We start from the raw sequence: 576716 nt of genomic DNA, 5'->3' as shown, positions 1-576716 counted from the left end.
TAAAGCAGTGGCCCCCAAACTCTGTGGCAACAGTCCCTGTTTCGTGGAAGACAGTTTTTCCACGGGCTGATGCAGGGCAGGTGGAGGTGGTTTCAGGATGATTCAAGCACATTGCATTTGTTGTGCATTTTATTTCTATTATTATTACATTGTAATATATAATGAAATAATTATACAACTTAACATAATGTAGAATCAGTGGGAGCCCTGAACTTGTTTTCCTGCAACTAGACAGTCCTATCTGGGGGTGATGGGAGACAGTGACAGATCATCAGGCACTAGATTTTCACAAGGAGCATGCAACCTAGATCCCTCACATGCTCAGTTCACAATACGGTTCATGCTTTTGTGAGAATCTATTGTCACCGCTGATCTGACAGGAGGGGGAGCTCAGGCAGTCATGCTCACTCCCCTGCCACTCACCTCCTGCTGTGCGGCCTGGTTCCTAACAGGCCACAGACCAGTACCAGGGGGACCCCTGGTTTAAATAACAGAAATATATTGTCACACAGTTCTGGAGGCTGGAAGTCCAAGATCAAGATGTTGGCAGGGTTGGTTCTTTCTGAGGGCTGTGAGGGGAGGATCTGTCCCAGGCTTCTCTCCTCAGCTTGTAGGGGGATATCTTCTCCTTGTGTCTCTTCATGTCATTTCCCTTCTTTGCCTGTGTCCAGATTTCCTCTGTTTATAAAGTCACCAGTCATATTGGATTAGGGTCCACCCTAATGACCTCCGTTTATCTTGATTACCTTTGTAAAGACTATCTCCTAACAAGGCCATAGTCTGAGGTGCTGAGGTTAAGACTTCAACAGATGAATTTGAAGAGCAAAAAATTTAGCCCATAACAGGACCCTTACTACTTCTCACCTACCATAGGATATTAACTGGCCTCATTCCTCCTCCATCACCCTCACTGAGGGCAGGAATGGTGTCTGACCCTCCCTCTAGTCCAGTGCCTGGCATGGGGTATGTTCTCATTTCTGTTCATGATTTCACATGCCTGCCCCTCTCCTCTTTTTCTTCATTGTGTAATGCCCCTTGCTACTGACAGCATGGACCCTGGTGGCCACAGGAATTGAACTGCCTGGATGGGAGTGGGTGGGGTGGGGAGGGCTGCTCAGAGCCCACCTGCTGTTGGTGACACAGTGGTAATGACCTGAACACAGCTTCCCCATCTGCTTCAACCTCCGGGGAGCCACCACCATGAGGACGCGGGTCCCGCCTTGGCAGGGCATGCATCAAACTAATTCTCCGGTTCCATTTCTTAATCTAACGGGTGGTTCCAGGAATCCAGCCATGTGCTTTAATGGGCCCCTGTCATTAGAGGCTTGGCAAATGCTCACACTCCCAAGCTCCCTGAAGCCCAGGAGGGCTGGCCAAGGGCTGAGAGGCACCAAGGCCATTTTCAAAAGCAAAAGGGCAGCAGGATCATAGTCTTGACATTTTTTTTAACCTGCATTTATTTAGTAAATAATGTATGTTAATGCAACATATGCTGTATTATGCAATAATGACAGAAACAACCTGATCCTCCTATCCCAGACTTCACTCGCATCCTGCAGCTGCTCGGCAGGAATCCTGCACCCGCCTCCAGCCAAGGACTCCTTGACAAGTTCACGAAAGGGCAATGAACGTTGGAGGTCAGCTCCCGGCTGCCTCGTCCCCTGCTGGGCTGCCCGACCTCCTCCTTGTCCCTCCCTTCTCACACCAAGCCATCCACACCTGCCACCTTCCACAGACCCTCCTCAGACCTGCAAGACCTCCCTGACTGTGTTGGCCCGCGATGACCTCCGTACTTGTCAAATCACCTCATCCCTTGTCATTTGGGTCTTAGTTGACATACAAGGGGCGTTGCAACTTTACTGCTTCCTCTGTCTGTCTCCTAAGCAGATCACAGAGTTGCCCTTCCTTCCTCAGGGCACCAGAGCAGTGCTTGGGCCAAGCCAGGATTATTCCAACTTCGGTTGACTGAAAACTTAATGTCACATCAGATCAGTGTTTGCTGGGGGCGTGCATGTGGGGCAGAAGGAGGTGATTGACTGCAAAGGTGCATGAGAGAATTTTTTGGGGTGATGGAAATATTCTAATTCTTGACTGAGGTGGTGGTTACTTGGGAGTATACATTTCTCTAAACTCACCAAACTGTACAATTAAAATCTGTGTTTTAATGTATGTAAATTATTCCTCAATGAAATTAATTAAAGAAAAAAAATCCGTGTTATTGCAACAACACATAGAACCAGGTTTCCCTCACAGTTTGGCAACTATGAAGTTCTAACCTCACCCTTGGTAGACAGCTATTCTGACACTCAATGACTGTGACAGAGCGGACCCGTGATACTTGTTAGAATCTGGGTTTGTCAGAGAGAGCACACAGCATCCATCCAAGAGAATGCTATGGGGCCTGTATTATCAGGAAAATTTTGTCTTAGCAGGAGATTGTTAAAATTCACTTAAGACATGTTTTATTTGAAAAAAACGACCCAGGCCCCAGCACCAGGAGCCTGGGTTCATGTCTGACAGTCCATGGGCTGTTGGCGGCATGCTTCCTTGATGTAGTTTTCTGTTCCTTTAACTATCAAATGAGGCTTCAGGCTGGCTAATCTGTGACATTTCTTTTAACTCTGCAATTCGATAATAAGGCTGCACCATTCCTGTGCACTGATAAAGTCACCAAATCACTGGAAAATTGGTGCCCGTGACATCCAACATGCTCCTGACACACACCTACCCTTTCATGGGCCCATTCCTAATTCCTGGTTCTTTGCTGAATTCTTCTTCCATCTCTTAGTTTTTCCTGAGTTCTTGTTGGTCAAGACTCTTTCTCACCTGCTTCTCTATTATTCTGGCAACTCAAAGTTAGTAAGTTTTTTGTGGTGATGGCAGAACCCCCAGCTTTTCTAGTCTGCCTCCTCTCTTACATGAGAACTCATGGTTGAGTGCTCTCTAGTACTCTGCCATGGGAAAGCATCTGTATAGGATGAGGACTTTATCAGTTTCAGCTCACATACTCCTCACGGTTCTGTGAGGTAAGTTTTATTATTTTATTTTCATTTTGCAGAAAAAGAAACTTAGCCATAAACAAGTTAGAGGGACTTGCCCAAGCTTACTCAGGCTATGCATGCGACAGCAGGATTGGGAAGTGAAGGCCTCAGACCCCAGGGTCTGTGTGCTTGACCACGATGCTGTTCTTCTTCCCTGAGACCCAAGGTACTTCAGGAAGACTGCTACCACCATGTTCGCTTTTCTTTATTAAGGAGAAATGCAACGAATATGACATTCAAGAAGAAACCCCTTCTTCTAAAAAAAAATGGGTGATAGGATAATTCCCAACTAATTTTTGGATGCTTTTGCCTAAAGTCTTATGATTGCTGGGAATGAAGAGTTAGTATTGGAACTGCAATTATTAGGGGGGTGGGGGAAGCAGGTGGTTTCCAACACACATGTCCCCTCCACCCCACTGGAATTCCCACAAAAATGTCACAGAGCCATAGAAACCTCCTTGGGCAGGCTCCCAAACTTAAAGACAGATTGCCCCTAACATGGAACAACCCCAGAAAGATCTTTATCAAATTATGCCCTTATGGTCATGGTGTTTCGTATGTTCCTTGAAGGAGAATTCAATGTAAAATGAGTTTAAGAAATGCTGGGAGTTCAAACACATCTCCTCACTAGTGTACTTCAAAGATTTTATCACAAGTGAATTGCAAATCTCCCAACATAGTTTACCATGTTTATTTTCACCATGGAAGGTTGTTGTTGGTAGTGTTGGTGTATGTGTGTGTGGTAAGGGTAAGGTAAGAGTAGGTATTTGTTTTTGCCAAATGCCTTTTATTAATACCATCTTGAGGAAAACACAAAAAGACATTTAGAAAAATACTGCTACCATGGGTAGAAGACAAGGTGAAGACTCAGGTAAGTTAATATGGTGGCCAGCCTCCAAGATGGCTCCCAGTGATTCTCGCCTCTTAGTATTCCCATTTTTGTGTAGTCCCTTCCCACATAAGGCTGACCTGTACTGCTAAGTAAGATATTTCAGAAAGGATGGTGTATGACTTCTGAGGCTAGGTCATAAAAGACATTTCAGCTTCTTCCTTGCTCTCCCTTGGATCACTAACTCTGGAGGAAGCTGACTGCTATGCTGTGAGGAACCCAAGCAGCCCAGTGGGGAGATCCAAGTGTTGTAAAGAAGTGAGGCACCTCACCAATAGCCAGCATGGGCTTGCTGGTCACAAGAGTGTGCCATCTTGGAAGCAGATCCTCCAGCCCCAGTCCAGTCTTCAGATGACTGCAGTCCCAACTGTCATTCGAGTTCATGGGAGATAATAAGCCAGAACTACCCAGCCACAAGCCACTCTTGAGTTCCTGACCCACAGAAACTGTGTGAGATAATAAATATTAGTTGTTGTTTTAAGTCACTAAGTTTTAGGGTCATTTGTTATGCAGCAATAGATGCCTAATACAGTTAAGCAGAACTTCCATGATGTTTCCATGAAATGAAACTTTTGGAAATAGTTTACACTCTTTAGAAATGAAGAGCAGTGATCTTCTGGCTACTATATTTCTATGACTATATAGCTTCTATAACTATAGAAAAATAACAACAGAAACATTTTATTTGGGATGTTTTTGTCAATGAACAGGAAGACCAGTGGTGATTGGTACTAATGTGTGGCTCCCATAATTTCATTTTCATCTACTGTATGTAGGTACATGCTTCCTTTACCTACTGTAAAACATTGGCCGGCATTACATTAGTTTTGCTGTATAATAAGAACAGCATGATGTTACTCATTACTGCTATCTGCCTGTCTTGGGCTGTAAACCCCTAGCTGCAAGGATTGGTAGGGCACCTCGAACAAAAATTCTCAATTTTCTTAACAGTTGTGCTTGCGGAAAATGTAACAGTGTGCTCAGAGCACCATTAACCTATCTGTCAGCTTTTAGCCTGTTCCTGAGAGTCTATGAACTTACTCTTAAAATCCTACAAAGAAGGAACTCTCATAATCTTAGCAAGGGATCACATTCTATTAATATTTTAATGTCTGCTTTGCTACAATAAAGTTTTGCTATATTATGAGAGAAATTTTGAGCTACTGCCCAGAAGAGGATAAAACAAGATATTTAAAGATTCAGCACTAAACAATGTTAATAACACCAATATGATGCTTTGTCTGAATTTTCTTGAAAAAAATGTTTTTAAAAGATACTCATGAATGGATAAATATAGTCACAAACTCTCAAGTTGAATAACGGAGGCTACATTTCCCTCAGCCTTGGAATAAGGATAATAAAATATTGCTTTTATGGAGCCCCTTTCTTGGAAAAAGAGCTCATAAAACTTTATCATACATGTATTTGCTGTCTTAATGTAATCATTTAATCTCCCTCATGCTTTTCTCGAAGGCATCTTTACTACCGTGTGGCAGGGACTCCAGACTAATTGTGTTTACAGACAATGGTCAAGCCATCTTCTGAAAAGCCTGATTTTCTGGGGGAATGTAACAGTAAAAAACTCCACGATTTTTTTCCTTTATCTGAAAAAAAAATTATTGGGGTTTACTAGGATTGTAACCAGTGTCCCTATGAAGCAATGAGCTTGTTGTGCTGATTAACCTTATCTGCTGCCTCCTCATTCATTCTCTGGGTCACACAGGTTGCCATGGGAGAGTAAACACAGCCCTAGACCTTACCTTTTCACCTCGTCCTAATCTTCCTTTAGGGGCTCCTAGCAACTGTCCTGACCCCGAGAACGCAGTAAAAAGTGGAGGGTTGTGAGCTCAGACAAAGCAATTAGGCCTTTTGACCAATATCAACCAAGAGAAGGGAAGGGTGTAAGCTCAGACAAAGCAATTAAATCTTTCAACCAATATCAACCAAGAGAAGGGAAGGATGTGAGCTCAGACAAAGCAATTAGGTTTTTTGACCAATATCAACAAGGATAAGGGAAGCTGGGAGGCTTCCTTCTGGGATCTTTATCAAGTAAGTTAGGCTGTCTCTCAGGGGATGATGCAACCTCTAGGTCAGGTGTGTCCATGCCTCATGCATTCTTTCATTTTGCTCAGAGAAGCAAGATGCCAAGCTCTCCCATCTCCTAGTGGAGGGTTGGGATTTGCTCAAGAGGAAGGGACAGTGTAGGCAAGCCAGCTACGGGTGAGGGTTGGGTAGTGCCCCAGAAACTGCCTCGGCACTCCAACCCAGAGCCCAGTTTTGTCTTGCTCCTGGCTGCCTTTCTTACCAGAGATGCCCCTCTATCTATATTGAGATTTTACCTTTTTAACAGTTAATGAAAGGAGAGAAAAGATACAATTACCAGCAGTTTAGGGGCCAAGAGAGCATTTCCAAAGCTAATGCTCAGATGTCTCTAGTCATTATTCTCCAATTCTGTCTCCTAATAGAGCTGGTTGTAGTTTTTAATCAGAATAAAATTTCACATCCACGTCTTTCCCCACCCCCTGCTCTTGATGGAAGCCTAGAGGGTCCAATAGATGATTGTTTGAATGAATGAAGGATGGATGAAGGAATGAATAATTTTTCTAATGGAATAGATAATTCTATCCTCAGAACAATCTGGTGAGATACACAAGTCATGTATTCCTCCACTTTTAACAGATGTGCAAACTGAGGTACAGAGGGATTTAACAACATCCTAAGGTCACATGGAGAATGAGTGACACTGAATTAGAACTTACAATGCTCTAAGTAGATAGTCCACAAACTATGTCTTGCTTATGCCCATTTTTAGTTGAGCCGTTCAGATGCTAAGTAACTAGCCCTGCTCTCTCAACTTGGGGTGGCCCCATTTCCCTCCCAACTCTGATCCATTGGCACCTCCCAGTGCTCCCAGGCTTTCATGGTCCAACAGAACCCCTGTTTCTTCCCTGGTGCCATCCTGAGACCCACGCATGGAAGTAAACTCTTCCTCCCTGGTGCCACCCTAAGGCTGCTCATGATTTTCTATCCTGGCTCCTCTTTGCTGTATCCATGGCCTGAGCCCAGGGACATTCACAGCCTTGCCTGGATGGCCAATCCCACTACACCCAGGAAAAGTCTAGTTGGAGGAGATATTTTCATCAATTATCTTGTGGCACAAACAAGACCACTAGGAAGGGTTCCTCTGGCAAGGCACAGTGGCTCATGCCTGTAATCCCAACACTTCGGGAGGCTGAGGCGGGCAGATCACGAGATCAGGAGATCGAGACCATCCTAGCTAACACAGTGAAACACCGTCTCTACTAAAAATACAAAAAATTTGCTGGGCGTGGTGGCACGCGCCTGTAATCCCAATTGCTTGGGAGGCTGAGGCAGGAGAATTGCTTGAACCTGGGAGGCGGAGGTTGCAGTGAGCTGAGATTACACCAATGCACTCTAACCTGGGCAACAAAGCAAGACTCCATCTCAAAAAAAGAAAAAAAAAAAAGAAGTGCTGCTCCTCTTCCTACTGATAAGTGGAGGAAATCACAAATCAGGAAGTGTGGGAGAATGGTTGGCGCATAAGCCACTGTGGGTCTTATTATTTTGGACACTTCTTGTGTTGTTGCTCCTTGAGCTCACTCCGTCCTTCCCCCTATTCTCTGGGGCACAGGGTAACTGTAAGCAATGGGGTTGGGGTTTTTTTCATTCATTTAAATGAAAAGACTTTCTCTCAAATTCCTTTCTTTTTCTGACACCCCATTGTTCAAAACATACTAATGTCTCTTCTGGAATTCCTTTCATTGCTTAATGAGTATTCTTTTGGATAATTTTTAATGGTGGCAACAATTTTCCATCCCTGAGGGTGGGTTTGGCTGTGGCTTTTTTGCCAGATAACAACAATGTAACTGTATGAAACATTTTACAGCTTTAGAGACTAGGATATCCTTGGTGTTGATAGATTCAGAATTAAGACTTAAGACTAAAGAAAATGGTGACTTTTATTTGGGTAGAAAATTTGACATAAAACAAAGGAAAGAGACAAGTTTTGGGGGTGGTTCAAGAATGGCCCAAAAGCATAGCCAAGAGTTGAGTTCTGGGCCAACCCCTTTGAGTAGTGGTGGCTCCACTGGGTAGCCAGAGTGACAGCTTTAGCAAAGGGCACAGATTTGGATGTCTTCATTCCAATGTGCGAGTTGTTAACAACCATAGCCATTGCACCAGGAGCCTTCAACAAACATTCAAAAGTGCCTACTAAGTGTCAGGTGTGGTCATAAAGAAAGATGCAGGGTTTTAATGTCTGGATTTGCAACCTAATGGGGGCAAATGCAATACTCATGTAACAAGTGCAGGCACAGGTGTCCATAGGGCCACATGGCACAAAGGAAGGCATTGTCACATCTCTTGGGGCTAATGGGGCAGAAGGGACTGTTGACCAGGCATGGAGTGTCAGTAAAGACTTCACGGGATTAGCAACAGTCCCCACAATTACCCCCCAGAGTAAGTATTCATATGCCCATTGTGCAGATAAGACAGCTGAAGGGGAGAGAGATTAAAATGCTGGCATGGGAACCAAGGATACTTCCTCCTTGCTTTGCTCACTGCTGCATATCCACCTAGCACTGCTTGAGTACTAAATATCAGGGCTGGAATCTGGGTCTGTCTGAAATGCAACACAACACTCTCTATTTCAGAATGCTGACTTCCTTTTGTTGAAAAAAAAATCAGAATTCATTTATTGTTGTTGTTTTAAGTTTATAGGCATACTTCAATGAAAGTGAAGTACCTAGAACAGTCCCTGGCACACTATCAGTGTTGCTTAAATATTTACTGAATGAGGCAATGTGGCTGGTGCCTGGTAGGTGCCAAGAAAATGAGAGACAGATGGGAAGAGGAGAAGAGGGCAGACACAGTGCCAGGAGCATGCCAGGCACATTGGGCACAAATGGCATAGAAGGACCAGGTATTGGTTTTGCTATTTGAGGGATAAGTAGAGTGAAGCTCAAAGATATGAGGTTCCTTGCCCTAAAATCACTCAGCAAGTGGCAGAAATGTGCCACACGGCTTCTGAACACAGTCACTGATTGAAGTAGACAACAGGCAGCAGCCAAGGAGTATATTCATGGGGCACAGGACACCACTGAGTTGGGATTTCTCTTCTTTCCTCATTCCTAGGCCCTAGTAGAACTCTGCTCTTCTAACTTTAACCAAATACTGATGCCTATTAAAATGTATCCCCCCTTACAAAATAACTAATGTTTAAACTTCTTTAAGTCTTCACCTTAGAAGGAATGAGCTTTCAATCCTTGTCTAAAGCCACATCTTAACAGTCGGTGGAGCAGAGCAAGAGTGTCTTGTCTATCTCCTTTTTACCTCATTGGTGAACGAGGGATTCCTGCCCTAGGGCTCTGGGGATGGCCAAACACATACCATCGACACTGGACTGATGAGGTTGATAGCAGTTTATTTGTCACATAGACTCACAGCCCAGAGGAGGAAGACAGCTCATTACATGCAGGATCACATGGGGTTGCACTCTAGAGAAGAGTGAGCTGGCAGGGACTGCGGGAGGCAAGCTTCATAGTAACAAGAGCCAGAGATGCCCCCAGCTCCTGCAGGGGCATGTGATTGGCTTGTTTGTATAATGTTGCAGGCTGGGAGGGGCATGAAACACATTGGGTTGAGGACCAGGTGGAGTGCGGTTGGTCCAGCCATTGAAGGAACTATGATGGTGGGAGCCTTTCTTTGCTAAATGGGGGCATATCTGGGAAGAGCAGGGGAATTCAGTTAGGCCTCTGGGGCTGCGTGAGGCTCAAAGACATCAAGGTACCACATGAAAGAAATTTCAGGCCTTACAATATAAAGTGAGCCCTAGGGGCAGGTGCTACACAGTGAGAGAGGGAAGAAGGCAGTTTCACAATGTTACCCAAGATGGGCCCCTCCTCCCAGTGTAGCTGATAGCAACCCACACACAAGTCCATCAGCTGCGGCTCATCCATGCTGTGGAAGCCTTAACAGCATTAGAGAAGTTTGCTGTAAAAATGACTATAGTGACATGGAAGAATGTCTCCAATATAGTGTAGAGTGAAACAGGCAGGGAACTGATGAGTGTATAGAGTAAGATCCCAATCAAATATTAAAATCACCAGTAAGCCCAATAAGTTGCTGCCAGCAATTTTCCCTGAATAGTGCAATTATGAGTGATTGGTTTTCTTCTGTAGTGATTTTATCTGGTTTCCATTAGCATTACTTTTTAAAATCATGTAGAAAATGTAAAGTGAATTTACACATCAAATTTATAATACTAGCCTTATAATTGCTCATATATTTACCCTTACTGGAGACCTGTATTTCTATATATGGCTTCAAATTACTGTCTAGCTTCTTCTTTTTATTATTTTAGAGATAGGGTGTCAGTCACTCAGACTGGAGTGCAGGGATGCTAATAATAACTCACTGCAGCCTTCAATTCCTGGGCTCAAATGATCCTCCTGCCTCAGCCTCCTGAGTAGCCTGGACTATACATGCACAACACCATATCCAGCTAATTTTTATTTTATTTTTTGTAAAGACAGAGTCTCTGTATGTTGCCCAGGCTGGTGTTGGACTCTTGGCCTCAAGCCATCCTTTCCCTTCCACATTCCAAAGCCTGAGATAGGTTTGAGCCACCACACCTGGCCATCTAGCTTCTTTTCATTTCAATCTGAGGGACAGATTTCTCCCTTTATCATTTCTTGCAGGATAGATCTAGTGGTAAGAAACTCTCAGTATTATTTTTTGAATGTATTAAGAAAATAATATTTGGGAGGAAACAAACACAGAAATCAGAGACTTGACTGCCCCAGCTGTCTGGAGGCAACTTCAGAAGTAAAATAAGCCATCTCTACAGGCCACTTCATCACAAAGCTCTAACAAGGTTCTTGGAAACCACAACAATCTCACTGAAGACCCATATGGTACATGAGACATAGTTCCCCACAACCAGAGAGAACTCCACAAGAGCTCTGCCACTTAGTCCCTGTGAGACTTGGGGAAGTGAACTCACCTTCACCTTTTATAACAGGATCCTGTGTTTTCATATGGGAAAATGGGGAGGGGCTGATTTTAGGTGAGGGACTACCAACCCAGGTGCCTTAAGCCTTCACCAGAAGTGAGCTAGGCCGTTGGGTAGACTGTTCAGGAATAAGAGCTGCCGGAGCTGTGAAAGACTGTTCACCTATTCCTACTCAAGAATAGGAACAGAGCTGCTGGCACTTCCAATTTTTAAAGAAAATCCCTCAAATTTTATTCTTATTTGAAGTCTCCTGATGTAAAATATTGATGATGAATTCAGCTTAACACAAATAAACCAAGAAACAATCCAAAACACTACAAAGGTCAAAAAAGACACATCCATCATGGGGATACATCTGGTCACCAGTTCACGACATCTGCATTATGTGATCTCTGAAGTCTCTTCAAGCTCTGGAACTTTGCGATTCAGTGATGTCTTGTTTCTCCTCTTGAGATGTGACATGTACAATAGGGAAGGTCAAACCGAGGTGCTTTCTATCTTTGAGGCAACACTGGTGAAGGCTGGAACCAGCAACAGGTGACATTCTCAAGCCGATGAATTTTTCTCCAACTCCATAGCGAGCCCTCAGCTGACTCCCTATCCTGTGTTTAACACGGCTGTGCTACTTCAGGCTCCCATCTCACTGAGGGTGCCCATGTCAGCCAATGACCTTTGTTACACCCCAGTGCCTTCAGGTATATAAATAAGGAGCTTTTCTATCCAAACTGGACAGATAAGATGCACTATACTTGCATGTCACAAAGCAGACATGTGCAGTAGGGTCTCAGCTATAGAGGAAGGTGAGGTTCTGGAAATATTTTGTGAAAAAAAAGACTGTGTAAGTATGAGAAGGGTCATCAGATAATATCAGCTTTTACAGATCGGGGCTTCTCAGAGGGATGCTATAAAACACTCTTCACAGAGGCTCAAAAGGAGTATTGATTTTTTTAGGAGCAGAAGGGGTCAAAATTACATGCCTTGCACAACAGCAGCCACTGCTCTGCCACTCTGGACCTTTCTAACAAAGAACAAAGTCAGGAACAGGCAGAAAAATAGAGCTGAGAAGGGAGACAAAGAGGAAGGCATTGTCTGGTCCTGGCAAACCTTCCCCTGGACGCTGTATTAAGGCAAGGTGAAGGTCTTCAGCAATACCGGAACCTGATTTTATGTGGTGGCTGCTGCAGTTGACAGCCATCTCTGGGGACCTGCTGTGTGTCTGCAGGAAGGCGGTGGGAAAAGTCACCACAGGGCGGGCTGTGGCCCAATGGCACTGGCAGCCAAAGATTTCCCAGGTTGATGCACTTGATCCTCCAAGTAGATAAAATGCCCAGAAGGCACCAGACATTTTCGTAGTCCAGCAGGATGGTGCTGAAATCAGCATTGCAGAATCCTGATGGCATGCCCCTCAGAACAAGAACATGGATACTTGCCGGTGTCTTTTGCTCTGGAAGGGTGGACAGGTGGAAGGGAGGAAGAGGTTGCTCTTGTGTGATTGCAAAAGAGGACGCAGCACCTATGTCCACTATGTGGCCTGAGAGAGGTCCCTTGCCCAAAGGGGTACAGGAAGACTTCCTTAGGAAGGAAGTTGGATTTATGTTTTGTTTATTTGTTTGTTTGTTTGTTCGTTTTCTGAGATAGGGTTTCACTCTATCACCCAGGCTGGAGTTCACTGGCATGATCACAGCTCACTGCAGACTTGACTTCCAGGATTCAAGCAATTCACCCGCCTCAGCTGCCAGAGTAGCTGGGACCACAGGTGTGGTGACCACCATGCCAAGCTAATTTTTGTATCTTTTGCAGAGGCAAAGTCTTGCTATGTTGCCCAGGCTGGTGTCAAACTCCTGAGCTCAAGCAATCCAACCGCCTTGGTCTCCCAAAGTGCTGGTATTACAAGAGTGAGCCACTGTGCCCAGCCCAGAATTTATAAATCAGAAGGTCACTTTCCTGGGGGCTGCAGCCAGGAAGCTATTAGAATGAATTAAACCAGCGAAGCTCTGGGAGTTAGCAACAGAGCAGAAAAGCAATCAATGGCATCTTAATTCTTGCTACCTCCTGGAAGTGTGGAGATCCTATTCTTTAGTTTTTCTTCCCTCCCAGGTTCTGTCCAGTTGATAAGTAGACCGTATTTGCCTAAAAATGATCAAAATATTTCCTACTAAACCCAAAGTGTGAGGCTCTGAGAAGGTTCATCTGTAGAGCCTTCAGGGAACCCTACCTGCCACCCAAATGTGAATGAACCTGGGTGGAGATGCTGGGAATTTGAAGAGAAAGCATAATGTAATGGACAGCAGGCAGGATTAGGGGACAGCAAGAAAGATGGGCCCATGTTGTCTGTTTCCATGGAAGGATCCTGCCTCTGGAAATTGTGGCCTCGCAGATCCAGACTCCAGCTGATTGCACCACACACCCTGAAGGAGGTGGAGAGCAGACCAAGAGTTCACCCCAGCACTACTCCACCATATGGAAACCTGAAGGTGAGGAAGACAAAGGTTCCTCCACCCTTCACATACACACCAGAGCAGGGCTGGGCCATCAGATAGGTCAGAAGCAACGTGAAAAGGGCTAAGCTCTAAAGTTAGACACCAGCTTAAAACAGAGTGGGATCAACCAGTGAGAGGCTGTGGGTCATACCTGCTGCCAACTAGTGAGTGAAGTCAACCTGCAGGGTGACACAGCCATGCAGGGGGAGCCATGAAAGTTAGGGTCTAAGGAGCTGGAAAAGAACCAAGGAGAGAAAGGCAACAACAGACAGAAGGGATGGCTATGATTGCACAAAGAACTTCCCTTCCTTCACAAGCCCACAGCTGGGTCTCTTGCCACTGCCTCAGCAGTTCTTTTCCCAAAGCCTCAGTCTCTAAGCCTGACATCTGGATATGGGGCAAATGCAGACAGAGAAAGCTTCTGGTTAGCAGGAGAGAGCCCAGAACTAGCATCACTGGAAGCCCAACCCAAGGTGGTCAGTGACCAGGGAGTCTGTAAGCATAGAATGACTGAGACAACAAGGGCAGAGGTCGGGAGGGTGCATTGTGATCATGGGGAAGAACGGAGCTGGATCAGGTGAGAAAGCCCTGGAAGTGAGAATAGTAGTTAAGCTCCATGTTGTGGCTGTATGGTGAAAAGTCTGACCTAGATGCCAATTTCCCATACAGTGAGCTTCCAAAAATGTCCAAGCATATGTCTTCGGGGCTTGATTTGGACAAGATCTGACCAATATAGTAACCATTTTCTGAGCAGCCTGCATGGGCTGGGTCCCAGGAGAGCCGTCTCAGATGGCCTGAAAGCAGAAGGAGCCTTCAATTTAAGAAGCCACCTGAGCTTCTTTCCCATCTGAGGATGGTGCTAGTGTGAGATTCTCCCTAGACTGAACATTAAGGAAAATGGGAATGTCCATGGTGACAAATCATTTCAAGGATGGAAAAAGATTCTGTTAAAAGGTGAGACTTTAAGAAGCTTCTATACAACAGTAAGTTCTATTCATCTACGTTTCTCAACTTTGTAAAATTTCATCAGTCAAATCCTTTTGCTAAGACCCCATCTATTTCTCTGTTTATGGACTCCCTCAACCTTCCTTAATCATCCCTTTATGCTGAACTTGAGCTAAAATATTTATAACATGATATTATTAGCAAAGTTTATTCATTAAGGTAATGTTTACACTTCCATTACCAGCCAGTAGTAGCCTTTCATTCATGAAGTTCTCCTTTTGCCACTAGTCCTTAATGCTGATCACTGAACGATTAAGGGCTTCCTGTGCATGGAGTTGTTCCAGGTTGCTCAGGTCTTCCGTTGGTGCCTACACTCAGGTCAGTGTTTTCTGAACAACTTTACTCTTGGGAAGGCCCAGGACATACTTCAGGTAATAAATGGTTTCTGTCACAATGACACCACAGACGGAATCCTGAGAAAAGATTTCACTAATGGCCCTGCTGGTTTATGGGGATTAGCCTAATCTCTCCCACCAGCAGTTCTCTTTCCTCTATCTACCTGGGGTTCCCCTAGTCGACCCACGACCACTGTGAGCAAACAGTGGCCACAGGAAGGAAGGAAGCTTATAGAGACTCAGTCATGTTTGAAAACTGAACAAAATAAGGCGTGTTTATTCTGCAAAAAGTCCCTGTGTAAAAGGTAAGAAATGAGGCTTTGCCCTTTTTTGGAACTTCAAAACCTCACTGGGCTTATCCACTTAACAACGGAATGAAGTTCTACAAGAGAAGATAACTTCCCAGTGTCATGGAGCTGGCGCAAGAGCCCAGATTGGACTCTTCAACTCTCCAGGCCTATTTTCACTGCACCACATGTTCTTACAAAATGGGAGCTGGCCTTGGAGCTAGCCATTTGGAGCGGTTACCAACCTCCAGAAATTAATAGAACCCAAGACCAAGACCTCACATAGTTCGGCAAGGAGAAGGCTGAGAGTATGAGGGGAAAGCTACAGTGGACCTCAGGACAGTAAATGCTCTAGAAAGATGCTAGGTTCATGAATATTTCTTCCCCAGCCTTGAATGACCCAATGATTCATTTCACAAATGAAGAAACTATGGTTCAGAGAAGTTAAAAGACATGGCCAGGGTCATTCAGCCAGTTACCTGACTGAAATAAAGACCGTGCAACCCCATCCTCAGTACAGTGCTCTCTGCCACAGTGTCCTCCCACATCCAACTCATTCATTTAATAGCACATATTTCTGTTGCTTGCCAACTTGAGAAAAGATGAATGTAAATTGTTTTTTAAAGAAAAGAGGGCAGGGAGAATCGCATAGTTCCACTTCTAGGAGCTTATCCTGCGGATATATTCATATATATATATGTATATATGTATATACGTACATATATATCTGTGAAACAATGTGTATACAAGACTATGCACTGCATTTTTGTGGTAATTATTTGAGACAACCTAAATGTCCATCAGTAGGGGATTATGGATATAAGTTATGGTGTATCTATGTGGTAGAATACTATGCAGTGATTAAAAAGAATGAAGCAGCTATAATAAAGTGTATGTACTGCTATGAAAGACCTACAAGCTACAACATTAAGCAAGATACACAACAGTGTGTGAGATATGCTGCCAATTTTGCAGTGTGTGTGTGTTTGCTTGTATCAAATAATTCTAGAAGAATGTCTAAGACACTGGAAACACTGGTTGCCTTTTGGGTGCCAATGCTTGGCACTTAGTAAATGCTCAATGAATACTTGTTATTGGAAGGAAAACATCCACCTTAACCAATATTGGCTTTCAACAAGGCATAAAATAGAAGTCTATGTATCCAGTTATTCTTATTCCCTAACATTGACACCGGGGCCCACGTCCAGATTCCTGGGCTTTATGGAGTGAATGTCCTTCTGTAGCAAACATCTTTGCAGCCTGACACATCCAACTGCATTACAGCAAAGCCCAGGAAGCACAGCCTCTGGGGCTGGAGCACTTAACTCATAATGCCAAGAGGAGAGACTCACCAGCCACATTTGTATCTCACAGGAATTCTTAAAATCTTTCCTAGACACCATCTAACGGGAAGTGAAAAGTGGCCAAGACAAAGACTCCAGTAAAAAAGACAGACTCCTTTCTCAAAATCACAGGAAAGAGCCAAAAGCTGAAACACCTTTTTAAATTTAAAAATGTATCTATTTATCAAAGAACTATAGGCCCCCATGGTGGCAAGATCACTCCCTTCCAGGGCCACACCTGGACAGCCCAGCCTCCGGGATTATCCGTCCCCACCACAGCTTGCCCGTGGATTCTTCTTCCTATGGATTCCTTGTCTCTATTCTCCAAAATGACAACTAGTAAGAACTGAATAAACAAAACATGCTAGAGGTTAGATTCGTGGTATTAACCTGATGGTTTCTATTTTCCAAGAGTTGAATGTTTATTAAGAGCAAACTAACAATAAAGACATTACACCAAAACTAATAGTGGCCAATGCTTATATGGCACTTACCAGGTTCTAGGCACAATTCTAAGCACTTTACCAAAGCTAATCTATTTAATCTTCCCAACAGTCTAAGGATGACAGTATTATGATTGTCCCCACTTTACAGATGAGGAAACTGAGGCTAATTAACTTTCCCCAGGCCCATGTTTATTAAGTGGTGGAACCAGAATTTGAACCAAGAGAGTGTGGCTCTGGAATCAGTGCTTTTAACCACAATGCTAGAGATCCGAGGGAAGATTTAAGGGGCTGAGACAAGCCAACAAAGGCGTGGTTTATATACCTGGCAGCATAGTAATCAGTGCTGACAATGGAGCCCCCTCATCCTCCAAACACATAGAAACACTGGATAAAAGATAACCAAAAAATGATTTAAATTTATAGCCAAGCTGAAAAGAAAGAAATAAAACTCTCCAGGTGCCAGAGGCATAAAGAGACTACAAAATGGGGTACAAATGTGATATTGGCCCTGGACTTTGGCCCCAGTGGCCGGCACACAAACAGCACATGTGGCCTGCAGCCCAGGTTTGCTTGACATAGGGAGCAAACCCAAGACCCTGCCTCTTCCCAAACCTTTGAAAAACCTGCAGGCTCCATGAAAAGAAGGCTGGAAAATTTCTCTTGATGGCTTGGGGGAGTGGCAAAGAGACATACCATCTGCCGGAGGAAAAACCATCTGCCCTGTGATATTGACATCCCAAGACTGCAGCTCCTATAGAGGTGAAGTCCAAATGTAAACCGCAGGCTAAAGTAGCTATACAAACCATTCACAAACAAATGAGCCCCTGGTGCTTCCAGCAGAAGCAAATGTAAAACCTCTCTGTAAATTTCCACCACCCAGGGGAAGGGGACACCCACAGGAAAAAAGACCTCCGATGAGAAGTCAAAAGTGTAAGATGATAGGAAGATAGGACCCACTCCGAGGAAGGCAATGGACTGCACTCCTGGCTGATTTTTCTTCAGCACACTCATACTTGTTTGTTTTTCATTTGTCTTCCTTACTAGTATTTAAGCTCGAGTATTGGGATTCGGTTTTTCATTGCTCTATCCTCAAAGCCTAGAACAATGGCAGGTGCATACTAGGCATCCAATAAATATTGATTGGACTTTGATAAAAACAATAATACATATTGTTTATGGCTATGTCATAGATAACATATGAAGCCTGGGTAGGAAAGGAGTCCAGTAGTATCAGGAGAGAGGCTCCCTCAGAGAGGAGAGAGAAGGCACAGGATGGGGTTGGGGATGCTGGAGCTCTCCGACTCTGTAACAGCTTTTATTTCTTTAAAAAATTACTGGAAGACTTTTGGCAACATAATAACGTTTGTTATATCTGGGTGGTGGTTCTATAGGAGCCCTACAGTATTCTTTGTCTGCTTTTCTGTGTGTTTGAAATATTTCAAAATTTAAAAGAAAAATACATACAGGTATTTGAGGAATGAAGGAGCTTCTAATCCAATCATGGGGCCTGGGGGCTGCCCTGATCCCCCTATTGCATTTGGACCATGGCCCTGATTAAATCCAACAGCCCAAGGTACAAGGGGTGCCCGGTTTGCATTCAGACTTCTTGATTGCAGAGATGGGCAGTGGAGGAGAGAAGGCTCTGCGACGTGGCTTCCCTGGGACAATCCCCCAGGGGTGAACGACAGGCTCTTTGCTGGGTTGCGCTTCCGGGTGCAGCTAGGAAGAAGGGAGGTTGCTTCCACTCCTACTTTGGGATTGATGAAAACGATCACTCATAGACTTCTCTGCAAAACTGTAGGAACCCGACTAAAGGCGCCAGCTACCAAAGCATCTTGCAGCCAGTTCGGGATTTCTGTGGGTCTTTCACCCAGCTGGCTGGCAGGATCCTCTCACCGAGTGGAGCCCGGCCCCGATCCCGCCTCGGGAGGCCGGGGAAAGCGCACCCCCTACTGGGCTCCTTCCTGGGCCCTGACCGGGCTCAGGCCACGCTCAGCAACGCACGTGCACTCCCAGAAGCGCTGGAAGTGGGGGGCTGGGGGCTGCTTCTGCCCTGCCTCCCCTGAGTTTGCGGGCGGCGGTTAGGGCGTGGAAGGAGGTCCAGGAACCTCACGTTTTCTGGCTACACAAAGACCACTCCGCTTTCCCGAGCAGCTCAAGCCAGCAGAAAGCAGGAAGCCGCCGTCTCCTCTCTCTGGCCATTCCCACTGCCCCTCCCCAAAGTGAGCTGCAAGGAAAATGGAGCCCATGGCAGCTCTAGGGATCTCTCTGGGCCTTGATTGATTCTGTTTTTGCGCCTTACAAATGATCGCTGGCCTGCTGGTTAAGCAAGCCAAGTAAACCTTTGCTAAGTACTTAGGCAACTTAAGCGCCTGGCCCGGGAGGTACAGGCCTAGTCTAAGGAGCTCTGTCCAATAGAAATCTAAAAAGCAAGCCACATATGCAATTTTAATTTTTCTAGTAGCTACATTAATAAACGTACAAAGAAATAAGTAGAATTAATTTTTCAATTAATAGACTTTACTTTATAAAAATCAGTTTTAGGTTTACAGAAAATTTGAACAGGAAGTTCAGAGTTGCCATATAGCACCCTTGCCATACATACCCAGGCCTGCGCACTCGCGTGCACACACACGCACACACACTTCACACTTCCCCCTACTAGCATCTTGCATTAGTGTGGTACATTTATTACAATTGATGAACCGATGTTCATACATTATTGTTAACTAAAGCCCATAGTTTACATTAGGGCTTACTGTGTTGTATACTTCTATGGACTTTAACAAATGTGTAAATGACATGTGTTACCAATGTAGAATCATACAGAATAGTATCACTGCTTTAAAAATCCCTATGATCCACCTGTTCCTCCATCCTTGCCTCCCCTCCCCAACCCTCTGGTAACCACTGATCTTTTCACTGTCTCCATATTTTTGCCTGTTAAATAATCAGAATCTTACAATGTATAGTTTTCAGTATGGTTTCTTTCACTTAGCAATATGCATTTAAAGTTCCTCCATATCTTTTCACGGCTTGAGAGCTCATTTCTTTTTTGCACTGAATAATATCCCATTTTATGAATGCATTCCTGTTTTTTTTAATTCATTCATCTACCAAAGGACATCTTGGCCGTGAAATTAATTTTTAATAATATATTTTATTCAATATAGCCAAAATATCATTTCAACATTCACTCAATATTTTTAAATGATTGCACTACTTTACATTCTTTTTTTTAATACTAAGTCTTTAAAATCCACAGTGTGTATTTTATATTTATAGCACATCTCAACTTGACTTGCCACCTTTCAAGGGCTCAATAGCCCCAGGTGGCTACCATATTGGACACCATAGATCTAAAGAAAAAGAAAATATAGCTCCAACTTTGGCGAGTGTATAATTTTATCAGAAGAGATAGAATATCTACTATTCTCTCTCACACACACACCCCATGACTTGAGAATTGCATGCATCCCTTTCACACAAATACAAATATATGGCTAGGTGCAGTGGTTCACGCCTGTAACCCCAACAATTTGGGAGGCCAAGGCTGGTGGATCATTTGGGGTCAGGAGTCCAAGACCAGCATGGCCAACACAGTAAAACCCCATCTCTACTAAAAATACAAAAATCAGCCACGTGTGGTGGTGCATGCCTGTAATCCCAGCTTCTCAGGAGGCTGAGGCAGGAGAATTTCTTCAGCCTGGGAGGTGGACGTCGCAGTGAGCCGAGATCACACCACTGCACTCCAGCCTGGGTGACAGAGTGAGACTCTGTCTCAAACAAACTAACAAAAAGAAATATGTTCAAAATTTGGAGAATTTTTTTGCTTGGATTTTGTTTTACCTTTTTCCATGGAAAAGATTTTTCTATGATAGTTTTTTATAATAGGCCTCAGGACCACCCCTATACCCACACTACCTCCCAAAATTTGAACCAAAATGTGACATCTAAGGTAGCTGCTTAAATCACATATAATAACTTTTTCTACCTATTGGAAGCTTCCACACTTCTCTTAAAGATTTTCCACATTAAAATTTGTTTTATTCAATAGGTGCTAACTGAATGTCCAGGGAAGCAGTTTTCCAAGTGTGGTCTGGAGAGTCCTGGGAGTCTCCGAGATGCTTCTGGAGGCCCAGGGGTTCAGAACTATATTCATAATAATACTAGACTTTGCCTTTTTGTCTCATTCCCTCTTGAGAGCACAGTAGAGTTTTCAGAGCCTACATGATGGGTGTTGATGTGAGACGAAATCTAGAAACAGATATGGGAATCAAATTTAACTCTTTGCTATTAAGCCAGATTTCAAAGAGATTTACAAAAACATAAATCAATGCCATGCTTCTCACTAAATTTAAATCAAATCACTCTCCTTGTTACACATCTTTGTGTCAGAAAATATAGTTATTTTTCATAAAGCGTGATTTGTTTTAATATTTAATATGTTTTCATTTGTTTGTTTGTTTTTGTTGTGGTTGTGGTTGCGACTCGCTCTATCGCTGAGGCTGGAGTGCAGTGGCACAATCTCGGCTCATTGCAACCTCCACCTCCCAGGTTCGAGCGATTCTCCTGCCTCAGCCTCCCAAGTAGCTGGGACTACAGGTGTACATCTCCATGCCCAGCAAATTTTTTTGTATTTTTAGTAGAGACGGGGTTTTACCATGTTGGTCAGGTTGATCTCAAACTCCTGACCTCAGGTGATCCGCCCACCTGAGCCTACCAAAGTGCTGGGATTACAGATGTGAGCCACTGCACTCGGCCTTCATTATTGTTTTAAATACATTAATACATATTTTAGATTGTTCTTAGTTTTAATTTCTAATGCAGTAAATATGTTAGATACAATCCACATAAACTAAACCTCTTCGGAGTCCTCAGTAAGAACGTAAAAGGGTTCTGAGGCCAAAAAGGATGTGCGGGGCTCCCTGCTAAGCTCTGTGGACACCAAGATAAATGAGCTTGAACCTCAATGAGACAAGTCACCTGAGAGGCCTGAGAGGTCCCCTCTTGATGTCCCTCTCCCTCTCTGCATGGCTTGCTTCGATTTTGTATGAGGAGCCACTCACATTAGGTAATATGAATGATGGTGTCCTGCTTCAGAACCCACTAACTGGGAGATCACACAACTTACTGTACAAACAAGAATACTTGATTTGAGTTAAAAGGACCATGCTATTCATGATTATGCTGGGATGATAGTCATCCTGTCACACCTCCTACAGAAAAGTTGATTTGTGCTCTTGAAAGTAACTGGAGTCGCCGGGCGCAGTGGTTCATGCCTGTAATCCCAGAACTTTGGGAAGTTGAAGTGGGTGGATCACCTGAGCTCAGGAGTTCGAGACTAGCCTGGCCAACATCGTGAAATCCCGTCTCTACTAAAAATACAAAAATTAGCTGGGCGTGGTGGTGCACACCTACGATTCCCGCTACTCGGGAGGCTGAGGCAGGAGAATCACTTGAACCTGGGGGGTGAAGGTTGCAGTGAGCCGAGATCGTGCCATTGCACTCCAGCCTGGGAGACAAGAGTGAAACTCGTCTCAAAAAAAAAAAAGAAAGTTAGTAACTGGAGATGCAGGTTGGAAAAGCCTCCATGGGTAGGAAGAAGACATGTGGCCACTATGTGTATGTGGGGGAGAATCCTGAGTATCTATAAAGCAAGAGTGGGGACCTAAGGAGTGGGCAGCTGCAGTGGGACCCAGGGAGAAAAGTTCCAACCAAAGGGTGTGAGTGGAGACAGAGAAGGAGGACGTCTCAGCCGGGCCCACCTGAGTCTTAGAATAGCTGGGCTCTTTCCCGCTGATTGTCCTTTACTGAAATTGAAATACGAACAAACAAAAATGTTTCTGGGTTACACAGTGGGATGATAATGGATACAGTGGCGCTCATTCTAGAAGACTGTTTGTAAGTACTAGGTGAACAGAAAAGGACTCTGGTCATCACCTTCTGAGAGGAAGAAGCGAAGTCTACCCCACTGAGTTTTTATTCCATGTCCTTGCAAGTTTCTAAGTTAACTTCTAAAATCCCCTGATGAGTAAAGTTTTACAAACGTCATATATTTTTGTTGTCTTAAAGTGAACAGGAGCAAGTGAGTGTTGAAAGGAGAAACAAGAAGCACCATATGCAGGTTAGTCCTGGAAAGTTGACAGCTTTTGACAAATTATAGAGATGATGGCACATCCCGAAGTGAGCAGCATCTGCATTGGCATCAGCATTATCTGAATGAGGCATTAAAATGAGCTCAAAGCCCAGCTGTTTACAGCTTACTGAATGTATTTAGCCTGTCCCCAGAGGTGTGGTGCCTCAGGGAGCCCAAGAACAGTTACACGTCCTGCCCTAAGTCCTGGCCAGCTCTAAGACCTGGGATCTAAGCCCAGCTCAGTCCCTGGTTAGCTGTGGGCCTCACCTTTTGATTTCTATTTTTTGCATCAAACAATTGGAGGTAATAAAGTCTTCCTCAGATGCTGTGATGGTTCCAGGTGAGCTTGTCAAAGTGCTTGGCAGTCATCAATAATGTAAGGTAGCACGGAGTATATTACATGCAGAAGCAAACCTACAGCAAAGATTTCCTAAAAAGCCAGTAAAAGGCATTGCTTTAATAAAATAATGAGTTGGTCTCAATTTAGAGAATGACCACTATTCTTTTAATGGCTGCATGCCATGCAATAAACAAACAAACAAAAAAAGGACGACAGGGAGCAAGGGGATGCAGGAGGAAAAAAGAGTGAAGATAAAATTAGAAAGACAAGATTGGTTCCCTTAACTCGGAATTCAATCCTGTCATCTCCTTGACAACTGGCCCTGCTGAGGGACAGGGGGGCAGAGGTCAGGTCCCAGGGGTTCACCTGCATCAGCAGAAATCCAGGCCTGAGGCCTGGCTGGTTGGCAAACTGGAAAACCTGAAGTGGGAAGCTCATGGCCAGCCTGCCTGGGGCCGGCCATCTCCCTTAAGTCTGACTGTCAGGAGAAGGGGTGGCCAGTGCACGGGGCTGCTGCCCCATGGGGGCTGTGGGATGGGAAGGAGCACCCACAGGTGAGCCAGAGGGGGTGACATTCTCAGCAGTGCAGCACCGGCTGTGGCCAAGATTATGGGAAGTACTGTCCTGGACTTGGAGTCTAGAGAAACTTCCAGAGCTCTGTCTTTTGAGAGACAATAGCATCTGTGCCCCGACCCCCACCCCAGCCCCTACTTTTCTCCGACAGTCAGAGAACAATGCTATGTGGTCCCTGCAGCTTTTGTGACCAACCCATGCTGAATCTGCTCAAATGACAAGCTCAGATCAGGTCACTGGACACAGCCAGGTGGCACTGTCAGAGTCCAGCCCAGGTACCTTTTGCTTCCTTAAGCAACATCCACATTCAGACTACAGATGAATACAAAGCCAAAGGCTTGGATCAAATTTGACTTCAGTACTGCTATGGTCTGAATGTTGGTGTTCTCCCAAATCCATGTGTTGAAACTTAATCCCCAATGTGGTAGCAGGAAGAGGTGGAGCCTTTTGGGAAGTGATTAAGTAAAGAGGGCTTTGCCCTTATGAATGGGATTAGGCCCTTATAAAAGAAGCCCTTATTATTTTTTTTAAGAGGAGCTAGTTTGCTCCTTCTGCCATGTGAGGACACAGCAACAAGGTGCCATCTATGGAGCAGAGATTGAGCCCTCACCAGATACCAAATCTGCAGGTGCCTTGATGTTGGACTTCCCAGCCTCCAAATCTGTGAGAAATGTTTGTTGTGTATAAATCATCCCAGTTTAAGGTATTTTGTTATCACAGCCCAAAAGAACTAAGACAAGTAAAGATGATTCTAAGACAAAATGCACAAATGCGGAAACTGCTTTCGAAAGGCCCATCCGATTGACCTCCCACCCCCAGCCCCTACTCTTTGCCTGTGTGTGAGCCTTCTTCACCCGGCTCTGAGCTCTATGCACGGCTGTGCTACCACCAGCCCCTTCCTTCTGCATGGAGGACAATTGAGAAGGCCCCAACACCTGTAAACACATGCATCTCGCTGCAGAGGATCTGGCATAGGCCAGGGGTATCTATTGTACAATGGATCCCAGATGTCATCTCAAGGAAGAATTGCTTAGGGACACCGTCGAAAGCCCAGATTCTCATGTTGCAGTCCAGACACATGGGTCAGAATTTTCAGTAGGGGATCTGAGCAGTTGGGGTGTTTTTAAGTTCTCCCAGTGATTCCAATGCAGCTGGTCTTGGGAGGAGCATTGGAAACCCCCACTCTAAACCAAAGAGTAGTTATCCCTCATTTTTCAGCAGCACCAAATTTTTAATTTTTCTAAATAAATCATTTGGAGTATGCTTATTCTATAGCATAGACTTCAAAATTTGCACAAGCTTAAAAAAACTCTCAAATTTCACATTTGTTATGTTTTGTGGCCTCACTCACACACTCACCCAGGATATAAACATTCACTCCCCACTGCCATTAGGGTGTTTCGTGGGAAAATATGAAATAGCAGGTCTGATGTGTTGTTGCCTCTCCCACGAATACTTGCCCTTTAATAGCACATCAGGGAGAAGAGCCCATAAACCTCTCAGAAATGAAATTAGACATAAATAAATGAAAATAATGGCAGAACTGTAGACCCTGTAGATCAGGCAATGTTTGGAAAAGCAGGAATTCTGGGCCCCTTAATTCATGTCAGGCAGACAAATAATAATAAAATAGCAGCTAGCATTTATTGAGCATCTATTAGGTCCACACAGCATCTCTGGAGGATAGCATCTCCATTTCTACCTTATCAGTGATGAAACTGACCCTCAGAGCAATTAGAGGACTAGTCACACCCACAACAGGTAAGATGTGCATTTAGGTTGCTAGAGCCCCAGTTATTCCCTTCCATAATGGGGCTCCCTCATTAGGAAGCAAAACTTGCTGTAGGCAGAAGACTCATCCTGAAAAAGCAATGACAAGACAAAGTAGCCTCTGTCCCCAGAGGTGAGAAATGGCCAGGAACTCCAGGGTAAATCAGGAAGGTCAGGCGTCTGCACCCCACAGAAAACTAATCTCTTGCAAGGGTGGAGTCTGGATGGCATCCTTAAGTAAATTCTCTTGCTTTTGTGGCTTCCTATTAACCTGCTTACTGTCATCCACACAGCCACCCCTATTTGTTAAGGTCCACAGAGGGCCCGTAATTGGGTTTCCAGCTGGTCATAACATTATACCTGGATCATATTTGGGTTAATTGTCTGAAGCTGGGTTAATGTTCTCCCTCTGGGACAGACTCTGCACCCTCCAAAGGCTGAACCCCTCTTTCTGACAGACTTGGCCTGTGTGAGTTATGAGGAGGAGTAGGGCTTTTGTCAGGCAGCAGGTTCCCAGCAGCAATGGGAACAAAGGGCCATAGCTGGAAGAGGAACACAGCACTTGCACCTCTCTAATAAAACCACCCAGACAACTAGCATGTTGGAAAAATAAAAGACAGAAAAAATGAAGAGAATGATGTCTTAGGACCCGGCTCCGCAGAGTGGAAGTCCCAAGAGCCAAGCTTGCCCGACTGCACCGGGTTTGATGTAGTGTCTCAGCCCGGGGCCTCTGCCAGGAGCCAGTTACAAACCTTCCAAATCTCTCTCTCTCTAGTCTCATTGCTATGCAGACCAATTTTTCATTCATCTGGAATCCACTGCAGCATTTTAATGTGGAAAGCCTGCTATTCCATTTCTCTCCCCTGAAGAAAAATGGCTTAATTTCTCCAGCTGATAGATTTTTTTTCCTGATCCTTCAGACAGTAGAAAAAGACCCTGGAAAATCAGCTGCTGGACTATCCACAGACATTTTATGATGGCCATAAACAGGGCTGTGGCTGGATGACACAGCAGGCAGCATCCTGATTAGTGGTCTCAACACTGTTATTACCACCTCCTGTGAAAATGATGGACAGGTAGATAGGTAGGTAGGTAGAAAGATAGATAAATAGATTGACTGATTGATAGACAAATGAATAGTGGACAAATGAGTGGGTGGATGGATGGCTGGTTGGATGGATAAAACATGATAGGAGTTGTGGTTTCCCTACTATATTTGGGAAGAATAATCCACCCCCTATATTTTTCCCTACAGACATGTGAGACTTTCTAATACCAAATCAATCCAGATTCTCCTACCTACCCACTCACCACCAAATTGAGACAGATTTCATCAGCAGGGGAAAAATCTATTTAGAGAGGAAATTAGAGGAAAAATTGGGGTTAATCATTTTAGCTGTGTTTTCTGTTGTTCAACTCACATGGCTCGGATGGATGCTATCAGCCCATCCCATCTGTGGCTCTTCCTCTGAGGCTGAAGATGACCTGGTGTGGCCCGGGGCCAAAGAGAGCCAAGGACAAAGGGACACCAGGCCCTCCTCTGGGTGAAATAATTGGAATTTCATTAGAGGAGTGTGGTAGATGAATGTGGCATAGACCCTGGTGCCAAACCTCTAGGGTTGAAACCCCAGATCTGCTATGTGCTAACTTTGTGACTTCAACAAGTTACCTAACCTCTCCATGCCTCAGTTTCCCCATTTATAAAATGGGGATAGTAATAGCACATACCTTGTACAATTGTTGTGACGATTAATGAGCTCATGTGCCTTAAATGTTTAGAAGAGAGGCTGACGTACAGTAAGCACAATGGGGAGTAAGTCAAATCTCTCCTCTAGACCCTCCAAATAAGCAAGTTTGTTACACAAAAGAAGAGACTTTAATCCCAACAAGAAGATAATCAAATTTAACTAACTCAGCCATAGGTGCAAGGCCAAAGGTTGCACTTAAGTGCAACCTTCTTTCCTTACACTGTTTATTGATCTTCCTCAACAACCAAAGCAACATCCATTCAAATCAATAGCCCAAGCTAGGGTGGACTCTGAATGAACAGGAAGTGAATTGTCAGGCTGGGGCCCTAAGCCAAGCCCTCATCCTAAGGCTTGTACCTCCAGGACATAATTCACTACCTTCTGCTGTGGTGGCCTTTGAAAAACCACCCGGGCAGCTAGATGTCCCTCAGAAGCCAGGAAGAGTTGGAAGGCTTTATCCTGCTCTACATAATTTAAATGCCTACATTCTTCTAGGCATTACTTAGAAGTTGCCCCAGCGCCTACATTAATGTTAGCTGCCCCTTTGTTAAATATGCTTATTGATGTGTGGCTTGCTTTTGTGTCTGGGACTTTGAGGAGCTGAAGGTTATAAAAGCAAAAGACTGGTGAGTGTTAACATTGAATTTGACCACACACACACACACACAAAATATAATTATCTCAGTGCCCCCATCTGCACATGTCACAGTGAACATCTGCACATGTCACAGTGATTCTGTTCCAAAAGAAAGCACTAGTTACAGATAGACCTTGATTCCCTGCCCACCATTGCTCCTTCTACACTGCCAGCCAGCCAGAGCTTTCCCTGCTGGCCTGCATTCATGAATACCAGTTTTCATGAAGCCATGGCATTTTGTCTTTGGAGAGCAGGATGTAAAACTAGAATGTGTCAACATGATGGAGAACTATGCTGCCATAAAAAATGATAAGCATGTGGATTGTGTCAATATATGGAAATGAGTATGTGAAATAGTGCTAAATGGAAACAAGTACAACACCCAATAGTTTGCACACATGGATTACAACTCCATCAATAATTATGTCTGCACACTCATCAGCAAGGGCTGGAAGCAAATTTAGAGTGGTGTACGTAGAGGATTATTTACTGGATTTTTTTTTCTCCCATAGAATCTTATATATTTCTTATTTTTTATGAGAAGAATGGAAGTTTGGACTGAGACCAACAAGAAAAGCATTTAGCTGCTGACACAATTGCTTGGACAGGAAGGGACACTTGCAGTGGTTGGAAATATGCATCAAGGGAAGCTGCAAGCCTAAAAACTCATACAGTTTTATGAGCTCTGCAGACCCTCCCACTCCCAGACTGGCAGCAGCCACAGGCTGAGTGGAGACTCCAGCACCATTCTCCCAGATGGGCAGAGCACCAACTTCAGGGATGCAGAATACAGAGGAGGCTTCAATGGATATATGGCTTGTTTGCTACTATGTTCACATTTTGCTTTAGAAGGGGGTAACCACTTTGTCCTGGCTTGTCCAGGCACAGCCCTAGTTGTCCTAGTATAATTATTAATATCATCCCCTTTTAGTTGAAAAGTGTTCCTGTTAGGATAATAAAATATATGGTCACCCTAATTAAAGGGGCCATTCAGGCCCCAGCTTGGTGCCTAGGAAGGTAAGTGTATTAGCCTGTTCTCACTGCTGCTAATAAGGACATACCTGAGACTGGGTACTTTATAAAGGAAAGAGGTTTAATTGACTCACAGTTCTGCAGAGCTGGGGAGGCCTCAGGAAACTTACAATCATGGCAGAAGCGGAAGCAAACACATCCTTCTTCACATGGTGGCAGGAAGGAGAAGTGCTGATCAAAAGGGGGGAAAGCCTCTTAACCACCAGATCTCGTGAGAACTTACTCACCATCATGAGAGCAGTAGCATGGGGATAACTGCCCTCATGATTCAATTATGTCCCACCCCACTGGGTCCTTCCCACAGCACATGAAAATTATGGGAACTACAACTCAAGATAAGATTTGAGTGGGGACACAGCCAAACTATATTAGTAAGTGATACCTGTCCCTAAAGGCACCAAAAGACAGGCACATAGATACTCTCACTCTGATCTTACAACAGCCAGGGGATCAGGATGGCATTTCTGTCCCCAATTCACAAAAACATTTAGCTGTGGGCATGTATTGGGATTGCTGCCAGTGCTGTGTTGGAACCAGTTACTACCAGCCCATGGCAGCCAACTGGCACCTACCTTCCCAGCTTTACATTCAGTGATATCATCTTGGTAGCTTGAAACTGAAATTGATGGGAGTATCTACACCATGGAAATCAGGAAGTTCTACAAATTTGGGCTCTTATTTTTTCCAAGGGGGGGTAGGAGTTTGTTGTAAGATATTGAGCAGCACACCACAGATTGCTGGAGTCACTGAAGCTAGAATGTACCTTCTTATAGGACTAGATGATCAGAGAAGTTTATACTTAGCTCCCAGTCAAAGCCCCAAAGGGTAACCCAAAAACTATGGAATGTGGTAATCCCTTGCAAACAGGAGAAATGGACAAGCATCTGTGGTTATTTTCCTCACCCATTGGAAATAAAATGAGAACCCAAACACCAATCAATTCAGTTGTCTTACAATATGACAGCTTGACTCACAGCCCAGCTTATCTAATACCTGACAATGTTGTTTGCATCCTATTAAAGCAGATAACCAGTGTGCTGTTGATGCAGCACTGTGTCTTCCTACAATGACAGCTTTTGAATCATGGCTCTTTCTTCATCATATGAGTCATCAAAAAACTCCGTACCAATTGACACCGTAACATGTGTGTCACTACAAAGTGGCTTATTCTTTGGCACCAACGACATTTTGTTAATTTGTCCCTCCCCCACCCACACCTCATCCTGCAGCTCCTAAGTAGAGACCTTGGTGAAAGCTACATTTCATGGTCACGGACAATTCATTACTTCCTGTCACTTGCTATTTATTATTGGCTCTCTTTTGTAAACGTGGCAAGCAAAGGATGAACTTCTACAAAGTTGTAACAAGTACTTTAAGTGACTTTCTGGCACCTGCACTTCCATACTTGGTGAGTGTATTTGCTAAATCTAAAAGGTTTAATGAGAGAATTGAAGGTGAAGGAAATTTGGGTCTGGTCAGGAAACGTAAGGTACCAAAGAAAAAAGAGTGAAAGGGACCATCCCCAGAAGAGATTCTTCTGTAACTGGGCATGCTCGGCTGTGCAGGCTTTGAGGATGAAAGGAGCACTGTGTCTGCATTGATGAAGCATCTCCTGTTTGTAAAGTACTCTCCTACATGGCACAGGATAACAGATTAAAAACAGGGCATGTGCTTGCTGCCTTTATAAGCTAGTTGGAAGAGATGGGATGGAGGCAGAGGAAATAATGGGGTGCTGGTGAATGGGAGAGACAAGACAAACCAAAATGGCAATCCTTGACTTATATGTGATAGAGAAAGTCTAAATTAATGTAGTGCTTGTGGCTGAATTGAAAATTTTCTGGAAGGGGGCTTTTGAATGGATTCCAGTAGCAGCTATAAAGTTTACATCTTCGTGAACTGAAAGTGAACCAAGAATTTTGAAACCCTAGAAATGAGAAACGACCTCAGCAAATTTTCATCGAATTTAACTCTGATTATTCTAGCATATTCTCTTTAGAGAGTACAACCTTTACATTTTTTTTGATGACAATTCTACAATCCCCAAAGTGTCCTCAGAGTTTAAGTGTGTCTAGGACTAATGTGGAATAATTAGAAAAGGTGACAGTGTAGCCTCCGAAGTGGCAGCTGGGCGCCCACTGTGTTTTAGTTAGTGGTTGACTTGCCATCCTTCCCATTAGCCTGTGTTCTCCAGGAGGAGGCAGCATGCCAGGCTCTGTGACCACTCCCCACAAAGAGCTGAGTTGTGTGAGTGCCAAGAGCAAGGCTGCGGCTTTGTGGAAGGCTTGGTGAGTGGTCATATGTGACACCACGACCCCTGGCATCTGCAATTTCCTAATTAATTTTACCACATGCAAGTCCTTGTACCTAACTCAGGTAAACTCAGCTATCTCATCAGTTGCAGCAGATGCTCCTTCTAGATTTCTCCAAGCTCTAAAATTTTAAAGTTTTATGATGATTTAAAAATCAGATTATGTAAGGCAAAAAAATGTTTAAACCAGAAACACTTCTATTGATAATTTTGTAACAAAAGTTACACCGAACACAATCCCATGATGGTGAGGTGATACAGCCTTCAAAAGACAGAAGGGAGAGTAGTGGCTCAAGTCATGGACAATGACATTGATTTCCACGCTGCACTCTGAATTTCTGCATGCCCAAGGCAGCCAAATTTAAATTATGCAAACCTTTGAGGAAGAACCTGTACATTGTGTATTAGATTGATTTCTATAAGCCAGCCAACAAGGAGTCTGAGATTATATTCTCCAGGCATATGTTCTTCTCCTTTGGCACAGTTGGCCTCTTATTTATCAGGTTCTGGGATAATCCTTTCTGCATATCTCTGTGCTGTAAATGGTGTCCTCAGAGCCTTCACAGAAGCTCCTTAAATGTCTGCTCATGTTTCAGACAAGTGGTTAGATCATACATCAATGCATGATCTTCTCATAACAGATCACCTGCCTCTGAACTCCAAACTTCACAAAATGCGGTATTTGATTCTAACCTATCACTCATAGGCAGCGTGACAACTCTCAAAAGAAGGAGACGAACTCTATATAGTTCATTCCTTACATTTTTAAATGAACATCTGTTATGTAAACTCAGGTGAAGTTTTCAAAAATTCAGCTTTATTTTTTCATTAATTCTGATAACTGGTTGACCAGTTTCCTTGACTCCTGGTTCATTAATCTTCAGCTATGATGATATTTCTCTTTAGACATATTTTCTGAATAGGTTGTACATGGGGGGATTAGTTAAGAATGTCCTTTCTTCCTCTGTAACTGGATAAGCCCTAGATTTTTTAAATTGGCAGTTAAGTGATGTTCAATCCCAAAATAACCACAAAGGTTGAGCTGATTTCTGCATTATGACAAGGCAGTAAGGAGTAGACATTAAAATCGCAACGTGTCTTAGCTTTAATTCATTTGATGAACAGTCAGTCAGGTATAGCCATGGGTTAGGAGTCTGAGTCTCTTTGGGATGCTGGTGATTTGTTTTTTTTTTTTTCTTTCTGAACACCCATCTCAATTAATTGTCTCAGCAAAATGAGAAAGTCAAATTTCGATGGGCCTCATTTTAATTTCTACCCTAGTCAAAACATTCTACTTATCGATTTCTGCTCTAATTCCCCTAAGGGCTTATAAGAAATTTTCTGTCTTGGAAAAAATGCTCCACAGTGTCACAGAGCTAGTGGGAACTTCAGAGATCATATAGTTCAATGTCCTCATTTCACAGATAAGAAGACTAGGGCCTAGAACGATCGAGTGATCTGACCAAGGTGACTCAGAAAGTTAGCAGCAAAGCCAGGCCAAGGCCCTTCCAGTGCTCTGTTTATCACACCATGTTCTCTGCCCTGGTATAGACTGCCTTGCTGCTACTATCTCCTATTTATTCTAGTCTCTTGTACTCATCCTCCCATTTCCTGTGATTCAGCTATTTCCTGACCACCTATTTTATATTCTGGCCACCCATTTTACCATGAAACATTTCACCTGATGTCTTACTCATTGCCTTCCTGAATTGTGGTATAAATTTAGTGCTCTCATTTTGGCTTACATCCATGGTGTCTGCTTTACCCTGACAGTTAAATCCTGGATGCATCACCTAACAAAGACTCCAGATATTAGCAGATACTACATTTACTTCTTCCCTCATTTGAGATTCCTCATTGCCCTCTAATTTTCAGCCACTGCCAAGTCCAGACCCTTCACTTTGTGCTATTTTTGGCTCTCGTTTCAGCCACTTTGCAGAATTGCTGTCCATGGTACTGATATTAGCAAAAGCAGTGACTGTCCAGCCTGAGTGGGAAAAGCAGAAGTCTATAATGATTATAAATTATAAATCTTATAAATCTTATAAATTATATATACCTAACCAGACATTTCAAAGCCAGTTCTCTTTTTTAATGTCTCACCAGGAAAGGGACTGTCAAGTGGGTGATAGCTTGTGATGTGCTCATATATGTTTAACCAATAGCTCTCCAAGAAAAAAAAAACACATAATTTGTAGTGTTTTCCAATTTCCATGATATAAGCAGCACTCCTACAATGGCTGACTTCAAGCCACCCACGAGACGTCACTAAACACAAAGCTGAGAGAAGATATGTGCAATCAGCTCTCATGGGCTAGTGCAAGCTGGCTCCACCATGCCATTAGCCATAGCCCAACATTGCAGCTCAAGTTTCTTAAACTAGGATTTTCCCAAGGCGTGACATCCCCAAGGTGGCTGAGAGTGAAAAATGGCTAAAAGTGTTTCTGAAGTAAAGCCCTTTAGTGAGATCTCAATGTGAAGCCAAGAGAACAATACATGTCTTAAGCCCAACAAGACAGACACGGGGCCCTGAAATGGAAATAGGATACATGTTATGGGCCATATACTTTTTTAAGAGCGAGAGCAAATTAGGATAAATATGATCTTGGTACTATAAAAAGCATTGGAGTTGTCTGTAGATGGGTAGCCTGTGGACACATCACTTTGATTTGCAGACACATGGCCAAGGGAAACACCCCTAGTGTGTCCTGTGATCATGATTTTCTCAGCTCCAAATCTGAAGTGGGATATCAAAGTTCCAGGATGTCTTTTGAGGTTAATTTTGCAATCGCAGATAAAATTCTATATTTTTAAATACTATTTTTATTTCTACTTACTTTTTATTAAAAATCTATTTTGATATTGTGGAAATGATAATAGCCAAGACTGCCTTTTGATTATAAATAGGAGAGACCAACTGAATCTAGACAAATGAACAATTTATTGGGAGGAAACTGGGGCACCTCACAGAAAAACCAAGACCCTAAAAGGGCAAGGATTCATCTGAGATTCAGAAACAGCTGGTACGAGGAATATGACAATATCAAGACTACTCTCTGTTTCTTGTGTCTGCTTTACTTGGATGTCAACTATGTTATTCCTTCTCTCTACACACCCTCTTTCTCCACATAGCAGAGAACAATGGCGTTTTTCAAGCTCTGAGCCTCACAGATCCATAGTGAAATAACTGAACGCTTTTAGTCCCTGATATGTACTGAATTGTGTTCCCCCAAAATTCATACGTTAAAACCCTAAATCCCAGTGTGACTGTATTCGGAGCTAGAGCTTTTAGGAGGTAATTAAGGTTGAATGAGGTCTTAAGAGTAGACTCCTAATCCAGTAAGAATGTGGCCTCCTAAAAAAAGGAAGAGAGAGAGAGAGATCTTTCTCTGTATTTCCATAAGCACTCACCAAGGAAAGGCCATGTGAGGACATACTGAGAAGGCTGCCATCTGCAAGCCAGGAAGAGAGCCCTCAGCAGAAATTGAATCAGCTCACACAGCTTCTAAAACTGTGAGACAGAAATCTCTGGTATTTAAGCCACCCAATTTATGATATTTTGTTATGGCAGTCCAAGCAGACTAACAGTCTCAAATCCAAAATTATCAAAGAAAAGATCATTGTTCCAGGTGAAGTAACATCCTTCTTCTTGGATCAATTAACTGTGTTTCAGGGTGGTAGAATCACATGTGAACCATGTATGTAGTGGGGAGTTCCTACACAAGGGGTATTGTTAGGCAGGAAACCCAATAGATGCCTATCTCACTATTTCTACATGTCATAGGATTGGTTTAGAGAACTATGACACTCCTAATATGATTTTTAACAAATTATACTCAATAAAGAATAGAGTCTTTCATAATACCAAATAGTTGTAGAAAGTCACTGACTTTTTAAAAAGTATTGCTACTGGGTACTGGATGAGTTATTTCTTTCTTTTTTTTTTTTTTTCTTTTTTCTTTTTTTTTTTTTTTTTTGACAGAGTCTCACTCTGTCATCCAGGCTGGAGTGCAGTGGTGCGATCTCACCTCACTGCAATCTCTGCCTCCCAGGTTCAAGAGATTCTCCTGCCTCAGCCTCCTGAGTAGCTAGGATTACAGGCCCAGCTAATTTTTTGTATTTTTAGTAGAGATGGGGTTTCAACATGTTAGCCAGGATGGTCTCGTTCTCCTGACCTCGTGATCTGCCCGCCTCGGCCTCCCAAAGTGCTGGGATTACAGGCGTGAGCCACTGCACCCAGCTGATCAGTCATTTCTTAATCTGTTTTTATATCAAAGTCATGTGAAGGGCTTTAAAAATATGTGAACTCGATTCCCAGGCAAGATGGCCCAAAAGGAACAGCTCCAGTCTGCAGCTCCCAGTGAGACCAACGCAGAAGATGGATGATTTCTACATTTCCAACTGAGGTACCCAGTTCATCTCACTGGGACTGGTTAGACAGTGGGTGCAGCCCACAGAGGGCAAGCAAAAGCAGGGTGGGGAGTTGCCTCACCAGGAAGCACAAAGGGTCGGGGAACTCCCTCCCCTAGACAAGGGAAGCTGTGAGGGACTTGCCATGAAGGATGGTGCTATCTAGTCCAGATACTATGGTTTTCCCTTAGTCTTCACAACCCACAGACCAGGAGATTCCCTCAGGTGCCTACACCACAAGGGCCCTGGGTTTCAAGCACAAAACTGGATAGCTGTTTGGGCAGACACTGAGCTAGCTGCAGAAGTTTTTTTGTTGTTGTTTTTTTGTTTTCCCCTGGTGGCACTTGGGACACCAGTGAGACAGAACTGTTCACTCCTCTGGAAAGGGGGCTGAAGCTATGGAGACAAGAAGTCTTGCTCAGTGGATCCCACCCCCATGGAGCCCAGCAAACTAAGATCCACTGGCTTGAAATTCTTGCTGCCAGCACAGCAGTGTGAAGTCAACCTGGGATGCTCAAGCTTGGTGGAAGGAGGGGTGTCCACCATTACTGAGGCTTGAGTAGGAGGTTTTCCCCTCACAGTGTAAATAAAGCTACCAGAAAGTTTGGACTGGCTGGAGCCCACTACAGTGCCACCAAGCTTCTGTAGCCAGACTGCCTCTCTAGATTCCTGCTGTCTGTGCAGGGCATCTCTGAAAGAAAAGCAGCAGCCTCAGTTAGGGGCTTATAGCTAAAACTCCCATCTCCCTGAGACAAAGCCCCCAGGGAAAGGGGCTGTGCCTAGGGCAAGGGGCAGCTATGGGCGCAGCTTCAGCAGACTTAAACGTTCTGGCCTGCTGGCTCTGAAGAGAACAGCAGATCTCCCAGCACAGCACTCGAGCTCTGCTAAGGGACAGACTGCCTCCTCAAGTGGATCCCTGACCCCTGTGCCTCCTGACAGGGAGACATCTCCCAGCAGGGGTCAACAGACACCTCATATAGGAGAGCTCTGGCTGGCATCTGGTAGATGCCCCTCTGGGACGAAGCTTCCAGAAGAAGGAGCAGGCAGCAATCTTTGCTGTTCTGCAGCCTTTGCTGGTGATAACTGGGAAAACAGGGTCTGGAGTGGATCCCCAGCAAACTCCAGCAGACCTGCAGTAGAGAGGCCTGACTGTTAGAAGGAAAACTAACAAACAGAAAGCAATAGCATCAATATCAATAAAAAGGACGACCACGCAAAACTCCATCCAAAGGTCACCAACGGAAAAGACCAAAGGTAGATAAATCCATGAAGATGAGGAAAAACCAGCATAAAAAGGCTGAAAATTCCAAAAATCAGAACGCCTCTTCTCTTTCAAAGGATCACACCTCCTTGCCAGCAAGGGAACAAAACAGGATGGAGAATGAATTTGACAAATTGACAGAAGTAGACTTCAGAAGGTGGGTAATAACAAACTCCTCTGAGCTAAAGAAGCATGTTCTAATCCAATGCAAGGAAGCTAAGAACTTTGATAAAAGGTTACAGGAATTGTTAACTAGAATAACCAGTTTAGAGAAGAACATAAACGACCTGATGGAGCTGAAAAACACAACACGAGAACTTCGTGAAGCATACACAGTGTCGTAGCCAAATGGATCAGGCAGAAGAAAGGATATCAGAGATTGAAGATCAACTTAATGAAATAAATCATGAAAACAAGATTAGAGAAAAAAGAATGAAAAGGAATGAAAAAAGCCTACAAGAAATATGGGACTATGTGAAAAGACCAAACCTACATTTGATTGATGTACCTGAAAGTGATGGGGAGAATGCAACCACGTTGGAAAACACACTTCAGGATATTATCCAGGAGAACTTCCCCAACCTAGCAAGACAGGCCAACATTCAAATTCAGGAAATACAGAGAACACCACAAAGATACTCCTCAAGAAGAGCAACCGCAAGACACATAATTGTCAGATTCACCAAGGTTGAAAGGAAGGAAAAAATGTTAAGGGCATCCAGAGAGAAAGGTTGGGTTACCCACAAAGAGAAGCCCATCAGACTAACAGCAGATCTCTCTGCAGAAACCCTACAAGCCAGAAGAGAGTGTGGGCCAATATTCAACATTCTTAAAGAAAAGAATTTTCAACCCAGAATTTCATATCCAGCCAAACTAAGCTTCATAAGTGAAGGAGAAATAAAATCCTTTACAGGCAAGCAAATGCTGAGGGATTTTGTCACCACCAGGCCTGCCTTAAAAGAGCTCCTGAAGGAAGCACTAAATATGGAAAGGCAAAACTGGTACCAGCCACTGCAAAAACAAACCAAAATGTAAAGACCATTGACACTATGAAGAAACAGCATAAACTCACAGGCAAAATAACCAGCAAGCATCATAATGACCAGATCAAATTCACACATAACAATATTAGCCTTAAATGTAACCATCTAACTACCCCAATTAAAAGTCACAGACTGGCAAATTGGATAAAGAATCAAGACTCATCAGTGTGCTGTATTCAGGAGACCCATCTCACATGCAGAGACACACACAGGCTCAAAATAAAGGGATGGAGGAAGATTTACCAAGCAAATGGAAAGCCAAAAAAAAAAAAAAAGCAAGGGTTGCAATCCTAGTCTCTGATAAAACAGACTTTAAACCAACAAAGATCAAAAAAGACAAAGAAGGGCATTACTTACTGGTAAAGGGATCAATGCAACAAGAAGAGCTAACTATCCTAAATATATATGCACCCAATACAGGAGCATCCAGATTCATAAAGCAAGTTCTTAAACACCTACAAAGACACTTAGACTCCCACACAATAATAGTGGGACATTTTAACACCCCACTGTCAATATTAGATCAACAAGACAGAAAATTAACAAGGATATTCAGGACTAGAACTCAGTTCTGGACCAAGCGGGCCTAATAGACATCTACAAAACTCTCCACCCCAAATCAACAGAATATACATTCTTCTCAGCACCACACCACACTTATTTTAAAATTGACCACATAATTGGAAGTAAAACACTCCTCAGCAAATGCAAAAGAACAGAAATTATAACAAACACTCTCTTAGACCACAGTGCAATCAAATTAGAACTCAGGATTAAGAAACTCACTCAAAACCACACAACTACCTGAAAACTGACCAATCTGCTCCTAAATGACTACTAGGTAAATAACAAAATTAAGGCACAAATAAATAAGTTCTTTGAAGCCAATGAGAACACTGACACAACGTACCAGAATCTCTGGGACACAGCTAAAGCAGTGTTTAGAGGGAAATTTATAGCACTAAATGCCCACAGGAGAAAGTGGGAAAGATCTAAAATCAACACCCTAATATCACAATTAAAAGAACTAGATAAGAAAGAGCAAACAAATTCAAAAGCTAGCAAAAGACAATAAATAACTAAGATAAGTGCAGAACTGAAGGAGATAGAGACACAAAAAACCTTTCAAAAAATCAACGAATCCAGAAGGTGGTTTTTTGAAAAGATCAACAAAATAAATAGACCTCTAGCAAGACTAATAAAGAAGAAAAGAGAGAAGAATCAAAGAGACACAATTAAAAAATGATAAAGGGGAGATCACCAGTGATATCACAGAAATACAAACTACCATCAGAGAATACTATAAACACCTCTACATAAATAAACTAGAAAATCTAGAAGAAATGGATAAATTCCTGGAGACATACACCCTCCCATGACTAAACCAGGAAGTAGTTAACTCCCTGAGTAGACCAATAACAAGTCCTGAAATAGAGGCAGTAGTGAATAGCCTACCAACCAAAAAAAGCCCAGGACCAGACGGATTCACAGCCGAATTCTACCAGAGGTACAAAGAGGAGCTGGTACCATTCCTTCTGAAACTCTTCCAAACAATAGAAAAAGAGGGACTCCTCCCTAACTCATTTTATGAGGCCAGCATCATCCTGATACCAAAACCTGGCAGACACACACACACAAAAAGAAAATTTCAGGCCAATATCCCTGATGAACATTAATGCGAAAATCCTCAATAAAATACTGGCAAACTGAATGCAGCAGCATATTAAAAAGCTTATCCACCATGATCAACTTGGCTTCATCCCTGGGATGCAAGGCTAGTTCAACATATGCAAATCAATAAACGTAATCCATCACATAAAGAGGACGAATGACAAAAACCACATGATTATCTCAATAGATGCAGAAAAGGCCTTCGATAAAATTCAACTCCCCTTCATGCTAAAAACACTCAATAAACTAAGTATTGATGGAACATATCTCAAAATAATAAGAGCTATCTGTGACAAACCCACAGCCAATATCATACTTAATGGGCAAAAGCTGGAAGCATTCCCTTTGAAAACTGGCATAAAACAAGGATGCCCTCTCTCACCACTCCTATTCAACATAGTGTTGGAAGTTCTGGCCCGGGCAATCAGGCAAGAGAAAGAAATAAACAGTATCCAAATACGAAGAGAGAAAGTCGAATTATCTCTGTTTGCAGATGACATGATTGTATATTTAGAAAACACCATCATCTCAGGCCAAAAACTCCTTAAGCTGATAAGCAACTTCAGCAAAGTCTCAGGATACAAAATCAATGTGCAAAAATCACAAGCATTCCTATACACCAATAATAGACAAACAGAGAGCCAAATTATGAGCAAACTCCTATTCACAATTGCTACAAAGAGAATAAAATACCTAAGAATACAACTTACAAGGGATGTGAAGGACCTCTTCAAGGAGAGCTACAAACCACTGCTCAACGAAATAAGACAGGACACAAACAAATGGAAAAACATTCCATGCTCATGAATAGGAAGAATCAATATCGTGAAAATGGCCATACTGCCTAAAGTAATTTATAGATTCAATGCTATTCCCATCAAGCTACCATTAACTTTCTTCACAGAATTAGAAAAAACTACTTTAAATTTCCTATGGAACCAAAAAACAGCCCATATAGCCAAGACAATCCTTAAACAAAAAGAACAAAGCTGGAGGCATCATGCTACCTGACTTCAAACTATACTACAAGGCTACAGTAACCAAAACAGCATGGTACCAGTACCAAAACAGATACATAGACCAATGGAACAGAACAGAGCCCTCATAAATAACACCACACATCTACAACCATCTGATCTTTGACAAACCTGACAAAAACAAGCAATGGGGAAAGGATTCCCTATTTAATAAATGGTGTTGGGAAAACTGGCTAGCCATACGCTGAAACTGGACCCCTTACTCACACCTTATACAAAAGCAATTGCAACAAAAGCCAAAATTGACAAATGGGATCTAATTAAACTAAAGAGCTTCTGCACAGCAAAATAAACTATCATCAGAGTGAAGAAGCAACCCACAGAATGGGAGAAAAATTTTGCAAGCTATCCATCTGACAAAGGGTTAATATCCAGCATCTGCAAGGGACTTAAACAAATTTACAAGAAAAAAAACAAAGAATCCTATCAAAAAGTGGGTGAACAATATGAACAGACATTTTCAAAAGAAGACATTTATGTGGCCAACAAACATATGAAAAAAAAGCTGATCACCACTGATCATTAGAGAAATGCAAATCAAAACCACAATGAGATATTTTTAAAACCTGAAATGTGGAAGAGGGGGTGAAGGGAAGTTTAGATGATACAAAGTAATTACTCTTTTACTTGACAGGTAGAATGCATTACTGGCATATATTTCCTTATTCAAAACCCTCAGGACCAAATGTGTTTCGAAATTCAGGATTTTTTGAATGTTAGAAAGACAACACAGTTGTGTATGCTGTATGTCACAGAATATACCCAAAGAATCTGGGACAACACTCTATAATCAAACTTCAATATTTCTGCAGCAAAATGTGGGAATATTTACACCATGTAGGATAAATAAAATATTATACATAGCCCCATATCAGTTCCACTCAGATAGCTACCAAATAGCTTCAAGTCAGTCACTGGCACCAAATGAGTTATGAAAAAACCTTCAGAACTTTTTGGATTTCCAAATTTCAGACAAAGGATTTGGAATTTAGTTTTAACTCTAAAACTATATTTCAGAAAGACTACAAGGAAAGTCTAATTAACATAGCCAAAAGCAGTTCATTAGAGAAGCTGGACAAACATCACCTCCTATGCTCATGTCTCTTTCCAGCCCAACCTCTGCTCTGACACTGGATCTGCTCAGGTGCCCCTTGTTTAAACACACCCCCCATTACCCCAAGAAAATGTTCCCTCTCCTTGGTACCCCCCTTGCGCTCTGCTTGGTCCCCCTCCAGCTTCCTCTCTCACTTCTCTCCCTCACTTTTCCCTCCTGTCTTAAGCAATATAACTGTTTAATTTTTTGTTGTTGTTTCCATAGGTTTTTGGGAAACAGGCTGTCCTTGGTTACAGAAGTAAGTTCTTTAGTGGTGATTTGTGAGATTTTGGTGCACCCATCACCTGAGCAGTATACACTGAACCCAATTTGTAGTCTTTTATCCCTCACCTCCTTCCCACCCTTTCCCCTAGAGTCCCCAAAGTCCATTGTATCCTTTTTATGCCTTTGCATCCTCATAGCTTAGCTCCCACTTGTAAGTAAGAATCTGCAATGTTTGGTTTTCCATTCCTGAGTTACTTCACTTAGGATAATAGCCTCCAATCCTGTCTGAGTGGCTGCTAATGCCATTAATTCATTCCTTTTTATGGCTAACTAATATTCCATCGTACATATATACCACAGTTTCTTTCTTTTTCTTTCTTTTCTTTTTCTTTTTTTTTTTTTTTTTTTTTTTTTTGGAGACAGAGTCTCACTCTGTCACCAGGCTGGAGTGCAGTGGTGCGATCTCAGCTCACTGCAACCTCCACCTCCCGGGTTCAAGCAATTCTCCTGCCTCAGCCTCCTAAGTAGCTGGGACTACAGGTGCACGCCATCATGCCCAGCTAATTTTTGTATTTTTAGTAGAGACGGGGTTTCACCATGTTGGCCAGGATGGTCTCGATCTCTTAACCTCGTGATCCGCCTGCCTCGGCCTCCCAAAGTGCTGGGATTACAAGCATGAGCCACCGCGCCTGGCCTATACCACAGTTTCTTTATCCACTCATTGATTGATGGGCATTTGGGCTGGTTCTACATTTTTGCAAACGCAATATAACTTTATACCTCCTCTTTCCTCTTACTGGGATGCCCTCCTCCCTTCTTGTTACCTAGGAAACTCCCATTTTCCTCTCAAAACCTCCTTGGCTGTCACCTCCTCAGTGAAGATGTTACTGAACCTTCAAACCCCACTCGACCAAACAGAGAGAATGCCTCCCTCTGCTGCATCCTTCCTCTCCCTTGGCATCACTAGATGATTGCCCTGAATATAGTATATTAGATTTCTTTCCTTATTTGATTATCCTCCTTTTGAGGGAAAAAAGGGATTTTTATCTCTATAATTTAGTGCCAAGCACAGAACCTAGGATATGGAGTAGATGCCCCATAAATGTCTCTAAGTTTTGTTCGAACTCTACTTTGAGGTTGAAATTATAGGAGATAAAGGTATACAATGGATCTCCAACAACAGAATCAAGTGAGACTTCAAATACATCTTCACATAAGCCTACCTCACAATCAAGGAAGCATGATCGCAAATACTTATTGAGCACTTGCTTCATGCCATACTATCTTATCCCCAAGATAGCTCCATGAGGGGCATACCATTCTTATGTCTGTTTTCCAGACCAGGAAGCTGAAACTTTAAAAGAAATGTGCATCATGTCACACAGCTAGAAAGTGGCTAGGCTGGAATCCAAATGACTGCACTAGGCCACTTCCCAAAGGAGTCATTTTGGTGACCATCATGGTCATCAAAACATGACTTTCCCACAGACTTTGCACCCAGTGGGTCTCAGTCATGGGCGGTAGAAAGAGTTGCCCTGCATTGTAAGATATAGATAGAGGGCTTATGGGAAGATATAGGACTCATGGGAAGGTCCTTGACAAAATATTTTCTAACTGGTGTCAAAAATGTCGCTATTAATAATTTAATCCCTTCAAAGAAATAGCACATCAAGTCCCTAAGACTTCATGGTATGAAGAAATTTAACAGACATATTCCCATTCTAACAGTAAGGTTGTCACAAGGGTTTATGGGAGAGAGAGAGAGGGTAGAAAATGTAAAGATAGGGAAGTTGGCACTGAAAGCATGGAAGGTAGGGAGGTTGGGGGAGACAGATTCAGAAAATAAAGGTGAAGAACGAAGACCAGCTTCTCTGATTTTACAATTTGGCTTCTGGACCACGTGGATCTGGTCAGTTCCTACAGGAAATTGTTCTGGCCACTAGGCATATCAGGTAAAAAGCTAGAAGCTCCTCAAAGTGTATTTTAAGTGTTTTGTTGTTGTTGTTGTTGTTGTTCTTCTTCTTCTTCTTCTTCGTCTTCTTCTTCTTCTTGAGATAGGGCCTTGCTATGTTGCCCAGGCTGATCTTGAACTCCTGGGCTCAAGCTATCCTCCTGCCTTGGCCTCTCGAAGTGCTAAGATTACAGGCATAAGGCATTGCACCCAGCCTATTTAATAAAACATAATAAAAACGTAATGTTTTTATTATGTTCCAGACTGTCTATATTGTGGGCTTTCTCCATCAGGAGCTGGGGTCTTCCTGCAAAACAACTCAGGTCCCAAACCTACCCAGGAAGACTCAGCCAAAATGTTGCAGTGTGTGTCCATCCAGGACTCACGCTATCTTGCAAAATCATTTTCCTTTGACTCTACCAGCCTGTGTGTCTGGTATTGTTCCTTCTCTTATCACTGCTCCCAAGCTGTCTTCCCCTGCATGAATCACTCTCTCTTGTTTCCCACTGCCTGACTTCTTAGCCTCAATATTTCTGCCTTCTCCCTTTGCTCTCTGCAGGAAACCGAAGTCTCAGATTTCACTTCTAACTGAAGCCTGACTTCTTTTCAGCGCGTATCAGAGCATCCAAGAACCCTTCAGACTCTAGTTTCCTCTGGCAGATGTGCTTGTCAGTAGCCACCCTGAAGGGCATCCCAGCCTGGGCAGTGCTCAGAAACTACTCAGAGAAGGCAAACTGAGTGTGGGGGGTGGGGAGCACGAGACCCCACATCACAGGCTGTATTGCACCAAGCAGCAGGTTTGCCTGGGTGTAGTGCAAAGTTTCGTATTCATCTGAAAGCTTCGCTTTTGTCTAAGTGGCAACTACCTCGCAGCATTGCTGCTTTGATTTAACATTACTATTCCTTCGCCTTCTCCTTCTCCTTCTCCTTCTTCTTCTTCATGGAGTCTTGCTTTGTTGCCAGACTAGAGTGCAGGGGAGAGATCTCAGCTCACTGCAACCTCCACCTCCCGGATTCAAGTGATTCTCCTGCCTCAGCCTCCCAAGTAGCTGGGATTACAGATGCCCACCACTATGCCTGGCTAATTTTTGTATTTTTAGTAGAGATGGGGTTTCACCATGTTGGCCAGGCTGGTCTCAAAGTACTGAGCTCAGGCGATCTACCCATCTGGGCCTCTCAAAGTGCTGGGATTACAGGTGTAAGCTCATTGGTTTTCCCCAGGAAATGTGCAAGCCAGAAAATATCAAAATGTGTTCTTGTTAAGCCAGATTTCTGGGGGCTCTGGGGCCCTTCTGAAGCACAGATGTCCCCACCGAAAGGGGCCTAGAGTTCCAGTCCCCTCACCTCACGAAAAGGCTGGCTGCCAGGGCCACTCACCTAATTAGTGGTAGCATTTGGTTTAGAGCCCCAGGCTCTGAATCCCAGGCCAGTATCTTTTGACACACTTCCAATTTTCTTCTGAAAATTAGGAGTATAAAAAGCCCATAGTGAACACCTTCCAGAGTTGGAAGTCATTGAACAGAGATCCGTAAAGAAAAGAACTTGAGCCCTTTGAGCAGGGCCTTCTCCTCTGGATCCCAGGACCCCTGGTGGGACTCATGAGAACCCCTCAAGGAGGCTGCATGTGGTTCAGCCTTACTAATCAGAAGTCTATGCCAGGGAGGATGGAAGATGAGGTGAAGAGGGAGGTACTGGCCAGAGCTCAAAATCTTGATCTGAGAGCTGGGGCAAGCTAGAGAATTGTTCCAAAGAGCAGGGTATAAGGCTCCATTGACACGGCGGGCCACACAGGAGTGGGGAGGGTGGCTGGAGCCCAAGCAGAAGGAGATGCGTAAAGGTGACGGATGCACTGGGTCACGGCACTGGACAGAGTGGGGGACCCACGGCCGGAACGCAGAGGGTATGAGATCTGTAGGCTCTGGGGTGAGGCTGGGATCTCTTCCTCCAACCACAGCTGGTGCTGTTGGAAGACCACATTCTTGCTGGAGCAGAGAGGAGCAAAGAGCAGGGCTCCCTGGGGTTCGAGGATTCTGAGAAGAGCCTGAGGCTTTGCAAAGGCCAGAGCAATCAATAGAGCATAAGACCAGTATGGAGAAGAAAGGGACAGAGTGGGAGAAAATGCAGGCGCCACACTACTGGAGCTCCAGAGCTCTGAAAACAGATGGCTGGTTTAAGGCACTGGAGAGCTGGACAGAGCCCCAGCCTCTCCTGTGCTCAACATCTGCATTCTCTCTCTCTCTCTCTCTCTCTCTCTCTCTCTCTCTTCTTATTTCCTCCCTCTCTCTCCCCTACCACCCTTCCCTCTTTTACTGATTTTACCCTGGAACAGCTGTGTTTCATTTTGCCATCTGCAATTTCCTCATTGTCAACATTTAGCTTCATCTCCTCGCCATGCAAGTGGTTGTACTCTCAGACACATGAGGGACACAAGAAGCCCTTCTTTCCTGGGGACAATCTTTGTGGCACCGTTCTGCAAAAGACTGCTACGGATTCTATCTGGTAGCAACTAGCAGCCTGTGCTCGGGTATGTATGTGCACGTGTGTGTGTATACATATGTGTGTGCATGTTTGTGTATATGCATGTGTGGGGGGTGTGTTTGTGTGTGTTCCTGTATGTGCGTGTTTGTGTGCATGTGCTTGTGTGTGCCTGTATGTTTGTTTGTAAATGCATGTGTGTTTGTGTGTGCATGTAGTTCCTATATGTGTGTGTGCATGTGTGGTTGTACGCATGTGTTTATGTAATTGTGTGTGTGTGTTTGTGTATAGGCATGTATGTGTTTGTGTGTGTTCCTGTATGTGTGTGTGTTTGGGTTGGTTTGGATATTATTGTTGGTTTGTCTCAGGGAGGTTTGGTTTTCTTTTTCTTCTCCCCAGCTCTGCTGTAGAGAGGAATGTCCCCTTCCCAGGACATCCGCACTCTTCACTCCACTCCCTTGCCCATGCAGACATGGCAGGAGTGTCCTGGATGAGAAAAGCCCCAGGCTGGGAAGGTGAGAGCACTTGTTCTTTTGTTGTCTGGGAATCTGCACTGACATCTGTGCAGTCAATCAGTCTGTTCTCCTTGAACTGCCTTTACAAAATACAAACACAGGATCCATGAATGTCATGAGAAATTTTTAGCACCTTTTACTCAATCGGTAGCTTCAGTCCCTTAACGAGCTCCTGAAGAGATGGGCCTTAGAGCATGGAGAGGCCTTCCAAAGACAGAAATGCAACGAGGGACCCAGTGGGGGTCTGAGAGCAAAGGACAAGGTGGGCTAGGAAGTCCCTAGGAACACCTGGTTAGAACCAGGTTAAGCTGGAGAGAAAAGAGCAAAGGAAAAGTTTGCACACATTGTCACCTTCCCTAGAGCCACCAATCCAGCCCCGGTGTCTGTCCTAAGACATAGACATTTCTGCCTCTGTATTCACTCTTCTTCAGATGTATTGGATTGAGCTCATCTTTCTACTAAGAATGTAGTATGGCTTCAGAAAATGAAAACAGCTTTTAGTATAGGAAGCATGATAAATTCACCCCAATCTTTTCATCCCCAAAGCTATATGAATGATATCTGGAAGCAGCCACAAGAGGACAGATGAGTAGTGGAGGGTCAGAGGAGAGGATTCACGGACAAGTACTCTTCCGCCATTGGGTACTGCAGTTGCCTCCCCAGCATCCAGTCCCAGAATCATTGCAGTAAAGCAGCGCTGATGTTCAGAGATGTTCAGATTAACCCCACCTGACACCCTCCCTTGGCCACAGTGATTGGTTTTGCTAATTCAGGTTCACCTGTCCAGGGCCTAACATTATCCTGGCCATGGTGATTGACTCAGGGTGGTCCAATCAGCCCAAACCCCAGGGCTCTTGTTCTAGGGTTGTGAACAACCAGTCACTGAAATTGAACAAAGACACATACAGCCTCAGTTGCTGCTGGCTACTATGAGAGAAGTCAGCATTTACATTGATCCCCAGAGAAAAAGAACCGAAGAACCTGGGTCACGGATTGATAACAGGGACATGGGTCTGAGTGGCTGGATCAAGCATTCTGAAGTCCGCCCACCTCTGAAGTTTTCAGCTATGGGAGACTCTGCATTCACTTGTTAATGTCAGTTTGAATGAGAGTTTCTGTTATTTGCAACTGAAAACATCCTCTTACATTTGCTTCTGAACACTGGTGTTTCCCTGATGTCTTTGGCTCAGATATCAGAGTGTCTTCATTGGGATAGGCAACTTGTCTCAGATGTGTGTTCTTGGCCTCACTACCTGTTTGCCAAACTCCTTTCACCTGGATCTAGGGCTCAGGTTTTAAACTTGGCAATGTCAGCCACAGGCCCTACTCCTTCGTTCATTCATTCATTCATTCACTCACTCAGAGAACTTTTATGAAATTCATTATGTGCCAAGCATTATGGTGGGCACTAGGAATAGAGAGAAAAGCAAGTCAAGAATTTTACCCCTAAATAGCATCTTAAGCCCATTTGTAACCTCGTCAGGTACAGTGTGTTTTATCCACGATTTCCTCCACGGAAATGTTTCTTTGTGGTTACCTTAGGGCAATTGCTATGGAACTTTTGCCTGAGGTTCTTGAAAACTCCCTGAGAGACAAGAGTTTGAGCTGGAATGGACACCACAGTTCCTGGCTCAGGAAGCTCATGTTGAGCTGGGAAGGCAATAGTGATACACAAGCATCAATTACAGCACCAGGAAAGCTGGATACTTCAATCCAATTAGGAACTAACTTATTGGGTGAGGCCCTGCTCCAGAAAGAGAGTCAAGAAGCTTCCAGTCCTCAGGTGGATTTCTAAGCAAATCTCCATTTTTCTAAAAGACTGCATTCAGCAATCTCTGAAGCTCAAATACGATTATAAAACTCCCACTTTGGAGTCATGGCTATTGGAAGTAGATTTCAAAGACTGGAGGTTTAGGCAAAACCCCAGCAGCCTAATACACATGAGTTTGCAGTTTTACAGTGTGGTCAATATTCCATTTTTCTAGCTCCCTTGCCTTGACCCACAGCTGTCTGTGGTTCTATTTCAGCATCCACCACAGCCTGTCTGGTGGAATTGTTACTTGTGTACCTTTCTCCCACCTGGCTGACCTGTGCAATCCTTGACAGCAAGGAGGGACAGAAGTTCTGCTCTGTAGAAACAACTCTAGAAAACACTGACATAGTGCTTACCTCGCATATATTTATCCTATCCTCATGACAGTCCATGGTATTATTATAGTATACCCATTTCAAAGTTGAGAAAACTGAGTCACCAAAAGTTTAAATAACTTGGCTGTGGCATTTGCATAGGGGCAGAGCTAGGATTTCAAACAGGCAACTGGATTTTGAAGTTCTTGCTCTTAACCATGGTGCTATCATATTTATCTTTAGGCACTCAATACAAGTGTGTGGGATTAAATGAAAGCTAACAGAGGAGATCCCTATAGCAAATACTCATAGCAGAAGTTCACAATCCTCCCTTCTGCTGACTGTTCACTAGGTTCTAAATGCCAGAAAGAGAGGCAGTTCAGGAGTAGGAAATTGGAGGTGAGGTTCCAGGAAAAGGAGAGAGAAGTCTCTTTAATTGAACTCTTTCCTGAGGTCTTTTTGATGCCTGTTGCGGAAAGTCATGACACTGGAAGCCCACCAGGTCTAATATTTTTATATTGTCTGCAAAACTCTGACCTTGTGCAGGGCCATCCATTTTCTATAATGCAGTGCAATGTTTTAAAATCATAGTCACAGAATCTTTGACATTCCCTCCAGGAGAAGTGGAGTCTCTGTGCACTCTCTTTGAATCTGTAGTTGGAAGAGGAGCCTAATGACTTCTTTGACCTAAGGATTGGGGTGGAAATGACACTATGTGACTTCTGAGGCTCAACCATAAAGCCATACAGCTTCCACCTTCGTGGCTAGGAACACGTGTTCTTGGAACCCTCCACCTCCATGCAAGAAGTTTCACTGTGCTGAGACCACCATGCTGGAGAGGCCACATGTCAACGCTACGATCAACAACCCCAGCTAAGCCCATCTTTCAGCTGGCCAGAGGCCACCTTGTAAATGGATATGCCAGCCCTGGCTCTTTCAGCCCCGGCTCTTTCAGCCCCAGCTCCAGCCATTTGAATCAAGCCAGAAGAGCCATCCATACAGCTTCCTGTCCCACGGAGCCGGTGAGCATCATAAATGCTGTTGTTTTATGCTCTTAAGGTTGGGGGTGGCTGGTTATGCCATCAATAACCAGAATATTTGGGAGCAGCCTTACACATTTGGTAGGATTGGATGAGATAACACAGAAACAAACTTAATTTGGGGCCTGACTGTATTGCAATTTTTTCAAAGATTGTCTTGACCCAGTTTGAGACCCGGTTAGAGGCAGGTCCATTCTTCTTCCTGAAACTGATTACGTCCACACCCCCAACCACCTCCCTGATGGGGCTCTCACACTCAGGGTCACTCTTCCTCTGTTCTGATCACCCCAGGGCCAGGTACCAGAAAACAAGGGACAGCCTCAACACCCTACAGTCCACTGAAATTATTCAAACTAGTCAATCCTAAACAGGCTGCCCCCCCGTTTCCTTCCGGTAGAAACTACTTGCCCTCCACTTCCCGAGCAACCTTCGGTGCTAGGCTGTGTTCTCCCCAGGAAGCTGTGAGTAACAACACTGAAAACTCTTCCTGGTTCCCCCTTTCCATCTGCACTGGCCTCACCACACTCCACCCAAGGGAATGTGGTTTAAACAGTGACATCGAGTGTGTCATTCATCTGGGTCACCTTCTTCACCTTTGCCCCTTCCTTTCATGTCCTGATTTTTTATCATTAAGAAGCAGCACATTTTTGAAAAGGCAAACATAATCAACCTGGCTGCAAGACAGACTAGGAGAAGAGTGAAGGTGTGTTGGTTTGCGGACTTTGGGAAGCACAGTGATGGGGCAGGGGCAGGCAGGGAGACCACAAGCAGATGATCTGTGGGTCCCTAATGGACTAGTGGCCCTGTCCTGCATGCTGTGGTGAGGGATAAACCATCCATAAAACTGTTTTCTTGGCCAGGTGCAGTGGCTCACACCTGTAATCCCAGCACTTTGGGAGGCTGAGGTGGGTGGATCACTTGAGGTCAGGAGTTTGAGACCAGCCTGGCCAACATGGTGAAACCCCATCTCTACTAAAAATACAAAAATTAGCCAGGCATGGTGGTGCATGCCTGTAATCCCAGCTACTCGGGGGCCTGAGGAAGAAGAATCGCTTCAACTTGGGAGGCGGAGATTACAGTGAGCCAAGATCACGCCACTGCACTCCAACCTGGGCAACAGAGACAGACTCCATCTCAAAATGAACAAACAAACAAAAACTTTTCCTTGACATCGTGAGTGTTATCCAATGCTCTAGTCGTTTACCGTATGGACTAGCATCTTGCCTCTGCATACTCACAAAATTACATAACACATGCACGCGGCTCAGTAAACATCCTGTGATTAAAACCTGGAAGTCTGATATTGCAGAGCCACCTGCAGACATGCTTCTCAAACTCCAGTGCACTCTGAGTTCCCCAGGGATCTCACTGAAGTGCAGATTCAGGATCAGCAGCTCTGGGGCGGATCTGATGAGATTCTGCACAGCACCCAAGCTCCCAGGTGATGCCAGGGCTGCTGGTCCAAGACCACACTTTGAAGAGTGAGGACTTGCCAACCTTCAAGACCCAGTGCATCAGAACCCAGGTTCCTGGGAAGTCTTTTGGGTCTATTCTCCGTGAGCAGGGTGGTTCCAGCTCTGAGGAAAACTTTCCATCACCCCAGAGAGTCCTGTGGCCACTTGAATGTGAACGGGTCTGACCAGCTCCTTTTCTCCCTGTCCTCCACCCCAACAAAATAAGATGATGGAGACCTTGAGTGCTAGGCCCTGCTTCTTTTTTCTTTTCTTTTTTTTTTTTTTGTTTTTTGTTTTGTTTTGTTTTTTGTTTTTTGAGACAGAGTTTCACTCTGCAGATTGCAGTGGTGCAATCTCGACTCATTGCAACCTCTGCCTCCCGGATTCAAGAGATTCTCCTGCCTCACCCTCCTGAGTAGCTGGGACTAGAGGCACCTGCCACCATGCCTGGCTAATTTTTGTATTTTTCGTAGAGACGGGGTTTCACCAGGATGGTCTTTAGTAGAGTGGGGCTGGCCAGGCTGGTCTTGAACTCCTGACCCCAGGTGATCCCCCTGCTTCAGCCTCCCAAAGTGCTGGGATTACAGGTGTGAGCCACCACGTCCAGCCTAGGCCCTGTTTCTATGCGACCCTGCCGCAGGGATATAGGGCCCCAGCTTCTTCCCTTGTGCCCATCTAATGCTTCCTTTCCAGCCTGTCTCCTCAGCTTTCTCCCCCCGCCCCCCCAGCCCCGTGGTCTCCCTGACTGATTGGTTCACACACCCAGCCCCACCCTCACCACTAACACACCCAGTCCGGGAAGTGTGAATATTTCTAGACTGATGTCATTATCTCCCGAGAAGTTCATTCCCTGGAGGCTTCTACCTTCACCAGGGAAACGTTTAGTGAGGAGGCAGCTGAGGAAAGAAGGCATCTTTGCTTTTTAAAATCCAAGTAAAGAAAATGTTAGAAATGTATAAAGAATGCAAGTGAAGGACGAAGTGGCAAGGACTCCAAATCCCCCACAAAATGTCTGCATTTCTTTATTCCCTGAGACTCCTGGAAGTCATTTTCCATTTTTTACAGAGTTTAGAGCTAGTTATTATTATGCAAATCTGAGGTGTGCCAATTCGCCTCCACCCCACTGCCTGTGATGCTTGGTAGATTTGGAACACGGGATACAGAAAAGAATGTGTCTGGACTCTAAGAGAAGGATTGTCAGGTAGCTGTTAGTGTTTAAGGCAGGGGTCCCCAGCTATCCTCGTAGAATTATAATCACCCAATGGGTTCATTTTGCCTGCTGTACAGATAAGCCCAATTCACTGAGACAGTATTAGTACAGTAGAGAAAGAGTTTAATTATTGCAAGGCAACTGACAGGAAGGATAGGAGTTATTACCCTAATCTATCTCCCCCAAAATTTGAAGTCTAGGGTTTTTTAAAGGACAATTTAGTAGGCAAGGAGCTAGGGAATGGGGAATGCTGATTGGTTGGGATAGGAATGAAATCATTGGGAGTCAAATTGGCTTCTTGCTGTCTTCAGTTCCTGGATAGAATCACAAAACTAATTAAGCCAGTTTATCAGACTGTGTGATACCAGCAGGTCCATCAGAATGCAGGGTCTTAAAAATACCTTGAACACCAGTCTTAGGTTTTACAATAGTAATGTTATCGATAGGAGCCACTGGGGAGGTTAGAAATCTTGCAGCTTCTGTCTGCATGACTCCTGAGCCATAATTTTAACCTAGTGACTAATTTGTTAATTTTACAAAGGTAATCTCAGTCCCCAAGCAAGGAGGGGGTAGTGTGGGAAAGGGTTATTATCATCTCTGCTTTAAGGTTAAACTATAAACTAAATTCCTCTTAATGTTAGCTTGGCTTATGCCCAGGAATGAACAAGGACAGCTGAGAGGATAGAAGCAAGATGGAGTCAGCTATGTCAGATTTCTCTTACTGTCCTCATTTTTCTATGTTAGATTTTCTTATTATGATAACTTTTGCAAAGATAGTTTCAGAATTGAGGGGCTAATGCCAACAAATATGAAATTCTCCTGGTTCACCGAGAAGGCTGTGGCTAAGAGGGCTTGGAAAAATGATTTAAAGAAGCATCTTCAGATAAACCCTGTTGAATTTACTCCATCCCATGTCCAATGAGCACTTTCTACAAGCTTTCTGATTCTCTCCCCTAGGAGATGGTCAATGCCTCAGGTGGCTGGATTTGATCTTGCGTTTCTGAAATTGTCCTCACAGGTTTAATAAGAATTACATGCCAGGTTCTGAAATATAGTTATAATTAAGCATCAATCAGGCCACATTTTGTGGCCCACTTCCTTGTAACCAAAAGTCACATCGCACTAGGGACTGACCATTTGCATCCGTATTGTTTCTATAGGTAGGATGAATTGCTTAAGATGTTCTTCAGAACCTGAATTCCCTGGAAAGGCTGATGCCAACCAGTTTGAAGACCCCAACAGAGGGACTGAATCAGCTTGAGAATGTAGTTTCTTTGTCACCCTGACCCATGATTTCACCCTGCATTCTTTGACCAATTCACAATTCTCACACCTTAGCCCATTTCAAAACCCTTAAAGTACCTAGCCCCAAACTCCTCAGGGAGGCAAATTTGAGGTTTCCTCTCATTAACCTACTATTAAAACACTTTTGTTGTTGTTGTTCAGAGTCTTGCTCTGTCACCCAGGCTAGAGTGCAGTGGCATGATCTTTGCCCAGTGCAACCTTTGCCTCCTGGGTTCAAGTGATTCTCCTGCCTTAGTCTCCCAAGTAGCTGGGACTACAGGTGCACACCACTACACCTGGCTAATTTTTTTTGTATTTTTAGTAGAGAAAGGGTTTTGCCATGTTCCCCAGGTTGGTCTCGAACTCCTGACCTCAATAATCTGCCTTCCTCGCCTCCCGAAGTGCCAGATTACAGGTGTGAGCCACCGCGCCCATCCTAAAACACTTTCTCTGCTGCAACCCTCGGTATCAGTGTATTGACTTGCTATGCAACGGGCAATGTCCTATTATGGCCACATTTCCTATACTCCCTGCTGCAGTGGTTCTCAAACGTGGTCATAAGGCAGAGCTCCTGGTGTCAAAGTTTAATTGTAAGTAAAAACTTTTAAAAATTAATTCAGATACCCTAATCATCTAATCTCAAATTGCCACCCTACCATAATCACATTGCCCTATTTCAATTCTCCACAAAGAGCTTCACTGGCAGATATTTTTCTTGTTCATGTATGTGTGCATTTATTGTCTGCTTCACAGGCACACAGATTCTCTTTTTTATGTAACTCAGTTTTCTCTTCTTTGTCTTTGCTGCAACACAATCTCCACCCCTCCTCGCCAGCCCCCCAAGGCAGAGCTGTTGGAACCACATATTGCTTTGCCACTAATTACTCTAATTACTTTGCACTTCATTTGCATATGAATTTCCTGTAGGATCATTATCGTAAGGTTACAGCATCATTTCCTGGGCAATCCAGGTGGCCTTTGGCCAAGGGGCCTTAACTCTACTTGGTCAAACTCTAATAGCGTTCTTAGTTCTCCCTAATCCTCCAACTGGAAGGGCACAAAACATTCTAGAGTTCATCGTTTCCCATCTATGCCTGTGTCAGCCTGCATCAACCCACATGTTCTTTCCTAAAGCCACTGCCTCAACTCACTTTAGTTTTACTAATTCACCATGATATTTTCCTTCTTCCAGTGCAATGGATTCCACTTCCAAGCAATACTGCCCACTCAACAACATGCAGCACTGGGGAAAGCGGGATAGTGACTTGAACTCTGAAGTTGGAAACAGACAAAAGAAAAGAAAGAGGAGGAGAGTAAAATAGATTGACTATGAATTATTTCCCGGTTCCCTTAAGGCTCTTTCAGTTGTGACAGGAAGTGACTCAAACTGGCTTAAGCATGTGGAGAGGAGGTCATTATAAGTGTGCCTCATGGAACCCAACCAAGAGCGAAAAGGACCCTAATCCTCCCCCTGAGGGCTAGAACACAGTACACAAACACCATCCTCATGCCTCATTTACTCCTCTCTCTGTTTCTCTCTTCCCAGGTTTCTCTGCTTCCCTACACAGATCGAGCAGATAAGCAGCTCCACAACCTTTAGCATTGCACATGTGCACAGCACAGAGGCTAACAGAGACTCCTGAGCCCCAGTTCTAAATATCTGGGGAAAGTAACTTTACAGTCCTGTTTTCCACCAGCCGTGGCAAGGCAAGCAGTCCCCGGGAGGTGGAGTGAGGCTGGCCAGATCTCAAAAGCCCTGATGCACTTGTCCTGAATCAAAGGCACAGATAGGTGCTCTCAGCTTCCCCTCTCCTCACATCTCTATTACCACCACTTCCTTCCCTGTCTTTCATTTTCTGTTTATTTCGTTCAGTCTCTTGTTTCCATCCTCCTAAATAACAGGGCGGAAGGTTATTTAGAAAACAGTTGACCTCATGCAGTGCAGCCTCACTGCTTGGCGACTTTCTGTATTGAAGCATACACATTTGGTGCTTACGGTTTCATCTGTAAAAATGCCAGTAGGACCTAGGCTGGCTGTGACAGGAAGCCACACCTCCCCCTTCCTCTACTTTTTTGCTCTTGTATGTCCTGCACCAGCCTGTGACGCACCTATTAATACCCTTTAATGAAAGTACTCACTGAAAAGTTCTTCTGGTGTAGTTAAGACAGGTTAATGATTGTCCTGCCACCATGTGAGGGCATTCTATGATGAACATGGAGTGGATGAAAACGTAAAGCAATCAATGTTTTCTATTTTCTAGTTCATTCATTCATCCCATATCTCAATTTTGCAGTTGAACAGTCAACTCACCAAAGTTCTGGGTTTTTTTCATTTTCTTGCTCTCTTGTTCATGGTGTATAATGAAGAAATGAGAGACTGGGAGAGAAAATTAGCATAATGAACCACTGGCATATAAAACAGGAGAGAAGAGCAAAAAGAGGACTTGCAGAGAGAACACATGAGGAACTAGAATGCGAGATGCAGTCTAAGAAAATCATAAATCCAGGGATGGAATGCATGAAGCAAGGAGAATGTGAATGTTAGATTCGCCTAGCAAAAACAGTGAATTTAAGAACAACTTTGTGAAGGTCCTGTGTCGGTTATGCATTGCCACTATATGCTGGTAATGGACAATCACAAAGTCTCAATGGCATTCAACAATAAGTGTATGCTCACATCCAAACATCTGGAGTCAGTGAAGGGCTGACTATATGCTTCTGCTGAACTGCTAATTGCTCACAGGTCAAGGCTGGCTGATCTTGGCTAGGTTCATCCAGGCACTGCAGTTCAGCTGGCTTGCTCATGCCTCTGCTGACATCCCATTGACCACAGCAAGTGACATGGCTGAGGTCGGTGTTAAAGGATAGGGCAGGTCACACTGCCTGAAGTGCAGTGGGAGGAAGCTCAGATTCACATAGTGAAGAGTATGGCTATAGAGAAGGGTGAAAAATTGGGGCCATTGTTGCAACCAAGCAGGAGTATCACACTTAGAAAAAGTTCAAGAGCAACTGCTTCATCAGTAGTTACCACTGTTCTGAGTCTCTAACCTCTTGACTCTAGGCTGGGCTTGAGAATGTGGTAATTATATACAGCCCCGAGGGGCACAGACATACTCTGTGGCTGGAGGATCTGGACCGTAGCAAGCAACATGCCAGCAGTAAGAAGACAGCAGGAGTAGCAACATCTGCACAGAGACTGGGGATTTACCTTCACTTTACAGCTTCACGTTTGTGTCTCAGTGCCCTAAAGACCTTCCCTTCTATCTTGAGAGGTTCTTCCCTGGGGATAGGTTAGCTATATTTGATCAATCACATGGCCCTAAGAAAATTAATGACTAACATTGAAATACATATTTTTTCCTACTTTTCTCTCCAAACAATGTTAAACATATTTATAAAACATGGAATTTAAAAGCCTCTCTGGGTCCTCTCACATAACCTTTTCCAGATCTTATCAACAAGACTGATCCAAATGCTTCTTTTTAGTTTTCCATGAACCCTTTATTGAGGCCATAATCATTTCTGCTCAGCCTAAAAGTGGAGGAGTTCAGGTTGGCAGTAAAATGCCTGCAGGTTTCTTTTCTTCACTTGTTGTGACCCCTTTTCTCCTCAGTCACATACTTAGGTTTTTGAACTACAGTAATTCAAAAAATGACCTATATACCTACAATAGAATATTATTCATCAACAAAAAGAAATAAAGTACTAATACATGCTACAACATGGCTGATCCTTTAAAACATCAGCTACATGAAAAAAAAATCAGTCTCAAAGGACCACTTATTTATGATTCTGCTTATATGATATGCCCAGATAGATAAACCTATTGAGACAAAAGATAGGCGAGTGCTTTCCTTTGGCTGGGAGAGATAGAGAGATTGGGGAGTGATGGCTAAAAGGTGGGGGGTTGCTTTCTGGGGTAGTGAAAATGTTCCAAAGTTGATTGTGGTGATGGATACACAACTGTGAATACACTAGAATCATTGAATTATATGCTTTAAATGGACGAAGTGCATGGTACATGAATTATATCTCACTACACTAGTTTTTTAAAAAAAAAAAAAAGCTTGTTTTTTAACATTCCAGACCCACTAAGGCATCTGTGCCACTTCTATGCAGGTTCCTGGTAACTTTTCTGCCATATAGCTAACGAAAAAAGGGAGAAAAGAGCCACATAGAACATGTATACAAAAAGAGAGCAAAATCCCCCATGAATATTTTCCTGTTTCAGGAAGAAGTGATGATCTATTTTAAGTTTCGACACCTTTGCTGCATGCCACACAGTGCCCCTCCGCACAAACGTCCTGCAGTCTGTTGTGCTCCATGGTGCTCCCTTCCGTCTGCATTTTGGTGTGTTTTAAATAGTTCAAAACTACCAGAAGGCTCACAAGGAAACAGATTCTACAGCGGCTTTTGTATCACTAACAACTTAGAAAAGGCATTTGTGAAGATGCATTTGCCTTGATTACATTGCACACGCATTTTTTTCATCTGCTCTATTTTCACTTCCTTCATTAAAAGCCTGTCTTGAGAGAAACTTGACATCTCCATAGCCTTTGGTGACTCTCAGGCATTTCCCTTCCATGCCCCACCCCACTCCCCACTCCCCAACCCCGCCGGCTTTTTTTTCTCCTATTCAAAAACGCATTGACATTTTATTGGGTTATAATATCTATAATTTCCTGATTATGTTAATGTACCACAAGCCATAGATTAAATAAATTTTATGCATGAGTTACATCAGACCTAGAAAGTATTTTAATGCTGTCAAGAGTGAGAAGAAAGGCAAGGATGGAAGAGCTTGAAAGTGTGAAGGCAATGGCAAAGTTCTGAACTCATCACTCTGGAGAGCGAAGGAGGGAAAGTTGGCAGAGAACCACTGTAGGGTTGCTGGGCAGTTTTGAGGCTTTATTTGAGATTGGAGTTTGTACGTTTCCAGTGGCATCCATCTGTCTGTCCTATTGTGAGACTTCCTCCAACAGTCCTCAGCTCCTTGAATGAAGGCGGATAATTGGGTTCATCCAAGATTGGCATGTGTTGAAAAGATAGAAGAACCAGAGGGTCTGATCTGCTGAAAAGAGTGCTATTGAAATGATGTGCCAAGTCAGTCTTTTTTTTTTTTTTTTAACAAAGAGAAAAAGACGCAGAGTTCCCAAACCAACTCTGCCTCTTAGGAGGCATTCACTGCCTTCCCAAGCCCTGTGCCCCTGAAGAGGGTCTTTGATGGAGCCTCAGAATCAATGCTTTCTGGCCTGGGCCCCAGAGCAAGTGGGCCTAAGTCTGCAATTCTGGCCACCTGCCCCCTTTCCTCTGCAGGTGCAGCAGCAGCACCCTACAACTGGGCTCAGGCCAAAGGTGAGTGACCGTAGGATGTGGGCCATTCTGCTGATCAACCTCCATCCAACCCCAGCAATCCATAAAAACAGCCCTGTCACCGAGAGGCTGCCCTCTGGAGCCATCAGGGCGCCTGTAGGAGGCAAAGAACAAGAGCTGCCTTCAGAGCAGACTGTTGCAGAGGAGCCCAGACAGACTAGGGGAAGATTCCTGGGGCTCCTCAGCAAGGCTGGCATGAAAACAGACAGGGACTCACAGGTTCCTCAAAACAGGAAAAGTGTCGGCAGTGACCCGGTGCACCCCTTCTTTCAGAAAAAGGCCTCTTACGGTGGGAGTCAGTGCTATTCATCAGATGACTTCCGGATCTCCCCTGGGGCACATGGCAAGATTGCCCTTCCTGCTCCACATAGCCATGTGACATGTTCAAGCCAGTGAAAAGTGAGTGGGAATATAAATGTCACTTCCTGGTAGACTTAAGAAAGCACCCACTCATGATACATTCTCTTTCTCTCTGCAACAGGGAATGTCAAAGATACTGACTCTTGTATCTGCCTGCAGTGCAGAATGAAGAGAACTACAACAAAACTCCTCAGCCATGGGGGATCTGTAGCATGAGCCAGAAAGAAACTTTCATGACCGTAGCATAATCTAGAAATAATCTTTTGTTTGTTACTGCAGCATGATCACCTAATTCATCCTGACTGACACATCATCTGATGAACAAATACCCCAGACTTGTACAGTGAGAAAAATGAAGGGAAAAGGAAGGTGTCTTAGTCCATTCAGGCTGCTGTAACACAGTTTCTTAGACTGGATAATTTATAAACAACAGAAACTTGTTGCTCACAGTTCTGGAGGCTGGGAAGTCCAAGATCAAGGTGACAACAGATTTGGTGTCTGGCGAGGACCCATGCTCTGCTTCATAGATGGCACCTTCCAGCTGTGTGCTCACATGGCAGAAGGGAAAACAAACTTCCTCAGGCCTATATTTTAAAGGCGCTAATCCCATTCATGAGGACTCCGCCCAAAGCTCCACCCCTTAACACTATCTCATTGGAGATTAGGTATGAAGATATGAATTTTGAAGGGACACAAACATTCAGACCACAGCAGAAGGAAGCTAACATTTATTGATCACTTTTGTGTCCCTTCTGCTTCTCAGGGCTGTTTATCTCTGCCCCCATCAATCATGGGTTGATTTCAGAGTTTAATCCTCAAAGGGCTGACCTTGTCCCCTTGTTCCCTTGTTTGTGAAGGTGCGGAGCAGCTCATGCTGCTGTCTAGAGGGAAAGTCCACAGTAACTTTTAGGAAACTTCCAACTCAGCATCAGTTGTGTCCAAGTGTTGGGGTTGGGGGGTGCTTGGTGAAGGATGGGGGCATGCAGGGAGGAAAACGCCAAGTCCCTTCATTTAATTAGTGATCTTGGGCCTGCAGGAAAAGAGAGAACACCCAGACGGGAGCAGAACAGTAAACTGCTCTCATGTACCAGGAGCATGAGAATGGTGCGGGGCTGGACAGGAGAAACAAGAGTGGGAAGGCAGCCGAGCAGGCAGGTCCTGGCAAGGTCACGACAGCTAATGAAGCAGCAACAGGAAAGGGACAATCCCCTCTAGAGGTTGGAGATCAGAGTGCCGGGGTTCAAACAAGGAAAAGCCTCACACCTCTGGCACATCCAACCATTCATTTATTTACTCAACAAATACTTATTATTCACCTACTATGTGCCAGGTAATTTTCTAGGTGCTTGGAAAAAATAGCAAACAGAACAGACAATAATTCCAGCCCTCGTGGAGCATCTGTCCTAGAGGAGAAAAACAGATATGAAACCCACAAATAAGTAAAATATACAGTCCGTCCAATTGTGACCACAGCTATAGAGAAAATAAAGCAGGCAGTGGGTAGGGAATACAGGGTTGGGGCAACATTCAACAGAATTGCCAGAAAAGGCTCCTCTGAGAAGGTGAGTGACTCATGGGTATTGCAGGGATGGCATGTGTGCAGGCTCTGAGAGACAGTGTCCTTAGTACATACAGATGGCTAGGACTGGGGGGACCCAGGGCTGGATGTCCCTCCCACTTGATAGCACAACCATTGAGTCAAGTGCACATGTATGGTTGGGATATGGTCTTCCTTTGTACAAGAGGAGATTTCTAATGCTTGTATGTGGAGGTCAGGGTGGGGGCTCTGTTTTGCCCATTGATGGTTGGCTAAAGCCCTGGACAGCCCAGGAGGCCTGAATCCCCTCCCCTACACCCACTGCTGCCTCCTCCTAAGGCCTCACCTGGGCACACAGAGCCGGGGGCCCCTGGCAGGCCGTCTGCAGGTCTTTTTCCCATGCCTGCATCTGTTTCCCTGACTCTGAGAAGGGGGAGGGAAGGCAGGCTCAGGGAAGGCTCCGTGTTTAGGAGCCAGCAGTTCACGGAAATGGCCTTGCCAGGTCCTGGAGGATGGATGGGCTGGTTACACCAATTGTCTGTTAGTAACTCCAGGTCCATTTGCCAGGTTCACATTCTCAATTCATAAAGGTTTAAAACTATGGATTTTCATTTTGCTTGTTGCACCTGTAACCTCCCAAGCATCCTCCAGGGCGTAGGGTGTCAGGCTGGCAGCCAGGCCTGTGAAATAATGTAGCTAGCGCCTCTGCAGGCGAGATGGGTGCTTGGGGAGAAGGGACATTACACAGATCAACCACTGCAAATCAATCAGGCCTGCCTTGCCTTTCAGGGACATTGGCTGTGGCTGCTGTGGTCTGCCCTGTCATGTGTCAGGGTGTGTGTGTACAGGGAGGGAGGGGTGGAAAATTCTGGAAAGTACTGGAGCTTCTAGCCCTGGTGAGGACAGAGGAACCAGGCCAAAACCCTCACTCTCAAAGAACCAAGTCCACCAAAGGGCCAGCACTTCCAGTCTCCCCTGCCCAGCCCACAACTCACAGGTCAAACTCATCACATCAGCACAACACTGCTCTCCCCAGATGCTTGCTAAGAGTGGCCAACAGTGCAGAGGACAGGAGCCAGGAACAACTTCTACAGGGTGGCGTTCCCCGGCCACCCTAGCAGACCTGACCACAAACCTGTGCACACACCCACGCCTTCCTCTTTGGGACCCCAGAGGGAGCCACCAGGGTGTTACCACAGTACCCTGGGGACTTCCTTTTATGGAGCCCTCGAGAGGGGTGGAGGAAGCCACATCTCACGATTTGGTCACGATCACCTGCACATGACGATCATGGGGACTGTTAAGGTCGCTGTGAAGGGAGAGCAGAGAGGCAGAGGCCTTGGGACACCTCTGCAACGGCTCCCGTGTCCTCTCCCGCATGCCTGCCTACAGGGTGTGTGTGTGCAGATGCACCCATCGCTAAATATTTCAGCAGATGAATGATTCTGGAGCGGGTGAGCAAGAGGCTGGAATAATGATTTATAGAATTTTAGAAAACTTGATTCCTTAAGTGTACTTCACAGCAGGGCCGTCACACACACAAAGGCAGAGCTCTGCGATTGATCCTTTCAGGAAAGAAGAAAGGGGCGCCTGAGAGCTCTTTCAGCTTCATTGCTAGGGCACTTAGCAGTCATCAGCAACCCCACCCCCGCCCCTCCCGCACTGGTGTGAGTCCCTCACCCCGGGCCCCACCCTTGACCAAGGACCTGCCAGTGGGGTGCACTGCTCCCTTGGCAGGGGCCTCTGGCTTCCTGTGCCCACCCTGCCCAATTGCCACGGCTAAGTTTTCCCCCTCTGGGGGCTTTCCAATGGTCATCCTGACTCTACCAGAGCTGGCCTTGGCCTGAGCACGGTTCTGGGGAGTCCTGCCTAGAATGGCCACTCCCAGAGCCTGGCTCCTCAGCACCCAGGAGGGTTCTCCACATGGCCCCTTCCCAAGCCCATGGGAGCCCTGCAGAGGACAGGCAAGGCCGCCACCGGCAAACTGGGCCCTCTGCCCCACAGACTCAGGCTGCAGCTCCACAATCACTCCCTCCGCTGGCCCAGCCCTGCAGCAGCTGACTCTCCAGGGTGGAGAACATGCCTTCTCGGAGGTCTCTCTTGTTCCCCGGAGAGAGACCACTGGGCAGCCAGGAGCCCCTGGCTCCAGAGAGTGCTCATGAGAAGTCTCTGTCTTCTCATCTGCAAAATGGGATCACACATCATGACGGGCAAGAGACTTGAGGGCAGCAGGTGAACATCTGTGTGTGTGTGTGGTCCTCGTTCATGTTTATGACCATCATCCTTGTCAAAGAGGAATTTTAAAAGACATCAAGGTACCCATCTCTCACCTTCCCACAGGTATGCCATGGGGGAAATTGTCACCCCACTCTCACGGATCACCATGATGTCAGAAGGCTTTTGGGGTGTTTCTGGTTCAGAAAGTGGGAGCAATCCTGCTGGGATCAGCCAGACTCAGATTCTCCCAGGGCAGCGAAGGAGGACATGCTCCCTCAGCTGCCTTCTCTCTGCTAGGGGGTTCCAATTGGCCAGGAGGCCATGTACGCCATGGTGGTCCCAGCATGGAAGTGGCCCCCTATCCCTGACTCTCCTTGTCCTCAGAGGCCCGGTCCTTCCAGAGGTTGGCCATCTGTGTGAAAGGCAGACTGCCACTGTAACAGTGAAGAAGGGATTCTGTGGGGACAGACACTGGCACAGGCCTCCTTTGGGCCAGACCTCTGTCCGCTTGGCTATCAGCTGGTCTGGCCCCAGCTTGGGCAGTGCAGAAGAGGGTCCCAGCAAGCCAGACGAGAAGCAAGGCGGAATGGCCACTGCCCAGGACAATCATTGAAAGCTTTCATGTTCGGGGACCAATTAATTATCTGAACCTCCCGATTTGAAAAGGAGGATGTTTAATCTCCCATTTTCCCCAGGGTCTCAGCCCTTTGACCCCGCTTCTTGACCCCTGCCCTTCCACCTTGCTGCCTTCCCCAGAGGCCTGATTCTGTGCAGTCGCTTTGTTTAGTAAATAAGGCTCTCCAGTGGGGGAGGTTAAATGCAGGACGCTGGCATGGCACCTTCAGAGGAAGCCACACGCTCTTCGCAGGTAGCAAAGGACTGAGCCTGGGAGGGCCGGTGCCAAGTGGTGTTCACTGGATTCTGGATTCTGTGTCTCCAAGTGAGGTTCTCGGTGCTCCTCTGGGAGAGTGAGCATTTCCTTAAGTCACAGCACCCTTAAGCAGGGTCATTCTTTGTTCTTTTTCTGAGCATTGTTATGCAAAGAGCTGGCCAGAGGTATCCTGGCAGTGGGCACAGCTGCAGCAGATGCAATAACAGCCTCCCAAGGGAGTGAGCACAGGTTCTGGGGCTGTTGATTTCTCCATGCTCTTAAGCCATCCACTGGCAAGGTACAAGATGCCAGGGAGACCTAGGTTCAAATCCCAGTTTTGCTTCTAATTAGATTTTGGCCTTGGGCAAACAACTTAATTTTTCTTTGCCTGAGTTTCCTCATCTGCAAAATGAAAAGAATGAGAGGATCTCTCTTATGGGACTGTTGGGAAAATTAGATGATAAAAGTGATCTAGTCTAGTGTCGGGTCACTATGAGGTCTATATAAGAGTTGGCTAACTTTATTTTTTTTTCTGGTGAGAATTTTTTTTTTCCTAGAGGGTGACTCTCCCCCAACTTCCTTCCTTTCCCCAATGCCCACATGCTTCCATGGCACTAGGAACCCTACACTCTAGGTGCCACACCTGGGCATGTAGTCTAGGTCTGTGGAGTTTCTAGTTATCTTGAGCCAGTGGTTCTCAACCAGGGATGGTTTTGCCCCAGAGGACATCTGGCAACATCTGGGGGCATTTTTGGTTGTTGAAACTGGGGAAGGGGGTGCCACTGGCATCTAGTAGGTACAATCCCAGGACACTGTTAATTACCCTACAATGCACAGGACAGCCCTCCCACCCCCAGCTCAAAATGTCAACAATGCCCTGAGCATAAGGCCAAAGTGAAAATAGGGCCAAGACAGAGACAGACACCCGTCACCTCCTCTCGCTGCTCACTGACCTGTGAACAAGTGGATGTTGCCAGCCCCCCACCCCAACAACAGATGAGACCCCCAGGAGGGGAGGGATGCATTGCGGTGATATTTTCATTCTCCCACATTCCCTCAAGAGTTCCCAGGAACAAAAGCAACCTCTCGACACAAATTATGTATCCTAAGAAACCAGCTACAATATGCGTTCATGTAAATCAATGAACAAAAACCAATTGCTGTGGCACCAATCGTGAAAAAAAGCCTCAGAACTAATGTTTGTAATTTGAAGTGTTCAAGAAAGTCATAAAAATCTACCCAGAGTGCTGGGTCCTCCTCTGTCTCTCGGTGACACTTCCCAGCCTTTCAGCTGTCACTCAGCCACAGTGGTTCCCAGGAGGGGGACTCTGCAATGCTGGTCTCCAGGGTCCCCTCTGAGTTTAACCCCTTGCAAGGTGTTCATCCTCTCACTGGAGACAGAGACCAAGAAGTCTCCTTTCTGCATAGGCCCTGGTAACCTTGGTTACTGTCAGGGACAAACCAAACAACCTAATTAAAGGGGGCAGGGGCAGAGGTGGAGAAAAGAAGGGTGTACAAGAGGTTGCCCTTGAAATTTCTAGCACCTCCATAATTCTTCCTGCAAGATGGAGTCTGAATGACACCACCTAGCTGGCTAGGGGACCAGCTAGCCTCTGCCTGGCGCTCGCTCTGTAGATATTTCTTTGTATATAGCTAAATGCCATTATTCCCGAAGACGATGCCACAAATAAACAGCATGCCCAACAACAAGCCAAGTCTTGATGTTATGCTTCTCCTAATCCTCTAATTGGGGGAAATGCTAATTATATAAGTGTACAATGCACCATATTGTTTGTGTCTTTCTGACTGATAGCCATGATATCTGAAAGCTGATCAGCCTTAACCATGAACAAATTTCCTCACCAGAGAAGAAAGCAATTTGATCATTACCTGGAAATTATTTGCAACACATAAGGCAGGCAACTCGAATCTTAATTTATTTTTTTAATTTCTAAAATGGAAAAACATAATTATTTTGAAAACTATTTGTCTTTCTAGTGGGGTGGGAGGAGGATTTCCCCAAACCACAAGACTCCAGTAATTTCGCATTCTGTTTTAGTCTGTTACACCACAGACTTAATTACAGTTCCTCTCCCCGTATGCCTATGAAGTTTGACAGGATGCTGCCAACCTTCGATGAAAAGGGTTAGTTACTAGAAATGTATCTGTCTGATGCCCAACCTTGGCTTTATAAAGGGGGACTAGCACACACTTTGTCTACATTAACATACAAATAGCAACTGCTTTTAGTAATAAATAAATGGTATACTGTCCTTGGGAATCATAGAAATGAAAATAAGTTGATGAGATTTTTTGCTCAACCACTGGAGCTGGTATTCATGCGCAAATCCAGGCACCAACTATGTGTCACTGGGCAAGTCTTGTCACTTCTCTGAGCTTCAGTGTCCTTACACATAAACCACAGATAATAATAGTACATCGTGTTCTGAGAGTTAAAATAGATGATGCATATAAAGCCCTCGGCAAAGCATCTGGAATTTAGTTATTGCAAGATAAAAGTTAATTGTTGTGTAATCATTATAATAATGTAGTTCTAATCCGAGTCACTTTCATCCCCCTGCTATGGACGAAAAGTACCTTCCAAGGACATTTTTGCTGAGCTTCCCAGCACTTGTGAGGGGCTGCCCTGCCCATCTGATAGAAGATAAATTCTGAAGATGGGTAGGCCTCACTTCTGCTGGGTCCCCTGGCAAAAATGAGAGCAGAGCCCACGTGATCTTTTCGGAAAGGCAGAGCTGTTCAACTGGTCAATAATCACAGACCGGAATTCGGGACACTCCAATGGAACATGACATGAGTCCGCTCAATTCCCTCATCCTCAGCTTCCTCATCCAGGAGGTAAGAGGACAGGGCAAAGGCATTCCCATTCCCCTGTGCAACTCCAAAGTTTTGTGATTTCAGGATTCATAGTCAGAGGGCCCAATAGAAATTGGTGACTGCCCCACACACTTTTGTTAACTGGAGGCAGAAGAGTATCATTTGCTTCTTCCATTCCTCCATAGTGCCCAGCATAGTGCTTCCTTGTGCTCAATAGATATCTGCTGACTGATCCACTGGTCAGATCCCAGGTCTCATGACTCCCAGATCCCTGCTCATTTAATTTCAAAAAGATCAATCAATCAATCAATCAATATATTTTCTACAGTGCTGCAATGCCATTGTGCAGATCAGAAGAAGGTCAGCACCAGCCAGATAGCATTCCCATATTCCCATATCAATCCAACAGGTGGATAAAGACCACACACAAACACATATGCACACATACTTGCACACACGCACATACATGCACACATAAGCACATGCACACACATGACCATAATACAAGTGCACACACACGCATATGAACACACATGCATGCACACATACACATATGCACACATATGAACACACAGAAATGCACATGCACATATGTACAGACACTTAGGAGGTTATAGTGGCTCGGTCACGATGCAGAACCCTCATTTCTAGAAGTCCACCTCATAAGCACAAATCCTTTGGTGGACTCACTGGATAATTTCCCTAAGGGGCTTTGTCAGGCCTCTGAGCCCAAGCCAAGCCATCGCATCCCCTGTGACTTGCACGTATATGCCCAGATGGCCTGAAGTAACTGAAGAATCACAAAAGAAGTGAAAATGCCCTGCCCCGCCTTAACTGATGACATTCCACCACAAAAGAAGTGTAAATGGCCAGTCCTTGCCTTAAGTGATGACATTACCTGGTGAAAGTCCTTTTCCTGGCTCATCCTGGCTCAAAAAGCACCCCCACTGAGCACCTTGTGACCCCCACTCCTGTCCACCAGAGAACAAACCCCCTTTGACTGTAATTTTCCTTTACTTGCCCAAATCTTATAAAACAGCCCCACCCCTATCTCCCTTCACTGACTCTCTTTTTGGACTCAGCCCGCCTGCACCCAGGTGAAATAAACAGCCATGTTGCTCACATAAAGCCTGTTTGGTGGTCTCTTCACATGGACGCACATGAAATTTGGTGCCGTGACTCGGATCGGGGGACCTCCCTTGGGAGATCAATCCCCTGTCCTCCTGCTCTTTGCTCCGTGAGAAAGATTCACCTGCAACCTCAGGTCCTTAGACCGACCAGCCCAAGAAACATCTCACCAATTTCAAATCCGGTAAGCGGCCTCTTTTTACTCTCTTCTCCAACCTCCCTCACTATCCCTCAAACTCTTTCTCCTTTCAATCTTGGCGCCACACTTCAATATCTCTCCCTTCTCTTAATTTCAATTCCTTTCCTTTTCTGGTAGAGACAAAGGAGACACGTTTTATCCGTGGACCCAAAACTCTGGCACTGGTCACGGACTAGGGAAGGCAGCCTTCCCTTGGTGTTTAATCATTGCAGGGACACCTCTCTGATTATTCACCCAGGTTTCAGAGGTGTCAGACCATGCAGGGATGCCTGCCTTGATCCTTCACCCTTAGTGGCAAGTCCCGCTCTTCTGGGGAAGGGGCAAGTACCCCAACCCCTTCTCTCTGTGTCTCTACCCCTTCTCTGCCTTTCTGGGGGGCAAGAAACCCCCAACCCCTTCTCCTTCACTCTTAGTGGCAAGTCCCGCTTTTCTAGAGGAGGGGTAAGTATCCCAACCTCGTATCTCTGTGCCCCAATCCCTTATTTCTGCACCCCAACCTCTTATATCTCTGCCCCCCAATCCCTTATTTCCACACACCGACCTCTTATCTCTGCACCCCAATCCCTTATTTCCATGCCCCAACCTCTTATATCTCTGCACCCCAATCCCTTATTTCCACACCCCAACCTCTTATATCTCTGTGCCCTGATCCCTTATTTCCACACCCCAACCTTGTATCTCTGCACCCTGACCCCTTTCCCACTTTTCTGGAGGGTAAGAACCCCCAAACCACTTCCCTCCGTGTCTCTACTCTCCCTTTTCTTTAAACTTGCCTCCTTCACTATAGGCAACATTCCACCCTCCATTCCTCCTTCTTCTCCCTTAGCCTGTGTTCTTAAGAACTTAAAACCTCTTCAACTCTCACCTGACCTAAAATCTAAGCGTCTTATTTTCTTCTGCAATGCCGCTTGACCCCAATACAAACTCGACAGTAGTTCCAAATAGCTGGAAAACAGCACTTTCAATTTTTCCATGCTGCAAGATCTAAATAATTCTTGTCGTAAAATGGGCAAATGGTCTGAGGTGCCTGATGTCCAGGCATTCTTTTACACATCGGTCCCTCCCTAGTCTCTGTGCCCAGTGCAACTCATCCCAAATCTTCCTTCTTTCCCTCCCACCTGTCCCCTCAGTCCCAACCCCAAGCATCGCTGAGTTTTTCTAATCTTCCTTTTCTACAGACCCATCTGACCTCTCCCCTCCTCCCCAGGCTGCTCCTCGCCAGGTGGAGCTAGGTCCCAATTCTTCCTCAGCCTCCGCCCCTCCACCCTACAATCCTTTTATCACCTCCCCTCCTCACACCTGGTCCGGCTTACAGTTTCATTCCGTGACTAGCCCTCCCCCACCTGCCCAGCAATTTACTCTTAAAAAGGTGGCTGGAGAGCTAAAGGCATAGTCAAGGTTAATGCTCCTTTTTCTTTATCCCAGATCAGATAGCGTTTAGGCTCTTTTTCATCAAATATAAAAATCCAGCCCAATTCATGACTCGTTTGGCAGCAGCCCTGAGACACTTTACAGCCCTAGACCCTAAAAGGTCAAAAGGCCTTCTTATTCTCAAAATACATTTTATTACCCAATCTGCTCCTGACATTAAATAAAACTCCAAAAATTAAATTCCAGCCCTCAAACCCCACAACAGGATTTAATTAACCTCGCCTTCAAGGTGTACAATAATAGAAAAAAGTTGCAACTCCTTGCCTCCACTGTGAGACGAATCCCAGCCACATCTCCAGCACACAAGAACTTCCAAATGCCTGAACTGCAGCAGCCAGGCGTTCCTCCAGAACCTCCTCCCCCAGGAGCTTGCTACAAGTGCCAGAAATCTGGCCACCAGGCCAAGGAATGCCTGCAGCCCAGGATTCCTCCTAAGCCATGTCCCATCTGTGCGGGACTCCACTGGAAATTGCACTGTCCAACTCACCTGACAGCCACTCCCACAGCCCCTGGAACTCTGGCCCAAGGCTCTCTGACTCCTTCCCAGATCTTCTTGGCTTAGCAGCTGAAGACTGACGCTGTCCGATTGCCTCGGAAGCCCCCTAGACCATCACGGACGCCGAGCTTTGGGTAACTCTCACAGTGGAAGGTAAGTCCGTCCTCTTCTTAATCAATATGGAGGTTACCCACTCCACATTACCTTCTTTTCAAGGGCCTGTTTCCCTTGCCTCCATAACTGTTGTGGGTATTGACGGCCAGGCTGCTAAACCTCTTAAAACTCCCCAACTCTGGTGCCAACTTAGACAATACTCTTTTAAGCACTCCTTTTTAATTATCCCCACCTGCCCAGTTCCCTTATTAGCCCGAGACACTTTAACTAAATTATCTGCTTCCCTGACTATTCCTGGACTACAGCTATATCTCATTGCCGCCCTTCTTCCCAATCCAAAGCCTCCTTTGTGTCCTCCTCTTGTATTCCCCCACCTTAACCCAAAAGTATAAGATACCTCTACTCCCTCCTTGGTGACCAATCATGCACCCCTTACCATCTCATTAAAACCTAATCACCCTTACCCTGCTCAATGCCAATATCCCATCCCACAGCATGCTTTGAAAGGATTAAAGCCTGTTATCACTCGTCTGCTACAGCATGGCCTTTTAAAGCCTATAAACTCTCCTTATCATTCCCCCATTTTACCTGTCCTAAAACCAGACAAGCCTTACAAGTTAGTTCAGGATCTATGCTTTATCAACTAAATTGTTTTGCCTATCCACCCCATGGTGCCAAACCCATATGCTCTCCTATCCTCAATGCCTCCCTCCACAATCCATTATTCTGTTCTGGATCTCAAACATGCTTTCTTTACTATTCCTTTGCACCCGTCATCCCAGCCTCTCCTCGCTTTCACTTGGACTGACCCTGACACCCATCAGGCTCAGCAAATTACCTGGGCTGTACTGCCGCAAAGCTTCACAGACAGCCCCCATTACTTCAGTCAAGCCTAAATTTCTTCCTTAACTGTTACCTATCTCAGCATAATTCTCATAAAAACACACGTGCTCTCCCTGCTGATCGTGTCCGATTAATCGCCCAAACCTCAATCCCTTGCAAAACAACAACTCCTTTCCTTCCTAGGCATGGTTAGTGCAGTCAGAATTCTTACACAAGAGCCAGGACCGCACCCTGTAGCCTTTCTGTCCAAACAACTTGACCTTACTGTTTTAGCCTAGCCATCATGTCTCCGTGTAGCAGCTGCTGCCGCCCTAATACTTTCAGAGGCCCTCAAAATCACAAACTATCCTCAACTTACTCTCTACATTTCTCATAACTTCCAGAATCTATTTTCTTCCTCATACCTGACGCATATACTTTCTGCTCCCTGGCTCCTTCAGCTGTACTCACTCTTTGTTAAGTCCCACAATTACCATTGTTCCTGGCCCGGACTTCAATCCGGCCTCCCACATTATTCCTGTTACCACACCTGACCCCCATGACTGTATCTCTCTGATCCACCTGACGTTCACTCCATTTCCCCACATTTCCTTCTTCCCTGTTTCTCACCCTGATCACGCTTGATTTATTGATGGCAGTTCCACCAGGCCTAATCGCCACACACCAGCAAAAGCAGGCTATGCTATAGTACAAGCCTCTAGCCCGTCTCTTAGAACCTCTCATTTCCTTTCCATCATGGAAATCTATCCTCAAGGAGATCACTTCTCAGTGTTCCATCTGCTATTCTACTACCCCCTCAGGGATTGTTCAGGTCCCCTCCGTTTCCTACACATCAAGCTCGAAGATTTGTCCCTGCCCAGGACTGGCAAATTGACTTCACTTACATGCCCCGAGTCAGATAACTAAAATACCTCTTAGTCTAGGTAGACACTTTCACTGGATAGGTACAGTCCTTTCCTACAGGGTCTGAGAAGGCCACCGTGGTTATTTATTCCCTTCTGTCAGACAGAATTCCTGAGTTTGGCCTTCTCACCTCTATACCGTCTGATAACAGACCAGCCTTTTCTAGTCAAATCACCCAAGCAGTTTCTCAGGCTCTTGGTATTCAGTGGAAACTTCATATCCCTTACCATCCTCAATCTTCAGGAAAAGTAGAACGGACTAATGGTCTTTTAAAGACACACCTCACCAAGCTCAGCCTCCAACTTAAAAAGGATTGGACAGTGCTTTTACCTCTTGCCCTTCTCAGAATTAGAGCCTGTCCTTGAGATGCTACAGGGTATAGTCCATTTGAACTTCTATATGGACGCACTTTCTTGCTTGGCCCCAACCTCATCCCAGACACCAGCCCTCTAGGCGACTATCTTCCAGTCCTCCAAAAGGCTAGACAGGAAATTCGCCAGGCTGCTAATCTTCTCTTGCCTACTCCAGATCCCCAGCCATATGAAGACACCCTAGCTGGATGATCAGTTCTTGTTAAGAATCTGACCCTCTCAAACTCTACAGCCTCGATGGACCGGACCCTACTTAGTCATCTATAGTACCCCAACTGCCGTCCGCCTGCAGGATCCTCCCCACTGGGTTCACCATTCCAGAATAAAGCTGTGTCCATCGAACAGCCAACCTAATCCCTCCTCTTCCTCCTGGAAGTCACAAGTACTCTTCCCTACTTCCCTTAAACTCACTTGTATTTCTGAAGAACAGTAATAACCCTTATAAGCCTAATACATCCCTTCATTCTATTAGGTCTGTTCGTCCTTACCCTACTTTTTGCAACAGGGCTTTACGAAGTCACCCCACCACTTAGGCTGAGCCCCAAAAACCTTGTCATCCCTACTATTTTCTGTCTAGTCATACTCCTATTCTCTGTTCTCAACTACTTTTAAATGCCCTACTCTTGTTTACACTGCCGGTTTACACTGTTTCTTCAAGCTATCACAGCTGATATCTCTTGGTGCTATCCCCAAACCACCACTCTTAATTCCCTCTCAGAGTGGGTAGATGATCTTTGCTGGAAGGGCACCCTCCAATACTTCCACCCTGATGAAGTTCTATTCTTTACTTTTATACTCACTCTTATTCTCATTCCCATTCTTATGCCACCCTTTACCTCTCCCCAGCTATCTCCACCACACTATCAACCTTACCCATTCTCTCCTAGCTGCTTCTAATCCCTCCTTAGCGAACAACTGCTGGCTTTGCATTTCCCTTTCTTCCAGTGCCTACATAGCTGTCCCCGCCTTACAGACAGACTGGGCAACATCTCCTGTCTCTTTACACCTCCGAACTTCCTTTAACAGCCCTCACCTTTACCCTCCTAAAGAACTCATTTACTTTCTAGACAGGTCCAGCAAGACTTCCCCAGACATTTCACATCAGCAAGCTGCCGCCCTCCTCCACACTTATTTAAAAAACCTTTCTCCTTATACCAACTCTACTCCCCCCATATTTGGATCTCTCACAACACAAACTACTATTCCTGTGGCCGCTCCTTTAAGTATCTCTCGGCAAAGACACACTGGAATTCCCCTAGGTAATATTTCACCTTCTCGATGTTCCTTTACTCTTCATCTCCGAAGCCCAACTACACACATCACTGAAACAATTGGAGGCTTCCAGCTCCATATTACAGACAAGCCCTCTATCAATACTGACAAACTTAAAAACGTTAGCAGTAATTATTGCTTAGGAACACACTTAGGCTGTATTTCACTCCATCCTTGGCTACCTTCCCCTTGCTCGTCAGACTCTCCTCCCAAGCCCTCTTCTTGTTTACTTATACCCAGTCCCAAAAATAACAGTGAAAGGTTGCTCATGGATACTCAACGTTTTCTCATACACCATGAAAATCGAAACTCCTCCTCTATGCAGTTACCCCATCAGTCCCCATTACAACCTCTGATGGCTGCCGCCCTGGCTGGATCCCTAGGAGTCTGGGTACAAGACACCCCTTTCAGCACTCCTTCTCACCTTTTTACTTTACATCTCCAGTTTTGCCTCGCACAAGGTCTCTTCTTCCTCTGTGGATCCTCTACCTACATGTGTCTACCTGCTAATTGGACAGGCACATGCACACTAGTTTTCCTTACCCGCAAAATTCAATTTGCAAATGGGACCGAAGAGCTCCCTGTTCCCCTCATGACACCGACACAACAAAAAAGAGTTATTCCACTAATTCCCTTGATGGTCGGTTTAGGACTTTCTGCCTCCACTATTGCTCTCGGTACTGGAATAGCAGACATTTCAACCTCTGTCACGACCTTCCGTAGCCTGTCTAATGACTTCTCTGCTAGCATCACAGACATATCACATGCTTTATCAGTCCTCCAGGCCCAAGTTGACTCTTTAGCTGCAGTTGTCCTCCAAAACCGCCGAGGCCTTGACTTACTCACTGTTGAAAAAGGAGGATTCTGTATATTCTTAAATGAAGAGTGTTGTTTTTACCTAAATCAATCTGGCCTGGTGTATGACAACATAAAAAAACTCAAGGATAGAGCCCAAAAACATGCCAACCAAGCAAGTAATTACGCTGAATCCCCTTGGGCACTCTCTAATTGGATGTCCTGGGTCCTCCCAATTCTTAGTCCTTTAATACCCATTTTTCTCCTTCTTTTATTCGGACCTCATATCTTCCGTTTAGTTTCTCAATTCATCCAAAACCGTATCTAGGCCATCACCAATCATTCTATATGACAAATGTTTCTTCTAACAACCCCACAATATCACCCCTTACCACAAGATCTCCCTTCAGCTTAATCTCTCCCACTCTAGGTTCCCATGCCCCCGCCCAATCCCGCTCGAAGCAGCCCTGAGAAACATCGCCCATTCTCTCTCTCCACACCACCCCCCAAAAATTTTCGCCGCCCCAACACTTCAACACTATTTTGTTTTATTTTTCTTATTAATATAAGAAGGCAGGAATGTCAGGCCTCTGAGCCCAAGCCAAGCCATCGCATCCCCTTTGACTTGCACATATATGCCCAGATGGCCTGAAGTAACTGAAGAATCACAAAAGAAGTGAAAATGCCCTGCCCCGCCTTAACTGATGACATTTCACCACAAAAGAAGTGTAAATGGCCAGTCCTTGCCTTAAGTGATGACATTACCTTGTGAAAGTCCTTTTCCTGGCTCATCCTGGCTCAAAAAGCACCCCCACTGAGCACCTTGCGACCCCCACTCCTGCCCACCAGAGAACAAACCCCCTTTGACTGTAATTTTCCTTTACCTGCCCAAATGTTATAAAACAGCCCCACCCCTATCTCCCTTCGCTGACTCTCTTTTTGGACTCAGCCCGCCTGCACCCAGGTGAAATAAACAGCCATGTTGCTCACACAAAGCCTGTTTGGTGGTCTCTTCACACGGACGCGCATGAAAGGCTTTCCCTAATGTCAAAGATTTGGAGGAAAATGACCCAAGATGGCTCCAAGAACCACACACATCCAAGCAAGCCAACTGGAAGTGCAGACACCCCTGCAGACATGACCGTGTCCTCAACTGTGTTCTAGTCGTTGGGACTATGAGAGCTCTCAGGAAGATGAACAAGAAACAACATCTAAATAAGTAATAGGGGTAGGGCAATTGGAGCCTCCTCATTCTCCAGCTTCCTCCCCCAAGAGCTCATCGCCTGATCCCCAACTTTCCCCATTTTCCAAGTCAGTGCACTTGGTGGGGGCCCATCAGGCCAGTGCTCCCTGATCACATCCCGTCGTTGCTTGGCCAGGGAACTGTTGTCAATTTAGAGAAGGTGGAATTCATTTATTTATATTCACATCCGATCTTATCAAAGGGGCTGCCATGAGGGGCAGAGCTGCTGGTTTTGTTCTTTCAGCTTCCTCTCTCCCCCTTCCCCCACTCTGTGGGTCTCTCTCCCTTTCCCCCTTAGCCTCCAAGCCTGAGTCAGAGATCTCCTCTCTGAAGTTAATGGCTGTAAGAAGATTTCATTTTATTATATCTTCAACAGTCCTGATATTTTAAATTTGCCTTTGACAAACTCAGAGCCCTGGAATCACCATTTAGGAAACAAAGCTTAACCGGGAGCTTTTAAGAAGGGTTTTTTCCCTTCTATTTTAGCAGGCTAGTAAAAATCAATAATGCTGTGTTCCCATCTGTAGACCACCTGACATCTCATGAATGGTCAATGGAGCCTGCTCTGACTGCAGAAGCCACTGAGAGACGCATTGGCCAGCCCGGCATGCAAGCTGGACACTTGCCTTGCCTTTCTGCCAATTTCAGGGCTTCACTCACCCCAGAAGGAGCTCCTGGGTGCCTTCCTTGGGAGGAAGGCTGGGTTTTTCCTGACAGAGTTTACAGTGGCCAAATTGAGGATGGGAAAATTGTGGGATGGGGAAGGGAGATGTTATCTGAGCTCAGAGATGATCAAACCCTTTGTCCCCCAAAGGATTCGTTAAATAGGACAAGCCTAGGATGGGGATTTGGAGGGTATTATTCCAGTGCAATTAGCCATCAGCTCCAGGAGGCAAGAAGCTGTCAATTGGTCCTCACTGATGCCAAAAGATTTGGGACCCCAAACCCTGCCCGGATGCTTGTCAGCCCCTTGATGGGTTGAAGCAGGGGCAACAGCAAAACTCAGCCCTGGTGCAGGACACAACGCCCTCTGCCTCCATGTCTGCCCCAAGGCGTGCGCTTGTCCCACTGCCCAGAGGCATCTAAATGTGTCCTTGCAGGACAGCCAGTGTGGCCTTTCCCACAGCACATATACAGAAACAATGTGACTTCCAAACAATGGAGCCAAAATTTAGAAGCCACTGTGACTGCAGGACCCATGAGAAACAGGACTCCGTGGAAAACAGCCAAGACAAGGCAGGGAATCATGAAACAGCCAACCCCCCTCGCACCACCCTGAGGCCTTTTCAAATACACAGACTGAAACATATTGTCACTCCCAAGCCAAGTTTAACTTCTAAAGAAATCTTTTCAAGATGTTCAAAGCACCAAATGCAGTTTAGCTCTAAGCACTACCATCTGCCACTGCAGGCAAGCCCATCCCATAATCCCTGGCTCGGGCAGAGGCCCGCGGAGCAGGGTTGCCTGCTGTGCCCACTGGAGAATGCACATTGGGTAGCAGTGACAAAGGGCCCACTGGGGCTCTGCCAGCTCCTGGGCAGCGGCACATGGGGTGCAGCAGGGTGTGGAAGCAGTTGAGGAGACAGCACATCTGTGCAGACACAGCACACCTGGGCTGAAGCCAGGTCTCAAAGTGACACCCAGAGCCCCTGTAGTCATTGTGAGTAGGGAGGGAAAACTCAAGGTCCACTAGCGAAGCTTGGAATTCCTTTGCCTCCAGAATCTCAGGTGCAAATAAATGGACACATATTTGATTTCCAAATGGAAACTCATCTTGCATTGGTTTTTGTTTCTCTCTTTTTTTTTTTCTGTTTATTTTTTTCTGTTCTGGAAAATGCCATCATGAGTTGGCATGAAATTAAACAGCTGCCCATTTTAATGGGAGAACTAATACTCTTTGTGAGCTATGCCTCATCCACCATCTCAACTCCAACTTTGTATATCCTGAGTGCAGGAAATTCAAGACAGGCCAGAAGGTCTGTTACACTGGGGCCAGGAGCACAGCACTGGCACATCACAGAGACTCAGAGCCAGAGAAGGAAGAGATGCAGGGGCCAGGGCCCCTCTCAGTGGAGGGTGAAGGGGCTCAGGGGCAAACTCAGGGTTAAGGGAGATCAGGGAGGCCCAAAGGATCAGAGCGGAGTGGAAGGAGGCGAAGTTAGCCAGGAAACAAGATGACCACGAGGACCTCAGATGTGCCCTCATCCTCTGAAATCCCCTGGAGCCCTCAGACCCAGTGTGGCCTTGGCAGGGGAGAGAAAGCCCCGGATCCATGGGCAATGCCTGCCCCAGGCACAGGGGTAGAAAGAGGCAGCATGGAGACCACATCCCCTGACAGAGAACTCAACTCAAAAGACTGTGATCATTGATCCTGGGCAGCAGCTGCCCAATTTGCTGTCCCCTGCTGTGTGTGACAAGGGAAGCTGGAAGTCAGGCAGGAGGGTAGCCCTGAAGCTGTCTGTTGCTCTGGGTGGCAGCAGAGGGGCAGCAGCAGAGGGGCAGTAGGGTGGAATCATTAGAGACGCACAACCAGGAGTCATGTAGTGGCTGGCATGACCCAGGCACATCACTGAAACTCACTGTGCTTCAGTCTTCCCATCTACGAAAAGGGCATAGCCTATGATAAAAGTACACCGCTCACAGGGTTGTGGCAAGGATTAATATACATGAAGCATCTAGAACAGTATCCAGGACATAGTAGATGCCAGAAGAGGCTCAGCCATTATCATTATCATCACTCTTCTATTTATCACAGGAATTGGAAAGTTTCGGTCTCAGATGGCATCTTGGTTGGGTGCAGAAAACAGAAGAGGCAGCTTTGACTGCAAAACAAAGCTGGGCTCCTCTCCTGCAGAACCAGAGGCGGCGTCAGCTGTGGGATTCCAGAGCTGATTCGGCAGCTTTCCTTCCGCCCTTGCCAGCCTCACGCCTGGTGGCTTGGCAGATCTGAGACCACCCGCAAGGAGGCTGGGAGTTCGATTTCTCAGTGCAGATGTCTGTCAGAAGGTCTTCAGGGAGAAACCCACCCCTCGGGCTCTGCAAAGCCACAATTGGCAGACGAGGTCTGGCAGCAGGCGGGTGTGGGAATCAAGGTTCAGATGGGATCCAACCCATACGTGGGGAGTCCTGTGGGCCTGGGGACAACCCAGCTGGCCTGGGCCACAAAGAGCAATGGCTGAGTTGTAAGAGTACAGAAACAGGAGATTGGCTTGGTTTGGGGTTGGGGTTTCGTTTTTATTTTCTCTGGTGCCTGACCGGAGTCTGGGTGATAGCCTTTAAAACACCTTGAAATCTGTAGCCACCACTTCAGCCAAACGCCCAGCCCGCCATGAAAGCATCTAGAAGCACAGCGAAATGGCGCACAAGGAGGCTCCAAATTCTTCCTCCCTTCACCTTTCCCTTTCCTGCAGGGCCCCTTGCACCCACTCCATCCCTGATCCTTCTCAGGGTTAGTAAACCTGGGGCTCTAGGTGGTGGCCCCAGCAGGCCCAGCTCCCTGGGGGCCATGTGTCCATCTGTGAACTGTGCAAAGGGCCCGTGGGGAACATACTGCTCCCATGGGCTGGGGAGAAATTTCTGGGAGTGTGTTTCTTGTCCCAACAATTGGTAGAGGAGATACCACTGGCATTTAGAGGATGAAGACTGGAACCGCTGAAGATCCAGAGCCCTGAGTTCCAATCACAGTTCTAGCACTGATTGGCTGTGTAAACTTCTCTGGCCTCAGTTTCCTCATCTGTAAAATGGCAATAATAACCATGCCTACCTCCCAAGATTGTTGTGCACATGCTGTGAATCAACCTTTACAAAGCCCCTAGAACAAGGCCTAAAACTTACAAATATCAGTGATCATTTTCCTGAAATCTAAGGGACAGAATAAATAATCGTCCTGTGCTCTATGTGACTTTCAGATGTTCCACTAAACATTGGAATAGATTAAAAAACGTCTTTATAGTGATCTGAGCTTGAAATGTAACTCTTTTTTATATATAAACATAAAAAATTTAAAAGGTTTTAACATACAACGGGTCTTCCAGGATTGCAATCACTATATTGGATCGGACACAGCATATTCATCTCCTCAGATTCTCTTCGCTGCACCTTGCCACCCGGGCTTTCAGCTTTCTGCTCCACCTGAGTCTCAACAAGGCATCCTCATTCCACCACCTAAGCCCCATCGGCCATGTGCCCTTGTGCCGTGAATCTCAGGATGCTCCTGTTGCTTCTAGCATCACATAACAGGCCACGCTCAAGGAGGTGCGATCTGGCTTCCTGCTCAGTTGCCAAGGGACCAGATAACATAACCCAGAAGTACAGGAGAGTCAATTCCCCCTGGAATGAACTTTGGCCATTGGGTATCAGGATTCCCACTTTCTTCCTTCTCCCTGGGGACTGTTCCAAAGTTTGATTTCTCTGTACAAGCTGGCTGGGGACTTCCCGTGTGGCCGAGCATACACACCCTCCTCACAGCATGTCTTGAAGCAGCGGCTGTCCAGCAGCGCATAAGTTTGTGTGGCTTTCTACCTTCAGTGCCGCGCTTCCTTGTCTTTCATGCTTGCTGCCCTGGGATTGTGCCTCCTAGAGAAAGCATCACCACTTTACCCCAGCCTCATGCTGCATTCCAGGAAACGGGCTCACATTTCTCTACAGAGGGGAGCTTGCACTGTGTCTTTACCGAGAGTTGTTTGCCATTTCAGAAAAACCACAAAATCAGTCAGGTGCAGCGGCTCACACCTGTAATCCCAGCACTTTGAGAGGCTGAGGTGGGTGGATCACTTGAGGTCAGGAGTTCGAGACCAGCCTGGCCAAAATGATGAAACCCCATCTCTACCAAAAATACAAAAATCAGCTGGTCATGGTGGTGCCTGTCTGTAATCCCAGCTACTTGGAAGGCTGAGGCAGGAGAAATGCTTGAATCCGGGAGGCAGAGGTTGCAGAGAGCCGAGATCACACCACTGCACTCCAGCCTGGGCAACAGAGTGAGACTCCCTCTCAAAGAAAAAAAAGAAAAGAAAAATCACGTAATCAACAGCAACAACACTTAAGGTACTGAAGTCACAAATACAATACAACTTACCTCCATCAGTCTGTGTGTATAGCTGTGGCATTCATTTGAGTACCGTTGTGCCTGTGTATTTACTTATTGAACTACTGTATTATAAATGACTTTCCTTTTATTTCTCCCTATATTACAGGTAGGGCATTACATTGATTTTTTATTATGGATAAAGGCAGGTTATATTATCTATAAATGCTATATCAGGATAGTAAAGAGGTCATTACACAATATTTGTCATGTAAAGAGGAGACTGAGTTGACAATGCTGAGAAGCCATGGTGGAGGAGAAAGAGCCCCAGACTGGCCCTAGGCCACTGGCCTGCTGTGTCGTAGTGGATAAGACATTGGTCTCCATGGGCATTGGTTTCTCCTCCACAAAATGAAGAGGTGGAATGACATGCTCCCTTGAGTCCCCTGCAGTTCTACCACCCAGAGGTTTAGTTTCCAGAGCTGTTATCTGCTGCTATTTTTCTATGCTTCCACTAAGCTGTTTCCTCTGTTGTCAGAACCCATCCGAGACTGGCAGACAGTGAGTGGACACCCACCTAAGTTAGATTTCACTCCAAAATTATAGGTACACCATAGGGCCCTGCTGGCTGCCATCCTGGGCCACCTGGGTCACCTGCCCTGAGTGTAGATGTCTGCCTGCACTGCGTAAGTCAGCCCACCTGTCACATCACAGTGTCGGGCCCCTCCTGGGTCTCCGCGTGCTTCCCGACCTTGCCACACTCACTGTGTCCTGCTTCCAGGGCTGGCAGCTGCCTGGGAACTTTGCCCCAGCTCTGTCTCTGTCCCTCCAGGCAATACCTCCTGATCCTCTCCCAGGCCCAACTGTCAGGGAAGGCAAGGGCTGAAGCCCAAGTCCCATGACAGGAACTGGAAGTCATTACCTGGAAGGCAGATGCTTTGAGAGCCAGGCCACTGCCCTTGAGCTTTCCTAGGGTGCTGGAGGGGAGGTTCTTTTTCCTTCCTGAGAAACTCTAAGTCTGGGTCAGTAAATTACAGCTTGTGAGACAGTTGCGTAGTAGTTGGACATGTAATGTCCCAGTTCTAATGACATGAACATTAGCATTTACTAAGCTTCTGAACTCTTCCAGTGTGAATCTTCACAATGGAATCTTCACAACATCTCTGCAAGGTGGATAATTATTAGCTCGATTTCATAGTGGGAAAATCAAGGCTCAGATGAACCTTCCTCAAGTCCTGGTAAACAAGGAGCGGAGGCAGGGCTTAAACCCGGCTGCTGTGGCTCCAAATCCTCACCTTTTGCTCCCACTCTGGTGCCTCTCACCCTGCTAACTAAAGACAGTTCCACCAGATGACCCAGGAGAGCAGGCGCTGGGACAAGGAAGTGGCTGTGACCTGGCCCAAAGGCAGTGCTTTTCTTTGCATAGCATTTTTTAAATTTAAAAAGCACATTGCATACCAGTTGATGCCCCAGCCCTCCCTCCCAGGTAGATTTTGAAATCCTCTAGATGTGGAAAAATCTAAACATATTGTGCTATTTACAGAGTAAACGAGGGGAGTTGAGGATTTCATAAGCATGTTCTCCACTTTTTTTTCCCTTTTCCTGTTCCATCTTGGGAGTAGAAGAAAACAGATTCGGTTTACCTGAGACTCAACTTCAATCCCTTGGACAGAAGAGTGCTATGCTAGGTGCCAGGGTAGTGGGGGTTGGAAGTACAGATTTGGGGTTTGGGGCAGAAAAGAGTCAGCTGTGGGTTAAAGTGGAGTGGACCAGCTGCCCCGGGGCATGATTCTGGCACCTTCGTTTCTGGCAGGGTGGAGGGGGGTCCTGGGTACTTAGCAGCTCTGAGCTTTCAAGTCCTCTCATATAAAATGAGGACAGCTGGCCCCACCTCAGGGGATGCTAGAGAATTCAGTGAAACCATGGGTGTCAAGGGCTTCACTTGTGGAAGGATGCTACATCCCTCCTCACCCTCAGAAGGCTCCAAAAAGATGTGCACAGGAAGGCAAGGGAGTGGTCGCCAGGACTTCAGAGGACACGGTGACTGGGACCTGGATGGGCGGTAAAGGAGACGGGGTGGCAGGAGACCACACATAGAACAGACTGGGAAAATGGGGTGGCAGACGGTGGTGCAGGGCCATGGAGATTTGTGGGCAGCCTTCAACGGAGCGTGTGCTTGGGGCACTCCTGGGGCATTTCTGATTCTTCTTCCTTTTCCAGCCCAAAAATATCGTCAGAGTGTCAGGGTGGGTCTTCCCCCTGTGGTTTCCACCACCCTTGTGCCAACTCAAATGATGGGAATGATGTCATTTAACAGACCTAGTGTGACCAAGACCGTGATCTGTCCCTCAGTATCTGTTCTCTTCTTATCAGAAACACAACTACAGATTTCTACCTGGTGCATGGCCACCGCTCATGAAGACTACAACTTCCAGCTTCCTTTGCAGAAAGAGAGGACTTGATGGCATTGTCGCTAAGTAAGAAATAATGTGTGTGACTTCAGGGTTGCCCCCTTAAAGGGAGGGGACATTTTCCATCCTGCTGTTCAGAGTATGGATGTGATGAGAGACATCTTGGATGATGCAGAGGAGGTGAACACCCCAGGACAATGAAACCACAGGAGAGAAAGAGCCTGCGCTGGCCCATCTAGCACAGCCACTGGACACAGGGACCACCTGCCTCTGCACTCTTATGGAAGGAGGAAATCTAACTTTCCCAGTTTAAGGCACTGTTACTTTGGGCTCCTGTTACATAACCGTGGCAGAATGAAGATTCAACATGGAAACTGGCAATGTTGAAGAAACATAAAGTTCATTGCTTGAATATCTGAAGTTGTGGACTCAATCTCATACCTGCTCCACTTATGAGTTATAGGTGAGTAGTGTGCTCACTAAATTTCAGCTGCACGCTCAACAGCATTAGCCAAGAGGGAAATGCAAATCAAAAACACAATAAGATGCCAGTTCCCACCCACTTGAATGGTTATAACTTTTTTAAAAAGAAAAAAAATAACAAGTGTAAATGAGAATGTGGGTAAAGTAGAATACTCATGCACCACTGGTGGGAATGTGAAATGGTGCAGCCCCTTTGGAAAACAGTTTGGTCTGGCAGTTTCTCAAAAAGTTAAACATAGGGTTCCCATATGACCCAGCAACTTCGCTCCTAGGTATACACCCAAGAGAGTTGAAAACATGGTCCCACAGAGAAACTTGGACACAAGTGTTCACAGCAGCGCTATTCCTATTAGATAGCAGTAGAAACCTAAATGTCCATCAACCGATAAAGAGATAAAATGTTGTCTATCCATACTGTGGAATATTATTCAGTCATAAAAAGGGAGGGAGTTCTGATACATGCTACAACATGCATGAACCTTGCAGACATGATGCTAAGTGGGCTCCATTTATATGAAGTGTCTGGACTAGGCAACTCTGTAGAGATGGACAGTAGATTAGTGGTTGCCAAGGGGCTGAGGACAGGGGTATCAGTGGCAGGGGGAATTGGGAGTGTCTGCTAACAAGTACAGGTTTTTTGGGGGGCTGATGAATATATTCTGGAACTAGATAATGGTGATGGTTGTACAACATTGTAAATATAGTGAAAACCACTGAATTGTGCACTTTAAAATGGTGGGAATTTTTGTTTTTTGTTTTTGTTTTTGAGACTGGGTCTCACTCTGTCATCTAGGCTGGAGTGCAGTGGTACAATCATGGCACACTGCAGCCTCAACCTCACGGGCTCAGTTGATCCTCCTGCCTCAGCCTGTCAAGCAGCTGAGACTACAGGTGAGTGCCAGCATGCCTGGCTAATTTTTGTTATTATTATCATTATTTTGTAGAGAGGGGGTTTTGCCATGTTTCCCAGGCTGGTCTCGAACTCCTGGGCTCAAGTGATCCGCCCAGCTCAGCCTCCCAAAGTGCTAGGATTACAAGCATGAGCCACTGCACCCAGCCAAAAGCCCAAAATGGTAAGTTATGTGTTATGTGAAATTTGTCTCATAGCAAAATTGTCACACAAAGAAAAAGCACCATGTTCCCCCTCGCCCTCTCCTTCTGCACACAGCACTACCACATCTAGCTTGATACCCCAGCAAACATCTCTATTGATTGCATTTCAGTTCTTCCAGGTCTCAGGAATGGGATCAGCAGGTCTCAGGGCTGTACTCTCCTGGATCTCTCACCAGCCACCTCTAACCAGCTGCCATGACCTGTCCACTTCCACTCCAATCTTCTCTTCCTCCATCACCTCCCTTGCACACCCTGATAACCTCGAAAGAGAACTCTTCCCAAGGCTCTGCTCCAAACACATTACCACTCTGCTTAGAACCTTCAATGACTCCTCATGGCCTAGCAGGTTTCTCTCCCATCTGAATCCAGCTGACGTTCCCAGCACCTTCTCCTGACTCCTGTCTTTTCTTGAACCAGTTCTGCCCAACAAGGAGGAAAGGGCTGACAGAGTGAAAGTCCCAGGGCATGTGGGAATGTGACTCTTTTCACTTTAAATTCTACTATGACTGGAAAGTTTTGGGCAGAGTTGGACATGTGCACTTAGCTTCCAGAAGACAGAATCCTTTCAAAAGAGTCAGAGAAAACACTGGCTTCCTGCCATGACATGAGATACAGACAGGAGAGTTGGGAAGCTTTTTAAAGATGGCACTATGACTACAATCACAGAAACTCTCCATGAGGAAGTAAAAGAAAGCACCTGCAACACTCCAGCTATGCAGACCACTCTGTAATGGGCTCAGATCTGGACAGGTGTGTGGAAAGGTGGGTCAACAGGTCAGGCGTCACAGACTTGGAACATTCATGGTGGAAAAGAAAAAGCCCCAAAGAAGAGACTTCAGGATAAATGAGAAAATACTCAAGACAGCAAAAGTCTCTTTTAGAAATGTTGGAGAAAGAACATTTAATGTCAGGAGTTACTGTTGATTGATGGCCTTACTGTGTAGCAGGTGAGAAACCCATTGTTCAGTTCCCTAAAGTCACCCAATTCTCCCAATCATCCTATGGAGGGGGAACCATGATGGTTATCCCCATCTTATAAATAAAGCAACAGAGGCTTAGAAGGACGAACTCTCTTTCTCAAGGTTATCCAGATCATTTTGCAGAAGTCCCTAGATTTGAATCATGCTCTTGCTTTGAGGTTAAAGACACAGGGGAAGTCGAACTCCTTATCTCCTTCTATATCCTGAATAGGGAAAACCAAACATTGTCAAGAGGAGAGGAAGCCTGAGAGTTGGCATGAATCAGAGTGCTGGGCAGTCTGGAGTCTTCCCCACTGAGTTGATGATGGAACAGTAGAGTGGGGCCTGAGCCCCGTTAGGGCATGAGCTGCTGAATGATTCATGTGAACCCCATGCACATGGGAGTGAGGTTTTGAGCAGTGTGCCACAGGGGCCTACCCTCAGGCCCCACCATAAAATGTAGGGCCAGTCCTACATTTTATCAATGACTTGCGTGAACACAGAAAATGTGGATACAACCAAAAGGTAACAATCCAATTAAAAAATGGACAAAAAACTTGAATAAACATTTCTCAAAAGAAGATATACAAATGATCAAAAAGCATATGAAAAAATGCTCAACATCGCTAATTGTAAGAGAAATGCAAATCAAAACTATAATGAGATACCACCTTATATTCATTAGGAAGACTGCTATAAAAATAGTAAACAAACAAACAAAATAAGTCTTGGGGAGGATGCAGAGAAATTAAAATTTTTGTGCACTGTTAGTGGGAATGTAAAATGGTGCAGCTGTTACGGGAAATGGTATGACAGTTCCTCAAAAAATAAAATGTAGAAACAGCATATGTTCTAGCAATTCTATTTCTGGATAATATACCCAAACGAATTAAAAACAGGGTCTCAAAGAGAGATCCGTACACCCATGTTCATAGCAGCATGATTCACCCTGGCAAAAGGAGAAAGTAGCCCCAGTGTCCATTGTGAATGAGTAGATAAACAAAATGTGGCACATACACAGAATTAAATATTATTCAGCCTTTTAAAGGAAGGAAATCCTGACACATGGTACAACATGGATGAACCCTGAGGACTTTATGCTAAGTGGAATAAACCAGTCTCACTAAAGGGCAAATACCATAGGATTCCACTTATGTGAGGTACATAGAGTAGTCACATTCATAGAAATAGAAAGTAGAATGGCAGTTGCCAGGGGTCAGGGGGAAAAGTTTAAGGAGAAAGCCCCTTTGGGGGAACAAGATGGTGCCTGGAAAATAGAGGTTATAAAACCTGTATTCCAACCCTCAGTGGGCTCAAATCTTTCTGCATGGAGCCAGGCTTTCCCCATCTGATTCTTCATGAAGTTCCCACCCACCCCCTCATCTCCTGCACAGACAGAGAGCAGCCTGGATTTACTGTGACAGGGTGTAGAGGGGGTTCTTTGCAGCTGCCTTTTGGGGTGGGGGCACAGCTGGTTGTTCTTGAACCCTAAGTAAGTCTTGGGATAAAACTGTTGCAAATGAAGCTATTAAGAACCCTGGTTAGTTCAATAAGGGCTTTTGAATAACAAAACAAAAAAAGTAGGATTCTTAAATCAGCATCATCAGCTCTGTGTATTCCTGGAGCTTGAGGGGTTCCTGCCAAAGAAGCCAAACTAAGGAGGCTTGGGAGAGGCTCCAGGGCCTTTCTGGGGTGCTTCAGAATGTGGCAGAGGTTGCTTCTCAGCAGGTTTAAAGAGTGATGATTTTACTTACAATTGGGGCTTTGTGGGAAGTTTAGATATTGCTTACAAGTTTCCAGAATGTGGTTTATTTAAAACTAGAATTTGCTGAGGACCCACTAGTCCAAGTTTCTGCTCTAATAAAGCCTGATTTGCAAAGATGGTCAGGGCAGTCACGGCAGAGTCTGCGGGGCCACCAAGACCCAACAGGCTCGGACTCAGCGTCCTCTCCTTGCTGTCTCCAAAGCAGAGCCCTTACTCCTGAACAACTCTGCCCGTCAGCTGTTTGTTAAAACCAAGGCAACAATTAAAACAAACCAGAAAGCAAATTCTGGGCACCAGGAAAGCCCCATAGCAAATAGGGTTGGCCCTGGCACCAATCTGTGGGTGCGGGGCATCAGAGTGCCTACCAGGTGGAGTTGGGGGATTCGAGCAGTTTCCACACTGAGAGAAGTGGGGATGGCTGGGCCTGAACCAGCTGGGGAGGGCTGCCCATCCTGCTGGGTGCCCTGTCCCAGACCCTTTCAGATGCTGCCGGGACATGGAGGGTGACAGAGCAGCTGAGTCAGATTGCAAGGGGTTCAAATGCAGAATCCTGGGCCTCCCAGGCCCACCGAATGGGACCCTGGAGCAGTATGGCTGGAGTGTGCATGGCTAGGAAGCCGGGTTTCTGACACACCTCCAGTGGATCTGGACGCACTCCAGTTTGAGACCATCCTCTGGGTGACAGCCCTGCTGCAGGGGTCAAAGGGTGATGGATGAATCAATTTTATTGACTTTTAAAGCTGAAGGAGTCATGGGGCCCAGCCCAGCTCACCAGGCCCAGAGGCAGCACACTGAATATTCACCTCCTCCTTCAGCGTCCATTTCCCTCCATCCATCCTGGTTGTGCCTCAGGACTGGCAGTGAACCGGAGAGACAGAATCCCTGTTCTCAGGGACCCACCATTCCAGATGATGACGGTGCCTTCAATTAAATAGCACTGTCACATCACAATCACCCATGATTCTATCAGCCTGTTGTTGAGTATATTGTTCTACCAACTTACAGATGAGGGAATAGGACCCAAGAAGCCCAAGGGCTTGGCCATGGTCTGGAAGCTTATAAGGGAAGGACAAATCCTTGAAGGCAGTGCCTTCTGCCCCTGACCCCCCACCCCACAACCCATGCCAACCCACAGAGAATTACTGGGCCTCATCTCTACAAATCAGGGGTTCTCAATGCGGGCACTTCTCCAGGGGACGCTTGGCAATGTCTGGAAACATTTTTGGTTGTTACAACTGGGGGTGCTACTGGCATCTAGTGGGTAGAGGTTGGGGATGCAGCTAAGCCTCCCACAAAATGCACAGCAAAGAGTGATCCACCTCAAATGCCAAACAGTTCTTGTGGCTGAGAATAGAGGCAGGGCGGGGATTTATGTTATTTAACACAGTAGATTGGCTGTTTCATAGAAGTAGTATGAGATAAATACATTCTTCACTTTACAGAAGAGAAAATTAAGGGTAAAAAGTAATGAATGCTAAAGGTCCCATAACTAGAACCAGGTAGAACTGGGACCTAAACCAGCATCTATCCTGCTCTAAGTAATCATAGCTTTGCCCCTGAACCTCCTGGTCACCTTGGGGCCAGCAGACTAGGCTCAGTGCGAACAGGAGGAGGCCTGGGTCTGAAACAGCTTGAGAAGCACCTTACCCCAAATCCCCACAGATCTGAGGGCTCCTTACTTGCTGCTGTCCCTAGGGCCCTGCCCAGTGCCTCATTTCCCACTAAGGAAATCCCCTTGAAATTCTTTTCTTGTTTTTTTTTTGTTTGGTTGGTTTTGGTTTTTTGCAGGTGCTGAGGTTCAGGAGTCTGCGCTCAGCTTGTCATTAAATCAGGCTTAAACTGGAAGTCTGGCCAGACTGGGGCGGGTCTACAGTTATCTTGTGTGACAGCCACAGTGGCTCGCCCGGCTTCTGTCCAATCTGGGTAGGTCTCCAGTTATCTTGTGTGACAGCCACAGTGGCTCACCCTGCTGCCACCACCCTGGCCCCTGCTCTGGGGGTGCTTGGAGCCTCCCACCCACCCCACCAAACTGGGTCCATTAAAGGGCTTTCCAGGCCACACCCAGCTAAGTTCACAACACCCCCTTCCCTGGCAGGCTGGGGCCAGGAGGGGCCCTCCCTTTCCTTGGAGGGATGAGCTGGGACAGAAGGCAGGGGAAGGAGATCAGAGATTCCCTCCATTCAATTCAGAAATAATGGATTCCTACAGAAAAGTCACTTCCAGGGACAATTTGGTGGTACCTGCTGATTGGCATCTCTTTGGAGGATTTATTTATGGGCACACAGTTCTTGAAACCTACTGGAAGGTGGGCCCAGCACCAAGGACCCACTGGGGCAGGGCGTTTCTGGAAGTAGTGCAGCTGGTTCCCACGGGAATGCAGATGCAGAGGAGGCCAACCCAGCTTCTCCCAGTGTAGCAGCCATAAAGTCAGGGGATAGAGAGGAGGGAGGGAGAGAGAGGAAATGCTTTGCAGAGCGTTGCACACTTGCTGGGCTTCTCCCCAAGGCCTGGGGCTCCTCTCCTCACCCTCTTCTGGCCCCTTCCTTTTCTCACCCTCCTCACCCCACCTAGGCTCTAAGTGAGGAAAGAGGTGCCACTCACTCCCAGGACTCACCCCATCCGCTCCCCAGAGTGAGCCTTCTCAAAGCCTCAGAAGGAGGAACATTCCAGAAGGGAATTGTTCCTGTGCTTGAGATGGAAAGGGTATGTTAAAGTGGTCCAGTGGGCAAGAGAGATGGTCAGAGGCATGGCCCATCTGCCAGTCAGGGCTGGGGTTTGCAGACATCAGCCTGGCCAAGCTGGGACCTCTGTACCCCAGCCCAGATGCCAGTGAGCTCAGCGAGGCCACGTCTGAAATGTAAAATGCAATCATGGCAATAACTTCCCTGTTTCCACGTCTCACCTTTATGACACATTGTTTGGCTGGGGTTTAAGGAAGCAGAACCACTAGGAGTGATGTAGAATGAGCAGCCCACTGCAGGGATTTGACTGCTGTGGGAGCTGGGCACACAGTCTTGTTTCTTCTGAGTGGGGTCATGTGCCTGAAGTCCCAGGGCTAGCGTTGCAACTGAAAGACAGGAGTGACAGGGGAGAGCAGGGACAATGGGAACCCCCAGCGGACAAGGTGGAACCTGCCTTGCCAGGCTCCAACCTGCCTACCCAGGAGGCCTGCCTGCAGGAGGAGGCACACTTCTGCCCTGGAACTATGCTGGCTCACACCTGGCCACAGTTTGGAGCAGCTGAAGGAAGGAGTCCTCTGGGAGATGGGAGACTGGGGAAGGTAGGGGGGTGCTTGGGGAACTGAGAGGAGGTGGGGAACATATATTAATAATATATCCATACTAGCCGGGCAGTGGCTCAAGCCTGTAATCCCAGCACTTTGGGAGGCTGAGGCAGGCGGATCGCTTAAGCCCAGGAATTCGAGACCAGCCCAGGCAGCATGAAGAGACACCCACCCCCGTCTCTACAAAACAATACAAAAAATTACCCAGGTGTGGTGGTGCGACCCTATAGTCCCAGCTACTTGGGAAGCTGAGGCAGTAAGATCACCAGAGCCCAGGAGGCGGAGGTTGCATTGAGCCGAGATCATACCACAGCACCTCAGCCTGGGCAACAGAGGAAGACCCTGTCTCAAAATAATAATAATAATAATATTCATCATCATGATCATATACCCATATAAATCTAACTCAAGGGAGGTAGGGAGAGGCAGGGGAGGTAGGGGAGATGGGGGACTTGCAAATAGGTTGGGGAGGAGAAATGATATGGGTGGAGTTGGGGGTCAGGGGCTTCCTGAAGTGCTTTAGCCAGGCATGAGCTACAGGAGTGCCTGCAGGGACCATCCAGGATCCGAGTGGCTGAGCTTCCCATCCGCTTCACCCATCTTGCACAAATTTCACCTGCACGAAGCTGGAAAGGGAATTATAGAAACTGCTATTCAGCTTAGAAGTTGACACATTGCAAAATCACCAGATTTTAAAACTCCATATATGGTTATGGTTTGGTTTTATAGTTCAGGCTCTTGTGTATTTTTATACAGGTGTGTGTGTGTGTGTGTGTGTGTGTGTGTGGACTCCCCTTGGGTTGAACATACCTCTGCTTTTCTCAGCGGAATTCCTTTGAGGAACCCTTGAAATTCTGACAGAAAAATAAGCGCCACAGTAAGAAATCTGCTGGAAAAGAATGTGGGGCGTGTGTGTTTAGTGTGTGTGTGTATTCAGGCCGTGTGTGTCTTGGTGTGTGCGCCCTGTCTCCAAACTCATTTCATGCTATGGGTGGGAAGAGAAATGGAAAGGAGAGAGTCAAAGACAACAACAGAAAACGAAGCTGCATATTGCGGCTGTGAGGCCAGTGTCCTTTCCCCAAGAACTAGATGCAGATTTCAATCAATTCAATCAATGGGCAATGTTTGCCGGCCATAAAAATAGCCCAGAGGTTGCTGGTCAGCGGCTCTAAGATGGATGACCAGTGGCCCTGGAGGTCCCAAAGGTCAAAGATGACTATCACCTTAAAATGTAATCTGTGCCGGCCCCTAGCCCTGCGGCTGGCGGGTGGGGCGGCATCTGCAGCCATGCCCCAGGCCAGGCCACTCTCAGCCACAGCCTGGCAGAGGGCCTTCCTGGAGCCACAGCCTGGCAGAGGGCCTTCCTGGATCCTGGGCCGTGGGGTCTGCCTGTCCATCCTCCCGAGCCCTGGCCTGAGGCTGCTGTCCTGCCCGGCAGGGATGCTGCGTTTTCTCCATCCGTCCCTGCTCGCCATGATGTCCCATAGGAGGCTGCAAAAGAGCAGGGCTGCCGTTTGGCTTTCACCAGGCAAACCCTCGCCTCCTGCCGCTCTGCGTGGCTGCGGCAGTTTCTTAGGTATCATCGTCTTTCATTTGTCGTGGTGAGAAGGGATAATGGCAGCCATTCCTCTGTCCCTGGTAAGCGATGATTGAGAGGCCTTGCCGTCCTCGGCTTCCTCCCCTCCTTGACTACAGCTCCCTCATTTCATTTGGCTTTTTCCTCCCTCCTCAGTCGGGAATCACCTGCTGCTTCTTCACCCAGACATTCTTTCCCGGGCCTTCCTGCATCAGCATAGACAGGGAGCCATGTGGAGTGAATCTCAGAGCCTCGCAGCTCATCTTGAAACCTCTCTCTCCTCTCCCTGTTCACTGTCTGAGGAATGCCACCTTTCTTCTCCCCATTTTTGGTTCAGTGGTCTCGTTACTTTTCCCATCTGCTGTGTTGCATTCGGACAGTGCTTAAGGATGAGGAAGGCCTGATAAGCACTTTGTCGAGTTGCATTGTCTCCTGAAAAGGGCTGCTTCCCTTTCTGTCCACTGTTGCTGACTGGTTGCTGGGGTTGTGCACTCGAGAGCGGGGTCTGCCTACTGGTTATCAACGTCCTTCCACAAATCATGGCTGTGCGGCTATTTAATGGTTGACATGTCACCAGAAGATGCAGTATTTCCCAAAAGTTAGGAAGCAAATAAATTATTACAGTTTAAAAATGAATCTATTTATTGATCTCCTTCTTTTACACTATTAATGCTAATTGTTTTTCATGGTGCACGCATTTGGGATTCATCGAAATGAATTATTAATGAATTTCCAAACACGAAAATTATAGCAGGGTAACAGATAGCACCAAATCATTCTACCATTTCTCAAAGGCCTTCTGCTCTGAAGGGACCTTGCAATATGAGGAGGAATCGCATGTGTTTGTCTATAAGATTTGAGATAGTGCTGCCAATCGTGTAGATGTGTGGGTGGACACTACAGCTAGCTACATTGTTTGAGCACCTACTGTGTGCCAGGTTCCAGGCTAGATTGTTTACATTGTTTCATTGAATATGCCCAACAGCCCAAGGTCAGTTTTGTCATTTCCACTTTATTTATTCAGAAATGAGACCCAAAGAGGTTCACACATCTATCAAGTGGAGAACCCAAATACAAGCCCAATTTAATCTGGCTCTAAAGCCCATGCTCTTTCCCCTGGGCCAATCTCTGTGCTGGACAGGTATCACACTGGCTGCAGCAGGTTCATGACAGGGGATGTGGTCACTGATTCTGCCCATCTGTCCCATCAGAGTAAACCTTGGGCCTTGCTGTTGAATGAGTCCAAGTCACAGCACATAACTCACACCTCACATTGGTCTGTTCCTTCTTAACCATCACATCAGACAAAAGGCAGCATTGTGCCCTCTTACCTCTCTTGAAGAAGAGGAGACCACTATCTGTCTCCCCTTATTCCTCTGTAGTAATTTTTGAGCTAGACAAGTGGCCAAGCCAAAGACTATACTTCCCAGGGTTTCTTGCAGCTGAGTGTAGCCATGTGACTATCAAGATGTGAGCAGACTTGATGTGTGCCATGAGTTTGGATGTGTGCCTTGAGTTTTGATGTTTTGATGTGTGTCTTGAGTTTTGCCTTTAAAGGAAGGAAAGAGCTTTTTCACATCTTCTTGCTGTCTGGAATTTAGATCTGATGGTAGGTGTTGAAGGCAGCTTCTAGAAGCTGGAAAAATGCAAGGAAAGATAATCCTCCCGAGAGCCTCAGCCACCCCTGCCGACATTGAGACTTAACCCAGTGAAGACGATTTTGGACTTCCCACCTCCAGAGCTGTAAAATAATAAACTTGTGTTGTTCTAAGGCGTTAAGTTGGAGAAACTTATTATAGCTGCAATAGGAAATATAATTGGGGAATCCAGATAAAAGGAGAATCCAGTCCATGAAGGAAAGGGCATGCCAGGGTGAAGCAATAATGCTGTTCTGCATGCTCCCAAATCCCATCAGTGATCTTCTCCCCAGCCTTCAAGGTCCAGCAGCAGCCTCCTCTCAGAAGCCTTCCTGGACCACACCAAGCAACTGGCTTCCATGCTGATCTCATCAGAGAAACTACATACTGGTATAGAAAGATAGGGCCTCTTGGGGAGGAAGTGAATGTAGCCCCAGCCCTGCTAATCCAGAGCCTAGCACAAGCTGCCCTTCCTTGTGGAACACCTGGCACCATAGTTACCATCTGTGCAGACCATGGTGCCTTGGAGTTTCAGCCATTCAGAAGAACAAAGTAGGCCCAAAGGAGGAAAGAAGGAGGTACACAGGCAGTATTCCTTCTAGCGAGGCTAGTGTGTGTTGGCCTGAAGGCCCAACAGGCAAGATCTATCTCTCCAAAGGGGAAGGGACCATCCTAGAATTGCCAATATGGCACCTGTCTGCTCCCTTCCCACCTCCCCTCACCAGGTTGTGAAAACTTGACCTCACAATCCTTCCCCTGTTAAGAGAACTTCACCTCACAATCGTTCTCACATAGAGTTCCAGAAGGCCACCACCAAGTGGTTGGAACTTGCCATCCCTGCCCCAGACCTTAAAAGTAAGAAAAGCAATAATTAAAACGGCTTCACCATTTGCATAACAACCACCACTATGATTATTACTGGCAGGAATCATCAATGGCTGCCAAAATTACTGCAAAAAATGTATGATGGGAAACAGTGTCTCTGCATAATCTCAAAGCATTTCCTCATAAGACACATATTAATTATAAAGGAAAAAAATCATAGTTTACATATTTTATAGTTGAGCAAACTGACAGATACTACCTTAATCATGTGATAAAAGTGGACATTGCCAGGAATGACCATCATGTTCCTCTTGATACACTGCACTGAGAAGGACACAATGTCACTGCTGTGGTCTCCTGGCAAAAAAAAAAAAAGCACAATCTGAATCTAATCATGAAGAAACATCAGGCAATCCTGAATTGGGACTGTCTGCAAAATAACTAACCTGTACTCTTCAAAAGTGTCAAGGTCATGAAAGACAAAGGAAGACTGAGGACCTGTCAGAGATGAGAAGAGTCTCAATTGGTATCAGAATCAAAGAAACTGTGGGGTCTTGGATTGGATCCTGGACCAGAAAACGAACATTTGCTGGCACATTTGGTAACATTTAAGGTCTGTAGCTTAGTTTAACAGTATTGGTCAATGTTAATTCACCAGTTTTGATTCTTGAACTATGATTATGTCACATGTTACCATTTGGGATGCTGAGTAAGGGCACATGGGAACTCTTTCTTCAACTTGTTTGTAAGTCTGAAATTATTTCAAAGTAAAGAGTTTATTTAAAAACTTTCTCAATTATCTGAACACTTTCATATTACTGATTTGATTTTATGCTAATTACAACGTCTCAAGAGGGTGGCATTATCTACATTTACTGAGAAAATTGGAGATTAAGTAAGGAAAGTGATTTGTCCACGTCGCCACCAGGGAAGTAGCATGCAGACCTGAGACTTGAATCTGAATTTCCTATTTCCAAATCCTAGTTGCCTTTCCAACTAGAATGAACTGGCTATGCAACATGTCTTCATAAAAGAAGAAGATGACTTTTTGAGAGACTTGGGTCTAACCAGGACATAGTCAACAGTCCCGCTCTGGGGGCATTCTGATTCCATCTGCCTTCCCTCCACCCATGACCCCACAGGTGCATGCACAGCATCATCCATGATCAGAGATAGGCTGACCCCCTTGTCAGTCCTTGCATTCACCAGCAATTCCACCCTTCTCGAGGCTAAAACAGGGCCTCTTTTCACCGCAAATAGGGTTTCCAATGCACTGGGGAGTAGAAAGGATGCTTGCAGGGTTCTTAGCCAGGAGTTCAGTTCAGCAGGAACTTTGAATCTATTCAATTCTGGTTACAAATGAGTTGACTTCAGCTCCCAATCTATAGAAGAATTGTTGAGAAACAGAGTGTTGAACTTGGAGGGAGCACATTTGGGTTCTGAGCTCTGATTGTCAGGGATTTTAATCCCAGTTTTCCCAGGATTGGCTAGGTTTATGCCTGTTGTCCTGGGGTAATTATTAATTGTTCCATCTTTCGCCCTCAGAAGTGTCCCAGTTCGGACAAGAAACTATCTGGTCACCACATACAGTGATTATCTGTTGAACCTCTGATTTTCAAGGAAAGAACAGAAGGCCCAGAGAGGTGGAGTAACCTGCCCAAGGCCACACAGTCCTTCAGTAACAGTGTCTCCATTGGCTGCAGTACTATTCCCAGGGATGACCGGTTTTAACTATTTTGGTTGGGACTTTGGTGTCAGTACCTTCTACCCCAGTTCTCAGTTTCATCCTTGGTTGCTTTCTCTGGGGCTGGGTCTCGCTCCCTGAAATGGAAGCAGTTGCCCTCCCTTCGTCATCTCCCTCTGGGGAAGCTGTAGTAGTCTCCTAATTGGTCTCCTCATGCCTTCTCTTACTCCTCTCCAATCTCGCACATCAGCCAATGGTTTCTTCGAAACACAAATCTCATAGTGTTCTCTTCCTGTTAATGCCCCATCACACACCAACCCTGTGTGACCTGACTCCTCTTGCAAACCACTCCCTACCCCCGCATCTTCCTTTCCCCCTTTTGCTTATAACTACTGCTCTTTATCTGTCTCATCCACTGGAATGTAAGCTCCACAAGGGCAGGAACCAGGTCTCTTCTGATTCAAAGTTACATCCCTGGTGCCTCTTAAATGCTCAGCACCATGGATGATCAATGAAGATGAGATGTCCTTTGCAGGGACAGGGATGACTTGTAGTCCTGACATTCTGATTCTATGGAGTTGATCAGAAAACCACTTAAGGCACCCAGGCCCTAGTGGTACAGCGTTTTCCCTGGATCTGATTCCTTTTTCTTATGATGCAAAGAAACATATAACTAGAAGAATAACCTTACAGAATATGATCTATGTAAAATGAAACATCCCGAATCCCACATCTCCATACACTAGCCTCATCTGGAAGCTGCTGTGGTTCTTGTCATGCCCTTTTCATCTCAACCTACGTGTTTCTGGAACATGAACATGAACATGAACATGAACATGGACAGAAATCATCCTATCAATCCCCCTCAAACAAAAACCAAACAGATGATAAAGCCATACTGGTCTTCTGACATCAGCCTTTCCAACCCCTCCGTCACACAGATGGGAAAACAGATGCCCCAGAGAGATTGGCTTTAGGATCTGGGCTTGGGCCAATCTTTCGATGGGGAGCAGCATACCTTAGTGCACCCCTGTGCGAGAGGCCTGGGCTTCCACCTTGGGACACAGTGAATGGTGGTGCCCAGAGCCAGTCCCAGCCTGGTGCCTAATGAAACTATCAACAGCATCTGTGAGGTTCCACATGGACTCCCGTGAAGTGTTTCTCAAACTGTAGGTGCACACGAATCATCCAGGAAGCTTGCCAAAATGCAGTTGTGACCCAGGAGGTCTGGGTGTGACCTAAGGTTTTACATTTCTAAATAGCTCCCAGGGGATATGGATGCGGCTGGTGCCCAGACCACACTTTGCTTTTTAGTTTTTGTTTTTGTTTTAATTATACCTTAAGTTCTGGGATACATGTGCAGAACGTGCAGGTTTGTTACGTAGGTATAGGTATACCTGTGCCATGGTGGTTTGCTGCACCCATCAGCCCGTCATCTACATTAAGTATTTCTCCTAATGCTATCCCTCCCCTTGCCCTCCACCCCCGACAGGCCCCAGGGTGTGATGTTCCCCTCCCTGTGTCCATGTGTTCTCATTGTTCAACTCCCACTTATGAGTGAGAACATGTGGTGTTTGTTTTTCTGTTCTTGTGTTAGTTTGCTGAGAATGATGGTTTCCAACTTCATCCCTGTTCCTGCAAAGGACATGAACTCATCCTTTTTTATGTCTGCATAGTATTCCATGGTGTATATGTGCCACATTTTCTTTATCCAGTCTATCATTGCTGGACATTTGGGTTGGTTCCAAGTCTTTGCTATTGTGAACCATGCTGCAATAAACATACGTGTGCATGTGTCTTTATGGTAGAATGATTTATAATCCTTTGGGTACATTCCCAGTAATGGGATTGCTGGGTCAAATGGTATTTCTGGTTCTAGATCTTTGAGGAATCACCACACTGCCTTCCACAATGCTTGAACTAGTTTACAGTCCCACCAAGAGTGTAAAAGTGTTCCTATTTCTCCACATCCTCTCCAGCATCTGTTGTTTCGTGACTTTTTAATGATCGCCATTCTAACTGGCATGAGATGGTATCTCATTGTGGTTTTGATTTTCATTTCTCTAAGTGATCATGAACTTTTTCTCATGTGTTTGTTGGCCACAGAAATGTCTTTTTTTGAGAAGTGCCAGACCACACTTTGAATGGTATGGCTGTAGCTCAGGAGTCAGTCACCAGTGTGGACTGAAAGTTTGTGTCCCCTCAAAATACATACATTAAAACCTAATCACCAAAGCAACAGTATTGGGAGATGGGAACATTGGGAGTTGATTAGGCCATGAGGGCAGAGCCCTAGTAAATGAGATTAGTGCCCTCATAAAAGAGGCCCCAGAGAGCTCCCTCACCCCTTCCACCATGTGAGGCCACAGCAGGAAGATGCATTCTGTCACCAGGAACTGGGCCCTCACCAGACACTGAACCTGCCCATGCCTTGATCTTGGACTCCCCAGCTTCCAGAACTGTAAGGAATAAAGTTCTGTTGTTTATAAGCCACCCAGCTTATGGCAGCTTGCTATAGCAGCCAAAATGGACTAAGACAGCCACCTTGTCTGCTGAAGGGCCAGATAGTAAATATTTTAGGCTTTGTGGGCTAAGAGGCAAAATTGAGAATATTGCACAGAGAGAAAACAAATTTCCACACATTTTTTCTTGATGAAATTCAAAATATAATAATTGAATACTTTTTTTTGGTAATTTTAGGAGTTCAGTAAGGGGAAAATCACCCTAAGCAGGTTTTCAACATGAGGAATGTAGACTCTACCCTTTTATACCCAGACTCTTCTTTGTTATCTAATACCATATTTTACAAACAGCAAGAAATATAAGCCCCAGGAAGTGAACCAACAAGAATTGTTTCCAGTGCATTTCTGAGCCGGCAATGAAGCTTAGCCTTTGTCTTCAAGAAATAGATCCAATGTGACAGACACTGCAGCTTTGTATTTTTTGACTAAGTTATTAACCAATACATTTGAAGTAATTCAGCCTTCTACTCACCCTGTGGCTTGTCATGTGGGATGGTGTTCCGAGGGTTAACGTAAATACAGTTCGTAGAGGTGCGTCTCACTCCTGGAGCTGGTGCTCCTGACTGAGGGACTGCAAGTCTGAATAGTGTAAATGGAATCTGACTTCCCCATGGCAGCAATGCTATAATGTGGGATTATGTGAATGGGAATTCGCTGTGGAAGGATCCTACCTGCGAAGGGAACAGTAGCAGTGAAGGAATCAAGGTGTGAACATGGATGATATTTTCCAAGAATGTGAGTATTCTGGACTGGCAAATGCCGTTGGTCCCCCATCTCTCGCACTGGGGAACCCTGGGCCTCTGCCTCCTTCCTGACATTTCACTCACCAACTCCTCTAACTCCTGCCTCTTACATGTCCCTTGGCCCTTCCTTTTGGTGTCCATCACACCTGCGATAGTTTGAGTTCTCAGAATCTCTAGATGTGCAGCCATCCCTGGCCTCCCTGTCACAACGATCTCCATTTTCTAAACTGTGATGCATCCTGCCACTAGGTTTAGCCAAGATATGGGATCATTGTTGCCCTGAAAATCATTGAGAACTCCCCAGACCTCTCAGGAAACAGCCTAGCTCTGTGTCACTGGCTACAAAGATCTTCATGCTGGCTTCAGCTCATGAGTTTGAATCACTTCCTGCCATGTCACTGTACACTGTATAGTCTGTTTTCAAGGGTTGGCTGCAAGGGGCTCAGCCAGTGGGGAAGATGATTATATCATATGACAGGAGAAAGAGGCGGGTGTCTGCAGGGCTGGCTCCTCTAGAAGCCCAGTGGTGTCACTGAGGATTTACCCCAGTAAGTTGGCTTGAGCCAAGGTGGGTTCCAACATAGGCCCAAAATGGCTTGTGGGTTCCCAGGTATCACAGATTCACACAGCTATGTCCACAGATAGAAACTTCTACTTGAATGTCTCTTTTTACTGGGGAGGAAAACCTTTCCCAAGAGCATCACCCTCCCACCTCATGGGCCAGAATGGCATTGAAAGCCTTACTTATACCACTAGGCATTGCATGAGCATGCTGGCTTGAATTAATCAAGCTTCCATTTCCAAGGCTGATAAACTCCAGCCTGAGCACATGGTCATTGGTGCAAAGAACAGAGCCAAGCCCAGGCTTAGAAGCATGGAATAAAGGGGAACATGGCTCTGGGTAAGGGACTGGCTACATCTGCTGCTCCCTGAAAACATCACCTGCCTTCACAGTTCCATGCCTTCAGTCACGTCTCCCCTTTGTCTGAATGTTCTTCCACCCTGGGAAACTCCTATTCATCTTTCAAGATTCAGCCATAATGCCACCACCCCTGCAGTGTGACTGTGTTGGGAAACTCCAAGTGGCAGAGAGCTGCAGGAAGCCTCTAGGCTCCAGCCAACAGCCTGCAAGGGCCTCCAGTGACAGCCAGCAAGAAAGTGAGGCCCCCAGTCCTACAAGCAGAAGAAATTGAATTCTGCCAACAATGACATGAACTTTGAAGCAAATTCTCTCCCTCACAAGCCTCAGATGGGACCACAGACCCAGCCAGCACCTTGATTGCAGCCTGTGAGAGATCTTGAGGCCAAGGCTCCTGGCTAAGCCTAGCCTGGATGCCTGGTTCCGAGAAACTGTAATGCCATAAATATGTGTGTGTGTGCACGCACGTGTGTGCAAGCATGTGTGTGTGTACGCGTGTGTGTGTGTTTTGAGACAGAGTCTCACTCTATCGCCTAGGCTGGAGTGCAGTGGTGCCATCTTCGTTCACTGCAACCTCCGCCTCCCAGGTTCAAGTGATTCTCCTGCCTCAACCTCCCAAGTAGGTAGGATTATGGGTGTGTACCACCACACTCAGCTAATTTTTGTATTTTTAGTAGAGATGGGGTTTCACCATATTGGCCAGGCTAGTCTTGAACTCCTGACCTCAAGTGATCTGCCCGCCTTAGCCTCTCAAGGTGCTGGGATTACAAGCATGAGCCACTGCACCCGGGCAAATGTGTTTTAAGAAGTTTGTGCTAATATTGTTACTGTGTAGATAATTAACAAACCCCATTTCCCCCAACCCACTCCAACCCATTCTCCACATTGCAGTTGAGTGGTGTTTTCTAGCTAAATTAAATCACACCTTTCAACTCACAATTTTTGGATGGTTTTTGAGTCCCCTAAGAGTGCCCTTGACCATTGTCTACGGGATTCAATACTGTCCAGATGCCTCACTTGTGGCCACACCTGGCTCATTACCTGCTGTCACTCTCCCTTCTGCCTCAGGGACCTCACACATGCTATTTTCTTCTCTAGAAGCTCTTCCCACTTCCAACTGCTCCACCGACATCCAGCTCCTTATCTTCCTTCAGAGACCCTGGGTTGACCTTGCCCACTCCTTCCCTGGGCTATTGGGTCTCAGCTGCTCCTTGTTTCCGTCATTGCTCATGTTACAATTTGTGGCTGGCTTAGGCCCCATCCCAGCCCACTAGACTGTGAGCCCATAAGGGCAGGTGTCACAACTGTTGCCTTCCCCACTACAATCCCAGCACCTAGTTCTCTGCCTGATGCATGGTAGATGTTCACTAGATATTTACCAGATGAATGAATGGGCTTAATTCTCATCGGAATCTACCAGAATGTATATGTTCCAGTGAATGTTCATCTTAATGTCTCCTGACTCTACAGTCAGAGGAGACATTCCCAAGGCTGATGCTGGTTTCTTTTCTCTGTCCCTTCCTCCTTTGTGCTCCCATTGTATGCTTCAGGCTTGAATCACATGTCCTGAGGAGGAAGGCTGTGGACTAGAGCTGGAAGAGAAAAAAAAGGAATGAAATCAGGGATGGATGGAGCTCAGGTGGCTGGGATCCAGGGAGGGACGGCTGAAGAAGGAAGCACTGAAGGAAGCAGACAGAGGCCTGGGATGCCAGGGAGGCGACCCAGAACCCAGTGCCTGTGTGCACAGTGCGTGTATCTGGCTATGCACAACCATTGAGGATTGCTCCAAGTTAAACCATCAGAAGGAGGGGCTGCGGGCGTGTGTACACTATGGATAATGGGCCTCACAACATCCAGCGCATTAGCTAGATAGCCTTTGAGATGCATAAAGGATGTGAGTGCCTGCACTGTATTAATTTCACCGTTGCTAGAAATGCCTGGAAAATAATAGGCATTCAATAAGTCACTGTGGAATAAATAAATGAAGATTGAATTTTGAGGTCCTTGGTTTTTTATTGAGGTCAATATGAGAATAAAGCATGTCTCTTTCACTACTATAAAGCTGGCCTTGACGATAGCATCCATTGATGGAGAGGAAAGAGCACTTTGGATTTTAATCCCAACTCTACCACTTTACTAGCTGTGTGACCTTAGGCCAGTTACTTAACCTGTCAGTGTATCAGTTTTCTAACCTATACAATGTGGGCTAATTCAGAATTATTGAGAGACTTAAGTGAAATTACATATGTCAAATGCCTCACATGGGCTCCAAGCACATCTGGATCCTCAATCCCTTGACTTTTTAGAAAAGAGACCTGAGATGTGTGTCACAGCCTGGAGCCTGCTGCAGGGCCAAAGCTGAGGCTAATGGATGTGAGTATGGTGGCATATTATGGTTTGCTCTAGTAGGTTCTGATATATTCCAATATTTCCCAGAACGAGATCATCAGGGATGGGGAGCCAAGACTATGTAAACCCAATACGTGACAATAGAGACTGGAACAGCCCCTGTCCTGTCAGGGGATGCTCTTTGCTGATTCTGGCCAAGTGGAGAGAGTACGTCTTGTAATACTTCTCTGTTCAAGTCACCTGGGAGGCAAACCATTTTTTCAATCTTAAGTTTCGGAAGTCTGTTTTATATGTATCAGTGACTCTCAAGTTATTAAAGATTGCCTCTCTGGAGAAGAATATCTAGAGGAAGAGGAGGTGTCTGCAAAAGCAAACGGGAGAAGTCAGAAAGTTGTGGTCCCATGAAGGCAAGGAGAGGGGGCAGTGCCAGGGACTGGCCAGCAGCACTAAATGCTACTGCGTAATCAATGAAAACCAGGGCCAATTGCTGTCAATCAACTTCCACTTTCCCAAAGAAAGTATCCATTGTCTACAAGAAAACAAACAAACAAACAAACAAAAAACTGGTTGCTCAGTTGTAAAATCACTCATTTGTGAATAGTCCTACTATTCACAAATGAGAATCAACATAGTTGCAGTACTTGTAAAATTTGGCACAATGGCCATACATCCAAAGGGAAAACACAGGGGCTTACATGAACCAAAAACCTCTTCTATTCTCCCCACACTTCCTCCTGCTTCTAAAGACTGTGGCCGGATAGTCCCTGGCGATTCCCTCCTCATCTCCTGTTCCACGAGGGCCACTGGAAAAACAGAGGAAACTGGGCCTTGGCAACAGAGTCTGGGACTCAAAAATATTAGATTTCCCTTTTATTTTTGGTGCAATCTTGGTCATTTGTCTATGTGACCTGCAGTATTTTCATTTCTAAAAGGGAGCTAATTCTTGGCTTTCAGAATGAAGAATTAAGAAAAATAATGAATGCACCTACTATGGTACCTGGTGCACAATAAGTCCTCAGAAATATTAGTTCCCTTCCAGCTTTCCTCTTTACTTTTTAAAACTGAGCATTTGGATTTGGTTGAAGAAAGAAAAAAAAAAAACAGGAAAAGAGTTCATGGTAAAGCTTATTTTCCTGTAACACAGAAGCAGGAAATGAAGGCCTGAAAAATCTCATAATTATAACTTAAGAAGACAAGAAGAGTTAGGATAGTGGCATTCACTGAATGTTTACAATGATCTAAGTGCGCTGCATATATTAACTCTTTTCTCTTTTCATTCTTACAAGAAGACTATGAGGCAGGCATGATCATCATTCCCATTTTCCAGGCAAGGACACCAGGGACATGGAGATGTGAGTGGTATACAAAGGGAGTTATCTGGCTAATAAGTGGCAGAGCCATACTTGAACCTAGGTGGGTTCATCTGGGAAGGAGACTCTGAGACACATTTGCTGAAAGCGGGTGTATTAGGAAGTGTTCCTGGGATCAACATCTGTGTGAAGGAAGCAATACATAGGCAGGGGGAGCTGGACTGTGATGTGGTTGCAACAGAGTTCTCTGCCAAATGCGCTGGGAGCTATGAAGCTGGAATGGCCCTTCAGAGATGTTCCAAACTGAAGCAAAGAGGGTTGAGTCCTTTTATCCCCATGATGGGTTATTGGGTGTAGCTCTCATTAGGGAGGAGGATGTGGCCTTGAGGAGAGTGGCTCTCTTTAGCCTCAAGCAATTCCTGTAGCAGGTCTCAGTTGGGAAATGTCAGCTGCCAACAACCCAGTACCTGGGGGAGTGAATGCATACCACAGTGTCCCCTGCCTTCACCCTTTGCCCCGCTCAGATCTACTTGCTTTGAAAAAAGCCTGGGAACAGCCATTCCAGGATTCTGGGGGAAACATAACAGAAATATTAGTGGAACAAACTACAACCCCTGCTGTCGCAGCTGCTCCCAAAGCCACCAGTGATATCTATTGCTTCCCTTCTCTACTACTCATTCTAAACTCTCCTCCCCCTTGGCAAGAATCTCTGCTACTTTCCATTGCTTACTACTGGGCAATCCCAGAGTCTCATCCACAAGGGGTCTGAGCTCCTGCTAACCATGCCATTTGGGTTTACAAACCAGGCAAGGGATTTTGACTTCTTACTGGAATGGCTGCTTTCAGCCTCCTGTGATCCATTTTCGATTTCTTTTGCTTGTATAGATGAACAATACCCTTGTTGGCTGCCCTCCCATCTTGCACTTAGGGATGACATGTTTTATTAGATCCAAAGATCTCTGCAGGTCTGGTCTCTCTGGCCGCCACTCCAAACTTGCTACTAATTATGATGATTGCACCCACCAGGTCTGTATTATTTCAGGACCTTGTCATCCTCCTTGATACCTGGGGCCCAGTTCTGTCATGACATCTTCTACCCTCAGTCCTGGCCTGCAGGGATGTGGGTGCCCTTCTAGCACCTTCCTTCAATTCATTGCTGGAATGAATGTCCCCAGCCTCTCTCGCAGAGCAGAGGCATCCAGTGGATTTGGGGGTACCTAGCATACCTGCTCCAGCAGTCTCCTCACTCTGAGCTTTCCTGTTCTTGCCTCCACCCTCTGTCACATCAGTTCTGACATTTCTTCTTAGTGTCAGCCACCATTTTCTCCAAGCCAAGCAGCTTATAACATCAGGGCAGCACTTTTTCCCTGGGTCCTTGCGGGTTGTTCAATCTCCTATCGATAAACTCTCCCTTGACCCACTTTATAGTCCGTTTCCCCTTGACCCAGCACCTGCTAAATCCAGTCCCATTTCATTGGCTATGTTGGGTACATGTTGGTGAGGACCTACAGCTCCTATGGGAGATGGTTCTTTCCCTGTCCTAGCGGGTCCAGCACTTTGGCAGCCAGATTGTACCATGACTTAACCCAAGTCACTCCAGTGGGGGGCATGTGTAGTTTTGCATGGGAGAAGCCTCTGCATTATCTTCAAGCAAAGAAGGAGGAGCGCTGGCTTTGAACAGGGAGGAGCTGGCCATGTAGGCAGGCCCAAGGAGGGTTCACTGGAATCGGGGGTTCAAGATTGTTCAAGTGCATCAACCCAGAGAACCCCGTTCACCTCTGTCAGGGCTCTGACCCTGGGGCAGAAGATTTTCAGAGGCGAGTTCAGCCTCTGGAGCTGTGCTTCTCCATGGGCTGAGCCTGCTCATGTTTGGCTGTAGGAGATGAAGCTCTCCTTAGATGTTAAGGAGTCTCAGAGAGACTTTCTCTCTCTCAGAGAAAGCCAGAGGCTTTCACATTTAGCCTCTACTGGGTGATTAATCACCCTTCAGCTTTTCATTGTCTTTTTTCCAGAGCACTCCACAACAGTCATCCAAGTCCATCGTCTTTATAATTTTTCCTTTCCCTTACTTTTCAATTCCTGCCACGTGGTACCCTCCAGCACATCGCCCTCCATCAGCACGCCATACAAGCATCACCAAGGAAAGTTTTAACAATTGTGCAGCCAAGCGTGCCAGAGGCTGTCCATGAGGGCCCACCACCAGTGATGGGTCCTTCTTGCCATGGTTCAATGGGTGGCTCAGCTCCCAAACTCCATTTTTGAATCTGTTTTCTTGGGACACTCCTGGTGGGTTCTTTGGGATGCAGACTATGTGTGAGAGAGGTCTGCACATAGGAAGTTTATGGAGCAGTGTTCTCGGGATCAGCATCTGTAGGGAAATGCCCAGGTCTGGGCAGACAGAGAGGTTGAGCTGGGATGCAGTTCAGTGAAGCCTTCAGTCAATGCTCAAGGGAGTTCTGGAGCTGGGATGGCCTTTCCAAGTGGTTTTGAAATGGAGCTTGGGGCTGGGTCTTTTATTTTTATTTATTTATTTATTTTTTGAGGCGGAGACTCACCATCCTTAGCACCTTCCTTACGACTTGCTGAGTCTCTGTCACCCAGAGTCTCACTCTCTTGCCTGGGCTGGAGTGCAGTGGCACGACCTCGGCTTGTTGCAACCTCCACCTCCTGGGTTCAAGTGATTCTCCTGCCTCAGCCTCCTGAGTAGCTGGGATTACAGGTGCCCACCAACACGCCCATCTAATTTTTGTATTTCTAGTACAGATGGGGTTTCACCACATTGTCCAGGCTGGTCTTGAACTCCTGACCTCAAGTGATCCTCCCCGCCTCGCCCTCGCAAAATGCTGGGATTACAGGCGTAAGCCACCACACCTCAGCCGGGGTTGGGTCTTTAAACCTCTTTCCTGACCCATCATGGGATGTGTTTGCTCCCCAGGAAAGGAAGCATGACCTTGGGTGAGACAGTTCTCTTTGGCTGGGAAGCAATCTTTACGGAAGGACTCAGCACACAGCTGTTAGAATGCTTCGGTTCTGCAGTGGGATTTGGGTGGGGGTGGGGGGACCTGGGCAGTGCACTGTGTCAGGCATTCAACTCACTGTGCCAGTCACACAGTAGAATCCAGGAGTAGGAGAACACACAACTTATTTTTAAAACAACAAAAGCTTTTCTTAAATAAAGAAAATGAAACACGGAAAACACTAAAGCCGGAAAAATCTTTTATTAGGGTTTTTGACTTATGGATTTCGAGTGTCCTTTGACACAGCAGTCTGGTTTTCTGTTATTGCAATAATGGCTGCAAAGTGAAGAACTTTCTTGATTGTTGGCAGCATCTACCAATGTCCTTCAGGTTGTAGGTCTGAAGTAGTTTATACTCATTCCGATCACACAAAACTTTGACTTCTATAAATTCCTACATTATAACATCCCCAGTATCCTCCTAATTAATTCCTATTTATTTTTTAAGGCCTAGCCCAAATGTTTCCTCTCTGGGAAACCTAACAATACCACCTCATCAGAATCGATCACTTCCTGTGTTCTCATTGCTCTTTACCTGCCCCGGGTCTCAGCACTTATTCCATAGTGTTATGGTTCTTGGTGAGATTGTGAGCTCATCAGCAAGAGGAAAATAAAATAAAGAACATACGCTTGGCATATTCTAAGGTTCAATAAAAGCTTGCTGGTTGAATACAAATAATGTTTCATTGCCGTATCTTTATTCACACATTTTCACTAAAACTTGAAGTGCCGCTGGGTGGGTCAAGTTTTAGAGCATCATTTCCCAACCTTTTTTGCACGAGGGACCAGTTTCATGCAAAAAAGGCTGGTGGTTGGGGATGTTTTCGGGATGATTCAAATGCATTATATTTATTGTGCACGTTATTTCTATTATTACACTGTATGTATATATATATATATATATATATATATATATATATATATAAATATATGATAATTATACAACTCACCATAATGTAGAATCAGTGAGAGCCCTGAGCTTGTTTTCCTGCAACTAAACTGTCCTGTCTGGGGGTGATGGGTTACATTGACAGATCATCAGGTACTAGATTCTCACAAAGAGAGTGCAACCTAGATCCCTCACATGCTCAGTTCACAATAGGATTCACGCTCTTATGAGAATCTAATGCCGCAGCTGATATGACAGGAGGCTGAGCTCAGGCAGTAATGCAAGTGATGGGGACCTCTGTAAATACAGATGAAACTTTGCTGGCTCACCACCACTCACCTCCTGCTGTGCAGCCTGGTTCCTCACAGGCCACAGACTGATATCAGGGGTTGAGGGCCGCTGTTTTAGAGAATACATTTCAAATTTGGGAAGACTAAAGCACTAAGTCATTTTGACGCTAAGTCAGAACAAGAAGATATTGGCAACAGAACCTACATATTCAGTTTCCTTTGCTTTGGTGATTCCATGAAATCCACTCTACAATACTTTTGTCCAGAGTCTTATTCAATCTCGATAGATGCGTATTTGGAAGAAACTCATTAAGAAACTCAAAGTCACCCCTGATGCTAACGTGAGTCCTAAATCTAATGCGGTGATCTTCCTTTTTGAGGAATCAGTGATAACTTCAGCCACAACCAACCAGTTTCCTCCATTGGCATGTATTTAGGCATTTCTTCGTGTCTACAAATTTTGGTGAGAAGCAGGGTGGTAACACATAGCAATATGGCAAAGCAGCTGGGGAATACAAACAGAACCACAGGAGCCCTCCTTTGGATAGGATGTTCAGATCTACTTGTGGAGTCCACATAGAGATGAAAACATAAAACAAAAATCCAAGTTTTCCAAAGAACACAGGTCATCTTGTTTATCCATGCTCAATTAGGACTCCTGTCTCCTAAAAATATTAGCTTACATCTATTGAGTGCTTCCTGTGTGCCACTCTTCTGAGCATTTGACAGGTGCAATACAATGGATTTCACAAATGCAGCACATATTTACTTCATACCCCTACAATTCAAGCAGTGCTAGACTCCTGGCCTTCTCTGGGAAATCTCAGAATATTGAGGAGGTTTGGCTGGCTGTGTTCTCTTTTTGAAACAAAACAAAATAAAAATTTCCAGCCTGATCTATCACCTCAGAATAGAACGGGATTTATTAATGAGTAAGCAGGTATATAAATAGAAGCTATATTTTCACTGTATTTTTAATACTCTTTAATTAGCACATGTTTACAGCAGGCCTGATGATGTACTTTAGATACTTAAGACTCCTTTGTCCTTCTGAGCTTGTCTGGAAGGTATGGGCACCACTGGCTTCTTAGTTTTCTTATCAGTAGGAAAGCAAAGAATCTATATCCACTTGATGGAGGTATTTGTCTACAGAATGAATGGCTCTAATCTTGCTGGTAAGAATGAATTGTTTACCATCTTCCTAGAGATGCATAAACCTCTCACTCAGAGAGACATTAATTAGAATATCTTCATAAGTAATTTGCTTAAAAGGACTTGGGAAACTAGAAAAAAAATTAAGTTCTAGGTACAAGAACTCTTTTCTCATGCAAAGGATTGAACTGAATGTGAAGGAGGATCCAGGATTTACAATGCCATTATGGCAGAATCAACATGAATTGCAAAACCAAATTCTGAGATGTTAGCACAAAACAATGTAACCACTCAAAAAAACAAAACAAAACAAAACAATTTGTAGCCAAAAGGTATACAGAAGCAGGAAGTCTGAATGCTTTTTGAGCATTCAATATTCATTGTTCTGCTGCTACAAAAATGTAAGTTTTGATTAAAGAGGGATGATCACCTCAATGGTCACACAATTGTGAGCTTAGTTCATTAAAAGGACAATTACAAGCACAAAACTCTCTGTAGTCCTTTTTTTTTTTTTTTAAACAGCAAAAAGAACTGAACATCTAATTTTTGAAATTCTTCTGGCTTTTCTTTTTGACCTTTGGTATTTGTATGTATTGACGATCTCTAAACCATTGCACAAAAACACCTTGAAGTGTCAGGCTTTAAAAATGAGTCTTCTTTTCTCTTTCTCCTGTGCAGCTTGGATTATCTTGGCCTTGTCAAAATACATTCTCTAGTTAGAGGGTGGAAATATTTCCCTCCTGGCTCCAAAGTATTGATTTTCTTCAACACTGGGCTCTGTCAGTCAGCCGAAGGGGTGAAAGGTGAAAGTTCACCCAGCACTGCTTGGCTTTACCTTCCTATTAACGTCACGCCCTTTCCACATTTGATCAGTTTATGTGATCGCTGATCGTATAGAACTGTTACTGCCCCTATTTTCCCTATAAGAATACATTTAAGTCACGAGATGTTAAAACATTTCCTGGGGCCCACAGTGGGCATTTAATAGGGCCCAAGATGCCTCGAGGAGACCACTCCTGGAATGTTCACCGAATGCTTATAGAAAATTATACTGTTACACGATGATTGACTCAAATCAAGCTTTTGTGTTCTTATCTGAAATAATTAAGAGACAAGAAGTACATTCACTACTTACACATAACCCTCTATGAGCAGTAAGGACCTATTTTATTATTCTTGATTTTTCTGAAAACCAATTATACGCTTTACCTGAGGGATTCAAATTCGACTCCAAACTGAGTGTGAAATGCAATGAACTTAATGATCTCAGCCTAGCTCCTGAGAGGCAGCCAACCCATGCCATCCAATCTGACAAGATATGATTTGGTGCCATTACCAGTCTATTTGGGAGCATGTAGAGTAGAGATAAAGCAACAGGCATGCAACGCCCTTGCCCAAACCACAGAGAGTGCCAGTGAGTTTCTGGAGGGAGAGCTTACCTCTGCACTTCTGCTCTACTGTCCTCTGGGAATAAGTTGCCTTTCCCAAGCCAGCTCTCCAGGGAAATGAATGATTAGAGGCAGCAGGGCTAGCGGAGCATACGGATTTCAACTGAGGATGTTTAAGATGAGTGAACACTGGAAAAGGTAATATTGTGAGAAAAACAGTCTTCAATACAATTGTTTTATTTAACACACATATGTACACAGGAACATTCAGCACACATAGAGTCTATTAAGTGGAATCATTAAGAAATGTCTGGAGAGGCAGACATTTTAATTCACTCGCTGTACACAGGGAGTTCAATCATCACATTTTCATACAGGTGTCATGTCATGTCATCTTTTGCTTGTAAATTACCAGTGAAGCCACATATGTCTCTACATATACAAGGATAGGTCCAAATACAGTGCCAGTGAAATCAATAAAACATTAAAGGTGTACACTGGGATGACAATGCAGAGTTTACCTCAGTGCTGAGAAATCTAAGCTGGGATGAAGTTCGGGACTGTGGCTATTAAAATAGCCAAGGAGAGATTTATGTTAACAAGAATGCAGATATTAGTTTAGTAGTTAGAGATGACCGTCTAATCATCAAACATCATCCACCCCAGGGTTTTGCAGCCATAGCTTTCTACTGGCCTTGGTTGCCTGTGCAGACGGAATACGTGAAAGGCCTACCCACGCTTGTGGCCCAGGGCTGTTGCTCCTCTGGGCCCCCTGGTTTTGTTCTCAACCTTCGTGGCGGTGGGAGCCATCCGTGTGTTTGCGGCAGGCTGCCTACCGCTCTCACACCTCTTTCCTGATACACAGAACATTTTTGTTAAAGAAAATGCTAAGGTATACATTTACCTCATCATTCCAAATAGAGATGTAGTCTACAATAAATTAATTTCCATTTAAGTTCATAAAGTAAACATATGTTGGGTATAGAGAAGACTCTGGACCCACTGGAAAACAAAGTGAGCCTTTTAGTTTACCTTACATTTCTCTAGCTATGCCAAACACAACAGCACGTTCACCAAACAAATAAAGTCTACACTGTATAGGTCTTTGTTTCTTCCTTGGAAACTACATATATAATCTTTATAAATACAATGTACATGCATGTGCCTAAATTCACTTTTGAAAGAATACCCAACTCTAAAACCAAGGAACAGTATAGATTTGCCGTCAATGGAAATAACATCATATTATTATGAAAGAGATGATCTAATGGTCTTAATTTCTTAATATGCTCTTTAAAAATCTGTTTCAGTGAAGTAACCAATGTTTGTTCCTAGACTTTGATCCCACTTTTTTGTATATTAGATAAACTCTGACAACCTAAACTTTTAAGACTAAATTCTCCCATTATCATTTTGGTTCCTTTGTAAACTTCACATATTTTCTCTGAATTTAACAAATAATTTTCTATTTTTGCATGTAATAAATGATTTTGCCCAACTAACCAACCAATCAACAATTAGGCAACCAAACAACCCCTCACAAGTATATACAGATCAAGGTTTGTTAGAAACAATTCATACAAAATATAATTCTATTTTTTTCCTTATTATGAGCTAGAACCAGCACAATCTGACATAAGAAGAAAGTGATCTAGTTAAAGCTTACTTAGAAGCATAATGAACACCCTCATTGCAATGTTTGCTCAAATAAATCGAGAGCCCACATATTTTTATATACACTCCTGAACATTTGTGCCATAGTTATTACTTTTCCAGAATACTTGTTTAAAAGAAATACCTTATTAGCTTTCCTTTAGTTGATCAGTAGTAGTTTGAAGGCTGAATTATAATAATTTCATAACTGACATATGCCACACATATGGGAACTACAGGTTTGCAAGGTTTCCGGGGGAAAGGGGTAAGCTCTTTCTTCAACAGGATCTGTAGCAGTAGATAGGAGAGTCTTCATTTTCGGTACACGCTATGCTTCTGAACTTGGCTCTTTATCACAAAAGTCCCTTCAAGAGATTAGTTACAGTGACTGGATAATTACATTAACTAGATCATAGGGAGTGATTATTTTTATTTTAAACTACTAAATATACTATCATTTAAGCAAGAGATGAGCACTTCAGAAGGCTAAGTGTCTGGAAAACTATTTTCTACAAGGAAAATATTTTTGTGTACATAATTAATCATGAATCTCAAATTGGTTAGCTGTTGATAAAGAAGGTGGTAGCTAAACCCTAGGAAATTGGATTGAGTAATTTCCTAGCAATCACCAGAAGAAAAGAACATGTAAACACAGAATCTTTTTGGTAAACAATATTTTAGGTAATTCAAAGGGCAATAATTTCAATCATGAGGACTGCCACATGACCTCAACACCCAGTGTCAGAACGGCCAGATTCAAGCAGCACTTCAGAGGTGGGGTTGAGATGGCTAAAAATGCTGATCTGGGCTGGGAGTGCAATCACAGTGTTTATTGATTTTTGTGCTTCTGTTGCACCAAGCAACAAGAGCGTTCCCAGGAACCGCTGGCTTTCCCCTTCCATCTCTGGCAGGGAAAAACTACCTGGTGACAGGATGGCCACATCCTGCAGAGCATGTGTGCGTGCCTCTGAATCGACAGATGGCACGAGCGGGTTCTGCCCCTGAGAAGCATGCACAAGTGACAAGACCCGGCCGCGCCACTGGATGGCACTGGGGTGGGCAGGCCCCTGGGAACAATCTGGTGTGAGGAAGGACAGAGCAACATTGGCTTGGATAATTTATAGAACTAAAACGCAGTCACGGCGGCAGGCAGCAGCGTTAGACCATGAAGCGGTGCTCCTTCCCGTCATGGGCCATGAGGATGACGTTGCGGTTGGAAGTCCAGATGAGCCGGGCCAGCTTGAGGGCATTGTGGGAGCCGGGGGACGCGGGCTGCACAGGGGGCACCTGGTAGGTTTTAATACAGCGCAGCTGAGGTGCCGAGTTCAGCATGCCGATGCTTCCCAGCAGTGACGTGTTCATCTGGAGGGACAGGAGAGCACATGTGTCACTTGAACAGCCCTCTCCCTTTCCCTATCACAGAGACTGGGTCGATCTCTCCTGGCCACTTTCTCCTCCATCATGGTTATTCTCCTTCGCCTAAGCTTGTTCTTAACCTCTCAAAAGTTCCTTTCAGTGTGCTTGGAATTGTTCTGATGCTGTTATGGTAAATGCAGAAATCTAGAGGAATTTTATAGGGGTAGAACCTGACAACAGGAGAGTCCATGGATCTTTAGGAAGAGAGCTAAATTATACCTCTTAATAAAATGGTTCATTTAGACAACACAGATATTTGGAAATTGTGGATATTTAAAACTGAAGACTTTCATGTTCTTTACCACAATGCTAACTGCACTCACTCCCTGAAGGATGAGTCAGCGAAGACAAGTTTTGGGATTTGTAATTAGTTCAAGAAAAGGAAGCAAAGTTAAGCAGTAGATAGAGTGACAATTGGATCAAATAAAGCTCAAGACTCCCTTCCACCCCCATTTCCTACCTACTAATACCTTCACTCTTCACTTGCTTTTTAAAAACTCGCTTTCTGGAAAGCTCTTGCTTATTATAAAGTGCAGAACCAGAATCAATTTCATCTCAACACTATGTCTGTGCCTCACTGTTTTGCTATCATACTAAGGAGAGTCTGCTGTTAATATTTTATTGACAATACCTTTTTATCAATTGATAATTTCTGCTTTTTGGCAGTTTTTCTGGATTTAAATTTTAGGTTTTCTTAATCCAGCCACATAAATGAAAAACAACATGGAAATTATGAATCATGAACAACTATGCATTCAGGTTGAAGTACTAAATACTGAAGTGAACTGTTTCCTAAGCAACTGAGTCTGAAGATTTCTTTAGATTCTAAATATTACTTAAAACATTTTCAATAGCATTATGTGTGCTATTATAATATCACATGGAAAGAATACTGAAAATCTGGAAAGAAGCCTTGTAAATAACACTTTTTCTTTGTACTAATTTTCATTTCCAATGCTTCTCTCCAGTATAACCTCCATCTCGATGTGTAAGATTCTAGAGATTTGCATGAAGCATGCAGATTATGATCCAACATCTACAAATGGTTGATCCATGAAACTCCGGCAAATCCTAGCACATTTAAGATGTGTTATCACTGACATCATCCCCTGCATGTGGATCAGTGCAAAACACAAGCCATTCCTTTTTCTAGCCCTTCTCAGCAGCAGGATGGTGTCAGAGGGCGTAAATCATGGCATCTCTAGCAGAGGGTGTGCAGGCTCCACTGACATTTTCACAATTTAAATCATCTTGAGTAATAACCCTTTTAAGATGACTAATGTTACTGATTTTCCTGCATTAATAATAGCGCCGAACACAACACAGAGGTGAAAAAAAATCACTAGTGTACGAGGTCAAATTTTAAAACCAAATGTATGGTTATTGTTAACTCTTTCTGTTAGAGTTCGGTTCCTGTTTCCAGCCAGGCAGTTCCTTACTGTCACCCTTTCAGAAGCGTGTTTCTTTGCTTCCTTCTCTCCTTTTCCCAAAAACTTCACAGAAGATAAAAATCAATGCCTTATTGCTTTCTTGGATGTTCCCAAATAGTTAAAATATAAATAATGATGATGAGCTTAATTTGATAGATCCAAATGACACAGAAGATTGCTGGTTAACATTAACTGGCATCAACAGGCGTAGTGTGTTTTAGAAAAAATCTAATTTCTCAGTTGATAAATAACTACAAGGTATTTTTCATTCTTTATGGATTTTCTATGAATATATGTATGAAGCTTGGCTTCTGCTGGTAACTCAAAATGCAAGGGGCATATAATGCTCAGACACTTCCTTATTTTTAATTCCTCTCTTCAAATTTAGCCAGGAACAAAAAATGGGTTGAGAGCTAAACATGAAAAGGGAGAGAATATCTCATGGGAATACTCTAGATGTAAAGATTTTAGAAAAGGCCATTACAACTGGGTTCCTCTTATAACCTGAGCCATCCCTACTTTGATAAATGCCTTTGGTCAGGTCAAATAGCCTTCCTGCCTGAGAAGAGGGATATGTGAAATTCTATAAGGGACATAACTATCATAGTTCACATATCCCTATTCCTGCCTGAGAATAGGGATCTGTGAAATTCTATAAGGGACATAACATGTGGAACGATAAAGACCCCCACGTTCACTAAAATTCATTGCTCAAGATCATCCTTTACCTATGACCTCTTCAAATTCGGCATGAATGTGAAGTATTATAGTAACGGTATTAATTTTTCCAATAAACTCAGACAAATGACTCTCTCTGAAACAACTAACAATTTTGTTATTCAATATTAATGTTTTCTTGAACAGTGACTGGATACAAACGATGCTCGAGTAAGGACATCTTGAGCCTTGAATGAATGCAAACTATGTGGAATTATGAGATTTGGTAACATTCACTTTTTCCTGATTGCAAAGATAGTAAATACTCATTGTGGAAAATTCAAATAATAAAGAAAAGTACAAAAAGGAAAGCAAAAAACCCCTGAAATATCTTTTCCCAAAGACAGTCACTGTTAAAATTTTGGTAAGCAACCTTCCAGACCTCCACATATACATAAAGATGAAGAGAAGCAGAGTTAATAAATTTTATATAAACAAGCTTATATTAAAATGTAGTTTCATAATTTGCCTTTTTGCTCAACAAAATGCTGACGGCAGTCTTCTCTTGTTAATGACTACAAATTTACATTATTCCTTTTAAATGGCTGAATAGTATTCTACTATACAATGGAGTAAATAAAAATAAACGAAACCAGTATCTACCTAATTTATTATCAGCATTTCTGAAAAAGGATATTTGCTGGACAGTGGTGGTAAGATTTAGGTGAGAGAATTGTGACTGTATTTCATTACCAAACTCCTCCTCTTGCTCAAATGCCAATGGATACAGAGAAGTGAAATATTCAAATTGTAGAAAACGGGGTTAGAAAATCAAAGGGCTTGAATGACTGCCAAATTACATCATTTGATAGATGAGAATGTAAATTCACTCAAATGTAACTTTGGCTTTTTTCTTCCCTTCAAAAATAAATGCTTCACAAAAGTGGTTCTATGAAGATTATTTTCTGAACACACAGAAACACAGCTATAATTCATCACAACAGGAAATGTTTTAATGCTATTCCCAATGTAAGTAATGCTGCACACAGACCTTACTAAGTCTCACTTGAGTAATTATCCAACCAATATTTCTCATTAACACTCATTTCTCAGCAAAGATTTTAATAGCTGATAGCTTTAGTAAGGTTCTGTATTAATAAGACTTCATTAACTTTTCAAAATATATTACAGTACACTTACTGGAATAATATAAAGGTATTCTGATACATCATTACAACGAAACAACATGTATCTAAATAAATCAGCAAAGCCCATTTGGGGAGAGCAGCAGTAGATCTAATACTGTTTTTTGGACTCTTTTTAATTCAAATAAGACAACTACAATTCTGGAAGAGATTTCATGGCATTTTCCTGAGAAAGCTGAAAGGACTTGTCTGTATCTTCCATTAAAATTTCAAGACTGAGTTTGGTATAACATAAACATGAAGAAATGGGCTGTATGTTAAATTCCCACATTGGTTTTAGAGGCAAGAATGACCTGGGTGTTGCCTGGGCTGCTTTGGCTTTGGCATGTGCAAATAACAGGAAGCAGCCCTTGGAGTAGGTGAGCTTGTGGATTAAGGACATGTGCTGCAGCCCCACTGTGTGCAAAGCCATGTGTCCAGGCACACAGATGTGAGTGCTCTTGGCAAAGCCCAGAGTCAACAGCAGGAGGCTTCAGAGAGGAACTGGAAGACAAAAAGATGTTACCTGAAAAGGAAGCCATCTAATAAACGAGCTTGGTCTCTAAGTGAAAAGGATGTTACCCATAATCCCATCAGTGACCTGGGCAGTAATTTTGATATAAATAGAAAAATATTCAAGGAAGGGATGAGCATATCCAAATAAAACCTTGAAGATCTTAGGGGAAAAAGATAATTTAACATTTAGAAAATTTCATTTAAAATACTCCTGAAAATACTGGGAAAAGTTTCAAATCTGGCTAATATGTGAGGTATTTCTTATATAAGAAATTATGTTTTCTTAGCAGAAAGGAAGTTGGAAAAAAGAGATGTTTTGTTTGTTTATTCCAAAGAAGAAACCCTGGACAGAACACAGGTTTCTGGCAAGCACGGACCCATGACTTACTGATCTCTGTGTCTCTAATGCACAGGCCAGTACCTACCACTCAGACATCCAATAAATGTGGAATGAGTGGAGCTTTATATAAATATTCCTCCAAGATCCCAAGAGAACAGGAAATAAAAGAAAATTTGTATGAAGGTACAGCTGACATAATAGAGGCCATTGAGTTAGACATGAGTGGCGGCGGGGGGGACCCCAAAAAAATCAGTAGGTAAAATCCTTAAAGAACCACTGCTGCAAAAGCCCAGTTTCTGAACACCTAATGGAATCACTGTGGAATTTCAGGAGTGGAAAACACCAGTGCTGTGGATACTCACTGGGAAAATGAGGGCTGGGTGAGATCTCTGATAAAGGGAGTTTAATATGAGCGAATTAAGATGCTGGAGATATATTCTAGAAGAAAGGCTAATGAGAAAATAAACTGGAAAACTAAATTAGATAAAAGTAGAAGAAGTCTGACAGATTTTGAAGTTGTCATGCTTTAACAGCACGTTGTTAATTAAGTAATTTATTGTATCCATTTTACATTTTATTACCTATTGATTTTTTTCAACTATCACCCAGTTGTGCTGAAGCCTTGTTTAAACTTTTATTTTGTTTTGTTTTAGATTTCAAAGCAATAAACTAAATCTCATAAAACATACTGGCATTCTAAGAAAATAAAGGTAACAACAAAATTTTAAATTAACTTTTTTGGGGGTGTTTAATTTCTTGGTAATTTTCAGGACTAAAAGAGTAAGGTAATTAAAAAGAAGATGGGATAGAAATTAAGCAGTGAGGATCAAACATATTCTATTGCCAAAATTAGTTGCTCAAAATTAATGTTCATTTTATTCAGAATTAAACATAGGCATTCTCATGAACTGCTTACCAAAGACTATGTGAGATCTTAAGAAATGTTTTGAACAGTTTGAGAATTATGAGTATTACGTGGGAAATTCAGAATGCAAAGAAAAATGAGATAATTATAAAAGGGACATGAGGTGAACACTAGGAAAACACCTTATTATCCTATGCCCTACGCCCTGTTAGAGTCACAGACCCAGGGACCTCGTGTGAAGGCCTCGTGTAAATGAATAGCTGAAGCCAGCGAGGCTTCTCCTGCCCGATTCCTCTCAGGCCAGGCCCTCAAACACGCTGGCCCTTGCTCACGGCTACTCGTGCACCTGTGCCCCCTTCTTAACCACCCACACCTCCTGACCCACCCTGAACACCCAGCCCTTCCTCCACATCACTCAAGCCTCAGTTTAGGTGTCACTTCCTCTGAAAAGCCTTCCCACAACCTTATTCTCAGGCTTCCCTGGGACCATAATTGCTTGCTTATTTATGTACGTCTACTTCAGACTGCAAGCTCTGTGAGAGCAGATGCCCCTCTTTCCAGATTGCTAATTGTATTCTCAGCACCCTGCATGCTAGTGCCTGGCACATCATCAGCAATCAATACAGACTGGATGTTTGCTGCAAGGAGGGAGGGAGGACAGGAAGGAGGGCCGGCAGGTAGGCTCAACAGGAAGGCTTACTACCAAACGCATATCACGCAGTATACGCTTTAAGACCCTGGAGCATCTACTCTTACCTGCCAAAAAGAAATGTGGCTGTCAGTGTTTGAGTAGGTGGCAAGATATCTTCCATCAGGAGCAAAAGCCACTGCAGTGATTGGTCCCTTGTGTCCATGGATTGTCTAAAATAAAATTCAGATATCATGAATGATAAGCATTTCACAGGACAATTACAAGTACACACACAAATGCATTCAATGTTGAACAAGTTACATCACGGGTATTAGATGCTGTTATCTTCTTTGTTTATAAAATCAGTTAGAAAAATAAGCAAAGCAACAGACGTTCTCTCATTGAGGGAACTCTCCAAGGGCTTCAATCTTGTTCTGAGGTGTCCACCTGCCTCCTAGTTGAGGAGGGCAGCATGAGCCCAAAGAAAAAGCATATATTAATAGGCAAACCAATGTGCTAATTCATTTATGTCCACCACAGGGAAGAATTTTACAATTAGTTAGAAAGGTAAGAAACTGATCACCAAAAGTATCCAGGAACTTTGCTCATCTGAAATAAAAAACAATCAAAGCTGCATTATAAAAATCCCTGTTCTGGAAGGAGTTAAAGACTATAATTTAATCTCCTTAATAATTATACACTGCTCATGCTTTATGCTTCATTTTCTACCAATAACACTGTATTTAAATGTATATAGCTGCAATTAGTAAATATACATCCACACACATGTGGGAGGTTTGGGCACACACATAAATCAAATACCATTAAAAACAAGTTAACAGGGATAGTTTTGAACCTCTGCCAAATAGCTATCATTGATTTAACCATGAATAATAAAAAGGAAGTTGTATTTTAGACTAGGTCTTTGATAGAAGGTCCCTCCTAATAAAAACAATACTCAAGTCTGATGATATTAATAATTACAGAAGACATTGGATACTAAGCACATTAGCATAATATTGTATTAATCTCCCTGTACTGAACTATTTAAAACCATACCTCTGCCACAATAACCAATATTCAATCTGGCTTACAAGCTGTAGGTTGGTCTCCTCCCTTTGTCTAGAAAGGAATAGGAAATGTGTGCCCTTAAACTAAGAAAATTCAGGACAGGTTTGCTTCCAGCTGTCATTTTTGATAAAGAATTGTGAGCCCTGAGTCTCAGTGGGAGCATCAGGCTTGTTATGTGTTTTGGCCCATAGGTACTGTACATTTCAGAAGATTTTTTTCATATTACATATCTGAATGCCTAAGATGAAGAAGAAGAGGGAAAACAGGGGTAGGGACACAAGCACATTCCTTGCTGCCTTTGCATTCTGTCCTTTCTTGTCATTAGACTTTCAAGGGACTGTGGTGTCCCAAATAACACTTGTTTTCTAACACTCAAAAAAAAAGTTATGTTGGTATAGAACTGGGCTCTGGGCAGGGAGAGAGCATTGATGTGAGCCGGACTTCCTGGGTTTGCATGTGAGCTCTACTACGTACTAACTGTGGAACCTAAGGCCACGTTATTTAAGGAACTTAACATCGCAGAGTACCCACGTTTGTAAAGTAGGAACGATGATGATGATGATAATGATAATATCTAACTCAAAGAGCTTTGTAAAGGTTAAATGAGGTAATACATAGCGTTCTGCACAATGCATGGCATATAACAATTCAATATTTTTAATATTTTTGTTACTCCTGCTTGCTTAGAGATGACCAGACACATATAAACAGTCATATAACTCAATCACTTGAGTACACTCTTCAATGAACCCTTCTCCAAAACTATGCCTTAATCACATATCTCAGAATCACCATCACGTAGCATACCAGGTTGCCTACAAACACAGACTTCAGACTGTGGCATTTGATTAAATAGATGTGATTACTCATGATGCTGGCCCATAAATGTACTAATTTAAGAAATGGAGTGCACTTGCTGCATAATTATCGCAAGAAACCAGCTTACCATGAACTATTCTGGAATGAGAATCACTCAGGCAGGAAAAAAGCCTTTCACCAATTAAATCGGAAAAAGTGGTCCATTCCCACTTACTAGGTCAGTTTAATCAGCTCATTGGGAAAGCATTTTTAACTGTTTTTTAACGTCAAGATTCAGTTCTGCTAAAAGTCTGAAATTCTATTGGGCCAATCTGAGGACACTTTATGGTAAAGACAGTAGGACAGTAAGTCCTTGACTTAGAGGCTGCAAACTCAAAACCCTTAACCTGAAATTAGATAATAGATGTGTTTGGTTTGGCCTGCAAAAGTGCAAAAAACAAATTTTTTCAGCCCATCTTTCTAATTGATCAGATCTTTTGTAAAATCAAGATTTCCAGCCTCTCCTGAAAAACTGGAGGATCGGGCAATACTGGGCCTCTGTTCACATGTGGCAGCATCAGCCAGGGCTGAGTGGTGGTGAGCACTTCAGCCTGAGCATGTGCTCTTCACTTCACCAGTCCAGCACTGACACAAAACAAGACCTGTGTACCAGGCTGCCCAGCTCACTTATTTCCCACCTGGTCCCTCCTGGCATTTAATGCAACCTTTCTATTACAAATATTTGATTCAAAATTCAAAGTTTCTTCCATGCTCTGGGATCCTAATATCCATCTAAAACTGTGAGTAGATTAAAAGTTCTTCTAAGAAAAACTGGCCCTTCTTGAAAGCCCCCAAAGCCCAACTCTGTGTAGAGGTGGACTGAGCCTCCTTCTGGAGATTGGGCCCCTCAGTTTCAAAACAGAATGCCAAGCCTTCCTCCTTCAGATTAGCATCCTTCCTTAATCAGCAACCAGAAGGTTGCTTCAGTAAGTTAGAGAACATAACAGTAAGCAGGCTATAAACCACCAGGTCCAAAGCATGTTACAACCCAGTGGACACATTCACAACCCTTTCTTTGAGGCTAGCAAGTTAGCTTTTTCTAAAAGTAGTAAAACAGACTCACTGGGACCATATTTGCTCCTTCAGAACAGTCTTCTCTAAATATTCCATTTTTTGTCTTCCTCTGGCGAGTATTTAAAACATCCACGTGAAGGGTACTTCTATTTCAGCTGAAGACACTGATCATTGTTATTTAAGTGTCTCTCAAAGAAGATTTTGGGAAATAAGTTCAGCCTGAATTGTCTGCTGGGAAAATGTTTGTCTTTCCAGATAAATTTGTTGCTTTCATTTATCATGTAACAATAATTACATAACCTAACACTGTCTTGCTTTACTGCCAGGAAACTCAGAACTAAATTTATGCTCATTCTATATAGATCAAGTAATAAATACTTCCTCCTACTCATTTTACTCATCACTGTTCCGTTTTCATTTGTTGTTGTTGAAGTCCTGTCATATACTGAGTTTAACTTTCTTGAAAGTCTTCTTTGGACAAAGGGGGACTACATCTTGGATCAGAACATCACACACACACATACACACAGCATGACTTGGATAAGAACATCACACACACATGCACACACACACACACACAGCATGATGCTGCTAGGTGCCCTACAGGGCTGGCTTTTTAAAGCAACCTAAAGAAAAACCACAGAGTGCTGACTGCAGCTGACAGACAGACCTGCTGTCTCGTAAGAGCAAGCACCGCTCAAGCAGTGCAGGGAAGTTCGCTGTTTTAAATGGCTTGGTACATCTGGTGAGTTCATTATAATCTCAGCCTGAGAGGTGCTTCAGCCCTCACTGTAATGGAAATTTTGCCATTGTCTTTTGTTCAGATTCTCTGAACTTCTAAGATCTGTGCAGGCACCACCTGAACTGACTTTAACCTCTACTCTGGCATTAGAGATGCAGCTGTGCCGATCGCATAGAACTTGTAAGTGCTTTGTGATGGAGCGGATTGGATGGTTTGGGTCTCAAATGCTAGACCTTGAAGAACATTTTCCAAAAAACAAACAAGTTTCAACATAAATAGAGGTTTGGTAGACTTTTTATATGCGAATGAGTATCATGCCTTGTTATATTTTTAGTCAAAGAAATTGCTGTCTTGAAAAGACAGAAACGGAATATAAAGAAATTAATCAAATTCAGGAAGTGCTACAAACAATTAAAAAAAATCAAGCAATTATTCCTAGCAGGAGATAGAGTGTTGAACTTTTAAACACCCCCACCTCTTTTTCTCATTAAAGAAAAGGAACTGGGAAGCAGAATAATGAACAATATTTAATGTACCCAACAGTTTTTAACACACATTTTCAATGTGCTCTGCAAAGAAATATAATTAACCCAGTTGTACAGAGAAGGAACCAGAAATGAGAATTTCTAAAATGATTTGGTCAGCGTCAATAAAAGCCATGACTTTCTAGAATATTGTCTTTAAAACTGCTCTCACATGGTCTGTCAGCTTCCAAATGACAAGTTTGGGACTTGAAACCAACCCACTTTGAGGTTGAATAAAATTAAAGAGAACATCTTATGTTTACTTGTAGGTCTCATCATTTTTTTTCTTTAAGGGGGAACATAAAATCCTATCTAAACCATTTTCTTAACATAAATTATGAAAACAAGATTTCCAAAAGTAGGTAAGATTTCCCTATCATAAATACCAGCACAAGGAAAAGATTCCTGAAGTACTGACCCATGTATTTTGTATAACATTTAGTAACATAAACTGGAAAAATGCACGAGCGTGGACTGAACCTTGATGACCCCCAAGATCTTGAGGGGCTGAGAGGGAAGCGGCCGGTGTGGCTGTGGGCTTCTCAGGAAGCAGTGTGGCTGACTTTAGATTAAGTCAGGCAGTTGCAATTTGAGGGGCGCTTGAAAGGTCTGCTGAGCCGAAATACTTCCTCCCCAGTTGGCTGCACGTGGCCTCTGAAATCTCGAAAAACACAATTATGCCTTCACCTGAGGCATTTTCCCTAGAATGTGCTCCGGCAGAGGGCAAACAGGACAAGCTTGTTTTCATAAGGTACAAGCATGGCAGATGCCCTGACTTTAGGGTGAGCCTGAATGAAGTGTCTGTGTGTGTATGGAGGCAGGAAATAGGTAAGACGGGTCAGAAATTCAAGGCAGTCAGTGCCTCAGAAGTGAGGAAGAACTCTCAAAAGGAGAGGCAATACCAAAGACCTGCAAATACCTACATCTTCCCAGTGCTGCTCCCACTTAATGATACCCGGCAACGCCAAGTGAGGTGCAGCGGGTGCTTGCGGCACTCATCGTACGTTTGGCATCTCTCTCATATTAACAGCAGCTGAAGTCAGAAAAGGGCAGCTAAGGAGGGGGAACCAGGCTCTGATTTGCATGCCTTTCTGACATCCCAATACAGGAGCCCGTAGATTTCATGGCTGGCTGGCAGGGAGGTAACTGCTCAAGGCAGAGAGAAGACAAAGACATCGCTCTGACTGACAGCTCTGTTAGGCAAGGGAAAGGCTCATCAAAAAAGAGCCATTTCAAAAGAGTTCAAAAGTTAAGAATTAATTATGTTCCAGGAAAAAAAAAATCCCCCTTCTTTTCTCCCAATCAATTAGTGAAAATTTTATTAGATATTTAAGGTTCATCTGCTCAAGGAAACAAATTATAGATTCAACAAATAATTTAGGCAGATAATAACACCATTAAAAAATAGATAATCTCATCTATGGCTGATTAGAAGGTTCAAGTCCAATTTAATTATCACGATGAACTAAGCCTTCTCAAGTCTCTTTGTGCATAGGCTCTTAAGATCACATGGTGTTGCCAAGAACACTGAAAGGTCACCCATTCTGCTGTGTGTGTGGACAGGGCTACGGTGAAGCAGGTCAGACAGATGAAAATCTATTCTGTTTTCAGATATCTCCAGAGAAAGATTCCCACATCTCCCCTGAGGACCCTTTTCAGTGTTTAACAATGTGTGCTGTCAGGGAATTTTTCCTTATATCAAATCTAAATCCAAAACACTGCAGTTGAAGCTTGCTTCCTCTGGTCCTGGCCTCAGTAGAGATGGAGAACAGCTGGTGACCAATCTTAGTGTGACAGCCTTTTAAAAGCTTGAGGACTGTTGCAGCAACCTGCCCCCTCTTTTACTTAATTTTGTTTTCAGGATTAAAAAAAAAAATCCCAGTGACTATAACCTTTCCTTTCAGGTTTTATTTCTCAACTTTTTAATAATTTCAGTGGCTTTTCCTTAAACTCTCTTCAAGCTTTCCAATCAAGACATCTTAGAGTTGGATGGTATCTTTGAGGTCACCTTATTCAACTACATCTCATGATGTGGAATTTCTTTTCTTTCTTTTTTTTTTCTTTTGAGACAGAGTTTCACTCTTGTTGCCCAGGCTGGAGTGCAATGGCGCGATCTCGGCTCACTGCAACCTCCACATCTCAGGTTCCAGTGATTCTCCTGCCTCAGCCTCCTGAGTAGCTGGGATTATAGGCACCCACCAACCGCCTGGCGAATTTTTTGTATTTTTAGTAGAGACGGGGTTTCTCCATGTTGGTCAGGCTGGTCTTGAACTCCTGACCTCAGGTGATCCACCCACCTCAGCCTCCCAAAGTGCTGGGATTACAGGTGTGAGCACCTGGCCTCAAGATGTGGACTTTCTTTTATTCCTTTTCTTCTTCTTTTTTTTTTTTGAGATGGAGTCTTGCTCTGTCACCTAGACTGGAATGCAGAGTGCAATGGCACGATCTCGGCTCACTGCAACCTCTGCCTCCAAGGTTCAAGTGATTCTCCTGCCTCAGCCTCCCGAGTAGCTGGGATTACAGGTGCATGCCATGACGCCCAGCTAATTTTTGTATTTTTATTGGAGACAGGGTTTCCCCATGTCAGCCAGGCTGGTCTTGAACTCCTGACCCCAAGTGATCCACCTGCCTCGGCCTCTCAAAGTGCTGGGATTATAGGCGTGAACCACTGTGCCCGGCCAAGATGTGGAATTTCAAACCAGACTGAGTACTGGAATTAGATCAGATGTCATTACAGTTTCTCATAACCCTATGCAGCCTGGCCAGCATATGCTTATTTTATCAGAAAACAGCAATTGTGGCTGATGATCACCATTAAAAGATAATTTACTAGAACTCCTTGAAAAGGAAAAACTCGTACAGTTGTTGGCATGCAGATGGCTGACATCTGCAGTGCTCCCCGTTATCTTTAGGAGAGTGAGATGTGCACACCTAAGTCAATGGACAGAGTCTTGGGGCTGCAGAAACATCTTGAGAGGCAACCACTGACAAAAACCCAGATGATCAACCCCTGCTCTAAAGCCTCTTCTATCACTTTCCAAAATACATTAGTACTCATTTTGCACCCTGTTTATTTTCATTAAACATGTACTCCCATTCATTTATTGCTCGTTAACTCTCTTCTATTTCTCTCTTCTCCAATTTACTAATTCTCAACACTTACATCATATCACCTGGGTGCTTAAAGAGGTTAGTTTCTGTCTCACCATTGGGTCTTGATAAAATTGCATCATATAACTTAATACTTTAAAACAAAAAGTGGATTTAGCAAAGGTCAACTATAAAACAGCTGTTGTCATCCTTGAAATAAATTTTAAAATTGTACATGGAAGGGTAAACATGCATTACTATGCTATAGCACAGAACAGCAGTATAGCTGTTCTGTTGAGGATCAACCCCTGGACCATGGACTGGTACCGGTCCATGGCCTGTTAAGAACCAGGCCATACAGCAGGAGGGTGGGTGACAGGTAAGCAAGCCTCTGCCTCCTGTCAGGTCAGTGGCAGTGTTAGATTCTCATAGGTGTGCAAACCCTATTGTGAACTGTGCATGTGAGGAATCTACGTTGTGCCCTCCTTATGAGAATCTAACTAATGCCTGATGATCTGAGGAGGAACAGTTTCATCACAAAACCAGCCATCCCACTCAGGTCCACAGAAGACTTGTCTTCCATGAAACTGGTCCCTGCTGCCAAAAAGGTTGGGGACTGTTGCTATAGAGAATCCAAAAAGCATACTAAGAAGGCAAACTTTTGTAGCATGTATGATATGCCAGGTGCTGTTCCAGACACTTTTACATAAACTTTTTAATCTTTACATATCAACCCAATGAGATAAGCAGACTATGTTATTCCCCACCTCATAGATGAGGGGACCGAGGCACAGGGAGGTGCGATAACTTGTTTGGGTTAGAATCCAGGCAGTCTGGTGCCAGAGTCTGCTGCCTCACAGAATACCAGGTAAAAGAAAGCTATGAACTGCTGGATTTTCAATTTCCGTAGCTTGACTTTCCTATAGCTGAGAAAGTCTTATGTATATTATACACTAACACTTATAAATGACTTCGCCAAACCAAATAACAAAGACCTTGAGCGATGCCTGGTGGTGCTTGGAGGCTGGGTGCAGCCCCAGCCCAGGCAGCTACAGTAGGGCTGCTTGGAAACAAGAGCTTGTGGTGGTGCTGGGGCTTGCCCGGGGGAAGTGTCCATCTCCTCATTCTGGACAGGCAACAGTCAGCCGGGCCACCTTGCAGACCCTTCTGAATTTCAGGGGACCTCACAGAACCCCTAGACTCCCAACCCCATGTGGCATGGAGGTGGCTTCCACATACACAGGAAGGTCCCTGGATTGGCCCAACCTCCCTTCCTATCCTGGTGCTGTCCTGGTCCACGGCAATCTCCCCTGCCCTGCCATCCCTGTGAGGACGGCTGGGATGACAGCACTGCCTGAGACATAGGAAGCCCATTTTCCCAGGGTAGTCCTGCCTCCGTGTGGGGAGAGGCAGGGTCCACTGGCCCACTGGCCCACTGCCACAGTGAGGATGAAGAAACACTCTTTTATTTGACCCACCTCCAGGAGTTCAAACCTCTTAAAACAGAGTTGTCCTGGCCTTCTTCACTGGCTAAGGAGGAGGAAGGTACCTGTGTTGATTCCCCCAGACACCCAGGCCAGGTTACAGAGATGGTAGCCCCATCTCTCTCACCAGCAGCCTCCCTCCCTGGTCCTCAGTGCCTGAAGGTTTTCACCCTCCCATCAGCTTGTCTGTACCCCAAAGAGGCAATATCTTCCTACAAGGACCATAAATAAGCACTTTTTAAGTAAAGGATAATTAGAGTTCGGAACCTGTTTCTTTCTCACTTGGGACCCAAAATATGAAAACTAAAAATATCGACCAAAATGGAAGTACATGGTAAATGCAATCCTAAAACTCTCTAGTATTGAAAAGAGTTCAGCTTTTCTTATTGGGTGTACTATCTCCTATAGTCTACGCACATAAGACTAGATGCTGCCCTTTGGCGGTTCTACAATGATTTTGAACAGAGATTTGAGAGTTGAAAACAGATTGTTTATCTCTATAATTTCTTTTCTTGATGGAGGGCTGAGGCAATGCTTTTTATTCACATTATGCCAACTTTATGTTATAAAGTCAACCTGTTTTGGCATTTTCCAAGCCAAGGTATTGAAACTATTCAATGAATTATTTTCTATCACCATCTAACTGAAAAGAATATATATTCAGAGGGAAAAACAAGTAGACTTGATATCATTTTAACATCTTAATGGAAAATAGATTTAAGGATAAATATAATAAAGTGAGCTATCTTAAGTTTTATTGTAAGATATAATGCCTCAAGTAAACAGGCTCTCTTTATTTCTTAAAACTAGCTTCAGTGTTTACTGCCCATTTTCAGTTACTAAAAGTTACATATATGTCATTCGAGGACAAACTGACATTGATTAATTAAAAGAGCTTTTCACTACCTACATATTGACAATCCTTATGACGCAAGTAATAGTTTTCAATATTTCTTCTGTGGGGGGTTATATATTAACATGCATGTGCATATGCACATATACACATACAACACCCTTATCTAGGAATAGTGAGAATCAAAATACATGCTCAAAACTATTGTATTATTGTAATTTTGACATTCCTAATAAGTTTTTTATGGTATCGAGGCTTATATTTTCACTAAGATCCATTATAAATTATCAAAATTATTTTTAAAAGGAAGTTTTATGAATGGAAAAATAGAGAATAAACATTTAAGCCAATTGTTGCTTACCAAACTTAAAAACACTGTAATCATCATACAGCAAACTCTAAAAAATAGGTACTGATTTTAGGAGCATTTTCCCTTCGATTTAACTGGGAAACTTTCAGATTCAAAGAAAAGTTCTCCATCAATTAGACATTAATTCACCTATTAATGTCTAAGCCCTTCTTTCCCCTTTTCTTGCTGCAGATAATCAGGAACTAGCCTTGCTCTTCCCTGTTCTTCTGATTTATTAGGCCCAGTATTTCCAGGATAAAGTAACAATAGAATATCCAATTAAATTATACATAATTGATATGTCTTTTCTTTGCATGTTGAAATGATTAATTATATAGAATCATACTTTGAAAATTAGGTTTGCTAAAAATCCCAAACATCACAAGTTAATATATTATGTGATCACCACCAACTTTTGGCTAATAAAATGACAGCAGTCTGTTTGTACTGTACAACTTTTAGACTCAATAATGATTAAAAAAGCCTAAAGACATAAATGAAAACATAACGTTTTGATATAATTTAACATTTAAAAATTTAATTACACAGCCATACTTAAAGATGATTCATGGACACTCTACTGCTGAATACTAATATAATTTAGATAAATGTGGTTGTTTTAAATAAAAGAATAGTGAATAAATTATCAAATATTTACACTGCTCATATGAAATATTTATTAAAGTTTCACTTGCATATGCCTAAAAAGTCACACAAAATGTTTTCTTCAGATCTGGGCAAACCCAAAAGCTAAATGTTTTTTTCAGTATTTCTAATAGAAAACTATTTGAACACATGCTAGAAGTCTTATACTATGCTATGAAAATAAATCCCTCCCCTCCTGCTTCCACATGGAGTTCCTCAGCAGCATGAATGGTCTTGATTATCTCCACCCTTTCTAGACATTTCAGGCCTTTACATGGCAGGACTTCAGCAGACACATGTACACACTAACTCGCTGGACAGCAGTCACATTCCTAAGTAAATGTCCGTCATGATGGGACTTGGCATTTTCGTGGGTTTTGATTTGGGTTATGGTTAACGGAAGATGGTTTGGTTAGAGCAGTAGGTCAGGATCTTCACATGTGTTCCCGCTCCTTTGTCACCTCTCCTTTGCCTGGTATAGCGCCTGGTGACACAAAATTGTCTGATGTAGATTATACTAAAGCTAGGGAATTTATATTTTTTGAAATTATGTTTCAAAAGTATTTAACATTTTCACCATTCTGAAAAGAGAAATGCTTGAAAGTGTTACATTACAACATAAAATAAAATTCTAAAATTCATACTTATATTAACCAACATTACCGTACCTTTGGATTCATGTTTATTTTGGATAATGATAGAACATATCCACTAGGACACATTACAGATTTAGAAATTTTACACTTTTATGTGTAGTTTATTATGCCTCTTCCACTTATTAAAACAGAAAATTAGATTAGTCTGGAACATAACCTAATTTATGTTGTATGTTGTTCTGCATTACAAGGTTCATTCCTTTTGTTAAGAAATACCAAGTTATTTAGTCATGTAACCAAACATCACCTGTTCCTCCAAAACCTATTGAAATAAAAAAACAAAAAATGAATTCCCTTGATGATGGTGACTTATTAGAGACTGATCTAGAATGAATACCTTCTAACTTAAAGCTCCTTTCACATTTTTACTTTTCCCAATACAATTTTAATAGTAAAACAATTGCATTGTTCAAAATAAATGCAATAAAAATATAATTTAAAGAAATACCAAGTTACAAAAAGATAAAATTAACCTTCTACTTTTGATATAACATCCAACATTTTTCTATTAAAATCATAATATTCATAAAATATGCAATATATGTCTTTTTTTCACATAGCAATTGCATTTGCAAATCTCCCAGAGTAATTACTGTGGCAAAATAACACTGACATTACTTGTCAGTCCTCTGACTTATACTTAGACTATCCACTTTCACTTAGTGGATTAAAATTTGTCTTTGCTGGTTTTATGAATAGGCAAAATTTTCTGATTTGCTTATTTGTAAAATAATATTATCTGTCTTGCCTACCTCATGGGATTAAATAGTTTTAGGAAAATGTAGTTAAAAATATTTACTTAGACTTTTGTTTTAGGTCCTGTGCAAGATATCAGAGTATAAAGATGAGATAGGACCCCTGCCAGTGAATCTAGGAATGGGAGACCAACAGGTTGACAGGAAGCGACTATGGTATGGTGCAGTCAACAGCGTAATAGAGATGTGCTGAAGATGTCACGGAAACACGGATGAGGAGACAGTAGTTTCTGTCCAGCAGCAGGAGATGTCAGAAAAAGGTACAGAGAGAAGGCTGTATTTGAACTGCGCTTTAAAGGACCACCAGAAGTTGGTGAGAAGAACAAGAGATGAGTCTAAGCAAACATGTGCCAAGTGAAGACTTCAGAGGGGTCCAAGAAAACGGCCAGCACTCCCGTGTCACTCTGCCTAGGGGAGCAACAGGGGGCGAGGAGAGGTGGAGAGAGGCAGGGTTGAAAACGAGGCAGAAAGGCAGCTATGGCCAGGCTATAAGCCGCCTTCTTGTGGTGTCAAGAAGTGTGGACTTAATTCATAGTCAATAGAGAGTTTTCTGAAGTTTTTAAATATGAGAATGGTCAGATCAGACTAGTTTTAAGAAAATTCTGCAGAGGATGGAGAAGAGGGAAACAGAAAGGAAGAAGGACTTGTTGGGAAGCAAATGTAGCAGAGAAATGGGGAGCTGAATGAGGAAGTGGGCATGGACAGGAAGGAGAGGGCAAGCGGGGCCGGTGGTGCTGCTGTGACCTGGACAGGAAAGGCACAAAGGAAAGAAGACCCTGGGGAGGGCGCGGCGGACAGGGATCAGTGGGAAGGTGTCAGAGGAAATAATGAGCTCAGTGTGAGAATTCAGGTGGAGGGACTGAGCACATAGAAATATGTTAGAGAGTGAGGAAAATGAATTTGGAGCTTAGGAACAGATTTATGAAAAGAAAGGCAGATTTGGGAGGAACCAGCACATAGAGAGATGTGGAAGGAATAGACCCTGCACTCAGCCCTGTTCCTGGTACACAGCAGCTTCTCCAGGAATGTTTGTTAAAAAATCCAATGTAAATGGTTGAGAAAGTCCATGAGGAGTAGATAGAGTGAAAAGACCAAAAGGATGAGGATAAAACGACAGGAGACACTAGCAGTATAAGGGGTGGGCAGAAAAGAAAGACCTGGGCTCATTTTACACATTGTAGACCTGAAATATAATATTTTATCTAATATTTTATTTTTAAATTAAATATTTCAAGGTTGTTCCCAATGTACAAATCACCTTTAAAAGAGGATTTTGTGATAAATTAATGTAGTTAATAACAAAATTGCTTTGAAGGTTGATAGTATTTAAACTTTTAAATGATAACCCTTTATCAAGTAGTAATTATCTGACTCAGAGATCAGAAAATCAATTATTAAAAAGTCAAATTTCTGGAATCAAAAACATATATTTGAATTAAATTTAACATTTTAATCTACAAATACTTGCCAACTCAAAACAGTCTAATTTCTCTAATTTTAACTTTAAATTTCATCAGTTATCCACAAATTATGTTTTAGAAAGCCCAATGTATAATATACTTAAGATTTCTCCAAGTATAATTATTTTTTTCTCCAAGTATAATTATAAAAAGAAAAAATATACTATTAAACATTAGGAGGCCGGGAGCGGTGGCTCACGCCTGTAATCCCAGCACTTTGGGAGGCTGAGGCGGGCAGATCACGAGGTCAGGAGATCGAGACTATCCTGGCTAACATGGTGAAACCCCATCTCTATTAAAAATACAAAAAATTAGCTGGGCATGGTGGCGGGCGCCTGTAGTCGCAGCTACTCGGGAGGCTGAGGCAGGAGAATGGTGTGAACCCGGGAGGCGGAGCTTGCAGTGAGCTGAGATTGGGCCACTGCACTCCAGCCTGGGCGACAGAGCGAGACTCCGTCTCAAAAAAAAAAAAAAAAAAGTTAGGAAAGATAACAAAAAAGGAATTAAACTGGAACTTGTATATATTTATGGATGTATATGCCTGTATACATACATACACACATATGTACTGGTTGCTCACTTAGATATGCAGATTCTTCTCGAACATAAAAAAAAAATTAACCAAATTAATGACTTTAAAAAATCTACATTAGTGATCATAATCACCAATTTGGTTTTGATACAAATTTCAATTAGTCTCTGTATTCATAAGCTAGAATCAATGCAAAAAATGCTGGATACTTTACTACTAATTACAGCCACACAATTCATATTTATATAAGCATTCCCTATAGTTTGGCCAAAGGTAATTTACCTGAATGCAAGGGAAAGTGAATATCCTATCACTAAAATTAAATTTTAGAGGAATATCTATTTAATGTTCTTAAAGTGGGAGATATATTGGCTTAAACCTTTGTATCTTTAATGCAATCATACTGCCTAATGATAAGCAAAACTAAAAGGTCAATTCATTACAAAATTCAATATTTGGACCATCAAACTCTTTAGTACTTAATAAGCAATTAATATTTTTCAATGAAAAATATTGTGGTAATACAGGTGAAAATCAATAACACAAGCCCACTTGTTGCACTACCACTGACAAGCTATCTAAATAACTACAATCTTTAAGAAAAAAAAAAACTGCTTTGATGTTTTAACTTATGTTCTTTCCAAGCAGACGTGAATCCTGTGATGCTCTCTGTTTATAACACAGAATGCACTTTGTTAGTAATCTGCTCATAATTACTATCATGCATGTGACCCAGAGACATGTGCCTTAAAATAACATTCTATGCCTTATTACAGATGCTATTAAGGGCAAACTTTAATACTATGCATGCAAATTTTATTCACTTTTAAGAAAAAAGCATCTAAAACTCAACCAGAAGCTTTCCATTTAATATAATATTTTCCTTTAGGAGTAAGTGTATGAGAAGGTAGTTTGGACACACTTCTGAGGCTTAATAGACTTTCTGTATGAACTTTGCATTAGCAAAAATAATTTTTAGTAGAAGCATAATTTTTATTTAGACCAAGCTTGTCCAACCTGTGGTCTATGGGCCACATGCGGCCCAGGATGGCTTTGAATGTGGCCCAACACAAATTCATAAACTTTCTTAAAAGATGAGATTTTTTGTTTTTCGCTCATAAGCTAGCATTAGTGTTAGTATATTTTATGTGTGTGGACCAAGACAATTCTTCTTCTTCCAGTGTGGCCCAGGAAAGTCAAAAGATTAAGACACCCCTGATTTAAATATTTTTTTTCTTTGAAAAACACCAGGAAAAATATAAAAAAAGAAACTAAAAATTACCTATAGTACTACTATTTTTGGGGTACTTATAATAAAACTGAAAACCCTACCCAAATATACTTACTCATCAAATCCCATCCCTCAGAAGAACCACCATAAGTCACTGGCTTACAGTCTTCCAGATTTCATATTAGCTTGTCTTTGAAATCTTAAAGTTTATCAGTTTTTCCTGGTATAAACAATTTCATACTCCTATGCACTATTTTTCCATAAAAATATTTTACTTGCTCAGAGATGAGAGTCATAGTTGCCAGATCACTTTAAATGTTAAAATTAAAATTATAACATTACATGGTAAGTGTAATATTATATGGTAAATGCATGCTCCCTAAAACTGTGCTTCTTTTTTTAAAAAAGGAAGGTTATTAACAAAAAAACATTATTTAACATACATTTAGTTGCTTTTATAGTTTAGAAATGATAAGGACATCGTTTTTTAAAAGTTTTTTATAATATGATAATAGTTTTATGCTAAACATTTCTATTTAACAGTCAATTGAGATTAGTGGTTAGATACAGCATTGTACATTAAGATGCCTGACACGGTATTATAAAATACTTGTACTTACAGATTTTTAATTTATGACTGTTCAGGTGTCAGAGTTTGTAACTGCTTTGCCAAAGGTTAAATTACAAAGGAAGTCAACCAGGAAACCCAAGAGTACTCTTTAAATATGCTACAGGCCTTCAACTCAAGGTGTGAGTACGAGTTAATACAGAACTACAAATGCCATTTATGGGTTTCCTCTTTGGAAAGTTTAGAATTCACTGAGAATTCTGACTCATACTTCCTGTTCCAGCTATGAAAAACTCAGAACTCAATGTCATAATGGGCTCACTGAAAGGCAAATTCTGCATGCAAAGTTAAAAAAGAGTGAAACTGTAAGAACTGTTTTGATCTGTAAAATATTGATAACTAATATAACTTTAAATACAAGAAATCCTTCTATTTGTAGTCCTGTATATTTACTGTGTCACTCCTTGCTATTCCATATGCAATGTGGTAATTTTTAAAATGACCTGCTAGTGACATTTTTACGTGTAGTAGGTTGCAGTGTTTCCACATGGGCAGCCATCAAATGAGAGGTCCTAAAGTTTGTTTGGAATTCAGTTGTTTGGAACTCTGCACACCTTTAAACAGGAACAATGCGACAGATAGATTTCTGGGCCAGTTTCCAAAAGCCAAGAGAATTCTTAATGTTGTAGAATTTATAGTGCCAGTTCAATCTCCTAAGCACTATTTATAATAGTTTCTATGGGGAAAAGCATTTCAAGGTCCAAGCCAGCCCCAAGGAACTTAATTGTCTACCGTAGACACCAGAGACATATAACTTCTAACATCTCTGGATATACAGGGGGAATATATGTGTGGTACTAGGCCAGGGTGGTATGTGTGGGATGTCAGAGGGAAGTATGAGATTACCCATCTGGAGCTCCTAGATATTAGATTCATCCAAAGCTCTAAGCTAAAATCAGGGAGACATTCATTTACCTCCTTCGACACCCATAACCTAAGGTAGAAGTTAAATTATGGGATTACTGTGTAGGCCAGGTGAGAAACCTTGGAGATTTTCTGGGTATGAATGATTACAAAGGCTAGGGGGGGTGTGTGTGCGCACACACACATACACACACGTGGAGGGTATAATATAATGCGGAGGGTATGATATAACATACATATAATGTGAAGGGTATAACACACACCCTCCATGTGGAGGGAATACTATATTCAAAAGCCTTAAGGAAGGAGAGTATAGCTTGTTGGGGAAAAACAAACAAAAAGCCCTCCAGAATGATCAATATTTACAGTGCAAGGAATGAAGTGGAGTCAGATAAGCGTAGTTGGCAAATTAGTCTGAAGACAGACCATAAAGGGCCCCGTGATTTTCTGTGAATATGCACTGTGAACACATATTTAACATAAGGATTATTAAATCCAACAATCATAATATTTTTTAAAATATTTACTGAAAGATATCGTGTGATCCAAATCATTACATTTTGCATATAATTTAACTTTGAAAAGACAGCTATTTAATACTAGATTAATCCCTGAACATTTTGCTATTTATGGAGATCAAAAACCTGAGTAACAACATGGTTTTGTTCATTCTATATTTAGAAAGTGTGTTTGAGTTTTGAGTAACAAAATGGTGAATAACTAGATCACTCTCTCTGAGTAATTAGAGAGTGCTTTTTAAAGGGTTAACTACCATGTTCAAAAACTAACAACATTTCCTTTGGATTGAGGCAGATCTAAAAGCAAAATGTCCTTTTTTGTTTTTGTTTTTTTTGTTTTTTTTTTAGTACAATTTCTATTTCAAACATAGCATTAGTCTTAAATTGATAATAGCTTTGTTTTGGAATGCTTAGATTTATAAAAGTTCTTTATGAATTTTAAACACTGAAGAAGCACAAAACACAGAAGGGGTAATTACTGAAGTTCATCCATGTTTAAGTTTGGCTTCTGTGGACACTGTAATAAATCTATACTAATGCATCTCACAAATGCCTCATAAATTTACATCTTTGATTTCTCAACAATTTTCAACAATAGCAAGATGAAACTGCAGTGAAATATCAAGATGTATAATTTACATAAATGATGTATAAAATTAATAACTGATTTTTTAAAGTCAGGCATCTTTGCACTGATTATTAGAACTGTTTAGAATGTGAACTGCATGACTTTTGATGGCTGCACACTCAAGGACAACGGTGAATGACCTTGAACAGCAGTGTATAAAAATACATTTATCACTGAAATGGCATGCTGGCTGCCAGTCAATATATGCCTCTCATTTGTTAGGAGGCTCTCCTGCTGTGATTCCCTCATTACAATTTTGCTTTTACTTCCTGGGCAAATGACAACTAGAAAATGAGGCGGTTTCTTTCTTGACCAAACTTAATCCAGAAAAAATGAGCCGACAGCTGCAGCCATTCAAGTGTTGCAGAACATTTTACATGTTTGTAAAAGACATGATTATATATTCCAAATACTATATCACTAAATGTGACAGCCAACAAGTTATCTTACTTTCTTAGTCTCTTTTTGCTTATAGAATAGCTTCTTATATCCTCTTCAATCTATTTTTCTAATTAAATAATTTCTGGTGTAGGATGCGATAAACAGTAATTCAGAGACACATTGTGGAAAACATTCCCGGATACTTAACAAATATGTATGCAGCTAAAGTCTGACTACAGAAATAACTCCTGTCCTACTTTTTATGATAATTATTTTCAATGCACAGTTTACATTTTTCTAGGATGCAAAAATAGGTATTCATTTAGATAATTTATTTGTACTATATATATGTTCATATCAATAAAGAAAATTATAGTACAGTCACATATAGGTTTAAGTTATGTTTAATTTTTTTATGTAAGCATTTTCTGACCCAGAGATTTCTAGTCTGGGTTCGAGACAACTCAGGGCATAGTACATTATCATAGACACTATGAAATTATCACAAAATGCTGAAGATCAAAACAATTTTTCCTTTTATTTAAAAATATAGATATTATTATAGAAAGCACCTCAGGAGGGGTAAAACAAAGGGAATGAAAACCTGAACAAACAATAATAAGGTTTAGAAATAAACCCCAAAAGTAGTGACTGCTCTAATCATGGGTATTTTTGCTTTTCCTTTATTTAACATGGTTAAAGAATTTCGGTTCCAGTGTAGACGGGCCCAGTTTTCTAGTTAGGGTTCATATTTGGTATTCTATATCCAGAAATTTAATATTAGTTCTTAGTAAGGAAACAGATTGAAATACAGGTTAGGCAGAAAAACATAAATGTGATGCTAAGAGAAACAAGCTAGACACAAACAGTTACATGCTGTATGATTCCATTTATATAAAATTCTTAATCAGGCAAAAACCACAGTGCAAGAAAGATTGGTGATTGTCAGGGGAAGAGGACTGACTGCAAAGGGGCGGAAGGACACTTTTTGGGTAATGGATATGTTCTTATCCTGATTATGGTGGTGGTCACATGGTTGTATACATTTGCTACCACTTATCAAACTGTGCACTTAAAACACGTGAAGTTATTTTATGTGTATTTTACCTCATTAAGGCAGTTACCTATGCCACATGCACAGAAAAATAGATACATCTGGAAAGAGTGAGTTGGAGCTTTTGTTGCTCCTGCCTGGATCCACTGAGAAATGAACATGCAAAAGGCTCACTATTGAGAGCACAAGGCTAAGGCTGTTCCCCAGAATGCATTTTCAAGTTTTCCATCAGGTCTCAACCGACAGTGCTCCCACAATTTCCCTTGGGGAAACTTAACCACAAGCTACCATTTCTCGGTAAGGATGCCTTTCCTGTAAATCTGCTGGAAGTGTTCTTTTCCTTGAATTCTTGTTCATCACTCTCTAGTAGATTTGTGTATGCCACAAGTGATATATATATATATTTAAATATAAGCTAGACATTTTTGCTTAATTTATATTACTAGCTATTGATTCAGGATTGCTTGTCCAAACCATTCTTAATGTTTTTATTTTTGGGCCCTAAACATAAACTTACATCTCTCTCTCTCTCTCTTTTGTAGAGATGGGGTCTCATGGTTTTACACTATGTTGTCCAGGCTGGTCTCCAACTCCTGGGCCCAACTGATCCTCCCATGTTGGCCTCCTAAAGTGCTGGGATTCACTATACATGGCCCTACATTTACATCTCTTATTGTCCACTAATATTTATATTCAACTGAAAAGCTACAGAATTTAGAGAAATATTTTTAAAATTCCAGAATATATAAACCTCTATACGCTAAAGATTCTACACCAGAAATTTATTAAGAGCTATCTTTAATAAACAGCACAGTCCCAGAATTGACAGTCTAGCTTTTACAAGATGAAAGCTTTTGAACATTTTCTAGAACAACCAAACTATAAGAAAATAATACAATCATGCACTTCCTGTGTGCATCACTGCAGAGTTTTAAAAGGGCTTTCCTCTTCTCTGAAGGCTTGTGAGTAGAGAGTAATCAGTTAAATAGCTGCTGTTTGAGCTTACAAATGTTCAATGAGCAAATTCTCTTCCAAAAATAGATTACAAAACCACTAAAAAACAAAATGATTATGGCCCATTAGAAAAAATAAATCTTTTTACAGAATATGGTACATATAGCTAAAATAACCCAACAAAGGGGCACAGGAAACAAAAATAATATTCAATGAAGGCAGAAAAAAATCAATATTTTTATATCGTGCTTAATTGACACCTTTTTTATTAAGAAAAACAGGAAATTAAATAATACAGGATCAGTGGAAATCAGCAAGAGTACGATTCATTAAGCCTTCTCTTCTTCTTGGCCACTGAATTACTTCTGGTTTATAACAGGCTTTTAAAAGTATAAATGTGATTTTAGTTAATTAAATACAAATACTAATAAATCTCTTTTAAACTACTTCATAAAGGGAAGGATTATACTGTCAGGATTTTGGTTTACCGACATTCTCCCTGAATGTTTCCATACTAGAGCTCTTATTCTATGACTAAAAATATTTGGATACTTCCAATTCTTCATGTCCAGTCTGCTCCCAGCTGAGGAAATTGTGGTACGCTGGCCAGCTGCAGCACTGTTCCAGGTCCAGAGGATAGGAATTTGTCACAGAGAATTCTGCCTCAAATGCAACTGAAGTGGAGGGAATTTTGTTGACAGGAGAAGCTCATAGTGGTCAAAAGATGGGAGAGATCCCTTCTGTTCAGAGAACTATCTTGACAAGGCCTTGGGTGGTCCGTTCTCTAGGGGGGTTTTCTAGCAGTCCTATTTCTGCCCCAGCTACAAGGTTCTCTGCAGTTTTCTACTTTTCTTGCCATCCTTCCTCCTGTCTCCTTGGTATTGTTGGATTTATTGTATAAGATGATAGTGTAAGAGCATTAAATTTGCATTAGTTTCTGTTATTTTTCCTTAGTTGTTTTCTCTACTATAATATATCTCTACCTTTTCTCAGCTGCCAACACAAAGAACATCTTTCCTTGATAAGTGCCCACCACCCTTTTTTCTAGAGATTTTTCAAGGACTTAGATAGCCCAGACTAATATAGGGGCTGACATCATGGAGAAAGATTAAAAATAATTTTTTACTTCTCTTTCCTATTATTTTAGTCACCTCAGAATAAGTGGTTTAAAAGAGTTCTATGGATTTCTCTTTCTGTTCAACTGAAGTTTAATACATAAACCATTATCACTACTTCATATATATTTCCTAATATTTACTTATTCCTAAAATATTTATCTCTAATATCTCCACCCATCTGACAAATTTAACTTTTCTATATTTCTGTATTCAAAAACATTCCCCCAAACCCTAAATTCTTCACCAGGCTTCTTCTAACACACACAGTACAAAGAAACCAGATGGATTTTGTAGAATATGAAAAGACTTAGAACTCTGTTATTGTTTGCCATGCAGCCTCACATCAAACTAAAAGGTTATACTGTGAGGATTTCATTTCACTGACAGCCTCTGTAAACTTCTTCATACTATATTTGTGAATATAAGATTCCATAAATATTTTCATAACTCTGACTTCTTCCTGCAGGACATCCCCAGACATTGGAAATTGGAAATAATACCTTCTATATGACACATTATTCATACTAGTAGTTGGAAAAACTGTTGCTAAAAGCTTGTTTTCTTCAGCTATTAAGCGCTACGATGTACCATCAAGAACTTGGGACAATCAAGAATAAGGCCTGCCATTTCTTAAGTATTCAGTATTTTAAAATTTTTAAAATATATGCTCTCATTTTATAAGTAGAATAATCACTTATTTCTCTTATATAAATGGCCACTTAAATCACATTCAGACCCACAAAAAAAGACTATTCCTTGGGTAAGAAAGATGACATTCTATGTACACAATTTAGTACATTTAATTTTTAGTGACTTGCTTTTGTATAATGACATTTTACAAAGATTTTAATAGTTATTGCATCATTTGATGGCAAACTCATTGAAGTGGACCTTCTAGCTTCAGCTCATATTCCTTAATAGAATTCTATGTGGGATGTGCTATAAAAGCAAACAGCAGAGTAAAGAAGTACAGAAGTTAAACGATTAATTCAAAGTTACTAAGACCACTGTTTTCAAGTCTGCTGATAGAGTTTAACTCTTTCCCTGCAGATCATTATGTCCCACGAAGTATGCCCCCACTCCCATGTTTTAGGAAGGTCTACTTTGGCCCAATGTTATCAAATAGAAGCCATAAAATACCTGCATTATGCCTACAATTGCAGAGTCAAATATATGTGCAGAGAGATGGCAGCAGTTGACCTTTGCTGCTGTGATGCCCAGTGAAAATCCTGGGGAACGAGCACAGCTCCCAAGAGACCCGAGTTTAAAGCCAATCTCTCATGGGTCTGAGAGAGTAACACAGGCACAAAAATTACGGATACCTAAGTCTTCACTGCTTATACCTTGGGGCTTTTTGATATCAAACTTTTGAAAAATGACCTCAGCACTCTCCTCCCAGGTTTTAGAAGCCCCATGATGTCCAAATATACACCTGATTTGTCTTCACTCCTTTGCTTTGTTTTGCACAGAACATAAAGCCATACATGATAAGAAGTGTGGCTTCCCCGCTGCTCTTCATCCTTCCTGGAAAGATGATCAAGAAAAATGGCTTATCTAATGTCAGATCCAGGAGGAAGGAAAGTTTTATAACACAGACACATACACGTTTATGATTTAATCAGGAGACATATAATTGAATTTAAAAAACTGCAAAGGAGAAAGGCTGATTACCTTCTCCAACACTTTTAGCTCTTGCTATATACATTTTACATCCCACTGTTATAGGCCGCTATTTGCTCATCTGTTTATACTCTAAGTAATTTATTCATCTTTCTTCTGAAAAAGATGGAATCTAGAGATCAATCCAAGTGCCAAAAAAAATCCCAAGATGAATTAAAATATATTTTTTACAAGGAGTGAATAATTTTCAAAGGCTTTAAAAAAAGCTGTAGGTTATATCTGTTTGTTTTTAAGAAGCCCTAAATAAACAACTTTTCCCTACCTCCTTTGGTTGACAAGGTCTTCATTATCGGTCCAAATAGAGATAAGCACCCTTTGGATAATTCAGCATAACTCTGTATTTCACTTTGTCAGGAAACAACCTACCCCCATATATTTACAATAATGCATTAACTTCTGGTTTGAGTCATTAATACCCAACCTTACAAGTCAAATAGTAAATGCCCCCCAGATCTGACCCATGGGGAAATTCAAGAATGAACGTTGTCTTCTCAGTAAACACTTTGGCTTTGCCTGAGATGTTTACAAGTGTGATAAACATTTATTTTTTTCTATATCTGCCACTACTGTGAGATTATTGATCAAATCATAGTTGAAAACACTCTGCCAGGGAGCATGGAGAAGAATATATGTTGTTTCTGAAAAGTAATTGCTTCCTTTCCTCTGAACAATTCATTGTTTATCCAGGTTTGTTTTAAATTTGATTTTTTAAGGTCTCAATGCAAGTCATACTCTCTTATAAGATGCTCGGAAAATTAAGTATTTAAATTCCATAATTTTCACTAACAGTAAACTCATATGATACTGTTTCTGGTTAAGATATGTTATTCTTTGTTACTCCTTTTGTATTAAGCTTAGAAAAGATCCAGTGTTTTTTTCTTCTTTTTAGTATATTTGCAGGTAAATTTTATAGAATATCATGTGCTTTTTTCTACTCAAGTGAAACATTAGCGAAGCATTTAAAAATAAGTTTAAGTGCTATATGACAGTTACAGGCTAAAAATAATGAGGAATATTTGTGGATAGGTAGATATGGAACATCCTGCTGTCTGCTGAAAGCCTGATTTTAAGCTCCATTTTGTACTGATTGAAAGCTGAAGGAAGTAATGAGGCAGCTTCCCCTGCCCACTTCCTAATAATTCTGGGCACTTCTAACTCCACTGAGGGTTCTATTAGACTAACTGCCTCAAAGTTGAAAGGAAAACAAAATTTTTACCAGACATCGTCTAATTCTACATGATTTCCTAATCTACCAGCAGCCTAATTTTATTTCTATCCTAGCTGATAACCTTTTGGTTACAACCATTTGTCAAAACTACTAAAAATTTTACATTTCCAAATTAAGAAATGTAATCTCTCTGATAAATTTGGTCGTAATACTGTTTTATCTTTCTGAAAATGTAATTTCTAAATGCTTTCTATGATGTATGAACTATGCAAAAGTCTGTTTCAAAGCCCCAGAATCTATTAGATGAGTCCCTTATTTCTTCTCTCTATAATTATATGCACAAAAGAGCATGCTTTATATAGAATCTAATCTTTCCTTTTAATTAGGTTCACCTAAAAAAGAAAAAAGAAAAAAAGAAGCAGTTACCAGCTCTCACACAGACAGTAGATGCTTGATGAACAATTTAGGAGCAGAAACAGATTCTCAATCAATTTATATTACAGGAAATTTTTAATGCATGTGTAAATTAATCAGGGTAAGAAGAGATCACAGTCAGCTCCTTATTAAATACTTCTAAACTCACTTTAAAAAGTGGGACATGCTGATGCTCCATATCCCTTTGGCACATCTCAAATTATTGCTCTATTCTGTCCTTTGGAATCATTAAGCCTGAAAAAAAACAAGTGGCCCAGCTACCAAATGTGCATTAATTCCAACCACCCGCTCTGTGGAGCCCAGCTTCTATATGTATAGCACAATGGACAAAATAGCTCTTCACCTGCAGACCCCATTCTATCTCCATGACAATGCCTTGGGAAAGGAACCCACGGACATGCACACATCACACCAAGCTCAGAGAGCTGACGCTGGGACTCAGTCTGGGGATGTAGTACACACAGACAGGAGGCAGAGGACAGAGGAACGTCAGAAACAGGGAGGATCCCTGTGGGTTCTAGTAGTTCTCATGAAATCTCAAGTGAAAATAACTTTGTAATGTTTTGTGGTATAAAAGACTAAATTTTAGAAATTTGGGATGAATGACTGGAGGTGGAGGATGAAAGAAAAGCAAATCTACGAATTTAGTTAGAACTAGGAAAAGTTCAGAAATAGGCGATTATGAACATGACTTAGAAAAAAACTGTGATGTCAAATAATCTCAGCAGTGTTTACTGAATACAGAATGAGTGATGTACGGAACATACTTCTTAGTACATGTAGATCTACTTTCAGTAGTATGCAATTCTGACTATCAATCAGATCCTTCCCCAACCCTAATAGATGCTACACATTCTACAATCATTTATACCATGCTTAAATGAAACCACATATTTCATACCCTTAAAAACTTGTTTCTGCCATGGAATATCAGGGAATAAGCATTTTGAAGAGGAACCCATCCTATGAATTCAGGTAAAATGTGTGTTTCTGAGGAAATAGGCAGGATTTTACCAAAAGGTTTCTCAATGTCCTCCTCTATCTTAATTTATCCTATAACTATAGGCAGTTACTAAGCACACCAGTAACCCCTTTCAGAATTTAATATCCTTAGCTTTATACCAGACTCAGAAAATATAGAAGTCTGAGTTTCAAAAGGAAGTTTTTTTTTCTCTCATATTCTAGCTTAAATTATTTCAACACAACAAATACGAAGAGCAACTAAAAAAACTAAATTGTTTTAGCAACTTAGATTCTAAATTTGATAATTTAATTCACGTGAGAAATGCACCACTGGTTCCTGAAATTTTTGTTGAAAGAATTAATAAATTACTAGAAATTTAACACTGTCTAGCCTCTGGTGAGTTTGTAAAATCCTCTGCTAAAATCTTGAAGCCTAGAACTCTGGATGCTAGAATGAAGAGAAGCTATGCTATTAGTGGGTTTGAAAGACTGAATGTGTGCTAGAGTAGCATGCAATGGGATTTTTCTTCCCATAATGATCACTACAGGGTATAGTTCATGGATAGATGGTTTACCAAGATAGGATGCTGAAAATCTTGCTACTTATTTTAAAAGCACAGAACCTATTCAATTATGCCCTTGCAAAAGTAAACATATTCAACCAACATCATAACAGTTTGCAATTAAATTTTTCAGGGAAAACTTTAGGAGAGAAAACACACAAAAAGAAAAAATTCCCAGGACTTATGTGAACAAACTCTTTTTTTAAAAAAGATGAGAGAGCACATTTAATGGTAAAAATTTAACAGAATCATTGAACAAGTAACTCAGAAATGCTACAAGCATAACAAAACTCACATGTTTCCAAGGATTTTCATTTACTTCAACAGAACATACATAACACACACAGAATACAATGAAAATGCCCCTTTAAATAGTAATGAATGGGCTGGTGCAGTGGCTCAAGCCTGTAATCCTAGCACTTTGGGAGGCTGAGGCAGGCAAATTGCTTGAGCTCAGGAGTTCGAGACTAGCCTGGCCAACATGGAGAAACCCCATCTCTACAGAAAGAATACAAAAAAATTAGCCAGGCGTGGTGGCGTATGCCTGTAGTCCTAGCTACTTGTGGGGCTGAGGTGGGAGGATTGCTTGAGCCCAGGAGGTCGAGGCTGCAATGAGCCAAGATGGTGACACTGCCCTCTAGACTGGGTGACACAGTGAGACCCTGTCTCAAGAAGAAAAAGAAAAGAAAAAGAAAAAAAAAAGTAATGGATGAAAAAAATAAATAAAGAGTAACGGATGAGCAATGACACTTGTTCCATTCAAATCAACGACAATGTAAAGTAAGCGGTATACTAGTGAGGAACACTATGTCTCCCCAGGCACCTGCCTACAATTGACTGGCAACAATTTATCTGTTTGATTTCTGCCAAATATGTATCCAGTAATCTGAAGATTATCCTCTGAGATGACTGATCACTTTACAGGAAAATATCATTCCTGTGAAGGGGTTTCCTATAAATTCGGATGAACAGGAAAAACACACACTCATCTCCCTCCCGCATCCCACCATCTTCCCTAGACAAAAGCTCCTTTTGACAGCCTGAACAAAAATGCTTTGCTAACACACTTAAAATGGAGCATTTATAGAGTTAAAAGCTGAAAAGGCCTATCCTGGGAGATGGAGGGAAATTAGATACATTTCTGCATTTCTTTTGATACAAATTCAATTTTTTAAGAGCCTTTACCCTAGACACGACGTCACACTTTTTACGATAATAAAAATTTAAAATCACAGTACTGGATGATGTGGCTTCAAGAGTGGTCAGCAACTTTACAATTTTTCCAGGCAGCCTCATCTCATTATAGCAGATGGCATCATTCCAAAAGAAAATAAAAGAAAAAAATTAAATTGATTACTATGTCAACCTTGGCATCCATATGCCAAATTGTTTTTTGATAAGAGCTAAGTATTAGGTAGAAACTCGAGAAAAATTATTTTCTCAATTCCAAATTCTTGCTATAAGAATTTCTTAAGTTCATAGATGCATATTTAAACAATCTGAGTATTTCCAAAATAACCAGCTTTTAAACTTTCCTTCTAAGGAGACCAATTTATTCACCTACTAAGTACCTCGTTTCTTCCCTCAAATTACTCCATTTCATCTAAACTATTTGTCACATATGTAAAAACAGATATAATATATAGTCAACTACCAGCAATAGAGCTTTGAGTTTGAGTTTGGGAGGTGTAGAATTTCAGAAAATGTTATTACAGTAGTGAGTCAGCTTGTAGTTTGAATCAGCAAGGATCATTATCTATCAAAACATCAGTATGGTTTACCTACTGCTCTCATTCAAGCCCCAAATGAGGACAAACAACCATCCAGACCTGGGACATGTCTCTTCATGAGAAACTTACCAAATGCATGCTGTAGGTTCTTTTAACTATCGTATCCCTGAACTTCTAGTTCAGTGAAATATTTGGGAATTGATTGGATTGGCTTAGAGAAGTCATAGGACAAGACTGAGGAAGACAATGCGCCAGAAAATGTCTGGTTCATCATACCTTCATTTGACTAGGTTTGCATTACATCATTTTTCAAAATAATTACTACCTTTTACCTGGAATAGTTCTCCATTAACGTTATATGTTCTGTGTGGCCCTAATCTTAACTTCCAATTCATACTCCTAATTAAGACATAGACCTTTTCAGAGTTTTGTTAAAAATATGTTAATTTCTACTTTTGGCCAAAATTCAAGCTTTAATATTAATTTTAAAATTAGCTTAAGAAAGTTCACTCCTTTGGGAATAATCTCTGTATGCAAAGTCTCCACACTATCCCATATTTGCCTTGATACTGGTCCTATCATTTTTGAGATAACCAAGTTTGTTAAGAAACATTCCACACAGATAATTTCATCATCATAAAGATATTCCATAGTTTCTTCCCATAGACATTTAAATTCACCAAGTGACAAGTTGCTCTGTTCTATCGCTAGTTACATAAAGAAGGCAGGCACTCTCAACTTTCCAGCTCTAAAGCATTCATATTAATGCATTTTGCTACTGATAGGTCTAGCTCGGAATAGATTCTTAGGCTGAAGGAGTGATTACAGAAGATCAGCTGTCTTAAGATAGGTAAGGAAAAAGGAAGTTGTTATTTGATTAGCTAAATTATTCTTTTTCATTATAAGTACCTTATAAAATTAAACAGCATGGGCTTGAGGTTATTTTATACTGAGCAGGACTCGTTTTCTATTTTAATTGATTAATATGATTAATTAGAAGAAGAAATGGAGAATATTAAAAATCAGGCAAAATACATTTGTAACAAAAATAATATATTTTGAAAGCCATGAATAGTCTGAACATTTTATTAAATTACACATGAACTCATAATGAGAAACTGAACTGAAAGATACAGATCATCTCTCTCCATTAACAGTTTGTTCTTAGAGATCGCTGGGATCACATTTTAAAGCAGGGTATTAGTATTCACAATTTAAATAATATCTTGGGCTGTTGCCAATAAGCCACATTTCAAATAAAGGTATCAGTTATGGAGAGTTCAACAAAGACAGATTCCTTTTTCTTTCTTACTCTATAATCACTCACACTTCCAAATCCATAGCTATGGACTGCCCACAGGCTCAGTGTTGTCCATAAACCTGTTTTGTTTGGTCCACATAATGTCTAAAATTTTTAGAGTTCTTTTTTCCCCCCCAACAGGGTTAGGTAATCTCTAGTTTATCATGGTCCCTTGCCTCCTTCAGGATTACTCCAACTCTCATTTGGCCAGTTTCTCCAATATTTAAAAAATGAGGCCGGGCATGGTGGCTCACGCCTGTAATTCTAGCACTTTGGGAGGCCAAGGCGGGAGGATCACGAGGTCAGAAGATCGAGACCATCCTGGCTAACACGGTGAAACCCGTCTCTACTAAAAATACAAAAAATCAGCCGGGAGTGGTGGTGGACGCCTGTAGACCCAGCTACTCGGGAGGCTGAGGCAGGAGAACGGCATGAACCCAGGAGGCAGAGCTTGCGGTAAGCCGAGATCGTGCCACTGCACTCCAGCCTGGGTGACAGAGCGAGACTCCGTCTCAAAAAAAAAAAAAACAAATGAGGAGAAGGTGTACAGTAGCAAGTAAGAGGTGGTGCTATCTTCATAAGTTGTGTCCAAAGCTGAGAAAGGCACATGCCCTGACTTTCATCACAGGAGAACAGGCGGTAAACAACCCAACCTGAATGGGAACTGAATGGAATGAGAATCAGTCTAGTACCTAACAATACAATTTGGTGTACTAGTGAGGTAGTAAGTAGTTGTTGGGTTTAGGAATAAGTGAGGAAAGAAGAGAACCCGGAATGGGGAAATGGCATATGCAAAGGTCCTGGGGTGAGAGAAAAAAGCTGAGACTGAAATAACAACAACAAAAAGTCAGCCAGTGTAGCCTGAGCACAGAGGCTGCAGGGGAGAGCCTGGTGAGAAAAAGCTGGAGCAATAGGTAGGAGGGTAAGACAGAATAACTATGGTATATATAAGTAAAGCTTACCTCCTAAGTATTATTAGTAATATAAACATTTACATCGACTCAGCCTTTATAATATTTACATTTTAAAATCATGATGGAAACTTTTCCAAGTGTACAACAGCAGACAGAATAGTACCTATAATGAACCTCTGTGTACCCTTTGCCCAGCTTTAGCATAATTTTGCTTCATCCAGGTTCATCTTCTTTTTCCCCCTCTCATATTGTTTGAAAGAAAACCTTAGAAATCATATGTTCTCATCTATAGGATGTTTGTTTTTAATGTAACTTCCTACTATTGTGAAAAAGAAGTTTAAAATGAAACGTAAAGGTGGAGTGAGGTGGCTCTCACTAGGCTCTGGAGAAGCACAAGGATTCCCACATGGGCTTTTGGTCCACAGCACCTCTGATTCCCTGATTGCTCCAAGTTCCTTTCCTGCTAGGCAACACTGGCGGCAGCTTCTACTGCTACTCACCTAAGGACTTCAGATCTTTGTTTCAGACAGTTTTACCTGCCATGAATGGCAATGCAGTTCACGCAATGAAAGGAGAATTCTTGGGTCTTCAGCTCTGTGCCCTTCGGTTTCCTGGATTTAATTCCAAATTCTATGCTTTTATATACCAGCAATTTTGTTTATAGTTTTCTGCTTAGGATGGCCTAATCTTTTTAAAAACCAAAATTAATTAAAAAATAGGAATAGTAAGGAGTCAGCTTATGCTTTAAGAAGTGTTAACTTTCCACTTAAAGAAAGACATTAGTTTTACATGGTCCTGTTTGCTCATTTAGTGGACACTTACTATAGACTTGGGTTTGATAAATATTTTAGTTTAAAATCCAAAGACTGTTTTAAGAATGAACAAACTAAGCCATGTAAGTGATGAAGGCTGGGTGCCATCGAGAGAGCAGTCAAGGTTTAAATAATATTCTGGACATTTTCAATGTAGGAACCGTACCTACGGGAATAAAGGTAAGCTTGGAAACTTATAATTCTTATTAAGAAAAAAATACTCTATTGAGACAAATAAAATTACAGGTATAATCAAGTATCATATGTTATTTAAAAAATAGGCACCAAAAGTCCTGGCATTTTTGGTTGATAGAAATTCTTCCTAAAAAAGTCTTTCACTTCGCCAGGAAAGTTATTATTTTAATTTCATAAGTAGATTAATAGTTTCAGCATGCATTAAATGCCTAACTACTTGACAAGACCTTCTGAAAATTGCATACAAATTAGAGTAGAAGTTGTGCTAAGAAGAATTTTAAATCTTTATAAAATGAACAGACTCTTCCAGTTCTTATTTGAACATCAAAAGATAAAAAAGACCATCAAAGAAACTAATTACTTGGAAAAAATATCATTTTTAAAGCCATAAGATAATTCATTTATTGGAAATTTTGTGAGGAGCTTGAGAAAAACTAACTTTCAAGGATTTTCTTTAGAATATGACATCTAAGTAAAATAAAGAACTCAACTCCTCAGTCTTATTAGCCACATATGGCTAATGGCTATCACACTGGACAGTACAGACACAGAATATTTTTATCATCACAGAAAGTCCTAATGAATAATGTTGCTTTAGAAGACACAGTTAAATTCATGCTGAAAACATTATAAAATTAGCCATGGTATTCTCACCATTTTTTTTTTTTCAAAAAACCATACACACATATACTCCTGAGAGTTATATCTAAAAGGTGGCATCTTTTTCTCCTTTAAGAGTCAAACCAAAATTACTGTAGATAATTCAATTTTTTTCTGTTAAATACCAAATCAGAGCCAATATAAAAAAACATAAATTATTCTTCCCTGAAATATAATCAATTTACAAGAAACCGGAACAAAAACAAGGCTACAAAACTAACATTTTTCTCCATCCCCCTCTCCCTTGGTCTATTATTAACTGTGATAATTGCAAATAAGTTAAAAAGAATTTCCTAAACCAAACATCCAATTAATATTCCCTATAGAACTTCCAACTATTTAATAACTTTTTTTGAATTAAAGCACAACCATGCTTCTTCTGAACTTATAAGAATGCCCAATTTTTTTTATTGGAGTAGGGTCTATTAACTGCTGCAAAACTGCGACGACTCTATACACACACACACACACACACACACACACACACACACACACACTTGCCTTCCATGAGGTCTTTCTTCTGAGGAAACTTACCTTTAAAAAATAAATTTATATTTTTTTCAAAGATGTACTTGCATGTTCAACTGATACCACTTAAACAATAAAATAAAAGCTTATGGGTTTAAACTTTGGCTTATAAATCTGAGACCTGAACTAACAATTTTATAGAAGCACCAATTTGGATTGGCTGAGAAGGTGGGCAAGGAAATGTCAATTTTGCCTCAACTGGAGTGCTGTGCACAGGCAGCAATGATATCAATGAGCAGCAATGTGGTATGTTTATCATGAGATAATCACACCCCTAGAGGTTTAGAAGCACTCAGCTGAACCTTATGCCTCACAACACACTTGGGGTGTCATTATCTCATGATAACCATACTCCCTGTCAAGCCTTATTGCTTAATTAGGGGTTACGAAGGTGATAAGACTAAAAGAAATCGGATGAACAGTACCTAAGATGAATGATACCTTAATCAACTTAAATCTGGTGGCTGAAGGAGGCGTGATGAACAAACAGACACAATGAGTTACATGTTATTTTTAGAGAAATTTGTTAATAATAAATGAGGAGAAACCCAGTCTGCATTCCCAGATTATTTGAATTACATTTTCTAGGAGACATGATATTTATGATTAATAATTTAAATTGTGTTTTCACACAGTATGTAAAATGTTCAAGAAATTAATGATAACATGAAATTTAACTTTGACCTAAGATATCCAGCTTATGCATGACAGTGATTCATCATAATCCAAGCATAGGATTTAAGTATTAAGTCTGCAAGGGAACTGATCAATAACACCCACACCATGTACGATTTTAACAAAGTAATCTGAAAGCAGAGACAAAAAATAACGTGATATACTGTTTACTATTTTTTTCTCTATTACACCTTAAAATAATCAAGCACAAAAGAAAAAAAATCATAGCACCAAAATGCTTTAAAAGGTTATGCCCAAATACGTAACTTTAGTTCTTTTGTTCTATTTTTATAAACAACTGCCATATTTGTGGACAAAATATAGCTTCAGATATGGTGCACTTGAAGCTGCTTTCCAATTCACTGTGAAACATCAATTATCTTTATCAAATAACAGTATCTCATCTCAGTCCATTATCAAGATGGAGTCTTATTTTAGCTGGACTGCAGCCCTATCTGTATATCAGGGCTGGCCGCGGTGGCAGAGCGTGAGTGAAAGGCTGTGAGATAATCAATAATCATCATCAAATTGTGGTCGAAAGGTTGTGAGGATGGAAGTTTTTGATGAAACCTCACCTTTTTTTTTCTTTTTTTTGGTACAGATGATAAGGCTTAACCTTTGCAATACCTGATGATTATGTCTCAGTTAGAGGAATCCTTGTGTACACTTTCAAGTGGTTCTGAATGTCCAAAGACACACTGAAATACTTAGGCTTAAGTGGAACACAAACCTCATGCTATCAAAAACCATCAGGTGGAAGCGCTCAAAACAATTGTGAACATGGTTATTGTAAACTTGATCCACAACTCAGACACAGAGAATTCAAACCCTGACTTACTATGGCTGTTAAATCCCTGTGAGTAAAGGTCAGCTCTGGAAGAACAATGTTTGCATAACAATAGGTAAAACATACCCTGTGGTTTTCCCAAAGGTTACTGAACTGTTGCCTAAGCCTATGGACCTTGATTTTAAAAAGGCCTCTGCTTGAGACTTACAGGGTTTAATGGCATCTACTCTCATCCTGTGTCCTAAAATGTCATGAATTTGGCATGAAAAATGATGAGAGGAGATTCAATTTTTTAATTCAATAGAACAACACTAATTTGGAGGGATGAGAAGTGGAATGCCTTTTATTTTTATTTTTTTTTATTTTCCCCCGTCATTGGGTTCTATTTACATCAAGTGGACATAAACTGAAAGTAAATCAGCTGAGAAGCAGCTAGATTAAAATTAGGGACAACTTTGTTGTCTGGGGTTCTGTACAGATCTGTCATCCAGAGGCAGCCCACTAAGGCTATACTATATACCACCCCACCCTCTGAAGCCACACTTCTGAAAGCTTTAATTTAAAAATCCTTATTTTATAGTGGTTTGACATTTTTAAAAGCATACATTTAGAAAACTATGTATCCTTCAAACATAAAACCTATCAAAGTATGATAAAACATGAAAACTAAATCCATAAACCAGAACAAAGGAATTATCATTTCAAAATGTCAAAGTGTTGGTAGTTTGATAATACCACAGTTTAAAAGCAAGATCCTTTTCTTAAATTGCAAAATTCACTGATATAAATGGTCAAAATTTTAAACATCTTAAAGTGGTGAGCTACTAATCATTGAACATATCGCTATCAGTATTACAGTAGATGTTTTGGAAACAGACCCTAGTTCAGGGAAATCATGAAGTTGAATATGTATACACACACACACACACACACACACACACACACACACACACAAAGAAGCTGAAATTAGCTCTATTATAATTTCCAAAGTCTGAATTTATTTAAAGTAGGTTTGTTAAAGAAAATTTTGTTCTAATGAAAACACTCTAAACAACTTCAGTAAAAAGCAACCAATTATATTAACCTAATTTGTGACCTATCTTTCCTATAAAAATGTCCAACACAAATTTAGAGTAATTGCCCCTTTTTGAGCTATATTGCCTTTCCTATAGTAACAGCAGTTAATATACATGAAAATATTTAAACTCTCTTTAAGAAACATGTACATTTTATTCACTCTACCAACAGAAAAAGCCTGTTTCTTAGGATCTCTGAGCTCCTTTTGACATGCTATAATTTCCATCAATACTTAGTGTACAATACCTGTTAATGCTAATTGTGGATTAGGAAATATATCAGAAATAATTAAAAAATATATTAATAAAATATATAAAACCTCCAATATAAAACAATATAAAACAAAAATACATGCTCAAGGAGACCCATTTTCCACTGATTAAAGCTTCAATTAAAAAAATATTTCAAGGTAACTAAGAGGAAAGATTTTACTTGATTTCGTGTACTTGATATAGAGAAGTTAAAATGTATCTTGGAAGACATTTTGAGAATGGCAAATTAGAAACATACTAATCAAATACAATCAGAAACTTCAACTTCCCCCACCTTCTCCCCATTCACTATAACAAATATATACCACAGTAACAAATCATAGCATAATCCTTGTGATATATTTTAAAATTTGGTTTTGAAAATACATGTTATAGCAACATGTCAAGCCTAATGTTAATGCAAAATATTCTTTTCCTTAGCCTATTATTTTAAAAGTATAACATTTATATTAATCATGCTAAATTTCATGTTGACAATATATGCAAAGCTAGCATTGGCTTTTTTAAGACAATAAAAATTTAGCAGTATGTGGAATCTTGCTATAGAAGTAGCTATTAAAACTACACAGGACAGAATCCTAAAATTGCTACAACACTTTACCCCACATACAATAAATGTTCTCCAGAAACACTGTGGTGTTCTAAGGCTGAATCGGTTGGCTCCCAGAGCTGAGCAGCAATAAGATAGTATGTTTTATTATGAGTGTCATGGAGACGGTGTGAAAAATCAAGAGCCACAGGCAGTCAGCAGCAATGGGTCAATAATGCTCCCAGAGACATTGTGTAGATAATCAACAACAAGGCCCGAGGTTCTCTCGGCACTGCACACAGCTGAAGGGCAAATCAATACAGCCAGGGAAGGGCACTGCCCTGCTCCACTTCCCACAGTACACTATGGCTGCTGTAGGAAAACCACCCCCAAAATGAAAATAAAGGAAACTGGTTGTGCAACTAACAATCACAAATTCATCCTTCAAAGAGGCTTCCAAAAAATCCAAACACAATTCAATATAAAGTCTGCCCAAAAATGAACCCAGGGGAAGGTTTCATTTAAAAATACTGCATAAATAGGGATTAAGACATAATGACTTAAATATAAAAAAGGGCAAACATGGTCTTATTAAGTATTCTAGTTTATAATATTAAAATCAAAGTTTAACCAAGTTTTTTTGTGAGTAAAACATTCCAGTTTGGGAGATTTTACTTTGTTAACTTTGGTGTCTAGTATTGCTAGTGCTCAAACAGATCATGCTCATGTTTATCATTAGAAGGGTAAATAAGAACTAAAACTATGCTACATTTTAGAAAGTGTGAATTATATTGGAATAACTTTGTTTCCAAAAAAGGAACATAACATTTAAATGTATTCTATTGGTTCTGAGGACATTTTGCCAACAGTTTTTGTAACTGACACTTTGCTAAATATATGATGCTAATATTTCATACATTTCAGTAAAAATTTATGGGTAGGAATATGTTGATTTATTATTTCTCAAGAAAAAGGTGATTCATCACATCCATCATTCTGTTAATCATTGGGTGTTATTTCTAAGTTACTATGTAAAGCCATCTTTCATGAAACATGAAGAAAAGGTGCTGGAAGAAAATAGGACAGTGAAAATTTTTAAGGTTTATTTCTTATTTTTCACAATTAAAATTTCTTCTTTTTTTCAAACGGATAAAATAGTATCTTTAAGCATTAGAACGTGTCCTAGCTCAAGACTGTGATAACTGTAAACATTCCTCAAATATGTCATAGGAAGAAGTGTAATATGTTTCTATTGTTACAATATTTAAAAGAAATGAAAAAAGAAAAAACTGCAATTGTGTAAAATGGCACGTAAGTGAATTTAGGAAACAAATCACTGATCCCTTATAGCATTTTAATTGTATTTTAAAGGAATATTATCTGTTTATTCTAGTGATAAGAGACTATCTTGTTTCCTTTTTTCACTGACAATTATTTACAGCTATTGAGGATAACAGTTCTATATGGTTTAGTAAGATGCTACCATAAGAATGCTCCAAAATTATACTTATTCTGGGGACACATTTTTTGACTAGTAAGAATATGAATCAAAAATAATTTCTTTGTTGATGGTTATGTTTTACTGTTAGGAAACTGACAGGGAGTTTATTTCTCTCTCTCTCTCTCTCTCTCTGTGTGTGTGTGTGTGTTTATTGAAATATGATGTCTATAAAGTAAACCTAGACTTTAACTAGGAGAGAAACTGCGTATAAATTGTCCACTCTGGACTCTACATTTATGACTGGTAGGCTGGTGCAATATAGTTAGAAGCAGGTTTCCATTTTTGAAAAGTTATATTATCTAGTCACCATGACAACAAAACTGAAGTACTATAGCAAGCCACAGAAAAATTACTGCCTTGAAAATAGGAAAGGTGGCTTCTTAAAGTAGTTTGAAGCTTTGTAAATATTTACTTCATGAAAACGCCACTTTTACTAACAATCTAAAGGTATTTAGTAAAAAATAGGAACCTTTTCATTATCAAATAAGACGGTTCAGACTGAGATGCTGCTAACAATGAGAAGTCCGAAATGAAAAGCAAGAGTATACACAGTCTTTAAAAAGCAATTCTCCTCTGGGACCCCTTGTTGTCCCTTCACATCTACCTATTATTAGAGAATTTGTGTTGACCTATTTAATTTTAGACCTTCCACCTCTTTGTCAAATCTGGTTGAGATCAGCTTGCCTAAGTCCTGCTGTTGTCCTGCAGCTGAGGAGTGTGTGACATGACAGCTGGTTGATTTGCATATTTTTCTCTTATTGGCTGAGGAAACTGCCAAGGCAGTGAAATACTCCAAGACAGACATAGATTTTAGATGCTTCCTCATTTTGAAAACTAGGAACATTTCTACGTGTTTAGAGAGCATCTGCTGAACCTCAGACACTACACATTATCATGGTGCTTTATTTTCACCTAACATGAGCAGAAGTTAAGAATAATTTAGAATGTACTCCTATGGACATAATGCTAGCAGATTAAAAACCCCTCAATTCTAATTGTGTTTAGAGGCTTTGGTATTTGGTGGGATTTTTTTAAGTCCCATAACCACATGATCAATCCAGGTGATTTAAAATCAATGCCAAACCCAGACAAAGGCTGTAGTAAACAGCTCTCTATCTGCTTCATGGAAAAAGGTGAAAAATTAGAAAAGAAGCTCTTCTTTCAGTGAGATGCCTAAACCATGTGAAAATAGCTCAAGCTCATGAGCCTTCTTGTATTTCCTTGATGAAAATTTTCCTTGATGAAAATTCCAAAACTGAATCTACACGCTCCCCCCCACCCAAAATGAAGAAAAAGCCTCTAACAATTGTGGGAGTCAATTCTGATACCTTTGCTAATATGAAAAGGAAGCCTTTGTTGTGAAACGAATAATGCTCCCTCCTTGGCAAAACAGATATGCTCATTAATCCTGTAAGCATAATTTCTTTTAAGAATATTCAGAAGCTGGGTGCCTTTGAAATCCACCAAATTTTAATGTGTGTCCTTGAAATCCCTGGACAAGCGGCCCTATTTAAAGTCAGGTATGGGCTTTTGGCACAAACCTAGGATTTCAGGTTTGTCTCAATGGTCCCTTCATTACTTTCATCAGCACAGACCTTAATGCCCCTTGGATTTTGGGGGTTAACATTAAATTGATATTAAAATGGTTCAGAATAATAGTGTTAACACTGATCAGTATACAATGTGCGGAGTATTTTTTTTCATGGCATATCAAAAATCATATCTTTCACATCTCTTTTTAAACCCTTCCCTATCACTGAGGGTTTTACCTTGGTAAACCATGGGTCAGTTGTTCTCCTGTAGTAGTCAAATATCCTACAGCACATGTAACAACAGACATCTTAAAAAGCAAAACTCTCTTCTATCTCTTCTCTTACTTTTCAAGCTAAGCAGGTCTCAACTGGCCTGCCTTCCTACTTAGTCCACTGCTGCCAGGCTTTTACCTCACTACTGCACAGAGCTTGCTTTTGTAAAGTCACCAGTGACCTTCTGTTGCCAAATCTGATGGACTTCTCATAATTTTTATCTTACTTGACCTTTTGGCAGCATTTCTTCCATGAGACACTCCTCTTTGAGTATCTATGGCACCACCACATTCTGACTTTTCTCATGCCTTCAAACCATCCACTCTCCCATTGTTGCCAGATGCATCTCTCCATCTTATCTCTAAACACTGAAGTTTTTCAGGGCTTTGTCCCAGCCCTATTCTCTTCTCACTCTACATTTATCTGTTGCCATAGCTCTAAATACATCAACAAGCCAATGATATCTAAATTTTTATGTCGAGCACAGACATGTCTGTGCTCCAGAGCCATGCATATAGTTAAATACTTGGCATCTCCACATGTATATAGCTGAATACTTGTTAGGTATCTCAGAGCTAACATCAAAAACTGAACTATTAATTTTCTTCTACTCTTTATTCCACAAATTGCTCCTCTTCCAATGTTTCCCATCTATTCAGCTCCTCATGCCAAAAACTGGGAATTATCCTCAAAACTTCATTCTCTCTTAATTACCATACCAAAGTCATCACAAGTTCAGTCAATTTTACCTTTAGGCTTTATGTTAAATTGGTTCATTTCTCCCAATTTTCACTGTCTTCATAACGGTCAAGGCTACTCTCATCTCTAACCTGGAGTACTTCTGGAATAGCCTGAAACTAGTCTCCCCATTTCTACTTTTGTCTTGCTGAATTCATTCCCCACACAGCAGCAAAAATGATCTTTATAAAAGGGTAGATCAGATAATGTAACTTGCTCAGAACCCTTCATGATTTCTCACTGCACTGAGGATAATATCAAAATTCCTCATCCTGACTGGCGAGGGCCTCTGGTGAGCTGGCTGTGGCCCATCTGTCTGTCTTGGGTCAGGTTCCCTTTCCTCCCATTCACTCCATTCAGTTCCTCAAGGACCCTAAGATCTTTCTCACCTCAGGGCCTTTGCACATGCTCTTCTCTCCCATCCACTTGATGTCTCCGTAACCCTTACTCATTACACATAGCTTTGAGTTAGATGTCACTTTCTTACAAAGGTTGGACATCATCCTTTTAGTTCTCCCTGTTTCATACTTTTTCACCACACTTTATACTTTTCTTCATAGTATTTATCGCAAAATGTAATAATGTGTTTCTTTGAGTAATTATTTGCCTAACTTCTTTAGCCTGCAAGCTCCATGAAGGTAGTCAGCACTACCTGTCTTGCTAACCATTCTACATCACTGCCTGACATAGAACCCAGCACACACACCTGCTCACTAACATGTGTTAAATGAATGAGTGGATGAACGAGCTCAGCCTTGTAAAATCACACTCCATATGTCTTGGGCTTCTACACACGGCTCCACACCACTGCCAGAGCGTCTGGTATGCAAATGCGATCTGGGGGTGCTAGCCACAGCTTGTGGATGGGGATCAACAGTCCCTCTGCAGGGGCTGTTCTAAGAAGCCCCTTTGTATTAAAAATATGGCTGAGGGAAAGAGGATAGCTCAGAATTCCCAAACAGTCTAAGTCTCTAAAATGGGAGCACCCAGGAACCAACCTGAACCTCCTCTATGTCTCATCATGACCTAAAGCCAGAAAAGAGCTCTCTGGTAGAGCCTAACCTGAGTCCCTACTTTTGCTCTGGAGCATGTGTAATTGCCATTGTGGGTAGAGGACACTTAGAGGAGAGCTCAGAATGGCCTGTGGCTTTGGCAGAAAAAAGGCTATGGCTGCTGGTTAAGGAAGTCCCTGGTTGCTCTACCATAAAACCGTGGTGCATAATTTCTTTTAGTATATCATTAAGGATATAGTAACAAACTAAATGCTTAGTATTTTCCCAACATATAGAAATGGCTAATATCTTGGTAATTTCACCGGATTTACCACTTGGAAAAGTAAGGCAGCTAAAAGTGTTCTTCTAATTATCTCCATAGAGGAGGCATTAGTTTCCTCATAATAATTAAATAGAAATATATTACTTCAATAGTGTGTAGCACTAGCCTAGTAGCTAGTAGGTGGTAAATACTATTTGTTAAATTTAGAAATTATTTCATGGATACTGCAGCAAAAGAAGAGAGTCTACCAAATTGTGAGAGAGATCCAGAGATAGGGGCATCCTGAATTCTGTGTTGATCTGAGTAGTTGGAGAAAATGTCCCTGTTCGGAGCAAAGCTACAAAGGGTTAACAAGATATTGGTGACTTCCTTAAGCACATTTTCTATTAGCGATTTTATCAGATAGAGGCTCCCTCCTGTTGTAATTTGAAGAACTGAAAAGACATCAAAAAGGGCACTGGTTGAGAGAAAAGGAGGCTGTATGTGTCTTCAACAGTAGGGACTTAAAATTCTGGCCGGGTGGTTTAGCATAATGTCACAGGAAAATTCTCAAATATAACACAGAAATCTAGGGATCCTAGCCCTAACTCAGCTCAGGACAGTGAGATAAATTTCTGGGTAGAAAGGAATAACTAAAACCTTATTAACTAAAATGTTATGATTTTAGGTAATATTTCAAAGCAAATATAGGAGTATATAGATGGCAAATATCTATACTTATACATATTAATAACCCATATATAGGCAAAAATCATTGTTTGCGGGAATATCATAGGTTTTCCCCCTGTAAACCTTTCTTCAAGGCTGTTGCTACATTGCCTTTTCAATAATAATAAAAAAATCAAATTCCACTCATCTTAAAGTTCCATTTCAGCCTATATGATTCTAGATCTCAAGCAAATGATTTTTCCTTATTTTTAAATTATTTGATTTTATAGGCCTTGGGGACTGAAATATTAATTCACACATTATTTGTTCCTCATACAGTATGTTATTTTATTCCGTAAACTCAGAGTTTCCAAATCCAGCCTGCCTTAGAATTACATGCGGGCATGCTATAAAAACGTAGATACCTGTGTCCCTGCATTAAAGATTCTGAATTAAAGACCTCAGGACGTCTGAGGAAGGAGGAGTCTATTTTGAAATTTCCTACATGATTCTGATATGTCACCTGGTTTGGAAAGAACAATGCTAAATGGCAATGCCCAGTGAATTTATATAAAAGGAACTCCTAGACAGATGGAAACATCCATGGAGAACTAAACACACATACATCATCAGATAAAGGAAATACTGGGTTTGTATTACAATTAATGATTATTTCCCCTTGAATGGGCTTTGCAATTTTCAAAAGCCCTTTCACATACCTACTTCTAGAAGGCATCTCACCTTTCTCTTCTCACTCTCTTTTTGCAAAAATAAGGATGTTGGACGAAACTATTTCCTTTAGCCTAAAAATACAGTCTTGTGTCTGATATATAGTAGCACTCAATAAATGTTTCTTAAATCAATGAATGCATGCATGGTTACCACTAAAAGCCATGCAGAGTACATTGGGGGACATTGGCAGGTTTTTAAAAAAATTGTCTTATCCCTAATAAACTTGGGCTCAGAGAAGTTAAACAACAAACTTAGTAAACGGGTATACAAGTAAATTTTCTGATTCCTCATTTGATGCTCTTTCTTTGATGCTAGCATTCTTGTTGAAATTTGTGGATTAGGCTGTGTTGGGTGAAGGACAGTCCACATGCCTGTATTTTGCATTCATACCACTACCAATGAATGACAAACTGCTGTATAGGTATAATGGCATGTAAGTTGTTGCCTTCTTCTTTAACCTCTGTCTACAGTAGAGGCAGTAATTCCAGAGGCTTGATATACGTGTCTACAAGTAATAAATCTGTGTGAGTTACTGCTGTGTCCTTGTAGATTTACAACTATAAGTTTTAATTCAACTCTGACAACGCATTTACATAAATTACAGCAACACAGTAACAATGCCATATTGCTGGGACTTTCACCCAGAGAAACTCAGGAGGCTTTAGGCAGCTGGCTTTCTTACTACTATAAAGGGCCACTCTCAGTATATATGAGATAGATGCATTTTACTTATGTAGATGTTTTCTTATATCCATTCTTATATAACGTTTTCATTATATAAATGTTTTCTTGCTCCTGTCATTCCTTTGAAAGTAAACTACGTTTTCAATACCTTTCTCTGCATTAATGAATATTCTAGATTAAGATGATACTTTAAAGCAGGAGCAGAATTACTTAACTAAACATTCAAAGCAATGAATGCAAATTATTTCTAAGCACCTACTTTGTCTACAAGCTGCTTAACAGCTCACTCTAAAGCAGGAACACAGATCAGCTGAGCTGGGAGGGATGTGGCACACCAAGGTTTGCAAGGCCAGCCTCTCCTCGCAGTGCAATGAAGCCATGGGGAAGCGGGCCTTGGCCTCTATGCAGGATGCCAGAATGGATCAGAGCCGAATCTTCCAAGGCTTATCCTGCACTCTTCCATCCCAGCTCACAGTTTCAGTAAGAATAAAGGGGACAGCTGAAACTTTTAAAGTAACTTTACTATTAATGTCTAGTTACTTTTAACATGTTTCCTATTGGCAAGCGTTTTGTTCTTAGACCAAGCCAAAAATTCTCTTTCAAATTAACTGGACTGCCCTTTAAAGATGATTATTAATCAACCCACCACCATGATTTATTGAGTAGTTAAAATGTAACAGTCGTGAATCTAAATATCTTACATACATTGGCTTGATTAATCTTCAAGAGGATCTAAAATAATTCCTATTTTACAGGCAAAGAAGCTGCTTTAAAGAGAACAAGTCACTTGTTCTGGGTCTCAAGGACAGTAAGTGAAAGGGCAGCTACCCAAACCCAGATCTATTCCAAAGCCTCTGCCATCAACTGTTATTTTCCTGTTGACTTGTCTCAGAGTACTCCATGGCAGATGTCAGCAAGTTTTCTTGAGAAGGCAAATGTTGGTTGCCTTCCTTGGGCCCACCCCTTGTGCTCAGGGAAGGGTGAGGCCCTGTCTTCTCTCAGGAATGAATCTCAGTCAATCATGATAGTTCCATTTTCATTCCAGCAACAGGTTTTTAAATGGGTAAGTGATATGATTTTGGTCAACAAGACAAGAGAAAGGGGTTTTCTTAAAGGGTGTATTTGTTTTAAAGTTCCCCTTTCTGCCTCAGCATGGTATCCTCTGCATAGGTTGCTGGCTTGGTGGCAGCCATGTTGTACCCTGAGGTGGTCCTGCCAAAGAGGCTGAGATGCCGAATAAGCAAAACAGAGTTTCCTGATAGACTCGGGTTTCTGAGAACACCACTGAGTTGCTCACCATATTACCTACCTCTGGATGCTTTGTTGTGTGAAATAATGAATTAATTTAAAGCCTTTTTATGACTATTACTTTGCAGATGAAATACCCTAATTATTAAATCTTTCTAACAATTCTATAATTCTTTTCTTTTAAAAATTCCTGCCCATACCTAAACTAAATCTTTCCGTTGTCTCATGTCAGTCTTTCCCATCAATCTGTAGCACATCCTTTTTCTCACTATTCTCAGAAAATACAGCTTTTGCTTCTGCATTATAGTATTAATTTCTATTTTTACTTAATGTATATATTTAACATGCTGTATTTTAAGGTTCATCAAAATCTGCTTGCTATTTGTCATGATTCTTACTCTTTTTCTTCACCCAGCCACCAGTGATGTCAATGAAGCCCTGATCGACTGTGCTGGGATCATTTCCAAAGCCTCCAGGAGCAAACCTTCTTCAATTCAACCTCAACGGTGTGGACAGCACACCGACCTTCCAAAATTGAAGGTCTGATTTTGTTGCTTTCCTGCTTCAAACTCTTCAAGTGGTTTCTCTGAACGTAACGCCAGGCATTCAGCAGAATATTAATTTATGCACTCAACTTCTGAAGTCAGTCACTAACAATTAAAAATTGGGAGATTTTAAAATAAAAATCCAGATTTTCAGCTTATCTTGAAAAATCTGAAGATCAGGCAACACTAGGTCCACACTTTCACCTGGCACGAAGTGATGGGATCTGAGGCACATGTGATTTCTCTCCATACAGCATGTGCCCTGCGGTGTGCCACAGTCTCCACTCCTCTCGATTCCAATACTGAAGCAAAATATCACTTGGCATTTTGTTCAAGGCTTTACCTGTTGTTTTACAGATGGTAGAATTAAAAACAAAAATATTTCTGGGATGGTACTATCAAAAATGGAAAAACATAAAAAAAGAGGGCTGATCTTTTATTAATTTATGCCACCTTCTTCGTCTCTGCAGGCATTGGTGTTTGTCACTGCTGACTCATGACACTCCAAACTATAAAGCAATCTGTCCAGGGGAGGCTTTCCAGAATCTCATTCCTCCTAACCATTAGGCTTGTCCACCTCCTCCTCTATCACACTTTCACACTCCTTTGCAACCTTTGCTTCAGGCATAACAAAAACAAAAACCTTACAGTCCCTGGAATGCACCATCAGCTAAATGATTCTCTGTGCTTCTGTTGATGCTTCATCCTCTCCCGGAAAAGTTTTCTTCTCCCATGTCTGCCCACAGAACACCTACTCAGGGATCAACTCAAATATCCCTTTGCCCCACTCCCCCCGAGACGGAGTCTTGCTCTGTCGCCCAGGCTGGAGTGCAGTGGCGTGATCTCGGCTCACTGCAACCTCTGCCTCCCAGGTTCAAGCGATTCTCCTGCCTCTGCCTCCCGAGTAGCTGGGATTAGACGCCCGCCACCACGCCCGGCTAATTTTTGTATTTTTAGTAGATATGGGGTTTCACCATGTTAGCCAGGGTGGTCTCGAACTCCTGACCCCGTGATCCACCCGCCTCAGCCTCCCAAAGTGCTGGGATTACAGGTGTGAGCCACCACACCCAGTCCAAACATCACCCTTCTGATGAACCTTTTCCTGTTCTTCTCCCCTCCACAGGATTCAGCTTGTCCTCCTCTGCGGACTGTCACATTCTACTGTAGCACTGAAAAGCTTTATTGTACTTATTTGTTTCATCTTTGTCTTTCCTGCCAGATTGTAAATACCTTGCCCACCCAGGTAGTCGTTCCCTTTTGCATTTCATAGTGCCATGTCAATACTTCTAGATATCATATGCTGAAGGTATGATAACACAATCTCTCTTAATTGACTTTCACTTTACTGACTCGTGGGGTTAACCAAGACTCCTATTCCCTCTGTCATATATCCTAACTGGTGCCTAGCACATGAGCAATGCCCGTGGTTGGGAGGCTACTCTCTGATAATTCCACTCACTATTGCTCTAACTAGTTAAGCTCTATGACCTAGAGTTAACCAAAGCTGAATAACGGTAGTGTGTACCTGTAGTACCAGCTACTTGGGAGGATCACTTGAGTCCAGGAGTTCAGGGCTGTAGTGCACTATGATCATGCCTGTGAACAGCCACTGCACTCCAGCTTGGGCAACAAAGTGAGACTCCCATCTCAAAAAAAAAAAAGCAAGAAAAGCAAAGAAAGGAAAAGGAAAAGGAAAAGAAAAGGAAAAGGGAAAGGAAAGGAAAGGAAAGGACAAGACAAGGCAAGATGAGCTAATGCTAGTTGTGCTTGGCAATGCAGTCGGGTTACATAGGATATATAATTCATACAATAAGAGTGGAAATAGGGCTTTTAAAAAACATATGTACACACATGAAATTAGGTGTGAGATAACTGTAAAAGATGGGAAAAAACACAAAAATCTAGAATTATACTCTGAGAATGCTTTATAAGTATCTTTGTCAGTGCACTTAAACAGAAAATGGTATGTCTTAGCAAGAAAAATGTTCCAGAACTACAACAATGGACCAACAATGGAGACAAGAGTCTTTGGTCCCTCCATAAAAGAGATGGGAAATAAGATTATCTTCATAAAACTTAAAAGGAAATGGTTTAGGACATACATCATTTTATATGATCCTACACTTGAGCAACATTTTTAATGAAGTGACCGACTTCTGGGGCTGAGGTCCTGGATCCAGGGCTTTAATGGTACCAGGTATGTGCCTCTTCCTCTACTAGACTTGAGGTCTATCTGAAGTTCCATTTGAGACAGGACCTACCAAATCTTGACACAACCCTTGAAATCAGCATCAGCACTCTTTACAACCTATCAGGAATGACAGAGTCATATCCTCATTACATATGTTTTAGAATACTCATGAGTCATATTTGGCAAATAACTATCAAGATGCCAGGCCTTGTTCTAAATTCTTTATATACTCAAAGTGGATATGAAGAATACGAGGCAGTGAATCCAGAATGAATTCAATGTACTAGGACTCTTCTATCTAGTATTTCCTAATTTTGTGGACTATATATATGTGGAATACACCCCCCCACACACACAATATGTATATATATTAGGCATTTATATTTATCTTTTTAGTGTTGAAGAGAAAAAGAGAATGGCTAGATGGGAAAGAATGGCATTAAGAAATATACAAAATAATGTGAATTTTTACTCAAAATAAATTTTAGCCTATCAAATGCTTTTGCAAGGATGTTGAAATGCCTATAACAACTGCTCAGTTTGTAAACAGTAGAACTCTCTGTCTCATCCCATTATAGATATTACGAAGGATATAATTTATTTTTTCTTGGTGCAAAATTCTTGAATACTGCCATTCAAAGTGTAACACAGATATAAGAAGTACTCATGGCCGGGCGCGGTGGCTCACGCCTGAAATCCCAGCACTTTGGTAGGATGAGGTGGGCGGATCACTTGATCACTTGAGGTCAGGAGTTTGAGACCAGCCTGGCCAACATGGTGAAACCCCGTCTCCACTAAAAATACAAAGAAAAATTAGCTGGGCGTGGCGGCACACACCTGTAATCCCAGCTACATAGGCAGCTGAGGCAGGAGAATCCCTTGAACCCAGGAAACAGAGGTTGCAGTGAGCCGAGATTGCACGACTGCATTCCAGCCTGGGTGACAGAGTGAGACTTTGTCTAAAAACAAAACAAAACACAAAAAAACAAAACAAAACAAAACAAAACCATGAAGTACTTGTGAGTGGTGGGATAAATAACAGAGAAATAGATAGTCCTCCACACGGTCAGTTAAAACTATTCTTTAAAAAATTTTAAACTTTCAGAATAAATGATGGTCTAATTTCAGGCATTGTTCTGGATATCTGTTTCTCTACCTAGAAGTTTTTCTCTAAATAGCATTTCACTTTTAAAACTAGTAGCTTGTTAGGCAATTCTTCAATGCAGTGTCAGGAAGCCATTGTCTTCTCCAACCATTCATCTTATGATCACCCCTGATGCCAATTTCTGGTTGTTGCTCCAGAATGTCACAGAAAACACCTGCCATAAAACCAGCTGCTGAAAAGAGCAGGAAGAAAATACCTAAAATGTCACTGTCTAAGTACTGTAGTCAATTCTCACTGCAATTTTTGCAATCACCACATAAGTGCCCTTGATGTATAAGCGTTATAGACTTCTGCTCAGTGAAAACTGTGCCCGAAGCTCAAAATTCTGCCCCAAAGAAACATCAATCTTACTGTCCACAAGATCCCTAAGGTCCACTGCTCCTCCTAACTAGAAGTAAAATCTTTGTTATTTTTAGAGAGAAGAACACATTTTTTTCCAAACTTCCATTAATATAGGTGTGTTTGCTGACATTTCTGTTTAGACTTGAATATCAGCTTTCTTTTGCTATCTAGTGTCTTAGAGTGCTTGACAGAATTAAATCTGTCATAGAAGATTACATTGGCTCATTTTCATTAAATGCTTTAAATCACACACTGAAGACATTTTCATACCTTGCTAAGTCCCCATTCCCCCAAAATATAATTTTAGCTAATAGAAAATGTCAGCATTCAGTTATTTAATATTTTGCTAATACTATGTAACTTTGTTTACAACATCTATATTACTCATTTAGCATGTAATAAATCACAGATAAGAAATGTCTCTGCTTATCTATTGAAATAACTGTTTCTCACTTAAGATTTGTGAAATTCCCCATATTACGCGGATTTGAAAATTGCTGTAATATGGACCATTCACACACACATCAGGGGACACATTTCTGATATTTCTGATAAGCATGCTTTCCCTGTGTTTTCTTGGTTCTCTGGGCTTTGCATATGTTATACCTTCTGCCTGGAATAATGTCCTTTGCCCTTCCCCTCCTTTGCCTAACTCCTAATTGTTAATTGCTCAGTTCAGATATCCTCTCCTTCAGGAAGCCCTTCCTAACCAATCCTCCCCAGACCCTAAACAAATCTGGGGTAGTGCTCTTCTTGCTTTCTCCCCTATCACTCCAGGCTGCCCTCCTTGAAAGGTTGTGCACGGCACTTCAATTATGGATGTATATCTGCCTTCTATACCAAATTATGTTCCCTGAGGGTAGGAACAGTTCATATTTACTTTTTGATCTCTTGCCTATAATACAGTGTCTGGCACACATAAGAGCCATCATAAGTTTGTTTTATAAACAAAATGAATAATAAATCATGAATAAATGGAGAAACAATCTGTTGTCTAAGATGACAAATACAGGAGGCAAAACAGGCCAATAGTGAGGGTGTTCCTTTTTTTTTTTTTTTTTGAGACAGAATTTCGCTCTTGTCGCTCAGGCTGGAGTGCAGTGGTGTGATCTCGGCTCACTGCAAACTGCAACTTCCGCCTCCCAGGTTCAAGTGATTCTCTTGCCTCAGCCTCCTGAGTAGCTGGGATTACAGGCACCTGTCACCATGCCCAGCTAATTTTTGTATTTTTAGTAGAGATGGGGTTTCACCACGTTGGCCAGGCTGGTCTCGAACTCCTGACCTCAGGTGATCTGCCTGCCTTGGCCTCCCAAAGTGCTGGGATTACTGGTGCGAGCCACTGCGCCCAGCTGGGAGTTCCATTTTTTATGAGAATACCCACAGTTCAAAAGTCTTTCCATTATTCACAGTTGCTTATAAACTATTTGTGAAACAGCATCAGAGCATTCTGATAATAAAATGCACAAATCTTTTCACTTAGCAGTGCTCATCCAGAATTTACCCTAAAAAACCAAATATTCATAAAAGTTATATAAATAAGGATTTCTAGGACAGTGAAACTATACTGGATGATACAATAATGGGTGAATACATGTCATTATATATTTGCCCACACCCATAGAATCCACAACACGGAGAGTGAACCCTAATGTACTCCTGGTGACAATGTGTCAGTATAAGTTCATCAGTTGTAACAAATGTCCCACTCGCGCAGGGGATGCTGATCATGGGGGAGGCTATGCATGCGTGGGAGCAGAGGTATATGGAAATCTCTGTACCTTCTGCTGAATTTTGCTGTGAACCTAAAACTGTTCTAAAAAAGTCTTTTAAATAAATTTTAATCAGTTGACTCAGAAGGAGCCTAATATGGCAGTAATGTTAAAAGCAATATTTATTTTATAATACTTTTTTTTTAAATATTGAAGAACAAAATATCAGTAGGACAACAGATTAATGTGCTGGAAAAAAATCGGGATAGACAAAGTGACAATTATTAAGCACAGATGAATGAGGACAGATCAGTAAGTATAATCTTGAATGTTGTATTCATTCTACTACTAGTTCAAATAGTCCTGGGGGAAAAAAAACAGCCAAAAAAAAAAAAAAAATCCTAAGAAAGCAATTTCAACAGATTTAGCCAGTATGAAGTAGTGTATCCTGCAGCAGGAGGGAACAGAATAGGGTGAGCTGATTTAATCTTATTTAAACCGATGGTTAAATAATAATTAGGATAGCTAACATTTTTTGATATTTATTTTACATATATTTATAACAGAATGCTAGAAGTGTTATTATGTCCATTTTATAGATGAATAAAGAAGTACAGGAGTTTAAGTGCCTTGCTCAAAGCCACAAAACTAAGAAGAAGCTGAGGAAGGACTTGAATTCAGGCAGCTCAGTTTCAGAATCTACTCTATTAACTACGCAACCACACTGCCTTCTCTAGTAAGAAAGACGAAATAAATAGCCTAGTAACTGAATTTAGAGATCACATTAAATATGGCATATTATAAACACCAACAATAAGATAATTATTTTGAGCAACAAATATGAATACAAATAAAGAGCCTGAGAGGGCTGTGTAACTTACAAGGGGTATAAGTAATACAAAGGGCAGGCAAAATTAATTTCAATAGGAGCATTAATGAAAACATTAACAAACACAGAGCCAACACTCATTATTTTAATGTGGACTGTCTTCAGCATTTTTGTTTGCCAGGAGTGCTTCACCTATTACTATAGAGTAACTGTATTTATTCAGTGAGACATTTCAATATAATATAAAGATAAATGTAACTGGAACCAGGCATCTCCTGAAATCCTTACTGTGTTTGTAATAAATCATCCAACAGATATTTCTGAATGCTTCCTGTGTAACCTGGGAAAGGAGGATAGGGAATGACAGCGAATGGGGTTATTGAATGAAACAGCTCATAGGAGGAGGGGATTATGTATGATGATCAAAACCAGAATCTCAAAGGTCTTGAGGAAAGGCCAAGAGCCTAATTTAGGCTGTCAGCAGAGAGAAAAGGTAGATTTCAGGTATACCATTAAAGAAAAGTTAACTGAACTTAGTAACTGGATATGGACAGGTGAAGGAGAGGCAACATGACTTGTGGTGCCATATTATTATGCCAGTTACAGGAAAAGGCAGGTTAGAAAGGATGCTGGTAGAAAGTATGGGCTAGAGAGATTGTCTGACACATTGAATTTGAGACAAAAGATATCCAAATGGAAATGTCTAGCAGATTGTTAAAAGTCATGGAGCTGGAGTTTAGGCGGGGCCCTGGCTGGAGACCTGATTTGTCTTACCTGCTTACAGGGAATAATCAGTATCAATAATAATGTATGGATTTTCAGCCAAAGTCAGGAAAAAGAATAGATGAAAGGAGAAATCTGTATCCTGGGCAGTAGAGTGATAAGAATTAACATTAAGGTCCTCTAAGAGATTAGGAAATCCAGTAAATGAGATAGTTGCAAACCAAGGCAGGTGACAACGCTATGGAAGTTAAGGGAAGATAGAATTTGAGAGAGAGGGAAGTCAGTTGTATTAAGCCATGCCAAGGATGTGTGTGGTTTCAGTGGCTCGGTAAAGGTGGAAGCTAGAAGGTGTGGGGTGGAGGGGGTGCTGTAGGCTGCGTGACAAGGCACATGTTAACGTTCCAGAATTTACCTCCTGCTCTATACGGGATTAGAGTTAGACCACAGTTGCCATAGTGCTGTAGATATCATCAATCTTTGCTTCTATTTTATTTCTTTCATTATCTGGCCTATGTCAGGCCTGTAATGGTTTAATACAGAAATATAGATAGATCTTTTATGACTCATAAGAAAGGTTTTTCTATGCTTTTTCTGAAAAGATATCCTATTCTCTCTACACAGAAACAACAATTTGATGACATGATTCTGAAATACTGAAATATAACCACACCCAAACTAATATATTTGATATAATTACAGCACAGTTTGTTTTGGTTTACCATGTCATATTATATTTTTAAAGTTTTTTTTTATTCTAAAGCCTCAGAGTTTTTTAGTTGAACAACATGCATTGCATTGTGCATCTACTATATACCAGGCACTAGACAACAGGAAGCTTTAAGAACAGGTTCTTTAAGGAACTTAAAACTTTTCAATAGTAAAGTTATTTTAATAATTTGATATAGAGAAGTCTTCAGCTACACTTTCTTTCTCTATACATCATTGCTTTTTTTTTTTTTTTTTTTTTGGTAGCCCTTCACCAAAGTATGAGAAGAAAGTAAATGCCTACATCTACCAAAGTGGATGACGCCTCCAAGTGACATAGTACAGTCTGTCCGTGGTTTTCTCACCCTTGGATTCAATCAACTGCTGATGGAAAATATTTGGAGGCAAAATGGATGGCTGCATCTGCATTTAATGTGTATAGACTTTTTTTTGGTCATTATTCCCTAACCAATACAGTATAACTATTTATATAACATTTACATAGTATTAGATGTTACAAGTAATCTAGAGGTGATTTAAAGTATATGAGAGGATGTGCTTTTGTTATATGTAAATGCCTCACCATTTTATATCAGGGACTTGAGCATCCATGGATTTTGGTACCCCAGGGTGGCCTAGAGCTAATTCCCTGTGGATACTCCACCAAGGGATGACTGTACAAACTTCACGAGGAAAGCTAGTTAACAGGAGCCTAAGAGAATCTTGCAAAGAGCGAGCAGTTATTACAAAGAATGCATTCAAAAAGGATTAGAAATCAGTGAGATATGATATCAAGTCTGCCAAACCAAAGGCAAATACTGCTAGAGGGAAGATTTTCATTGCTGACTTAACCAAACACATGCCTGGATCGCTAAGGAGTCAGGGACCCTAATTCACCTGCTTAGCAAGAGCACAGCCTATCAAACAAAATTTAAGCACTTCTTCATAGGGAGTTAGATACTTTAAAAAAAAAAAATTAAGTAAAATTCCAGTCAGGTATATTCCTAAATTGCTGGCAGTTCCCAAGTAAAAGCACAGTCAGCAGCACAGCAGGACCTTAACTACTGAATTGCATCAAAGTTTCTGATCTCCATAATCAGTGGAGACTCAGCTACCACCACAGGCAAGAACAGCCTGCAGAAAGGAAATCTTCACATGGCCTAAGGCAGTGCTGCTTCAACTTTTCCACCCAAGCGCTCCCTATTGAGCAGGGTGAACTCCTGGCCCTAGCACCTACAAAAGCCTAGATGTTTCCAGTTTCATCTGTAAAATTCCCTACAATTAATGGAATTAATTATAATGCAATATATTTCCAATTTTATTTTAATATAATAATCGCCAACATTTACTGAATGCGAACTACTTGGCTGGTGCTGGCTAAGAATTTTACCTAAGTTACCATTTTGACTTCTGACACAGACTCTCTCCTTTGACCAAAACCTTCATCAGGCTCCTCTGAGTTCCCTGCTTGACTAGGCCTGAACTTGGGCTTCCCTCTCTGTCCTTCTTGAATCCAGTTTGAACAAGAATCCTAAGTCAGTTAGAAGGAAATCTCCCTGGGCATCTGACCATACCTCCAATATCTTAATCCCCTGGCCTGCCTTCAGCAAGAATCCTGTCTAGTCAGCTTAGCCAGAAACCCCGTATCCTTGATGTTTCTTTGTAGTACAGTTGACTCTTGAAGAATGCAGGGGTAAGGGGTGCCAACTCCCTCAGAGTTAAAAGTCAACATGTAACTTTTGACTTTCCCCAAATTTGACTACTACTTATAGAGTACTAGAAGACTAGAAGCCTTAACCAATAAGTTGACACAAACCAGTCATTTGACACATATTTTGTATATGTGTTATATACTGTATTCTTACAATTAAGCTAGAGAAAAGAAAATATTAAAATCATAAGGAAGAGAAAATCTATTTACTCTTCATCAAGTGGAAATGGGTCATCATAAAGGCCTTCATCCTCCTCAACTTCATGTTGAATAGGCAGAGGAGGAGGATGAAGAAGAGGGGTTGGTCTTGCTGTCTCAGGGGTGGCAGAGGGAGAAGAGGTGAAGGAGGTGTAAGAGGGGGCAGGAGAGGCAAGGCACACTTGACGTAACTTTTATTGAAAAAAATCCACGTATAGGTGAACCCGCACAGTCCAAACCCTTGTTCAAGGGTCAACTGCAATTTTCCATGCACTGACCCCACCCTGCTCCTTGGTTATAAATCCCCAATTGTCCCTGTAGGAGCTGGAGTCTCTCCCTCACTGCGAGACCCCGTTGTAGCGGTCACTATGCCCACGACCATGTCTGCCTTTGATAAAGTCTGCTTTACCATGTTTGTTAACAAGTATGTAGACAGATTTCTCTTTAACACTTCTAACAATAATAGATATTATTTCTGTTATGATTTTACAAATCAGGAAGCTTCAGCTTACAGAAGTTAATAAACTATTCCAAGGATACAAAGTTAATTATATTAATCTTATATCAATATAATTATATAAATAATCATTAACATAGAGATGGAGTTCAACCCCACACAAATTTTTAGTTATCCTTATCCTCTATATTATACTATAATGTTTTAAATCACTTTTAAATTAGTTGACTCTTCCTCCTCAATTATTTCAAGTAGGGGTTAGCAAACCCTTTCTGTTAAGGGCCAGATAATATTTTAGGCTTGGGGACCACAAAACAGTTTTTGCCAGTGACAACTACTCAATTCTGACATTGTAGTAGACAATATATAAACGAATGTGTGTGCCTGTGTTCGAATAAAACTTTATTTACTAAAACAAGTGGCAGGCTAGCTTCAGGCCATAGTTTGTCACCCCTGGATATAAGGACAATTCATATTTCAGGCCAACATGCCATACTTATCCTGTGGTTTTGCATAATCTGTTTGGGAATAACATCTAAAAAAAAAAAAACAGATTAAAAAAAAGGCAGAAGTCAATACCAAAAGGTAAAGGAAAAGGATTTAATTTTTCCTTTATCTTTTACCAACCAATCTCACAATGACAACAGGGGACATATATGACCCTTCAGTCTCTCAGTCATGGGTTCTCTGACCCCACTGGGCCTCTTCTCAGCCTCAGGATCCTTTCTTGCCTTTCAGTGTGATTCCCCCAATCTAAGTGATCATGTCTTATTTTTCCATCCAACTGGGACCATACCCCTACAGCCAAGTGAATTTTCTAGTTATCCCTTTATATGTATTTTTATGTGATATCGCTGTGTCTTTGTTCATACTAAAAAAAATTGTCCCACACCCTCTGTTAACTGATTCCAACAGATTCTTTAAGAAATGCTTAATTGCATTCTTAGTTTAAAATGATCCTTTGATTCACCTATAATACATCATTTCTAAACATGCTACCCATACTATGAATCTTGTTTCAAATGTTGGCTCATTTTTTTCCAAATATTATAATGCTAGTAAAATAAAAGAATTAAGAGAATAGCTTAAGAGTTCAGTGTCGCTGGATATAACTGGTAACTGACAAAAGTAATGATTGGCGTTAGAGATTTAGCCTTGTTTTCATGTTCTGAATGATGAGAGGAAGGTGCAGCCTTCCCTTTCATACAGAAGTGGAAAGTAAAGGTTATTCAATAATTTGGGTTGGTAACTTTGGGTATCAAAATCAAGAAGATGGGCTGGGCGCAGTGGCTCACACCTGTAATCCCAGCACTTTGGGAGGCCGAGGTGGGCGGATCACGAGGTCAGGAGATCGAGACCATCCTGGCTAACACGGTGAAACCCCGTCTCTACTAAAAATACAAAAAATTAGCTGGGCGAGGTGGCGGGCACCTGTAGTCCCAGCTTCTCAAAAGGCTGAGGCAGGAGAATGGCGTGAACCCCGGGGGGCGGAGCCTGCAGTGAGCTGAGATCGCGCCACTGCACTCCAACCTGGGCGACAGCGAGACTCCGTCTCAAAAAAAAAAAAAAAAAAAAGAAGATGAGGTAGGAAAAAATTATGGGGACACTAAAATGTCTAAATAGGCTGGATGCAGTGGCTCATGCTTGTAGTCCCAGCACTTTGGGAGGCTGAGGTGGGCGGATCACTTGAGGTCACAAGTTTGAGATCAGCCTGGCCAACATGATGAGACCCCATCTCTACTAAAAATACAAAAAAATTAGCCAGGTGTGGTGGTGTGCGCCTGTAATCCCAACTACTCGGGAGGCTGAAGTGAGAATCACTTGAACTGAGAATTGCTTGAACCCTCAAGGAAGAGGTTGCAGTGAGCCAAGATCACGCCACTGTACTCTAGCCTGGGCAACAGACAGACGCTCCATCCCAAAAACAAACAAAACAAAAATAAGATGCCTAAACATACTAAAATGATATACATAAAATGGCATATGAATGACATTACATATTCTTGTTAAGAAAGAATGTCTTTTTGATAAGTGTTTCTCAAGTATTTTAATTGAAAAAGATAAGATATTCAAAAAAAAATTTTTTTTTGCATGTTACCAAGATCTTCACTGAGACCACTTAGTAGGAAGAAAAATACAGAAATATACCCTGAAGTACAACTTTGTCCTTTCTCATTAATTCTTCCTAATAGCTGTTGTTCTCTCACTCATCTTGGGGTCGCCTCACAGTGCTCACACTGCCTCACTCTTCCTCTGCTGATGGCAGCTGTGTCTTATGTGGTAACAAAGAGTCCTCTCTGTGATCTCCTCACTTCATTTTTAAAGAAGCCTGACAAGGTCGCCTTGTTCTTTTTTTTTTTTTTCTTTACCTGGTAGATGCTTGTGGTTTATTTCTCTCAAATTTACTAGCAGTAATATACTCCAGTTTTAAAAACTGTCTTAACAAAAGAGAATCTGAAAATGCTATCTGAAGAACCTGTCTCTCTTATGAAAGGATCTTATAAATAACATGCAATTTAACTTTTAAACAAGTATTCAGAGTGTTTTCATTGTTCTCAGTGAGGGCCCACAGTAGAAGAATATGGTGGGGAGTTAATGTCTTTAAAAAATCACAAACAAAATTTGACAGTTAAACAAGTATGGCAAATAGTGCATATTTGATGCACGCCCAGAAAATGCACAATGCACATTCACACATTAGAGACTTTGAGAAGGTCTGAACAAAGAAAGCTGTTTAACATTCCAACAGTATTCCCTAAACTTGTCTGACCCCTGAAATTTTTACCCCCAACACCTCAACACCTGTTACCATCTCTTAGAACTACTTCATGGAAAGAAGCCAGACTTTTAGATAATTAATTAATAGTTCATTAAATTTAACAGACAGTTTAACATTTTAGCTACATCCTTATGAATTTCTTCCTATCCTTCTGGAAATTCCTAATACAATAATATGGAATATATCCACATTAATAAATGCTACAAAGAAATATAAGAAGCTATGACTTGGAACTATTTACCAATGCAACATTATAAATTTACCGTGATCATGGTGGAGCCTAACCCCGATTTTGTGAAGTAACAGTGCGACTCTGGGATAAAGTGATTTAAGGCTATGTTTCAATTCCTTTACATCTAAAGTGGGGTTAGATTTGCCCTCTCTTCCCAACTGGTATATATTGAGAATCAGGTGATCAAGATCAGGAACTAAATCAATAATTTTTCACAAACAGTGAAGTGTTATAAAAGCATAAAGTGTTACAAAAGTATAAAAAGTAGTATTTCAAGTACAGCATGTATTTCCTTTTCACAGAACTATAATAAATGCTGTTGTGATTTCTTCTTTTTTGAACTCTGACTAGATCACTGTCTTATAATTGTGAAATACCTCATTTTGCTTAGAGAAAATTAATTTTTGTTCAATCATTATATCATAACATATCATCAAACTTTTCAGAAAACACATGGCAAAAATAAGATCAGAAAACTCGGTTTAAAACAAGAAAAGATGTATTGCAAAATAGTTTGTTAGCAGTGCCACCTTACTCTGGGCTCTCTTATGAACTCTTCTGTGGCAACCCTTCAGTCCCAGTGAATGAAGACAGTAGGGCTCTATATTCTGTGCATCCTTCATTAAACTATTGATCCCTTTAGCATTATCCATAATGTTCCAGCAGCTCAGCACGTCAACTGGTGAAGTGCTAGTCTCTCTCTCCTTTCAATAACTTCCACGCTTTATGGAGAGGAAGTCACAATGATTTATTTACCTGACATTTTCCCGTCCGGATGTCGTACAGGGCCACTGAACCATGGCGAGCTCCAACTGCTATTCGGTGATTCCGCTCATAATAGCTGACCATGTAGAACCTGAGTTGAACATTTTAACAACAAAAACAAAAACAAGAAGCCAGGTGAGATGACCTGCACTTGGAAGTGGACGGCAACATTTCAAAGGTTAAAGCTAGCTCTGATATATATTTTGAAATAAATATATCCATAATAAATATATTATGATTTTTCAAAAATGTTTCATTTTAGTAATTCTTGAAAATTAGCTGAAAGAAAAATGATGTAGAATATCACTTTGGCCTCTTAATAATTATTTTCAACAGAAACAACTTACAATCACAAGCACCCTTGAATTTTTGAAACAAGAAATAAGGGCCAAATAAAAAAATTAAATATGAAAATCCAGTTTTGCTACGGTGACTACTATGCAAATAGTTCTATTTGAGCAGAAATGGAAAAGATGAAAAGACTTACGTATTCCATGTAATTATGTTCTCCTGGTTTATTATAGTATGAAAGAGTAAAATATACTTTCCGGCAGAACAATCATAAAAAGACTACATAAAATTTATGCCTAAGTTCATATCAGTAGTTTAGAATAAAATTAGAAAACTATCCACCAGAAAAAGTTATCCTGTCAAGTTCCCTTGATTTCCCATGTTTACCAGCTTATCTAATGATAGCCGTGGCTTTTAGCAGTGTGAATAAGCATATTTGGTACTTATATTGCATTGCATAAAAATAGGATTTAGCAAGGATGGTTTGAAGATTGTAAGAGATTGATTTATTGTTTATTTTTATTTTCCCAGATTAATTTTCATGATGAGGTTAAGTATTTGAATTCCTTGTCTGTGCATTGCCATACTGATTTCACGTCTACATGGCTGAGGCCTGAAGGTAAGAATAAAAATTATGAGAAGTATAAATAAGGTATAATTTTATATCTGCGAATAGTTTCAAATATATCTTCCCATTATCTAGTCCTATTGTCTCAGTGTGAGTTGCCCAGATGAACAAGTGGCCTACCCTAGATATTTAGGAGGATTTTGCACCAATTCTATTACACGTTCTTTGTCTTTTCCCCTTGGGTTCCATAATACCAAACTAACTGTTCTGTTAATATTTATATTTTATAAGGGGGGAGGAAGAGGCAAAACATGACAGAAAAAAAAATCTCATTTCTCTAATGCTTTCCTGAGGTAGATATACCAGGGCATGGGACAGCATTTCTGATATTCTAGTAATAGAGGCTGAGAGAGACAAGATATTTGAATGTGGGAGCATTCTGAAACCAGGGATATTCTGACAAAGCCATTTGGCATTAGCAGACACTATGACATTCATATATATTTCATAAATCTGGAAAACAAACCATTAAATTTTTAAACTTTTGTTACTTATTACCAAGTAATACACTGAACAATATTTTTGTCCCAACCCTAAGCCCCACTGAATAACCAACCTCCTCCCCTTTAGTGGAAGGTTAATGCTCATTTTTTTTTTTTAACTTTTAGTAACAGGAAAGAAACCACTTTAGTGTGTCCTGCTGGGTGGATTTTCTGTGCTCATGAATGGCACTGTCCTCTTTGTACATTGGTTTGAGAGAAGGAAGGATATAGAAAGCTCCTAAAACATATGAAGCTTCCCTGGCTACTAAGTGGTTAGGAAAAAGCTAGTTTCTCAAAGTTTTTCTTGTCCAAAGAATATTACTCTACCTTAAGAGAAAGAGTGGGAATCAGCATTCAAAACCTACCATTCTCACATTTGAAAATGAAAATGATTTAGAAGAGTTTAAAAAACATTTACTGTTTTGTTACTCGATAATTACAGTGGTCTAAGTATTGGGCATCACTGTGTCTATAACTGTGCCTACATCTACATCTATATCTATACACATATACTCATCAATAATGTATGTCTTATTATGGTACATAGAATATAATATCTAAGAAATGTTTTAGCAAATATTTATTCTGTGCAGATTAATAGGCACAGGAAAATATAATTTGCAGTGGTATTTTGTTTTACCTATTATTTGCACAAATTTAACAACTATATTGCCAACATCCTTTTGCAAAACTGAAAATAATTACCCCCAAAATAACCCTCTTCAAAACAATACATTGGTAAGATATACTTGTGTTGACAAAATCTTACTTAGTGAAACTAGAATCTGAAGAGGTTTTGTTACATTGCCCATTTCCTATGCTCTGGATATCAAACTCATCCTTCTGTATCATCTACAAACACCATTATTTATGGTAGAAAGAAAGATCAAATCTATTCCTGGAATCAAATCGTTACTCTTCCTGAAAGGACCATATCTATTACAGGTCTGCATTTTTCATTCTTTGGAATTTACTACTGCACTAATACTTGTAAACAATAACTTAAAGAATTCTGGACAGTGAAGGTCGTAAGGCATGTTTTAATCTTAGGATTTCTTGTTAAACTTTTTATTCCTTTAGCAGTGGCTCTCTAAACAAAAGAAATCAGTGGTATGTACGCAGTCACTTCCCAAGTATTCACTATGGGAACCAGCTGCAGTGAACCAATCCCTGCTGAGGCTTCCAGAGCCCACCATCCTCCTGGTCTGCTCTTTCCTGGAGCCAGTCCTCCATGTAGGGTCTGTCAAGACGAAGGATGGTAAGTCCTCTATGTAAGGTCTGTGAAGACGAAGGAGCAAGATGCATTACTTGCTCCCTGCCCTGAAGGGATCAATGGATTGAAGAGAAGGGTCCGTTATAGTTTTTAAAGCTGCACTTTTCTAATCTTGACCAGATCCTGCATGACCGATTTTTCCTAAGGGATGAAAATTCCTGTAAAATTTGGGGGTTTCAGAGTAAGTGTTATTGTGTGTTGAGCCTTCTGGAAATGGTGTCTTGGTCTCCAGTTCACTGTGTTGATAACATGTCACTTAGGCAGTTGCCCATGACCTGGCAAGAACCATTTTTATATTCATGTTTGAACAACAGTTCTCCTCTGCTAGGCAGACCACAAGGAAACTGTGAAGCCAGAGAACACATCATCATTCAAGTCAGTGAAAGAAGAATCAAGTGGAAATGGGTAATGATGTAAATTATATTTCTTGCTGGAGCTGAGGTGGTCATCATCCAGTAAGTTGAAAGTCACTGATCTCCATGCTTTCATCATTGTCCGCATGCAGTCAGAGTAACTTTTCAACAATAAATCAACTCCCTTCTGTTCACAACCCTGTTCACGCTGCTCTAGTCACAGTGATCTCCTTGCACTTTCTTGAATATGCCAAAGGGGTTCCCATTTGGGGGTTTTGACAGTTGCTGCTCCCTCTGCTTGAAAATCTCATCAGCCTGTTAACTGCCATTGCTCGTGTCCTCACTTCATTTACATCTCTGTTCCAAAGTTATCTTGACAAAGGAGGCTTTTATGGGCCACCTTGTTTAACACAACAGCCTTTTACCCATTATTTTTAACGCAATATCCTACTTTTTCTTTATTATGTCCATCACCATTGAGATATTAAACAATGATTTTTATTTATTGCTTTTTATTCTCCATCTGGGACTTTGTGTTTTGCATGAATACATAAATATGGTCCAAGCAAGTAGGATGCAACAGAAAGTGAAGTTTGAAACATTACACTTACCCATTATCCAGTGTATAATCTATGCTAAACATGGATTTTTATGACCAATGAATATTTTATAGGGCCTAAAGTAATAACTGAAATGAACAACAAAGGAAACAAAAACTGTCCAAAAATGGCAGAAATCAAGAAATGGGCTCTCCCATGACCCTTCTAGAAATGTATTTTCAGTGGAAACAAACAATTGTAGATTTACAAGAAGTTATCTGTAAAGACTCCTGGAGTCTGGGTACCTTAGCATGAGACTGACAGTTACATAATAAAAAATATGTAGTTATATATTAGGGAATTAGAAAAGATTGCATGAGCTGAAATTCAAAAAGGTAAATACAAATAGTCTAAATAGTAATATACACAATAAAATATATTTTCAATATAAATGTTGTCCTGGAAAAAAAATGACTCTAAGAATTTGCCAAAGATTTATATTAGCACACACAAAGTTCAATAAAAATGGTATCATTTTGATGCCATTATTGAAATAGGGCAAAACATAATTAAAAGATAATCATTTATCAATCATTATTAACTATTACTAGAACACGTTATTGTGGAGGAGTGATACAATCCAGTTCTTCCAAGATGTATTTGTGACTTCAACTATTGAGGAGCAACCCACAGTGGGGTGTACAAAACCCCGGAGAGGGATGGTTTGAGTTTGAAACACAAATATGAACTGAGTCTACTCTGGCACAGCAAATCACTTTGAAGCACACCATGTTGCTTGGGAGTTTGCCAAACACTCAGTACCTGAGTTTCTAAATAACTTTGGCACTCCCTATTTATACTTTCCCTTGGACTGATGAACTTTTAATCTTTATCAAAAATGGCCTGCAAATAAGAGAAAATGTGTGAAACTTAAAAGTTAATTTGAAAAAAGAAATAGAAAACATGCAACTCTCAGCAGATTAGGACTTGGGAGAAAGATGGAAACCTGTAAAATCACTTTAACTATGACTTCAGCAATTTGCAATGATCTCAGGATGTTAAGTTACTGCTGTATATCACTTCCTTGGACATTAGAATGCAACAAGACACACTCTTCAGTTAATCCAAGATTAACCTCCAGCTTCACATGAAACCATCTTAAATCTAAGCGTACACAAAAGAGCATATAGGGAATACGACTATCTTTTTTTCCCCAAAATAATACCACAACGACTACTATGTGCAGCTAACATTTACTGAGTATTATGTATCAGGCACTGTCCTAAGTATCTGTATATGTATTTTCAAAAGTAACCGAGGTATTATGAGCAATTCTTATTGAGTTGTTTTTAGGAATTCTTAACATTGATTTAAAATGTTTCACACCCACTAACAGTAACTACTCTTAACTATTTACTGGATCTGGATCTTAAGAGAGCTTTTTCTACCTCTTTTTTTTTCCCATTCAGACTGCATCCTCTCCCTCTTACTCTCGCAGAGGAAGAGAAGAACCATCAGTAATGGCAAAGCGCAGTTGAAGGGAAGCAACATGCTCAGGGGAGGATGCTGCGCCTCCTCTTTGTGATTTCTGCTGCTCTACACATTCAGAGCAATTTCTCTAGTAACGAACTATAGAAATGATCCTTGAAAGTATCGTCTATTTTCTAACCTTTAATACAAAAGTGATGTACATACTACACATACTTTTCTGCAACTTCGCTTTCTTCATGGGATGGTCCTCTCATGTCAGCACACATGGATCTCATGTCATTCTTGCTCACATCTGCATTGTAGTTCTGTGTATGTGCATTATATTATTTAACCATTCTTTTTCTGATGGGAACTTAGGTTATACTGTACACAGATCCTTGTATACCTAGGTATTTTTGTAGGATAGTCACCAAAGCTGCATCAAAGCATATGTACATTTTAAATTTTAGTAGACAATGCAAAATTGCCTTCACTTTTCACGAAAAGAGTGTTCCTACTTGGTATTACCAAACGTCATACTTTTTTGCCAATAAGAGGAAAAAAAGTATCACGTTTTTGTTTTAATTTACACAAAGTGACTTTTTAGATTGATCCACTTGGTTACAGTCTGCAGGATATGCATGTAGGTTACATTCTTAATGTAAAGAAAAATTATTTAAAATCGAATCAACTGCATGTTGCATCCCTTTACTCATCATGCATACTGGATGGGAAAGGAAATACCTATGAGGTATTCCCAATAAACCACAGGAAAGATTTGATTACACAACACAGGCAAGCTGGTTCTGCAGGAAAGAACAACAGGACTTCTACAGTGGAGCAATGTACATGTCACTTTGACCTCAAGAAGGTACCAGTGACAACCAACTACCTCAACCTCCTTGGCTAGGCAGGACAAGATGCCAAAGAGCTCTTTCGGGGCCACAAACTTGAGGAGCTCAGCCTAAAAGATTCAAGGGTAGGTTCTCAGAGAATTGGTCAACAGCCCTCACGGATGCCATAGCCACAATCAAGGGGGACAGTTTTGTTCAGGAAGAGGCACTTTCTAGAACATGTTTGCATACACCCTCCAGAATTTCAGACTGCCATGCTGCTAATATGTTTGAAAGGTTCATAGACATCAAGGTGGCTTTGGTGAAGGCATCAGCTCAGGGCGAGCTGTGTTAGTTTTGGGGGCTATGAACGGTGGAGGGTGGGGCAATGTTTTCCAGAAATGCATCATTCCTGTGGAGAGCACTAGTTCAAAAAACCAAATGAAATATCTCTTATTCTGGGATGGTGACAGACACTGGGGAATTCCATTTGAGAGTCACTACTTCCCAATCAAGGTTTTGCACACTGTAAATAGTCAATAAGTATTTCCTGCTGAGTAGTTCATTTCCCTCTGAAAAACTTGCCACAAGCACACTGTAGCTGGCATGTTACAAGCAAGATCAAAAATGTCTCCTGGGCTATCCAGGCATCAGCAATCCTGCAAGGAAAAATAGCATGCACATCTAGGGTTTGAGGTACAATGGCTGAGAAACAGGTTCCTTATTGCCTGGATCTATACTTACTAATTGTGTAACCATGAGTAAGTTCATTAACTTGTCTATGTCTCAGTGTCCTGATATGGAACAGGGGAACAATAATGGTACTTATTAAGGTATTGTGTGGTTGAAATGAGTTAATGCAACAGAAGTACCTAAAACAGTGCCTGACACATAGTAAACACTGGTAGATGCATGCAAACCTTGTCAGCTATCATCATCATCATCATCATCATCATCATCATCATCCATCTGCATCTCTGAATATATACTACAGAGAGATTAAATAAGATGTAGTTAATTTGCTATTTTCCTAGGGCAAATAAGTGTCAACTAATAACATGCTAATACATAAGGAAAATGAATGCTCAGAATATTTTAAATTTATATATTTTCAAATACTTACAATTTACAAGTATAAACCTGATAATAATTGCAAATTATTTTATAGCTTCCATCTAAATTTGCTAATATAATAGGGATTTGGTCTGAAACACTTTTCTGTAGCATTTCAAACAGGCTGAAAATTAAATATTCCTCCTGTTATACAGTGAAATGGAATACTGCTGGAAGGTCAAGTTTTTTGTTTTAATATGAAGAACTTTAGCATTAAAAGACAGCCACCTGTCTGGAAGATTTTAGGATAGACAAACTGGACTAGAATGATTTTAGAGGGAGTTCTACTTGTGAATATAGAAGTAACATCTATAATTATTTATCATGAAATGTATTCTATAAAATGAGACCTAACTTAAGAATTTTACTGGAATTTAGGACTGAAGCTACTTTACATCCCATTATTGTAATCACCATATGGGATAAAAACAAACCACAGATTTGGAGGAGTTTCTTAAAATATGAGCTCATGCACTGTTCTAAAGTAGACAGTGTTCATTTCCTTACTAGATTTTAAGTGCCCATTTAGGTGAACAGAGCTGATTCAGCTTTTCACTTGAAAAGCAAAATCAATCAGTCTGTCTACATAATAACGAAGTTTAAGAAAAGGTAAGCTATCTCTGAAAATACAGACTTTTAACTGTTCTGTCTAGATTCGTTTTTTCATTCAGTTCAAAAGTTTAAATACTTATTTTACCTTGAATTTTTTAAATCTTATCTGTGTTATAGCTATAATGTTTCCCCAATGACACTTTTTACTATTTCTTTCATTTGCATTATTCTAATATATATCCAATTTTAAAGAAACACACACTCATTGAAAAGAGAAACACAGATGATTTATCATAGAAAAACAGTTAAGAAGTGAACGTAACTCTTTACCAATAATTCCCTCCCATCACCCCCAGTATTCACCAGTCATAGCTTGGGGTGTGTCTTTCCAGATCTTTTTCTCTTCATATATATACCTGTATAGGTATGAATATTGATCTTCACATATAGTTTTCTTTTTTAAAAATGATTTTATTTTACATGCTCTTCTGCAATATTGCTAGTTTCTTTTAAAATTTCTCTTTTGCTAACATCTTTCCATGTCAGTAGAAATGGCTTACCTCAATCTTTTTAATGGCTGTATGGTATGCCACAGTTCTCTACATTTAATAGAGGCAACTGTTAGTAAGAAATAATTTCATTTAGAGGACACAAGTGAATGAATGTTTTAATATAAAGCATATTATTCTATGTAAATACCAACATAACTTCTGACAAAGGTCAACTAAAAGTTAATCAGTTAAATCCAGCAAAAACAGTATTAAACACTTTAAATTTTAATGTCAATGATTTTAGAGGGATTTCTACTTGTGAATATAGAAGTAACATCTTAAGTAAATTAGAGAAAATTATATCCCAAGTCCTTTAAAGTTAGTACCCTCCATGCCACTACTAATGTCTTTAATATCTACTGGAAAGCCAAAGTAGTTGAGTCATTACATGCATTGTTCAGTTCTATGCACATAGTGCTTGAGAATTTCTTCATTCTTTGCCATGAAATATGCAATGTAAAAGAATACACACTGTAATTTTGGCAAAGTAATCATTGATTCATTAGTCAGCGATTCACAATAGTGTTTAATTAGTATTTCGTTCAATGAGAGTCATTCTTATATATAAAAATAAGCATAGATTTTGGAGTCAGAAGGATATATCTGCCTGACAAACATCTACTCATCTTTGAAAACTCTGCTAAAAATACTACCAGTTCTCCTTTCCTCTCTGCACAACTGCCAGCTCCCTCCTTTGTGTCCCTCTTATCATGGCACTGGGTCTCTTCTGTGTGTCCTGGACACCCTTTTCTCATAGTGTTTGTGACAGCTCACTGATTGACCTCTCTGTCTCTGCCAAGCCAACTTTAAGGCCCTTTAGGGCAGGGACTGCCTGACAGGCCCAGCATAGCACACAGCACAGACAAATGAAGAATTGAATGAATTGGAAATTTTCAGGGAAGTCACACAAGTGCTTAAAAATTATTTTACTTTGTTAAATTGAACAAGTTCCATTTTTTGATTCCTATTTGTTGAGTGGCTTGTTTTTTTCTAATTTTGGAATTGGGTACTAAGATTAGCCATTTATATGTTAAAAACCAGTCAGTTAAAATATTTTCATTTTTATTTTCAGTTCTAAAGATAAACACCACATAGTGTTATAAATATCATCATTAAATATGACTGAAGTTTCTATTGATTTTTCATCTCTTTAATAAGTATACTAGTGGATGATATGCTTTTTAAAAAATACGGTTTATTTTTTAGAGACGTTTTAAAATCAAAGCAAAATGAGGAGAGAGTTCCTATATTACTCCTACCTCTGCATACACACAGCCTCCCCCACTATCAATATCCTCCACCAGGGTGACAGCTTTCTGATAAATTTACATATCATTCACATTAGCGTTCACTCTTGGTTTTGTACATTCTATGGATTTTGACAAATGTATAATGGCATACATCTACCATTAGAGTATCATATGTATCATATAACATAGTGTCACCACCCTGAAAATCCTTTCTCCCCCGACCTCTGGCAACCACTAATCTTTTTCTGACTATAGTTTTGCCATTTCCAGGATGTCATATAGCTGGGGATCATATAATAGATAGCCTTTCCAGATTGATTTCTTGCATTTAGTAATATGCATTTAGTAATATGCATTTCTCCATGTCTTTTCATGGCTTGACAGCTAATTTTTTAATAGTGCTGAAAAATATTCCACTGTCTGAATGTAAGAGAGGTAATATGCTTTTAAAAAACTATCCCTTTGGTTTCCACTTAAACGTTTTTCTCCATAAAACTTCATCAGATACAAAAATAGCATTAAACAAAATAGGAACTCCTTGTTTTTCTTAAAACATGTGATTTACTTTCCATATTAATTGAGTTCTTTGTTCATTAAATAGTCTTAGTGTAGGATTAGGTTTGAGAGTAATTATTTCAAAGAATTTTTAGGAAGGCATCAAAGAAGCTGCAGCATTCATATAGCCCTGCATTAAGATGTATATATTTTAACATGTTTCAGTATTGTAAGACAATGGTTGGTAATCATATATTTGTAAGTCAGTCACGAGAAAAGTAGCTGCTACGCAAAAATTTTAATATTTTGGAGTTGAATGTTGCCAAGGTTAGCAGGCACAAGAGCCCCTTGTTTCATACAGGAGGAAACTGAAGTCGAGTGATGTGCTCCAGACTGCACAGCTGGGTGTGGCAAAGGCGGGAGCCCTCACCACCTGGAATTCGCTGTCTCACCAGAGGCAGTCCCACAGGGACAGCTGACAGCAGTGCTTCTCAAGTGTCCACACTGACACCAGGATGTTATTTGCCCTTTTCACTCTCATTTTCTCACAAATGCATAGCTGAGTTTTCCAGATTTTACATGATCTGAGATATCACAGGTGGAAGCGGATAAGATAATTCAGCTGACTTATGTTAAGCCAGACATCAAAGAGGTTGGCAAACATCATTTTTCATAAAAGTATTTTTATGTTAACATATAATGGGTTCTTTTTAAACAAAATAAATAATTTTAAAATTTCTCAGTTTAAATTTCTAATATGGCAAATATTGATAGTTATAACTCACTGTAAACAAATGTTCTTTGGGCTCTTCAATAATTTTTAAGAGTTTAAAGGGGTCCTAAGATTAAAGAGGTTGAAAATTATTCACTTAGAGTCTTAAATCTTTGAAAAAGCAGACTATATACACAGTGTATATATGCATATATGTATATGTGCATGTGTATATACATATAGTGTGCATATAAATATCTTAAGATATAATACAGATATACAGTATATATGTAGCTTAAGATATATACATCACGTGTGTATATATCTTAAGATTTCATATATAAATTCCATATTTTAGGGAATTATATATATTCTGTATCTTTGAGAATTTTGTTTCAAAGACACAAATGCAAGCTAAACACAAATGCTTAGGGTTGCTGAGAAGAAACTGTAAGATAACCTTAGAATTGACAGATGAGATGACATTTAGGATGGGGAGAGGTAACTGTGAACTAGAGAAGGGAAAGCCAAGGTAACAAAGGTGAGGAAGAGGGTGTGAGGAAGAGGTACGGGAGTGTGCGCCCTGGCTCTCTGTTCTAGGAGCAGGCTCTTTAATCCTCAGTGCAGGCACAGGGTCTCTGCATTCATCATTCAACAGTTAAGGTTGCTGGGACTATAATAGGAAATTATCAGAGAAGTTCCCTGTTCTTAAGGGCCTAATGAGTAAAAAAAGGATAAACAAGAGGAGTGCAGATTATAGAATTCTGTGAAGCTAAAAGGGTAATAATGTGAGAGTGATGGCGAGGAGGCTATTATACATAGGGAGGTCAGAGGAGGTTGACCTGAACGATGAGACCAAGCAGGCTTCGTCAATATCTGGAGGAGGTGCCTTCTAGGCAGAGGAAATAGCAACAACAAAAGTTCTGAGGTAGGAATAAGCTTGGCCTTATTAAAGGAAAAGAAAAAAGACTAATGGGCCCTGAGCCTACAGAATTTGAGAATGGCACTTCAAGAATAGCAAGCCTGACACATTTAAGAGGACGTCATCTATAATATGACCTCAAAACAATAGGCAGATTTGCTACCAAGTATTATGTACCATGGTGATTTAACATCAAATGCCCATGGTTCCTTAAGGAGGTCCCCTTCTGGAACCAGTGGCACTGGAATTTGAGGACAGTCAGGAATCCCAAGAAAAGTTAATGGTCCTTTAAAATAAGTAGAAGTTTCAGGATTTCTATTGAGCTACAGGAAACATAGCCTTAGTTTTCCTGAAATCTAGCCTACCTTCTCTCCAGGTACTGGATTGTAGGAAAGGTTATCACTTTGGGATATGGGAGATGCAGAAAATAACGAGTTTTAAGAAAGAAAAAATATGTTTCATGATTCTGTGCAAAAGGATTTCACTACATCAGTGGTTCTCAAACTGTGGTTTGCAGATGCCTTTCCTTTGAGAAGTCTATGAGATCAAAACAATTTTTCATAAAAATACTGAGATATTATTTGACCTTTTCATCGTGTTGACTTTGCACTGATGATGCAAAAGCAATGGTGGGTAAAACTGCTGGCACTTTAACCCGAATCAAGGCAGGGGCACTGACACGTACTAGTTTAGCAGTTGCTATATTCTTCACTGCCACGCTGGCAGTGAGCAAAACAACAGAACAATTTCACTTCAGAATATCCATGATGAAAAAGTTATTAATCAATTAAATTTCAACCCTTGAGTACACATTGTTCCAATATTCAGTGTGACAAAGTGGAAAGTACACACAAAGCACTTCTGTATACTGAAATCTCATGGTTGTCTTGGAGAAAAACACTCATCAGATTGACTTGCAAAATGAACTAGCTGCTTTTTTCATCGAACACCATTTACTTGAAAGCATAACTGAGAGAAAAACTACAGTTATTTGAGAGATACTTTCTTGAATATGAACAAAGTTAAGCCTTTCCAGGAAAACAACTGACAAGATTTATTGCCAACGATAAATTCAAGCTTTTAAGTAAAAATAAGAATTTTGGAAGCCTGTATCTGGCTTCTCAAAACTAACTTTTTTGAGGAGATCAGCAGTAATATTAGCAAATGTGCTATTTTAATATTGTTAAATGCAAAGTGACCATATATGGAGAGACAACATAACTCAGTGGACCAACATTCTCCAAAGACCAGTGCATAATGTTACAAAATCACAGGCAGGTGAAAGACCCATTCAAAGTGCAAGATACACTGGTGGATTTAATATAACAGTAAAGTTCATGTGACTGCAGATTCCATACTGCAACTAACCTTTAAAAAACAATCACATGTTGAGTTTTGGTGTAGTGCCCAAGAAGATACAAAATTACCTGAAAAGGCTATTAAAACATTCCTCACTTTTCAACTACACGTCTGCGCAAGCAGATTTTAAAATTCTGACCATATATTCCAACCAAAACAATATACTGCAACAGATGAAAGACATGCATAGATATTAAATTCCACCTGTCTTCTAGACAGTAAAGAGATCTGACAAATGTAAAGCAAGGCTACTTTTCTCAATATTTGTTCATTTTGGAAAGTATTTTTCATAAAATATTTCTACATCAATGCAAAATGAGTTTATTTTAAATAAATCAATATTTTTAAAATGCTCAGTTTTAATTTTTAAAAGATGAAAATATAGATACAACCTTCATAAACAAAAACTCAGGTCTTCAATTTTGATGAGATCCTGAGACCAAAAAGTTTGAGAACCACTACTTTAAAGACTGAAAAGCATTTCGTAATCAAAGATTGCTTGTAACCAAAGGGAAAGAGAGAGAGAGAGAGAGAAAGACTTTAGAAAACCAGTGGGGGCAAAAATCAGATTCCAGTAGATGAAGAGAGTGGGAGAGGTGACAAACTGGATGAAGTGTAAACTCCTTGTCCTGGAGAAGGATGGACTGGACAGTAGGTGGAGAAGATGCAGAGAGAAGGAAGGGTTTTTACAAGAGAACAAAATACACTTCCAGGCTGAGAAAGAGATGCCATAGAGAGAAAATGAGATGAAGGATGGAGAGGAAGAGGCCTGGGCTTGGAACTCAGCAATGGTCAGCTCATCCTCTGATGAGATGGCTGAACTCCATGTGTGCCCCTGACACGTGTAAGCCTGTGTAACAGTGCACACCCCACTCTGAAGAGCACAGAGCAGGGATGAGATCTGTTCAGGAAAGCTGGGCTTCACTTTGGTCTGATTGTCAGCACAAAAAAAGCTCATCAGCTTGCCTGTTTTTAAAATGAAGGACAGGAGGCAGTAAGTCATAACAGAAGGTCTTTTATAGAATCAAAATTTTACAACTTGTAATTCTATAAAAATAATGCAGTAAGGTCACTGCTTAAGCGAAATAACTGATGCCATTTATTAGGATGAAATTAAGGACTAAACACATGAAGCGCCATAGCTAGTGTCATTATTCAAGCACAGTTACTGAACTGAGTGGCTACATTGAGGGCGTATATTTTTTTAAACTAAAAATTGGGACAGAGCCCAACAAAGGATCTTTTTTTTTTTTGAATCTGTGAATTTATTTGACAAGTCTTTGAAAACCATAAAATTAAATCATTCTTGGTTATACATCAAATAAACTGCCTTAACTTAAAACAATAAAAGTGAGTGAAATAAGGACCTATCTGGGAATGCTGGGACATACGGTCTTTGGCTAGTTGGAGTCCTCTACTAGTTGCTATAAAAGAAATGAAGGGGAAAGCCCCTTTCCTCAAGCTACTTATAATGTGCAGTTTTAAGCTACTTATAATGTGCAGTCGTGCATATAATGTACGACTGTGCAGTTTTAAGTGACCAAAAATCACGTCTAGAGGCATATCTAATTTTTGCTCTGAAGAAATCCTAAAATCTCTTATGACTTACAATTTCATTAAAAAAAAACCCTAATCCTTTATTTGTCATGCATTACACCACTACCAGACCTCAAGATCATAATACAATCACCGTAAACTTACAAAGTACATTATATTTGTAGAAGTATTTTATCTTCATTTCTAACAGAGCCTTGATAGTAGCTTCCAAGAGCTTAAACCTCTCTATTCTGACATTAGTAAATAATACTTTTGCCAAATAAAAAACAAGCATTCCTTTTGGAACATGTGCGTATCGCACATACAGGTTCTAGAGTGCTTTTCTCTGGACTCAGTAGCATCTGTGCAGAACACACCGCAAGTACTGCTCTACGCCTTCACGTTTCATGATGCTGCAGCACACTAAGTAGTGTAACACCAGTCAGCATTGATCCAGTGACCAAAGGAAGACACATAATCCAACTGAGTCAAGCATGGCACACTCCGTGTTGATTGTTCTTCTGCGTGAGGGACTTCACAAAGGGATCTGAGTTCAGTAACATGGCAACTTGCAAAGAAATTTTAACAAGGAACTCTGAAGAAATTTCAGTGATGTTTATCCTCCCAAGCCTTGAAAGGAGTCAGTTCTACTTTCTTGGCGTCTAGGGTATTTTTAACTGAGGATGCTGTATTATTTATAGTCCAGGCAATTAAATGTAAATTACTCAGAACCCTCTAACAATAATTATCTAGAGTGCTAGATGATGCCTTTTTGAAGATCACCGAGGAGACGTATGAAGGCAAAGCCAAGGCCCAGCTGGGAAAGAACCTACAGAGATTCATTTCTTAAATGTTACCTTATTGTGCTTCCTATTCTGCTCATTTATAAACATAAAACTAATTCAGTGCTGCAGCAGTCTTGTGGCTAATACGTTTGTGCTTTAAAATGGATGCAGTTTGATTCCTATAAAATAATACAGCCATATTTGTTACAGTGATAAAACATCTGACAGGAGAACTATTTTGTATAACTGTGTTTTGAAGGATGTGTGTGCTACATTTTTTCAAGGGCACTGAAATCTAAGTAATTTTCTTGTATTATTAGTAGATGACACTATATTATTAATATCCCAGAAAGTGAAATGTGAATTATTAGGAAATATTTAAAGCTATGACTATAACATTAATACAGCTAGTTAATAGTGTGTGATTTTTATAACTTTTACTGGATTTATTATAGAAAAATATCTATAGCTATGTAAACAACTCCAGGAAGAGCTAAAGTATTTCAGTTAATACAAAAAATGTCTTTTTTATTTTAGAAAATAATCATAGCTGATAATATTCTTACAATGATTTTTACTTTCATGGCTTTTGAAATAAAACCATGTATTTCATATATACACATACATATATGTACTTAGGTACATATACACATACATAATACATACACACACACACATAACATAAAGGACTTAGGGAAGCTTCTAGAATACAGTAAAAAGACAAAAAAGACAAAGCTGAAGGTATGATTATGAGGGAAAGAATATAGGAGACAAAAGCCATAACTTCCTAGACATAAGCAGGGACTTTGGCTTTGAACTGCTTAATGCCCAAGGCAAATTTTAAAATTAACACCAGTTATACGGGAAAAACAAACAAACAAACACAAACAAAAAAACCCCCACATTCTAAGTTCCTTAGGAAAACAAAAATGGGCTGTCATCTAGATTTAAAAGAAATGTCTTGATTGAGTCTTCGTAGAAGGGACACTAAACAATGTACTGAGTGACATCAACACGACAGCCCTGCGACAATGGGGCCACCATGTTCTTATGCACTCCCTTGAAAGGTGACTCCATGCAAATGGCAGGTCTAATGCTGAAGAGGAACATGGGCAAGGAAACCCCGGAGGAGAACAGACAGCCTAGGCCAAACATGCAGCTCTTGGATAGTTTCACCCAATCTAGGGATGTAAACTAGAATACTCTGAGGAATAAATGGACCACATGTATTCTAAACTAGCTTCTTAGTGCTCTGTGTTTCTCAGCGGAGTTTTAGATAAAACCTGATTAATGAAAGTTTGCACTTAAAGTCATCAGCAGGCATTCTGTGGCACTAAGATCAAGTCTTTAAAAGCTCATGGTGTATCTCTGGAATGCATGGGCTGAAGGAATATCCTCAGGCATTTCCTTAGAAATTCTGAGTTTATTCAATATATAAATGAATAAACATCCAAGGACTTAAGGTTTTACATAACACAACATGGCCACAGAGAACAATGACTCAGCTTTTGTTTTTCTTGATTTTGGATTACTAGAGTACTTGGTTTTCAAAGTTTAGTGTTCATAAGAATCACCAGGGGAGGCTATGAAATTGCCAGGCTTCAGGAAAGTCAGCTGTAGTGGCTCTCATGTGGATCCTAGAAATCAGGTCATTCTCTTGAAGGTAGTCTGGGAACAGTATTCTGAGATCATTCTTCTCCCCAGTGCCTGACAGGGAGTAAGTACTCTGCATGTTTCTAAATTTCACCTTCCTATCTGTGTCCTCAGTTCTCTCAGCTAATAGGCACTGAATGTACCTTATTTAATATTCAGTTGTGTGAGCTCCTTCCTAGCATGTTCTTGACGGTCACGGAATCTCTAAAACTACCTGGTTTATAAACTACACACACATTTTATGTCTTCTCTATGAGAACCTGCAATTTCATGCTGACCTCAGTCTTACAGACAGCTACAGACTATTCTAGGACAGTCACACTGTTCATAGGATAGATTTTTATAGAGTTGGACATGAATTGCATAATAGAAGAGTTGAACAGTGAGACTGTTCAGAAAAGTCAGCTCTTCTTTGCACATTAGCCCCTAAAAAGTTTAGACACAAATGTATGGCTCACCTCTGGCAAATACAGAGGACTTCTATTCTCATGTTGGCCTTGTCTTGCTTTCCTACTCTTATTCTTCCTTTGCCTCAATTTCTTCACTATTTTTACATTTGATGGTCACTTTCAAAGCTGCTTAAACTCCTTTATGGAACAGGGTAAGTGGATGTTTTAAGTATGTGTGTATGTATGTGTACATGCATACACAGATGGATAAATACATACAGGTTAAAAGCTAGATATAAAAAATAATGATGAATAAGAAGGTTTGGGTTTTATCTTGGAGTTAGAACTTTATTAGTCACTTAACTAATAAATATCACTATAAATATCACTATCTAATTCTCCAAAAATGTTTACATTTACATAGTGTCTTCTTTAATTTGCTTGTGAATTAATAGGTTTGAAAACATTTAATCTGCAAAGTGCGATATAAATGAAAAATATATTATTAATTATGCACTGCTATAATCCCATGTTTTAATATCAACAAGCGAGATTCAGTCAGTGATATAGAAAGAATGTCTATCAAATTTTACTGGTATGTGTTCTAACCCATTTCTGTTTTCAAACAGAAGACATCGAAAGTTTTAACAGCTGATAGAAAAGCTATTATATGAACGAAATTTTTAAAACTAAATTTTTTGTATCGATGCTTTCAATGGATAAGCAGTTTATAGCTCAAATTTTAAATATGTTTTGAAGAAAGTTATCACAGAACAAAGAAATTCAGTTAACACTGTAGTTTGGTGACTGAATGTAACACTCATTAAATTATATATTAAGTCATTATGAAATCATTAATAAACGGGACTTTAATAAAATGGAAATTTTCATTTGCAACCTGATAAATAACTATCAAAATAAAGAAAATCTTAGAGAAATTACCACGTTAAAGTTTTAAAATCCTGAACCTAAAAATGAAAACCCAGGTGCACACGAGAACTACAAGACTGGCTGGGCGCAGTGGCTCACGCCTGTAATCCCAGCACTTTGGGAGGACGAGCCAGGCAGATCATGAGGTCAAGAGATCAACACCATCCTGGCCAACATGGTGAAACCCCATCTCAACTGAAAAAAGAATACAAAAATGAGCTGGGCATGGTGGCTCACACCTGAAGTCCCAGCTACTTGGGAGGCTGAGGCAGGAGAACTGCTTGAACCTGGGAGGCAGAGCTTGCAGTGAGCCAAGATTGCGCCACTGCACTCCAGCCTGGCAACAGAGTGAGACTCCATCTCAAAAAAAAAAAAAAAAACCCACAAAACAAACAAACAAACAAACAAACAAAAAAACCCTACAAGCCCACTGGTGAAGGTGAAAAAAACTAAACAACAGAATAAAACCAAAAAAACCAAATTCAGGATTATTCAGCATTCTATATACAATGCTACTTTATCTTTGGACTCACAGAGAATAATTTTATGTTTACCACAAGTCAGAATACATTCTGTTTTTAAATACTCAATGACTTCAGGATACTATATTAGCTCTTAATTAAATTAATACAACTTTAGATGTGAAGATCATGTTTACAATGCTGACTAAAAATTATTTATTACTTTTTTACAGATATGAAAGCAATAATGTCATCTGGTAGTTTTTTACTTATATATTACTTTGAAATACATATTAGCTAATATTTTGTATACATTTTGGATTTTCACATTATTCTTAGAGAGATCCATGGAAAAATAATATTGTGTGAATACCCAAATCATAAGCACTTTTCTGGATGCATCCATAAATATTTCATTTATGAAGAACACTAATGAAGTTTCACACCATTTTGTGGTCTGTCAACCACAGCAACCGAAGGCTGACATAAGGCAACATTAAAGAGATTAGTCTAAGATAAAACCCAGAGCACATTTTAAAAAAGGTAAAAGGAAGGAAACAAAAAAAAAGAATACAAAACTATATAAAGATTTTAAAAACAAACATCACGTATCTGAACCACAGATATTCATGCCATTGACTTTGGAGTTTCCTATTTCATGAAAGGCATTTTGTACATAGAAGACTCAAAAGTGCTGTAAGGCACCTAGTAGAATCCAACGGTACAGACATGGCAGATATTCAATAAAATAATTTTAACTCCTACTGATATGTTACCTTTGTTGTTGTTCATATATTAACCTAGTAAAAATCAGCCAACAGATGGAGTGGCATTGACCTGTAAAACTTCTGAGATCCCATGCAAGCTTAGTGTTCTCTGAAGTCCTCTATAATTTATCATCTATTGCAACTCACATTTAGCATAAGCTACAAGCTTATATTGTTAATCATTCTTCTATGTTTATGTGCTGACTCACAAATAAATGGGCCTATGTGGACTTTATTTTCATAATCTTAATAATATCTACATAACTTAATAACTTTGTTATAAATCTGATGTTTCATAAAATTATGTGTTATCAACTATGTTCTGGTAGAAGAATTACACATTTTTGCTTAACTTTTTCTGACTTTCTATTGCCTATCAAATACAGTAAGTCCTCACTTAATGTGAGGATTTAATATATTCTTGAAAACTGACCTATAATGAAACCAGTTGTACCACAGGCTAATTGATATAAATAAATAGTTATGTTTCTATGGCACATTTCTGGTCACAAAAACATCACCAAACTCAGAAAGACCCAAAACACTTCCAATATTAAACACTGAAATAAAGTTGAGCTCTACATACATTTAAGAAAGATTAATAAAAATGTTACCAGGACCACCCTGATGAAATAATTGGAAAAGTTCTTTTTCTTACTGTTTTTCTTTATTTATGCCCTTTATTTGTAGGCACAGCTGCATAAAGAAACCAGACAGCCCAGTAGCACCAGAGCTTCTCCATTCCTGACCAGATACCAGAGGGAGATAAGATCCCCAACTGGCACAAACTGGAACAAGTGACCCCTAGTTGCCTTTAGATCCTTAATATTATCATTATAATGCTAAAATTCCCTCCCCCAAAAGAACACCTCGCCATTTTGTGTCATGGGTTGCATGAAGACGTATGTTTATGCACTGAGCCTGTGCATCTGGGGTCCCACCACCCTGTGCATGCTAACATCCCTCTCCCTCCCCATACCCGGTCCTTAAACGCACCATGCCTTCTATTTGTCGGGGAGAGGGCGTCTTTAGACCAAGAGTTCTTTCCTTCTCCAGGCCTGGCCAGGAATAAACCCTGCTTGACTTTTTCCTGCTTTGCGACTGATAACAAAGCAGGGAAAGAACTCCACCTACCAGTGACAAAAACAAGTAAGATCATTATTTACCCACTTATTCTAGTTCAGGATCATGGATGGCTGGAGTCTCTCCCAGCGAGACTCAGGGCACTAGGCAGAACCAGCCCTGGATAGGATGCCATTCCATGGCAGAGTGCGCGTGCACACGCCAGACACTCTCGCTCAGATGGGGACCATTTAGAAATGCTAGTTCACCTAATGGGCACATCTTTGGGATGTGGGAGGAAACCAGAGTACCCAGAGAAAACCCACATGGACCTGAGGAGAAAGTGTAAAGGCCACATAGACAGTGACCCCAGCTGAGAATTATTTTTTTCTCTTCAACATTATGATGAAATGATGTTGAATGAAATGACATTATTCAAGGACCTGCTGTAATAGTCAAACTCTTTCCTATGAAATTCAAAGCCCTCTATACTCGGGCACTATACTAGACTCCTATCCTCAACCTACGTTCTAGCCACTCTACTACACAGCATTTACCAAACTTGCTGTACACTGCTGTGCTGCCAAACATTTGCCAGCCTGGTTCCCTCTGCAATTCAAGATGACACACCCCTAATTATCCTGTAAAGCCCACCCCATCAACTCTTCTGTGAAGCTTCCAGAATCCACCACCACTTTTCCATCACCACAACTCCCTCAGAGGGAAAATCCCTCTTTCCATTTGGCAGACACTTTTATTAAGGCATTTTCCACAGGTTATTATTATTATTATTATGCCTTCTCCTTTGTGCAACTTTCTCAGACTCCCATACCCAGAATTAAGCACTCCATTTATTGCCTACCTCAGTCCCTGGTATGTAATTCTACTCCAGCATAGGAAGAAGCTGGAATCATCTGTCTGTATAATTACCTCCCCTGTGCCCTGTGAGGATATCATCTTATTCATCATTGTTTCCCCAGGGCCTGGCTAGTACTTGATACACAGTAGGTGTTCAATAAATGTTATTAAATTGATAAACAAAATAGAACTCCTTTCTGCCAAATCAGAAAAAATTTATACTGAGCCTTCAGTTAAGACACACGTCTCCTTAGCATTCTAGCAGAACCCTGACTCTTCACTGACCACATAATAGGAAACGAAAGTGGATATGCAGCAGACTAAGGTGGTTTTAGGGACTGAGTATATGGCTTGTGGAGGAGGTAGGCTTCCAGCAGAGGGGAAAAACAGATCCTTTAAACATTGAGCACTTTCATGTTAATTCCAGGAAGCTTCTTTACATGCCAGTGGCTGGTGCTGTAAGGAGCACTGTTAAAATTCAGTAAAATAAGCCCTAATAAAACTGCTTCCTCATCACCTCCAGGAAGTGACAGGCAAAAGTACATTTTCACTTAGACATTCCCATTGAAAATAGTCAACCGGAAAAATAACAACTACCTGTATTCTTAAAATCAATTAATTGTGCATAAGATTTAATATATACAATTCTTAAGAAGAAGACCATAAACCAAACACACGGCATAATGTTAAAACACGGCTGTATTCTAATTTGCCAAACCCCATCAGAAGAAAACATGCATCTGTAAACAGGTATGCTACAGTATAATTTTTTTTAAATTTGTGTTTATGTTTTTAAATTTTGGGATGCATGAATCAGAAACTGCAAAATAAAGAGATAGGATACAAGGTCTATTGTAAATACAGAAAAAGATATGCGAAGGCTCATAGAGTACAATCACGTGCTGAAATACATTTGTATAGCAGGTAATGCCATTGCTCTCAGGAAAGCTGTAGTCTAAAATGAAGCTTTCTACTACAATGTATTCATAAAAATGAGCAAAAATAGAATATCATTGAACTTGTCTTAAAAAGAAAAATGTTATATAACTATGAATAACTGGTTGTTCTGTTTTCTACAAAAACAATTATCTTCAACAGATTTAAATACTATTTCTATCGACCGCATGGAGATTAAACCTTTTTTAACTGGATGTACCTCAATCTATAAGCATTTTGAGAACCAAGCTTAAAACAGCTTTGAAAGAAAAATAAACATAACGTTACTACACTTTGGCTCTAAAAATACCCCTTCATGCTATAATAATTATATGCTATATAATTATTAAATTATGTATATATATATAATTTATAAAGTTATACTTAGCAAATGCAACATTGTTTATGAAAGTTTTAACTTTTCTTGGCTTCTTTTCCTGCTTTCTCATAAGGAAAACACCTATACTTAAGAGAACGTAATGCAAAGACTGGCCTTGGTATTAAAAATAAACTTTATCAGTGAAAGCGTGGCACAAAGATGTCTGCTGGCAGAAAATAACATTTTCTTTCCAAAGCCAGAAGCTTCCTAACTCAATTGTGTAATGTAAATAATAATTAGAGTAATGAATATAAGAATACAGACATACTCAATGAATGTTCTCCCTTACTCATTTTTTCTAAGGTTTGAGCAAAATATCTTCATCACCCAATTTCAAATAGCTAACTCTACTATATTTTTGTTTTTAACTGTAACCTGCCCATATTGTTTTAGAAAGTAAGCAGACATTAATAAATAACTGGATTTCTAATTGACCAAGACTACTAACACCATGCCAAAAATTTTTCAAATTATTTGTTACTGAAAATTATTTATTTTGCATGCTCTTGAAGGCTTCTTTACCTGCAGATGGCTGGGAAACATTCCTGAAGACCTTTCTTTTTAACTAGAGATCCTTCAAGGCAGTACATAATGATGTCCATAACCTTTGACAGAAAAGAACAGATTTAAAATTAATTTCAAATACTTAATTTTCCAAAATGTAAATGATTAATTTAGGCCTCATTTGCCCATAAAAAGTCTATATAGCTTTATTTTAGTATTTAAAATAAAAAAAAAGCAATTTAAGCCATGTGTATACTACAGTCTATCCTTTCTCTTATCTGTGAAAAGAAATTTAAAGGACAGTGCAATAAAATAAAGACAACAGACTTGTTTACTTGAAAGTCAATTCATATTTATGTACATAATACATTATTCAACACATTATATATTTTATTTGTAATGAAAGATGTCAAAGGGAACATAACCTTTACATATTACAGACCTTTACATATTACAGACCAATTCCATGTGAATGGTGAATGAACTTGAAAATCATTTTTGATTTTTGAGGAAATTTAAATAAGTCTTCCAGAAATGGCACAAAAGTTAATTTTAGTTATCTCTCTCTTACACACACACACACACACACACACACACACACACACACACACACACTCATTCTTTCTCTCTCACCCTTCATCTCTTTTAGAGATGCTGGAAATAAAGATACTGATTTATATTACTTCATTAGAATATTTAATTTAGGTTGCTGATGGATCATTTAAAACAGGATATTCTTACCTCCACGAGAAGATCCACAACATCTGTGGGCATCTTTTCAATAAGAATTTCAATGACTCTCAGAATTTCCCCTTTAGCTCGTGCAAGAGTTGTTGTGTGCATATTCTGCTGTGATTGGGTATTTGCTGCAAGAGCCGTATGTCTGTGTACCTACAAAACATTTCTATGCTGTAGATATGATTGACACTGATATAGTTTTACATTTCTAGCCATGGTTTATTTTTTACTTTCTAATACTATAGAAAAAAATGAACTTCTTGTGGGTGAGTCAGAAAATACTTTTGTTTACAAAAACAATACTTAGTATAATAAAAACTCAACAGGTATTGCCTAATAGAATTCTGTAAGTTCCTGAACATTATATGAGACGTTAATACAACACTATCATGACATGTTTAAAAAGAAACATATTGAGGACTTGCGAATTTGGTACATTTGGAACTGAAGTAGACAGAAGTTGGCAGATGCCCAGGAAGTAAAAGATACGATCCTTGCTCTCAAGTAATGATAGTGCAGCTGACCCATGAAAAACATGGGTTTGAAATGCATGACCCGACTTATACTCAGATTTTCTTCTGCCTCTGAGCCTCTGATTAGCAAGACTAATCCCCTCCACTTCCTCCCCCTCAGCCTACTCAATGTGGAGATGACAAGGATGGAGACCTTTATGATGATCCACTTTCACTTAATGAATAGGACATAGATTTTCACTTCCTTATGAGTTTCTTCACATTTTCTTTTCTCTAGTTTACTTTATAGTAAGACTACAGTATATAATATATATAACATACAAAATGTGTGTTAATTGTTTATGTTATCAGTAAGACTTTTGGTCAACAGTGGGCTAAGAGTAGTTAAGTTTTGGAGCAGTCAAACATTATTTGTGGGTTTTTGACTGCTAGGGGGATCAGTGCCCCTAACTCCCTTACTGTTTGAGGATCAACTGCAAATAATACTTTAACCACACTCACTGTGTCCCAGAAATTATTCTCTAAGTGCTTTACAATTAAGTTGGAAAATCCAAATGAACATGCCTCCAAAAATAATGAGCATGGCAAATAATATAAATTCAGTGTGATTTTCCCCATACAATCGTAAGCTTTATAGTTCAGAGGAGAAAGAATATTAACAGGCCGTGGACTAGCCTGGGAAGAGCCATAAGGTAGTAGGCATAGAAATGGGGTAGAGGTCAGAGATAATAATAAGAAATACTTTAGTATTTTACTCTAATACTCTAAGATTGAACAATGAAGTGGAAAACTTGTGTGTGTGTTTTGTTTCATTTATTTTTATTTATTTATTTTTTATTATATAATATTTACAGATAGGGTTTCACTTCACTATGTTGCCCAGGCTAGACTCAAACTCCTAGGCTTAAGCGATCCTCCTGCCTCCGCCTCCCAAACAGCTAGGACTACAGGCACATGCCACAGTACCAGCCTGAAAACTTGTTTTTAAAGGTAATAAATGTGGACTGTTACTTTAAAATTATCTTTCCAACCAAAAGCTGGAGTAGAATGAATTCAAAGCATGGGTATTCTAACAGTTCATTTTTTAAAAAATACTCATATGTAAATGGTGCAAATGAAGTTTGAAAACACAATTAATACAAGGACCTGTCAGACTAATGTGAGGCTTATTCACTATATTCAATATTATGACCTGTGCATATTCCACTGATGGGAAAAACTGGCAAAAAAAAACCTTCCAAGACTAATAAAATTGGCCATTTATGCTCATATATATATACACACATTATATAAAACTATATAATACCTACAAAATAAATACATACATATGTGCATTTTAAATCTAGTGGAACCTTACTATAACATTATGCACTATTAGAAAAATGCACACCCTTAAGTCTACAAATTTATTTTAGATATGAATTCAAAGCCTCAGTGCCTCACATAAGCCTATACAAAATGCTATTAGGACTTTCTTTCCTCCCCTCCCAGCGAAATGCATGGCACAAATATTTACAGCATGCCTATTAGGGATAGCTCTGGGGCAGACATAGGCCCAATAGGTTTCAGTTTATCTGAGCAGACTCAGAGGTATTTATTTAGTATTTTAAAAATTCATCACAGCTACAGGAAAAACAACTCAGACAGAGCCCATACCCTATGGACACTGAGTCTGCCCATTATTCATGCTGAAATGGAATAAACCTTTAAAAAAAATTTAAGAGCTGATCATCCTTTCCTTTTCTTCCTCCTACTAAGACCTATAGGAAAGTTCCTATAATTGGCTCATTGTTCTTTACTAGTTTTCCAGTTAGATGTGGGCAATTAGTTTGAACACTAAGAATGTGGGAATCAATTGGCATTCAAGTCTTTATCTGTGACAAGTAATAGGAAAAACAATTAGCAAGTTTATGACTTACATTTTTCGTTTACAGTTAGAGAGCCAGTGCTAAATAAGAAGTTTAGTTTTGATGACAAGTAGGTACTTACATGTGAAAAATGTGAACACCTTTAATGTATTTGAGTTTTCATATGCCTGCTGTAATTCAGATTGAAAAATGATTGTCAAATATTTACAAGTGAATTAACTTTGAGAACAGAAATGAATACAGAAGCAGAAGCAATGAATACACCACACCGTGGAATTCAGTGTACATGCACACAGACACATGTGTTCATTTCACTACTAAATTATTAACTTGCATTGTTCTAGAATAAACTGTAAAGGGGATTTGTGGATATGAACCCTCAACTTATAGTATCAAATAATTCCTCTAAATGAGAAGATGGAGCACACTGAGAAGTTCCGCTCACCTCTTTGGCTATGGTGGTGATGAAGGCGGGTGGTCTGGCGGTGGCAATGAGCGAGAGGGCATGCCTCGCAGAGCGGGCCGAGTCAGCTGCTGGGCTCAGAGGCAACCCCATTGTGATGCTAAACAGGGATCAGAAAAAGGGAAAAAAAGAAAAGAAGCATTAGAAATATGGACTGAAAAGATTAGACACAGCTTATAATGTCAGTTCAAGGTCAATGGGAGCACTCAAACAGTTAGAATATAATGGACTTGCAACAATGGGCAGTGATTAGGAGTCGGGGTGTTCTGGCATCAAATACAAAATGGAATAATTAACCGTGAAGATTGAAAACAGTATGTGCATCTGTCCAAAGTGTTAAAAACGCCTTGTTAACAAATTATCAAGAACTAGTACTGAATACATATCACAAAGCTCAAAATGAGGTAAGAACGAATATTGTGCTGAATATTTTCAAATTTTTCCTAAAAATAGTTAATTATTTATTTATAAAGCCTAATATATTAAAAGACTGTAAGGTTGTACATCTGAAAGGAAGGCAAGATTCACTCCTGTCTATAAAATTGTCACAAGTACTGAGAATGACAAAATTATTTTTTGTTTGTATATTATTTTTCATTTGAAATATCCTTAGTACCACTGGTTTACCCCAGTTTAGTACTTTTAGAACCAATCTACTAAACAGCATGCTCCACCAACAGTTATTTAGTACTAATGCCAAAAATTCTATTAACTGATCTAATTCTGTTTATGTAAAGAAGGGATGGCATGATGTTGTCCAGGCTATTTGTAAGATGAGGCACACAATGAAATAAATCTTCCCAAACTCTGAGAATGCCAGCGTCATGATAGGAGAGTGATGCTATATTCACTCCCCACCTCTACTACATGAAAATATCAATATTCTTGTTTCCAAGCTTCCTTTATATTATATATAATCCACTGGGAACAGTATCAAGACTTTTACTAAAATGTGGCACGTGATCTGCCCATTAACTGTATACAAGGAGTATTTTGTTACTCAGTATGGAATACAATTATAGTTTCCCGAGTTAAATATTTTTAAATTTAAATATGTATTTGAAGACATATGAACACTTATCCTACTCCAATTAAATGAGTCTATGTGCTTTATATGTAAACTGGATTGTGTTTACTGAAAATTCTCAAAAAGTTTACAGGTTTCTCTATAATTGATCTAAGAACCATTATTTTAACTTGTAGCTGAAAATAAAAATTACGTAGGCATTCTCTTCATTGTTAAAGGAAATTCTGCTTATAAGTCTTTGTGACTGTTACACTGCAGAAATCTCTGACTGATAGTATAACGGTCTCTCTTCTTTTTCCCATACGGAGGGTAGAGACGAAGCAGGGGCTCAGAAGACAGAAGTATGGAGAGTTTTCCTTGGATGTTTAACACTAAAAAGAAAGATGTGAGCTGAGAGAACACACACATATTGAACAATGCACAAGCAGAAGGCATCGGTGGGCATCTCCCCACCTCCCTGCCATGGAAGAGCCCGATGCTCTTGGGTCCCAGTAGGAGCTGGAAAGAGGTGTTTTGCGAGAAAGCAGGATGGGCAGTTGGCCAGTTTCTTTTCTGGATTAAACGTGGCTAACTGCAAATTCAGTGAAAGAAATGTTTACTGTGTGAGTAGTGCTGGGGCTAGACTGCTTAATACTTATTATAAAATTCAGATTATAAACCCAAATTTTAGGTCAAGTTTTAAACAATACAAAAGCCAATTAAACTACATGTAGATACCCTGTGATGCTTCTTTTCATCCATCAATGTGGATGAATAGGGATTGATGATACTGCAAGGCTGTAAACAATCAAAATGTTACATTAATTGAATAATTCTACACAAAATGAAATCAAGTTTGGGAAAATCAATAAAATCACAGAATGCTGGAGTTGGCAAAGATTTCCCAGGCAACATCCCTGACAAGCAGTCAGCCAGGGAAAAGGAATGTCCATCTCCTGGGCAGCCCCTCCTAGATCTGGAAGGCACGCTACAGAGGAAGAACTGGGTGCAGAGCCCAAGGTCTAGGTTGAAAGCCAGGCTTTCCTGTGTCATTTCATGCCCTTTGCATCTGCTCCAGAATATCCCTATGAAGTGGTTGATACAGGTATTTACAAGTGAGAAGGCGGGTCCAAGAACTTAAGTGACAGGCTGGGTAGTTGTGGATGTCTTTCAGGACAGCTAACCTTTGGAGACAATACACGGGGGAGAGGCGTGACCATACTGTGGTTACTTGGATTACTGAATCAGTAATGTGACTAAACTCAGTGGCTTTGGATGAATGGTTAGATTGCATCTTTGAGAGAAGATTTTAGTGATATGTTATAAAATACTTAGCTTTCAGCTGTTTTATTCAATATTAATAATGGTTTGAATGAAGATACAGGAGGCACAGTTATCAGTTGGTGTGGTTATAAAATTGTAAGGGAGAGCAGCCATATTACAAAACAGAACTAAGATCTACAGAGTTATCAGAAAGATCAAACTCAGCTAAATAAGAAGTCTTATGTGTGGGTACAAAAATGACCAACTTCACAGGTGTGGGATTGGCAACACACTGCTGAACCAGGCTCGTGAACTACTGAGAACTGCATCTGAAACATAAATATGTGTGGTAGTGATCCTGCTGCCCAAAGTGCTGGGCTGTGTCATGAGAAATACAGTAATAGGGAAGGTGTTACTCCTGCTGTAGTTCATGGCTCTGGGCACCTGTCTGCCCTCCCCATGGATATACTGCTCCCTAGGTGCTAAGAGAAAGGGTCTGGCTTCTGCAGGACAAGAGTTACAGTGTCCTCCTAGAATCCAGAGAAGTCCAGTCTGTCCCCAGCTGTGTGCTGCTGGGACCCCTTGCCATTGGAAACCAACATAAGCAGGATCATAGCAAACTCACCATTACCTCTAAGTTCTCGCTTCCATCCCTTCTCTGGTTCTTTTCATGGAAATGTTTAGTGAGAAGCTAAGAGAGGGAGACAGACAGACAGACAGACAGACAGACAGACAGACACACAGACACACACACACACACACACACAGGCACACCCAGAATGAAGAGATACAATCATGTGTGCACTTGAGTGTGGGAGTGGTCAGTTGACAGATCTTCAGGATTCATGCCACAGTGACAAGTGGATAGTTTCCCCTTACCCTTATGCTGTGTCCTGTGGCCACCCTGGACTGAATAAGTACATCATCTGTAAAATGGGTATATTAAAATATCTACTTCACAGCACTGACAAGAAGACTAAATGAGGTAACAAATACAAAAACAACTAGCCCTGCTGGCTCCTCTATTATATGTACAATAAATGCTTCTTCTGACCAAAGACGCTTCTCATAAAAAGAAGCAAAGTGAAGGGAAAATGAGATAAACTACCAGCAGGTTGCCGCTTCAAGCCAAGAGGCCTAGCCACACATCATCCTTCCCCCATGTCAACAAATGGCCTTGTAAATTTGGGGGAATCAGCAAACTTCCTATAGTCATAAAAATGATAAAGGTTGGTGCTTTGGTGCTGGGTGGTGGGTCTAGAAGAGAAGCTATAGGGTAAGGGGGAAGGAAGTGAATCAAAGACATGTGAACCTATTGCCCACTGAGTTCAGTGGAAGCTGGAAGAGCCAGCACTTTTGAAGAGGCATCAGTGTGCGCACCTGAGGGATTCTCTCCATTGGTGTCCGGCAGTCTGAGCACAGGACTGCAGAATGTGGATAATTCTACAGCTCTGAGGTCAGGGCTCTGCAGTGACCTGGAGGGTATGGCATCCACAGTGCAAAAGCGGGGGGCTGTATGTGTGAGGGTAGAGAGATGGTCAAGGCATAGGGAGAAACCTTGTGTCCCTCCTCTAGTCTACTCAATTCACCGTCATAATAGTCATCTTCCCAAAGCACCAACTTTATTTCCTGGTTGCCCTACTTAAAAGTAGCCTTCTCTACCACCTCTAGGAAAAACTCTAAACACCTTGGCTTAAGATTCTAGACCTTCCATAATCTAGTTCCCTAATTTTCAACTCACTCTTTTCAACACCAATGCTCCTGAAGTCAGGCTAATTTCCAAGCTGGTCCCTAAAGGTCTGTTCCTTTATTTTATTCCAGTATTTTGCTAATGTTTCTCCTCTAGCCCTTTCCCCATTGGTGCAGTCTCCTCCCTCCTCTCTGTTCAATTCTGGTCTTCCCACATGGTATTCTCTTAACTACGATAGCACTCATTGACTTCTAGTGAAACAAAAATAATCAACAGCAAACCCCGTTTATTCCAGGCCCCTAATACTAAATCACATTCTGCCAGGCCTTACTAATTAGTTTTATATTATGAACTCTGTACAGATTTGAAACATGCCTGACAATTCTGTGTAACTCCCCAAAGTGCCCAGTACAGCCCCTGGACATGGTGGTAGCTCCATAGTTACACAGTAAGTGAAGTAGCTGGCAAATTCAGCAGGCAGAAAAAAAAATCATTTAAGCTAGCTATTGGACTGAATTGACCAGGCAATGAAGTCAAAGCAATTGATCTGGTAGTCCCAACAGATGAAGTCTAATTCTGCATTTGGTTATCTTTAAAGTCAAGAGTGCATTGTCTGTGTGATATATTTTAATGTGAGATTCTATCTGAATGAAGAAGGACCATACTATCAGAGGTTTGAAATTAAAGGAGTGTCAACCTTATTCTGGAAACTGCAGTGTAAATATGGAACGCATTTGTGTCATCTGATCCCACCTATCTGGCTGTTATGCGGATCACCCATTACACAGGTTTACAGGATGGGTCTTTCGGTTCTCTTTATTCTAAAAAAAAAGAGGACATGACAGACTCTCTGCTTTACTCAGCATTTCAGTGTACACACTCAACATGAAATATCAGAGATGACAGGTATTTTAAATAAAAATATGAATGGAAAAATAGTCCACGCAGCCTGAGCTCCCCCTTCACAGAACTGCTCATTCATCCTGTTCTAAAGCTCACTCCATCGTGGTGAAAGCATTTCAAAAGTTACATGTAAGAACACTTTGGTTAAATGTCATGATCTAAAATTGTCAGACTTTATCAGCTGTCAGATTAAGGAATAATGTAAGAGAATATTCCAGGGGGGCCGGTGGAGGAGACATATAAACTTTCATTGAATAGCCTGAAAATTTTGGTCAATAGGAACAGGGTAATGAAAATAGGCCACATCAAAAACAAAGACTTCTAAAATGACTGTAAAAACACATACTTAATGTATAGCCCCTGGTATTCCCATTTTATTCCTTCCTGGCTAAACAGGTATGTTAATATTTGTCCTCAATTTCACAAGATATCTTCAATTCCTCTGTCATGTCGTACCTTTATTTCACAACTCGCAGGTGGTATTGAGTTCCTAAACCCAAAGGTGGCAATTCCTCCCTTAAATGTGTATCTTTAAGATCTATTTCCTGTATGCTAAATACAATTACAGTGAATAAAAACTATGCTAATAGGATTTATTTATATGGCTTCCTCAGATTATAAATTTTCTGTTAAGAATAAATTTCACAGAAACAGGAAAAATATGAATAGCTTAAATATGGAATCCTAAAGCATCTTAGTGTTTGCATGATGTGTTTCTGTCTCCACTCCTCACCCCCAAAATTCAAGAATGGTTGAGATTTGAGCTAGCACACAAAAAATGTTTTTCTCGCATTCTATGTAGTTCAAAAGGAATCTTTCTAATGTATGGTGCTTATCTGTGTGTCATCAAAGCATGTGTGGTTTCCAGTGACTTTATGCTTCTCTCTGAATGTTTGGTAAACTGTGATGATCCCAGAAAAGCAGTGGGCAGTCTGTAATTCACTAATGTCCCTCAGCTGTGGCAGTATGTGATGCTCGCCCGGCCCCTTCAGCAGCTGGGCCGGCACTGCTCCACTGTTCTCTTTCAGAGTAAAGGCCCTGCCACATGAACGAGGCAAATGGATCAAAATCACAGACCACAACTTAGAGAGATGGAAGTCTAGGCTTCCAAGAGCAGCAGAATTTTTCTGCTCCTTAGTATAGTGGGATTTTCTGCTGTTTCTATCATGTTATCAATCAATATGTACATGACCATGCTGATCTAACAAAATTATGAATGCATAAAAAGGATAATACTATATGTTTCTACTTTTCTCACAATTAGCTGGGGATGGCTCAGTCTATGATTCCAATGAAGTACAGTCTCAATTTTCTCTTAAACAGTTCATCATGAATGAACAGTCCATCCCCATTATTTAAAAATTTCCTCACATAAGATTTTACCAGTGAATCACTCACCTTATTAAGGGTGGCATAGCCGTATGGTACAGGAGCTGCAAGATGGGAGTCAGGAAACCTGAGTGACAGTCTTGGCTCTTAGAGTACCACTGTGACCTCAGCCAAGTTGTTTAATCTAAACCTTATTTTTACTTAATAGCACATTAGGGATACTGGATCAGATGATGTTGAAAAGATTTTCATCTCTAAAAGGAAAATCTTTAAATCCCATGACTTTATTCAACATTTATTGTGTGCAAATCACTTGGCAAATGTTATGAGTAAATAAGAATAAACACATAATATATGACACAAGCACTCAAGAGTTTACTGATATGTAAATAAGGCTTCTACAATCTAGAAGGTACAAAATCTTTGATGAAAATATATATTTTTTTTTGAGACAGGGTCTTGCGCTGTTGCCCAGGCTGGAGTACAGTGGTACGATCATAGCTCACTGCAGCCTTGACCTCCTGTGCTCAAGTGATCCTCCTGCCTCAGCCTCCTAAGTAGCTGGAACTACATGCTCCTGTAGTTTTTTAAATTTCTTAAATTTTGTAGAGACAGGTTCTCACTATGTTGCCCAGGCTGGTCTCAAACTCCTGGGCTCAAGTGATCCTGCCTCAGCCTCCCAGAGTGCTGGGATTACAGGTGTGAACCATCATGTCCAGCTGAAAATAATTATATTAAACATATTTAAAAATCTAAAGTACACTGAAAATTCTGATTATGTACTTTAACAAATTGTTTTAATTCTGTGGATGTTAAGATTTGGAATGCAAGATCACACAGTATTAGGAGCTTTGGCTTTTGGAATAAGCTAGAGTAGGGTTTGAATCTTATTTTTTTCAGTAACTACAATGTTACTCTGGACAAGAGGCAGCATCTCTCTATCAGATTCGTTTTTTTCTCATCTGCAAAGTGGGGATGATAATGCCTATTTCTTGAATTTCTCTAAAACAAGTTGAGGACATTGGAGATTTGAATAGCACAGAAGCTCATAGGTAGTAAGCATTCAATAGAAGGACTGCATCCCAGGCCACTATATCCCTGCACAAGGCTAGCTATGTGATAGGTGCTAAAACAAAGAAAAAACTCACTGCAACAATCTTTTCATAAAGTCAAGACATACCAATTCTTTATCTGACCCTAATCTATTCCCCTGAGATAACTGGGAAGGAAATTATGTTTGAGATTTATTTATTTATTTAGAGTCAAGGTCTTGTTCTGTCACCCAGGCTGTAGAGTAGCGGTCCAATCACCACTTAGTGCAGCCTTGGCCTCCCAGACTCAAGCGATCCTTCCTCCTCAGCCTCCCTGGTAGCTGGGACTACAGGTACACGCCACCATGCCCAGGTAATTATTATTTTTGTTTGTAGAGACGGGGTCTCGCTATGTTACCCAGGCTGTTTTCAAACTCCTGAGCTCAAGCAATCCTCCCACCTCGGCCTCCCAAAGTGCTAGGATTACAGGTATGAGCCACCACGTCCAGCCACTGTGTTTCAGTTTTACATGGGAGAATCCCAGTTTAAGTTCTACAAGAAATTAACAAATAAAATTAGCTAAAAATAGCATTTTCCTCCTTTCACAGATGTTTGGCATGCCTGCGCTTTCCTACCCCTTTCTTTCGCATGCCCCGTCCTTCCCCCGCTCTCCTCATAACTACTCAAATGACAGATCCAAATGAAACCCCTCCTTGCATCCCCTCTGGCTACCCAGGGTGATTCATTTCACTATGCCCTGAATGTCTATACTTTTTACCTTCCTTCTCACTTTGCATCATGGTTATTTTGGGGCAGATCTTGTCTTTCCTGTAAGACTGCAACTGTCTTGAAGACATGATCTTTGATTCAAATTTGCAACTACAGAGAAAACCTAATGTTGTTCCTTTCGCATATTAGTTATACAATATGCTTGATTAATTAATAGTTAAAATTTGGCAAAATATCTGAAAACATTAGAAAACAACTGTAGATATTTTGATTTCAAAGATGTAAAGTTGCATATCATGTTTCTAAAATAAAGGGGTAACCAATTCTGGAAAAATACTCAATTTTTTTTTAAGAGTCGGGTCTCACTGTTGCCCATGCTGGAGCGCAGTGGTTCGATCATGGCTCACTGCAACCTTGAACTTCTTGGCTCAAGCAATCCTTCCCCTTCAGCCTCCTGAGTAGCTGGGACCACAGGTGTATGCCACATGCCCTGTTAATTTTTCATTTATTTATTTTTTAGAGATGGGGGGGTGTTCCTGTTTTGCTCAGGCTGGTCTCAAATTCCTGGGCTCAAGCGATCCTCTCACCTCAACCTCCCAAAGTGCTGGGATTACAAGCATGAGCCACCAAGCCCAGCCAGAAAATACCCTCTTCATCTCGAGGCATATACAGTGTTTTAGGAGACCTCTTAGGAGTCAGCTCAGCAGGAGATGTCGGGACATGGGGGAGAGGCAAAAGGGAACTCTGCCATGATATGTGTTCTCTAGACAAGGCAGGGGACCTGATTGGTTGCCCCTCCACAAAACCCCTGCCCTCATAAACTCACAAGAATAAGAAGCAAGTAGGAAACACTGCTTATGTTTTTTTTTCTTTTTCAATAAACGTGAACTGAAATTTTAAAAAGCACAGGCCTAACATAAAAGCTTCTTCATAAAGCAAGCTTAACATCACAGACAGAAGCAAGGCAGCTGAGCACCATTACTGTGTACACAGTAAATCAGGCACAAAAAGGGGCAGCCCAACAGGGCAGCACAAGGGTAAGATCCACACTTAACCCTCTGCACACATCGCTGCTCCACTTCCCACCATCTCAGGCTCTGCACCCTCTGCCGAGTGTGTCACGGATGTAACAGGCCATTTTCCATCTAAATCTTGTTATAGATTAATAAGCAAACGTTTTCTTGCTTATTATGCAATTTATCATGATGAAAATTACATTGGACTCCTCAAGGCTACATGCTGATACATTCATTTATTCAGAGCTGTGTACAGAAAGTCATACTAATCTTCATGCCAGAAAAGGATGTAATAGCAAGATTTAAATTGCCTACTGAAAACTTCAGTGTTTGTGTCTGTGGACAAACTACATGTAGATAAGACCTAAGCACATCTTTATGCTTGCTGGTACAAGCCTAATGTAAATTTCTTTAAAAACAAAATCAAACAAAATATTAAATACTAACCCTGAATAAAAGCCCTTCACTTCTCCTCCCAGGCAACAAAACAGTGTATACTACTGAAATTGTGTTTTGATCAGATTTAAAAATAAGCTCCAAAATTAAGTCAAAGCAAAATTTCAGACAATCGAAAAATGTGAATGTTTCTCAAGACAAACCAGGAGAGCTGCAATAGCAGAAGCCAACACTGTTGATGTGTGGCGGGTGCACATGGCAGCTGCAGCCAAGGGGAGGGCAGAGGTTGAAAAGATGTTCTAGAGCTTCATGCAAAGGCCAGCTGCCTCGTACTATAGGCACAGACTCCTGGGCTCAAATTGCCTCCTAATCCTTCAAGTCCCATTGAGAATCTTCAGGCCTCCTGTATCCAGAAAACTATCCTGCCTACCATTATGCTAAACTGCTCATTCTAGAGTCTGGCAGCTCTTGATCTGCTGAATACAAGGACCTAACAATGGCATCACCACCAGTACCACCAGTACTTCTGCCACATAGGAAGACATTTCATCTCTTAATATACGCTCACTATTCTAAGCAATTTGCAAATATAAGCTCATTTAATATATCTTAGGAGACAGGTACTTTAATTAGCCCCAACTTGTAGATACAGAGAGGTAAAGTAATTTGCTGGAGGGCATACGGCTAGGGAGACACCGAGGTAAAGTTTAGGATGCATGGTAGTATGATAGGAGGTAACTGGGGGGCAGGCAGCAGCTGTTTAGGTTTGAAATGAATGTCCTCTACCAATCTTCTTGGGACTTTATGCTGGCAATGCCCAATCTGTAGACAAAGCCACAGAGTTCCATTCTAGCCTTCAATTGCTTCTCTGGTCTCTACTTCCTGAGCATAGAGCAGTCAGTAGACAACTATGGACCCAAAGCATGCCAGAACTTAAGGGAATGGCAAAGCAAAGGGCTAAGAACTCTACTCTTAAAAAAAGTTAACAAGGACAAGAATGAAATACCATTCATTGAGAAAATCCAAGTGGTGGTAACATTTTCGTTAAGGGAGGCATTATGGGACAGTTCAAGAATTCCAACCACTTCATACCCACTGGGATGATTATACTAAAAAAATTAAAAAGAGAGAAAGAAAGAAAAAACAAGTGTTGGCGAGGCTGTAGAGAAAATGGAACTGTTGTGCACTGCTGGTGGGAAAACAGTCTGGTGGTTCCTCAATAAGTTAAACATGGAATTATCAGATGACCCAGAAATTCTACTCCTACATGTCTACTCAAATGAAAACAGGTGTTCAAATACTTATGCACAAATGTTTATAGCAGCTACATTCACAATAGCCAAAAGGCAGAAACAACCCAAATGTCCATCAACAGGTAAATGGATTAACTATATGTGATATAACCATGAATGGAATGTTATTCAGCCATAAAAAGCAACAAAGCACTATGATATGCCACAACATGAATGGACCTTGAAAGACATCATGTCAGTGAAGAAGCCAGTCACAAAGGACCACAGTTTGTATGGTTCTGTTTATATGAGATATGCAGAATAGGCAAATTCACAGAGACAGAAGATTAATGGTTGCCAGGGCCTGTTGAAGTGGTAACAGGGGAGGACTGCTTAATGGGCATGGGGCTTCCATTCAGGGTGACTTCTGTGGGGACTAAATAGTGGTAACAGTTGCACAACACTGTGATTATACTTAATGCCACTGAATTATAGACTTTAAGATGGCTACAGTGGTAGATTTCATGATATGTGTATTATACACCAAAAGGAAACAAAAGAACTCTTTGCAGGAATCAGGAGATTGAGTTTTCAAACCAACAGTAATCTCCACCACCAATAGGACCCCCTGCCCCATCAATCCTAGTCAGTTGGTCACCACGTGTGTTTCCCACCTATTTGACTTTAGCAGCTCCCTCAGTTCATCTTCCTCTTGTAGAACTCTCTCATCATTGCTTCCCTGGATCACTGCCACCTCCTCATGGCTGGTCCTTTACTGTGTTTAAGTGAAACCTCAACGTAGTTGATTTAAAAGCTAATATGAGTGTGGAGGAGCAATTCCCCAATTTGGCCATGTATGCTGGCCATAATCATTTCTGATCAAGTATCATGTATTTAATATATATATCATTTTCCTTATAAACAATATTATACTATTATTAGCGAGTAATACTTCACGGTATAACAAATACAATTGGAAAACTATGTCACATATCATTCACTGGCTCAGGGCTAAACCCCGATTGTGTTAAAATTATAGAAACATGCTTCCTTTTCATTGTCCATATTCAAAACTTCACATATTGAAACATTTGTGTATTTTTTATCTATTAAACATGCACAATCTATACAGAATGATCAATAAACCCACCAAAAAAACCCCTAAAACAAAAAACAGTGACAAATTAAATTAACCGGAATCCACACATACTTGGCAAGTTGTTTCTCGGCATCGGCACAAAGTTCGAGAAGCCCCATCAGAACAGCGGACACATCCATGTAAGGCTCCCAAACAGTGAACCCACGTCCAATCAGATCAATGGCTGTTCTTCGGATAGTGCTGTGTGGAGGAAGTTTGGGGCTTGGAGGCTGTAGCAGAAGAAACGTCAGTGCCTTGCCTGAAATTATAGAATAAAATGCAGAGCAAAAGGGGAATTTTACTTTTGTAATTGTTTCTTTTGAAGCATACTTTCAAAATATAATCCATTTTTGATTTTTTAACTGAAAAAGGTATTGAACCTCTAGACTACACAAGATCTTGGATAAATGGTTTGCTCAGCCACATTCTTTGAAGAGAAAAGTTAGGCTATATTGTTTTATACCATATTCTAAAGTGTTTTAATTACATATTATATGTAAATGAGTATATATAATTTCAAAACATATCAGTGATCTTAAATTCCAAACAATGTTTCTCCCTAACTCAGGGTTCTGCAAAGTGGAGATGGTTTCAAATAATGTAATGTGGTATTTCTTAACCTTTCTTCTGCATCTAACACAGTTCATATGTAAAATACTCCCCCTCAGTAACACCTCTCATTACAGGCGCGTTGCAATGAAGGATGGAGAATGTAGAACATGTAGTCTGAAAAAGCTTCCCTCCTAAAGCATCTATTTTCCTCTATATTCTGGTGTATGTACTGATATAGTACAATGATGTCAAGTGTGTGGTAAGCTCTTCATATGATTTTGTTAAACGTGTTAATAGTTCAATATTATTTCTAAATCTGGTAAGATGACCTAGATCTTAATGAACATGTATTCCTTTATGTTGAGGATGATGCTGACAATTTGTATACTTACGTCTAATGGCTATTAAGCCACAAAACTTTATCTACTTCAGAAGGCATTTTGACATTTAAAAAAGAAAACCAGCAGGGGTTACGAAAAGCCAATTGTAATTTAGAAGAGTTTTTGTTTGTTTGTTTTTTGAGGGGAAGAAAGAAAATAGTTCCTAAGTCACAGAACAGTACAGTACACTGATTAAAAGGAACACATGCTTCAGGTTTAAGACAGGGAATTAACCACGGTTCCATAACTTATCGGGGGCAGGCCTAGGAAGGTACTCACTGAGCCTGACTTTTCTCATACTATTGGGCTTATTCTGAATACCTATTAAACATGGCTCTTTTCTAAATGAAGAAAATGGCATATAAACTTTAATACAACATATCCAACCAACAAAAGTATATAATAATTTTTATATTATAGTCAATTGTTAAATGAGAATGGATTGAAATGGAAAGGAAGAGAAGGGAAGAGTATTGTAAAGCCAGGATAAGAGTCAGTGGATACACTGAAAAGTAGTGATTCTGAATTTCTTCTCAGTCATGGAACCCTTTAAGAATCTGATGAAAGCCATCAGTCCTTTCCCCAGGAAACTACACACACAGTCATACCCATCAAATTCTGCAGAAGAATGTCAAGGCGGCCATGGATTGTGGATTAACAATTCCTGCAGTAAACTAAACAACATCCCAAAATTCATATTTCGTATGTGTATTTGTAAATTTTACTTTTGTATTTAACCATATAATTATAATATGTAAAGCTTCATGTTTTACTTTTGGATCAGAAAAATATTAAACTCCTTTAAAAAAGGTAACACACATTTTTCTATTTTCTGCCAGCACATATGTGTCCTTTTATCACATGAAATGCTCATATTTTTAAATATGAGCATTTCCCTTTTCCTCAGTAAGTCTGTCAGCTCCTTGAGGGTAGAAACTGTGTTTCACATAACTTTGCATCTTCTAAACCACCAACCACAGTGCACACATTATTTACATAAATGAAAAATAGGTCTGCCTTTACTGTCAGAATATTTCTAATACAGCTCCCTGCCCCAGTTTGTCAGAATGATATTTCAAAATGTCTAGTTATCTACCATTTTCCTGTTTATTTTTTACTTCTTGGAAGTCGTAAGAGCTACAGAAAAACTCCAGCTGCTATTCTCTGCAGACATCTTGAAACACCAGCAGCCATGGCTTCCAATCTAAGCAATAAGGGTCCCTGGAGGTGAATCCTTGCTAAATATTGCAAAAGGAGGTAAAGTTTCCTAAGTACAATCTTTTACAGCATTTCAGTCATCATTTTCCTTAGTGGCACTTTACCATTTTTGTATTCATTACAGATGGGAGCATACAGGCAACAGTAGAGGCCTTACTGATTCCTAAGGGCCTCTGTGTTGGGAGCTCTAGAGGAAGCTTCCTCACCACTCTGGACAATTTTTTCCTGAGAGTGAAAATAAACAATAAGTGGTCGATGTTTTGATATTTTCCACCACTGTTCTGACAAAGTGGGAAGGACAGCACAGGGGAACTGATCACTTGCACTTGGATGAAATGACAGAAAAGCATTCTCCTTTTCTACCTCCTTTCAAAAGACCCTCCTTTCAGAAGACCCTGGCTCTACAAGGGCCACAAGAGTGCCTGCTGCTCCTCTGTCAAGCATGGCCTCACTGTGAGAATGTGTGGCTCAGCAGAAAACACAGGGCCCCTAGAGCACCACCATCCCTTCTCTTAAATCATGTTCTATTTCACTCAATGATCTCATAAGTAAAATTCCCCTACAGCATCTCTCCTTCTTTAGTTCAAATTATAGTCTCCAAGTAACATAAAGTAAAGATCCCTACAGTTTTGGCAGGGCAGTTTTTACAGCTCTGGCAGGCCATGTGAGGGCATTAAAAGGAGAGAGGAAAATGGGCTACTCTACACACAAATTTCAAATCTACTGGTAAGAGTATGCTGTTTCCTGTTTTTCAGGGAGCTGTTTTGGAATTACAAAGATGTACAAATGTTAAAACTCCCTATCTATCTCTAACAACTTTTCCCAAATAAAACATGTAAATAACAGAAGTGAAAAAGGATTTTCAAGTTAAACCTTTTGATTTCTAGCCTTGTTGATTAATAGGAAGCATACTACTTTTCTGCTACTAGCATTAATGACAATGATGTTCTGAAGGAATAATCTGGGATGCCTAAGACTTCAAACTTCTTAATCATCTATTCTTTATGCTGATATTAAGAAACCAGCCTTTAAAAAATATTATATAATAGAAAGATATAGCTAAATTTATTCCTTTCTTAACTTATATTGTATTCTCTAATTTAGGGGTTTTCTAATTTATAATTCCATATGACACAGGTGCTCTGCAACATGGATCAAAGAGGACCAAATGCTGAAATTAAGATAATGATAGGTCTTCCCTTTTGATAAAGTCTCATGACAGAATTTTATGAATTTTGCCTCCCATAATTTTTCTTAAACAGATGGTATTGAGTAAAAGTTGTATACTTTAATCTGTATAAGATAGAATCTAATTTTGTAGAAAATAAATATTTCCTTATTTGATATAAATGGACCACTATTCCACAGTATCTCACTGAGAGGGCAAGGTGGGGAATGATGCTACCATTGAGCATCAACACCAATCCCTTCTTAAAGGTTCTCCAGTGACGGTATTAAAAAGTTCAGCTAACTGGCCTGGCATTCAGTCAAGGATTTTCGCATTTGGTGCCAACCCATCGACTCAAAGATTCATGTAATACCTATGAATTGCAAATTGCTATACTCTACTATGTGCTAGGGGAAAAAAGAGAACAAGACTCAGTTTCTTCCCTTAAGGAAATTTATTATAATTCAGGAAACAGGAGCAAACAGGCAATCTGAATATATTGTGCATTGCGTTATAATTTTTATAAGCACAAGCTATCAAGACAGAGCTTAACAGAGGCACTTAACCTCATCTTGGGGGCTATAAGAAGGCTTCCAGGGGAAGGTGATCTTTATGCCACAACCTTAAAAATAAGTAGGAATTAGCCAGTTAAAGGAGAAGGGAAAGAAAACATTCCAGGCAGAGGAAAGAGCATGTGTAAAGACCAGGAAATAAGAGGGAACATGGCAAGATCAAGGGGTTACATGTAGTAAAACATGGCTAGAAACTGTGTGTATGTATGGTTGGGGAAGGGATAAATAGGTGAAGGGGAGAAGAGGGCGGGGGGATGAAGTATAACAGTGAAACAAAAGGCAAGACGGTTATTACAGCTCCAGGACAAAGGGCCTTATATGCCACGCTAAGGAGTTTGTTTATTCTGGTGATAATAAAAAACCATTACAAAGTTTTAAGCAAAGGAGAGATCTGATCACATTTCATTTTTAAAAAATCAGTATTTGAGGTGTCATGTGATTAGAAAAGGGCAAATGCCCTTTTAATTCTGATCTTCTCATCCCCAGCCAAATGGGATTAATTAGAATCATAGAATTTCTGAATGGAAAGACCTTTAGAAAAATCTGGTATATTTCTATGTTCTATGAGATAACAGAACCATGGAGGACAAGTGGTTAGGTGTAGCTCTGGGTAAGGAATTGAGGTCTCTGTGGCCCCAACAATGTGTAATAACTAGTACACAATTTATATCCTTGTGAACATGCTGTATTCATGACACTACCAACTATGGATTCAGAACTACATCTACAACCAATCCCAAGTCCACTTTCTCCTCCTTCAGAAATAATTTCAGCTGAGTTACGAGCAACTCCCCAAAACAGAAGATGAAGTAATGTTTTATCTTTTCTCAAACAATGAGTTTTTGTCACTGATGCAACAGATAACAATACCAAGGTTCCTGTAATTGTCTTTGCTCTAACTTAGTTGCATCATGGCCACAAAATGGTTAATTCCACATCCAGCACAGCATCCACTTCCCAGGCAGGAAGTGGGAGGAGGGTGAAGGACAAAAGGACATGTGTCAGTTAAATCCAGCTCCTTTTAAGGTCTAATTACATATTTCATTGGCCAGAATTATACCATATAATAATTCCCTACTTTCAAGGGAGGATGGGAAATGCAGTTTGTCAGCTGTACATATTGCCAGTTTCAACAAAACTGAGGCTTTGTGACCTGGAAGGGGAGAATTGTATGGGGTAGGTAGCTACCAATTTCTACTGCATCTTCCCTGCTTATGTTAGAATGAAATTTTTCCTTTTAATATAGCAAATACTGCACACACAGTGAACAAACACAAATATACTATCTTTTGGCGTTTATTCTATTGCTTAAAGCTATTTTTATTTATTTATTAATTTACCTTTCACACTTGCTAAACAGGTTAAGTTCCCTGGGCCAAATGACATTCAAGAAAAACACTTTTATGTTTGGCCTAAGGCTTAGCACAGTGCTTTATACTCAATAAGAACTTAATATATAATTGTTGCTTTGGTAAATGTTGAAAATTACTTTATACCATATGTGCCTAGCACAGTCAAAATTATGCACAGGTCAGAAATTTCTAAGGGTCTGCTACAAACTTGTCTTGGACAATGGCAAAGTTTCCAGTTATATGGTGAAATATGAAAAATATAAACAATGTACTAAGTTTTTTCATAAAGCTATATTTATTCAATGTAAAGGAGTGCTTATTCTGAGGTATGGTCTTACTATTTCGGTGAGATGATTTTCTTATCACTTTTTTGGTGAATACATTTTTTTAATAGAGTGGTATTCTCTAATGTTTATAAAAAACAAAATAAAAAAATTGAAATAGTACTAATACATGCCCTCACATTTTATTTTTAGAAATTTTACTAGTCTATGATATCCAAAAGACTAGAAATCATTGCCATTTGTAATAAATTTACTATCCTGGGGGAACTAAAGAGCACCTTCTCTATATAAGTAACACAAGCAGTAAGACCTTTTACTAGTCACTGACTCTTTATTGAGAATGTCAAGAGACTCCTAACTCAACTTGTTACAAGATGGAATTCAGCATTATTCATGTCAATCTGGGGCCATCTTCAAGATTAAGCTATCAAATCAGTGGTGTTTCTTACCTATAAGCTAGGTGAGCAGTAGAGATACTGCAGCAGCTTTATAGTGAGAATTTAGTGTGTAACATCTCAGCACCACCTCTGTTATGTCAGGCCAAATGTACAAATAAACTACCGAAATGCAGACAGACTCAGAACACTAGAAGACAAATCAAAATGAAACAAAATCCTTTAAAAAGCAGAAAACACTTAAAATCCAGCATTGGATATGTCACAATGAACTTAGACCCTCTGGCTGTTGAGAAATGAATTCTGTTATGCTGTCAAGAATAATAATAGCTCATATTTTAATGCTATTAATTCATATCAAATTTTTACATTTCTTAAGAGTCCCAACTTTAATTGTACTTTTTTTTTAAAGGTGCTATGAGGTGATATGAAAGAGCAAAGCTGCCAGAAAATATTTACACTTTGCTGTAACAGCAAAATGCTAAAAAGGAGAAAAGGACTGAGGCAAAGAGAGCAAAATAAAGCCTATGTAAGCTGTGGCTAAATAGATGACAGTATTATACTATGGGTAACTTGTTGCTCCAGCAAGATGAATATTGTTCAATCATGAACCGACCACTGAAAAATGCCAATGTTTAAAACTTTTGTAGTATCTGGCTACGTATAATGGTTAGCCCTTTTAAAAGCCATAACACACACCCACACACATGCATGCACACACATTTGTTCTCTCTTATTACTTAGAATTGCTTAATGAATTTCTTTTTTGGAACATTTATTTATCCCTATCACAAAGCACAGACTCATTTTATTAACGCACGCTACATTTATTGAATGCCTGTTATAGGAAAACACATCATTAACTATAAAGAAATATAGTTACATATTTTTATAAGCATCACGTATCATTTTCAGCATAATTTGTTTGATAAATAACACTTTTATATTGCTATTTCACTTTTTTCCTCTCTTACATCTTTAGAACAAGGGTAGGGACTACACCTGATAGTAGGACCTTCAGTTCACAGCATATACACAACAACAGACACACAGAACGCGGAATTTTTTTTTTTTGAGACGGAATGTCACCCTGTCGCCCAGGCTGGAGTGCAATGGCGCGATCTCGGCTCACTGCAACATCTGCCTCCCGGGTTCAAGTGATTCTCCTGTCTCAGATTCCCAAGTAGCTGGGATTACAGGCGTGCACCACCATGCCTGGCTAATTTTTTGTATCTTTAGTACAGACAGGGTTTCACCATGTTGGCCAGGCAGGTCTCGAACTCCTAACCTCATGATCCGCCTGCCTTGGCCTCCCAAAGTACTGGGATTACAGGCGTGAGCCACCACGCTTGGCTAATTTTTGGTATCTTTAGTAGAGAGGGGGTTTCACCATGTTGGCCAGGCTGGTCTGGAACTCCTGACCTCGTGATCTACCTGCCTCGGGCCTCCCAAACAGAACACGGACTTCTTTTAATCACTAGAATTATTTTATTCATTTAAAACACATACACACATACACACAAACAGTAAAATGCCAGTGGTGTATACTAATAGAATACCAGAGGTGCCTCACACCTTTATTTTCTTATAACCACAGATGCAACTGAGATATTAATCATGCAGTTTTTTAAAAAAAATAGTTTCCATTTGTGCAGAAATGGCACAAAATAATTAAGGATTTTAAAAGTTGTAAAACTAGTGACATTGTTCCCAGCCTTCCATTTGTAATTTTTATTTCCTTTTTTAAATTTTTGTCTAAGTTCTGGATTAAGAAAATGTGGCACATATACACCATGGAATACTATGCAGCCATAAAAAAGGATGAGTTCATGTCCTTTGTAGGGATATGGATGAAGCTGGAAACCATCATTCTGAGCAAACTATCCCAAGGACAGAAAACCAAACACCGCATGTTCTCACTCATAGGTGGGAATTGAACAATGAGAACACTTGGACACAGGAAGGGGAACATCACACTCTGGGGCCTGTCGTGGGGTGGGGGGAGAGGGGAGGGATAGCATTAGGAGATATACCTAATGTAAATGACGAGTTAATGGGTACAGCACACCAACATGGCACACGTATACCTGTGTAACAAAACTGCACATTGTGCGCATGTACCCTAGAACTTAAAATATAATAAAAAAAATTTTTGTCTAAGTTTTCCCTTGATGTTTCCCTTAAACCCAAAGACCTCATAGGAATCTGCGGTTACCCGCAGGAAGTTTCTAGAACCAGCCATCATAAGCCCCATAAACCGCCAGTACACCCATTAGAAGACAGTGACAGGCAGTGGATTACTGAGGAGGCTGATGGAGGAAAATGTGGATGGATGGTACACAGAAAGGAGGAGGGGAGAACTCCTCCATGACAAAGGGTCCCTCGCTAGAGGCAAGGGAACTTGGATTGAATGGCAACCAATGCTAACAGAAGACCATTGGCCAGAGAGAGGAGTTTTTAGGATTAGAAATTAAAACGAGTCAAACCATGTTTACTAGGGAGAATAACATTTTCTTAATAGAATTATTACAAAACCAGAGAGTTTTAGAGAATTTTTCAAACACCCCTGAGGGATAATTCATGAGTATTACTGCTGTCTGCTGGTAGGAAACACAAATAACTACTTTCTCGGGCTTTGGTCCCCCACTAGGCTAGTCAACTGGCCTAGTTAAGACAATTTCATTCCTCATACTTAAAAGAAAATCATCAATGAAGACATAGCCACTGCAGGTTGCCGGATCTGAATAGTGAAGAAGGGGAAAAAGGCCATATTTTAAAAATACTTTAATTAATAGCTCAATTACAACCAAATTCCTATGGGAGAATATATTATATGCACTTTAAACCAAATGAATTTATGATGATTTATGCCATTACAATGAGTGCAAAATGAATTAATAATGATTGGCCACTTATTTCAAAGTGTAACCAAGTGAATGAAGCCTTTTCCCACTTGCTAACGTCCATCAAAGAACAAGGATGGCACAGTGCCATCTAGAATTCTATTCCTTTGCTTTATACACATCCTTGATTTAATTAAAAATAATTCCAAGATACCCATTATTTATGAATATGGAATAATTAAGAAACACTTCTATAACTAGAAGCTTTGTGTTAATGCAATTATTAAAAATTGCTTTCAAACTTTTTATATCCTGTACTGCATAAAAATAAGTCATTTCTTTTAATAGAAAGCACACAATAACTGTTAAATTAAGAAATTAATTTAATATATTTTAAAATTCATTAACATCAGTTTAATCAAAACAGTCTTCAAAGTAGTTAGCTATTTCCTGTCCTATAATCAGAAGAGTATAAAATCCAAATTCTCTTTGATTTAAAGCACATTTTTTTCTGTTCTGCTGAATTTCAAATTAAGTTGTGTCATGTAGGGAAATTTAATCTCATTTTGCTTTCGGTATAATGTATTTTGGATGGCAGACCAAAATAGGAGACAGTCTTAGCTTCCTATAAATAAGCAAAAGGATGTTACTTAATGCATGTAGCCTTCTTCTACCTAGGGAAGGTAAAAAGTGCTGATTGTTTGATGGTCAGGGGATCAGCAATAAAGAAGTAAATAACAGAAACAGATGTTTATGAGGTCAAAGAGGTGTTAAAAAAAATCCATTAATCTACTGAATCTTTAATTGAATAGTCCGAACACTTCTATATCCCCTTCCCAAAAGCGGGAGGACTATTGAATGGCATGAGTGAAAGAGATGGAAGGAGGGAGGAAGGGAGACAGACAAGAGAACAGCCAGGTTTCAGTTCTAGCTCGAGCACCTATTAGCTGAATGATCCTATTATTCATTTCATATTTACTGAGTGCCTGCTGTGTACCAGGCCCTATTTTAAGTGCAGATTTACAAAAGTCTATGCTCTTCTGAAGCTTATCTTCTAGTTGGGACATACAAACCAAATAAACAAATATATCAAGTGGCACTAAGTGCTGTGAAGAAAAATAAAGCAGGGTAAGATCCTAGAAAGTGACAGACAGGGAAGGACTCTGCAGAAGGTGACATTTGAACAAAGACTTGAGTGAGATGAAAGAGAATCGTGTGAGTATCTGTGGGAGAAGCACAAAGGGCCCTGAGGCAGGAGCCTGCCTGGGATCTCTGAGGGACAGCAAAACGTCCAGTGTGGCCGGATGGCAGTGAACAAGGCAGAGTGGTAGGACATGAAGTCACAGAGGTAGCTGCGGGATGGATCATGCTGGGCCTTTTAAATGTGGGGTTTTATTCTAAGTGTCATGAGAAACTTGTGGAAGGTTATGTGGAGGACAGTGATGCAGACTGCTTTCAACTTGAAAGCAGCTGGGTCCTGTGTACGGAATAGACCGTAGTGGGGCAAGAGTAAAATTAGGGAGGCCTACTGAGAGGCTCCCAACGGCTCAGGCAAGACAGAATGCTGGGGTTGGACTATAACAGGAGTCATGGAGTAGTGAGAACTGTCTGAATTCTGGATTTTTTATTTTATTTTTTGAGACAGGGTCTCACTCTGTCACCCAGGCTGGAGTGCAGTGGTGTGATCACAGTTCACTGCAGCTATACCTACTGGGCTCACGCGATCCTCCCACCTTAGCCTCCTGAGTACCTGGGACTACAGGTGCACACAACCACACCGGGCTAATTTTTTTTTTTTTTTTTTTTGTAGAGATGGGGTCTCACTCTGTTGCCCAGGCTGGTCTCAAACTCCTGGGCTTGAGTGATCCTCCCACCTAAGCCTCCCAAAGTGCTCAGATTACAGGCATGAGCCACTGTTTCTTGTCTGAATTCTAGATTAAAAACATTTTTTTTAAAGATAGAGTGGACAGGATTAATTTAGGGTTCAGATGTAGTCATGACAGAAAGAAAGTATGATTCTCAAAAATTGGGCATAAACAATTAGGTGAATGGTGGTGACATTTAGTAAAACGATAATAAGAGAGAAGATGAGTTTCCTCTTGTTGTTTTGAAGCAAGGGGCAGTTATCCAAAGTTTAGTTTTGGGACATTTCAAACTTTAGATACGCATCAAACATTTAAGGGTGGGTGTCAGCTAAGTCACTGGATACACAAATCTGGAGACCAATATAGAAAACAGCACTAGATTTAAAATTAGGTTGGACACAGTGGCTCATGCTTGTAATCCCAGCACTTCGAGAGCCTGAGGTGAGAGGATCGTTTGAGCTCAGGCAATCAAGACCAGCCTGGGCAACAAAGTGAGACCCTGTCTCTACAAAAAATTCTTCAAAAAATTAGGCATGGTGTGTGTACCTGCAGTCCCAGCTAGCTGGGAGGCTGAGGTAAGAGGATCCCTTGAGCCCAGGAGGTAAAGGCTGCAGTGAGCTATGATCACACCACTGCACTCCAGCCTGGGTGACAGAGTGAGGCCGTCTCAAAAAAAAAAAAAAATTTAAATTAAAACTAAAAATACATGTACAGATGGCTCAGAGGCCATGGAACTGGATGTGATACCTACAGAATTAATGTAGATACTGAAGAACTTTTACAGGTTGAAAAGCAATGTCAAGACTGAGTACAAGTGGCCAATGAGGTGGGTGAAAAGCAGGAGATGATGTCACTGAAAACAAGTGAAGAAAGTGTCAAGGTTTAACATAGTTGGAATTATCATATGCTACCAAGAGCCTGAGACAAGGGCTGAGAATCACTCATTGGATTTGGCAATTTATAAGCCACTGGTAAACTCACGAAAAGATTTTAGTAGGGTAAAAGGCAGGAAAGCCTGGTTGAAGCAAATTCAGGAAAGAATGGTAGCTGAGAAAGCAGAGAAGGTAAATTTAGTCAGAGTATTTAGTATAGAATGTACAAAATTATATAGATCTCCTGTGACAATGATTTCTTATGGCTACTGATAATTTGGTGCAGTGAGCTCAATTCAGAGATCACTTATTAATCATGATGTTAATCTTGGTGTTCATGTAACCTTCTATAGGAAGAGAACGGTGGATGAAATGGATATGAGTGTCTCTGGTTTATGTGACACGGATTTCTCACTAAAAATAAAGTAGCAGTCCATGTTCTATCCATTGCTTCTATCAGCCTCCTCTGGGCCTGACCACCTCCAGGAATCAACCAATCAGAGTGAGTCTCCGGCCTTCCCAGGGATAAAACTCACCTAACACTCCAGCTTCACTCACTCACTTCTGATTTCTACAGGAATGCATCTTCACCCTTTCTGGTCACCCATACACCATTAAACATCCGTGAAGGGGGGCTTGCCACATAGATTCCAGGGTTCTGATGGTGTCAATGTACCTCCCCAAAGTGATTAACTTACCACTCAGTCAAAGGCTCATGCTCAGTTTTTTATCCATTCGCGCTAATGTAGAGAGTTAAGAATTAAAGTATTATTAAAAAGTACATAAAACCCAAACAATGACATTCTCCAAAGAAATGCCATTAATGTCAACCAAAAATATGGCAAGAAACTGAAAAGAAGTATTTCATTATAACTTCATAATTGTCTCTTCTTTTAAATAATTCACATAAGCTAATTAAGTAAGCTATCATTACAAGATAAATCTCAAAGTGATTTTATAGGTAGTCCAGTGGAGATTAAAATCATATGAAAAATTATTTGATCTCTTTTCTAATAACCACAGTAAAGGACTCAACTGGAACAAGGAATTGCTGAGTGTTAACCCTTTACGCATACACAGTCAAAGACCCCAGATAAGTATGCCCTTGGTGGACACTAAATACTCAGTACACTGTGATATGGATACTAGAGTAAGTGTAGGAGAAATAAATTCAGAATTGTTTTACATGTTGGTAAATGGACAAATACTGACATTCTCAATACAAGCACTTCAAATGTTTCCTTTCTACACATTTATTTTATTGAAATTGAGTAAGGGGGAAAAAAGATGAGCAAACAAAAGTCACTCTGCTGCCCGTTTCTCAGTCTGGACATCTTTGTTTAAGCTTTGACTTGGCTTAAATGAACGAATTAATATTGACAAAAACATCAACTAAGCTAATGAGTTGTTAGTTAAGGCAATAAACATGTCACATTAGAGTCAGCGCAGTAAAGAGGTAATTAGCCCTGGAAAAGCCCTGCTGATTGGAGCTGTTGAGATCCTCTGCTCTTAACCTTTGAGTCCATTATCTAACCCAGAAGTGGTGGCTATGTTAATGGGAACTCGCCAGTAAACAGCAGCCTGACCACAGCAGCAAGCCCACACTCAGAATTCTGGGATGAAAGGGGTGCTGGTGTATTTACAAGACAGGCCTCAACAAAGCTCTATGAAAATCTGCAGCAGGGCTCTTTCTGGAAGAGATGTCAATGTCAAACAAAGAGGGAAGGCAAATATATTTCCAAAGAAATATTTTTTAACAAAAGGATACACAATAACTTTTAAGTAACAGAATATGACAAAGGAAAAGTCACGTCAATCACAAAATACTCTCCCTTCTACAAATAAGGATGCGCTGATCCTTTCAAGATAAAGCACAAGATACTATAATATGAATTCCCGACTATCTGAGCTATAGAAACTGAAATCACAGACAATTAAAAATCTTAGATAATTTACATTCAAGAAAAAAAAGAAGCATAACATGCTACTGTACTTCTGAAATCTATATGTTTACATGAGATTACCCTTTAGAGAAGCTTGCTTTACAAAATCTGGATGTTTTTGGAACTTCTCACTAATTTTACTGATTTGGCTTTAGGACAATTACAACTAGCATTTCAAAGTCTATGTTGAAAAAAAATTAAATGCTTGGAGAAAAATCACAAACAGCAGGACAAAAATCTATATAGGAGTGAAAACATACCATATCATATGACTAAAACTTTCATTCTCTAGATTAGTGGGCCATTTCTGAAATAGAGTGAAAGACCACATTGGAGAGTACCATTTGAGTCTGCATAATCTTCATATCAACTTCCCCCAAAATTATCAAATACAGGCTAAGTTTTTACATTGCTTCCAATATCATATATTCATATCTATAGAAGCTACTAACATATATGACAGACTGAGATTACATTATCAGGAAATATTTATTTTCCCTTGGGAACTTGTTTATCTTTTGAGCTTAAACAAACATGTCATGAATTTATAACACTACACTCCTGTTCACTTTTGAACATTTTAATACTTCTATGCAATTTTCTTTTACAAAGGAAGAAAATATTCCATCCTAATTTTGTTATTATATAAGTTTGAAGGAAGAAATTGTCAGATATGCAGCTCTTGCCGCTACTGCCATGTACATATGTATGGTAGGGTGTGTGTGTGTCTGGATGTTAAAGGGGGAGAAACAATGGGACATTTACTATACAGTAAATCAATATGTGCTATCTTTTTTCAGGCTGAGCAATTTCAAAACGGACAGGAAGCAATTAGTTGCCTCATACCTTATTGGCTAGTGTATGGTTTTAATATTTCCTAAGTTTTCCCTCAAATATAGCTCCTCTTTTACTAAATTTGCAAAATAGCAGCAAATGGCTTAGTTTTCATTAGCTAATTGTTCCATATAATCAAATTTAGACTGAAAAGCACTATAACACCATCTTCATTTTTAATAAAAGGTGAAAGAATACTGTAAACCAAAATAAGAAATATTAATATATTTTTCTGTTATTCTATTGCCACTGATAGCTAAGCATAACCTAAAATAACATAATACGGTATTCACTTCTTATGTTATATATAAAACATATAAAAATGTCCAAATACTTCAAAATTGTCTAGGAGCAATAAAGAAAAATAAATAAGGCTGTCAAAGTATTTTTCAAACTTTACAACCATGTATGAGTTTAACTTGCTATAATTATTTCTATAATAATTCATGTCTAGGCAGTATATCACAGAACAATAGTGCTCAATCTTTTCCTCTACCCCAACATACCTGAAGAATATGACATTACCAAACCATGTTTTAAAATGGCAAAATGTTCCAAAACTGGAGGGAGTATAATTTTTAAAAGTCCTCCAGACAATCCAGATATATTCCCTCACTCCACATCTTGCCCCTTCCCCTTTCCACCCAGGAGCCAAATGCTACCCTTCTTTCTCTCTCCAGTGACTAAAAATCTATGGATGGTAGGAGAGAGCTATTAAGTAAGACCTGGATTCTAATCCCAAGCTTAATATTTGGTAACTGTTTGATCTTGGGTAACAAACTGGGTATAAGTTTCCTCATTCAATGAGATAAAATGAGACAGAGGTAAGACCTATTCTTGAACTGATAGGAGTAAAAATAACACAGGGTAGCCTCTTGATATATTATATGCCTCTCCCTCCATACTCCTGTATATATGTACAGATAAACGGTTCCTTAGTTACTTTCTTCAATCACAGATATTTATCTGGAAATTATACTTAGACTTGAAAATTGACTATTTTTTAAAAAGGAAAACTTACTGGACTCCGATCCTTTAAAAATACTATAAAGCATGTTATCAAACTAAGAAAAAACAGTGCAATGATTGAATGATGGGAAGGAAAGAGGGAAACAGGGAAATTGTATTTGCTGACTGACTGGTAGGTGGCAGTCCACCTGGTAGGTCCTGTGCTGGGTGTTTACATGTAGTATTTCACTCATTTCTGAAAACAGACTTGTGAGGGAGATGATAGTAGTTTCAATTTTGACTATGAGAAAAATTACTTCTCCAAAACCTAAATAACTTATTCTAGATTATACTGTTTGAATTGCCAAAATAAGGTTGACCTGACTTGACAGCCTCTGTCTGACCATTATATTATATACAATACTTGTTTAAAAGTAATAATGTATGTCATATTCCACACCTAGGATGCTATCTGCAAAGGAGTTTTATGTTTAATATTGCAAATGAAATACACCATATTGTTTTCTCCTGATGATCCCAGCAACTATAAACTGGGTTCGTAATCAAAGAAGTGCTGAATCATTTTAACATGTATGAAAAGTGAAAAGCTTGATTGGCAGAGTTTCCCAAGGATGGCAGAAATTAATTTGAATGATCAACATATATTAGCACATAAAAATAAGTCAGAGAAAGGCAAACCAATATTCCAAAAACTGGTTTCCCAGCCTTTGCCCTGTTAACTCTGGCCTAGTTAAACTGAACTAGCAATGCTATTTTTCTTCCTCTCGAAGTCTGTGGAGGGTGAATCAAATGTGAAAGCAAGATCAATTCTGTTCTAAGACAGTAAATGAGCTTAAAATCAGACCAGTTTCAGCCTATGGAGAGAATCTAACTATACGAGCTTACATGCATGTTTATAGAACTATATTATAGAGGCAGAAGAAAAGAGAATACACTCCCACCCTCAATGACAAACAGATGTTATGGTTATCGATAGTGCCAAAAAGCCATTCAGTCCCACCTACCACATCCGCATATACAGCTGCTGTTCTGCTTGTTTGTAGCCTCCCAAAATTATATGTTGAAATGTAACCCCCAAGGTGATGGTATTACGAGGTGGGGGGCCTGGGCACTGAGATTAGTGCCTTTACAAAAGAAGCCTGAGGGAGTTTGTTCACCCTTTCTACCAAGTGAGGACTCTCAGGAAGAAGGCACCATCCATGAGGAACAGGCCCTCACCAGATACTGAATCCACTAGAGCCTTTACCTTGGACTTCCTAGCCTTCAGAACTGCCGAGCAATACATTTCTGTTTTTTAATAAATTACCGAGCCTAAAGTATTTTGTTATAGCAGCCCAAGTAGACTAAGAGAATAGCTAAAGATTACAACAAAATATCTTCATGCCTATTTTACAAAAGCCAAGAGCTAGAAGGGTACAACCTTATTAGGCAGATCAGAAAATCAAACCTCAAAGAGGTTATTATGGTTTACTCCACACTAAAGAGCCAAGCGTCACGGCATGTCCAGAATCCAAAGCTCCTGTCTCAAAAACCGGCATTCCCTCCATGGTAATAGAAGGCATCCATAAGAAGTGAGGTTCAAAGTTATTGTCATTATAACTGTTATCATTTTAACCATTTTGATCACAACCATACCCCAATGCTTAACATACTCTCTGGCATTGAGGAAGCACTAAAAAATATTTGTGGAATGAAAGAATTGATTCACACTTCACCGTCCATATTTTAAGCATTTTTCAAGGTCTCAGTTCAGTTTTACTTTATTTACCAAAATAAAGGAAACAGATGGTCACCCCAGCTATTTTCTTCTTGAATCTCTGTAGCACATCTTTATACCATTAAAAAACACACAGACTTGGAAAGCTGTGTGAAAAAGAATCTTACAGATAATCCGGCCCAGAGGGTTCTAACCCTGGTTGGTATTGAGAATCACCTGATGAGCTTAATGAGAACACAAATTCTTAGCTCCACTGCAGACCTAGAGATGCAGAACACAGTCCAGTGGCATGAAGTTCACTATTCTGTGTGACAGCCAGTGCCAATCTTAGACTTTTTTCATTATACAAAATGCAAAGATAAGCAAAAGTAGAAAGAAGTGTAGACTGGGCATGGTGGCTCATGCCTGTAATCCCAGCACTTTGGGAGGCCAAGGTGGGTGGATCACCTGAGGTCAGGAGTTCAAGACCAGCCTGGCCAACATGGTGAAACCCTGTCTCTACTAGAAATACAAATTAGCTGGCTGTGGTGGCACATGTCTGTAATCCCAGCTACTCAGGAGGCTGAGGCAGAAGAATCACTTGAAGCTGGGAGGTGGACGTTGCTGTGAGCCAAGATCATGCCATTGCATTCCAGCCTGGGCAACAAGAGTGAAATTCCATCTCAAAAAAAAAAAAAAAAAAAAAGAAAGAAAGAAAGAAAGAAAGAAAAAGAAAAAAGAAGCATATAAGCCTTGCTGTACCCATCATCCAGCTTCAACAACTTTGAACCTGTGGCTAATCTTGTTTCATCCACACTCTCATTTGCTTCCTCCTCTTTAATGCCCTCTCTTACTTGTCTCTTTCATGCCTTTTTTCTTTCCTTCACTTATTTACATCTGTCTCTTCCAATCATAATTCAAATGTCTCCTAAATCGCTTAATCTACAGTTTGCCCCTACCCCTTTTCTTGAAGAAATCAGTTCTTTTTTCCCATAGAGTCTCCTCAAATCTGGATCCTGCTGAGTATATTCCTATGACAATATTTAAAGTGTTTTCTAGCCTTTGTAGTTCCTATAAACTGGTTGAACAGATTCAGTTTGAATTTTTAACGATTTCTTAGATCTGCTATGTACTTCCATCAGAAGCGTACAATGCCTGGCTCTCTCTTACGGTGATATTAGGAGTGATTGCCCAGGTCCATTAATACATTAGGGGTGGCAAAATGATTATATTCCATCATTCCTTCTTCATGTATTGGCTACAATATTGTTATAAGGAAGAATTTCCTTTCATCAACCATTTGATTATGCTGAGGTACATGTGTATAAAATGTACTAATTTTCAAAATAAGTTAATTCCCTAGCATCATTCAAAAATGACACTGAGGTTTATGTGATTTTTTTTTCCCCGAGTACCACTTTGAACTCTTCAATGAATCAAAGTAAATTTGATAGGTTCCTATTTCAATCCACTACAGTTAGTATTGTCTTTTTATTTTGCTTATAATATTTGATAGAAATATAAATAGATAAATCGCTCCTGGATTCTCAGTCACTGTAAGTGGAGGTGTTTCACATTAAATTACATTTCTTTTAGCACCTGTATAATTTCATATGATATATATATATAGTTTCATAATAAATATAAATAAAATTTCATGTAGTTACTGCTACTAAATATAAAAGATTTTCCTTGAATTGTAAGTTCTCAGGGTACATTTGTAACTCTAAATCCTCTAGAATAAAAGTAGTCAGAAGCTAAGCAGACATCCTTATCAATATCTTCTGAAAACTGTCTGTAATCACACCAGGCACAGTGGCTCATGCCTGTAATCCCAGCACTTTGGCAGGCTGAGGTGGGCAGATCACTTGAGGCCAGGAGCTCAAGACCAGCCTGGCCAACATGGAGAAACCCCGTCTCTACTAAAAATACAGAAACTAGCTGGGTGTGGTGGTGCAAAACTGTAGTCCCAGCTACTCGGGAGGCTGAGGCATGAGAATCTCTTGAACCCAGGAGGTGGAGGTTGGGGTGAGCCAAGATGGTGCCACTGCACTCTAAACTGGATGACAGAGCAAGACTCTCTCTCAAAACAGAATAAAACAAAATAAACAAACAGAAATTGTCTATAATCATAAAGGGAAATAATACAGTCTACAAGTTCCTTATTGTTTCAGGTAAGATACTCCTTAAATTTTAGGTTTAATTGTCTTCACCAAAGTCCTACCTTTTTCATACTCTCTAAGCCACACTTACCTTTCAATCTGTGAGACTATCTATCTACTTTGTTCTTATGTTTGTAACGGCTTCGGGTCAATTTTTTGCCTGGAGAACATTTGCCCTAATTAGTAGCTGCGTCATTCCTTCCATGGTTCTCTCACTGTTTTATATAACAATTTGTTAATGTTCTCTAGTTCATCTGGAGATGACCACACCACAAAGATTCTGGCATTTTGAGGGAAGAAGCTCAAAAAAAAAGGGTTAATTGAAGGTGAGTTTCCTAAGCAAGATAATGTATTCAAACATGAGCTTACGCATAGTCACTTAATAATCCTAAATAAGAGCAAAAGACTCTGCACATGGATTCTTTCTTTCTGTCAGGAAGAAAGTGCATTCTTTATCTTGGTTTCCACATGTGGAAAGCAGGAATGGCTGCCACTCTCCACTCTGCACAGGGGCAATAATTGTAAAAACCTAATAATGTCACATAAAAAATCATGAGTATCTTGAAATCAAAAGGCTACAAAAAAACATATTGTTGCCCCAAAAGTTAGGCTATTATTGTTACCAAGTTTAGAGGTAATTAAGCTTAAATGCAGAACACTTCTAATTAAAAACTATACTAATAGCTGAGGTTTTGAAAAATACACTGCATTAAAAATTATTATGAGGCCAGGCACAGTAGCTCACACCTGTAATCCCAGCACTTTGGGAGGATGAGACAGGCGGATCACCTGAGGTCAGGAGTTACAGAACAGCCTGGCTAACATGGTGAAACCTCATCTCTATTAAAAATACAAAAATTAGCTGGGCATAGTGGCAGGCGCCTGTAATCCCAGCTACTTGGGAGGCTGAGGCAGGAGAATCACTTGAACCCAGGAGGCAGAGGTTGCAGTGAGCTGAGATCGCGCCACTGCACTCCATCCTGGGCAACTGAGAAAGACTCCATCTCAAAAAAAAAAATTATTTTGAGCATTCTCATATTTAAGATAAAAGAGTTCTGCAAATTTATCAATCCATCAACTTTAAACAATGCATTAACTAAACACTGCATTAACCGCACTTTAAAGGTTAAGCTGTGAGTCAGGAAATAAAAAATTCTCTGAATAGCACATTGTAATTTAGCTAGATTTTGAACCATGGAAGGTGGAATCAAACAAGGTCACAACCAAATTTTTAAAATAACTTCATTTCTGGATAATAGAACAAAATGATTGCTTATCACCAGTGAGATGGCAAGGAATCTACTTGTGGTCCATAGTACTTTTCTTGAATCTGACAGAACACCAAATCCAACTTCCATTGGAAATGGAAAAATGGCTGGGTGTGGTGGCTCACATCTGTAATCCCAGCACTTTGGGAGGCCGAGGAGTGCGCATCACTTGAGGTCAGGAGTTCAAGACCAGCCTGGCCAACATGGTGAAACCCTGTCTCTACTAAAAATACAAAAATTAGCCAGGCATGGTGGCACATGCCTGTAATCCCAGCTACTCGGTAGGCTGAGGCAGAAGAATCACTTGAACCCAGGTGGCGGAGGCTGCAGTGAGTCGAAATCACGTCACTGCGTTCCAGCCTGGGTGACAGGGCAAGACTCCTTCTCAAAGTAAATAAATAAATAAATAATAAAAATAAAATGAAAAACAAATATATCAATTGGCTACTGTTTTATTAATGGATACTTACTATCCACAGCTCAACTCTCAAAAGAACAAGTGAATTTTACCACCAGAATGAAGATTATTAAAAATAATACCGAAATAATTACAACTTCATTCATGGAATTAAAAGACCTCAGTGAAACACCATCTTTAGAAAATATCAGAAAATAAAGGCAGACCAATAAAAGATGCAAAACCTCAACGGTTGATGAGGTACTCTCTAGTATGTTTTTAGGCAAGGTTGTTATTAAGTATAAAACAAAAGCAAGTAACTACCACCCAAGGCATTAATACACAATGCTGCCAACAGGCAATCACCTTGATATTTAAGTCAGAAAGGCCAATATTTATTTCAGAAAGGTTCTGAAATAAGAACCTACTAGGTGGTGTGTCAGGAGGGCAACCACGTAAGCAAGTTTGAAAGAACCTGCAAAAATTCACACATTCCTAGACATAAAACGCATTTTTGAGAGAATGAAAAAATCTGTTAACCAAAATACTTTCTATCGATACAGTGATGAGAGTCACACCTTCCTTATGCTGCTGCAGTAAAAGACTGAGTCATAAGTCACTCATTACCTCTTACTTCCCTTAACATCATACTTGTCTGTCTTTTGTCCAGTTGTTAATTTGAGCTCTGGTTTATATAATTTGCTTTAATAAGCTGGTGCACTTCCAAATCCTAGCACAGTTGAAAATTTACTATTAGGATGAGCCATGTGAAATAGCCAATATTTGACCATCTTTGACCCTCAAAAATGGCAATTTCATATGACACAAGTTAATATTTGATACAATAGTCCTTAATACCACTACACCTGCAACACAGGCATTCAGACAGAAAAATCACATAGAGTTTCCATCTGTGTTTACCTGGATGTCTGTCTGTACATGATTTAAGGGAGGTACTAAATAAGAAAGACAATAACATTTCAATCTTTGTCTAGCATTTAAAAAATATTACAGCTTTTAAATAAGCACATTATATAATTATATATACATGTCCCTATATAAATGTCCACAAAGGCAAACTCTACTTTGTAGTTACCAAAATTAACTTGATTGACAAAAGATAGGCTCAGCACTATGATTTCTGGGCAATGAAAACAGCTTGAATGACACACTGCATATAACTATGTAATATTGCTATACTTTAGAAGTAGCCACATCAATATTTTAGGACTTGTGTTATTGCCCAGAACTCTTCTCTTCCCAGAAGCAGAGTGGCCTGTTCAACTCAAGCCAACTGCTATATGCAGCTCCGGAGGTCACAGAACTGACACTAGTGACATTCTGAGCAGACTGCTTTGTGATGTGATGGTCAGTCAGACAAAGTAGAATTTTAAATGAGCTTGAGCTTAACAAGCCTGAAACTCTTCTCTAGCACTTAAAAGTCTGAAGAATTCTCCACTTGCCAATAGTAGTATTCGCCCTTCAAACCATGAACACAAAGACACTAGTAAATCCTCTGCTTGCCATTTTTATTCTTTCTTTACTCCCAGAATGCTGTCCCAGTGAACTGACAACCGCAGCTAAAATGGATGGCACTCCAACATTTTACAACATACAATGCAACTAGGTTGCCTTTTCTATTTTGGAGAAAATACATTGTAATGACCACTGGGACTGAGGATAAGAGATTATAGGAACCATTTCTTCAGTCTGATAAAGCACCTAGTAGCAGGCTCAGAAATCCATAGCAATTAAAAGGCAAATAAAAGTTAAATATAGAATTTGTACATCTATTGTACATTATAATCAAAGATGTGATCTTGTTAACAGATCATTAGTTATTCCTTATCAGTAACATCCCTGTGAAGTGCTAGGTAAGCGATGGGACATTACTAGGCCATTGAAATGCAAATTTGGGGACAACAGTTGCCAACCATCATTTATTTATCTGTAAATGCAAAATGGAGTTAGTCGTGCTTACTCTACAGAGGTAGAATTCATTTTTTGAGGCATGGCCTGGTTTTCAAACCTACCCCATGACTATACTGCCTAGAGATCTACCCAGCTATGATAAGAGTACTTCCCAGAAAGCAACAAAATAGAGAACAATTTCTTGATTGTCCTTTCAAAACTTAAGACAATGACATTATAATAACTATTTATAGAGAACGTAATTAGCATTATTATTTTTAAAAATTTTCAAAGACACGGTCTTGCTATGCCCACACTGGTGTTAAACTCCTGGCCTCAAGCAATCCTTCGGCCTCAGCCTCCCCAAGTGCTGGGATTACAGGCATGAGCCATCATGCCTAGCCCATGATTAGCATTATAAAGAACCAAGCAGATAATAAAATTTTAGTGATGTGAAAGTTTTGATTTATGAGACTGTATTTAGAATTATAACAGTAAATTATTCCTTCTAGAACAGTTAGCAATTTATAGTATCTCAGCTCTAAATTCATTGTTTACCTACTGCTTTGCAATACCGGAGCTGGACTCTGGAAACATGTCCTTTGCCAGCTGGCAGAATGTTAAGCTTCATTGATAGAGGTCAATGGAGAGATCCTGCAAGGGGAAAAACACTTCCCTTCCCAAGCTGCTGTGGATGGCATAACCCTTGGAAAATGGCAGGCTGTGTCTATAGACCAGCTTGGACCAGCCCATCAGCTCTAGCCCCCATCCCTGAAGAAACTTCCAGATTAGCACCAAGCTGCCTCCACTCACAGGCAGCGGTAGGCCACTTTGGCAAATTTCATTATCTACAAGCCCGATGTTCCCCTAGTAGTCACTGACTCTTTAAAGAAGTCTAATCTTAGCCTTGGAGGAGGGCCTCTCCCAGTCCTGAGTCACTTTACTATCCACTCTTCCACACCCTAGACGAGGTAGTAGCTGATATTTTGCACATGGTATCCCTGGACCCCTGAGTCTCTTTTTACCTCTTTTAGTAGTTAATCATTTTCTGCTAGTGAGAAGCTCTTTATATTAAACTTCCACTGTTTAGGTAACTGATGTGGTTTCTATTTCCTGACTGATTTACCTCCCTTCCTCTCCATCTCCCTTCAAGAATGAATGGGAACCAACCTTACACTACCTAAAGTAACCGCTTTTACTTCTCTGGCTTGGAGACTACTACATAGCTTTAATAGTCTTCTAGAAAATTCTACCTTCTCTTTTCTTTACAAAATCATGAAGTAGTACAATTCAGTTACTACAAAAGTTCTCCAAAGTGTCCAGCCCGTCTACTCTATAGATGACAAGATAAAATTTCTGATAACAGTGAAAATTTACTAAAATGCCTAAATCAAAATGCCATTAACAATTTTTTATATATATGTGTATATATATGTATATATGTAAATATGTGTGTATATGTGTGTATATATGTGTATATATGTATATATACACATATATATGTGTCCAGTGAGCTTAATTCAGAGATCACTTATTAATCATGATGTACTCTTATTTGCTTAAAGGAGAAAATCTACAGGTTTGGAGCATAAATCAGACAGTCATCACCTAGGCACACATAAATAATGCAAAACTTTAAAGCACATATTGAATTCTTAGGGACTATTTCTAAAGTTACTTGTTTATCAATGTGTCAGCACTTTGTCAATGGAAATATAAAACTCCTTTATTCTTAAAGCTTATATAATGATCAGAAATCGTTAACACAAAAAGCATTTGTTTCTTATACATTAGATATAGTCAAGATTAGTTTCAGGCTTGTACAGTCTAGAATGATTTTTTTTTAAAACAATAAAATACAAAACTAAAGGTAACAAATGAAAAATATGTTGTACTGGGATCTAATTCCCATGGGTAGCTTTCCTTAGTGTGGGCTCAAGGAAAATACCAATTAATTGCAATGGGCATGTGCAGAAGAAAAACAATCTGAAAAGGTAAAACAAAAGATGCCTTAAAATTTTCAGGAATTTAGGCAATACCTTAGAAACACATTATTGTGTCTTTAATATAAGAATTTTTAAAACTTTGAGGACAGAATGGAAGATTTTTCTTTTTTTCTCCTATGACTAGCAACAAACAAAATTCAGAATATGACTTACTCTAATATTTTGTTTCAACTTTATTTCATGTAATATAGTGGGGAAAAATAAACCTATTTAAAATAATGAATTAGAGGTAAGAAGCATCATGGCTTAATGGACATGGATAAAGCTGAATGTGAAAAATATACTTTCTATTCCAAAACCTACCTAATAACACAATGATATATGCTAAAAATCTCTAATTATTATGCTTCTATTTTTAAATCTATAAATAAAACTGTACCAAACTTTCTACCCATGGGTTGTATAGCACCCTTGAAAACTGGAAAGGGAGAAATATTGGGGAAGGAATAGAAACATAAAATTGCTATTCTTAATTTTTAACATAATCAGCTACTTTGAAATATAGTATTACTTATACTACTATAAAATATAAATCTATCTTTATTCTGCTACCTAGGAAGAACCGCTTTTTAAGAACTATTTTGAAATAATTTTTGGCTTCCAGAAAACTTGCATAAATACAGAGATTTCACAGAATTCTTCACTCAGATTCTTCTAAGGTCAACTTACATAACCATTGTATGATTATCAAAATTAGTATTGGTAGAATCCTACTCACTAGCCTACAGACCTGGTTTAAGCTTCACCAGCGCCCTTTTTGGTTCCCACATCCACTTCCAGATCCCACACTGTATTTAGTTGTCGTGTCTCTTTAGTCTTCTTCAATCTGTGACAGTTCCTGACATGGTTCATCTTCTCTTCCAAGACTCTGACATTTTTGGTGAATAATGGTTCATTTTGTGGAATGTCTCTCAGTTGGGATGTTTTCTCAAGATTAGATTAAAGGTATGCCCTTTGACTAGAATATCACAGATATGTCCTTGCAAGTGTATCATTCCAAGGAAAATCTGACGTTGAAATGTTTTATTACTGACAACGCTACCCTTCATCATTTGTTTAAGCTAACGAATTACAGTGGAGAAATCAACTTTCCCTTTGCAACTGATACATATCTTGGGAGGAAAAACTTGAAGGCTGTGATAAATATACTGATTTTAACATCCACCCCTGAATCTTGTCTGCAACAATTACTTCTGTGATCTTCGCCTAATAAAGATTTCCCTGATTCTTGCTATATTTATTAACTAGAATCCTTCTGTAAGAGCTGTCCCTTATCTTTCATTTATTTATTTATTCTAATAGTATGGCTTCATGGGTATTTTATTCTATAGATTATAATTCCATAAAATATATCATATTTTGTTGCCTAAATTGTTCTAGTTTTGGCTATTAGAAGCACCTTCAGGTTGGTCTCATGTCCTTTTGACGTGCCCCTATCCTTTTTAAGCCCTTATTTTTTGACATCACAGACACATGTTCTAAGCCCTAAAATCAACTGCTTCTCCAAGGAGTCCTAGTTCCTTTTATTAGAGAATGGTATTTCAAAACCAACATCTTTGCTATAGGTATGGACATTGCTACTGGAGTGTCATTGCTCCTGGACCCTCTCAGTGGCCAGAGGTAGGAAATATACATTTCCATACCAATCAAGGTATAAAAAAGTATTTATATTTATTTCTATATCTGTATGCATGCATACTAAACTATGAGGTCATAATTATATTTCGAGATTCATTCCACCCTTTTCTTTTTCCTTAATTGTAACTGAGAGAAACATTTTTATAATCTTGGTCACTGCTATTTTAGATACTTGAATCATAATATTTACTACAAGACTGAATCAAAGTGTACACATTTTTATGTCCTTCTTTTATTTGGCTCAACAATACAAAGGTAAAGATGCATAATTTTTATGTGACAACATAAAAAATATCAATGTCTTACAATATTTATGAAGCCCCTTGGGTAGTTCTACCTGAATTCACCCCCTTTCTTAGCACCCTTTAGAGTAATCATTGTTCTGAGTTGTGTGGTTATCATTCCCTAGCTTTCATTTTTCTTACTACATACGTTTGTATCCCTAATAATAAATTATTTCATTTTACATGGTTTTGAACTTCATAAAAGTTCATTCTTTTTCCATTTTCTTTTTTTGCTCAGTATATTTGCCCAATACTTAATGCACATGCGCTGATTCCAATTTTTGTTATTTCAAACTGTTTGCTATGAACATGCTTGTGCATGTTTCCTGGGTTACATGTGAAAAGGTTTCTCTAAATATAGAAAAGGGTGGACTCACAAGATAATATACTCAATTGTTTTCCAAAGAGACTAAACCAATTTACATTCTTATAATAAGTATAAAAGAGTTCTGGTTGTTCCAAGTCCTCCACAAAACTCGATAATGTTGGACTTTAGGTTTTCAGTCTGGAAGGTAAAATATTATAGTACATTGTGCTTTTAATTTGCATTTCCTTGATAATAGGGCTTAGCATCTTTTCATAAGTGTACTGGCCATCCTTGTTTCCTTTCTGAGAAATACTTTTTCAACCTTTATCCATTTTCTGCTACGGATTTGTCTTTTCCTTATTTTTTAAATATAAAGATATTTAACCATCTCGTCAGTGACCTATGTTACAATCACTTTTTGTTTCTCTTTGTACCTTTATTTTTCACTTTCTTTCAAGTATTTTTGATTAAGAAAAGTTTGTAATTTTAATGTACTTGAATTTGTCAGTCTTCTTAGTGGCTTGGTTTGGCATTCTGTCACCTATTTATGAAATCTTTCCCCATTCCAAGGTCATATTTTCCTATATCATCTTTTAACATTTTTGAAAGGTTTTGTCTGTAAATCCACATGGAATTGATTTTTGGTAATGACAGGCATTAGGTGATCCAATTTCATTATTTTTTCTTGTGGTTAGCTAATAGTATATATACCATTTATTTAAAAATGCAATCTTTTATTTCACTGATCTACAATGCTAGGTCTATATAAAATCAAATTCCTATGCATGTATGAATGATTTCTGTGCTGCCTATTTTGTTCTGTGAGTCTGCTGGTCTCTCCTGCACCAAGGTAACAATGTAATAATTACAATAAATTTAGAACAGCTTTTGACATAAGGTAAGGGAAATCCCTCCACCTTGTTTATCTTCTTTAGGAGTGTCATGGCTTTTCTTAGTCTATTGCTCTCTCATATAAATTTCAGAATCAGCATGCCAAGTTCAATAACAAAAACAATGACAAATATTCAACTGGTGTTTAGTTTGGAATGGTATTAATCTATCAATAAGTTTATGAAAATTGACATCTTTATAATATTCAGTACTCCTAGTCACAAAAAATGTATATCTCTCTAGGTGTTTCAAAATCTCTTTCAGTAAGATTTTAAATTTTTTTCTATAAGTCTTACATATTTTTTGTTAGGTTAATGCTTTAGTATTTTATATTTTATAATATTGTCTAGTTGATTTACTATTACCTACCTCAAAGGTTACAATGAGGATTATATGAGTTAATATTTATAAAGTGCCCAAAATAGTAACCAGTATATTGTCAGCACTACATGTGTTTATTGAATAAAACAAAATAAATCATATATTCCGTTTATCTCTGGTATATTCATTTTAGAATAATTTGGCCTAGTTATTAGAAGAATGATGAGATTTTGATTGTGATTGTGTGCAATGTGTATATTAATTTGAGAGTAACTGAGATATTTGCCATAAGGAATCACCCATCCAAGAAATGCAAACCATTTACTCAAATATTATTTTAGTTCCCTCGGTAGTATATTCTGTAATTCTTTTTTTCTCTTCATTTTTCATTTTTAATTTTTATGGGTACATGGTAGATATACATATTTAGGGGTACATGTGATGTTTTGATACAGTCATACAATGTGTAATAATCACAACAGGAAAATGTATTTCTTAAGTGTATTCTTAGCTATGCAATTTCATTTGGTAGCCATAATTGTTGAGGTTTTTTTTTTACTATTTTATTAAATTTGAGCATCATTTTAATTTATTTTAACCACACAAATATCTATTCACTGTAAAAAAATTAAAAAAAAAAATCCAAGTGTATCTAGCAAATTTTTCCTATCCCCTAATGCTTTTGGTAATTGGGTAAGTTGAAATTGTATTGTCATCTGCATTCCTCCTATGACGAAATGCCTACCTGTAGCCTTTAAAAAATTTTTTTTGTTGTATTTTACTTCCCGGTTTTTATGGTCTTACTAGTTAGAAGGGTCTTTCAAAAAATGATGATTTTTTACATTTTCTACTTTGCTCACTAGTAGACAGAGAAGTTATTCATTTTTGATTATTTATCTTGCTGACTGACACATGGATTTCCTTGGTTTTCCAAATATACAATTACAAGCTGTTCAATATTTATAACTCTTCTTATTTTGCTACATTTGCTAAAATGTCCATGCTAAATAATACCATTAACCTGCTACTTGTTAGAATATATCTAATGTGAACCGACTAAGGATGACGTAGCTTTTAGTTTCAGCTTAATATTCTGTATCATGCTAATGAAAGTTTTTCTACTCATTGTTTATTAAGAGTCCTTATGTGGAAAAGATACTGAATTTTAAAAATGTCTTTTTTATTTTTTACTTCTGTTGAAATAATCATATATTTTTTCCTTTGACTACTTGTATACTTTTTATATTGGACAATATATCATACCATGAGTGTCCAGGTTAACAGACAATACACTTTCAAAAAGATTAGCAAACTCATCTCAACAGTTACATAATCAAAGAGAAAGTTTCAGTTAAAATGTAAGATACTACAAGGGCTGCTTTATGTATAAGCACTTTAGTTTTCACTCATTACTTCAGTCGTTGCTCAACAAAATAGACGAAGATTCATGACTTGGTAGAATAACTATTGTAAATAGGTAAATTATATATAGGATGTTGGAAGGCAACAAATACTTTAAAAAAGAAAGTATAGAACAATATACAAGGGACTGGATATGGGGGAGGAAAGGCAGCAGTTTGCAGGATTAAATAGAGTGATCTGGATAGGTCTCATTGAGAAGTTGAAAATTGAGCAACTGCTTGAAAGAAGTGAAGGAGTTAACCAAGCAGGTATCTGGGGGAAAGAGTGTCCCAGCAGAAGGAGTGACTAGTATGCCTGAGAAGCAGCCAGGGCACTGGAGTAAGCAAGGTGAAAAGTAGGAGAAAACTGAGTTCACATAGTGCTTTTCAGGGCATGGGGAGGACTCTGGCTTTTAGACCCTTGCAGAATTTTGAGCCAAACATGGATGTGATCCACATTAGGTTCTTAAAGAATCACTACCACGACTGCTATGCTGGAAGAGAAAAAGGGTGAGGCAGGAAGCCTTCGCAGGAACCCGGGTAAGAATGAAGGTAGGCAACCCTGATGCTAACAGGAAAGGTGGTGAGAAACAGCTGACTTTGGGATATATTTTCAAGTAGACCCAATAAGATATACTTGATAGATTAGATGTGTTATGTCAGAGAAAAAAAGGAATTAGGGATGAACCTAAGAAACTGGAAAAAATGAATAAGCATCAACTGAGACAGGGAAGGCCACAAGTAGAATAGGTTTAGATGGGAAAACCAAGAATTTTGACTATTATTGAGTTTTTGAAGGCTATATAACATCTAGTTTTTAAAGTTTTGTCAATTTTTTAGGAATCTACCCCTATTTTTGCAGATACAATGTGATGTCAAACACCAACTTCTAAAACACACATGCACAAATCAGTTCTGCTGTTCTTGAAGTAGTGCAAAGGGCCTAGGTAGCCACTGAGCCATCTCCATCTAACCCCAGGGTTTTGAAGAATATAATTTAAAAACCAAAGGTATAAGGAAAGAGCCATACATTTATTGATTTCACACAAACATTCGAGTCCTCTAGTGGACTTGGGTCTGGCAGTGTCCAGTTGAATTGGGTAGCAACAAGAAGTCCATGAGCACCTACCGTTTGACACACAGGCTAAAGGGCAAAGAAACAAAATAGACTTGGACTCCCTACCATTCAACAAAGTCTTAAAAATTGTGTTTTCTAAGGACATGGCAGGGGGTCTACAATCAAGTTCACAAAATGTTTCTATATACCTCTTACTGAAAGGCTTTTTAAGAGAACCATCAAAAGCTCTGCAGTTCTTAGAGGGATTAACACTAGATGTTCATGGTCCTTTCTTGATAAAAAATTGTTTGAACTTATAGAAACTTCAATACTTTAATTACAGAGACCCTGATGCACTTATATATTAAGACATACAAATATGAAGCCATCACTCTGCAGAACTGTCAGAAAACTACAGGCCAAGTTTATTTAAAAATTAGGAACCACAATGTCCTAATGCAGAAAAAAAAAAAAGTCACCAGCAAGCAATGTGACCTGTTATTAAATTGGCTACAAAGGCAATCCAGTGACAAAGAATCAAGAAAACTGAACTAAAATGAAAAATTGAGTCAAAGTAACTAGTATATACTTTAGGTGGCTGGCAGAAAGAGTCTTGTACCATGCTGCATCACATTCTAGACCAAAAAATTATTATAAAGCCTTCATACTACTTAAATTCCTATAAGGGTACAGTTCTCATTTTGCTTTTACTTGTAAATATTGTATGTTGTATAACAGCTTTATAATTTTTAACTGTGATCTATACTTGCATTACAGACCCTGTCTTGATGATGTACTCTCATCTAAACTAAACTAAAACTATCTAAATGTTACCACCACGGATGTTATATTTAACTACTGAAGTATCTTCTTCATCAAAGTCACCTCAAAGCCCTTTTGCATATTAAATGTCAAGAAAGGACCATTAACAGACTTTTCAAATGATGTACAGTAGGGATTGGTAGTTTTCTGTTGTCTTTTTCCTTTTGTAAAAAGCCAGACAGTAAATATTTCTGGCTTTGCAGGCCATATGATTTCTATAGCAACTACTTGACTCTGCTGTTTTAGCATGAAACAACCATTAATAATACGTAAACACATGGGTATGGCTGTGTTCCAATAAAACTTTATTTGCAAAAAAAAAAAAATGGGAAGGGGGCCAGGTTTGACATACAGTTATGGTTTGCTGATCTGTGGCCTATAGTACAATTATATTCAACATAACACAAGTATATGAAGCTGAACATGTGTGGAAAATGAGTTATGTAAAGGACAGACAGCAGAAAAATACTTTAAAGATGCTCAGCTTCAAGCACATAGCATAGCTATAAACTACTGGAATGTATAAAAGCAGATAGAACAACTGGTATAGAACAATTAAAGTGAGATAGGCAAGTTCAAGTGGCAAAATAAATACAAGCACTCTACAGTTAAAATAATACATCACATTAATTTCATGGAGGTCTATAATTTCAGATGGAAATGGCCTTAGAAATAGCTTTGTGTGAATTACTTGTTTTCTGGAAGAGAAATTCAAAGTCCTTAGTGTAGTGGCTTAACAAAAAATTTAAGTTGCAAATTAAAGTTATTTTTGGAGAAGTAGGATGAGATTACATCATCAAGACAGGCAGGGTCTATAATGTAAGTGTCAGATCGCAGTTAAAAATGATAAAGCTGTTATACAACATACATTATTTACAAGGAAGAGCAAAATGAGTAGTCAAAACTTCCATCCAATCTGAACTTAGTATGCTGATGTGGTTGAAATGAGAAATAAGGTAATAAACATACAGAAATTCATCCAAACATAAATAATTACAAAAATATTTAGTGTTATATTTAAACATACAAAATGTGTATGATAATGTGGCCAAAGAAAAGTATATTTTTACACAAATCCTCTGAGAACTAATGTACTTTACCACAAACAGTGAAAATCAGTATATGTTACAGAAAAGAACAGCATGAGCTTTGGGGGGAAAATGCATCTGGATTCAGACTGTTTGTAGGACAGATAACTTTAAGGAATTTACTTGATTTTTTAAGAATATCAGTTCACTTATATACAAAATGGTGATAATACTATCTACCTCACAGGGTTCTTATGAAGATTAAAAACTATATACAGATTTTAAAAGAGCTATTTCCTTTCCTTATTCTTCTACAAACACATCTAACAACAACAACAACAGAAACTAACATTTATAAGTACTTATATGTCAGGCATTTTTTTCATGCATTGATTTACTTAATCCTTACAATAACTGTGAGGTAGGAGCTACTGTTATATACTATTCCTGTGTCTTAGTTAAGGAAACCGAGCCACAAAGTATTCAAGGCCACACAGCTGTGATGTGGTGATACCAAGATTCAAAACCAAGCTCTGGTTCCCAAATAACAAAATCACAATAAAAAGGCTGAACTACCTAAAGAATTAGTTCTGAAAGTAGTATAAATGTCATTTATTCACTCTGATTAGTTCCCGTTATCTCTTCCATTTGAAAATGTAAAGAAAAGGTACAATTTGTGCATTAAGGTAGTTTAATGACTACAGCTACCGTAAAACACTCAATTTAAAATAACTGTAAAAGATTCTAGATTCTACTGGGTCTCTCTACTCTGGCTACACATCAAAATTACATATGAAGTTTTAAAAAGAATACAGATGCCTGAATCCCGCCCCTGGCTTTCTGAACAGGAAGACTACCTAAATGCTCAGATGCTCACATTTTAAAAACATTCTGCAAGTGATTTGAGTACATAGCTGAAGTGAAGAGTCACTGTCTAAACACAGATGTAATGGTGATGTAAGTCCAGTGGCATCTGCAACCAGGATGATTTTCAAAGATAAAAATACAAGTGAGAGGTGGTGGTAAGGAACATGGGACGCTGAGTTAGTGCACTGAGAACAAAGAAGTCAGAGAAGAGAGTAAGGAGCCAGATAGGAAGGCCAGACTCATTCCAAGTGCCAGGATGGCCAGGTTGGAAACACAAAGGAAATCAAACAGAAATGCAATCTCTATGGCCACAGCAGCAGTTCAGCAACACAATCTGATAACTGTTTGTGAATGGTAAGAATATCTGTTCTTTTGCTATTGCTTATCCTTGCAAATGGCTTGTCATTGTTGCTACTTTTTAACATAACTTGCAACTACCACTAGTTTTGTTATTAATTGCAATTCTGTGGCATTGTCGTAAGCTTGCTAATAAAACATTTGCCAATTTGGCTTCACTTTCTTCCCTTAAAATCTAGGAAATAAATTCATTATAAAATCAATCTCAACCTATATTAACCTATTCATTAAATAAAATATGCATGATTAAAAAGCACAGGGAGTACTTGCGGGATCATTTTCACAAAGTACACTACAACAAAATAAAAACCAAACAGCACCAGAACAATATAAAAATTGAAATACAAGTTCATAGAATTGCAATATCCCTTAGGCAGAATTGAGGCTTCCATTTAGTGGTGCTGTGTTGTGGCTGAACTAATCTGTAACCATATTGTTTTAAAAAGTCATAATAACAGGTAAGCAATTATTTCAACAAACTCCTGCAGTGGTTCTTATCCATTTTTATTTAATGGCCTTCTTTTGAGAACTTCATGGAATCTGTGCATCCTTTTCCTAGGGAAAACAGCAACAAAAACAAAAACCACAAATGCACATAAATGTGGCATTTTCCATGTAATGGCAGGTAGATCATGTACCTTGGCCAGCATTGTAGTATTTCTAAACACTCACTGTGGGAAAAAATTAATTATCTCTAGTGTATCTCATACCAAAGAGAAAGCCATTCCCAAAGCCCAGATATGTGAATTTTTTATGTCTATGCATATCCATAGCAACAGCACATTCCTAAATGAAAGCTTCAATAGATGTCCGTATTCACAGGTGACCTGGTACTTGCTGGCATCCCCTCCTCTCTTCTCTGTAGCAGCAGTTCTGAATCTTCTTTATAACACACAAAAATATGTGGAATGGTGAAAATATGCTGCTTTAGAGTTAGAACACAGGTGTTTCAGTCCAGGCTTCGTACTTTTTAGCAGTGTAATCTTTTTAAAATTTTAACCTATGCCCTCAATTTATTGTCTGCACAAAGTTTAATCCAATTTTAGAAATCTTTAGTAAATATATTCAGTGGTACTAAGCAAAGCTTCAGTTTCTTCATCTGATAAATGAGAATAGCAATGGTACTTATTTGATAGGACTAAAAGAGTAAATAATACACGTCAAGTACACAGCAAAATGTCTGGCAAAGAGTAAATGGTCAATGATCAGCTATTATTAACATGCCTCATATTGTGCTAAGTGTTGGACAAAAATGTCTTTCAGGGTAACAAGAGATATGTATGGAGTTGGAATTAAAAAGGTGTTAAATAAATGACAGTTTCTTCCTCTCTCCATTTGTTAAAATAGAAAGGGAACTGGGACACACGTAATTTAGTAGCATGCTGCAGAGGAAGCTGGCAAGGTTGCCCATCTCCTCCCCATCATGACTGAAGTCCCCACTTCCCTAAGTTCTTGTGTCTGTGGCTGACAAGTCTCAGTGGAATCCCTCTGTGGGCTTTGCCCTAGGATATGGAAAGCTGCCTTATCCAAAGTTACATCCCCTTCCTAGGCCTCCCAACCCTTTCCCAATCCAATGACTGACTGACAAGGGGATATTAAAGTTGAGCCCTGATCCCTAATTCAGGACAAGTCTGAAGGGTCATCCCAGCTCCAGAGTTCCCCCAAATCAACTGAGGCCTTCTATGTAACTAAAACACAATTCAACTTCCCCCTCTGCCTAATCCTGTTTCACTCCCCTTAAGATAGATATTGATCCTAAGAATACCCCTGCACACAAATCTGCCTCGGAGTCTGCTGCCTCGGGAAATGACTTACGACACTTGCCCAAAGTCAAAAAGCTAATGAGAGAGCAAAATGGAATTTACTACAGATGTGCCAGCATAATTCCACAATTATAAAATGAGCAGAAGAGACCCAATGAAAGAATGAACCAAAAGACCTATAAGGTAATGTCATAAATAATACCTTAAAACATTCTAATAATGCCTCATTTGTGGGTTGGAATAAAAATGCAGAAGGATCTCCACTGAAGTGTGCTGATATAAAACAAGACAGCAGCCATCCCTGCATGGAGAAGAAAATCGGAAGGTGATGAAGGAGATGAATTTCCTGAAATGCTTTGTATTTCACTTCAGGAGCAGAAGACTATTTGGACCAAAAGAAGTTTTAAAGTCAGAATAGCTCCTGCCTTTTATTTTATGCAAGAGAATGCTGCAACCCAGAGGGACACATAGCTTACCCAAGGGCACAACGTAACACTAGCCTAATCTAGGCTTCTCATTAATCTTCAGAGTCCTTCAGCTTCGTCTTTGACATGTGATTTCAATATATGTAAAGTGTAACTCCCATAAAAGATTCATCTGTGTTCAAAAAAGTATAAGATACGTTACAAAACTAAGTGTGGCTTTTGAATTACGCATCAGTGTCATCCTTTCCTCCCATCAATGTGGATAACTGGGGTTTCACTACATTATGGGTTTTCACAGAATGCTTCAGGAGGAAGGTTAGAACTCACTATCTATGCCTCTAACTACATTAGCAATTAAAGTTCATTAAATATTGTATCTTAATGGCCTTATCTCAAAACGAGGATAATAATTATTCTCTCATTCAATAGGATGCCATAAAGAGTAAATATTTAATGGTAGCAATGCATTCTAAATGCCACATAAACAAACATGACAATACATATAACAGCTTCCAGCAGGTTAACATTATAATAGGTTAATATTACACATGACTGATCAAAAAGAGTACACGTAAGACAGAGGGTCATTTAGACATCTAATTGTTTTCAAACAGGAGAGCAAGATTTAAACTGACAAATTTAAATTTAATTAAGACATCCCAATTCAAATAAGAAAGGTCTTGAAAATCCCTGTGGTTGGCAAAATTACCATCAAGGAACTTAAGACCTCTGAGGAAAAAAAAAATCGGTTAATGGGATAAAAGTTAAAAGCAAATCCATGTTTACCTTTAAAATATTTTTATAGCAGTTAAAATAAAATAGGCTAAGAACAAGAAAGGAAAAAAATATCAAGGACATTCTACACATTTTAAATTGTTTCTATGAGGTACTGTATCATTCATTCTGATACACTATTCCTTGCCTGCTAGAAACTTCCCAAAATCTCTCATAAATAGAATTTACTAAGAAGCATTGCAGTCTTCCCTTCTCATATCTAGTCCTTTATTCAAAATGCTCAAAGAACAGGCCAGGTTCTAAAACACTTAAATATTTAAAATGTTTGCATAAATTTTATTTATCTTCATTGGGAAAGTTGAGGAGAAATCACGCAAAAGTCCCTCCCCATAGTGTCGTTCAGCCCAGGTTGAGCTCATACCAGAAACACACTCCAGAACCCCTTTCCATATAGTTCAACTTCCTGTCTTTTAATAATCCAAATGAGCAGTCCTAAGGCCCTTCAGTTCCCAAGATTTCTTTGAAAAATATGTTTCTACTCTGCCACAGCTTTTCAAATCCCTTTTTTCCCCTAATTCCTTCCTCTTTTTCTAGTAATAGTAGTAACAATTTTCAAATAAAATTATCACAGTTAGTGGAGTATTGAAGTCCCCCATTATTATTGTGTTGCTATCTCATTTCTTAGTTCTAGTAGTAATTGTTTTATAAATTTGGGAGCTCCAGTGTTAGGTGTATATATATTTAAAATTGTGATATTTTCCTGTTGGGCAAGTCCTTTTATCATTATATAATGTCCCTCTTTGTCTTTCTGCTGTTGCTTTAAAATCTGTCTGATATAAGAATAGCTATTTCTGCTTATTTTTGATGTCCATTTGCATGGAATGTCTTTTGTAGAAAAAGATATCTGCTTTAGCTTAAGTTTACATGAGTCCTTATGTGTTAGGTGAGTGTCTTGAAGACAGCAGAAACTTGGTTTGTGAATTCTTATCCATTCTGCCATTCTGTATCTTTTAAGTGGAGCATTTAGGCCATTTACATTCAATGTTAGTATTGAGATATGAGGTATTATTCTATTCATTGTGCTATTTGTTGCCTGAATACCTTGTTGTTGTATTTTTTTATTTATTTTTGTTTTGTAGGTCCTGTGAGATTTATGTTTTCAGGAGGTTCTATTTTGGTGTATTTCAAGGATTTGTTTCAAGATTTAGACCTTTTAGCAGTTCTTGTAGTGCTGGCTTGGTAGTAGCAAATTCTCTTAGCATTTGTTTGTCTGAAAAAGACTTTATCTTTCCTTCATTTACGGATCTTAGTTTTGCTGGATACAAAATTCTTGGCTGATAATTGTTTTGGCTAAGGAAGCTAAAGGTAGGGCCTCAATCCCTTCTGGTTTGTAGGGCTTCTGCTGAGAAATCTGCTGTTAATCTGATAGGTTTTCCTTTATAGGTTACCTGGTGCTTTTGCCTCACAGCTCTTAAGAGTCTTTCCTCCATCTCGACTTTAGATAACCTGATGACTATGTGCCTAGGTCATGATCTTTTTGTGATAAATTTCTCAGGTGTTGAGCTTCTTGTATTTGGATGTCTAGATCTCTAGCAAGGGTGCAAATGTTTTCCTCGATTATTCCCTCAAATATGTTTTCCAAACTTTTAGATTCCCCTTCTTTCTCAGGAACACCAATTATTCTTAGGTTTAAACAGGAGAGGTCTCAGGTCATTTAGGTCTCAGGTCATTTAACAAAATGCCAAACTTCTTGGAGGCTTTGTTCATTTTTAAAAATTCTTTTAAAATTGTTTTCTCTTCGTTGGATTGGGTTAATTCAAAAACCCTGTGTTCGAGTTCTGAAGTTTTTTTTTTTTTTTTTTGAGACAGAGTCTCGCTCTGTCACCTAGGCTGGAGTGCAGTGGCGTGATCTCGGCTCACTGTGAACTCCGCCTCCTGGGTTCACGCCATTCTCCTGCCTCAGTCTCCTGAGTAGCTGGGACTACAGGTGCCTGCCACCATGCCTGGCTAATTTTCTGTATTTTTTTTTTTTAGTAGAGACAGGGTTTCACCGTGTTAGCCAGGATGGTCTTGATCTGACCTCGTGATCCGCCCGCCTGGGCCTCCTAAAGTGCTGGGATTACAGGCATGAGCCACCGTGCCCAGCTGAGTTCTGAAGTTCTTTCTTCTGCTTGTTCGATTCTATTGCTGAGACTTTCCAGTGTATTTCACATTTCTCTAAGCATGTCCTTCATTCCAGAAGTTGTGATTATTTATGCTATCTGTTTCACTGAAGATTTTTCCCTTCATATCTTATATAATTTTTTTGATTTCATTAAGTTGAACTTCACCTTTCTCTGGTGCCTCCTTGATTAGCTTAATAATTGACCTTCTGAATTCTTTTTCTGGCAATTCAGACATTTATTCTTGGTTTGGATCCATTGCTGGTGAGCTAGTATGATCTTTTGGAGGTATTACAGAACCTTGTTTTGTCATATTACCAGAATTGTTTTTCTGGTTCCTTCTCATTTGGATAGGCTATGTCAGAGAGATCTGGGGCTCAAGGCTGCTGTTCAGATTCTTTTGTCCCATGGGGTGCTCCCTTGATGTACTTCTCTCCCCCTTCCACTGTGGATGTGGCTTCCTGAGAGCCAAACTGTAATGGTTATTTGTCTTCTGGGTCTAGACAGCCAGCAGAGCTACCGGGCTCTGGGCTGGGACTGAGGCATTCTGCACAGAGACCTGTGATGTGAACCGTCTTCAGGTCTCTCAGCCATGGATACCAGCACCCACTCCAGTGGAGGTGGCCAGGGAGTGAAATAGACTCTCTGAGCATCCTTAGTTGTAGTTTTACTGCACCAGTTTTGTGTTGGTTGGCTTCCAGCCAGGAGGTGGTGCTTTCAAGAAAGCATCAGCTGTGGTAGTATAGGGAGGATCAGGTGGTGGGTAGGGCCCTAGAGCTCCCAAGTGATTATGTCCTTTGTCTTTGCTATCAGGGCAGGTAGAGCAAGACCATCAGGTTGGGGCAGGGTTAGGCATGTCTGAGCTCAGACTCTTTTTGGGCCTGGCTTGCTGCAGCCGTGGTGGGGGATGGGAGTGTGGTTCTCAGGCCCTTCTAGACATTGGCTTAGGGAAAGACTTCATGACCAAGAACCCAAAAGCAAATGCAACAAAAACAAAGATAAATAGATGGGATTTAATTAAATGAAAAAGCTTCTACACAGCAAAAGAAACCACCAGCAGAGTAAACAGACAACCCACAAAGTGGGAGAAAATCTTCACAATCTACACATCTGACAAAGGACAAATATCCAGAAACTACAAGGAACTCAAACAAATCAGTAAGAACAAACAATCCCATCAAAAGACTGGCTAAGGACATGAATAGACAATTTTCAAAAGGAGATATACAAATGGCCAACAAACATATGAAAAAAATGCTCAACATCGCTAATTATCAGGGAAAGGCAAATCAAAACCACGATGCGACACCACCTTGCTCCTGCAAGAATGGCCATGATCAAAAAATAATAGATGTTGTCGTGGATGTTATGAAAAGGGAACGCTTTTACACCATTGGTGGGAATGTAAACTAGTACAACCACTATGGAAAACAGTGTGGAGATTCCTTAAAAAACTAAGAGTAGAACTACCACTTAATCCAGCAATCCCAATATAGGGTATCTACCCAGAGGAAAACAAGTCATTATATGAATAAGATACTTGCACACCCATATTTATAGCAGCACAATTAGCAATTGCAAAAATATGGAATCAGCCGAAATGCCCATCAATCAATGACTGGATAAAGAAATTGTGGTATATATACACACCATGGAATACTACTCAGCCATAAAAAGGAATGAAATATTGGCATTTACAGAAATCTGGATGGAACTGGAGACCATTATTCTAAGTGAAGTAACTCACGAATGGAAAACCAAACATCGTATGTTCTCACTCATACGTGGGAACTAAGCTATGATGTCTCAAAGGCATAAGAATGATACAATGGACTTTCAGGATTCAGGGGAAAGGGTGGGAGAGGGGTGAGGGATAAAAGATTGCACACTGGGTACAGTGTGCACTAGTAGGGTGATGGGTGAACCAAAATCTCAGAAATCACGACTAAAAGACTTATTCATGTAACCAAACAACACTTGCTCCTCCAAAACCTATTGAAATTTAAAAAAAACAAAACAAAAAAACAAGACTGAGAGATTAAATGGACTTTTAAAAAAACTGTAAACAGATAAAAATTTAAAAAATAAAATCATTACAGTTAAAAGAAAAGTCATATCGAAGCTAATTCACAAATAACAGAATTTTGTGTAAAGATAAACTGTGGTTAGAAAAGTGATGACAACAGTACTCTCTTACATAACTAGGATAATGAGATGTAAACTAACCTACCCAGCATCCAGCCCAGAGCCTGAATGCAACCAATCAGCAATTCATTTATTTACCACCTTCCTACTTTTTTTTTTTTTTTTTTTTTGAGACGGAGTCTCGCTCTGTCACCCAGGCTGGAGGGCAGTGGCGCCACCTCGGCTCACTGCAAGCTCCACCTCCCAGGTTCACGCCATTCTCCTGCCTCAGCCTCCCGAGCAGCTGGGACTACAGGCGCCTGACACCGCATCTGGCTAATTTTTTGTATTTTTAGTAGAGATGGGGTTTCACTGTGGTCTCAACCTCCTGACCTCCCGATCCACCCACCTCAGCCTCCCAAAGTGCTGGGATTACAGGTGTGAGCCACTGCGCCCAGCCGTTCCTACATTTATATACAGATATTTGTACTAAGCAATGGAAAAATTCTAAAGGAAACAGCATTTATTTTCACTCTCCTTGCAGGAAAATATCAAATACAAAAGGATGGTGTTGAGAAATTACACAAAATATGTTAGACTTAATCAGTGGTCTTCAAAATAGGTAACCCTCTTCAAACGGGAGTATATTAAAAGTTTCAAGGAATAGGTAGTTTTAGAAGCACAAATAGTTTAAGACCTAGGTAGTTTAAAGGAATTGATTTCTGGGTGCTAAATTTGCTAATGAACTCCTTCCCTAAAACTGTGAGGGTAGAAATTTCCACTTCAAAGAAAATAATAAAGGATTTAAGATTTCTGATTTTTAATGGGAAGTTTGTTCAGGTATTTATTAAAAATTGATGATGATGCATATGAAATAGTTAAATATTCTACTGAATATATTAGAAAGAGCCATAAGTTTTATTTTTAAACATCAATATTCACAATCTCCTCAAGATACTGTGAAAATATATTTTGCAATTAAAAAGTTGTAGCTGTCGACATAAAATGTGCAAAGGATTAGACATTTCTTGACATTCTCAGGGAGATATTGAGCAAAAAAGTTTGAAAGCCACCACACCAAATCATGTCAAAGCTTCATTAACCTCTAATAGTCTAATGCCAAACTTCTAAATAAGGACCTACTCTACATATGTTAAGTCCTGGGCTGTCTGAAGTGACAGATAAGCTAGACTAATTAAAGAGCCCTTTGTCGAAATGGTGAGATTTAAGCAGGGTTTTAGGAATGGATAGCAGGGATCTTGAAGAACTTGAGAAAAGATAAATAAGCCTGAGTGGGGAGGTAGGAGCCAGTAAGCATGTAGTTGTTGGCCGTAGAGGGAGAATAATGTGCCCAGGTGGAGAAGGGAAACGGTTCTCAGGTCGCAAGACACTTGAGTTCAAGTTTAGGTTTTACTACTTTTTGGCTGAGTCACTTTGAAGAAGTCTTAAGTTCATTTTGAAGATCAAATGAGGGGAAAGACAGGAAAGAAAGTGTTTTTTAAATTGTAAAGTTATAGCCAGGTGCAGTGGCTCATGCCTGTAATCCTAGCACTTTGGGAGGCTGAGGTGGGTGGATACTTTCTGGTCAGGAGTTTGAGGCCAGCCTGGCCAACATGGGGAAACCCCGTCTCTATGAAAAATACAAAAATTACCCAGTCATGGTGGCCTACACCTGTAATCCTGGCTACTTGGGAGGCTGAGGCAGGAGGTTGCAGTGAACCAAGATCATGCCACTGCACTCCAGCCTGGGTGACAGAGAGAGACTCTGTCTCAAAAAATAAAATAAAATAAATCAATAAATTGTAAAGTTACAGTGCATATTAGTCATTAAGCCCTTTCCAACTGGGAGCCACTGAATAGCAGCAGTTTGCATAATGGTCAAAAGCATGAACTCTGGAACAACAGACTAGATGGAAACAAAAACTCCTTTCCCAGAGGTATTATCCTTGCCAGGTTAACTAAACCTCTCTATGCCCCACCAGCTTTATGCATAAAATCGAGATAAGAGGGATCCACTTTACAGGGTTATTATGAGGATGAAGTGAGGTAATGCATGTAAAGAGCTAAAAAAAAATAGTGCTCATAATAGTTGCATCATTATGGTTGTTGGTGGTATTGTTTAAACGTTATTACTCTGATTCTCAAATTGAGATCAAGAGATTATCACTAATAAGTATTTGTTGAATGAAGTCTTTCAAAAAACAGTTATAGGAGGGGCAGCTAAGTCTACTGAAGGGCTTTTATAATAAAAGTCACTAACATGGCCCTCAGTTTTACAGCAAGAGTATGTGGCAATGGTCCAGTGAAGTTCACTGCTGTCATAAATAACAAAGTAACATGCATCTTTTTCTCTTGCTTAAAGGCCAAAAAAGCAAAAGGATCTATTGCATTTTGTTCTACAAGAATATTTTGTGACGTATTCAGTTGGACTATATTTGTTCCTTAAGAGGACACAATTTATTAGAAATAATTTTGCTATATGGTGCCACATGCCACTCTGACCTTACTGAAAGGAATTCTGACACTGAAGAACCAAAAAAGAGCTTATTTTAAAGCACCCTTACCTATTATTAACATACCAAGCACAGAACCAAAGAGAGTAGAATGACACAGCCCTTTGAATTTTGATTGTTATAGTCTATAGTCATTTAAAAACTGTTACTGGAATATTTTTTAAATTACAGGGTTAATTCATAATTCATCATGTATGCTCTTTTTCATAAACCCATGTATTATTTATATGTATTATCACATATACAAATTTATTAATATGCCCATTAATTTAACAAATATGTGTTGAGAATTTATTTATCGAAAGGAGAATGAATATATTTTCTTTTCAAAAGAAAAGATTGGTGTTCCACCCCAGTCCTGACTTTTCAAACCACATTCAGAACAAACTGCATAGTTTTCCAGAAATTATTTTAAAAGCTTTAACTCGAATCTAGCTTTCATAAATGCTGGCTAAAATCTTGACCAACAATGCAAAAATACAAAGGTCAGAAATGTGTTATTTTAAGAAAAGCATTTAAAAGACGATGTTTTAACTTTTAAAAAGGAGTTCAGGTTACTGTAACTAACGGGAAATGTGCCAGATTGTACTGCTTTCTAACTTCATGCAAGCAATCTAAATGAGCTAAAACTCAGGATATATTCAATATTATGAGATTTTGCTGACAAATAATATGTATTCAGAAGCAACAGATCAGCATTAGAAATTTTAAAACTTACAAGTATGTCTGGCCAGTGAGTAGTTGGATCCACCACTAGTCAACCCGAATCCCTCAGGAATTTGGCTAGAGCTTCGAGGTCTGGTCAATAGTTTAGGAGGTTCAATTTCAGCACCAAATTCAGCTCCTATTACTCCAAGTAAAACAATAGCAGTAGCTTGCTTCCGTCTTTCCTCATAAGATGTAGAAATTTTTTTCATTTGTGGGACACTTGATAAGCAACCTGAAGACCAAAACATAGAATCTCAATTTAAAACAAATCAATATAAAAAAAGACACATGATTAGAAAAACATTCAAGACTGCACATTCGGAAAGAATAGCATTTTCGGCAAATGGCACTAGGACAAATGGTTACTCACATGCAAAAGCATGAATTTAGACAGACCCCTATCTCTAACCTTCCAAAAAAAAAAAAACCTGAAAATTGATCATAATCCTAAATATAACAGCTAAAACAAAAAAAAAACTCTAAGAAGGCAACATAGGTGTATATGTTTGTAATTCTGGATTATATAATGATTTCTTAGATATGATACCAAAAGCACAAGTAATTTTTTAAAAATTTTACATAGGATTTCATCAATACTAAAAACTTTTGTGCTTGAAAAGACAGAATCAAGAAAGGATAAAGACAACCCACAGATTCAGAGAAACTATTGTCAAATCACCTATCTAATAAAAATTATTTCCAGAATATATAAAAACTTTCATGACTCAATAATAAGAACAATCTGAATAGATATTTTTCCAAAGTTGTATGAATGGTCAACACGCACATGAAAAGATGCTAAACATCATTAGTCATTAGGAAAATGCAAAGCAAAACCACAATGAGATACCACTTCACATCCGTGAGAATGGCTGCAATAAAAAAAGACCATTACAGTGCTGTTGAGGATGCACAGAAATGGAAACCCTCATGCTTTGTTGTTGGGCATGATAAAAATGGCACAACTACTTTGGAAAACAGCTTGGCAGTTCCTCAACAAGTTAGACATAGGGTTACCATGTGGCCCAGCAACTCCACTCCAAGGTATCTCCCAAACAGAAATGACACACATGTACACACAAAGACATGGATGCTCACAGCAGCATTATTCAAAATAGCCTTGGAAACAACTGAAATGTCCATCAACTGAAGAATAAAGAAAATGTATTAGGTTGGTGCAAAAGTAATCGCAGTATTTGCCATTACTTTCAGTGGCAAAAATAGCGATTACTTTTGTACAAATCTAAGTATATCCATACAAAATTAGATTACTCAGCAATAAAAAAGGAATGAAGTAATGATACATGCCACATAAATGACGCTGAAAACATTACGCTAAGGGGAAGAAGCTGGTCACAAAAGACCATATATTGTATGATTCCATTTATATGAAATGTTTAGAATAGGCAAATCCATAGAGACAGAAAGCAGATTAGTGGTTGGCTGGAGTGGGGGTAAAATGGTTAACAATGGCTAATAAGTACTAGTTTTAGGGAGTAATGAAAATGTTCTAAAATTAGATTGAGGTAATATCTGCACAACCCCAAATACGCTAAGAATCACTGAATTCCACATTTTAAAAGGATGAATTTTATAAAACATACATCTTATCTCAGTACATTCGTTTTTTTAGAAAGACTGCTCATTGAGTAATTTATTAATGTGCCCATTAATTTAACAAATATTTATTGGGCATCTACTTTGGATCAGAAAATAACAAGCATGAAAATAAACAGCTCAGGTTTCTAAGAATCTCACAAGTGCATGAAAAAAAGAGAGCACATTGGATTTAAGACTCAAAGGGTAAGTTTTCCAGGCAATAAGAGGGATGGGCCATACGAGGAGGAGAAGGATGATTATTTCATCCAGTATGGCCCAGAATGCAAAACAGCAATCAGATATTTGAAGAAATACTTGTTACTGGAGCAAAGCTCAGCATAGTTTCATATTCAGAAGAAAGATTAGAAGGATACCCAAACATAATTAAAACAATTTTATATCTTGATTAGAATATCAATAAATAGGGCATAATAGGAAATTATCTAATACATAATGTAACTTCTTAAAATTTCCTTTCTTAACCTCACTCTTGCTACATTCTTTTAAGACTTACATAGTTCTACCCTTTTTTAGTTCTACTCCATTCTAAAAATAGTCTACCATTATTTTTTGATATTTATTATGCAATATTATAAGTATCCACAGAATTAGTAGAAAATATATAAAGAAATCATGACTAACATGTACACAACTAATGAACCTTATAAAATACTGACGTTTTTCCAAAGGTTTCCAATTTTTATAGAGTAATTAACTAATCTGGGTATTATCAAAGCCCACCATGGACTGTGTCTTGACCTCACTGCCTTGCCCTCCTGCCCTAAAGGTCACCACAATTCAGACCTTATCAAATTTTATATCTATTATATAATTATATCAATGTTACCTGAAATAAATTAATATATTTTCTGGCCTTGAACTATGCTTCCATATCTGGGGTAAACCCTGGATAAACAAACGTATGCGTGGATAAGCAGTGACAGATAGATAACACCAACAGATAAACACACCAACAGACAGGCCCTGAACTAAATTTGCTAATAGGCTTTTTTATATCCATGTCCATAAGTGAGACCGGTCTATAATTTTCTTTTCATATTCTATACTTAGTATCAACATAATACGAGCCTCAGAAATGAGTTAAGTGACGTTCACTCTCAGTTCCTGAGGTCCCCCTTCCATCATTCCTTGAAAACAGCTGAAGGATTCCTGAAGTCTCATGAAAGTTCTCCTCTAAAACTATTAAGAGTCTGCATTTCGAGACACTCCCTGTGTGGAGTCAGAGGGTAGGATATGGTGGCAAAAGTAGCAGGATGAAGGAAGGAATATTTATTATAAATACCTCCTTATTTAGTTTGACTTTCTTCTTCTTGAGTCATTTCTGGCAGATTATAATTTTAAAAGAATTATCTATTTCATCTACATTTTCAAATTTATTGGCATGGAATTATTTACAGTATTCTCTATATGATTAAAAAAACTCAAGTATATCGCAGATATGGATCCCTTAAACACTGTGTATTTATACCTTCTCTAATATTATTTTTCATGCTTTTCTTAAAGTTTTGCTGGAAATATATGTTTTATCAGATTATTTTTGTTTTGGTTTTTATTTTTATTTTTGTAGAGACAGGGTTTCACTATGTTTCCCAAGGTGGTCTTGTACTCCTGGCCTCAAGTGATCTTCCTGCCTTCGCCTCCCAAAGCGCAGGAATTACAGGTATGAACCACTGTGCCCAGCCCCAAGTTAGTTTTAAAAAGTACTTTGGTTTTGATCTTTTGTATCATTGCTTTCTATCTTATTAATTTCTGCTCTTATTTTTATTATTTCTCCTTCTACTGTCTTTAGATTATCTCTTTCTTCTGTTTTGCTTCTACTTTCTTGTGTTGAATAGAACTCACTTATTTTCACTATTTTACATTATGGTTAACACTGCCAGTCACGTATTTAATACATGCATTTTCCTCTTCTTCTTTATCAATTTTTTTCTGAGTAGCAATGCACTCAGATCTTTTCAATGTCCTTTCAGGAACTGAGGAAGCCATAGCCTAGCTCCTGGCTTTAAACTTTATTCATGATGTATTGTAAGTCCTCTTTAGCTCATGAGCCAAAAGCCTGCTTCTGGAAAGTAGCTAATGGTTTCAGCCCAGATCATTACATTTCTATTTCATTACTGGTCCACGGAGATACCTTTTTTGAGCCTAGTTATGTCTCTTTGGTTTTCTCTTTGTATACTTTATCCATCATAGCAATGTATTTGGCACAGAAGGATTAAAAAAGTGAACTCCCGGAGCCATCTTGATTGGAGGTCAGCTTTCTGCTCTTTCTAATACTAATCCACCCAGTTTTTCTGGCCGCTTTCAGTTCTTTGCGCTATATGTTGATTAAATGAGTATAACAAAGGTCACTCAAAGCTCGGTATGCCAACCCGGAAATTAGCAGCAAGGCTCTCTGAATACTTTTTGGTATTTTGTTTTATTTTATCTATTTGTTTTACTTTGTCATTCTGTATTACTGGAGGTAAGGCAAACTAAAGAGGTGCCAAACCATGAGAGGCCTCGTATGGCAAGCTGAAGACTTCTAACCTATGGCTAATTGAAAGCCATTAAATAGTTTTGTATAAGGTGGTGATGTTAGATTCATTCACTGTTAGATCATGGTAGTGGCAGTATGGTGGATGACTTGTGAGGTCAAACAAGACTGGTGTCAAGGAAAACCAAAAGAAGACTCACACAATGATCAGGTGAAGAACAATAAGAACCAGTGGTGGTGGCAGTTCATTCCATCCATTATTGAACTCAGTTATTCAACATGTAAGAATTGCAGGTCTTGTGTGTGCCTGGATTATGCTAGATAAAAATTAATAGTTAAGTAAAGCCCTGCCCTCATTGAACTTAAGGGCTACTAAACAGGCATTGGAAATGTGTAAGTTACAGAATCAATGAGAACTTTCTGGATCGAAAAAACAGTATGTTTAAGAACTTAAAGCATGAAGGAGTCTGTGGATTTCTATTTCAAGGACAGGTAAGTTGGCTGGAACTCTATAACCCTAGAGGAGAACTGCAGAAAATGAAGCAGGAGAGGCAGGCAAGGGCCAGATCATATATGATTCTGTAGGTCATATGCACATTCCAATTTATATCCCACAAACAGTGGGAAGGTATGCAAGATGGGTTTCAAACTACAGAATAGCTTAATTAGATTTAGGGTTTCAAAAATCCACTGTAAGCATAGTATAAAGAATATTAGAAGTGGGGTGATCACTTGAGGGGTACTGTAGAAATCAAGATGAGAGATTACAGTGGATTTGGTTTTGTGATGTTAAACAGAAGACACGGGAAGTGGAGAGCTTTACGATACACGGTGAGGTCTGAGAAGATGGAAATATGGCGGAAAGATTGGAGATATCATATCCTAAGTTCTTTTAAAAATTACTGATGAAAACAAAACAGAACAAAACAACCCTTGCAACAAAAGTAGATACAGCCTTTCCAGAAGCTGACTTTAAAAAACTTCTGGAGGACATGACTTTATAGTATACACTTTAAATTCCATTGTTTAGCTGTGCTGAAAGGCACAAAAAAATCTGGATGTTGGCAAGAAGACCTAGTTGAGTCTGAGAAATGGAAATTATAGGATATTATAAAGAATCTAATAATTGAAAAAGAACTGAGTGAGAAAGTGGCTTAACGTATGTAAGGGAAAAAGGAGGATTGGTTATCTAGAAAACTAAGATGGTAACACCAGAGTATTACTTACTTGGATTCCTAAAATGTTTGGTGCAATTATGAGTATAAAAAAGATTTCTTCTTGTTGCTGTTATGGTTTCTTAGCTTCCGCACATCACACTTTATTCTTTTTCTTTTTTTAAAGTTAGTTCTGGATGTTTGCCATTCACTTTTAGGTAGTGTATAGAAAGGAAAAATTGAAAAGGAGTCCACAGATAATAGATTTATCTTTAAAACTATTCTAATTGCTCACGTAAAAGTTTAGTTATGAACCATTTTCTTAATTTGTTGAATTTTGTATAGGATATTTCAGATCACATGCAGGTTGATTAATAATGATGCCCCTCCAATGTTACAAATTATTTTGTCATGATAAATCATATTTTGTGAATTATATTTCTTATAAAATATTTTAAATTAATAATTAAAATATCTTCTAGTCTGATACCAAAGTATGCATTTCTCTCTCTTCATGGAAAGTTTTAGTTTTTTAAAGACAGAGAGGAAATGTCAGTAAAAAGTATTAGCAGGTATATGCTATTACAGATTCAAAGTGTGACACCAATCTGTGATAGCTATGGTAACTAAAGGGGGAAAAAAACCACCTAAATGCGTAACCATACTAAGAAGAAAAAAAAATCAATAATCATTGCCTCTGTGTTTAGAAGAACCTTAATTCTAGAAAAAGTGATATTTAACATTTTGATAATCTGTATCTCAGGATATGCATTTAAAACCAACTTTGTTTATGTATAAGAACAGGCACAAGGAGGAAAAGCTCCGTGGCACAGCATCTAGATTCATGTACTATATATTTTACTCTTTACATAGTATTCTTGAAACAGGAAGCAAACCAAGCTCCCCTCCCCCATGTCTCAGCAAGAGCATGCTCCATAACAATAGTTCAAAGGAAAGCTCTATTCTGCAGTTGCACTGATTGTTCTGTCAGCTGACCTCTGCAGAAGGGAATTGCTAACCGCTGCCTTGCTCCTTAGCTGACAAATGAATGATCGCAGCTCCATCTATTTTCACTATGGCTGCCTCTAGCCCAGGTGCTCAGACAGAGAGCCTGGTGTGACATCTTAGATCAAGATGAATTGGCACAAACTCCTGATCCAAGATTGTTTTATACCATTTAATTTAGTTTCTTCCCCTGCTTGGATGAACACAGCTCTGGTTATGGATTTCTATTCTAATGTACTGAAGCAGGCCCTGAAAGAAGCCAATGAAGCAGCTGCTGGAGCAAGGGACTGCAGGGATACTGATCAATAGGCAAGGCATTGACCCCAGCCGTTCAGCCTCTGCAACGGCCACTGCTTGAAGCGGGAGGGGGCACAGAAGCACACATGGGCTGCTTCCAGTAGGAAATTAAACAACAGGGGGCATTTGGTGAGCTCCGCCTCCATCCCTGGTCCCCCACCTTCTTTATGTTCCTTTTGTTTAATTGCCTCAATTTTGTCTTAACTCCCACTCCAGGGGAAGGAATTAAGACTTTAGGGAAGTTTTAACAGTGTACTTTCAAACAATCATTTGTAAACTTTATCCCTAAGCTAATGGAAAGAATTGTAACAGGTGCCCTCTGCTAAGTGGCCAAAATATGAAATCTTAATTAGCTGTCAAGTACATCACTTGGTGTAGTTTAAAGGTTGGCATGTACATAGGCTCATAAGAACACCACCCAACTGGCAATTAACACTACTGATGCTGAAATTCTACAGTATGTAATTTTTATCAGTATTCAAATCTAAAAAGATGATAGCCCTTCATTAACAAGGAAAGAGGTAAAAAAGAACAAGGAAAGGAGTCCCTAAAGGAGACACTGACTGATTAGTGTTTCTATAAGGGAGAGATGCCCATCCTGCTACTGTTCTAAAAATAACACAGCAATTTCTCATTCCTATAATTTTTCAAATTTGGAAATATCTTTAAATTATTGGCTTGCCTGTACTTTCTGTTAACAGAAGAAATATGTAACTAGTTGCAATGTTTTCCTACAAATAAAATGACAACCAAATGGAAGATTTTGAGATATTAAAAATAAAATAATTCTGTAAAAGTAAACCTTTCTACAGTTTCATTTGTCTCATGAAAATTTGGTATTTTTTTTCCAGAGACATGCCTCCATTTAATCATGCTAAGGGGTGACATGGAGATCCATTTTCTTGACAGGACGGTTGATCACCCTATCACAGTAAGAAAATTAATACCTTCAACTAGCCCTGTGTGGAAAAGAGAAGCTATATGTGATGGTAAAGGACATTAATGTTCTATATTTTAAGTTGCAAACAGAATACATGTTCTGTGTGAAAATGATACGTGGTCTCATTATTGGGTTACTTGTAACAAAATATGAGGCTTTAATTTTGATTAAAACAACAATTTACTTCACAGAGTGTTCTTCAAACGTACGTAATTGTCTTCAGATTTAGCATAATTGACTCTAGATTTACACAAACTGGAGTAAACACTTTACTTACAGCTTAACTAGAATACAGGTAAAATATTTGAGAAGTTTTAAGCCATTTAAAGGGCTATGAGGTATTGATTACTTCATTTAAAAAGCAGTCAGAGAGTGCAACCAAGAGGTCAAGATAAATTTAACAGTTTGAAGCACTTTACTAAATAACTCTAAAGATCATGTTAATTGGCTTTGTGCAGTGCTAGGGTAAAATTAATTTTATCCTGGCTTACAATAAAAGGATTAAAAGACATATTAAGTTCTTCAGTTTTAACTGGAATAGGAATCAATGGATTTGAATTAAGGCTAAAGGCGGTTTTATGAGAGATGGACTACTAGCAGATACTTTATATGTGCTATTAGCCATATATTGATGGGGCTTTATTATTGCATTAGGTATTAAAACCTTAGATAAGTAGATACCACCAATTTACTACTCCGAGAATACACTTTCAGAACTGTGCTTTGACCTGAAAAAACTGTTCTTAAACATTCAATTCTTTATTTAGAAATGAGTGTCATAATACTTGTTACAGCTGACTTATATATAAATTTCTAGTAAAAATTAAAATAATGCGGTTGAATTCAGTCAGAACTCCCTTCAAGATAATAACCATATTGAAAACATAAACTATAAAATAAACATGTCATTAGGATTTTTTTAACCCAACACATTATATTAAGATCTGTGTTAACATAACAATTTTATGCCAGAAATTTCTGGCACAAGATGGAGTCCAAACGACATTCACAATGATACAAATATTTTCTAAATTTAGTATAAATTGCAATATACCCTAAAAACCTTTTGAAAGGTCAGAAATGTCTATTGGTTCATGATAAATAAAAATAAACAATAAAAGTGTTTCTTTACTTTTAAATATTTAATAATATGTTTGAGAATCATATGTGTAGAAAGATAATTTGGTTTTACTATTTGCTGCCTCCAAAGTGAAAAATACAATTTGCATTTAATAAGACATAGTTTTAAAAATAACCGTGACTTTGTAAGACTTTACATAAATGACTAGAAAAACAGTGAGCTGTAAGATCTCACAGCAGAAAACTAAATGGCAACATGTAGAGACTAAAATAATTTGGATTAAGCTAGAAAATACTTGCTATTATGGTTTTTTACAGCCTTGTTTTATTTGCAATAAAGTGTATTTGCTAATATTAGATTTTGATTAATTATTAAAGAGCAAGAGCAAACTTAGCAAAGTGAACTTTGTTAATACTGACATTCTGGAGAACAAGCGAACTTTCAGACTTAAGACACGATTTACTATGCACAATGTCTGCATATAGTCAAAATAAATAGTCTGAGCACATCATTCAAAGCCCTACAAATGTTAGTCAATAAAGCTGCAAAAGATTTCTATTTTCAGACCAGTAAAATATTCTTCTAAAATTTTCATTTTATTTCTATTTTCTCAGTCCCAAGGATATTTTAAATGTGATACGGCACTATCAGCACACACTGACTATAAAAAGCATATATAAAACTGTATACTGTATTGAGTTTAAAACAATACATGATAGTGAAATGTGTCCAATCAAAATATATTTCAAACTAGATCTTTGAAAGTGAGTTACATTCAAATTGTCTTTAGATGTACTTTAATCAAAATAACTTTACCTTTCTCTTGACTACTATCCAAATTGAGGCTGGGCATGGTGGCTCACACCTCTAATTCCAGTACTTTGGAAGCTGAGGCAGGAGGATTGCTTGAGCCCAGGAGTTCAAGGTCAACCTGGGCAATAGAGCAAGACCCCATCTCTAAATTAATTAATTAATTGATACACCTGGCTGCCTAATGGAATATTAACAATTTTTAAGATCTATCTTTTTAATTATCATTGTATGCTGGTAACCAAATATGTTAATTCTATATTTACATACATAAATACATTGCATGTACATAATTATACATCTACACATAAGTATATAGCATTCTTAGTGAAGGTACCAAGACATGATACCTAAGCAAGCTAGAACTACACTTTTGAGATTTTTTTAAAACATGTTTTAGAATTTTAATGAGAAAAATGTTGGCCCTCAGTGGAGTTTTCACAGTGTAAATAAGTTGTTTCCATATATGTATGGCTCAAACATTTTCCATACCTACTTGCTTTTCTTAGGGTTGCTTAAAGTAGGGATAAAGTACAATACCATAAAAATGTCAAATTTTATCAGATATAACAATAGTCTTTCAAAATAGCTTGCTAACAATAGGAAAAAAATCTTAAAAACAAACAAAAATCTGTTAATATTCATTTTTAAAACACCTTGGCTTTAAAAGAACTTAAAATGCTACATAAGTCATCCAATGTACCCCAAGTCTTTGAAGTCAAATACTTCAAAGCTAAATTTGTTCAATGGGAACACACAAAGACATAGATTGGTGATAATCCAGGTTGGGAGAAAGGACTCAAGATCTCGCTGTCCTGGTGGTGAATCCAGGTTTCACAGGCTCATGTGGAGGATGTATGTTGTGGATCCATGCCATTGTAAATGTATGTAATTAAGTTCTTTTCCTAAACCAAATGTGTTTATATGAATATTATATATTATTTTCATTTGTTGGCAAAACTTAGAGCTCTGCAATTTCTACAAAATATGTCAAATATTAGTGATACAAAAAAATAAAATTGTACATGGTTGTATGGCCAACATGTAAATTTCAACCTGTGCACCTAAAGTAAATAAAATAAAGTTTTTAAGTTTTCTGTGTCTTCTTCTTTGCCTCCTATCAAGAAAATGAACTCATTAAAAATGGCTGTCATAGGGCACTTCAACATTTACTTTCAAATTTTCACATTATTATCAAAGCTAGTGTGTGTATAGCTAATCTTGTGTTAGCGGCATAGATTTTCCCCCACTGTATTAAACACATATTTGAGTTGCTTTGTGACACATCTGCCAATGTCTTCCTCACATCTACTGACAGAACATATGGAATTTGCTCCCCAAATCTAAGAGGCTTTTGCTGCTGGTGTTGCTGCTGTGTTACTTCCCCACTCACTCGAAAACTGAAGTAAACAAAGATGCTATTAATTTGTATGTATGCACGATAGCCCCCTGCTGGAACACAATAGGTTCTGCAAATGCATATTTCTTTCTGTAGCTGCTGATTAAGCCATTCTGAAATAATGCCTCTTGTATACACATGTATTACATGTGTGTGCAGTTGACAAAATAGACAAAGCTATTTTCCATTAAATCAGATAAATGCAAAATATATGACCACTCTAAAATGATTTTCTTTTTCAAAGAAATAATATAATCACTCCTCTGAAGGTGTGTCAATTATTTTGATAATTATAAATCTTAAGCTTTGAGGGCAATTCACATGTTTTTCAAGTAATTCATGAAACAATTTCTTATTTTTCACAAAGATCCTGTCCTATACCTATTTTCCTACCATCTGAATCATCTTATATTTCCCTTTATTCTCTACCTGAATAACAAGTTAATTTTTTTCTTTGCCTTTACTATTAGGGCAAACATTCTCAGTTTGAAAGGAAATTGAGATTTTAGTAATCCCAAGTATCTAAGTCAGCTAAGTAATCAGAAGTCTTATAGGTAAAAACTATCTCCAAAAACGTCCAACTTTTTTGCTTCAATTGACCTTTCAAAGGTGAATCTGATACACATGGCAAATTTAAGAAACTACAAATTGTAACACTGAGACCATTATTCGCATTTCCATGAGAAAAGGAATATTTCAGAAACACAGTGGGTAGTGACTTGTAAAATTATACAAATCTGAAAACACAGCAAATCATTCTCAGATATTTTCTCATACAGTTACTACTTAGAAAAAGAAACTCTGGCAATGAGATTTACTTATAAAAATAGTGGGGTAGACATGGTATGTTTCTGTAAAAGATCAAATAGAAAACATGAGACAACATTTGGTGGACTGGTAGAATACCTCCTATGAAGATTTTATATCTGTGCATTTCAGCATAGTGAGAAATAAATAAACCTAAGGTCATTTTTATTTATAAAATGACAAATCATTTACTGGATTCACTTAAAACATATTTTCACCTGGGTCATTACCAACTCAGTGATATAAAACTGAGATGAAAAAGGCCTTGCCCTACTTCTGAGCCATTAACAAGTACATCTGTTCATTTATAAGGAGTATCTGTAGTATTCATTTTTTTAAATTATATCGCAATAATGAAACAATGACATGTGACTAAAAGTGACCATTTTTTAAAGGTTCGTTTGGAGTAAATTAGAACCTCTAAAGGATCTCTAGCTTTGAAAAATGATCACCTTATTTTACATTATTTTTTCTTCTGCTTTCTTTACTGTAAGTGAGATGTTAAGTAGAAATAAAGGAGCATAGTTAGGGGCAACATAGTATCTTGGAAATTAATGCCCACACCTTTGTGGTAACTAGTTATTTGGCAAATTTTTTTCACAGACCTTTTTCTATATACATAATTTCTTTTACTATATACCTTTTCAAATGAGCATAGAGAGATATTAAAATGTACTAATATTCTCTTTCCTGTAACTACTTTATAGGATTTCCTATTATCTAGTTAATTTCATTTCGAATTTGGCTCTGAGTTGCCTCTCTTGCAAATATCAGACTGAAACAGCTTTCAGTCCTTGAATTTTTTGCACAATTATTCCAATGTTTAACTTAGCACATATGCCTAGAGATACTGAATATCTAACTCATTCATGTATTACAACTATGGATTTGGAAATGCTACTACTCCTGAAATAAACAGTAGGGGAAAAGTTTAATGTTTGCCTAGATATGTATGTAGTCAGATACTCAGGTTTATAAGATGTCATGCCATTTTTCCAAAACTAATTTTAAAACAAATCTGTTTCTGCTATGATACAACATAATGGTTTCCTCAAAATCCTCCCTATCTATCTCCCTCCCAATGATTTGAATCATTAGGTTACTCTGGAATTGTGAAGAGATGGCTTTCTAATCTCTAGTCTTTTATTAAGACAGAGATAACAGCATATGTAAAAACCTGGAAAACATATATGTATTGATGTTTGGTAAACATACATCCTCAAGATGGCTATTATTGTACTTAAACTGCTCTGAGATTTTTAAAAAAATTTTATGCTGGGCGTGGTGACTCATGCCTGTAATCCCAGCACTTTAGGAGGCCAAGGCAGGCAGATGGCTTGAGCTCAGGAGTTCGAGACCAGCCTAGGCAACATGGTGAAACCACATTTCTACTAAAAATACAAAAGAAATAAAAAAAAATTAGCCAGGTGTGGTGGTGAGTGCCTGCAGTATCAGCTGCTCAGGAGGCTGAGATGGGAGAATCGCTTGAGCCCAGGGGGCGGAGGTTGCAGTGAGCTGTTATTGTGCCACTGCACTCCAGCCTGGGCAACAGAGTGAGACCCTGCCTCAAAAATAAATAAATAAATCAATCAATAAATAAGTAAATAAAGTTGATGCATAATAGATGTACATATTTTCAGGGTATATGTGGTAATTTAATACATTCATGTAATTTGTAAAGATCAAATGAGTATAACTGGGATATTCATCACCTTAAATATTTGTCTTTTCTTTATGCTAGAAATGCTCAGATTATTCTCTTCCAGTTATTTCAAAATATACAATAGGCTCTGAGACTTTCTGGCAGGACAAAAAAAGGAACATAAAGTCAAGAGGAGATAAACTTTACTGAAAACTCCTACCACCACTGCCATAAAATCACCAGTGTCAGTGTCACGAATATTTTGCCATGTAAGAGCTGAACACAGACAAAAGCAATCCAAAGCAAGAATTTAATATGTGCTTATCATTTCTCTGAAACATAATTTATCCTATTAGCAAAAGAAAAAATAATTTATCTAATACTTAATCCAATGTTTTTGATTTCTAAAAAATACTCAATAAGAAATAGTATTTACTCATAGAAAAAAACTTTCGAAATATGTTAAAGATAAAAAGTTCCTCCATTTTAAAAACATCAACAAAAAACTGAAGTCCACCTTTTACTTAAGGTGATTCATATACCTCCTAATACTGTATTTGTATCTGTATAATGACATAATTATATGCCTACTACAATCACTTTCCAGATTCATAAAAAAAAACAGAAAAACTATTAAGATTTAAAAAAACAAAAAACATATTGGAAGCTGAGTGTGTAAAGCATCTCTTAGGTCCAAGGTAAGATGACTGGGCGAATTTTAAAATTTTAGAGAAAAAAGGAGATCACAGAGCTGCTCTTTTAATCAGACCAACAGATATTTTATAGATAAGGAAAGTTAAGTACGTGAAGTGTTCAAGCCACAAGGTGAAGGGCACAGAGTGGGCATTCCTGGCAACATCATTCTGGATGGATCACCAGAATCTTCACTGACCTATAATCTCACAGTGTTCACTGCATAGAAATTAGTTAATATTTGATGCCTGTGCCAACACGAATCTATTATGTATCTTCAAATCTTGTATAGTTTTAAATGTTTCTTAAAAAATAAAAAGCAAGCAAAATTTATAATTAGAAAAAAGTCTTAAAAAATGTTTTGGACCATGGTATCTAATGTTATATATATTTAGTACAAAGCTATCTAAAAAATGTAGAAAATGCCAGAAGAGATATTCTATCAAGCATATTAACTACATTAAATTGTTTTTATATGAAAGATAAATATGAAATACTGAAACATACCAAAAACAAAGTACTGAGCAGCAATGCATTACCATACAGAAATCAAATACTTAAATGATTTAACAGAATAAAATCAGCATGCCTTCCACAGAAACATCAACCATTTCCACAGAAGAAAAATTTCTCCAAATACAATATATGGTCAATAACACTAATTCAAAATATGAATTAAACATTAATTTCTCTACATAAACCTTCCTGTAAGTTGTCTACTATAAACATGCATGTACAAATATTTTCAAAAGTCACATACTGCACCTCAGAATACTGCAAATAAATTCATAATCATTTCTGAAGTTTACTGTGTAATATCAAACAACAGCTAAGAATCAACATAAGGGTTAAGACAATCATTTTCTACTGCATACTAGTGCTATTCTAAGCTGATAGTGTGTTTAAATCCACACCAATGAAATCAATACAGCACTGTTCTATTCAAGGTGAGACCAAATAAACTTGTCTGAAGCTTTGAGAAATAGGCTTTGCAGTATACTTTGAGTGCTAAATGCCTTTCAGTCCAGAGATGTCATTAAATAATCATTAGCCATCATTCATTCTTCCTAAAAAGCTTAACATCTAAACTTGTTCAGCATCCACTAAAACATTAGTATAGACTACCAAGTAAGTACTTATTAGCACTTAGAGATGTTTCAACCACTCTTTTTAAACATGTATCACTTTTTCAAAAAAGACTGCAAAATATTAATACATATTTACCGCTGGATTAGAGTGCAATGGATACAAATGATTAGTAAAAAGGATATCAATGTAATGATCAGTCTTGTTTGGATAACATGGCATAACCTCACAGAGCTACAATCAACTCTTTCCTGGTTAATCTATCAAAATAAAACCCAGTGTCTTTCTTCTCATTGAGTATCATATATTATTCAGTACCACATATATGTCAAATGAAATTAAGTTAATAATGATAGAGAATTCATCAGGAGGCAATCTTGGCTTTGATCCTGAATGTATTTTAAAATAATGCTTCCTTTATCAATGCTATTCATATCTCAATTTCAATATATGATCATCTCAATTGCTGAATATCTACTATAATGGACCCTGCATTATTTTAGATATCATGAAGTAGAGAGACAAAATTAAGATATATTTATCTTCTATTACCTGAGAGGTTAAATACATAACACAGAATGATCTTTATTTAGTAATGTTATTAGACCAAATGTACAAATTTGATGGTCAAGGTAATTTTTTCTGTACTGGTAACAAGTTAATTTTTGTATGCTATTAGACTAATCCTCTCCATTTCAAGTTAATGTTAATGAAAATGTCATTTTGGCAAGACATTAAATTGTTCTTCATTTTTAAAAGCTCAAACAAAAATATATGGCCAGATACTTATGATCTCATTTACAGTTTTATAACATCACTTTCAATTTATTTAATACAGATTTCAAGCTAAGTGAGAGTCATGACATTATATAAACATTTCATTTAACCAGATGATATCTGATATTTTCCCAGAAGTATTTAAGTAACTAAAAACAAATAAAAGTATTATTTTAGCTATTAGGTTTTTTAAATACACATTGTATAAATATAAACTGTAATATTTAGAAATGTTCTAGTATTCTAATTATCATAAATCCATTTGATGCTTTTTCTTTTTTCTCTGAAGAGCACAACATAAAATTTCAATTGCTAAGATATGAGCAAGTAAAATATTACTTGGATAGTTTGGTAAATGTAGTATCACAATATTATATTTCAATTTATAAAACATTTTAAGCCTCAGAAATTAAAGAAGATAATATTATATAAAACCAAAACTCATCACAGATCATTTTAATGTCAAGTTGTCTTTTACATGCAGTATTGAGATTTTTAGAACTCTTTCAATACATTTCGAGATATAAAATGGCCATTCACTTTCACTTGTTAAGGTACATCAATAGGTACACAGAACTGATCAAACAGCTAACTAAAAACAAAGTACTAGTTTAGTCATTGTGAAAAGGACAAACTTCTTTGGGAAAATTCAAGAAATACAGTAAAGCTAAAAGTCATCTATTAATACTTGTATAATATGCAGATAACAAGAGAAAAGGTTAATATCCAAAGTTAAGAATAATGTAAATATAAATTACTTTCCTAGAAAAGCCCTGAATCTCAAAATTTTGTACTTTCGCAATAAATAAAAATATGAAGTTTACAATTATAATAATTTGCCAGGAAATGTAATACTTTTTCAAAAATATATAATCTATAATAATTTATAAAATTAGTACCACTGAACCTGACTGTGCTCTCCCCTTCTTGTAGAGGTACACTCCTTCAAAACCTCAGTAAATTCTCATTTCTTCATCTATAAAACAGTGCTGGCAAAGTGTTTTTATCCCTCTCAAATTCTGTAACAAGAATCTCATATTGCTAATCTCTTACTCACTACAGAATCAATATTTGTAACACCTTTCCTAAATTTTAAGAAATGTTTTGCTTCTTTATTATTACAATTATTTAATTTAAAACAAAATTGATTTATTATCCTTACAATTAAATTTAGCCTTATTTTTAAAGGTAAAAATAAGAAAAGGGATTTTATTTGTCCTCTCTAACACTACAATTGTTTTGTATATACTAAACAACTATGTTATGAAAAAGAAACAAAATGTTGTTTTCAAATAATTCATGCCTTTAAAGATATGTTAGATTAACTGTTAATACAAAAACATGATCAATAAAAGCAATTCATTCTTGACTCTCAAATCTCACTGGGTATAGGTGAAACTTCAATAAAACTGGTACTCCTCTGGATTTTACATTTTGAAGCATGATTACTATTTTATTGAAAAGTATATAGGAGTAACACACTATTCTAAATTATAGTCATTTTGAAACTAAGTTGCAACTTATCCTGATTCTTTATGAACAGACTAGGTTTTTATTGGAAATCAATTGGAAGGCAGGTAAAATTAGATAGCCATGGTTACCAGAATATCAATAAGAGATATAGCAATATCCAATTCCAAGTCTTATGCTAAAATAAAAAGTAAAAGATACTAAAATAAAGGTACATCTTCTGCATGCAAATGTTTAAGATGCAGACTATATTTTCAGTGCCATTATATATAACCTGAAAGACATAATTAAAAAATTTTCACTATTGTTACTTCATTATCAAAATTATTATCAAGACAGGGTTTTATTTTATATTTTTCATTTGCAGGTTCTAAAAACTAAAACAACTATACTGAAATGTAAAGATATAAAACAGGCAATTTAAGCTTTATCACATTTCAAATATTTCTTTAATATAGGTAATGTTATATAAATAAGAAAAATTTCTTAAAATGTAGTGAGTATGCTATGTTGAATTTAAGAGTTGACTGTATAAAATTAAGATAAATAAAAAACACAAGAGAGAGTTTATCACAAACTTTTAAATACTATTCATATACCGTTAATTCAAAAAGCTATAATTACAACATAAACATTATTGTTAATGTAAATATCTCCAAAATGCATTACTTGATGAATTTAATTTGTAAGTTATTAAATCAATATCAGATCAAAATCTTCACATTAAAAAATAAAGTATGCAGACTTCCAAGATATACAACATAATAGTGGACAATAGTAAAGTACTTCTAAAAATTTTAGCTTTGCTTCTGAATTTTTCTTCGTTAATTTATATTTATATGCAAATTTTCATCTACTAGGTATACTTAGGCTTATTTGGAAAAAGGCATAACTGAAATTTTGTAGAATATACTTACATATATTAATAATCCATCTCATTTACCCCTTAAACATCAATTTATATAAAGAAATGCACCTATCTATAGGTACAAGAATCACTGAAATTTTTCTGTGTGTAAAAGTACTGAAAAAGTCCAACGGTCTAATTGTTATTGGAATGTAATAGTTACATTACACTCGAGGCTATTAAGCACACATTCCTTAACCTAATTAAGTGTTCAAAATCATGAGATTTAATTTTCATAGGAGCAGAGATCAATATTATGATACTTATTTTTCTAAAACTATTTCTCAAAACCGCTAAACCTTAACATGCTGTTCACTCCTAAAGTGACAAATACAGAAAATCAGTAGGTTCTTGAAATATGCTACCAACAATCCGTTCAGAAATGAAAGGCCAATACTATATTAAAGAAAAAAAAAATGAAACCACAAATAAGTAACAGAATTATAGCAGGCCCTACAGTGTTGTAGAAGCTCAATACTCAACTGCTCTGCTGCTGGAACAACTCCAGAGAGAGTTAACCTGGTGTGATAAAAGACTTGACAAAGCAATTCTGACTGTGCAGCAATGCTAAGTTGTGGGCTAATACAAGAACAGGAGGCCCAATCGCTGTCTTTCACCATGCACAATTTACACATGGCTTTATCAATAGCCTTAGTGCTGAATACAGAACACACTCTATTTGGCTTTCAGTCAATTAAGCTTTAAGCTGTCAGCAAACAAGACTTTTAAGTTAATTTTGAATCACCACGAATCAAGTTGAAGGTTGTGAAAGGGCGGCTCACATGCCGGCATGAAAAAAGGCAGTTTAATTGCCTCTGAATAGCTATTATATGCTGCAATTGGCCTATTGAATCTTAGATGATCTATTTATTTATCAAAGTGCAACCATCAAAGATTAGAAAAAGAATGAATAATATAAACTGTACTTTCGCTGTTTCACGTAATTGATGTATTTTACAAAAGTATTTAAAAATTCATATTTTAAAGCAGATTTTAAATGTAAAACATTTGTGAAACAGAAAGCAAAACAAAGTAGTCAACATAGAAATAGAGCAATTGTATTTCTAGAAAAACAATTTCTAGAAAACAATTCTAGAAAACAATTTCTAGAAAAACAGTTTCTAGAAAAACAATATATTTTTTAAAAGATACACTTTTTACTATGTAATATTTTCATGTATTATATGATACAAACCAATGGTTTAGAACACATATACTCCTTCATAAATATTTATATTGTAAATGTTCATGAAATAAAAAGAGGCAGAAAAAGAATTATAAAATTGAGCTAAATCAGATTTTAAAACATCTTAATTTAACATTCCTTAGATTAACTGCATCATTAATTGTGTGAAGAAAAAGAACACCAAATACATTATTTTAATAAAGACTTTTTTAAACTAAGATTAAGGCTTAAGAAAATAGCATAATCAAATTAAAAGGATTATTATATTCCTAAACTGCATGATACCTATTTTCAAGAAAGACTGTGGTTGGTCACAATCCTAATGAGTTTTTTCCTGAAATTATTTTTTTCAATTGCATGTGATCTGGTTTATTATTATAGGGTTACTCATGAGTGCTGGATGCGTATATTGATTTTTTTATTAGAAGAGGGCACTGAAGCATTAGGTCAGTTGGTGGGAGGGAATGCTCAGATTTTGTAAACAGATGTAAACATAGATCAAATTTAAGGATGGTAAAACTGAACGATTTTGCTTTAGCTGGGATGAGCTATGGTTCTTTTTTCACATTTTTACAAGTCAGTCTTTCAAGAGTAAATGTATTGAAGCATGCACTCATGATTACATAGGGAAATCATATGGAGATTAATGGCTATAAAGTATTAATGGTTATACGAATTTAGATAGAATACAGGCTAATTTTAGTGTTCCCTCAAGAACAGTCACATATTCTTGGAAGCATGGGCCCATCATTCTGTGCTTCCAGTCAGCAGAGGCGATGGGCTTGGGAATCAGTACTGACTACCATCATTCCAGGAATTACCACACATTCGGGGGCTGAAATTCAATGAAAGAGTATGAAAACCCTTTCTCCTTCCCTCTTTTCTCATCCATTATTATAAAATACTTTTCTTGCATTTATATTCTCAAAATATCTTAGGATCATTTACTAGTTATACCCCACAAAAATCAATGCTACTAAAACCATAAAGATAGAGACATTAAAGGAGCGAATGCCTATATGACTTCCAAGGGAAACACAGGAAGGAAGCAGATGAAGTGTGAAGAGCCGGACTACCCGGGATAACACAAAGTAGAAGCCATGTGAAGAAGGAATATTCTTCCTCATCATTACTAAGAAGTGTTAACAAAAGACCTAAGTTCAATGGTCACAAATGTTCACTGCACATTTCATTTTATATTTGTGTATTTTATATATTTATGCAAGACACAAGGTGTTCCAAATTATTTCATTTTACTCATACAAACATCCATTTATTCAAAATGGGTGGGAAGGCATACTAGGGACTAAGAACAGGGTTTCTGCCTTTTTGTACCTTACATTCAGGGGAGGAAGGCGAACACATAGACATACAAATTCCAAAGTATAATAATACTAAGAGCAAGCAAGAGAGTGACATAGAAAATAAGGCAGAAAACAATCAATTTTAGAAAGAAATCTCAAGGATAAAGAAGAACCTGAGGTACGGGTTGATAAGCTGCCCCAGGCTCGTGGCTAGGGAGTGGTGGGGCCAGGAGGCAAACCAGGCAGACCACCTCTAAAGCCAATGCTTTTACCTACTACCCTAAAGAAACAATAAAAATTAGGTATACTAAGGTGTAATAACCCTTTCCTCAAAGATATCAGAGCTTAATAGGAAAGTAAAGATAAATTAACAAATAACTGAAAACCAAGGAAGAAAGCAATACTTATCAATAAGCAAGGTCAACAACAATAAGAAAGTCATAGATATTCAGAGGAAGTTGACCTCAGTAGACAAAGGGGAGGACCTCACAACAGAAGTGTCACCCCAGAGAGGTCCCTAAATCCATTCAGATTTGACAAGAAGAAATAAGGGTGCACCTAAAGAATAAGAAATCACAGCAGAAGTTGAATCCTATCCTGACCACCATCCCATTCCGCCTCCCCTCATGGCCACCGTCTTCTTCATCTTTTGCTCTTCTCTAGTCTTTTGGCATAGCATCTACCATCTTCTAATATATTATAAAGAATACACTCATTTATTCTACTTATTGCCCCTCAACCCCTTCCCCCTGCAAGAAGGCAGGGATTGAGACGACTTCTGTCATTTTGCTTGTAGATGTTGCTCAAGGGCTTAGAACAATGCCTGGCATGTAGGTGCTTAATAAATATTTGAATATTTGATGCTAAATAAATATTTGTTGAATTAATGAATCAAGCCCAGAAGCAGAACAACTCCAATTATACCTGGGAAAGAAAAACCAGTTTAATTTGGCCCAAGATAGAGATACTGAAAACAGTAAGTGGGAACTAAAGCTAGAATGTGAAGTAGGCCAGCACGGTGGCTCACACCTGTAATCCCAGCACCTTAGGGGATTGAGGTAGGAGGATCGCTTGAGGCCAAGAGTTCTAGACCAGCCTGGGCAACAGAGCAAGACCTTGTCTCTACATTAAAAAATAAATGATAAAAATCTTAAAATAAAAAAAAGAATGTGAAATAGTTTTAGAATATAGGGGTCTTCTATACCAGGCTAAGGAGATTATATTCTAAAAGCAATGACAAGCCACGGAAATTTTTGAATTATATGGTGATTATTAGGAAGATCATTCTGACAACTGTGCATTTAAGAGATTTGAGACAGAGGCAGTAGCTACTAAAAGGGTAGTGGCAGTGAACATGGAAAAGAGGAGCTATTACACAGGAATAAAAAGTCTGAGCTAAGACGCACAAAAGAGAGTGAAGAGTCAAACATAACTTTAAGGTTTCAAATCTGTACAAATGGTGCTAATAAAAATAAGTAGAATTCAAGCATAACAGCTTAAGGTAACTGAAGGCTATTCACATGGAGAAGTCTAGCAAGCAGCTGAAAGTAAAAGCCTGGAGCTCAGCAGAGAGATCAGATCTGGAGAGAGAAAGCTGGAAATGATTCCCAGTCAGGTGATAGGTAATGATGAGTGTAACAAGGAAAAGAAGAGAGAAGGGGACCAAGCAGAGAATGCTGGGGAAAACCTAGTCATGTACCAAACTGTAGGAGTTAAAAAAGGGAGTCACAGAGAAGGTAGGAGGGGACGTTTCCTTTCCTACTTTCTTAGAGTGACAAACCTCTACACAGCGTTTTGGGCTGCAGGTCTGCTAGCTGGCGGTCCTCTGGGCTCCCATACTGCTTCATGCAAAGCCTCCCAGCAGCATTCACAGGCTTTTTTGTAATTTGCCACTTTCTGTCCTTTATCCCTCTATTTCCTATAGCATAATCCAGGGTGTCCCAGGGTGTGTGTGAGCATGTACACACATGCACACACACATATATGTGTATCTGAGTGTGTATATAAGACTACATGCTGGCAAAATATATATGTGTATATATGTATGCATAGGCGTGTACGTAAAGCTTTATGCTGCTGGTTGGGCACAGTGGCTCACACCTGTAATCCCAGCACTTTGGGAGGCCGAGGTAGGCAGATTGCTTGAGCTCAGGAGTTCGTGACCGGCCTGGGCAACACAGAGAACCAATCTCTACAAAAAATACAAAAATTAGCAGGGTGTGGTAGTGCACACCTACAGTCCCAGCTACCCTGGAGGCTGAGGCGGAAGGATCACGTGAGCCAGGAGGTTGAGGACACAATGAGCTGAGATCGCAGCACTGCACTCCAGCGTGGGTGACACAGAGAGACCCTGCTTCGAAAAAAGAAAAAAATGGTTTTATGCTACCAATATGTTCCTGGTCCACTAAGAGTTCCACACTCTGAGGAAGAATACTATATCAGAAACCACTATTTATTACTTTCCTTCCACTCTAGTATAAAAAACACAGAAAGGTAATTACTCTGAATGTTTTATATTGAACCAATAGAAGATTTTAGGGCCAATACTGCCCACAGAATTTACACCTCATTCCTAGTGATGCATTTGACACATTCTCACAGGATCTTCTGTGCTAGCTTAAGCTGACAGGAAATTAGAAGGAATCAAAGCAGGTATCTCCCTTATATTACATAACTTTCTCCTTTTAGGGAAAACAATTATATAATATTTTAAACATAATAATTTAATATAATCATATAAGGGAGAAAGGTAACCATAAAAAACTTTTAGAATAGCTGTGGTCTCAGCTAAAAATCTCTACTTCTCAAAAACAAACTAGGGGAGGAAGCAGGAGGATGGTAAAATGGCATTACATACACTCTGGCTTCAAAGTATTGTTGCTGTTTTTTCTTAAAGACATTTTAGGAAGTACAGAAGGCTACTCAATACTTCATTATATGAGGTATCAATGTGGAAAGACTTAGTAACTCTAGGATAATAGCCTATAAATATAGATTATAACAAACCTTTTTCTTAAGTAAAATGTTGATCATTATTATTTAAATTAAAAAATATTTTAAAAGTTATAGTTTTCTATTTTTATTTATTTATTTATTTTTTTAAAGACTAGTCTTGCTCTGTCACCCAGGCTGGAGTGCAGTGGCGCAATCTCAGCTCACTGCAACCTCCACCTCCCCAGTTCAAGCAATTCTTGTGCCTCAGCCTCCAGAGTAGCTGGGATTACAGGCACGTGTTACCTTGCCTGGCTAATTTTTGTATGTTTTGTAGAGCCAGGGTTTCACCAGTTTGGCCAGACTGGTCTCGAACTCCTGACCTCAAGTGATCCACCTGCCTTGGCCTCCCAAAGTGCTGGGATTACAGGCGTGAGCCACTGTGCCTAGCCATAGTTATAGGATCTTTAATACAACAGAAGTTGATTTCTTCTGTAGAATAAATATACACAAAGGCCCATCTGCTGTGAGGCAGAGCTCTCACAGTGTGTCAGCACACTGTGATTGTTCTAAAGAGTCAGTCTTGGAAATTTTGGTCTTATTCACCTCTCCTCTAGTTTCCTTCTAGGATTTTCCCTGTGCTCCCCTGGCTTCTTCACCATCCCTCACCCGGTGTTTCCCAGAGGTACCAGAGTGACTTCTCTTATAGATGCATGTAGGGTATGCAGTTTGTCATGAATAGCTGGGCCCCTTCCCCTCTCTTTGGGACTCATTTACTTACAAAGAGCAGATATCCTGCTCTGCTCTGAGAGCAGTGAGTTTTATAGAAACAGGTGCACAAGTGGAAAGGCAGTGGTTTTCCAGCATAGCCTGTAATGAATAATTAATTTATCTATAAAATGTATTAGAGAACAACAAAGGGCCAAGAATAACCAAGACACTTCTGAAGAAGAAAAGAAGGAAAGACATGCCCAACTGGATATAAAGACTAATTATAAAGCTGCAGTAAGTAAAACAGCATGGTATTGGTGCAGGAACAAATTCACAAACAGAATAAAGTAAGCAAAAAACCCCCAGGGTCCAGATATGCATATATCATGAAGAAATGTTTATTTATATGAATAAAATGAAATTGGAATTCTACACCATACACAAAAATCAACCTCAAGTGGATTAACAGCTTTTATGTCTGTAGGAAAACTTTAAAACTTATGAATGAAAATAAATACAATGGCATAAGGAAGAATTTCTTAAGATCCTAAACACCCTAGCCATAAAAGAAAAGATGAATAAATTCAACAACACAAAAGAACTCCTCTTTATCAAAGGCATCTTAAAGAAAATGAAAATATAAGATACAAACTGAGAGAGGATACTTATCTATATATAACTGACAAACTATTAGTATTCTAAACATATAAAGAACTTCTACAATTAGAAAGACCACCCAATGGGGGGGAAAAAAACAGGCAAAAGACTTGAATAGGCATTTCACAGAATAGGAAACACGTATGTTGAAACTCATTAGCAAGAAGGGAAATGCAAACCAAGGGCACAATAAGACATCATTTTCTACTGTTAACAATTATCGAAATTTTAAATGTCAAGCATTGGATAGAATGTAGATCAATAGCATCTCTCATACATCTTGGATAAGAATGTGACTCTATAAAGTTAATCATTTGCATACCCCAAGACACAGCAATTCCAGTCCTGAGTATATTATGATATATATGTATTGGTTTTGTCCATAGTTCCTGGCTCATAACTCCCTTGGCCCTTGTTACTGTCTTTTGTTATAACGTTGGAATACTTTAGGCCTCAGAAGCAGCCCTCAGAAAACAGAATCTCTCTGAGCTTCCCCTGCCCTCTCTTTCACCAGCTCCTTTTTCTCCCCAAGGCAGGAATGCTTCCTCACCCTTCCTGTCTTGGAGCTGGTCATGAAAAAATTCCCTCACCTACTTTGTCTAATTGTAGGTCATAAAACCTACATTTCAGAAGGGGTCCTACCCTATACCTGGGAGGAAAAAACGCTACATAGAAAGGCCAAGAAGATCTGAATAGATAAGGCTTACTGGGTTTCCTCCACAAAGTCCATTAGCATTAGAGCATACCTTTTCTGTCCAATCACATTAATACATGGATGTCCATGCTTCAGTCATGCCTATCCAATGAAGTCTCCATAAAAGGCCGAGGAGGACACGGTATGGAGAGCTTCCAGAGAGCTGATCACATAGAGGTTCCTGGAGGGTGTTATGCCCAGATTGGGCATGGAGGCTCCATGTCCCTTCCCTATGCCTTGCCCAATGCAACTCTTCATGTGTATCCTTTGTAATATCCTTTATGATAAACCAGAAGATACAAGTATGTGTTTCCCTAAGTTCTGTAAGCCACTTTAGCAAATTAATTAACTCGAAGAGGAGGAGGTCATAGGAAGTATGATTTGTAGTCAGCTGACCAGAAGCAAAGGTAAAACAATGCTGTGTCCTGGCAGACAGTGTGAGGACTGAATTGGAGGACACCAGCTGCTGGCCACTGCGGAACTGATTGTTTGCTTGCTGGAGGGGAGAAATCCCCATACATTTAGTCAAAGAAGGCTTCTGTGCCGACTGCAGTGGTGTGAGAACAAAGGAAAACCAGTTTTTTCCACTCACTACTCAAGAGAAAATTATATGTATGTGTACAGAAGACATGAATCAGATTTTCATAACAACACTGTTTGTAAAAGTAAAATGAAACAAAAAATACTAATAACCCAAGTGTTTACTGGGTAAATTGTGACTTTTTCTATTTATTAATAAGTCATAAAAATGACAACTACAGCTACACATAACAAAACTAATGAATCTTTGTAATACAATGTTAAGAGGAAGAAAGTACTAACTGATTATATATACTGCAATACCTTTTTTAAGCTGAAAATGGGTGAAACCAAGCAATATATTGTTTAGGCATACCAATATATGAGACAAAACAAATAAACAACAAAAAACAGGTGAACAATATTCACAAAATTCAAAAGAGTGGTTACCTCTAGAAGCAGACAGGGAATGTAACAGACAAGAACACACATGAAGATATAAGACTGGCCATATTCTAGTTCTTGGTTTGGGTAGGGGTTCAGGTCTCTGGTAGTTAAAATTAGGTGACTGACTGATTAAACAAAATATATTTAAAATTAGAAAATAAAACAAGACCTTTAATTTAATGAATCAAAGATGTTTGGGTGTGTGGTTGGTTGGCAGTCTGCATTAAATAAAGGAAACAGCCTGTAAGATAACCGGGAAATGAAAAGGCAAATTATTTGTATATACTGCACGCAGTCTTTTAAACCATTAAAACAAAGGTTAAGAACAATGTTTATGATATACGACTAAGTGAGGGAATAAAACACTAGGACACAAAATCGCACAATTTTCCCTATAAAATTCCCTATAAGAATTTTCAAAATGCATAGAAAAGAGGACTGAAAGAAAGTCATCACTATGTTAACAGTTACTGTTTTGAGATGGTGGTGTTTCATATTTCTTTACCTTTTCTGTTTTCTAAAGTTTCTGCAAAGTAATTCATATTACTTCTGTAATTTTTAAGTTTTAAAGCTGTACACACATACACACAAAATCTTCAAGATATTTTTCATATTTTGCCTGAATCCTTCATTTCCTCTTAAACAATAAATAATGTTTTCAAATTCACTAATGAGTCAATAAACTTAAATCTATTTGCATGTGTGCCTATGGTAACTGAATGTTATTACAGAACCTGCAAACATGTTAACACTCAGTAAAATTTCAAAGAGTAGAAAACTTAAAGAATATTTTAAAACATGCTAAAGTACCTATTTAGTTGGAGCCATCAGTTCATCAGTAAGTATGTATATATTTTTATTTCAAATGAATGTAAATATCCACAGATATTCAGCAATCTAAATCTTCTAGCCCATTTATCCATATATGTGTATGTATATATATGTGTGTGCTTGTTTTTTTACATTTAATAACTACATTAAATATGCTAGAAATTAGGTTTAGCCTTTATACTAACGTGGCCCCAGAACAGCCTAAAAGTTTGAGTATTCTGACAATATGAAAATTAATCATTAACTGCTTGATATTTGAGTGAATATTAAAACATAGTAAATTTCTAAGACAGGCACTAAACCAATAATTGCTATTTACTAGAAAGGATGTACTCTGGATGCTTTCTTACATGATATAGCCAGATAAAATCCATTTTTATTCCACAACTCAAAATACGAAACAGAGGACAAAAATTCTTTTTCTGCCTGTCTAGGAATGAACTAGGTTGTTCTGATATCATTATATGACAGAACTTCACACTCATAATTCTGATAAAAGCAGAAGCTAATTCCAAATCACGCCATAAAGTTCAAGTTTCCTTTGGCTTCCTTTCTCAATAACTGAGCCCCCGGACAAAACTCAGTGAATTCCTGCACCCAGGTAGTAAGAAGGTCCAGCTACTGAGATATCTGTCTGAATATTATCTAGAGACAGAATTTATGGCCTTAAAACACGTTTTTCTATAGCTGGGTGATACAGGGTGGGAACAGGGTTGGAGAAGAATGTTTCAAGGAGGAAAGCAAGTGAACAGGCATGGAGGAATGAAAGACTAAGACATGTTTGGAGAACTAACAGCAGAGAAGGTCAGAGGCTGAGAAATGAAGCCAGAGGGTCATTTTCTCTGTGAAGATGACAATAACAGGAACTGAAACTATAGCCTTTCAACAGCACTATCTACCAAAGTGAGCCAAACTGCTCAAATTTTCCCAAACAAGAGGAAAGCCATACTTTATAAGCATTTTCTAAATTAAGCTATATGCGCTAACAATGAGCAAGAAGGTGGGGGAAGGCACCTATATAATTCAAAATATGTTAAACTTTAATACTGTACCAAAAGACCACATTGGTGATTCTTCAAGTTATTGAAGAAAGATTAAGAATCTTAAGTATGAACTGTGTCTCCAGAGAAATCATTCATAACCCTGACATTTTGTATGACATTACAGGCATTCAGGGACATCATGAAGGATCAAGTTCAGAAACCTTGGTCTAGGTCAAGGTTAAATCAGGCAACAAACAATTGTTGAGCAGCTGTGGGCTGGGTGCTTTGGTAGGTCACCAAAATGCAACGAGCTCAAAATCTAGAAAGGAAGATGAACAAGTAAAGAGACAAGTATGATATATTATATGTTAAACTAAGCTAAGCTGGAGGCAAAGCAATTACCAGTGACAGCCAGTCTAGCCGAGAGTGTGCTCTAGGGGACAGGAAAATCTTTTCAGAAAAGATGTAAGAGCTGAGTGTTGTGAGATGAGTAGGAGATAGTTGGGTGATATAGGGTGGGAACAGGGTTGGAGAAGAATGTTTCAAAGAGGAAAGCATGTGAACAGGCATGGAAGAATGAAAGACTAAGACATGTTTGGAGAACTAACCACAGAGAAAGTCAGAGGCTGAGAAATGAAGCCAGAGGGTCATATCATGAAGGTCGTAGAAAATTTTTAATTTTACTACAAAGGCATGAAGGACCCACTGAAGAATTTTAAGCAGGAGAATAACAGTGATAGTATTTATATTTTATAGAGATCATTTTGGCAGCAGGGAGGATTTGAACAGGTTATGGCTACATCATAAGCAACAATATACCCTGAAGTGGTTAAACAGAATGGGCTGCAGGAATGGAGAGCAGAAATTTAATAGAGAGAACCAACAACATATGACAATAAACTAGATTTGGGAGCAGCGAGGAAGCAGGAGTTAAGGATAATTCCCAAGATTCTGGCTGGAATAAACAGTGAATGGTGGTATCCTAGAACAAGAGAAGAAACATAGGTCAAGGAAGCTGGCTGGTGCTTAGAAGAGTCAGTTCAAGCTAGGCACAATGGCTCACACCTGTAATCTCAGCACTTTGGGAGGCTGAGGCAGGAGGATTGCTTGAGGCCAGGAGTTCAAGACCAACCTAGGCAACAGAGCAAAACCCTATCTCTATAAAAAATAATAAAAAAGTTAGTCAAGTATAGTGGTATGTGCCTGCAGTGCCAACTACTCAGGAGGCTAAGGCAAGAGGATTGCTTGAACACAGGAGGTTGAGGCTGCAGTGGGCCATGATCAGGCCACTGTACTCTAGCCTGGGTAAAAGAGGGAGATTCTATCTCTATAAATAAATAAATATAGAAACAAATAAATAAATAATGAAGGTCAGTTCAGTTTTCAAAACACTGCATTTTAGAATAATCTACGTATACATGGCAAATAGGCAACTGGAATATCAATTTATTCAATCATCTAACCAATATTTATTGAACACCTACCAGTTTTCAGGCACTGCTATATGGAATGGGGTTACACAGCCATGATCAACAATGAAACCTGGTCCTGCTTTACAGCATTTACATCCAGAACATAAAGAAGTAAACAAATAAATGAAAAAAATAATTTTAGACTGTTACACATTTTATAAGGAAAATAAAACTGAATTATGTACCAGAGAAAGTGACTAGAAGGGGAAGGGGTACTTTAGATTGGGCAATCTGGGAAGGCTCTGTGAAAGAACTGGCACCTGAGCTCAGACGCAATCATCAGCCAGCCTTGTGAAGTTTTGGGAAAGAGGAAACAGTGTCAAGCTCCTAAAACTGGAACAGACTTGGCCACATTCATGAAGGCCACATTCATGAAACAAAACAAAGGCAAATGTGGCTGTGTCATGGCGAATGTGAAGGGATGGAGGCACACAGGAGCAGATCATACATAAGACCATGTCGTCAATAGTAGCAAGTCCAAGTCTTAGTCTCAGGTGGGATAAAAAGTTACAGGGCCAGGCATAATGGCATGCACCTGTAGTCCCAGCTACTCAGGCCCAGGAGTTTGAGGTCAGCCTAGGCAACACAGTGAGACTTCATCTTGTTTTTTGTTTTGTTTTGTTTTGTTTTAAAAAAGCTATTGGAAAGTTTTAAGCAGAAAGTGACATGATTTGAATGATCTGATTTACATTTTTAAAGAATCACTCTGTGTAGCAAATGGTCTACAGGAAGACAAGAGCAGCCACAAGAGCATCAGAGACTACAAATCAAAGTAATGTCAACTAGGATGGTAATCCTGGAGTTGAAGAAAAGTGGAAAATGTAGAATTAGGTGATTATTTTGAAAGCAGAAAGAGACAATGGGAATTGATGACCCCAGAACTGGGCTAAAGATTTAGTAGCAATCAGTAATCACAAGTGACTGGACACAAGGAAGCTTAGAAAAGGACAAAAAATTAAATCCCTTGGAATATTGCCTTTTAAGAAATGAGCAGCAAAAGAGAAATCACTACAAGAAACAGAGGAGGAATAAGGAATGCAAAAGAACCATGTCCTGGGAGTAAAGGAAAGCTTCTGTTTAAAAGTAGTCAGAAGAGCCAAGCAGTCCTAATTTAGTCACAAAATAGAGTAGAACTAAACTCTAGGTCACTAGTGATCCTGATAAGGGTTTGTAAAATGGAATCTCAGGCAGAAGACCAGATTACACAAGGTTAGAAGGAATGAATGGCTAACGAAGAAGCATATGTATCATCTGTGAAGGAGAGAGAGATAAGGAGATAGATGAAGGGTATACTGGGTTAAGAGAAGACATTGCAATTTTAAAAGTTGATATATAAGTCTGATTTAGAAGGAAAGAGCCACAAAGCTTGGAAACTGTAAGAGGGAACATTTAATTATTTAGTAAGTGGGAAAAGTTAAGATAGTGTATTATTCCATTTTGGCATTGCTATAAAGAAATACCTGAGGCTGGGTAATTTATGAAGAAAAGAGATTTAATAGGCTCACAGTATTGCAAGCTGTACAGGAAGTATGGTGCCAGCATCTTCTTGGCTTTTGGGGAGGCCTCAGGGAGCTTTTACTCATGGCAGAAGGTGAAGCAGGTGCAGGCATATTACATGGTGAGAGAGAGAGAGCGAGCAAGGAGGTGGGGGGAGGTGCCAGGCTCTTTAAACAATCAGCTCTCACATGAACTCAGAGCCAGAATTCACTCATAACCATGAGGAGGGTACCAAGCCATTCATGAGGGATCCACCCCCATGACTCAAGCACCTCCCACCAGGACCCACCTATAACACTGGGGATTACATTTCAACAAGAAATTTGGAGACAAAAGTCCATATCATATCATTCCATCCCTGGCCCCCTAATCTTATGTCCTTCTCACATTGCAAAATACAGTCATGCCTTCCCAATGGTCCTCTAAAGTCTTAACTCGTTCCAGCGTTAACTCAAAAGTCCCAAAGACCAAAGTCTGATCTGAAACTCAAGCCAAGTTCCTTCTACCTATGAGCCTGTGAAATCAAAAATCAGTTATTTACTTCTAAGAGAGAATGGTGCTACAGGCATAAGGTAAACATTCCCATTCCAAAAGGAAGAAATTGGCCAAAACAAAGTGGCAACAGGCCCCATGCAAGTCTGAAACCCAGCAGAACAGTCATTACATCTTAAAGCTCCAGAATAATATTTGACTCCATGCCCCACATCCAGGACACACTGTGCAAGGGGTAGGCTCACAAGGCCCATCCTAGTGGTTTTGCAAGGTGCAGCCTCTGTGGCTACTCTCGCAGGTTGGAGCTGACTGCCTGTGGATTTCCAGGCTCAGGGTGTATGCTGCCAATGGATCTACCATTCTGAGGTCTGGAGGGTGGTGGCCCCTTTCCTATAGCTCCCCTAGGCAGTGCTCCAACCCCACATTTCTCCTCTGTAGTGCCTAAGCAGAGGTTTCCTGCAGGGACTGTGCCCCGTGGCAGGCTTCTGCCTGGGCTCCCAGAGTTTCCAATACATCCTCTGAAATCTAGGGGGAATCTTTCAAGTCTCCTTGACTCTTGCATTCTGTTCACCTGCAAGCTTAACACCATGTGGAAACCACCAAGGCTTATAGCTTTCGCCCTCTGGAATGATGGCCTGAGTTGTACCTGAGCACCTGAACCACAGCTGGAGCTGGCGGCTGGGATATGGGGAGAACTGTCCTGAGGCTAAGCAGGAAAACAGGGCCTTGAGCTTGACCCTCAAAGCCATTCTTTCCTTCTAGGTCGCTAGGTCTTTGATGGGAGGGGCTGCCTTGAAGACTTCTGAAATGCCTTCAAGGCCTTTTTCCCATTGTCTTGGATATTAGCACTTGGCTCCCTTTTAGTCACACTAATCTCTCTAGCAAGTGGTTGCTCCAGTCTGCTTGTATTCCTCCCCCGAAAATATTCTTTCTCTGCCACATGGCTAGCTTGAAAAATTTCCAAACTTTTATACTCTGATTTCCTTTTAAATAAGTTCCAACTTTAAGTCATTTATTTGTTCCTGAATCTAATCACAGGCTGTTAGAAGCAGCCAGGCCACTATTTGAATGTCTTGCAACTTAGACATTTCTTTGGCCAAATACTCTAAATTACCATTCTTAAGTTCAAACTTCCACAGGGCCTTAGGGTCTTGACACAATGTAACCAAGTTCTTTGCTAGGGTGTAACAAGGGTAACCTTTACTCTAATTCCCAATAACTTTCATGTTTTCATCTGAGATCTCATCAGTGTAGCCTTTACTGTCCATATTTCTGTATTTTGGTCACAACCACTTAAAAAGTCTCTTAGGAATTCCCAACTTCCCCTCATATCTTCTGTCTTCTTCTGAGCCCTCCAAATGCTTCCAACGTCTGCCTGTTACCCAGTTCCAAAGCTGCTTCCACATCTTCAGGTATCTTTAAAGCAATGCCCCATTCCTCAGTACCAATTTTCTATGTTAGTCCATTTTTGCGTTGTTATAAAGAAATACCCAAGGCTGGCTAATTTATAAAGAAAAGAAGCTTAATTTGGCTCATGGCTCTGCAGGCTGTATAGGAAATGTGGTGTCCACATCTGCTTCTGGTGAGAGCCTCAGGAAACTTACAATCATGGCAGAAGGTGAAGGAGGAGCAGGTGCATCACTTGGCAACAGAGGGAGCAAGAGAGAGAAGAAAAAGGTCCCAGACTTTTTTAAAACAACCAGCTCTCACGTGAACTACCAGACTGAGAACTCACTCATTACCGTCGAGATGGCACCAAGCCATTTGTATTAGTCCGTTTTCATGCTACTGGTAAAGATTACTTGAAACTGGGAACAAAAAGAGGTTTAATTGGACTTATAGTTCCACATGGCTGGGGAGGCCTCAGAATCATGGAGGGAAGTGAAAGGGACTTTTTACATGGTGGCAGCAAGTGAAAAATAAGGAAAAAGCAAAAGTGGGAACCCCTGATAAACCCATCGGATCTCGTGAGACTTATTCACTACCATGAGGATAGTAGGGAAAGACTGGCCCCCCTGATCCAATTACCTCCCCCTGGGTCCTTCGCACATTACGTGGGAATTCTGGAAGACACAATTCAAGTTGAGATTTAGTGGGGACACAGCCAAACCATATCACCATTCATAAGGGATCCATCCCCATGACCCAAACACCTCCCAGTAGGCCCACCTCCAACAATGGAGGGTCACATTTCAACATGAGATTTGGAGGAGACAAATATCCAAACCTTATCACATAATCTCTTTAGAAAATAAAAGTATTTTTGTTAGTCAATATTCTGCCTTGTCACAATATATCAATGATTTCATGTCTATTTGTATGCTCCACAGTACCTGGCACAAACTAGTCTCTCAATAAAGAACGTGGGAAGAGAACATTTTATGTTTTTATAAAAAGCAGTGTTCACTAAAAATGCATAAGTGTTGAGGGCAGGCTATTAAATACATAATCTTATTTAATTATTTCAGGTCACCAACTTTTAAAAACATAGCATAATAACATTTTTTCAAGTAAATTTCAATTTTAGTAGGACTAATAATAAAACAATTGTTTCTTTGTCAATTCTTGTTTTAAAGTACATATATGCAGTTTTTTAGAAAGAAACTTATATCTAATACTGAATTATAAATACATGAAGACACATGAAAATGAAGTTAATCCATTTTAAATTGGAGATTACCGGCTAATAATTTGAATCATGATTTTAATAGAGCTGCTAAATACAACAGCAATGGAATGTAGATAGGATTCACAAGAAAATGAGTTTTGTCCATTTTAAATTGGAAATTACCAACTAAATAATTTAAACCATGATTTTAATATATCTGCTAAATATAACAGTGATGGAATGTTAGGATTCCATGAAAAACGCTGTATTTCTACTCCCCGTAAACTACATTATTAGTAAACAGAGATTTATAATCTCCAGAAATATTACTCATTTACTTTTTATAAATTCTATTACAAATCTGTGGAAAAGATATTTAAAATACAAATACATTTACATAGATCTTATTATTTCCTAAAAAATAACATATTATAGAAAAATTAAACAATACTCAAAATACCAAAAATAAAGTAAGTTTTATGCATAGAAACACTACAGAGCTTTGCAACTTTTCATATACAACCAAGCAAGGTATTATTAAAAGAGAAAATCTTTTGGTTAGCAAAGATCCCTTTTTGTAAATACTTAACATAACTGCACAGAGTGGGACATATCAGATCAATTCATTCCAACCAAATCATTATATCTATACAAGAGGAAAATATACAGTAGTCCCTGGTTATCCATAGGAGATATATTCCAAGTATCCCAGTGGATACTTGAAACCTCAGATAGCACCAAATCCTATATATGTTTTTTCCCTATACATACATATGATAAAGTTTAACTTATAAATTAGGCACAGTATGGCATTAACAATAACTAATGATAAAATACTACAATTATAATATACTGTAATAATTATATGAATGTGGTCTCTCTCTCTCTAAATATCTTACTGTATTGTACCATGAGTAACTGAAACCGCAGATAACGAGGAACTACTATACCAGGAAAGAGTCTTTAAATCAATATAACTAGCAGGACAATTTTAAGCCTTGCTAGTTCCTCAGTTCTCATTATCTCTACCAACCTATGTGTGCATATTTCCCCTCTGATAAATCATTCATTTCTAGCGAACAGTAGCCTTTAGCCTTGTAAGGCCTTGTTTGAACCTTGTTGAATGTAAGGTTTCTCTATGGCTGCAGAGCGGTAGCTCTTTATTCTCTTACCATAAGCATTTAAAATTTAAAGCAATGAATTAAAAGTTTAAGCTCAAAAGTATAGCCCCAAATTATATTCTCTAAACTACATGTGAAAAGAATAACAATTTTATTTCAATTTAGAGTCTAATCTTTTTGTGACTGTCCCTAGTAGGGTGCAACACAATAAACACCATGGATCATTTTAAAAGCCACTCTCATATAAATGAAGTTGAGAAATTGTATACCAATGAGGAAAAATTTATTCTAATCATAGGACACTGAACATTAAGCATCAGAAATGATGTATCTATTTTTCAAAAAGTTAAAGTAATGGTCAATAATTATTATAATGTTCTTTTGCCTCAGCATCACTAATCATTAGGGAAATTCAAATCAAAATCACAATAAGATACCTATATAACTTCACACTTCACGCTCATTAGGATTGCTATTATTTAAAAAAAAAAATAGATTGCGGTGGCTCATGCCTGTAATCCTAGCACTTTGGGAGGACGAGGCAGGCAGATCACAAGGTCAAGATTTTGAGACCAGCCTGACCAGCATGGTGAAGCCCCATCTCTACTAAAAATACAAAAATTAGCCAGGCGTGGTGGTGCATGCCTATAATCCCAGCTACTCAGGAGGCTGAGGCAGGACAATTGCTTGAACCTGGGAGGCAGACGTTGCAGTGAACCAAGATTGCACCACTGCACTCCAGCCTGGGCAACACAGCGAGACTCCATCTCAAAAAAAAAAAAAAAAAAAGAAAGAAAGAAAAAAGAAAATATCAAGTGTTGATGAGGATGTGGAGAAACTGAGACTATAATGCACTGCTAGTAGGAATGTAAAATGGTACAGCCACTGTAGAAAACAGCATGACAGTTCCTCAAAATATTAAAGATAGAATGACCATGTATTACAACAAATCCAATCCTGTGTACCTAAAATAACTGAAAGCAGGGACTTGAACAGATAGTTCTATATCAACATTCATAGCAGCATTATTCACAGTTGCCAAGAGATAGAAGAAACCCAAGTGTCTGTAGAATGACAGATCCACTCTGTTGAATGGATCAACACAATTGTAAGCTCCTGACACAAGCTCTAACATGGATAAACCTTAAAGCCACTATGCTAAGTGAAATAAGCCAGAGACTTATTTGATTCCACTTATATGAGCTACCTACATTAGCCAAATTCATAGAGACAGAAAGTAGAACAGTGGTTGACAGAGGCTGGAGGCAGGAAGGAATGGGAAGTTAGTGTTCAATGGGTATAAGGTTTCACTTTGAGAAGATGAAAAAGTTTCGGAGAACGATTGGTGGTGATGGCTGAACAACAATGTGTACGTACTTAACACCACTGATTTGGCCACTTAAAAATAATTTAAATGGCACAATAAAGAAACTTTCACAGTTTAAAAAAGTGATCTAATGCCCAATTTTCAATAGCTAGACAGCTGAAAAAGGCAAATATTCATTTAATTAACATCACTAATGGATTTTTATAAGAAAGGGGACTTTCAACATCAAAATTCATTTACTTCTTTTCATCTGTTCAGAGGTAATGGGATGAATCACCAGAATCAAAGCTTCCAGCTGCTTATAGCACTAGTTTAAAATTAATAGTCTTAACAGCAACAACATCAAATGCCAAAAAAAGAGAAGCAATAGGCAGCAGGTCAATTCTTTTTTGGTGTAAAATGTCTGTAATTTTCTAGTAGCACACAAATGTGTCACTGTTTTGGTCTGCAATGTCTCCTCTCTCCCCAAAATTCTGACAGTATGGCTCTAAAGCTAAAAGTATATAACCAAATTAAAAGCTATCAAAAATCTTCAAATAAAGTTTTTCTAAAACGTTAAAATACTTCCACGGTAATTTAGTAGTTTCCTATGTGCATTTGCCATTGATCACTGTGTGTGTGTGTGTAAGAGAGAAAACATGAATAAAACACTAAAAGACAGGATGTGTTATATTTAGCATACTTCAATGGGAATTTTGAATATGCTATACCGAAGTACTACGAATCCTTTACCTACAGTCTCCTATACAATAGACTGTCAAGTACTTAGAATCAGGGAACAACCTTATACCTTTCTGTTTACTGTAATATCAAACCTTGCAACATGGCGTCAGTCCTTGCTATTGTTTGAAATGTACTTAATCCCCAATGCAACAGTGTTGAGAGGTGTGGGACCTTTAAGAGATGATTAGATCATAAGAGCACTGCCTTAGTGAATGGACTAATGCTGTTATTGAGAGTTGGTTCCTGAAAAAAGGATGATTCGGTCCCCCTCCCCCGAACCTTATATGCACACAAGGGAACTCTCTTGCTCTTCCGCCTTCTGAAGGAATGATGTAGTAAGAAGGCCCTCACCAGATGCAGACCCCTTGACCTAGCCTCCAGAACCAAGAAATAAGTCTCTATTCTTTATAAATTACCCAGTCTCAGGTATTCAGTTACAGCAACACAAAAGGGACTAAGATAGGTTTCAAGTAAATGTTAAAATGAAAACAAATATGTTGATGATGACTAGTGTAGGGGTCAGGGAAGATGAAGCAGTGAGGGAAAATAACTGTTTCACAAGAAATGAAAAGCATTGAGTATGATGATATGTTCCTTCCATAATCTAGCCTCCTGAAAAAGAGGTGAGTAATCAGTATTTCAATATTTAATTGTAGAAGCATATCTGATTGCTGAATCTGTAACATAAAACATTTTTATTAAAAAAGTAGGAAAAGTTATATTATCCTTCCATCTCTGCATGCACACATACAGAGAAATGTAAAAATCCAAGATTCAACCCCAGCATCCTAACTCTGGAGTCTGTACTGTTAACCACGACATTACACTCTTTCCAACTGTTAAAAATGTCAAGAATAGATCCAATCAGCTGTGTACCTCAAATGACTCTTGCTATAAGGTAACAATCTACATAAACATCAGTGTGGTAATAGTAATTCAACAGATTTATGTAACTTGTGGTGGAAAAAATATTTTTAAATTTACATTTTCTATTAGGGCCCATCAATCTACATTATGTACATGACAAAACATCCCCATTGTTGTATCTTTTTTTTTTTTTTTAGACAGAGTCTCACTCTGTCATCCAGGCTGGAGTGCAGTGGCGTGATCTTGGCTCACTGCAACCTCCACCTCCCAGGTTCAAGCAATTCTCTTCCCAAGCAGCCTCCCAAGTAGCTGCGATTATAGGCACGCCCAGCTAATTTTTTTCTATTTTTAGTTGAAATTGGGTTTCACCGTGTTGGCCAGGCTGGTCTCAAACTCCTATTCTCAACTGATCTGCCTGCCTCAGCCTCCCAAAATGCTGGGATTACAGGTGTGGGCCACCGCGCCCAGCCATTCCCATTATTTCTAATTGTAAATTACGACAACTTTTCTATGTTATTTTACATTATTTATTTATTTGAGACGGAGTCTCACTCTGTCACCCAGGCTGGAGTGCGGTGGCGTGATCTCAGCTCACTATAACATTTACCTCCCAGGTTCAAGCGATTCTCATGCCTCAGCCTCCCGAGTAGCTGGGATTACAGGTGCCCACCACCAAGCCTAGCTAATTTTTTTGTATTTTTAGTAGAGATGGGATTCCACCATGTTGGCCAGGCTGGTCTCAAACTTGTGACCTCATGTGATCCCCCCCGTCTTGGCCCCTCAAAGTGCTGGGATTACAGGCATGAGCCATCATGCCCAGCCCTTTTCCATTTTATAGTTTACTAACAGGCATATTTTATAACAAAATTGTAGAAACGTGGAAATGTGGTTTTTTTTTTTTTTTTGACACAAGATCTCACTCTGTCATCCAGGCTGGAGTACAGTGATGCAATCACAGCTTACTGTAGCCTCAACCTCTCGGGTTCAGGTGATCTTCTCACTGTAGCCTCCAGAGTAGCTGGGACTACCAGCACACGCCACTACCAGCTAATCTTTTGTATTTTTTGTAGAGACAGGGTTTTGTCATGTTGCCCAGGCTGGTCTCAAACTGCTGGGCTCAAATGATCCACCCGCCTCGACCTCCCAAAATGCTGGTATTGCAGGAGTGAGCCACTGCGTCCAGTCAAACATGGTCTTTTATAAGTATGTTTCTCAAAAATATTTAGCACTTAGTGTTCAGTTAGTATTAATTTAATTAAGTACTTAGTTTGATATTATTTTAAAACTTTTTACTTGATAACACTGAATATTTATTCTCTATTAATATTTATCTTCCTTTTTTGGATTATCAGTGCCTCTGATTTTTACAATATTTTATTCTTCCCTTTTACTTTCATATATCTTGATCATTTTGGTTCACTCATAATTTTCTATAGTTTTCCATTGCTCTTCCATTTTAGAATTATTTATTTCTCTGGAGAAACCCTCTAAGTCACTGTCATGGATGGCTCACTCTTCTCAAAATCTCTCCCCTTTCCCCCTTGTCTTAGGGTAATCCCTCTTCCTCTCCTAATAAAAATGCTATATAGCTTCCTTCTCCATCATGAGTCCTTTCAGTGTTTTTGCTTGCTTTTTTGTTTGTTTTTGTTGTTGCTTTGTTTTTGAGGTGGAGTCTCACACTGTCGTCCGAGCAGGAGTGCAGTGGCGCGATCTTGGCTCACCACAACATCCGCCTCCTAGGTACAAGCGATTCTCCTGCCTCAGCCTCCGGAGTAGCTGGGATTACAGGCACCTGCCACCATGCCCAGCTAATTTTTTGTATTTTTAGTAGAGACGAGGTTTCAATATGTTGGCCAGGCTGGTCTCTAACACCTGATGGCGTGACCTGACTGCCTCAGCCTCCCAAAATGCTGGGATTACAGGCGTGAGCCACCGCGCCTGGCTGAGTCCTTTCAGTTTTATATTTCCATAGGCTCACCCCATGATTTAAAATATTCCACCTGGACAAAATTATACAAGGTACATCTAATTATAAGCCATAAATACTCTATCAACTTCAAAAATAAGTGGCTGATTGCCATGGTCTTCTGCTTTATACTATTTTTTTCTCCCATGAGATTTTCTGGTACAGAAGAACCTAGATTAGTATAGCTTGGCTAATACTATAGAGTTTGTGTCAATTCACTGACCTAATGTTAGATAATATTAAAGAATAGTAATAATTTTAATAACATTATAGACGAGTCATAGTTGAGTCAACTTATTAATCATGTAAGTTGAGTCTTATAAGTAAGAGATACACACTGAAACATTAATGACAAAATAATATGATATCTGGAGTTTGCTTTAAAATAATCTAGTGAAGGGAAGAATAGATGAAACAAGACTGACTATATGCTGACAACTATTAAAGAAGCTAACTAGTAAATGGGCGTCCATTATATTATTCTCTTTAATTTTGTGTGTGCTTGCAAATTTCCATAATACAAATAATTTATGCAGACCCTGATTTGATAACTATACATTGTATACAGGTACCAAAATATCACATGTACCTAAAAATATGTACAACTATTTATATATCAATAAAAATATATGAATTATGAGAAAACTTATGCTGAATCAAACTGGGTTTCTTTTGTGTTAATTTAGCTTTGTTAAACACACAAGTATAGAGCATAAACAATACGGAGAATGGTGAATAAGTTAAGGTTTTTATGTGAATAAATGTATGCTAATTACAAAGAAGCCTTAATAATCTTTAAAATAATCATACACAGTTTTTATTTGAAAGTAATAAAAGTCTTGCTTTAACATATTTCTTTTTATATATTTCTAGCTTGTCTATTTAATCCTGTATCTAATTATAAAAAAACTTAAAGCTAATGAAATTTCAAACCCTTAAAAATGATGTTGATGATTAACATGCTCTACATATTGAATACGCAAAACAATTCACATCCCACTTAGCTTAAGCTCCTTAAGATACAGCATCGCATATAAACATCACTCAGTTCTAATTCCAGTTCATGAGAATCTGTATGACTGACCTTAAAATACAGGCTGTGTCTTTTTCCCAGCTTTGAGTATATGTAGCAAAATTAAAATTAGTACCAAACAATTAAATCGGTAAACAATTTTTTAAAACTTTCTGCTATGGAAACAATTTTGTTGTTCACATTCTTGGGTGTCCCAGGATCAAAATTAAATAGACATAAAATGTACAAATTTAGAAGTAGAAATTTAGTCACTAAAGATTTTGTGTCCATACTCTATCAGCAGATGTCCAAAAATGTTAAGGAAAACTATACTTAACTTCCTCAAACTGTTTCATTATTCAAGGGCAGGAGATCCAGTTTGGTACAATCAGTCAACAGTTCAATAAACAGCAAAGAATACAAACCTAAAATTCTCTAAGCTGTATATCCCTGCTTTAGCATAAAATGTCTAAGAACTTAAATAAGGATCAAAGAACATACTTTCAGGTATAAAGAAATAAAAGGCAAAATAATAATAATAATAAAGCAACAATGACACACAAATGTTAGCATATGCTGAGTGCTTAGACTTAAATAATACAAACCCAGATTTGTCTTTTATATATCATCATAATGCAGTGCTTTTGTTGAAACACTCTTATTCTTGTTCATAATGCTGGTTAAGATGTAAATGCGTAAATATCTCAGAATTCTGTCTAAATAGAAATGTACTAGTCCTTCATTTTATACTGATATGTACCCATCTTAGTTATGGAATAGTAGTATGTCAGCTCTTAATGTTCTTCTATTCTTAAAAACAAATCGGCTGGGCACGGTGGCTCACCTGAAGTCAGAAGTTCAAGACCAGCCTGGCCAACATGGTGAAACCCCGTCTCTACTAAAAATACAAAAATTAGCTGGGCATGGTGGTGGGCACCTGTAATCCCAGCTACTTGGGAGGCTGAGGCAGGAGAATAGCTTGCACCCAGGAGGCAGAGGTTGCAGTAAGCCGAGATCACGCATATTGCACTCCAACCTGGGCGACAAAAGCGAAACTCCGTCTCAAAAAACAGAAAAACACATCAAATTATTCACTATAAAATGCTTCATGTTATATAAATTTCATTTCAATAAATCAAAATCCTTCAATATCTCAACTAATTCCCAAGCTATGTTTTCACTTATTTTTCCCTTATGTTTCTTCTTAAATTCACTAATAATGATTTGACAAAGTGGCATTTTAATATACTAATCAAAATCAGAGGTAATAAAACCTGTTTAAAATTTTTCAATAGCAAATTATTAAACAGATTCAGCTTGTGACATTTTTACTTAAACTTGTTGGTGATTACAGCTGATGAGAAACATTAATAAATCCAATAACATTTTTCTACACGGCCATTTTGAAATGTCAGCTATTGCTAATCAATACACTTCTGACTGGTCACAATGGCTCACAAAATGGTCACAATGACTAATTTTGAGATCTCTTTACAAGTCATAACCATAAAAAGCTTTATCTGAATAGTTGCTAGTTTTGTGTGTTCATCCTTTCTCACCATCGAAAGAGCCAATTATATTGACAGCAATGGTCACATTTGTTTTTCAAATGCAAATGGTTAAAATGTGAGTGACTTTTAGATTAACCTTCCCAAATTAAATTGCATCTTAACTGCACTGACATCTGTCATTCCAACAGATGACAGCTCATAAACTTGACAAAGGACAAATTGTTTACACGTTTGTTGTGTGACAGATGTTTATCAGTCACAGCTCTGAGAAGTCATCTTTGAATATAAGATATTCAATGAGTGATTTTTGTTAAACTGTAAAAATATGCAGAAGAATTAATACACTAATAATTATCCTATTAAAATGACAAAAAGGTATTACTGAAAATGCTGTTAAATTATTTTAATTTGAAGTTATATGCCAATATAAAAATTCCCGTTGACTAATGGACTATCTTTTTAGAAGTTTTAGTTGAAAGGCTTCTTTCAAATAATGAAAATCATTACAAAGCATCAATCAAGTAAAATAAAATCATCCTTTGTGTTCATATTATCTTCTTTTATTGATAATTTTATGGAAAATAGATGAAAATAGATGCAAGAAAGAATGAATATTTTCATATTCAGCATTTGGAGAGGTTAAGTCTGTTTCAGATTTCAAAAAAGCACGCATGTCTAGGGTTGACTGATATACAATAGCAATTGCTAGCATGATGATGGCTATTCAAAAAGTAGTTAAACGCAAATTAAAAACGTCTTTGATCTCTGTGTGACTGGCTGGTGAGGGAATCACATCCCAAAACATGTGCTGACAGGATCCGCCCTAACCCTCAGAAATGAGGCCCAGCGGGAGCCCTGTCCAGGGGCTGACTGGTGAGGCCCTACATTGTCAGCAACAGTGAGGTAGGGGCTGGTTGCTTGGGAGTGGCAGACAGTTTCATTTGTTGTATATTTTCACTCTTCACCAAAATTTAGGTGAATCCTGGCCAGACATGAGAGGAAAGTGGCCTTACTGCACCTGCCACATTTACTTCAAAAAGAACGAACTCCAGTTGGAAGAGAATAAGAAAATATCTGTGTAAGTTTGGTTCTAACCACTCAACAAAACATTGTAAGTAGTTTACATGACTACTTTGTACATGACTACAAAGCTTTCAATTAATCTTCACATTTTTCTTTTAATTTTCCTTAAAATTAAAACTAAACTCATAAAGCTTTAAAGAAAGCATCTCATATTCAAAGAAAATTATTCTTAGAAAAGCATAAAGTACACTTATACATCAGGTGCCTCACTTCATGAATCATATACAGTCAACTGCAAATATCTAAATATCAAGAAGAATCACAATTTTAATACCAGAGGAACCTGAATTTTTATTTTTTATCCTAAACCAACTTTTCTTAAAGTGATATTTAAATCTAATATAGTATGTGAATAATCTCATACCTACCTGTTTTACTATAACTTTTTGTCAACTTTAAAAACCTAGTAACATAAGACATAAGTTTTAAATCAAGAACTTATACATTCTTATAAATACTCCACCAATAAATATTTGTCACAAAAATGACAGCAGATGCAAAGCGAGCAAAATGAGTTTCACATACTGTTGAGACATGTATAACTTCCTAATCTCCTTGACCAGATACTTACATATACCTACCCTATCCCACAACAATAATCCAGGCAATAACTCTCTAGGTGACCTCTGAAAATCCTGATGATGATTAATGCTGTTGCTTGCTAATTTAAAAACTGCATATTTCCAAAATTACTGCAACTCAAGGCACGTCAAGAATGTTTTAAAATCCCTTTATACACTTATAAGTTAGGTACAATACTACAAATGTAAATTATAGACCTACACTGTCCACTAATGCACATATTCTGATCTTAGTACAGCATCTGAAGAAATCTCTTATTAGAGTATTATTATTAACAAGATGAATAAATCTGAATTATGAACAAGATGAAGAACTAGTGAATCCTTCACTAGTTCTTAAGACATGGGAGGCATGTTTTTTGATATTCTAAAGAGGTCTCTATTCTACTCTCACATTTCATTGATATTTTGGTGTGGTATACCTTGTTCTACTTTAGAACATAGCCTCTTAAACACTGAGCTAATGAGACACTGCAAAAGGGTTACTTTATATTGAGTTGAAAAACCATATCTGGAGAGTGACGTCAGGGCTGATGAAAAGGTAGAGAAGATCCCTACCCTTGTGCTGCAGGAGTCTTACTGGGGCCTGCTCAGCAGTTAACTAGTCAACACAGACAACACAGAAGGCTTGTTCATCACATTCACAGAGGTCATAAAGCAGGGAGAAATAACTAATGCACTGAAAAAGATTCCAAGTCTGGATGATGGGCTCAAACCAATAAGATGGAAAGCAGAAAGAACAAATATCAAGCCCTGCTTCTAAACTGGGAAGACTTGAATTAATAGCACTTCATATAAAATCTGACATTTTAAACGATTCCACTTTTAGCAGACAAAAATGTGGGATGCCTTCTGAAGTAAACCAGTTTAATTTCAAAATTATACAGCATCCAGATAAAGGAAGAAAATAGTTGTGTATACTTGCACTGGTCTGCTAGTGGGGGCATGGTCCATTCTGGGTACCACCTTCTAAGGAATATCACTGATAAAACATAGTACATACAAATGGAAGAGAGAAGGGTCTAGAAATCAGGTCACACGAGATATTGTTGAAGGACAAGGAGAAGACAAGGAGGGAGATCTCTTGCTCTATCACACAAACGAAACAAGCAAAATATGGAAGGAACGAAATTGCAAGCAGTGAGCCCCACAACTGGATAGGTGTGTATGTAGGGAGACTATTCTAAGGTAACCAACCCCCAGTGAGTCACATCGTTATACCACCCCTTGGCCTTGAGTAAAGGCAGGATCTGTGACTTACTACTAACCAGTGGACGACAGCAAAGTCATGGGAGGCCACTTCCACAATAAGATTACTTTGTACAGCACTCTCATGATTAGGTTTCAATCTATATACGACTCCACCTTGCTGTCACCTAGTAGAGAGATTGTTGTGCTGTCTTCAAAGATGCAAGCTGTTATGAAGGGAAATGCCTATGGATAGGGCCACATGGCAGGGAACTGAGGATGGCCTCTAGGAGCTGAGGACCTCAATCCTATAACTGCAAGGAACTGAATTGTGCCATTAAGAATGTGAGATTGGAAGGGGACCAAAAGCCTCAGATAAGACTTAGCCATGGTTAATGCCTTGATTGAAGCCTTTTGTGTCCTAGAGCAGAGGACATAGCTAAGCTGAACCCAGATTCCCTAACCCATGGAAACTATGAGATAATAAATGTGGGTATTTTAAACTACATTTGTGCTAATTTATTATGTAGCAATAGGAAAATTAATACAGTGTGTAAGCAAAAGTTCGGTAACCTTTATGTTCAGTGATGTGGTATGAAGGATTCTTTGCGATGGGAAAGATTGGTCTAGAATATAAAATCTAGTTACCAGATTATGAATAAGTCTTTCCAACTTTAAGATACTATATAGCAAAATGAGGTGGGGGTTAAAGAAGAGATTTTTATATGGCACATGAATGACACTAATATTCTCTACACCAAATTCATAAAAACCCACTTACACAACATAATTTAACTGACGTTTGTAACGCAGACATTCATTTTATTGGAATGTTTTATTTAATACTAGGTACCAATTAGCTTATATTAATTATAAACCTAGAGGACTTTAGATATTTAGAATGCTTTATTTTTTATTATACTTTAAGTTCTGGGATACATGTGCAGAACATGCAGGTTTGTTACATAGGTTACATCAACCCCTCATCTACATTAGGTATTTCTCCTAATGCTATTCCTCCCATAGTCCCATAGTCCCATATTTTCACATAGTCCCATATTTCTTGGAGGCTTTGTTCATTCCTTTTCATTCTTTTTTCTCTAATCTTGCCTTCACAATTTATTTCATTAAGTTGATCTTCAATCTCTGATATGCTTTCTTCCGCTTGATCAATTCTGCTACTAATACTTGTGTACGCTTCACGAAGTTCTCGTGCTGTGTTTTTCAGTTCCATCAGGTCGTTTATGTTCTTCTCTAAACTGGTTATTCTAGTTAGCAGTTCCTGTAACCTTTTATCAAGGTTCTTAGCTTCCTTGTATTGGGTTAGAACACGCTCCTTTAGGTTCAAGGAGTTTGTTATTACCCACCTTCTGAAGCCTACTTCTGTCTCTTCGTCAAACTCATTCTCTGTCTGGTTTTGTTCCGTTGCTGGTGAGGAGTTGTGATCCTTTGGAGGAGAAGAGGCATTCTGGTTTTAGGAATTTTCAGCCTTTTTGTGCTGGTTTTTCCTCATCTTCATGGATTTATCTACTTTGGTGTTTTCTGTTGGTGACCTTCAGATGGGGTTTTTGTGTGGGTGTTCTTTTTGTTGATGTTGATGCTTATTCCTTTCTGTTAGTTTTCCTTCTAACAGGCCCCTCTTCTGTAGGTCTGCTGGAGTTTGCTGGAGGTCCACTCCAGACCCTGTTTGCCCAGGTATCACCAGTGGAGACTGCAGAACAGCAAACATTGCTGCTTTATCCTTTCTCTGGAAGCTTCCTCGCAGAGGGGCACCTGCCAGATGCCAGCCAGAGCTCTCCTGTATGAGGTGTCTGGTGACCCCTGCTGGGAGGTATCTCCCAGTCAGGAGGCACAGGAGTCAGGGACCCACTTGAGGAGGCAGTCTGTCCCTTAGCAGAGCTCTAGCGCTGTGCTGGGAGATCTGCTGCTCTCTTCAGAGCCAGCAGGCAGGAACGTTTAAGTCTGCTGAAGCTGCAACCACAGCTGCCCCTTCCCCCGGGTGCTCTGTCCCAAGGAGATGGGAGTTTTATCTAAAGTCTCTGAGTGGGGCTGCTGCTTTTCTTTCAGAGATGCCCTGCCCAGAGAAGAGGAATCTAGAGAGGCAGTCTTTCTACAGTGGCTTTGTGGCGCTGCGGTGGGCTCTGCCCAGTCCAAGCTTCCGGAAGCTTTGTTTACACCGTGAGAGGAAAACCGCCTACTCAAGCCTCAGTAATGGCAGACACCCCTGCCCCCACCAAGCTCAAGCATTCCAGGTTGACCTCAGACTGCTGTGCTGGCAGTGAGAATTTCAAGCCTGTGGATCTTAGCTTGCTGGGCTCTGTGGGGGTGGGAACTGCTGAGCAAGATCACTCGGCTCCCTGGCTTCAGCCCTCTTTCCAGGGGAGTGAACGGTTCTGATGTGCTGATGTTCCAGGTGCCACTGGGGTATGAAAAAAAAAAAACTCCTGCAGCTAGCTTGGTGTCCGCGCAAACAGCCACCCAGTTTTGTGCTTGAAACCCAGGTCCCTGGTGGTGTAGGCACACGAGGGAATCTCCTGATCTGCAGGTTGCGAAGACCATGGGAAAAGCATAGCATCTGGGTTGGACAGCACTGTCCCTCATGGCACAGTCCCTCAGGGCTTCCTTTGGCTAGGGGAGGGAGTTCCCCAACCCCTTGTGTTTCCTGGATGAGATGACGCCTCACCCAGCTTCTGCTCACCGTCCATGGGCTGCACCCACTGTCCTAACCAGTCTCAGTGAGATGAACCGGGTACCTCAGTTGGAAACGCAGAAATCACCCACCTTCTGGGTTGGTCTCGCTAGGAGCTGCAGATGGGAGCTGTTCCTATTTGGCCATCTTCAGAATGTTTTAAATAAATATAAACAAATGCCATTTCAAGCACTTGCACTACCTTTGTTCGGGCCCCTGCCAGCTGGAACCTAGACCACTGCTTACCCCCACTTGACCCAGCATCATTCCCCAGTATTTTCAGCATCTATTGTCAGAGTGGTCTAGACTCTTTATTCATTCCAGCTAGTCCCCTGAATATGAGTAAAGCAGCTCAGCCAACAAACAGAGCCTTTCATCATCTGGCCTGCCTTTAGCATCCCCTCTTGTTAGTCCTGACCCTGTTCCCACTCTATACACATTCACAGGGAACCTCTTACTCTTCCTCCCAAATGGCTGTACCACCTCTTGCTCTCTCTCCCTCCCAGGATTTGACTCTTTCTGGAAATTCTTTCACTCTCCCCTTTTTCCTAGCTAATTTCTTGAAGTTCAAAGATGCTCAGACGGTGTATCATGAACTCCTACAGGGACTCTCCCAGGCTGGGTTGATGTACAAAGTTTAGTCTGGCTACACTGAAGATCATGCTTCTACAGTGGCAGTCATCTGTCAGATATCCCACTAAGCTGCACAGAGTGAATACCACATCCTGCGTATCAGTAAAAAGTGTGCTAGAGGAGGTCAGGAGTTCAAGACCAGCCTGACCAACATGTAGAGACCCCATCTCTACTAAAAATATAAAAATTAGCTGTGCATGGTGGCACAGTGCTTGTAATCCCAGCTATTCAGGAGGCTGAGGCAGGAGAATCGCTTGAACCCAGGAGACAGAGGTTGCAGTGAGCCGAGATTGTGCCACTGCACTCCAGCCTGGGTGACAGAGCGAGACTCCATCTCAAAAAAAAGTGTGCTGGGACAGCAAGCCAGACCCACTGAAAGATCACTTGTTTAAGGGAATCTGCCAAAACTTCCACACAAATATATCTGAATGAGTCAGACACCCTTAGTATCACAAGTATCGAGGATGTATAGTGCAGCGCCCAGAGGTGATCTAGAGGTAGCACCATGATGGTGATTATTACTAGTGACACGCTGAACTGGGCTGTATGGCCGGAATTTTCTTAACAGACATTTTCCTATTTTTTAGAAGTCCTCTTCCCTAATTCCTAAGTCAATTGATAAATTCATCATGAGAAAATAATGAGGAGGGCATTAGCAATGATGCTTGAGCAAGTTTGACAGTAGTGAGTAATGGCAAACCAAATTTTAAAAAAATTCATCATGAAGAATAGCTTTCCATGAACAGAAGAATGACCCCTTCTATTGTGTGCTGCGTGTAGTGAAAACCCATAAGAGTATAAATGTCATTTTATGATGAATCGTATACATTTTACACCAAAACATCAAAATTATTTTAGATGATGAAGGGCAACAAAATCAACGCAACTGAAACACTGTGATAAAATTCAAGAGTGTGGTAAACTCAGGGCACCTGTACTGCTCCTCACTTCTTCTTCTAAGTGCTCCCAAATCATATTTAACAATTCGCTGCAGACTTCTGGTATATGTGGACAGTACACTAACCAATTTAGAGCTGCTTGGATCCAATATTCCCCATTTTTTAAAAAACAAAGACTTGTTGGACATTTGACTTTAGAAAACCCTGTGTTGTTATTTTCTAACTTTTCAATTTTAGACTTATCTATCTTTAAACTTATGATCCTCCACTACGGTCAATAAAAATTGGGTTCTCCTTTACATAAACACAACTTGCATACATCACATACACACGCCACATTCACACATTCACATCACATACACACACCACATTCACACGCTTTCTCCTGCCTTCTTCCTCCTATGCCTCCCAATTTATATCACAGTTCTTAATAAAATTATATCATAATTAAGGTTGATAGTTTCACAATCTGTGCATGTTATTCATAACTCAATCATGTGGTTTTTGATAACTTTATCAGCACTGCTTTTTTTCCCTCCTTGCAGTCAATAACTGTCTTTTGTTATTTACTTGGTTCTCTTTATATTTCAATAATTTATCCCCAACTTCTCACCCAGAAGTGTAAATCTGTTATACAAGGGAGTAGATTCGGGAGCAGAAATCAAGCCTACCCTGGAAAATGGAACAGTTAGAACTTGCCAAATATTCGGAACATAAGGAAACTTATTAAACCCATACAGTCACTGAGACTTTCCACATGGGGAGGCGGTGCTGGACTTTGCAGCCTAAATGCTTCTCTCTCAGATTTCACTTTTCCAAGTAACCCTCAGGGTGGCTAGGCTTCTGAGGGTTACAGTCCTGTTTTATTTTGTGTGTGTGTGTGGTAGGGGGAGGTTGGGGTTTGTTTATTATTATTATTTTTTTTTACAGAAGGCCTCCCTCTGTCACCCAGGCTGGAGTGCAGTGGTGCAATCATAGTGATCATTTTGTCTCAGGCTCCCAAGTAGCTGGGACTACAGGTGCACACCACCACACTCAGCTAATTTTTTTTTTTTTTTTTTTTGGAGAGGTGAAGTTTCACTATGTTGCCGCGGGCTAATCCTGAACCCCTGGTCTGAAGCTATCCTCCTATGTGAGCCACTGTGCTCAGCCCTGAGCAGCACGTTCCTAAGGGATGTTGCCTAAAACAATGAGATGGGGGTTTGAAAGCATCAAGGGGCAAGACAGGTTTTATGAGGGTTATATAAAGGGTTATATAAAGATTATCTGCATCACTAGATCCTCGGCTTCCTCTTTCTTGCTTTACTTTCTCAATTTTGGAGGCACACATCCTCCACTAGCTCTTAAGACATAGGAGGCATATTTTTTGATAACCTGCATTTCTAAAACTGTCTATATTCTACTCTCACATTTAGTTGAATCTTGGTGTGGTGCACCTTGCTCTGTTTTTGAACACACCCTCTTAAAAACTGAGCTGATGACAAACCATCCTTTGCAAGTATGAGAGTTATATTAAATGTTTCCCCTTTTTTCTTTCTCGGCAAGACTATTTAATGATAGTATGGTGAAGATCCTCTTTTAACCTTCAGATTTAAAAAAATATTTTAATTAATATTTAATATTTTAAGGTATCTTTCTCCATGGACCATATCCGTCTTGTCTATTATTTTTCAAACATGTTTTCTAAAGTCTAGTAATGACTGTCTACTAAATGGCCACATCAGAACATTCGGAAAGCTTGTCTCCATTATCTCTCCTTTTTATCCCTCACTTCACCACTGGCTGAACTCAGCTATGCATATGCAAATTAACTCTTCCTCAGCTACTTTTTCTTTTAAAGCTGCAGTTATGTCTGTTTCATCAAATAATTCACCTTCATGGTCAAATTCAACTCAGACAATAAATGTGATAAAAGAAATCAATATAAAAGTGTTTAAGAAAATATAATTTATCAGTATTTCATGAGCCAACTTTTATAAATTTGTGAAAATTTGAAGTGGTAGTTTGGATATGGCTTATTTCTTGATCTGTAAAGTATAAATGTTTCTAGCAAGTTTATATCCTTGTAAAGGATAGTCAAACTACCTAGAATAAACACCACTAAGTCACTCAAAACTGATTTATAAATGATGTTAGTTATCAACCATTTATGTTATTAAAGCAAATCACTTAAGGATGATGGTGGTAATGAGAAAGGAAGCGAGGCAAGAAGCCTATCATATTTACCGAGCACTTACTATGCTCCAGTTCTTCTGCTAAAAACATTCCATGCATCATCTCATTTAATCCTCAAGACAATCTTTTTTGTTTTTTGCTGTTTTTTTAAAATTTTTCATTTTTGTGGGTATATAGTAGGTGCATATATTTATGGGGTACATGAGATATTCCAATACAGGCATACAATTTGCAATAATCACATCATGGGAAATGGAATATCCATCTTCTCAAGCATTTATCCTCCATGTTATCAACAATCCAATTACACTCTTTTACTTATCTTTAAATGTACAACTAAATTATTTTGACTATAGTCACCCTGTTGTTCTACCAAATAATAGGTCTTATTCATTCTTTCTACCTATTTTTGTACCCATTAACCACCCCTCCCCCAACCCCCACTACCCTTCCCAGCCTCTGGTAGGCTCTCTACCCTCCTTCTACTCTCTATGTCCATGAGTTCAATTGCTTTGATTTTTAGATCCCATAAATGAGAACAGGCGACGTTTGTCTTTCTATGCCTGCCTTATTTCACTTAACAGAATGATCTCCAGTTCCACCTAGGTTGTTGTAAATGACTGGTCTCATTCTTTTTTATGGCTGAATAGTACTCCATTGCTCCACTGTGATTATGTCCCACATTTTCTGTAGCCATTCATCTGTCTCATAATAACCTTATTATCCTCATATTTCAGGTGAGAAAATTGAGGCTTAGCACAGTCAAGTAACTCAAATAAGGGCATACAATGAACAAGTAAGGAAGCTGTCCTTACAGTCTGTCTGCTCTGGGCAAGGCCATTCTTCTTCTCACTCCCTCCACAGCTAATTATTTCTAAGTCTGTAAACTAACAGCTTGAGCTTGGAAGCTTTGCCCATGTCTCTCCACCTCTGCAATAAGCGCAGGCTTACCTCTTACATAACTCCTACCCTTAACTAACTAAGCTCAGTACTCTGAATTCTCCCAGCTACAGAGAATATGCACATATATGTCATCTGTGCACTTGCGTGCAGACATATCTAAAATTTGATCATCGCCTTCTCATCTAGAGGCTTGCTTTATTAAATCCCCCATAGAATGTGCTGATAGAAGACATAAGGCACTTATTCATGTTTTATTGAATAAAATTGAATATTCCTTATACTCCTTTTCAGTGGTACTAACCACACTGAAAAAATACATTTACAGAAAGGGTAAACAAAGAAAGAGTAGCTGGTTCCGATTCCCTGAATCCTTTCACACTGGATTTAATTCATCCATCTTTATTTAGGATAAATAGTTATAACAAAAAAGATGAGAAAATACTCTCAATATTTATCCTACCTATGAGTGAGGACTCCTCTTTCTAGTATGTCACGTGAGGAGAAAATACATTCAGGTTTATGGCTATCTTCACTTCAAATATTAAATATTACCTTTCATTTGTAATTTAAAACTTCAAATTAAGAGCAAAAGCTTTTATATTTGCAAGTGACTTTAAACCAAGAAATCATGGGGAAACTCACAGATGATAGTAAATTTAATTATCTTTTTGTGTATTAAAAATGACTATGAAGTATCAGGAAGAAGGAGTCTTCAGAACCCGACATCCATTTTAAAACCTGTTTTTCCCCTTTAACATGGTTTGCACAGTAAAAGCAATCATTCACAGGTATGACATAGAGTCTGTGAATTATGAGACATTGTTGTCATTACTTTTGTGAATTACAACTTTTGGTCATATGGGTTTGATATCAATTATAAGGGCAATTCATGTAATATACAGATATATAATAGTGTGCCACAATCTAATGCAATTCATTCTTATCCATGAGGTATTATTACACAGCTCACAAAAGGCCAAACTTTAAGTTCATCCTGAAGGTTATTCACTCACAAGGATGGCTTCCCTCTACCACCTACCTGCCCTCCCCCAACACGGATGCAGCATCTACATTATTATCCAGCTAAGTATTTCTGCTTTTTTCCTGTTTGGTCTAAATTTAGCAAAAGAAATATATAATAGTTAATGTAAAACTCAAAACTTAAGGCTTTCTGATCTAATACTGTTTATGTGTTGGTGTATTTATGTGTGTGGTTTTATATGAACATGAAGTAGAAATTCTAGTTTATCTAGACAATACATAAAATTATCTTCATATACTGAATTTCTATGTTTCTCTTTTAAGAAAACAGGAAGTATTTTCTTCACATTTCAAACATTTCCTTGTACTACACAAAAAAGTTAAGCTATATTAAAAATTAAAATAGAAATTTCTATATATCACAAAAAGAAAATGACAAGTCATAATATATGTGTTTCTTTTTTCTCTTGTAAGGTTTATAAATGACTTGATTTTTTAAAAATTACTTCAATTTAAAAGCACATGATCTAGAAGCAACAGCCCAGCTTCAAAGCCTGACTTTGTCATTTCCTATCTGTGGCTTTTATGTGGCAAGTAACTTTACCATTCTGTGCCTCATTTTCTTCTCCTGTAAAACGGAAGCAATAATGAAGGCATCACATGAATTGTGTGAGGATTTAAAAGAGCATAGAGCCAGTCTGACAAATATTAAGTACTCAACAAATGCTGCTAAGTCATTGAGATAGTTATTACTTTAAGTTCTTGATTTTGCAATGTGTTCTTTTACATAAGTTTGCAAAGATGGTGTTAATTACTATTTATTTGCCCAAACCCCTTGCAAAAATATTACATGCAAACAACCTTTACATGCACACACAAAAAATAAAAGTGCCCTTATTGGAAAACAGTATTATGAAAGATTTGGTGCCAAGGCAACAGTTGATTAAAGACTCTGGCTTTTGCTGACAGAATCCATCCTAGAAACGAGGAGGCACAGTTACCAGAGCAAGGAAGAAAAGGGTGACTGAAGAGGCAGCAACCAAATAGGGATTCCCAGACTGTGAAGAAACTGGGACCATCATCCACAAGTACATCTCCACTGTCTACCAAACCTGCAAGGGCCAAGGCAGACCACAGAAAGGGGATTCTCTGAGAATTCTATCAGGTCTAGTTCTCTGCTCGTGCAATTCCAATAGCACATCCCAACTTCCACCTGCTCATTAAGACAAGTTACAAAGCACATTTGTTCCAGGTTTTTGTTCTCCTATCTTTTCTTATTTAAATCTATGTATCACATCCTTCTCCTAATTTTGAACACGTATTATTTTCCAAGAGAAAAAGATAAACTTTTAAACAGAAACAATAGTGACTAACTCGGTAGAGCTAATTATGTTCTTAGATGTGTTCCCAGTCTCATTTTCATAATATCAAGAGATAATTTATCTACAAATAAGCCTACATCACCTCACTAATGTGTTACCAAGATGTTTTGAGTCATTTAAATAGCCACTAAGAAGATGGGCACGGAGGTTAAGGAGATATAAACTATGTAAGTATAGGAAGGATACAGCAAATGTGTTTAAGTAAATACACAGTGTATAAGGAGTGCTGCTTGAAATATGAGTAACCTTATGGATTAATTCAACCATTCATTCAATAAACATTTATTGAGAACATGCTATGTACCAGCTATTCTAGTGCTAGACATACAAGAAGGTAAAAGTCACATGCCCACATGACTCAGAAAGCGCAAGTGAAATGATCACTTAACAAAATTACAGATGTCATTATTGCTACATATTATTAAGCTGCAAGAGCAGAAGTGTGTACAATGAACAGGGAGATATTATATAAGAAGGGTCCAGATAGGATCCATGAAGATGATGACACTCAAGCTGAATTTGAGGGGAATTCTTGGAATTCCATCCCATATGTCAGAGTTAAGAGCATGCCAGTCAGATGGAGGGGCACATGCAAAGTATGAATCACAAAATAGCAGGGTACTCTGGGGAACAAAGTTAGGTACTGCTTTAGCTGATGACATCAGAGATATAAGTCAGCCCTTGAAGAACCCTAGATATCTCGCCAAGGTATTTAGATTTGGAGCTATATTCAATGCGACATTAAGTAGCTGTTAATGAGGGTGAAGGGTGATGAACTGGCTTCTTAAACTCTCAGAGTCATGGAAGACATGATCTGGATGAGAACAAGAGAATGAAGACAGGGAGATGGTTGCAGGAAAATGCAACGATAATCTGAAGAAGAAAAAATGCAAGGCTGGATCTAGGTATTCTCTGTGGAAACAGAGAAGACAAAAACCACTGAGAGATATTTAAGAGGCACATTTTACAAGAACTTACACCAACCATATGTGGATATTGTTAAAAAGTGGGAAAGCCAGGATTATCCTTGGACTTCAAGTTTGAGATGTCAGGTCATTAACGGTACCATTAGTGATGTGCCTTTAACTGAGGTATACATATGAAAGAAGGTGAGGTTTAGGAAGAAACATAGCTCCTTTTTTGTTTTTTGTTTGTTTGAGAGACGGAGTCTTGCTCTGTCGCCCAGGCTGGAGCGCAGTGACGTGATCTCAGCTCACTGCAACCTCTGCCTCCTGGATTCAAGCGATTCTCCTGCCTCATCTTCCCAAGTAGCTGGGATTAAAGGCAGCTGCCACCACTACGAATACAAATAATTTTTGTATTTTTTAGTAGAGATGGGTTTATACTATATGTTGGCCAGGCTGGTCTCGAACTCCTGACCTCAGGTGATCCGCAGGCCTCGGCCTCCCAAAGTGCTGAGATTACAGGCACTAGCCACCGAACTGGCCTATAGCTCCTTTTGCACTTGGTATTTAGGTATCTACAGGACATTCAGGCAGGAGGACATATGAATCTGATATTGAAAAGAGAAGGCTAGGTTGGAGATACAGATTTGATTGACAGTCATTAACATACAAGTTGTAGTTACCAAAGAACAGAAAAAGTAAATCACCCAGAGAGAAAATACGAGAAAAGAAAGTGTATCTCAGTTTTACACAGCATCATTTTTTTCTGTATTTTAATATTCATGTCAAAAACTTTCTCAAATACTCTATTTAGAAACATTCTACTTGTCCTTCAACACAAACTAAAGCTAAGCATTAAACACTAAACAAGAAAGAAATATTTTCATATACGGTTTCTTCTCCCAGATTTTTTTTTAAAAAGGGCAAAAAGGTAAATTATTTGAAATGACATAGTTCACTCAGAAAACTATGAAATTTACACTTTTATTTTTCTTAATATCTGTTTTCATGAAAACTGCAGAGTTAAAAAACAAAAACCATAGCTTTAGTAATTCATAATTACTAAGAGCCTTAATATAGTAAATTCATATATTTTGTAGTAGCTAACATTCTGAAGTCAAAAGCAAGGGTAGTGATAATTTAGAAGAAGTGACTTAAAATTCACATACATCTAAACTACTTTTTAGGCTGTTAAATATCAGTTAAAGAATGAGAAAGGCAGAGGGTGCGGGTGGAAGTCTCTTATTCTAGTTTACAAATTATACAGCCTCTGACTCCTGGCTAGGAAAGAACGTCTGGTTTCTGAATACATAATATGCCGTATTTTGTTCTTTGGAGCTTATCTGTACTTTAACAGGGTAAATTTCCTATCTTTCATTCAGAACAAATGTAAAAACATCTTATGAATAGGACCTTCAGTAAGTAAATGCACAAATCAATATTTAGTCTCAGACTAGACGTCTTTTTCAGCTCTATTTTAAAATAGTAGAGATGTTGACTTTAGTATATAAACATTAATGTATCAGTTTTATACTGATGACTTCAAAAAGCTGGACACAACAATGAACATTTACACGTATGCAATAAACTGACAGTTTAGTAATGAAAAATACTTCTATTTATATTATTATGTTACAACAGTCCTAAATAATGTTTGAAAATTTAAAGAATGAATATGCGGTGATTTTTTTCCTAAAGGAGATAATCTCTTGGTCTAAATTTAGAATAACAAATTTGCATTTTAAATAATGGGACTAGATGGACACAGTAGCACACCTGTAGTACCAGCTACTCGGGAGTTTGAGGAGAGAGGATAGCGTGAGCCCAGTTTTTCCTTTGTTTTTATTGAGACAGAGTCTTGCTCTGTCACCCAGTCTGGAGTGCAGTGGTTCGAGCATGGCTCACTGCAGCCTCAACCTCCTGAGCTCAAGTGATCCTCCCAGCTCAGCCTCCCACCTAGCTGGGACCACAGGTGCGCACCATCACACCTAGCTCATTTTTAATTTTTTTTTTGTAGAGATAGGGTATCTCCCTGTTGTGTAGGATAGTCTCAAATGCCTGGCCTCAAGCAATCCTCCTGCCTTAGCTCTCCAAAGTGCTGGGATTATGGGTGTGAGCCACTATTCATGCCCAGCCAAACTCAAGAGTTTGAGACCAGCCTAGGCAACAGAGACCACATGTCAAAAAAAAAAAAAAAAAAAAGGAGGGGTATGCAGGGGGAATAATGATGAGATTAGATATCCAGCAAAGTAACTACCTCTTATCATAAACAATCAAGGTAAACTGTGACATCATCTCATATTTCAAAAGAAAATGAAAATCTTCCAAAGTTTAATGTGTTACTTTGAGAATGTGAGGCAGTGCAGAGTAGGGCTTAAGACCACACATCAGCTTTGGAATCAGGTAGGACTCATTTTAATCCCAGATCTATTACTTGGTACATATGTGACCCTGTAAAAGTTATCTCTCTAAGCTTGTTTCCTCAACTACATATCTGGAAATATATTAGTATCTACTTCAAAGTAATTTCATAAGGCTCATGTGTAATGTGCTTGATAAAAGAAAGTTGTCAAGTGATATTACTTTTAACTTCTCTTACCCTTCTCTATTTTTTCTTCTTTCCATGGCAGCTCTCATCTTCTAATATACTGTATATTTATTTACTTCTTCTTCTTCTTATTGTCTGCCTCCCTCCATGAAAATGTAAGCTCCACAAGGACAAGTGTGATTGCCTATTTTATTCAATGGCATATCCTAAACAGTATCTGGCACTAAAGTACTCAAAAATATTTACTGATTGAATGAGTAGATGACTACTGAGAGGATTACTACACACTATTAATGATACTATATAATATTACTTTTCATCATTACTACATCTTTTCATTTTCATTCAGTTATATAGACTTTTTTGAATGAAAGGTCAAATCATATGTTTTGGGACACTAGTTATCAATCATGTAAGTTTTTAAAGAAAGAATGATATTAATTTATTTGATTGTAAAAGGAGAACATAAGCTAGTCTCTAAGATTATACCTACAAAAAAAAATTGATTCTATAATCCAAGAAAAACAAAAGCACATTTATAGAAAACTTACATCAATTTACCGTAAGACAGGACATCTTCTCAGAAACTTAAAACCTTAAATCAGTAAAATACACAGCTGTAAAGAATTAGATTTAAAATATATGTCTGTACAACGTAACTGAGGGCAGGGGGAGGAGGGATACAGACACATGTAAGTTCTGTCAGCACTAAATACACAGGAATAGCAAAATACATTATTCTCTGCATCTATTAATGAGTAATGGGAAGATATATATTTGCCCCTGAATGAGTAATCAAAATGTAGCTAATTATAATTTAACAAAAAATGCATCAAAAAGTAAAATAAGTACAGTCGACCCACCCATTGGGATCCATGTATCATTGTTGCTTTTGTAGTTGAATCTGTCAACTGTGCTGCTGATCTAGCATCAAGGTGGTTTGTTTGTTTTTTTTTTTTTTTTTTTTTTTTTGACAATGTCAGTGACTCTTGACCCTTTATCATCGTTTTTGGTCAGTTTGTGTCCTTGCTGTATTGAACAAGAGGTAAGACACCAAACTATGACCCTCAGAAGAATATGGGGACTTTCTTAAAGGCATACATGCAGGTTTGTGAATGAAACCCTTCCAAAATTCTGTTCAGCCTGCAATTAAGGTGAGGTTGTTTTTAGATGCAGTATTTAGAGGGTGTATCACTTCACCCTCAATCAGAATGCTATACTGTACCACGATAAAAGACACATAAAATTAACTAAGTCACAGGAAGGTCTCCCTTAAGCAGATTATGATCAATCCAAAATTTCTTCTATGTACGTCAGCTTTAGTGAGATTTACTCCATTAGTATAATTATGACCTATTAATAACATACTATAAATAGGAAAGTGTTATTTATAAATGTCAGTTATATATCTACCTAGCAATTAAGTGATAATACTGGAAATAAAAGTATACATATAAAAGCAAACACACAGGTATACAGTACTATTCTTGTGACTCAGATTATAATCTAGAATCAACACTATTGTTTTGTTTTAAATTCTATTAAGCAGTTAAAACAGATTCTAAATATACAGAGTATTATAAATCCTAAAGCAACGTTATTGAAAAGTACATTTCCCACGCATATTGTAATAGGTTTTAATATTGAATGTAATAGGTTTAATATTGAATGTAATAGGTTTGAATATTGAATAGGTTTTAATGTGAAATAGGTTTTAATATTTTTCTACATAAAACAACATTAATCCGCCAAGATGGCTAATATGTCTATGATATATAATTTAAAACATATGGTTAAAGGAAAGAATTTGATGAACCTCAAGACAGAATGCTAAGTAAAACTGAGTATGTGTGTTGACCAAGGCACACTGGCATTACTCTGTAGAGCCGATCAATAGATATTAGCTTTAAAAAGAGAGATAGAGAAAGAAGCTGCAGCATATTTTTTAAATGACAGAATGAAGATTTAAATTGTATCAATCAAGACCCAATTTTTTTCCTCCTAGTCTTTCCAGCTGTTCTCTTCCAGTTAAGATTCTTCGCTTCAAATAAATTTAATTAGTTCCAATTGATCATAGCCAACACTTGTACAGCTTAATCCATGTTTCTTTACTTTGATAAGGCAAATGCTAACAAAGGCTACTAGGCTCAGATTCAACTGTCATAAAACAGTATTCATACCGAAACCATTTGTACCCAAAAGAAAAATTTCAAAAAGTATTCTGCCTTTAGTGAAAGCATTATATTATACCTCATATTTTAATTGTTATCTTGCTCAGACTGTTTCTAGAAGTTAAGATCCAGATTACTACAATAATAAAAGTAATACAACTATATACATTAGCCTAACTATAGCTTTCAAATAAGAATTCCCTGAAAATGCAGGCAAATACCTGTCATGATATAATTACTACTTATTTTATGAAGAAATATTAGAACAATTCCTCTAAAATAACTGGAAAAATCACCTGAATGGCTGCACTGGCCAGCTTTCCCTTTTGTAGTACTGGCTCTCTACAACACTAGTTACCCCAAAACAAGATTATTGTGCTTGAATCAGATTTCTCTCAATGCATCTACCATATTTTTCATAATGCAATTTATATAGGATTCTAGTCAATGAAAAGAAATATGGTTTTCTTCTAAACCCTCACAAAAATCTATACCACAGCTTAATCAAGTCACACAATTTAAAGGTAACCCGAACGATCTACAGGCTGCAACATGCTAGTTGCTTTGACAACATGGTAAGGAAGCCATTTTTTAGTTATTTAAGTTCTTCGGATATTGAACATTCTTGCCTCTAGTACCCATGACAGGAAATGAATAAATCAACTGATAAAAGCCATTTGTCACATATGTTTAACCAAACTTACAGATTAAAATATAGTGTATGTAGCATTAATAGACTCTTCAAATTAGATTTGCATTCTTAGTTTCTTGATTTTGTTAACAATAAAATTAAAAAATCATATACTGTAATGCTATCTCATGACTTTGGTAGTGCATAATTCAAAATTTCAATGTACTGATTTAATAATGCTTACTTGACTGCTCAAAAATTCAGCTTTTATTCCAGAATGCAAATTGAGTTATTCTACTATTGCAAAGGCAAATTTATTTTTGCTATGACTTAAACAACTACTTTTTATAGATTGGAAGGTCTTTAAACTTTACAGGGAATTAAAATATAACAAAAAACATACAAATAACAGTATGAAAAGCAGTGAAAACTGAACAAACATGGACTGGCTTAAAAATCTGCAAATAGGCCAGGTGCAGTGGCTCATGCCTGTAATCCCAGCACTTTGGGAGACCGAGGCAGGTGGATCACAAGGTCAGGAATTTGAGACCAGCCTGGCCAATATGGTGAAACTCTGTTTCTACTAAAAATACAAAAATTAGCTGGGCGTGGTGGTGTGCAACTGTAGTTACAGCTGCTTGAGAGGCTGAGGCAGGAGAATTGCTTGAACCTGGGAGTGGAGGTTGCAGTGAGCCGAGATCGCGCCACTGCACCCCAACCTGGGCAACAAAGCAAGACTCCATCTCAAAAAAAAACAAAAAAAAAATCTGCAAATAAAATAGATTTTCTTTAGCAGCTACCAAAACAAATTCTATAATTGTAAAGTGCTAAATGACTATCAGAAAAATTAGAAGTTCCTGAAATCGTTCATATTTAGGTTGGATAATATTTTTCATCAATGAACTTACACACTAAAAAGAATTTAAAAGTAATAGCCACCATCATCATCTCATTTTTATTGAAAATCAGATGTTCCCCAACTTTGGCAATATTAGGCAGCAGTGGCACAAAGCTACAGGTATTTTAAATATATACTTTGTAAATTTTCAAGGGAGATCTTAGACTTTCTTCTTCCCATGTAACAGTAACCTACCTATCACGGAGGGTGGGAGGGAAGGAGGAAATCTCCCCTTTCTTTTCTCCTTTTAATTTTTTTTTTTTTTTTTTTTTTTTTTTTTTTGAGACAGAGTCTCACTCTGTTGCCTAGGCTGGAGTGCAGAGGCGCAATCTTGGCTCACTGCAACCTCCGCCTCCCGGGTCAAGCGATTCTCCTGCCTCAGCCTCCCGAGTAGCTGGAATGACAGGCGCCCACCACCATACCTGGCTAATTTTTGTATTTTTAGTAGAGACGGGATTTTGCCATGTTGGCCAGGCTGGTCTCAAACTCCTGACCTCAGGTGATCTGCCCACCTCGGCCTCCCAAAGTGCTGGGATTACAGGTGTGAGCCACTGTGTCCAGCCCTCCCTTTAATTTTTGTTAAAAATTTTCTGTTATTTTCTGGGCATGCTTCTTTCTAAATTATTGATTACTATTAAATTAATATTTTCTGGGTGTACTTCTTTCTAAAATATTGATTACTAGTAAATTAACATTTTTTACTATTAAATTAATATTTGTTGCTTCACAACAATTATACATTTTATGATCAAATTTTAAATTTTAACCACCCACACCCAAAACAAAAACTTATTATTCTTAATACCAATGTAAGTATTTATACTAGGTTATTTTTAACCTCTGTGCATTCAAAGAAATTGAGCTGAATGTATTTGGAGATCCAGTAACTGAAACTGGCTTAAGAGTATAAAAAGACGGGCTAAACATTTATAGTGTGTGAGTTTCCTAAAATTTGCTTTATGTTTTTCACCTAAATTTCACTTCATGTGAAAGGTAATACAGATAAGAGTGTTCAGTGGCCCAACAATTAAAAAGCAGCATTCACTTCTACAGTATAGGTATAAAGAGTAAGTCTTCCTATACAGCTTATATTGTATATATTGTGATTAAATTTTAGTATTCTTTAGTTTACCTGATAGTTGCAAAATCTTTCAAAACTTAATGAGTATATTCCTCTATACATTCCAAGGCTTTAGCAATGATCGCAGATTCTGAATTAAAAGGTCTCCAGAAAACAAGTGCACAGCTAGTAGGTTTATTGTTAGAACTACAATGAGCAAACCTGGACCAAAGAAACAGTTCCACTTCTTTTCACCTCAAAATTAAAGAGGACATTGAACAGTTTCATAAAACTAAATACACCATCAGTACAAGTTTCCATCCTTTCCATCGAAATACTTAATCCCACCACAAATAACCTAGAAAACATTTTGCAATATCAAACAAAGCTCCAATCAGATGTTAAAGATGTCTGTGCTTACCAGTGGTGATGTCATCATCAACAAGGTCATGCTCTTCCTCCTGGACTTTTGCTTCAGGCCCTGAGGCATCAGGAGCCGTGGTGATAGTCTGCATGGCTTCTGATGTGACTCCAGCTAAAACAAATATGAATCACAAGGCTTCATTTTAAAAAATGAAAAGTAAGGCAAACAGAAATTTTGAAGATTTTTAATTTACTTAATGGACATAAACACAATACATTAAAAAATATATATGTTCACCAAAATTAGAGACACAAATCAATGAATAAAACATTCACGTGTGCTCTATTTATTTGCATGTATATATGTACATGGGTATGTACTGTATTTACTTTTAACCAAGATCTGGGAAAAACAGAAACAGGATGCTGAAGTATTACATTTTTTACTCGATTCCTTTCAAGGTTTTTGCTACAGTTACTTTGGCTGATTTTGACAATTATTCAACAAAGAGGAAAGTGGATTGTTTTAAAAGTTTACTTCTTTTTAATGTTAGTGTGTTTATAACTTGGGAGTTGGGAGGAAAGATGAAGACAGAAGAATTTGTGCCCTGGGGCTAAGTAACGGACCTGAAACACACTACCCAAAAAAAGTATAACATCTCCCTCTATGAAGGAATTCGATATAAGGTCACATAATTATCACAATGAAAGAACCTAACTGAAAGCAGACAGGCAAAGATGTTCAGAGGCCAAAAGCTTCCATTCTGTAAATCGCCTGAGAATTTGCCAGCTCACACAAATGTCTTTTCCTTACATATCTATCATTTCATCTTTGATGATACATATTTGTTGTCATCTTGCATCTGTCACATTATTTCTCAATTTCGCAACAGATACTAGGGTGCATCGATATTTTTCACATGGTTATCAAAAGGTATTTCTCAATCATGATAATATAAAAATTTCCCCATTAGAAGCTACTCTAGGAGTTAAACTTTCTAACCAAATCATCTTAAAAGGATATCAATAACTGCCTACATAGAATCCATTTAAATATTTTAAAGACCAAACACTTCTTTAGTTCAAGAACTTCTTTTCTTCCAAGGGGTATTAACTTAAACATTTATCTGAAATTCAGCCTTGCTACCTCTGGTTAACCAAAGGCATCAAAAGAGGAAGAACCTTAGTCACAAACCACCGTAACAGATCCAGAAATGGACCTACCAGTAGGCAGTTCCAAGCTCTAAGGATTTAAACTTGTGGACTAAAACACACCATTTTGGTACCACTACTTATTCAGAGTTGCTTTAAATAATAATAATAATGCTAAAGAATGATCCCTGATGAATAAAAAATGACAAAGTCACCACTTTGCAGAAGCATTTTTTTTTTTTAATTTTTAACTTTTATTTTAGGTTCAGGGGTACATGTGCAGGTTTGCTATATAGGTAAATTGCACGTCATGGGGGTTTAGTGTACAAATTATTTCATTACGCAGGTAATAAGCATAGTACCCAAGAAGTAGTTTTTCAGTCCTTACCATCCTACCACTCTCCACCCTCAAGTACACCCCGGTGTCTGTTGTTCCCTTCTTTGTGTCCATATGTACTCAATGTTTAACTTACAGAAGCACTTTTATTGTTAGATTTATATGATCAATTTTAACATAAAGAAGGGGATGTACTAGAAAAATAATATTACTTTATTAAAGATAGCTATCAGTAAAATAATCACAGAGAGGAGATGAGAAGGTAAACATCACATTCCTAAATAGATACTGCTCAAATACAAAATAAAAAATCATTATTTCATATTAAATCAATATATAAATCTTTGAAATATCTGAGTCTCCATTTCTTGCTTAGAACTTGATAATTTTTAAAATGATCAGAGAAACACTGAAAAAATATTAAGAAATAGTTTGGATAGTAACAATCAGCATTAGTATTTTCATTTCCTATAAAATTAAGGGATCAATGAAAATAAAGCTGGCATTTATGTAGTAACAAGTTTATGGATCCATTTACATTTATCTCATTTAATCAGAGAGGCTAAGTAATTGTTCAACATAATATGGCTACTAAATTCAGGAACCAGAATTGAGACGTAGGTCTTTTGATTTCAAACTTCAATATCAATTTACCACCAAGTCTTTCCAGGGACTAAGCTCCTGGGGACAGGGTGGGAGGTGTCACAGAACATCACAGCATAACCTTGAGAAACCACAGAATCACACAATACTGATTATAAATACTACCAAGCATTCCGTAGAGCTCCTGTGCTGTGCCAGTTAACTATTCAACCAAGGGAATTCAGGATTTTGGAACAGAGCTTAAGGAACAAACAAGTACATCTCAAAGTAACTGAGGCTGAAAGACCAGGGAGTTGCGCTAAAACTGGTTCTTTGATTGATGCTTTCCAAAACTTAGTAAGGGTTATAAAATCCTCACCAGAAAAAAAAATACAAAGAAAAGAAAACTACAGACCAGTATCTCTCATAAAGATAGTCTCAAGAAATCATAACAAAAATAAAAGCAAATAGGATACAGCAACATATGAAAAGAATTATATACCATGACCAAGTAGGGTTTATTCACAGCATGAAAGGGGTTCAACTGGCCAAAATGGATCAATTAAGATCCAAAATATTAACAGGCTGAAGAAGAAGAAAAAAAAGAATTCCTGCTCATATCAATCATTTGACAAAATTCAACATCCATTCATGATTTAAAAAAGAAAAAAAAAACCTCTAAGAAAATAAGAATACAGAGGAACTTGATAAACAGCATCTACTAAAAGCCTACAACTAACATTACACTTAATGGTGAAAGTCTGAATGCTTTTGCCCTATGATCAGGAATATGGCAAAGATAGTCACACTCACCACTCTTACTTAACATATCATTGGAAGTTCTACCCAATGCCACAAAGCAAGAAAATACACACACATACACACAGTTTAGAAAGAACGATGTAATTGCCCTATGTGATGGTTAATTTTAAGTGTCAACTTGATTGGATTAAGGGATACCTAGAGAGCGGGTAAAGTATTACCTCTGGGTATGTGTGTGACGGTGTTTCCTGAGGAGACTGGTGTGTGAGTCAGTGTACTGAGTGGGAAAAATCGGCACTCAATGTGGGCAGACACCATTCAATTATCTGGGGCCCTCGCTGAACAAAAGAGCAGAGAAAAAGCAAATTCTCACTCCTGGAGCTGGGATATCCTTTTTCTTCTGCCCTTGGACATCAGAACTTCAGGTTCTCTAGCCTTTGGACTCCAGGACTTACACTCAGCAACCCTGTAGGTTCTCAGGGCTTTGGCCATGGACTGAGAATTACACCCTTGGCTTCCCTGATTCTGAGGATTTTAGACTTAAACTGAGCCCCACCACCAGCTTCGCTGGGTCTCCCACTTACAGATGGCCTATCCTGGGACATTCCAGCCTTTGCAATTGCATGAGCCAATTGCATGAGCCAATTCCCCTAATAAGTCCCCTTTTCTCTCTATCTATTCTTTTGGTTCTGTTTCTCTGGAGAACTCTAATACACCCCACTCAAAGATAAAATGATTGTTTACAGGGAAATACAGAGGAATTATCGAAACTAATAAGTTAGTTCAGCAAGGCTGCAAAATATAAGAAAAAAACATGGAAAACATCGATTCTATTTCTATATGTTAGTAATGAACAATGGACACCTAATTTTTTTAAAGCCATAATACTATTAACAGTAATTCTAAAAACTAAAATACTTAGATGTAAATCTGAAAAACCACAAACAGGTCTTGTATGCTGACAACTACAAAACACTGATGAAAGAAATCAAAGGAGATCTAAACAAATGAAACAGAATTACACTGTGTTCATGGAATTGGAAGATTCAAAACAGGAAAGACGCCAATTCTCCACAAATTGACTGATATACAGATTTAATGCAATTTCTAACAAAATCCCAGTAAGTTTTTTGTAGATATCAACAAAAGTATTCTAAAATTATATGAAAGACAAAGGAATTAGGACAAAACAATTCTGAAAGTGAATAAAGTAGAAAAAAGTCATTTTACCCCATTTTAAGACTTACATAAAGTTATTAAAACCATGTGACTTTGGCAAAGTAATAAACATTATGTTAATGTAACAGAATAGAGAACCAAGAAACAGACAAACACCAATCTGCCAAAATGATTTTAGACAGAGGTGCAAAACCAATGCGATGGGGGAAGGATAATCTCTTCAAAACAGGGCGAGAACAACTGAACATCCATAAGCAAAAAAAATGAACTTTGATCTAAGGCTCATAATTTATATAAATAGTAACTCAAAGTAGATCATGGACTGAAATCTAATACATAAAAGTATAAAATTTTTCAAAAAAAACTCAGGAGAAAATCTCTGAAATGTAAGTTTAGACTTGACACCAAAAGCACAATCCATAAAAGAAAAAATTGGCAAAGTGGGCTTCATTAAAATTTTTAGACTTTTGTTCTACAAAGGCCCTATTAAGAAGATGAAAAGACAAGCTCCAAAACGAGAGAAAAGATTCACAAATCACACGTCCAACAAGTAATTAGTACCTGGACTATTTAAGGAACTCTCAAAACTCAAGAGTAAACAAACAATCTGGCATTTCCTCAGAAGGTTAAACATAGAGTTACCATGTGACCCAGCAATTTTACTACTAGCGAATGAAAACATATGTCCACACAAAAGCATCTACATGAACATTCACAGCAGCATTATTCATAAAAGCCAAAAAGTGGAAAGTATCCAAATGTTCATCAACTGATGAATAAATGATAAATTCATACAATAGAATATTATATAGCAATACAAAGAAATGAAGTTCCAATACATGCTATGGCATGAATAAATATTAACAATTTTAACGCTAAATAAAAGAAGTCACAAAACATTACATGCCTTATGATTCCATTTACATGAAATGTCTAGAAGAAGCAAATCTATGGAGACAGAAAGTAAATGTGTAGATTGGCCCAGGGCTGAGGTGGGTGGACAGAACATGGAGTAATGCTAATGGGGGCTGAGGTTTCACTTTGGGGTGTTTGAAACTGTCCTGAAGTTGATTGTGGAGATGCTTGTACAACTCTAAATCAGCTTAAAAAACCACTGAATTGTACACTTTCAAGGTTGAATATTAAGTGAATTACGTGTCAATAAAGCTGAATTTTTAAAAGTTTGGTTTTCTAACATTCCAGATCAACCAAGGTATCCATGCCACCTCAGTGTACTCTCTTGATACTTTTTTCTGCCATATAGCTGAAGAAAAAAAGGGAGGAAAAGAGTCACATAGAACATTTATACAATAAGAAAGCAAAATTCACCACAAATATTTTGTTTCAGAAAGGCATAATTTTCTACTTAAAATTTTTAAAAATTAAACTATATTCTTTATGTTGACCATATTTGTAACTATATTAATCCTCAGTCAAAATGTCTGTATTATTTTGTTCCCAATCAATAAGAAGTGATTGACTTGTTTACTTCAAAATTATATATATATTTCATTTTTTAAAGATCAGCAAAATATTCTTAACTCCCATAATACAGGGCACTGTGATAGCAACAGACTACTTACGATTTCTAACCTTTTTGGAAGACAGTAAAGGGGTAGGAGAAACTGAGAATGGACAGCCCAAATTACCACACTCAACTCTCAAATCCAAATGGCACAGCTCATTTAAAACTAATTTTAACCATTTGCTTTAAGGAAAATCTGATAGGTGCTTTTAACTTTTGAAGTTTTCAGCCATATAGTTATGGTAGAAGATTATTAAAAACCATTATTTAATACTTCTAAGCAAGGTAGTCATTATCTGCAAAAGAAGGAATAATATTTTTTAAAATTCCCAGCCATAAACCTGGCTATTTCTACTTTCTACATTATTTAGTTCTATCAGGACCTTATGTTAATGGATCGAGATAACAGTAGACTTTCTGTAAAAGGCAAAACAAAAATGAAATCAGTGGTTGCCAGGGGTTAGGAGTGTGACAAAAGGATTGACTATAAAGAGGTAAAGCAAAATTTTTAGAATAGTGAAAATAATCTATACCATGACTATTTACATGTGTTTAAAACTCATAGAACAATATGTTTAAAAGTGTGCATTTTACTATATATATATATATATACTTCCAAAAACTTAGCTTGTTAAAAAAACATACAATAGAAGGTACTACATCACTGTCACAAAAGAGAATTGAAGATTATGCCAGAATACAATGCTATTTTCAACGAAACACAGAGACTAGAAAAAATAGTTTTAGTTCTCCCTGCTACAAAAAGCTTAGCCTTTGTGTACTATCCACTACCAAAGAAAATGAAATATCCTTGCAAAAAAAAATAAGAGTCCACTAGGAAAATATATTTATGGAAATTTCAGGGTATTTTGTATATCAAAGTTATAAATATTGTCAATTAATTATATGGTGATATTTTGGTATATTCTTTTGTACTTGACATAAGTGAGCTTATTTGTCAAATTATACCACACAAGCTATGGTTTACTTACTTTCTGAGTATTTCCAAAATATTTGACAGTGATGAAAATCTCATAAAGGTTCAATAAATACAACTTGAACAGAATTGAATACTTTATCTCATGGCACAAGTTGCGTTATTTAAATATACTAGAAAATAACCAGTAAGGGTACTTTGGGGAAAGAGGTATGATAAAAAGAATAATAAGGAAATAAGGAGAGTAAAGAGATATAATAAAAAAGAAATACAATTAACGGAAAGACATGAGGCAGGTAAAAAACCAGTGAGTATCCAAATCCAGATTTCACAAAATAAAAAACCAATGTACATTATACCAAACAACAGTTCTCAATAAACGAGTTTTATATCATGAATCAGGAGGAAAATGGGGGCAGAGGGGGAATGGAGTGGGGCAGCAAGCTGGTATGAGTAAGTTTGGACACAATAGTAAAAGGGAGGTGGGAGGGTTGTAGCTAGTAGAAGTGAGAATTAGAGGACAAGAAAGACTATGAGATCCTCATGCCATCTAGATTTCTAAACGCTTAGATAACTCTTCATTATGAAAAATCTATATACATAAAACTTTCCAATTTTATGCAATATTTTTTAAGCCACTTCAGAAGTTTTTTAAAATATAAATATGGATACGCGGTCTTCAAAATCAATGGAATTAAACTACACTCAACTAGCCCCACCAGTAAAATTGGGTATAGTATTCTAAAAATTATCTTTCATAAGTTTGTAAATTATCTTTATGAATTTTTTTCCAACTGGCTAATAATATCTGAGTAATAATAAATAATACGAACTCACAAGACTCGTATTATTTACGAGTCATGTGATTAACATGAAATGCGAGAACAAAATACTAATTTTTAATATAGTAACATGTAAAAACCAGCACTTTAACCAATATGGAAATATAAAACCACTTCAGTTCATTATAGTTTCATTTTTTTATTGAAGATTAGATGGTAGTGATAAACATTGCTAGGACTAAGAATGGAGAAAGATATTTATAAATATTAACAAAAATTCTATTTCTCATTCTCAGTAATATAGATTTCCACTGAGATTGAAAAATAGATCCAAAAGAATAGCAGATATTTTTATTTCATCAGTTCCTCACAACTGTGGTTTTCCAGTGGTCCAATTAAAGTACACTGGAGGCAATAATTTGATATGAACATTTACTGTGAATGAGCTAAAATTTAACAATAAGGGAGTATGTGAGTATCTACAGTTTCTTTTCAGGCAGAATGCCTGAATTTATTGGAAGCAGATCTCTGCAGTGACTGACCAACACTGCCCCACATTCCCCACAATCCTTATGACAGACAGACAGCCTGCCTCACATTAATTCACTTCACACCACTTCTATCGATCCACAGCCGGTTCCCTAGTCTCTCTGCACACATTGCCTGTCTGGCTGCCTACATCCACATCAGCACATACACACAAAGGCCATAGAAAGATAACCTTTTGCTTTCCATTAAAGACACAGTATCCACTTTTCCTTCTGCAATAACATCAAAAATATGAAATTAACAGTATAGATGTCTTGTAGAAAAGCCTTTCTGTAAGAAATAGTGAGGGTATTTATCCCTTATTCTGAATAAAGACCACTTCAATTTATCAAAAATAATAAAGTTAGCTTATTAAAGGCCACAAAGTAATTAGAGAAATAAAAATATAATTTAAAATAAGCAGAATGTCTTCAAGCTCAAATAACAATGTAAGAATTATTTGGTAACACGAGTTTTGATCTTTGTTTCTGAACAAATGAAATACATTTTTTCCTAACTAGTATTTTTTTTTTTAGAAAACTGCTCTCATATAAAATGTAATTATTAGCAATTCTGAAAGCAACAAAAGGCAAACATTTACTGGAAAATATGTAAGTAAAATAGAAAACAGGAAGTGTACTGTATCAATAGAATATTAATGGGATAGCATAAAGCTTTATTATTTCTCTTTCCCAAAAATATTTAAAAATTTATCCATCATTTAAAAAATCAAGCCTGATGCTTCTAATTACTGCATGTATTTTTTCAAAAATTTCTGTGAGATTTGCAGGATATGAGCTGACAACACCAATTTTGGTTTCAAAAGACACAAAAAAACCAAAGACTATGTTGTTCAACCTATAAATTGTTATGAAACAAAGAAAAAACTGTTTTGATACACAACTGTACTAAAGCATAAGCTTAACATTATAACCTCTGGCTGATTTAGAAACTCAAACTATAAGCAGAATTACATATCTCAGAACTGTGCTTAAAGTATGTTCTTTTAGATAAGAAGGTAACTTTGAAATCCTTCATGAATTTTTTTTTTTTTTTTTTTTTTGGCTAGGATCACCTAGGCAGAGGTTACATCATCAAGTGGTGACAAAAACAGTGCACTCACTACATACAGTACATTACACCTGTTGTTATTTATAATAACAGCAAGCTGCTTTGGAAATCAAAGGGAAACTGATGAAGGCTGCTGAAGTTGATGGCTTTAAAAAGGGGATGTTAAGATGTGTATTGGGCATGAAGGGTGGGATAGATCTGAGTAACAGAGAGGCTGGCATTGCCAATATAAGTAAAGCAAGCCATTAAAATGGTAAACGTAACCATGCAATAGGTATAATAACTGTGCACTGGTATAGGTAACAGTGCAATGTTCCCTCATTATATTAAACACTCAAGGAGCCTCCAGGCTATTATGCAACAAGCCCTATACCAGAGATTAGAGACACAAAAGTACAAAGACATACCCCTAGCTTCCAAAAAGTTTATATGTAAACTGAGGGAGTCATTAAATAAATTTAGGCACAGAAAATACCTTAATTTTATTTGTGTTTAGAAAGGGCTCTCCTGTAGCAATGTAAAGAATGACTTGGAGGGACTCGGTGAATGAAGGTAGCAATGAGGCCAATAATGCTAAAACCGTGCTACTGGGAGCCCTAGTAGTTCCTCAGAAGTGCCAGAAGGGAGACCTCTACCCTCCCCATCCTTACCTCTATGTGATTGTGTGTATGCATGCATGCACACACATGTCCACATGTTTTACAGAAGTTTTCATTTGAAGAAAGGATACCGCTTTTCTAAAAGTCTGAAAATCACTGATCTATATATTTTTTTTAAAGACAGTATTTAATGGAGAGAAAATCAAGAGTAGTTTTCAGTTAAAACATACAGAATGGTAGGGCTGTTCTCTGAGCATGGGGAAGGCAGGAGGAAAAATTTATTCATTTAACTTTTTTGAATGATAGTTATACTAGGCAAAGAAAATAAAAATGAAGGTAGGGAAACACAAGGACTTTACACTAGAGAATCTAATAGCCATAATGAAAATACAGATTTATCAATGAATAAGTGAAAATAGTTCACATATGGAGAAAAATGAGCTCTTCTTAGGATGGGAAGAGGAAGAAATACATGTCAAAGACAATTTCACAAGAAGGAAATATTTGAGTTGGGTCTTGAAATATGTATAAGAATTCACAATGAAATGACACTAGGTGAAGAAAACTCAAGGAAGAAAGGGTATACTAAAAGTCCCTGGCGCATCTACAGAGCGGGTAGCAGGAGCATAAACAGTGTGAGAAGAGGTAGGCAATGAGGCTAATAAAACATTTGAGGCTAGAGCCCCAAAGGCAATGAGAAACAGGGTACTAACAGAAAATTTGAAGCAAGAAAGAAATTTTCATTCTTTAAAACGGACGCCTGGTTCCAGTATGGAAAATGAAGTAGAATCATTGGTAAATATAATTACAAGGTTGCTAGGGCAAGTGACTATGCAATGAAAGTAAATAAAAACTTCAATACCTGAGATTTGGGGATAAGTAAAAAAAAAAAATCCTATGATTTCTCTTTCTGGTCATCAGAATAGTTCAGGAATTCAGTTTTGGGTAGAGCCAGAAGCAGTTGTTAAAGACAATTATGAAGGCAGAGAGTTTAATGTAGTGTCAATCATAATCTCCAAAGACACAATCCCAAATGCTATAATCCTAAATGTTGAAATCTCAAAAGATGGAAATTCCTAAAAATCAAAAGCTCTACAATCTAAAACTCCAAATGATGAAAATCTCTAGAGTCTAAAATCCCCAAAATCATAATCCCAAAAGAGTAAAATCCCAAATTCTGAAATCCTGAAAGCCCGATTCTGGGGAAGTGATCAGTGCGCTTTTTGGTTGTATGCAGGATAGTTACATCATGTTAGTTACATCATGTTAGGAAGTATTACCTTTTTATTGTCTTCACTTGGAAATTAAATGGGTTTAAGGAGGTGTGGATGGGTAACAGCCTGACAAGGGGTAGACTTGTGGACTTAATTTTGGTATCAATTTAACTGGATTAAGGAACATCTAGAACCCAACCCAACCCAAAGCATTACTTAGGGTGTGCCTGTGAGAGTGTTTCCAGAGACAATTAATGTGAGAGTCTGAGTGGACTAGGTGGGGAAGATCTGCCCTCAGTGTTGGCAGAAACCATCCAATTGGTCTCCCAGGGTCCAGGGAGAACAAATGCAGAAGGGAAATTGGTCTCTGAGAGCTGGGACAGACTTCTCTTCTGCTGCCTTAAACATCAGAAATTTGACTCTACGAAAGTGCATTATCACAACATCGACTTTGTGTATAAGCATTTGTGCATGTATGTAAAAATGTTGAAAGTTCCTCAATAAATGAAGAGATGTTCCTTTGTACATTTGCATTTGCGAAAAATAAAATGTCTCAAAATCTCAGCTCTCAAATTCACATTGCCTATGTGATGATCTGTCGCAGTTTTTGATCACTCTCATCAAAAGACTTAGATTGTCTAACACAGTATCTCGGCGGACCACTGTTATAAAGCTGAGTACACACAATCACCAACCACAGTGATATGCATTAATACATTTCACTTTTTGACTTACTTCTTTATGAATAGGTTCACTGACTCATAACTGTTATATCCATATGACTGTCATTAGTATACCAGAGTTTTTATGCTTACAAAACACAGATGTTATTATTGCTTATTTTATTGTGCGAAGTGGACTATGAAGTGTTCTGACACGTTTTTTATGTTTCTCAAATAAATTCTCTATAAAAACGTAGAAACTATATTTTAAATTACTTTTTCCAGAATTATATTTTCAGGATTTTGATCTTTTGAATTATGATTCTCAGGGTTTTAGACTTTAAGGATTCTAATCTTTTGGGATTTCAATATTTGGAATTTTAGAGTTTGAGATTGTGTGTTTCAAGATTATGGGTCAAATCCAGTTTAATCTACTAGCAGACAATCCCAGAGAGGTAACAAATAAAAAGCAATAATTTCTGGCAACCCAGCCAGGCTGCCTTTGTGTCATTGTATAAAACCTGATGAATACAAGATAGTAGACAGTGATATGTCATACATTAAATTCAATGATGGGCCAGGTGTGGTGGCTCATGTTTGTAATCCCAGCACTTTGGGAGGCTGAGGTGGCAGATCTCTTCAGCCAGGAGTTCGAGTCCTGCCTGAGCAACTTGGCAAAACCTCATCTCTACAAAAGAATACAAACATTAGGCTGGGCACAGTGGTGCACACCTGTAATCCCAGCTACTGAAAAGGTTGAGGTGGGAATATTGCTTGAGCTTGGGAGGTAAAGGCTGCAGTGTGCCATGATGGCACCGCTACACTCCAGCCTGGGCGATGGAGCAAGACCCTGTCTCAAAAAATTAATTAATTAATTAGATAAATTCAATGATGGATACAAGGCGTTGAGTTTAGCACAGTGCCTGAGATGTGGTAAGTGCTCAATAAGTAGCATTATAGTATCATTAAAGTTATTACCATTGCTTTTGTTATTATCAATTTTTGCTTATTGTTATTCTCTTTTTCCTAACTTCAGGAAAGTACTGAATATTCAGCTTTTTTTCTCCATTTCATGAACCCATTTACTTATGCCTTTTTAAAAACTTTTAGTATTATTTCCCTCCTTTTAGAGCCACATTTCCAGACGTCTTACGATACATGTTTATAAATAAGATATTTGATGGCAAAAAATCAGAATATTTACCTTGCAAAAAACCAATGTATCTTATTTTCTTTCACTGCCAAAAAATGTTATTTTCAAATATCTAAACACATACACACACAAACACACAAATAGGAAAGCTTTTGACTCTTAACCTCTTCACGCATAGTGAATAAATGATTTGAAAATAAATACACAAGAATCTGGTTTTAATATTATGCTAGCAGATGACACATTTAATTGGCAACAATATGCTATGAGATCACACTATAAGGCAATTTGGATATTCCAATAACTTATCACAGTAATAAATTAGATAAACATTGTAATGTGCTCTGACTTTATTATTTGAGAATATTCGGTTATTTTATAGATAAGAATAAGATGGATGAAACTCATAAGAAGTGTTATATATGGACGGTAATGAGTACCATGTAAGAATATAGGCAAAACTAATAAGATATATTAAGTACAGACAGTAAGTTAATGACCTAGAAGATACATGATAAAAAGCATGAAACAAGCAAGAATGTTACTTATAGAGAGAAATGAACGGAAAGACAGCTCATAAGATAAAGCTGTAACACCTCTCGAAAAAAAAAAAAACAGGAGAAAATCTGCATGACCTTGTATTTGCCAATGAGTTTTTAAGATACAACACCAAAGGCATGAGTCATAAAAGAAAAACTAATTGGACTTTATCAAAATTAAAAACTTTTGCAAAGGACGTTGTTAAGAGAATGAAAAACAACCCGCAGACTGGGAGAAAATATTTGAAAATTATATATTTATTTAAGGGTTTCTATCCAATACATACAAAGAACACTTAAAACTTTACTGTTGGGCCGGGTGCGGTGGCTCATGCCTGTAATCCCAGCACTTTGGGAGGCCAAGATGGGTGTATCACGAGGTCAGGAGATCGAGACCATCCTGGCTAACATGGTGAAACCCTGTCTCTACTAAAAATACAAAAAAAAAAAAAAAATTATCCGGCGTGGCAGCAGGTGCCTGTAGTCCCAGCTACTCAGGAGGCTGAGGCAGGAGAATGGCATGAACCCAGGAGGCAGAGCTTGCAGTGAGTCGAGATCGTGCCACTGCACTCCAGCCTGGGCAACAGAGGGAGACTCTCAAAAAACAAAAACAAAAACAAACAAAAATTTTATTGTTAGGCAACCCAAGGTTAAAAAAAAAAAATTCTAACTATGGTAAGAAAAATTGGACAAAAGATGTAAACAGGCATTTCACCAAAATGGACATATGGGTGGCAAATAATCATATGAAAGTATGTTCAACATTATTAGTCATTAAGGAAATATGAACTAAAATCATAGTGAGATATAACTACATACTTATTAACATGTCTAAAGTTAAAAAAATACTAACAATATGAGATGCTGACAAAGACGCAGAGCAATAGGAAAACTCACGCCTTCTTGGTAGGCACAACTGCTTTGGAAGACAGTTCTACTGAATTTTTAGTCATACTTACACTTATATTACCAAGCAATTCCATTCCTAGGTAGTTGCTCAAGTGAAAAAACATGAAATTTATGAAACCTGGAAACTTACATTGACATAATACCCTGTACATGAATAGCTACTGGAGCTTCATTCATGATCATCAAAATCTGGAAACAACCCAGATGTCCCTAAACAGGTGAATGGATAAATATACTTTGGTACAGCCACATAATAAAACACTATTTAGCAATAAAAAGGAATGAACTATTGATTCCTGCAATAACATGAACGAATCTCAAGTGTATTTTGCTACGTGAAAGAAGCCAAACCCAAAAGACTACAGGTTAGGTTCCATTTATATGGAATTTTGGAAAAGTAAAAACTGTAAGGATGGAAAACAGATGAGTGATTGCCAGGGATTGAAAGGAGAGGAGTTGATTACAAAGAGGCTATATAAGGAAATTATTAAAGTGCTACAAATGTTCTGTATGGTACTGTGGTGATGGATATTTGACCATTTATCAAAACCTAAAGATCTATCTGCTACAAAGAATAAACTTTATTGTATACAAATTTTTAAAAATAATGAATTAACCAAAATGCCGAGGGAACCCAGGATGAACTGTAGATTCTGACAAATGAGTCTAAGTAAATTACAAATGTAGGACATAACCTCACTGAAGGTGTAAACAAAAACAGCTGACCTAAGTAACTTTGGAAAACAGGCCAAAAAACTGGTTAATGTAAAGCTAAAGACAAAAATAACTGTACACAATACTACACTATAGTTGGTAAACTGGTTTTTCACATGGTATGAGTTAGCAATTCTGAATTACTTTTAATGTCTTCTAGGGTTGAAAAAACAAGTAAATATTGTAGATAATGAAAGTCAGGTTTCTCAAATTCAAAGAAAGTAATTACAAATAAGCAAAGGAGAAAGATTAAATCTTTTTGTAGTGGATGAAAATGAGAAATATCAGTATGAACTCATATCCACTTTAATATACAGACACACACAAATACAGACATAATTCTAGATATGTGGGGGATACATGGGCTAGTGCACATACATATGTTTCCCAGTTCTGTCCACTCACAGGACCCAGAAGCAGTGAAATCCCTGTAGTAACAAGAACACCTAGCACTCAGATCTTAGTGTCTAATACCTCCATTAAAAGGAACCAGGGTTCCTTAGAGAAATGACTGATGCTACGGAAGGCAGGGAAAATACAGATGAGCAGGGAGCCTGTGCCAGAAAGTAAGAAAGTGCTTTAAGAAAAAAAGATGAGGCCATATCAAAATGACACTGAAGCAAACTTAAAAGAGCTCCCTATGGCCAATGCCAGGATAATCTGAGCAATGAACCGGCATTATAAAAGTTATATTCCTCAGACAGTTATTAGGAGCCTGCTGAGGGTCTGGCGCTGGGTCTTTGGGGACAAAATATAAGGTCCTGGATCTTGGCCCCAAGGAGATCTCAGTGGAGTACTTTCTATATGTATTTATTTTTATGAAGACTATATGGTTCAATATCACAATGGAACACAAATTATGTCTCAAAACGTAGATATGTATTTATATATAAGATATAAAGAAAGAAGTAAAATGGCAAGCTTCAGAGAAAACTAAGTAAGCACATGCATGAAATATATTGAGTTCAGCCTGGAAACATGACAAAGTGGGATCAAACTGGTGAAGATATAAACATGCATACACTGTAATGAGCATAATGCATCTATAAAAGCACATCATGATTCCACTACATTACAGTGATTAAACCTCACAATTCATTTTAAAGACTATTCATATCTAACCGATGATTTAGAGAATGAAAAGTTGAATTAAGTAAGGGAGCACCAATCATTGCCTCTGGCAGAGCTTTTAAAGAATTAACTTGCAAACAAAGTTACAAAAAGAATGAAAAATGAGCCAGACAGTAAGAAGACCACAGAGATACGACAGTGTATAAAGAGAATATAAACTTTCATTTTTAACCCCGTCCCACAAATAAAAACATAGCAAAGTCTATTTTTAAACAAGGCGGCCTACTCTTAGGCTACAACTCTAATTTCTTCCTTACTCTGGCAGTGAGCAGGGGAAACCAGGAAAGGAAGTTGAGTCACTGCAAATAAACTAGCATTAAAGAAAACTTGAAAAGATTAATAAAAGTAGATCAACTACTCTTACAGAGAATGCCAGCAATAAAAAATTATGCTTTAAAGGAGTTAAATGAATAATCCCTATCCACTTGGTGTCATGAGAATCATATTTGATTTTGCAACCACTGATTTCAGTTACAGTGTTTCACAGCACATTTTAAAAATGTGTTTAATTCTGTCACCATAAATATACACCCACATGTTATAAGGCTAGCACACATATAATGTTTCACATAACATTTAATGAGGCATTAATAATATGTAAAATACTTCTTGAAACCGTGCTTGGTACATACCAAGTCTTATATATTTTTATATATTTACAAACAGTACAACTGTACTGTAAATATGTTAGTGTTGTCAGCTCTTTTATGACCCCCACAGCACATAAAATATTATCAGCAACACTGTAATATATTTGAGTATCAGTAACAAGTATTAAAATGTCATAGTTCTGATGAATAAAAAAGTAAAACCAAAATATTTGATATAAAAGCCACAAATATGTGACCTCAAGTAATATTTAAGATATTGTCATCCTGTTCCATTTATCCTTTTTATTTACATATATTTCACAGAGATTCTACATTTAGATAAAAATTAAAAGTTATACAGTACAAGAGTACTACACCCTCAAAAACAGTTTTAATATTTCACTCTGAAAATATCTCTTTTAAATGAATTCCCTGGCACCTCCAAATACTCTGTTTATTTTCCAGCTGTTTAAGTGACTGGCTATGCTGGACACTGAGTCCTTCACCATCTCTATAATAGTTCTTACTGCACTGTTTCATTGTTCATTTGATTACCTGCCTTCCTAATACACTATAAGCTCCATGAAGACAGGGACCATGACTACTTTGTTTATCATTATATTCTCCAGCCTACAGCTGTTTGGCAGTTAATAAATAGCTATTGAATTAGGGAGGGAAAGAAAAAGGGAGGAAAGATTGAAAACAAGCTGTGATACATACATTGATCAGGACATTTACTTAACATTGTTTTAATCTTTTATTATTCACCAGAAGCAATTCTATATGCAAATATGCAGTGTTTATAAATGAAATTTTGACAAATGTCTCATGTATAAGATCTATTTTATATATTCTCAGTATCTATCAAAAAGTCTATAATACAAATTATATAATCCATTTATTAAGAAAACTTTTATAAAGCAATAGCAAATACTAAATGGAAAAGAAAATAAATTGGGTAATTTAATTGTACATAAATAACAGAAAAATACTACCTACTTAACCACAGTATCACCCTCAATAACATAAGCATAAACAGACTATTCCTTAGAAATGTAATTGGAGAAAAGGCAACAAATTTCACGTTTAATTATTCTAGCCCAGGATATCTTAACTCATTACTAACATTCTGGGTTGGATAATTCTTTGTTGGCAGTGGCAAGGGCTGTCCTGTTTAGAAGCATCCCTGGCCTCTGTCCTAGTGGTGACAACCAAAATGTCTCCAGATATCACCAAATGTTGGGGTGTAAGGGTATGTAAAATCGCTGCAGGTTAAGAACCACTGTGCCAGTCAAATGAGTCTCAAAGCTACAACTAAACTCATCAAGTCAAGTGAACTGAGTTATGTTATATCCAAAAGAATCACATGAAAGTCAACTCCCTCTGCCCCACCCCATAACCACTATTATTGATAGAAATGTGCTGCCCTACCAAAGCAGATTGATGTGCTTTCTACAGTGATTATTATCGTCACTATAATTAAATTTGCTATTATAAAACTCATGTAAAATCATTATATCCTTTAAAAATAAAATGCTTTTAACCAGGGAAATATTATCATCTTTGGTCCATCAATATAGCACCAATCATCATGTAACAGATTACAGAAACATTTCCAAAATTAGTGTACATTTCCCTGCGACATATATGTAATAAAAGTGATGGTAGTGACGGAAAGTGGAAAAATAGAAAAGAACATTTACAGGTAAAGTTGATAGGTTTGAAGTGCCTATAAACGCCCAAGGGAAGATGAAGATGACTGAATGAAATGGAATCTCATTTCTTTTCATATCCAGCATCCAGAACAATGCTGTGCTCCATGTATGTGCAAAATACAATTTGTTTAACTGACTTAATGTTACGTTTAAGTTTTAGCTGACTTATTTTTTAGATAGATAGATAAAAGTGTATTCTGATAAATCCACAAGATGGGGTTGTCTCTTTGGGAATGGGGAAAACTATGATTCTAATGAAGGGATCCAGTATGCTAGGAATAATCACCAATCAGATAAAGAATTGAAATCAGAATATCTTAATGAATTTTGTGTTCAATCAGAATTAACTGCTTCTTCCCCTTTTCCTACATATCCTATTTATACCTGTTTTATATTTATATCTTAAATATAAAATGGTATATAAATATACCATTTATATTTTAAAAACTACATGGAACCAATTAATCACCATTCAATCAATTAGGGAATGAATCAATTAGAGAAGAATTAGAGATAAGTTTTCCATTTATCTCTAGTAAACTACTAGAAGGTGGGTTTGTTGTTATTGTTGTTGTTGTTCTTTTTACAGGTCCAAAGGTAATCTCTTTGGGCCTTATCAGGTAAAGCAGCAACTAGGGAGCCTACTGAGGGCCTCACGCAGGCCCCTTCTACATCCACAAGATTAGAAGAAAGTGCATCCTTAGCTCAGTTCAACTTCATTTAAAAAGAGCTAACACTACTTGCCAAAGGCCCATCATGGATTCAAACACGTAATACCAAAGAGTTCTAGCAACTCATGAGTCTGTCTAATCTCTGTGATCCGAAGCAGAGCTGATGCACCTGGCTCACAGGGTCACATGATTCCGCCAAGGTGCCTCAGGGAGGGAAAGAAAGGCATGATGATGTCTGTGAGCCAGTACCTGATGGACCACTATAAAGGTCCCAGCAAAGGAAAGACAGTCTTTGGTCCTAGGGTTGCAGTTTGATTTTTTTTCCCTCTAATTAAAAAACAAAATAGAGCAAAATCAAACAAACTCACCTCAAATTTCTTAAAGAACTACGTTAGAAAATTTGGAGGTGATTTTAATTTAAGGTGACTTTTCCTTTTTTCTTCCATGCCATGGAAGAAATGCCATTTTCTTCTACATCATTCACTAGCACATTTTAATCTAATAAAATTAAAGAAAATGTAAAAGAACTGATTATAGTTCATGGATTTAGTAGGTATTAAATCTTTTTCTTCTTGTGTATTATTACATAATTACTGAGCACCTGCAAACTTGATAACAGAGGGCAATTAGATAGTGACACCTCATTTTTAGCAACAAAATGCTATTAAGTTTTTTAAGTGGAAATTTAACTTTCAGAAACATTAGCATATTTCAAGTAAAATCTCACCACAGTTATCAATGCAGAAATCTTTGTATACCAGCTGAGTCTTTGTAGAGTTTTCTAAACATGACGAGTTTGAAATCACTAGTCTTAAAGAAACATACACAATCAGTAGATATACATCTCTGGGTCTAAGTTCTTCATTTTCAAATGAATATTAACTAGATTAACTTCCCCAAAGTCATGCGATCACTTGAGTGGGGCAGTGGGGAGAGGGAGTGAGCCAGTAGGGTAGTAAAGAAATCTTCAAATGGAGGTGAAGGAGGAAGATATCCTCACAGTGAAACCTCTTAGTTGCCTGAAGATGAGGCATCCCTTACAGTGGCACTATGTGCATAGCTATCCAACAAATTCCACCAGCTGGGAGAACTATGGGTGTTAAGATTATATCTCTATAGAAATTGCATTGATATACATCCAATAATCTATGATTCCGGTTATAAATATGTTTAGTGCGTTAGCTAAATGGTACCGTTGTGATTTCCAGGTAAAAAAATTAACCTTCGAAGTACAGAAACTCATTATGTCATCGTGTTATCTAATAAAATCTTTGTTGTATTCACATTTCCTATTTAACACTGTGTTGGAGATATTAGCTAATATAATTGTGCAACTAAAATGAAACAAATGAATGTAACTGTGTTATCGACTTAGTGGTATGATCCCACAGAGAGAAACTATTTCCAGTGATCTTTAAGCACAATAATTTAACTGTTCATCTTCAGCGGTTTATACCCTAAGAAGAAAAAGTAACTATAAGCAAACAAACAAATAAAATCAAACAAATACAAATAAAGCTAGGCATTGGGGTGCACATCTGAATCTGAGACCAGCCTGGGCAACATAGTGAATACAAACAAACAAGAAATCCACACAATATTTTTGGTAATCATATCATGTATGGCAGTGCTGACAGTATTCCGAACTGTTGTGTGTGTATTGTGGGGGAGAGCAGATGAGTCATTACATGGATGTCGTGAGGGAAAGTAAATACAGATGTAAAGTTAATCAAATTAAGTAAAACTTCTGTAGTTCCAAATTTATTGGGGAATATCAGTATAAACTCAAAGTATTTTATATACTCTAAGATTCAAATGAAAGTGTGCATGCATCTACCAAAAAGGCAAGCAACAGTGAACAAACAGCAAGAAGCATATCTAGCACTTTTTGTGATCTTAAAACACAATTTCCCACTAAAAGGACCAAGATTCTTACATAAGTTGACTCAGGTCTGAGTCAAGAAATGCACAAGGTGGGCACAGAATAATTAGGCTACCAAAGATTACCAGGGTCTTATCAAAAGGATTCAGGAGTCAACTAAAGAGGCTTCCACTGATCAAAGATAGGAAAATTTGTAAAATGATATGAATCATTATAATGGACCAAAACCTAAATACATTTCAATCCATGAATTCATATTAATATTTAAATACTTTAAAAATCACTTCGAGTCTTTGTTCTATCATTTCTGAAGTGTAGCCAGGGTGCAGAGTAGTTGATGAGGATAAGATTCTCCTTAGAGAAGTATTCTAGCTAACAAATGAGGAAGGAATGTTAGAATTTATAATACTGGGATCTGCTACTCTAATGAAAAGAAAGGCAAAACTCATCACACTACAAACCTAATTTATTCTACAAATAAATGATAAAGAACGGGAGGAGAAAGAGCTAAAGACAAGTAGATGATTGATTGATAGAAACTCTATAGATTAAAAGAAATATGCAATATGTTAGCCAACTGTTATATATGGACTTTTATTTGAATCCTAAATGGAATAAACAAACCTTGAAAAAATTATGAAACGTATTGGCAAAATAGAAACACTGAGTTACTGAATAATATTAACAAATTAGTTTTAATTTTTTGGCATTCAAAGTGTAGTGTAGGCTTTGGCTTTTTAAAAATAGACTTTATCTGGCCGGGCACGGTGGCTCATGCCTGTAATCCCAGCACTTTGGGAGGCCGAGGCAGGCAGATCACAAGGTCTGGAGATCGAGACCATCCTTGCTAGCACGATGAAACCCCGTCTCTACTAAAAATAGAAAAAATTAGCCAGGCATGGTGGCGGGCACCTGTAGTCCCAGCTGTTTGGGTGGCTGAGGCAGGAGAATGGCGTGAACCCAGGAGGCAGAGCTTGCATTGAGCCAAGATCACGCCACTGTACTCCAGCCTGGGCGACAGAGTGAGACTCTGTCTCAAAAAATAAATAAATAAATAAATAATAGACTTTACCTTTTAAGACACAAACATTTACAGATAAGGCAATATTGCATTTGAGAACTGCTTTGGAATAATGTAGGGCAAAAGATGAAGAGATAAAGAAAATAACATCACCCAGGAGTCAGTAACCATTGAAACTAGGCAACAGGTATATGAAAGTTCATTACATTACTCTCCACCTTTCTCTATGTTTGATATATTCTAAGATACAAATGTTTTTAAAACAAAATAGAAAACACATTGGTTTTATCCAAAACCAGTCTCTAAAATTGTAATTTGGCAAACAGATCATTTAACAAATCATCCTAATAACTCTATGCAGCAACTCGAAGAGAAATAAGAAAAAAAGATTTACTGATTAGTAGTAAAGGTTAATACAATTTCTCTGAAATGGTCCCTGTTTGATGTGTTTTCTCCCCAAATACCTACCCTCCTACCAATCGCTACTAAGGACGTTTGACATATAATTAATAGAAAGATGTAAGCCCGCTTTCTAAAGAAGCATTTAAATGTGTTCTGGCCAAAAATATAAGAGGAATATGTCTCTGTTATCCTATTCATGTGTTTGAATGATAAACTTCAAGAATAAATGTTTCTGCTTTTTACCATGATCACCTTATGCATACCACAGGGCTATGGGGCATGTATAGCCAATGATAAAAAGAAAAAGCAAGTATGTGCAGAATTAATTACATAAGAATTCCTCAACCAAAAATTTAATCTGAAACAAAATCTCTTGCACATACTTTTAAATATTTAGTGTGAAAGAAAATCAAAACTCAACTAGTGTGCTTTCTAGAAATTGATTTACTGATTCTACACAGAACATGTCACAGAAGCTTTAGTGTGCTTACTATGCCTTGAAAAGAGAAGAAACCAAATTTACAGATTTAACTTCATCCAATGACAGGCAATTCATTAACTCGAACAGGCAAGTGATTATAGAGGTTTGTCAAGTGCAGCATGGCTATTAAAAGATGACTGAATATATATGTATCTGCACTCATATTATACAATGACAGTTATATAAGAACAAATAAGTTCTAAAACCAGATAGTTGGCCAATCCATGTCTGATAGGTTATCACATTTTAATTCAAAATAACGAAGTATATGTCAGATAAGATCAGGTGCATTCAGGGTGGTATGGCAGTAGACTGAAGTATGTATCAAACATTAATGTAGCACATTCAAAATGGTTTTTGTGCTTCCAGGAGACAACTATCTAAATCACATACTGAACTGAATGCACATACTGAGCTGGCACTCTTGTTAGTGTACTTTGCTTGGTGCAACCTACTATAAAGCTCTACAAAGAGCGCAGTCATTTTCTGGAGAAGTAGCAAGAATATATTTCCCAAGTTGCCATACAGAACCAAAGGAGTTACAGAGAAATAAAAGTTGTCCCGCATGACAACAAATTTTAGTAATTGCCCTATATATAAGGGAAAGATTGTATTAACTCTTTACTAATTCTGACCTGTATCATAGTGTAGGTATGTGCGCGCGTGTGTGTGTGTGTGTTAAAGAAAATAATTTGTTAAAGCAAGAAGGTTTTTAGGGAGCAGATAATTAAGCAGTTTTCAATTGTGCTAGATAGAACCCCAAAAGACAAAAGAATAGCATGAGGGTTTCCTTGTACAAGAAATGAAACATTTTTCAAAAAAAAAAAAAAAAACAAAGATTTAAAAGCCTAAAGAAATACTTTTTATCTGTTTTACGTATTAGAACTCTGGTTAAGATTTCATGTGTAAGTTTACTACCTAAAATGTTTGAAAAACATGGATTTATTCGCTCCCCTCCTTTTACACAAGAAGAAACTATGATGTAGTTAAGATTAGTGCAGAAGCTATGTGATCTCTCTGGGGTTACAGCTAACACATGGTGAAGAGGAGATACTACTCTTTCCACTGAATTCCCAACCAATAACCTGGTTCAGTAAATGATCACTTATATATCATTAGAAAAATCCTTGGCCAGGTACAGTGGCTCATGTCTGTAATCCAGCACTTTGAGAAGTCAAGAAGGGAGGATCACTTGAGCCCAGAAACTGGAGACCAGCTTGGGCAACATAGGAAGACCCCTTACAAAAGAAAAATTTTTAAATTAGCCAGGCATGGTGGCGTGCACCTGTGGTCCCAGCTACGTGGAAGGCTGAGCCAGGAAGATTGCTTGAACGCAGGAGGTTGAGGTTGCAGTCAGCCGTGATCATGCCACTGCACTGCAGCCTTCATGACAGAGCGAGGCGCTATCTTGAAAGAAAGAAAAAGAAAAGAAAACCCCTTAGGAAAAAAAAAATTGTATTTTTCTCCCTAATTATTGTCATCTAATTTGGAAACTATAAAATGAAAAAATACAGATTCTTGGTTGAGGAGACAAGGCTTACAAGAATCATCTTTTGAAACTCATCCCTCCTGCCTCTCACTTTCCTTTTGAGAACCATCATGCTAGAGTCCCTTCGCCACAAGACTGGGTAGTGACAAAACGGAGAAGGAAAGGTTTCTGGCCCCAAGTATGCATCCACTTCTAAATGGGAAAAGCTTGGGATGGTCTCAGAATCCTGATCACACCTTTAAAATAGGTGACATCTGAGACTACGTGGTTACTTTAAACCCTAAGTAAACATTTTATGAAAAGCACCATGGCTCTTTAGATTAAGACTGAAAAGGCCCAATCCTCCAGCCATCACCCAAAATTCAGAGACTCATTTCTCATTTAGTTTCTCTGACTGGTATTTATTTGCTTTGAAGACAGATCCTTGCTTAAGGAAAAAAAACAGATAAAAATCAAAATAGAACCTAAGACATAGTAGCCACCTGCTAGGAGGGGGTAAAGAAAAAGCTTTCTCTACTTCATATCCAAGATATAAAGATATATAAAAATCAGATAATTTACATCTTTGTATCTATAAGATATGCCAGAACTTATCTGAAAACGTTTAATTATTAGAAAGATGTAATTTAATTATATGTTTTAAATCAGCATGAATATTCATGTATTAAGAATTATCCACCTCTTTTTCCATTTCCATTCCCTAAAGCTGGATGTTCTTTATTCCAAGACCATATTTCAAATGTTAAGTTTCATCATCTTTTCCTAGTAAAATGTAAACTCTTTTCATTAAGATTACACACACACACAAAAAAAAACCCTGTGATTATAGCATGGACATTGACTGTCAAAACAATTTTTTAAAACAAGCAATAAAATAAGTGGTTGTGGTTATATTCATCTCTAAATCAAGGAAAATATTTTCAAGTGATAGGTAAGTTTTACAGAACAAACACAGAAAATATGTACAGAAAAATTACAAAAACACTAAGTACTGTCACAGATGACTGGGTTGGCATTTAACAGGCTGAAAGAAACCAGATCAATCTCAATCTTGCTGGGGTCAATTCAGGTGCTCAAACAAATAAAAAAATTTTTTTTCTTTATGTTTGTGTACTAGAGGTGCTAAAATATTAACCAAGTCTGCAAATGTCATGCACGATGAAACCATTTATAAATATTAAAACATATTTAAAATACATATTTGTATCAAAATCTGGTTAATAAAAACAGATAGCAGATGTAATAAATCATTAGGACAATATCACTAAGGAAAAATAAAATATAAAATACCATACTTCCCCCACAAAAAAAAGCAGGAAGAGAAAGAATGGATTAAGCAAGATATTTAGGTATAATTTGATCATTTTAATCCCAGAATTTATAAACAATACTAGAACAAAATCTATCATTAGCTATTATAATAAAAATATTACAGGTAAAATAGGTTAATATAATTTTCTTGCAATGACTTTAAATTACTGTTTTCCTTCCAATCCGTAAGATCTATTCTGTCATATGCAGATCACAAGGCCAAACAAAAAAACAAGGCAAATACACATACCATCCAATCAACATAAAGAGATAAGAGAATCAGAAACAGGGTACAAAATTATAAATGCCTCACAATCCAATCAAAATTGGATTTCTATATGCATATTCAGTGTCTAAGTGGTAAAACATCACAAGATTATCAACTCAGCTTTTTGCTCTATAAAAACAAGTTGGACATGACTCTGAGTATCTGTACTGGAATACCATGTGCTAGAATAAAGAAAATTTATATTTAAAAGCTTACGAGACACTTGTTCTATTACAAAGACATGTTCCGGTACTCATGTGCAGTGTTTTGTAAAGTACTTTATTTCCATTAGCATTATAAATTTTTGTTCTTCAGCAAATCAGCAACAGAATAATGGCACAAATCAATATTGTACTCTGCACAGAAACTAATATTAGGTCATTTATTATAGCAAAGGCCACTAGAATCTCAGCTAAAGGTATATCAGGCATTTCCATTTGAACACCATTTTTTTAAATGAATGTGTCACAGGCTGAAGGAGTGTTTTCTTTTATAAAACAGTCTTCTTAGACTTAAGTATGTACAACTTCTTAAAGCAGACGGTAAGTGAACACCTCTAAGAAAGTCAGCTACGCCTCCTAGGGGCCTTGCCACCAACTGCAACTATAGGAGAGGTAATGAATTTCTGCACTGAAGGTATGAAGATAGGGAGAGACTTGTGAATGAGAAAACGGGGACATGAAGAAAGAACTAAAGTTATTTCAAAGCCTTTCAAGCCCAGCAGTTTTGCCTCAGGGGCCTAAGTGGGATGAGAGAGAGAGAGGCAGGTGAAAATCACACTGGATGGACTCCCCCATCTCCTCACTGCTATACAAGGGACATGCAATTGAATTTCCATATGCTTCACTCCTTGCTTTGTTCCACAAAATGGCAAACTGTCATGGGGTTTCTACTGACATCCTGAGCGCAGGCTGTTGGCTCCATTGCGAGAGGACCGCTTGTGCAGAGGAGTTCCCTGGTAGCAGGAAGTGACTTCCTCCTGCAGAGCTCCTAACATACAGAATTAACTTGATAACAGGGAGTTTTCTGTTTATTACTTAGAAGTAAAGTCTAAATAACCAATCCAGCCAAGAATACTTTCATTTTTAATTTGCCACTTGACTAATGTTCAAGACTTATTAAAAAGATAAAAGAAAACTCACGAGAATATTAAATGTTAACTCAAAGAACCCAAGTCACATGGAACGAATTTCCCTTTTAGATAGTCATGACTGATTAAGAACAAATTCCATTGTTATTCCATTAGGTTAGTGGCCAAATATAGATAAGTAGAACAGTTTAATGCTGCTAAATACGTGATCAGTCTAGAGCGCTTAAAATTAAGCTCAATAGCTCTGACACACTCTGGAAGAAAAAAGAGGAACAAATCTCTCAGGTCCCAATGAAACACTGCAAACAGATACACTACGGATACAGTGTGCTTTGCGTAATATAGTTTGTCTTAGACAAACTCTTTCTGCCTCACAATATAAAGTATCACACAGAAGTAGTTTTCATATATATCACTCAGTCATAATTTAGTACTTCCCCTTCTAATCACAATGCATAATCATTTCCAATTGGCTTTGTGAACACTATAAGACAACTATTACAAATATTTTTGAAGAAACCTCATCCTTTAGTTTTAGCTGGTTCATAAAACAGGCATTACAAAAGGGGTATTTTAGAATTATTGAGTTCTTCATGAGTAACCTTCCCGTTCTTTCACCAATTAGAATACTCTTGCTCAAAAAGAAAAGACATCCAGAATACCACAAAGGAGATAGGAAAGTAGTCCAGCAAGCAGAAAGTGAGGAACCAAGAGGGACAGCACAGGGTGCTTACCTAAAGCTTAGGTATATTTTTATCAGAGAGCTCTTATTCTTAGCCAGTTTACTCTTATTTTACATTTAACTCAAGCTTGGTTGCCTGGCATCCACACCCCTACAACACTAGAAACAGTAAATTCGAAATCAGGGTAAAAGCTGCTAAAGGTGAAAGGTAGCAGCCCAATAGCAATAAAAATTGGTAACAATTACTAGACAATAAAAAAGAGGAGGAAGAAAAATTAGTAAAAACTACTATATAAAATGTAAGAGGCATTATCAATCTGGGGACTTTTCCATTCAAATAAAGAAGTATATTCTCTTCAATAAGCAAGTGGTGGTAATTTCACAGCATAGGCCAAAACAATAACTCTGGCTAGTGAATAGAGGATGAAAAAGCCAAAGACTTTTTGAAATATTTCAACAAAAAAAGGATGTATTTTTTAAAAATAACCTGAGCATTTAGTAATTAAAAAACCCTTAGTCATCTAGAAAACCATTCCTTAAAAACAACTATCTCACAGAATTGCAAACACTGAGGCATATATAAAAAGAGAAAGAAGGAAGAACGCTGTGTAGTTTAAGGCCTTTGGGCAGGGGAAAGACTCATATCATGTTTATCAAACCCTCTCCCTATCCTTCCCCCCGTCCTCTTCCTACGAACAAACCCTAAAAATATCGGCCTACCAAAGAATACACTAATATTTAAACTATTTTTACTAGCTACAATATCCTTTTCAACTCCCTCTAACACAGTTTCATCTTACCTTCTTGTATAGTGTTGGTCCATCCACATTTGTGCTCAGAATGACCACTACTTTATAATCATCAGAAAAGTGACTTCAATTCCAGGTTAAAATAGGTACTACAGTGTGGCTTGTTGAAAGTCAAACCCAAAACATTTACTAGGAGTGTCTTTCATTGAACAAAGAAAGCCTATTCTGTTTCCAAGGGGGATAAAAAGACGAGCCTAACCCTGGTAACCTTAACACAAAAAGAAGCTAAAAAGGCAGGGACTCGATAAGAACAAAGGATTGTGCTTTCTGATGACATCAATACGTATTAAACATGATGTGTTACACATCCTTCTATCAATATCTGAGATGATACATTTGCAAATTAATACTATGTTGGCCATAACTGCATAAAATTACAACGGCACCCTCTTTAGAAGAGATTTTGATTTATATAATGGTAGTGACTTTTATGTGTTTAATGTTTCTGAAACTAAAAGAGGAGATGAGCCCCTGTGAGCAGGCAGAATACAACGTACAAGAAATAATTACGCTTGTGACCTCATGCCCCGTAAGGTCACTCTGCGTTGCAGGCCAAAGGAAATCAGGAACCATCAGCATTTGCCTCAGAGTCGTAACCGACTGAAATGAAGGGCAAGTGTGGGCATATTTCATAAACCAGCAGGTGCTTGACCTCATAAAAAAGTCAATTCTCAAAATGCTACATGTAGAATATCACAAATAAGAGACATATAAAACTGGGTTCTGCCAAACAGCTTCACTTCAAAAGAAATCTGAGACAACTCATAATATTTATCTTCATCTGAATTATAATGCAAAAATTTCAGAAAATAACATTAATCCCTATTTATCAGGTTGGTGCAAAAGTAATTGCGGTTTTTGCCACTACTTTTAATGGCAAAAACTATTTACTTTTGCACCAACCTAATAGTAACAATAACCAATAAAATTTTTAAAATGTGTTTTTGGAACATAAAAGCAACAAACATGCTAAAGACTGAGGGCTCAGACAAGAATTATTATATTTCTATAAGTCAGTATTACAAGAACGTATGCCATATTATTTAAGTCCATTACCATTAGTATAGGAATCACAATGCACTTATCCTCAATTTATCTATCAGAAATTAAGCAGCAAAAGTTTACATACTCATGATATTTTTAAAGGATAAAATAGTATTTCCTGACTGGTTCAAGAACAGAGCACCATTATCTGAAACAAAATTCTCACAGTACTCAATTAGGGCTTGACTCTTTTTTGTTTCTTTGTTTTGTTTTGTTTTTTTGGAGATAGAGTCTCGCTCCTGTCACCCAGGCTGGAGTGCAGTGGCGCGATCTTGGCTCACTGCAACTTCTGCCTCCTGGGTTCAAGTGATTCTCCTGCCTAAGCCTCCCGAGTAGCTGGGACTACAGGTGCACGCAGCCGTGCCCGGCTAAATTTTGTATTTAGTAGAGACTGTTTTTCACCCTGTTGCCCAGGCTGGTCTTGAACTCCTGAGCTCAGGCAATCCGCCCGCCTCGGCCTCCCAAAGTGCTAGGATTACAGGCGTGAGCCACTGCGCCCGGTAAGGACTTTATTCTTATAACAATCTGTGAGCTGGCTTTTCAGTTAAGACAGACTATTGCTCCTTTTTCTTCCCCAGTGATCTCCAGTCTGGCAGTGATCTGCCAGAATCCCTGGGCAATATAAATTAAAGTGAATTCTGAGGCAGTGGCAATAAAGAGAACAAAACTATAGAAACCAACATAGAAAAGGAAAGGTACAGCCAGCCAACATTCTGTACTTGTATTATGCACTTTACATTAAAAGCGTTACAAAGAGTTTCTCTTTTCATGCTCTCCTGTCCTGAGAGCCAGGCATGGTGGTGTGCACCTTTAGTTCCAGCTACTCAGGAGGCTGAGGCGGGAAGATCCCTTGAGCCTAGGAGTTCAAGTCCAGCCAGGACAACACAGCGAGACCCTGTCTCTTTAAAAAAAAAAAAAAAGAAAGAAAAAAAGAATCCTGAGAAAAGCAACTGGCTCATTGTTTTCCTTACATTCTCAAACTAACCTGCAAAGGGCTTTTTATTGCATAATGTACCTAAATAAAATATAGAAGATCCCAGTCAGTAAGATCAGATGCTTTATCATCTTAGTCCCAGCCCAATCACTTACCGACTGTGAAGTAGAGATAGTTACCACCCACATTAAACTTCATCTCTAAGATGAAGAACTATCACAGTCCATCAGCCCAGTATGCCATTCTGCTCTTCAGGTAAGAGCGTTTTCTGATTTTCAGACAAATATGTAAGAAAAGGACTCTTAGACAAAGCTCAATTCTAAGTTAGGAGCTGCCAAGATTGCTTAGGGAATTATTGCATTTTGTAAAGTGCCTAGAATTATTAAATTATAAGAAAATATCTGATGGGTGGTATATTTGTCAGATATATTGTTTAATATTTTGCCCATTTTCAAAGAAGATTCTTATGCTAGAAACAGGTTTTGCATTTCTAAAGCAATACTTTACGATGTAACTTGCCACAATGATCATCTCAAACATTAATGACAATGGTAGAGGCGATTTCAGTACAAGCACGTGGATGGCAGGTGTGGGCTGTCTACCAGCTGGCTCCATAACCTTTTGATCCCTTCGGACAGCAAATCTGTTCAACAGCCCTATGTGGTCATTCCTCATTTGTTGTATGCTTTCTTCTCCTTTCATACGTTCAGAATCCCTACTCCCTTAGCCTGACACCCTTTTATTAAAATAGAAAGCTCACAGTAAAGCAAACTAAAACGAGTTTAACACTCAGTCAATGTAGAAGTTCCAGAAAAGATTAATGTATTATATCAAGAGTTGTCAGTGCATGTTTCAGTTACATGTAGAATGCATGTTTGTCTTTCACAAAAACAACAACAACAACAACAATAAATGACAAGATCAAAGTTTTAAGTAAGCCAGCATTTAGCTAATATATGAAGTACTCAGGGATACTATAATCAAATACAAAAGACTTACATAAATATAAAACTTAAATATACAACATAAACATAATACATAAACAGAAAGGTTTAAATATGACATAAGAACAGCCTACTTTATACTTAAACAGTGACCAGACCCATCAAAGAGTCATTTTCTTACAATTTTTTTGACTCCATTTTGTTGTCGTTAAATGTAACATGGCTGCAAAGAACAGTGTCTGAAAGCAATATTAGTTAAGCTAAGTATCTACTCATTCTTCCACCTTCACCCCCATTTAAGATCCAAGGATGCCAGAGCAAGCAAGATGGAATAAATAGTGATTAATATACGTTCTCACTTATAAGTGGGAGCTAAATTCTGAGTATGCAAAGGCACACAGAGTGATATAATGGATTATGGAGACTCAGAAGGGGAAGGGTGGAGGAAGGGTGAGGGATAAAACTACGTATTGGGTATAATGTACAGCAATGTGCACCTTTACCCTTCAGGTGAAGGGTGCACTAAAATCTCACATTCTACCACCTTACACTCCATCCATGTAACCAAAAACCATTTATACACCAAAAGCTATTGAAATAAAAAATAATTTTTTAAAAAAAGGAATAAATAGTGGTTACAAGAATAAGTTTTGGAGTCTGTCACTTAGTAACTGAGGGACCTTCAGAAAATTCTTTAATCTCTCCTGGCCCCCCATTTACTCCTCTGAAAGAAAACAAAAGGCTGGGGGCAGAGGCAGGCCGTGATGGCAATAGTGGGTACTTTACAAGGTTATTGTAATGGTTAAATGAAATAACATAGACCAGATACTTAGCAAAGCCTGACACAGAGAAAGTGTCCAATTAATGGTAGGTATTACTATTTTACTTATATTTTATTCTCTCTGGGCCTGCTAACACACCTCTCGCCAAACAACATACACAGTTCTGGCACTGCTTCAGGGAGTAATTTGTGGCTATATTTTGCCTTTACCTTGTAGCGAACTTATTCTCTTCTTCCCAGGAATAAAATAAAAAGGCAGCCACTACAATTGCTAATGGCATCTCTTTTTCCCAACGTTTTTCTCTATCAAGAATACAACCCTGTACTAATCTTTGGTGTTTTTCTTAGACCTTTATAAGCAATCAATAATCAAGTCTTAGAAATTATCTTTTATTCTACCCTATCTACATTTAGGTCTGGTTCCCATAACCTCCCTTCTGCAATAGCCTGCCAGCTAGTTATTCTACTTTAATCAATTTCCCTACTTCACACTAGTCCATTTGGAATAAAGATGTCTTAAAAGCACCAATGTCTCAATATTTCCATAATAGCATTCTTATTTTTAAAAAAATTCTTTAGTGATTTACCATTTCCTATTTTCACCTTCAAACAACTCTGTAAATACTATAGTCATAGTTTGTCCTTAACTTTGGGGATCTTATATTCAATAAAGCTTATGATGAGATGATCATCTAACTATATTTTCTGGAATATTATAAAGTTAATGCCCACAAATTATGAACAAAGAACACTTTTTCCAGACTACCTTCTCATCTACTCAAAGTTCTTTTCATCCCAATTTTATTTTTTTGAAACTCTTTTTTATATTCTGGAAATTTGAAAATCTGCACATATTTTTAAAACAATCTTAAGCCTAATAACTTAGAGTCTATGTCTAGATGCCTTGTTTTTTTTTTAACTTAATTTGCTTTATTAAAATAGAAAAATTTCCAGAAAGCAAATGATAACCTATATTCACTAAGTAAATATTTTATTGCTCAAACAATTAAGAATTTTCACTGGAGCTGTTAATGTGTGATACTTCGGCTATAAGTGAAATAAATATTTGCATTTTTATAGATTATAAAGTATTTAACAAAAGTATTATGCTTACTATGGGCTAGGAATTGTTCTACGCACTTAACAAAGATTAACTCATGTCACACACATAATAACCCTATAAAGTCCTATTATCATCTTTATTTCATCTGCGATAAAACTGAAACTAAGAAAGCTTAAGAAAAGTGCCCAAGGTCACATGCTTGATTAAACATCCACTAGAGTCACCACTGGCAAAGATCTGGTAGAGTTTAAACCAGATATAAAAGTTATAAACCTTTCTGAATTTTGTTTTCATTTTCCTTCTTGTATAATAATGTACTGTCCATCTTGACATGTGTAATGAGTATTTCATTACAAAGAATAACTGGTATTGGCAAAAGGTCATTTAAAATGAGTCCACCTAAAACCCAGGCCAAATTTTCATAATAAAAAGTTTTTTTAAAGTTTCACTCACACTTTATCTTGCAAAACTGAAACTAATTTATCTTATAATGAATATAATTTAGGGTAAAATTTTAATTTTAATTCAATATAATTTAGGGTAAAATTTTTAAATCAATATCATTAAGAGCAAAATTAAAATTTTATTTGACTCAATTATATTGATTATAATTTAGTCACTTAGTAACTGAGGGACCTTAAAAAAATTATTTAGTAACTAAACTGTTTTTAGAAAAATACAAAACAAACCAAACAAAAATACAAAACCAACCAAATGATGAACTGAGTATGCTCATTACGATAGCAAAATACAACTCTTTTCCAATGCACATTCAGTGTAGCAACATAATTATAAAGCTTTTATTTTGCAAAAGAATATTCAAAAAATTTCAACAATTTTTCTAATCCTTTCAAATTGTACTCTTTTGAAAGATTTATCCATCAAAATACTTCCCAATTTTCTCTTTGTAAATATTGCCTGAGTCTAACTCTATCAGATCTTTGTTTTTTTAAGGATTCACAATCCCAACTTTAACTAGCAAGAGAGTTTGCCTTGTATCTGCACTTGCATATCATCAGATCCATATCGAACAAGCTGGCATCCATAAGCATAATAATGCAATGGGCGGAGGCACATGTTAGTACTAGAGTAGGATGTTTGATGGGGAATTCATTTATAAAAGTCAGTTCATTAATGAATATTTTGATATAGACAGCCTTTGCCTTTTGTTTTTTAAAGCAAGTTCCAAACTACAGAGATTCAGAAAATAATAAAGTGAATTTGAGGATCTGTTCTTTTCACTTTAAGGTCAGTGACTCATTTTTGTTGATGGGTAGTAGCATATATATTTGTGAGTACAGGTACCTTTTCTACATATTCCTGCAAAGCTTTGTAGAGAAGCATGAGAACTCTTACGTGATATGACGTGGTCTATGTACTGAGGTAAGTAAGGAGCCCAGGCATCGATGGCTTCCTTCCTGCCTGCCTGCTCAATTCTTCTCAGTTCCGCCAGAAGCAGGGCCTGCGCGGCTTCTCTCACCTAAGACCACAGACCCAAATGTAAAAGCAGAAAGCAGATTAGTTGAGGAGGTGAATATTCATAAACTAGAAAATTTATAATGAAATAAGGCTAGAAAACATAAAAACCATATTTATTTACATGAAAAACACTATTAACCGAATGAGTTAACTACTTAAAAATCAGATGCTAGCAAATCATCAAAGATATTTTAATTAATGATTTCACTGAAAACTATTTTAACACTAATGGAAAGGATTAGGTTTCAACAATTTAATCACTGCATTTTCCAAAGCATTCTTGAACTTTAAAACTGCATTTTCCAAAGCATTTTTGAACTTTAATGTAGCATTTTACTTTTAAAATTTCTATATTAACATTATTGTTAAGCCACTGTGAGAGCTATTGTTTTTTTTAGCTTGAAGAAAGTTAACCTTATCTATTTAATTTCTTTATATTATATATGCTAAGTAGATACTATTTATACAAACAAATACGTATAAGTTAACATGATTCACCTATACCTAAGACATGCTTAAACAATGTTTTTGACAAATAAATATTCCTGTATAAAGGCATAACTTATTTTAGTTTTATAGAGGAAATCATTTTTCAAAATTATATATTTTTCTTTCAATGTAGCATACAAATTTTATTTTGCAGTTTTAATTTAGTGTTATTTTGGCAAAAATGCCACAGGCATGAAGTCAAAAAAGCTAGTCAATTATTAAGTGCTGTACCAATTTATTAACTTTTTCTGAGACCAAGAGTTGCCCTGTTGACCAGGCTGGAGTGCCATGGCGTGATCTCGGCTCACTGCAACTTCCACCTCCCGGGCTCCAGTAATACTTGGGCCTCAGCCTCCCAAGTAGCTAGGACTACAGGCGTATGCCACCACGCCCGGCTAATTTTTTTTTGTATTTTTAGTAGAGACAGGGTTTCGCCATGTTGCCCAGGCTGGTCTCACCCACCTGGGCCTCCCAAAGTGTTGGGATTACAGGCATGACCCACCACACCCGGCCTATTAACTCTTTATAATTGAAAAGATAACTTAGCAGCATCTAAATAAAAGTACCAGTAAAAAAGTTGTTTTTAAGTATAAGTGACTTCTGAAGTGAATTCAAAATATTATTCAATGAAAATGCTAGTATTCTGCAATCCCATTTGGAGTTGAGAGGAGAAAGTCTAGGAAAGAAGCAATTATATTACTCGTACTTATATTTGGAAAATTAAGAATCCTGGATAATATAAACTGCTATGGCTATACAGGTCGAATGCCATAATAAGGAAAATCTTTATTAAACATTTTCAAGTGCTTGGTAATATTATATTCCAAGTAATATCTAATATAGAATAAGGCCATTAACACAAAATAATGGCTACCATTTAGTGAGCTCCTACCATGTGTCAGGTACTGTACTTCCTGTTTTACTTGCATCATCTGATTTGATCCTGACGGCAATCCCATGAGGAATATATTATTATCCCCACTTTACAAATGAGCTTTAAATAGGTTAAGTAAATTGCCCAGGGTCACGAAGTTCATAATTGGTGGGACTGATATATAAACCCAGGTGTCTTCTAATTCCAAGGCCTCCTTTTACAATAACACACTACCTTTCACTGAAATATGGCAATTGAATTAGAACTTAATTTATGTGATGACACTGAGTGTGTAATTCTGGGGGAAGCAGGTTTATGTATTTGTTTATGCATGAGTGTGTGTGATCCGTACAGAAACCAAACTTAAGAAATAGTTCCATAAAGTATATAAGACTTCATCAAACAGTCACTGAATTCTTTAAAAGTAAACGAATAAACCAGCTGGAGCATTACTTGTTGGTATAAAAGCTGACAAAGAAGAAAACATAAATCATGAATCCACATTTTCTATCACATAATGAACAGATGATAAATCAGATAAACATTAATCATTTTTGTTTCAAGTTTACATTTGACCAATGCCTTTTTAATATTTTTGTTTTCTATCCTTATCGCTTCAGCATTACCTCCAAGCATCGATCTTGCCATCTTCGGGCCAGCATCTCCAGAAGGGGAGGCCTAAATTTATCCAATCCCAGTAGGTCTGGCAGCATAACACAGTGCATAGCAGCTAACTGACTCCAACCTGTCAAAAATGTAATATATTACAAATTCTTTAACCATTTTGGCATTCCCTAAGTCAACAGTTCTTTATGTAAGTATACCAAAAACAAAAAAAGGCAGATCTGCTAAGTTATATTACAAATGATTTCAATTTAATAGTAGACATTTTGTGCAAAGAATTATACTAAACGTATTTCATCCCTAAATCATGTAATTGGTGCCTATAAGAATTCTCAACATCTTAAAAGAAATAAAAATAAATTTCCACTGGAAGTATATCCAAATTCACAAGAAAAACACATTTCTTAACAGTCCCTCTAAAATAAAATATATATTAAAGAATGGCAAAACACAGAAATAAACACATACTAGAGCTATAGATTTGAAACCACTGTCAGTTAAAAGGGCATTCACACAGATATCCAAAGATAGGTTCGTGTCACTTAAGGCATAGCCATCTGTGTGTTACCACTGTATCAGCCAAAAGAGATGTCCTCCATTTCTGTCAGAGGACCTCTCATTAAGGTACTTATTGACCCCTTTTCTTACAAAATGAATCAGATTAAATATCTAACCATAATACCTAATATTTAAAGTAACATAACCCCCAATTTTGAAAGAAAAAAATGAATTCAGACATTCCACAAAATAAAAACCTAACAATTCAAAATTTACAAAATCTTAAACATTGTTAACCCTAATCTATGAGAATAAAAGTGACTTTTTCTAAAATTCTAATTCACAATATGGAACTTGATTATAGGAAAAAAAGACAAACACTGTTTGCCAGTGCAAAGTGTAAAAATATTAGATAACAGACATTCCCAAATAGTCACTCCAATGCCATTTTAAAGGTATGTGAAAATAGATACACAATAACTGAAGTATTAGATAACAGACATTCCCAAATAATCACTGCAACCCCATTTTAAAGGTATGTGAAAATACATATACAATAAATGCCTCATTCTTACCAAATTATTGATGAGGCCACTATTAACCCATGATAATTACCATTACCTCCTAGGGATAATATTTAAAGACAAGTAATCAAAGATGGGTGCAAAAAAAAGTCTGCTATCATGTTACAAGATGAATTATCTGTGAAGATAGAATTTTAGCAAATCAGTGTTTTGAAATAATCTAAACTGTAATCTTCTTAAAATAATGACAAAAACCTTACCATAAAATTTTAAATTATTGGAATTGCTAAAGAGAGTGAATGAGAGCGGGAGAGAGACAGACTGACAAGCCACTTATCTAAAGTTTCATCCTTTCAGGGAGGAAATTCTCATCAACTGATAATAAACATGTAATTACATTAATTAAGGTGATGGAAACACATTTTAGATTATAACTTCTTTATAATAGAGGGAGATATACTTTAGATATACATGTATGTATATACCTAGTAATTTCCTAAAGTATTTCAATGTTTCATATAAGTGTAAAGTGTATTCATGAGCTAAATTTTAACATATGATGATTCTCACCAAGGTCCAAACAGCTTATTTTTTGAATTAACAAACAGTGTAACAAATATGACCCTAATTATTTTGGTAAAGGTCGAATTCTGCTAAAATTCGGTCTTAACATACAAACCTTAGTAAAGTTCTATGACAAGGAAACCAAAAATGAAGTTATACTTTTAAGTCCCCATGTTTTCTTTCCAAAGGAGTGGTGCTTGCAACATGGGCTCTGTACTTTATGGACATTGGAAGATTCAAGATTGCAAGATTCCTTCCATTTGAAAAATGCTTTTTCATGAAGAGCCAGGTCTTACTGTTATATTTTTGATTTTGAAAATTTCTTCCTTTTTATGTTATGCAAAGTGGTAACTACAAACGCAATGAAGACAGTGGATGTAACTCAGAGCTCACGTTTCATTAAGCTTCTGGGCAGTACAAATAATCCTAGATAGGTCTTACAGAATAAAGGTTTGTAGGTCCCATTCCCATTTTCAGGGCTCCAAAAATACTTTCGACTTGTGTAACTCCACAGAGCTAACATGGTAGCCCAACTATGCCTTAAATACTGAAATAATGAATTTTTGCCTGAGCTTAAAACAGAAATAGTAAAGAGGATAAATAGGTAAATTCCTATCAGTCTATAATCACTGGTGCCAATAATCAATCTGAAGACTCTTCCAATGAGAATGTTAAGAGACTCCCTCACAACTCCCTCTAACTGGCATACACAATTGTGAAAAGGCAGCAAAGTGTGTCTGTCACCAAGTAATGATACATATAAAATAAATTCATTAGCTCTAATGCCAGAGATCACATGGCAAACATCATTACAAAAACCAATCCACCTTTAACACAGACTTTACATCAAAGATTGGCATCTCTGCACTTAACAGTATTCTAGATTATAGAAAACATGGATTATACCAGCCAGAGGTAACATTACATTTTTAAAACTGGCTCTTGTCATTGACATTAGCAAATAAAGTCATAAAATGGGAACTTTAGAATCTCATACATAACAAAGCAGATGAATGTGTAACTCAGATAAAAAGAACATGTCTGTTAGAATAAAGCACAGATTGAGAGAAAGTTGTTAGAAGTTGAGAGAGATACCTTCATTTACTAAGAAACAGGTATGTAAAGCAGGAGCAGAAGCAGGGTCAGAGCCAGAGTGATCAGCATCAGACCGAGCGGAAACGACAGGTGCAGCAACTTGCAGAGGAAAAGAGAAGAAGTAAAGAGGAGAGAATTGAAGTACAGCAGTTTCTGAAAAAAAGCTTAGTATTAGTGAAGAATGAAAAACAAAGTAGGCAAAACATAGAGAATGTAGAACTGAAACGATGTTTTCATCAGAAAGGCATGATCATTAAAGATTACAGCAGAAAAATGATATATTTTATTGAACAGTAATCACAATATAGTTCATATTCATCTTAAAGTCAAAATCTAATATTCTGATGAATGTATTGACTAATGCAAAACATAGCTCTAAAACAACTAAAGCCATCATGAAAAAATGACAGTAAAAATTAGCAAAAATGTTATTCGATTTTTAAAATGTATCACGATGAAAAAGCTTTATGTTGGTCTTCATATTGTCAGTTACATTTTCCTAACAGTTTATTCTCTGACATTATGTGTAAATTATTTTTAAATTTTCAAACCAATATTCACTGAGATCATTTCAACTTTTCACACTTATTTTATGAAAACTCAATTTAAAATATCCCAACTTGCAAAGAATATATATACCATGTTTAACTCTTGTTAAAAGAATCCTAACAGGTTCATTCATTGGAGTTTTTTTTTTTAATTATTTCACAAATGCTCCCTATGCTAAAAAAAAATTTTTGTGAATTTTATATTTCTTATAGAGGTACCAATTCACTCCCTAACCCCTCAAGAAAGTTATGTTGCCAAGAAAATGTTTCAGCTTAAATTATCATATGAAAAAGCAAAAGGACCGTATGGCACACACATTCTACAACTGGAGGTCAATGTTAAGATTTAGAGGTCACCATTTGACACTTCCTTCCTATGGCAAAATTACCATATGTCATGCACAAGCATCTTCAAATTAATCCCTCTCCTTTCTTCTGTCATTGAACAGCAATAGGTTTGGGCTCCTGAACAGATTAAGCATTGTCTGCTGAATGATATGTTTGCTTTTCATGCAGTGAAGTTCTTTTGTGACAACAGAACAGCTGCATGAAAACAACTTTTTCATAATTTCCACACGAATGCATCATAATGTCAATCAGGCACGTGTGAGGTAAACAGTAGAACGAAAAGAAGTCCATGAAAAATAACACAAAAAGCAACTCTAACTCCATAAACCCTAAGAAGCACATCTTGCACAAATGAAAGTTTCATCTAGGAAATCATAATTCTTTATTATTATAAGAGATCTGATTTTTGTTCCTTATGAAATTATTTTACAATGTTATACTTATGAAATAAATAGAGCTACTTTTAATTCTATATTTCATAAGATCTACAAACTCCATTACAAAGTAATCTTGCAAAGAAATCCCAAATATTTCTATATTCCAGGGAATAATTTTATCATTTTTAATTACAAATTCAGTGATTATGACTTATAAATTATTTATCCTCCATGGAAAAAGTTGGTAAGCCTTGGTAGCCAGGAGTAAATTTGCAGGTTTTAATTTTTGTTCCGCCAAAATGTTCCTCTGATGGCTTCAGTTAGGACTTTTCTATAATTTCACTTTTTCAAAAATGGGGAGAAATTGTTATCCCTGGAAAGGCTGTGTTAATTTTGCATGGTTTTACTCTTAATTCTGAAAGGACAATAGAATGAGAGGGTGAGGAAATTCAATACAAATGAATAAAAGTTTAGGATTGAGTGGTCATTACCCTAACACAAGTCAAATAAGTGGTGGGATTAATGATTCCTATAAGGAACAAGTGTAAAAGGAAACTAGAAACGTTACTGGCAGAAATGCTAGAATAAGCGTATGTCTTAATAGAATATTGTTTAACATATTAACTATTTTTAAGGAAAGAAAAAAACAGATTCTGGATATTGTATTTTTGAAGTCGTATTTAAATGACATTTCATTTAGAAAAAAAGGCATTTACACTCATCCTTTAATAAATTTTATGGGCACTAAAAATCAAGAAAAATATTGTAATAGAAATCAAAGAATCAGATTTACTATGCTTTAAAAATCTCTGCATCACCACCAAAAAATACTTTATTCACACTACCTCACAACTGAAATGGCAAAATCGACAGCACTTTCAAAATTCATCAGGAAATTAAACTCTGCTACAGCTTTCACAACTATCTACATAAGAAAAATCAGCAATTAGCAGAAAAAATTACTTCCAAGATAAAAAGTTCAAGATTTAATAAATAATAAATCTGAAGTTGCATGGGGCACTGAATATGGAAGATTTACACCATAAAACATAATCAAGCATTTGATTTCTTAACAGAAAAGCTGCTATGTCACCTATCAATTTGCTTCTCTTATTAAGGATTGGGAAAACAGCTGTAGCACAGCTTCAACATAGTGACAAAATTAACACAGTTCCAGTATTTTATCCGAGCCTCTTCAACTGCTTACTCTCATAAGAAAAGACAGGTGAAGATAAACAAACGTGTGTGACAACGTGTATATGCACACATCTGCCCTGGCTTCCCCTTACATAGCACATACATATCCAACATTATAACATTCCTAGATTCTGCTTCTCAACAGGAATATTTGAGTTTTTAATTGAAATTTGATTCTAAACTCCATTTAAATTTGATTCTAAACTACTCCTATTGTGATATTAAAATATTTATAGGACAGAAAGTTAACATACTTCGGGTGCTCCGTACATATTGGTCTAAATCTCATTATCTTCCTAGCACATAAACACAAGTAGCCCTTTTCAATACATTTTTCAGAGGAAAAAATTGTTAAAGAACAAAAAAATGCAATGTTTAAAAAAGTAAGTTTTTTTCAAAGCTTAATACTAAAAAAAAATACAATTATTTAATGATGAGTCCTTTTAAAGTATTTCATGGTAATCATGATGTTATGGGGAGGGTGGGTGAGGGGAGAGAAGAAGGAAGAGAAGAAAGAGAAAACATGAAAAAATTAGAAGTTAAGAAGCTTTGTAGAATTAACCACCACGTACTTAACATAAAGGCATTCAGCACTGAGTCTGCATCTAGTCCAGATATTATAGAGCAACATTTGGCTTTATATAAGTTTTCTTTTGTGTCAATACTTTTATGTTTTAGGTAGATGGGCATTTTAGCCACCTTTTAAATCAACATGAAACATTTGGATAAATCATTAGTTCAGCTTTCATTGCCTCTTTTTTAATGCTTGACTTTTTGAGGTACAAAACTAGATAATGCAACAACCTGTTTGGTTATGTATAATATATCATCTCTCCAATGCTTCATGCAATTGCCATAATTAATGCACTAACTTTGCTATGAATGCAATATTGGCAAGAAAACTCTAATTCTCCTTCCAATTCCTTTTGTTATCTGAAAAATTCCCATTCGATATTTCCTAATGCCAAAAAGATTACAAAAAGCTATACCAATACATTTAACTATTATCATGACTAGAAGGTTAGAAAACAAATACATTAGTAATGAATGATTAAAAAAAAAAACTTGTCTTTAAAGAAAGGAAGCCTCCAACCTTGTATGTGTAGTAATCATAAAGGCTGTGTCTTGAAGCCCCATTACAACGCTATCCTTTAGCATCGTACTACCAGACCCAGATAAAAACAAAAGTGCCTTCATAAGGGGTCCTATTTCTATTTCAGGAACCCTGCCTCATTAAATTAATCTACAAAATACGTCCAATAAGCTAGAGCTATTTTGTTGTTATTATACAAGAAGGCACTGTGCTTTAATTCTGCATGTTTTAATATGTCCAATAGAATTGGCAGCTCATGCAACATAAAGGGCAATAATATAAGCACAGTTTTAATACGTCAAACAGTATTAAAAAGCTCATTTTGAATACAGGATTCCCCTGCCCCATCCCCAAGTATGGCTTCTGATAGGAAACCATTTTCAAACATTTTAACTATTTCTTACAGCATTTACTTCTATATCACTAAATAATATGCTAATCCTGCAATTTCTTGCTTTACCAAATCTAAACATTAGCTATTGGTTTCCACCAATACTGTGGAAGATGATTTAACTTTGCCAAACCACATCTCCTAACCAATCTCCTTTCCTTTACTCCCAATATAAATACATATACTATCTATATATTATTTTAGATTTTTCTATTATATAGGTATATTTTATATGATATATATCTCTATACGAATAGTCATTTATATAGAGAGACAAATATCTCTATGTCTATGGAAATAATGTTCAATGTTGACTCAAATAGCTTACTAAGATCATACTTCTTTTCTTGGACACCTTGCTGGGGATTTTTTCAGAATTTAAAAAATTATATTTTCTCCCCATTTGTCTTCTTTTCTGTGTACCTATTTCTTCTAAGTTAAACCCCTCGACAGCTTCTCAATGATTTTTCACAGAGCAGTGTCATTTTTCCTTGAACCATCTCTTCGGAAGCCATCTCACAGCCCTGCTTGTATCTGCCACGTGGTTACCATCCTGAGACTTTCCTTCACTGTAATCCTTCACTGATGACCATGTCAGGTCACAAGTGCTTCCTTCAATGGGTTTCCCAGTTCCTGGGTCCCATGTTTTATTTTTCCTTGGTTTACTTCTTTATTTTGATGGAGCACATCTTGCAAAACTTTGCTGAGAAAAGGTACTCTATATAGTAATAGTAATTTTTTCAGACTATGAGTGTCTGAAATTGCTATTATTCTGCCTTTTTGACTGATGGTTTGCATTCAGAATTCTAAAAATGCAAAAATTATCTTTTCTCTAGCTTTTTTTTTTTTTGAGACAGGGTCTTGCTCTGTCACCCAGGCTGGAGTGTAGTGGTGTGATCACAGCTCACTGCAGCTTCAACCACCTGGTCTCAAGCCATCTTCCCAACCTCAGCAACCTGAGTAGCTGGGACTACAGGTGCACACCATCACACCCCGATAATTTCTGTATTTTTTTTTCTTCTTCTTTGAGATGGAGTTTCGCTCTTGTTGCCCAGGCTGGAGTGCAATGGCATGATCTTGGCTCACCACAACCTCCGCCTCCTGGGTTCAAGAGATTCTCCTGCCTCAGCCTCCTGAGTAGCTGGGATCATAGGTGCGCACCACCACAGCCGGCTAATTTTGTATTTTTTAGTAGAGATGGGGTTTCTCCAAGTTGGTCAGGCTGGTCTCGAACTCCAGACCTCAGGTAATCTGCCCACCTCAATCTCCCAAAGTGCCAGGATTACAGGCATGAACCACCGTGCCCGGCCAGTATTTTTTTTCTTTCTTTTTTTTTGGGGGGGGTGGGGGAGGGTAGAGATGGGGTTTTGCCATGTCACCCAGGCTGGTCTCAAACTCTTGCATTCAAGCAATGCACCTACCTCAGCCTCCCAAATTCCTGGGACTAAAGGCATGAGCCATCACGCTCCACCTTTCCTCAAGAAACACACACCTCCTAACCAATCTTCATCGTCCTCTCTTTAGCTTAGGGTTACTATTAAGAAGGCCAATAACATTTTTACTCTTTACATATAACTAATGAAACTGTTAAAGTTAGTCCAAATGTTACAAGAAACCATACAGAGAAAATGAACATCATATAAGTACTATGATCATGAAACAGAGATGTATTTGGAAATTAATGACAAAAGCAATTATATTAGCAGCTATGATAATTTCAAATATGCTACTTACACAATGTTAAAGTTTTGGTGGTATTGGTATTTCTGGACACTGCATTTCATAAACAAATTCCTATCCTAAAAAATCACTGCAGAGTTCTTGGGCAATATGGACATAATTGTTTGGGTCAGTTGTTGTAGGGAATAAATGAAAAACACAGAGGAAAGTGCATGGTATGTACTAAGTAAATATATTTAGTCATGTTATAAATTCATTAATACCATTCATCATGGTGCTGATACAAACAATATATGCAAACCTTATTTAAGTGATGGACTCATTCATAATATAGACCCTTTCCATTAGATAGGAAACCACCAACTGAACACGTTTAGAAGCAATATAGAAATGCAATGTCCAAAGATTCTTAGGGGAAAAAAAGGATATCCTTAAAACACCATAAAAGAAGAACACAAAAAACTAAGGGAAATAGGGCAGTACAAAGGTGCAGGCAGCAGAAAGGTAAGGACTTACCAGAGCAGAATGAATTAGCAGCCCAACAGGTACACAAGACAACACATGAAGGTGCTCATAATGTTTAAAAAATACAGTCACACTACTTCACCTGTAGATCACCACTGGATTATATCAGAAGTGCAATAAACACAGATGTGATGAAAATTTTACCTTGGCCTATAACTCAAATCAAAAAGTCAAAAAACAAAGTTTCTGTAAAAGGTTTCCCTCATTACTAACGTCCAAAATAAACCAATGAGTTCTCTAAGACCAAGAACCACGGGGAGAGAGTTCATTGTAAAAGATAAATGTATAACATAAACACTAACTTGAATTTGGTATATGAAGGCTATTAAAATTTTCTACTTAACACTAAATAAGTAACAATTACTATATGTCGATATTGGGCTAAGCACACAAAAACACACAAAGATAAGACGAAGTGTCTGCCCTCAAGGCACTCATTGTCTAGAAAAGCATATAATAACCAATTAAAATATTATCATAAATTGCACTCCTGTGGATTTTCTCCAATAGACATAATAAGCACCTTGAGGGCAGAGATTTGTCAGCCCTTACAGCCTCAGCACCTAGTTATTGACATACTGACTCCAGAAACATAAAGAGAAGGTTATCTGTAGATTCATTCATTCAGTAAATATTTCCTGAGCTCCTTCTATGTATCAGCCACTGTTCCAAGCACTTGGGATAAATCACTAAACAAAGCAGAAAAAAAATGTCCCTGCCCTTTGAGCTTCCACAGCAAATCAAAGGTGTACACCAATTAAAAAAAATAAAGGCACAGAAGGTCAAACCCGCCAAATTTTAAGGGATTCTCAGATACATTCCTTAATATGATGTATGGACTCTATGTTAAGTACTGTTTATTTCTCTATAAATCCTGAAAAAGAATAGTGATTAAACTATTGTTTAATTTATATAACACTTTCCTGAGATAATTTAACAATGACCACCTCTTACTTCTAAGTTTAGACAACCTAAATTGAACCCATTTCTGAAAAATAAAGTTGCAAAGAACATAACATAATCTTAAACTTTACATTGCTTAAACTTGCTTGGGCACCTCCCACTGAGTAAAGATGCAACTACTAAACATAAAGATATGGTCACAATCAAGATAAGCACTAGAGACACAGACCAGAGACTTATGTCATGAGATTAATGAATAGAGAGAAATACAGTACATTAGAACGTAGAACAGTCAGGCACAGAGGCTTACTCCTGTAATCGCAGCACTTTGGGAGGTTGGGGTGGGAGGATCACTTGAGCCCAGGAGTTCGAAACCAGCCTGGGCAATATGGTGAAACTCCATTTCTACAACAAATTTAAAATTAACTGGGCATGGTGGCCTTTGACTATAGTCCCAGCTATTCAAGAGCCTCGACTGGAAGTCGAGGCTGCGGTAAGCCACGATTGCACCACTGCGGTCCAGCCTGGACAAGAGAGTGAGACTCCATCTCAAAGGAAAAAAAAAAAAAGTAGAAAAGCCTAAAGCCATGAGCAGACTTACAGCTATATTTACCATGAATAAAAGTGTGGTTATTTGATATCTCTAATCCCTTTTTCTCAAGTAGCATGTTTCATAAGCCACAAAATCAAGTGTCAAAAAAAATAAACTGTATAAAAAAAAGTAGACAAGTGACAATAAATGTTAATTATTGACAAACATTGAATTAACAAGTCCACTGTTAGGCAAAATAAACCTCTTGTGAAGATACTATTTTCCAATGAAGTGCCCTAATATTGGTTATGGAAAATCATATAAGCTGAACTATCTAAACTATCTTTATTCTCAAACCCAAATGTCTATGAAAGTTCCAATCCCCAGCTGAAGTCTTTACTTCATATAGATTATTTGGCAGCTGAACAAGTATTAGCCAACATGCAAGTGACAGCTTATTGAAAAGATGCATATTCATGTTTGCAATACAACTTAAAAAGACATTGTAAGTCAATGTGCACAGTAGAGGAAGTCAGGAAATAAAAAACATAAGAGGAAAATGTTTAGAAGCGAACCAAGCTAAGAAAAGCCAAAGTAGAAAGATGAAAAAATAATGCTCTAACTGCTGAAATCTTAGAGAACTCAGAGTCCTTTGTATCTCTTACCACTAAAACCCTAAATTGGTTATTTATGTTCATGTTATCGACTAGACACATACTACTCAAGAGAGTACACGTCAGACCAATCTCTCTAACCTCCCTAACAAGAGTTGTTAGGAGACAAAAATAACTTAATATTTTTGAGAAAACAATTAACACTATATATTTATTTCAATATTAAAATAAAAAGTGAGCTTCATAATGGTATTCTAAAGTATTTTACTATGTAGCTCTCTCTCAGTAGGAACTGCTGGCCTTCATTTACTTTAGAAGAAAAGTATATATGCTTTCCAAATGAAAATTCCTAAATCTATTGCCTTAAATAAATGCTTTTTTAAAAAAAGACCCAATTTTCAAAGCCGCCTTCACTGCTCTCAAAACTCAATGCTTTTCTGAGAGAAGCAATATTAAAGTATTCGAACTTTAAAAATCTTCAGACTTGACCAGGTGAGCAAATCTAACACCATCATGGTGGTGAATATATAATGCATCATGACAATGTCACAAATTATATGAGAATGTTTCCATCTATTATGATTACAGAGAAGGAAAAATGTAATTCAAGAAGAATCACCATCTGCTGAGAATCATAATGAAGATGATGAGGAGGATAACAAATAATATCTCTAACAGAAGTAAATATTGAATCGTCCCACCATTGATTCGTTGAGTATATCCTGGAAAATACTGTCAATGAATTTGGAAAAATAAAACGTATACTATTGCAGAAAAAGCACGGGATCTAGAGTTAAAAAGCGCTGGTTGTGTCCTAATCATACTACCATTACTAAGAATACATTAAACAAGTCCCTTGCCAGTATGAGCCTGTTTCCATTTCTACCAGTAATAACACTCTAAAAATATCACAACTCCATATATACAAATAATATTTACTTTATAAAATAATAGATATTTGGAACATTTTTAAATAAAGGGAAAGGAACTTCCACTTCTGGCCAAGATGGAGTAACAAGAAACAGATTTGCAGTCAGGCCCAAAACAACCAAAAACAAACAAACAAAATGACAAAATGTATAAACAATGGTTTTCAAGCCACTGGGCATCATGCAATGAAGGACTGAGAGATGGGAGACAAGCAACGTGAGCCCTGTGATCCTATGATTACCCCAGCTTATTGCCTTAAGAGAGTTCCTAGGTGAAGCTACATGGAGAACAAAGTGAGCAGCCCAGCAGTTTCCCCGAGTTCAGGAGACAAAGCTGAGAGTCTCAGGAAACCAGGGCAGCTAGAATTCAATGTACAGACAGAAGGGAGCTGCAAAGATCAAAGTTCTTCAGAGGATCTCCCTCAAGTATACAGCAGAATACCAATCAGTACATGTCTGTAAAGAAACTACTTGAGCTGGGGGGAAAACATCTAAAGGACCAGAAACAGTGCCTGCTCCCAACAGCCTAAATGGAAAACCTCATAATTCACAGGGCATTGGATATTCTGGAAGGTTTGGCCTCAGTAATAGGGAGTAATTCATCTTAGAGCACTGCTCCAAATCCACCTAACAAGTCATAAAAGCAAGACCAGGAAAAAAAAGAAACTGTTTCCACATGACATAACTGCATCCCACAACAAAGCTCAAGATTTTTAAGAACACAAAAGTGTCCAGCACCCAAACAGGCAAAATTCAAACATCTCCCATCTATTCTAAGATTATCAAACATGCAAAGAGGCAGGAAAGCACAGTCCACAAGGAGGAGAATAATTAATTTAAACCAACCCAGAACTGACAGAGCTATCAAAATTATCAGTGAAGGGTGTTAAAACATTTATTATAACTGCAATCCATGTATTCAAAGCAGTTAGGTAGAGACAAGGAAAAAAAATTTTAAGACCCAAATCAAAATTCTGGGGACACATATAACAATGTCTGAGATTAAAAGTGAATTGGATGACAGCTGGGCATGGCCACTCATGCCTGCAATCCCAGCACTTTAGGGGGGCCAAACAGGGAAAATTGCTGCAGCCTGGGGGTTCAAGACCAACCTAGGCAACATAGCGAGACACTGTCTCTATAAAAAAAAATAAAAATAAATTTTTAAAGTGCACTGGATGGGACCAATGGCATATTACACAGTGCTGAGAAAAGACTAATAAACTTGAAGACGTTGCAATAGAAACTATCTCAATCAAAACACAGAGAGGAAAAACAATCCCGAAATAAAAGAGCACCGTGATAGGTGAAACAACTTCAATCAGCCTAACGTACATGTAATTTCAGTCCCTTAGAGAGAGGAGGGAGGAAAGGGCAGAATGAATATTTGAAGAAATAATTATTGAAAATTTTTCAAAATTAATAAACTCAATGAACCCCAACCACAAGAAACATGAAGAACACTACACTGAAGAACCACACAATCAAACTGCTCAAAACCAGTGATAAACGGAAAATCTTAAAAGCAACAAGATTAATAAATTAATGTTACAGTCAGAGGAACAAAGATAAGAATGCTATCAGATCTTGTTAGAACTAATGCAAACAAGAAGACAACAGAATATCATCTTCAAAGCATTAAAAGATATAAAAAGTCAACCTGGAATTCTATACCAGAAAAAAAAAAAAGCTTTCAAAAACAAAGACAAACAAAGATGTTTTCAAATGTACAAAAACTTGAAGAGCAGATCCTCACTAAAAGAAAGATTAGCATGCAGGGCTTAAAACCTAGATGACAGCTTGATAGGTACAGCAAAACAACATGGCACATGTGTATCCATGTAGCAAACCTGCACGTTCAGCACATGGATCCCAGAACTTAAAGTTAAATAAATAAATAAATAGATAGATAGATACATACATACATACATACATAAAAAGAAAGCTTAAAGTAAGTCCTTTTGTTAGAAGAATTTTACCAGATAGAAATCTTGATCTACACAAAGGAATGTAGAATACCAAAAAAGGTAACTACGTGGGTAAATATGTATTTTTTCTTATTTCAGTCTCTTTAAAATATAATTACTGTTAAACATAAATCACAAGAATAATTTGTGAGGTTTATAACATATATAAAAGTAAAATGCAGGACAACAGTAGCATAAAGACCAGGAGATGAGAAATGCTAATATAATATTATAAGGTTTAACATTTATATTAAATGTTAAATAGTATAATACCACTTGAATGTACACTGTGATAACTGAAAGACATAGACTACAGACTCTAAAAAAACTACTAAAATAATAAAATTAAAAATTAGCTTATAAAGCCATAAAGGAGATAAAATGGAATCATAAAAAAAATCTTTTTAGTCTAAAAGACAGCAGAAAAAGAATAAGAACAAAAAATAAATGCAACAAAGAGAAAAATAAGGTAGTAGGATAACAGATTGAAACCTAACCATATCAACAATCACATTAAATGTAAACGGCTTATGCATCTCAAGTAAAAAGCAGGTCAGATTGGATTAATAAATAAGACCCACTATATGCTGCCCACAAGAAACACATCTTAAATATAAAGAGCCAAATAGGTAAAAAGTAAAAGGATGAGAAAAGATTATACTATGATAACAGTAGCCAAAAATGCTGAAATTACTGTATTATTATAAACAAAGTAAATTTCAAAGCAAAGGACATTACCAATGATAAAGAAGGTCATTTCATAATGACGAGGGTCAAATAAGAAGAAATAAAAATTCCAAAGGTTTATGCACCTAATAAGAGAGCTTCAAAATACATGAAGCAAAAACTGGGATAGATGCAAGAAGGAATAAACAAACCCATAATTATAGCTGCAGATTCAATACTCTTATTTAATAGATAAAGGCAAGCAGGCAGAAAAATCAGCAAGTATATACTAAACTTGAACACGGGCAACTTGACCTGACTGACAGTTATAAAATATTCCACCCAACAAAGCAGAACACACATTCTTCTGAAGTACACACAGTATATTTACCAAGACAGACTATATTTGGGGCCATAAAACAAGTCTCAATAAATTCAAAAGGATTCATATTGTATAACATGGAGACTATAGTTAGTAACAATGTATTATATACTTAAAAATTGCTGAGGGAGTAATTTTAAGTGTTCTCAACACACATAAAATGATACATATACGAGGTCATAGATATGTTAATTAGCTTGATTTAGCCATTCCACAATGTACACATGTATCAAAACATCATGTTGTACACTATAAATGTATGCAATTTTATTGGCCCATATATAAACACAATCAATTGAAACAAATATCAAAGGATTCAAACCACACAAAATATAGTATCTGACCATAAAATGAAAACCAGTAACAGACAGATCCTAGGAAAATCCACAAGTGTTTGGAAATTATATTAACTGATTACTAAATTATCCATGGGTAAAAGAAAAAAATCAAAAGGAAAATTAAAAGTACAATATGGCAAAGTGTGTGTAATGCCACTAAAATAATACTTAGGGGAAAATTTGTAGCATTGAATGCCTATATTAGAAAAGGAGAAAGGTTTTAAATCAATGATCTCAGCTTTTACCTTAAGAAATTAAAAATATAAGAGCACATTTAAAATAGAAAAAATAAATAATAATCAAATCAAAAATCAGTGAAATAGAAAAATAATAGATATCAATGAATAGAAGGCTGGTTCTTTGAAAAGATCCATAAAATTGCTAAACTACAAGACAGACTGATCAAGAAAAAGGGAAAAAACATAAATTATGAATAACAGAAATGAAAGAGTGAATATAATTTCAAATCCTACAAATATGATAGTAAAAGCAAAATAAAAAGATTACACACAACTTTTTGCTAATAAATTTGACACAAATGATCAAAGTTTACCCAAGTAGACATTTTTGAAAACAAGCAGAATAGCCCTATATCTATAATACTTTTAAAACCGTAGTTAAAAACCTTCCCATAAAGAAAACCCGTGGGCTTTCACTAGTGAATTAGATCAACCAAATATGGAAGAATTATCAACCTACACTCACCCGTCCAGAAAATACAGGGAAAGGGGCTACTTCCTAATTCATTCTGTGAGGCCAGCATTATCCTATCAGCAAAACTGGACAAAGGCATTAATAGAAATGAAAACTAAAGACCAAACTTCCTCATGAACTTACACATGAACACCCTTAACAAAATTTTAGCAAATTGTACCTAACAAACTATAAAATTGGTAATTCAAAATGTGGTCTATATTGCAAGGTTGTTTTAAAACTTAAAAGTCAATATACTTTGTCTTATTAAGAAAATAAAATACAAAAATCAAATAATCATTTCAATAGATGCAGAAAAAACATCTGAATAAAATCTAACATCTATTCATAATTTTTAAAATCTCAACAAACTAAGAATAGAATGGAACTTTTTCAACCTGATAAAGAACATCGAAGAAGGCCGGGCGTGGTGGCTCACGCATGTAATCCCAGCACTGTGGGAGGATCACGAGGTCAGGAGCTCAAGACCATCCTGGCTAACACGGTGAAACCCTGTCTCTACTAAAAATACAAAAAATTAGCCGGGCGTGGTGCAGGCGCCAGTCCCAGCTACTCAGGAGGCTGAGGCAGGAGAATAGCATGAACCCAGGTGGCGGAGCTTGCAGTGAGCTGAGATCGCGCCACTGCACTCCAGCCTGGGCGACAGAGCTAGACTCCATCTCAAAAAAAAAAAAACAAAACAAACAAACAAACAAAAAAACAAAAAACTTTATTCTTAGGCAACCCAAGGTAAAAAAAAAAAAAAAAATTCTTACTAAGGTAAGAAAAATTGGACAAAAGATATAAATAGGCATTTCGCCAAAATGGACATATGGATGGCAAACAAAACAAAACAAAAACAAAAACAAAAAAAACAGCACATTGAATCCAAAAAATGGAGGAGGATGTAAATAAAGAGCAGAATTTAAGGAAGTGGGGAAAAATATGCACTAGAAAGGATAAAGTCAAATTGAGGTCATTAAAATGACTAATAAGATTGATAAACCCCTGGTAAGACCGATGAAGCAAAAAGAGAGAAGACATAAATTATTAAAATCAGGAATATAAACAAGGACATATTACAGATACCAGAGAGATTAAAAGACAATATTATAATCTCAAATGTCAATATATTTGAAAATTTAGAATCAGAGAAACTCCTAAATATGTACTACTTAACAAAACTGACACCAAAGAAACAAAATCTGAAAAGTCAATGAGATAAGTTGAACCCAGAATTAAAAACTGCCTACAAAGAAAACTCTAGATCTAAATCCAGCAAATTTAAATCTAGAGTTTGAATTTATGAAAGAAATGTTGCCAATCTTATACAAACTCTTCATGAAAATAGAAAAAAAAGAAAACATTCCACAACTCAGTTTTTGTAACCTGAATAATCTGAAAGCTTCTAAGGACATCAGAAAAAAAAAAAAGTTTTCCTAAATAAAAAATATTAAATCAAATACAATAATTTATAAGAAAATAATACATCACAACAAAATTGGTTTTATTCTAGGATGCAAGATTGGGTTTATGTTCTAAATTTGCCACATTAATAGAGGAAAATTAAAAGTTATACAATCATCTCAATCAATACAGAAAAGATATGATAAAATCCAAATACACTGATGATAAACATTAGCAAAGAAGGAATAAAAGGTAGCTAGTTTCTTAACATCTACAAAAGTATATAGGAAATATCATAATTACGAAAGGTTTAAAAGTTTTCCCTTTGAAACTGGGAAAAGGTTATCTCATATGATTACCCTGACATTCAAAGGAATCCCCAGATAAATTATTTTAATTAATAGGTGAATTCAGCAAGATTGCTTGATACAATATTAGTATACAAAAATCAACTGCATTTCTATACTGGGGCACAGAAATGAAAAATAGTTAAACATTACCAGTTAAGAAAAATTTTTAAATCCAATATCCAAATCCAATATTTAGATATATATGTTATATATCTAAAATATATATAAAACCTCTACACACAAAACCATGAGTTATGATAGATAAAGAACACCTAAATAAATGCAGAGACATATCAAGTTGATGTATAATGAGTGAATCCCATAAAGATATTATCTCCAAACTTATCTAAATTCAATATAACTGCAATTAAAATCACAACAGGTTTTTGAGGCAATTGAGAAACTGATTCTAAAATTTACATTGAAATTCAAAGGGACAAAAGAAGCCAAGACACACTTTAAAAAAAATAAGGTGGTAAGATTTCATCTACTGAATATCAAGTCTCATTACAGAGCAACAGTAATTAAGACACAAGGCTAGACAAACCAATCAATGGAATCAAACAGCCCAGAAACATACTATCGTCTATAAAGAAATTCTATTGGCCAGATGCAACGGTTGATGCCTGTAATTCCAGCACTTTGGGAGGCCAAAGTGGGTGAATTGCCTGAGCTCAGGAGTTCAAGACCAGCCTGGGCAGAATGGCAAAACCCCATCTCTACTAAAAATAGAAAAAATTAGTCAGGATGGTGGTGTGCACCTATAGTCCCTCTTGCTCGGGAGGCAGAGGTGGGAGGATTGCTTGAGCCTGGCAGGTGGAGGCTGCAGTGAGCTGTGATTGTGCCACTGCACCCCAGCCTGGGTCTCCTAATAGAAAAATATGTAAGAGTTGAACATTTACTTCACAAAAGAAAATATAGAAATGAGTAATCAACATATAACATGTGTTTAAACTAAACAGTAGTAAAGGAATGCAAATTAAACATATGAGACACTATTATACACACATCAAAATGGCTAAAGTGAAAAAGAAGGAAAATATTAGGTGTTGGCTAGGGTATCTCATCAGTTCAGTTGTATATAAGAGTTCTCATTGCTCCATATCCTAGTCAACGCTTAATATTTTCTCTTTTTCACTTTAGCCATTGTGATGAATGTATATCAGTCTCACACTTAGGAAAACACTTTAACATTACCTACTAAAGCTGAAGATATTCAGAAATTTCCACTTTTAGTTACATACAAAACAGAAATGCTTATAATATACACTAAGTTTAAAATACAAGGATGCTCATAGCAGAATCATTTATAAATACCAAATGCTGGACACAATCCAAATGTCTAATGACCAAAAAAAGAGAATAAACTGTGATCTATTCATTCAACAGAATACTATACAGCAATGAAAATGAACAAACTATGGTCAAATGCAACAACACTGATAAATGTCACAAAAGACAAGCACAAAATATATACTGTTTAATTGACTAAATTTATATAAAACTCAAAAGATAGGCAAAATTAAACAATAGAGTTTAGAAATTAAAACTTAGGTGGTACAACTGTAAAAGAAAGAAAAGAAGTGGCTTCACAAAAGTCAAGATAGTGATTACCTCTAGGAGAGGAAGGTATGATGATTGGGAAGGAACAAGCAGGATGCTTCTGAAGTGCTGGCAATACTCTAATCCTTGCCAAGGACATAGTTACAAGGGTGTTCTGCTTCTAAAAATCACTGTACGTTTCTGTTTTGTGCATGTTTCTGTATGTATATTATATTTCACACATGCAAGCATAAAAAAGTTATCTAACCAAAACTATTATAAAACTTTTATATAGCTTAACATACACTATTACATAATGATCTTATAACTTTAATTAGAGGTCAGGGAAATGAGAAGGGTGACTGTGTGGGTTTGGAAATGATGGATAGAAATGGCATAGAAAGTGTGGGAGTTTATCTTCCACAATGAGAACCATCTGACAGTGCCTAACGCTGAAAATCAAGCACACCATTCAAGGATGTTAAAGTAAGTCTCAAATAATCGCTAAGAGAGATAAAAGTACTTGTCTTGTGGAAGAGGAAAACTACAGATATAAAGTTGGGGGTCTACTGTTTAACAAACCTTGTAAAACTACTGTTTGACTCTTTCAAACTTAAAAAAAAGTAGGGAGAAAAATGCCAGTATGCCACCATTTATAAGCAGAACCTGCATCAACCCATCTGTTGCTTACTTCTTTACTTTTCTCTATCACATTCTGTGAAGAGTCAGTATTAACTCTTTGTCTAAAGGAAAGTTCTCTAAGTAGACATAACTCCCCAACTCTCTTGATTAGCTCATTGTCAGTCTTAATAGGAATATAAAAGATATATGCAGATACATCTAAGTATATTAATTAATTATACTCAGGAATATGTAGAAATTATTAGTAGAGGAAGAGAAACTCAACCTTTCTTCTCTTCCACCTCCTAATGAAAAACAAAGCTATAGGTGAAAGTTAAGGTATATAATGACTCAAATAAAAAGAAAAGATAAAAAGAATAGCTTAACAAGGATTTCCACTTATGAATCACAACACATGAACTATGGGAAAATGGCAGATTAGTTGTAGTATGGAACTATGAACTTAAGCATTTCTAAATGTAGTTTAAAATAGGTATAACTTTTAAACTCAAGAAACACACAATTAAAACACTACTGTTGTCAAGTTAAGGTGCCCCTAATGCATAAAAATTAGGCCAAAGACAGTATAATAAAATTATCTGAAATATGCTCATTTATCACTTTCTAAATAAATCTGATTTATCCTTAACTGACATCTTAATTATCCATATTTACATCTGGAATATAACAACTTTTCTCTCTTTTAACAATCCAAGACAAACAAATATTATGATTATACATTAGCTATGCCTCCTCAGTTTCTAGAGCTGAAATGTCATGTCAATTACTTAAGAAGATTTAATTTTACCTTGTTTAATCTGTCCTTGCACAATATTACTGGAAGTTGGAGGAGAACCCCTTGACTTAGAAAGGTCTGGGGTGCTTGGTCTAGGTGGCCTTAAAAAAGAAGAAAAAAATACAAGATATATTTTGACACTGTCATATTTCCAGAACTATTTAAAATAAAAAATGTTCTACTTCTAAACGAATCACAAAAGAAACATATATGGAACATTTTCAATTTACCATTCCAGAAAGATTTTTTTTGGTTTGGACCTATTAACGTTTTCTATTTCAAATGAGTAAATGATTAGCAAGTAAAAATCTGACATGTACAATTTGTGCTTTATATTAGTTTAAGAAATATTTTCTAACATCATACTTAACCCTTTGTTCTTCAATATTCAGATGCTGAGATTTCAGTCTACTCCACAGCATTAATCCAAGTGAATTCATAGAAAGCTAGATTAAAAAACATTCAACCCAAAAACCTGAAAAGTCTTCAGGCATTAAGAAATCTTGGACTATAGAGGCAGACTGTCTCAGTTGTGAATTCTGACACTACCACTTACTAGCTATGTTACCTTGGGCACGTTATATCATCTCTGTGTGTCTCAGTTTTGTTCTCTGTAATAAAAGGGATAATAAAAGTACATACCTCATAGGGTTAAGGGAACTAACAAATTAGTTTTTGTAAAGTACTTACAACAGAGACTGACACAAAGTAAGTGCTATATAAGTATTTGTTAGAATTTTTAATTCTTCATATGGTAAATGCTCAATAGAGTATAATAAAAAGTTGTCTCCATAAAAAGACAAATTGAGGCTAAGTATTCTGGAAATATTAAAATAGTATTCTCCTGCATTTTAAATAGTTTTTTCTTTCTCTATTGAAAAATTCTGACTATACTTCTCACAAAATTCTGAAGCCAAATCTCTGAACACGTCAATCATTACATATAAGTTACAATGAGAAGAAGCATTTAATGAAATATACATTTTTTTTTTTTTGAGACAGAGTCTTACTCTGTTGCTTAGGCTGGAGTACAGTGGCACAATCGTGGCTCACTGCAGCCATGAACTTCCAGGCTCAAGCGACCCTCCCACCTCAGCCCCCCAAGTAGCTGGGACTACATGCATGTAACCACCATGCCCAGCTAATTACTTTTATTTTTGCAGAGGCAGGGTCTATGTTGCTCAGGCTGGTCTCAAACTCCTGGCTTCAAGTGATCCTCCTGCCTCAGCCTCCCAAAGTGCTGGGATTACAAGTGTCAGCTACCATGCCCAGCCTCAAATATATATCTTGAATTGAATATTAGGGCAAACTTCAAGTACATATACAATTTTATAATTATATTTACAAGAGCTAGTCTATATGACCAACTCCCTCATTCCAGATTTTTAAAAAACATCTAAGTATGCCAATGCATACATAAAATTGTTTAATTTTATTATGTTTTAATCGGGCATTTTGAAACTGGTGTTTTAAAATGTAAAAGGGAAACAACTGAGATGACACTAAAATAATAAAACTGTGTAGAGCCAAAAAAGAGTAATCAACAATGAAAAAATAAAACAGGTTTCTTTTTTTGAAACTTAAGAATAAAATCAAACTATCATGGTCACACCTGGTAGGACCCTTCTTCATATGATCACCAATAAAAGTTGCATTGGTCATACTCATTAAAGTATTTGCCAAAGAAATGATAGACAGGAGATGCTGTGTGGTGACGGCACGGGACACTCCGTAAGTTCCCTTTCCTACTCCCTCAGACGCTGGCAGCTTCCTTCCTACTTCTGTTTTCCCGTGTGACAGTTTACAAGCAGGCTGATTATAACCCGGCAGCATCAGTGACATATGGCCTCCTCTTGACAAGAGGCCAAACGATACTGTGCAGTGGGGTTTCAGCATTCCAAGGCGATCCAGGCAAACTTCATCCAGTATTTCATTCAAACCCCAGGCGTGAAGGCAGGACATAAACAGCTTTGCAGTGTCCATAGTTAAATTATATTCTAATAGGGTCAATGGCTTTGATTTGCTGGACCGATATTCAGGATCACTTTCTTCCCTTCTCTGCCTCATTATCTCCTCATCCTCCTCTTCATCATCAAGGAGGTGTTCCTTGATGTTCTCTTTGATCGTTTCTTTCACTTGTTGGAAGAGAACTGCTGCTCGTTTTCCAGTTAAAAAAGAGCCCCCTTTGTCTGAACTGCCAGATGCTTTTTGCAAATTCTCTGGGGAAATAAGAGCAGTATTCGGCCTAGAGGCTTCTTCAGTCAGGAGTTGAATAATCAACGCTTCCACATCAAAGAACAGCACATGTATGTCCGGGTCTGTTAGGTTTGTCTTTATTGCTTGAACCATCAGGGAGTTATGAGAATATTTAGGTAAATTTCCCTGTAATAAATATTTTTAAAAGATAGTTATAATTAAAAGTGCTTAATTTCATACATTCATTAATAAACAATAAATAATCAGAGGAATTAACATGCTTATTAAGCTGTCCTTCTAGGAACCTATATCATGAAAAGTAACATACTAACTTTGCCAATCAGCAGCATGTAAAAGATATCAGCTTACACAATTAGAAGAACTTTATGCTGAAACAATCACAAAATTGCCAATTAGTTTAAAAACCAAGAAAATAATAGTTTATTATTGAAGCAGGGAGTCTCTTTACTCACAGTAATGATTAAAATGTGTTTCAATAATTTATGAGCAAATCCTGTCTCTGAAAATAAACTACTGTTCCACCTGATGGAATAATCCGTTTATCGTGGCTCCTGATCCTTTAAGTTGCTACAACCATCATATCCCTCCTTTTTCCATTTTACCTTCAATCTCTCCCTATTCAAAGATTCCATTCCCTGAATAAAGAACATATTACAGTCTACTTAGATCCTTTAAAAAATGCTATCTTTTGACCATGCTCCCTTTTCTATTTCTCTCCTCTTCTAGCCAAATTTCTGTCCCTTTTAGCAAAATTTACTGAAAGTAGTAGACTAATCCAATGAAAATTCTTCAGTCCCTCTCTTCCTTAATGTCTTTGCAGTATATGACATTGTTATTTTTTCCCGAGATAGAAAGAAAAATAAAGAGACAAAGAAAGAACTAAAAGAAAGAATAAGAAGCCACCTCTCCAGCATCCTGGAGAGTAATAAAGATTTATCTGGAGAGTACCTCCTGGTAAGTCTTCTACCTCTGTCAATCTCTCCCTCTCAGGCAGCTGCCCTGATAACTCACTCTTCCCCCCACATGGGAACTATCACCTATATGTAGATGGCTCTCTAATTTCCATCATCAGCCAGACCAGTCTCCTAAAGGAGTTTCAATCCTGTATCTCCAATGGCTTGTATTGGGATATCCCACAGTACCTACCTCACATTTTTACGTTCTCATCTCCACCCCTCACTAAACCTCCTGGGCCTCCTGATTCATCAGCTGGAAATCATTCTGTTTTCTTCCTATCCCGCTGTCACGACAGAAATTCAGACCACTTATCTTTGCTCCTCAAGACAGGTTTCACTGTCCCTGGTCTCTTACTCCAACACATGTGACCTCCATAGAACCACAGACTTCCTTCTGAGGCAAAAATCTAATCATGTCACTCTACCAAAAAATTTCCATTATCATGAATTATTAAGAAAAATAGACAATACAAAATTCTTAAAAACTAAATCAAAATATAGGTGAATATCTATCTGATCTTGAGATGAGAATGGACTTTCTAAACATACTTAAAAGTTCACTATGATAAAAAACATGTTAAATGACAACTAAAAAATAGGAATAAAATGTTCCAGAAATAGGACTAATGAAGAGTTGTAATAGATACAAACATTTCTTAAAAGCAGTAAGAATACTATTGCCAAAAGAAAAAAAAAGAAAAAAACTATGAAGAGCAAAGACAGTAAAAGAAACATAAAGGGTGAATATAGGGAAAACCTGCTCAAATTGGTTGTCAAGGAAATAACAGTTAAAATAACTACGAGATAAGTGTTTTATCTTATTAACTTATTAGCAAACAGTAAACACTAAAAACAGTATAGAGAAAGTCAAACTCATACACTGCAGGAGTGAATCTGAATAGTTTTAAAAGAGTAATTTGGCAAAATACCTTATAAGCCTTTATGATTGATATTGTTTGATCCAATATATTTATTTCCAGGATCCTATCTTAAACAGTCAGAAATACAGACAAGGATTTATGTTCAAAGATGTTCAGTGAAACTGTATCCAATATTTTAAATTGGAAACCACCTAAATATCTAACAGTAAGGAAACTAGTAAATAATTTATGCATAGACATATAATAAATATTGCAGAATTTATAAATCATCTTTTCTGGGCACATCTAACCATGTAGAAAAATACCCATAGTCCAATTTTAAGTGAGATGAAACTATACACTCATCCACATGTACACGCACACGCGCGCACACATACACACACACACCAGTTTCCAATTTCACATATTTAATGCTTAAGTATATATACATATATACATACACACACATTATATATGGCATGGCAAGAAAGACTGCTTATATATATTTGTGTGTGTATATATACACATATATACGTATATACACACACATATATACGTATATATACACACATATATACGTATATACATACACACACATATACACACATACACACACACACACACACACACAAAGCACAAAACATCCTCCAAGATATACTGCTGCTTACCCTTCCAATTTCACCTCTCACCACAATCCCTATAGCTTCTGCCAAATCAAACCACTTGTACTTTCCCGGACCAAAGTGTGTGTGTATATATATACACACACACATACATATATACGTGACTGGAAAGAAATGTGTGAAAATATTAATAGTAATTACAATCTTGTGATGGAATTATAGAACATTTTGTTTGTATTGCTATATATTTCTTAGATTATATATAATCATATACAATCTAATTTGTATTGCTATATATTTCTTAGATTGTATATAATCATATAATATATATTTTAATAATTAGAAAATAAAGCTCTAGAATAAAATGTGAACTCCTTTAGCACAATCTTCAAGGTCCATTACAGTCTGACACCAAATACCTTCCGAGCTTTAACAAATAGGCCCTAGTACCAAAACTATGGCCCCTCACATATAAATACTTTTACTTATTCCCCTTCCCAAAATGCTCTTCCTTTACTCTGCTCCAATCCCTTCTCTTCCAACGACACCCTATTATTCCACAAGTATATGTATATCAAATCATCACACTCTACACCTAGGATATACACAATTGACAATTTGTCAATTGTCCCCCAGTAAATTTGGTGGTTGGCGTGGGGGGAGAAAGAGACTAATTCTGCCAAGGAAGTTAGTCCACAGTGAATCCAACTCCCACAACATTTTATGTCTACTATGTATCACATATTTGTATGTCTTTGCCACATTTATATAATTTGTTGTTCTAGATATTTGCATTTTCCTATACTCTACAGGAACATTTCAAAATCAGGGACCAATCATGTCTTACTCATCTTGTAGAGTCTTAAACCTATTACAGTACCTAGCAGAATGAAAAAAGGACTATTATGAAAATTGTATAAAATTGGCTGGTCCAAGTGTAGTGGTGTTTAGAACTAATTGGTCCAACCAGTTACAGATTTCTTTGTTCCCTCTCCACTCCCACTGCTTCACTTGACTAGCCTTAAAATTTTTTTAGGAAAATTATTTTAAATTGCCAATCAGCTCTTCTGACATAAAATTACCACAAATCCCCTTAACTGGTCTCTCTTCTGTCTTAATTTCCTCCCATCTGACCACATTTCTTTCTAGCTTAAGAGACTTCAACATTCTGTTGAACCCAAGGATAAAATCCAGACTTACCTGCAAAGCACAAAACATCTTACAAGATATACTGCTGCTTACCCTTCCAAGTTCATCTCTCACCACAATCCCTATAACTTCTGCCAAATCAAACCACTTCTACTTTCCAGGACCAAGTAGTTTCAGACATTTGTATTTCTGCATATGCTTATGCCAGAATCATGCTCCCTCCGGAATCTCTCTTCTGCCACTCAAGTCATACATACTTCTACTCATCCTGCAAGAAGTATTTCAAGTGGCTTCTCTTCTGAAAATTACTTACAAATTTTTCAAGCAGATCTATCACTACTTCCTGTGGGTAAACTTCTGCTCTAAATATTTCTATACTACAGTTAAGCATTCTAAAATACATAAATAATGTGATAAATTTACACTACACAATCATAAAGTTACAAATGCAGAAAAAAATCAAGACTTTCCGAATCTCATTCTCATATTTAATTCATTCATTCCCCCAGTTGCCTAACACCTATTATGTCTTGTGTTTGCGCAGGGTATTGAGGGAACCAAGATGAGTCAGAAATGGTTTTTCTAGTCATGGAACTCAAAACAGATGATGATGCGTACATAAGTTATTATAATGTTGGATGAATGGTGCCATAAAGAGAGATGGCAAGGCACAAGAAGGGGACGCAATGGAGAAAGTACCAGCTCCATCTCGGGTGACCGGGAAACCCGCACGGAAGATGTAATGAGCAATGAAAGAGCACTCCTGGCAGAATGATGGCCGGATGTGAAACAGGACAAAGACAGAAGTATCACACGGTGGATACTGCTGAAACAAGTGTCCAAGATGAAGAATGCATGGCATGGCTTTATCCTGCAGGCTCGGGAGCCACTAAAGCAGTATTTTTCTCAGAATCACCAGGAGTGCTTGTTAAATACAGCTCCCTGGGCCTGATATCAGACCTGAACCAGTATCTTTAGGAATGCGTCAGAATCTAATGAGCACCCCAGACTACTTTATGCAGTAAAGTTTGAGAACTGTTGTCTAAAGGCTTTAATGAGGGGAGTAACATGATCAAACTTAATTGTATAAACATTTATCTACCAGCAATGTTGGCTAAAGGGAGCAAGATCACTAATGAATATGAAATGGAAGGCAACTGAAACCATCCAGATGAGGGAAGATAAAAGTATGCAATAGCACTGAGCATGTAGAAAACAGGACAGATTGAAAAATGTGTACATTACCCTTTTATTTCTCGTAGCACTGTGCTTTATATTTTCTTTTTCAAATGCTGAATGAGTAATGTCAGACACCATGCTTACTGATTTTTACCTACCAACACTAGTTTGAGTGAATACTACATAAAATTACATACAATATCTTATCTAAAATAATATTGATACAAAAATTATTATTAATAATGATAGCTACCACATATAAAGCTGTTGTTATGGCCTAGGCACCAGACTAGGTATTACGGCTGGTTATGTCACAGCAAAAGATAAAATATCATCATATATCAATATTAGGTAGACAGACCCGACACTGGGTATGAAGGAATAGGTAATAACAACATTAGGTAAAAGAAGAGCCCACCACAGTGCTTTGGCAGATGCTGCCTCTCTGGGAAATATCTGCAAAATTCTTTTAGGATAAAGATAAAGACCATTACTACCAAAGAATATAAAATCAAACATGCTTGGTAAAGAAATTATTGAAGCAGCACGAGTGACTTGAAGAAAAAAGGAGGCAAGAGTGGTAGCCTCAAGATAGCCCTTTAAGCTCTCTCACCTGGTGTCAACCCCACATGCCCGCTTTCGGCACCTGTAGATCTGTGAATGCTTCTGTCCCTTCCTGGGAGGTGTGCCAGCAGACAGCCCATGTGCATGGACACCTGAAAGGTCATCTAGTGTCTGGGACAAAGATATCGGGATGCAATTTCGTGTGATTCCTCTTACTAGAGCTTCTTAGTGCACTGATTGTGTCATTGTAGCAAAAACTATAGCTAACAGCAATCCACAGAAAAAGTTTAAAAAAAGAAAAAAAAAACAGGAACAAAAACAGATGAGAAGATAACAGGAGGAGACTAAAAAGGAGAGAAAATGAGTAACCTCCAAGTCCTACAGATAAACTATAATTTCTGATATCACCAAGTCCTGCATAACTTGTAATACCTGATAATAGATTTAACTAACCCAACAAAGTCTTGTTACAACAAAATATAGGTATGCAGCAAAGTTGTGAGGATATTTTGGCTAAATGCATGGAGATGGCAGCATTAATCACCAACATGTCTGATATTGTAATATAGTACACTAAGCTTATCTATAGGGAAATTAAAACATCTATCAAGCTCATAAGTCTCTTGGCTTAATCATAAGATATTCATGTCTAGAGCACACTAATTCATTCAAATGAGCTTATATTCTTAACAATTTCAAATACGGGCTATCGGATCCAGAAAATTCTCTAGCAGGAAGCTTAGTATGTTTCCGCTGCTACCTTTATTAAGAACATTTGAAATGTGTGCTCACAAAATCACCTTTACATTATCGTGGAAGAAGATTAAATTCAGTTTAACAAATATTTGTGGAGTGCCTTTTATGTGCAAGATGCTTGGGACAAAATAAAGCCTCTGTCCTTATGAAGAAAGCCAACTAGGAAAGTTAAATTATAAGGTATATACAAATGAAAAGATCTCAAATTTGCTAGTAAGATTCAATGATAAATGCAAAATACATACATCTACACACACTTACTTAGAAGGGTAGTAAGATAGACATATTTGACATTTTCAATGTAAGAACCAACTCAGTTGTAACTTTAAATACAGATCTAACCATTTCAGATTTTAAATAAGGAATCTGACTTAAAATATTACAGAAATAAAGCCACAGGAAAAAAATATTGGATTGCTTCCTCATTGCTGAAAGTGAACCTGTGACAATTATAGGTTAAGAGTAGCAGGTAAAATTGTCAAGTGAAAACCCAAGGAAAACAACAGAACTATGATTCATGAGATTAACTTGTATTCAAGCATGGATATTTTTTGGCACATAAACAGACACACACACGCACGCACACACACACACACACACCCATACACAGTAGCCTCCAGCAACAAAAAAGCAATAACTTAGAATCTGCAGAGGAAAACATGTTGATGAATCCTTGCTTATCATTATTATATATTTATGATGTTTATTATTAAATATTTTAATATATTCTAGGGTTAAATCATGTCTGATGAAATACCTGAAAGCTTTGTTTCCTAAAACCAATATTATAATGATATTTTCAGTGTATTTCATTTTATCCTGTGACAAAGAGAAACGTAAAACAATGGCAATAATTGTACTCTTCCACCATTCACTTCAATGATCCTGACTCAAAGCTTACTTATTTCAGAATCATTTTTTAATATTACAGTTTTCAAGAGGATTTTAAAACACCTTATAAAATAATTTACTCTTTATCTTGAATGAGCACTGAGTCCAATCTATAGTGATATCAAATGGTTCCTATTGTTAATTAAAAAGAGTTTATTTATACCAGCAAGCAGTACAGACATAGGCTGATTTTCATGCTAAAGTATAAAGCAGAAGAGTTAATAATTTAAAAAAAAATCAGAATCTCCTTTGAAAGCAGAGATTAAGGATACTAAGAACAAGGCTAGGAAATATTACAAATCTAACACACACACACACACACACACACACTTCTATAGATATTAATACTTTGAGTCTTGAAATGGAAAACAAAAAACACTTGACAAATGTTAGTATGCTGTTTTACAAAATTATGTAGCCATATTACACTGCATGTTCTGAATAATTTTAAATTTCCTAAATGTGAAAAATGGTTTATTGCCTAATAATATTTTGGCAGGAAAAATAAATTAAATATTTTATAATTTTACTTTTGATTTAGTATATTTATTGAATAAAAGTTTTTAAAAGAATTTCTGAAATTCTGATGCATGTTAAATGTAAAAGGGTCACTGAATAAAAACAAATTGATGTCTTGATGTAATTTTTAAATAGCTAAGGGAAAAACCTCATCATCTACTAAAAAATATGCACAATATTAATGTTTCAATATTAAATATTTTAAGTACTAGAAAAAAGGAAGAAAGGAAGGAAGAAGGAGAAAGCCAGAGAGTGAAAAGGGAGGCATAAAAATTAGAAAATATCAAGAAACTGTGGAGACTGAAATGGATATTTGGTGCCCTCTGCTGTTGTTTTGCTGTTACTTAACATTAAGAGTTAGGATAATACAAGTGAGTTTCATCAGAGAATCCATTTATGTTGGAATTAGACAATATATACTATTATTCATCTTAAATATTTTATTTTAGACAGGATAAGACTTCATGGGTAGGTGTGAATGACATTACAGTCATGGACTTCATGTTATTTGACTTTTCATGTGTTTTCATTAACAAGTATGTTAATAAGCATAAACTAGAGATATTTGACTGAGGTTTTAAGGTTTCATATTACGTTATAATTTAATATGATATAAATAAAATAGAAATCACTTAATTACAGTAAGTTGTAACCATTAAGTATAAATGTTTAGGTCATGCCTTTGATAAAGAAAATATCTTTCAAAGATATTTCTGTAGACCATGTCTTACTGGATAATGCCTGAATAATAATATCCAAATAGTATTAATATATTAAGAGGTTAGAAGATCAATATATTAAGAGCTTCCACAACAGCAGCACAAAAGAGATTGATTTTCAACTCTTCCCAAAGGGCCAAGTTACCAAAGAAACAAGACCAGGAGTGTTCCTCCATTGTACAGACCTTTACACGACTCAGCTTCCCTAGCATCAATCCTTCTATCTTCCAAATAAAGAAAAGACTGCCTACCTCAATAAGGTGTTGTAGACAGCGAACAGATAACACAAGCAGTATTCCTTTCACTGGTAAGGGACAGATAACAAAACCCTGCTCATTTCATCTCAAATGAATGTATCAAAGATACATGTGAACATAGTTTACACCAAGTGAAGGAAAGAAAATGCAAAAGTCCAAAGAGCTCCTAGTATAACACACCCTTCTAGATATGCTGAAACCCTTAACACATTTGTAAATGAATGGAAACAAGGTGAGATTCTGGGAGGCTCCACTCGGTAAGAACAAGGATAAGACTGATAATGAGAAAATGAAAAGAAGAAAAAAAAAACTGGCCTAATCGACCTTGGGTCACTGTGATGAACAAGCCCTAATTTCAGAAATGTTCATGCTTGTGTAGATTCTAAGCTATTTTGAACCCTCTTCCCTCATCACTATCCAACTTGGCCCACATCTCACTATTCTCTCCACACAGTGGCCATGCCCACCTGCATCTGCACAGGCTGCTCCCTTTGCCTGGGGTGTTCTTCCCCACCGTCCTCCTAATGTCAAGCCTCTCTCTTCTGAAAAGCCTTCCCAACAACCCTTCAGGTCAGTTTGGCTCTTGGGGTTCTCTCTCACTTGGTTCATACCTTAGGTAGTAAAAGGCTCAACACAATGAACTACGCACTTTTCTCCCACATCAGAGTAGGAACTCCCCAATGCCAGGGCCCACTGGGTGTGGGTGTAACTGATGCCCTCTCCAGCTGGTTGTAGCTTGGGGCCTAGCTTAGAGTATGCACTCAATATGTGCTGAATGAATGCATGAATTAATCAAGAGTATTAAACTATGTATGTTGAACAATTATTGTGATGAATGTTTTCAAATCTGTTATCCCATTTAACTTCATTACAACCCTATTATACCAATTTTAAAACTAAAACCAAGTTGAAGATAAGAGATAAGTCAGTTAGTCACCTAAGGTCACATAGCAAGTCAATGGTGACAATACAGGAGGAAGTCAGGTTCCTCCTCTATCTGCCTGCCACTTCCTCCATGTTTTGAATAATTCTAGCTATCAAGGGACTCTCAACATTCATTCTGTAGAGATTTTAGAGAGAAGGGAGGTGGTAAAGGAAAGACTGAATCCACTCCACATTAGTGAACCCTCAAATCCTGGGTTATTTAGTGATTCAATGAACACTTTGTGCTGAGCACTGGAAATACAAGAAGCAATATGGTATGGTCCTCTGAGAAGCTCTTTGTCTGATATAGAGCAGTGGTTTTGAGCAGGGGTAATTCTCCCCTCACTCCCAACAGACACTTGGTAACGTCTGGAGACACTTTGCTAGTGACAACTTGGAAGGGGTGCTAATAGCATCTAGTGGGTAGAGGCTAGGGATGGTGCTAAAAATACTGCAGTGCACAGGATTCCACAAGAAAAAATTATCAAGCCAAAAATGACAATAGTGTTGAGGTTGAGAAACTCTGATACAGAGAAATAGAGATGGAAACAAATACATCTACCTGCTTACTTATACTAGTACAATAGAATAAGTACTAGGATAGCAATATAATCCAAGTGCCAGAGGATCAGAGAGGAAGACCCAACTGCCCCTGTCTGATCTGGCTGTATTATACTTGAAAAATTCAGGTAGCCTTTGCAGGGACAGAGGTCACAGAACTCATGCTCATGAGATGAGTAGGAATTAGCATGGGGAAAGGTGGCACAAGCATATAGCAAGTAATACACTTACTGAAATAGAAGTGAAGGAGACTAAAAACCAAGTAACATTACACTGTAAAAACCCAAAATCCTGGGTTATGCTGATAAATCTGCTCCCCTTTTACCGTTCCCATTCTTTTTCCTACCTCGTCCTTTCTACCCATCTATTTGCCTGAGAAAATATCACTTTTACCAGAGCTGATTGCTGCTTAGTGTGATTGTGATTGAGGTGTGAATGTAATTAGGAAAAATAAGTATTTTAATACAAAATAAGAGAGAGATCAGTGGAAGACATTAACAGAAAGATCTTTGGATATTTTACCTGTTGTACTCAACTGACAGCATCATATAGAATTCCAGTCACAACCACTATGTACCAATTATACTTCCTATACTTGGACAATGCAGTAAACTGTCTCCCTGAGATAACTGACAAATATATTTCTATTCAAGGTTAATTTTAGGGCCTGCAATACCATGTCATATAAATCATCTTACAAGATTCACACTGGAAAAAAATGTTTAAACCTTGAAATCATTGTCCCTGACTCACACCCTTGCTGGCCAACCATTGTCTTAGGAAAGTTCAACATCCATATAGGTCAGTGATTTTCAACTTAGGGTCTGCAGTTGTTGGAGGTCAAGGGGCTTCTTTATGGGATGTAAAAGGATTCAAAGTAGGAGGGCAAATGACACAATGTTAAGCATAGGGTCATTTAGTAAAGTGAGTTACTAAGGTTACTTTTGCTAATTATGCTACAAGTGCTATTTTTATATTTTGCTATTTATAAACTTAAATTAGCATGTGACTAATTTTCTAGAACAGGGGTCCCCAACCTTCAGGCCAAGAACTGGTACTGGTCCACAGGTTCATGGCTTGTTAGGAACGGGGTCCTACAGCAGGAGCTGAGCGGCGGGCAAGCGAGCATTACCACCTGAGCTCCACCTCCTGTCATATCAGCAGCGGCATTAGCTTCTCATAGGAATGAAAACCCTATTGTGAACTGTGTATGCAAGGGATTTACAGTGTGCGTTCCTTATGAGACTCTAACGCCAGTTTCATCCCGAAACCATCTACCCCAGGCCATGGAAAAACCGTCTTCCACGAAACCAGTCCCTGGTGCCAAAAAGGTTGGGGCGTGCTGTTCTGGAGACTTTCAGCATTCTAATTAGATGTCACACTATTATGAACCGTAGAGTAATGGTACAAATATTTTACTGCATATGAACACTGGACGGTGTCACATAAGGGATGCCTTGATATTCTGTGCATCGTAAGTGTGGGCTTTCAAATGCTGTTATCTTGCTTTCAAATTGCAAGTTCCTATTAGGTTCATCATTTAGTTTGGGGATTTTTACTTGCATCAACAATATTTTAAACTATAATTTTCCAAAACACATTCATAAGGCATGTATGAATCCTATTGTTAAGTCATAACTTAATCCCTACTCCCAAATTAGCCTGTTAGATGGCACTGCATTCTTATCACAAGGCTCTTTATCCAGTGGGAGGAGAAAAGACCAGGAAAGTGCACCACCAAATACTAAAAGCCATAGTGACTTTCACAACTTCCACTCAACTCAACCTCAGCCAGTCACTCCCATGGCCATGCACACTGGGTCCTGTCCTTACCTGAGAAACCTTAAATGCTAATATCCCCACTCTGGCCACACCTTCTAGAGTTCCAGGTCTTCCCCACATCTGCTCTTCAGCCTCTTGGAGCACAAACTGCTGTAACCTGTAGGTGGGAACCATCTGGAAACCTTTGAAACCTCCCACGCAAAGGTTGCACCCCATACCAATTAAATCAGAAAATCCTCGTGTAGGAGACAGGTGCCAGCAGTCTCTAAAGATCCCTAGGTGATTTCAGGTGCAGCATGGTTTGGGAACCACTATCATGGGGCATTCAGGCCCTGGATTCCACAATTTCATCCCCATCAGCCCCTTCTTCCCCCTCCCTGCCTGTCCAACCACAGTCGGTCCTAGCAATCAGTCTTTCACAACCACCCTCCATTCCCTTTTACGTCTGCATTTCAAATACAAATTCAGTGAATCCTTACACTTGCTCTTAGACCCCTCCTTCCCTAATCTCTACCACTCTCATCAGGTCCCCTACTCAGGATCACTCCCTTCCTCCCCACAGACAATCTTAGCTCCAACTTCTGGGAGAAATGGGAAGGCTTTAGGAATGTTCTCTCCTCAATCCCCATCCACTATCCACAGAAACATATAACCATCCAGACACCCAGCCTGTGCTCTTTCCCTTCAGTTTCAGAAATAAGGCTTTCCTCCTCCACATCAAGGCCAACTGCCTTCCTTCCCTTTACCTTTGAAATCGCCCACTCTCTCATCCCCTGGAAACCTAGCTTCATCAATTATCACTTCCTCCCTATCCTGATCGAGAACGTTCCTCTCACTACTTGATCATCATCCTCAGCCCACAAATACTCTCAGCTGTCTTCAAAATTGCATCTCCCTCTAGCTACTCTCTTTCCTTCTCTTCTCATACACACATTTCAAAAGTATTATACATTTGTTACTATTTCTATTTCCACACTTTCCTTTCACTCCTTAACCCTCCACAGTAAACCTTCTCCTCCCAACATCCTGGGAAGACAGTTCTTAAAAAGAATACTAATGACTTCATTGACAAACACATTTCGATCCTTCTAATACCCAACATCTACTGCATTTGACACAAGTGATTACTCTCTACTCTGCCTGAAACTCTTGATTCCCTCTGTTTACAGGTTAGCCCATTCTCCTGGCTCTCCTCACATGCCTCACACCACTCCTTCTCTAAATCGTTTCCTTTTCCTCCTCCCTTAAGGTTAGTAAGCCCAGAGTCTAGCTCTGAATGATCTCCTCCACTTCCACAGTATTAAGAACCATCTTTTGGATGTCTCATCACCACAGCCCTGCCTCAAGTTTCACTCTCTTAAAGGTCTTGCAGACATCACAACATAGATGTCCCATAAGAACCTCATACTCACCATGAACAAAGCAACTCCTCATCATCCCGGACAAAACCTGCTTTTACATTCGATATCACAAGTGATAGAGCTACTTTCTATTCTATCACCCAATCAGAAAACCTGTGAGCCAACCTTCCTTACCACCCATACCTAAGCAATCACGAAGTCTCACCGAATCTAACTCACAAATAGCTCTTGAATTTAAACTCTCCTCCCTATTACCTATTATCTGTTTTACATACTGGCTTTCATATATAATTCCTTTTGAGAGTAGGGTTACGAAGCTAATTTTTTTTAAAGTTTGAAAGCCACTGAGATAAAAGATAAAGCTTAAGCACCTTCACATGGTGCTTCAATGGACTCGCCTCATTTCCCACCACACCTGTCTCCCCGCACGTGGTATTTCCTACTTCCCACTTTGCTTGGGCCACCTAGTCCTCCCAGAACACACTGCAACCCATCTGCTTCCATCATCTGAATATATCTACTCATCCTTGAATGTCTCCTCCTCCAAGAAGCCAGTCCTAATCACCTCAAGCTGAGACAGGCTTCTGCAATACTTTCTGCATGTCTCAGCCAACCCCGCTACTTTATTCAATTGTATTTATCTGAGTGTATTTTCTGAAGGTAAATATGTCTTATTCATTTGGTTCCCCAGGACCTAACACAGTACCTAGTAGTCAATAAATGTTTAACTGAACTTGACTGATTCAATTATTTTCTAACAGAGGCTTTAAAAGTCAAGAAGTTTGAAAATTTCTATATGATCTCATAAAGAGCAGATTTTCAAACATATTAGAAGAGAATAAATTATTTCATCTCCAAAAATACTAAATTATTAGCATTTTGCCATAAATATGTATATTTTTATAAATTACTTCACAATACCTTTGAGTTCTCAAATAAGAGTTAAAGTATTATACACAAGGGCTAGAAAGATCTGGCTGCTGAAAAGTCATAGGGTTTAATCCACCTAGCACTCCCTATTCTCTCAGCATTCTACTATTTGATTTATGATGTGAGATAGTAAAAGAAATTTCTCCTCAGCTGTGTCTAACCTACATTCCACAATAATCTACATTTCTTCTTAATATAGTGTATTTTTGTTAATGTATTTGCAAGGAAAAACAAAACTGTTCTGAATTTAAAACCATCAAAGAACAAGACTGCTTCCCCTTGGCTCAGAATATGATGAATTATATTTAGTATGAACTCTGAATCCCATTCATAAATCCATTGAACACCTATTATATGTAAGCCACAGGGTCAATAAGGCACTAGAACCACAGGATTTATTAGGCTTCAGGAAGAGTTGTTCCGCTGTATATGTCATTATTTGATGGTATTATGCAATCATCACAATAAATCCAGTCATGTCTAATTCAAGGATCCTTAGAAAGGGAAAAGAGCCAAAAATCCTGTAATCACCAGAAACTTAGCAAATATGAATTAAATATTTAGTTAGTTTTGAGAATTTAGTTTTGTTCCTTAATGTAATGGTTGAGATTGCATTCATAGTAACCTAAAACTCATTTCCTTCAAACTGGAGAAGAGTTGGTGGAAAGGTACCCTGAGTTGGAAATTTTCAAAGTATCCATCCCAAACTCTCTGAAATATACACACATGATGCACACATACATTTATACATAAAGGAGCACATGCACTCACAACCCACATATAGTGTAATTTTCTACGTGTGTGAGTCCTATGACAGTGGACTTTTATTTTAATGGAGAACTTGGAGCAGATGTCAGATTTGTAGGAGCAGGAAGGGCCGATTAAATACAAAAAAATCAATCATAAGGTATTATCTGGGGGAAAGATCATAAACTAGAAGAGTGGCAGAGGCAGAGAGAAGACTGCTTTCAGAAGGAGATAAAAATGACAAAAGTTCATTTTGGATTGGTTTTCAAGAGAAGATGATTCGATAACATTTAGGATTTGTAATATAGATAATGGGACAAACAGTGATGACAGTTACTAGGACAGAAAAAGTATTGGCAAACTTTTTCTGTAAAGAGCCACATAGCAAATACTTCAAACTTTGAGGGCCACAAAGCTTTATGTCACATATTCTTAATAATATTTTTTAAATATAAAAATCATTCATAGCTCAAGGGCCCTATTGACCTGTAGGCCACAGTTTGCACCGCTAGGTAGTAGAAAATAATGAGAAATGGAATGTTCTATGGGACATGATTTTGAGTTCAATCTTATACATGTTAGCTTTAAAGTACCTTGGATAAAGCAGAGACCAAGCAAGCAGTAGGACCATCACTGGGAATACAGAAAGTAACAGAGCTTTTGAAAGTCTTGTGGGGCTAAAGAGAAAATTGAATATTCAAGGGACCAAGATCCTAGTGAGAAGGGAGGGAAAGAAAACAGAAGCTGACACAGGGCCATTCATGTTAAATGCCAAATACTGAAGCTGTGTGGGGAGACTAAGAATGTCTCTAGAAAGCAAAATGGAGTTTTTGGCAGGGTTGTCATGCTAAGAAGATAAGAAGTAGGATTCAGGACTCAACAAGCAAAAGAACCCCGTTAAATATTCTCGGCTCTCTGTTGGAAGCCCTGGAAGGACTAGAGAAGTAGAAGCAAAATCACAGATAGGCAGAGATTTAAAATACTGCAACCTAGCCTTGACTCAGGTTAGTCCCTGATTATATTAAGTTGGTCAGCCTTTATTCTATCTGAACAGCAGAGAAAGGGTGAGCCCCCTCTAGAAGAGGACATCATTTGAACAAGCTACTTTTTTTACCTACAATGTCTGGTATTTAACAAAAAATTACTACACATGCCAAGAGATTACAGCATATAACTGAGATTAGAGGCAATTAAAAGAGAGTCACCAGTGATACAGATATTAGAGTTGGCAGATAAAGATTTTAAGATAATTAGGATTAATATGTTCAAGAAAATATAGAAAATGATGGAAAAGAAGATAAAAAGATAAAGAATTTCAGCAGATAACTGAAATCTATTTTTAAAAAAGGATCAAGTAGGTAGCCTAGAAATAAAGACAGTAATAATAATTAAAAGTATAACTCAGTAAAGGAGTTTGTGGAAAAACAGCAGAAAACAGTACTATGGAACACAGAAAATATATACATTCAAACACAGAGGGAGACAAAGATTACAAAATACAGAGAAGAACACGAAACCTACGAAAAACAATTTTTTAAAAACGGGCAAAGGAGGCAGTCTAATTTACATGTAATTGGAGTTTCTGAAAGAGAGGTAAGAAAATAGCATCTGAAAAGATAATGGCCTCAAGAATTTTCCTGCACTAGTGAAAGACACAAACCTACAGATTCAAAAAGCTCTGGCAACTCCAAGCAGTACAAATACAAAAAAAAAAAAAATCACATCTAGGTATGTCATATTTAAACTGCTAAAAAACAAGGGAAAAATAGAAAACCTTAAAAGCAATGGGGGGATCCAAAGGAATAACAATAAGAATGATAGCTTATTTCCTCCCCCCAAAAAAAAGATGGAAATGAGAAGATAATGAAATCTTTACAGTGCAAAAGACCACCAACCTAAAAATATATAATCAGCAAACATATCCTTCAAAAACAGAGAACATTTTCAGACAATCAAAAACTGAGAAAATTCAATGCCAATAAACTTGTACTAAAAGAAATGAGTAGTTCTTTCGAGGAAGAAAATGATCTTAGATGAAAACATAAAAATGTAAAGTACAAAAAGAACAGAGTTTAAATATAAGAATATTAAATAATATTGACTGAACAAAACAATAATAATGTCTAGTGGAATTTAAAGTATATGTAAAGTTACAATGCATGGCAACTAAAATGTAAAAAGAAGGGGGGGCAAATGGAGTTGTAGTGTTCTAAGGCTCTAGCACCAGCAGAGAAATTCTAATAGGAATAATTTGTTTTAGACTGTAATAAGTCAAAGATGTACTTACAATCTCTAGGGCAAAAACTAAAAGAATACTAACAGAATCTATAGCTAACAAGTATAAGAAGGGGAAAGTAAAATTTAAATATATTTGCTGAATCTGAAAGAGGCCAAGAAAAAATAGAAATAAACATAAAAACAGTGAAATGGAACTCAAATGTTAAGATGGTAGATCTAAACACTACTATATCAGTTTTCAGAGAAAAACAGAGATAGAGTAGCAGGGATTAGCAGTGGCCATAATAGTCAAGAGAAGAGCAAAGAGATAAAAGGTTTATAAAGAAGCAATTTAGAAAAAAAAATCCAGCAGTCTAGGAAACTTGGAAAGGAAGTAAATGTGGATAATATTTTATCAACAGATAAATCTAGAACGCATTATTATAACCAATGTTTGCACTGAGTTACCAAAAAAGAGTTAACATTCAATACATCTTAATTAAAAGATAGGAATCAAAATGTTCCCTATTCAAAAAGTTAAACAACACATTTTGCAAAAAAAAAAAAAAAGAGGATTTTATGCTATCTAAATGATCTGGACATTTCAGAGAATCCACAAAGTCCATATTTTAATATGCCAAATCATGGAGGAGAAATTTCCTGATTGCTATTCTTAGCTTATAAGTGCCAGGATTCAGAAAGCAATCAAAATTATGAGTATAACTATTATGATACCCAAACATTATTCTTTGAGAGTATCATCTCTGTTATCATGTGAGAGACTGACAATAATTTGTTTGTTTTTGTTTGAGACAGGGTCTCGCTCTGTCACCCAGGCTATAGTCCTGTGGAATGATCTCAGCTCAATGCAGCCTCAACCTCCTGGGCTCAAGCAATCCTCCCACCCCAGCCCCTAGAGCAGCTGGGACCACAGGTGTGTGCCACTAAGCCTGGCTAATTTTTGTAGAGGCAGGGTTTCACCATTGCCCAGGCTGGTCTCCAACTCCTGATTCAAACGATCCGCCTACCTCGGCCTCCCAATGTGCTAGGATTACAGGCATGAGCCACCGTGCCTGGCCAAGTTTTAAATATCTCTATATCATATAATCACCAAAGCTAATAATAAGCATGTTAGAAGATCATGATTATTTTATTACTGGAATAATATTACTTCTAGTATCTCTCCAGAATGGAAGGGGACAAACGTTTCCTTTATTTGACTGAGAAAATGTATTTCCCCTCTTATAGTCACAGGCATTTACTCCTTTGTTTTCTTAAGACTGGACAGCTTAGCTAAGGCTCCTTTATTTATTAGGGACTAGACAACAATTGGCGTAATTTAAAATTTTGTCCCAATAACCACAGAGGACAAACAAAACTTACATACTTATGAGTATATAATAATATATTATCAACATACTCATATTTTCTATTAAAATATTCATTAAAGTTTTGGGACAGAATGTTAAACAAATTTAATTGATTCTTCAAAGGTCATACATATCATAAGAATTCTTCTAAGGACAAAAACAGTTCACTAAACAAGGCCTGGTATCCTGTACACAATGTCATTTGGCTTGTCCTTGTCTGTATCTTACAGTGCCCTTTTCACAGTGAATCATAAAGTCTATTCAATCAGTACAAATGTTTTTAGAGTGAATTTTGCAAGCATAAGAACAGACTATGTTCTTAGTAGGTTATATTTGACTTCTAAATTCCATTCTCTTGCCTCGTTACACAGAATACAAAGCTACTGACCTTTGCAAATATAGCACATTCATTTTTTTCAGACTTTTGACTAATTAGACAACATGAGAGAAATGTAAGGTAAAAGATAAATCATCCTGGTCATTTTTCCACTTCCTCAACCTCATCATTTTCCCCTATAAATAAGGTGATTCTGATTGGCACAACAATGCTCAAGATGTAAAGCTGCAGAACAGAAAATTACACACAGTAGGATGAAGAAATTAATTTCATGGCAGTAATGGTTTTCTAGCTTCACTAATAAAATCCCTTTAGCCCAAGATCTCTTTATGAAGAACCATGTATGTAGCAAACGCTTTATGAGAAAAACATGTCAGAAACATCACCGGATATGCTCAGACCATCTTCTAAATATATGCATGCATGCATTTGCCAAATATCATCATGTGCAATCTATAAATGACTGGTTATCTATATTTTACAAATCTTCTAACTCCTAATCCACTGAACTGCTTATGCTGGGTGGTGTTGGGATTTAAAGAAAGAAAAAAGAGAAAAAAAGATGGCTCTACCTCCAAAGAATTATAAGCATCTCTTCCTTCCTTTTAACAGAAATCACAGCCTACTTTCATTCTCTTCCACTGAAAATGACTTGGTACATTCATCTTCCTCTCTTTAATCATTACCAATTACAAAGAAACAATTTCTAGTAAGGGTAAACTCTCCAGCTCTGTTCTTAACACCATGTCCTCCTGCATTGTCCCACCCGTTATCCTCCCACCAACATAAATGCTCAGTGATCTCCTAAACAGAGCATAAACCCAGATCTTAAATCCCTAGACACTGAAGCTACTACCCTCCTCTTTTTCCATCAAAAGCTAATTTCTTCCACACTCTTTACCTCTACTTCTTAACTCAGCTCACTGTACCCTGATTTCTGACCAAACCAACTCTACCAAAACAGCTCTCTTAATAATCACCAATGGCTTTCCTAATTACTAAACCTACACACCCCAATTCTTAATGTTATTTCATTTCTCTGACAAACTGTAGACCTTTTACTTTTGTTTTCAACTGTATGTGTGATCTAGAATCCGCCTGTATGATTTCTCTTTCTCTGCTTCTCACTGGCTCATCTTCATCTTCCTGATATCTAAACAGGCATTCTGTCTTCAAATTTCTTCCATTTCCATACTCTGTCTCTCAATAATATCATACGAAGATGTGGCTTAAAAAGAATTTCTTAAAGGATAACTTTACAAACAACTCTCAATTTCTATCTTGTAATTCTATACCAAGATTTTGCAATGCATTACCAGTAGTCAAAATGTACTAAGTATAATTCATTCATTTTTCTCATTCATTAATCCATTCAACAAATAGTCATATTTTTAAAAAGAGTCAGTTGGCTAGAACTGGAATAATCAAGGATTGAAGAATAAAATTAAATGAGGAAAGCATATGTCTGATCACATAGAGTTTCAGAGGCAACTGTAAAAAGTTTGAATTTTGTTTTAAAGATGACAGGAGGCCACTGGAGTTTACCTGCCCAAGGTCACCCATGGCTAGCAAGTTATAGAAACATAATTTGAATACAGACATGCCTGTCACCAGTACCCAGGCTCTTAACCACTCTTTCGAACTGCTTTTATAAAAATAAAGCAAAAGCCATTCCACCAGAGAACTATACTTACAATCTTGATATTAACAATGCTATCTTCTGATGTAGTTGATATTAACAATGCTATCTTCTGATGTAGGGGTCGGCAAACTATGACCCATGGGCCAAATCCAACTCACCACCTGCTTCTGTAAATAGTTTTATTGGAAAGCAGTCATGCTCATTTCTTCACATATTGTCTATGCCTGCTTTCACACTATAAAGCAAAGTTAAGTCACTGTGACAGAGACAGTCCACAAAGCCTAAAATATTTACTCTCTAGCCCTTTATAGAAACAGTTTGCCAATCTTTGTTCCATCCAACTGTCTTTAGGTGCATCAGTTGCTAATTGGGGACAATAAGAACTACCTCACCTATTTGCAGTGACAATTCAGGAAAAGAGCATATCTGAAAAAAATCAAATGACAGCAGGCACCCAAAAACGTGAACTGCAGTCTAAGTCAGGCTCTACACTCCAGCACCTATTTAGGAAAAAAATAATACCATCTCTATTTTATCTCACCATCATGTCACTTATTTCTCAAAGGTATTTTGCTGACTTGCACACACCCCAACTCCTAACACTACCAATAAGATGCACGTCTCCTATTACAATCATCCTCAAAGCCTATTCCATGGCCTGTACATTCCTGTTAATAGCACTGCCATTCTCCCCTCAGCCGGGTTTTGGTTTCTGAAATAATCTTGAACATCAAACTCTTCAAGACCAGAGTGAAGTCCTATTTATTCAACTTACGCAACAGCTTCCTAACCATCCGCTTTTCCACATTTCCAGGGCCTAATCCTATTTCCAGTCCCCATGACCTCTCACTTTATCATTCCAGTAACCTCACAATTCATTTCCCAAATCAATATTTGTAAGTGTCTTACATTAAAATGTTAGATATGACAAAATATTTCTTAAGCAATCAAAAGTATCCTTTTAAAAGTATTCAGCATCATGTCAGCACCCATTAAATTACATCCTCAGCTTTGCATTCAAGTTCTTCTACGACACAATTCTAATTGACACCTCAAACTAACTTCCTACTAAATTTCTTGAGCAATTACCATTTTTCACTAGTATGTACCATACTCTATGTGTAGTTATACTACAATGCAATATAGTTATACTACATTGAGTATTGGAAATAAAAAGATGAAAAACTGAACTGCTGTCCTGAAGAAGTTTAAAATCTAGTAGCGAAGACAAATATAAAGAACAAAAAATACCCCATACAAAGGGAAAAGTGTTTTGGGAAACGTATGAACAAAAAAAATGTGAGCATAAAAAGAATGTAAGAACTAACTCTGCCAAAATGGGTGGAGGGGCTAAGGGTTGGTAATGGCTTCACTGTCCTGAGGAAGAGTGAGATTAAAAAACAAGGGTAGGGAAGGGAAAAGAGGGATAGGATAGAGGATGCAGGATTCCTGCTATTTCAAGCTTTTTTTTTTTTTTTTTTCAAAAGCAGTGGTTTTAAACCAGGGGCAATTTTTGCCTCTTAAGGGAAATTTGACAACGTCTAAAGACATCTGATTGTCACAACTGGAAAGAGGAGGCTACTACCAGCATGATGTGATGTAGGTAGAAGACAGAAATGATGCTCAGCATCCTACTATATAGACTCCAGTCCTCCAACAACAAAGAATTACCCATCCCAAAATGTCAATCTGTCACACATGAGCTATCATGGTCTACAGTCAAAAGGAACAGGAATAAAGGAAAGGATAAAGTTGAGATAAGTCCAGGATGGGTTAGAACACTGATAATACAGAGAAGGCAAGGAAGGAGAATGAGTTATACCTACACAACTTCACTCACCAAAACCAAAGGAAGAATGCAAAACTGAGCAAAACTTCCTTTTGCAAAGGAAGACTGCAAGTTACTAATGAATGCTCCACATCTAAAGGTTCATGAACACAGCCTTGAGGCTGCAATGCAGGGGTCTTACGACAATCAGTTATGAGGCAATGGCAAAGACAAGGGCAAAACAGCGAAAGAAAAGGCTCTCTGCACTTTCTGTTCCACATCATCCAATTCAACACATAGTTATTGCACAGCAGCTGCTGCTAGATGTCATGGAAAAGCACAGAGATAAATAAGTCAAAAATCCCTGCTCTCAAAAAGACTGAATTTCAGTAGGGAGAATTAGATAAATATATAAGTTATCATAATATAAAGAAAAAATACATGTCATAAGAGAAATGCAAAGGGTTTCAAATATACACATTCTTGCAAAAGACTCATTCACAGTAATAAAGTATTTTACTTAATACCCTCTTGATCTTCTACTGTGAGAAAAAAATTACAGGATAGTAAATTCTCCATCTTTGTAAAGTTTTCAATGTCCAGTATAATTAACATAATTAGCAAAATAAAATATCTGTTACTTCCATATAGCCCTGATTGCTAACACTATGTTACCAAGACAAAAAGCAGCACTTTCTATAGAGTATCCCAATACAGGCTTCGCTTTCCATTGAAAGACTCATGGATATTCAGAGAAGGACTGTGTGGTAGATAGAGCTCCCTCTCCCCTCTCCCCTCCCCCCTCTCCCCTCCCCCCTCCCCCCTCTCCCCTCTCCCCTCTCCCCTCTCCCCTCTCCCCTCTTTCCACGGTCTCCCTCTGATGCCGAGCGGAAGCTGGACGGTACTGCTGCCATCTCAGCTCACTGCAACCTCCCTGCCCGATTCTCCTGCCTCAGCCTGCCGAGTGCCTGCGATTGCAGGCGTGCGCCGCCACGCCTGACTGGTTTTCGTATTTTTTTGGTGGAGACGGGGTTTCGATGTGTCGGCTGGGCTGGTCTCCAGCTCCTAACCGTGAGTGATCCGCCAGCCTCGGCCTCCCGAGGTGCCGGGATTGCAGACGGAGTCTCGTTAACTCAGTGCTCAATGGCGCCCAGGCTGGAGTGCAGTGGCGTGATCTCGGCTCGCTACAACCACCTCCCAGCCACCTGCCTTGGCCTCCCTAAGTGCCGAGATTGCAGCCTCTGCCTGGCAGCCACCCCGTCTGGGAAGTGAGGAGCGTCTCCGCCTGACTGCCCATCGTCTGGGATGTGAGGAGCCCCTCTGCCTGGCTGCCCAGTCTGGAAAGTGAGGAGCGTCTCTGCCCGGCCGCCATCCCATCTAGGAAGTGAGGAGCGCCTCTTCCCGGCCGCCATCACATCTGGGAAGTGAGGAGCGTCTCTGCCCGGCCGCCCATCGTCTGAGATGTGGGGAGCACCTCTGCCCTGCCGCCCCGGCCGGGATGTGAGGAGTGTCTCTGCCCGGCCGCCCTGTCTGAGAAGTGAGGAGACCCTCTGCCTGGCAACCGCCCCGTCTGAGAAGTGAGGAGCCCCTCCGCCCGGCAGCCACCCCGTCTGAGAAGTGAGGAGCGTCCTCCCTCCTCGTCTGGGAGGGAGGTGGGGGGGTCAGCCCCCCGCCCGGCCAGCCGCCCCGTCCGGGAGGTGAGGGGCACCTCTGCCCGGCCGCCCCTACCGGGAAGTGAGGAGCCCCTCTGCCCGGCCAGCCGCCTCGTCCGGGAGGGAGGTGGGGGGGTCAGCCCCCCGCCTGGCCAGCCGCCCCGTCCGGGAGGCGAGGGGTGCCTCTGCCCGGCCGCCCCTACTGGGAAGTGAGGAGCCCCTCTGCCCGGCCAGCCGCCCCGTCCGGGAGGGAGGTGGGGGGGTCAGCCCCCCTCCCGGCCAGCCGCCCCATCCGGGAGGGAGGTGGGGGGATCAGCCCCCTGCCCGGCCAGCCGCCCTGTCCAGGAGGTGGGGGGGGCGCCTCTGCCCGGCCGCCCCTACTGGGAAGTGAGGAGCCCCTCTGCCCGGCCAGCCGCTCTGTCTGGGAGGGAGGTGGGGGGGTCAGCCCCCGGCCCGGCCAGCCGCCCCGTCCGGGAGGGAGGTGGGGGGGTTAGCCCCCCGCCTGGCCAGCCGCCCCATCCGGGAGGTGAGGGGCGCCTCTGCCCGGCCGCCCCTTCTGGGAAGTGAGGAGCCCCTCTGCCCGGCCAGCCGCCCCGTCCGGGAGGGAGGTGGGGGGGTCAGCCCCCCGCCCGGCCAGCCGCCCCGTCCGGGAGGGAGGTGGGGGGTCAGCCCCCCGCCCGGCCAGCCGCCCCGTCCGGGAGGGAGGTGGGGGGGTCAGCCCCCCGCCCGGCCAGCCACCCCGTCCGGGAGGGAGGTGGGGGGTCAGCCCCCCGCCCGGCCAGCCGCCCCGTCCGGGAGGGAGGTGTGGGGGTCAGCCCCCCGCCCGGCCAGCCGCCCTGTCCGGGAGGTGAGGGGCGCCTCTGCCCGGCCGCCCCTACCGGGAAGTGAGGAGCCCCTCTGCCCGGCCAGCCGCCCCCTCCGGGAGGGAGGTGGGGGGGTCAGCCCCCCGCCGGGCCAGCCGCCCCGTCGGGGAAGTGAGGGGCGCCTCTGCCCGGCCGCCCCTACTGGGAAGTGAGGAGCCCCTCTGCCCGGCCAGCCGCCCTGTCCGGGAGGGAGGTGGGGGGTCAGCCCCCCGCCCGGCCAGCTGCCCCGTCCGGGAGGGAGGTGGGGGTGGTCAGCCCCCTACCCGGCCAGCCGCCCCGTCCGGGAGGTGAGGGGCGCTTCTGCCCGGCCGCCCCTACTGGGAAGTGAGGAGCTCCTCTGCCCGGCCACCACCCCATCTGGGAGGTGTACTCAACAGCTCATTGAGAACGGGCCATGAAGACAATGGCGGTTTTGTGGAATAGAAAGGGGGGAAAGGTGGGGAAAAGATTGAGAAATCGGATGGTTGCTGTGTCTGTGTAGAAAGAGGTAGACATGGGAGACTTTTCATTTTGTTCTGTACTAAGAAAAATTCTTCTGCCTTGGGATCCTGTTGATCTGTGACCTTACCCCCAACCCTGTGCTCTCTGAAACATGTGCTGTATCCACTCAGGGTTGAATGGATTAAGGGCGGTGCAAGATGTGCTTTGTTAAACAGATGCTTGAAGGCAGCATGTTCGTTAAGAGTCATCACCACTCCTTAATCTCAAGTACCCAGGGACACAAACACTGCGGAAGGCCGCAGGGTCCTCTGCCTAGGAAAACCAGAGAACTTTGTTCACTTGTTTATCTGCTGACCTTCCCTCCACTATTGTCCTGTGACCCTGCCAAATCCCCCTCTGCGAGAAACACCCAAGAATGATCAATAAAAAAAAAAAAAAACAAAACAAAAAAAACAAAAAACAAACAAACAAACAAACAAAAAACAAAAAAAAAACAAAAAAAATAAATAAATAAAAATAAAGAACCGAATCCTGGATTTGCCAATTTAAAAAAAAAAAAAAAAAAAAAAAAGAAAGACTCATGTAAAAAATTAGATCCAATATCCTAGAGTAAGTCCTGTACCATTGAGAAGCTCTTAGTTGTTTGTTTTTTAACTTTGGGTGGGTTTATTTCTCCTGAGGTTAGAAAGCTATCCAGAGGACAGCTCTTTAAATATTCCCTTCAGAAGGAACCTCAAACTCAACATGAGAAAATAGTTAGAGAAATCCCTAATGGTCCAGCCAACATACATTTTTTATAAAGTGATTATCCTCCTGCAGCTTCAGCTTCCTAAGCCTTTTTCCTCCCTTCTATAATTGTTTTCCTTGTAGGCCAGGCAACAATTACCATTGCTACAAGACTAAGGAGGTTCACAAGCAATATATTTTACAATACATAAGTGTAGTGTCTCTGATATCTGGTGCTTTTATCACTAATTGCACTATAAAATACGCTATTAAAACAGGGACAAACAAGATTGTAAAAATCACATAATGGACCATGACCACTTACAAAAGCCATTCATAACTGTTACTGTACCACTTATTTTTCTTTAATTTTCAAGTTATATAATTATTTTTCCAAATTTTTACTTCTAGGGGATACCATCAAGAAAAAGAATATATCTGGGAGTTACACCACATGCATGCATGCTCTTAAACATATTGTTTTATAAATTTTCTCAAAATCAAATTACATATCATGTCAGAAAATGTGCTATGAACACCGAATTTCTAGAGACAGCTACAAGATTCCTTGGAAGTAACTGAAGGTATGGCCAATGCTTTCAGCTGTGATTTCTTCACAAACTTTAGGGTTTGCTACTGAAAGCACAGAGGAAAAATGTAGAACGATTTCACAGTTCCAGCTGTTGAAATATACAATACAACATAGCTGATAAACATTTATATCTTGAGGGAAGAAATAATGATCAAAGGGTGACATTACTGCGAATTACTGGAGGATGTGGGTCAGTGGAACTGCCTACAGTATTTCATGTGTCATCAGCACGCACGAACTCATGGTTAATTTTCAAGTCTGCAAATGAGCCTTTCAACCCCTTTACTATTTATTCACATGTCTAACCATTTAAAAAATGAAAATCAAGGAGAGACTAAAATTAAAAGTATTTGTGCCTATTCATTAATAACTCTAATGAATATTTAGATGGAACTAGAATTTTAAGTAGTGATTCAGATGAAATATTGAGATTGTCTCTAGGTTTCATTTATCCATTACTAGAGACAAACTAGTTCTAATTATACTACATGACACAAATACCACAGACCAAACAGTGGCTAGACTCTACAAAACTAAAGATAAGTAACCAATTCATGAATTGGGATTGGTTTTTTTAATAGGATAATCTTCTCTTAACTGAAGAAGTAACTTATACTTTATTAAGTGTCAGTAAGGAAAGTGTGTTTGAGCTTGGGTCTCAGAAAAATTTCAATACTTCTGCAACACCATCATACGTATTCTGAAACATTTTCTTAAATCTTTACAATGGCTTAACCTTACTAAAATCAGAACCTAATTTTAAAACAAATGATACATCACAATTACAGACATCTTAATTGTACCTAAATTACTTTTTTCCCTCCTTAGGACATTAGCTAGTGCTCAATCTTTCAACAGAAAGACTACCAAAAAGTAAGACAGATTACACACAGTTGGTTTGCCCTAATTTCAGAAACTAAAGTCACTTAATTCAGTCGGAAGAATTTTAAAATATTTGAATGGTAAGAATAATATACTTTTTCAAAATGCCAAGTACTTGAAAAACTCAAACCATGTTGGATAAACCTAAATGAAAATCAAAAGCTTATTTTTCAAGTGTCATTTCTCAAAAATTATTTTCTAAGATATGCCAAAGCCATGTTACTAAATGAAGTTAAATGGGGTCTACACACTTCATGAGCCCACATATAAAACTTACCTTGTCAGATGCCTCAGAAGCCAAGAGGTTAGTTGCAAGGGTTTGTAGCTTATGATGGGCCATATTTTTAAGAGCAGCAAGACTACGTCTCGTCATAGCTTGTTTTAGGTTGACTGCTGGATGACTAAGTGAATCAACAGCAGCAGGAACAGCTTCATCACAAGCGTTTAGAATCTCAACCGCTGTTATCCCCATCACACAACGATCCAATGCACCTGTGAGAAAAATATATTCACAAATATTTCATAATACTACAACATTTTGAATAGTTTAAGTAAAGAAAAAATGGTATGAAAAATTTTTAAGTAGAAACATGTTTTATCAATGCCTCCTGGAAATTTTTTTTTGTACTTCCTTCCTCTAACAATCTTCCATGTAGTACCTACCACCTCAATGAATTCCTCTCCCACAAAGTCCCTGATGCAACTTCCCAATAAAGTCAAGTTCAGAGCTAAGATTCCAACAACCTTCTCCAGGCTTTTCCACTCTTTCTACCTCCCAGATGGTTTTCTTGACTACTCCTGTCCCATCGCACCATTACAAACATTAAAATCTATGATTTGACCTTCCTCTAAGTTGTATATCAATCTTAAACGAAAAAAGTCTTACTAAAATTTGTTTTTTTCCTCCTTGAATAATTGCTGAAGCTTCTGTAAGAAACTTCCACAAAACAGAAAAAATATTATAATTTCTACATTTTGTCTGCAAATTCTTGACTCTTACTCTCACCATCCAGCCAAATGTTTCTTCATATGTTTGTGGAAATTACCACTACTTCTACTTACAACTACTTTACTTATTTATTTATTTTTTATTTTTTATTTTTTTGAGACAGAGTCTCGCTCTGTCGCCCAGGCTGGAGTGCAATGGCGCGATCTTGGCTCACTACAAGTTCCGCCTCCTGGGTTCACATCATTCTCCTGCCTCAGCCTCCCGAGTAGCTGGGACTACAGGTGCCCGCCATCACGCCCAGCTAATTTTTTGTATTTTTAGTAGAGACAGGGTTTCACCGTGTTAGCCAGGATGGTCTCGATCTCCTGACCTCATGATCCGCCCGCCTCGGCCTCCCAAAGTGCTGGGATTACAGGCGTGAGCCACCACGCCCGGCCTACAACTACTTTAAAGCTTCTTTATTTGGCTATCCTTTCCGTTTATCTCCATCTATGCATTTCTTGTCTAAGTCACAGCAAAAACTTCCTCCAATGTGAGCTTCACCACCTCCTTCACCCACCTTTCAAGCTCTTAATGTTACATTTTCAATGAGTTATTCTCTGGCCATCTTATCAAATTCTCCCTTTTCTGCTTTATTTTCTCCATAACACGAACACCAGAGAACATACTATATGTTTAAAGTTTTTGTTATTTTTGACCTGCCTCTCTCCACCCAGAATGTAAACTACACAAGAGCTAGAGAGTTTCAGATGTTTTGTTCACTGTTGTATCCCTGGTACACTGAACAGTGCCCAGCACATTGGAGGCACAGAGTAACTATTTGTTGATTAAATGGAGATAGAGTTAGCAGCCTCAAAATACAGAGTTCTAACAAATCTATGAGAAAAAAATAAGCCAACAAAATAATGTTTAAAGAATATGAACAATCGAGAAAAGAAATTCAAATAGATAGTAATCATACAAAAAGATGTCAACCTCACTAATAATCAAAGAAATCAAATTGAAGCAATAATGAAATACTATTTATCTCTTACCGTACAGATATTCAGCATTCTCAAGTATGTAAGAAAACTGGTAATATACTTTTAGTACAAATAAAAATTAGTAATTTTTTTAACAAATTCTATTAAATTTAAAACTCACATTTCCTTTAACACAGGAATTCCTATTCTAAGATTATGCTAAATAATGATACCATATCCAAACATATATGTGTGTGGCTGGGTTATAAATGTATGTCTTAATCGTAATAGAAAAATTTTTCAGAAACCTAAATATCTATCATTAGTAGACTGTGTCAATAATTTATGATGTATCCACTAAAAGGAGTATTGCGAAGTTACAAAAACAATGTTTAAAAGGAAGCTCAGCTATATATATTAACATAGAATAAAAGCCATAACATATTGTTAAATGAAAATAACAAGTTAGAGAAGAGTATTCATAGTATAAAGTGGGGGAGGGGATATTACAGTCACAGAAAAATACTCTCAATAGATGTACACTACGTGGTTAACAGGATATATTTACATGGTTGAATTAGTATAGAACTTCATATTCTTGTACATGAAGATTTGTAACATATCAATTTTTTACAAATGTATATCATATTATGTTTTTAAATATTGTGGGAAAAGATAATTTTAAGTAAATTAAAGTTAATTCAATTTTGAAAATAATATGATATTCTTTCAGATATCTTAAAGTTTCACAGGAATAAATTTAGAATTTACTGCTCTAGCTCTTAATTCTCCATTAAATGTGGTTTGTAGTTATAATGGAAAGGCTTAAGTGACTTTCCCTTATTGATATCTAAAATAAAATCATTAATCAACAAATAAGTGAGAATATACTACCTGCAAAAGCTCCAAGTAACTAATTTGATCTCTGGTGTCAAAAGTTTATACTTCCTCTTCTCTTCTGAACAACCGAGCCCAAAGTTAGTAAATACACCTGAGCAAAGGTAGGAGTCCATGTCAGATAAGGGGCATGGTGGTGAAAAGCGGGCCTGCAGCAGCCCAGAGCAATATGTCAGAGGCTGAGAGGGTGCAGAGGGAAGCTAAACAAGAGGGAAGTGGTGGCAGCAGCTTGGCACAGGGTTCAGCCCCAGAAGCATGTGCATCAAGAGACACTGTTGGAACCTGAGTGGAGAGAGGAGGGAGTTCACACACTGACGCAGCCCAGTACAGATCCCAAAGGTGGGTCTAAGAAATCAACACATGAAAGCAACCTGGCACAGAAGGTTGAAGTCTAAGAGGTATGAAAAGGGCATCCATATGGTGAGGGGGGATGGGATGGGGCCCAAAGAGAGAAGAGGGCATCTATGCAGGTAGGCAGCTTTGCACAGGGTGCTGGATCCCAAAAGGGGAGAAAGGATGACCATGCTGGGAAGAGAGGACATCAGTCACAGGGTATCAGCCAGGATGGATAAAAAGCACATCCACACGAGGAGGCAGCATCATCTACTTCAGTTGTAAAGCAAGACAATGCTGAAAGAAAAAAAATATCCAGTGTGAAGGGACTCCCACTGACCAAATCCAAGACATCACATAAGAGTTTAGGAATGTAATCTGTTGTATAAAATAGAGATCCAACTGCAAATAAATGAGTAACTTAAATGTTTGATAAAGAAAAGCTATTTACATGGTTTCAAAGTATCTTTTCACAAAATGCTTACTAATTACAAAAAGAAAAAACATAACTTTGCAGTGAAGAAGCCAAAAAACACCTTAAGTGACCTAAGTAAACTCTAGTGATGAAACAAATTAAAATCATATGCCAACTGATAAGATGTAATGAGAAAAATGTCAGTTTCTTGCCAAAGATACATATTCTGAAAATAACCATGAGAAGACATCAGATAAACGGAAATTGGGAAACATTTTATAAAACGATTGGCCAGAAATATTCAAAACTTTCAGTCTTTAAGGTGAAGGAAGAACTAAGGAATTATTTTAAATTGAAAGGGGGATAGAACTAACCATGCACAATTCTAATCTGGATCTTTTTGCAGTAAAAGACTGTAGTGGAACAACTGGAAAAGTTGGAATAAAGTCTGAAGATTAAATGGTTGTAACATATCAATGGTAATTAACTTCCTGGGGTGAGAGAGAAATGTATACCCCAAGAGTGAGGGTCAAAACATTTGCACATAAGAAGACAATCAACAACACAAGGCAAAAAGAATAATAAACAGGCTGATATGGTTTCTCCCTGAGTCCCCACCCAAATCTCACCTTGAATTGTAATAATCCCCATGTGTCAAGGGTGGGACGAGGTGGAGATAATTGAATCATGGAGACAGTTTCCTCTATGCTGTTCTCCTGATAGTCAGTGAGTTCTCACAAGATCTGATGATTTTACAAGGGGTTTCCCCCTTCGCTCAGCACTCCTCCCTTCTGCTGCCCTGTGAAGAGGTGCCTTTCACCATGACTGTAAGTTTCCTGAGGCCTCCCCAACCATGCGGAACTGTGAGTCAGTTAAACCTCTTTTCTTTATAAATTAGCCACTCTCAGGTATTTATTCACAGTAGCATGAGAATGGACTAATACAGAGGTTCAAAAGATAGAAAAAAAAATCCATTCCCAACTAAACCTGTTTTTAAAAATATCAGGGAAAGAGTGGACTCTGCCTGAATATTTAAAGATTTTGAAAATTCAAATTAGCAGAAAAGACTTCTGCTTCCAGCCAAGATGGAGTAATAGGAACTGAATTTACCCTTTTACATAAAATAATTGGGAAAAAAATAGATATAAGGATTTGAAACAATGCTTTTTCAGACAATCCTTAATTGACTAATGTCCATTGTCTGAACACTGACTAACATCCATTGTCTGAATAGCCTAACAGATTCCTTAAGTTGAAGACAGATAGCTTAGAGTACAGGCAGCTAGAGTTTGCAGAATAGACTACCAGGGTGAAGAAAGCTCCACAGAAACCTGCAGAAGGTCCTCCTTACATACTCGGCAGAGTACTGATTACTGTGTGACTATGAAGAAAGTACCCAAGGCCAAGGAAAGAACTACTTCAAAAGATTACAGGGTACAGTACCCAGGACTCAGACAGGATTGTGAATAGTACCTACTCTGACCAGCCAGGATGGAAACCTCAAATTCATGAGCCACTGGGTACAGTTCTCAGGAAGGTGTTCCATTTGCAGTGGATAATAATTAGCTCCACATTTAACCCTGCTCCAGCCCTACCTGACAAGGCAAGACCCAAAAGGATCAAACTGTTTCTCAGTAATTTAACTGTGTCCCATCAAGCAGGAGAAAGAAATAAAGGGTATTCAATTAGGAAAAGAGGAAGTCAAATTGTCCCTGTTTGCAGATGACATGATTGTATATCTAGAAAACCCCATTGTCTCAGCCCAAAATCTCCTTAAGCTGATAAGCAACTTCAGCAAAGTCTCAGGATACAAAACCAATGTGCAAAAATCACAGGCATTCTTATATTCTGATAACAGACAAACAGAGAGCCAAATCATGAGTCAACTCCCATTCACAATTGCTTCAAAGAGAATAAAATACTTAGGAATCCAACTTACAAGGGATGTGAAGGACCTCTTCAAGGAGAACTACAAACCACTGCTCAATGAAATCAAAGAGGATACAAACAAATGGAAGAACATTCCATGCTCATAGATAGGAAGAATCAATGTCATGAAAATGGCCATACTGCCCAAGGTAATTTATAGATTCAATGCCATCCCCATCAAGCTACCAATGACTTTCTTCACAAAATTGGAAAAAACTACTTTAAAGTTCATATGGAACCAAAAAAGAGCCTGCATTGCCAAGTCAATTCTCCAAAAGAACAAAGCTGGAGGCATCACGCTACCTGACTTCAAACTATACTACAAGGCTACAGTAACCAAAACAGCATAGTACTGATACCAAAATAGACATACAGACCAATGGAACAGAACAGAGCCCTCAGAAATAATACCACACATCTACAACTATTTGATCTTTGACAAACCTCACAAAAACAAGAAATGGGGAAAGGATTCCCTATTTAACAAATGGTGCTGGGAAAACTGGCTAGCCATATGTAGAAAGCTGAAACTGGATCCCTTCCTTATACCTTATACAAAAATTAATTCAAGATGGATTAAAGACTTAAATGTTAGTCCTAAAACCATAAAAACCCTAGAAGAAAACCTAGGCAATACCATTCAGGACATAGGCATGGGCAAGGACTTCATGTCTAAAACACCAAAAGCAATGGCAACAAAAGCCAAAATTGACAAATGCAATCTAATTAAACTAAAGAGCTTCTGCACAGCAAAAGAAACTACCATCAGAGTGAACAGGCAACCTACAGAATGGGAGAAAATTTTTGCAATCTACTCATCTGACAAAGGGCTAATATCCAAAATCTACAATGAACTCAAACAAATTTACAAGAAAAAAACAAACAACCCCATCAAAAAGTGGGCAAAGGATATGAACAGACACTTCTCAAAAGAAGACATTTATGCAGCCAACAGACACATGAAAAAATGCTCATCATCACTGGCCATCAGAGAAATGCAAATCAAAACCACAATGAGATACCATCTCACACCAGTTAGAATGGCAATCATTAAAAAGTCAGGAAACAACAGGTGCTGGAGAGGATGTAGAGAAATAGGAACACTTTTACACTGTTGGTGGGACTGTAAACTAGTTCAACCATTGTGGAAGACAGTGTTGTGATTCCTCAGGGATCTATAACTAGAAATACCATTTGACCCAGCCATCCCATTACTGGGTATATACCCAAAGGATTATAAATCATGCTGCTATAAAGACACATGCACACATATGTTTATTGCAGCACTATTCACAATAGCAAAGACTTGGAACCAACTCAAATGTCCAACAATGATAGACTGGATTAAGAAAATGTGGCACATATACACCATGGAATACTATGCAGCCATAAAAAAGAATGAGTTCATGTCCTTTGTAAGGACATGGATGAAGCTGGAAACCATCATTCTCAGCAAACTATCGCAAGGACAAAAAACCAAACACCGCATGTTCTCACTCATAGGTGGGAACTGAACAATGAGAACACCTGGACACAGGAACGGGAACATCACACACCAGGGCCTGTTGTGGGGTGGTGGGAGAGCGGGGAAGGGATAGCATTAGGAGATATACCTAAAGTAAATGACAAGTTAATGAGTGCAGCACACCAACATGGCACATGTATACATATGTAACAAACCTGCACGTTTTGCACATGTACCCTAGAACTTAAAGTATAATTATATATATATATATATATATATATATATATAATTTAAAAAAGGTTAAAAAAATTTAACTGTGTCCCACAACAAAGCTCAAAAAAATTTACAGGAATACAAAAATATCCAATACCCAACAAAATAAAGTTCACGATATCTGGTGTCTAATAAAAAATTACAAGGCATGGCCAGGAGCGGTGGCTCATGCCTGTAACCCCTGCACTTTGGAAGGCCAAGGCAGGTGGATCACCTGAGGTCAGGAGCTCGAGACCAACCTGGCAAACGTGATGAAACCCCCCATCTCTACTAAAAATACAAAAAATTAACTGAGCGTGGTGGTGCCTATAATCCCAGCTTCTTGGGAGGCCTGAGGCAGGAGAATCACTTGAACCTGGGAGGCAGAGACTGCAGTGAACTGAGATTGGGCCACTGCACTCCAGCCTGGGCAACAAGAGTGAAACTCTGTCTCAAAAAAAAAAAAAAAAAATTACCAGGCATGTCAAAAAAATGATCAATACTGAGTGAAAAAAAAAATCAAATCAAGAAAAACAAGCCCAGAACTGATAAACATATTAAAATTTGAAGACAAAGGCATTAAAAGTTATTATAATTATATTCCAGATGTTCAAAAGGTTTTGCATAGAGAAATAGAAGATATTAAAGTACCAAAATCAAGCTTTCAGAAATGTAAACTACAGTGTTTGGGATGAAAAATATACTAGATGGGAACAATTAGATTAGACATTATAGAAGAAAATATCAGTAAGCTTGAAGGCATAGCAATAGAAATTATATAAAATGAAACCAAAAAAAGTTTTTAAATGAAAATACCATCACAGTGAGCTGAAGAACAACTTCAAATGGCTTAAAAGACATATAATTGGAGTCTCCAAAGAAAAGAAAAGAAAAGAAAATGGTGGGGAGAAAATATATTTGAATAAATTATGGCCAAAAGTTTTCCAAATTTGATAAAATCTACACAGCCACGGATCCAATAAGTATAACAAACCCCAAGAACAAGAAATAGAAAGAAAACCACAATCAAATTGCTCAAAACCAGTAATTAAGGAAAAAATTTAAAAGGAGCCAGAGAAAAGAAATGTTATATACAGAGGAAACATAAGGTTGACAGCAGATTTCTTGCTGAAAATAATGCAACCCAGAAGACAGCTGGAGTACAGACAGCAAAAGACAAAAACCTGTTGACCTAGAATTCTATACCTAGAGAAAATAGCCTTTAAAAATGAAGATAAAATAGAGTTTTTTTTTCAAACATGCAAAAGCTGAAAGAATTCATCACCTGCAGACCTACACTAAAAGAAAAATTAAGTATTAGACAAAAGAAAAATGACTCCAGGCAAAAATCTGCATCTACACAAAGCAATAAAGAGCAATGGAAATGGTGACTACATAAGTAAATATGCAAGACTGCATTCTTATTACTCAAATTTCCTTAAAATATCATAGATACTTTTGTTTTTAAACAAAAAAAAAAAAAAGGAAAGAAAAAAGCAATGTTCCAAGTGAGTGAAAATCACGAAAACAATATGGATGATACTAGCAAGAAGAATTGGGAGTGACCCAATTATTATTGACTAGAGCAACTGGTCTGTGTAAAAGAACAGTAAGAGGTAAAGACAGAAGGTAGGAAGGTACCACACTATGGAAGACCTTGTCTTGAAGGCTTTATGAACTAATATTGTTTATGGTTTATTCATTAAGACATTAATATGAAGCAAGTGTTGTCAGTGTTTTCTTTCCTAAGATTAATTTCCCGGCAGAGTAAAGGATGAATTAGAAGGTAGAAAGAGTAGGCAGGGTACCCAATAAAGATAGCCTAGGTATGGAAAAATATGGCCATAAATTACAATGGCACACTGGAAATAATAAAAAAGTAGTTGAGGGATACCTAATGGGAAAGACTTAGTGATTAATTGCATGGAGGGGTTGTGAGAGGAGGGAGTAGTAAGCACAGTCATATCTCCACTCTAACAACCCCTTCCTTCAAAAAGGGAAGTAATGAAAATGGTAACTACAGAGGTAGGTAAATATGTAAGATTTCATAAAGTCAACCATTAAAAGATAAAAAAGAAACTCTCTGATTATACTTGGTTTTACCAAGGTTATAGTCAATTACCTCTTTTTCTTAACCCATTCATTCTCTCTGTCTTCCCCTGTCCTATAGCATGTTTTGTAACAGAATGAAAAGCAAAAATGTACAGAAAAGCTGATGATGTAATGGCAATATATAGTGAAATACAAATGTAAGATCTAATTTCCACTGTATTAGATACTACTGGCAAAGGGTCAAATACGTGAAGAAAACACTTGCTACTAAAACCCTCCACTAATAACAAAAGACTGAACTTCAATACTACCTGCTGATTCTCTTCAGCAATTTTAGTAACAGGAGAAAAACATCAATTTAAATGTATCAAAATAAAAGCATGAAAAACGTTTTCAAAAATTAGTCTTAAGGAAGAATAACAGTCACTAAGACTTTACTTGTATGACAATCTGAGCCCCTGAAACACATGCTTTTTGTTAGCCATGTTTTATATATGTTTTTCAAAAGACATACAAATATACATTAATTCATAATTCCCTGCTAGATTTTATTAGGTACTTAAGTTCAAAAAGATGACTCAAATGCATATTTCATGAAGTACATGCAAAAAGAGAAATATCAGAAAACATGGAGTGCAGAACATAAAAAGAAACATCACAGAACAAATAAATTCACAAGTCCTCATACACTAATTTCTGATAATATTTGTCAAGCATTAATGGTATTTGCATTTGTACAAGAACATCTAATAATTATACATAAGGAATAGAAATATGATGTGGGAATCACTTTTGTTGTGTAGCAAGAATGATAAAAAGAAGCCAGATGAGAATGTGGTTTAGGCTTGGTAATGGCTAGATAAGAAGAACATTTTGTAACATCAGTCATTACTTTCAGCATGCCTGTTTCCCAAACAGACAGGATTCTGACCTTGTCAAAGGCCTGTGAGAATGGCACTGCATACTTACTGGGAATATCAAATGTGAAGAATGAGACGGTTGATCCCAGAAGCACATCAACAGCTCCACAGAAACCACCTAGGTCAGTGACCCACCTTTAATAACTTCGTAAGAGGGAAGCAAGAGGTTCATCTGGCTAAATCTTGTTGCTAGTGTTTGGGTAGTTTTTTAACTATTTAGAGATGTGAAAGAATAATTTCCATGGCCATTACATCACTATTACATTGCTATTACATATAAGAAAATGTCACAATAGAAGAACAAAAGATTCTAGAACTCCAGCTCTCTACATTTTGTATTACTAGCTTTGACTGGATTTCACAGGGAACTATAAACTGAAAACACAAAGTACTCATTTGAAGGAAAAAAATGTTTAAACATGCTGCATAAACGTATAAAGGAAAGACACTTCAAGTGTTTTACACTAGAAACATCAGTATAACTCAAAACAATAACTAGAAAATTGCCCAATATGCAAAACAGGGTTAATGTGGTATGGCTGCATTTGGAAAAATACATTCCTGAAACACTAACAAGAGAGATCAACTATCTCCTCAGAGTTTAAATACATTTCATACATCAAACCCTGGCTGAATCTGATTTTTTCTAGCTTCATTTTTTATTTATTTAATAAATAAATAAATTTAATAAATAAATAATGTCAATACCTCCAGGATGTACCTTACTGACTCCCCAGGGAACTTTGTATCACTAGCTACAGCATGAACAGCAAGGAGGAAAAAAACAATGTATGCCTCCCATTATGGTTGAAATCCAAAATAAATCCAGCTTCTCTATAGTATTTATCTTGAATGTCATATTGACTGATTGTTTACCCAAATCTTCAGCATGTAATTTCAATATTACATGCTGTATTTTATCTAAATTGGGCTTAATTACACTAAACTGATTATAACAATAACCTCTTCCAGTACCCCTACAGTTAGGGCCTATTTGTCATTTCCTTCTAGAAAAATCACTAGAACAGTAACTTTGTCTATCAGTAAGGCCTCATTTGTAAATAATTTCATTTTATATTCTTCACAAATATATTTATAGTATCTGAAATATTCAAGTATTATCTAAGCATCAGAAAAGTTCAGAAAAATGATACTCTCTTCATCATACTTAATTTGAACAAGTCCTAGACAAGTTTACTATACATTTTCACTTAATATATATCAGCTATTAATTTAATAGTTATAGGGTTTTTTTTGTTTTGTTTATTTTTAAGACAGAGTCTCTCTCTGTCTCCCAGGCTGGGGTGCAGTGGTGCAATCACAGCTCACTGTAGCCTCGACCTTCTGGTCTCAAGTGATTCTCTCACCTCAGCCACCTGAGTGGATGGGACACAGGCATGTGCCACCACACCCAGCTAATTTTTGTATTTTTTTTTTGTAGAGACAGAGTTTGGCCATGTCTCCCAGGCTGGTCTCAAACTCCTTGGCTCAAGCGATCCACTCCCCTCCATCTCCCAAAGTGCTAGGACTGCAGGTGTGAGCCACTGCACCCAGTCTTAATATTGATAGTATTTTAATACAGTGTCTTGCAAATGCCATTATTGCTATAAGAACTTTCTTTAATACTAATTCCCAAAAAATTATTTCTAAATGTAGATAAAGTCATATTCCCAAGTTCAACAAAGTAATAAGTTAAGCAGCATGCTTCTTTAATAACAGTAGTAGGAAATAGACACATATGCATGTATACACACACACACAAGCTTACAATTGCACACACATACACATACATATAAACACACTTACATTCTGTTTACCACATGCCAGGGAAATATTATCTCATTTTATTCTCTCAGAAATGCTTTAAGATAGAAAATATTATTACCCTAATTTTACAGATGAGGAAATTGAGGGACAAATATCCAGTGACTTGGAATAGATCACAGTGTTAGCTAGGAGTCCATCCTAGCTAGTTCAAACTAAACAGTCTGACTCTAGAACTACAGACAAATTCCATATATTCAGTTTATGAAGTGGACCAAAAAAGAAAACACAAGACTGCTATTCAGCAGATAGGACATAACATAAAGACACACAAAAGAAACATATAAAATTGCATATGTAGTATGACAGCAATTCTGTTTTTTAAAATGCCCAGAAAGAGATTAGAAAGACATGTGCCAAAAATGTTAACATTTACCAATGAGCAATGAGATGTGGGCTCATCTTTCTTCTTTTCTAATACTTTAGTGCTTTTAAAACTTGACCAAAAAGTATGAATCTCTTTTACAATGAGAGACAAGAGAAAGAAAGGTTACATGCAAAAGTAAAGAAGTTTGACAGACTTCAAGAATGCTTCCTCTTGTCAAGATTGCCTATGTACTACCAGTTAAAATGAAGACAATAAATAAAAGATTACCGAAGCTTATGGCTATTTATTCCCAAAAGGCTTAAGAGAACTCCCTTTCGCACAATAGTGCATGCAGAAATATGTATATAGTCTGATTTCAAAAAATGCTATTTAAAACAAAGACGAAGAAAAGGAAAAAATCTAGTAGAAATATTAGTACAACTAGGAATCAAAAGAAAGACTTTAATAACCGATAGATGATTAGTGAAAATTGTGAAAGTAAAAAAGCAACGAGTTTCAAAAAGGCCTAAACCAATAAACATTTAGTTATATACTTACAAATTTCTGAGGGAAAACCACGGCAGTCTGTGTATAAACATTAATATCATTGTCTGTGCTTTTAAGCTAAGCATTACTATTTCTACATTATACCCCCAATACATAAACTTTCTGAAACTCGAAATTTTAAATGTTCTCTCTAGAACTTGAAAACTTCATTTTAATTACCTCATACAAGTAACTGCCCAGCATTGCTTTTCTGCTGTTCAAAGAAAAAAGGGTTGTATCTTTTTCACCGTATGTAAACCTGAGATAAAAATGATTTCTTCTTCTTGTCCACAGTTTACTTGTGAATTATATAGAAAACATATATACTTTGTTGTCCATATGTCTGTCCTCATCTGTATATTATCCTCAATTACATGCTTTTAAAGATTCGTGAAATATTCTACAAACATTTGGCATAGCAGAACAAAAAAGAGGCCACTTAAACAATTAGAAATAACTATTTTACATTTCAAGGCTTTTTTCTTCATATAAAAGACATTTTCATTTCTAGAAAATGAAATACACCCATTTAATTTTCTATAGTATCTCTTCATACTCGTTCTTACCAGTATCCATTTGCCAGACGTACACAGAACCATCTGAACACCCCACCACCAGGTAATCATCAGAAGGCCTCCATTTGATTACTTGAATAGGAAAAAGGTGACGAGATGCCAACATTATGCATTTTTTCTCTCGCAAACTTAGAAGTCCTACTGAGTGGTCACTGGCTACAGAGCAGATGCAGTGCTGTACTCTTGCCTGAAAAGAAGAATAAACCTTAATTGTGTTTAAATTAAATTTAGAATAAAATGGATCCTGTTTTCAATAACTTAAGGCAAAATTAATTATACATTTGCTGCCACTGAAAAACAACCACAATATTAGGTCATGTTGAAAAATATGTTCCTTTATATTATACATAAAACCCAGATCAATCATCAAAATATTTTTATACTAAATTAATTCTAGATTAAAGATTGCAAAAGGTACACTGGAAAAACTACTGTTCAAATTTAAAGATGACCTCACTACAATGATTGCTATAATGGAGCAGGCAAAGCTGAGAAAAAAATTGATCTGTTATTAGGTGTTCTCTTTCCACAGTGTGAACTTTCCTTTGTTTGCTGTGGGAGCTGCTTTCTGCAGTGCTTCTTTCTGTCTGTGACTCTTTCATTTAGACCCATGCTCTTCCCTGCACCTTTGCTCAAAAACAATACTCTCACCGTCCCTCTGCCACGATCATTTCTTAGGAGTCATAGATATTCACATTATCTGTAGATATGCATTCCTATTTCCTTCATGGTTTCTATCTATAATGTCAGCAGATGCATCACCTCAAGTAGCCACACAATAGCCAATTAAATGTTCTGCTGTGTATTTTCTGCTCACCTCTAGTTTTTGCCCTTCAACTCCTTTTTAGAACAAGACAAGATATAAATAATCAAAGATTTTCTCTGGTAAGAGAGAACTGAACCCATGACCTAAAAAATTAAAAATTAAAGTCTAGATTTCTATAAAACAATTTATAAACAATTGAAAACTTAACTTTTCAGTGACTTACTGGTTTATGCTTTCAGGTCATACTGAGGGAAACCACATAAAAACAGCCATCAGAAACTCATTTTTGTACATATTGTGGCTATTTATTGAGGGGGAGGCCCACTGCACTATAAATATACTCTTTCCCTTGTATGGGATCTAAAGAAAAAACACGTCAAACCTCACCCTGCTGGGGTTCTCCTAAGCAAACAGGCTGTTTTTAAACTAAAGATCAATATCTCAATATCTTTCCCAAATGGGACACGTTGATAGGTATTAGGTGAAAAAAAGGGTGGAAAGTGTGGTCAAATGTGCATGGGAAATACTGATAATACTGAGGTTGGGTAGTAGCTGTTGTTTTTAACCACAGAACTTCCAAGAACCTTTAGAATGCTGTGACTGTAATTATCTCTTTAAGGGGATACAACACCATTCATCTCCAAAGTTGTTTGACCACAGTAATCTTATTAAGACCTAGTTTTAGATGAACACACTTTGGAAACTCAGAACTGAATTTTCTGTCTATAACAGTGCTGGATCTTGGGCATAAGTATCTGAATATGGTCTATCAATGGTCTCATTTGCTTTCTCCCCTTATATTCTCTTCACCATGATTTAGCTTTATTTTTATCTTACTAGCATAATGTTTACTTTTGTAAACAACCTAAAATCAATGTTTGAATGAAGCTGCATAGTAATAAAACAAAAATAACAGTAATATTTAACTATTCTTAAATTCAACTGTTTTATTTTTATTCTTTGTTAGCTTCATTTGTACTTTGTGTATTATAATTACACACTATAATCAGCATAACAGGTGTTTACTCATGTTACAAGTTAAAAAAAAACTAAGTTCGGAGAAATAGTATTACAAACCTTCATTAAAACGTTAATAGAATTTTCTTAAGCATGTTTTAAGCTTACTTATTTTCCTGATAAACATTCAGTTGAAACATGAAATGTGATTCTTAATGTCTTAACAAAAGACATTAAATACTGAGGGGTAGTTGATTCTGACACACACAAATTAGTTTTATAATTAACAAATCAGAACAAAATGGCAAACTACAAAAATAGTTAAATTTGGGTATGTTAGAACAAAACTGGGTAAATACACACACACACACACACACACACACACACACACACACACACTGCTACGTATGTACGTTGCTAATTCAAAGCAACAGAGAGTTCAATACAATGGATGCTTTGCGTTTCTACAGCTTATCATCAGTACTGACTTTGTCAAATATATCCATTATTCATTTTATAAAAAGGGTTGGTTGCTACATTAATGGTTAAATACAATATTCTATTTTGCAACATCGATCTGCCAAAAAGTGGTCATTTTATTTATTGCCCTCATCAAAGAAAGTTATCTTTTTCTATGGGTACAATTAACTTAAAGAATGATGCCTAAACAGTATTCCTTTTAATCTGTTCATATCCTCCCATCAGGCACTGATCAGTCACAGTATTCACACATCCAACACTACTGTTTTCTATATATAATATTTAATAGAGCCTCTATGTTGCCCAGGCTAGTCTTGAACTCCTGGGCTCAAGCAATCCGCCTGCCTCAGCCTCCCAAAGTGCTAGGACTACAGGCATGAACCACCGCGCCTGGCCACTGACCCTACTTTTGATTCTGTTACTTAGACTCCCAAACTCTCCAAAATCTTCTTTATAAAGAGCTAATCCCTAATTAGTGCCACACATCTAACTGACCTACTTGCTAGTCCCCACGTCGAAAGTCATTTCATTCATGCTCACATATACTCTAGTCATTCCTTTCCAAAAAGTAGAGAAAATGAAGTATGAGTCAATATGAAGTTTTGCCAATATTCTCTACTATGTTAGGCGTTCCTAAAATTCTGCCCTACTGGAGATCTCAATATCTGAGGTGACACAAAGCTGCTGACAACCACTGAGCTACGCATACTCTCTCTCTGTCAAAGATCTCCTTACCATAGTTTGTAATTTAGCAGAGAGAGGACTAGAGCCATTAAGCAAAGAAAAAAGGTTTTCTCATTCTTATGAGAAACTTGACCTTCCGCATTATCAACCCCTCATGAGAAGTTTCCCTGTCAGAACTTTCACCCTCCCCACAGATACACAGGCAGATAATTTCAAAGATGTAAGAAAACGTAATCTATCTTCATAAGACTTAAAAACTCTACATTATTACTCTCATGTAGTAAAAATAAAGGACATACAAAATGAATATTAAATAAGAGCATAGGATCTGCTTTAAAAAGTAGATTATGAGATGTAATTTTCTGAAGGTTAAAAAAAAGAGCTTTAACACCAAGATTCTAGCTTTTCATTTCTACATGACGCATTCTCCTCTGACACATATATTTAACTAAATATGTTTTAAAGAATACTTTTATTCCCCTTTCACATAGTGTAATAATGAAAATTTGCAAATAACAAGCTCAATCTACAAAAAACTGTTTGGTCCAGGCCGGGCACAGTGGCTCACACCTATAATATCAGCACTTTGGGAGGTCGAGGGGGATGGATCACCTGAGGTCAAAAGTTCAAGACCAGCCTGGCTAACATGGTGAGAGCCCGTCTCTACTAAAAATACAAAACAGTAGCCGATGGGGAGGCTGAGGGAGGAGAATCACCTGAACCTGGGAGGCGGAAGTTGCGCTGAACCGAGATCGCACCATTGCACTCTAGCCTGGATGACGGAGTGAGGCTCCATCTCAAAAAAAAAAAAAAAAAAAAGTTTCATCCAAAGTAAACATGATATACCATCTCTGTAAATGATAATAAGTATCTAAAGAGTTAACTTTAGCTTTACTGTAATAAGAAAGACTGGAAATAGCCAAAATAATCAAGAATGAAAACAAAAAAAAATCAATATTACTAAGCCCAAGAAAGCATAGTTATTAGAGGTACTAACTCACAAGAAAAGATGGTTCTGTGCTTTTTAAATATGGATTAAAATAAATCTAATTTTTCTTCTTTCAAAAAAATGCTAGTCCAACTCATATAAAGAAAACTGGCCTGAAGTGGAAATGACCCAATATAGTAAAACCTCATTAATTTTGATTTCACTAATTAATTCTGAGGTGATGGCTACCTTTGCAGCCTGTGTGAAAACAAATTAATGGTATAAACAAAGCAAATGTCTAGCTTATTTAAGTGTAAAAGGAAAAAAGACTATTCAAGCAACATTTCATATTAATTTTAAACAATGAACAGAGTAATAATAAATAATTCTCAGCTTTCTGTTAAATAAAAGCACTTAAAAGTTCTGATAAAACACAATTAACTTGGTTTCCTCTTATCTGTCCTCAAAATTATTAAAGCACTTCTTAAAGAATACTTTATAACTCATATTTCTTCCTGATTTACACCCAGCTTCTTCACAAATGAGTTAAATTAGCACAATTCCTTTATTATTAAATTCTAGAGATCTGGGTTACTGAACACCTATTTCACCTGCAATGACTCATTCTATAATTTGATTAATTCCATTCTACTTCATCTTTTTCCATTTCAACCTCGAAAAGTCACCTAAACATGATTTAACACCAATGGCATTATAACAAGATAATGTATAAAACACTTAAACTGTATAAGTAAAATAATAATACAACAACTAAAAAATGTGAACCTCTTATCTTTAAACTTATTTGAAAAATATTTATGCCTCAAATTATTCCTATTACACATGCATTAAATAATTTTGAAATGTGTTCCCAATAGTTGTATATTTATAAATTGTATATGTGTAATTCTGTGCAATGTATCACCTAAATTGTAATAGATGCACAAATACATATATTTCAAAAGGATGACTCAAGGTTTAAATAAACAGATTTAAGAATAAACATTTCTCAAATGTCTCATTAATGTGAGTAACTTCACATTACATTAGCCAATATCTCATGTCACAAAATAGATCCTTAGGAAGGTTTCCTTATTAATGACAGTGGATGTAAATATAAATTTCATATAATTATAAATTTTTTGCTGCCCTCCTGCCAGACTGATCAAATGATCATTAAAACTTGTAATACAGCCAATGAAGAGATTTTTCATTAGAAATATCTCCCATCCATATTTTCCCTGCCCATTTTGTGATGGCTAGGTTTAGAACTATATAATATAATCTGCAAATCCCTTAAGCAAGCACATTTTAACTGGAAACAAACAGGATGAAAGTAACTCTGGCACCCCACTTGAGGCTCACCCACTCTTGCCTGAGATGATGCGTGTCCCTCTGGTATGCAAAACAGGTGAGGCCACCAATGCCCCTCCTTCTAGTAAATGTTCATAAAGCTCAATTTCCTAAGATTAAAAAATAAGTAAGTAAAAGTTCTAAGATTTTCTTCCTATACCTCCATTGACTGTCTCATCTATTCTACTTCAGTAACCGCTGCTATCAACTGACTTAAAGAATGTAAACATAAAATTCCCCTTAAAAATTTGTATTGTTATGGAACAGAACTTATGCAGCACAGATGAAGTATTCTATCAACTTAGATAGTATTTTATAGGTGAAAGCTATTCAAATTCATGTTCCAAACACTGTATTAATTCTGCCCTACATGCAATATGCACCAATGACATCAAATGCCAATTAAAAGTAAAGGCTAACAACAATCAACAGAATATTTAACCAAGTAAAAACTCAATTTTTATTTTATGAAAAAGCAAGGAGAGGGGAGAAAATACTGGCCCAAAACAAGTATGTTCTTAGGTCAATTATTATTTTTCAAATAATTATCATCCTAAGCCAAATAAAGGCTCATTGGATTTGCCAGTAAATAATCCTCAGTAGTGCTGAACAGCAGAATGCCACAAGCTATCACAGAATCTGACAGAGTCAGAATATACCACCTAGGTCACCCAGTCTGACCTTACACATTTTACAAGACTTCATTTTAAACCATTCCCAGAAACCTCTTATGTAACCTGTTCCTAAGCATCTGCCATGAATTACAGAAATCAGAGACAGCTAGTTTATCCCATCCACTAGCTCTCTGGGGAGATGACTCCACTTTCCAACAGCTCCCAGTGTAAATAATAGATATTTTTTATTTTCTATTTTTGCTAATTTGTTTTTCTAAACTAAATTACTCTTTTTCTTCATATCATTTCAGGAGCAATGGTCTTATGTGCCCAAAACAATTTTTCTCTTGGCCTGAATAGTCGCTAAACACATGCCCTTTTAAACATGCCCATCATTAGACATGCTGTAAATGACCAGTTTCTTTTGCTCATAAATCAATCCCACTATTCTCTTAATCGTTATCTCTTGTATTTCCCAGAACTCTTGCTATGGAACATAAATGTGCAGTTAAGATGCATCATTTATCACGTTAAATATTCTACCTGAAGGGGAAAAAACAGGCTATGAAATTAAATGTTAATTTCACTTCTACACTTTCACAAAACTAGACCTTTAAAAAAAGCTTTAAAAATCCAAACTTCATTTAAAAAAAAAAAGTAGAGGACTGTTTATTTAATACATGTTTTAGAAAAAAAGGCCATATGGTCCAACCAAAACACCGATTAACAAACTAATTGGATAATTACGTGAACAAGAAAACTTTTAAGGACTAGTTTTAATGTCTTCCTTTATTCACTGTATAAAAAATAAAAACACTGAAGAAAGAGTGGGCTAATTAGAACTCTATAACTCTTCAACTGCTTCCTTATTAATAAAACGGTAAAGAAATATGAAGGATTTAATACAAGATTAAGAAAATACTATCAAAGAAAAAAACATGTATTTCATAAATAACATTGTGATAGCTTAGAGAGGAGCAGATATTTTTTATCCTTACATCACCCCACAATCATAAATACATTTCAGATATATTATTTTATGTTTGTTTTTAATTTAGCCATTGTTTCTCATCAAGTCTTATCACATTTCTGGGTGGGATAAGATTTCAAGCTTCAAAAAATGTGGAAGAAACTACAAATAAAAAAATAAATTTGATTACATAAAAACTGAAAATACGTGTAGGTTAAAGAATTCAACAGTAAATAATAAATTAGAAATTCCAGCAACAACAGAAGCCACATAAGCTTAATATTTTAGTTAAGAGCTCAAACACTAATAACCCTTGGAGAGGAAAAAAAAAAGCAAAGGGCAAAAAGAAAAATGTCTTAAAAAAAAAAACTAAAATCCTTTTAGAAAAATTTGAATATTTCTAGGTATCAAAGAAAAGCAAGTTCAAACATTAAAATACTATTTTTACCTGTCAACTTGGACAAAGATTCTAAAAATTACGATGCCAAATAGTTAACATTTTGGGGGTTGATACTTTTTGCTAGGCATGTTCCAACTGCTTGGCAGTAATTCATTACAGTCTCATAACAACCCTTCGAGGTAGGTACTATTATTTCCATTTTTAAAGATGTAGAAACTGAAGCACATAAGTAACTAACATTTGTGCTGGCAAGCGGCAATGAAATGGGCGCTGAGAGTAGAAAATAATTTCATAATATAATTCAGCAGCCTTAAAAATGTTAATAAGCTATTATATCAAATTTCTGAGGTTCTGATACTTTCATTGAGTAGACTATATCCAAAGAAAATAATCCTAAATGAAAGAAAATATTTACACACAAACACATTCAATATTGTATTATTTACAGTAGAAGATATTGGGAACAATTAAATACCCAAGGTGGAACTGCTAAGTAAATATGGTATGCTCACACAATGTAATGGAAAATTACCTTCATGAATAAGCAAAATAAGTTGGAAAATATTTGTCATAATATTAAATGAAGATGCAATGTGCACAGGAAACTGTATCTACAGTATAATCACATGGATATAATAAAATGGATTTTAAAAGGCTAGAAGAACGTGTATCAAAATATATTAATTGGCCAGGCACGGTGGCTCACGCCTGTAATCCCAGCACTTTGGGAGGCTGAGGCGGGCGGATCACAAGGTCAGGAAATCAAGACCATCCTGGCTAACACGGTGAAACCCCGTGTCTACTAAAAATACAAAAAATTAGCCGGGCATGGTGGCAGGCGCCTATAGTCCCAGCTACTCGGGAGGCTGCGGCAGGAGAATGGCGTGAACCCAAGAGGTGGAGCTTGCAGTGAGACAAGATTGTGCCACTGCACTCCAGCCTGGGTGACAGAGCGAGACTCCATCACAAAAAAAAAAAAAAAAAAAAACTATATATATATATATAAATAAATTGTGGTTCTCTTAATTGTAGAAGAATAACAGGTGACCTTTTACCTTCTTAGTTATCTCTACTTTCAAAAATGTTAACAGTGGGTATACATTAACCAAGGTGGAATGAAAACTATACCACATTTTTAAAGAGCAAGTAACATATTACAAGTAAAAGAAAATAAAAAGGGGACTAAAACTGAAAAACTCCAAACTTGAATAATCAAGATGAAAAACTAAAAGATAAATTATGCAAATCAATAATGAAAAATGACAAAAATTGGAGAAAACTAATTACTTTGAAATAGACTACTAAATCTGCTAGAGGGCAGCATTTATCAGTTCAGGCTGTCAAGTCAGACTACTCAGGATCAAATTCGAGCTCTGCCATTTGCTAACTGTCTGACTTGGATGAGTCATTTAACCTCTCTGAGTCTCTTTTCTCTATGTGATGTGGTTAACAGCAGTAACATACCTAACAGAATTACTGTGTGAATAACATGAAATATAAATTCATGCAGTGACTAACATGTCATGAATACAAAAGATGATAATATTATCTCCATCATTATTATTATTATGTAATTATATACCATAGATTCTATCTTTTAGAATGTAATTGTATTTATTTTCTGAAGGGGTTAAGTGTTGCTGAAGTTTAGGTATCTACCCGAAAATGTGAAAACATTCATAATTCTTCAAGAACATAAGTTTCCCTTTTTCAATACTTTCTTCTCATATTAATACCTCTGCTTTAATTTAATCTGAATAGTTTCATCTGCATAATCATCAGTATCACTCACATGCTACCATAAATTACATTAAGGCTTTATAACAATTTATAAATAAATAAAATACAACTCCTCAATGGCCAGCTTCCACTGTTCTCTGAATATTTCTTATGTTTTTCTACTGAACTTACTTTATTTTTCACTTCATGCCTTTAAAATATTAAAATGCTTTCTTTAATTTCACTTATATATTTATGGGTTTTAGAGACTGAGATGGTTAAATCTGCAAGCTCTAAAAATATAAAGTGTTGTTGTTGTTGTTGTTGTTGTTGTTGTTGTTGTTGTTGTTTGAGACAGAGTCTCGTTCTGTTGCACAGGCTGGAGTGCAGTGGCATGATCTCGGCTCACTGCAACCTCTGCCTCCCGGGTTCAAGTGATTCTCCTACCTCAGTCTCTCAAGTAGCTGGGATTACAGGCACATGCCACCATGCCTGGATAATTTTTTTGTATTTTTAGTAAAGACGGGGTTTCACCATGCTGGCCAGTCTGGTCTCAAACTCCTGACCTCAGGTGATCCACCTGTCTCGGCCTCCCTAAGTGCTGGGATCACAGGCGTGAGCCACCACGCCCGACCTTATATTCTAAAGTTTGTTAAGGAACTCAAAGTGTTGCCCCTTTCCACTCTCCACACACCATTCAGCTGTCCGCTGTCATCTGTCCATGCCCACAAACCTTGGGCTGCACACATTCAGGGAGTTAGACCTTCTGAAAAAAGACTGCCTGGTATTACAACTCCCAAAAGCTTTCTGTTGGTCCTGCCCTTCTACTTTCTCACTCCTCAACTTAGAACTTAAATGGCAACCACACATCTGACCAAGCGATTTTTAATCTGTCTGCTTGGCCTTACCTGTTTCTGCAAATCATACCTATATCATTACAAGAAATAAACACTGGGCCAGGCATGATGGCTCATACCCATAATCCCAGCACTTTGGGAGGCCAATGTGGGCAGATCACTAGAGGTCAGGAGTTTGAGACCAGCCTGGCCAACATGGTGAAACCCTATCTCTATTAAAAATACAAAAATTTACTGAGTGTGTTGGCGAGCCCCTGTAATCCCAGCTACTCAGGAGGCTGAGGCACAAGAATCGCTTGAACCTGGGAGGCGGAGGTTGCAGTGAGAAGAGATAGATAGCGCCACTGTATTCCAGCCTGGATGACAGAGCAAGACTCTGTCTCAAAAAAAATAAAAATAAAAATAAAGGAATAAACACTGAATTCACACACCTCTGATACAGCCACAGAAAACTTTCTCTTTCCTTTCTTATGGAAACAAACGGGTTGACAGATACTGTCCTCATTTTTCTAACTGGAGATGCAGAACAAACCTGTATATCTCTTTCCTGACAGTAAATTAACAGAACGCAGTATGCTAAAAGCACCTCTTTGTTTTGAAAGGATGCTGGCTTGCTCTTTAAGCCTGTATCAAAAAAACGCAGAGAAACCTAACCTTCATGTATCAAAAAAACACAGAGAAACCTAACCTTCAGTGTCCACAAAACACTATGGGCTGGCAAGAATGCTGTGCCTAGCCCATAATTTATGTCCTAAGAAGAGCAATAAATGGGGTCAAATCTCCCCTTTGATCATCTGGGGTCATGTTGACAAGGGCTTTGCATGTGTAATACCCCACTGTAATCTACCCACAAATGTCCAGAAAAACATGACCCAGTTTGGGCTTCTCAGACAGTTGAAAACCCCGATTTTCAGGCAATGAGCAGGAAAGAATGGTACTTAGGACTATAATTTCCAAGGAATTAGGGGAGAGTAAAAACCTGTTATCCAGTTGTTGGTTCTTAATTATCTTGAAACTTCTATCTCATGCCAAAAAAAAAAAACAAAAAACGCAAAGTTAGACTGTCAGAGGAAGAGAAGTCATCCCTAATTTGTACGGGTTTTAAAACCACCTGGCCATAGTTGGGAAACAAGCAAATGAAAAGTACCTAACAGAGGAACGAAGTATATCTACAGTAAAGTCAGTTGAGGCTGGGCACGGTAGCTCATGCCTGTAATCCCAACATTTTGGGAGGCCAAGGCAGGTGGATCATTTGATGTCAGGAGTTTGAGACCATCCTGGCCAACATGGTAAAACCTCATCTCTACTAAAAACATAAAAAAATTAGCTGGGTGTGGTGTTGCGCGCCTGTAATCCCAGCTACTGGGGAGGCTGAGGCAAGAGAATCGCTTGAACCCAGGAGACGGAGGTTGCAGTGAACTGAGATCACACCACTGCACTCCAGCCTGGGTGGCAGAGTGAGACTCTCTCTCAAAAAAAAATAAAAATTTGGCGGGGCGCAGTGGCTCATGTCTGTAATCCCAGCAATCTGGGAGACTGAGACAGGCCAAGGTCAAGAGATTGATGCCATCCTGGCCAACATGGTGAAACCCCGTCTCTACTAAAAATACAAAAATTAGCTGGGTGTGGTAGAATTCACCAGTAGTCCCAGCTACTCAGGAGGCTGAGTCAGGAGAATCACTTGAACCTGGGAGGCAGAGGTTGCAGTGAGCCAAGATTGCACCACTGCACTCTAGCCTGGGTGACAGAGCAAGACTCCATCTCAAAAAAAAAAATAAAAATAAAAATAAAATTTTTTTAAAAAGTCATTTGAGTACTGAAAATGAACATACAAACTGCCCAGATTTAGGCATTTATCATCCAAATGACAATGTAGATAACTGAAAATAGAAATAATAGCAACAATAATGATGATTCCATGAGCTCTCATTACAGGCCAAGCGTTACTTCTAAACCTTAAACCAACACTTCACAGAAATTGTGGCTAGGGCCTAGAGTTGTTAAGTAACCTGCTAATGCCACTCCAAGATGGGTGACACAAATCCAGGTCTGTTTGGTTCTAAAGGCTGTTCTCACTGACCAATTGATGGTCCCATTATTTCAAGCTCCATATGCCTACAGCAGAGTGTGCTCTCCAACTCCTTTAGAAAGTCTTCACCAATGACTAAGAAAAACCATTGATAATGACTCCAAAAAGAGAATCATCATACAAAAGTCAACTTTGTTGTTTGTTCTTTTTTTCTAAGATGATCCATTTTCATTTCATTTTACCAGCTTGTCAAATCTTTCTTTAGACAAATAACATGAACATTTTCCCTCTCAGTACAGTCCCATATTTTATTATCTTTACTTTTTTCTTCCCTACCTAAGTAGGCTGAAATAAAGTATCCTATTGCAGCTAGACTGCAGCACATACAAAACTATCACTCTGATCTGTTGGTCATTATTTTCTTTTTGTTGTTGTTTTTGAGATGGAGTCTCGCTCTGTCGCCCAGGCTGGAGTACAGTGGCACAATCTCAGCTCACTGCAACCTCCACCTCCCAGGTTCAAGCGACTTTCCTGCCTCAGCCTCCGAAGTAGCTGGGACTATAGGCACGCGCCACCACACCCAGCTAATTTTTTTTGTATTTAATAGAGATGGGGTTTCACCATGTTGGCCAGGATGGTCTCGATCTCTTGACCTTGTGATCCGCCAGCCTCAGCCTGCCAAAATGCTAGGATTACAGGCGTGAGCCATCGTGCCTGGCCAGTCATTATTTTCAAAGTAATGTATGTATGTCCAATTCCTGCCAGGATCCGCCTAAATCCAAGTACTATCAAGTACTATCTATTGTAGACATATCCATCAGGTACTAGTCAGGAAAACATCAATTGTTCCAGACACCTCCACATAACATGCATAATGCTAAGAGCATCTGCAAACAGAGGTTGTTAATGTATCATTTATGATTTTACAAATATCCACAAAACTAATATATTCAAATATCATATATATTGACCTTCCTTAAAGTCTTCCAAAATCACCCAAAGTAGACTTCCTAAGTGCCCTATGTACTCCCTGAGGGCTTTGAAAAACCCCTTTTCATAAGATTTATCATACTCCTTTATAACTGCTGTTTGCTGGTCTGGCTCCCTCATTAGACTAAATATTACAAAAAAAAAAAAAGATATCTTATCCCTATCTCTGGTTCTAGAAAGTGCCTGAAATATGGCAGATAGTCAGATATTTGCCCAATGAATGTCTAATCAAAAATATGTTGCACCAAACTGAATACTACACTTAAAAGGTAATTCATTTCTTCCTAGCAATTTTTGCCATTTAAAAATATAGAGAGCAGTGCATGGTGGCTCACACCTGTAATCCTAGCACTTTAAGACGCCAAGATAGGAGGATTACTTGAGGCCAGGAGTTCAATGCCAGCCTGGGCAACACAGCAAGACTTCATCTCTAAAAAACAAAAATTAAATTAAAAAAATGAAATGTAAACTCATTTTGAAATTGTCCTATGATTGTGTTACTCAAGAAAAATTAGTTGTTGTGTAATACTTTCTCTCCAGTCCAAAATAAAAAGTCAATTTAATCAGCTACTTCATTCACTAGGTTTAGCATGAAATCACTTCTGACCATTATTAAAAGTAAATTTCATGCCTAATCAGCAATATGATTTAAGATTTTAAGGAATCTTTCCAAAACATAAGAATTTCTAATTTTTTAAAATGTTTGGCATGATATCAGCACAGTCAGCTAAGGATGCAGTCTTTCTCATTACTGTTAAAGGGGCCTCTCACTGCCAGTCCCTTAGCACTGAGTTTTCTGGCCTCCTACACAAGAGACAGGTGTAAGATATTAAATTGCAGTTTTGCCATTAAAATAACAAAAATTACTTGCACAACCTAATATTTGAATGTATACATAATATTCATAGCATGACAGGGTCTCACTCTGTCACCTAGGCTGGAATGTAATGGCGCAATCATGCCTCACTGCAGCCTTGAACTCCAGGGCTCAAGCGATCCTCTCACCTCAGCCTCCCAAGTAGCTAGAACTATATGCCCATGTCACCAAACCCAGCTTTTTTTTTTTTCTTTTTTGGTAGAGACAGGGTTTCACTATGTTGCCCAGGCTGGTCTTGAACTCCTGGCATCAAGTGATCCTCCCAGCTTGACCTCTCAAAGTGTTGAAATTACAGGTGTAAGCCACCATGCTCAGCCTCAACTTTTTATCTTTAACGCAATAGTATAGAATAGTAGTACAAATTTGGAAAACATAAAATTATCAAGAATATAAAACCAATCAGAATGTACAACTAATATAGTATTGGTAATATTAATACATTTGTGCTTTAAAATGAACGTGAGAGCTATAGTTACATATGCTCTACATACAGCTGCTTTCAAGACTAGAAAATTAGCAAGGCTTAAAAGATTATAAACAGGATGATGAAGGATTATGGTAGTAAAATGGTGACTGTACAAACCTATTCCTCATTGTTTGAAGAGCAATTTGACAATACCTGTTCAAAAGCCTTTAAAAATTAATATGCCCTTTTTTATAGCAACTCCAAGTATAAGAACTTATCCTAAGAAACCATTCTAGAGCTACAAAAATATTTAGCTGTACTAATTATCATTCCCACCGTTGATAACAGGAAAAAAAAAAACTTTAAAGCAACATTCTAAAATGTCCAATAAAAATGAATTACAGAGTATCATTTAAAATGATGTTGTAGGAATATTCTTAGTGACAAATATGACATCTTTAGAAAATATCTCTATTCTCTATAACTATGTATTATTTAATTTTTAAAAATAAAATTAATATCAAAAAGATGGTGCCAAATACATAAAAATATATGAAAATGTTCTCAAAATCAAAGAGAATTAAGTGTTAAAGGAAAAAGGATGACACAGAACATTATGTACATTGTATTTTAAGAAAATAATGTTAGTTCTGCTTCCTGTTTTTGCTTAGTTTGTATTCACAAAGTTTGCTCTGCTTGACTTCAGATATTAAGCTATAGGTATAGACATTGCTTTTTAAATGCAATATTCAAATTAAATTAATAACAAAAATCTAGAATCAAAAATGGGAGATAAGAGCAAATTCAGGCAAAAGCTTTCAGTACTTTGTCGGAATAATAGTATGATATATTAAAAAGAATATCTAATTTGTTAATTGCCCTTACTGGCTGTGAACATTAGCCACACTGGTATACACACAGTCACGTGTTCCATTCATATTAGCATACCTGTTTCTAGGAGCCGGGAATCTAATACTGGTTTTAATACTGTCAATTGAAGGCACAAACACTAATGTTCAGGTTAGATGCCGCACATTCCTGTTTTCACAAATCCATGCTGCCCCCTTCTGGGTATTTTTGGAGATTATGTGACCAAAAGTTTAATATGATAAATTAAACAAAAAGTATTCATTCTTTAACTAATATATTAAAGAACTTAGCCTATATGCTTACATGTAGAAACATATCACTGGTACTAAACAGTTTATTTTTCGGCATTTTCCAAAACTTCTGTTCTGAATAATTCTAACAACAGAAAGACAGCTCTGAGAATTTAATCGTCAATGCAAATGAGGAAAATAAATAGTAAATATTAAATAGCTATAATACTAAAAGTAAATAAAACATGACACTTTAATAAGTTTCCCTACTCCTTCCTCTCACTCTCAAAAGTAAACCAGGGTCTGAATTTGGCATTAGCTTTCCCTTCAGTTTTAATATTTTTACTACCTATACATGTATCCAAAAATATGCAGTACGGATTTGTGTTTTTAAAATGTAAATAAATGGTATCACACTGTATTACACACACAAAGGTTTCATACCACAAACTGTACTTCTAAATCCAGCTACCTACCACAACTGAAAATCAACTAAGAAAATATGGATAGTTTCATGTAAAATATCACCATAATTAAATAAGTTGGCAATATTATACTGGGTGATTAGTGTTATTTTTTAATTCATGAATTTTCACTGCTGTCAATCATATCTATCTGGTTTATTAAGGAAAATGTTTTATAACGTACTCTTGATATATTAAAATAATTTTATTCCCTCAGTATTTTTTCCAAAACCTAGTTTCTTTCTCTAAGAGTAACCTATGTGGAAATAAAAGAAAAAGTGCCTGGGTCTTGGACAATAGACTCCTTAAAGCTAAAATCTATAATAAAAGGAGAACGATAAGCAACAGGGAAAGGTAAAATAAACTGGGAGGGAGGTGGAAGGGACGATGTCAGATCATCTCATCTGTAACTACATAATTCTAATGATGGAGCTTTGGAGGAAGTTTCCTGCCGCAGCACTCCAAAGGCATTAAAAATATCTGCCTTCCCTTTCACCAGCTCTCTTCAGATTCCCCAGGCAGCTGGTACACTCTTGGCCTCCCCTATCCCAGAGTTCAGATTTTGCTAATTCACCCAAGTCTACCTCTCACAACTACTCCAATCTGAAAATCATTCTCTCTCTAACCACGCTGTGTTGTGTAAATTTTGTAGTTGTCAGAATAAAATTAAGCTAATATTCTATAGTTCTGAAGCATTAAAACACTGTAAAATGGAAAATATCTGAAGGATTAATAAGACATTGCACTCAAGGTTAAGGGAACCAAAAAGCTGGAGAACAGGAGAGAAAGGGAGACTTGCACTTCCTTAGTAATATTTATGCCTTTTGCATTTTATACTATGTGCATCACTACCTATTTATGAAATATTTTAAGGTACCATAGTAAACAGTCCAAGTACAGATGAAAAGTTAATAGCCCAGTTTAAATTTTAGCTGTTTTTAAAAAAAAGTTTCTAATACATCTCCTATATCTAATATTTGAAGTGGCAATATAATTTAATAACAACATAAAAGCTCGAGTTTAAATTTGAATCCTATTAAAATTCATAAGAACTGTCACATCTGAATAGCAATAAATCATGAGAAAACCACATTTAAAAATAATAAACATAACTTGGACTGATAAACAAAAATGGTATAGGACTTTATATCTGTCATATAATTTTTATACTGTGAACAGCTTTATTTCAAGCAAATGATATATAGTAGTTTGTTTTATCAAGAAACTGAACCTTTATATACTCTTAAAAAAACAGAAATGGCAAATAACCTAATATTAGAAACCTCAAAACCACAGATTCCAACACCTCTCAAGAAGTCAATATGTAGTTAGTCAAACCTCTCAGGTCTTTTCAAGTAGTTTACCAAAGCTCCTTGTTTCTCTGGGTACCTATAATATGCCCTTGCCATCATCACCAAAACATTTGTGATTTATAGTCTGCCTGTACCAGGCTTAAATACTTACCTTATCCTCCTTCTAAAATGTAAGCTTATATTTCTTGGAACATTTAAACACATTACTTCCTCAACTGTTCTCAATAACCCTTCAGAACTACACAATCCTGAATTATTTCAAAATTTTATATCTTAAAGGGTACCTTCAGATTTTTTAATTTTCTTACATTTTAATTCTTTAAAATAATCCATATCAGGTAAAAGCTAAATATCAGTTAACCAGACTATTCAATGAATCAATACTGAATTTCAAAGATCTTTTCCTAAATGAACTTTTGCTTTTTTAAGAAACAATACTGGCCAGGCGCAGTGGCTCACACCTGTAATCCCAGCACTTTGAGAGGCCGAGGTGGGTGGATCACGAGGTCGAGAGATCGAGACCATCCTGGCCAACACGGTGAAACCCTGTCTCTACTAAAAATACAAAAATTAGCTGGGCAAGGTGGCACATGCCTTTATTCCCAGCTACATGGGAGACTGAGGCAGGAGAATCACTTGAACCCAGGAGGTGGAGGTTGCAGTGAGCCGAGATCATGCCACTGCACTCCAGCCTGGCAACAGCGCAAGACTCCATCTCAAAAAAAAAAAAAAAAAAAGAAAATGAAAAATAAACAGTATCTTTAAAAAATGAAAAACCAAAATCCTTTAACACAAAATAAAAGGAAAAATATATTCAATTTAAGTACTCTACATAATACTATATTTAGGCAATATTTGTCATCTTTGAATATGCGAAATTTTTTAAGTAATTAAAAGTCCCACTAACAAAAGAATAGAAAAACAGTTCATTAAAAATAAAGCATACAAAACCACTTAAGTCTGCCACCAAATTAATGCTAATCTCTAGTAGGAATTTGGAAAGACTTTTAGATAAAAAGATATTAAAAACAGCTCAAAAATGAAGGAGTGGGGAAAGAAAGGATGATAAATACCTAGACAGCAGAAAAGTAAGTACATGTTATTTGTCTACTGACATGTATGTGGAGTTTGAAAAGGGGGTCTGGAGTCTGTCTTCAGAGCTCATCTCCAACTTCCAGCTGCAGCATCTGTTCTACCTAGCAGACAGTTTTTCACTTTTTGTTTACTATCTACCTAAGTTAGGAGACAAATAATGAATTATTTAGCTGAGTACTTTTTCTTAACAACTTTGTATGTTTTAGGAAACGTGAAATGTGACTATAAAGAGAGGAGAAATCATCAGCTTTGTACATTCTTATTCACAGTTAAAGTAATTTTTACACACAACTGACATTTCTCCATTTCTCTGTTTTAGAATATCTTTCCTGAACAAATAATTATAAGAAGTCCAAACTCAACTTCCACCTGAATTCACCTAAAACCCAAAACTATTCTAATAAACAAAACAGATGACAAACTCTTCAGCATTTATCTCTAATCATTACTTTTGGTAAATATTTATAATCTTTCAACTACAATTAGCTGATCAACTATCTCAACTACTATTGCCCAATCAAAACGTTTAAACAAAAATAAAAATACATTCTGCTAAAAAGAACAGGACACTGGGTCAATTTATGAGAGGGACTATTCAAGCATTAGAATCAGTATACGATGTAGCAAACTCTAATCTCAGCCACACATTTTCTAAACATTTAGCAAACATCAAACTCTGCTTTTTATTAAGCAGTTAGGCTCTTTGATCTTTAAACATACTTGCTGATGTGCATAAAACCACCTAACCAGCTAACTGAACAGGTTATTAACTAGGCAGTCATTATTTATTTGTTAAATTACCCCACAGCTAAAATCAAGTATCTTTGTCTTTATCAGGACTTTTGAATAAGAATTTTAAAATTTCTTTTTTTTCTTTTTATAATTTCAATTTTTTAAAACTTAACTTTCATTTTAAGTTCAGGGGTACATGCACAGGTTTGTTATACGGGTAAATTTGTGTCATGGGGGTTTGTTGTACAGATTATTGCATCACCCAAGTATTAAGCCCAGTACCCATTAGTTGTTTTTCCCAATCCTCTCCGTGCTCCCACCCAAGAAAATTTCTATTGTTAAGCATGTAATAACTAAATTACAAATTGCAAATATGTTATTTTTCAAGTACTAGACTTCCCTGTCTAGATCATTTTTCCTCATATTCTCCAGGCCAACTACTGCTTTTGGCTTGCCCAAGTTTAGTAGTGAGCCCATTCTCCGTTTAGTTGCATATATGCCTATTAGTATTTTATTCACTACATTTTATTTTTAAATACAAATAGTCAAAAACATTTTATTATTTTAAATACCAATCTGAATTTTTTTTTTTTTTTTTTTTTTTTTTGAGACAGAGTCTTGCTCTGTCACCCAGGCTGGAGTGCAGTGGTGCGATCTCAGCTCACTGCAAGCTCCACCTCCTGGGTTCACGCCATTCTCCTGCCTCAGCCTCCCAAGTAGCTGGGACTACAGGCACCTGCCACCACGCCCAGCTAATTTTTTGTAGTTTTAGTAGAGACGGGGTTTCACCGTGTCAGCCAGGATGGTCTTGATCTCCTGACCTCGTGATCCGCCCCTCTCAGCCTCCCAAAGTGCTGGGATTACAGGCGTGAGCCACCATGCCCTGCCCACTTGAAATTTTTTAAAAGAAATTTGTTTAAAAAACACAAGGGAATATATAAGCTAAAAACAAATGTATAATTAACATATTCAAATAGAGAGCATGACCTTGTGTAAGCCATTCCAAACTTTTTTTTTTTTAAACAGCGTTTCGCTCCTGTTGCCCAGGTTGGAGTGCAAGGGTACGATCTCAGCTCACTGCAACCTCTGCCTCCCAGGTTCAAGCAATTCTCCTGCCTCAGCCTCCCAAGGAGCTGGGATTACAGGCATGCGCCATCACACCTGGCAAATTTTTTGTAATTTTAGTAGAGAAGGGGTTTCTCCATGTTGATCAGGCTGTTCTCGAACTCCCAACTTCAGGTGATGCGCCTGCCTCGGCCTCCCAAAGTGCTGGGATTACAGGCTTGAGCCATCGCACCCGGCCCATTCCAAACTTTTAATCACATTTGTAATTTAAAGAAAAACTATATCTTATTCTATATAATATTCTATTATTTTAAATATTTTATTCTCTCACACACACACAAAATCAATCAAAACAGAAATTGATTATCTAAATAATCAATTTTTGCATTGAAAAATTAGATATTTCACCAAATGTGCATTCAGAAAAGAAAATTGTCATGTTTCACCATAGGACATAACTACTATAAAATGAAGTTTAGGAGAGGGGTTGTAACAATACCTTAATTTATTAATGTAATTACAATAATATCTATTTCACCAAAATATGACATAAAATTGGTTAAATAAATACATAGCAGTTTTTCACAGTGAATAAGAAATTAACAACCTAATTGGAAGACAGGAATAAAAAAGAAGGAAGAGAACAATTAAGGAGGTAAATTTGCAAATCTGCCAGGAAAAATAATGAGAAACATTGGTACTAGGATTTCTTACAAAGCCACCAATATCAAATCAAACAAAATCTAGCACTGGCAGAACATGGTTGATAAAATAAATTATCAGGAAGATTAAGCAAGTAAGCAGAAGGGCCAAGAAAAATTTTGTAGATTTTGAAATGAGATATCTTGTAGATACTGCAGCAGATACACCAGTAAGACTGTTTTCAATTTCAGTAATACCAGAGCTGGTGACAGTGAATGAATTATGATAAGCATGACATGTCTACAAGAAGACGATGTGTCTATATGTGCAAACAAATGTGTGAGTGTTGGGAGACAGTGATTATGCACACAAAGATGACTAATCACATGAATAAGTCCCATGATTAATAAACAATAAAAAAAAGTACTGTTATCAGTCCTAAGCCCTCCTAAAATCTGTATTTCTATTTATAAGACATCACAGCCTAACTTAAAATGCATCAGAAAGCAATCTGGTTCCACAAAGGTATGCATGAAATTTTCCAAAATCATCATCAGTGACTGTTAGGCTTTGTCTCCCTTGTTAACAACAATTTTTTATTTAAGTGAACTCTATCGATAAGTATTTTGCCTTTACCAACATATATATTCATTGTCTTTGCTCAGATGGACCCAAAAATAATGAGATTGTACAATGTCTTCAGGCATACTTAAATTATTTTAAAATGTAAAATTGAAACATCATTCAATAAACATTTTCTCAACTGCTGCTATGTTTCAGAAAGAAGCCAGACCATTTCGAAGCTAGTAAAAAAACACTATGTCCCTCTTCTGTTTCTATGTGCCCCAATAGTTAGTGGCCGTAACTTTGCCTAAATGTTACTATTATTTTAGTTTTAAAATTGAAAGGGTTTTCTTAATTCTCTTGTCACACTTCCTTTAAGTTAGTCTAGATTCCATTTACATTCCTGATAGTAATATAACTTGGCTCTACCATAGTGAAATAATCTTTTATATAAATCAACTTACACTACAGTTTTCAGGTGGAACTAGAAGTTGAGTAATCTCACCACCATGAACACAGAAGATATGTTTCATTTCTCCAGAAAATATGTCCCAAATTATGACTGAAAAATCCACACCTCCAGATATCAGGTATCTTTGATCATACCGAGCTGAGACCTGATGAGGATATAGCAAACATGTGACTTTGTTCCGATGACCACGGAGTGTTCTGTGAGGTGGCCAACCTGTGAATGAGGGTTTGGATTTAAAATGGGAAAATTAAAGGTTTACCAAGTTTCAGTAAGTAAAAGTAAACATGAATGTTTAGAATAGCTACAAATTATATCACAGCAAAGGCTTCCAACTTTATCTTCTAACACAACTCTGCCTAATTCAGTATCTACTAGCCACATGAGACTACTGAGCACTTGAAATGGGGGTAATCCAGATTCCTATGTGCTGTGAATTTAAACTAGTCATGAGATTTTGAAGAGTTGATACAAAAAACCTAAAATATTTCATCAACAATCTTCATATTGATTAGAAGTTGAAATGAAAATAGTTTTTGCTATATTGGGTTATATAAAATATAGTCAATTTCAACTGTTTCATTTTATTTTTTAACACGGCTATTAGGAAATTACAGGTACGGTGTTATATATATGGTTGACATTCGATTTCCACTGGCTGTTGAGAGGACGAGGCAGGCGGATCACTTGAGGTCAGGAGTTCGAGACCAGCCTGGCCAACATGGTGAAACTCTGTCCCTACAAAAAATACAAAAATTAGCTGGGTGTGGTGGCACATGCCTGTAATCCCAGCTACTTGGGGGGCTGTGCAGGAGAACTGCTTGAACTCAGGAGGCAGAGACTGTAGTGAGCCGAGATCATGCCACTGCACTCTAGTCTGAGCAACACAATGAGACTCTTTCTCGGAAAAAAAAAAAAAAAAAGATTTCTATTGGATGGTACTGTTCTGGAGGATTTTCAGAATTACTGGTAATACAGTAATTATTTAGTAATCCATAGAGATAACTAAGAGATGAAACTATTAACATATCTCAAAGAGATAAAATTGGATACTTCTTTATTTACAGTCATTACATTGTATTAATTCTAATAACAGGCACTGAATATTTTATCTGTGCATTAAACTCTACCAACTACATAGCACCCCAACAACTAACTACACTGATTCACTGTATTTATTTAAAAACAAAAAACAGAGACATTTTCACTCTCTGGGTAAGAGTTGTCAAAACACTTTAGACATACGGAGCTCTTCAGTATACCTCTTCTGAGCATGTGTTCCCCTTGCAACAGCTGTACTATGGCCGTCTGTGTGGCAGGTACAATAACTATGCTTCCATCTTCACGACCACAAACAAGTCGTCCATGTGCTGGTATGTACACACTTGCAGTTACTTTAAGAGGTTCATTACTATTGGGAATCACACTCAGCTGATCTATAATTCCAGCAGGACAAGGATTCAGTTTATCAAATGCCTCTTGCAAACTAATAGAAGTTGTCATTGCCAGCCCTGTAGAGGTTTGGTTTTGTATAAAAGAAAAACATTTGTGCATGTTAAAAAAAATTTAAAACATTAAAATAATGTTGATTGATCCAGTAATCAAAGAAAATGATATATGTACATTATGAATGTTATTCAGTAGTTGGTATTTAAGATATTAAATTAATTAAGAAATTGTTACACATGATTTACTATTACCTTCTTCACTTCCCTGTTTATCAGCTGTGTCTGATATGTTCCAAATAGTCAACCTTCCAGAAGAATCACCCTGAATTAATAGTTTATGGAAATATTCTCTGCATCCATAGAAGAACCGAGTAACAGGAGGACAAATTAGCAACTGCCAAAAAAAGTATTTGAATATCTTTAGTTATATTTTTAATCAAACTATTTCACACATTAATGCTTTTCAAATAAAGATATTAGGTAATTTGTCCCAGTAGCCAAGTTAAAAAAGTGTTTATAGCATGATTATTCAACAATATTTTAATGTAATTCTATAGCACTAACATACATGTCAACTAATATTCTAATCTAGTATAACACACACATTGAATGAAACAAAAACTGTATTTACAGCCTTTCTCTAAAATTAGCATTTATGCTACTTTTCACCACTTTATAATAACTCATGTGTAGCCACAATAATGCAATTTAACTGCCTATTATTAAATAATTAACACATAGCTAAGCTTTATCAAAAAGAAAAGTCTTCACTTAAAAGGTCAAGATGAGAGAACTCACTAATCCTGCTTTTTTTGCCCACTCCTGATTAATCATTAAGAATAGCAACAAAATTAGGGAACAGTGGCTCATGCTTGTAATCCCAACAATGACATGGAAGATCGCTTGAGGCCAGGAGTCAGAGACCGGCCCTGGACAACTAAGCGAAATCCTGTCTCTACAGAAAAAAAAAAAAAAAAAACTTAGCCCAGCATGGTGGCACAGGCTCATAGCTCCAGGTATTCAGGAGGCTGTGGTGGGAGCACCACTTGAGTCCAGGAGTTTGAAGCTACAGCGAACTATCATTTCGCTACTGCACTCCAGCCTGGATGACACAGCAAGAACTTGCCTCAAAAAAACAAAAAGTAGGCTGGCCACAGTGACTCATGCCTGTAATGCCAGCACTTTGGGAGTCTGCAGCGGGCAGATCACTTGAGGCCAAAAGTTCAAGACCAGCCTGGCCAACATGGTGAAACCCCGTCTCTAATAAAAATACAAAAATTAGCCGGGTGTGGTGGTGTGCGCCTGTAATCCCAGCTACTCGGGAGGCTGAGGCAGGAGAATCACTTGAACCCAGGAAGCAAAGGTTGCAGTGAGCCGAGATCACACCACTGCACTCCAGCCTGGGAGTCAAAGGGCGACTCCATCTCAAAAAAAAAAAAAAAAAAAAAAAAAAAAACTAACAAAATTGAACTATCAAGCTTGCGCAACTAGAGGACCCCATTGTTAAAATTAGTATATTTTTCAACTAATAGCATATCATGTTTTACTTGCTCATATTTTCATAATCAATTTGAACCTAGCCTCTGTTAGCTACCAGCTACCAGGAACAAAAACCATTCATTAGGATCTTATGTGTACTTTCATTTTCAGCTCAAGATTTTGTGCCTTCAATGAAGTACTATCTGAAAATACTAAATAGTGTGGTGGACTTCTACTAAAATTCGGAGGATTACTTCACAAATACTGGAATATTAAAGAACAGAATCTTAGCCTGAAAAGCAATATTAAATTTGACTTCAGTTTTGACAATTATAGTTAACAGTCTAATTACTGTATTCAAATACTGGTTAATCAAATACAGTAATTAACAGCTGAAAGCATTAGCCAATGGAAACTACACATATTAAGCATAACCAATTGTTTGACTTTACTTACTGAATTTTTTTTGCTTTTGAGACAGGGTCTCGCCATGTTGCCCAGGCTGGAGTGCAGTGGCACGATCACAGCTCACTGCAGCCTCCACCTCCCAGCTCAAAGGATCCTCCCACTTCAGCCTCCCAAGTAGCTGGGACTACAGGCGTGTACCACCACACCATGCTAATTTTTTTTTTTTTAGAGATGGGGTCTCACTATGTTGCCCAGACTAAAATTTTTAATTGATAAACTATATATTTAACAAGGAAAAATTGCTACAGCAGCTGTAATAACCAATATTCTGCATTTCAACACACCACAAAATACATGTTTTTAATTTAAAATGTATTAGGGAGCTGATATTTAAAGAAAATGATTTTTTTTTTGGTTTTGCTTATGCATATTTTTTATACAAGTCATTATTCCTTAGGTTAATTGGACATGACTATCTAGGTTGAAGAGCAGTAAGTGGAAGTTTGAATAAAGAACAGACAGGCTACAGATGATCTTAATTGTACATAGATATACAAATTCTATATATTCAAAATATTCATGGAAAGAACAATTCCCTTCCCCTAGCCACCCGGCCACATAAACGTGAGACGTAATGTTCAGAATGATAAAGCCATGGAAACCTAGAACATCAATTTAAAAAAAAAAAAAAAAAAAAAAACTCTGCTTTCAAAGCCAAAGCTTCTTTCTTACTGCTCAACATAGAGTTGAAAACCCAGTACTAAGTGCTGTTGTACTTCAACATTAAGTGGATATTAAGCACGTTTTCAGAAATCACAATAAACTTTTATTTTTATAGAGAAAAAATGTTTTATTCTTTATTTCTAGTTTCTAATGATTTAAACTGCTACATGATTTTGTGGAGGTACTGCAATGCCTTGTTCAACAAAGGAACTATTACTACTCAGCATTATTACATAACTATGTGTGCTCTTCTAAAAATATATCTGTCACTATGTTTATAATTGCATGATAGTATGTAAAATAATTTACACCATCAATATGAACTTCATCAAAAAGTCAATTTCAATACACAATTAGCATAAGATTACTTGTACTCTTAGAAAAACGAATGTTATTTCATAGGCATATTATATGTTTTTAAACAAGCAGATTTTGAAATGTCCTTATAACTGACCATCTCAAAATGTTTTACATTTAACACAGTGCTTTGAATTGTATCAAATTTTTTAAACCTATCACAAGACAATAAATACAGTTGTAGAAGTTTTTCAATGTAACTTTCAATTATAAATGACACCTCAAGAATTTTACCTCTTTATCTTTTCGATCCAAGAGGCTATGTTGTACAGGAGGAATTAAATTTTCAACTGCTTTCCCCACATCACTGCGGAATGAATCACTAGCCGGAAGGCAACTGAATATGGGAAAAATACAATATTCAATTAAAATACTGACATTAAATATTTTATAATTCCATATGACAAGGTTTGTTGGTATTGGACAAAAAGGGGATTTTTAAATTATAGTTAATTTAATGCAGGCATTAAATTAAATAATGTTATAAAAATATTGTCCTTCAAATAAAAATCCACCTAATTTTTGCACTTAGAAGTTAAATTGGAATTAAAAATCTAACTTAAGAAGTTCTGAAGTGTTTTATCAAAGTTAAATATTTATAATACATACATTTTCTTAAAGTCAGGTTGTACCCTAAATTCTGAATCTTTTACTTTTGATGACTGTCCTAATTTATTACTTGCTGCATACCTGGCAGGTAGTTTGTAAATATAACTTTGCCCATTTTCTGTCCAAATGATGACTTTATCTGCTGAGACAAAGTCCCCGCCGGTCCATGTCTGTCCATTTTCACTAGGACCTGAACACAACAAGGAATAGTCTCCGGCATCGAACACCTGCAAGGAAGAAAGAAATTCACAATCTACTCCATATTGTTGTAAAAAGTAAGATCCAGTGACATTTCAAGTTTTAAAAAAAAGCCTGGAAATGTATTTAGAAAACTCAGTTTGCTGCATCAGATAAAGAAAGTTTGTCAATAAGCCCTGGGAGAGGTCACCTTCAATAGGGAAGACACAACTAGGCCCCTAGTTATGGGTAACCTCCCTGTGGACAGGGAATAGACTATGACAAGTGGAGCGAGGGTGCTCCCCACTACAGGAACAGTTATCCTCAGACTTTCTATCTAGTGAAAGTATTCCATTAAAGAATTGCAAATAATAGGGAATCAACCTCAAATATACAGGCTTGAGCCCTGTTTTATTTCTATGTCTAGTAACAGCATTTCTTTTTTTTTTTTTTTTTTTTTTATTGAGACAAAGTCTTGCTCTGCCACCCAGGCTGAAGTGCAGTGGCACAATCAGAGCTCACTGCAACCTCAAACTCCTGGGCTCAAGTGATTCTCCTACCTCAGCCTAGCTGGGACTGTAAGAACATGCCACCATGCCCTGCTAACTTTTTTATTTCTTATTTCTTGTAGAGACAGGGTCTCACCATGTTGCCCAGGCTGGTCTCGAACTCCTGGGCTCAAGTGATCCTCCCACCCTGGCCTCCTAAAGTGCTGGGATTACAGGCATGAGCCACCTTGCCTGGCCCAGTAACAACATTTCTAACAATAAACTCTGGCATGGGAATAACTCATTATTATAAGGGAGTTACTTTGCTCTACATTATTTCATCAATGTTCTAAAATACTATAGTTAACAGGCTCAATTTTACTATGTAATAATTTTCACATATAAAATTCAAATCCCTATAATTTCACCAGCAATAAAGGCTACTAACCTTATAGGGCTTTACATTTGAAAGGCACTGCAAAGTTTACAAAGTACCTTTACAATTATTATCTCATATGACCCTGAGAATCACCGCAGATGTTACTATTCCAGTTTACAGACAAGAAATGGACACAAATAAAAATTTGATCAGTTGCTCAAAGTCATGTGTCCAGTAAGTGATAGAGCTAAAGCTAAAAACTCTGCTCTTATAATTCCTAGCAGAATTATTCTATCACTTTCAATATTTGAAAAAAGTACATTAAATGTTTTTATGTACATTTTCCCAGGAGGAATGAGTAATTCCTCATTCCTCAATAGCTCAGAGGTTTTATTTTACTTTTCTTTAAAGAAAACAATGAAGTTGCTTGTATACAGCCTTGAAGTTAGAACACATCCTAGCTGCATTTACCATGATTTCTTATAATATTTATCAGCGTATAACATCAGCACTACAATTATAGCCAAGAAAACTCCAAGAAAGAGTAAGGAAGGGAAACCAGCCCTCCAGCCCTATTATCTGTTAAAGCAAATCATACAACTATAAAAGTTAGAACAATATAGTATTAATTCATGAATGGGCAGACAAATCCAGAAGTCTGAAAACAGATTCCAATAATGTAGGAATATAGTATATTATCAAGGGACAACAGACGAATGAATTATTCAACAAATGGCATCAGGAACTGGGGGGTCCATCTGACATAAAAATAAAATTGGATCTACATTTCACAATTTATACAAAATAAATTCCAGATTAAAGATTCAAAGGTATGTAAGACAAAACCATATAGGCCAGGCATGGTGGCTCATGCCTATAATCCCAGCACTTTGGGAGGCCAAGGCAAGCTGACCACTTGATGCCAGGAGTTCAAGACTAGCCTGAGCAACATGGTGAAACCCATCTCTACTAAAAATACAAAAATTGGTCAGGCGTGGTGGTCCATGCCTGTGATCCCAGCTACTTGGGAGGCTGAGGCAGGAGAATCCCTTGAACCTGAGAGGCAGAGGTTACAGTGAGCCGAGATTGCACCATTGCACTCCAGCCTGGGCGACAGCAAGACTCTGTCTCAAAACAAACAGACAAAATTAAAAATAAAACCATATAAAAATTAGGGGAAAATGAAAGATTTGAATCTCAGCTTATGGTAAGCCCAATTGAAAACTTCTTCATGATAATAAGTATCTTAAAAAGCCATTCTGGTGGGTTGTAGTACTATCTCAGTATTGTCTTAATATGATGATTAGTGAAGTTGAGCACCTTTCTATACATTTACTGGCCATCTGGCTTTCATCTTTTGTGAAATATTTTTGTCCAATTTCCTGCTGAGTGTTCCGTAGTTTTCTTCCTGATTTGCAGGAGTTGGGTTTTTTAATAAATACTGGACAATTCTTCATTATCTATGTATATTGTAATTATCTCCTCTGACTACGTGAGTTGTCTTTTTACTCTTATGTATGCATTTTAAGAAAGAAAAAGTTGTTCTCACATAATTATAAAATGTTTATAATGGACACAAATGAAACTGGTACTAGATACTCTTATCTGGAAGGGAAAGGGAAGTTCCAGCGGGGAAGAGACACATTTTTCACTGTATCCTCTTGCCCCTTTTTTTTTCCCCCAAGACAGAGTCTTGCTCTGTCAGCCAGGCTGGAGTGCAGTGCCGCAATCTCGGCTCACTGCAACTTCTGCTTCCCGGGCTCAAGTAATTATCCTGCCTCAGCCTCCCGAGTAGCTGGGATTACAGGTGTGCGTCACCATGCACTGCTGATTTTTTTTTTTTTTTTTTGTATTTTTAGTAGAGACGGGGTTTCACATGTTGGCCAGGCTGGTCTCGAACTCCTGACCTTGTGATCTGCCTGCCTCGGGCCTCCCAAAGTGCTGGGATTACAGGCATGAGCCACCATGCCCAGATTGTTTTTTTATTACTATTTGCATCTGTTTTAAATTTTAACACAAAGGAAGAAACCCATAAAACCTACTCTAAGCAAGCAGCAGCTAGCTTTTCCTAATTTTATTCTAATATAGTAAGTGACAACGATAAGGTTAAGGTGCTGCTTCCCTAGTCATTCCTTTCACCATATGGCCCATCCCCTTGTGTTCTAAGCTCAGAAAACCAGCCCATTCCAGGTTCTAATTATGACACAGTACAGCATAGTAGTAATGAGAGCAGCTGCTGCAGTCAGATACCCATGTTGTAACTCAGCAACCCCGCTGCCATTTATATAACCTTTGTCAAGTTATTCATCCCTTTACTGCCTCAGCTGCCTCATCTGCAAAATGGGGAAAGTAACAAGTCCTCCTGTGGTAAGCAGTCTCTAACAGGGCCCCAGTGATCCCAAACCCTGGTATTCACACCCATGTGTAATCCTCTCCCCTGAGTGTAGGTTGCATTTTGTGACTGTTTTTAAAGAACAAAATGTAGCCAGGAATGGTGGCTCATGCTTATAATCCCAGCACTTTGGGGGGCTGACGCAGGAGGATTGCCTGAGCCCAGGAGTTCAAGACCGGCCTGGGCAACAGGGTGAGACCCCATCTCCACAAAAAAATTCTGAAATTAGCCAGGCTTGGTAATGCGTGCCTGTAGTCCTAGCAACTCAGGAGGCTGAGGTGGGAGGATCCTTTGAGGCCAGGAGTTCAAGGCTGTAGTGAACTATGATTGTGCCATTGCACTCCAGCCTGGGCTACAGAATGAGACCACATCTCTTTAAAAAAACAAAAAACAAAAACAAGAACCTGGGTGATAAAACATGTTTGTTGTTTTAAACTAATAATTTTTGGAATGATTTGTTATTCAGAATTAAATAGCTAATCCACCTAACTTCAGAGAGTTGTAAGGATTAAAAGAAATAATACATGGCAAGCTTTGAAAAAAGTGCTAGTCACAGAGCAAGTGCCCAAAACATGCTATTTTTCTATTATGGAAATATTAAAGTCTGGCAATGTGGAAGTAATATACCTCTTCCATCATTAGCTCTGAAGTGATATGAGAAGACTTTCCAACTACAAGAAGCCAGGGAAAATATTGACTATTAGCTTTAATAACACCCTACAAAGAAATGTCCAACCTGTAGAAAACTCCCTACTACTGCTTATATTGTACTGATAAGACAGTGACTAAAACAGTAGCAAAAACGAGAAATTAAGACCAATGAAATACAGTCTCTAACTGAATCATTCCATAAACACAAACAAAAAAAGACAACTATATATAGCCAAGTCCCAACTTCTCAAAATGTGATATCAAAAGCAGACATGAATTCTAAATGGTGAAAATAGTCTTGCACCAAGTACTTCTTTAGGGTTCTTTGGAAATCTGATAAACCAATGTCTTGAAGGATAAAAATACAGCTTCTTATTTATATAATTATCTTACCCTCCAATATTTGGAACACACAACCAAAAGTGACCTTTGTGTAAATGCACAAAAAGAGATGCTTTGGCAATTCTGACAATAAATTGGTTTGGATTCCTCCTCAAATATTGGCTCAGTATCCTGAAAAGAGAAAGATTTGTAAAACTTTAGGAATAGCATGATTGTCAATTAAAATTATCACACAATGATAAAGGCAACAAAATTAAATAAAGGCATCGCTTCATATGTTCATCATTTCAGCCCCTCAGGTAAGCGCCACGGTAGTAAAAAGCAGCAAAGATATACCCTAAAAGCAGCTAGACACAAATACTGTTGCTACAAAATCCCCTGAGATTTCAATTCTGATGAGACTCAGAGTATCATGGCTCTGGTAATGACAGATGATAAAGTCTGCCTTAATCCTAATTTTTGTAGCTATATGTGCTTTTTAAAAAAATCCAATTAATTTCTCTATCTTCTCCTGAATTCCATGCCTAAAAATTCCCTAGCTGAAGAGAGTAGCATCAAAATTGTCAGAGACTTCATCTTTCTCATTGATAAAAAAAAAAAAGAACAAGGAATTCAAGCCCAAAGAACTGAAATAGATGACTAAAAATGGCTTTGTATATTTTATGTGGTGATTTGCTTTATTTTTTTTTCCTTTGAGTCAATTTAAACAGAAGCAGTTGAGGAGAACGTCACCTCTTTTACGTTTCTCCTCTACATATCCTGCGCAATATGTTTCTCTATTTTATATCCATGATAGAGCAGATGTTGCCATTAAAAGTAAATAAAAATTCACTCCCATAGCATACTAGAGAATCTTCCATACTATGCCTATAAGAAAATTATCAAAAAATAATCACTTTTTCCTTCCCCCTTAAAAAAAATGGAAGGGGCATATCATTACTAAAATTTTGAGCTACAAAGAATAAAAACAGAGAAATCACCCCAGTTTCCTTTTTCTCACCTGCATGTCACTTATTTCCGAGGTAACAATCCAGACCTTCAGGATGCCAGTCACCGAGAGTGCTACCACTGTGTCCTCTAAAATGAGAAGGGACAAAAAAGCAGCCCAGGTTACGAACATAATACGCTTTCTTTCTAAATATTAAGATGTTTTGCTTGAATAAAATTAAACAATAGCATGTTTTACAATTAGCAGAAAAACATAATTCTCTATTTCATGAAACAGAAACCAGGTTTTGAAACACAAGTTAATAAAGATGGCCAACACCTTAAAATTCAAGGAAAATTATTTCTAGCTAATTGAATTTTTTATTTCTAATCAAGAAGTTTTTAATAATTTCAAATGTTCTTGATTACTATGTTCACAATGAACTTTTATACTTCAAAATTTACAACTTTTAATTCTTTATCATGGATGAGCTCAAGCACTTTATTTCTTCAAGGCACAAATTTCTCCCCCTTTCCCACATAACTTGCCACCTTCCAGATACTTCATTGCACATTACATTCTCCACAGAGTGTGATCAAGAGAAAGATATGATATAAAATCTAAGTTCCTAAGCTTCAGGTAAGGGACTAGTGACAGCACCAGGGTCACGTACAGGAATTTTGAGAGGATGAGCATTGGAAAGCAGTCAACGTAGGCTCCAGAGTGAAGGAGGGGAATGTTAAAAGCAAAATCACATTTTTCTTCACTAATTAACCAATGAACTTTAGATAACAAACTATCTTAAATTCAATTTTCTTATCTGGAAGCAAATATAAATGAATAACAACAGTACCTATCCTAATGGGTTGTTATAAAAATTAAGACACGCCAAGGGAAAACATTCAGCACATACTAAATTCTCAATAAAGTTGAGTTATTACTGTTATTTAAAAAATTGTTATCTTTAAATAAAAACCTTATCAATATCACATAGTTCTCTAGGCACTGTAAGGCACTGGAATTAATTGATTTAAGTTACATTCTATTCTGTTCAGACTACAGTGTAAACATATACGAAAGGAGTGTAAAAATTTGAAATATGCAAACTGCTTGGTCACAAATATAGATCTGTTTTAAATAAAAGATTCATTGTAACTAATATTAGAGATAAATATATGAATGATTAGTTCCCTATTGCCTGGAAAATTAACGCAAATCTCATTCTCACTGTTATGCTTAGGAATAAAGCAGTAATTCTCTAATATGCACAAAAAACCTCTCTGAGAAGGTTCACATTAGAGAAGTCAGCTCAATTTTATTTTACCAAACATCTCCCAAATATATTTAACCAGAGATCCCACCTTTTTGACAAATACCTATTAACAAACTTCAGAACCAACACTCAGAAGAACAGCGGCAGGAAATGAAGCCAGTGCATCCACTCTTCCTACAGTCCACTTTAGTGCAGGCCTGCACCACTCTCAGCTGGGCAACTAATCTCTTAATTTGCTCCCATCTTTGAAGTTTAAAGCTTAAGTCCCTTCAGAGACTTCCCATCATCTACAGTGAGAGCCTGCAAGCTACAGCTCATGAGTCAACTCCAGCCCACTGGCTGTTTTTGTAAATAAAGTTTTATCGCAACACAGCCAGGCTCATTCACTAATGTATTGTCTGCGGCTGCTTTTGTGCTAAAACAGCAGAGTTGAGTAGTTGAAACATGGACCATATGGCCTGCAGAGCCTAAAATATTTCATATCTGGCCCTTTACAGTATAAGTTTGACAACCCCTGATCCACAAAGTGAATTCCCTAGCTGATACACAGGGCTTTCAAGACCTGTCTCCTGCCAGCTCTGCCAGCCTTATATCCTGCCACTCCTTCCCTCATACTTCTTGCCCCAGAAAAAGATAATCTATAGTTTCACATATACACCTATCATAATTTTAATGCTTTTGTACCTACAGACTATCTCCTTTGCCAGAAACATCCTGATCGCATGTCTGCTAAACTCTTCCTCAACTTCCAAATCCTAGATCAGACTTCATCTGATCTGGGCAGCCCTCTACTGCCCTCAATCAGCCTCACTGCCATCCTCTCCATACTATTTTTCCATCTTGCACACTTTGCACTCTAAACTGTTACTTGTTTATATATCATTGTCCTTTACTAGAATTTGACTCCCTTAAGTATTAATATTTCAATCCCTTGCACCTGGAAGACTGCAGGCATTCGATAAATATTTGCTGAATGACTACTGAATAAAAAACTATGTGCTGATTTTCCTACCCTAAGAGGTTACAAAGCAAAAGCTCCTATAAAGCTGAAGGCAATTCACTAATGGGAAGCAGTGTAACACAGTGGTTAAAGTAACTACTCCGGGGTCCTTTAGCAAAGATGTCATCACACTAACTCTCATCATTCTCCTCATCTATATGATGAATATTAACAGTACCTACCCCACTAAGTATTGTGAGAATTGATCATATGTAAATGCTTAGCATGGTGCTTGGTAGTGTAAACACACAGTAAATGAAAGTCCTCAAGGTGATGGTGCTGCTGATACCGGTGGTAGTGGTGGTGGTTATTTACCGGCCTCTATAGGAAGCACATAACTATGAAGCCATTTGAAAGTAAAAGAATGCTCCTTAAAAGGCTTATAAAAGTAGACATTCAATGTTCTGCATTAACTATTACTCTTTTCCTGACAACTTTACTTTTGCTTTCATGGTTGTTATTAAGAGGTTTCAATAAAAATGAAGAAAAGATAATAATATTTATTGAGCATCAAGTACATATCAGCCCCTTCCAGGAACTTTCATTAAATTTAACTGTGTATAATCTCTCCTTTTTCACTGTCCCCATTTGAAATGGAAACATTCCCTATGCCTCTTAAGCAAGTGACAGAACCAGGCCCCAGAAATATACAGGTAAAACTACAGCTCTTCCCAAAGGTAAAACTACACCCCCAAAGGTTAAGCTATTCTTCCTCCACTTCAGATAATCACCCATATACTCTGTCAAAAGCTGGTGATCTATACATCATGGAATGGAGATAAGCCAACAATTAAGTCTTCATTCAATCAAAGATTTCTTTATGAAGGAAGAAAGAGACCATAAATTATTGGTGTAGTTATTTCTTACATAGAAGAATATATCCCAAAGTATTAATTTACGATAAATTGTAGAATGTTCTAGTAAACTAAACATTAAGTCATGGTGCTAAAGCTCCTAACAGGCATAATACACTGACCTTGTGTTCGATGGGATCGAATAATACTCATAGAGCTAATCCAGTCTGGTGATATCTTTGATACTAAGGAGTATAATACTTCAAGGCTGGTAGCATCCACAACAAGGATTTCAGGGTAATGTCCGTGACATAAAAGCCTTCCTTCTCGCTGATTCCCAACAGAGAACTGGTAGAACTACATTCATGCCAAAAGGAAAAAAGATTTCTGAGTGTTCTCCTTTAATTTAGATACTTGATTAATATGCATTCATCAAGGTTATTACAATATTCTCCTAAAGCTCAACTTCTTCGGTAAGAATTTTAGATATTTACCAAATGGTACATATTATATGGGTGTATGTGCACACACATATATTAAGTTATATTAAAATTTTTAAATAGCTAACAAAAATTATTTTCCTAACATCTTATCCTCCCTTTTGAATTATTTTGAAACAGAATTCGTGATAATTGTTTTTATCCCCCTCTAGCATCTAAAACAGAACTGTTGAATAAATTAATAAAACACCTGAATAAAATCAGCTTTACAAATCACATCAAAAGGAAGCTCAGGTGGGTCACAAAAATAACATGAATTTCAAATAAGTAGAAATAGGGAAATATAAGCTTATAATTACTAGTTATGCAAATACAATTTAGAAGGATGATTGATGTTCAAACATAATCAGGGCCTCAGCTTCCTTATATGTAAAATGATATACTCCTATTTAATATGTAAGGGTGTCAGGAGGACTAAATCAAACACAATACAAGAAATGCCTACACTGTATCTGCTCAATAAATGTGAGTTACCTTCTCTTCCTTTCCCATTGAAATCATAATTGATCATATTTTTAATATAATTCATAATTTTTCCAACACTCAACACAGTAAACAATTAGTAAACTGAAGTACAGAGAATTAGACCGCCATGAAAAAGTAAAAAAGAATACCAGGAATGTAAGTCAGAAACTACAAATTCCTGTGCAACACTCTACATATTAAGCCAGGCATATGAAACAGTCAAGTCTTCTGAAGAGTTGGAAAGTTTTAAAAATACATGTCCAAGGACCAACTGCATGAGCAATAAAAAAGATATGGTCCAAAAAGTAGGTCAATTTGTGTCAATCACAAGTGGAATCACAAAGGATTTTGCAAGGAAGAATTCCATTATTTAGGACCTAGAGCATTTTCCCAAGTAGTGAAGGGGCTCTCACTTGGGTAACCAAGGTAGCCCAGGATAGCAGAAGCAGCAGCAATTTGCTTGCCCTGTATCTTTCCCCATTAGTCTCCTCTCCTTTCTTACCCCTCCCAACTGTACCATCTTACGAGGAACACTTTTACCGCTTCAATTCTAGTTTTCTTGTCTTGTTACTACCACCCACCATTTTTCATATAAAAATATAGGCTCAATGTTTTAAAAATATTTTAAATTATATACTTATAATAGTTTGTGCTTAGAGTCACAGAAATAGAAACTAACCTGTATGCCAGTATGTGTGCAAGCTAATTTTGTAAATTCAATACATCTGCCATCACTCACGTCCCAGAGGCACATCTCCCTATAAAACAAAATAATGGTCAGCTTTGAATGTGACTTTTTAAAGCACCATTCAACTTTGTCACAGTGATTTAAAATTAATCTTCCATTAAAACTAATATATTTCAGAAAAAGTAGCATACAGTTATTACTGTTGTTCATCAAAATTTCCAGTCCTCCCTCGACCCTCCTAACACCCCTTTCCAAACTGCCCACCCCCCACCACAGTCCACATTCTTTGTAGGCCCACAATAAGACTGCATTTCCTGGTTCCCTTTTGGTTAATGAAGTCTTGTAAGTAGTTCTGGCCAGAACCAACGCAAGGCTTTCCAGAGCTCTGTTCCAGAGACTGGCTGCTTCACACAGAGGTTGCTCCCTCACTCTGAACCTCAAAGTAAGGATAACAGTGAAGCAGAGTAGAGGCCTCAAGTGACACATGAGGGACAAGTGACAAAAACAAGAAATAAACTTCTAATTTAAACTACTGAGATTTTATATTTGTCATCCAGGTAGCTAGAGAATTTCAAACTGCAAAAAACAAAAGTTAAAGTCAACTGAATTTCAAACTTTTGCAAATAAAATACCAGATTCCAGTTTTCATTCTGTATGTATTGTAATTTTATTGAATGCATACAAAAAAACTAGATATAAGATTGAAAGATATAACATTGAAAATGAGAAATGTCAACATGCCTTGTCTATTGAAGAAATACATTTAACAAAAAAAATTAATAAAATGCAATGATCCCGATATTATTAGGGTTTTCTTTAAGATACCATTTTCTATATCTCATATGGTATTATATAAGACAATTTTTCAAAGAGCATTCAATTTAAAATATGCATTCTAATGGGAATTATCCTTTAATTGACCAACAGCTATTATATTTTTAGCTTATGTTGCTTCTTTTTGTTCCAATGAATTATACAAGGTTCTCTTCAGTGGGGAGAACAATTTCTGTTTTGTTTTGCTTTTCTGAGACAGGGTCTCACTGTGTCACCCAGGCTGGAGTGCAGTGGCACAATCACAGCTCACTAACAGCCTCAATCTCCTGGGCTCGGGTGATCCTACCACCTCAGCCTCCTAAGTAGCTCAGACTACAGGTGCACACCATCATGCCCGGCTAGTTTTTGCATTTTTTTGTAGAGACAGGGTTTTAATATGTTGCTCAGGCTGTTCTCAAACTCCTGTGCTCACGTGATCCGCCCATCTCAGCCTCCCAAAGTGTTAGGATTACAGGAGTGAGCCACCACACATAGCAACAATTTCTTATATAATTCTCTTCAAGTTCCCCAACTTTCTTCAATAGTATATTGTATAAATATATGTAATTTTCTAAGCACCAAAAAATGTTTTGAAAACTGTTTTTAAATCTTTTTAAAAATTTAATAACATTGGGCTCTACAACTACTGTTCAATGACCTGCCTCTCTAAAGCAAGTTGCATTCTGAGACTTGGGAACACAAAGAGTTAATGTTAGTGTATTAATACATATCAATATAATGTTATGAACTTTTTCATGGCATCATCTTCAAAATTTATGCTAGCCTAGCATCATTCAGGTTTTTAAAAGGAAATCTCAAAGTTGTCTGGCAACTCAATAAAAACAACATGGAGATGAATGATCGTGCTTTAACTTTTATAGTATTCTGAGTTCCTTAAAAGCAAGCCAAAGGACATAATCATAAATTACAATAAAAGTATTATAAAATCATTAACACAGATAAAATTTACATCCCTAAAATCAGATTTTAAACATCTACCTTTAGATTTAGACAATACAAAGCATTTATTTAGGAGATATTCTAAAAGAAAAAAAAATACCTCGCTACTTACAAGGCATTGGTGCTAGTTATAAAGACTCATGAGAAAAAGAGGCAAATGAGAAAATACTTACCCACTTTCAGATGCACTCACAATATACTGTTTGTCACTGGAAGCACAAGCTTTAGACAAACAAGTGATTGATGCTGTATGACCAAACAACAGTGCTCGAGGATTAATCTAGAAACGCAAAAATATGCTAGTTTAAGTACCAAACTTAAAAATTAACCTTTTATTTGAGTGTCAGCTTAGCCATAGTACAATAGAAGACTAGGTAGACTGCTAAGATTTTTTATTCTAGCCCCTGGCTCTTGCAAAGCACTGCTGGAGCTGCCTGGGAGAACTTCTAGCCCTGAAAGGAAAGACACAGGCCTGGCTGGCTTCACTACTGGCTGATTGTAGAGACCCAGGGCCTTAAAACAAACATAGGCAGTAGCCAGGGAGTGGTTACAACAGGCCTTAAGCAAAACCCAGTGCTATGCTGGCTTCAGGTGTGACTCAGTGCAGTACTAGTGAAGGTGGACACAGGGGTGCTTGTGTCATTCCACCCCCCAGTCCAAGTAATTCATAACAGAGACAGAGAGAGAGACTCCATTTGTGTGGGGGAAAGGATGAACAGAGAACCACAGTCTCTGCCTGGTAATCCAGAGAATTGTCCCGAATCTTGTCCAAGCCCATCAAGGCGGTACCTCTACAAGTCTGCAAGAACCACAGTGCTGCTGGGTGCGGTGCCTCATGTCTGTAATCCCAGCAGTTTGGGAGGCTAAGGTGGGCAGATCATGAGGTCAGGAGTTCAAGACCAGCCTGACCAACGTGGTAAAACCCCATCTCTACTAAAAATACAAAAATTAGCCAGGCGTGGTGGCGCGCACCTGTAATTCCAGCTACTCAGGAGGCTGAGGCAGGAGAATCGCTTGAACCCAGGAGGCAGAGGTTGCAGTGAGCCGAGATCGCTCCACTGCACTCCAGCTTGGGGGACAGAGTGAGACTCCGTCTCAAAAAAAAAAGGGGCCACAGTGTTACTGGGCTTGGGGCTCCCCTAAAGCAGATACAGCTTTGAACACAACACCCAAGTCCTTTCACATATCTGGAAAGCCTTCCCAAGAAGGACAGGTACAAACAAGTCCAGACAGTGAAGAATACAATAAATACTTAATTCCTCCATGGCCAGACAAGACAAACATCTACAAGTATCAAGACCATCCAGGAAAACACAACCTCACCAAATGAAGGAAATAAGGCAACAGGGACCAATCCGGGAGAAACAAATACGTGACTGTTCAGACAGATAATTCGAAATAGGGTTTGAATTCTCTGTTTTGAGAAAACTCAAAGAAATTCAAGATAACACAGAGAAAGAATTCAGAGTTCTATCAGACAAATTTAAGAGACTGAAATAATAAAAAAGAATCTGGCAGAAATTCTGAAGCTGAAAATGCAATTGGCATACTAAAGAATGCATCAGAGTCTTTTAATAGCGGAAATGATCAAGCAGAGAAAAGAAATAGTGAGCTTGAAGATGGCCTATTTGAAAATACACAGTCAAAGGAAACAAAAGAAAAGAGAATAAAAAGCCATGAAGCATGCCTACAGGATCTAGAAAATAGCCTCAAAAGGGCAAATATATGAGTTACTGGTCATAAAGAGGAGGCAGAGAAGGAGATAGGGGTAGAAAGTTTATACAAAGGAATAATAACAAAGAATCCCCAAATCTAGAGAAAGATACAAATATCCAAGTACTTATAGAACACCAAGCAAATTTAACCCAAAGATGACTACCTCACGGTATTTAATAATCAAACTCCCAGAGGTCAAGGATAAAGAAAGAATCCTAAAAGCCAAAAAAGAAAAGACACAACATACACTGGGCCAAGCACAGTGGCTCATGCCTAAAATCCCAGTACTCTGGGAGGTCCGAGGTGGGCGAATCACTTGAGGCCGGGAGTTTGAGACCAGCCTGGGCAAAATGGCAAAACCCCATCTCTACTAAAAATACAAAAATTAGCCAGGTGGGGTGGCACGCATCTGTAGTCCCAGCTACTTGGGAGGCTGAGGCACAGGAATCCCTGGAACCCAGGAGGCAGAGGTTGCAGGAAGTTGAGATCACGCCACTGCACTTCAGCCTGGGCAACAGAGAAAGACTGTCTCAAAATAAACAAGCAAACAATGGAGCTCCAACACGTCTGGAACCAGACTTTTCAGTGGAAATCTTACAGGCCAAGGGAGAGTGGCATGACATATTTAAAGTACCAAAGGAAAGAATGGTAAATCCAGCAAAAATATCCCTCAAGCCTGAAAGAGAAATAAAGACTTTCTAGACAAACAAAAGCCAAGGGATTTCATCAATCCTAGACCTATCCTACAAGAAATGCAAAAGGGAGTACTTCGATCAGAAAGAAAAGGATGTGAGTGAGCATCTGAAGGTACAAACTCACCAGTAATAGTAAGTACACAGAAAAACACAGAATATTGCAACACTGTAACTATGTTGTGTAAACTACTCTTAAGTAGAAAGAGTAAATGAAACAATCAAAAATAACTACAACGTTTCAAGACACAGACGGTACAATAAGATATAATTAGTAACAATAAAAAGTTAAAAAGCTGACAGGCCCCTGGCTCATGCCTGTAATTCCAGCACTTAGCCTGACACAGTGACATGGGCCTGTAGTCCCAGATACTCGGGAGGCTGGGGTGGCAGGATTGCCTGAGCCCAGGAAGACAGACTGCAGTGAGCCAAGGTCATGCCACTGCACTCCAGCTTGGGTGACAAAGTGGGACCCTGTCTCCTGAAAAAAAAACCAAAAAAAACAAAAAAAAAAAGTTAAAAAGCAAGGGAAGTTAAGGTGTAGAGTCTTTATTAGTTGTCCTTGTTTGTTTGTGTTTATGCAAATAGTGTTATTATCAGCTTAAAATAATGGGTTATAACATAGTATCTGCAAGCCTCATGGTAATCTCAAACCAAAAAACATACAATGGATACACAACAAATAAAAAGCAAGAAAATAAATCGTATCACCTGAGTAAATCACCATCACTGAAAGGAAGACCTGAAGGAAATAAATATCACAAAACAACAAGAAAACAAAAAACAAAATAGCAGAAATAAGTCCTTACTTAGCAATAATAACAAGGACTTATCAATAATAACACTGAATGTAAATGGACTAACCTCTCCGATCAAAAGACAGAGTGGCTGAATGGATGAAAAAACAAGACTCAATGATCTCTTGCTTACAAGAAACACACTTCACCTATAAAAACACACATAGACTGAAAATAAAGGGATGAAAAAAGATATTCCATGCCAATGGAAACCAAAAAAAGCAGGAATAGGTACACTTAGACAAAACAGGACTTCAAGACAAAAACTATAAGAAGAGACAGAGAAAGTCACTATATAATGATAAAGGAGTCAATTCAGCAAGAGGGTATAACAATTTTAAATATATATTCACCCAGCACCAGAGCACCCAGATATATAAAGCAAATATTATTAGAGCTAACAAGAGAGATAGGCCCCAATACAATAATAGCCAGGTGTGTAGTAGTGTGCACCTGTAGACCCAGCTACTCAAGAGGATGAGGCAGGAGGATACTTGAACCTGGGAGATCAAGGCTGCAGTAAGCTATCATTGCACCCCAGCCTGGGCAACAGAGTGAGACCTTATCTCAAAAAAAAATAATAATAATAAAAATAAAAGTGAAAGACTGGATGCTTTCCCTCTGCTAAAGATTAGGAACGAAAATAGGATGTCCACTCTTGCCACTTCTATTCAACATTGTTATGGAGGTGCCATCCAGGAACATTAGGCAAAAAAATGAAATAAAAGGCATCCCTATTAGAAAGCAAAAAGTAGAACTATCTCTATTGGAGAGTGACATTATCTTGTATGCAGAAAATCCTAAAGGATCCACTAAAAAACTATTAGAAGTAATAAGTCCAATAAGGTTGTAAGATACAAGATGAATAAGCAAACTCAAATGTATTTCTATACACTAGCAATGAAAAATCTGAAAATAAAATAAATGGAAAAATTCTATATCTAATAGATTCAAAAAATAAAATTCTTTGAAATAAATTTAACAAAAGTAATACAAACCTTATATTCTGAAAACTACAAAATATCGCTGAAAAAAAACTAAAGATCTAAATAAATGGAAATGCATTCAATGTTCATGGGTCAGAAAATTTGATATGGTTAAAATAGCAGTACTCTCCAAATTGATCTACTGAGTCAACATATTCCCTATTAAAGCTCCAACTGACTTCTTTGTAGAAATTGACAAGCTGATTCTAAAATTCATATGGAAATGCAAGGGACCCCACCAAAACAATCTTGAAAAAGAAGAGCAATACTGGAGGACTCACATATCTGGATTTCAAAACTTAATATAAAACAATAGTAATTAAGACAGTGAGTATATAAAACAACGGTAATTAGGACAGCGAGTATAGACATCTAGAGGATATGGATAAGAACACATACAAAGAACCATAAAATAGAATTGAGAGCCCAGATAGAAACCCATGACATTTATGGTCAATTGATTTTTCTTAAGAGTCCAATAGCATTCAATGGAGAACAAGCAGTCCTTCTGACCAATAGTGCTAGGATAATTTGATAGCCACATGCAAAAGAATGAAGTCAAACCCTTCTCTTACACCACAGAAAAATTAACTAATATGGATCGAAGACCTAAATGTAAGAAGTAAAACTAGTATATAAAATTCTTAGGAAAAAAACACAGGGATAAATCTTCATGACCTTAGATTTAGCAATGGTTTCTTAGATATGACAACAATAACATAAGCAAACAAAGGAAAAAGAGATAAACTGAACTTTATCAAACTTAAAATATTTTGTGCTTCAAAGGACATAATCGAGAAAGTGAAAAAACAACCGATAAAATGGGAGAAAATAAATGTAAATCTTATATCTGTTAAGGGATTTGTATCTAGAATATATGAAGAATTTTTACGATTCAATAATAAAAAGACAACCCAATTTTAAAATGGGCAAAGGAAAAAATTTTAAGTTAAAAATTTTTTTAATGGGCGAAGACTGAATAGACAGTTTGCCAGAGAAGATATACAAATGGCCAATGAGAACATGAAAAGAAGCTCAACATCATTAGCCATCAGGTAAATTCAAACCCAAATCACAATGAGATACCACTTTACACACAAAATTCGGGCTAGAATCAAAAAGATAACAGCTATTGATTGACAAGGATGTGGAAAACCTGGAACCCTCATGCACTGCTGATGGGAATGCAAAATGATGCAGTTACTTTGGAAAACAGTCTGGCAGTTCCTTAAATAACAGGTTAAACATAGAGTTACCTACCATACGATCCCACAATTCCACGCTCGGGTGTATACCTAAGTGCACTGAAATCATGTGTCCACACAAAAACTCATACACAAATGTGTAATACTCATAGCAGCATTACTCATAAGGGCCAAAAATATTTGGCCATAAAAAGAAATGAAGTACTGATACATGCTACAATGTGGGTGAACCTTAAAAACATTATGCTACATGATAAAAGCCAGTCATAAAAAAACACATATTATAGTTATATGATTCCATTTATATTAAATGTACAGAATAATCACGACGTTAGTGACAGAAGGTAGATTAGTGGTGGTCTAGGGAGAATGAGATTAGAAGTGACTTTTTTTTTTTTTTTTTGGAGACAAGGTCTCACTCCCATTGCCCAGGCTGGAGTGCAGTGGTACGAGTAGCCTGGACCTCCTGGGCTCAGGTGATTTTTTCCACCTCAGCCTCTGGAGTAGCTGGGACTACAGGCATGCACCACCACGTCTGGCTAGTTTTTTGTATTTTCAGTAGAGATAGGGTTTCACCATGTTGCCCAGGCTGGTCTCAAACTCCTGGACTCAAGCAATCTATCCACCTCAGCCCCGCAAAGTGCTGGGATTACAGGCATGAGCCACCATGCCTGGCCCAGGAGGGACATTTAAAGGGTACAGGGTTTGTTTTGGAAGTGATGAAAATGTTCTAAAATTGACCTTGGTAATGGCTGCACAACTTTATGAACGTACTAAGAAACATCAAAACATGCATTTGAAACAGATTAATTATGTAGTATGTGAATTATATCTCAATAAGGCTATTACCCAAAAAAAGTAATTTAAAAAATCACCTTTCTTGACCCCACATTCCATACCAGCTACCACTCCATTTTCTCTTTTTCCCTTGACAACAAATTCCTGGAAAGAGTTGTCACAGAAAGGAGTTACAAATATGGAAAGGAGAAAAGTAGGATAAACGCTGTGGTGTTATGTTGGAATTAGACGTATCAGTGTGAACGTGTGTGTGTGTGTGTGTGTGTGTGTGTGTGTGTGTGTGTCCCCAGCTCCTATTTCCCTAGCTCTGTCCACTGACAGCCCTGGAAGCAGAGCACACTGAGCATTCCATAGTAGTAAGGAATGACAATAAAGGCACAGTCATTTCAAAAATCAATACAACAAAATCTATACTTTGTAAAAAGTTTTGCCCTCTTCAAAGCATTTACCATAGAAGGTTTTAAGTGTTTTAAATTTTCTAAAACCTCTTTGGAAAACCTTCTCCAGTATGGGTCATCATCATTTGAAAAATCTTAAATGTAACAAAACAGTAAGTCACTTAGGGTAGATATTACAATTGAAAATGGCCAAAAGCCCTCAGAAGTCAACTCTGATGAATAGTGTAAATAATGAATCCGTATACTACTAGTTTTAGTCAAAACACATTTTTCAGAAAATCTACTGTGGGCCCAAAAGCATCATTCGGGGACTATATTATCTTCTAATAAGTAGATTTTTATATCTAAAATGTATAATAGGCATTTCACATACTCACTTCCAGTTCTACTGAAAGATCCCAGAGACATATTTGTCCGTCGTGGCATCCTGTTACGATCGTGGCCCCATCATCTGTTAAAAGTACCGCTGAGATGCAATGTGTGGGCGCTTTTCGACCCCAAAGAACAATGGGTAGAACAAGGCTGTTTCCTGCCATTGTGTTTGTGTTTTCAAACCTGAAAATGTTATAAAAATTGTCAGATATTACAATATTTCTCTCGAAAACATGTTATATATTTTTGTTATAAAACCAACAATTTGAAAATAATCATATATTCCTGGGAGTGAATTACAGCTACTTAAATATTTATTATTTTCAAAAAAAAACCGACTAGTTTATTATAACTACTCTAGATTCAGGTGCTTACAAAATAATACACAATCAACACCTGTGAAAAGAAAGAAATAACAAAATAATAATAAACAGGTCTTTACCCCAGGCATTCACAGTTTTTAAAATTTACTAATAAAAGGCCAATGACTTCAGTACCTCATATTTATCTAGGATTTCACAGTTTATAAAGCACTTTTATGTATACTATTTCATTTTGATTCTCAAAACAGCCTTTTGACATTGGCTGACTAGAAACTGAGGCATAAACATGACCTGCCCTAGGACACAGAACTAGCAAGTCATAAAACTCAAATACAAATCTTGACCTTCAGATCCCAAGTTGTATGCCTCCATTAAAAAAGACAGGTCAAACCGTTCTCAGAAAGTCTGGTACACACAGACTGTACTGTACCACTACCACTAGACAGTAATTATGAAGAATTTTCTAAGTCCCAGAAATTCTTCTGAACATTGTATGTGTGTGCATAAATATAAGTACATATATAAACTCCATTAATCCTTACAACAAATCAGGAGGTAAACACTATTATCATTCCTATTTCATAGACAAAGACACTGAGGCACAAAGCGGTAAGTGATGGAGCCCAGATCAGAACCCAGGCGGCCTGACTTCAGAACCTGTGGTCTTTCTCACTCTGCTAGGCTACTGATGACAAATGAGGTCTCCAAACCAGTAATAAATACCAACGCCCAAGAAAAACTCAGTCCTGTTTCACACTGAGCTAAACATTTTCAAAACTCTGTTCAGGGCCGGGCGCAGTGGCTCACGCCTGTAATCCCAGCACTTTGGGAGGCCAAGGTGGGTGGATCACCTGAGTCAGGAGTTCAAGACCAGCCTGGCCAACAAGGTGAAACTCCATCTCTACTAAAAATACAAAAATTAGCCAGGCATGGTGGCAGGTGCCTGTAAACCCAGCTACTTGAGAGGCTTGAACCCGGGAGGCAGAGGTTGCAGTGAGCCAAGATCGCACCATTGCACTCCAGCCTGAGCAACAGGAAACTGTCTCAAAAAAAAAAAAAAAAAAAAAACACTTTGCTCAGTGTGAAACCCATTCAACCACACTTACTCCAAACCCATTATGCCTGAAGGTCATGAAAGTCTTTTGTTGTAAACTCTGAACATTGAGGGAAGAAAAGAATGTCTTTGTAAACTCATTTCTCCATTAAAGAAAAAAATGTAGCTTCTGGTGAAGGAATTTAAATTTGAGATAGTAATCAATTAACCAGAGCATCCTGGAGTGCACCTCTTTCAGGAGAGCACATATGAGGAAGTATTCCTTAATATAACAAAATTAAAATCTAATTGGCAAAACAATATTTAGGGGTTAAAAACTGTGGTCAAAGACCTAGATAACAGGAGTTCAGAGAAGTAAGAAAAAGAAGACTGGAATAGTCAAAGAAAGCCACATAGAAGAGAGTACTCTCAGATCTCATTAGACACTAGAAGTCACCTATAGCCTGACAGATGGCCAATCAAAAGGTATAATCATTAAAGACAAAATGAGGCGATGGCCAGGTGCGGTGGCTCACATCTGTAATCCCAGCACTTTGGGAGGCCAAGGTCGGCAGATCACTTGAGGTCAAGAGTTCAAGACCAGCCTGGCCAACATGGTGAAACCCCGTCCCTGCTAAAAATACAAACATTAGCCAGGCGAGGTGGTGGGTGCCTGTAGTCCCAGCTACTTAGGAGGCTAAGGCAGGAGAATCGCTTGAACCCGGGAGGCAGAGGTTGCAGTGAGCCGAGATCGCACCACTGCATTCCAGCCTGGCAACAGAACAAGAGTTCGTCTCAAAAATAAAATAAAATAAAATAATAATTTATATCACCAAAGATTTCTCTCAAGTAAATAAGTACTAAACACTGAATCCAACGTGGTGAGACCTGGAAAGAACACCATTTCTCTAGCTAGTTGGCGACTCGTACTCAGTACATACTGCCTGGCTTAAAGAGAATGCAAACAGATTCAGGACTACGGAGTATAGAGTACTAAATGGCCCAAAACACTTTTTTCTAATATCTTAAAAACCTAATAAAAGTGAAACTTCAGAAAAGCCACCAGAAGCACTAATGAAATAATGTGAAATAGAGGATAACATCGCTTATGATGATAGAATAGTATATGACAATCAAATACTTCTAGAAAGGACTACCAGCGAATTGGCAACCACATAAACCTAGTTCTAAGCAACTGATCAAAACAAAACAGAAAAAAGGGCAAATTAGCCAGGACCTAACCTTTTAATCAGGTAGATCACAGGAATCTAAGTTTGAATTTCTTTAAAATGAATAACGGATGAGCCAAGACACACTAAACTGCCAACACAAGGAAGTTTTTTAAGGGGAAAAAAAGGCAATGTAAATCCAGAGCATGCAGTTTTTCAGCCATCAGCATTCAACCAGTCTATGTATTAGTTAATAATCCATGCTTAACGTTCCCAACATTATCACCTATTGTAGCAAAAAACTTCAATATGTTCCAAAAGCTTTATATTAAGTGGAAGGAAGTAAGCAAGTCACAGGACAGGATTTATTGGGATAAAAAAAATTATATTTTTATGGAAAATGCCAAAAGCAAAAGTGATTGAACAAACGACTAGAATAATCTGTTATGGTATTAACTTTAATAGAAACTCTCAAATAAAATTACCTTACTAATTCTCCAAAATATTATATATATAATATATTTAGATTTTGCAACTAGTACATTGAGGGCATATGCTATCTTTCAGATCTCAACATGATCTTACAAATTGATATGTTCTTAGACTAGATGCTTCTAAAAACAAAATAATATTAGGAACATTGAGTTTTCATTTATGTTTGTATCAAAATCTGGCTTAAAGTTACATTTAGAGACTGCTTATTCAATTGAAATGTTTAAAAGATAAAGCTCTGGAGTCAACAAATATCAGTAATTCTAGATTCTACTTCTCATTTTGTCACTAGTTATGCAGTCTTTGATGATATCTCACTTCTGAGGCTTAGTTTTCTCATTGTTATTAAAATTAATATTGAATCATTTTTAAGTTAACAAATCATAAGGAAACAGGCATCTTAGAGATAAAATTTCAGTCATCTCTTTTGATTAATTTCAGGTATTGCTTTATTTCCCCTAATTTCACCTATTTCTCAGCTCTGTATAGAAATAATTTAAAATACTATACTCCAGTCAACAAAAGCAACAAAAATAATAACTGAAAGAACACTGGGCCTACAATCAGATGACCTATATTCAAATCCTGGCCCTTCTATGTGATCTTGACAAAGTTATCTCTCTAGGTCTCAGTTTCCCCATCTGTAAAAGATGGATAATAATATTCTCCTCCTCTCAGAAAGATGTCATAAGATCAAGAGACCATATATGTAATGCAACTAGTACAATACCTAGCACATGGCAGATGCTCAGTAAATATTATTTTTTAAAAAAAAACACAGATTTTGCTACTTCTTCACATTCTGCTTACACATCTACAGGCTTTTTCCAGCACTTAATATTCAATAAGGTTGGACTTTCCAACAGGTTAATACCTTTCATTAACTTTCTGCCAAAGTATAAAAGTATTACTGTGTATGCTTGTCAAACAACTCAAATTGTGCAATTGTGCAATGCAAATATAACAATTTAGTTCTGCATTACTTTATTAGAAATAATACTACCAACTTCCATCCCAAAACTAAAATGGCTTTCAAATAAAATTCCAAACTCCTAATAATTAGTATACATTTTAGAGCAGCATTTCTCAGGTTTCTAGTTCATGCCAATGCCATGGTAGGTATAAGTATTACAATAATAAATAAAATAGACACAATTCAGCTATCCAGTGGGGCTTACATACATGTAAACAATTACCACAGAGCATGAGAGAAGTCTCAAGACATATGGAAACACAAAAGATGGATTCCCTAACCTAGACTTCAATGGGTCCAGGAAGGATTCCTAGAAGAAATGATGACTAGAATGAGTAGGAATTAACCAGAATAGGCTCAGGTAATCACATGTTCTAAGGGCCAGAGGTGTAATCTCAATTCTTTCTAAACAGTAAATAGTAGGGCTGACATTTAAAGTAAAAAGGCAGAATGGTGAAAAAACAACCAATAGCCAACATGCATCAGATCACAAGGGGCTTCTTGGTAAGACATTTTCAAGAGTTTGGACTTTAATTTGACAGCAAAGGGAAGCAGGTAAAGTGCTTTAAATCTGACATTGCTTTTCAGAAAGATCACTCAAGCTGTGATATAACAGAGAGGGATAAAACTGAGGACCTGAAGACCAATGAGGCTACTGGAGTTCTGCAGAAGAGAAATGGTGGTGCCTAAATTTATCACAGTCTCTTATTACTTATTTCTGGGGCGTCTCTGTTAATGGCTGTCTCCACCACCACTCTTTCAAGCTCCCTGGTTACAAGATGCACACTCTGTGTACTCACTACCAAATGATGCTTAGCACAACATCTACCACATAGGACATCTTTAATAAATATATGGTGAAGGGTGTTCATGGTGAGAATAGTACTAATAATAATACTGATATGAGAGCTAAATATATAATAGATAAGACTTGATTTTCAACACACCAAGGTGATCAGGATGCAACATGGATTCTGATGCAAGTTTCACATAAAGGTACTTTGAGGATAAAAGAAAAGAAAAAGCAGTTTAAATACTGAAAGCTTTCTAAGTAAAGGATGGGCATTATTATTACAATACTGATGCCTAGGGAAGTATCGACAATTTAGATTCCATCATGGAAGATAAATTACTCTATGCTTAACCATAATTTATTAACTCTAGGTTTGGGGATGAGAGAAAATACAAGGTTCCACACTGATCTTCAGTTGGGCCACATTGTAAAGATACTTAATGGTCCAATAAGCAGATATCTACATAGAGAAGCAACATGCTCAAACTTTTTGAGGTAGTATGAGGGTTGGATTAACACAGAGAAACAACTAAAGACAGATAAACCAAATATGATGCTACTGCAAAAAGCCTGGGTGCTAAGTGAGAAGAAGCTTAGCTAAAGTTAGAGTACTGAAAGAAAAATAGGAGACATTACAGAGGAAGAACAATAAGTCATGGGGTTTGGCGAAATACGTAAGGCCAGAGGCAAGAAGACTATTGCTTTCCAAACTGGGTGGTAAGGAAAGAGGTAGGAGGGAAGCATAGTGAGGCAGAGGAAGGAAAGAGAGTGCAATGACGCTAAAGAGGAATCTGGTCTCTAAAAAACTGTAACTCAGAAAGTATTTTCATAAAATGATACCAGAGACCCCAACAAAACTGTTCTGAATGGTAAAAAAGCACTGAGCTTTTGCCAAACCAAGTCATTTCAAAAGTTTATGAAATAATGCTCTGTCTCCTGCTGTTTTGCTTTTATTTTTTATATTTAAGCATTTAAAAAAGAAACGCTTTTGTAATTGACAAAAAAAAAAAAAATAGCCTGGTTTCCCAATCCAGAATGGAGAGTATAGCTGGTTACCATCCGGGGGATTTTTTATTTGGGTGGATATTTAGGTCTGTTAGCAACTCTCTCAAGATCACACATCAAATTGATCTCAGAGCTCAAAGGCAAACACAGATCTCCAGGGTCCTAATGCAACACTTTTCACTCTCCTATATTGTCTTCATTTACCACAAAATTCCATTTATCAGAAAGCTTCATTATCCAGGCATTCTGGTTAATCAAGATTTTGCCAAAACATAGTACTCATTAAAAGATAAATGGAACTGCAGTGTTTACAGATAAAATCATATGATGTCTGTGATCAGTGGCTCCCGGGAGAGGAAAGAGAATATGGGCTAAGTGGTGTTAGAAGGAATGAAGACGAGGCCGGGCACGGTGGCTCATGCCTGTAATCCCAGCACTTTGGGAGGCCAAAGTGGGTGGATCACCTGAGGTTGGGAGTTCGAGACCAGCCTGACCAAAGGGAGAAATCCCGTCTCTACTAAAAATAAAAAATTAGCTGGGCATGGTGGTGCATGCCTGTAATCCCAGCTACTAGAAAGGCTAAGGCAGGAGAATCGCTTGAACCCAGGAGGCGGAGGTTGCAGTGAGCCGAGATTGTGCCACTGCACTCCAGCCTGGGCAACAAGAGCAAAACTGCAGCTCAAAAAAAAAAAAAAAAAAAAAGAAGGAATGAAGATGAAATAGTATCCTAAGTATGATGGATGCTATGTGCCCAAATCTTCCTTCAGGAAGGAAGGACCTAACTGGTGAGAGAGCTCCCAGCAGACAAGCCCAGGTTGTCAGCACCACTAAGGATTGCCTCAGCCCAAGAGAGATGGCTTGTCCAAGCTCGTGTACCCTTCCCATGGGACAGCCCACATCCAGTGACGGATCAATATGGAAATATAAAGGCCAGACCCCCTCACAACTGAGGATATCACTGAAGGGTCATCCCATCTTCAGAACTTCCCCCAGGGTCAACTGAGACTCCTCTGAGACTCATCACGACTCAACTTTAACCCAGGGCCAAAGCTATTTCCTTTCCCTGGGTGTTGATCCCAAGAGCACTCCCTAATAAGCCTGAGTCTCCATCTCAGAGTCCGCTCACCAGGGAACTCAAACTGTGAAAATAAGTATTGAAGCTCTTTTTAGTGCAAAAGTGTGCATTATACTGTTCTTTCTACTTTTATATATTTGAAAATGTCTATAATTTTTAAAGGGTACCTGGAAAGAACTTCAATGTCCACAAATCAGGGATTAAATAAATTATGATAGAGCTTTATAATGGAACACTGCAGTATGAGATACAAAACAAACACCAAAATATACAGTGGGTACACATACACTTTGAATAATTCTGAAATGATAACGCACAAAAAAAATCAGTAATAATGACTGCCTTTTAAGAGGAAGACTAGGAAGAGGAGACTGGGCTGAGTAGAATTCCTAATTCTCAAGATAAATTCTTGGGTTTTTTGTTTGTTTGTTTGTTTTTGCCCCATCATTGTGTTTTCCATTATAATACAGTTAAATAAAGTGGCCTAGATACACCTACACCAAGTTCTTCTTCTTCTTCTTTTTTTTTTTTAGATGGAGTTTTACTCATGTCACCCAGGCGGCAGTGTAGTGGTGCAATCTTGGCTCATTGCAACCTCTGCCTCCCAGATTCAAGGGATTCTCCTGCCCCAGCCTCCTGAGTAGCTGGGATTACAGGCGCCCGCTACTAGTCCTAACTAACTTTTGTATTTTTAGCAGAGACAGGGTTTTGCCATGTTGGCCAGGCTGATCTCAAACTCCTGACCTCAGGTGATCCACCCGCCTCACCTCCCAAAGTGCTGGGATTACAGCCATGAGCCACCATGCCCAGCCACACCAAGTTCTTTTGTTTTAAAGTTGTACATATGCACACAACATGGGGTTTTGAAAATACATTTAACTTTAACAAGTATTTATCTTTAGCCTATAATATTTTCAAATGCTAGCTCCCTTCCACTGTGAGTGGCCTGTCCTAAGCCACATGATTTACTACTCCTACTACTCCTATTTTTGCTACACCTTCCAAATGCTTGATGCATAACACTCATTCATTTGTACAGCCTATGTTTCTCAAGGATAAAATCTGTAAATCTAGCACGTTTGTTATCTAAGCATTATCAAGTAAGCTGCATATCTGCACCTAAAACGCTGACTTTTACTAGTGGTCAATATGTATTTATTGAATGAATAAACAGAGAATAACAATAACTAGCATTTATTAAGCCCTCACTATGTGCCAAGGGCTGTATTAAGGGTTTCATGTACAACTCAAATTTAACTCTTTTGAGGAAAAATGTCTCTTAAAAAAAAAAAGAGGAGAAAAAAACAAACTTCTGAACTCTGCAAAAATCTTCCTCCTTTAATTATGTTCTCACCGTCTACCATTTCAATCTATTTTATAAGTTAACCTTTGCCCTTCAAACATGTCTACATTTCATTTTTATCCAAATACCTTCACTGGCCTCTACTTGTAACCCTAACAATCTCTCTCCCTCTCATTACAATTAGCATTTTGAAATCTGTGGTCTTTAACTTGGTGCTTCCATTTCCTTAGTATAAAGGCCTCATGTACTCTAGTCTGGGCCCTCAAAAAGACTTAATTTAAGGACACTCAAGATCTCCCACTACATGAAGGGGTCAACAATCCTTCTAAAATGACACTCCAGGGCAGAGCTCTCCAATATGGCAGAGACAAGCAATACCTTATAAGAGAAGTGAGAAAAGAGGATGCTTTGATATTAATCAATTGTTGATACCTATTCTTCCTAAGTCCAATTATCTTATACATACTTTACAGCTGCTAGTGTGACATTGCTGATTTTTTGCAATGCACTCTCTTTTTTTCTGGTACAGTAGACTGTCCCCATTATCTTCTTCCTATTTTCTCATCTTTCCTCTACCTAGACACGTGAAGGCCCAAAAAGCCCTAAGAAAAATTCCAAAGACTTAACCCTGTTACCTCATGTTGTTGTTTTTTTTTAAATTTGATATGCCTTTAAAAATTTTTTAATGAAATTACCTTTCTCCGTGTGATTCCTCCCAAATTTTTATTATGAAAAATCTCAAATACACAAAAGTTCAAAGAAGAATATAATAATCACTCAAAAAATAATATGGTGCCATATTTCCCTTGGCAATGTGGTATATCTACATATATGCTGTGCATATATATATGTATATATGCTGTATATATATGTGGTGTATATATGCTGTGCATATATGTGTGTTTTTAAAGTCTGTGCATTTATATGTGTACATATTTTGTGTGTGTAGAACCACTTGAAAGTAACTTATACATACCATGATGATTCACCCCTAAATGCTTTTAAAGACAGAACTTAAAAATAAGGGCATTCTCCTTCATAAACACAATACCATTATCACACTCACTATTATCAACACCATAATCATTCTCTAATAGCATCTACAAACTAGTCCATATTCAAATTACTTCAATAATCTACAAAATGCTTTTTATAATGTTTTCCCTCAAACTTGTAAACAAAATACTCAAGTTTTATGCACTGCATTTGGTTGTTGTTATGGACTGAATGATATGTCCTCCCAAAACGCATATGTTGAAGCCCTAACCCCCAGTGTATTTGTGTATTTGGAGGTCAGGCCTGTGAGAAGGTGATAAAGGTTAAATGTGGTCATAAGAGCAAGACGCTACTGTGATAGGGCTGGTGTCCTTGTAAGAAGGGAAAGAGACACAAAAGCTCTCTCCCTCTCCACCACTGTGAGGACGCAGTGAGAGGGCAGCCATCTGCAAGCCAGGAAGAGAGCCCTCACAGAAAATAAACCTTCCGACCTTGATCTGGGGCACTTCTAGCCTCCAGAACTGTGGGAAAATAAAATTCTGTTGTTTAAGCCACTCAGTTTGTGGTATTTTGTATGGCAGCCTGAACAGGCTAAAAAAGCTGTTATGTCTCTTTAGTTCTAGAATAATCCCACCTTACTTTTTTTAATACTAATTTTAAGAAGCCAAACCAATTGTTTGTAGAATGTTCCATATCTGAAGATTTTTCTGATTGTTTTTTATGATATCATTTAACTTGTTCCTTGTTCCTTTCTGATTGTTTTTTATGACATCATTTAACTTCTTCCTTGTTCCTCCATCACCTGTTTTTACTACACCTGTTCCTCCATCACCTGTTTTTACTACAAACGAAATTGGATCTAACGTTTGCCTCAAGTGAACATTGTTGGCAAGAATACTCGAGAGATGTTGATGTACACTTCACACTGCATCACCTCAGGAGGCACATAACATCACATTGTCTATGAGCAACAATGCTACCTTCGACCATTTGATTCAGATGGTGACTACCAGATTACTTTCACTGCTACTGTTTTTGTTTTTCCTTTTGAAACTATCAATGACCTATGGGGCGATATTCTGATAAGACCATCCTGTTTCACACTATCCCATGTAATATTGGTAGCACACATGATTTCTAAAAGCTATAAACAGTTAAGATTATATACAAACTAGTATCAGATCAATGTTAATTCCTCCACAGTTTGTCTAGCTCTCAAATGCAAAAGCAGTATGTATTTCTATCCTAGCAACAGGGCGTTTTCACAGGATAGTCAATATGTTCTCAGTCTGTGTACTTCTTGTGTCCCAGGCAGGCCCCCTGTGACTTGCAGACAAAAACAAACTCAAATTTTCTCTCATGAGAATGGGCACACATGAACTGGCACAGGCCTTAGCTACCCACCTACCGATGGGGAATATGAGAAGCAAGTACTAAACCCTAAACAGCTAAATGTATTTGCCACAGCTGCAGTGAAAGAAGAATGAGAAGTTTGTAAAGGTTTATTCAAATTCTCAGAGAACATTCCTATGTCATTTGTCAAAAGAGTGTACCCAAGTCAAGATCACAGTATGATGTGATGAGGACGTGATGATTAAGATGATGTATTTTGTGTGTGCGTGTGTGCTTGTGCATTTACCACCAATCGATTGAAGACTTGGAAAACAAACCTGAAGCAGATAATAAAGACTCTGTTTATTATACTACTATGAAACAGCTAGGTCATAAAAACACACTAAAGAAACTACTCGGCTGCTTCCTTATAACAAAGTGTTTCCAGAATTTAAGGGCTGTAAGGGACACAACCTTCTGAACACTTAAGCAGCTGACAAGATTATACTTTCTTATTTGGGTGGTTAAGAAATATACTGTACTCTCAATGAGCCTGACACTTTAGGACTGCTTGGTTAAAGGAAGTCCCAGTGTTCGGTTTCAAAGGAACATGTGGAATGAGCAGATGGCAACAGGAGACTACACTTATTTCTTATTGCTAAACAGCCCTGAGTGCATGAGAGACAGATTTTGAAGAACTGCAGAACTATCTGGTCAAAAATACATCACATTTTAAAAGTGATTCATAGATGCTGAGGCATATAAATCATGTTTTAAATTTCTGCAGGTGCTATTATAATGAATGAACTCTTCTGCTTATGCTCTATCCATCACCAACCTACATCAATTTCAAGAGTTACTGATTAAGCTAAAAGCCCATTATGCCCACCAAGACCTTACTTTTTAAAGGAAATTCCATTTGGTTGAACCAACTTCGACTTTCTCCTGCCACCCACCTCTAATCTCATTTCCATCTCCAGTCATTCCAATTTCTTCCCTTAGGTTGCCATCAAAAGTCTAAACTGAGCACTGAACTTTCTCGTTGTATATAAATTGAATTAAACAGAAAAAGAAGAAACAAACATGCTTCCCCAAATTTGAAGCTGAATTGTCACATTAGTCTTGGAATCACTAAAATAAGATGGGCAACTGTGAAGGTATGAAAGTCACACTGACTAGAGAGGAACCCAGCTCTCCATTTCCGTTTTAAACTGAGGAAATATGTGATGTCTCAAGTTAAACTTCTTATTTGTAACATTACCCTCCTCCTGCTCTGCCTGTCACAAAAACTGCCCTTGACAAGGTCACCAATGACCTCCCCACTGTTAAATTCATTATCAAGTTCTAACCCTTATCTTACTTGACCTACCAGCAACATTTGACATAGTTCATATTCCGTCTTTGAAATAAATACTTCTTTACCTGGCCTCAAAGTCTTCACTTTTTCCTGACTTTCCTTCTTCTTCTCTAGCTTTAGTCTCCTTTCTTTCTTTTCTTTCTTTTCTTTTTTTTTTTTTTTAACCTTTAAATATTGGCATTCCCACAACTTAGTCCTTAGACTTCTCTTCTCTGGCAACACTCCCTCCCTCAATGATCTCATCAAGCCTCATTGCTTTAAATACCATCTATAGGTTGAGTATCCTTTATCTGAAACACTTGGGATCAGAAGTGTTTTAGATTTTGGATTTTTTTCAGATTTGGGGATATTTGTATTATACTTACAGGTTGAGCATCTCTAATCTGAAAAATCCAAAATGCAAAATGCTCCAATGACCATTTCTTTGGAGTGTCATGTTTATGCTCAAGAGTTTTGGATTTTGGAGCATTTTGGATTGCAGATTTTGACAGTTCCCCAGTTTATTGTGTGGGATGCTTTTCTGAAATCCAAATCCATATGTCCAGCTTCCTACTCAACATCTCCTTTTGGATAGCTAATAAGTTTCTCAAACTTGGCATGTCCAAAAGTGAGCCCCTGATCATTCCTCAATGGTGCCCCTCCCACAGTCTACCCATCTGTTATTGGCAACTCCACTTTTATAGCTACATAGACCAAAATCCTAGAATCATCTTTAGTTACTCTATTACTCTCTCACACATACACATTCCACATCCCAATCCATCAGTAAACTCCACTGGCTATACCTTCAAATCATATCCAGAATCCTGCAACATCTCAACACTTTCACTACAACCACCCTATTCTCAATCAGCATCTTCCATCAGGGATAACACAACAGCCCTCTAACTGGTATCCCTGTTTCCATCTTTGCTCCCCTGCAGTCTCAACACAGCATATAGAGTGACACTATTAAAAAAAAAAATCATGCTGTGATCACATCTCAAAATCTTCCAATGGCTTCCTGTCTCACACATAGCAAAAGCCAACTCTACATACAACTGCCTATCCTATATGAGTGAGGTGGTTGTTCTCTCCCTTGCTTACTCTTTTCCATCTGCCCTGATTCATTGGTGTTGCTCAAAGATACTAAACAGAATCTTACCTCAGAACAGTGTCCCCCACCCCAGATTCCTTCTGGCACACTCCTTCACCCTCTTCAAATCTCTATAAAATATTACCTTTTTAGTGAAGGGTTTCCTGACCATCATAAATTGCAAAATCTACCACTCAAACTAAACACTTACAATCATTTAACATACCATATGTTTTATTTATTTATCATCTGCCTCTTCTGCTGTATGTTCTATGATGGTAAAGATCTGTGTTTGGTTTCTTCTCTATTGTATTCCCAGTGCCTAAAATTCCTTCCACATAGAAGGAATCCAAATACTTGAATAAATAAACAAACTAGTGAATGAAATATGTTTGCGTTGGTTTAAGTAAAGTTGCACCCATCAGCAAATTAAAGTATATCCCGATTTTATATGTTTTGGATTTCACAGGGGAGTTTCTTATCAACCATTTCTTCTATAATAATGTCAACAATTAATACAAGCCTCCTTAATCAAAATGTCATTAACATATTATTGTTTTTTCCCCAGCTACAGGTTTTACCTACACTCCTGCCTCTTTTAGTCTATCGTGACATATACACAGCAAAATATATCTTAGGTCCTATGAAGCAAATTAGCTGACATAATCACTACTACAGTCACTAAGGCCTAGTAATTAATCACAACACTGTTTCTTAAAAGTAAGTACAGGGGGCCGGGCGCGGTGGCTCAAGCCTGTAATCCCAGCACTTTGGGAGGCCAAGGCTGGCAGATCACAAGATCAGGAGTTCAAGACCAGCCTGGCCAACATGGTGAAACCCCATCTCTACTAAAAAAAAATACAAAAATTAGCTAGGCACAGTGGTGCACGCCTGTAGTCCCAGCTACTCGGGAGGCTGGGGCAGAAGAATCGCTTGAACCCAGGAAGTGGAGGTTGCAGTGAGCCAAGATCATGCCACTGCACTCCAGTCTGAGCAACAGAGTGAGACTCTGTCATTAAAAAAAGTAAGTAAGTACAGTGATATTTCATTCGTGTGAATTTTTTGCTCCAACTAATGGAAGTTTATACTGTTTATTTGTATTTGAAACATTTAGAAAAAAGAAGAGCCTTTAAGGAAGATAGCTTAAATGTGAAATAAACTTGAATGTGAAAACAGAAGGTAACTGGCTCGCTCTATCAGTCTGTTATCACTGACATATACCAACTACCAACATTCAGAGAGAAACATGATGTGCAAAAAACTATCTTCAGTGAGCTTGAAGGGTCATAAATTACAACTGCTAAGCTGAATGGGAGACTGCATTTTCAAAGTCATGTATTTCCAGGCTGGGCGCAGTGGCTCATGACTAATTCCAGTACTTTGGGAGGCCGAGGCAGGCAGATCACTTGAGGTCAGGAGTTTGAGACCAGCCAGGCCAACATGGTGAAACCCTGTCTCTAATAAAAATACAAAAATTAGTTGGGTGTGGTGGTGCACACCTGTAATCCCAGCTACTTGGGAGGCTGAGGCAGAAAAATTGCTTGAACCGGGGAGGCAGAGGTTGCAGTGAGCCGAGATCGTACCACTGCACTCCAGCCTGGGCGACAGAGCGAGATTCTGTATCAAAAACAAAACAAAACAAAAAAACAAAGTCACATATCTCCAGAAATGTTATATTTTAAAGAGCCTACAGAATAACGCTTAGCGCTTCAGAAATCTTCCCTCCCCTAAACTGACCAGTGCCCTAACATTCGTTGTTCCAACATTTTATGGTTCCCACTAACTCAAGTAATCATCAGCCAAAAAAAAAAAATCCCCTGTAATTTCATTAAACGTCACCAACATATTTTGAAAAAAAAATCAAATTTTATTTAAAATAGTAAATACTTCATGAATGTAATATATATGTTCCTTAATAGAAAGAAAGTAAAAATTTCCTTGGACTCATAAGGACTTTCTGAATGCAGTCATGATGTAGGATTTCTTCTTCCAACATAATTGTTTGTGTTCTTTTGTATTCAGCAAAGCAGCTTTAAGAATCAGATACAGACAAAGACAAACGAACCATATGGATGGAATTCAAATTGTAAGTTAACATTACTATTATAGTACCTGTCAGTGAGAACATGTCCTCTTATTGATGACAGAATTTCACTGAGCTATCCATAGCTCTCAGTTGATTTTGCCTATGATCAATGGCATGCACATATGTAAGACTATTAGTTCTTCAAAAAGTGCATGAATTAAATGGACAAAAATGAGAACAGAACCTACAAACCTCACTAACTCCATAATTTAATTGCCAGGCATGGTGGCTCACGCCTGTAATCCCAGCACTTCAGGAGGCCTAGGTGGGAGGATAACCTGAGGTCAGGAGTTTGAGACCAACCTGGCCAACATGGTGAAACCTCATCTCTACTAAAAATACAAAAATTGGCCGGGGGTCCTGGTGGGCACCTGTAATCCCAGCTACTAGGGAGGCTGAGGCAGGAGAAACGCTTGAACTTGGGAGTTGGAGGTTGCAGTGAGCTGAGATCACACCACTGCACTCCAGCCTGGGCAACAGAGTGAGACTCCATCTAAAAAAAAAAAAAAAAAAGTCCCAACAAATTAAAAAACTGTCACAGGGAGATGTAACAGATAAACCCAGGAATAAAGGCACTACATAGTTCCAGGCCTCACTCTACACGCACTAAAATTACTTCAAGATTTACACTATGAATTTTGATTTCTGTCTAGTAGAACACAAAAAGACAAAGGTAGATTATCAATATATGAAAATCAATAGCATTTTCTTGTATCAGCACTAATCTACTTAAAAAATAGTATACCATTCACAGTATTTTTATAAACTACAATATTTTACTCAAAGTCATAAGTGAAAGACCATTCCATGTTCTCAGATAAAATGTCCTAATATTATAAAGATATCAATTTTCCTCAAAATAAATCTGTAAGTCAAAGTTCTACTGGTATTGTTTTTAGAAACTCAAACTAACTCTAAAATACATAGGAAAGAATAAAAATCCATAAATAGCTGAGCCAAACTTTGAAAATGGGCAAAGATGAGAGAAAGTGCTCTACCAGATATTTAACATCACTAGCTAATTTGGGAAATGCAAATTAAGACCACACTGAGATATCATCACACATCAGAACAGTTAAAAAAAAAAATAGTGGCCGGGCGCAGTGGCTCACATCTATAATCCTAGCACTTTGGGAGGCTGAGGCGGGCAGATTGCCTGGGCTCAGGAGTTCGAGACCAGCCTGGGCAACACGGTAAAACCCAATCTCTACTAAAATGCAAAAAATTAACTAGGTGTGGTGGCATGCGCTTGTAGTCCCAGCTACTCGGGAGGCTGAGGCAGGAGAATTGCTTGAATCTGGGAGGTGGAGGTTGCACTGAGCCAAGATTGCGCCACTGCACTCCAGCCTGGGTGACAGAGCAAGACTCCATCTCCAAAAAAAAAAAAAAAAACAGTGACAGTATCAAATGCTAGTGAAGATGATGCAAAGAAATGCAATCTCTCATACATTCCTGGTAGAAATGTAAAATGGTACAACCACTCCAGAAAACACTTTGGGAGTTACTTCAAAAACTAAACATACACTTACCATACCATCCAGCAACCATGTCCCTGGGCATTTATCCCCCAAAAAATGAAAATTTAAATCCATACGCACACACACACACAAAACTGTACAAGAATGTTCACAGCAGCTTTATCTGTAACAGCCAAAAATTAAAAACAGCCCAGATATGCAGGTGAATGGTTAAACTTGGATACATACATACCATGGAATACTACTCAACAATTAAGAAGTACAAACTATTGATAAATGCAACAATTTGGATGAACCTCAAGAACTGTCTCATTCAACAATGTTGATGAATCTCAAGAACTGTCTCATTCAACAATTTGGATGAATCTCAATTTCAAAAGATTACATGCTATAGGATTCCATTTATATAGCACTCTGGTAATGACAAAATTATAGAGATAGAAACTGATTAAACTGATTAAGGGATGCTGAGGGTAAGGGAGGTGGATGAAACTAGAAAGAGGTAACATGAAGAAAATCTTTGTAGTGATAGAATAGTTCCATATCTTCTTCCTCTTTTTTTTTTTTTTTTTTTTGAGACAGGGTCTTACTCTGTCCCAGGCTAGAGTGCAGTGGCATAATCACAGCTCACTGCAGCTTCAACCTTCCCAGGCTTAGGTGATCCTCCCACCTCAGCCCCCCAAGTAGCTGGGACTACAGGCATGCACAACCACACCAGACTAATTTTCGTATTTTTTGCCAGAGACGGGGTTTTGACATGTTGCTGGTCTCAAACTCCTGGGCTCAAGCAATCTGCCTACCTCAGCCTCCCAAAGTGCTGGGACTACAGGCATGGTCAACCACATCAGCCTAGCTCTGTATCTTGATTGCAGAGGTAGTTGCAGGAATCCACACAGGTGATAAAATGACACAGAACTATACACAGGCATTGTACAAAATCAATTTATTGGTTTTGATATGGTACTACAGTAGTATAAATTGCAACTATTGAGGGAAGTTCCTTGGGTGAAGCTGCATAAAATGTAACCACTGGGGGAAACCAGACCTCTCTTTACTATTTGTGCAACTTCCTATGAACCTATAATTATATCAAAATAAAGTTAAAACAAAATAAATGGGAAGAGTTATTTATATAGGAGGAAAAAACATACTACTACAAAACCATAGAGTTAAAACAGTACAGTGTTAGAGCAAGAACAGACAAACCAAAGGAAAGGACTCAATATTCAGAGTATATATGAGCACTTAAGACACAGTGTGACACCATATCTATGGGAAAAGGGAAGAAAGATGCCAGGAAAACTGGCACAGTACATGGAAAATAAACTGGATCACAAACTTGTGACACATAAAAAGTTAAACTCTGCATGTATTAAAGACCAATAAGTTTAAAAGAAAACTATGAATTTAGCAGTACATAACATAGCAGAGTAACTTTGTGGCACAGCACTGGGGAAAGATTTCTTAAACAAAACCTCCAAAATACAACCATATAGCCAAAAGATTTTTTAATTTGATTATATCAAAATATAAGATTTCTGTTCAATGAAGAACATCATGAGAAAGATTACAGACAAATGACAGATTAGGAACAGATACACTTGTAATACTTAAATGATTAGTATCTATGAAATACAAGAAATGTCCGCAAATCAACAAGAAAGAACTGAAACCCCAAAATAAAAATGGGTGAAGGGATGAACAGGCAATTTCACAAACAAAAAATTAAAAAAGATAAAACACACATGAAGAAATACTCAGATTCGGCAGGGCACGCTGGCTCACGCCTGTAATCCCAGCACTTTGGGAGGCTGAGGCAGGCAGATCACGAGGTCAAGAGATCGAGACCATCCTGGCCAACATAGTGAAACTCCGTCTCTTCTAAAAATACAAAAATTAGCTGGGCGTAGTGGCGCGTGCCTGTAGTTGCAGCTACTCAGGAGGCTAAGGCAGGAGAATCGCTTGAACCTGGGAGACAGAGATGGCAGTGAGCCAAGATCGCACTACTGCACTCCACCCTGGCAAGAGTGAGACTCCATCTCAGAAAAAAAAAGAAATGCTCAGATTCATTAGTAGTGAATGAATCTGAATAAATAGTGAAATGTAATTTAAAATGAGATTTAATTTTGTATCTATTAGTCTGGAAAAATTGGAGCACTGAATAAAACCAAGCATTTGTGGGGAAACAAAGATAAAGGAAGCCTCACGAGCTTCCTGCAGGTGTACAGACTATTGCTGCTTGTTCTAAATACCATCTGGTGGTGCTTCAATAAAATATATGAAAACCAAATGATCCAGAATCACATATGGATCTATAACTCACTGAAAGTATCACAGAGGTCTAAAATGTATGCTTATCATGGTATTATCTGTAGAGGTAGGAAAATGAAAATAACACGGGTATCTACAAATAGGAGAGCAGACAGATAAACTGTAGTAGATGTACATTCTGAAATATTGTGCAGCACTTGGAAGCAAAGAACAGCAACGCAATAGATCTTCAAAACATAATAGTGAGACAAAAAAACTGCACGATATCATCTCTATAAATTAAAAATGTGGGCACCCAGAACAATATACATTTAATAACACATACAAACAGAAGAATACACATCATACAGAATGGTTGCATATGGGTTGATGAGCAAGAGAAAACAGCGGGAATTAGAAACAAAAAACAATGAATGAGACTGGATGTGGTGGCTTACACCTGTAATCCCAGCACTTTGGGAGGCCAAGGCTGGTGGATCACCTGAGGTCAGGAGTTCGAGACCAGCCTGACCAACATGGTGAAACCCCATGTGTACTAAAAATACAAAAATTAGCCAGGCGTGGTGGCACAGTCTGTAATCCCAAGCTAGTCAGGAGGCTGAGGCAGGAGAATCGCTTGAGCCCGGGATGGTGAGGTTGCAGTGAGCTGAGATCACGCCACTGCACTCCAGCCTGGGCAATAAGAGCGAAACTCCATCTTAAAAAAAAAAAAAAAGAACGAAAAATGCAGGCAGGGGAGATGCCTTGAACAGCCCATTGAATTGAGTAAGATTAACTCCATCCTCTGCACCTGAGGTCCAAAATGAACTTTAAGGACTCATACATCTAATAAACATCACACCACTAAAGCTAAATGTCATCCTACCCCTCTCACGAAGAAAACACAAAACAAGCTCACTACTTTGAAGATTTTCGATGCTAAGTGTGTTACATGGAGAAACCACCCAACTTCCTTTAACTTCAAAACGGAACATATATCAAAGATAAAAGGAAACTGTAAGATACAAGGGTCACTACCCCTAAAATTTAAGTTAAATTCTTACAGGGATATTCAAACCAAGCCAAGTCCAGTCCCTTTGATTCACCCAGTCACCGAGATCTTTTAAAATTTAGTTACAGGTGGCAATAAGAAAAAATAAAGGGCATACTCTCATTTTTCTCTTACAGTGCTTCTCTGAAACACTCCTAAAATAAGGATTGGCAGTAAAATAAATGAATTTTCTACCATAATCCCTAATTGACATTAATAATAAAGCATTAATTATATTTATAGTGGTTCGTTTTCCCAATTTATAATAACTAATATGTATTGTTCTGGATGTAATAATGAGGGCATTTCAACAAATTATGTTCACTTTTAAGCTGACTTTCATACAGCCACGAGTTTGTTTATAAAGCAAGAAGCAGAGTCAAACTAAAATTTTTGTTTAACAAAATGTCAAAAACTCAGTTAATTTCTTTCATACAACAGGCAATTCCTGCAACCTTGCCCATAAAATCCTAAGACATAAACACCTGAAAGAGTCAGTTTGCCTTTTTTTGTCTCATGGCAAATATTACAGTGAGAGGAAGCTATAGCTGCCACTGACCGAACCCTAAATTCAGCAGCATCAACAATATCAATGCAGCCTGTCATGCGACGGTAGGTTCCCTAGTTTCAGACTATCTAACCCAGCAAATTCTGCCTCAAAAAGTGACATACTAAGTGGGTCAAAAACATAAAACGGCAATTTTTGAATCAAAGTTAGGGTAGTGCTGACTTCAAACATAGCTTCAGAACGCTGGGACCCATCACTAAGTGAATGGGAGTGACTGGTATCCGCTCAGACAAGTACTAGGGCAAAGGGATAAGAACTGGCAGGTGGCATCTCAAAAATGAAATTCTAACAGTGGTGTCAGTACCTTGGGCATGGGCAAAAATAGTACCAACAGGAAAGGAAAGACTATATGAACCCCAAAAGCAAGCACATCGCCCAAAATTGCTGTCAATAACCACCAACGATCATCACCAATCACCTGATCCCGTTTAGATTGCACCTGGGAGCCAGGCAGTCCCACCTCAAGACCAAAGCAACTGTAACAAGTAGCAAATATCACTCACCAGGCAAGGGAGCCACAAAGACACCCGGCTGGCCCCCACGCTCTTGGTAACGGCGCCTACTTTTGGGCCCGACCTGCAGGCTTGCAGCCGCAGCGATCTGACAGCTAGCACTGCCCCCGGCTAGAGCGGGCTTGTGACCTTTGACCCCTGACCCCTGACCTCCACGGTGCAGGCACATCCCGCCCTGCGGTTTCCCATGGAGAAGCTTGAAAGCCCCCTTACCTGTCACAGCTTCATCTCATGCCGCGATGTAGCCTATCAGACCGCCGGTGGGCGCCCCAGCCAAGGAGGACAAGGATAGGGCGGAACTACGGAGGATGCGGGGTGCGTAGATCCTGCTGGGATAATCCGTGGGGCGGCAAGCGCTATACAGCCGCCGTCTCCCCAGTGATACTGCAAGGTGCCGGTGCCGCCGCCGCCGCCACTGCAGTAAATCAGCTGACACCAGCCCCAACTGCCGTGACTTTCGCTGCAACTGTCGCAAAAATGAGGGGGCGGGAAAGACTCACCATTTCCCTACATGCAAGGCCTAAGCCGGCGCCGAGAGAGCCAGCCGCGTTACCATGGAGACCGAAGGTGGTGAAAACGCCAGCTGTGGGCAAGGAGTGCACGGCCGCCATCTTGGTTGTGGGAAGTCTCGTCTAGGCTGTCCTCTCTCCAGTTGGGAGGACCAAGATGGAGCGAAGGATAAAGTAGCAAGTGTACGTCTTTCTTGGGAGCAGGATGTTGCGCAAGTTTACACTTCTGACCCCATCACACTGCTTCCCACTGAGATGCAAGAGGTAGGGAATTCCCTAAACACTGGAAAGTATGTTGGATGCTGGAAAGCTAAAAAGAATGACAAATGTCCCCCAAGACAGATAAGCTATAGTATAGTGCAGGATGAGAAATGCCAAATAAGGAGCAAGGAAGAAAAGAGATGAATTATTTCTAGGTTGGGGTAAGGAAGGATAATCACATTAGGTCATATGGAAGTCTAGAAAAATTGGTCAGATTTGGAATAAGAATTGGGAAAGGAAAACAACTTTGTCACCAGCATTGAAATGTAAAACATGAATATATGCAATAAATAGAAAGTTAAATTTGGAAGAAATACAAGGGACGTGAAGTAGGTGAAATGGGAAAATGTGGTATCAGGGCTTAGCTGTTTCTGCTCCGTGAGCGGCTCATTTAACAGGCAGTCTATGCCCTGGAGCTCTCTTGTGGGTTGATAGAGACTTCATCACATTCGGCCTAGACCAGGTAATAAAAAAGTAACATGGGAAAATAGAATAATGTCAGATAACAAGAGGCTTTTAGTGGCCATATAAGCTTTTTGGTCTTTATTCCAAAGACAATGAAAAGTAATTGAAGACTTTTGACTAATAAATAGTGTAGCACTTTTCCTAACCACATGGTATTCAGGTTTTCAAAATTGCTTTACAACGAATTATCACAGTCTTAGTGTCTTAGTGGCTTAAAGCAACACATATGTATTGCCTCACATTCCATGGGCAGGGAGGTCAGGAACAGGTTAGCTGAGTCCTGTGCTCATGCTCTCACAAGGCTACAAGTGGATGTCAGCCAAACTGCAATTCTCATCTGGAGGCTCAACTAGGGAAGAATCTGATTCCAAACTCCTGTCAGCTCATTCAGTTCCTTGTGGCTGTCTGACTAAGGGCCCTGGCTTCTTACTGGCTCTGAACTGGAAGTGGCCATCAGGTCCTAGCAGCCACCCACAGTTCCTTACCACATGGGCCTTACTAAAGGCTCTCTCGCAACATGGCAGCATACTCCTTCAAAGCCAGCAAGGAGAATCTCTCTACTGAGCACAAGAAAGGAGTCACATAGATATAGATACAGCCATGGATATGGACATGGACATAGATATGGAAATGGATGTAGATGATAACCTAAATTAGGGAGTGACAGCCATCACCTTTGCCATATATTATTGGTTAAAGTAAGTCACGGGTTTTATCTGTACTCAAGGAGAAAGGATTATACAAGAGTGTGACTTATCGGGGTCACTTAAGATGGGCCAGCCACAAATATTAATTTGGCAGCAATGTGCCATGTAAATCAGGTGGGAAATACAGGGAGGCAAGGAGACAAGTGAGATGTCGTCATTGTTGTTGTAACCAAAAATGTATGCTTATCACTGCAAAAGAATCATAAATGAGACCCACAGGATAAAATCAGGAATTTCACCATTTTAGAGGCATATATATATATATTTTTTGAGATGGAGTCTTGCCCTGTCACCCAGGCTGGAGTACAATGGCACCATCTCAGCTCACTGCAACATCCACCTCCTGGGTTCACGCAATCCTCCTTCCTCGGCCTCCCGAGTAGCTGGGATTGCAGGTGCACACCATCACACCTGGCTAATTTTTTTTATTTTTAGTAGAGATGGGGTTTCACTCTATTGGCCAGACTGGTCCCGAACTCCTGGCCTCAAGATTGGCCTGTCTCGGCCTCCCAAAGTGTTGGGATTACAGGCGTGAGCCACCACACCCGGCTTTAGAGGCATTTTTAAAACTTAAGTACTACTCTGTCCTTAAAATTTAGTAGCAGGCTGGGCACAGTGGCTCACGCCTGTAATCCCAGCACTTTAGGAGGCCGAGGCAGGCAGATCGCAAGGTTGGGGGTTTGAGAATTTAGTAGCAAATTACCCTACAGCACACCAGTACCTTCTGGACTTCTTAAGCTCCAGGTTAGCTCTGCAAAAGGCAAGGAGGCTTGTTCTTCCATTTTACAAATTTCAAAAGAGGGAGATAGCCCAGTGGCCTAACAGTGACTTTATTGCTACTGTTATTTTCGGATCACTTCATGCATGCTGTTATTTTTTTCTCATCGAGGTTTTCAGTTGTAGTTTGGTATTCCCCATGGTGCCTAGTACTCAGCTAATACTCCCCTTTCCTTCCTGGACCCTCTCCCAGAAAAGTCCTATCATGGTCGATGGCTTTATTTTAATACCAAATGGCAAAGAGGCTTAATAAGGGTTTTTTGCATGATTTTTGTGTAATTAAAACTGTTTTGTGAAATTAAGAGATTCCTTTTGCACTTTCTCACATGACATAAAAGTCAAGTGTTGATACTTCTCTTTTTTTCCTGTCTCATGACTTCCATGATTCAAACCATTTCTTTCCAAGTAACAAAATGTCTTTTTCTAGAAACATCTCTAGTTACTCCATACTCAGGCCTTTTAGGAAGGAGTGAAGGTGATAAGGTTTAGGGTGTTAAACCTCCTCACAAATGAGGGTTTCACAGCCCCCCTCACCAAACCAGCAAGACTAGCAAGGGAAAATTAGAATAGATAATGAAGGAGGAGCTGATGAGTACTAGTGGTAGCCCTGGTCACCAACTGCAGCAACAGGGCTGTAGATCGTCTACTAACCTCCCTCTTCTAGGTTTCCCATAAGGAAGAGAGGGTGACCAGAAACCTGGAGGAGTTGCTCCCCAAACCTGTGTAGAGAAGGGAACTCATTTTTGTGTAAATAGTGGACTGTGGGAGACACATGAAGCACCACCCAGATTCCCCTTCAAGAAAGAACCACTTCCTAGCTGCAAGGAGAGTGGTTTGCTCACACTCTTGCTGTTAGCTTCTTCAGGGTCACCTACCTGGGCTTTCCAGCTGAGATCACACTAATCTTGGGGCAGCCTCTGATGAATGACTGAGCAGAGTGAGGAAAGTCCAGGGCACACTCTTCTTGGGGAGGCCCCTGTTCTAGGGGGTGGTATCAAGGCATAGGAATTTCTGCTCCCATGGGGGACTCTTTTAACAGGCAATCTTTGTACTAGAGCTTCCTCTTGGGTTAGTAGAGACTTTGTCAGATCTGCTTTTTCCCTTCCTCGGCCCAATTCTGCTTCCTCCCTTTTCCTCTCACAGATGTGAGAGAAATAAACCTTTTGGACTCCTCACTCCATCTCAGCATCAGCTTCCCAGAGAACCCAGCCTGCACCATGACACCATTTTTAACAATTGACAATCAGGAGCTGTCATTGTACTTTTGCAACTTTTCCCTCGGTTTTTTTTTTTCCGTATAAAAAGTTGGAAAAAAAGAAACAAAGATTAAACTGATTTTTACTGATTTTTAATAAAAGAGAGACATCAGACTTATCAACCCATGCAATGCATGTGTCTTATTTTGATATTGATTCAAGTAAGCTATAAAATAAATTAGGAGAAAAATGGGAAATTTTAACCGAGTGGATATTTAATGATATTAAAGAAGCCTTGTTAACATATTAGAATGTAATAATGATATTTCGGTTATGTCTTTAGAGGATTCCTCATCTTCCAGATGTGCAGGCTGAAATATTTATGGATGAAATTGTCAGATGCCTAGCATTTGCTCCATGATAATCTGAGGTAAGGAAGACAGTGGCAATAGCTACCTTAACTTTACTTCCATCTTCATGAAATAGTACATTCTTTTACTTCTAATTCTAATTCATCAAGGTGAAAAACATCACTTATTCACCATCCAGTGGTTTTAGGCACTATGCTGAGCTACACATACAGAAAATGCAGAGACTTGGTTCTTGTGGTCAAGTTACTCAGTCTGGCAGGGAGGCAGGGAGACAGGCAGACCCACTACTGTGAGGAGTGATGTACCTGGTGCTTTCCACCAGTTGCCGTGGGGCTGATCCTCCTACTGACCTTGTAATACTAATGTTCTGAATTTTGATGGGAAATATTGTTTTTAACATTGTGTGAAAAGCCACTTCCTTATTGTACAGAAACCACTAACATACATTTGACTTTTATTGGATTTCTTCAGTATCTGGCCCTCAGATGTACTCAGATATTCAGATATCTGCTACTTAAGAATGGACTGAATGATGAGCGTGTGTATGTGTTACGTGTGTGTTTGCTCAAGGGCATGCCTGAGAGAGGGCTTTGAATAAAGTGAAGCTTCTGTTAAGAGTTTTATCAGCTGGACATAGTGGCTCATCCCTGTAATCCCAGCATTTTTGGAGGCCGAGGCGGGTGGATCACTTGAGGTCAGGAGTTTGAGACCAGCCTGACCAATATGGTGAAACCCCATTCCTACTAAAAATGCAAAAATTAGCCAGGTGTGGTGACATGCACCTATAATCCCAAGTACTTGAGAAGCTGAGGTAGGATTGTCGCTTGAACCCAGGAGCCAGTGGTTGCAGTGAGTCAAGATCACGCCACTGCACTCCAGCCTGAACAACAGCATGAGCCTGTCTCAGAAAAAAAAAAAAAAAAGAATTTTATCATTTCCTTCCTTGTTTGTCTTTCCTAGCTAGACAATATCTACAATACCACAAGCAAAAAGAACTCTTTTATAGCTAGTGATTAAATGAAAACACAGATTGTAAGTTTTGTGTAGTTTCTCAGTTCCAAAGAGTTAACTCTAATAATGCTAGAGACTAAATGTTCATTTCCCCAATATTCATATATTGAAACCCCAGTGTGATGGATTTGGAGATGGGGACCTTTGGGAGGTAACTAGGTCATGAGAGTAGAGCCCTTATGAAAGAAGAGACAAGACAGAATACTTGTTCTCCTGCCTGCCGTCTTCCTCTCCACTCTTTCTCTCTCTCACCCACTTCTTCCCCACTGTATGAGGATACATCAAAAAGACAGCCCTCTTAAACTGGCAAGAGAACCCTCATTAGACACTGGATTTGGGCCAGCACCTTGATCTTGGATTTCTCAGCCCCTAGAACTGTGAGAAATAAATGTTTGTTTAAGCCACCAACTCCATGGTACTCTGTTAGAGTAGCCTGAACCAAGACAAAACCCTTAACATACTCTTTTAAAAAATTAAAATAAAATTTAAAATGCAGTTTTTATTACAGAGGCTGAGGTGTTAGAAATATTTTTCTAAATATCTGGGCTTCTTAATAGAAACTCTAAGCAGTTTAATGACATCAGATATAAATTTAAGAATAAAAAACTATTTTACATATTTGGCAAACACCCGAACTGACTCTGAGAATTGCCAGTGAGTTTCTTTAGTATGCTGCAGGAGATTGCAGCATGTATGTGACAGTATAGAACACTCTACAGCTTCCAAGGAAACCCTCTCCTCCAAGGCATAGCCTAGTGTCCAAAACTAAAGAATATAATATTAGCGCGATAAATGGTACATCTGGAGACTTGATGGCATCTAAAGAGACACTTGCTATCAAAGGGGAAATGAGATCCTTTTGACTAAAAATATATTGCGCCACCTAGGGACACCTGGGAAAATAATGTATTCAATTTTCAAATTCAAAGCATACAACTAGAAAGTGTTTGGAAATTATGAAGCAGGATTTCCTTTTTATTTAATATTTATATTACATAAATATCGCACAAATTACACCAGGCTGGAGTGCAGTGGCTCAGTCCTAGCTCACTGCAGCCTTAAACTCCTGGGCTCAAGTGATCCTCCCACTTTAGCCACCCCAAGTATCTGGAACCACAGGTGTATAACATCATGCCTAGCTTGAATTCTTAGATATGACAGCAAAAGCACAGATAACAAAAGGAAAAAATAGGTAAATTGAATTTCATTGAAATTTAAAACACTTGTGCATCAAATGACACCATAAAGAAAGTGAAAAGACAACCCGTAGAATGGAATATCTGAAAGTAATTTACTCTATAAGGGATTGATACCCAGAATATATAAAGAACTCCTACAACCCAACAGCAAAAACAACCTGATTCAAAAATGGGCAAAGGACTTCAACAGACACTTCTCCAAAGAAAATAAAGAAATAAGCATTATGCACATGAAAAGATGTTTAACATCTTAAGTCATTAGGGAAATGTGAGATATCACCTCACCCACAAAGATGACTATTATTAAAAAATTTAAAATTAGCAATTGTTGCTAGGACGTGGAGAAACTGGAACCCTCATACATTCCTAGTAAGAATGTAGAATGGTGCAGGCACTGTGGAAGACAGTTTGGCCGTTTCTCAAATGGTTAAACAGAATCACCATATGATCCAGCAATTCCACTCCTAGGTATATACCAAAAAGAACTGAAAAGCAGGGACTTGAAGAGATCCTTGTACACCAATGTTCACAGCAGCATTGTTAACAACAGCTAAAAGGTGGCAACAATCTCAGTGTCCATCAACAAATGAATAAGTAAATAAAATGTGATATGCCCATATAATGGAATATTATTGAGCCTTAAAAAGGAATGAAATAAATTTTGATATATGCTATAATACAGAAGAAATTTGAAAACATAGCGCTAAGTTAAATAAGCCAGGCCAGATGCGGTGGCCCACACCTGTAATCCCAGCACTTTGGGAGTCTGAGGCAGGCAGATCACTTGAGGTCAGGAGTTTGAGACCAGCCTGGTCAACATGGTGAAACTCTGCCTCTACTAAAAATACAAAAATTAGCCGGGCATGGTGGCGCATGCCTGTAATCCCTTCATGAGAAGGTTCTGGAAATGGATAGCAGTGAGTGCACTTAATGCTACTGACTTGTGCACTTTAAAACTGGTTAAAATGGGCCAGGTGTGGTGACTTACATCTGTAATCCCAGCACTTTGCAGGGCTGAGGCAGGAGAATTATTTGAGCTCGAGGAGCTCAAGACCAGCAACAAAGTGAGATCTCGTCTCCACAAAAAAATAAAAAATTTGCTCAGCATGGTGGGATGCAACTGTCAGCCCAACTACATGAGAGGCTGAGGCAAGTGGACCAGTTGAGCTCAGGAGGTCAAAGCTGCAGTAAGCCATGATCATGCCACTGCACTCCAGCCTGGGTGATAAAGTGAAGCCCTGTCTCAAAAAACAAAAAGTTAAAATGCTAAATTTTATGTAAGTATATTTACTCAATATATATGTATATACATATATATGAGGAAATCCTGCTTCATAATTTCCAAACTCTGTCTAGTTGTATGCTTTGAATTTGAAAATTGAACACATCATTCAATCATATATACACATAGTGAGTATATATACACACATATATATACACACACATACATATACACACATATATACATATATACATACACATATATCCATATATATATATACACATACACATATATATATATATGAAACAACTATGGGTTGATCACATGTCTGTGCCTTCCATTTTAGCCCATACCCCTGGACATGGAGCTATCACAAAAGTGTATACTCCAAAGGACAGGAACATGTAATAATCATGTTTAACTTCTGAGGCTATGGCACAGTGCCTGCCATACTGGAGGTCCTGAAGAATTTGTTGTGGTTGTCAGTGAGCTGATTCAATCTTAATTCACTGAACTGTGCAGGTTGTTCAGATAAAAACCAATGACTCCCTTGCTACATTCAAAGGCATTTCACAGCCTTCATCCTTTTGGTCTTTGACACTTTACTTTTGTGATAGTCCTCCTGATTCTCTGCTTCTCTTAACTTTTCTCATTTTACTCCCTATTTGTATTTGTCTTTAAATTTCTGTTGTAACTCTTTGCTTTTCTGTATACTTCCTTATGATCTACTTTAGTGGTATCATCTATGACCGCTATGCTGCAAACTCTCATATATTTATCTCTAGCCTGTATGTTAATCCTCTAACCTCCAATTTCCCTGGTGTTAAACAATTCTTAAATTTTTATATCAGGCATAGTCACAAAAGGAAAAAGCACATTCAAAATGGGTAATTGAGGATAATTTGGTAAGGGGGGTATTAACAAACATGTAGATAGAGTTTAGGAAAATCAAAAAAGCAATGGTGGGCCGGGCATAGTGGCTCACGCCTGTAATCCCAGCATTTTGGGAAGCCACGGCGGGCTGATCATTTCAGGTCAGGAGTTGGAGACCAGCCTGGCCAATATGGTAAAACCCCGTCTCTACTAAAAATACAAAAATTAGCCTGGTGTGGTGGCAGTCGCCTGTAATCCCAGCTAGTCAAGAGGCTGAGGCAGGAGAACTGCTTGATCCCGGGAGGCAGAGGTTGCAGTGGGCCAAGATCGCACCACTGCACTCCAGCCTGGGTGACAGAAGGAGAGAGACTCTGTCCCCACCCGCCCAAAAAAAAGCAATGGTGTTGCTAAAGAGAAAATAAAGACAATGACAGCAAGGATTGAGCAGTGAGTAGAAAAGTTTAACTGTAAAGTAGGGGACTAGATTCATCACACAACTATGCTCTGGGTGGGAAGGGTGGTTCTTTTTAAACCAAAGGATCCTTATTGGTATTAGGAGAGTGAAGTTTCTGGATGTTGCCCATTAGCTGGTGGTATCTGGGCTTACCAGTTAGGCTAGTGCTAGGTGGCTGGAGATAGTTCATGCTATAAGCCTGGGAAGTCCATTTAGGAATTATGGCTTCCAGGTACCTCTGTTTCCTATGGGTGCCTGCCTTGGGATTACAGTGGCAAGTGTTTCTGCTCTTTATGTGAACTATCCAATTCAGTACTGTCTTGTCTAGTCAGGTCTAGGTAGCATCAACAGGCTGTCATGCCCAGTGTCTGGTTCCAGCCCATGCTGAGGTCTGAAGGGAGTGGGTTGATGGGTGGCAGGTAGCTGAAAGAACACTTGGGAGGCCATAGGCCGGTGAAAGATGGTTTTACTCAGCAGCTCTCTTACACTGTGTGTCTTTGTCTCGGCTGCCTGCTCCGGCTCTGCCACTCCCACGCCTGCAGCTGCATTCCCTGGTCTGCAAGGCCAGCTCTCCCTTACAGGGTCAGCAGCTTAATTCTCTCTGGGCATGAGTCGAGCCATGCCGTGCTGTATGTACAGTGTCAGCAGGGCAGTTATACCTTTTACAAACAATAGTGCCTCCAAACCAGGCGATGAGCCTTCCCATGTTATAGCTACATAGCTGTGATTATATAACAAGTGGAGTTATATGTCTGTGCTCCAAACTCAATGAGTCACACAGGATGTTTACCTTGGCCTATTCTTGACCAAATCACATCCATTTTCCTTACACTAGGTGACTGACCCAGAGTTTCTCTGTTGGTATCCTGGTGCTGCCAACACCCAGGAGTGATTTCTACTTCTATGTCTAAAGAGACAATAGAAGACAGTGTTTGCAGGAACTCAAAGAGGATAATGGTATGACAAGAGCTGTGGCCTTTGGTGGAGACACAGACAACCTGTGGCAACACAGCAGTAAGGGAGCTAAGGGAATTACTAACTGGATCTCATTTTCTTCTACCCTCCAATCTCTTCAAGAAGCTCGAACAGAGGATCCTATTGATGCAGTCCATGTAGGCAGGTTCCTAGGGCTGAGAGCAGAGTGAAGAAAGGTAGAGAGTAGATCTGGAGGGACACATAGTGTCTCTATCAGAGCTAACTTTTACAATGCCTCTTTTCATCTTGCTTCTCAAGAATCTATAATCTATCTTGCTTTCATAAGCCCTGTTCCTCCCTTCATATATACTATAGCTGCTGTAGTGGAGACCACTTCTACTTGCTTCTTAGGCAAAACTGGAAGGACAGTTGAGAATAATAATAATCCATCTGTTCTGGATAAATTGTGCTCCCTCACCCCACCGAAATTCATAGGTTGAAGCCCCAACCCCCAATATGACACTAAGTGGAGACAGGACCTTTAAGGAGGTAATTAAAGTTAAGTGACGTCATCAGAGTGGATCCTTAATCTAATAGGACTGGTGTCCTTGTAAGGAAGAGAAACAGACTAGTACTGTATGTGCATGTGTGTGTGTGTGCACAGAGAAAAGGCCATGTGAAGACACAGTGAGAAGGCCGCCATTTAAAAGTGAAGAAGAGAGGCCTTAGGAGAAACCAATACCAGCAGCACTTGGATCTTGGACTCCAAGTCTCCAGAACTGTGAGAAATACATTTCTTCTGTTTAAGTCACTCAGTCTTTGGTATTGTTATAGCCAAAGACTGAGTTGTTATAGCAACCCTAGCTGACTAGCTGAATAGACACCACTGTTTATAAACATTTTTATCAAGTATCTTATGATTTGGTTCTTTATAAACATCATCCAATATAACCTTTTACCATCACAATCCTAGAAGGCAGGTGTTATCAATCCAAGGCTCACAGACAAGGAAGCTGAGGTTCTGAGAGGTTAGTAGTTTGTGCATGGCCATAAAATTTAAGTAGCAAGGCCAGTCATGGTGGCTCATACCTGTAATCCAAGCACTTTGGGAGGTCGAGGCGGGCGGGTCATCTTAGGTCAGGAGTTTGAGACCAGCCTGGCTAACATGGTGAAACCCCGTCTCTACTAAAAATACAAAAAAGTAGCCAGGCGTGCTGGTGTGTGCTGTATTCTCAGCTACCCAGGGCGGGCTGAGACAGGAGAATCGCTTGAACCCAGGAGGCGGAGGTTGTGGTGGGCCGAGATTGTGCCACTGCACTCCAGCCTGAACGACAGAGTGAGACTCCGTCTCAAAAAAAAAAAGCAAATATTTATTATGGGGACTTCTGTCTATTAAAACCATTACAATGTGCTGATATCACATGAAAAAGGAATGTAATTACTGTGCCTCTGGTGTGGCTGGGTTCAGTTAAGAATTAATTATTTTAACATGTTTCTGCAACACCTTTAGCTTTCTCTTTTCACATGTCCTGGGCTTCAACTATCACCCAATCTGATGACTCTCAAATCTGTAACGTCGTCCTAGTCCTTTTTCTTTAGTTCCAGGCTCATCCCTCTCACGATCTACTATATCTCTCACTTGGATGTCCTACAGGCATTTTAACTCATTTTTAAAAAGCTACACGATTGAAATGTTTGAGTTATTTTAAATTCCTCTGTCATCTCACTAAATTGGACCAATAATTGTTTCTCAAACATGTCCTTTCCTCTTCATTTCCACTGCAGATGCTTTCCTAATTTAGTTCCTGGATCACCACAGTATCCTCCTAAATGGATCTCACTGCCTTCCATCCTCCTTGATGCTACCTGAGGGCTTTTCTGAAGACACTTTTTCCTTTTCCTTTTTTTTTTTTTTTTTTGAGACAGGGTCTGGCTCTGTTGCCCAGGCTGGAGTGCAGTGGCGCAATCATGGCTCCCTGCAGCCTTGACCTCCCCAGCTCAAGGAATCCTCCCACCTCGGCCTCCCGAGTAGCTGGGACCACATGTGCGCACCATGACGCCCGGCTACTTTTTTGTATTTTTGGTAGAGACGGGAGTTTCACCACACTTGTAATTGCAAAATTGCCCTGAAATGATTTTTCCATTCTCTTCCCGACAAAATCCAAATTCCTTAGCTAGTCATTATCTGACCTTGGCCTTCCCTCCAATTTCATCTCCCCAGCTAAATCCAAAGACAGATAATTTGCCACCTAGCCTAATATTTAAAAGAGTACACTGGCGTTAGCCTGCCTTGACTTGAAATGAAATCACAGAACCTACTTCACAGGGATTAAATGAACTAGTACACATATAAAGAACTTATGTCTTGCCTGGTACATCATATGGTAAATATTAGCTATTCTTCTTATCCACCCTCTCAACTCATGCATTTGCACCTGGTGGTCCCCTTGCCTGGAATATTACCTCTCACCATCCATCTAACCCCTGCTTCTCTTTCAAGATTCAATCCAGGAGTCAGATTCCTAGCAAGTTTACCCTGCCCCACCCTTCCATCTCGTTAGTCTCCACCGCTTCCTATTCAAATTATTGTTTGCGTCGGTCACTAGACCGTGAACTTCCTAAAGGAGGGATAGTGTCTTCATCTTTTTGGTCAAAACCTAAAGACAGGTGCACGATACTTTCTGAATGACTGCACAGAAAGCGCCCCATATGTAATTAAGTCTGTTAATAAATATTCCTAAACGTTATTTTGTCTTGTGTGTAGACCTGCCCCGAATACAGTACAGGAGCATCTTCAAAGTACTTCCAGTGGGTGCCCTGGACAGCAGCTAAGAACCCCGGGGTAAAACGAGTTTCCCCTCTACTGTTACAAATCAGAAACCTCCTCCGTAAAAGCCTCAGATCTGGGAAACGCGGATGCATATGCCAACTTTTGAGTCTCAGTCTGCGCCTGCGCACGTGACCTCTACACGTCTGCCTCTGCGCCTGCGCCGCTCAAGTTAGCGCGAGGCTACTCAGTCGAGGGTGGGACTACGCTTCGCGTTTTGGGATTGGGCGCTGAAGGCCAAACCGGACGGCGCGGAAATGACGTCACGCCGGCGGCCCTGCCGCGCGGTGGCTGCTGGGTGCCGCACGCCTTCCCATCCTTCTCCTCTCCCCTCCCCCATCCCTCCCCGCCCCCTCGGCCGCTCCGCTCCCTGGCGTGACTCGGCACTGAGAGTCCCGGGAGAAGACTCGGCGGTCGCCACCTCTTCTGTCCAGGCCTCGGCCTTCCTGAGCATCTCTCCTTCCTCTCCCAGATCGTCTTCTCCTTCAGTTTCGAAGCCAGTGGCGTCGCGGCCACTCTGCCGGGCTCTCTGTGAGGATGGTGGGGGTGAAGCCCGTCGGGAGCGACCCGGATTTCCAGCCAGAGCTGAGCGGCGCGGGCTCCAGACTCGCCGTGGTCAAGTTCACCATGAGAGGGTGAGGCCAGGCTCGAGCTCTGTGGGTCCCCGTCTGTCCTTACTTGCTTTCCTTTCACTCTTTGTTGGCCCTGGTTTCCTAGCCGTCTGCTGCCCCGGAGTGTCCGGCAGTCGCCGCAGCCCCAGGAGCTGCCGGAATTAGGCCTCGTTTCTCGGGTGTGAACCCCCATTTATGCACAGGGGTTCCTAGACAGGCTCGGGGGCCTGGCTGGCCGGCTTCTCCAGCTCAGGAGATTCCTCACCTGCTCCTTTTCAATTCTTTGACAAACTGGTTTTGGGGGTGGCCCGCCCCTATTCCTTCCAGCCTGTGGGAGTCTCCGCAGCCACCCTTGCCTGAGCCTGACCCCTTCTTTCTGCGGAGCCAGCTGTCATTTGCATCTCCAGAGCTCCAAAAGCTTAATTTACCGAACACTTTGTTTCTCTTCACCACCTACATCTCTCTAAAGCCTTTGAAGATTCATATGGGGCGATCTAACTAATATGCGTAGCTCTGAGTCCTGAATTTCTGCTAATGCATTTCGAACTAAGTTAACGTTGGGTTAGGGTGCTTTTTAAATTATTTGAACTTTTTTCTTCCTCGTTCGGCCACTAACTTGTAGCTTAGGCTCCCCTATGTATGCGATTGCAACTGATCACACACGACAGTACATATATAATATATTTCAGGTGGACAGTTGGCCGGATGTCTTAGTTTGACCCGGCTCTGTTTTTTCATTTAAGAGGACAGGGATCTTGAAAACTGTTAACTGTCTTTGGTAAATATCAACAAAATTATAGGTCGTAGAAAAGGTGGACTATTTATAGTGGATGTGTAGTAAAGTTCCTTTGTAAGAATGACATGTTGGAACTCGGCGTTGAGAACCAAGATTTCAGCGTGTGTGTGTGTTTCACAGATCTCTCCTTGTGTATGTCGATAGTATTTAGTTAGAAGTATGAGAGGTTTCCGCTTTATTTTCCTTGACCCCTTGGCGTTATTTATACATCTAACTTGGAGCAGTCTACTGCTGGTATCACTGTTTATGTAACACACTTTCTTGTACAAATAACTGTATAAACACAAAATTCCATTTTGAATTTCAGAGCAAAAAACAAAGTTTCTACTAGATGGTTCACTAAATGTTGAGTATATAAATGGTGGCATTAGGATTATATCGTTTTAGGGAATGGATGCAGATAGATATGAAAACAAGTTAAGACTTATTTTTGGACCAGTCTCTCTTACACTGAATTGAAAAAGGATAGTACCTTGCATTTCATATGGTGGGCTAGAGTACCCATATGATATACGGAATTTTACATTTACTAAATTTAAAAGGATAAGTGATGTCATATATATAAAACACCTAAAAGGAATGTTAGAATTCTATAAGTGTGTCTTCTCATTTTTAGCAATTTTGTGATGTCTGTATTCTTAATAATAGGGGAATACCTGTAGTACATTAAGTATCTAGGCCACAGTGGAAAAGGGAAGATAGGATTTCAATAAGGAACCTCACCTCACTTTTAGTTCACTTTTCTAATTCTGGCCCGTCGAAGCTTTTATACTTTTGTCCCTCAATGATATATTGTTTTTCTCCCTTACCATAGCAGTGGGAGAGATAATAGAATAATAAATAAATATTGATTGAAGTGAGAAAACTGGGGAAACATTGCTGCGAAGGAAGGTTTTTTCTATCAGTGTGGTGTCACTTAAGCATAAGCATAACTGCAGACATTGATTGGTAAAGAACTGTTACATTTAAAAAGGTATTTTAGTGGAATTAAAATTTTTTTTCTTTGTAAAAACCGAGGGAAAATTAATGTTTGGATTTAGAGTAAGTTCAAAAGCATATTTATATTACGTTTACAAATCTGGTAAGATTATTGTATTTACCTTTAATATTCCTCGAACTTATTGGCCATTAATACATCCTGTCTAAACTCATTGTCAATAGGACCCCAGAATTATGTATATGACGGGTCAGTATTAGACTCAGAAACAACTGTATTCAGTAAAATCTTGTAAGAAACCTCTTAGATCAAAGTTAATGCTGTCCCAGTTTACACTGAGGGCATAGTTTCTCCAGCACCTATTTCATTTCCTTTCCAACCCTATTTTAAACCTTTTTTCTTTTTTTTAACTTCTATGCTTTATCCACTCTCAGTCTAAATTTTACTAAAATGATACATAGATTGTTCTCCTGTGTAAGAATCTTAAGTGGCTTACGATAAAATATATATAACATAAAATTGACCATTTAGCCATTTGTAAGAGTATAATTCATTGGCATTAAGGACAGTCAGCCATGTGTATCCATGGATTGAACCAAATGTGGATAGAAAATATTTGGAGAAAAAAAATTGCATTTGTGCTGATCATGTACACACTTTTTTCTTGTCATTATTTTCTAAACAATACAGTATAACAACTATTTACATAGCATTTACCTTAGGCATTATAAGTAATCTAGAGATGATTTAAAGTATATGGGAGAATGGTCGTAGGTTATGTGCAGATACCATGTCATTTTCTATTAGGCCCTTGAGCATCTGTGATTTAGTGTCTTGCTGGAGGTCCTGAAACTAATCCCCCGGATACCCAGACATGACTATACAGTCACAATGTTGTGCCACCATCACCACTGTTTCCTATAACTTTAGACAGAAATTCTATATCCATTAAAGGATAACTCCCCATCCTTACTTCTCCAAAGGGACAAAACTGTACCCATTAAGCAGTAATTTGCCCCTCCCCATCTACCTCCTTGGTGACTTCTATTCTGCTTTCTGTCTCTATGAATTTGTCAATTTGTGGCACCTAATATAAGTGAAATCGTAACAATATTTGTCCTTTTGTTTTTGACTTCACTTAGCATGGTATTTTCAAGGTTCATCCATGTCTTAGTATGTCTCAGAATTTCATTCTTCTTTATAACTGCACAACATAATCCATTTATTTATATGGCAAATTTTGTATACCCGTTCATTTTTTGATGGACATTCCAGTTGTGTCTTCCTTTGGCTGTTGTGGATAATGCTGCTAGGGGACATTGCTATACAGGGATCTCTGCTTGCTTGCTTGCTTTTCTTTTTTCTTATTTGTTAGAGACAGGGTCTTGCTCTGTTGCCCAGGCTGGAGTGCAGTTTTGAGACGATGGCTCACTGCACCATTGAATTCCTGGCCTCAAGCAATCCTCCCACATCAGCCTCTCAAGTAAATGGGACTACAGACACATACCACCATGCCCGCTAATTTATTTTTTGTTTTAGAGACTAAGTCTCACTTTGTTGCCCAGGCTGGTCTAAATCCTGGCTTCAAGCGACCCTCCCACGTCAGCATCCCAAATTGCTGGGGTTACAGGTGTGAGTCACTGCGCTGGGCCTTCTGTGCCCATTTTTGAATTGAGTGGTTTGTTTTTGGGTTGAGTTGCAGGAGTTCTTTATATATGCTGGATGTTAATATTTAATTTGCAAATACTTTGTCCCATTCTGTGGGTTGTCTTTTTCTTGATGGTGTCCTTTGATGCATGAGTTTTAAATTTTGATGAAGTCCAATTTATCTATACTTTTGTTGCCTGTGCTTTTGGTGTCATATTCAAGAAATCATTGCAAGATTCAGTGTCATGAAGATTTCTCCCTATGTTTTCATCTAAGAGTTTTATAGTTTTAGCTCTTAAGTTTAGGTGCTTGATCCATTTTGAGTTAATTTTGGTATATGTCATAAAGTTAGGGTCCAATTCATTTTTTGGCATGTGGATATCTAATTTTTCCAACACCGTTTATCGAAAACACTGTCTTTTCCTCATTGAATGATCAGCACCCTTTTCCCAGAGTATTTTTTAAGGATTAAAATAGTCAACGCTTACATATTCCTTAGTCTGTGTAAGGAACTTGTTTAAGCTCTTACATTGACTCATTCATTCCTCAGAATAACCCTAACAGCTATCCCTGTTTTACAGTTGAGGACATTGAGTCACAGAGAGGTTAAATAACTTGTTTAAGGTCCCGTTAATAAATGCATCGTTTGAATTATAAAGTGCTGTTCTTGATCTTTCCAGCCTAAGGAGAAAAGAAATGCATGTTCATCTCTGTGTATCTGCACAGAGCCTGACAATTTTCAATATGCCTTTCCTTAAATAATTTACACCTCTGCCTGCAATTCATTTCACTCTCTGATATTCTTTTTGGTAATATTTTTCAACAGTGTCTCCAAATTGTTACTTATGCCCAGATACATTTTAGTGGTTATAAGTAGTACCAGTTTTGTTGTTACTAAAGGGTTAAAAGAATATACATTGTGTCGTTCGTTGTCCCCAGTCTACCCCCTCCCCACCATTAAACAGTGTGAATGATTTTTTTTTTTTTGAGATGGAGTCTTGCTCTGTCATCCAGGCTGGAGTGCAGTGGCATGATCTCAGCTCACTGCAACCTCCGCCTCCCAGGTTCAAGCAATTCTCCTGCCTCAGCCTCCTGAGGAGCTGGGATTACAGGTATGCGCCACCACACCTGGCTAATTTTTGTATTTTTAGTAGAGACGGGGTTTCACCATGTTGGTCAGGCTGGTCTCGAACTCCTGACCTCGTGATCTGCCCGCCTCGGCCTCTCAAAGTGCTGGGATTACAGGTGTGAGCCACCACACGCAGCCAATGGTTTTTATCTTGAATTGATGAATGTATCACTTTTGTAGATAATGTTTACCATGCACTGATTTTTTTTTTTTTTTTTTTGAAACAGGGTCTCGCTCTGTTGCTCAGGCTGCAGTACAGTGATGTGATCATGGCTCAATTGCAGCCTCGACCTGCTGGGCTCAAGCAATCCTCCCAACTCAGCCCCAGCAGTAATTGGAACTACAGGCACGCACCACTGTGCCTGGCTAATTTTTTTTTTTTAATTTTTAATTTTTTTGTTTTTTTTGAGACAGAGTCTCGCTCTCTCGCCTAGGCTGGAGTGCAGTGGCACAATCTCAGCTCACTGCAAGCTCCACCTCCCGAGTTCACGCCATTCTCCTACCTCAGCCTCCCGAGTAGCTGGGACTACAGGCGCCCGCCACCACGCCCGGCTAATTTTTTGTATTTTTAGTAGAGACGGGGTTTCACCGTGTTAGCCAGGATGGTCTCAATCTCCTGACCTCGTGATCCGCCCGCCTCGGCCTCCCAAAATGCTGGGATTACAGGCGTGAGCCACCGTGCCCTGCCTAAGTTTTAAAATTTTTGTAGAGGTGGGGTTTTGTCATGTTGCTCAGGCTGGAGATACATTAAATTTTCTTAAAGCAGATCTGCCTTTGTAGTTTGTTAGGATTTGTTACAATCTAAGAAGGATGTCAGTGTATATTAGGATGTTGAGTTCTAATAGTTACAATAGCTTGTCCAAATAATTGTATATTAAACATATGTTAATTACATACCGCAAAATTACTGATAACTGAAGGAAGTTTATTAAAGTACAGAGTTAGCAGGCCCAGTAGTCCATAGGAACCAGGCAGAAAACGTTAGCAAGTAGCTGTAAGACTAGGGCATATTGAAGCCCTGGAGAACAGAGTTGCTTTATTTGTTAACTTTTTATTGAAGTGCAAATATACAAAAATGTGCAAGAAATAGATCATTAACTCCAGACTCCTCGCACTGTCCCAAGCTTCTTCCCACTACTCTTGAATTCTAACACTATAGATCAGTTTTGCCCGTATTTGAACTTTATAGAAACAGAATCATACAGTTATGTAGTTTGTCTGGCTACCTTTCAAGAGTGTGTACACAGTTTAATCTTGGCAATTGATTTGGAAATAACAATGAAAGGCACTGTGTAGGACATTGTTTTGGAGTTTTTAGCATAGCTGTTAAGAGTTGGGTTCTGGGATCTAATTTAAGCTTACTAGTTTGTTGTTCTTTAGAGTCATAAAGCTTAAATGAGGTGACATGAGTTTGTGAATGCGTAACATATAGTAAGTGCCCAGTGAATGCTAGCTGTTTTATGTAATTAATAATACCAATTGTGATTAAGCTTGCCCATTAGTAAACATAGCACATGTATAAATTGCTTAAAGTTTTACCCTGCAGGAAAAAAGAAAAAAAAATTCTTTAACTATGGCTTTAGAAAGCATATTATCCACTTACCAGTTGTGTGTATTGACACAAGTTGTTGCTCAAGATAAGACACTTATCTTGAAGGGAAGGACAGTTAGCTAGTTCATGAAATGGAATTTATTTTATATTATGACTGTAGTAAAAAGTGTATTAAAAAGAAGCTAATGCTCTTTCAAAGAAGGCTGATCTTGGATTGTATTTAGGAATTGCCTGTTCTAGTGGTGGCCCTGCTGCGAACTAGGATGTTTGGTGTTGGGCAGGTCATCTTCTGATCTTCAGTTCTTACTCATTGGTTAATTATATTAGGTTATGTCTGTTTTAAAGTTTTAGTTTTGTGGGTTCCTTTTTTTTTTTTTTTTTTTTTTTTGAGACAGAGTTTCGCTGTTTTTGCCTAGGCTAGAGTTCAATGGCGCAATCTCGTCTCACTGTGACCTCTGCCTCCCAGGTTCAAACGATTCTCCTGCCTCAGCCTCCCAAGTAGCTGAGATTACAGGCATGCGTTACTAGGCCCAGCTAATTTTGTATTTTTAGTAGAGAGGGGGTTTCACCATGTTGGTTAGGCTGGTCTCGAACTCCTGACCTCAGGTAATCCACCAGCCTCGGCCTCCCCACAGTGCTGGGATTACAGGCGTGAGACACTGCGCCCGGCTGGGTTTATTTCTTTATACATTGTAGAAAGCTAGTGGTTTACTGTATTCTTTTTCTCAAACAGCATAACTCAAAATCCTTCTAACGTACACATTTTATATATTGGACTAAGCAGATAAGTTTTCAGTCAAAGAGAAGGTTTAGAGTAGAAAAGTAACTTTTTTTTCCTTCATTTTAAATGTCTGGACTAGGTGATCTCTTGAACCTTTTGCAGTGAAATAAGAAATCGTAGATTGTGCAAAGGGCAGCTAATCAAGGTGTGTGCAAGAGAAAAAGGTGTAATTCTGAAATTCAAGCATACTGGGTGCATAATATTGTAGAGCTGGGAAAAGTCCTTGGAGAGTCCTTTTATTTTATACAGAGAAATCAGGTGACTTGTTCATGATCTCAGCTAATGGAAATTTGTTTACTCTCAGCTGCTCCTGTTAAGGAGACAGACATCTTATGTAAAATGATCAATTGGCTGGGCACAGTGGCTCACACTTGTAATCCCAGTACTTTGGGAGGCTGAGGTGGGAGAATCACTTGAGTCTAGGAGTTCGAGACCAGCCTGGGCAACATAGGCAGACCTCGTGTCTTCAAAACATCAAAAATTGGCAGGGTATGGTGGCACGTGCCTGTAGTCTCAGCTGCTTGGGAGGCTGAGGTGGAAGGATCACTTGAGCCTGAGGGAATGAGGCTGCAGTGAGCCATGATTATGCCACTGCACTCAACCTGGGTGACAGAGTGAAACCCTAAAAAAAAAAAGAAAAAAGAAAATGATCGATTTATTTGAATGATTGTTTTGTGAAAGTGTGCTGCTGTATATATTTGTGAGTTTGTATATATTTATGCTTCTCTGCTGATGCATTTTGATTTTTGACCAAAGTTCCAACCTCTGATGGCTAACTAAAATTAAAGAATCTAGATAAAGTTAAATCTTGAAACAGTTTTTTGCACAGTAACCATAATTTTAATAGTCTGTTCAGCTGCAAGATGTGTGTCTGTAACACCAGTTAGCTCGTAAATAATTGATGAATAGAGAGATGTCAATGTGATATGGAAGTTGTATTGGTTCATGTGTGATTATTCCTAGGTAGTGAAAAATAGAAATAAAACCTTCATCTGGAAGCAGAAAGCTCTCAGCCACACAGGCAAATTCCCTCTCTTGTTTATTTTAAGAAAGTTAATGAAGTTAAATAAGAGTGCCTACACCTAGCGCTTGTTCCCCAGAAGGGTTTATTTTCAGTGTTGCATTTTCTCCTGTCCCTTCCTTAATGGCAGCCCCACTGGCTCAGAGCTCCACTTCAGTCTGCTTTGTCACAACACCTGTAAGCATCATTTCCAGTTGATTTTGTTCTTTTCAAATATTCCCCAAGGTCGCTTCCAGCTCTGAGCCACATGCTGGGATGTCCATCTTTTTCCTGAATCCTAGTTACTGTCTTTTTTTTTTTTTTTTTTCCTTTTCCAAGTTGGAGTCTTGCTCTGTTGCCCAGGCTGGAGTGCACGATCTTGGTGACCTTGGCTTAACTACAACCTTCCGGGTTCAAGTGATTCTCCTTCCTCAGCCTCCCGAATAGCTGGGACTATAGGCATCCGCTATCACACCTGGCTAATTTTTGTACTTTTAGTCGATATGGGGTTTCACCATGTTGGCCTGGCTGGTCTTGAACTCCCAACCTAAATTGATCCACCTGCCTTGGCCTCCCAAAGTGCTGAGATTACAGGCATGATCCATCATTGCGCCCAGTCTGGTTACTGTCTTTCTTACTGATCTTGTTACAAAATTGCATGGGTTTCAAGTAGTTTGCCACAAACTTATTTTTCCCATGAATTCTCTCTTTTTGGTGTGTGTTTTTGCAGGAGGGTGGTTTTCATGAATGGATATATTGTACTGTAGAATGGATACCTCTGTAATTTGTGACACCTGTGTAAATGCAGTTTAAATTCTTTATTCTCAGCTCATTTAATATTTTAAAATGAAAATACCTATTCATCACAAAAAAGCAAAGGATGCAGAATTATGGATACTAACTGTTCATTGTGCCTGTCTCTGTCTTTTTACCCCCTATGCATTTATATATATACATAGGTTTGAAATGTGATCCTAGAGAACGTTTTATAATGAGACTTTCTTCCCCCCTAAACACTGCAAAGTATCAGGCTGGCGTGCAGTGGTGTGATCTTGGCTCACTGCAACCTCCGCTTCCCAGGTGCAAGTGATTCTCCTGCTTCAGCCTTCTGAGTAGCTGGGATTACAGGCATGCGCCACCATGCCTGGCTAATTTTTGTATTTTTAGTAGAGATGGGGTTTCACCATGTTGGCCTGGCTGATCTAGAACTCCTGGACTCAAGTGATCCGCCCATCTTGGCCTCCCAAAGTGCTGGGATTATAGGCGTGAGCCAGCGTGCCTGGCCCCTGTCATAACTTTTTAAACTAGTTTTCCATTAATTGCCATTTAAATTGTTTTCTAACTTTACTATTACAAACATGTTACATTGAACTTCCTTATACTACATGTTATTGTGAAATAGAGTAAGTGTTGTTAAAATGGAATAGACTTTCAAAAGGGCAATTATTGGGTCTTGGCTTGTGTTCATCTAAAATGAATAGATATGACCCAATCAGTGGCCTTTGAAAAACAGTGTAGTGATATATATTCCCATTTATAAAGTTTAAGACTAATTTTAGTTGACTGTAAATATTATTTTCTTAGATTTTTGGTGTATGGCTTTCAGGATAACACAAGGTGAAATGCTGATTGAAATGTTAAGAATGTGGAGTTGATCACAACTTGAGTTTTAACATTTGTTTTTATTTTGTGCATTAGAATTTGCTTTTTCTTGCATTTCTTATTTCTGCAAACTTTTATTGAGACATATATGGCACACAATTAGAAATGTATAGTTCAATTAATTTTCACAAACTGAACACACCTATTTAATCAGCTTCCAGACAAACAAAACATTGCTAGCCTGCAGAAGTCTTATTCTATCAGTAACTCACTAAGGTAACCATTGTCTTGATTTCTGATACCATTGATTGGTTTTGTCTGTATTTGAACTGTATGTAGTCATATAGTATACGCTAGTAGTTGCTTTCTTTCCTCAATGTTATTTGTGAGGTTCATCCATGTTTTTGCAAGAGGTTTTACACCAGTTATTTTCATTATTGTGTAGTATTTCATTGTATAACTATAATTAGCTTACCCATTCTTCTGTTGATAAGAATTTAATTGTTTCTGATTTTTGACTCTTAGAACTATTACTAATAATACTTTTTCAAATGTTCTGAGGTGAACATGTCTCTTAGATGTATCCCCCAGGAATGTTGATGGGTTGGTGTATTTTAGCAGTTTGGTTTTTTCCCTCCAAAATGGTTAATACCAGCTTGCACTGTCACAGTATATAAAAGTTTAGTTGCTCTGCATTCTTGACAATACTTAATTCTTCTTGTAGCTATTTTTGCTGAGTTGGTTTCAATCTGCATTTCCCGGGTATCCCTGATGACTAATGAAGTAGAACATCTTTCCTGCTTTATAGAAAGTTTTTGACTTTATTTATTGACTGTTTGGATAATCTCATTTGTCAAGTACCTATTCAAGAGTTCATTCTTTTTCTTTTGGGTTTCAGTCTTCTCCTTGTTTTGTAGGAGTTCTTTACGTATTAGAAGTATAAGTCCTTTGTTTGATATGTTTTGCAAATACTTTTTCCTAGTCTCTTAAAGACATTTTTTGATGAATAAAAGGTTTTAATCTTCCAGTTTATCAAATATAGTCCAGTCTGTCAAACCTTTTTTTTTTTTTTTTTAGTACTTCTTGTGTTTTGTATAAGAAATCATTGCTTAGTTTGAGGTTTTGAAAGTGTCTTCCTGTATTTTTTCCTAAAACCCTCATTGTTTCACCTTTTACATTTAGATCTACAACCCATCTGGAATTGGTTTTTGCGTATGGTGTGTTGAGATTCATTGCTTTTCCTGTATGAGTATATAGTTGATCTAGCAGTATTTATTGAAAAGACCATCCTTTTCCCACTGCAATGCTACATCAAGTTTTTCAGACATCAGAGTACTGTATGTGAGATGGGTCTGTTTCTAGACTCTTCTTTCAAAGGAAAACTGATCTGATCATTTTGCTTATTCTTGTACAAGTACTGTATTCTCTTAATAAAGGTTTATGATAGTTCTTAAGATCTGATAATATAATTTTTTCAGATTAGAACCTCAAAACGACTTGGGCTGTCCTTGGCATTTCTCTATAATTTTTAGAATGGAAATTTGTTAATTTCTACAAGAAAACCTGCTGAGATCTTACATCAGTTGTAAAGATCAAATTGAGTAAAATTGGTATCTTGGCAATATTGAGTTTCAAATTCATAAGCAGAGTAAATTCCTCCATTTATTTAGGTTTTCTTTAATTTCTCTCAGTGAGAACAAAGCTGGAAGACTTAACACTATTAGTTATGAAGACTAAATGTAACATCTGGGCTCATTAAGACAGTATGGTATTGATACAAGTATATGTAAATAACTTACTCAAATAGACCAGAGAATCAGGCCTAGGGTTATGGTTCATGCCCGTAATGTTTGCACTTTGGGAGGCCCAAGGCAGGAGGATCACTTGAACCCAGGAGTTTGAGACCAGCCTGGGCAATATAGTGAGACCCTGCTTCTCAAAAAAAAAAAATTTTTTTAGCTTGGTAGCTGGGTGTGGTGGCATGCACCTGTAGTTGCAGCTACTTGGAAGGCTGAGGTGGGAGGATTGCTTGAGCCTGGAAGATTGAGACTGCAGTGAGCCATGATCATGCCACTGTACTCTGGCCTGGGTTATAGAATGAGACCTTGTCTCCAAAAAAAAAAAAAAAAAACCGGCTTGGTGGCTCATGCCTGTAATCCCAGCACTTTGGGAGGGGCCAAGGCAGGTGGATCACCTAAGGTCAGGAGTTCGAGACTAGCCTGGCCAACCCAGTGAAACCGTGTCTCTACTAAAAATACAAAAATTAGCTGGGCGTGGTGGTGGGCGCCTGTAATCCCAGCTACTGGGGAGGCTGAGGCAGGAGAATCAGCCCAGAGATGGAGGTTGCAGTGAGCGGAGATCACTCCATTGTACTCCAGGCTGGCCGACAGAGTGAGACTCTGTGTAAAAAAAAGCAAAAAACAAAACAAAACAAAAAAAAAAAACAGAGAGTCAAAAGCCAGCAATATCAGTGTTTGTTCTATTTTATGTTTAATTGACGAGTGCTTTAGAATTACAATCTTTAGTGTTATTTTACTTAATTTTCCTTTTCTAACAGGTGTGGGCCATGTTTGAGGATTGCCCCAGCATTCAGTTCTATGAGTAATAAATATCCACAGGCTGTTTTCTTGGAAGTCGATGTACATCAGTGTCAGGTAAGGGAAAGGAATCTTTCTTCTTTTTAATTTACTTTTGAATAAATTTGAAATCCAACATTAATATTCTTCATTTATCTCTTGATGCACATAGTACTTATTCCTTTGAAGATAGGAAGATGTTATGTTGATGTCATTATTACAGATGTCATTATGGCTGCATTAGTTAAGAAGAGTAGCACATTATTAATTGCTTCAGGTTTGTATTAATCACCTTCTGATATAAAATTAATACGATGTTGTTAATAGGTCACCTAGCAGTTCTGTGTATTACATTTCCTTATATTTTGCAAACCTAGAATTATATCTTCTACCCCCGAGTCATTGGCATTCTATAGCAGTGGCAAGGAGTTCTTGGTTGTAGTTTGAATTGATCAGTTTGTTATCTTATCTCCAAATGGACACACTGAGCAGAAACTTTAAAATGGTGATTACTGTTGATTGAGCCACAGTGTTGTAGGTGAATTGCCCTGATTATTTAGTTGGAATGGTATGTGGCAGTTCTGTATTTGTATATGCAGAAATGTGGGGAATTGTTAAGGGAAAAAAAGATTGGAAAGCTCCTTCCAATACTAAAAAGTAGAGTCTTTAGTTCTAACTAAGGAACAACTCTATAGCTCTGCAGCTTTATCTTTGTTAAATTTCTGAGTGTGGAAAAAATTTTAGAATATTATGTAGTGTGTAGTTACTTTGGGGGTTTGTTGAAAACCCTACATTACACACATTTATGTTTCAGCACTTAGTTGCATGTTATTGCACTATATCATTGGCCCCTGATTTAATCACTATTTCTAAAATGAAAGTGCTTTCTCCTGGAGCTGTTCTGTCAGGTATTGTAACCACTGGCTACATGTGGTTATTGAGCACTTTAACTGTGACAAATTCATATTGAGATGTACGGAAAGTATACAATACAGTCAGATTTTAAAGACAGTATAAAAAATGTAAAATATTGCATTATCTTTTTATGTTGATTAGATTGAAAATGCATATATTAGATTTCCTGTAATATTAAACTTGATTTTACTTATTTTGCTTTTTTAATATAGATAATAGAAAATTTACAATTGCATGTGTAGCTCACATGTGCTACATATCCATTGTTTTGGGCAGCACTTTCCTGAAAGGTCATAGTTTTTTCACCTAGAGGCTTTAAGAATACATTCCTGTGTTATCTTTATGTTCTTTTTCTTTAAAAAGTATAGTAGTGACTTTCATAATATTTGAATATGTAAGGTGCCATATTTGCTTTACTGTTTCCTTTATACTTGTCATGAAAACTTAAACTAGGATACTCGGTGGTTATTAGGTAATTTCCATTCAGTAGTTAGTCTTATACAATTGTGGAGCTAGGACAGAATTTATAAAGATAGCTGTTAGAATGTGTTTGATGGGTGACCAAAAGTCATTTCTGTAAGAATAAAAATTGGGTGACGGTTGCAGTGCAAAATACATTACATGCTCTTTTAACAGGCAGATTGGCTACCGGTTTTCAGACGTGCACTTTTTTCTAGTAGTAGTGGTTTGTGTTGACTTTATCAATACCCTTCTTGGTTATTCTTTTTGAGAAATACCTGTAATTATGAAAGACCTGTCTGGTGTTAAGCACAGTTTCTGCATTGGAAGCTAATTTTTCTACTGGATGATGTATTTACCAGTAAAAATGATAAAAACATAGGGAATGTTCTTTATTGTGTGTGTGATGGTAATGTAGCTATGCCCAAAGGGGAACTCTCTTAAGAATAGGTCTATATTTTCCTTAAATAACAAAAATGCAGTATTTTACATGTTTTTAGTTCATGCTTATGGTATTTAACTTCCATAAAGGTGTAGAATGAATATTCACAGTGGTTTAAGATTTAATTCATAACACTGTCCAACTTGCCAATTCTAGGGAACAGCTGCCACCAACAATATATCAGCAACACCTACATTTTTGTTTTTTCGAAACAAAGTGAGAATTGATCAATATCAAGGAGCAGATGCTGTGGGATTAGAAGAAAAAATCAAGCAGCACTTAGAAAATGACCCTGGAAGCAATGAGGACACAGATATTCCAAAAGGCTATGTATGTAGACTGAAAAGTGAAATCATAATGTATAATATCTTGTACATGTCATTATTGGGCTAAAATGAAATATAACTATGTTTCCATCTTCTATCTCTTACTGGTTTAGAATACTTTTAAATAAGAGCTTTCAAATTTATTAGCTGACTGTTGAGTTTTGTCTGTATGTGTACGTTTGTGTGTGTGTTAAGCCTCTATCATAAATCATTTTTCCTAAATTTCTCCTAATTTTCTTTGCCACTTTTTAAAAATCTGCTTTCTGAACTATTTTAACAGCCATTTAAAAATACTTGCTTTATACTTTTTTTTCCAGAAAATGTAGAAATGTGCATTAGAAATTTTTTTTTCACTTTTTGACAGTTATGTAAAATGACTTACAGGTTTTAATTATGGCCATTAACTCCTTTTACTGCCACTCACTTCCTATAGTTTTATCTTTTTAAATGTATGCCCTCTTTTCTGGCCCTCTATTTAAAAAAAAAAAAAAAAAGTCTAATTACTGATTTTGTTTTAGAATCAAATTTGACTTTGTTATCACATGTATTATTCTAGGTTCTAAGAGTAAGTTATTTCAAATAACAACATAAAGACTTAAGAATCTAAAGGATAGTGTGTGGAAACTGCAGAGTATAAATAGTTAGAATGCAGCATTTTTAATTTGAGAGCTATTCAAGAAGGAAGCAAAATTTGGAAGTAGCACTTCATGGTATTAGATTTGCTTATACAAATAGGTAAATCCTGTATACTAAGAGATATATATAGTTTTTAATTTCTCTCGTTACAAAGTTACTGCACTGGCAGATCAAAGAATGAATTTTAAAAAAAGTTACCTCAAGTTAAAGTTAATATCTTTTTTTTTTTTTTTTGAGGCGGAGTCCCTCTGTCACCCAGGCTAGAGTGCAGTGACACGATCTCAGCTCACTGCAACCTCTGCCTCCAGGGTTCAAGCTATTCTCCTGCCTCAGCCTCCCCAGTAGCTGGGATTACAGGCACCTGCCACCATGCCCAGCTAATTTTTGTATTTTTCGTAGAGACGAGGTTTCACCATGTTGGCCAGGCTGGTCTCGAACTCCTGACCTCAGGTGATCCACCTGCCTTGGCCTCCCAAAGTGTTGGGATTACAGGCGTGAGCCACTGCACCTAGCCAAAGCTAATATCTTAAACAAGGTATAACAGGCATATTAAAGCAGATCTGTGTCATGGAGCTACAAGTCCTGCCTGTAAGTCTAAATTCATGCCGAATGAAGAGATGCTATAGTCCAAAAAAAAAATGAGAGATTCTTTGTATATGGGTGTGTAGTAGGAGATTGTAAGAGTGTCAGAAAGCATCAGTAATGTGATACCAGCATTAATTTAGGGAAGTACAATTACTGTTTATTTAAAATAGACCTGTAATTTGAAATTGTAATGTCCAATTAGGAAGTATCAACATATCGTTTATGTCAGGGTTGTTACATCTTTTGGACAGTTTTGGAAATCATTTAACTTGTAAACCATTGTGTTTATATCTTTGTATTTTTTTCCCTTTATTACTAAGGGTGTTTGCATTAAAAAGTCTTAGGAACACAGCAGTCTTGTTGCCTAGCTACAGGCATACTTCTTTTACACATCTGCTGTGGTATGAGTGTTTTGGCCTCAGATAGGAAATAGGCAGGAAAAAATGAAGTTTTAAGAAATAAAAATTTAGTTTTTGTGCAAATGTTATGGATAAAATATGAAAAGCTGTTATTTTTAAATGTCCCTTTTTTTCTGTCAGGTGTCAATCAAGACATTAAAGTTTTGAACTATTTAGGTCTTACAGGGTTATTCAGTATTTAAATTTGGTAATCTTATATAACAATGATACCATTATAACTCCCAAGAAATTTAATATTGATACAATATTTCTAATTATCCTACAGTTAAATTTTCTTAATTATCCCCAAAATATTCTTTATGGCTGTTTCCCACCATTTAGGATCAAATCAAGGATCATGCATTGCATTTAAGTTGTCCTAATTAATGTTCTTTAGTCTAGAAACTTTTCTCTGCCTTTTTTTTCTGTCATGGTTTTCCATTTTGAAAGTCTAAACCAGCGCTGGTCTAGTAATATGGTAGCCACTAGGCACACTTGTCTATTGAACATTTTGTTATATGACTGGTGCAACTGAGGAACTTAATATTTAATTTTATCTAATTTTAATTAATTTAATTTTAAATTGCCACATGTGGCTAATGAGTATCATATTGAATAGCATGGGTCTAGGCTGTTTTATTTAATTAATTTTTTTTTTTTTTTTGAGATGGAGTTTCACACTTTTGTCCAGGCTGGAGTGAAGTGGCACGATCTGCAACCTCCACCGTCCCCCTGGCCCCTGCCCCTGCCACTCGTTTGAAGCAATTCTCCTGCCTCGGGCTCCCAAGTAGCTGGGATCATAGGTGCCCACCACCACACCCAGCTACTTTTTGTATTTTTAGTAGAGAGGGTGTTTCACCATGTTGGCCAGGCTGGTCTCAAACTCCTGACCTCAGGTGATCCACCTGCCTTAGCCTCCCAAAGTGCTAGGATTACTCGTGTGAGCCACTGCAACTAGCTAGGATATCTGTTTTATAGACTGTTGTGTATTCTGGATTAACCTGATTATTTTCCCATGATTGGCATGTTGATTATAAAGGTAGCAACATTTATTTCTCATTGCAGGTTTTCAGAATATGTCAGTTTCCACTTATGTCAAATATGCAATGTAATAATGCCAGTTTGTCCCAGACAGTTTGTATAACAAAATACTTTAATGCAGCCCTTTAAATATGTTTTGTGGGCTGGGCGTGTGGTGGCTCACGCCTGTAATCCCAGCACTTTGGGAGGCTGAGGCGGGTGGATCACCTGAGGTCAGGAGTTCAAGACCAGCCTGGCCAACATCAGAAACCCCATCTCTACCAAAAATACAAAAATTAGCCAGGTGCAGTGGCGCACTGCTGTAGTCCCAGCAACTCGGGAGGCTAAAGCAGAATTGCAGGAGGCGGAGGTTGCCTTGAGCCAAGATTGCGCCACTGCAACTCCAGCCTGGGCAACAGAGGGAGACTTTGTTTCAAAAAAAAAAAAAAAACATATATATGTTTTGTGTGCCCCACAATAAATAAAAACAAAAACTATTTAGAAGAATTTACCCACTTAGTTTATTTTTATCATTTAGGTATTGCAAGTCTGACTGTAATGTTGTCTTAATCCTAGATACCATATTGAAGTGACATATAGATAGGATGGAAGACAAAAACATTTTAAAGATTTTGTCAAAACTGCCCTTTTAAGGAAAATGTTCATAATGCTCCGAATAATTCTGCTATAGTAAAACTTTGCTCTGTAGCCCTTTTTTCTTCCCTCCCCATCTTTTAAATTGGCTATACGTTACCCTGAGTAATACACTTACTATAACATTTTAGCTTTGAAAGCATTTAGGCTGTTTTATCTGTAACTAGAGGTCTATACTAATGATTATTACCATTTTCATATTTACTTGACATACAAAGTTTTCTTCAGTCTTTGAGAATTATGTATGTATGTATTCGTATCTTTAAAAAACATAATGAAAACCCTTTGAGATAGAGAGGTGAACATGTGACTCATCTATAATACTTAGTAGACTTGAAAAGTAATCCTTGTTTAGGAGATAAAATGGATACTTTTCTAGAACAATACACTTTTACCAAAATCAACTCTACTAGAAGCAGAACACCTAAAAAGACCAGCACCATAGAGAAATAGAAGAAATAGTAGTAAAGATTTCTTCCATAAAGGCTTCTGTGACTTTACAGATAAATGTTGCCAAATCCATATAAAGATCAGGTAATCTAGTGTTACTGTAACTACTTAAGATCTTAAGTAAAAAGAAAACTTCTAAATTTATTTTTGAACTGTGACATTGATCTGATAATTTGACAAAGTATGCACCAAAAAAGAAAGCTGCAGACCAGTTTCAATTATGAATATTGATGTAAAATTTTTAAATAAAGTGTTAGTAAACAAAATTCAATAATATCATCATGGGCTGGGCGTGGTGGCTCATGCCTGTAATCCCAGCACTTTGGGAGGCTGAGGTGGGCAGATCACTTGAGGCCAGGAGTTGGAGACCAGCGGGGCCATTGTGAAACCCCATCTCTACTAAAAATACAAAAAGTAGCCAGACATGGTGGCACATGCCTGTAATCCCAGCTACTCAGGAGACTGAAGCAGGAGAATCACTTGAACCCGGGAGGTGGAGGTTTCAGTGAGCCAAGATAACACCACTGTACTCCAGCCTGGGCGACAGAGTGAGAATGTCTCAAAAATAATAATAATAATAATAATAACAAAATTGAGTTTTTTTAAAGCATGTAAGAGTTGTTTATATTAGGAAATTTACTTAATCTGTCACATTAATAGACCTAAGGAGAAAAATCATGATCTCCAAATATGCAGAAAAGGCATTTGACAAAATTTAAATACCCCTTTATTCCTAAAGCATTCAGTAAAATCTTAACAAGGGAACATTACTAAAGTCAGAAATAAGACAAGCATGACCAACCGCTGTTAACACAACTCTGATGTGTGGGAGGTATGGAAGTGTTAGTTAATAAAGTATACAGAGATGGGCATGTGCTGACACCACAGGGAAGCAAATGGTAAAATCCAAAGTATTGAGAAATCTATAAGCTAAATGACTAGATTAAAAGAGATTTCAGAGACATATTAACCAAATATATATATATATATTTTTTTTTTTTTTTTTTTTTTTGGAGACAGAGTCTTGCTCTGTCCCCAGGCTGGAGTGCAGTGGTGTGATCTCAGCTCACTGCAACCTCCGCCTCCCAGGTTCAAGAAGTTCTCTTGCCTCAGCTTCCCGAGTAGCTGGGATTACAGGTGCCCGCCACCATGCCTGGCTAATTTTTGTATTTTTAGTAGAGACAGAGTTTCACCATGTTGGACAAGCTGGTCTCAAACTCCTGACCTCAGGCGATTCACCCGCCTCGGCCTCCTAAAATGCTGGGATTACAGGGGTGAGCCACCCCGACCCGGCCTCCAAATATAATGTTTATACTTTTTTTTTTTTTTTTTTTTTGAGACAGGGTCTTGCTCTGCTGCCTGGGCTGGAGTACAATGGTGCAATTTCAGCTCACTGCAGCCTTGATTTCCTGAGCTCAAGCCATCCTCCCAGCTCAGCCTCCCAATTAGCTGGGACTAAAGGCACATGCCACTGCACCCAGCTAATTTTTTTTTTTAAGTTTTTTAGAGACAAAGTCTCACTATGTTGCCCAGGCTGCTCTTGAACTCCTAAGCTCAAGCTGTCCACCCACCTTGGCCTCCCAAAGTGCTGGGATTAGAAGCATGAGCCATCGTACCAGGCCTTTTTCTTTTTATCTCTATTATTGGCGTATACTTTTTTGGATCTTTATTCTGCGTGTAACAATTCAAGTGTGAAATATTTATGAGACAGTGGAGGAAATTTGACCACTGATTTGATGGTGTTAAGGAATTATTGATTGTGATAATGATATTGAGAATGTTTTTTTTTAAGTTCTTGTTGCTTAGAAATTCATACTGAAATGTTCATGAATGAAATGAAAAGATGCTTTTTTTTTTCAAACTAATCAGGAGGAGAGTTAGGATGTAGTTGGGGGTTAAAGGTGAGGCAAGAGTGGCCTTCAGTTGATGATTATTGTAGCTGGAGGTGGTGGATACATGGGATTTACTATATTATTATATTTTTGTCTGTTTGAAATTTTTCATGATAAAAACTTTAAGTCCTTATTTGCTACTCATCTTAAATTGGACATCTTCATAGATATAAAGAGTCCTTGGCCACTAGAAGAGGGAAATAGGCTTTCTTTGGATCTTACAGATATTTTAATTTGCATATTTTCTTCTGTAAAACACTTATTTTTTAAAGTATAAGTCAACATTTTATAATCTTAAAGACATCATTTCTGATACCTTATCAAGTAGGCTAAGCCTAGACTTGGCTTTAATAATTGATGGTAGATCTCAGTCAGAAATGCAAATGAAAGGACTACTGTAAAAGTTTTATGAACTGTTTTAAAAGTGTTTTCTTTAAAATTGCCTAAAGAGAATCAGAGATTTAAATTTTTTAAACATTTTTATACCTAATCCAAATATGTTGCCTAAAATCTTGCAATTTTTTTTTCAGATGGATTTAATGCCTTTTATTAACAAAGCTGGTTGTGAATGTCTTAATGAAAGTGATGAGCATGGATTTGACAACTGTTTACGAAAAGACACGACCTTCTTGGAATCTGACTGTGATGAACAGGTAATTGAGGGCTGAAGATAAGCTTGTGGAGATTATCACTATTTATGCCTGCTCTTGTTTCTTGTTCCCATTTTGTGGCTTACGTCTCTCCTTCCCAGATGATCACTTCTTCCTTTCATTTCTATAGCTTTTAGTTTCTTTGACTTTTGTTTTTTGACCATACATACCCACCTTCTTTCTCTGTTCTTGTATGTGGGCTGCCAGGTGCACTAAGAAAAATTGCTGAACTCTTGGGTGGGACCCACTGCAGAATTGAGCTCTTACCACTGTTTGGTCTTTTTGTTCATCCTTAACCTGACTTCCATACCTTCTTCCCACTCAGATGAATTTGTATATGAGAAATAGAGACTAATGAGATGAGCACTCCCTGTGTGGCTAACTCCTTTCTCCTAGATAGAAACCTGTATTATATTCCCTATGCTTCCCTGCCTTGCCCTTATCACAAAGTAAGTTGGGTGTTACCACCTTGATCAAGCTTTTTAAATCTTCATTTTGGCTGTTACTTTTCTCAGTTTACTTTCTCTTCCATTGTCTCTGATTTGTCCCATTCCAGTTCATCTTCTATACAGTAACAGAAGTTATTTTTCTAAAATATAAAGTTGCATGTTTCCCTTCCTTAGAAGAGTAAAATGACTCTTCACTGGCTTTAGGAAGAGGCTGACTTGATCTGTTTTTAACTTTCTCATCTCTTCTGCTCTTCACCTACAGTTCAGTTCCCTAATCATGTCGTGCTTATTATTTTTTGATACACTATTATGGGTCAAGTATAAAAAGTATTGGTGTAACTAAAGGAAATAGCCTCGTTATTTTCTTAGGCAGATAAACCACAACATGATTCTGAAATCATAAATCCAGACCCCATCTTTCCATGCTGTAACCCCAGAGCCACCATGTTTTTCAGCTTTGAGAGTATCATTCACATTGTGTTTCTTGTAAATGGTGCCCTAAAAATAATGTAATAATGCTAATCAGCAGGACTGGTTCAGGCTTCATGAAATTTTCCTGCTCAGGAAATCTTCCCAGGGTAGATGCATAGGTACGTACATCAAACACACTTTTGGCTGGAAAGAAGATTGAGCAAATGATCCAGAAGAGTTTCGGAGAGAGAAACATTCTGACAGTGTTTCATATTCCTCTTCCCTTTTGTGGCCTTCCAGATTCAGTCAGTCAAGTAAATGTAGAATGGAAGTTTGGAGGTTACTTCAGAGCTGTAAGAACCCTATTCTCTTGAGTTTGGGATCAGAGTCCATTTCAGGGCTAGTCTCTGCATAACCTGTGTATTGCCTCTAAATCGTCAAGTGATGTGGATAGATACTTGACAAATAAACCATCGTAGAGCTATGTGCTAAAATGTTAGTTTAAATTTTATTTTGAGAATTTTGTTTGATTTGTTAGAAAGCAGGTTGCTTGCCAGTTTATAGCTCATAAGACCTTACATTCCTATGCATAGTTTTAGTATTTACTTGATTAATTTTTTCTTGTATTCCCTTATATACATAACTAATAGGAGTATTTCTCAAATGTTATCTAATCAAGTGACTTTCCACTTGCTGATTTTTCATATTACGTTGGTTTTGTTCGATGAATTAGGTTGGTTTTTTTTCTTGCCTGTTATTTTCATTCTGCTTCAGTAGTTTATGTACTCAAGGTGTACAAGAGCCCTTTAAAATGAAACTCTTTCTTCACAGCTGCTTATTACTGTGGCATTCAATCAACCTGTTAAGCTTTATTCCATGAAATTTCAAGGGCCAGATAATGGTGAGTAAAGGATAGCTTTTCTTTAAACTAACTTCTGCTTTGTAGAACTGTTAGCATAAAATTAAAACTTTTTATTAAATAGAGGTACTTGTTTTTTTTTCTTTTTTTTCTTTCTTTTCTTTTTTTTTTTTTTTTTTTTGAGACAGAGTCTTGTGCTATTGCCCAGGCTGGAGTGCGGTGGTGCAATCTTAGCTCACTGTAATCTCTGCCTCCTGGGTTCAAGTGATTCTCCCACCTCTGCCTCCCAGGTAGCTGGGACTGGGACTACAGGCAGGCGCCACCACGCCTGGCTGATTTTTGTATTTTTAGTACAGGATTTCACCATCTGTTGGCCAGGCTGTTCTTGAACTCCTGACCTCAAGTGATCCACCCACCTTGGCCTCCCAGAGTGCTAAGATTACAGGCGTGAGCACCGCACCTGGCCTGTTTTGGAACAAAGCAAGATGTAAATGAATGAGTAAATAATGTGAGATTATTAGGTACTGAAAGTATGAAAGAAAGAGAACTTAGTTATTTTTATACTTTTTCATTTTAAAATTTGTTTCCTTTTAATCTGAGAAGTGCTGAATCCTTTTTTCCAACTGTTCTAAAACTGTAGGTTTTGAGCAGCCGTATTTTAGAATCAAAACTGAAAGATTTATTTCAAACCCCTTTTATTTTGAGGAAACTGAGGCTCCAGATATTCCCGTTTGTGCCCTATTAATAGTATCATTTTTTTATATCGATGCATGTAAATATGATTGTGCAGACTTAGGATTTCTCTTCTTGTAAAATAAAGAATTTTCCTTTTTTGCCCCCCCATTTTTTCTTTTTCTCTTAAGCTTTTTCTGAGGGGGAATAGGGGAATGGAGACTAGGGTTCTGATTTTTTTTTTTTTTTCGATTGATTGGAAGAAATAGCCAAGGCCTTATTTAGAAGATAGCATTTTCTTATTTGTTCTGCTAAATTTTCATGTTAATAATTTTTTATTAATAAAATTGTACTTTTACTCTGAAATTACAAAGTATTTGTATAAGCAAATGCTGTAGAAATGAGTCTTTTCCTTCTTCAGCCACAAAATATGGGTCTTAAATCGTGCCTTGAAGTTAAAGGGATTAAGGCATTCTATACATGGGACTTTACCACTTATCACATCCTAATCTAATCCCTAAAATGAAATTTGGCTATTTTTATTAATTTTCTTTTGGCTAAATGTTGTCACTGATAATGCTCTCCTCCTAAATAACTGAATGTACCAACTATTGGCAACTATAAGATATAGCTCAAATGCTATTTCTTTTATGAAACTTTTTGTTAACCTGCATATATTGTCAGAATCTATTGTCACCTTCCTTGTACCTCCTCTCCTGTGGTATTTTGTTTATCGTAGCATGTCTTTTGTAGTTAGGGGGCAGGGACTCCCTCTGTGTGTGTGTGTCTGTTTTAATCTTATATTCCTAATATTTACCACAGTGTTAGCTAGGCCAAGAAGGAACCAGTAAATGTGTTTTGGAAAATAAAGGATTGGCTACCTGAATACTCAGACTTTCGTACAAGTTCTAATAATGGAGTTATTTGAAGTATATGTGTATTGATTTGTGTGTGTCTGTGTATAGTGTGAGTGTAGTGGTAAAGGGAGTATAGTATATTTGAGGTTTTTAAACATTTCATTTTATTCTACCATTGTATAGGTCAGGGCCCTAAATATGTAAAAATTTTTATCAACCTACCCCGATCTATGGATTTTGAAGAGGCAGAAAGAAGTGAACCAACTCAAGCTCTGGAACTGACAGAGGATGATATTAAAGAAGATGGCATTGTTCCACTTCGTTATGTTAAGTTTCAGAATGTTAACAGTGTAACTGTAAGTAGTATTTCGTTCATATGTATTTAATAGGTTTGTGAGTAACAATACTATTTTCAGTATCCTAGGTGAGTCTAAGTGATTCTTTAAAGTGGTATTTATCCACTCAGTTTGAAATGAATAAAATGTATAATGGGATAAATTTTCTTCTTTTTAATTTATGTACCCTAAAGAGGAAGGACAGATTGATTTTTGAATATTTGTGGGGTTTTGTCAGTTATTTTATATGTATATGGTAAGTTTTGCTAGAAGTTTATTCTACAACTTTATACTAAAACTGAAGATATTTGTGCTTCATTCTTTATACCTGGTATAGTAGTGATGTGTTTGTAAAATCCTATTTACTTTTCTTGAATATGGAGTTTTTAAGTGTGGTGGTCATGATCTTAGTAAAAATGACTTTTTATTTTTTTTTATTTTTTGAGATGGAGTCTCGCTGTGTTGCCCGGGCTGACTTGAATTCTTGGGCTCAAATAATCTTCCCGCCTCAGCCTCCTGAGAAGCTGGGATTACAGGCATGTGCCACTGCACCTGGCTTAAAAATGACTTTTTAAAAAGATAATACTACATTTTATAAGATGACCTAAGGTATATCTGAATTTTTTCTTCCTTTGAGGCAGGTTCTTGCTTTGTTGTCCAGGCTGGAGTACAGTGGCACGACCTTGGTTCAGTATAGCCCTGATCTACTGGGCTCAGGTGATTCTCCCTCAGCCTCCAGAGCAGTTGCAACCGCAGGCACGTGCCACCTCACCCAGCTAATTTTTCATTTTTGTAGAGGTGAAGTCTCTCCCTGTGTGGCCTAGGCTGGTCTCAAACTCCTGGGCTCAAGCAGTCCTCCCACCTCAGCCTCCCAAAGTGCTGGGTTTATAGGCTTCAGCCACTACACCCAGCCTTTCTGAAGATTGACTAGTGCTTGAGGTGATTTTAAGTGATGTATTTTAGATGTCATTATTAAAGTGCCACTCTCAAGAATCAGCTAATTTTTAGCAGTTATTAATTGCTTTTAAAAAATTTAGCATTGAAACCTAGCTCACACTTCTCACCTACAGTCATTTAGAGGATTGGGTAGGACAGTTAGAAAAGAATAGCAGAATACTTAGAAAAAGAAAGTAGGAACCAGCACAGAGCCACTGAGAATGTCATGCCAAACTGGTACAGCTTGTTTGTTGTGATGGAATAATTCTATTTTTGTAAATTAGAAGAATGCTAAAGTATGTGTTCATTTAAGAATGTTTTTGAGAGTTTCACAGAATATACATAGTAGTAGTATGAAGAATTATAATTGGCTGGGTGTGGTGGCTCACTCCTGTAATCCCAGCATTTTGGGAGGCCAAGATGGGCAGATTGCTCGAGCCCATGATTTTGAGACCAGCCTGGGCAACATGGTGAAACCCCATCTCTACAAAAAAATACAAGAACTAGCTGGGCATGGTGGTGCGCCTGTAGTCCCAGCTACTCTGGAGGATCACTTGAGCCTGGGAGATTGAGGCTTCAGTGAGCCGCAGTTGTGTCATTACACTCCAGTCTGGGCGACAAAAAAAAAAAAAAATTATAATCAAGTTGAGTTTTAAGTATTAGAAATATCCTACCCAAATGAAATCAAAGAAAATTGTTATATTAAACTTAGTATACTCATTATCAAATATTTTCTTGAAATAACATATGGCTGCCTTTGAAAACAATAAAAACTGACCAATGAGTGGCATCTCAGAATGAAAGAAGTATGTTGTTTAAATCACGAGAGGCAGTTTTTAACTGGTCATGGGGGTACGCTGGTAGTCCCAGCTACTTGGGAGGCTGAGGCAGGGGCATCACTTGCACTAAAGAGTTCAGGACCAGCCTAGGTAACATAATGAGACCTTGTCTCAAAAAAGAGATAGGTGCAATATTTTAAAGTAGACAGTACCTAGAATATTGTGTTTTTAGAAATGGAGCAAATTTTTAAAATCCAATGTATGACAAAGGATCAATGAGTAAAACTTTTAGTTTTTAACATGCTGAGGGGAGTTATTAAATATAGAGTCAAGCTTAAAAAAAAATATGAGGCACATAGTATTGTTTTAGGAGCTGATTCCCAATACTATTTTTTCTTTTAATATTCTAGGAAATAGAATGGATACAGGAATATCAGAAAGAATATAACTTTAGAGATTTTCCTCAGTGAAAAACTATGATTTTAATAAAATTTCCAATGATAGTCTGTCCCATTGTAATTGTAACTCTTAATACCCTTTCAACATTCTCTGTAAAGAATTTAATTGCTGGGCGCGGTGGCTCACACCTGTAATCCCAGCACTTTGGGAGGCTGAGGCAGGAGGATTGCCTGAGCTCAGAAGTTCGAGACCACACTGGGCAACACAGTGAAACCCTGTCTCTACTAAATTAAAAAAAAAAAAAGAAAAAAAAATTAGCCGGGCGTGGCGGCATGTGCCTGTAGTCCCAGCTCCTCAGGAGGCTGAGGCAGGAGACTTGCTTGAACCTGAGAGCTGGAGGTTGCAGTGAGCTGAGATGGCACCACTGCACCCCAGCCTGGGCAACAGAGCAAGACTCCGTCTCTTAAAAAAAAAAAAAAAAAAATTAGCCGGGCGTGCTGGTGGGCTACTCGGGAGGCTGAGGCTGGAGAATCGTTTGAACCTGGGAGGCGGAGGTTGCAGTGAGTCGAGATCGTGCCATTGCACTCCAGCCTGGGCAACAGAGTGAGACTCCATCTCAAAAAATATATATAGAGAGAGAATTTAATTGTGACGCTGCCATACTATCACACCAAATTACCATGAACTTATATATATGGGTCTCTTGCCATGACATCTCTGGAGAAAGTGAGAATAGCAGGCAAACAGCCCTATAATTAATAGTCCTATCCTATAGGAGTACTAGTCTTAATGTTATATAATTTTGATTAATTTTTTTTTTTTTTTTTTGTGCCAGAGTTTTGCTCTTGTTGCCCAGGCTGGAGTGCAGTGGCACGATCTCAGCTCACTGCAACCTCCACCTCCTGGATTCAAGTGATTCTCCTGCCCCAGCCTCCCGAGTAGCTAGGATTACAGGTGCTGGTCACCACACCTGGTTAATTTTTTTGTATTTTTAGTAGAGATGGGGTTTTGCCACGGTGGCCAGGCTGGTCTCGAACTCCTGACCTCAGGTGATCTGCCCACCTCAGCCTCCCAAAGTGCTGGGATTACAGACGTGAGCCACCGCACCCAGCCTAGATTAATTTTTACAAAGAATGGAGAATATTTGTGTTATTAATTTAAGGAAATTGATTAAACTTAAAGCATGTTTGTGAAGAAGGATTGTAATTATAAATGCAAACTTTTTTTTGGTAGATATTTGTTCAGTCGAATCAAGGTGAAGAGGAAACAACAAGAATTTCATATTTTACTTTTATTGGTACTCCAGTCCAGGCAACAAATATGAATGACTTCAAACGAGTAAGTTTGCTTAAATGATACTTCGGGATAGTAAAAATATAATTTTAATGGAATAATTTCATGTATCTCAACGGTCACACTTTCTTTTAACGAAATAATTCAAAATTATATCATGTCATGAAATTTTACAAGGCTAAACTAGGATAGAAAGTTCCCCTAACTATATTTTTAGATATCCAACAAAGTAATCTTTAATAAAAAATGATGTCTTAACTGATAAAGAGTCTTTTAATGAATGACATCAACATAAGGGTAAAAATAATGGCTTGGTTATAGAAAGTGGTTAGTAATAATGGAAAAATGAAAGTAAAATCATTTGAAAGCAGTTGTGAGAATTAAATAACTTAGTTGACAGATTCTGGTGATTATTTCTGATGAAATTTTAAATTACTTGAATAATTTTATTTAAAAAAAATGGACTGAGTTTTAATATACTGACATGTTAACTTTCCAAACCATGTTTGTATGCTGAAATAGCACATTTCATCAAATAATGGTGAACAGGCAAGTTTTCTGAAGTATTTTTGTATATCTTTATGTGTGTGCATATAATTTTCTTTTGAAAAGACACAATTATAAGGTTTGTAAAGAATTAATAGGGTACATGGGGCCTTTGTTAATCCAGATTAATTCCTTCTGTATGTTACTGGAACAACTTCTAATGGGCAACAGTTCCCTAGCGTCACTGTTAAATATACAGCCAGAGATCATCAAAGTGCTACTGAGAGCTTTATCAGTACAGAGCGTTAGTTGCTATATACTCAGTTTAAATGTGGCAGCACAGAATAAATAGATATCCCACTGTCTCTAATGATTGCATCTGGCAGGCAGTCTAGAACTTGAGGAAGAGTTTCCTTAGGCCTGGCAATTCCTAGATGAAGAGGCTCCCAACAGACCCTTGTTGTGGAATTGAAGATGGAGAACATCTTGAGCACTCTCATTCTTTTTGGTGGCATCTACAGATCTTACTTTAATTCAATTATAGAAAAATGTATTAGATTGCATAACAGAGGATGATCTTACAAAATTGTATGCTGTTTTTACCAAATTGCAAACCTGGACAAGAGGTGTTTTAACTGGTTGTTTTCCAATTACTATTTTCCTGTCTCATAGCGTGATTACCTTTTGGGGACCGCAGGAATAATTATGTACTTTAGAGCAGTTATGTCTAGATGTTTCACATATGTATTATGACAGGTCAGAAGAAGCAGAGATTAAGCATCTACATTTTTACGATATGAAATATGTTTTATTGGGAAAATGTGTGAGCAACAAAGACGTCTTGGCTGCCTGCTTTGCCTTTTTGAATTAGATGCCATTGGACTTGGCTTTAAGTGTGCCTTGTGTGGTTTATTCTTAACTTAGTTTTTTATAAGATCTATTACTATAAATCTTACTATTTTCTCATATCATTCATTCATTTGGCTCTAGTTTCCTGTTTCTTACCTCAGTTTATGCTATTTGATTTTCATTTTTTTCTGTAACCACCATTCTATCTTGTTTATCTTCTTACCAGCTAGCCATTCAGTTAAAGTTTCTCTAATTTGCATGAATAATTATCCATCTAACTATCCGCCTCCACCTCGTGTTTAACATCCCCCTCACATCCCTTCTAGCCTAGTATTTTCTCTTTTCTGACTGTCAAACTGTGTTTTTGGGGGGCTGTCTTTAGGATAGCAAAGGTGTAAGACCTTTTTTGTTTGAGAGTATTTGTGCTTGTTTTATAACAGCCATTTATTCATTTGATTTTTTTTAACTTTAAATTACCATATGGTAGCAGTTCTCAAGCTTTTTGATCTCAGGACCTCTTTATATTATTAAATACTATTGAAGGCCAAAAAGAACTTTTGTTTATGTGGGCTATATTTATCTGATATTTGCCATTTATAAGTTAAAAGTGGGAAATATAAAAAATATTTGTAAATAATGAACACATGTTAATAAATATTTTTAAATTAAAAATAAGCATATTTTCTAAAAGATAAACCAATTTGGTAAGAAGAGCATTGATTCAGAATTTTATGATTTTTTTTTTTTTTTTTTTTTTGAGACAGGGTTTTGTTCTGTCACCCATGCTGCAGTGCAGAGGCACAGTTATGGCTTACTGCAACCTCAAACTCCTGGGCTCAAGTGATCCTTCAGCCTCAGCCTCATGAGTAGCTGAGACTACAGGCATGTGCCACCACACTCGGCTAATGTTTTATTTTTGTGTGGGGACAGGGTCTTACTATGTTGCCTAGGCTTCTCTGTTTACGAGCCTTATAGCATCCTTTCCTTCTCATAACTGCTTCTGCATTCAGTCAGCTTTCCTGTCACACATCATATAGCCCCTGGAAAACTCCCCTGGATACTTGTGAAGAGAATAAGAGTTTAAAAGGCAAAAAACAATTTAGCATTATGAAAATAGTGTTGACCTCCCAGACTCCTTGAGAGGGTCTTGGAGACCACACTTTGAGAACTGCTACAAGAATAATTTGAATACCATAATCTACTCCCTTGTTGGTGTTCTGGGCTTCTTAGCCCCTTGCTTTTAATGTTTAATAAATTTTAGTTGATTAAGTGATTTTCTTAGGTATATTAATATTGCATTTTCTTGTAATATTTCTGAATGACATTTGTACTGTAGTTACTCTTTGTCTTTTAGGGTTATTCTTTAAAAGTAAGCTAGTATTTCATTGTTTTTATATTGTACAAAGCAACAACTTTAATGTAGTTAAAGAAAAAGAGGGTTTACTTGTAACTGAAATTGGCCAGCTTAGTCCTTGTACAGATAGATTTGCTTATTAAAAATTATAATTGAGTTTGGTTCTCATTGAAGGAAATAATATGTGGTATGGTATCTTTTGTCCCTGTAGTACGATGCTAGTACAATAGTCTCTCCTTATCTGTCGGGGCGGGGGGATACGTTCTTAGACCCCCGGTGGATGCCTGGAACCACAGACACTAACAAACCCTGTACATACTGTGTATTTTCCTATACAGATGGTTCCCAACTTATGATGGTTCAAGTTTGCAATAGTGCAAAATTGATAATGCACTCAGTAGAAACCATTCTCTTAAGTGTGGGGCAGTTAAACATTTTTGACTTACAATATTTTCACCTTACAATGGGTTTACTTATTTTTATTTTTTTGAGATGGAGTTTCACTCTTGTCACCCAGGCTGTAGTGCAATGGTGCGATCTCAGCTCACTGCAACCTCCGCCTCCCGGGTTCAAGTGATTCTCCTGCCTCAGCCTTCCAAGTAGCTAGGATTACAGGCGCCTGCCACCATACCCGGCTAATTTTTGTATTTTTAGTAGAGATGGGGTTTCACCATGTTGGCCAGGCTGGTCTCGAACTCCTGACCTCACTGCCTGCCTTGGTCTCCCAAAGTACTGGGATTAGAGGCACGAGCCACCGTGCCTGGTCTTTACAATGGGTTTAATCGGGATATATTACCCCATCGGAAGTCGAGGAGCATCTGTACATATATACATACCGCTGATAATGTTTAATGTATAAATTAAGCACACTAAGACATTTAACAACAAAGCCAGAGCATGGTGGCTCATGCCTATAATCCCATCACTTCCGGAGGCCAAGGCAAGAAGATCACTTAAACCCAGGAGTTCAGGACCAGCTGGCAAACATAGTAAGACTCCATCTCTATTTAAAAAAAAAAAAAAAAAAAATTACCCATGCAAGGCGGTGGGTGCACCTGTAGTCCCAGCTACTTGGGAGGCCGAGGTGGGAAGATCACTTGAGCCCAGGAGTTCAAGACCAGCCTGATAAACATAGTAAGATTCCATCTCTATAAGAATACACACACACACACACACACACACACACACACACTCACACACTCACACACTCACACACTCTCTTACCCAGGCAAGGTGGTGGGCACACCTGTAGTTCTAGCTACCTGGGAGGCTGAGGTGGGAAGATCGCTTGAACCCTGGAGTTCAAGGCTGCAGCGAGCTAGGATCATGCCACTACACTCCAGCCTGGGTGACACAGCAAGATCCCGTATCAAAAAGAAAGAAAAATAAAAAAGATTAACACCAACTAATAATAAAATAGAGCAATTACAACAATATACTGTGGTTAAAAGTTAACATGGATATGGTCTCTCCCATGCTTGCTCTTTCTCTCACTGTCTCAAAATATCTTATTGTACTGCACCATAGGCAGTTGAAACTGCAGAAGGTGAAAGCATGGATAAGGAGGGACTACTCTTCAGTCATGATCTCTGTCTACAGCAAGTTTATATTCTTGTAGATAACATAGGGACAAACATAGGGAAAGTTAATCAAAATTAATCAAAGCTTAGTTCAAGGGTTTCTTTGTCTACAGAGTATTCTCAGACGTTACCAGCTAGGTGACTTTTCCTTTTCCCCCAACGACTGGGAAAGTCTGAGAATACTTTGTGAAGAAAGAGGGCCTTGAACTAAGTTTTGAGAGTAGAATTTGGACAGTTCAACAGGCAGCTATGGGCACCCTTGATAGAATGGAAAAGTAGGGACCTGGACATGAACTTAGGAAGGTGGAGGATTCGTTCAAGGACAAGTCACATGTGGCATGTCTTTTGTTTTACTTGTTTGCTCAGTCTGAATTAGTATATACATAGTAATTAGAATTGAAATTTTTTTCTTTTTTTTGAGACAGAGTCTTGCTCTGTTGTCCAGGCTGGAGTGCAGTGGTGCAATCTCGGCTCACTGCAAGCTCTGCCTCCCGAGTTTACCACATTCTCCTGCCTCAGCCCCTGTAGCAGCTGGGACTACAGGTGCCCGCTGCTACGCCCGGCTAATTTTTTTGTATATTTAGTAGAGACGGGGTTTCACCGTGTTAGCCAGGATGGTCTCGATCTCCTGACCTCGTTGATCTGCCCGCCTGGGCCTCCCAAAGTGCTGGGATTACAGGCGTGAGCCACCATGCCTGGCCTAGAATTGAAAATTTTGAAATAGATTTGGCATATATTTTATAGGCACAGGGAGGAAAATTTTGATGACCTCTGTGTAGTGAAGGGCGCTATATAAAATGGCTTAATGAATAATAAAGTAGATCAAATGTTTAGCATTTTCAGTTTATATTTTTATCTTGTGTGAGCTGTTTCTGGATAATTTCCATTTTTAGTATGTCACTGACTTCTTATGTCACTAAGATATCTGACAGAAGCTAAGGTAATGCTGTTGAATCTCCAATTGGATAGAAATCTTAGACAACCTTTCATGCTATTAACAACTTTTAAGGTTAGACTTTTAAGGTTTGACAGACTAGAATACCCCTTCCACTTGTCTGTTTTTGGCTCTTATAGGCATCATGCACAGATTATAATCTATACTTTGGCTGTTTGTTGTTGTCAATGGATTTTTTGTGTTGCAGCATGAAAAGCTTGCCATTGCCATCTTAATTGGAAGTAGATGTTTTTGCTAAAATATGCTCTTTATATGGATTGCTTTATTTTAATACAGAATTTTTAATTACAATTTTATAAAAATACAAAAATGAGAAAATTATAGGGGCTTCTGCTTCTTAGGAAATGAGGTGCATGTGAAAAGATTTTTATCACTATAATAAAAATAGGCTTTTCTAAACTGGCCATTCACCGTATCAGCTATTTTTGTAACATTTCTGTCTGTTTATTTTTCAGCTTTTTTAATCCAACTCAAATGAACTAAAAACAGAAGATATTTTAAAATGAAGTAATATAAAGATTGACCTTGTCTCACTCTACTCCCCTCCTTGCTTCTCTGCTCATCTAGCACCTGTCTGCTCTCACCCTTCCCATGTTCTCGCCATTGTTGGTGCAAGATTTCTACAGCTTCTATCATCTGGATCAGCCTTGTTACCTAGGTTTCCTCAACCATCTCTTTCTTCAGATCTCATCCTAGTTGTGTTTCTTAATTGGCCTTTTATTTTGTTTTGGCTTTTGTTTTGGGCTTGCAACTAGGTGCTTTAATTTTTTACCATACCGTGTTGCTCACTAGCCTTTTTATTTTTTTTACTTTCTACTGTTTCATATTTAATTTTGTATTACATTTTGAGGCATAACATCACAATGAAATTAAATTGTTATAAAATGTTTTAGATTTAACTAGTTGAATAGTTTTAATCCATTCTAAACTTTAAATTTTATTTCCTAGGAACTATAGAATTCTTTTGGAAATCAAATATAGCAGTTGCATCAAGTTCTTTTATGTTTGTGCTAGTTTAATATATTGATTACATTTCAGTTGAGGGGTGTTGGTTTTCTTTTCCTCGTTGGAATGTTAGCCCCAAAGTCCTTTTGATGACTGATTGGGGCGTGTTCTCTGCTTTTGCCCAAGTGAGCTCAAAACCAGTTGAAGGACTTATGGACTGAATATTAGGTTGGGTTAACATATTAATATAGAAGATCAATGGACTCTTTACTGAATAAATATTTTTTACACCTAATTTTTATGTACCTAAATTTTGGTTTGTCTGAGGTGTAATATAAAGACTTAAGAATGAATAAAAGAGCTTTACGTTTGGGATGACAATCCATGTTGGAATGTTGAATTTCTTCTTTTTTACAGAAAATACACATTGGCAAGTTGAGAGTTATCAACCTGTGAAACAGTATGCAGATTTGTGTCTTCCGTATCACATCTGCTAGAAGTTTAATTTTTAATATTTGTTTTTGTTTTCTTTTGCTTAATCTAATAGCTTTGTGTTTTGTGTTTCCCAAGTAATACAGTGATCAATAATGCTCTCAGTGTTTATCAGCACAAAATTTACTTGTGATAGAGATAATGCCAGTTCCCCTTCTAGTGGCTCTTAAAACCTGAATTTCTTACTCTTATCCACATTCTTTTATATGAAACTGCCTTTTTATCATCTTGCTACCTTGTGAGCTTTCTAACATGGTGTCTTTGGACCAAAGGGGAGTTCTTTTAAGGTACTAGAAGTGAGTTTTCTTAGGGTGGGAAAAACATTTCTAGGATTGTGTGATTGGGATTTCAGTGGAAAGCTTTCAGGTCTCTCATGAATGATGTTGACCCAGCTATGTTATATTTTAGACCAGACATGTACTGATGACCTTTATGAGTTTTGCTGGTATAGATACTGCCATTTAGAATAGAATCAGTGTAAAATATGAAAATTAAATGTATAAGTGTACACAGAAATCTTTCTACACAAACATACATTCAGTATTTTGCAAGTAGGTTTCTTTCGAGGCATTTTTGCCCAAAGAATACATTATCTAATGATAAACTGTAAGTTTTCGGTACATTTCTCAATTAGAACATAGTTTTCAAACTCTCCTGCAGAGAATTTGTTTTCTAGATTTGTTGGTAGAGAACAAATTTTTATTCTTCACATTTTTATGCTGCCACATATATAGCAACCAGAATGTTTTTTATAACCCTCCAATAGAGGATTTTTCTAATCATTGACAGAAACAAGGTTTATTCATTTCATTTTTAATAGTACTCTTACAGTAACCAGGATTTTTTTCTTAAACCAGAAAAAATTAGTCACTTTTAATATGTTTTCATTGCATGTCAATGTATTGAGGGGGAAAGTCTGGAAATTTGCTATATTGGGCATGAAGGACATGAGTTTAACATACGCTTCTAATTCCAGATTCTTTTGTGATCGACATTTGATTTCTAACTATCTAAAAATAGTATGTCAAATATGTTTTACTCATATAGCATCATTTTTTAAATTAACTTCTCTAAACTTTCAACGTTGTTTTTAAAAATTGCTACTTAAAAAAAAAAAAAAAAACAAAGAACTGTGTGAAACCAAAAATAGCCTGCATGTGTTTTATTTCTAATTCCTTGTGGCTGGGATTGGAGGGGAGGTCACAGTTTGCTTCAACAGTGAAAATACATTGCATGCCAGAAAAGATCCAAGGATAAAAATTAATACCAAGGTTTAAAACTGATTATTAGTATTTTTAATAACTCATTTAAAATCAATAGGATGTATATATAAACTTATTTTTGTTTTTCTAGGTAGTTGGCAAAAAAGGAGAAAGCCACTAAGGTACAAAAGACACTGGACAACCATATTGCAATCAGATCTACAGCTCCTGGATAATTGCTTGATTCTCGCCAGAGACTGTCAATGTTTCATTCATTGCCATTACCAATAAATCATTGCTTTTGTTCAGATGGTATCACTAGTGTTTCCATTGTAATCTTGACACATGCAATTGTAAATAAAAGTCACCACTTTTGCCAAGCTTAATTTTTGTCATTCTAAATCAGTATTTTCTCTTTTCATGTATTTGAAAACTGGTTAACTTCTGATTTTAGTAGAGACTTAAGTGTCTGGTAGTATATTGATTGAAAGCCAGTTTCTTTAGAAAAGGAGAAACTGTTCTAGGGAATTAAGAAGTACATGTGTACACATTCATGGCAAGTTATTTTGATAAGTGAACCTGGAACAGCTAACCATGTTAAATCATTACTGCATTTTTATTAAAGGACATTTGGATATCTGAGCTATGGAAATTACTCAAATTATAAATTAGAAGAAATAAACAGGTTTAATGAGATTTAGCTACTCTTACCTAAAACTTAGTTAATGGGTCCACAAATTCTTTCTTGGTATATATCAAGATTTTAATCTCTTCTGGTGAACTTTAAAATTTGAGTCAGCCTTTTTTTTTTTTTTTTTAACTAATAGAAGAATGTGGAAATCAGACAGTTGGGGAAAAAATACAGCATAGTGAATTCAGAAAACAGGAATTGGCCAGGTGCGGTGGCTAATGCCTGTAATCGCAGTACTTTGGGAGGCCAAGGCGGGCGAATCACCAGAGGTCAGGAGTTTGAGTCCAGCTTGGCCAACATGGTGAAACCTCGTCTCCACTAAAAATACAAAAATTAGCCAGGCATGGTGGCGGGTGTCTGTAATCCCAGCTACTTGGGAGGCTGAGACAGAAGAATCGGCTGAACCCGGGAGGCAGAGGTTGCAGTGAGCTGAGATTGTGCCATTGCGCCCCAGCCTGAGCGACAAGAGCAAAACTCCGTCTCCAAAAAAAAAAAGGAATTATTACCCTTAATCAAGTATTTATTACCTGAACTACCAAAACGTGCAGTGTAAATATACAGAGAACATGATTTAAGGTTGAAAATGAGATGCTCAAATAGAAATGTTTAAAAGGTCTTTCACAAAAGGCTGGTAAAATATCTATTCATTACCTTTTTTATCTTAAAATTGTAATCTAAAAAGTATTGGTAGATTTAATTTTAAAATTTCTGAGTATTTTGAAAACTATTTTTAAAGAGTACATAAGACTGTAAAATTGTGATTCAATTCAACATTTGAGGGCATTCTTGTCTAGGAATATGGTAGAGATACCATTTGCCTTTGTGAGAGCAGTGTGTTTATACTTGTTTATGAAAAAATTCTACAGAAGTTTTAGTGTTGAAAGAGTCCCTTTCTGAAACCCAAGTATCATTAGATAGTTTAGTTCATTTGTATATGGGCACATTAACTGGTCTGTGATGATCTTAACATTCCTTAAATAGACCATCTCAGATTAATCACATCTGAAATTAAGGATAAGATTAATATGCAGGGTTTTGGTTTACAGTTTTGTACACTTAACCTTTCTGAGTAATTGTTAAAGTGCCTCATCCTAAGTATTGCTGACCTTTTCCTATTTATACTTGATAGTTTGAAAACCCAGTGAAAGAAATTTCATATTTGTAAAGGATTGGGCATCAGATTTATATTGTCTATGTGACTCTTCTATAACAATTAGTTGCAGTATGCAAGCATTACATAATTCAAATTGTAAATAGTGAAAAATGAATGTTTATAGGTAACTATAACATGTTTCACTTAATGGGAAATCTTACTATTATAAATATGCATAATTGGCATTTAAAATATCAAGCTGAAATGCTGCTTTCTCCTAAAACAGTATATATATATACACATATGTATATGTAACATTTATATATAACACTGAATTTTCCAGATGAATAAGAGCATTTGAAAAAATGTAACTAGTTATTTTAACTGAAGTTATTTATTAGTGCATCTAGAAAACTGGTATTCAGTTTCTTGTTCATTTTGTCGGACATAGCAAAAAAGAATTTCATGATCTCTGTATTTTGTTACATTGACATCAGGTGCTTTTGATGAGAAACAACAGTGAAATATCGTGTTCATAATAGAAACGAAAGTCAGGTATTGCAGTAGGAAGTCTTTGTCAGCTTAATGCTGAAGCCAAGAGTAGCACAAGGTACCACATTCTTGTGCCCATGGCAGGCTTTTATAATCCTTCTGAGTTCTCTTTGACATCAAGCCCCACGTTGTTCCCCAATCTCAATATACTGTTGGAGGCAGCCACTTAACAATTATAGTTGAAACCTGCCCCACATTGTTCCCCAGTCTCAATATTCTGTTGGAGGCAGCCACTTAACAATTAGAGTTGAAACCTGTCTGCCATCCTTTGTCTCAATGTTTGAGGATGTACGCAGTGTTTTTGGCAGCGATTATAGGAATGCAGTTGTTTATTTGGCCTCAGCAGTTTATTTATGGCTGCAATTAATATCCCTGATCATGGGCTTTTAAACCTAAAATAGTTCAGATCCTCCCTTGTTCCTCTTAATGTCTAAAAGCTTTGATTCTGTAATAAGAATAAAGTGTTGGAGTTGAATAAATTAGTTACACCCTTTGTAAGCTTTAAAAACATGAAATTTAAGGCTTACCCATGTTGCTTGTATTGATACTCATATAGTTCAATTTAGGTTAATTTTTGTGTTAGGTATATCTCTTCTGGAACTGATAATTTGTAATCTTAGACTTTTTTTTTTTTAAGATAAGTAACTTAGAGTAAGAAATCCAGCTGGGAACAGTGGCTCATGCCTGTAATCCCAGCATTTTGGGAGGCCGAGGCGGCTGGATCACTTGAGGTCAGGAGTTTGAGACCAGCCTGGCTAACATGGAGAAACCCTGTCTCTACTAAAAATACAAAAAATTAGCCAGGCATGGTGGCAGGTGCCACACCCAGCTACTTGGGAGGCTGAGGCAGTAGAATCGCTTGAACCCGGGAGGCGGAGGTTGCAGTGAGCCAAGATCGCATGACTGCACACTAGCCCGGGCAACAGAGTGAGACTGTCTCAAAAGAAAAAAAAAAAAAATCCATTCACAGAACTGCTAAAGAAAAACTAGAGGAATATTTTGCTCATTTAGCTTTAAAACTCATTATTAGAGGTGTGTATTTTACAGTTTTCTAAATATAGATTATGCTTTATAATACACATAAAGCAAGTATATATAACATGCATATAGTAAATAAATTTTAAAATATTGACTATTCCCCAGTTAAGCCTATACTTCTTAAGGGAGACTACTGATGTCATTTTAAGCATGTTTCAAAATTCAAGTTTTATTTTTAGATCAATAAGGTTTTTTTTTTTTTTTTTTTTACATGCTCAGCACTATAGGAATAAGAGGACAGTGGAGATTTGTAGGCTAATACGATCGCTTTTAAACTTTGTGGTCCATGTAAAATTATTAGTTGGAGAATGTGTAATTAGAGAACTATAAGATAAAGAGATAACCTTTAGAATTTGAATGTACTAAAATTGTACACAGCTTGGAATATTAAAATCTTAAGGATATGCAATGTTAAAACTGCTAGAGTATTTTTCCTTCGTGCTTGCTATGCTTCTCTATGGGAAGAGGAATTTTATTTTGGAATTATTTCTAAGTTGAACAGACCAGAATTAATTGTGAAAACATGATCTGTTGGTTTATAATTGGACACGCATTTGGAGATACTGGCTCATCATACTACCTAGGAGCAAAATCTCTGAAGTTTGAATCCCTGCTCCTCCACTTGTTAGCTGTGTCATCTTGAGCAAGTAACATCCTTCAGAGCTCAAATTTCTTCTTGTGTAAAAATAGGAACATCTATCTCTTAGACTTGTTCTGAAGATGCGCCTTACTTTGTATCTGGAACAAGGATAAGTATCTTCTGTATCCTGCTCTCAGCTGTCACTGCTTTTTAGGCCATCATTACTTGCTTGGCATACTGCAGTGCCTCCTAATTGTCTCTTTGCTTCTGCTCTGGCCTCTCTCATGTATCCCCCACATGGCCGCTGGTTCTCTTTTCTTTATGGGGTCTTTGTAATGTAATCTCTCCTCCTCTAGCCTCCCCATGCCCCTCATTTCTCCAGTGTGCTGTGCTGTATTACCAGGTAGCAGAACGTACCCTAATATCGCATGCCTTCCTCTGACCTAACTTTTCCATCTGACCAATTCCTACTTATCTACAAGGCTCAGTCCAAGGAAAACTGATACCGGGAATAATCATAACAATTGTGCACGCCTCCTCAGCTGCTATGACACCTTGCCATTATTTCATCCGGATACTTATCAAGCTACTTGTAATTATTTGTAGTCTTATTTGGACTACTAGATTGTGAGCTGTAATACAAGGATTTTGTCTCTAGTATTAAGCCAGTTTATTTGGTTTCTATCATTAAATACAATGTTGAAAAAATTCTCAGGGTCCAAGGGGAGATGCTTGGGTTGAGTCAGAGATAAAGTAGGAATATGCAGTTGAGGAAGGTAAGGAAGATAATTTAGCTGAACTAAAGGAAAAGTGCATAGTGTGTTCATAGAGTGGGAGTTAAGTGTAAGAGACATTCTAGGGAAGTGAAGGAGAAGCTGAAAGAGCAAGTAGAGACGGTAACGTGAAGCTCCTCTTGCCATGTGAAAGAGATCAAACTTTCTCCTTAATTTATGGGAGGAGCGAGCATAGAGAAGTCTGTGATGTCTTACAAGGTTCTCACTTTTACGATTGAATATAGAAGTAGCTCTTAGGAGAAGCAGAACATTCAGAGGGGAAGATGAATATGGTTTTGGGTACATTGCCTTAAATTGCATTTTTGGTATTTGGGTGGCGATGTCTAGTAAGTAAAAAGCCAGGAATGTGATTTTAGAGCTTAGAGCTAGAAGCAAGGAACTAGGAGTTGTTTAGATGATGAAAACTGAAATATGTATATGAATGGGAATTTTTAGAATATAAAGGGAGAGAATGAAACTAAGGAGCAAATGTTAGGGAATCCTAAGAAATATTAAAGAATTGGGAGAAGAGGAACCTGGAAGGTAGAGTAGTAAACAGGAAAGGGAGGAAAAACAGGAGGTGGTAATAAAGTAGTGTTAATGAATCCAAGAGGGAGCAGTCACCATCCTCAAATGTGATATTGAAATTAGCTGGGATGTCCAGTTGTTTAATCCATTAAATTGTGGAAAGTCTTTCTAGTGCTTAATTATAGGAATCATTGATCATATTAATAAACTTTCAGTTGAAGCATCAGCAGACAATTATTCCGAAACCCTCTGGCAAATGTAGATGCTTTTATAGTCTACCATTGAACACAGTTTTACGTGACACTTGGCAAAACTTGGAGATGGATGGCACTATTTTGTAAGAGAATATGAAACACTGCTTTGAAGTTGTCATTAAAGGATCTTATCAGATGCTTTTTCTCTTGTATTTTGTTTATAAATTTTGTCCTGTCATTCTAGTACTGTTTTTCTTGATTGCTTTTGTTCTCTTAAAAGTTTCTAATTTCACATCACAAAGATGATTCCTGTTAGAGTCCTGAATGGGTCATTGAGTTGCCTTAGTAATAAGGGTTCTAATTTTGGGGGCATTATCAAATATATTAATTGTTAATACCTGCTCTTCTGGGGTTTCCAGTAAAAAGGAACTCCTTCATTAGATCCCTGTAATCTCCCTGTGACAAAGTATAGTAGAGATAGTATCATAGTTTCATTTCCCTGGTCACATAATGATCTCAAAGGAATTGACACATTGACAGTATTAAGGATGCTGCTGCATGAGTTTAGCCTCGACTGCAGGTGACTTTTACTTTTAAAAATGGGTATTTAACTCAAAACAGACAATGGCAGGGAGCCTGGGCATAAATGCATAGGCCAACTGGAACCCCATTAAAAATTCCTCGGCCAGGCGTGGTGGCTCACACCTGTAATCCCAACACTTAGGGAGGCCGAGGCAGGCAGATCACTTGAGGCCAGGAGTTCAAGACCAGCCAGGCCAACATGGTGAAACTGTGTCTCTACTAAAAATACAAAAATTAGCCAAGCATAGTGGTGTGTGCCTGTAATCCCAGCTACCCGGGAGGCTGAGGCAGGAGAATGGCTTGAACCTGGGAGGTGGAGGTTGCAGTGAGCCAAGATGGTGCCACCGCACTTCAGACAGAGCCAAACTCCGTCTCAAAAAAAAAAAAAAAAATTCATCTGATTTTTATTTGAATCCAGCAACTGTAAGGGAAAGATATTTGGGTGTTTACATTTGGGCTTCAATTTTTACCTTTAAAAAATTTCCGGCGTGGTACAGTGGCTCACACCTGTAATCCCAGCACTTTGGAAGGCCAAGGCCGGCGGATTACTTGAGGTCAGGAATTCAAAACCAGCCTGGCCAACATGGCGAAACCCCATCTCTACTAAAAATCCAAAAATTAGCTGGGTGTGGTGGTGGGTGCCTTTAATCCCAGCTAGTCGGGAGGCTGAGGCAGGAGAATCACTTGAACCCGGGAGGTGGAGGTTGTGGTGAGCCAAGATCACGGCATTGCATTCCAGCCTGGGTTACAGAGCAGGACTCTGTTAAAAAAAAAAGACAGAAAAAAAAATTCCTAGAATAAAAATATTAACCCACATTTTATATAATTGCTTCATTGCTTCCTCATTTTGGTCCAATGTACTTGCTTTTCAGAGTGCTCTAAGCAGTTGTTACTATGATTCCCTTTAATAAATGTATGTCATTTCAGGAATTAACTGTTTTATGTACATATAACCTTATAAAGCTGGTAACTTATTTTATGGAATGAGATAAGCTTCTTTAGAAGATTTACAAGCCATTTGTTATGTATAGCAGTTCTCACCCAGAACAGTATCTCAGATTTATTTTACTATTTTATTTCATTTTTGGAGATAGGGTCTCACTGTGTTGCCCAGGCTAGAGTGTAGTGGCACGATCAGGTATATTTAGATAAAACATAGATTATTGATTACCTTAGTACAATATTAATCCAAAGTTATTAAGCAAAGTTATTTAAGCACATAGACACACTAGAAATCCAAACCCCTTTCATGATAAAACACTCAACAAATGAGGAATAGAACATTCTTAACTTGATAAAGGCATTTATCAAAAGCCCACAGCTAATATCACACTTTATGGTAAGAGACTGGGTACTTCCTGCTAAGATCAGGATAAAGAAAATGATGTCTGCTGTCACTGCTTATAGTCAACATTGTATTGGAGGTTCTAGTCAGGTTAATAAGTCAAGAAAAAGAAATAAGCATCCAGATCAGAAGAGAAGGAGTAAAACTATTCACAGAAGACATAATATTGTATGTAGAAAATCCTAAAGGAATCCACCTAGCACTAATATGAGTTCAACGAGGTTTCAGGATAAAGGTTCTATATACAAAAAAATAAAATCGTATTTCTACACACAATGAACAATCTGAAAATGAAATTAAGCAAACAATTCACGATAGTATCAAAAAAACTAGGAATAAACTTAAGAGATGTGTAAAACTTATACTCTGAAAATTACAAAACATTGTTGAAAGAAATTAAGATATAAATAAATGAAAACATCCTGTGGTCACATGTGGTCACGAATCAGAAAACTTTATTAACATGGCAATCCTCCCCAAACTGATCTACAGATTCAATGCAATCTCTGTCAGAATTCCAGCCAACTTCTATATAGAAATTGACAAGCTGAATGTAATATAAAATTTCAAAGAATCCAGTATATCCAGAACAATCCTGAAAAAGAAGTACAAAGGAGGACTCACACTACCTGATTTGAAAACTTTTTACAAACCAATAGCAATCAAGACAGTGTCATACTGGAACTACTAAACTCCTGTAAAAAAACATACAGGCAAATCTTCATGACCTTGGATTTGGCAAAGGATTCTTATATATGACCAAAAGTATGAACAAAGAAAGAAAAAGTAGTAAATCGAAGTTTCATAAAAATTGAAACTTTTTGTGCTTCAAGGACACTATCGAGAAAGTGAAAAGACAACCTACGGAATGGAAGAAAATATTTGGACATTGTATCTCTGACAAAGGACTGGTGTTTTGACTGCATAAAGAACTCTTAAAACTCAATAATAAGAACAACCCAATTTTTTTTTTTTTTTTTTTTTTTTGAGATGAAGTCTTGCTCTTGTCGCCCAGGCTGAAGTGCAATGGCGCAGTCTCGGCTCACTGCAAACTCTGCCTCCTGGGTTCAAGCGATTCTCCTGCCTCAGCCTCCTGAGTAGCTGGGATTCCAGGCACCTGCCACCACATCTGGCTACTTTTTAAATTTTTAGTAGAGATAGAGTTTCACCATGTTGGCGAGGCTGGCCTTGAACTCCTGACCTCAGGCAATCCACCTGCCTCGGCCTTCCAAAGTGCCGGGATTACAGGCATGAGCCACCATGCCCAGCCAAGAACAACCCAATTTTAAAAACAGGCAATATGAATTGAAAAGATTCTAGACAGCCTTAGTCATCAGAAAAAATGCAATTCAAAACCACAATGAGATACCACTTCATATCCACAGGGTAGCTAGAATCAAAAATTCATACAACAACAAGTGTTGGTGAGGATGTGGAGCAGTCACAACCCTCCTACACTACTGGTGGGGATGTAAAATGGTTCAGCTCCTTTGGAAAACAGTTTGACAATTCTTTATAGGATGAAACATAGATTTACCATGTGACCCAATCATTCCATTTCTAGTTTTATGCCTAAGAGGAAAAAATAGTATGCCCACAGAAATACTTGTACCTGAATGTTTATAGCAGCATTATTCATAATAGCCCCAAAGTGGAAACAACCCAAATGTTCATCAATGGACAAATGAATAAACAAAACATGGTGTATCCATCCATGTTGGCCAGGCTGGTCTCGATCTCCTGACCTCAGATGATCCGCCCACCTCGGCCTTCCAAAGTGCTGGGCTTACAGGCATGAGCCACCACGCCCGGCCTTGGATTTCTTTTAAATGTGGTAGAAATGTTTTAAAATTTATTGTGATTGTTGTGCGTATCTGAATATACTAAAAATCATTGAATTCTACACTTTAAATGGAGGAACTGTAAGATATGTGAATTTTATCTCAGTAAGGCTATCAAAAAGTAAATAAAAATAAAAACAATGCAAATTATACATGATTAGCGTAATAGTAAATTAGGGAGAGAAAGATTTCATCTGAATGTGACCCTCAGTTTAGAGATTGATATAGTTTGGATTTGTGTCCCCACCCAAATCTCATGTCAAATTGGAGGAGGGGCCTGGTGGGAGGTGATTGGATTATGAGGGCAGACCTCCCCTTTGCTGTCTTGTGATACAGTTCTCATGAGATCTGCTTTTTTTTTTTAAGTGTGTAGCACTTCCCCCTTTGCCCACTCTCTCTTCCCTGCTGCCACATGAAGACATACTTGCTTCCCCTTCACCCTTCCGCCATGATTGTAAGTTTCCTGAGGCCTCCCCAGCCATGACTTCTGTGGAACTGTGAGTCAATTAAACCTCTTTTCTTTATAAATTACCCAGTCTCAGTTAGTTCTTTATAGCAGTGTGAGAATGGACTAATACAGGGGTCTTCATATTTGCAATGTTATCTGAACTAAAAAAAAAAATCTATACAAGTTCGCTTGTACATTCAATTTATACTTTTACATACTTAAGAGGTTTTTTTTAATTATAAAGCAAATGTAAGAAATGTTTAAAGTATAATCTTTATGCAATGAAACTTACATGAATGAATGACAAACTACTTGCAATTTACTTTTGTGATGATACATACAAACACACACCCCCCACATGGATAAAAGGCATCATTTATAAACCAAAATATGAAATTCTGCTATGTTTAATTTGCCCTCCTATTTTATGACTCTTTGATTTTTCATGAAAAATTTTAATTCAATGAAAATCTTTAAATGTTTTATAAATTCTGTAAAGAATAATTTAGCTAAAGAAAGGGGTTTAGGGCCTTTTCTGCCTTTTGGTTTTTTTTCCTCTGTATCCTTTCAAGGACTACTAGTTACTAGCTTATGGATGAACATCGTAGTACTTTGCTGTTTATATTTTGGCTTAGAGTCTCTGAAGTCATTTAAAGTTGTCATCTATTTTAAGATGAAACTTCTCTCCCTTTTAAAAAACATTTTTAAAGTTGATATGCATCTTTCAATTTTTTGTCATCACAGTTTAATTGACTGTTCTTTCTAAATAGACTTCTTGCAGTCTATAGAATCTCAGAATCAATGAAATACAGGAGATTCCTTGCCCCTTTTGCTTTTAAAGGGCTTTAAAGAAGAGAAAGGGATATTGGAAAAAAAAGAGATTAGTTTGAACCCAGGGAAATTTGTGATTCAGTTGTACTTTTATAAGTGTTTATATACATAGAACATTTTCACAGCTCAATATTTATAATTCTTGAACTAAACTTTTACATGCCAAATGAATATTTTAATCTTCCACTTGGAGAATACGTTTACAGGTAGGAAGTTATTTCAGTACTTAGTTTTCCAAAAACTTTAGCTTATTTAATGCAGTCACCATTCTCCTGATAGGCTGGTCTTACCTATAAAATAATAAAGATTAGCTCATGCCTTCTGGAGAATAAAGGTCTCAATCCTTAAGTGGGCTATCAACCAGTAAATGTGTAAGGAATGATGTAGTTAGAAAATCATTCATGTATGCTAAACCTAGTGAATGAAAGTTTGAGGAAAAACATGATATTTACACATCTCAAAATACACCTCCCCAAATAACTTAATTTCATGGGAAAAATAGGCAGACTCCACCTTAACCAAGTAAGTCTTCTTTAATCTCCCTGATTGGTCTAACTGCTTAATTGATTTTCATTCATCATTGGAAATCACCTACTATACTTCAAAAGCCAAAAACAATACCTTAAGATTCCTACACCTTAAAATTAGAAACATTATTTTCTTAGGAGTTAAAAAGTAAAGAAATGAAAAGCAACAAAAACTGGGGGGTGGGAGTGGAATTTATATGCAATTATTACTACTTATTCCTTACCACAATTAGGAAAAGCACATGGCTTTGACAGATGTAGCACCAATGGCTTAAAATACTATATTTCTCATGCCAGATGTGAGAAAGATTGCTGATTCTCCTAAGAATGAGAGGCTTATATCCACGTAATTAAATTTCAGAGCTGAAGTAGTTCAAACTCCTGCTGCCCCTTTTTTAGGATTTTTGGGCACCAAATTGTACCAAAAACAAACAAACCAAAGAAAAACAAACAAACAGACAAAAAAAACTAATGATTCCAAGACAAGGAACTTCAAGAATCAGAATTTGTTAAATAAGACTTTGCTCAAAGGAAGAAAGGTAGGCAAAAAGAAGACTGAGAACCTGATCTACAGACTTATGATTTAATACAGTTTTTTACATGGCATTTTTGAAGATAACTGCAAGACTACATTACAAGTAGTGTTTTTTAAAATTACAAATCATAACATGGGCATGTTACAAATCAACATCTAAGTTCCTTTCTTGAACATAGGTCTGAATTTGTTTTCAATCTAATGTCATAAAGAAAATCATCTGTCAGGAGTTTTATCACAACAGATTCTAAATTTCTATATAACTTAAAATGAAGAGATTGAATACTTCATACAGCTTTTTTCATTAGATAATGCTTTAGATAAAGGCTTTATCTATGGCCTTTGGTCTTTGGCCAACGTTAAAAACTAGCACTGAATCTAGACAGTCACACACACACACATATACCCCTAACAACAAAGGTAACAGTAATTATAGTTTTTATATTATGTAGATGTATTTGGTGTTGATAATTTTCTCCCTGCATGAAATTGCCTCCTCAATGGACTTCTGGTCTTATGATCTTCCTTGGACTGGTATGGCAGTCTAATTTTCTTTGCTGTCCCCTGGCTGCCTGAAACTGTGGCTACCTCTTCAAAATGTAGTTGTGAATTAGCCGGGCATGGTGGCATGTGTCTGTAATCCCAGCTACTCGGGAGGCTGAGGCACGAGAATCGCTTGAACCTGGGAGGCGGAGAGGTTGCAGTGAGTTGAGATAGTGCCACTGCACTCCAGCCTGGGCAATAGAGTGAGACTCTGTCTTAAAAAAAAAAAAAGAAAAGAAAAGAAAAAATGTAGTTGTGTGTAAACTTCTTGAAGCTGAATCTTTAATTTTTTCATATACTTTCGCTGAATATTGAAATGATAGAATTAAAACCGACATTTGAGATGAACTAGAATTCTCACTCTGCACACTGAACTATATCCCCAGATACCTTCTAGTTTCCACGTGTACCTCAATTAGTGTTGTTTAACCGGGGAGAGCAGTAGGAATATTGTTTCCATGCCAATGTAATACCTTATAAACTTTTAGCTTCAATTCATGCTGTTGGCCCTATGATTTTTAAAAATGTTCACTCTTCTATGATATTAGCTCTCAGCTTCGGGTTATCTGCCTATAAATATCCTTTCACATTTAAAAATATCAAAGCAAGGAAATATTGTTGATCCACCATAATGTGCCTGTAACTTAAAAAGGTATTTTTTTTTAAGTTTTCAAAAAAAAGTGGGCCCTTACATATTTTAACCTGACACTGATTCTGGAGAATTACCCACAGTTTGGGGTTTTCTGATATTTCCTCATGATAAGATCCAGGTTATACATGTTTTCAGAAATACTACCAAAGTGATGTTGTGCCTTTCCCTGTACATCTTTTCAGGACGCACATGGTGTCTGTTTCAATATTGGTGATATTAGATTTGATGACTTGGTAAAAGTGGAGTCTGCCAATTTTCCCTTTGTAATTAATAAGTACTTTGGGAGGCTGAGGTGGGCGGATCACCTGAGGTCAGGAGTTTGAGACCAGCCTGACCAACATGGCGGAAACCCTGTCTCTACTAAAAATACAGAAAATTAGCTGGGCGTGATGGCACGCACCTGTAATCTCAGCTATTTGGGAGGCTGAGGCAGGAGAATATCGCTTGAATCCGGCAGGTGGAGGCTGCAGTGAGCTGAGATCGTCGTGCCACTGCACTCCAGCCTGGGTGACAGAGTGAGGCTCCGTCTAAAAGAAAACAAAAAGTATTTTTCTTGAAAGCTAATTTGAGATACGTGAATATCCTTTTCCTTACCAACATTTCACTTGCTAATTTTAGCATCCATTAATGATTTTGTAATTCCATTCTTCCATCTTTCTATTGATAGTTTACCATATGGAAGACCTTTTCCTTTTCCCCTGTTTATTGATTTATTCATTTAATATTTATATCAGCACAGGCTTATGGATTCTAATTTTTTAATGGGTTATATCTTTTTTTTATGCTTATATTGCCCCAGATTTGTTCTGTGAGAGCCTCTGCCAGTTGGCACTCATGTTGATTTGACACGTCCCCGAGATTCTTTGAGTACTTTTTAAACTTTGTGGCATAAAGTTTTCCAAGCTCTTTCTCTACTCCCTGCCACCCCCATCTCCTGCCCCTAACCCAAGCCTGGAATCACTGATTTATTCAGTAAGTGGTTCCTTTTAGTGGAGAATGATGCTGAGAAACCAAGATCTGAGTGTTAGCTATGTTTATTCCCACTTGTATGTCTTTGCTTCTAGGCCCTCTCAATGGGCAGAGATAGGAAATGGAATAGAATAGGGTGAAATATTTATGCACATATGTAAACAAACACATTTTTATTTCAATATCCTTTTTTTAAAAAACAACTTCATACTGATACCTTCCTTCAAGTCCAATCCAAGAGCACAGAGAACATTCTAGACTTCCTCGTGTCTGTATTTGCAAGTCAATTTCTCATATGAAAAACTGGCTACCATTATCCTCAGTATATTGACACATTTGCTCAAGCCAAGAATACAGGAAGTAGTTTTAAAGATGCTAATATGTACCCCAGAAAATTGAAACCTACTAACTAGAGTTTATTTATTCAGTGTTTCATAAAAGTAAAATTTACGTACCTTGAAATGCACAAATTATCATATGCATCAAATGTCCAATTAATTATATTTCTTTCCCCATTAGTCCTCCTAACCTTAAAACCAACCACTGTTTTTGATGTTTTCACCATAGATTTGTTTTGCTTGTTCTAGAACTTCATATTAATGAAATCATAAAATGTGTATTCTTCTGTATCAACATCTTGCCTTAGCAAATGTATGTGAGATTATCCATGGTGTTGCATGTTTCAGTAGTTTATTTTTTTATTGCTTAGTAGTGTTTCATTGTATGTATGAACATGCCAATTTATTTATACATTCACCCAGTGAAGGACATTTAGGTTGTTTCCAGCTTTGGTCTATTACTAATAAAGCGTCTATGAACTATCTTTTACAAGTCTTTTTGAGGATGTAGGCTTTTGTTTTTCTTGGCTAATATCTGTAGAACTACTGGATCAAAGGATAGGCAAATGTTTAACTTTAAAAACAAACTGCCACATCTTTTCCAAAAGTAAATGGCCATTTTACACTCCAGCCAACATTGTACGAGAGGTTTAATTGCTTTACATCCTTGCCAGTGTTTGGTGTTTCAGTCTTTTTAACTTTAGCCATTCTAGGGGTTATATGCAGGAGTTTCATTATGGTTTTAATCTGCATTTCTCTGATGACTAATGATGCCAAGTATCTCTTCATGTGTTGACTGGATTTTTTTTTTTTTGCTTTTATTGTGTGTTTTGTCATAATAATTGTACACATTTATGAGATACAGTGATATTTTGATACATGTATAGACCATGTGTAATTAGCATATTCATCACCTCAAACATTTATAATTTATTTGTGTGAAACAGTCAAGATGTGTTCTTCTAGATATTTGAAAATATATGATAAATTGTTAACTATATGGCTGGGCATGGTGGCTCATGCCTGTAATCCCAGCACTTTGGGAGGTTGTGACTGGAGGATCGCTTTAGTCCAGGAGTTTGAGACCAGTCTGGGCAACATGGTGAAACCCCATCTCTACAAAAAATTAAAAAATTAGCTGGGCATGGTGGCACACGCCTATAGTCCCAGTGGATTGGGAGGCTGAGGTGTCATTGCTGCAGTGAGCCAAGATCAAACCACTGCACTCTAATCTGGGTGATAGAGTGAAATGCTGTCTCAAAAAAAAAATTGTTAATTACAGTCACCCAATAGTGCTATAGAACACTAGAACTTATTCCTTCTACCTAGCTGTACTTTTGTAAAATTGATAATTTTTATTGGGTAGTTTGTCTTTTTATTATCACATTATAGGATTTCTTTATATACAGATGCTCCTTGACCTATAAAGGGGGTATATACAGATAAAGCTAAGTTGAAAATGCATTTAATACCCCTATAAGCCCATCATCAAATTGGAAAATCATTAAGTCAAACCATCGTAAGTCAGAGACCATCTGTATTCTGAATACATATTCTGTATTAGATGATAGTTTTGTAAATATCCTCTTCCAATGGCTTGCCTGTTCATTTCCTTAATGAATAGACAAAAATTTTGAATAGACAGAATTTTTTATTTTGATGGCATTTAATTTATACATATTTTTCTTTTATAGTTATAGTTTTCTAGATCCTGTCTAGAAAATCTTTGGTTACTCACAATTCACAAAGATATTCTTGTATGTATTCTTCTGAAAGCTGTAAACTTTTATTTTTTAAGTTTATGTCTCTATTAGTCCATTTTCATACTGCTGTAAAGAACTTCCTGAGACTGGGTAATTGATAAAGGAAAGAGGTTTAATTGACGCACAGTTCAGCATGGCTGGGGAGGACTCAGGAAACTTACAATCATGACAGAAGGCAAAGGTGAATCAAGGCATCTTCTTCACAAGGCAGTAGGAAGAAGTGCCCAGCGAAAGGGGAAGAGCACCTTATAAAATCATCAGATCTTGTGAGAACTCATTCACTATCACGAGAACAGCATGGGGGAAACCATCTGCATGATTCAATTACCTCCACCTGGTCTATTCCTTGACCTGTGAGGATTATGGGTATTATGGGGATTGCATTCAAGATGAGATTTGGGTGGGGACAGTAAGCCTAACTGTTTCAATGTTTATGGTCCATGTGAAATTAATTTTTGTATGTGGTGTCAAGTAGGTAAAGGTTCATTTTTTATTCACAAGACTATCAAATTTTGTAGTATGTTAGAAAAACTTTCCTTTCTTTATTAAATTGCTTTTGCAACTTAGTAAAAAATAATTAACTACATAAATGTGTTTCTGGACTCTCTATTCTGTTCCATAGACTTATTTGTCCACCGTTATGTGACTAGCACACTGTCTTGATTACTGTAGCTTTGTAGTGTGTCTTGAAGTCAGGTAGTATAATTCCTGTAATTTTTTTTTTTTTTTGAGACTGACTCTCGCTTTGTTGCCCAAGCTGGAATGCGATGGCACCATCTCAGCTCACTGCAACCTCTGCCTCCCAGGTTCAAGTGATTCTCCTGCCTCAGCCTACCAATTAGCTGGGATTACAGGTGCCTGCCACTACGCCCAACTAATTTTTGTAGTTTTAGTAGAGCTGAGGTTTCACCATGTTGGCCAGGCTGGTCTCAAACTCCCGACCTCAAGTGATACAACCACTTCAGCCTCCCAAAGTTCTGGGATTACAGGTGTGAGCCACCACTCCTGGCCAATTACTGTAATTTTCTTCTTGAGATTGTTTGAGTTACTCTAGGCCCTTTGCATTTCATTTTAGAATCAGCTCATCAATTTCTTTTTTTTAAAAAAGCTTTCTAGTTGGATTACCTTGAATATGACAACTTAACTATATTGAGTCTTCCAATCTATGTATATAGTAGGTATGTATCTACATCTACCCATATACATGGGTAGATATAAGTATATAGATATGTGTATTAATATATGTATCTATGTGTAGATGTATACATATATGTAATTATTTCCATTTATTTAGATTTTTAATTTCTAAATGCATTGTTTTATAGTTTTCAGCATGGAGGCCCTTCATTCATTAGACTTAACATTTCATTTTCCAATTGTTTTGTTGCTGGCATATACTAATACAGTTCATTTTTGTATATTGACCTTTAGTCTGTCATCTTAATAAACTTTTTTATTAGTTTTAATGGTTTTTATACATTTCTTATTATTTTCTATGTAAACAATCATGTCATATGCAAATAGTTTTAATTATTCCTTTCCTCAGTTTACCTAAGTTTGTGCCTTTGATTTCCTTTACTTGCCTATTGCAATGCCTAGGAATTTCAGTACAATACTAAATAAAAGTAGACAAAGTAGATAATCCTGCTTTATTCTTGATCTTAGGGGGATAGTATTCAGTGTTTCACTACTAAGAGATGTTAGTTGTAAGTTTTAAAAAAAAGTCCTTTATGAAATTGAAGAAGTTTCTATTTCAAATTTTCTTGAAGTTAAAAAAGAATCATGAATTGGTGATAAATTTTGCTGAGTACTTTTTCTGCATCTATTGAGATGATTATGTGTTTCTTTGTTTTCTCAATATGGTGAATAGTATAAATCAATTTTTAAAATATTAGACCAACCTTGCATTCCTTGGATTAACTGCTTTTGGTCTTGATGAAATATTATTTTCATATATTGGTCAATCAAATTAGCTAATAGTGTAATAAGGATCTTTTGTGCCTATGCTTATTAAGGATATTTCTTTACTAGGTTTTGATAGGGTTTTTCTGGTTATACTTTAAATGTTTCATAGAACTCACCAGTTTCTTGGTGAGAAGCTTTTAAAATACGTATACATGTAAAATACATCTTTAAATATATAAACATTTAGAAGTACATCTTTAAATATATGTACATTTAAAAACACCTATTTTATATATTTGATAGATATTAGGGTTATTGAGATTTTCTATATGACCTTGAGTTTAACTTTTTTGTTGTAAACAAAATTGTAAATTTTATTTTCCAAGAGATTTGTCTTTCATTTGTCAAATTTATTAGCATAAGGTTTTAAATAATAATCCCCTATTATCCTTGAATATCTGCAAGCTCTATAGTGCTGACCAGCTTTTCATTCCCATTTTTGGTCATTTATCTTTTTCTCTCTTTCTCTCTCTTTGTAAATTAAGCTGGTAAATGGAGTTATCAATTTTATTAATTTTCTCAATCGTTTTGTCATTTTAAAATTTTACTGATTTACATACACACTTCTTTTTATTATCTTGTTTCTACTTAAATTTGCTTTTCTTTTTCTATCTTATTAATGTAAAAACTTTGATCATAAATAGTAATCTTTCTTCTTTTCTAATATAAGCATTTAAAATTATAAACCTCCTACTGAGCTTTGCTTGCTACTGAGCTAAGCTTCAGTTGCATACAAAAATTTTGGATAATTTTAAATCATCACTTAATTGAAAATATTTTCTAGTTTCTCTCATAATTTATTCTTTGATTCTGGGTAATTTTGAAATATATTGTTTAATTTCCAAATACTTGGGGATTTTCTAGATATCTTTTTTGTTGATTTTTGGTTTAATTCCATTTCTGTAAGAGAACATACTCTAAAGTTTTGATCTTTTAGAAATTTTTGAGACTCATTTTATGTCCCAGCATAACAGTTTATCTTGATGAATGTTCTATGTGCACTTCAAAAGAATGTATATTCTGCAGTTGTTGAGTACTTTATAATTTATCAATGAGATCAAGATGGTTGATGATGTTGCTTAGGTGGTTTACATCCTTACTTCAATACTTGTTATTCTATTAAATCCCCCCACCTCCTTTTTTCTTTTTCTTTTTTCTTTTTTTTTGAGATGAAGTCTTGCTCTGTCACCCAGGCTGGAGTGCAATGGCGTCATCTCGGCTCACTGCAACCTCCGCCTCCTGGATTGAAGCGATTCTCTTGCCTCAGCCTCCTGAGTAGCTGGGATTACAGGTGCACACCACCACGTCTGGCTACTTTTTGTATTTTTAATAGAGATGGGGTTTCACCATTTTGGCCAGGCTGGTCTCGAACTCCTGACCTCGTGATCTGCCTGCCTCAGCCTCCCAAAGTGCTGAGATTACAGGCATGGGCCACTATGCCTGGCCCCACCTCCTTTTTTCTGAGACAGAGTCTCATTCTGTCACCCATGCTGGAGTGCAGTGATGTGATCCTGGCTCACTGTAGCCTCAACCCCTCAGGCTCAAGTGATCCTCCTGCCTCAGCCCCAGCAAATAGCTGGGAGTACAGGTGCACACCACCACACCTGGCTAATTTTTAATTTTTTTGTAGAGGTGGAGTCTTGCGATGTTGCCCAGGCTAGTCTTGAACTCCTGAGCTCAAACTATCAGCTGCCCTGGCCTCCCAAAGTGCTGGGATTACAGGTGTGAGCCGCTGGCCCAGCCTATTCTGTTAAATTTTGAGAGAGTAGTGTAATAACTCCAACTATGATTGTACATTTGACTTAAGCCCATATAACTTATGTGTTTCTGATGGATTGATTCTTTAATCATAAATGTCTCTCTATATCTCTGGTAATACTCTTTGTCTTGAAGTTTATTTTGTCTGAAGTTAGGAGTATAGTCCTTCTATCTTTATTCTGATTGTTTTCATGGCATTGCTTTTCCCAATTTTTTACTTTCCATATATCTGTGTCTTTGTATTTAAAATATATCGCTTGTGGAAAGCAATTAGATGGGTCTTTGTTAATCCAGTGTGAAAAATCTCTGCTTTTTAAATTGGAATTATTCTATTTACATTTAGAGTACTTATTGATATGATTTATTTAGGTCAACCATTTTGCTATTTGTTTTCTAGTTGTCTCATATGTGTTTAGTTTTTCTGTTCTTTTTCACCTGTGTCCTTATGTGTTAATCAGAATTTATCCTAATTCCCTTTAAATTTCTTTTTTATGATTGCTCTAGGGACTGCATCATGTATCTTTAATGTATCACTTAGATTTAACATATTATGCTACTTTGCATAAAATATAGGAAACTCGTAACTTTATGGTTCTACTTAGCCTTCATCAATTGTGCTAATATTGTCACATATAATTTAAATGTTATAAAATCCACAATATAGAATTATAATTTTTAAAGTCTTTTAACAGTGTGAAAAATTATTTGCCCATTTTCTGTTCCATTTTCTCTCTTCTTTCCTTCTTAATTCCAATTAAATGCTTACCAGTCCTTTTTACTGTGTCTTACCATTTCTTCTGTGTTTTCTCTCCTTTTACTTTTTTGCATTGCAGTCTACATATTTTCTAATGTAGATTTTCTACATCTTTCAGTTCTCTTATTCTGTCTTCTGGTGTTCTAATCTTCTGTTAAATTTATCTATCAAGTTCTTAATTTCAGCATTTATACTTTTCATTGCTAGAATTTTTATTGGATTCTTTTCAATAGATTCCAATTCTCTGATGATATTCTCCATCTTTTTATATAATTAAAAAAATTTCCCATGTCCATTTCCACATAGCAATTGTACTTATTTTAAAGTCCTTTTCTGCTAACTCTAATATCTGAATCACTTTTGGGGTTGTTTCTACTTTTTTTTTTTTCTCTTGGATTTTGGTCATTTGGTTCTATCTCTTGGTATGCCTAATATATTTTATTAATATTTATTTAATATCTGTTGCATTTCAGACATTGCAGATGAACAATTGTAAAGGGTCTGGGTAATATTATCTTCCTACAGAATGGATTTACACTGTCTGCTAAGTGGACATAGTGGGGCAGTTTACCTTATCCAATGAGTAACTAAGCCGAGTCCAGGCAGCCTGATGTATCAGGTTGGTGAAAAAGGAATTTTGATTTAAAAGTAATGGCAAAAACTGAAATTACTTTTGCGCCAACCTAATAGGTACTGAGGCCCCTTCCCTGTAAGACTGAACTTCAACTGTTTCTCCTTGACACTGTGAGACTGAGGAATACTCTATTTTTCAGAGTTTTCTTAATTTCTTACTTCTAATCTAACACAGTTTCATAATTTGGCAAATGTCTTGAGGGAAAAATCAGCCGTGTGTCAACATTTGTTCTCTACTTCTCTCTTCTCGCTGAGATTTTGGATCCTCAAGTCTCTGACTTTTGTATGTCTAGATCTGGTAGATGGCCAAAGGGTCTCTGGTTTCTCTGCTTCCCAGAAGTGGCCTTTTGCCTGTATCCTTTGTTCAGACTTTCAGCTGTATCCAGTGAGAGAAAAATGTATCTGCAGAAGGTTGACTTACCTTTCAATAATTCCTCCCTCTGTGAAATCAGCCTCTTAAGTTTTGGTTGCCTCAACAAGGCTCCAGTGTAGATGCAATCACATTTTATCTAGTTTTCTAGTTATTTTCTTGGGCACATTGGTTTGCCAGAAATTACTTTATCATAGCTGGATAAAGCAGTCTAAATATAGCTATTTTAAAGTTTATGTCTGAATATTCAATTATTTGGAGTCCTTTTGAGTCTGTTTCTATGGACTGTTGTTTCTTTTCATTTTTATTCATGTTTTTGATCTTTTTATTTATCTTTTAAATAACAATTTAGATATAATTGACACAATTAATTATACAAAATTAGTATATAATTTGATATGTTTTACCCTATGTATACGTCTGTGGAACCATGACAACAGTGAGGAACATGAACACATCCTCACACCCAGTATTTCCTGTGCCCTTCATAACCGCTATTATCTTCCATCTCAGACACGTACTGATCAGCTTTCTGTCACTATGGATTAGTTTGCATTTTTTAGAATTTTTTCCAAAGGATATTTTCCAAATATTTTTTAGAATTTTATATAAATAAAATTATACAGTATGAATTCCTTTTTTCTGACTTCTTTTATTCAATCTAATTATTTTTAGATCCATCCATCCATGTTGCTGCATGCATTAGTAGTTTATTCTTTTTTTCTACTTGTAGTGGAGACTTATCTCATTCATTTAAATATATGCTTTAAGGCATATTTACCTGTAGGGGAACTGGTTTAACTACCATACACAAGGCCTGTTTACTATGGTGTGGAAGACCAAATGTTTTCTAATCTTTTCTTTGTCCCATTAGCTATTCAGAAATACATCTATTAATTTCCAAACAGAGGGATATTTTCTAGATATGTTTGTCTTTAATTCCTAGATTAATTGCATTGAGGTCAGAAAACATTTCCCTGATTTAACTGTTGGAATCTGTTGGAATTTGATTCATGGCCCTATATAATACATTTCCATAAATGTTTTGTAAGTGTGGTTTTTGAAAATATACTTGAAAAGAATGTGTATTCTTCAATCACTGGATACAGCTTATATAATATGTCCACTCTGGTAATCTCTGTCTTTTAATTGATATATTTAGACCATTGATATTTAAAGTGATTATTAATATAGTTGGATTAATGCTTACCATATTTGTTACTGTTTTCTGTTTGTTGCCTTATTCTTTGTTCTCCTTTTTGTTTTCCACACTTTTGCTTCCTTTTGTGGTTTTAATTGAGCATTTTGTGTAATTCCGTTTTCTCTTCTTTCTTAGCATATCATTTTTTTATTTTTTAAAAATGTTTGCCTGAGAGTTTTCAATATGGATTTCCAACTAATTCAAGTCTATTTTCAAAAAACACTATACCGCTTCTTACATAGCACAAGTACAGATAATAAGAAAATAATCCTAATTTCTTCTTCCTATGCCTTGTATCATTTTTGCCATTTATTTCACTTACACATAAGTATAAATAAGCATGCATCTGTATAAACATACGTAAAATAACATATATTATTGGCACTATTATTTTTAACAAACTTTATGTTAGATCAACTAAGAATATGAAAAATGAAAGTTTTTATGTTACCTTCACTTATTTCTTCTCCAATGCTCTTTATTTAGACCTATATCAATTTCTTTTTCTCTGGAGAACTTATTTTTAACAACACTTCTTGCAAGGCAGGTCTACTGGCAACAAATTCCCTCAGTTTTTGTCTGTCTGAGAAAGTCTGTGAGCTTCCTGGATCTATGGTTTGCTGTCTGGCATTAATTTGGGGGAACTCTCAGTTATTATTGCTTCAGATACTGCTTCTGTTTGTTTTTCTCTTTCTTCCCTTTGTGGAATTCCCATTACACATATGTTACACTTTACAGTGGTCTCAGAGTTCTTGAATATTCTGTTCTGTTTTTTTGTTCTTCTTCTTGTTGTTGTCATTGTTGTTTTCAGTCTTTTTTCTCTTTGCTTTTCAGTTTTGGAAGATTCTAACATTATATACTCAAGGTCAGATATGTTTTTCTTAGCCATCGCCAGTCTACTAACGAGCCCATCAAAGGCATTCTTCATTTCTGTGTTTTTTATCTCTAGCATTTCTTTAGATTCTTAGAATTTTTATCTCTCTACTTACATTATCCACCTGTTCTTGCATGTTGTCTACTTTTTCAATTAAAACCTTTTGCATATAAATCACAGTTGTACAAAATTCGTGCTCTGATAATGCCAACCTTCCTTCCAAATCTGGCTCTGGTTCTGATGTTCTTTTAGTCACTTCAGGTTATGTTGTTTATCTTTTAGTATGTTTTGTAATTTTTTACTGTATGGTGGACACGAGGTACTAGGTAAAAGATACTGTGGTAAATAGGCTTTTAGTAATGTCATGGTAAGGTGCAGGGGAGGGGAATGTTCTATAGTCCTATGAGTAGGTCTCAGTCTCAGTGAGCCTGTGCCTCTGCCCTGTGAACTTCACAAAGTCTTCTTAGTACCCCCTTGCCCTCCTTGGGTGGGACAGGGTGGCTAAAGGGGGCTGGAGTTGGGTATTCCCCCTCCCCCAGGTCAGATAAGCTCCAGTAAAACCCCAGCTAGTTAAGCTCTGGTAAAATAATTTCTACTGAGAGCAGTCCTTGTTACGAACAGCATACTTAGGCAAATTTCAAAATGGTTGCTTTTCCCCTTCTCCTGCGGGAAGCACAAGGGGATTTTTCTCTATCTTCATCGTGAGACCCCTGGAAGTAAAATAAAAATGTGGGGTCCCATCCTATTACTGGGTCCCCTTGTGTTCTTATCTCTCAGGCTTATCCACATGGAGCCTCCATCACTTCATCAGTCACAGTTTAGATTTTCTTACCCTGGTGCTGGTTCCTGTGCAGGCTTCTGCTCCGGTACATTATGATTCCCTGTATCTGCCTCTCTCTCCAATTTTTGGGGCGGTGGCCTCCCCTGTGACCTCACTGATAGATCTCTGTGAGGAGCTGTGGATCTAAGAAGAGTTGTTGATTTTTCAGTATATTTAGTTTTTTACTTGTTGTTTGGATGGAATGGTGACTTTTTTTTTTTTTTTTCTGAGATGTCACCCAGGCTGGAGTGCAATGGTGTGATCTCGGCTCACTGCAACCTCTGCCTCCTTGATCCAGACGATTCTCCTGCCTCAGCCTCCCTAGTAGCTGGGATTACAGGTGTGTGCCACCATGACCAGCTAATTTTTGTATTTTTAGTACAGATGGGTTTCACCACGTTGGTCAGTCTGGTCTTGAACTCCTGACCTCAGGTGATCTGCCCGCCTTGGCCTCCCAAAGTGCTCGGATTACAGGTTTGAGCCACCATGCCTGGCCAGAATGGTGACTTTTAAGCACCTTATAGTCTAAACCAGAAAACAGAAGTCACCTTATTAATTTTTAAAATCATATATCCAAAGACCTATATCACCTCACACCAAGGTGAGGACAAATTTTGGGCCAAATTATTTATGGTATCTCAAAATTGAAATAACTTTTTTTTTTTTTTTGAGACAGAGTCTCACTCTCACCCAGGCTGGAGTGCAGTGGTGCAATCTTGGCTACCCAGAACCTCCTCCTCCCGGGTTCAAGCGATTCTCCTGCCTCAGCCTCCCGATAGCTGGGATGACAGGTGCACACCACCATAGCTGGCTAATTTTTTTGTAATTTTAGTAAAGACACGATTTTGCCATGTTGGCCAGGCTGGTCTCAAACTCCTGACTTCAAGTGATCTACCTGTCTCAGCCTCCCAAAGTTCTGGGATTACAGGCATGAGCCACTGCGCCCGGCTGAAATATATTTCTTACTAGGTAATACAGCTAGTTTTCAAAGAGTATAAGTATACAGAGAAAAATGATTTCCTCATCTCCATATCTCTACCCTCACTTCTACTCTCCAGATCTTTCTCACAGGGAACCACCACTCTCTGTTTCTTATATATTATTTTGGAGTTGTTTTTACCTACATGTTTATAATGTCTTTTGGTATATGTTCTGTTTCTTCTCTGTAGCAGAAGATCTATGGAGATATATATCTATATTTTTTTCTCCATTTGTTTTGGGTTTTGTTGAATTTAAATATGCATTAATTATCCATTTGTTTTAAATATATATCTTAAATTCAACAAAATAATTTACATATCTTTATATATTTATTTAACATATATTTAAATTCGACAAAAAACCAAATCAATAAAGCCTCCCTGATTCTGAGATAGTGATTAGATGTATCTTTTCATGACTACTTTCCTGTTTACCAGAACCAAGAAGTGAGCAGACTCGGTTGGAATCCTGCCTTTACTGTGAGAGTGAGGATATATTTTCGTCTTCCAGGGGCACGGTAGGTAGGGAGCCGCAGTGCTGATACGGAGCGTGGCTGGCGTCAGAGCCTCGGTCTGCCAGTGTGTCGGCGCTGGCACGACCTGTCCCACATGCCTGGGAAGCTCTTGCTGAGCAGGGATTAGGATGCCAGCATCTGATGCACAGGGTTGCTTCCTGCTCCCCCTTGGAGTCCTGACGAGAAATGACCTTGTTCAACCCTGCTGAGCTTCCTAGATTTACTGGGCTTATAGCAACACATGGGAAGGAGATTATGTTTATTTTTAAAACATAAAAAATGCAACCTTCCCAAGGCCTTCGTGGTGTCTGTGTGCAACAACACAAATACATACACACATGCAATGTATGTATAATCACTTCTAATTAACTTCAGCTCTTCCTGCAAAACTAAGTGTGAAGTCTTAAAGACTTGTCAGCTTCTCTGCCTGTGAAATTTATCTACTTCTAATTGTGAATAACAATACATTCAAGGTTAGCTATAAATGACTCAGATTTCACAGGAATTGAGTCTTAAAACTACATTTGAAGATGAATACAGTTATGCAAAACATTTTTGTGGTGTGTTTCCAGCTAAAAATGTTATTATTTATGCTTATCCAGAATGTTTTTCTCCCCCTAAACCAATGTGGTTCTTTCTGACATCCGTGAAAAAATAGATGTGATTGATTTCAAAGTCAGCCCAAATTTAAAAGGTATAAAGCCACAGATATGCCTAAAATAAAAATGAGTATACTATTATAATGGATTGACAGATGAATTCAGTTTATGATTTCACAAAACATAATATTCAAACAGTGAATATCAAATAGGATTAAGAATTGTTTTCCCACCTTCTGCCACGTTTAGAGTACTGGAAACTCTTCCAGATTTCGCCACTAGATGTCATGAAGAGTCCAGTTAAATACAGTAGGCAGGCTTGTGTACAGTCTAATACAGAAACTTTTAAAGTTTTTCCCGATTTTGTAGTTAATTTGGGTAGGAAGCTATTTCCTTTTGAGTTTTATGTCAAAAATATCTGTTATGGATTAATTTTAAGTGAGATGTTAAAAACTCTTAATGCGGTCAGGTATTAAACGCTGGGACTCTAACCTATTAAGCAGGCATTGGGATTATCTCCAGGGAGAATGTCATGTGCTGGATGCAGAATCAGAATTGTGCTAAGATCTGCTTTGGAGACATTAGCTTGTAGATCCCTACCTTCCTTTCCTTTTGAAACAGGAATGGGCTTGTCAGATGTGTGGTCATCGAGGTTTCACAGGATTGTTCATAAAACTAGACTAGTGAGAGGAACAAAAAAGGGGAGGACTTCAATGCTTAGGTGACAATGTTTGAATTTAGACTTTGAGATCCATTAACCAAAGTAATTCTGGGAGACTAGAAATGATCAATTGATGTTTAGAGAGATAAAGTTTGATTCAATAAAAAGAACTTCCTAAAAATACAATAGTCCATCATGTAACACAGTGCCTTATGAAGCAATGAGGTCCTTGTTACTGCAAAGGTTCAAGCACCTACATAGTGGCCATCAATGGGGAAGATATCCTAGAAGAGACTCTTTATTTGGGGAAGAAAGTTGGACTAAGTGACACTGAGGATTCTTAGATCCATGATTCTACACATGGTGATGACAGTCATTCAACAGCCAAGAAGGCAGCAAGAGTTGAAAATGTGTGCTTACAGAAATACAAATGAAATATTTGAGTTTACTTAAACCAGGGAAAATAGGGTTCTTAAAGAAGGCTCACAGGGGAATTGCCACAATTGTGCTGTTTTGTGAGGCTCTGCCTGGGAAGCACTGGTGAGAAGGAACTGTTCGGCTTTGGTGCTTCCAACCTCTGGTTCCAAAATGCTCCCCATCCCAGGACACAGTTCTTCCCTCCCAAGGACACATGGTCTATTTGGCCCTCCTCTGCTCATCAAAAGTTGATCTCAACTCATCCTTGTAAAGTAAATCTGAGAGTAACTTAAGTGGCAGTCTTTCCAGTGTGTTGCATTTTATTAGGGAACAAAGCCTTAAGGCTAAACTAAAGGACTGAAACTCAGTCTGGGAATGGAAGGTCTCAGCTGGCTTGCAGGGGAGGAAACAGGCCCTTGTTTGACCTCTGGACAGTTGCTTTTTCTGCCAAGACAATAAGCCCCAGAGTATGGCTGGCTCTTGAAGGACATCACGTGAGCTACCAAGATTGATAAAAACAAAACAAAATACTTCCACATACTTCTTGCTCTAAACAAAAGAACCACAGCTGAAATATGACCTAAGGCTACCCAAGACCTTGAGGTGCAATCCTAATATGTATCAGGGAACATGGCTTGATAAAATCGATCTAAATACATTCAATAAAAGCCAGATTATATAACATCTTTCTAAACTCAGAGTTTGGTAAAATATCACATGATTAGCCTAGAAAGTGGGTTTACTATTTCCTTCTCATTCCAAGAGTGAAAGGATTTACTCATGCTCACACTCTCTAGGTATGCAAGAGAGTTGCTCACCTGTTTACTTGGACTCTTGACCAGATGTTAAATGAAATATCTTCATCTCCATTCCCACGATATCATAGATGCTTAGAGCTGGGGTGATCCCTGATGGATACCATGGATCTACAGGCCAATGTCTTAATTCCACAGATGAGAAACTGAGGCCTGGAGTAGCTTTCTAGACTTGCAGTTTGCTGTCCCACCACCACACTGTCACCTTCCCAAAGGTGTGTTCTTGAAACACAGAGAGAGGTTTATACCGACCCAGGCACACATCTCCACCTGACCCTGCAGGGAATCATGAACAGAGATGCGTGGGCGGGAGTGGAAATGTGATCTATTGCCATCATCTACATCAATGGTTCTTATGATTTTACTACCAAGGGCTGAATGTAGTAACTGCTCCCCTCACAGTGGGCCTTATGTTTTCAAAGATTAGGTCTACAAAACAAACCCCATTTGTTAAGTATTTGTTACTGCAATGACTTGCAGACAGGTATTGCTATCAACCTCAATCTTCTGATCAGTACAGAAAGCCGAGGTTTCAGCCTCAAGTTGATGCTAGCCCAGCTCATTGCAAAGAAGTTTGGTGTTTTAGCCTGAGCAATCTTCTGAAAAACTTGCTTTAGGAGTACTGAAATGTAGTACAGCTAAGGCCCTCCAAAGGTCTGGAAGCTCAGGTTCGCTTCCAGATCACCTACCCAAAGGTTATTCACGAGAATCCCTGGCCTTGACTTCATTAGCGCCCCTCCCTGAGTTAACCATGGTTCATCATGGAATCAGTGTGAGGTGAGGTTACAATCCGCCACCATCTAGCATCTGCATGATTGCAATGGCCTTGTTACTATCTCCCTGGTTTTACCCTGCCCCGTCCTCCCTGAATCTATGCCCAACAGAGCAGCTGTTAAAGTCATTCAACACTCCTCTGCTCCAAACTTGCAATGGCTCTGCCTTCTACTCACAGTGGAAGCAAAGTCATTCCAGTGATTCGAAGGTCCCACCTTCTCTGGCTTTTGCCCCCACCCCTTTACTCCTCTGATGTGATCTATTCTTTTCTTCAACCCACTCTGCACACTGAGCGGGCTAAGTCAACGCCAACTTGCCGCTTCTCAGTGAGTCCACGCATGTCCGGAATTGGTGGGTTCTTGGTCTCACTGACTTCAAAAATGAAGCCGCGGACCCTCGCGGTGAGTGTTATATAGCTCTTAAGGTGGCGCCTCTGGAGTTTGTTCCTTCTGATGTTCGCATGTGTTCCGAGTTTCTTCCTTCTGGTGGGTTCGTGGTCTCGCTGGCTCAGGAGTAAAGCTGCGGACCTTCGCGGTGAGTGTTACAGCTCTTAAGGCGGCGCGTCTGGAGTTGTTAGTTCCTCCCGGTGGGTTCGTGGTCTTGCTGGCTTCAGGGGTGAAGCTGCAGACCTTCGCAGTGAGTGTCACAGCTCATAAAGGTAGTGTGGACCCATAGAGTGAGCAGCAGCAGGATTTATTGCAAAAGAACAAAGCTTCCACACCGTGGACTGGGATCCGAGCGAGTTGCCACTGCTAGCTCCGGCAGCCTGCTTTTATTCTGTTATTTGGCCCCACCCACATCCTGCTGATTGGTAGAGCCCAGTGGTCTGTTTTGACAGGGCGCTGATTGGTGCGTTTACAACCCCTGAGCTAGACACAAAGGTTCTCCACGTCCCCACCAGATTAGCTACAGAGTGTGGACACAAAGCTTCTCCAAGGCCCCACCAGAGTAGCTAGATACAGAGTGTAGATTGGTGCATTCACAAACCCTGAGCTAGACACAGGGTGCTGATTGGTGTGTTTACAAACCTTGAGCTAGATACAGAGTGCCAATTTGTGTATTTACGATCCCTGAGCTAGACGTAAAGGTTCTCCACGTCCCCACCAGACTCAGGAGCCCAGCTGGCTTCACCCAGTGGATCCCACACTGGGGCTGCAGATGGAGCTACCTGCCAGTCCCACGCCGTGTGCCCGCACTCCTCAGCCCTTGGATGGTCGATGGGACTGGGCGCCGTGGAGCAGGGGGCGGCGCTCGTGGAGGAGGCTGGGGCCGCACAGGAGCTCACGGAGGGGGTGGGAGGCTCAGGCATGGCGGGCTACAGGTCCCGAGCCCCGCCACGCGGGAAGGCAGCTAAGGCCCGGCGAGAAATTGAGCTCAGTGCCGGTGGGCTGGCACTACTGGGGGACCCAGTACACCCTCCGCAGCCGCTGGCCCCGGTGCTAAGCCCCTTATTGCCCGGGGCCGGCAAGGCCGGCCGGGCCGGCCGGCTGCTCGGAGTGCGGCGCCTGCCAAGCCCACGCCCACCCGGAACTCCAGCTGGTCCGCAAGCGCCGCGCGCAGCCCCGGTTCCCGCTCGCGCCTCTCCCTACACACCTCCCTGCAAGCTGAGGGAGCCGGCTCCGGCCTTGGCCAGCCCAGAAAGGCGCGGCCACAGTGCAGCAGCGGGCTGAAGGGCTCTTCAAGTGCCGCCAAAGTGGGAGCCCAGGCAGAGGAGGCGCCGAGAGCGAGCGAGGGCTGTGAGGATTGCCAGCACGCTGTCACCTCTTACAGGTACGGTCCTAACTCGGCCTTTTCCTTGCTGCTGTCCCTCCCTAGAGCTCTCTTCTCCAGGTATCCGGGCTGGACTCAAAGCCCAGCTCACTCACCTCCCTCATTCTTTACTCAAATGTCACCTTCTCACCGCCAGCTTCCTGGCCATCTCATCTACAATTGCAACACCCTAGTCCCCACCACAAGCTCACCAGGGCCAATTCCCCCACTTTATTTTATTTTATTTTATTTTTTTGAGGCAGAGTTTCACTCTTGTAGCCCAGGCTAGAGTGCAGTGGCGCCATCTCAGCTTAGTGCAACCTCCGCCTCCCAGGTTGAAGCAATTCTCCTGCCTCAGCCTCCTGAGTAGTTGGGACTAGAGGCGCATACCACCACGCTCGACTAATTTTTTGTATTTTTAGTAGAGATGGGGTTTCACCATGTTGCCAGGCTGGTCTTGAACTCCTGACCTCAGTGAGCCACCCACCTCGACCTCCCTAAGTGCTGGGATTACAGGCGTGAGCCACTGCTCCCGGCTGAATTCCCTCACTTTCTATCCTTTTTCTCTGCTTTATTTTTCTCCCTATCAATATCGAAGAACCCAAATATTTTGCTAAATAAACAAAACATTATTGTCTTTCTTCCCAAGTAGAACGTAAATTTTATGAGGATAGAAATTGTCTCTTTTGTTTATGGTTATGTTTAGTGCCTAAAAGAGTGCTTGGTACCTAGTCAGGAGATATTTATTGAGAAACAAGTGAATGAATGCCAGCTATCTCACTATGCTCCATACAACATCAGGCTATGATCTTAAAGGTTTCCGGGCAAAGTAACAAAATACTGCAGTAAATTCTAGGTGCAACATTTTAGGAAAATCACGCAGAACTGTGGGTGAGAAAAAAGCAGGTTGTCATCCTGGCTCTGCTAGAGTCTCATGTTGTGACCTTAGGCAAATTGTGAAATCTCTCTGTGCCTTGTTCCTACATTACAGATGACAAAACAAATATTGACCTTATTTCTGTCACAAGGCTTTATAAGAGCCAAATGAAAAGGGGCATACAAGCATCTTGAAAAGTTAGCCTATTCAACTGTAAGAAGTTCTTCTTTCAAAAATTAAATGTGTTCAAAATAGAAAGACTGAAGAGAGGTTCTAAATCTAGTACTGAGGGGGAAATACGGAAAGGAGAGAAGGAATAGGAGAACAGAATGATCAGTATGTCAAACCCCAAACAGAAATAATTAAGGAGAAGAGGATGTTGAAAGTTTGGGTCTTTGGACCCACACTGGAGACCCATAGCACTGGCTGGAGAGGTGAAATATTCTTTGCTCCAAACAAATTAGGCCAAGTGATGAGAAGGATCAGATCATGTCATAATAATAACAACTACTGTCTATTTTACTTACTTTTTTTTTTTTTTTTTGAGACAGAGTCTCGCTTGTTGCCCAGGCTAGAGTGCAGTGGCACAATCTTGGCTCACTGCAACCTCTGCTTCCTGGGTTCAAGCAATTCTTGTGCTTCAGCCTCCCAAGTGCTGGGATTGCAGGCATGTGTCACTCTGCCTGGCTAATCTTTGTATTTTTAGTACAGTTGGGGTTTCACCATATTGGCCAGGCTGGTCTTCAACTCATGACTTCAAGTGATCTGCCTACCTCAGACTCCCAAAGTGCTGAGATTACAGGCATGAGCCATGGCACCCAGCCCTATTTTACTTTCAACTGTGAGCTCCATACTATGGGTTTTAGCTGGGTTATTTAATCCTCACTACACTCTGAGGTAGGTATTCTGATCTCTATTTCATGGGGCAAAATACCGAGGCTTAGAGAAGTTAAGGGATTAAGTTCAAGTACCTATATATAGTGCCTGGGACATCAAACCTATTCCTTTTCCCCCGCCGACCCTGCTTTCCGTTCATTCTCAGCCAAGTAAGAGAGAATTCTGCAGTAGGATTCTAGATACAAAGTCTGGAATTTTTTATAGGATCAAAAATTCTCAGGGCTGGGCGTGGTGGCTCATGCCTGTAATCCTAACACTTTGGGAGGCTGAGGCAGGAGGATTACTTGAGGCTGGGAGTTGCAGACCAGCCTGGGCAAAATAGTGAGACACTGTCTCTACAGGAAAATTTAAAAATTAGTATGTCCCTGTAGTCCCAGCTACTTGGGAGGCTGGGATGGGAAGATTGCTTGAGCCCAGGAGTCCAAGACTACAGTGAGCTATGATTATACCACTGTACTCGAGCCCGGATGACAGAGTGAGATCTTGTTTCTTTAAAAAAAAAAAATTAAAAACTCGAATTTTCTTCCTTATAATAACATCTCACAATGTAGTACCTGATCAAATACCATCAACCATCATTCTCCCTTTTCTACATTTGTGCTAATCTTGTCTCTTTAAACAGCTTTTAATTTCTCAGAGTACCTACCATGGTTTTGGGCATTCAGTGGATCCTCACTGAATTGTTGGGCTAAATGGGTTCAGTTTCCTGAATGCTGTTAAACTACTACGTGACCATTTCTGGGAGACTAGAATTTTAAGCTTTCTCAACTTCCTGTCTCCCACCTCCCTGAAAAAAAAAAAAGAACATTAGATTAGGGAAGTTGGTGAGGAAGAGAAGTTTCCATTTAAGGATTTTTACAAGAATGAGTTGGTGGTGGAGATTTTGACTCTTATTTGTGCATCTAAATAGACTCAAGAAATGTAAGATTCTTAACCCCAAACACTTTAATGTATCATTTCTGCACACTTTCCAGCTTAGAAAAGGGAAGCCATTCATTTTCCAAAATATGAACAATATACAAAAAGTGAATTGATCTAATTTTCCGCCAAATTGTATAGTTCTGGGATAGTCATGGTTCCAGGCACCTAAAATGCACTTGAGCTCCGAAAACAGAAGCAACTTTTAGAGAAGTGACGTGTTGTCTTTCCTTCTCCAAGACTGTATTGGGAAACCACCACAGACTATTGTAGTCCAAATTACTGCTTAACTTGAAGGCCTTTTAACTGATTTAGCAAATGATTGCCCACAGCTTGGCATTGAGCAGCCTGAAACCACAGCAGAAATCACTAGAGTAAAAGAGGAAAACAAAATGTAGTAAAGATGTTTATGTTCATTCAAAAGTCTACGTGTGTGTTTAAGTAGAAGTTATAGCCAAGTTCGACTTTCAAAAGTTCCTTAGGAAGTTTTCTGCTGAAGAGAGAGTAGCAGAGAGAAGCTATGCTTTTCCAAGTCTGAAAAACCTATGTGGTGTGCCCTCCAATTCCATGGAGACAAAAAATTAATTTAGATGTATTTTATACCAAAAGACATACTTGAGACATTGAAAGTATGTCTCACATTAAAAAAAAATTTCATCGTATTTTAAGTTCCGAGATACATATGCAGAATGTGCAGGTTTGTTACATAGGTAAACGTGTGCCATGGTGGTTTGCTGCACCCATCAACCCAACCCCTAGGTATTAAGTTCAGCATGCATTAGCTATTTATCCTGATGCTCTCTGTCCCCGCCCCCCTGGCAACCCCCTCACATTTTTTAATTTTTTCACTGTATGAAATTGAAACTATATATATATATTTTTTTTGTTTGTTTGTTTGTTTGTTTGAGATGCAGTTTCGCTCTGTCGCCCAAACGAGTGCAGTGGCGTGATCTCGGCTCACTGCATCCTCCGCCTCCCAGGTTTAAGCAATTCTCTGCCTCAGCCTCCCGAGTAGCTGGGATTACAGGGATCCACCACCATGCCCGGCTAATTTTTTTTTTGTATTTTTAGTAGAGACGGGGTTTCACCATCTTGGCCAGGCTGATCTTGAACTCCTGACCTCGTAATCCACCTGCGTTGGCCTTCCAAAGTGCTGGGATTACAGGTGTGAGCCACCGTGCCCGGCCTATCCTTTATTTTTTTTATAGGTGGAGAAGTAAGGAGGCAGTTTGTATATCGCCTCTCAATTTCTCTCTCTCACACCCCCTTATAATATGGATGCTGAGTGACATCACTAACATCCATGTTGAAGACAAGTTGGATTTTAGTGACTGTTTTCCCTAGGTTTTGTGGGTACATAAATTGACTTACATATTTTCTATTTGATAATAAGTTCCAATTTGTATACACTCTCCAAAGTTCAGGTTTTTAGATAGTATTGTACGATTCCCCCAAACAACATCTGCGATGTCTGAAAGAAAAATAAAATCACTAGCATTCTAGGTGGAATGGAAGAAAAAAAGCAAGAGACATTTCCGATTAACTCTAATTGAAGAGTTTTTGCAAATCATTGCTCACACCTTGGCTTGTTCACGGTGCAGTTTGTATGGGTTTTAATTTACTTTCAAGTGCAGTTCAAGGTGTGGATATTGATCTATAAACCCCCGATGGTTGATCCCTGGGTACTGAGCAACATCTTTGTGTACCAATGTGACAGCTGAGGTCAATTAGAGTGCTGGTTAGCCATCCTCAAATCTAAACACTCTGAAAAGGTGTCCTTGATAAAGTGCCCCAAGCTCAAGGGTCTCTTTTCCTGGTTGGCCTGGGTCAGAAAGAATTGCAAAGCAAGGCCACTTAGCCAAAATCTCCATTCTACCCACTCAGGTTCTCTTAAGTCATCCCCCATACCATGCCCTGCCCCCAGGTTGGGGCTATGGCTTTATTTGATTCTGGGCATTATGAACAGTTCTTGCTGGGACTGTCTTCCTGTGTCCATGGAACATGCAGTATTGAAGTCAGCACTGCTCAAAGCGTGACCCACCAATCAGTGGCATCACTTGGGAGTTGGTTAAATATGCAAATTCTTGGGCCTCATCCCACACCTATTGAATCAGAAACTCTAAGGGTGGGACCAGCAATCTGTGCTTTAAGGAGCCCTCCAGGTGATGCTAACACACTCTAAAGTTTAGGAGCCCCTGGCATATGGGATGATTTCAGGGAGTACGAGGTCTCCCTCCACCTGTTACACACCAGAGCTTCTCCGCAGTTTCAAGCTTTGGGTCTTGCAATATGCAAATGCCTAGGAGCACTTTAAGCTGGCATCAGCTATTTATATCTTAATATGAACAGTTTTGTATTTTGCTGGGTTTACTAGAAAAACTGACCTAAAATGCTGATTTTCTTGGGAGGATTCTCTCCAGCTTTTGGAGGAAAATGGTGCCACCAGGAGGAAGCGGGGTACAGAGGAAAAAATTCCTTTGGGTTACAGTTTTCCTTAGAGCCAGCTTTATGTCTTGTCGTTGGAGCCAATTTGCAGACAAATGTCAGGAGGCTAAAAACTTCTGGGCAAATAGAAAAAATATTGAAGGATCCAACATATTAATCAAGGAGGAGTCTGCTTAGAGTTGAGAAAGTGCAGATTAGTCAGTGTATCCCCAAAATGTTAAGGAAGAAAAGAAGCTAATTTGGGAAATTGAGTGGGACACATCTAAAAGGGAATTTTGTTGCCCAGAAATAATTTACTAGGGGTTCTTTAAAGGCCGTTTTTTTTTTTTTTTTTTTTTTTGAGATGGGGTCTCGCTCTGTCACCCAGGTTGGAGTGCAGTGGTATGATCTTGGCTCACTGCAAGCTCCGCCTCCTGGGTTCAAGTAATTCTCCTGCCTCAGCCTCCCGAGTAGCTAGGATTACAGGTGCATAGCCCAGCTAATTTTTGTGTTTTTAGTAGAGACGGGGTTACACCATGTTGTCCAGGCTGGTTTTGAACTGCTGACCTCAGGTGATCCACCAGCCTCAGCCTCTCAAAGTGCTGGGATTACAGGCATGAGCCAAGGCTCCTGGCCTCTCCAA

The 576716-nt window shown here is 38.5% G+C and overlaps 2 protein-coding genes and 1 pseudogene across 6 annotated transcripts; 1 reads left to right on the top strand and 2 right to left on the bottom strand.

The window, feature by feature from the left end:
- Positions 1-111734: 111734 nt before the first annotated feature.
- Positions 111735-492001, bottom strand: WDR7 (WD repeat domain 7). 5 transcript variants are annotated; one of them, XM_034943806.3, is made up of 28 exons: positions 491765-491926; positions 470686-470863; positions 463890-463996; positions 461935-462013; positions 460473-460647; positions 457296-457372; positions 456347-456466; positions 451948-452093; positions 451492-451594; positions 448543-448684; positions 448105-448353; positions 446838-447058; positions 425360-425555; positions 412220-412434; positions 384070-384839; positions 382470-382558; positions 364559-364711; positions 361880-361998; positions 359768-359891; positions 325517-325630; positions 261359-261580; positions 217332-217518; positions 205509-205626; positions 202726-202875; positions 202003-202085; positions 178893-178992; positions 120348-120452; positions 111735-114545 (listed from the first exon to the last, which is right to left on the bottom strand). In XM_034943806.3, exons 2-28 carry the CDS (start codon positions 470842-470844, stop codon positions 114342-114344), a joined length of 4527 nt encoding a protein of 1508 aa, XP_034799697.1. In that variant the 5' UTR covers positions 470845-470863; positions 491765-491926; the 3' UTR covers positions 111735-114341. The 5 variants fall into 5 exon arrangements, with proteins under 5 accessions (XP_034799697.1, XP_003827291.1, XP_034799698.1 ...); XM_003827243.5 differs by having other exon boundaries at positions 364559-364657; XM_034943807.2 differs by lacking the exon at positions 491765-491926 and adding an exon at positions 491543-491686.
- Positions 183928-184127, bottom strand: LOC112437830 (small nucleolar RNA U3; annotated as a pseudogene).
- TXNL1 (thioredoxin like 1) lies at positions 491864-540635 on the top strand. The gene is made up of 10 exons (XM_003827245.5): positions 491864-492324; positions 495810-495896; positions 504276-504973; positions 516951-517047; positions 518942-519115; positions 525277-525399; positions 527088-527157; positions 528828-529000; positions 532327-532431; positions 540401-540635. The coding sequence occupies exons 3-10, from the start codon at positions 504876-504878 to the stop codon at positions 540428-540430; spliced, it is 870 nt and encodes a 289-aa protein (XP_003827293.1). The 5' UTR covers positions 491864-492324; positions 495810-495896; positions 504276-504875; the 3' UTR covers positions 540431-540635.
- The last annotated feature ends 36081 nt before the right edge of the window (positions 540636-576716 follow it).

The sequence above is a fragment of the Pan paniscus genome, chromosome 17 (assembly GCF_029289425.2).
Source record: "Pan paniscus chromosome 17, NHGRI_mPanPan1-v2.0_pri, whole genome shotgun sequence".
Classification (NCBI taxonomy): domain Eukaryota; kingdom Metazoa; phylum Chordata; class Mammalia; order Primates; family Hominidae; genus Pan; species Pan paniscus.
Note: the sequence above shows the minus strand (reverse complement) of the source record. Positions and strands in the feature narration are given on the sequence as shown.

What these genes read in the sequence shown, in the direction of transcription:
- WDR7 (XM_034943806.3), bottom strand. Translation starts at nt 470,844, where the DNA reads ATGGCAGGAAACAGCCTTGTTCTACCCATTGTTCTTTGGGGTCGAAAA. An exon ending in TGTGTTCCAAATATTGGAGG is followed by an intron (nt 452,094 to 456,346) that starts GTAAGATAATTA and finishes TCTTCCTTGCAG; the next exon opens with GTGTTCGATGCCGGAGACTA. An exon ending in TGTTTCCCAGCCATCTGCAG is followed by an intron (nt 178,993 to 202,002) that starts GTAAAGAAGCCT and finishes TGTTCAACTCAG; the next exon opens with GTTCTACATGGTCAGCTATT.
- TXNL1 (XM_003827245.5), top strand. Translation starts at nt 504,876, where the DNA reads ATGGTGGGGGTGAAGCCCGTCGGGAGCGACCCGGATTTCCAGCCAGAG. An exon ending in TCGATGTACATCAGTGTCAG is followed by an intron (nt 517,048 to 518,941) that starts GTAAGGGAAAGG and finishes TGCCAATTCTAG; the next exon opens with GGAACAGCTGCCACCAACAA. An exon ending in AATCTGACTGTGATGAACAG is followed by an intron (nt 525,400 to 527,087) that starts GTAATTGAGGGC and finishes CTTTCTTCACAG; the next exon opens with CTGCTTATTACTGTGGCATT.